General features: G+C 37.2%; 1 protein-coding gene and 1 long non-coding RNA gene across 2 annotated transcripts; one reads left to right on the plus strand and one right to left on the minus strand.

The window, feature by feature from the left end:
- The first annotated feature begins 48,648 nt into the window (after positions 1–48,648).
- Positions 48,649–447,187, plus strand: LOC103062782 (adhesion G protein-coupled receptor A3). Its single transcript, XM_088128977.1, has 19 exons — positions 48,649–49,057; positions 101,229–101,300; positions 171,818–171,889; positions 178,018–178,089; positions 193,542–193,613; positions 195,534–195,697; positions 236,128–236,341; positions 254,089–254,253; positions 259,913–260,111; positions 260,679–260,828; positions 264,352–264,513; positions 268,448–268,645; positions 359,807–360,014; positions 360,877–361,085; positions 383,438–383,565; positions 386,079–386,202; positions 404,882–405,027; positions 439,513–439,614; positions 442,668–447,187. The coding sequence occupies exons 1-19, from the start codon at positions 48,834–48,836 to the stop codon at positions 443,887–443,889; spliced, it is 3,903 nt and encodes a 1,300-aa protein (XP_087985103.1). The 5' UTR covers positions 48,649–48,833; the 3' UTR covers positions 443,890–447,187.
- A 24,464-nt stretch (positions 447,188–471,651) lies between these two features.
- On the minus strand, positions 471,652–484,019 carry LOC148214004 (uncharacterized). Its single transcript, XR_015793562.1, has 3 exons — positions 483,955–484,019; positions 473,222–473,435; positions 471,652–472,054 (listed from the first exon to the last, which is right to left on the minus strand). It is a non-coding gene; the product is annotated as an uncharacterized LOC148214004 (long non-coding RNA).
- Between the last annotated feature and the right edge of the window lie 4,208 nt (positions 484,020–488,227).

The raw sequence follows: 488,227 nt of genomic DNA on the forward strand, positions 1-488,227 counted from the left end.
TAACATGTTGTACATGGAGCTGCCCTTGAAGAGCATTTGGAAGCTGCAGGTGGTCCAAAATGCAATGGCACAGGTCATTTTTGCCCTTTCTCATTATGCTCCTATAACCCCAAGTTTGGTAATGGGCCAGACCTAGCCAGAGGCTGCAGTGAAAAAATATTCCTGAAAAAAAAACCCCAATGCATCCCCATGGGAGAGGCAGCTGGGCAGCATCTGGGAATGGTGGTGCCTGCTCTCAGCTTCTCCTCCGCCTCTTCCTCCCCTCAGGTCATGTGACCCAGATTTACAGTGACCATGCATCTTTTACATAAAGGACAGTCCTTTATTTCATAAAGTTGCCCTTTAGATTTACTTATTTTTCGAAAACTCACTTTTGCCCTTTATTTTGGTCATTTAACTTTTCCCGTATGATTGGTACTACTTAATGCACAGTCTTTCACACTGATGTGAAAAATATGGGAATTGAATTGTCTTTTTAAGATAAATTTACATATACTGTTTGATTTTAGATATTTTTTATTAGAATGTGCATTTTTGTAATTAGTTTTGCTCTTGAATTTTCTTTTGTAAAGCAAAGTTATAAACATAATCACTTACATTTTTTATCCTTCTGAACCTCTTTCAGATTTGCCCCCTTACCAGGTTTGTCCTTTACTTTTTCCAAGAAAATAGGGTCACCATATACAGATTGGACTATTATGAAGGAGTTGGGAAAAAATTGCAGAAGCCCTGCTTTGCATGTTTTCCCTACCTTGTTTGAAGTAGGCATCTTTGATTTCAGTGGACATTACTTACAAATAGCTATGCTTAGGGTTGTATCCTTATTTTTCCAAAAAAATCACTTAAAAGACCAGCAACTGCATTTATGAAGTCAAATTGTTTTGCAAGTGTCAATAATTCAAAAATTATAATACAATAAGTCAAAACCAAACAGACTTTGTTATGGGTTTACATAGTATGTGAATTCATTTTGCATAGTATCTGAATTCATTTATGATATGTTTGTCTTTTAAAAAGTCACACTGTGGTACTTCTTGTCTTATATTACTGAATGTTGAATAGCAAATTATTTATTTTTATTTATTTATTAAACTTGTCCCCGCCCATCTCCCCCCAACATGGGTGGCTCACAACATATTAAGACAATAAATAGATATACAATTAAAATTTATAACAGTACATGTTTACAGAAATAAAAGGAAAAGGAAAAATTAGACCAGAATGTAATACTCATTGAATTTCAGTGAGATATTAAAAGTATTCAGATCCTCATTTGTGTGGCCTACTTTCCAGAACTTTTTACCATATGTATGTATTCATTTTTATCTTTTTGAACAAATAATATTTGGGGTTTTGATCAAGCTGTTGTTAGATGTTTTATGATAAATATTACCAGTTGATTCTTTGATTTTAATCCAGCCATCCAGTTTTGTTCCTAGGGGATATTATGTGTTACAAGATCATTGTCTGAGTTTACTTTTATGTCACATTTCTCCAGGACATTTTTTTTTATATAAATTTATGACTTCAGAGTTACTTTTTAAAAAACAAAAAATACACATTAAACCAAAGTGGATTTTAAGTTAAATAACACATGGTCAATATATTTATAGTACACTAAACTAAGCCAAGGTTCCCCCCCCCCCAAATCATGTATTCTAAAGAAGGCAATGAAGAAATAACTGATATGGGGCAGAAGAGAAAATGAGAAAAACTTCTATCAATAATAGAAATATAGATCTTTTAGCTAATTTTCCTCCCTTTATGCTAATTATGTATTTCCTGAAAGGCATCAAACTATCTAAATGTGACAATGATAAATATTCAACTTGCTTTTGGTGTGTCTGATCACTAGATGGAGATATAAGATATGAAATTGTGTGTTGGGGAGAGATTTAGTAAACAATTATATTACATTAGATTTTCCTTTATTTCCATTAGATAATGTGACATATATTTATAATGAACCTATGATCCCCAAGTACTGCAATTTCTTTCATTAAAAAAAACAAAACAAACCTAAGATAGATTGAACTGTTCTACATGAATGAATTTACCTTAGTTTCAGATTCATTTTGCTCCTAGCTCTAATTGCCATAATTACAGGTATGGTGGCAGAAACCAATCAAATTTGGAATGAACTACAGTCTTTTTGCATCAGGAGACATTATGAAATCCTTATGCTGTATTTGTATTTTAATTGCAACAATTATATGCAGTTTTATCCATGGAAGGTACATGGAATACATATGATATATGACATTGTGAGGGTACATTAAAAGATGAGGTTTTTTTCTAATAAATCTAGTTTTTCTTTGGCACACAAAAGATAAATAATGCAAGGGAGAATCTATGGGTTAGCTGTAGAACCAATACCTCCAGGATTTTTCCATAATATCTCAGAAAATCAGGTAGTAGACATCAAGAAAAAACTATACTGTATTGGTATCCAGGAAAACTTATGCGACTAGTAGACCTCTACTGGATTAGTTGCTCCAAGGTTGTGATCTACACTGATATCTACTGGTTTCTTGTATCCCTGCCTTAAGCAATCAACATATTACAACACTCATTTATTTTCATTTCCCTCTGAATCTGGGCTGATTTAGATGTGATATGCGGAAGAAGCAGCAATTTCCATCATGCTGCCTCAGAAGCTTCAGTCCATGGCATACAGTTGAAGGAAAATGTGCTGTATGCCAAAACCAAGTGGTATAAATTTAATCTCTTTGCTAACCTAAGTCTCTTAATGGAATCCTATGTATGTCTACTTGGAAGTTGGCCATTGAGTTCAGTGTCACCTGATCCCAGAACAATGTATTTCAGAATAGTCCTTTTGGACTTGTTCACAAATCTGTGTGCACAGTTAATAACTGAAGCTATGCAAACTACATGTATAAGTGAGAGTCAATCTGGATATAGTAAGGGCCTGAATGTGTTTAACATTTCTCTCTTCCAGTTGTGAAAGAACAGCTGCAGATGTTATTCAGAATTAGGATACTGATAGATTAAATACATTAAAATGCATTAATTTATGTTGATGTTAATGGATATGTTGATAGGTTTTACCTGTTTTATGCTGATGTTTATTGTATACCACCCCTAATACATAGGGATGGTACAATAACTTTTAGCCAACCATAATTATTTAGTCCCCACTCTACCTGATATTAGCTTTGGTGCTGATGATAAACAAGTATGTACTTTCAAACAATTTCTGTTTAAGATGCAGTTGTGGAAGCATCTGTACCTTTTTTATCCTATTGACCATTTGGGGAGGTAGGAGTAAAAATCACAAGCAAGGATACACCTTCTCTGTTCCTCTCTTTCCTTTGCTCTATTTTCCCCTGATGGGAAGACTTTTGGGTTCTCCACTTCAGCTGTTTCCTACAAAGTACTTCCTTCATGTGTCTTCTCCTTTCTTCTACCAGAAGGACAGGAAGTTCAGAGTCATAGACTTCTTATCAGAACATGTAAACCTTCTTAATAAAATAATTTGTCACTTGGGCCATAAGCATCTCTAGTTATTCTGGAAGGGCTTAGTTCTACTCACACATATATGCTTTGCTAAATATGGATGAACTTGATATTACAACCAGGGTAACCTCAACATTTTTTCCTATGTTTTCCACAGTACCATGGCTGTGGATATAGAGGAGAAGAGGAAATCATTCACACATGAAATGCACCAGTGGGCTTCTGTGGTTTGTTTGAAGAGTCTGGCTGGGAAACCTGGCAGTAGTCTCCATATGCCAGGTACATGTTGGGCAAGAAGATTTGGGCTGTGATGTGTATTTTGGCTACTTAACTTTGCTGTAATGAAGGATCCAATTAGGAAAGCAATTTCAGTTGTATAGAAAAACACATGAACAAAGATGAAGAGCTAAGGATGTCTGAGCAAATTTTTCACTTGACTGAACATTATATTGGATATTCAGTTGAATAAAGTATGGGAATCATTTACAGTTTATTTCCAATTCCTTTGAATTAATAAAAAAAAATTGCTCATACAATCATGGTTGCCCAGGAAAAAAGGTTGATGCTATATGCAGCTGGGCATCTGCAAAGCTATTTATTTGCTTAATGGATGTTTTAAAATAAAGTGGCAGCAATCAGAGTGTGTGGTGCTGCTAGGGATGATGACATGCATAAGGTTGTTCAAAGTTCTTCCTTTTCTTCTGAACTTACAAGTCTATCCCTTAGTGCGTAGCTCATGTTTACATTGTGCCATGTGCCTGATGAGCAGAAATTTGGGTAAGAATGCATATGATTATATGGTTGCCTCAGAGGTAAAGTAGGCCCCATCTTGCAGACCAAGTAAGTCCCATTATGAAGCCCATTTTCTCTGAATTGTGAAGGTTACTGAGATGATGTAGGTAATATTTGGAGCAGCCTAACTGAAGGATGACTTTGTTTTTAAGTCCATCAACTTAAATGGATGCAACTTAAATGGATGCTATAAATGAGTATAAATGAGTGGGGCAGAGGACACTCATAGAATTATGGAATGACTGGGCAGATCCTTAGCCTCTACATTTGTTTTCAGTACTGGAACCTAACACTAGGGGCATTAGATCTGGTCTGCAAAAAAATGGGACAAACATTAAGGAGTAAAAAGAATACTCTCTTTCCTCCCATCAAATGGTCATTTGCAGCCCAGATCTGGAAGCTCCAGCTTACTCATCCATCAGTTTTGTTCCTTCTTCCACTCTCTTGCTTTCTTAAATCTGGCAGGCTAATTTAGGAAGAGGGAAAAATGCATTCTGTTGTCGCTGCCATTAAACCACTGAAAACTGAACCCCTTTGCTGATCTATTGCATCCCTGACAGATATCTACTGGTTTATCCCACTTGATTTTCTCCCACCCTATGTGCTTTATACATGCTTAGTATTATTATTCTTTACAGTATGGGCTAGTTTGTACAAAATGTTCTCATGTCAACAAGAATCATAGCTGTATCCAAATGTCCCTGGGTATGAACCAATATTAAAGTCTGAGCTAGAGGCTCAAGGTTATGTGGGCATCCACTTGTTTTCACAAGTCTGGTTCTATTGTCCAGCTGGTTTATTTTAAAAGGGGAAACAAGACATTTAAAAGAATATGTGTACCTGAGATAAAATATTCAGTTCATGCACAGTTGAAATGTATTACGCCACTCTTTTACATACACTGCTATACATATGTGTGCTTCAGCATGATCTGCACGCACCGGGATGTAATGCATGCTGGGACTTGGTTGTCCAAGCCCAATTGAAGGGAATGGAAATGGCATGGGAATAGACTGCTCCCAGTGGCTCATACCCCACATCTTTTCCAGAAGGCTAATTAGAAGCAGATTGTAGGCAGGCTTTTAAGGGTGGAAAGCAACGGCTGCACAGCTAGAAATACATAATTTTCCAACAGAGTTATTTGCTGTAGCATTCCAGAGCCAGATTAAATTCTATAGCTTCATAATGCCTCTATTCATAATGTCTGTCTGTCTGTCTGTCTGTCTCTTTCTTTCTTTCTTTCTTTCTTTCTTTCTTTCTTTCTTTTTCTTTCTTTCTTTCTTTCTTTCTCTCTCTCTCTCTCTCTCTCTCTCCCTCCCTCCCTCCTTCCTTCCTTCCTTCCTTCCGTCCTTCCTTCCTTCCTTCCTTCCTTCCTCCCTCCCTCCCTCCCTCCCTCCCTCCCTCCTTCTATACAGGCTGGTTTGCAATGCTGTAATATCATGGTTATTTATTATTGTTATATTATTATTGTTATTATTATTGTTGTTGTTATTATTATTATTATTATTGGCAGAACTGGGCACAATTGTTGTTACCATCATTAGATTTGTCAGAGTGCCAATTTTTCAGTAGTCATAACAGCAGATATGCAAGAGAGGCAGACAGTAGCCAGGAGGAAACACTCAAATTAGGTGGCTGCCTTGTTTTATTACAAAGGTTTGTTAGGTCTTTTTGCCAGGTTGTTTTGAATGCACAGGGATGGAGCCTGAGAACATTGGAATCAGGACCACGAACACTCCTACTTCAGCAATCTGAGGACAAATCCATCCATCCTTAAAAGGAACGGCACAGCTGTGCCAGAGAGATGAGAAATGCTTACAGAATAGTTTGGGGTGTTCTCCCCAGAGTATGTATGAACACTGCCTGCTCCTATCCCTTTCATCTGCAGAAGCCTATGCTATATCCAAGATATGCCTGTTGGATTTTTTTTCTGCCACATAGTTTTTAAAGGCTTATTTAAACTAAGCATAGTTAAAATGAATGGCACTTCCAGATCTAGACAACATTAAAAGCTGCAGTTAATAAGAAAAAGAGAAGTCTACAGATTACTTTTTGCAAAATGCACAGGAGAAAAATTGGGGGGGGGGGAGGGGAAGCTGGGTGTATGATCACTGTGGCTTGTTCCTGTACATGTGGAATGATGGTGATAGGAGAACTGCACATGTGCTGTGATGCTTTTATGATTCTTCATGGGTTCAAGACAAAATAGGGCAGAGAGTGGGAACTGAATAAAAGACAATCTGTTTCCTTTGTGGAGGCACTAGGGTTTTCCATGGCACTACATTCCAAAGTACATCACTCATGTGTTTCCTCTGTGCATTGTTACAGTGGATATCACCATTTGCCTGAAATAAGTATGTGAGGACATGGTGGTCTCTGGTGCCACTAGTTCTATTAGATGAGAAGACTTTTCATCTTCTGCCAGAATGAAGGATTGATCATCTAATTCCAGAATCTCCCCCATCTTCTGGGTCACTTTGCTTGCCTGGAAGGTATTCTGCCCTTTGTCTGTCATAAATCCCCAAAGCTTCTTTCGCTTGCTGAGAAAGGAGAGATTCAGAATGGAGCAAGGGGACCTCCTTTGCCTGCCTGCACTAATACTAGCCCACAGAGATGCCAGTGTAAGAGGAATTGCTTCCTCAATTGTAAAAGCACTGGCAACATGCTTGGATGATTTGAATCCTTACCTCTGCTTATTGCACACTTGCAATGGATAAAAGGAAACAAAGCATGCTTGAAGTGAACTCATGCAGTGATCCTTCTATGTTTCATGAAGGAGGTTCTGGGACCTATTTGTTTCTTTATCCTCTTACACCACTTAGGCTCAGCGGAAGGAACAACACTGCTGTCCCTAACTGTGAAGAAGAACTCAAAGATGACTAGATATGCTCTGATGTAAGTGGCTCGGAATGTGTGGAGTGGCCCAGAATTCAACTTAAGGAGTAATTCAATGAAATCTCCTTGGAATCCAATTACCTATTCCAAGCTTTGCATAGCCATTGAAAATAGATGCTGGATATGCAGTCAACCATAGGCTGACTTTATCCAAAGTTCCCCAGTTATAAAAATGCCAAATCATAGACTTCTTCTGAATCAATATAGTTATTTTCTATATTTTAAACATCCACATTCCACAAGGACTCAGCCTATAATCATCTCATCTCATCTCATCTCATCTCATCTCATCTCATCTCATCTCATCTCATCTCATCTCAGTCTAAAAAAGGGGCAGAAGTTGATACAAATGTTCAATACAGTTCTAGCCCAGATGGGGGATGCTCTTTTAAAATTATTATTTATCCACTGAAGGCCGCAATGGGCAGGTCATTAAGCAGCGAGGAGGGGGTTTTCAGCTTGTATTTCCCTCTTTTTGTCTTTTTTGTTTTTGGCATGTGTGTGCATCATATTTTCGAGATGCATTAAACTTATCACAAACGTTGAGTTGGAGAATAATTTAAAATCTCACTAGAGACCTCATCTTTAATCCAGTTAACCTTGGATTCCTGACACCCTGTAGTTTGCCTAGCTGGGCTGTTCTTAGCTTTTCTCCCAAGGACCTCTTCCTTTAGCCAAACCCAAGGAAAAACAAAGAAGGTGCTTTGGATCTTTCTGTCCAAAGCCAACAATACAGAGCAAACCCTGGGCCAATCACACGCAGTTGTGCAGTGTTGCACGTGGAGATGGTTTTAGTTCCATTTTTAAGCCAATGGAGCCATGTATTTAGATATTTTAAAAAGTTTATCAGGAAAAGGAGAATAGAGGAAAAACAATCACACAGAGAAGATTCCAAATAAAATAAATATAATCAGCCTAGTTAAACTGGTTATTATTACCTACTTGAATAAGATCTTAGGTTTCAGCACATGTCCACAGTTCACTGCAGAGAGGATGATTAGAGACAGATCATCTAGGCTTCCTGCTTGGTTGTTAGACAAATACTCCTTCTCTTCTTCTTCCTTCGTATTCTGAGTACTATAATCAGTTTTATATAATATGATGGATAAGTGAAAACCAGCATTTTTGGGACACAGATTGTTGCTTTACCCAGTCAATGACCTGACTCTGATGTCCTGAGTCTAGCCAACAAATCAGAAAAGTATCTAGCAACCGGAGTCACCTTCCTTGAAATAGAATAATAAAGACACGTATTAGTTTTCCGCAATTGTGTTGTTTAAGAAAGATTTTACGGGAGAAGGTTTCAGGAAAACAAAAGTAGATTTCCATTATTCCAGCCTTTCAACTTGGGATGAATTTATCCGATGTTTCAAGAGGTACTTTCTGTCACACTATCCCAAACTGCACCATGCATCTTTTACAGCTTTCCAAGAATCAGAAAGAGCCAGCCACTGAGGCTGACAGAAAAGCAGGATGGGTGATATAATGTCAGACTGTCTTCTCCAAAGTCAGGCCTCTCCTTTCACACATGATGGGGGCGGGGGGGGGGAGTAACTGGATGATTCTTTGGTCCCAGGAATAATGTCCAAAAGGATGTAGGATCACATCTGAGTGATAAAGTTCATTTTAACTTCTGCTTCCTTATTCAGATCTCTATTGTGGAACAATTCTGATCCTTTGGTAGGCTGATACAGAGGCTTCTGATTTGTTAGACTCATACATTTTTGTTAGTTATATTCATCCAAATTCCAAACGTTTTCTGTTCTATAATTTTATTTTATTTTTTTTTGCTTTCAGATTTGTGATCGAAATGGAAGCGAGGCATTATTTTCGAGAATGAAACTTTGCAGCACAAATGAAAAGACCCAATCTCTGCTATAGAGTAATGATTTGGCTATACTTGACATCTTGCAGAGAAATGATTGAACTAGGTGCTGTTGAGAAGCATCTATATTGTAGGATATGTTTGCTTTACAGTTTCTGAAACTGTTCAACAGAAAAGACAGCTGTCTCTGCCAGGTAGCTGAGCTGTCAAATGAAAGCAAGACAAATCATGAAAGGTAGTTTCCTAATAAATACTTCTATGTCTGACACTTCTATTAAATTCTGGACCCAAGTCTCTTGTCTTCACTCCTGATAAAAAATTGCTTCCTGCTCTGTGATTTTCAAATCTCAAGCTGCAGATGTGCCATCCCATGTCTAATACAACTTAACAAAACTTATTTATTCAAAGAATAAACTGTTTGGCTTTATTAGGAAAGATAAGATTAGTCATGACAATGGTCCAGGGATATACAATGAATCATGGAAAGGGCCAAAGGGGATTTTCTACCAGTGTTATTATACTGCTTCATTAGAGATTGTAAGATTTAACCCCAAGGCAGGATGATGCTACATTTAAAATGGCATGGAATCACAAGCAAAGGAAACCAATGTTATGAATGCACCAACCATCTCCAGAGGCACTTTAGCTTTGATGAACAAAAGAGAGTCTTTTATAGAATCTTACCGTGTTTTCTAAATCTACCAAGCATTTGCCATATCTCCATGGGAAGAGATTTCAGGAACAGATGCAGATGTAAGATGGCTTCTTCCTTTATTTTAGTGGATAAGTTCTCATATTCCTTCCTGGATGATGAAGCTATGACCTCAGGGCAATCCTACATGTAGTACTTTAGCTTCAAACTGGAAGAACATGATAATGTCTGCATTGACTGCTGGTCTCTTTATTCATTTTGTGAACCTGTGAAGGGGGGTGAGGTTGAACATTGCTTTCTCACACCTGAGACTTTCTAAAAGTTCAGCGTTGTGGAAAGTAACTCCTGCTGATAGCCAACTACACTTAATGATATCTCAGAGCAATTTTATTCTGGCTTTACTTGTTTTAATTGCATTGAAGACTCTTGATGGAGCCAAGAACAAAAAGGGATATAAATATTTGAGAGGCTAGAGAATCAATGATGAAATAAGAAAGGGACTGTAATGTATTTATTTATTTTATGTATAAGCAGCTTAATTAGAATGGCTCGCAGAAATGTACAAGAAGTTAAAAACACACAAAGCAAAAAACAAACGAACAAAAAAACGCTTGAAAGGAAACTAATAATCCGAAAATACCACATCTGAGAAATACAATATATACATTATAATAATAATAACAATAGCAACAACAACAAGAGGTGATTTTGACCCAATATATCTGTGAATAATGCATTGACTGGTTCTTGCTAATATATTAAAGTCATTGCATTTCTGGCACTTGAATGCTTGCTGAAAATTCATCAGCTCTTCATGTTTGGCATTTGTCCAGCAGAGAAAGTACATACTGTTTGTAACAATGAAAGTATCATAGTTTAAAACATTTAATAATAATAAAAAGCATGTAAGACATGCAGGATATAATTGCTTCCAGAATATTTCACTGAGGCAGGAGAGAGGGCAAATCACCCCACAATCAACCACTGGGTTTTTAATGATGGTGGACTTTTATTGACTACAGCTAACACAGATTTAGTGTAGCATAAGGCATAGGTCAAGTTATTGTGTGGCCTGCCTACTGGGGATTCCCCAGCCCCATGTGGATGTGTTAATATTATAAGTATGAGGTCTTTTTAGGGAAGTAAGATACAATATTCCCTACTGAATCCCCAATGCCTCAAATTGCCTATCTAAGAAGTTATGATTTAATTATTCATATCAAAGTATAAAACATCAACAAGACAGTTAAAAGGAAGGCAAACATTCTCCTGTGTATAGCCAGTCTCCAAAACTGGCAAAATTCCTTCCCAACCCTATAAATCACTTGCTTATGTTTGCCATAACAACTCATCCATTCTAACAACTCATTGAACTCATCTATCACAACTCACATTACTGATGTAGAAGTGGATTCCTGCACTGGGCAAAGGGTGGATTAGATTATTTCCAATGTTCCTTCCAACACTTACATTGCTCCTGGATTTGTGGGTGCTCCATCATTGGAAGTTTTCAAGCAAAGGTTTGACAGCCATATTGGACTGTGCTCTACATAGGGCTGCTCTTGGAGTGTTTGGAAGCTACAGATGGTTCAGAATGTGGTAACTTCCAGGTACAATTCAAGGTGCTGGGCATCACCCTTAAAGCCCTTTGTGGTTCAGGGTCTGAGTATCTATAGGACCATCTTCTTCTCGTGACATCAGTCTGCCTCATAATTAATAGGACAGGCTGTTACATGTCCCTTCCATTGAAGATAGTCATCTTCAGGGACCTTAGAAGTGAGTCTTTTTAGTCTGCTGGAATAGCATCCTTCCAGATATTCAAATGGACCTCTTCCCTCATAGTTTTTAGAAAATTGATAAATAGTTATTTCATCAAGCCATGGATTGTTATGATTATCCCCCCCCCCCCCGATGATGAATTGGTCTTTGTTGTATTGAATTTGATCCCCAGATTTATTTATGTAATTATAATGAATGTTTAATTGATTACGTATATGTTAGTTCTTAATCCCCAATGTTGTATTTGGGAAATTGTATACCACTCAGAATTTGCTGATTGAAGTGGCCTATAAGCCCTGTAATTAGATAGGCAGACAGACAGATCAATCAGGGTATGAGGATTTCTGTCTTAAACAGAAGCTTGGGCTAGACTTCCAATGTTCCTTCCAACCATAAGATTTTGTGATTCTACAAATCTCTCTCTCTCCCTCCCTCTCTCTCAAAATTATAGTCAGGTGGAAAGTAGGGAAGCAGACAACAGAATGGGAATTCTGAGTGTGGAGCTTCCTTTTGACCTTAGATCTTGTCCTGCTCCCAGCCAAATAAACTGGCAGAGGGCTTATCAGTCCAGTAGCTCAGCCTTGTGGCCATTTGAAACTTTCTTCCCACTGCAGTGACCCAGCACAGCAAAACTAACCAGTCTCTATGTAAGCTGTCCTCCATAATTAGCTGAGGATCTGGGTTTTTAATCTGTACAAACAAGGGGAAGATATTTAATTTGAAATGAATTCTTTTTATTTGACTTTTATAATTGTTATCCACATTTAATGTCATTTTTAGTGACATGACAGGGTATAACTGAAGCAAGGAACCCCCTTCAATTATAAAATGCATCTCAGCATTAGATGCTATGATGATGGTTGGGATCATAGCTTAAGGCCTTAATGCTGGATGTCTTTATTTGAATAGAACCCATTAAATTAGAAGAGATGTATATGCATTTCTTGATTAGAAAAGGCTCTGGCAAGTATGTTCTAATTTACATTCAATATATAATCGTATTAAGTTCCACCTATATGGCTATACAAATTATCATGTATTTTCTGTGTGCCACACAATAGCTTACGGAAGCTTTTCCTGCCTGAAATATACGGCAATTTAATAACACAAAGGACACTTCATAACTATACTTTGTTGAAAAGTAATCAGTGCAAAAAGCAAGGATGCAAACTCTTATCACTCATAAAGAAACAGCAGTTAGTCAAAAACACCCAGGTAATCTAATCACAGATGTTTCAATAATGGAAGCAAAACTTCTCCTCTCTAACTAATCCACTACCTAAGAGAGATGTGTGTGTGGGGGGGGGGATCTATTCCACTTCACCCGGACTGTGAGGGTACTCTTGGGACTCTCAAAATTTCATGCAATTACCAAGATGTTCTCCATTACCAGAAAAAATCAAAGTGTTAAAATAAAAAAAAATTGGAGGAAGAATCACGTTGTCCCTTAAAAGTATATAGCAGCCCTGAGGGTCTGTATTAAGTCACACTTACACTTAATGCAGTGTGTATTTCTTTACAAAGGCAATAACTAAACAGATGGCATCAGTCGCAGCCTTCATAAAATACCCATTTTTAGTGTACAGATAGTTCTGCAACTATGCTAAAATTATCCATCTCCCCAACAGGTTGTGAATTGAATTACTGTACATCCTCATTCATTTCCTTGCCATGTAAGCACAACCTTTATAATATAATAATATAAAAGCATCCAATATAATAATATAAAAGCATTTACTAAGTGGTTCTTATGAAACTCAATGTATTGATTCGCTGGCATTTAAAAAAAATTATTTATTTATTTATTTATATATCAAATTTGTCACTGCCCATCTCGTTAGAAAGTGACTTTGGGCAGTTTACAGAAACAGTAAATATTAATTAAAAATACAGTATAACAATATATCTTCCAAGAAGTGATGGTAGCTAGAAATTATTAGGCTCGGGGAGCATCATCGGGGTGCCAGCTACCCCCAGGTTTGGTTAAAACTCTTCTTGCCCCATGCAAGCCGGCAGAACCAGGTCTTCAGTTGTTTCTGGAAAGCTGGGAGGGTAGGGGCCCATCACACCTCTGGGGGGAGAATATTCCAGAGGGTGGGGGCAACGGCAGAGAAGGCTCTCCTCCTGGGCCCCGCCAGCTGACATTGTCTTGGTGATGGGTTCGTAACATGCCTTCTCTGCCCGACCGGGTGGAACAGGTCGATGTGATAGGTGTGAGATGGTCCCTCAGGTAACCTGGACCCATGCCATGTAGGGCTTTAAAGATAATAACCAACACCTTGAATTGGACCCAGAAGCAAACTGGGATCCAATGCAGCTCCTGCAGCAAAGGTGTTATATGTGCCATCCTTGGGGCACCCAAGATTGTCTGCATGGCCGCATTTTGAACCAGCTGTAGCTTCTGGATACTCTTCAAGGGTAGCCCCATGTAGAGCACATTGCAATAGTTTAAACAAGAGATGACCAGGGTGAGAGTGACTGACTGGAGGGCCTCTGATCTGGGAAAGGGCATAACCAGTGCACCAGATGAAGTTCAACAAAGGCCCTCCTGGCCCTGACTGCCACCTGCTCCTCGAGCAGGAGTCATGAGTCCAGGAGGACCCCAGATTACAAATCAGGTCTGTCCGGGGCAGTGCAACCCTGTCCAAAAGCAAAGATGGCAAATCCTCAGGTACAAAGGGGCCTCCAATCCATAGCTACTCTATCTTACCAGGGTTCAGCTGAAGCCTGTTGTACCCCATCCACACCCTCACAGCCTCCAGGCACCATGAAAGGGTGGTCATGGCATCACTCAGATCACCCGGGATGGAGATGTATAACTGGATATCATCTGCATATTGATGATACCTCATTCCATGGTGGCAGATGATCTCGCCTGGTGGTTTCTTGTAGATGTTAAAAAGGAGCATAGAAAGTACTGAACCCTGAGGCACCCCATAATGGAGGGGCCATGGGCAGGAGCTCTTGCTCCCAATCAATACCGATTGGGATTGACCTTACAGAAAGGAAGAGAACAAGTGCAAAACTATGCCACCCACTCCCAACTCCCTAAGTCTATGACTGTGCTGCCTAATGAGTTTAGGCACACAAACACAAATATTTTTATTCTATATCTTATATACAGCAGCAATCAGAATTAACAGAATTGCAGAATTAACAGATACAAACAGGAAGTGGAGTACAAGCAGTTTGAAACTTCTATCATTTATTTCCCAGTGTATTGTACAATTTATCCTGGTAGCAATTTACATACTGTGTAGGCATTTAGTATCAGTACTGATGAGAGAAGTAAAATATGTCCAAAATATTGCTGGTTGGTTTCAACTTTCCAGGGGTTCCCTACTGAATTCCTGCAGAGTAATATTTCCTTAGTTCACTTCTTTCAGAGCATGTGACACTGTACGTTTTCCATACAGATCTTCTTAACGCAAGGACTAAACGTACAAAGAAGAGAAAATGTAACTAAGTCCACCCCGAAAGTTCCTTATCCTCCTGATATATGTACCCCCAGAGCAATGTCTCTGAATGCTTGCTTACAGCTGTATCAGGCCAAATGAGAAGGCCATTTCTGGAGGCAAATGCTAATTAGCAGCAGTGGCAGACCATTTGCTCTTTGCCATAACCCTCCCAGCTATTCCCATATTTCTGAGTAGCTGGCCAATGGCGACAATGCTTGTTTTTTTACTGCTTAGCCGTCACACCTAGGGGCTTTTCCCAACATGACACAACAGCTCCATTAGGAGAAGTCTCTGAGTGGGCAGGCAGAGAAGCCCATAGTTCAGATCAGATCAGATGCTCTGAAACTCTAGAGAACCTCCTACTAAGATACCTTTAAACAACAGATAAATGCTGCTTAGTGAATTAAACCCAGTTACTGCCCTACTATGCCTGTTCCAATGAAAAACAGTTTCTTGACAAAGATGTAGAATGCATACAGAATTCAAGTATTCCAATGTTTTTTGGGAGGAATAGCAATAATTATGAATTCAAATCATTTGCGCTGGGGAAATCAGCAATACTATATAAAAGACAATAAGCAACTAAAATGTAAGGTAAGGGATACAAATACCAACAGCAAAAAAAAAAAAGTCTTGACTGGAAGATTAAAATGGTATATGAAAACTCAGGCTCCCAATTACTTTAGTTTTTATGGAAATATCAGCAAAGGGGGACAAGGTTTATTTGAGAAGACTGGATAAACAGCACGGCAAGAGGATTAACGATGGTTTGTTATCTAAGACAAAATAATCTTAAATGGAGCTAAGGGAACAAGGGAATTTTGGAAACTCTATAGACAATTGTTTCCTGCTGATAGGCAGATCTCAAAAGGAGAAGAAACAACATTTCAATATCAGAAGGAAAGAAAGGGAGATTGGGAAAGACAGAAAATTAAACATGGAATGTAATTACTTTTGGAGCAGAAGGTTCAATATGGTACAGCTTCTGGACAAAGATTTAAAGGGTCTGTGAAATAGCTTCAGTGCCATGCTGAGACAGATACTTTGTAAGACAGCTGTAGAATAGGTATCCCATGTGAATCAGAAGGAAGTTATGAAGTGGTGAAACCCCCCAAACAAGGAGCTGGACCAGATATTTTCTACTGGAAACCCCAAATTGCATTTATTGGTCAGATGCTGAGTCTGCATTAATCTACATCAGCGTTTCTCAACCTTAGCAACTTTAAGATGTGTGTCCTTCTCACTTCATCTGGCTCATCATCTAATCTCCCACCTAAATACCACCCAGAGAATAGCTGAAGAGCAAAGGCAGAAAAAGCAGCCTAGGACTAAACCATAAATAATAAAAAGGATTTATAATAAAATGACTATAGTTTATCTCTTTCACTCCTTTTGTAGTCTGGGCCTAAGGAGATTTTGCTGTAACATGCTTGTGCGCTGTAGCTCAGGTTTCCTTAATTTAGGGGTCATCCAGATGTTTGGACTTTGAACATCCAGAATTTGGGCATACCTGAGTTGATTACAAATCTATAAGGCTTCAATATTTCCCTCATTTTAATCTGAGCAGCCCACTTTACTCTTCAGCCTTGCGGCAAGAGTTAGCTAATGTTCCACTTGAGAAAAGTGGTGAAATCTCTCCCTAAGTTTACAGAAATCTAGTTTTGCAAGAACCAAAAGACTTCCACAAAGCAGTAGTTTGTGGCTTCTCTCTTGGCTTATAGACTCCTTGGGTTTCTCTGGAAAGGTTGAGGAAAAAGGGATGGCTTATAACTTTGGTGGAACTTTAGAACCTTAATTTTAGCTTGGGGAGGAATGTGGCAATTGCTCGAACAGAGTAGGTAGGTGAATGCCAAAGTGTTCAGCCAGTGAAAGGGTTTTGAAAAAGAAATCTAAAACTGAGAACATTAGACTGGCTTTAGTACAACAGCAACACAAACAACAACAAGAAGATATATTCTGCTCCTGAATTGTATCTTTGGAGAAAAAGAAAGTTTAGTACATATTCAGTTGGGGTTGACCTGATATCCAAGGAGACATCCTTACCATTGGGCCAGTGGAAAGCAATACTGAGTTTTTAATCTTTTTTGTTTTTCTGTTTTTACTTAGTTTATGATGTTTATTGCCCAGAGTCACACTGTGTAAGACAGGAAGCTATATAAATTTGTTAACTAACTAACTAACTAACTAACTAACTAACTAACTAACTAACTAACAGATGTGGGGCCAGCAATACAATTTTTTTCTCTTCTTCACCCCAAATTTTTCTGTTCTCTACCCAGTTGCTCTTTATGGAGGATAGGCATTGAGAAATAATGTGAACCGCTCTGATCTCTTTAAATGAAAGATGCAGAGGTTCTTTTTTTTTTTAAATGCATAGGTGTTTATAAATCAGTCAAAATGTGCAATCCATAAAAACACACAAATCTCACCGAAATCGTTGAGGCCTAAGTGGACAACTATGTGCTTCAGTTCATCTATCTTAAATGTTGTTGAGCATCCCTAATTTATTCTGCAACACACTCAATTATGTTAATTATATAAACAGATGCAATGCTCTATTGTGGCAACTAATGCATACTACAAAAATGTGCTGCTTTCTAAATGGTAATTTTGAAACCTTTTCCTCCTATTTAGGAAATTGCGTACTGTAATACTCAAAGTCGAAAGAAAGTCATAAGCTTTTTGTTTAACAAATAAAAATGTATTAATAAGTAAGCTGCTAAATTGTCACAATGTGAAAGAGAATTAATAACTGAGGCTATAAATTTGTACACTGTAAGTATTCATGAAATGTCAGCACATATTTTAAGAAAGAAGGATTTGTATAGCAGAAAAGCAATTAGAAGGATGATTATGTTTCTATTTGTTTCTATTTGTTTCATAAATTGTGGCTAAAATATTAATTGTAGTCTCTGGGAAAATATGAATAGGAAGGTACTGCAATTTCAACGAAAAACTGGCCCATGGAGTAAAATAAAGAACAAACTTGGAAGTAGTTCTCTTCAATCCATTGTTTTCCAATGCACTGGCCTGGTTTACCACCAAATGCACTGAGTTCCAAGAATCAAACAGAACAAGTAATAACAAGTCATCACTGAGTGGTAGAATAAAGCCTAATCTTCTGCAAATTTTCTCCCAAACTTTATCCACCTAAGTGAATTCTACACTTAGTAGAGCATCAGTGGTGCAGTCAGAAATGGCAACCTGGTGTCTTTCAAATTTTGAACTTTCACATACCCTGATCAGTCACCATGGTGGTTGGGTTGATGGGAACAGTAATTCATAAGATGTAGAAGATTGCATCTGAATGAAATGTGTTTTTGCACATGCTACACAAAAATAGTCTGCTGGGTTTGGAACACTTCATTCCCTGTATTCAGTTCCCACTGATATCAGTAGAATTCAGCCCTGCTTGACTTTTCACAATAATTGCAGAAGATCTAAAGATAACTTCATTAAACCGGATCCAGCTCACTGAGTTAATAATTATTGTAACTAGCATTTTAGGTACTGTGTGCTATGTTTTATATCTGAATGTATAAGCAGATGAAGTTAAGCTTGTGACAGTAAAGTTTGTCCATTTAATTAAAAAAAACAAACAGTATCTTATCTGCAGCTAAAATAGTTGCCAATGAAATTTGGATTTCAATAAATAACTGCTCCTCTTTGTTATCTTCTCAGTCATTTAAGCTCCCCCTTCTGTAGCTTTTAAAATTTGGCTCTCCTATGTGACAGCATGCAAATGTTGGCACATCTAGGAAGACAAGCACAATGGTATTACCAAAGAGGCGCTTCTTTCCTTATTGAGGACAATAACAAATCAATATGATTCAGGACAATCTTACAAAAACTTCAAATCTCAGCTTTTCCAGGGAGGTGTTCTTAATGATGGGTTATGAGCTTGCACTCAGCGCATTTAAACAACGTATTAAAGACCTGAAAACCCAACATTTTTCTGAGCAGTCAAGCCTCTTTTTACAAACCAGTGAGATACTTACACCACATGACTGTTTCCAAATTCTGAAGAGCACTAACTTTAGCACACTTCAACGCTCTCCCCACAGCAGTTGTGAAGGGTTGATACAAAAGAGTCCCCTATGAGCTGAGTCTGTGCCCCAGTGGACAAGGCGCTGTGGAAACTACCCTCTACAAGGATTCATGGACCTGCCACGTAACTCCTTACCTGGTAAATCACCCAGGAAATTCCAATTTTTTTATTTACTGTTGTTGTTATCAGATCAATATGATTTAGTCTCCTCGAACATAGCTAAATTTTGTTATACTGACTGTAAAATTAGGCAGACTTTGATTGTCCACTGATGAATGCACCACCAATTGTAATATTTTATCTTGTTTTGTTTTTACTTTATTTTTTATTTTTAATATGTTTCTATTTGCAGTTCTGGTCAGTGACCGTAATAAAAATTCTATTCTACAATGGAGGTGCAATCTTTTGGCCACTGTTCTGTTTGTTTGTTTGCTTGCTTACTTTTAAATGGGACCTGAAGGCTGTAAGGAGTATGCTAAAAATGTGGCGAAGTCCCTGCAGCAGGTAGGGTTGATTTCTTAAAATATAAAATAAATGCACTGAGCCTACCAGGGCTTAATATCATTACTGTAAGATTATTTCATTTCTAAAAGGCAAACATTTGCACTCCCACTATTGCTTCACTTGGACAGCACAGATGGGTGCTCTTGGAATTCAAAAATTAGATGGGGGATGGAGGGCTGTGCTACCTGCAAGCCAGTAGTGAACTACTTTTCTATTAAAATAACAATAGTGAGAAAAGCTACAATGGGGAAAATTATTTCTGGTTTTGACCACCAGTAAGGTTAGAATTCTAAACATTTTACTAAAAGGAGAAGAGAAGAGAAGAGAAGAGAAGAGAAGAGAAGAGAAGAGAAGAGAAGAGAAGAGAAGAGAAGAGAAGAGAAGAGAAGAGAAGAGAAGAACCTCAGTGAATATGAATAAGTAAACTTCTGCATTTATTTACTGATTTATATTGTGCATCTTCAAGTCTCTGCAGTTAATCATTTAGAAATAATTGGTATAAAATTAATCTAGTTTAAAAAAGAAGTTCTTATGTTCTCTTACAAATTCATTTCAGGCATATAACTGCTTTGCTTTCTTTAATAAACTCCAAATGAATGTGGGGAAAATACCCTTTTTCAAATTATCATTTCTACGCTGTAGATCAGACAGAAACTTAGCTGGAGGAAAAGGTGTGCATATGAACCCGAAACCTGAATGCCCATTATTTCACTTATTCTTTATCAAAAGAATTACATACTTTTGAAAAGAGAAGCAGGGTTCCCAAAAAATTGTTCTACAAAAGTAGCTGATATTGGTAGATCTACCATGTTTGCTAAATTATTATTTTTGTATTACTCAGAATTTGGAATCTTTATACTGATTTGCAAAGGCTTGATATTTATCTATGTTGTAGATTTTGGATATACATTATATACACCCTGATTCCAGAAATTATTTTCAAACTTATGAAGAACCTGTGTTCAGCGGTACAGCATCTCCTCTGCATGCAGAAGATTGCTGGTCTAAATCCACATCTCCTTTAAAAGATGATAAGAAAGATCTTTACTTGAAGTCCCAAAGATCCCTTGATGGTCAAGGAATACAATACAGACCTAGCCTGAGGCAATTTCCGATATTTATAAAGATGAATACTGACTTTTTAAAAAGCCACAGTTCTGGAGTCAACTTAAGACAGTTTTACTCTCTCAGCTTCTTTTTCAAATGCCATCATCCCCATGCTTGAAGTTTCAACAGTATTTTAACCTCCCATATTCTAGGTTTAAATAAATATTTGGTATAGCTCTTTGTCCTGAACAAAGTAACCATTATTTAATTTCATTTAGAAAGAATAAACGCCTCACATTTTTTTCCTAGTCAGCCAACTCAAAGGTCCCAGTGTCAGAAATGTGAGTACTATAGAGGTTTGATAAATAAATAATAAAATTTGAGTTGGGGCTATTATACATTCGAGTGTTTGAGAAGCCCAGGTTACTGTTTTTCATACTTAAACAAAAATAACTTCAGTTGAACAGTTTTATTTCTGAAGAGTGTGATGAATTAAGTGGAGGTTGAAAAGGATTGCAGGTCAGGAGGATTGTGAGAAGAAGTGGGAATAATGTTGGTACTTTTGGTGGGAATGCATGAGAAGACATTCCCAGCTGCAGGACCCAGCCTGAGGAACTTCTGTTTCCCAAGGCAGGATGAATCTCCATCCTGTGATGGAATTTTGCTGTCATGTTCACCTTGAATATCGGTTGACCAAGGAGACTCACCTTTGATACAATTATTGGGTTTTTTTTTCTATTTGCTCATTATTTTTAATTTTTGTCTCATTCTTCTTTGAGTAGTTCTAAATAGTTCTCAAAAAAATCTCACTCTGCTATTGCAACTTGAACAGGTTGCTTCATTTTTTTGGCAAGACAGAGGGGGAATAAAGATAAGATTTATTACACAAAATGTCACTGCTGCTGGTCGGTCCCTGTTTTCCATTTCTTGATGAACGGGCTGCGCTAAAACTCACATTAGTATTATTCATCACATATGGCAAGAATGTTTTTCCTCATTCGTGCACTAAAAGACAATACATAATATATTTGTCACTCTTCTGTCAATCCCAAGAACAAGAAATTTTAATTTTTGGTTATAATGGGATCCATATTCACATAGAAAAACTGCTTAGTGCAAATAAGTATAAACGTTTCTTACTTCTTAATTTAAAACACATGATTTTTAGGTTTAACAAGTCTGCTAATTCTTTACCAAAATTCCACACATGCTTTATTATGATTAATATGGGGCCCCTTTAAGTGGTATTTTTTTTAAAAAATGGGAAACAGTTTGATGGCATCCATGTGTAACATTTAGCATGCTGTTACTGCACCACTTTGCAACTCTTATTTATCACATAAGACGAGGAAAGGAGCCTTCAACTGTCTATTAGACATTACTTTTTATTGTGTTATCACTCACTCAGTTTTTTAAACTTTTAAATCTTTAAAACTTTTTAGAGTGTGCTATTTCATACATTATTCAGGACTGTTACTTGTTATCCCCACTTTCTAAAACTTAGCTTGAAAGGTACGGGTATGTTGTTCACTTTAAATGCTCACTGCCCTCACCACTCTAAGTGTGGTGAGGGAAGGGAACCATGATCTTTATAAATAAACAGAATATTAGTGCTTCAGTGTGGAATTGGAGGAAAAAACCTAACTTAAAAAACCTCTCCATGTCAAAAAGAAACACTTTTCCGAGGATGGTCCAAAGAACAGTGAAATGGATTAATTATGTACATGCATATATGGGTTGGCATATTCTATTTCTAAAAGTGGATAAATTTATGCTAAAATAAAATAATCATGTTACATGCTCACTTCTAGTAGAAAGAATCTAGTTTGGATTTGGTTTTCTCTGGAGAAGACAGACAATATGGAGACATATTGTTGTAGCAATTACACTCTTTGTAACTTGGGGCCATAATCAGTGGCACAAAAGTCTCCCTCAGAGCCTTTCCAAAAGGGGAAACTGAACTGAAATGTGAATAAAGGACAAGAACAGCCCTTGGTCTTAAAAGACTGTGCTCAAATCTATGAGTGCATCACAGAGGTTGAATTCAAATTATCACAAACTAGGATGTTGCTTATGCCAGATCAGATTATTAACTGTTAAGCCCTATATGATCAGCTCTGACTGGCAGTCCCTCTTCTGAGCTGCAAGAAGATTCTTTCATCACCTGTTGCCTGAACTTTTTAAAGGAGATTTGTTAGAAGAGGGACAAATGGAATGTAGGCAAAGCTGATGATGTCATTATTGATTCCACATGACTCTCTCACTCTGCTTGATGCTAGTAAAATAAAGCCTGGCTTTCTCTCTTTTGCCCTTGATGCACCCAAAAGTAGCATATCCTCTTGGTTTCTTTCACTCTTTCAAAAGCAGTCCAACAACTAAAATTGAATGCATGATTATATTCAGTTTCCATGGTTGTCTATGAAATAGACTTTACTACCAAAAAAAGAGTCTGTTATAGAGAGAAGCCTAACCTCCTTTGCCATTTCCATTTAAATTTCTCCCAGGAGAACCAAAATGAATTAAAGTGCACTGAATAGTTGCTTAGAATGAAGTGAATACTGGTATGATCTTCTTAAGATTTTTCCATGCAATTCTAGGGAGCCTGACTCTGTATCCCAGGTGAGAAATTTTATTTTATTTATTAATCAGATTTATATAGCCACCCATCTCACAAAAAGTGACTCTGGGCAGCATCCAATAATCAGAAATTATGGTTACCTAAAGTTAGGTAGGGAGAATTTGTTTGGTTCTTATTCTTAAGTGAACTCACATAGTTTGTATTTCTTGAGATGATATGCCTATTGGATAACAGTGATCCCTTAAGCACTGTACTTTAAGGCAGTCTTGCATTAAAAAGTATGCACACAAATGCATATACTAAGGAATGTTGCTTGCAAAAATGCAGTATTAACAAAAACTGTATATAAAAATAAATGCAGACATTGAATGATTATATGCAAAAATGAACTGCATCTATTTTCCAGGTTTTTTCATCTGGGTCCCCTTCAGTTGTGTTAAAATAGTATTTCCAGTGATACAGCTGAGTCTAAACCTGAGAGCTAAAATTCAGAATCTTAGAGACCCTTATTTCTACAATAAGCAGTGTCTATTCTTAAACAATACACATAGTTGGCCAAAGGAAGCTCAGACCACTAGTAAAGACAATTATTTTATTTATTTACTCATAATTTAATGCAGATTATCTGTTAGTTGAGGGCAGAATCCCAAAGCAGATCTGTCAAGGCTCTTAAATTATGTAGCTTCACAGTATCCCATGTCAAGATATCATTTGGAAGAATGCGAACAATAATAAGATATTCCCATTATCCAAGCCAACATGTGAACTGTGGTCCAACATATCTGGATGGTATTAATTTGGGGAAAGCAGTATGACATTATGGCCATCTATCATGTCTTGATAAGCTGCTGAACTATCAGCTGTTCTGACACCTACAGAAGAGTGACCTGTTGATATATATGTAACACAACAACCAAGCTTCTGAATAACCAGAGGCAAATAACAGGCAAGGATATCCCTTTACAGAAATGGGAGAGAAAATTTGAGAAGGTGTCTCACACTGTCACACATTTACTATTGATCATCAGCTATATTATCCAGATATCCTAAACACTTTTGATTAAAAAAACACCTAAAACTCATGAAAAGAAATCCTTTTCCATATCAGGCATCAACTATCAACAAGTTTATATTTTTAAATAAGTTATTTCCCAAGACTGATACTAAGGATATATCATGTTTCCAGGGTCGTTCATTCATTAGAATGTACGTAGTATTGCCAAATGACATTTATTTGGCAGCAAGCAGGTATGTAATTGAAAATATATTTTTGTAGGGACAAGATGAATGGTATGAAAAGCACTCAGCAGAGGAGGAAGAGACTGTTATTCTGGCTTCCATTTTCACACTATTATCTACAAACCATTTTGGGGCTTATGTTGGAGAGGAATGCAAATTGCAGGAGTGAAGGGTCTTTAATATAGCACCAGATTTCTGAACGGTGTTTTGGAGATATGCAAAGGAAGGAAAAAAGGCCTGTCAATTTACATGGTGTGCTATGAATCATGACACATATTTCATTCCAGAGGAAAGGTAATAGTACATAATAGCTTGGCACAGTTATGCAAAACAAAACAAAAAACATTAAAAATTACAAGCAAAAGGATGTGCAAAAATGAGTACACATCTCTAAAATGATTACTGTTAAGCTGGTGTATGGACCTTAAAATGGAGAATAACATGCAAAATAAAAATTTGTGTGCTATCCTTACATACCCACTATTATAAAGAAATGTTTCAAGAACACTCAATGTAAATTTACACAGAAGTATTAGAAAGATGCTACATCTGTTTACATAAGACTGTAAAGGCTTGAACACACATGTTTTTCCCCACAGGATTAAAAATTGATCTTCAAAAATAGGTTTCCCTCTGTGCTGCCTCATTGTACTAGTGGGAGGGCTGTTCCCTGGAAGGATGAGCAAAGAATGCTGGGAATGTATGCCAAGATATATAATCTCAGCAAGGTCACCCAAGAGATGAAGGTCATCCCAGCTGCCCAGCTAAAGCAAGGAGGCACCTATATTGGGCAGAAGCGATATAAGAAGATGCTGGAGCTTGATCACTTTAGCGAAAATGGCAAAGGCATCATTTCATACCATGCAGAAGAAAGCAACGATAAACCACTCCTCCATTTTACCAAGAAAACCATAGAGTTAGACAATATAAAGTGATGGATTGTGGGCCCTTCAAGTCAGTGGGCACTCAACATGCAGGTGAGGAAGAGCTGAGTACTAGGGTACTACACATGTTTATGACATGTCTGGATTAAAACTTTCAGGATGTCTAGTTGCTGATGTTGCCATACAAGAATAGGAAATCTAAAGCTGCAAAGACAGACTACACAGGAAACATGGAACGTAAGAAGCATGAACATGGGAGTTGGAGGGTTCTGCGCAGTATCGTAGCTGTTCCCAGCACTGCACTCTTCTAAATAGAGAGCTCTGATGTTGCTCCTGGGATCTGCTGGAGCCACTCTCCCAGCTTAGGAGTCATGGCCCCGAGTGCTCCCACCACCACTGGGACCACTTTGGCCTTGACTTTCCACATCCTCTCTAGTTCCTCCTTCAGGCCCTGGTCCTTCTCCAGCTTCTCATGCTCCTTCTTCCTGATGTTGCTGTCACTTGGCACCACTACATATATATATATCCCCTCTCACGCCTATATATATATATATATATATATATAGTGAAATACAAGGAACAATGTCTACATTAGATGATATAGAAGGCATAGGGAATGGCCTTGAAGGAAAAGCAGGAAGAGCCACTAACAAGGCAATGGTCAGATAAGCAGTCTTAAGTCCAGGCCAAGAAATTAACTTGAGAAAATATTTCAGACAAGCCCCTCCTTAGTTCACAGGAAGATAAAGGGAGGGAGGAGGAAGCACATTCAGACTTGCAAGTTTCTGTGACTATGGCTGTTACAATAAAAGTAGTCCTGACCTCCATAGCGTTGGCTTCTTAGGGCTGAGGGACAGTGACAATAGAATCAAAGAAAGAAACCGCCATAAGCATAAATTGAAGACATTATGGGGAATCTTTCTAATGATACATTCTCTCCTTCCCTTCTGTTTGCTTCCTCAACTGCTGACCACAGGCTAGATATTTATATTTCGTATTTTTCCGACTATAAGATGATACTTTTTTCTAAAATCCTTACCCTAAAAATTGAAGGGCATCTTATTCAAGGAAGTCAGCTGAGAATCGCGCGGTTGCAAAACTGCCCATACTTTGTTTCTGCAGAGAGGCTTCCTCCTATTGCTAGCCTCCAATCATGAGAGAAATAGCTTGTCTCCCAAACAGCCTTCCTCCAATCACAAGCCTGATGTAACTGATGTCAGCTGATGCTGAACAAACCAATTGGAGGAAGGCTGTTTGCAGAGACAAGCTATCGGCAGTTTCACTTGAATGTAATCAGTTATGCAAAAGAGCCTGGAAATAGAGCTGCAGAGAGACGGTTTGGACCTCCTCCCACGGAGTGTATCAGGTCAATGTTAACTAATTACTAAATAAAAATGTGTTCTGCACTATCTTTAAAATATTGATTTCTTAATTTTGGGCTGGAAAAGTGGGGGTCGTCTTGTACATGGGGGCGTCTTATTGTCGGAAAAATATGGTACTTTACACTGAGCAATTCAGATTATTGCTAGTATCTATTTAAATCCTTTCATCTATTATTTTTGATTGATCTCATAACTCTTTTCCTAAAAACCATACTCTCAATGCCTAAATTAGCCCTGTAGTATATAAGGGAGCCATTCTTGCTTAAGTTTGGTTAGACTTCTATCATGGATATATACTGTCAATTTTGCCATTGCTGCATATTCTCTAATTTGGGTCTCCCAATTTGATATTGTTGGCAAGGTTCCTCTTTTCCAATGTTATGCCACATTTGTTCTTGCAGCTCTCAGCAATCCTAGTAAATTGTGACATTTTTCATTTATATTTTCTGGAATGATGCCTAATAGAAATATCTGTGGTTTCAGTTCAAATTTTATTTTTATAATTTATTTTTTAGATTTTTTAATGTATTTCTTTCCAATACTTTTGAACTTTTTTGAATGACCACTACATGTGGTAAAATGTCCCTTCTTTGTTATGACATTTCCAATGTTTGTTGTTATTTGTTGTCTATCTTAGCAACCATAGACCGAGATTGTTATACACCATCTGTAAAACTTCTTTTGTAGGTAAGGATCAGATAATGTAGATTATTTTTATTTTAGTATGCCAGCTAATAAATACAGGTAGTCCTCGAGTTACAGTGGCAATTGGGACTGGAATTTTTATTGCTAAGTGATGTGGTTGTAAAGCATGATGTCACGTGACCACATCGCTTAGCAACAACAATCCCTGCAGTCCACCTTGTCATCATTAAGTGAGGATTGTGGGTTGTTAAGTAAGCTCCTCCTTGCAACTTCCTGTTGGCTTCCAACAACCAAAGTTAGTGGGGAAGCTGGCAGGAAGTTACAAGTCCCAGGCAGCTTGCAAACAGGTTGGCAGGCAGATAAGTGGCTGCTGCTAGATGGGAGAGGGTGTGTGGGTGGCTGGGGAGGCATGGCGCGAGTGTGGCAGGGCTTGGGCTGGCTGTGGTGGGGTGGGAGAGGGTGCATGAGTGATGGGGGAGGCACAATGTGAGTGTGGTGGGGCTTGGAGTGGCTGCTGCCAAATGGAAGAGGGTGCGTGAGGGTGCATGAGTGTACGCTAGTGGTGGTGGGGGCATAGCATGAGAGCAGAGAGGCTTGGGGTGGCTGCTGCTGGGTGGGAGAGGGAGCATGAGTGACTGGGGAGGTGTGGTGTGAGTGCAGCGAGGCTTGGGGAGGCTGCACAGGTGGGGGAGACTTACTCAAGCAACTTGCGACCTTCCCTGGTGGCTACCCTATTGACTTTGCTTGTGAGAAGCAAGCAGGGAAGGTCACAAATCACAATCACATGACAGTGGGACGCTGGAACTGTTGTAAAAGTGAGACAATTGCCAAGCTTCCAGATCGCAATCACATGACCATGGGGGTGCTGAGATGGCCGGAACTTTGAGGACCAGCCATAACCACCACTTGTTTAGCACCATCGTATCTTCGAATGGTCGCTGAATGAGTGGTCATTAACCAAGGACTACCTCGTGACACAATCACGAAATTAATAAGCACAACAATAAAAGGGGGCAGGGTGAGGCTAGAAATGATGTTATGAACAACCCCCAAACCTTTTTCTTTGATCCTTTGTTAAAACAGACTAATTCAAATGTAGAGAAACAACACATGTCCTCAATCTATTGCTGCAAATCAGGTGTAAATTCTCCATCCAGCATTGTATAGTAATTCTTTTGATCAACAGCCATGCCCCAAAAATCCAGTTCCTGATAGCCTGAAAAAATCCAAATACTGAGAATATAGCCATCAACAGCTTATGAATCCTTAACATACAGTGATTGATAAGTCATATTAAGGCAATACCAAACCATAAGGCTTAATGTTTCAACTCCTGAGTTACATCTCCATAACAGGAGGACTGTAACCAACTCTTATTAAACATTATATGACCATCTGGTGTATATATAAAGCAAAACGTTGGGCTATATTAACCTCATTTTAAGTTTAATTTCATGAAGTTGAATGCAACCCTCTCTTGATTTACCAGAACAGTATATTTAAGCATGTTAGTCCAGAGATCATGCAAATAATTAATACCAACTCCATTAACTTTCTTCACTCTCTTATAAAGAATGGTTGCTGGCTTAGAAGCTGGCTAAGCATATCCCACACATACATCCTGTCATAGTGGAAGGAAATAAGTTGTTGATGCCATGAACAGCCATATCTAAAAACATCTAAGTCCCTGTGGCTGGTCATGAAGTGAGTCTTCTACCAGTTCTGCATGGAAATGGTTGTGAGATGGAATTTGTATCATGAACAGTCATGGGAAACAAACAGTCATGGGAAATAAACCCAGAGAAGCAACAAATGCTTGAGGGATTGCCTCTCCCCCATTACATCTACTTGTCCCATCAGGTCTGCTGAAGGGACATGCTCTGGGTCCCATCAGCTACAGAGTGTTGTCTGGGCAGGCCTAGGAGGAGACCCTTTTCTGCCGTGGTGTCCCCCCTGTGGAACATCATCATCCTCCCAGAGATTAGACCGGCCCAAATTCTGCTGGCCTTTCAAAAGAACCTGAAAACATGATTTTGCCAAAGGGCATGGGGAGCAGGGAATGTGGCAGAGCTGGCACAGTTGTTATATTGAGTGTTATTGTTAGATGTGATTACCTCAGGTAATTTTATGATTTTTTTATGATGGTTTTTATATGCTTTTATATTTTTTTCCTTGGTTTTTTAAAATTGTTGTATTCTTTGTTGTTGTTTTTTAATATTTGTTTTAATTGTCTGTAGGTGGCCCAGAGTCACATACAGGATACAAGATAGGTGGCTATATAAATTTGAATTAAATAAATAAACAAACAAACAAACAGTTGGCAGCTGGAGCAGATTAATATACTTGTAAATGAAGGTCTAAGCATCAGGAAGATGGAGGGAAGAAGCTAGTTACCTGGGCAACAAAGAAAGAAGGCAGTTGAAGTCCCATAAAGCTGTAAAAGAAAGAATTAAGAAGAGTGAAGAGTTAAATTGAACCTTCAGGAGCTGTGAAAAATGTAAGGCAGGAGTTAAGGATGAAAAGCTTCAAAAGACTTAAATGTCAGGAATGAGAGGTTTCCTCCTAAAAAGGAAACAGGGATTTCATTTTAGAAAATGCCAGATCTAACTAAAGTTGCACAGTGACTTGGGATTTGGGAGGATTTTCTAAAGGAATATTTCCAGAAGCGATGGTGAAGAACGATGTTTATATTAGGAGCATCTGTGTTCTAACTGTTAGAGGTTTATAAACTTTGTTAATAAGCTGACTTACAAATTGGGTTAACTTGGCTGATGGTACAGATCTAAATATATTTCTGAAGACCCTGTCACACATAATCCTTGAACCTGTACGCTTCGCCACTACCTGGCCCTTATCAAGAGAAGGCTTACTTGTATGTGGACATGTGTGCATTTTTATTTACTTTTTAATTCAATTTGTATATCTGCCCATCTCAACAAGTGACTCTGGGTGGCAAACAAAATTAAAATAAAATGAAAACAATTACAACAATACAAAATTAAAATACATAGCAGCCAAGAAATATCATACCCCATAATCACTAGCACAATCAAGAAATGGGTCCCTGCACACACTCAGGCCAGCGCACACAACCGGGTTTTTAGAGCCTTATGAAGGTCCAGCAGGGCTGGGGCCTTCCTGTTCTCTGGAGGGAGAGTGGCCACTATGGCAGAAAAGGCATGCCTTCTGGGCCCCGCCAACTGCCATTCCTTAGCTAACAGGACCCTAAGCATGCCCATCCTAACTAAGTAGATCAGATAGGTAGAAACCACTGGACAGAGACGTTTCCTCAAGTAACCTTATGTCAAGTAACCCTGAAGGGCTTTAAAGGTGACAGCCAGCACCTTGAATTACACCCAGAAGCATACCAGCAACCAATGCAGCTCACGTAGTAGTGGTGTTACATGCACGGAGTAACTGGCGGCATTTACTACCCGTGCTACCGCATTCTGCACCAGTTGAAGCTTCTGAATGCTCTTCAAGGGCAGCCCCCTGTAGAGCACATTGCAGCAGTCCAGACAGGAGGTCACGAGGGCATGAGTGACAATGAGCAGGGCCTCCCAGTCCAGGAACTGGCACCACTGGCACATGACCCAAAGGTGTGCAAAGGCCTTTCAAGCCATGGCTGCCACCTGCTTTTCTTTTGGACACTGGTTGGTACTTGTCTCTTTAGGAAGTGGAGGTCTACAGCCTCTGTCAAGGCTGCCAAGAACTCCCCATTCTGCAATGAACTGTTGACAATTTCTTGGATTCCCTGTAGAAGTTGGGAGGGGCAGGAGTCCAATTGGCAAGTGGTAGAGGACAACCGAGACAGCACCTTATCTACTTCCTTCAAGGTCAGACATCAAAAGGAGTGCCAGATAACAGAGCAGGATAATGCTCAATCACTCCCAAGATTCTGTCCATGTGGAGTCAAGGCCACAGTGAATCTGAGCAACTTTATGGGCAAAGGGTTGCACAAACTGGTCACAGCAACCCAGGTGAAGATCAAAAGACTGTCTTCTCCCCCCAGTGCAATTCCCCATCCTGTCCAAGGCCACCGGATGGCAGCCAGCCGATGCAATAAGGGAGGAGAAGTAAGGATGCTGCTCCTCCCTTATCACCACAGGATAGGCCCATGCAGCTCTAGACTTGCAGTACTAACAGTACAGTACTGAGGCTTACTGGAAAAAGCACATTTCACATAATATGACAATTTACAAACCATACTTCACAAATCACATGGGCTGCCTTTATGCAAAACACTACTGTGAATCAGGAATGGGTAAATCGGTTTTGGTTTAGTTGTTGGAGGGAAACAGAAATAGTGCAACATTTAAATCTTTCAAAATATGCTCAACTTCCCATATGTGTTGGGTCTACAGTAGCTGTTTTGTGTTAAGTGTCTTTTTTCACATACAGTTTTCTTTCCCAAAGTACCCCATTGTAAGCTTTTCAGTGGGCACCATATTGGCTAAAGATATATAATTCCATTCCATGCACCCCACGCTCTACCAGGTGGACTCTCTGTACCATCTTTATGCTTTGGTGGTGATAGTGCATGGAATGGAATTATATATCTGAATTATATTCAATTATTCTGAATCCCGTGCCATCATGCCAGTATCATCAGGACAGCATTGAGGCAGGGCTATGTTGCTTTTAAAAATCTCCCCTCTTTTTCTAAAGTCAATGAAAAAGAAATTCTTTATGTCAGGTTTGCCCCTGTACAAATTCACTGGCAACACTGCTGTAGTTGTGTATAGAAGGGGTACACAGGACACTATTAAGTACGGTTGTTCCCTTTGCCATCTACATTCTAGTTGTGATTGCACTGCATTTTTGGTAATGCAGGTAGTGTATCTGAAATATGTCTTTGGTGACCTTTGGGACATCTTGCAGTTTGCCAATAGAGTGGGGCTTTTCTCAAATCCCATAACCTCTCAACTGGCTCACTTTTAATACGAAATAACATTTCTGAAATTTAAGATTACCCTCACCACTGATATACAATAATGTCATTCTTCAGCCTCTATCTATTCCTCAAGTCCTTATGCTCTAGGCTATTAACCAAAGACCCTTGCATGTAACTTCCTTTAACAGCAGAGGAATGATGACCCTGCACATCTGGATGGGGTGCGGGGGGGGGGACACCAGAAACCAGAAACAAAGAATAACAAAAACAGAAGAGCAAAGTGAAGTGCAGGTTCAATGAAGATCAAGTATGTTACAATATGCTATATACAGCATCTCTTGAAAATGACCTTAAATAGATGATACTCAGAAATCTTCAACATCTTCCTGAACACAAATACCTTATGGCAGGGTTCCTCAACCTTGGCAACTTTAAGACTGGTGGACTTCAACTATTACTTGTTTATTTAATTAATTTCTTTAGGACAGTAACTCAGTCATATGTTTATTTTTCCTTGAGATGTGGGAAACAGATTTCCAAGATGAGATGGGAATCTGAGAATACAATAAGCCACTTTTTCACATTTATTCTGCCTGTAGGAAACAGTAGATAATAGCATCATTATCTAGCAATATAGTACTACATGATCTCAAATATAATTAACATAGCAATATACTAATACATGTTTTGAAACATAATATAGGGATTGTAAGAATATTTCAATAACAGTAATAATGTTAATAGTGTTGCTAAAAATGTACAGTTAATTGCTATATACTATAAAATCAACCTACTTCAGGATGTCAACCTCTTCACTGAAGGTTATGAGTTGGAAGATAGATTTTTGGGGCTTCCTAGTCTAGGGTTGAGAGAGTGTGACTGGCCCAAAGTCACCAGTCATCTTCTGTGCCCAAGGGAGAACTAGGACTTGGACCTCTCTGCTCCAAGTCCACCATTTTAACCATTACAGCATATTGGGTGTCATTACTTATTCTTTCTTAAATATACAGTATACAGCAGAGATGGATACCATAAATCTTTCTTGTTCAGTTAGATAGGAATAAGTAATCATCAGAAGTTAGTTTCTCGAGTTCCAAGTATTGGAAAAGGAAAAAGTAAGCCATTGTTTGCAGTAGGGTTCTTTTTTGAATCACAAATTAAACCTCTTTGGGTTTTGGGGGGGCACGTTTTGTATACTATTCAGTAATTAATGGGTGATTAAGAATAAATATGCAAAAGAGCACAAATATAACTATAAAATAGTACCAAAATACAGAAAACCACCAGAAACAAAATATTAATATAATATAAATAGCAATATATGATATATCATAAAATTTATAATTTATAATATTTATTAAATATGTATGAAAATAATACATAATATTTATTAGGAAAATAATGCCTAGGAAAATAAAAAAGACTGACTGGGGAATTCTGGGAGTTGAAGTCCTAACATCTTAAAGTTGCTAAGATTGAGAAACACTGATCTAGAGTAATGGGTGTATATATGACCTGTCTTTCAAGGAATACATTGGGATTGGTAATAACATATGTTAATAAATTTATATCAAAATTTATTAATAAGTTTATAGGTGCAAAATTTATGATTTAATAATCTTCCAAGATCAAACAATATATTCCAAGTATACTCTTATACTTTCAGAGAAAACAGTCTACATTGTCTGAGGTTTTAGCTTTTATGTCTCAGGGCTCAGATTAAATTTCAAGCAATGAAGCTACTGTGGTGTTGCCTTTCCCCCACTATAATGATAATCCAGGAAACCATGATGAACCTCCCATTTGAAAAGTAGGGCAATGTTCTTGTGGGGAGGATCCACAGTCATTTTTGTGATTCTTTTGATGTCACCACTGTATTTCAAGGGAGCAATATCTGCTAAAGGTTACCTGAGAACTAGCCTTAAACTGTTGAATGTTACATGACATATAACTCCTTAAAAAAAAATTACCATTTTTATCTCCAAAAAAAAAAAAAATCACTTCATTTCATTTCATTTCATTTCATTTCATTCCTTTGATTGAAAATGGTGTTGCTAGAGCTGGACTACCAGCCACAAGCCTGGGGCCCTGAAATGCCGAATCACCCTCAAGTTCAGCATCACATGTTTTTAAAGTTCAAGAGTTTTTATCCTCATCCTCCTCTTTCGCCTTCTGATGACACACTATCTCCTACTCATTCCTGGTTTGTGTGTTTCAGTTTATCCACTGGACCTTGAGCTGGCAGAAAATGATCTCTAACCTGCCATAGGCACAATGCCAATAAATCACGTTATGGGGTTTCCAAGTGTACACATTTTTCTTTCCTCTAAATTTTAAAAGGTTTTGGAAGCGCTGCAGAGCAAAGCTACAGTCATATCCAGTATTTTGATTTCTGAAGGTAATTCTATTGGCACCTATAGGACTTTTAGAGACATGAAGAAGTAGGATGGGTTTTAAGATTTGCACCGCGGTGCAACAGAACTCTTTTTAAAAGAAAAGATTATGCCAGCACCCGGTAACTGGCATTGGGGAGGGGGGGAGAAGACAGAAATAGAGGGGACTGAGAGCTCAGGAGTATAAAGGTGCTCAGAACGAATGCTAGATGGCAGCAAAGTGTTAGAGGTTTCTGCATCTCTTTGTTGCCATCTAATGATAATTTGGGTTTTTTTCAGCCCAGATTTGTAGTTCTAATCCAGAGAATATCTTGTTTAGGGTTCCCTCAATCCTGGCAACACTGCTGCAGGAATGAGTCTTAATAAAATGTTCAAAAAGTGTCAGAACCTTTGCACTTGTGCCTATAATTTCACCAGACAACTTTAAGATTTTGAAAGTATGAGTTCATATACTTACAGCATTTTCATGGAAACAGTAGTAATAATTTTAGCATTTCCATATGACAGCTGGAGAGGTTTTTTTAAAAAAATCAGTTTTGCTGTTTTCCTGTTTTCTAGCTACACAGTTGGAATCAGGAAGCTCTCTCACGGTTGCGATCTACAATAATTCAGAGGATATCCTTCTCTCTCCCCACCTTCCTATAAATAAATTGCAGAATTTTTTTTTACGTACTTAGAAAAGCCATGCATAGACATTGCAAACTGTTGCTCTACCCAATTATTATATCACCTTTTAAAGATCCTCCTTTCTACTACTTGAATTCACAGGACAATCAAGGATCCAAGAAGAGTTTGGTTTAGCAACCTTCCTCTAGGACAGGATCTTCACATCTTGGGCCTTTACATATTAACCATTTTAACATTATTCAGCATGTCATAAGAAGATGGATTGAATCAGAAAGGTGCCTGCAAATCTGGCTGAAGACTTGAGCTACTGAGCCTAGTGGCTTGTTAACTAAGTTAAAATAAAACAAAGATAGCTGCATGCTTTCAACACAACAGGTCCAAAGTTCAGATGTCAGCATCTTCTGTTAAAGGATCAGATAAATATGTAACAGAAAAGTTCTTTATTGGAGACCCCACAAAACTGCTGGAAATCAGATTAGACAACATCAGACTAAATAGATCAATAGCTTCACTGAGGGAAGGCTTAGGTGTTCGGCAAGGTCTGTAGCAGGCTACTAAAACATGTATTATCCTAAATAAAAGCAGAGAGAGCACACCAAAGAGTGGCTCTACTGCAGAGAAGGTTGCTTGTATGTCACCGTTAGATGGAAGTCAGTTTGTACATCGTGGGAGAAACAGCAGATGATCTTAGAGGTCATTGAATTATACATTGGAGAATATTATAGCTTGATGCAAAGTGCTTTAAGTTCTTATATGCCCACAGCGATTCTTCTGAACTTGACTTGGTATCTAATGGGAATCTAGTGCAGTTGCTTCAACACACCTGGAATGATGAGTAACACATTCAGGAACCTGGCTGCCTTATTCTGCACCAGTCATTGCTTTCAGAACAAGCACAAATTTAGCCCTGCAGGAAGCATATTCTAGTAATTGAAACACATGTCCATACATATTGAGAGCCAGTTTGGTCTAGTGGTTAAGGCACCAGGCTAGAAAGTAGGAGACTATGAGTTCTAGTCCTGCTTTAGGCATGAAAGCCAGCTGGGTGACTCTCAGCCTAACTCACCTCACAGGGTTGTTGTTGTGGGGAAAAAGGAGGAAGAAGGAGTATTAAGTATGTTCACTGCGTTGATTAAAAGGCGGATTAAAAAAATAAAAAATATATGAAAAATTAATGCTCAGGAGTTAATATGAGTAAGGAGATTTTCTTTTTCACCCTAGTCAGATCTTGAATTTGAGCAGTATATATGTGACATCAACAGAATTTCCCCCGAAAAGCATTTGTTCAGACTTAAGAACCCAGAAGGAAAAATATCCAATGAATTCTGGCTGTGTTTGCCCAACTGCATCTACCCCTGTGTAAACTCTTCATTCATTCATTCATTCATTCATTCATTCATTCATTCATTCATTCATTCATTCATTCATTCATTCATTTTATATAGCTGCCCATCTCAGACCAGTGACTCTGGGTGGCTAACAACAATAAAACCAATCAACATTAAACTCAGTACAAAAATTAAATATAATATAAATGCAGCCAAGATATCTTAAAAATGCAGCCAAGGTTATCTTAAAAAACCATTGGTATCAACCCAACCATGAAAGAGGGCCCTTCACACACTTGGGGCCCCAGGCTTGGGCATAAAGCCAGGTCTTCAAGGCCTTCTGAAAAGCCGAAAGAGTCAGGGCCATCCTAATCTCAAGAGGGAGGATGTTCCAGAGGGCAGGTGCCACAGCAGAAAAGGCACGTCTCCTGGTCCCCGCCAGCTGACATTCCTTGGCTGGTGGGACCCAGAGCATGCCCAACCTGCTGGACTGGATTGGATGGGTGGAAACAACTGGGAAAAGACGGTCCCTAAGGTAACCCAGTCCCAAGCCATGAAGGGCATTATAGGTGATGACCAGCACCTTGAATTGCACCCGGAAACACACCGGCAACCAGTGCAGCTCCTGAAGCAGTGGTGTTACATGTGCTGAGTAGCCAACACTATTTACAACCCGGGCAGCTGCATTCTGTACTAGCTGAAGCTTCTGAATGCTCCTCAAGGGCAGCCCCATGTAGAACGCATTGCAATAGTCCAAATGGGAGGTCACAAGGGCATGAGTGACAGTGAGTAGAGCCTCCGGGTCCAGGAATGGGCGTAACTGATGCACAACTGGAAGGTGTGCAAAGGCCCTCTTAGCCACGGCTGCCACCTGCTCTTCCAGCAGGAGCCGTGAGTCCAAGAAAATCCCAGATTGTGCCCCGGGTATGTCGGGGCAGAACCACCACATCCAGAACCAAAGATGGAAGAACCTTGGTACTGGAAGGCCCAAACACCCAAAGCCACACAGTCTTGCTTGGGTTGAGCCGAAGCCCATTGCACCCCATCCAGGCCCCTACAGCTTCCAGGCACTGAGATAGGACATCCACAGCATCACTCAGACAGCCCAGGGAAGAGCTATAAAGCTGGGTATCATCAGCATACTGATGATACCTCATCCTGAACTGTCTTCAGTGGCCCTCTTCAAAGGAATTTCAGCCAAGCCATCATGAAGATGGCTGAGAAGCTGTTATTCTTGCTTTTTAAAAAATTGGTTCTGAAAAAAAATGGTCTGGTTGGCACCATGGACAGATGTGGAGAATTAACCATCCCACTCCTTCTGTCCCTGTTTTACTCCTAGGCCTACAGCAAAGAGGAAGAATGAGAAACAGAAAGATCAGAGAGGGGGTTTGTTAGAGCAGTTCCATTTTAAGTTCAGGGCTGCTATTGTCTCAATACTAGCACCAGGCAAACTCTCTTTATTGTTTGCATGAACATGGCTGATGGCAGGAAGTTAGGAAACCCAAAACAACCTACAACTAACCCTTTCTGATTGGGTTATGGCTGCACAACTGCCTCTCCTTAACTCTGTTAAAATGTGCAGACACAACTTTTCTGTGTAATGCTATCCTGTAGTTACTTCTGCAAAAACCATCTCTAGGATAGGATGAGCAATGGAAAGAAGAACCACATTTACTAAGACTAATTGAAGGTAAATAACAGTGATACAGAATAATTTTACAAGATATATAAGGGATACTTCCATAGTCATCCACAAGCAGGGAAGGGGCAAATGATGGTGTCATTGTGGTTTCCTCCAGATGCAACCAAATACTTATGTATAACTGTTAAATGTCTTTTTGTTGTGCTGAATTTAAATTTAGGTATTAATTGCCTTGGCATATATGCTATTCCATTTCCAAAGACTCCAAGTGGTTTATTTTGCAGAGTTAGTGAAAAATGTATAATGCTTGAAGTAATGAAGATTAGGGTAGGTACAACCAAGATTCATTGCTAAATCAAGAGCTGATAGATTTCAGCAGTCTAAAATTTGCAGTTTATCATGTAGCCTGTTAACTTTCTTTCAGTACTGTCCTTGTAATATTAATTCAATTATTTTTATAGAGCACTAAGAGCTACTGTCTTCTGGCACTGGCCCTGATCCAGCAACATAATTTGATAACTATTGCAGATGTAATGGAGGGGAAAGGATATTGCTATAAAAGATAATATCATGCCAAGCTTTTCCATAATTCCTTACTGCAGATGCCTTTCTCATAAAAATAAATGAAGTGGTAAAATTAACTGTCTGGATTACTCTTACATCAAAATGCACTGTTTTTAGAAGATTTAAATTAATCATTTCCAGGTGGCACTAGTGAACGCAGAGAGCTTGCTTGCTTGCTTTCTTTCTTCTCTTGGTCTCTCCCAGGGATACAACTTAACAGGTGTCCCCTGAGTCACATCCAAATACACACATCTGTTCCAATATTCCTGACTACATAGCTGTGTGGTGTGCTTTAGCGTTCCGGATACACAGCTTAAAATGCTATAAAGACTTGAAAAGTTAGCGTGATTTAAATACATTAATACCACTCCTATGTCTTGGAAAAGATTTATTTTATACACAATCTATATTCTGTCTTCCTTCCACTTCCATACATAGATATTCCCATAATAATTATAATTGTCCATCCTGTTAGCATGAAGTTGGGAAGGAAAGGGGCAGGGACAGAAAACATCAGAACAATTCATATAGTTTATTTTGAATAGGTCTGGCAGTAGGCAGGGTTTTTAAAACATAAATAAACTAACCTCACGAGTCAGAACAAAATAAAACATGCTATGTTTAACATGCCTCATTTCAATAAAGATAACTAATGAACAAATTTCTATGAATAATATTTTATGAGTTTTAAGGGACCCTGTTTCAGAAGATTCTGAATACCGCTCATATCGTCACAGTGAAAACAGTATTTCATTACAGCCTTTTCAAGCAGAGAAGTTTTCTGGAGTTGTAGACAGTGGTTTCAAAAGAGATGAAACTAATATAAGAGAACTACTGATAGTACAATTCATACCATCATATTGTAGTCCCAGCTAGATAAGCAGATGTGGCAAGTTTGAGGCAGTTCAAAACTTTGCACAGAAACCTCAGGTAGTCCTCTCTTAACAACCACAGTTGGGACTGGAATTTCTGTTGCTAAGCGATGTGGTTGTAAAGTGAATCATCACGTGACTGCTTCACTTAGTGACCACAATCCCAGCACTCCCAGTTGCTGTTAACTGAGAATCATGGGTTGTTAAGTGGAAGGAGTCCCAGGTAAGGAGTATGGAAGTGTTGCAGGGCAGTGGGGGAGGCCCGGTGCAGGCCACATGCAAATTGGGGGGGGGGGGTGTTGCTGCTGTGCGGCACAAAGCCGCAGCTGCCCCTGGAAGCCTCAGCTGCCCAGCTGAGCGATCTGGAGAAGGAATGACGCAAACGGCTTGGAGGACGGTGCAAGTGGCCTTGGGAAGGAGGCCTGGTGTGGCCAGCAGTTGCCTTGCATACAGTAAGGTCAGGCCAGGTGTACCTCAGCAGCAGCAGAAGGAAAATGGCGAAGGTCAACTGGGCTTTGGCACAGCCTGTGGAGTGCAGGGTGGCAGGGGCAGCTGGGGCTTTGTGCAATGGTGCTGGGCGGGCTGGCCACGGTGTGGGGCTTGAGGTGGCATTTCTCATGGCAGCAATGGCACTGGGGCTGAAGGAGAGGCCTGGGGGGTAGTGGTTGCTGGCAGAGACTGCTGAAGGCCCCGGGCCTCTATTTCAGCCCCAGTCCGAGCGCTGCCGCCACCAAGTGCCGCTATGCAGGGTGGCCAAAAGGGCATAGATGCGGGGGGAGATAGGCGGGTGGGGAGAGTTGTAGCACCTCTGTATTCATAAGTGCAGGTGGGTGCCAAGTGCCTGAATTTTCGTCACATGACCACAGGGGCGCGGCAACAGCCATAACTTCAGACACAGGCCGTAAATCCATTTTTTCAGCACCATCGTAATCTCAAACAGTCGCTGAATGAATGGTTGTTGAGCAAAGACTCCCTATATATTGGAATGCCCAATTTACCCCAGAAAAATGGGTCTGTCACATCTGAAGAAAACAAAATAAAAAATACCATTTGAACTGTTTACATACCACATTAAGCCATGGTTTGATTAATATTATTAAATAAATCACAACTGGTTCAGATTATATAACATGCTGAGTCATAATCCATGGCTTAGAAAACAGTGGCTGGGTTCACACAGTACAACAATCCACAACTAAACAAATCACATCACAGCTTGTTTCAGTGTGTGAACCCAGTCCCTCTCACCAAGCTTTCTTGGTTGAATGGTGGAATTCAGAAATGCTAGTATGTTCTGGAGAACAGTTCTACATGTAACTGGAAAGAAAATGCTTGTTTTTTTCCTTCAATACATGAAAAGTAGATAGGTCAGATTTGAAAAATGTAATGTTCATGCTATACAAATAAAGTAAAATAGTACATTAAATAGGTATATACTGAAGATAAAACAAAATATCTCCTCCTTCATGAAATTATGTGATAAAGTTGGCTCTCCAATGCTTGATTTTATAGAAAGTGTTGCTGCAGTAGATGTTGGCTAGATAGATATGTTAGTGGTAAAGCAAACTGAACTACATCGGTTCACCCCAATACAAAGAGGAAAACCCACGAATAACATTATTCGTGGGACCCACGAATAACACATTCACTTCTGTGGTTTGGACTGGGTGCTGCAATGCTACAATTACCTAACTTATTTTTAAAAGCTTTCAGCAATATTGCTTCAGTAATTTCAACTTGAAATTACTTTTCACTTGAAAGGGTTTTCACATGCCACTTTGTTGAACAAAAGGTGCTTCTATTTGTGCATTCATAAAAAAATCATACCCTTTGGGCAAGAGATTTTGTGATTCATATATATGGTCTTACATAATGTTTCCATTATGGAAGATGAGTTATTAATACAAACACTTTCCTATTAGAAAGAGTGAAAAATGGTATATGGAAATGGGGTGGGTCACAAGTGTGAAGATTGCTAAAAAGTTACAATGCATTTTTTAACAGACCTCAGTAATAATAATTCTTGAATTATAAGCTTCTTATAAAAGCAAGAACAGTTAAATAGTTTGCTAAATTTTTCAGTACCTTAAATATAAATTAGTTTGTTTCAGTGATTTATAATTAATATAATTAATGTATCTTCTGCTATGAATGTCTTACCTAGTTGTGGGGAACTGGATTTTTTTTTTTTTATATCTTCCTTATATTGCTTTTACATTTGCTTGTTTGTTCATGCAGCATATGCATTTAAGGGGAAATTAGACCCTGCATAATAATGTTATATGATTCTCTAGCAATCTTGCATCCATTGGGGATTATCCAGTGAGGGGAAGGGAGAACAAATGCCATGATGTCACCATATACCTGATGTGAGTTACATACAGTACTGTTTGTCATTTGCATCTTGATGTTATGATGTAACTGATGCAAATTACATCATTTGCATAATTGGTGTAATTATGTCACGGAATGTTTGTTGTCATTGGAACTTCTAACAGATAACTACACTAGTACACCAATACGATCTGTAGAACATCATTGTCTGAAGAGGTCAACTTTAAACACACGAAATGATCTCCAATAGTCCTTGATAATATATCCCAATATTTCTCCAATGGGAAAGTGTTTTCAAGAACCATGTAAGATATAAGAACTGAGGCTAAAAATCATATCCATTATTCAGAGAAATAAAACCTGGTTAGGCTGTTACTAATCCAATGGGCAAAGAACTATGGGAAAGCAGTAGTGATGGCTCAGAATGAATTTGGTAGGCATCTACCATATGAATTCAGCCCTTTCCCCACTCTTGAAATGATTCCTGAATTAATAGTGATAGCAAAACATAATCACAGATGAGTTCAGTTCCCAGTAGAGGGTTTGAACCCCTAAGAATAATATCTGGCTACCTACATCTACCACTTTGGTTATAATGTAGCATGGGAAATAATAGAATCTAATGTGTTGCCCCTCACATGTTATTTCATACATAACTCATAAAAACTACTGTATTACATAGCCTCCTGCCAAGCATGCTAGTGTTTGTTTCCCTTGCTGACCACCTCCTGAGGTATAATTCAAATCTTCAATAGTACCCCAGGGTGAATGTAAAGATAAGCACCCAGGTAAAAATCAATACCTACCAAAACAGTAAGTAGCATTCATATTAATCTTTCCCACTTTTGTTGTTGATTTCTTTACTTGATATAGATGGTGACAAAATTATGATCTTTGCATGGATAGTCCTTCCCCTGGTTTCTTCTTTAAGGAACCTCCTTTCGTACACTTATACATCCAGTGGTTACATAGGGTTAAACACAAAACAAACAAAAACCACCAACTAAAACTTCAAATGGGTCAATGGATTTTTTAAATAATCTTCCATGGCTGTAGAGGGTGGGTCTTCCTTCCTTCCTTCCTTCCTTCCTTCCTTCCTTCCTTCCTTCCTTCCTTCCTTCCTTCCTTCCTTCCTTCCTTCCTTCCTTCCTTCCTTCCTTCCTTCCTTCCTTCCTTCCTAATATTACAGTGCCTGCTTGGTTTTAATAGTACTTACTACATGCAATAGGATATCTTTGACCTACTTTCTCCCAATGCTCTTGTCTTATACCAGCCAACCCTAGGTTGTTGCTTTGCGGTCCCTCTAGTCTAGAACTTCCATCATTTCCAGCCAGTATGGACATTGTCTGGGGATGACAGGACCAACAGCTTCAAGGGTACCAGCTTTGGAAAGGCTACCATGGAACTGAAAGTCCAAAGTGTAGCAAGTTGACAAATTATTGAAGTTTTGTTTATCAGGGTTAAATTACTTAAGCGTGGCTATGTTTATTACATAGAACCATTTGGGGTTGTCAGCAAATTTAAAGTGTGTATGTGTGTGTGTGTGTTTGTGTGTGTGCATTAGAGTTATATGCTACCAACTTAACTACTGTTCCTTTAGGATGATACAAAAATAAAGCCTTTAAGTGTGATGTTTATTATCTGTGTAAGTTCCAAAGCTTGCTTTTAATATAACAGGAAAGCATTCTGGTTCATTTGGTGGAAAGGGACTAGGATTACCTCCAAGAGAAAGAAAACTAACATAAATGTGTGTTGTGAGATCTCAAAGGCATTTAATGTTTCACTTTTAAAAGGGGTTAATTGTGCAAGTGTGCACCATCTATCTACACCATCTATCTATATGATAGATTTAATCTCCTCCTGGTTCCCCCTAGAGCTTTCTTTTTCCTTCCTGTTTTGCTTTAAAAAAAATAAATCAGCTGCATAATGCATATCAGCCTGACTTTAGCTCTGCAGAAAGCCCCTTCCAAAAAATTAAATAATGTCAATGGTAACATGATGTCACAGTACAAAGTTGAGTTATGTGTCTAAACTGACCCATACCAAATTTCCCAGTGACCAGACTAGCCTCCTTCTTCAGCACAAACTTCTGCCTGATTATGAGTCTAAAGCAAATCACCTTGGATCCAAGGGGCTTAACGTCTTCGGTTTGCAACCTTGGTTAGGAAAGAAAGATCACATATCATTTCAGTGCAAAAGTTATCCAATAACTGTTTAAAGAATATGGGGATGAGTACGAGCAGGCAATAAAGTATGATGTAATTGGATATTCCCATTGCTTTTTCTTTGGCTAAAAATAGCTCCAGAACCATAATTTGGACTGGATCTATGGTTCTAGGACAGAATTTCTAGGAGAGATTTTGTTTTGTTTTGAACTCTTCTGTCTGGTCCATTTTCACTTCTTTCCCTTAGCTCCACTTCTTTGTTTAAATCAATTTCCAGCTAACATTAGCTAGTGTAAACCACTCTTCACCAGCATCACAGGTGCTATCAAAATCCTCTCCCTCCCACCTAGTGTTTGTAAACAAGCAAAAAGCTGTCAGGGGATCTGATCAAAGATTTCTGATGTCACAGCACTCTAGCATTTCCTGCAAGACCACTCTGGCCCAGTTACCTGACATGCATCACACTCTTCTCCTGATGCAATTTTTCATTCTATATTCCTTTTTTACCTTCAAAGGACACTGATAACAGCTACTTCAGTGATTATGATTTCCCTGTACTGTTGAGTTATATGCAGCTGCTAATTATCATATTATTTAAAATCTGTATTCTTGTATGATTATGAAGTCCTACATACAGCTATTTGACTTTTTTTTTAAAAAAAAAAAGCACCATGAAATGGTAACATCAATGGGGAAGAAACTGAAGCTCATAGTTCATTGAACATCACTAAGATAAAGATCTGAAACTGGATTCATTATATTCTAACAGATGCTGCACAATCCTGAATAATCTGTATTTTTATTTGCTATGTGTGTTCTGTATCTTTTTTTCTGGACAATAATAGGAAGTTGAATGCTTGATGTCAACTTTTGTTCATCGATATTTCTTTTTTTCTCTTTTTTAAATTAACTAAATACAAAACTCAGAGAACCAGTTTGGTGTAGCGGTTAAAGCATCAGGCTAGAAACCAGGAGACCATGAATTCTAATCCTGCCTTAGGCACAAAGCCTAACAACCACATAGGTAGATTTTCCCTATGATGATCTGTCCCTAACCTGGTCTTTCAAGTCTTCCAACATAGCCATTGTAACTGAGTCCATCCAGCTTGCTGCTGGTTGTCCTCTTCTTCTCTTTCCTTCCACCTTTCCCAGCATTAAAGCCTTTTCCAGAGAGCTGGGTCTTCGCATAATGTGTCTGAAGTAGGATAATTTGAGCCTGGTCATTTGTGCCTCGAATGAGAATTCTGGGTTGATTTGTTTGATGATATATTGATTTGGTTTTTTTTTTTTTTTTTGGCTATTCACAGTATTCTCAGAAGTCTTCTCCAACATCAGCGTTCAAAAGCATCAATACTCTTCATATCCTGCTTCTTCAAAGCCCAACTTTTGCTTTCATAGAGCATCACAGGGAATACCATGGCTCGCATGATTCTGATCTTTGTAAGTATAAACACATCATGACATTTGAATATTTTTTCCAGGGCCTTCATGGCTGCTGTACTAAGTGCTACTCTGCAGTGTATTTCTTGACTGCTTATTCTTTTACTGTTGATGGCTGATCCTAAAAGGCAGAAGCTAGCCACCACTTCATTGCCAATTCTAAGGCTGGTTGTTTTACCTTTTGTCATTAATTTGATCTTCTTTATATTTAATTTTAGTCCCATTTTTTTCACTTTGCTCCTTAACTTTTATTACTAGAGCTTGCAGATCCTTTGCTTTTTTGGCTATCAGGGTAGTGTCATCAGCATAGCACAGGTTATTGATGTTTCTTCTTCCAATTTTAAAATCATGCTCAACGTCTTCTTCTAACTTCCCTTAACATATGTTCATCATATAGGTTGAATAAATGAGGTATTTATTTATTTATTTAGATTTATTTAGAATATACAGCCTTCTTGCATTCCTTTGCCAACTGGAGCCAGTTTGTTTCACCATGTTCTGTCCGTACTGCGGCTTTCTGACCTGTATATGTTTCTCATGAGGACAACATGATGTTCTGGGATATTCATTTCCACAGCTTGATGTGATCAACACAATGAAAGGCCTTTCTGTAATCAATGAAGCACGTAGTGACTTTTTTGGGGGGTATTCTTTGGCTTTCTCAAATAACCAGCATGCATCAGCAATAATGTCTCATGTTCCTTGGCCTTTTCTAAAGCCAGCTTGAACATCTGGCATCTCTTTTTCCATGTAGGGCTCTAATCTGTGTTGGATGATCCTTATTTTGCTAGGATGTGAAATTAAGGATATTGTACGATAGTCTGCACACTCTGTTAAGTCCCCTTTTTTAGTATTGGAATGTAGATTGATCTTTTCCAATCTGTTGGCCACTGTGTCATTCTCCAGATTTGCTATATATACACATACTTAAAGGAATTGGAGGAAAAAAAAAAAAAAGCAAAACAGACCAAAAAATTATAATATTTCTGACTGGGAATGAATATGTTGTTTCTTCTTCTTCTTCTTCTTCTTCTTCTTCTTCTTCTTCTTCTTCTTCTTCTTCTTCTTCTTCTTCTTCTTCTTCTTCTTCCTCTTCCTCTTCCTCTTCCTCTTCCTCTTCTTTGTTGTCATCATCAATATCATCATCATCACCAATTTCTAGTTTGTTTTATGAAGAATTTGTAACTGAGCAGTGGTATCTTGTGGTCTGACTGGAGCATTGGATCTTGTTTTAGACTTTTTTTTTTTTTTTAACAAACTCATTTGGAAGAAGCTGTTCTTCCCAAAACAGGAGAGGGCAAGGAGTGCCACTACATTAGCAAAGAATTTCTTTGTTTCTATTATTTGCTATGATTTCTGCTGGGTTAGTTATGTGTAATTAATATGATGCACTACCTCTTATTATATGGGGCTTTGACTAGTTCTCACATGACAGCGCGAGCAATATGGTTCTTCTTTCTATCTTTCTAAAGCAGTGTTTCTTCAACTTTTTTCTCTCAGGGCCCCTTCCCATTTTTAAAAATTATGGAGGACCCCAAAAGAGCTTTTGTTTATATGGGTTATATTTATCAATATTTATATTAAAAATTAAAATTGACACATTTGCTGCTGCTGCTGCTGCTTCTCACGATTGTTTGATGGGATTTTAATATTGTATTACAATATTTTTCAACATAGGCTGGCAAATAATTTTGGCTTTGAGGACCCCTGAGAGGGTCTTGGGAGACCCCAGGGGTCCTAGGGCCACACTTTAGAAAACACTGTTCTAAAGTATGGATCCACTAGACACTGATCTTGCCATGGGTACTTTGCACCTGCTTGTTTTATGTTACTATCCAAGATTTAGGTCAACAGCAATTCTGGGCTGCAGCAATTCTGAACCTGCAATGTGACAGGATTTAAAATTTTGGTACTTGCCTGATGCAGTTATCATTTCTGTCCTTTTTATTGTTATAATGTGTTTTTATTCCTCTTTGCATGCTGCCTTGACTGTCTTGCTGACTAGGCAGCTTTAGAAACTGATTTTTCTAATCTAAATAAGAAATAAATAAGGAGCACGATTATATGATTTGGGGAGGAGAAAGGAGACAATGTAGAAGTAATGACACTGCTGTAATTATTTACTAATGAATAAACAGGAATATCAGATCTGGGCTGCAAAAATCTAGACCTCCCCTAGATAGCAACAAAGAAGTAAAGTTTCTGAATTTCTTTGCTGGCAGCTGGTGGTTTTCTGAAATTTTGCAGCTTAGATCTCATAGTCCTATGAATGGGCTAGAAAGGATATGGCACTAAATTATTTTAAATTATTTAAATAAGCGCTGCCGGTCCTCTTCTTCGACTCTGCATAGCTAAGTACTACACTGCTCCCTCCTGGAAGGGTCTCCAGGAGGGAGCAGGGAAACCAGGAAGAGACTCCATTCACAAGGCCAAATAGCCAAAGCTGACCTTGAGTGGCACTCATAAGCTTCCTTCTCCATACGCAATTGTGGATGCTGGTCGAATGAAGAAACTGAAGGCAGTTTTTTGCAGGAAATTAGTCCTATTTATGCAATTGCCCCATGCAATGAATAGTGTGGGTCCTATCTTATGGGAAGGCTGGACATGTGCAGAAGGCTTCCCTCTATGTATCCATAGCTGGATCTCAGGGAATCAAAGCCAAGAGAGACTCGACTATGGAGAGGAAGCCCATCTCATTCAGACCTGGGTCCACCTGACAGCAAACCGTGGTTTACTGCCACACCCTTGTCTGGAAGGAGTGTTCACTGAACGCAAGGGGGGTTATTTCTGAGCAGTCCTATCTAAGATTGCTCTTCCACAGAAACACTTGTTCCTCCACGCTGTTGTGAACGGTGGCTCCCCGCTCAGCAGGAGAGTCCACGTTGCTCTGCGAAAAGACCCCTGGACTCTGCCGCCCCCAGCTGGGGAAGGCGCGTGGTCTGTGCGCCCGACTCGCGCGCCAGAGTCCCGTGAGGGTCCGCCTGACCTCAGCTGCTGTCTCCTGGGGGGGGCGTCCCTCGGAGGCAACAGACGCACCCCCCCCACCAGAAACACTTGGGAAAAAAAATAAAGAAAAATAATTCCTTCAACGACCGAAAGGTGGGAGGCACTTCATCCGCGAAAGCTCTCTCCGTGTGGTCCGCCCAGAGATTCGGAGGCGGGAAGCGGCGGTGCCGACGTGAGGGGGCGCCTCTCGTCCGTGGCCCACTGCGGAGGAGGAGGAGGAGGAAGAGGCGCGAGGGTGGACAGCGACCCCCTTTCGCTTCCAGAGGGCTGCCTCGCGCGCCGACCATGCCATGAGCGCCGCCGCCTCCTGCTCAGAGCCGCCCCAACTCAGCAGAACCGAGGCGCCGCCGCCGCCTCCTCGCCATGCACGGGCTGTGCTACTCCCTCTGCTTGGTGGCGGCCGCCGCGGTGGGGTTCTCGAGGGCCAACAGGAACTGCCCGGACCTCGTCGTTGACAGCTGCCTCTGCACCGCCGAGCGCTCCAAGGGACCGGGCCGGCAAACCCTGCGCATCAAAGTTGTCTGCAGCGGAGGCGAGTTGGCGGAAACTTTGCATCCCTCCCTGCTGCCCAACCGCACCGTCTCCCTGTGAGTAAGAGGGGACGGGGTGCGCTGAATTTGCCTAGAGGCGCAACTCGGGTCCCTGGAAATACAACGGGGCGGGGCGACACTTTGTGCTTGGCCAGAAGCCCCTTCTTCTGGTTCCTCGGGGTCTGCGCTACAGCCCTAGCACCACACGTAGGTTCTGGCTCCATAGAGAGCTGCTGGGGAAACCCTCGTGTTGAAACTCTGCCGAGTTTGCAGGCTCAACGTGGATTAACTTGACTGATTTCAGAGAAACACAGTTCCAAGGCAGAGGGCTTAAGGCTGCTTGTCCTTTAATGTTTACACCACCTTTTGCGGGATTTATTGGGCAGGAAATCCCGCTGTCAAGGATCTGGCTGCAGATACCTGAACCGAAGAGTAGTTACTGCGTTTCTCGAACCCAGAGTGTATATTTGTTAAAGGAAATTAGCTCTTTCTGTAAACGGAATGGGCTGAAAGAGTTACAGGACCTTTTCCCCAAAGACTGTAAAGGGTAGTTTAAGGATCCAGTCACGGGAAAACTTTTGATTCCTCAAATGATAACTTTTCAGCCGAGGAAAGACAAACTCATCTATGGCAGGGATGCTGAGCAGATATTTTGTGTGCCCTTGGCAATCCCACACCTTTTTTCCTCCTACAAAAGAAGTATAGTAAGAAGACATGCTTTGGGATCTATGGGGGCGAAAGAAGGCAGGAATAGATTATATTCTGGCATTCTCTCTCATAAATAGAAATCATTTTGGAAGGCTAAGGTCTGATTCTGATTTTTGAGTGCAGATCTTTTTTCTAAAAGCTTGTTCAGTGGAAGCCTGCTTTTTCTTTCTTCTCTGGGAACTTTTGCTAGCATTTTATTTGTATTGGGGAGAGTAATGTATACTGGAAGTAAATTGTACACTGACTCGCCCAGTGGTTTGCAGATAATACCTCCATGGTATGGCTTAATCAAAGATCAATTGAGGTATCTTTAAATCTGACTGAGGATAATTTCAGACCCTAAAGATAACAGCCAAAAATGCACTGAATAATAAATGCTTAACTGGCTTTGAGAAATAAGATCTGTTTTCCATATTTTTATATGCCCATTTTAACAGTTTAGAGTTAAAAAATCTCAATTTTTTCCCAACCTAACACAATGTTAAAAATAAGCTTTGAGTTATAGTTCCTGTTGCATAAACTAAAATTGATAGATCTGTTTTTCTACGCACATTTACTTAGGTGTCTGCCATTGAAATCAATAGGAATACTAAGCAAATACTGTAAAACGTGGACTGTAGATTAGTAAACTGATCTGATTAACAGATAAGTTTAAGTATTTGGATTTAAATGCAGGGCAGTCTTGTTTATCTTGTATAAACTTTATTTTTACAGCCTGATCTATAGTTCATTTAAAACAGTGTTGAATATAATAGATTGTATCATCATTTTTTTTCTCTAAATCATTCATTCATCCAACAAATCCAGTGCTGTTGAATGCAATTGTTGACAACTCTTGCTGTGAAAATTTCCAGTCTTTGTTGAACTTTTTTAACTTGACACTTTTTAGACAGACAACTGAAAAAAGAGAGTAATTTATAACATCTGTGGAGCTTGTGCTTGGAAAATACAGATGTGCTCTGTGTTCTCTTGCTTAAACTTTGGAAAAACCTTGGCTTGCTCTATTCTTACTCTTCTTCTGGGAATCTCTTCCTCATTAAGGTATAGATGTTCTAACTTCATTTTGAATGGAACTCTTCTGAAATAATCCAAAAACATCATAAAACTTTATATGTAATGTAATCACTGGTTTACTTACTTTAAGGATACAATGCTGAAATGTACATGTGAATAAGAGATAGATAGATAGATAGATAGATAGATAGATAGATAGATAGATAGATAGATAGGATCATAGACACTAGTTGGGACTAACTGCTATTCAATATACTGATACTTAAATACCCATTGGACTATATAGTCTGTTCCCCTCTTAGTAGTTATTAAAAGCTATTTCCACATGTTCTTGTGCTGTCCACCCATCCTTGAGTTATTCTGTAAAATTTGGGAATATTGTGAATTCACACTATACTGATGTGGAATCTGCTGTCTCCCCTGCTGATCCCAATTCCTTTTCCTGCCTTTGTTGACTTGCTTCCCTCCAAGATAATTAGTGACAAAGCCTAACAGATTTATACTATAGTGTGAAGCTGCCCTTGGATAGTGTTGGAATAAAGGGGAAATACTACTTCAATATACTTGTCTTGTTCATGGGCTGGTTATGACATAAAGGTAGTGTTATGGGGACATGGCAGAAAAACAGTGATTACCCTCATTAGGTGCAAGTAGGAAAAGCCCAAAGGAACTTGAAAATTAGATGTAAACTGTATATTCCTTGTTATATTCTAAAATGGTGGATTCATTTTGGCAGATTACTTGCATCATAGTCATAAATCATGTTCGCTTGAAAGTAAAACCCATTCATTTCACTTGACTGAACTGTAGATTCAAGCATATTTATCTTACTAAAGATAAATGTATACTTTTTTGTCCACAGTTACTTAATGCAGAGTATACTGATAGTTAAACTGTTTCCTCATAACCGTTTTATATTAATTGAATTGTTAAGATAAAATGAAGTCAATAATAATATACATTTGCTGACTTGTAATCCTATTCATGGTACTATAATTACATATACACAGTTTTCAGAAGTTTGTTGGCATGTGAAAAAGACCAAGCCTGTACAGTGCAGAACTATTATTTCTGTTTGGAAGGAAGTCCCATTGCATGTTTATTTCTAGGTAAGTAGCCAGGGAATTCCAGCTTTACAGTATATTTCAATATGAAACTTTTAAACTGTTTTCCTATTTTGACAGTTTATTTTGTAAGTAATCAAATTAAAGGAAACTACTTCTAGAATATTTAAAGTAACAGTTGCTCAAGCAAAATGTTAAATAAACCAAATTAAAAGGAAATGCCTTTTTCGGTAGCTGAATATTTTAGCTGACAGGTTGATTGAAAGTGTCAAATACTTTCTGCAAAGAATGAGTTTTTGATTAATCAGATTATGTTATGTGACATTTTGCCAGCTGCAGAAGTTGGTGATAAAAAGTGCATAATAGTGCATGGAAGACCAGGGAGTAAATATTTTTTATGTAGATATTGGCTCTTTACTTCTGTTTTATTTTCTCTCAGAGAAGGGGCTTCAGCGTATGGAATATAACTTCTCAAATGATTTTAACATTTCCCATTATTAAAAATATGTTATATGTTGCAGATATATCCTTGTATGATAGAGAAATCATCTCAAATGATTGAGAAATGGGGAAAAAAAGTAGGCCTGTTTTGTTCTGGATAGTGATCATTGCCAGTGAAAACTGGGGGAGATGGGTGGCATATAAAATAAATAAATAAAAAATAAAACTGAAATTACTATTAATTAACATATATATCATACACACACATACATATATACTGTACATACATACATACATATATAAAATTGTGTTGGATGGTACATTTACATATACTTTCCATAACCTATAGTGAATTGATGCAATGGAGATACTAGAGGGAAAATAACTTTTGCTTCAACTTTTGTTGAAATGGACTTTGAATGCACATAACAGAATTAAGCATAACTGCTGTTAGGGGATTTGTAAATTCTGTCCATTATCTGGTGTTTGGGTGTCAAGAAGGAATTTCTCAGCCTTGATTTGTATTAACAGATTTTAGCAACTGTACATTTTAGGATGGCCTAGGTTGTTCAGTGCGAGGTTTACATAAATTAATGAAGTGTACTGGCAGTTGAATCCAACTGAGACGATTAAGCAGCTGCTGTGCCTTCTTGATGTTTAAAAGGGAACTTTGTTTAAAATATTCTCCGTGCATGCCATTCTGACTAATAATTCATGTTCCTAGGAATGGGAACTCTGCAATTTTAGCGGTTTGGTTTTTTAAAAAAGCATTTGATTTATGTTCAAAAATAGTATTTGAATGAAGTACTTCCCACTTCAGTGTTAGATTAATAGTATATTGTTAATAAGTGATTAGAGGTAGACTCCATTTTATTTGCCACCAAATGTATCAATAGGATAGAAGTATTAAAAAATATTGAAATACAGCACTAGTTATTTTTAAGACTGGTAAAATAAATACCTGACGTATTGTGAGTTTACTGACTAGGACAACCATAAGATGGTATCAGATAAAATGATGGCCTCCAGTTCAGATCTTATAGATGTGAGTTCTGATGTCATCTAATTGCTAAATATGCTGTATATTTATTGTATATTTATTTTGGCGTTCAGTAAAACAAAGCAGTGTTATGTGAAGGGTCATTATATTTAACTCCTTTAGTACAGCAACACTACTGTTGATTAAGATACTATGACATAAAACCTCATTGATCTAATTTGTTAATTTGCTGTAGTTTGCTAATTTACTCAGTTTTGTAGTGCCCTTATTTCAATAATACTTTGCTGCTTTACAGAATCATGCTATATTAAGTAGTGGGTTCATGGGTTCCTATGCATTTCTTTCTGTAAAGGATTCAAGGTTTGTATTTACAGCTACAGTACTGTTTTTTAAATAACATCTGAATTAGTAATAACCTTCTTGCCTAAGCATAAAATCGGTAGAGACTTTTCAGACTACTTTGATTATATAGTATTTCTATTCCATACCATATTATCACACATTGATTTGTTGAGTGTGAAGGTAATTGCATTGTGATAAAAAATGCATATCCATGTAATTTTATGATGTTATCAAAAAGCATGTAAGTGACTCTAAATAAAAAATACAAAAGAATTCAAAATTCCATCATAATTGTAAATATTTACCAATACTATGACTACTACTACTATACTATGACTACTACTAATTTGGTGCAGTTTGGGCTTTAATTTTTTGTATCCTAAATTTATTTCCCTTTTTGCTATAACGTATTCCTTCTTCTGCTATTGTACAATCTGCTATTGTATTGTATTGTATTAGCTCCACATCTGTAAAGTATTTAGTATTGGAGTTTATTGTCTTTGAGTTGATAAATTTAGTCAAGCGAGACAGTTTGTTAATTCATTTCCAAAGCTAATATAATATTTTGAGTCCATATCATTTACATAACAGCACGTTCAGTTTCTTGACCACGGTCATATGTGGTTTTAAAACCATTCTTCTAAATGTATATATTTTGTGAACAGTATGTTATCTTAGGATAGCTATGCCTTCTTCCTGTTTCACTATAATGCTGCAAGTTGATATTTTGTTGTGTCTTAGTTTGAATTAGTTGAGAGCTTTTTATGAGGAATATGTCAAAGGTATATATAAACACACACACAGAGACGCACATTTGATTCTGAGGAAAGCTCAGTGAAGCCAGTTAGAGACCTTTTTCTCTAGTAGAGCTTTTTCTTGACAGATTTTAAGAAATGGCTTTTAGTTATCTCCAAATCACACTTTATAGTACGTATAATTAAAAACACAAGGAAGACTCTATCTACAGAAGATTATACAAATTTATTTTTTGCTCGTGGCAATGAAATATCAACATTAGCCATGCTTTAACAATAAATTTTTTAACTGCCATTTTTTTTTAGTTTTTGTCTTGGTATGCCTTTTCAATAAAATAGCAGAAGCAAAAACAAACAAAGGACCAAACAGGAACTTTAGTTCACAATAATGTCTCTCATTCCTCTTTTACATATTAAAATGTCTCAGCAATGAATTACTGCTGATCTAGAAAGTGAATTTTAACCACCATTAGGAGTAGCCATTTTTTTTTCTAAGTTGCCTCTTTTTGTTTGCTAACCTATATTTCTATCCTGATCATTGTTATTACATGTATACTTCAGCAAACGATCCTTGGAATTCTCTGAAGTATAGTAGTCTTGGGGACCTCCTACAGAACCTTTCTTTTACTTTTGTTATATGAATTAATCTTCTTGCCATTCCTGATTCTTAAAATCCAACCCTATATTTCCTCATCTTCTTCTGAAGTTGAAGTTCAGCCCGCTTTATGCTTTGACCAAGATTCTTTTTGTCTGATTATCTGCCTTGAGGCCATTTTAAGTGTCTGATGCTAAACTGATATACCATCTGGTCTTATGGCCTGTTCTGAGATGTTGTTTTAGATCTAGATGCCTAAATTCTGAACAACCTTCTGCTCTTAATCTGTCTCCTTCACCTGCTTCCTAGTGAAACACAGAGAATTTCCTTTTCCTTACCATGCAGACAGAAAGGTCAGAGACACAGGGTTTCTATTGGAGCATGTTATTTCCTAATAAACTTTACTTGTCTTTTTGGACCTTAAGAGTCTGTCTCTAGATACTCTTAACAGACTTGGTTCTATTCACTAAGTGTGTGCTGCTCAGTATGGATGATAACAAAGTGCAAGATTCCGACCATGTTTTTTTTTACTTCCCTATAAATTTCAATATAATATGATTATAATATAATTCACTAAGTGTGTGCTGCTCAGTATGGATGATAACAAAGTGCAAGATTCCGACCATGTTTTTTTTTTAATTCCCTATAAATTTCAATATAATATGAAGATGTGCTGGATATTGTTTTATTCTGAGATTGGGTCATCCAGGAATTGATCCATTTAATCTAAATGAAATGGAACTAGTGATCAAGGATATTCATAGATATTTTTATTATTGTATGCACAAAGATGGACAAATATACCCACAATAGAAGATTATATTATAAAATTGATGGAGCTCACGGAAATAAATTTTATTTGATTTCCCAATTTGATCAGGGAAAAAATGATAAAGACTGAAAGACTTCTATGGACTTTTTGCTGAAAGAAGAAAAGACTGAACTGACGATGTATGAATTTGGGAGTTAAGAAGGATTAAAGAGGGAGGGGAAGAGTAAGATGGCAATTTCTCAATAGAAAGAACGGCAGAAGTCAAAATTGTATGTTTTCTTTTTTTCACTTTTTTTCTTATTTCCTATCTTTTTTCTTTTTCTTATTTTTCTTTTCATTTTTTATACTTTTATTGTATTGTAACATTCTAATAAAAATATTTTTAAAAAGGACATTTATAGACATTCTTGAATTTTTTTTGCAATTTCTAACTGGGTGAATGGCTTCTGAAAAGTAAAAACAATTCTTTAAAAATTGTGCAGTGGGTGAGGGTCTTTTTCAGTTTTATTTAATTGTTAAAAAGCCTTTGCATTTACTGCAGTGCTGGTTTACTTGTATAAAGGCTTCTTCTGTGGTGTTTCAGCAGGTGGCAGCACCTGGCTAAACTTGTATGGCCTTTAAAGCTAAGCATGGTTGGGTGCATGGAAGGGAAGCTATCAGAATATCAGGGCTATAGGATAGCCTGGGAAATTTTTAAAAAATCCTGTGGGGAGGAATAATGATCCATTTGTGTATTGTTTCTAAGGAAACTGCATGGGAAATGAACTCAATTTGATTACAATTTTATTTTTTATTTTTTGCCTCTGTTACCTGGATGATCATGCTGCTTTGCTAAGGAGAGTGGTTAGAAGCTCTGTTTTCATTGTCCTTTTTCCCTCAGTTACTACTACTCAGTACTTAACATTTGTATAAATACTTTACATTCCTTACTGAATTGTAGACTTTACCAGGATCCTGTAAATTAAGTCAATATTATCATCTTTCATATTACAGAACAAAGAGATTGACTGCCTGAATCCACTTCCTTTTCTTCACTTTCTTTTGTGACTCATAATTGCTGAACATAGTTTGTATTCTCAGTGTTTTGGCCACATTCATTCCTCTCAGATTTATTGTTTCCATAAACCTGTTCATTTGCTACTACGTGTGGATGCTTTTTGTATTGGTAATTTCTTTCTAATGTCTAATTTTTTCCAGCTCTGGTCTTTAGGGCTGAAGCTTCTTATCTTGAGACATCTTGTTTCTTTCTTTATTTAATCAGAGTGTGTCTTAACATAATTGTTAGATTGCAGCTCTGTTCTTCTTAGTAAAGATGCCATTTATAAAACAACTGTGGCTGCCTTAAATTTGCTGTGTCTCCATAGCTGAAATGATCAACTGCTCTGTCAATTCAGGATGGGAAATATAGGGGAAAGGTCGGTGACCTTCAGTTCCTTCAACCATATATAACTGTTCCTATCCCACAATAAGGCCACAGGAAGTGTAGCGTACTTCTAAACATATGTTCAAACAATGTAAAGCAAAGATTCTCTTCTTCCCAGGAAATACATTTACTATGAAACAGGAGAGACAGCCTTTCTATATGTGCATGGAATACGAGGTTTAGTGGACTATGCTCCTGTACTATGTCTGCAGTTCAGTTGGCTCCATTCTCTATGGCCTAACAATTTTACTTTATCTTAATCAGATCAGAACAATCAAAAGTAACTGTTTCTAATTATGATTCTTTTGGCTATGAAATCTGGAGTAATTTGCCAAAGCTACTGCACAGCACATTGAAAACTAAATAATTTTGCAAACATCTAGTACATGTATTTCTTTGGATGATGCTTTGTATTTATTGGTCATAGGATTGATTTTAAAAATGTACTTAATTGGTTTCACTTGCATCCCTTCCCAAATTAAACTATCCCAGGGCATGCAACAGCAGTGTTAAAACAACCCCAAAATGAGAACATTAATAAAATATAACTAAAAATCAGTAAGAGCAGTAATAACAGAACTAACTACAGGTAGTCCTTGCAACCACAATTAGGACTGGCAACTTGGTCATTAAGCAAAGCAGTTGCTAAGTGAAACCACAACTGTGCTTGCAATCTTATTTCAACTTTCCTTTGCTTTACAGACCTACAAAGGTTATAAATGCAAGGATTGTTCACAAAGTTACTTTTTCATCACTGTCATAACTGCAAACAGTCATTAAACAAGGCAGTCACTAAATGAGAACTGCCTGTATAGATCCAAGCACATTTGTTACAGTGGATAGTAGTAATTCATGAATACCTGATTAAAAATGGTAAGTCTTAGCTTTATGCAGATAGGTAATATTCCACATCTTGAATTACACATTTCCAAAATGAGAAGAGCTGTAACATGCACTGTAAATTCTCAAATGTGCAGGTTCTTTGGCACCACTTAGAAACATCATTGTTTTCATCCCCTCTTTCTTTCAATCTGAGTTTATGTACATTCTTCTAATGTATGTTTTCTGATTGGACAGGCACCAATAAAGTTTGGGAGCATGAGCACTGATTGGCTGAAATTCTCAGGTTCTGTTGGAGACCAGTCTCAGCTGTTGACTAATTCAAGATGAGTGATGATTGGAAGAAGGTGCTGTTTCAAGCTACAGGCTTGTGACATATGGATGAAAGTAGAGTAAAACTGTCAGTGAGTCAAGATGAACAGGGACAAAAAACAGATTGAATGTACACTGTTTAAGTTGTGATGAGGCAGAGTTCAGTGTGTATCATTTCTGATAACTTCTAACCAAACTCCCCTGTTCAATCTAGTTTTTAATATTTTCGCTACAAGCATGTTCGTTTTTACACTCAGTCTACTGCTTTTTGAAAATACAATATCTGTGGCACTATCATTGCAACCTGATCCATGCATTAGATTATCTTTGTTTACCTAGGTAAGTAATAGTAAGGCTAAATCATGGAAGTAGTCCTTTTATTAACAAGACTGATATTTGGGAAGGTTGAATATTGAAGTGAGGCTACTCATGATACTTGTACCCTTTCTTGAAGGAGTTATATTAATAGTTATTAATATTAGGAGGCCAGGGACACAACAGTCTTCCTAGTTTGCTATTTCAGAATATTACTCATTATAGTGCAGGCTTACTATTTTAGTGTTTTTTAGAAAGCATTAGTTGAGGTGTTTAAATTTAATACAGCAGTAAAGAAAGGGATGTGGGGTCTAACCTCTTCATGGGGTGATGAGAGAAAGAAAGAGGAATTCAGGAGGAAGGCTGGTCTTCTCGGAAAGACTCTTCAGTACTTCAAAATAACGACTGGGTTTTTATTTACTCTTTCTCTAGCTACCAGAACTAATGCTTGTGTTAGAAATACTTCAGCAACTTGCAAGACCAAGGAAGTAAAACCTTGTATTTACTGTATGCATGACAGGGAATGATCTGAAATGTGCTATTTGAATATAGAGGAAATGAATAGTGACCTTTCTTCTCTCCTTTGGACTAGAAAGAATAGTGGCATTGGCAGCAGAGACAGGGATAGAGAGTGGACACAGCTATGGCTAGTGTTGTTATCAGGGAGGCTGGTCTGTGCAATGATTTACCGATAGGCTGTTGGATAAATAAATGCGGAGGCTACTCTCTTTCAAGAGAGCGAAGAAAGGATAGTATGGCTAGAAGTGTTTTGCAAGTTGTAAAAAGTGAACACTTAAACAAAATGAATTTAAAACATCTGCTTTTCCTTTGTGTTCTAAGTATTAGCTAGAGAGTATTAGAGAAGAAGTGTCAGCATCAGATTTTACTTATCTGCAGAATTCTAAATTACACAGCTAAGGAGAATACTAATTTAGACTACTGGCAACAATATTTTAAGTCACAGGACACCCTGGAAAAAATTGGAAACAATTTGAAACACCTGGCTGACTCTTTTTGTCAATGTGTAAACTATTATGAAAGTATTTTAGAGCAAGCTGTTCTGCCAAAATTCAGTAGCAGAAATGGCATTTGGGACTGCTGTCAATTAAGGGATCTGTTGATTATTGGGTCCTTTTTTTTTTTGTTTCTGCCCTACCAGAATCTTTCCAGAATCTCTCTTTTTTGCTTTCCCTTCTCTGTGTTTCCAAATGTTTTTGCATGTTGTTGGCTAAGGGTTTTTTTTGTTTTTTGTTTTGCTGTATTTCATATTTTATCAACTGCAAATTCTGTTGGCCCCATTGTTCATGAGTTAGGCAGAAAAATGTGTAGGAATGTTCATATACAAACTTGTGTGTACTTTTTAAATTTACAGATTTTTGTATGCATTGTCTTAATGAGTATGCTTTTGTAAACAATTTTCCAGAGAAAATTCAATTCTAATGTATACATTTTTTATTCATATTATGCAAATGTATGTGTATATAATTTGTGTTGCAAACTTCATCTTAAAACTGTACTTCAGATTCTGAGACATACAAATTCTCTTATATATTCATAAAGTCCGGAACTGATGCATTAATCTGCACATTATAGCAGACTGGAATTTCTCATCTATACCAACTTTTGATGAGATTATTCAAGCCACTTTAAGAACAAATTCAGAACCATCATCCAGCCATGTAGTTTCCAACCATATATAGTGGTTGAAAAAGTAAATAATATTTGGCAGAGCATCACATAATTGTTGCAAGGATCCTGATTGATTGGAATGTTTTACAATGCTCAAGGCATTTTTTTGTCTCATTGATTTTAGTTGTTTTTCCCCATCCCCTGCTTTTTGTAACATCTCTGCTGATGAAGAGATATGAAAAATTGAAAATCTTGCACGCTCTTTTGTGCTGTTTTAGTTGATCCTAATGCCTCATAAAGGCATTACCTAACTGTGGACTTCAGGTTTTTAAAAACTCATTTTAATGCAATTTAATTAATACTGAAATGGGTTCAAGAGAAGTTTATCTTTAAAACATTCTTACATTAAATAACATTTGGCTAAATAAATCTAAACACTAGTATGTGAGGGAATATAACCAAATCAGAGAATGGTCTGTACAAATCATGAGAAATAGAACCTTTGTAAACCTCATGAGAGATCATCCTACATTCATTGCTTCTGTTTCTGAGGGCACAGCTAGGTATCTGCAAATGCTTTCCTGTGTTGTCCTCAATGCCAATCCCCCACCTTTCTCCTTCTTCTCCTCTTCCTCCTCCTATGCTGCTGTTCAGGAATGGAGAGAAATTAGCCTGCTGGCCTAAGGGAGAATCCTCCCTTTGTGGAGGTGAGTGAAACAACCTCTTAAAGCAGCCTTGCTGGCAGCTGACCAGTGACTAGCCTGTTCCACTCTATGGGGCAAGCCAGAGTGCCTGTCGGGTGCAGTGTGATATGCCCGCCATGTTTCCTACAAGCATATTGTCAGCTGAAAGGACCTTTTTTCTCTGAAAGGTACAGGGAAACCCAGCAGAGCCAATGTGTTTATTTATCTGGGAATTAAATGACAAAAGGATCAGTGGACCTTGGGCTCCCAATAGGCTTATTTTGCATTACCATTCAGTAGGTCTTGTCTAAAGCTACGTTCTGGTACGTGCTTGTTTGGGAATAAACTTCTTGAAAGTAGTGGGGCAGCCTGCAATCCATAATAGGCCATAATGCTCTTGCCCATCTCTCTCTGACACACACATACACACATACACAGTGTGCATTAGAAACAAGACACATTCACTAGTCAGATTCCTCTTCTGAAATCCTTTGATGTTTAACCACTCCACTGGAGAAGAAACTTGGGGAGGAAGTTCCATCTTATTCCCACACCTCCACCATTGCCAACAATCTCAGCATTTCACCCATTTCCTTTCCTGGAATTATCCAATTCCTTGGAAAACTCATCTTTTTCTCATTCTTTTGGAATCTTGGCCCAAAAGAGCTTGTGACATTGAGTACTGAGTATGTATGAATCAGCCTCTTCAGAGTGGTAGAAGCTAGTTTTGGAAGGGCCAAGTGTATAAACTTTCCTGCTCTCTGCTGATCTTCTGAACAGCTAGACCTGTTTCTCACAGTTCTCTTTCAAAAGTGCAATAAACTGTGTTTATAAGAAGCCCATGTAAGATCTGACAATCATTCTGCAAAGTGCCAGGCAGGCATCACATGGTCAGATGCCTCCATGGAAGGAAGTGGATAACAAGCAATGCAATGTGTTTTAAAAATTTTGATCCTGAAGAAAACAAATACTGAATGTTTGATAAGTATTTTCTCCTTTCATGGGACTTTAAGGAGGTTTAAGGAGCTATTCATATACTTATTGACAATTCAATACTACATAGTTAGATAATTTGTTGTAGTAAAGTCGGATCAATTTCAACATTTTTAATAATTTTATTGAAGTTTAAAAATACAAAGATAAAAAACTAATGCAAACTAAGAAGAATATAAAAGTAAAAAAAAGTGTAGAGAAAAAGGAAAAAAAAGAAAAAAGATATATAAAGAAATAACCTCCTCCTCATCAAGGCAAGTGTAACTTATCACCTTCTCTGATATTTCAATTAAATTCTTCCCATATCTCATCTCTTATCAATAAACAAATTATAAAGCCTCATCATTCAGTCCTAATTAGTAAAAGTCCATTATTATCAGAAATAATAACATATATATTTTAACCTTAATGAAATAAATCAGTTTTACATTCCCTTCCTTTCCTTTTAACAGAGTAACTTATCACTTTCTCTAAAAATACAGCAAAAAATATTTTCTTCCCATATCTTAGCTCTTATCTATAAACAAATCTTTAAAGCCTCATCCTTGGTCCTAGTCAAAAAAAAGTCCATTAAGAGCTACCAGAAACAGCAACATATATATTTTAACCTTGATCAAATAACCCCACTTTGTATTTCTTCCATTTACTTTTAAGAATCTTGATCTTTAATCCCTTCAAATAGGTTCCACAAGTTGATTTCTTATTGTTTTCTCTTTGTCTCCTCTCAAAAACTCCTTTTGTAAATCCAAGATAAGAAAGCTATCCAAGTCACTCTTCTGATTTTTTATTTGTATGTCTCCTTTAATTATCAAGACACCAGTTTCATTTGTAAATCCAGTGTAAGATCATTTTCCATATCATTCTTGTACCCTGACATTTTAAAATCCACTTTCAGATCCACATTCAAATCAGCCTCAGTTTCTGTTTTATCCAATAAAATCTGCTTCTCTTCCATAACTTCTTTTGAATCCATTTTTATAATAGGTATTCTTAAGAGTAATTTCTAAGTGCATTGTTCCCAAATATTCTTGAATTCTTCCACAGTCAAATAATATTGCTCCATTCTGTAATTAATGGGTCTCTTCTCCTTTAATTATAATCTTTAGTTCTTTCTGGTTCCCTCTGGTCAACCTTCAAAGTCCCCTCTTACCTTGTTTCTTCCTAGTCAACAACACTTTCCCATGGGAAGGTTTCTTACAGTTAGTTTCAAGATCTTCATATATATATTTATAATAAAATTTTAAACTACCCATAGGAAGTATTCTTGTAATTAATTTCAAAAACTTATTTCAAATCCATCTAGCCCCTTAATCTGTTTATAACTTTCCAAAATCCATGTTCAAGTCACCCTTTTGCTGTTTATTCAAAAATAATTTTTTTTGAAGTTCTTAAATTTTCATGAAACTTCTTTTGTCAAGGATTGAAGGAAACTCACATGGTGTAATGAAACTTGCCCTTCCAAAGGTTCTTAACATCTAAAACACCATTAACAACCAATTTCCTAAAGTGTTTTAGAAAGGAAGTATGTGAACCCAGTGTCATTTTGAAGGCGTTGAACCAGTGCTTAGACAAGATGACTTCCCCCCGGCTCCCAGAGCACTAAAACCTGCCAGAGACTGCTGTCTTATGGTCTCCTTGCAGGGAACCACTGTTTGGAGTGCTTGTGGGTGATCCTGGCCCTCTCCTTGCTCTGGAGAGGAATTCCGAGGAACCCACTGATAAGTCCGCCATTACTTCCCCAGAAGTCCCAATTTCAACATTAAAAAAAAAAAACAGACTTCAGTTTCTTCTGAATTCTAGCTATAAGGCTTTGTGCATAACATGGTACTAGAACTCACAGTCTCCCAGTTTCTAGCCTGGTGCCTTTAACTGCTACACCAAACTGGCTCTCTACCCCCTTTCTACTTTATATTAATTTACTCTCTAATATCATATGTTAAAAAAAAAACTTGCAGGAGTTTATGTCTCCATAAAATTCCATAAAATTTGACTCTCAATAGATACAATAGTCTTATGAGTTTGTTCACACTACCCTGAGTTGTTTCTATAACCTGTGTTCTTTGTGTAAGGATGATATACGTTTGTCTGATTTCCAAAATTATTTCAGGAAGTTTAGTGATCCATTTCTAGATCGGTGGGTTTTTAAAATTCCTGTCATCTCCTTCAGATTCATGGCAGTCACTGAACATGACAGTAAAATAAAAAACATATAACCTGAGGATGCCCAAAGGCATTCTGATTTAAGTGAAGCTACAGCTTGACAATTGCTTCCTGACCTTAGCGCTTCAAGTGATCATCAGACATGGTCTTCTAACTATTTACTCATCCTGAAACATATGAAAAATTATCTTGATTTAGTTTATATGCAGCACGTACTTATTAAAAATGCAATTGCAAACAAAATGCATTTGTACTGCTTTCACTGCTAGTACAAAAAATTACTGTATTTTAAATTAACTGGCACACACAATTAACAAGCGAAAATCAAGACATCAGTATTTCTAACTCTGTCATCATTTAATACTGAAATACTAAATAGAAAGTTCAGCAGATATTTTTAAACAGTCAGAATCTACTATGGTTCAATCTGGTTTAAGATACTGTAGTTACACATTTTTCTATCCAGGTTCTCAAAGATTGGGAAAGGAGGTCTGTCCATCCTTTAAAAACCTTTTCAATAGCTAACTGATTTGCTTAAAATATCTAAGAAGAATTAACATAGAGATTCCTTATAAAACCTGTCAATCTATCAATCATATTCTAAACACATTTATTTTTCCCCATGAGCTCATTATAATTTTGAGTCCCCTATTTAGCTCTATAGCAATTTGAGTTAAAAAGTTTATAATAAGTCAGGAAACAAGGAGACTTTCCTAGGAATAATTATTCCACAGTATTTAAGAAGAGTAATGCAATAAACTATCCTGTGTTTCTCATAAATTTCCACAGATACTTTAGATCTGATTGGAAGTACAACTTATTTCAATAGGTGGATCACCTGATAATTTACCAAACTGCTGAATAGTATCAGCAAAATTAGGTAAAGATGACAATTTTCAGTAACACCCAATATATTGTCAACATATAATAGTAATTTATATTCTACTGTAGCCACATTTATACCCCAAGTTTATTATCTCACAAAATAGGCTAATTATTCTAGTACTAAATTAAATATGAGAAAAGTTAAAGGGCATCCTTGACACATTCCATGCGATATCTTACTAGATGAAGAAATAATTGTATTTGTAATCATTTGTACTTGATGGATTAAAATACCACATTGTAATCCCACTGATAAAAACATGAGGAAAACTATATTGTACCAAAATATGTTCCTAAAATTTAACCAGCACCATATCAAAGGTTTCTTGTATCCAGTGAAGCCACAAATTACTTTATTTTATATATAATTTAGCAGCTCGTTGTACAAGTTATTTGATACTTGCTGCCCTTTCATGAACCCAGTTTGAGCAGGATGGGTTATTGACAATAATATATGTTTAAGTCTTAGTATTAGATTTGCAGCCAACATTTTAATGTTCAGATTTAATAAAGAAATCAGGTAATAACAGACATTCTTTAATAGGCTTCAAAGTTATTGTTATAAAGGCCCCAGTGCTTCAAGATATACCTCCAACAATACAGGAACGAGACATTATATATCTAAGTCTTGAATGGGCTCTTGGGCTTCTGCATATCAATCTTTCCTCTAGCAGAATACTTCACTTCCTCTCAGATCAGAAGCAAATTTTAACCTGTTCTTTCATCTAAACCAGCATATGAAAAGAAGAAAGAAACCATGATTTTCAAGGAGAAGCAGAAGGCTTATTCATGCTAAATAATTGTTTGGCATTATATTTGAACGATACATACGCACACAACATGGACATTAATTCCCTGGCCCATCATCTTTCAAAGGTGTGTGATGGTGGTGGTGGTGGGGCTAAATTAGTAACTAGTCATAATTTGAATTCAAGACATGACTAACCAGTCCCAATTGGGAGAACCACTCATCAAACATTGGGGAAAACATATGCAGTGGGGTTTTCCTTTTGCTCAAAAGCACTACAGTTTACTCAAATTCCCTATTTATGATGCCAGCTGACAGTTTTCCTCATTTATCTTGCTTCTTCTTACTCCTATATCTTTGCTTTGTCTTCACTGAAGTTTACATTTCGATGTTTACCGAATATAAAGATTTCAATATAATATAAAGATCAATATAAAGATTTTGAAATTACTTTATTAAACATCATATTATCTACGTTCAGGCATCTAATACTATATGTAAACTCTAAATGAAAAATGTTGTTCTACCTGTCTTGACCAATTATATGAATATACATATTAAGAGAAAGTGCATTCATATTTCAAGTACACTTGAAACCATTTGTTGTTAGGCTCAAGCAACAGATAGAAAGACAGGTAGAAATTCTTTCTTTAACATGGTAGTTGTCTAGATTTGCCTGTATCTTAAGTGCTGGCAAACATGAAATTTAACAAATAACTTATTTCTGAACTGGCAGTACATAAGATGGTAATCTCTGTACGTACATTGTTTTATTTACTTGCTTAGAATTCTTTCTTGAATGGTAAATGCTGTTAATGGAAAACATTCTTGTATTAAGAGTATGTTTCTCTATGAGATGTCTTGAAGTTAGATTTAGAAAAGCTATTTTCAAAAAGGTATTTATTCATTTAATTTTGCTTATTATTCATTAAATGAATATCTACATCTATCTGGTGTGTGTGTTTCTGTTAGTAGAGCAGAACATGAGGTCGTAGCTTGAATAAGTATGTTTTAAACTAATGCATCACATTCTGAACTGAGGTGGGCTGAAATATGCCAGTTTGGTGCAAAACTAAGTAGAATTTAGGAATATAATCTTTAGGAATATAATTATATCTGCCACAATAACCATTTGACTGCATTATCTTTTTACAAGAATAAAATAATTATAGCTGAAATACAATATATTAACATCTGATCAGAAAATCCATGAATTTTTTTAATTGAGTAGCCTATTAATATTTTATTCAGATCGTTATTCTGATAATCTGCATTATTACTTTGAGTTATGCTTGTCACATTTTCATTATCCATGCCTCGGTCTGTTGATTGGTTCATATCTGAATTTCTTCCTTTTAGCACTGTAGCCTTTTAATATTTTATTATTTTTTTTAATAGACCAGAGGTAAAATCTATAATAAGAAAGTAAAGTAATACTTTTCTTAGTAGTAAGAAAGTGAGAAAGTAAAACATGGAAGGAAATAGTAATTTAGCTTGGCATTTTTAATGAGACGGGGAATAAGAGATAAATCAAATTAATAAAGTAGGAATTAAGGATGCTGTAGTTATTTGTACTTATATCTAGTGCTGCAGTTATCAGAATTATGTGATTCAGTTCTAATTATCTTTAATGTTCACCTTGGTAATTTGCTTTATGTATCATTTTACGCTGGCCCATGTAAAACAGACCTCTTCAGTCTAAAGAGGTGGATAGTCTTCTATACAGTTATTCCATGTCTAACTAGTTAAGGTTACTTTACTCATGAAGGAAAATCAGCATAAGTTCCTGACTCAGTACTCCTAGCTGAATGTGTGAATTGCATCTGTTCCTCTTGATTTTTAATCATAATTTCAGATTATAATTAAATGGCAAAAGGTCAAAAGCCATGTAATTATATGGAAAGAAAGAAGAAAAACAGCAATCAAGATGTAAATTAGGGTTGTGAAAGGACAAGAGATACCAGTGCTGAGATAACAGAATTGTCAGGATATGGTTGTTGAATTCCAGCAGTACAGCTGAATCCTTGAGATGTATTTATGATTGAAATGTCTCCTGCCTTTACTGTGTTCTTGTTTTTTGTAATTTAAGTCTGGTTCTTCTCCCTGCCTCCCCTAAACTGGATCCTAAGGCTTCACACTTGATTATCTGCATATATATGTTCCCATTTTTGTGGATTGGGGTCATGCCTGATTTTTCTAGTTCTGGTTCCAACAGAGACCCACTGACATCCTGATTTTAAATGAGTTACCAACACTTCCTTAAGCTCTACTTGCAATTCAGTGGTATTTTATGCAAAGCTGGAAGCTTCAATTTATCTTAAGCAATTCTTTGAAATAGAGGCATTTTCTGAACATTAGTTTTCTCCAAGTGATCTACATCAAATGCCAAGTCATAATGCATTTCTTGCCTCAAAAACATATTTCATTAAATTTGGAGGGTTCATTCTCAAAGAAGGATCATAGGATTGCAACGTCAGCCTAATGTTAAGGTACCCTGGGCCTAACAGGTTTTGGGTTATTTCTTTCAATTACTGCTTTTCACAGTTTAATAATGGAGCTGAGATAGAACAGGTGTTACAGTTTGGCTTTCTACAGCCTGGATTGGAAGCAGTTAATCCCAAGACCAAACATTTCAGAGTTCTGATTAGTAAAAATGTTTTAAGGAGGAGGTTAAATATTCAGTATTCTACTGTTAAAGGAGAAATCTATATATAGGCAAACTATGGCAGGGATGTTCTTGGTCTTTTTCTAGTGCCATTTTGATATAAAGGAGAGAAGGCTTGTCCCTTGTGCCTACTGATCATTTTGGAAATGGATACTACACATATTCTTGTTCTGAGAACTTGTTCTCACATTGGCATCCAAAATCTTTCTGTACAAGTGTTGTGCCTGCTCTTCACAGTGCATTAAAAAGTTTGGATAGCTGATGCTAAGTGGTTCAGAGTTTATTACAGATCTGTTTTACATGCCATCCTAAATCATGGTTTAACATGACCTGCACCAGCCATATCTAATCACAGCCTTACATGTTTTACCTCCCCACACTCTCCTGTGTGAAAAAGAAGCAGAGCACGTGAGCCTGAGGCTCTCTATAGTTTGTGCACCTCATGCTAAATCATATTGTAGTTGTGATATACAAATGCAGTCCTGGTCTTTTAGAGATTCATAATCTCAGACAGAAGTATTTTGGTTGTAGATTATTGTAAAATTGGGATAATGTGTTTAGTTTTGCCTGTAGAGAAAGCATTCCAGCTTAATTCTTAAAGATGTGTTGCTATTTTAATATAACCGTCATGCAGAACAATATATACAATTGTTTTTGTTTTGCAACAGGTTCGGGTTGGCTGCATATTTGGTTGTTTTTATTTTTTTCCCTCTATTCATTTCCCCTAAGCCAGGAACTATAGTTTCCTGTAATGAGGTCTTTTGATATTCTCCAAGGAAGCTGAATGGCTGAATTCTAAAATGACCTATTTTCAGTTCAAAAACATCTCTTTTCTTTATGAAACTGTACCTTGTATGATTGAAGAATATATTAATTCAATCATATAATGGATTTTTGTGTGAAAGATGTTGAATTTCTGAAACTTTTACAGGTATGTCAGGATAAAGGTGCATTATTATAGCTCCGAAATCTGTCCAGATGCCCAGTAGTGTTCTTGTAGGCTTAATCCATTTTTAATATATTTTCCTATTGAAAGGATATAAAATACCATGAATGTATAAAATCCTTTAGCTGGTTTAAAGACTTAACATTTCAAAACGTTATAGGAAGAAAAACCCTTCACTTTGATTTAATGTTTATGGAAATGTTAGATCCTTCAGATAGAAGTCTCATGTGATTGAAAAAATACTACATTATTTTGAATGAGATAAACTTTCAATCAACTCTAATATGTATCTGCTTTGAAGTAAGTCTCATTCATTTCAGTTGGGTTTACTTCCTTCTAACAGGGTATAGATTTGAAATCCAGCATTTATTTGCTTGGCATATTTTTCCCCTTCAACTCTAATATCAATTATGAAATAAGCAGTTTAATATTAGCTTAACTAGATAGATGTGCAGAACCAGTTTGAATTTGAAACATCCCATTTAGAGTTTGAAACATTCTGTTCCCCAAAACATTTTATTTCAAGCTCTTGTTTTGCACTCAGAACAGCTACTCAAGACTGAGTGTCTTGAATTTGAAATGTTTTCCATTTCTCTACTTAACTGGTAAATACTTAGGAAGGAACATAATTTCACTATTGTGGTTTTAGGAAAGAGTTGCATTGTGTACTCTGTGTGTGTATGTGTGTGTGCCTTCGAGTCAGTTTTTGACTCCTGGTACCTGCCTGGACTGGTCCCTGCAGTTTTCTTGGCAAGGTTTTTCGGAAGTGGTTTGCCATGGTCTCCTTCCTAGGGCAGAGAGAGAGGGACTGGTCCAAGGTCACCCAATTGGCTTTGTGCCTAAGGTGGGACTAGAACTCACAGTTTCCCAGCCTGGAGCCTTAACCATTACACCAAACTGGCTCTCATTCATGTATTTTACTGTATAGATATTTCCCTTACATTTTAAAACCGTAAACTTGTTTGTTTTGAACCTGCAAACACTGGGCATTTCGGTTTGGTGCAAGTGATAAAATTTTGGTAGAAGCCCCAGAAAACGTAACAGCCACACACATTGTACATTCTCCAATAGTTTGACAGGCACATTACAGGCAATAATCGAATTAAATTTTAACTACAACAAGGATCACTGATTTATTTTCTAGTTAAAGGTTGTAAGATGTGTTGAAAACAACTTTCCCTTAAAAAAAAACTATATGAAGCAAATTACAGTCTGGTATGTGGCACAGATCTCTAATCAGTGGCTCTGTTGGAATACTTCTCAGAAGAAATGATAGAAGCAGCCAAACTGGATCATTAGAAATGTTAGAAAGCTACTGTTGCTGAACTTCTTGTTTTTATTTTCCTCCTTCATATTCTTTATTCTTGTTAGGATGAAAAATGTACTCTGAGAAGGAAAAGTGTTCTTCTGAGAACACTGTCTAGCAAGAGCTGTGTGTATCTTGCTGGCTGGGGAATTCTAGGGGTTGAAGTCCACACGTCTTAAAGTTGCCAAGGTTGAGAAACACTGATCTATATTCTTCCAGATTCTGGTCTACCATAGAGTGGAAGAATGAGGGGAATGCTTTCAGTATGATGGACCAGTGTGCAGTGATTAGAATGCCAGGTATCGTCCTTTTTTTAATACAGGAAAATTGATGATTTTCTTTAAACAAGACTTGCCATAATTGTTTATCAACTAAGCTATACATATGCTATTTGTTTGTCAACAGGCATAATTTATCATTTAACATGACTGATGTATTTCTCTTTCCTCCCTAACCCCCACAGCTCTCAAAGGAATCTTTTCAGTCTTTCTCTGCATTTGGTCATCTGAAGTTTAGGCTTAAAAAAAACCCCTCCAACGTCCAATTCTTTTTCTTTCCTGTATTTTGAGACATTTGTATCTGTGTCTCTAAATATCTCTAATGAATGTCTGGCACTCTGTGTTGTCTTTCTTGTTTGAAGCCATCGTACCACTAAAGACCACTTTTTGGATTACTATAGCAGAATTCATATAGCAGATGTGCCTGTTAAATTACAAAAATAGATTATCTTGAGCGGAGTGGTAAAACAAGCATAAATTCTCTGCCTGTTACCTCTGTGCTTCCTTTTTTTCCCCTGCTACAAATAAAAATAGTTTGGTGTGGTGGTTAAGGGCACCAGGCTAGAAACCGGGTGAGCATGAGTTCTAGTGCAGCCTTAGGCACAAAGCCAGCTGGGTGACCTTGGGCCAGTCCCTCTCTCTCAGCCCTAGGAAGGAGGCCATGGCAAACCACTTCTGAAAGTGTTGCCAAGAAAATTATGTAGACTTGTTCAAGCAGTCTCCAGGAATCAAGATGGACTTGAAGGTACAAAAAAAGAAAACTAAAAATTGTTGGGCTAGAAACATTTGGAAGTGTGCTAAACTTCCAAATGTGCTTTGTGTGTTTGTGCTCAAAACACTGTTTTGAATGTCTCAAGCTTGGAACAAAACCTGTGTACAAAAGAAAATGTGCTGATTTTCAGTGGCGCTGTTTCAAGCTTTCTGTGCTGGGCTGGGCAATGTGATTGGAGTATTGTTTTTCCTATTGCAGTTGAACTATGTCTCTAAATATCTCTAATAAATTTGCTCTGGAATCATGTGGAAGCTACTCTTGGCTGAGGTTGGGAGAGATAACCTGAGGGTTGGAGTTTTGGAGCAGAGAACAAAGTATTTAAGGCACACATGGGACACTGAGGAAGTCATTCTAAATCTGGCTGCTGTTGGGAAGAGATCCAAAGGTCAAAAATTGCTCCAATGGTCCTGTGACTGGATTGGACTTGCTGCTGGTGTGCCTGCAGCTGTGGGAGCTGAAAATTCCAGCCTCAGATATCCATATTACTCCATATCTCCAACCAATTTGAGTCTAAATGTATTTGTTTAAGTTTCAGTTTTAAAGCAATACAGGGAGGTGAATTCTCTCATCTCTTCCTACCCTTCTGAGGGACATTTCTGGTCATACAAACTTCCCTTCCCTGGATAAGATCTGCTTGCTTCTTTGGGTGAATTAATTCTAATTAGGTGTTGTGTGTGTACTAGTGGTGACATAGCTGCTCCTTGTATAAACCTTGCTGTAGCACAGAAGCCAGTTTGAATTTGACAGCTGATTCCTGAGATGTTTCCCAAACCGTATCTGTCCCAGCTTTTGTTTTAATCAGTCTTCTGACAAATCTCCACCAAGTCTCTAAAGGGCAACTTCTTTCTGATCTGGATCACTCAGCAGGAAGACATAAACTACCTATCGTTGTGAGCTTGTCACAAACAAAAACAGTAAACAAACGTATTAATGATATAACACAGATACAATAATTACTTTAAACACCATAAGCTCTTGAACTAGCTAGTCAGTTTCCCAGTCTGTCCTTTCCCTTACACAAGACAATGACCTTTCTCCTTAAAGGTGAAACATACTTCTAAAATACAGTGCATATTCAACCAATCCAGTTCTCTTCCTTCCTACCAGTTTTTTTCACTGTAATAACCCTTTCTGTATAATAGCTTCTCTCAGCTTCTTCCTGGGTTCATAATTCTTCCTTAATGGGTTAGTATCGGCCCTTCAAAGTAGACCAGACTTAAAAACCAAAGTTAAGAATACTAAAAGTACTTTTATTACAGGCTTACAATAACAGAATCTTGCAACTCTGAATGTGCCTCCCACCTCCCCACCTTTATCATAAAGAAAATTAGGGAGGGTCAAGTCTGAGATGCTTTCTCAAATTCCACTCCTGCTTTGGACTCAGATTTCTCTTATCTGACTGTTGTCTTAGCTGCGGCTCTTCCTGGAAGATATTCTCACAGCCATTACAGTTAGGTCTCCAACCTTCTTCTCTGACCTCTTATCTTTTTCCAATGTCAGACCGTCCCCAAAAGGTGGAGTGGGTTATCATCTTATTAGTGAATTCCTGAATTCCTAGAACATCCCCCACCCCTGCGTAAGGTGGTTCTCAGCGTCTTCCTTCCCCCCTCCTCTTTTTTCTTATCACACCCAAACTTTAGGTTTTTATATGGTTCTGAGCATTCTGACTGTTCCCCAAACTAGTTTATTTTCCCTCCATTCTGCCCCCTGTCCCACTGCCTGACCTCTGCCAGAAGGCCCAGTAGGAAAGGCAATCCAGATCTTAGTTCTTATTGTCTACATCCTGCAATTTAACCTTTTCCTTGTTTACACCAACTTTACTGAAGCAAAATAGGTTTTACTTGCTAAACACACACAAACACTATGATACATACACTAAATCAAGTCCAGATTAATCCCCTTTAAGGTTTCTCCTGTCTTGCCACAACCTTTTCTCCCTTCCTGCCCCTAATTTAAGGCTAGCTAGCCATGTGCAATCTGTTCCTTCCTATAAAAAGGCTCACTCAAACAATCCCTAACTGGAAAAGCTACATTACTTACAGGAAGGGGGCTAATCAGAAGGAGAATCAGATCAAGCTCTGGTAGTCAAGGCAGAAGTAGGTTAATTTTAGAAATATGTCTGATCTTCCTGTGGCAGCAGTGATATTATCATATGGCATCATGGTGGGTGAAGTTGAAAAATACTCAGAGCTGCAGAAAGGGCTCTTCTAAAGCACAAGTAGAAGTCATGATGGCACTGGCTGATAAATCAGCCCACTTTCCTTTGTTAGCAAGCCAGGGGTTAAGTGAGAGGGTCAGGAAAAAGAGAAGAAAAAAGAGCTGTATCATCCTGAATTCAAGTCCTGCTACTACCCAATACTTCACCCACTACTACCAAAGCAAGCATGCTGTGAGCCTAAGCCAGCATGGTATGGGACTACTTCAGACTTGAACTTGAAGACTTCTGCTATACTACAGTCACTAGTAACTACAAATCACTTCAGGAGAAGGACATAGCATATTTTTTTGATCTCATAGATGCATCATCTAAATTGCTTCCTACATCTGGCAGTAGAAGACAATCTCTGCTGCTGGTTAGTGGCATGGCATTTGTGCTCAGAGCCAGGTACCTGTGTAATAGTTGAACAGCAAAGAGTCCAAAAAACACCAGACTTGGTGTTTGTTATCAGGCAGATAATGGCATTGAGTGACCGAGTCCTTCAGCATGGTAGAGCATGTCCTCCAGCTTGTTGGCTTTGATTACCAGATGCTTTTGTACACTTTATATCACCAATGAAGAGAGGAAGTGTCAGGGCTATTGTGAGCAGCAAGGGTACGTGCATTACTCATGATTGCTCCTTTTCATTTTGTGCTGCTGAGTGTTTTGTGACATAAATAAGGCAGCCAGAAGAGAGGACTTTTGTCCTTTCCTTGTGGGACTTCCTCCTGAGCAGCAGCACTGATTTTCTTACTTTCTTTTGCTAATACATTTATTCTTCCAAGAAAAAAAATGCAGATTTTTTTTGTTTTTAGTAGTCAGCCAGTGCCAACCTCTGCCAGTACTAAACTGCCTACTGCAATCATGGCAGCCAAAGGATCTCTTTTCCTGGGAGTCTGCTACAGTTTTGCTAATATCATGATTCCCCCAGTCCTTGTTTTGAGTGAATGGAGTGATGAGAAGAGTGTCTGGGATCCCTACCAGTAGACTGTGGTAAATTACCTGTCTGCAGGATGTGGGATAAATAATACAAGAGTCTGTGCAAGAGTCATTGTTGGGACAAGATACTGTAGTACAAGAGAGAGTCAATACAGTATAAGAGGTAATATAAGAAGAAGGAGTGGGTTGTGATGGAGGCCAACAGTACTTTGTGAAAAGAAGTTAAGTGGACAGGTATAAGACTGGAAATGCTGAGATGGTGAAGAAGAAAGAAAAAGTACATGCAAAGAGGAGTAGAACTGGAAAAGAACAACATGAAGGTGGAGAAGAAGGAAGAAAGAAAAAGGAAGGGAATTCTGATGAAAGACATTATAAGTAAGGAGGGCAGAGTGTTGATGTTCAGCAGAAAAATTATAATAGTAACTGAAGAGAGAGTTAAGCAGATGAAGAAGATTCAAACTGACAATTTTTTTGTATGAGACTGGAGGAGAAGTTTGACAGAGGAGATGGAGAGAGCATAAATTGGACAAGTGGGATAAGGAAATCTGGAAAGCAGGGACCTTCTGCATCACTATCACCACTACTGGGAAAATAAGGGTTGCTGTTAGTGGAAAAAGGAAAAAGGTCACCTGTCATTAATTCATAAACAAGGCTATTTGGGAGCTGCTGCTGCTCCACTGTCAGTACTTTACTATATTGCATCTCTGAAGATCCAAAGCTTTGGAAGAAATTTTGATGGGAGATTATACAACCTGACATATGTGATCACCCACCACCAGTAGCCCCTTGAATCCTCCAGGAGCATTTCTAGTAAAGGCAGTTAGTGAGGAAATTAGATGGAAGACTTATTGCTCTCCAGGGCTGGCATAAGGTTCCATATATATATGTGTGGCTTCAGGAGGATAGAAGAGGCCAACCACAATTGCTGTGTGATTGGTAGCAACATCAATGCGGATTTCTTCTTCTAAACTAGTTGCCCTGATGGCCAGATGGGCAGCACCTTGGATTCCAACAGCTACAAGTAAATTCCAGGTTTGTACATAATAAGCCTTCATCCAACCGTGACATGGTGGTGGATGCATGTATTACTGAGATTTGGTTGGGAGCAGTGGAGATATGATCCTGAAACAAATTTGCCCAGCCATTTTGCAGGCCCTGCAGCAGCCATAATACCAAAGTGGGGCAGCAAGAGTGGTTATGGTCATCCATGGCAGTGACCAGTAGTACTACTTTGGTGTGTGTGTGTGTGTGTGTGTGACTAATCATGAATGCTTATTTGTGAAGTTGGGTTGCAGAAACAAGCGAGGGTTGCTGCTGGATAGTGACCACTGATTACCCAGCAATAGCTCTACATGGGCTCCTGGACCTCACCTCAGGGCTGGTGTTGAAAATTAAGCGATTTCAACCTCCATGCCAGGAGTTTACTCCAGAGTGACTTGTGAATTTATGGCCTCCATGGCAACCATAGACTTGTCACAAATAATTGTAATTCCAGTGCATGAACATCCATGGGTACAGGTTTGATCTAGTCTTCAAGGCAGATGAGACATGAACTGGATATATCATCATTTTCTAATTAAAATGTGGGTCATTGCCACCCTGGACCTTCGTGGGGGTTGAGAACCTATTATAAAGTCTACCCCAGGAATTAGAGGGTTTTCAAGGGATGGTTGGAGATTTTTCTGACAACTTGAAGGGCAATTCTGTCTCTCACTTGGTCAGTCTTTAGAATATGGAGATCGCCAATGCATTTGACAGTGTTGCCCCTGAGTAGCCTCTTAACAGTCACCAATCCCAAGCAGCTTCCTGGTTTTCTGAGGAGTTGCAGGAGACAATATTATTGAAAAAAAACCCCTAGAATGATGAAAGTGTTAAACCAAAAGTGAATCTCACCAAGCACTTGTATGAGCTCAGGTTTGAGCCTATACAGTGGCAATAACAGCAGCAAAGCATCAACAAAGTGGTATACCAATTATGATCTTTATGATCCAGGATGCTCTGCTCACAGTAACTCACACTCTGATGATCTACAACTGGACTGTTGCAACATTCTCTACATGGGACTGTCTTTGAAAGACAACTCAGAAGCTATAACTAGTTCAGAATCTGGGGGCCAGGCTGCTAGTCAGGGAAATCTATTATACCCAATTGCTAATAGGATAGTGTAACAGAATCTTGAAAGCCTACCAAAGTAATTGTTCCACACAACTTACACCTAATGTAGTTAAGGCAGAGTTACCAGTCTCTTTTTCTTCCTCCCCTAGACTTAAGAATTTCTTCTGTAACAGCCTGGTTTCCTCCCTTAACTGTCTTCCTTCCTCCTCTATGTTTCCATCTGTTAAGCATTGTATCACATATTCCTAGGAGCAATTTAGAGAATAAGATGATTAGATGGGCTACAGGTTTCACCGAATATTTATGTGGAGGCATGCCATACTGTATGTCTTACTCATTGTTGCCATCATTATCGTCATCAAGAAGGATGTATGTGTTTATAATTAAACATAAAGAATAATGTTATTTCTCATTATTTCTCAAAATAAGTTTATTTTTCAAAATTTTCGAAATGCCACTTATCTATAATATATTTTTAAATGTTGGAAGCTATTTCAGAGAGTTTTAAATCCTAAATTCTAAATAATCTGACGTTTATGCAGGAGCAATATTTTTGAAGAAACATGTTCTATCACTTTATATTATGTTTCTGTTGAATTCTAAAGGGGGAGTTAACTTGCTATGAGTGGCAGAATTCCCATTAGTTTCTGTTCTAGCAAATTGCTGCAAGTTGTTTAATTTGAATGCAAACATGTATGCTCCAGAAACAAAGGCATATTAGGCTAACAGTATCATTTTAGGAGAGTTACAAAAGGTATTGCACAAGAGTCGGAAAACACTTAGATTAACCAAACTGCATTTTCAGTTTATTGTAGCTCCAGGATATTGATTTCTTTCAAAGTTTTGGAATTCCATAAGGATTTGACTGCCAGACTTTGTTATTTTTAAAAGCAATTTAGCCAACCACAGTAGCTGTACATGTAAATGTTTCAGGAGGTAACAGGCAGAAATCTAGTTAGTGCTCAGAATACTGTGCTGTCATAAAATAAATGAAATATGATTTAATGGAGAATACCTTTGCTAATGTGGAGGAATCAAGGGCAAAATATACACATAAAGATATCTCAAACATACTCAGATGGGAAGTAGTAAAAAAAGTACTAGTGGAGTGTATACATGTTGGAGTTGGAATCATGATGCGTAAGATTTCAGATGGGGCTGAAAGGGTATCAGTATTAAATATTAAACAAGATGCTTAGTTACACAGTTAAAGTGCCTAGATTGTGAGATAGCAAATTTAGTTGGAAACTAAGAAAGTGTGTGATGCAGAGAATACAAACTGAACTTACATTTGGGGCAATATGAACTCATGGGAAGGTTTAAGTGGGAGAACCATTCATAGGATAGAGATGGCCATTATCTAAACATTCAACAACTACCAAGTACTATGCCAAATATCCATTAATTTGGAAGGGTGGGAGGAATAAGCCTCAAGTTTAACCCCACTAGGGTATAAAAATCATTTATAACATCTCACTGGCAATCAATTGTTTGGCTTTATTCTGGTCTACAGTAAAGACTTTAATCTAGCCAAGCTATAACTGTGAGCTTTCTGATAAATCAAGCCAAGGTGTTGAACTAAGCCATGAAGCAATCAGGAACCTGACATCTTGATTGACCGATCAGAACTCCTTTTGCTATGGGAGGAGAGCCATTGCCTAGAGATCAAGGGTACACACCCTCTGGCATCTCAATTAACCATCGATCAAGTTGCTGTGGCCTTGCTCAGTATCAGAACTGAATAGCAACCAGGTAGACCAGCTGTCCCAGAAGGTGAACTAAGTAGCCCTACAAGTGGGACAGAATGTATCATCACAGGCAGGCATCTTCCTAATAAGGAAATCCCAAGTTGATTCTGTTGCTGCTGCTAGTGCAACTGCAGCCATCACAGGCATTTGACACTGAACACCCACTTTTCTGCCAGTCAGATGTGAGAATCCAAGCAAATTTATGGCTTTCCTTATTCAGTGTGACATATACATGAGCCTAGATGACTTGCCCATTACCCAATCCTAGACATGATTTATAATTAGACCAACGATAGAGCAAGTTGTAAAGTGGGAAACTCCCCTTCTGATTCAGAACAGTCCAGATTTAATTGCATGCCTGAGTGATAATTTTGGGGATCTGGTCAAGTGACTGGCAACTGTTAGCTGTTTAGAGTTATTTTGGTGATTAAGGTAGCATACAGATGGGGAGGGAGGAAGGAGGAAGGAAGGGCACTTAGAGTAAGCTTCCAGTGCTGGAGTATGTTGCTGAGTTTAAGCTCAAGATTGGGCTGGAATGAAAGAAGCTTAATTGAGCAGTTCAGAGACAAACCCAGGTAAAATATGTGATAAGCTAATTTATCAAGGCACTCAAGATATGATGACAGCATTAATTCAGGTTGGTTTAGATATCAGTGGAAAACTCAAGAAACTGCAGCAGAATACTCTTGGAAAGAAAAGACACCACTATTATTTCTCTTCTCCACTCTCAACTTTAGAAGTTGAACCCGTGCAATTGTGAACTAGGAGAACTCCACTATCTGCCTGAGAAGTCCACCATTGCATGCAAGGCTTATGTTTATGTTGTGGAGAAACTGGCCACTTCGATAGAAGTGTCCTGATAAAACCCCAGTCTTTCTTCTGATGTAGGAACAAACTCATACTTGTGAAGAAAGGAGACATTTTGCAAGCAGATGCCCTAAATATTCTGGATTTGGCTTTATGGGAAAAAAGTGGTCCATAAATGCTGTTGCTTGGAGCAATCTCACTGGTCTGCAGGTGTCAAGGGAAATGTCCCTAGGCAATTTGTGTCTGTGAATGCAACTTTATTATAGCTTTCCAGAGTCTGCAGCAGTGGGTGGCTAATAATAACAACTCCTCCTCAGTGAGGCACTATCTTGACGCGGTTGTGGGGCTTGCATGCTCTGAGGAGGATGTGGGCTATGCCAGAGGTTCAGCCATACTGGACAGGTCTCATCAGAGGAGCCAGACGAAGAGTGCCTCTCCCTTAAACAATATGATGAGACATAACTTATAGAAATCTATACTGGATCGATCATTGTAATAGGTGCCTTGGGTGCAATTCCAAAACATATGGAGCACCGCTTGAACACCATCGGCATCGACAAAATTACCATCAGTCAACTTCAAAAGGCAGCTTTACTTGGAACAGCTGACATCCTGCAACAATACCTTTAACACCATCAAACAACATCTGCCTATCCCAGGTCCTTGAGAGGGCTGCAGGGGTGGATAAAAATGCCAAATCCGGTTTAAACATCTGGCTGACTGTGTGATCAACCATAATAATAATAGCACTATATACGGTTTTTTTTGGTTATTAACCCTTATTGCCTGATGTGTAGCAGTCAGTTTCCCTTATGGAACATACTTCTAAGTACATTAAGTAGAGGGAGGAGGATTTTTATAATAACCCATTTTGTAAAAAACTATTTAGCTATTTGGAAAAAAAAACTTTTCTGTATTAACATTGAAAGTTGGAATTTTCCATTAAATGAATGAACTAAGAAAGCTAAAAGGGATTTACTGTCTTTTGATTAAAGGCATAATTAATATCTACTGGATTTTTTATCCAGAAATTTGCATTTTTCAGTTTTATAGAGTTAATTCTTTTTTTTATAAATAATTTTATTAAAGACTTTAAAAAGAAAGATAAAAACGAATACAAACTAATATAAAGTAAGAAAAAGAAAAGAAAAAGAAAAAGAAAAATCAAAGAAAAAGCTAAAAATGCAAGAAAGGAAAAAAAGTAGCTTTCTATCTTCTTTACAGCAGTTATATGTACAATTATAAATTTGCTTCTTACTCTATGGTTACAACATAATTCTCTTTTTTCTATAATCTATCCTGTATAATCATCAAAACCATAAATCATAAGTTCATTTTTTTCTGTTTTATGCAAAAAGTCCACAAGGGGTTTCCAGTCAGCAATAAACATAGATATTGTCTTTTTTCTGATCAAAGAAGTCAATTTAGCCATCTCAGCAAGTTCCATCATCTTCACCAACCATTCCTCCTTTGTGGATAGTACCAGATCTTTCCATCTTTGTGCATACAGTAATCTCACTGCAGTTATCATGTACAAAAGCAAAGTTCCATGACTTTGTTTACAACTGTTTGTCCATCAATCCCAAAAGAAAAACATGTGGTCTTAATTGTGTATTAATCTTTAAAGTCCTCTGAATCAGTGCCTGTATTTCTCTGGTGACATATACCAATGGTACATCATTTTATAAAAATTCTCTTTAAGATTATAACATAGTGTAAATTTCAGCCCTTTCAACCACATATTTTCCCGTTGTTCCACCTGTATATTATAACCAAAAAATTTAGACTACTTTATCGTACATTCTTTCACTTGTTCCAAACTTCAATAAAAGTTTATACATTTTAGCAATTACATGTTCATCATATGTACCCAATTCTATTTCAAACTCAGACTTACAGTGTTAAGAATGATAAACTGTCTACTTGAAATCTTTCTAATAATTGTAAATAAAAGAACCATTGACAACTATATCTCTCTGCCACCAGTTCTTCTCTTGATTATATTTTACATTCCCCTAGTATCTCACAGTAAGTTAGTCATTTGTGTTTGCCTATTATTTCTTGTCTATAAATGCTTCTTGTGCTGAAAGCCACAAAGATGTTTTCAGGCACAACCTGGGTTTGTATCTATTCCATATTCTCAATATGGCACGTCTAACATAATGATTTTTTAAATCCACATTAACCTCAACTTTGTTGTGCCACAAATACCCATGCCACCCAAATCTCAGGTTGTGTCCTCCTAACTCCAAGAGTCTTCTGTTTCTCAGCAGCTAAAATTAATTCTTTCTCAGGAATAACAGTAGATTAGAGAATGCATGGTTGAAATATGCACAATGTTTCAGGTATTTCAGTTAAATTCCATGCAATTTGTCTCATATTTTTATCTAAGTGGTGGCATTTGGCAGTATGCCCTTGTATTTCCAGAGAAGTCACATAAGCCATTTTACTACTCACTATATTATACTTTGGGCAGTAATTAGAATGGGGATACTTAGGTACATCCATAGAAAATTCTTTCAAAAATTATTCTGAAATTCAATAGTGATTTATTTTACTAGAAAAAGAAATCAATATATTCCTTTCTGTTAACTCAGTATAATTCTGTTGTGATGATTTCTGTCTGAAGACACAGGACATTGCAGTAGTCTAGGAAATTTAGTCCAAGTCCACACTGGGCCATAATTTTAATTCCGTCACTTTCTCAATATCTAACTTAATTCATGTGGTGGTAGTGAGAAAGGAACACCATATGGAGAGAATCATGTATGTTTGGCATATATTTCTTGGAAGAAAAGTGGGATAAATGGTTCTCCAGATGTTGCTGAACTACAATTAGCAACTGTAGTCAGCATGATCAGTGTTGACCATGCTGGTCAGTTCAGCAACATCTGAAGGGCCACAATTTCTATACCTGTTCCATACATCAAATACAAAGCTTTTAAGAGAATCAATCATGGACCTCATGTTAGATGGGAAGCTAAACAAACCAGAGACAGAAATTCTGTGGTTTGTTTTTTTTTTAATCACTCCTGACTGGAGGAACTAAATGGCAATAATCTTGGTATGTTTCAATTATTGTGAACTGGCACACAGTGCTCCCCATTTTTTAACTTCTGTTAGGTCAGTGTTGTCCAAACTTGGTCCACTCATCTTAAAGTGGCCAAGTTTGGACAACACTGTATTAGGTAGTAGAAAGTGTGCTGTATATAGAGGGTGTGTTGCACTTCATATTTGAAGGTAAAAAAGTTACTTATCCATTATAAAAGTAGGCAAACCAAAGTGTAAACAAAACAGTGATTTGGATGAATTGAATACAATCCTAAGTAAAACTGGAAAAAAAAATATTTAGGTTTTGCAGTTAATAAGAGTCATGAATGTAACGCTACTGTATCTTCAGCAATCATAACAGTCATCTTAAAGAGCAATTTTAAGATTTTCTTTTTGTTACAAAGCCAAAAACTCATGTCTCAGTTAAAACTTTTTTATTATTTTACTTTATGTTTTATTATAGAAATATTAGGAACAGGTACACTGTACCTCTTTTAGAGGACTTGTCAGGACATTTTTTATGTTCAGCTACAGCTGGCTCATCAGTGGCCAAATTCTGCTTTGCTGCCTTTAAGATCAGAAACCAAATTCTGATCCAGCAAGAGAAATATTCTGATCCTAGATAAAAAAAACCTGACTGCATTTTGTCTTTTCCTTTTCTTTTAGTCGACTTTTAAACAACAACAACAACAACAAAACATGGTTTTTCTTTTTCTTTTGGTACTTTGGTCTATGACTGTAAATTGAATAAATGAAATGAAAAATGGATATGAATAATTATTTATATTTCAGTTAAAAAAAGTAAAACTATAAACAGAAGGAATGGAATGAAGTAGAACAGTGATATTATTCAAAGTATTATGATTTTATAATTTGAATACCCTCTAGGTTTGTATTTTTTTCTCTATTGTTTACATTGTCAGAGCTGTTTCCACTGCCATATCTCGTTTCAGTAGATTTTCCAGGTGTTGAATTTCATGGATACACTTGATTGCAGTTTTAAGCTTCTATGCAATGCTTTTCAGTCATGAGTGATCTATAAATCTGACCTTTAGAACTGAGAATATTTGTGCAGTCAAATTCATTTTTCAGAAACAAACAGAAATATGTTTAACTTGAATGGTTCAAAGGTTGGTACTGCTTGTCAAACATTATAGAAAGGACATCGGTACTGTGTTTTGAAATTAAGCAAATGATTTTTTATTTTATTTTCTACCTGGGGTTTATATTTTTCCTTCTCCTTCTTCTCCCTTATTTGCATATTTAGACTCTGTCCTGCAAAAAGAAACCAAAAGTGCATATCATTGCTGTGTTGAAATATGTATAGAAATGCAATATTATATCAATATTTTTAAAAATCAGCAAAAAATTAATTGTATAATAATTATATAGGATACAAATAAAAGAATTAATCACCAAGTTACTCATACCATACTTCCTCTCTCAACACAAAATAATGGAGGGGTATCTGCATTAATCTACAAGCTTACTAGCTATGATGTATTTAAGAATTAACTGGTTTCTCACAAGTAAACTCAGAAGCAGGGAAGTAGGCTGACTGGGCAATTTCCTGGTCTCCTTTTACAGGGGAGGATCCATCCAAATTAAGGTTCAGTATTTGAAATAATATATTTTTAAATTAAATTAAATTATTAAATTATTTTTTAATTCAAGGCAATTAACCGTCAATTAAAATACAGTCCCTAGAGTTAATTCAGTATTTTATATTTCCATGCAGGTTGCCATTTACCAAATCACATAGGTAAAAGATGATACAATTCTGCACTCCACTCCTTTTCATTAATATAATTTACAGTATTGTAATTTTTAACTCCTCATTTTCAAATGCTAGAATTAAAAAACCCTCCACTATATATATATGCGATAGTAAGGAATTACTGTTGAAATTTCAGATTAAAAGAAAAGGAGACAAATAGCTACAATCTGATAAAGACAGAAGTGTTGCTGTTCTTAGAAGCAGTAAGAATTATTCTGGATGCTTTGCTGTTTTGTGAAGTAATTTGCCATACAAAAAGTAGCAAATTCCAGATTTGCAAAAGTGAAAAAATTGACAGGCTTTTGTGTTTTTTTAAAAAAACGTCCAATGCAAAAACTCTATCAAAAATAACACAAATGGCCTTCAAGAGGGCATATCCACACTATACTCATAAGCTGCTCCTATTTTGTGTTCACGTTGGCTTGATTATAAAATCCTGTCTGAACTAAGACACCTTGGCTACAGCTTGCAAGATATTCAGCCTGGACTGCACCCTCTTATTGGATATTTCCTCTCCCACCATTTTGTTCCAGGAAGGCAGTTGCCAATCATTTTCCTTCCTGTGGGTTGGCCATACTGGACATATACTGCAAAATGAAATGTATATACAGTACATGGAGGTACAATACCCAGTTTTAATATATAAATTCATTTCTTATTACACTTCTTATTTCTCTAGAGCTCCCTTTACCAGGAATGCCATAATAGCATAATGATATACAAAGCTTACCTTGTAAATAGAAGATTGTTGCTTTGGAACCAAAATCAAAAAACCTATTTGGGAGTTGGGAGTGAAACTCTTCTACTTTAATGACAGGAAAAATGATGAAACAGTACATTGCAAACTTATTAAAGCACACACACAGAAAAGTAGCTAGCTCAGGCAAGGAAAAACAGTATTTTTAAAAACAATTCTGCCAAATTTCAAACTAGTTAAGTGCTATTTCCAAGCCAACTATTATAACCTTTATGCTATTATAGCATTCCTAGTAAAGGTAGCTCTAGAAGACATGAGAGATCATAGTAACCATTGACTCAATTGAGGGTCCATTTCTGTCTCTAAAGTAGTCAGTGACTGCTGGGGTTAGTCTGTAATGAAGACCAAAACAGACAGGAATGCTCTAGGTTACATAAAGAGAAAAGATTACATTCAAACTGCAGCTGGAAAACACAGGTGAAATTTGTGATACAACAGAGATGAATAAAGAGTAGTGTTATCCATTTCTGACCTCCAAAATAGTTGCTACTCTGTTCTGGTGACAGGACTTCTATTCAGTACAGAAAAACTCCAAAGTGTCAATCTGAGCACATCCAGTGAATATATAAATTAGGTTTTTGTCCCGGTTTCTTTATTTGTCCTGGCCTCTTTGAACTTCAGTTTGTTGACTTTCTAGAAATTATGGAAACCTATCTTGGGAAGCTGATATACTGAGGTTTTTAACACTTGATAGAGCTAATCTTATAGCCTCTACTTTGCATGTTAATTATTCATTGCAGACATATCGGTTATGTGCTTGAGCCTGAAGGTTGTTGGGCACTGGCCACATTTTAAAAACAAATATCAAATAGTCAGTATGTGTAGGAAATGATTTATCTTTGAAATGCTAGCTATGTCTGTATATGGAGAATGTCATCCTCTTTTTACCTACCAGTTTGTGTTGGGTTGGGTTGGAATTCAAATATTTCTTGAAGCAAATTTAACTTGAGTTGATTCTAGGAACCATTGATTTATGCCATATGTAGTCCAATTATTTCATGTACCATCACAAACAAATGTTAGGAGAAGGCAGCCAACATGGGGCTTAGGAATGAAAATTTCTTCCAAAGTAAATATCATGTTCAGTGTTTTAATCCTGAGATTTTACAAAGCAATTCAGTAGTGATGGCAGTGGAAGGTTCTGTGGCAGAGGGACCATCACATTTCAAACTCCATCCAGTCAGATTTTTTCCTTCCCATTCCATTTTTTCCCATTACCCAAAATGTTTTAAAAATAAACGTTATGATACATAGAACTGCTATAGTTTCAGATCCTCTTTGGGACCATATTCAAGATCCAGAACCTCCCCCAGAGGCCCAGATTTAACTGTGAACCCTGGGGGATTCTTTGCCAAGGAAGTGACATTTCTGCTGCTTTCTACCACCTTAGCTGCTATCTCAGGGATTAAGGTATTGCTTCCCCATGTATGTAGTTGTTTCAGTATTGCTTGAATTCTCTGCATAGATTTTTAAAATTTGTAGATATGTGCATATGTATGCTTAGCATTAAATATTGCAGTAGAAAATGTAGCATTGAAAATATTTTATCCATGAGAATGAGTTGTCCTTACTAGATAAATTAATAAGAGGTCAAAAAGCTCCTTAGATGTGCTGTACTTGAAGTTATCTCCTGTTCTTCTACATTGTTCCTCAGAACATTTGTATTTACCTCATTCATCTGATGGGTTTTAAGATGTGGATAATACACACTATTTTATAGAAATCTAGCGTTTGACATGGCAGAAAATAGAAGAGCAGAATGTTTTACTTTATGCTATTTCCATTAAAAAGCACACCTTTACTATCTTATTCTTAAAAACCAGAAATGACAGGAGCGTTTCATGAAGCTATGAATACTTAAGCAATTTACTGTAGCTCCCATCAGTTTGGCCTTATATTTTATTATCAATGGAAATCTTTAGGTCTGAGACAGCCAAGAAAAGTTTATTTATCCACTTGCTTGGGATAACAGAAAGAGAAGAAAAAGTTGCTTGCTTGTTTGGAAATGCAGACAAAGAATTTATACCATATAACTTGAATATTTGCAGCTGATTTTCTCTTTGTTCATCTTGCAACGTTAGTAGACTTGACTCAGCAGCAATGATTGAAAAGGTCCAAATTGGAACAAGGGCATAACCTTTCATCTGTTGCAAAGGTAAATGAGAGAGAAATGTCTTGTTTTCTGAGGGGAGACACATTATATGGCTCTTTCAGTGTGTATATATGGGGGGGGGGCAATACTACTTATTAAAATTAAGTGCCAGTAAAAAAAAACCTAACAGTTTCCTGCAGTTTGGCAACCTGGTTCAACTGTTATAAAATTGGAGCTAATTCATGGCCTTGTGAATAGACACAGATCCCTGCTATACTTTCTTCTTTCCTTTTTTTAAACAACAAAAATAAAGGCAAGCCATCAGAGATGAATGTACATTGTTTTCTGAGCGAATCAGGATATAGATGGAGGGATGAATGGATGTGGTGGTTTCGGAGATGATTAGTACTAGTGCTTCCATCAGATATGTTTAACACAGTCTTTCCTAACCTGGTTTTTCCAAATGTGCTGGATTTCAGCTCATACTATTGAGAAAAGTTGAGAGATTGTTATCTGCTAAAATATGATTTGAATGTTAAAAATATAAAAATACTATTCTAGGAAAAAAGGGAGCCCAATTGTGTTCCTTCACATGGGTAGGAATGGCCATATAAAATCAGAAGTAACCTTTCTTCACTTGCTTGCACCCACTGCGCCCTCTTTCACTTGCACGCACTGCATCTTCCTTTCCCCTTTGCTCACTCGCTCACACACACACACTGCGCCCTTCTTCCCCCCTTTGCTCACACGCATGCACCCACCAGCACCCTCCTTCTACTAAGTGGTTTTGGATAATGAAGGAAAAAGTTTGGGAATCACTGAGGCTTGGGCTCCTCAGATGGCTCCTCTTTAAGGAGGAAGCAGAGGAGCTGGAAAGGAGCCTAGCATATCTAATTCTAAGGGATCAGAACCTACTTTAGAAATTTTGACAAGACTCTGTGACTCTGGACTTGGACCTTGAAGAAGAAATGTGGTTAGCAAGCCTGTAAGAGCACCTCCCTCCAAGACGAGCACTAGCAATCACAGAGATGGAACTACCACATTGCTGGGAAGAATAGTGGTCTAATAGGCCAGCAATCACATTTCAATATTGGCGGCACCAGCTGAGCTTTTAGGTTAAAAGCCTGAGTTCATTCAAATACCAGAACAGCTTTTGTGTTTTCTTGACCTTGACCATGGTATGACTATCAGATTTCAGCTAGAGCCTTGACACTTTGTTACTCAAACACCTGAACTTGCTGCTAAATGACATAAACTTGAATTCTAGACCAGGCTTTATTTTGTCTGTTGATTCTCCTGTAAGTGCATTGTGTTGGTATCAGTCCAGCATTAGACTGACTGTTCTTGTTCAACTTTGTAAACCTCTGGGACAGCTGTATTTGCCATCACCAAGTAACTATCAATAAAAGAGAAACAGAATAACTTCAGTAATGGAACACTCAAAGTGAAGCTGTTATAACTCAAATCTGATCTTCCAAAATGTTTTAATTAAAAATGTATAAAGAATGTGTTGGAATAAAATGCTTGCTTATCAGAAACTTGATTCAGGCTTCTGCAGTGTGGCCAGGCCAGTGGCCGACACACGAACCAGAAACCTAGGATGAGGGAAGGTACCAGATAATAAAAGCACCTAAAAGCACGATAAGGCGATCACTGCTTGAAAAATACCTGATGCTACGTAAGCAAGTAGGGAAACGTATAACCATGACAGGCTATACAGGAAACATAGAATAAACCAATAGTGTTGCTTAAAGCTGTTGCATGACTATAAAAGGCTATATGCCCCCACAGCCTGCCCCCACCACCTGCTTCCTGATTTGTAATACCCAATAAAAGAGTAGTTCAGAACACGCTCTGGGCTCACTCACCTCGAGGAAAACCTGCGTGTTTGTCTTCACTCTCGCCTGTCGAGACCCCATGAGTGGCCCACCCTGATGCGGACAGCAAAACCGCAGAATGGTAGATTATGAACACTATAATTCCAAACTTGATCTGTGTTATTACAATCATTATTATAATTACATCTGGAATTTGGTATCTTAGTGTATGTATATGTATTTATGTTTTGTTCTTTAATTACCCAAAACATATAGAGCAGGGATGGGCTCTGTATGTTTTGGGTATATCTTCAGATAGTCCCTGGGTTATCTGAAGACCTTGAACATGATTTTTCTGGCAATCAGTACTTCCAGAAATAATGCCATTTTAATTGGATAACAAATCACTGAGTAGAAACTGATTTCTTGAATTTTTTTCCACTGACAATAAAACCCTCTAAAACACAATTGCCTGAAAAATGCAGCCCCATTCATTCACATGAGATCATCCTACCTTCTGAAACATTCAGTTGCATAAAAAAAAAAAGTGAAGATCTTTGTGACTGAAAAGCTGCCCACTCCAATGTAGGTTATCATACTTTATACATTAAAACAATGGATTCACAACAGTGAGAGAGGACATCTAATGTTCATCCTGAGGTTTCTTTTCTGATCTTGCTGCCTTTCCTTAACCCTAACCCTTACTCCTCTCTATTCGCCCCTTATATTTGCTGCTGACCATAAATCTCAACAAAGTAGAATGAGATACACAATCTTTGTATGTTTAAATGCTTAGTCTTTTGATCTAGGAGATGTGTATATTCACATCCATGCATCATTTTGCTGTACTTCAGTTGTTGCTTTTTAATACCAGTGATAATGTTTGCTGTGATTTCCAGTAGCTGTATTCCTAGCCCTTCTGGAGGCTGCTGTATTGAAACAGCTGATTTAATTTAGTAAATACAATTTCAGCCTATTGGAACATTCCAACTTGCAAATGAATTATGTATGCCACGTTGGCAAATTGGATACTTAATAGAAAGCTTTCTTTAAAGTTTTAAATCTCATTTTCCTACACTGAAGCATGCATTGTATGTGTTCTCAATCTTTCTTTTTCCATGACTTGAATTATTTAGCACTATATGCAGTTTTAAAAAGCTTATTGAATGGGACACAAGTCATTTTTGAGTATTCTCTGTGCCTGTTACAATTTATTATATTTACCTTGTGCTTAGCTGGGTAGCAGCACCTTGTCAGCTGTGGCTCATTATGAAAACCTAAGCAGGGCTGAATGTGATTTTTATATGGGAGACAGCCAGAAATCCCAGGGCTGTAGGTATTCTGCGATGGAAAAAAAAAAATCGGAAGAAGAAAATAGCAAACATTTCCTTATTGTTGCCAACAAAATTATATGGACATGTTCATGAACTTAGCAGAATTTAAGCTGGACTGAAAGGAGACTTGATTATATTATAGAGCTATACAAATAGAATGCATAGAGTAGGGGAGATCCATGAAAATATTGTTCATTATTTTTGAAGCTCTAACAAGCTTACCTTTTCTAGGCTATTTAGTTTTTATCCCTCTAATGTATCTTAATTTTTCTTCCCTTTGATAGTTATGAGAAGGAAAATACCTATTTCATTTCTTGGATGATGTTAATTTAGTTTCTGATGTTGAATACTCTGGGCATACAATAAATCAGAGTAATCCTAACATTTTGCCAGTTGTAATAAAGTATTTATGACAATATGTAAAAAACAGGTTTGTTTTCTATTCAGATTCTATCAAATACTTCAGGATAGCTATTCCTAGGAAAATACTTGTTTTGGTATTTCAAACTGTATAGCACAGTTAGTGGAAATAGCAGGTGGATGAAAATATATATGAGTTTCTGGGAAGAATAAATACAATGTAAATGAATAGTCTCAGGGTTGCTATATATGCTTAGAGGGTTAGCTATGTTAATTCCACTTATATATTTAACGAATTAGATAAGCTAATGAACACATTCTTATGGAATGATCAAATGTCAGAGATCTCCCTTTCAAAGGTATGGCTCCCATATGAAAACGGAGATTTTAATTTCCCTTACTTATAACATTTGGTGTATTTGTGACTGTGTGTAATGTACTGAAATGAAAATAATACAGAATATATACTATTATTGACCCAATTTAAGAGTTATTACTGGCATCTTTGAAATTCTGGCAAATATAATTTTAGGTATAATAGAAATTCTTTGGTATTTCCAATATTTAAGGTAGATTAGATATATTTGGATATTGCTGGATAAGAAATTAAAATTTGATTTTAGTTCTCATGAAAAATTGGCTGGTTTTGAATAACTATTTAAAAATGGCAGAAGTCTGCTTTTTGGGAAAATATGGGCAGAAAGTAGGGTAGGTACCCTAAATCACTTAACTATCTATGATAGTTTAAAACTTTTGAAAGACTACAAAAAGAGTATAATTTACCAAAAACAGCTAAATAGCAATATATTTTGTTAAATCAGTTGTTAATCACTCAATATGGATGCCATGGCTGCCTCCAAAACTCCTGGGGTTTTGAATGCATTAGAGAAGGGTTTTTTTTAAAGAAGGAAATCATTGGTTTCCGGTCTTAAGGAATATTACATACATTTCTCATGGTCTTAAAGTAAGATTAAAAATCATTTTCAGATTTTATTTTATTTGGCTTATATGCTGCTCCAGTTGATACCAATTCTAAGCAACTTACATACCAAGTTGAGTAAAAGAAGAGTAACACAGTTGGGCAGTGTACAAATTAAATAAATAATAATAAAAAATAATTGGAACAACGTACTACTATGTCTATTTCAAGCCCCTCAGAACAATTACCATCAAATAAACAGACAATCCCACTGCAGGAAGAGACAGATTTGTACCATATCCATATCCCATGTCTGCTGGAACATCCAGGTTTGAATGGCCTTTCTAAATCCCAGCAAGGTTGGGCCAGTCACATTTCAGGGGGATGCTGTTCTGTAGAAGTGAGGCAACAACTGAGGAGGCCTGACTCTGTGGTTCCTGTTGACAGCATTTGCTAAGAGAAAGACTATCGTTCCCTACCTAGATTCATGTACTGTTCTTGCTAAAGAAGAAAAATCTGGTGTGCATGTTTGTACCTCCTGCCTGGCATTAAGCCACACTTCAGTTCTCAAATTTTACTTGTTCGCAGCTCTTGTACTCTTTGAGTCAGAATTTGCCAAAAACGTCTCAGGCACACTTCACAAACAAATCTGCCTGCAATATTTATTTTCATTCTTGCTTTCCAGTGGCATAGGGGAACAATACGGCATTCTTCCTATCCTCAAGCACAGAAGCTGTCTTCACACATGCTAAACTAATCACTGAGCCAGTCCATAAGCAAATCATACCAGTATTTTAAAATGTCTTAAATTACAGTATCCACACCTGCAGCTTTATCATTTTTCAGCATTTATGAGTTTTGTTTCATAAAATGTTGGCATGAACACTTATACTTTTCAATTCTACTTGTTGACATATGACTACCATTCGCTGTATACAATCTTCCTCCCTTTCACCCACTTCCTATTCATTGTGTTGGGAGATGAACGTAGACTCATACTTTTTCATACAAGACTTATTTTTTATCTTCCTGCAGTTCTGTTTTCACTCTGGTTTCCTTGTTCCATACATTTCCTTTTCTTCCATGTACATTCTTTCCATGATCCACTCTCAGCATTACCAAACAATCATCTCTCCTACATTTAGAACGTCTCATCACCTTTATATCTTTTGTAATTGTCTCAATATTTTATTGCATATAATCAACTGAATCATATTTTCCATATTTTCATTTCTCTTCCATACTGTATGTACACCTGAATAGGTTGCTTAAATCACATATTTGAAAGAACAAAACATATTTCTAAATAGATATTCACCAAATAATCATTAAACACTCATTTATCCATGGATTTCTTCATGACCCCGTTGCTTCTGTACTCTCTTGTCTCATTCCTACCCAACTGTTCCTGCCTCCTAATAGAATAATATTTTCTGCTAGATTTCATTTATTTGGAATATTGCAGTTTTCCCCAAAATTCATCCTTGTTTTTTTTTTAATCATTCATGAAACATAACTTCCTACTTTCATGCATACTCAAAATAGTCTAGATGACACCAAATAACATTTTCTGAGATATATTTAATCCATTTCTTCATAATTAAACCTATCCCTTTCCTTCCCTGAATGTATTTATTCATTCTACTCCTCAAGATCAAGCCATCTTCATCCAATCCCTTTCTCTTATTTCACCGATACAGAACATATATATTTTCCTTTCTTTTAATTCACTAATTCATTCTCTTTACCATTTAATTCTTTTCCATTCCAAGTCACAATCTTTCATATGCCATTTTTATCACTATAGCCATAGATATAGACCTTCTATCATGGCTTTGGTCAGTAAAGGCTTTCACATAACACTTTATAGTAAGGTAGAGAAGGTGTAGACCAGATTACAACCTTAGTTGTATACTTCCCTGGTAATGATAAAGATAGCAATAAGTCAGCTGTAGACGAATGGTGACAATAGTAATGAAGTAGCCAGCTCAAGATAAATTATGATAAATTGTGTTTGCTATGACTTGGGTAGAGATAAGAACAATTCAATAAATTTGGGGAAATAATTTGGAAATAATGGAACAATTGAAACAGAAAGAATGAAACAGAGTAGAAAAAAGCCATGATAATATTATCTATTTGCTATTAAATAAAGCTATTTAATACTTCAATGAAGTGGTTGTATGAAGTCATTTGGAGTGAGGAGTCAGCGTGTGGATGACACCCAACTCTATATTTTTTGTAACATCTGAACCAGGAAAGGCTTTGCACAAATTAAATCATAATTTAAATATAATAGTGGATTAGATAAGGGCTAACAATGTGAAGAAACTGTGAGAGGTTTCCAAGTACATGAACTAGGAGAATTGGCTCTCTTGTATCATCTGAAAGAGTAGGTTTACAGTCTGAGGTTGTTCCTGGATCCATCATTGTCACTGGAGACTTCTGTAGTTAGGAGCACCTCATTTCAGTTCAGATGATATATGCAACAGCACCTGATCCTGGACAGAAATAGCTCAGCCACAATGATTCATGCAGTGGTGTTTATAAGCTTTGATTATTGTTTAGGGCTACCCTTAAGGCTATTTCATATATAATTTTTATTAAGAATTGTGATTATAATAGTAAAATCTAATACAAACTAAAAGATAAGAGAATAGAAAGAAGGAGCAAAAGGAGTAAAAAGAAAAAAAGAAAGAAGAAAGAGAAAAGTAAGAATATAATAAAGAAATAGAACAGAAATATATAAAGTATACAAAGTATTAAAGTATAAAGTGTTCACAAGCATTAACAAATGTGACTTTTCACCCCCTTTAAAGTTACAAACATTTAGTTCTTCATCCTATATCCCATCTCTTATCTATAAACAAATCCATAAAACATCATCTTTTCAGTCCTGGTGTCAGCAGAAAGTACATAAAGGGTTGCCACAAGTAACAACATATTTTGTTTTAACCTTGATCAAATAACCCAACTTTATATTTCTTCCTTTTACTTTTAACAATCTTAATCTTTAATTCATTCAAATGTTGTCATAGGATTTGATTTCTCTTCATTTCTTCTTTGTCCCATCACACACAGTTTTTCAAGGCTTTAACAAGCCTCTTTTGTAAATCCAATAGGAAAAAAATTACCCAGGTTACTGTTTTGGTTTGTCATTGGTATTTCACTTTTAAATTTTAAAACCTCAGCCTTCTTTTGTTGATCCACTGAAACATCCTTTTCTAGGTCATTCTCTTAGCCTGTCAGTTTTAAATCCACTTTTGATACCATCTCTATTTTGTCAGATAGAATTTATTTTACATCTGAATTTCTTCAGATGTTATAATGTTTTGCAACATTCTACAGGCTTGTAAATCTTTCCTCTCCCTAAAAATGTTAGGCCTCTCTAGCGTCCAGTTTTTGAAATCATGAAATTGCTTATCTTTGTTATGTCTTATAAAAAGCAAAACAGAATCTATTTCCCAAGAGAAGCTGCTTGTTCTTTATAATTAATTCCAAAATCTTATTCTAAAAGTTTCAATATTCCAATTTTATCTGGACTCTTAGTCTGTTTATAACTTTCTAAGATCAAAATCTTCTTTAGGTTTTTGCAGTTTATTTCAGATTCTTTACATTTTTAAGCTTATGATTAAAATTTTATTTCATTCAGGATTGTAGGCAGCTTCACCCAGCGTTTTCCAACTTGCTCTTATGAAGATCTCTAATAGCTTAAAAATAGTTAATGAGCAATTTCTGAAAGTGATCAGAAAGTGAGGTTTGCGAACTTGGTGTCCTTTAAAAGTCTCCACTGCAGTTGCGAGCAAGATGGCTAATCCTGTCATCTCCCAGTGCTCAAACCCATAGAAAACTGCTGTCCTGTGGTTTCCTCGTGAGGAACAGCCATCTGGAACACTTGTGGGCAATCTTCCATCCTCTTCTTACCTGGAGAGGTTCCAAGGAATCGGACTACTCACCGGTTCCTTGGTCTTTACTGTGGTTGTTGGCTTCAGTTTTGCAGAACCATTTTCAGTTTGCCATATCTCGCCTGGAAGTCCACCCTTCAGGCTATTTCAGAAGCTACAGCAGAATGTAGCAGTTCAACCACTAATTAGGATACTACATTATACATAGATTCCCCTTGTACTAAAAGACCTACACTGGCTATTAGTTGAGTCACATTCAAGGTATTGGTATATACCGTATTTTTCCGACTATAAGACGATACTTTTTTCTAAAATCCTTACCCTAAAAATTGAAGGGCATCTTATTCAAGGAAGTCAGCTGAGAATCGCGCGGTTGCAAAACTGCCCATACTTTGTTTCTGCAGAGAGGCTTCCTCCTATTGCTAGCCTCCAATCATGAGAGAAATAGCTTGTCTCCCAAACAGCCTTCCTCCAATCACAAGCCTGATGTAACTGACGTCAGCTGATGCTGAACAAACCAATTGGAGGAAGGCTGTTTGCAGAGACAAGCTATCGGCAGTTTCACTTGAATGTAATCAGTTATGCAAAAGAGCCTGGAAATAGAGCTGCAGAGAGACGGTTTGGACCTCCTCCCACCGAGTGTATCAGGTCAATGTTAACTAATTACTAAATAAAAATGTGTTCTGCACTATCTTTAAAATATTGATTTCTTAATTTTGGGCTGGAAAAGTGGGGGTCGTCTTGTACATGGGGGCGTCTTATTGATGGAAAAATACAGTACGTCTTTAAACAACTGAATACCATGTTACTTAAAATAGTATATCCAATTATATTAGTCTACCAATATTCTTCAGAAGGCTTACTCTGTGTCTTGGCTTACAGACTGCTGCTTGGTGGTAGTACTGAACAGGATTTTCATGATAGCACCTGTTGTGAGGAATAATTCCCCCATCCCCCAGCTTAAATGCTAATCTATCTTAGGCATTTTTTTAAAAAAATCTCCAGCCTTTAACTCTACCTAATAATTGATGTTAATGGGTTTTTTTAAAAAAAAATCTGCTTTGATTGGACTCATAATTATGTAAACTTCAGGGTTCTTCATAATGAAAAGCAGAATAGAAATACTTTAAATAAGTAAACATTTGTGGTAACTGACAATTAGGATTTATATTTATACTAAGTAAAAATTGAATCAGACTTAATTCATAAAGAACATGCTAGTTGCCACATGAAACAAATTTGATGTGTGTTAGGATGCAACTCCTCATGTCACTTCCTTTCTGAGATATTGCTGGTTATGTGGTGTTAGCAGTTTAAATCATAAGCTGGTTTGTTATGGTTAGATTATACTCACCTAAGAATTGATGCTATACACAGGGATTCAAAGAGCTGCATTTCAAGCTGTAACCAAATCATTCTTTACAAGTATGAGTTAGATCATATTACTCTCAGTGACACACACAGTCCTTACTTTTTGTGCAAGAAACTTCTCATTATTGTAATCTTCTTGTTAGTTCGTGAAATATTAGCTGCTGTGTTTTCACTTATTTAAGCCTGAAAACATTTCTTTCACAATTTAAAAAAAATGGTAAAGTTACACATTTCCAGAGGTAGCATTACTGTTAAAAATATTCTATGACATGGGAATGAGTGAGTTTTTTCCTCGTGTGCCAAAGAATTTTTATATATATATATATCCTTCTTTATTTCTCAATACTTAGAACTGTAGTTGTATAGAGCAGATTTTTTTCTTAAAGAAGATTGGACTTGAGTATATGAACATATAATGGAAGAGTGAATCATTTTTTTTTATACAACTTTCCTGCAAGGATGTACATGTCAGATTTTTAAATTCATAAAGCTCCAGTGATGAAGAGTAGTATAAAAGGTGATGATGAGTGATAATGACTAACCTAAAATTGCTCATTAAACTTGATTGACTGAACAACAACCTTAAACCCAGATCTACCTGAATTGTTCCAATGAAATCATATCTTTATTATGGTCACAGACCAGCATAGTTCTGTACTGGCACTGTTGCTTGCTGATATTGGTTTATATTCTAGAATGATTCTACATTTGGTTTTGGATTCCATCTCCAAATCCATTACACAGATGCTTCCTATCTTTACAATAAATAATAATAGTATGCAAAATGAAGGCATTTGTGGTCTCATTCATTAGTGTTGTATATTTGGGAAGGAAAGACACCTCTCAAAAGTTTAATGGCATACCTTAAATGGCATACCCAAAACTACTTTATCATTGTTCCAAATTATCTCTAATACATTGCTGTTCAAGCAAAATTCTTGTTATATTTTTTTCATAAAAGATGGGGAGGTTCATGCTTGGTTTTGAATGTTATTAATTATTTAATGAGACCTAAGGTATAGAAGTATAGTTAAATAAAAAGCCTTTGGTATGGTGCATTGATTTATTTATACTTAATCTTGTTTTCTTGTTAAAATGTGAATTGATTTTCAAGTTTGAATCATCATTATAGCATGGCCTTGATGAATCAAAATAGAATCCAAAGAGCAGTTAGAGGCCAAAAGGTTTCTGCATTTACATTTTTCTGCAATGTTTCCAGGTTTTGTCTCACAGTCATAGACAAAATCATTTAGATAGAAGCAGCTGACCCTATTAAATGGAAAATGAGCATAGAAATCACTGTGTGTTTTCAGTTACAGAGGATTAAAAAATCTCCTTTTACCTGTTTTTATTTTTAAATGTAAAACAGTTTTATTTTAATTTGAAGAGATTTGACATCTGCTGAGACATCTGGCATGGTAGCTGGGTTTTTACCTTCACTGAAAGAATTCCATCTGTGGCCAGGTAGTCTGCATATCAGGATACAAATCTCAGTTCTTTTTTATTTTCTCCTACCTTCCTCAAACCAATGGATTTCTATAAACAAGGGAACAAATCAAGAATATAGGAACGTAAATCATTTCACAAATGGAATATATCTCAGTGAAATATCTGGCCCAATGTTCCAATACAGCCATTACTCCAGTAATCCAAAATTCTACCACTACTTTCTCTCTATTATTTTCCAGTCTACCCTAGGTTTCCTACACTTTGTGAACAACCTTATCCCCTTTTTCAGTAATTGGTCATGATCTTATATTCTTATTAGTTACTGCCTTTTTATTTGGTAAAAATAAGCAAGATTGTTTCTGAATGTTAGAGCAATAAAGGCTGCTAATTGAAAAAAATAAAAGATTATTATGTAGAAGATGGTGAAGCTTCTCTTTGCCTCAGAATATTTGAGGATACCTTGAGAATATATACCTTGAGAATATATCTAAAGATAGAAGGCAGCAAGCCTCTTTTTTTTCCTAGTGTTTTCCTGCAGGTGCAGGATCCACTTTTTCCCCCCAGATCAACTGAATATTGATCCACTGGTTGCGACAGGTATTGATTGACTGGCTTGTTGCCCAAGCCTGACATCAGGGCTGAAGAGAGTGACTGGCCCAAAGTCACCCAGTCAGCTTTCATGCCTAAGGTGGGACTAGAACTCACCATCTCCTGGTTTCTAGCCTGGTGCCTTAACCACTAGACCAAACTGGCTCTCTTTATATTACTAACTTAAATTTAGCATGATTTATAGAATCCTTTGTACTGCTTCTTCAGAGCAGGAGTTGGACTTGATGGCTTAAATGGCCCCTTCCAACTCTATAGTAATATAATTCTGCATATTTTTTTGCAATGATGGAACTGTGTATTTTGGGATCCCAGCAGTGAGTGATTATACCAGCTGCACGTGGACCTGGAGCTGACTCTGATTTTTCCCTGAAATTGGCAGCTCTTCCAAATTGTGTTCAAAAGAGTAAAATGTAGCAATGGGCTTCCCCTTGGCTGTTTGTTTGTTATGTGTCAGTGTGCGTGTGTGTGTGAGAAAAGAAAGTGGTATATATAGAAAGGCAGAATGTTGTGTATGTTTGTGTGCAGAGGAGCTGTGTGTATGATAGGGGAAATGTGTGCATGTTAATAGTGTGAGGAAGAGAAAGTGTACAGTTAGTCCTCACTTAGTGACCATGATTGGGACCAGCAACTCAGTTGTTAAGCAAAGCAGTTTCTAAGTGAAACACCACAATTTTACAATCTTACTTCAGCTTTCCTTTGCTTTACAGATCTTCGAATGTTGTAAATGCGAGGATTGGTCGCAAAGTTTTTTTTTCATAACTGTCATAACTGCAGATTGTTATTAAACGAGGCAGTTGCTAAACAAGGACTACCTGTAGGTGTATTTGGAAGGGGAGAGATGAGGGCTGAGGGAAGAAATCTTGCAATAGCACTTGGTTTAGGTTTTGTAGCTGAAAGACTGCCAATCCTTACCTTAAGAAATGTAAATCAGCAGCAGTTCCTGGCAAGCTGGATAGGTTTTTTTATGCTGCTTTTGTATCCACCACTGTCAAGACAAGGTAAGAAATGCCCATCCAGTATATACATTTGTTTATGGCTTTGCTGAAGTTGCTTCCTGTGCAGCTCATTCCGCCTGTCCCTAATCTTTGAGCCAAGGAATTTCTCTTTTTCTCAAGTTAAGAGCTATGTCTGAAATCCAAGCTCAGTCTCAAGACTCCAACCAAAGTATGTGGATTGTGTTAAAAGCCATATAATAGGCAGTGGAGACCATATCCAAATAGTACTTTATAATAGTTGTGCCCATTTTCTCAGTGGGTTAGCTTATCATGCCGCTAGAAGAGATAAAATTTTCATTTTCATTCTTGGAAATGCAAATAATTGGATTTGTGGATGTAATGAGAAGAGTATACTGATACATATATTTTTTAATGGAAACATAAGATTTATATCTCTTCACATAGAAACTGAAACTGTTTAGAAGCATCCATGATGCAGAGATCTTATTCCCTCAAAATAAATGGAAGGAAGGAAGAGACGGAGGAAGGAACCAAGATTCTGCTTCGTATGTGAAAGAGCAGCCAGGACATGGATTACTGCAATTTTTTAAATAAAACCAGTTGCTTCTTTGAGCATGAAACTGAGCAAACTCAGGGAGGCAGTGAAGGACAGGAAGGCCTGGCGCAATATGGTTCATGGGGTCACGAAGAGTCAGACACGACTTAACGACTAAACAACAAAAGTTGCTTCTTACAGCAATTCTTGTTCTAGAGGTGCTTAAGCAGTAGGGACTATTTTGTTCTAGAGTTGACCCCTGTCAATTTGTTTGTTGCATAAGTTGTATTGTCACTCATGACTGTAGAGTGATAGTGGAGGAGAAGGAGGAAGCCTTATTGGATGATCATTTAATGATCATTTACAAAAATTCACAATACACAATCTATAGAAGGAGCGTTAGGAAATCAAATACAATCTTGAACCAACATAATGTCATGGCAGTTAACACAGTGGAGAAAGCCTGTAATAAAAGTCTCAGTGGGGAGTTAATGTTATTTATTTGCATGAACAACTATTCCTACTATTGATATGCCTTCTAAAAAAAAGCATTCATTAAACATGTTACTTAGCTGCAGGTGTTAAATTTTATTCTGAGTTTCATTATGAACTAAAGCACCATATATTATTTTACTAGCTGTTAATTAAATAGGAACATCTTGAAGATGTAATTGTTTACAAATGATTATTTTATTTGCTGCTTTAAGAGGAGATGTTAATGGAGCAGAGAAGGCTGTGATTAGTGTTTAACAGAACTGTCACTTACTATAATTACATGTTTTTTAATGAGTAAAATTGCGACCATGTTCTGCTAACAAAAATCTTTCCTTTAACTCCTTTTCAGAATTCTGAGTAATAACAAGATCTTATGGTTAAAGAACAACTCTTTCATTGGACTCAGATCCCTGGAGAGACTGTAAGTAGCTCTTCAGTTTTCTGCGTACTTTTTTTCTGGTAGTGATTTGAATAGTTCAAATAAATATGCAGTATATATTATAAGCTCTGTAATGAGCATTGGAATAGGGTTTCCCTGGTCAGCCTTTTAGATAATTAATAAGCATAAAGAAAATTAGACTGCACAAAAGTAGTAGTGTCAATTTGGATCCAAAATAAATGAAAAGGAAATGGGGAATGTGTATCTGCAGGTCCTTTCAAAAGGAAGAATGGAAAATGAAAGATAATTTATTTTAGGTTAAACTGCATGGCCTAATTAAATCCTTAGCTCTAAGTATGTGCGGTTGTATTAGTCTTCACTGTAAATGGATTGCGCTACATTTATCTTCCCTATATCTGCTCAACCTCTCCTGACTTCCCTGTGAAAGTTCTTGAGTACAATTTGAGCAGTGGCCCACATGTAAACCCACTGACAAGTAGTGGGTTCAGTACTTAAATAGTTTAACCTTAATTTGATGAAAAACATACACTAGTAAGGTGCAATAGATGTTACTGCGTATCTTCATAAACCTTAATTCCGTAGATGTTCATTTTCTAGTACTACATTTTGAAAATCTCTTATTTGGATAGTCCATTCTTCACTCTGAATTGTTCAGTCAAAACGATTCAATAATGATGGCATTGAAAGCTGCCGAGGCATCGGTAGAATTAGCAGAATAATAGTTGTGCTGCTTCTCCTGGCATATGAACTAGAAAATAAACAAATTGGAATGAATTCAAAAAAGTATTTGGGCAGCTGATATTAGTCTTTGGAGTATAGCAAAGCATCACCCTCTAGGCTGCTTGTAAACACAGAAGAGAGGAAGCCAATAGCTCCCTATGGCCGTCAGGACTTTAGCCCTACTGTTATCAGTAGAATTAATCCCTTTCTTCTCTGTCAGTTTGAAATATTATAGGAAAATGGCAGCAGCGTGACAATGCTCATGAGGGAAAAAACAAATCTGGTGTCACTTCTCCTTAATGACTCATGTCATATTTCATCAGTGCAAATTAAATTATTTCCAATTAAATGTTGGAAATAATTTTACTATTACTTTATAGGTGAAGTCAAGTAAGATTAATTGAACCTTTGTACTAGATATTATTAATGTCACTGTTTGACATTATGTTAAAAGACTAATGTCAGTAAGGATAATGAGTGCAACACCTGAGGTTCTGTGGACTTTTGGCAAGAAGTGAACTGTTGTTTTGTGAACAAAAGAGGCAAGCCAAGATTTCTCTAATCCAATACAATAATACTGGATTATTCTAGCATATGATGCAGTTCTTTACTTGCACCGTTATTACTTTGCCGATAATCAGAAGTACTAGCCTCATACTTGAAAAGAGAGATAAATAATCCATGGCTAGCAAAATGGCAGCACCTATTCATTGTCTCACATGCATTACTCAGAAATAATTTCACCAGCGAATAGCAGCCATGAAGACCAATACTTGATGATGAATAATCCTGCTTTGTTATCTTTGGTCTTTTTTGTGGCAGATGGCCAATAAAACAGAAATCGTTTTTCCCTTGTTAGCTGTTTCTGTTATATCATCTTGTGAGCATTCTGACTTTTTCTGCTCTCAGACCTGCCTTCCCAGCTTGCCTTTCAATCTATCACTTGTTACTTTGAGACGGATATTCTCTGCTTGGAAGTAATCAGCCTCATCTGCTGCACATCTGCTTCTGCCAATCCTGTCCCTCTGATTTTCCTGCCAGCTTCCTCACAGAGGACTCACACTTGTCAGAGACATTTTCTCTCCTTACTAGTTTGCAGCTAAAATTATATTTCCAAATACTAGCATGTTTGGTGTAGTGCTTAAGGCACCAGGCTACAAACTGGGAGACTGAGTTCTAGCCTTGCCTTAGGCATAAAGGGAACTGGGTGACCTTGGGCCAGTCCCTCCCTCTCAGCCCAAGGAAGGAGGCAATGACAAACCACTTGTGAAAAACCTTGCTAAGAAAATTGCAGGGACTTGTCCAGGCAGTCGCCAGGAGTCAACAGTGACTTGAAGGCACACTCACACACAGCATACACACACATGCCGGCATGACATTTATTATAATATGCAATATAATAAGTGGATCCCAATGATGATCTTTTTATTCAGTGTTGGCTTCTTTTTTAAAAAACCTCTTTATTTGAGTTTCACAGATGAAAATCTGTGAACATACTGAATGGGCCCATTGTGTGAGCGTTGTGTGTGTTTCACAAGAAGACGGGATGACAGCACTTGGGATGGCAGACTGATTTTCTGTGTTTATTATAAATGTATACAATTTATTTTCCTTTTAATCTTTAACATACTATCAGCAGCAGTTCCATTGTTGCTGTTATTATATTATCAACATTAAAATTATGTTCAGTATTAGAACAGAGAAAACAAGTGTTACATTATTCATAAAATCATAGAATGTAAGTGTTGGAATATAATCTTGTTCAGCCCCTTATGTGGTGTAGGAATCTACTACTACAGCATCCTCATCAGATGGCTATCCCGCCTCTGTAAATACTTCCAGTGAAGGAGTCCATCACTTGCTACTTTCTTGTAATTTAAACCCATAGTTTCTTGTCCCATATTCTGGAACACCTTCTGTTCCATCTTCTACATGACTCATGTTCTCCCCAATCTGTTCTTCTCCATGTTAAACATATCCATTGCCTCCAACTGCTCTTCATAAATTATTCTTACAGGCTCCTTATTCTCTTGGTTTCTTTCTCCTGAATACTTGCCAATTTATTAATGTCCTTCCTAAGATGTGGTGCCCAGAAGTAGCCACAATATTTTAGGTGTGTTCTGGCCAATGCAGAATATATAGGAAAAATGACTTATTGTAGAGGGAAACAGTAGAGAGTAGAGGTAACCTTGGAAAAGCTATGCAATGGCTGTTAGCAAAACATGATTTAAGTCTTAGACAGGAAGAAAATATTAGAAAGAAACTCAAACCAGCTCTGCCTTAACTCTGGAATATAAAAGGGAGGAAGGGAAAATGCTGTCAGGCTTCCAAGATTCTATTTCATAGCCTATATCAATAAAGTAGAGTTCCAGTTTACTGATGGAGTCTGTTTCTTGTTCTGTCCAACCTCAAAGAAATAAAGTTGGCAAAGATATGAAAGAACCCTTAGGAGATAAAATAAATAGTGAAGATATCTCAGCCCTGGGAAAAGAGGGAGCATAAGAGGGATACAAAATTTGTTTCTGTATGGCATAAGAGGGGGCAAAGGAAGACTCTGGCAGGCACCCACATTTTTCACGTAAGATGATATAAGATGGATAATTCTTTTAGAACTATACATGATTGTAGATTCCTGAACAGTGTAACTATCTATCAGCCTTACCTGGTAGACCAGACAGGAAACACAACCAGATGAGCTATTTCTACTTTATAATAAAGCTACATTAACAAAATCTTGCAAGTCTGAAAGTACAATTCTCCCGCTGTCTCCTTTACAGCCCGAGAAACTAGGGAGGGTCTCTTCTGAGCCTCTTGCTCCATCCATTATGCAGCTACAGGCTATGCTGTCTCTTATCTCACTGTTCCCTAGAGAGCATCTATTCACCATGTCTCCCAAGGTCTTTCCCACATACCATTACACTACTAGAGATCACTGCCCACTGCCTCTTATTTCAGACTTGCTGGAGCACTTTCAAAAGGGATTCATTTTCATGAAATTGGATTTCAGAAGCATATATGATTCAGTTAGAATGAAAGAGGGCCGTGAATACTTATGGTAAACTTGAGCCCACAATGATGCAATTCAGATTGGTGACCAGGCTCAAATTATCCTACTTTAGACACATTATGCGAAGACCCAGCATTCTGGAAAAGGCTCTAATGCTGGGAAAGGTGGAAGGAAAGAGAAGAGAGGATGACCAGAAGCAAGGTGGATAGACTCAGTTACAGTGGCAATGAGTGCACCGTTGAGAGACTTGAACGAACAGGTTAGGGACAGATCATCATGGAGAAAATCTATCCATCTATGTGGTTGCTAGGAGTCCAAAACAACTTGATGGCACATAATCAGTTTGGTGTGGTCTTCTTCAGATATACAAAAGAAATATTTTTGATATTTTGGACAAATATATGGTGGTATAATTGGAAGACATACTGAAATTCTTCAGAAGATCCATCCTTATATGAGACTCACATCAGAAGTGCCTTAGAACACAAACTGTTTGCTAAGTTGGAGAAATGTGCATTTGATCTTCCTCATTTGCACTATTTGGATTACCAGTTCTTATAAAAGTACAATCTGTACTCTCATGGCAGGCACCTAGAAATGTGAAGAATGTACAACATTTTCTGAGATTTGCAAATCTTTATTGAAAGTTCATCTCAAATTTTGCAGAGCACACAAGACTACTTTCTCAACTTTAAAAGAAAGGATGTATGTTCAAATGATCTACTCAAGAGCAAGCAGTGTTTCAGGACTTGGAAACCCTTTATTTTTTCCAACCACTGTTCAGATATCCTGATCCCTCTTTTCCCTTTTTGTGCAAACAGACGTATCAGGTGCAATATTAGGAATTGTTCTCCTTCTTGAAGGAGGAAGAGATCTTCTACCATGTGCTTTTTATTCTAGGTTACTTCTTCCAAGTGAAAGAAATTGACATTTTCAATAAGGATAATCTTCCAGTAAAAGCTTCATTCCAGCAATGGAGGCATTTCTTGGAGGGACATATCCACCTAGTGCAAGTATACATAGGTCACAAGAATTTGGAACACTCACAGGAAACATAGTGCCTTGTGCCTTGTGCCTTGTCATGCACAATTGTACTGCCCTTTCAATTTTTATCACTTATGTTCCTGGCTCACAGAACAAAGTATCAGATACATTATCATGTAATACTGAGTATAGTCTTCCATGCTTCTCCTTTCCTACCACAATCCCAAAGCTAAAGAACTTTGCCCCTCCCCCAGAAAGGTTGGGGTCAGGGTGACAGACAATAGATCTGTTAGAGCTGATTAGAGTGCAGCAACAACAGGATTCATATTTATTTATTTAATTATATTTATCTCCGCCCATCTCCCCCTAATGGGGACTCTGGGCGGCTCACATAATCCATTAAAACCATAAATATATATCAAATTACAAAAAACATAAAAACTATACAAAGCATTACCAAAAAAGAAAAAGTCCGAGGCTGATGGTTTCCAGAGCTGCAGAAGAAAGGCTTCTAAGGGACTAGCCATCCCCACACTTGATGTCTTCCCTCCTCACCCCAGGCCAAGTGGCAGAGCCAGGTCTTCAAATCCCTCCAGAAGGCCAGGAGTGAAGGGGCCAATCTCAACTCTGGGGGCTGGATATTCCAAAGGGCAGGAGCCACAGCTGAGAAGACCCATCTTCTGGACCCTGCTAATCGGAGCTCTTTTACTGAGGGGTCTGAAGCATGCTCTCTCTTTGTGATTGGGTGGGATGGGTTGAAGTCATGGGGAAGATGCAGTCCCTTAGGTAACCTGGTCCCATGCCATGTAGGGCTTTAAAGATGATAATCAATACCTTGAATTGAACCCGGAAGCAAACTGGTACCCAGTGCAGCTCGCGGAGCAACAGCGTTACATGGGCCTTTCTTGGGGCTCCAAAAATAGCCCGCGTGGCTGCATTCTGAACCAGCTGTAGCTTCCAGATACTCTTCAAGAGTAGCTCCATGTAGGGGGCATTGCAGTAGTTTATATGGGAGATAAGCAGGGCATGAGTGACCGTTCAAAGGGCATCCTGATCCAGGAAAAGGCGTAACTGATGCACAACCCGAAGTTGTGCAAAGGCCCTCCTAGCCACAGCTGCCACCTGCTCTTTGAGCAGGAACCATGAGTCTAGGAGGACCCCCAGATTACGCACTGGGTCTGTTTGGGGCAGTGCTACCCCATCCAGCACCAAAGATGACGAAGTCATGGATACCAAGGAGCCATTAACCCACAGCCACTCTGTCTTACCAGGGTTCAGCTGAAGCCTGTTGCTCCCCATCCTTACAGCCTCCAGGCACCGTGAAGTCACGGTATCACTTACCTTACCTGGGATGGAAATGTGTAATTGAGTATCATCAGCATATTGATGATACTTCATCCCATGATGGTGGATGATCTCACCCAGCGGTTTCATGTAGATGTTGAAAAGGAGCAGAGAGAGAGCCAAACCCTGCGGCACCCCACAAAGGAGGGGCCGAGGATGGGACCTCTCGCTCCCTATCACCACTGCTTGAGATTGGCCCTGAAGGAATGAGATGAACCAGCACACAACCGTGCCACCCACCCCCAATTCCTTGAGCCATCCCAAAAGGATACTGTGGTCGACGGTATTGAAAGCTGCTGAGAGATCAAAGAGAGCAAGGATGGTCACGCTTCCACCATCCTGCTTCCACCAGAGATCATCCATAAGTGCGACCAATGCCATTTCCATTCCATATCCAGGCCTGAAACCTGACTGAAAAGGGTCCAGATAATCCGTTTCCTCCAGAACCCTTTGGAGCTGTGAAGCCACCACTTTCTTAACTGCCTTCCCCAAAAAGGGGAGGTGGGAGACTGGATGGAAATTGTCCAGTACAGTAGGATCCAGGGAGGGTTTCTTGAGGAGGGGGTGCACCAATGCCTCCTTAAAGGTAGCTGGGAACACTCCCTCCCGCAAGGATGTATTAACTATCACCTGGATCCAACCACGTCACCTCCCGAGCTGGTTTCACCAGCTAGGAGGGGCATGGGTCAAGATGGCAAGTGGTGGCCTTCACAGTCCAAAGGATCCTATCCAATTCCTCAGGATCAACAGGATCAAACTGTTCCCAGATAACTAGGTAAGATCAATCCCCTGGTATCTCCCCAGACCCTGCCCCACGCTCGGAGTCTAACTTAGAATGAATATTCAGCTTCATTTGTTTTTTTCACATCATCCAGCTTTTAATGGAAAATCAGAGAGTGTGAATCAGTTGTTAGAATTGTGGTTGAGGTGTTATGTTTCTTATTAGCAGAACAATTTGAATGAGCTGTTACTTCTTTGCAGAATTTGCCTATAACAACTCAATACATTCCTCCATATGTGTGTTTCCCTTTCATCTTGCCCTTAGAACTACAGCATCTGCTGTCCCTTGCACCTCAGGCTTTCTGACGGAGAGACAAACTCCTCAGCTCCTCTTAAAAGAACAGTAAGAGTTGGCAAAGCCTCCATACAAGAGTGCCACAGATGGACACAGATAAGAGAGTGCCAAGACTAGTGGGGAGGGGATTTGGTGTGGCTTTCCACTAAGTTTTTATTTTCTGCCTGCTTGCTTAAAAAGCTGAACTCAAACTCACCCTTCCCAGTTACCCAGCAGATTAACCAAGTGGCCTTTTGTTTGCAAATGCCTGATTTATTGAAGGTTCATCTGATCTTCCTTGGTCGCTGCTTGTTCATGTGGAGGCTCCCCTGCCCCTTACATTTTGAAACTGTTCCTCTACACACTCTTCTGATGGGCGGGGAAGAAGAATATGATATGGAACAGAACAGAACATAAATTTTATTGATTTAGTCATCTGACCATATCAAAAGTATAAAACCAATACAAGTATACAAGTAAATACAAAGAAAACAGTAGAACAAATTCATAATAAGTCATCACCCTTGCAGTTAACCCAAATCTGATCTAAATAGTCTGTCCTCTTCAAAATCACCTTTGAGATAAAGAGTGCAGTCTTACTAGTGATATGCAGGTTTGTCCCCTGCAACAAGTAAGGCAATTTCTCCTGGGTACCCCAATAGTTTTTAAGTAGGAATCTAAGTAAACAGTCCTTTCTGTTGAATTTGAAGAAGGACTGTATCTGTGCTATTGAAGACATTTTAATTTTAACTTTAGGCATATGCATATTGGTTGAATGAAAGGACTTTGAGATATCATCAGTATACAGGTTAAACAAGATGGGAGCCAGTATACATCCTTGTCTGACCCCCTTATTGGTACTAATTATCCCTATTAGGGAGCTATGAGCTGCTGTGCATACCCTTAGGGATGAGTTTGAATATAATGCCTTAATTAAAAAGAGGAGTCTGGGATCCATGCTCAGGTCCATAAGTTTCTTCCAAAGAAGGTCCCTATTTATTGAATCAAATGCTGCGCTGAGATCTATAAAAGTTGTAAGCAATTGGCTCCCTTTGGCTGTATATTTTTCTATTAGATGACATAAGATAAAACAGTTATCAATAGTGGAGTGACCAGACCTAAATCCAGTTTGTTCTTCGGGGAGCAAATCCTTTTCAATTACCCAGTCCTCGATCTTGTATAAAATATATTTGGCATACAATTTTGCTACAATGTCAGTTAGACTAATTAGTCTATAATTTGAGGGATCACCCTTATCACCCTTTTTTGTAAATGGGGACCACAATAGAGAGTTCCCAACCAGCTGGAATTTGGCAGGAGTTGTTTATATGAGTAAGTAAACCTGCAAATAAGGGAGCCCACTAGTTAATATAACATTTGAATAATTCAGGGGGTAGGAGATCTTCCCCAGGAGCCTTATTGGGCTTCAAAGACTGAATAAGTCTTCTGGTCACTGGAGGCCAGGGTGTGGAGAGACTACAGGCATTTTATATGTCTTTTTGTGAGCCCTCTAATCCACTGCAACTTGAGGTAGTGAATAATTGGCTGTAATATTCCTCCCACATAGAGGCAGTTACAGGAATGTCCAGGGAGAACATTCCCGCAATATTCCTGCAACTATATGCCAAAAAAAGACTGGATTTGGATGTTTGGCTGCTAACTCTAAATTTAACCAGAGAGAGAACAAATGAAGAGACTTCTTATGCTTGATAGTTTTCTTATACCCTTGTCTGAGTACTAGCATGGCAACATGGTTGTTATTTGACAGATAGCTCCATATTAGACCCATAGCTAGCTTAATCTTAGGGAATGGCATTCTGAGTGAAACCAACAAGGGCCTTTTATCTGAGACCTTCTGGGGAGGGCCTTTTCAGTTAAAAATGTTCTTAGTCCTGCAATTACGTTGACATCTGTGCAGGGTGAGGCAACTGTGTCTGCCAGAGTCAGGGCTTGATCGGAATTAATATATTCAGTCAGTGCCATCACATCTACTCTGGCCCATTTTATCCTTTTGTCCTGATGGACCTCTAGATGGAGTGAAACCCATCTATCATTTGCGGTATATAGTTTGAGGTCTGAATGCCCCCCAAAATTAACAGCAGCTAGTAGGTGGTCGCTATCCTCCCTTACATAAACCTGGATATCTGAGAAAAGAGACATGTTACTATTTGAAACACATATATAATCTAAAGTTTGGAGTCCTTGGGGTTCTCTGAGCTTGGTTCTTTTCTTGCAAATGCTTCATTACCTGACTAGGTAACATCTTCAGTGCTAAAATGGTATGGGGTTTACTCTCTATTTATATACTGTGGCATGCTTTGCCAGTGCTGGTGGGGGTGGGGTTTTTGTTTTGCTCCTCCCATAGGTAAAAGGTGAAGAGGCACCTATGATCATTTCTATGCCCTTCCATCCTAGTTCTTCCTTGATCAATATGGTCAAACCCCCTAAATCTGTTCATCTCCAGCCATTAAATAGGTTTCTTGTATTGCAATCAGACCAAAATTTGATAGAAATTCAGGTAAATCACATAGTTTATTCTTCCATCCTGCTAGATTCCAAGTTAATATATGAATAGTTGTATCATTAATCATATCTCTAGGCGAGCGGGAAGAGAGACTAACTGGGGGTGGGTTGTAATGCATCTTGTTCAGTCATTCATCTGCAGTTATGAGATGAAGAGAACCTGAGGTATTCAGGTATACACAGTGATTAGTGACTTGACTTTTTCTTGGATATTCTACATAGTGAAGCAGCTTACCAGGACTATGTGATTCTTCACCATGTTGACTTCTTTTTGTTGTAGTATTTTATCTGGTGTCCATGTGAGTCTTCACCTGACACTCCCATGCACTGGTGTTAGGGTAGTCCATCATAAGTTCAATGTGCCTACGGATCTGGCTGTCTCTAATATTTGATTGAGTTTGCTGTGACAGAGGTGTTGCTAAACTGTTCATGGCAGTGGGTTCATCCAAAGTGTTGAGTATTTTCTTCTGAGCGATTCCTATAGCTTGCAGTCCATTTGGTAGAACTTTGGCCTGAGAGAGAAGCAAAGCATAGGGATGCCATGAACGAGGTCTTACATCAGAGGAGATACAGTCATTGACTGGATGCTGCAGGTTCAATCCATCATCAACTATTAGAATTGCCAGGTCGTTTTCCTTCTAGTTGCTCCTCTGTTGAAAATCCTCAGTTAGGTCAAAATGTATCAGAGGTGTCTGTAGATTGTTGTGATTGTTGTTGCAACCCTTTTTAGGAGATATTGCCTCTAATTCAATCAGAGGTTCCGCTGCTATACGTGTTGTTAACAATGTCTGTTGTAAGTTCCTTAGTTTTCTCAATATTTTATCTTGCTCACTATTTGGAAGTGTGCCAAAAGAATGAATCAGCTGTGCTTCTAAAGCTTAATCAGAAACCTTTCCATCACCACATGACTTTAGGTGATTATCTGAGTTGCTTTTTGTCAAGGTCAAACTCTCAAGGCTATCTGCGGTGGGTGGCTTATCATTCCTAGAGCCTAGAAGGAGACTTTCAACTTGCATAGTTGGGTGAAAAAGTGAGCATATTTATTATCCTGAAACACATGTAATGGGAATATTTGAAATGTCCCAAGAAAAGGTTTCATTTTAAACAGCATACTAGGTATTATAGAGCATTTAAATGTCAGCAAGACTTTTCTTTTTAATGGGTAGCCATTCTGCTGCCTGTAAGTCTATCAGATGGAGTTGGCAGCGGAAGAGTTGACTTAAGGATAGAACAATAGCTCTTTTTGTATCCCAACAACCCCTGTTAGCTCTATTAAGATATATATGTAGGGCGACCTGGTTTGTTTGAAGGATTCGAGTATTCCCAATTCCCCTCTCCCTCTTCTCATCATGCAGTAATGGACAGTCCTCTCTCCTTTTGGTGTTACAGTTGGAGTTCAAGTGTTTTTTGCTATTGAATGTAGGCTGTTCTCTCCTCGTGTTAGTTTGTTCCTCCATAAGTGCAGTCAGTTTGTCTAATTGTTTCTGAGTAAAAGCCTCAAAAGACTTTTTTAAAGAATCCACATTGTTGTTTATTGTTGTTAAATAGTCAAAGAGGGTACAGTCTGTGCTGTTAAAAGACATTGTCTAGATATAAAGTTATTGGCACTGTTGTTTGTGAGATTCTTGACCTATCCCTTCCTAAAGGGAGCTAAAGTTGTCGGAGGGATGGCAGCAATCTCAGGAGAGGACTGTGTTGTAAAAAACATTTTTGCGATCTTCTTGAAGAGAGGTAGAGAGATCTAGTAGTTGTTGCTTGATCTCTGTTTGCAAATCCCACTCCAAGGCATCCTGTCAGTTCATATGAGTAAAGTTTCTACTATCACTGTTATTATTAGATTTACTTACTGGTACGTCTTTCTTTGTATAGTCGGCAATTTTCAGTTGCTTTGAAGACTTTGAGGTGACGGTTGTTCCCAAATTCATTCTATGTCGCTTCTTTCATCCCCATTCTCTTTCTTGTTCCACAAAGTGTTTAAAAGTGTTCACTATTAAACTGGTGCAGCCTGTCCTACTATCCTTAGTAAAAAAAAAAGTATTATAAAATATAAAAATAAAGGCAAGGTAAAATAAGGTAAAATAAAAAAGGATTTTAAGAGCACATAGGCAACTTGTGTGCACTCCTTGCCATTTTGGCTCCTCCCCTGAATATGATATGGAATGTATTGTAGATTCTAGATGTGGGATGAGATGTTTGGAATATTGTATTCATTGGAAGGGTTACCCTGAATCTGAGGAGTCGTGGGAAAACAAAACAGATGTCTATGACCCACATCTTGCATGCTTGTTTCATCAGAAATTCCTGCACAAGCCCCATCCCCATGATCTGCCACAGCTATCAATAGACAGGGATGAAGAAGAGGAAGAAGAAGAGTCTGTGCTTCCTGCCACAATGAACTCTCCAGTACTTCTGGGTATGCAGCAAGGAGGGAGGGGGGACTTTCCAGTCTGTTTGACCTTGGGGAACTGCTAAGTGAGCTCTGAGTGTGTAGTCATTTTCCTTGGAGATATGCCTAGGACATCTTTGTCCATGGGAGGGAGATTGGTTCTGACTGGAGATGTGGTATAGAAGAAAACAGAGATGAAGTTGGTGAATGTATGGTATGCAAGAACCTTTAACTAATAAAAGAGTAAATTACATCTCAGCCCTGGAAAAGGAGGAAGTGTGGGAAAGACTCAAAATAACCCCGGCTTGATTCTGTATGGTAAAAGGGGGCAGAAGGAAATTCTGGGAGGCTTTTAGAGTTCTGTTATTATATCCTACAACAATAAAATTCCAGTAGTCCTGGCTGTGTCTTGCTTCCTGCTATTTTCCCAGCTTTCTTTCAGTAAGATAAAGGAATGATGATATTCAGAGTAATCTGGTCTAAACTTGTAAGAAATGGTCCTATTTCAAGAATTGTTTTTTTTTCCTCTCTGAAAAAATATTCCTCTCACTTTTACAATACATAAAATTAGTGGCACCATGCAAAGATTCGAATACATCTCTGCTGACTATAATGATTTTTGTGTGTGTGTGATGAGAAAGTCTCATTTGAAATAGCAGAGTTGCTGTGCTTAATTGAGACCGCATAATGAAATACAGAGAATAAGAAAGAAGAATATTGAAAACGCTAATACAGTATTTCAGTGGTGTGTGTGTGTGTGTGTGTGTGTGTGTGTAACAGAAACTTATCTTTGGTTGCATCTTACTAACATCTGTAGCCATTGGTAGTTGAGTTGTTATTGCTGGATGAGCCACAATATATTGTGTAGGTTGTATTTCTGATTAATCATAGAAGATTGCATTCATGGTACTTATTTAACACACTGCTGAGTATATTTGTGAAATGAACAACCCTATTTTTCTTCATAGCTTAGTGGTACATTTAGTACTCTATTTTTTGAATGGGAATTTGAGATGATTCAATTAAGTGAGTGGGAGCTTGAACTTATAAAAATAAACCATGTATGCTGTTCTAATGGAAAGAATTTCTTAAAGTGTGAAAAATACATTTTTCCCAAACAAGTATAATGCAAACATAGCCAAGATGGAATTGTATGGCTAAATACGTATCACTGTAAAAATGCATGAGAAATTGAAAGAGTTTTCCCCCACTCCTAACTAAAACTTAAAAATAGCAAAAAGTATATTTCTTATCATTCCTTTTCAAACTTCATTATACTGTCATAGCTGTGATATGCTTAAGCAAAGGAAATATTTTTCAGAGTAGATGCCAGAATGACAAATATTCATCATGCCTATTTTGTTTTATAATGCCTAATAATTATTTCTCTATGCTAAACAAATTAATCCATAGTTTTAAAAGTATCTTGTAAGATAACTATACCTAAGGGTTAATATCTTCTGTGCTATATAGACAAATAGAGTTTCTTTGCTAATTGTTGATTATGATTCTTCCTCCTATGGCAGCTGAATTAGCTTACTGGAACAAAAGCAAGGGAGTTCTCTGGCATTATAAAGACATTTATTATGACATGAGCTTTCATGAATTAATTTCATGACAACCTGTTCAAATCCATCCAGTATTATATCGAGTTAGACCTTTTGGTGAAGATACCCAATGCCATGATATTTGTAACAAGTCCATTAGGAATTTCAAATGTCTTTACTGATCTCATTTAAAACAGGACAAATCTAGGAATGACAGTAGTTAATAATCTGTCACCAAGACTATGCCATAACTTAGTGACCTGGAGAAATAAAGTTCAGGGTAGATGAACCCCGAAGGGTAGGTGAACCCCCCAAATTTTCTGATAGTTTGTAAAAGCATCTTAAGAAACTTCATTAAAGCCAAGTAGAAATCAGCCTCTCACAGATCTCCACTTGTTTGCCAACAACCCCCCCCCCAAACAAACAATAGGCTGTACAACATCAGAGACCAAGTCTGGCTACTCTTTCTTAAATCTACTTTATTTTGGAGCACTGTAACAGAATCTTGTAATTCCGAACCATATGTGATATACCTCAATGATGTCATTCTGCGTTCTAGACAAAAAAGGCTACTTTCTATATAAAATAAGTAGACCCAGATTTGATATCAGAAATGCAGTATTAAAAAAATGTATGGAGGCAGTCTACAGCTGCCAAGGCAACACTGCCACTGATTGTGATTTAGTGTAGGAATTAACCAGGAACAAATAAAATTCAAAAGAAAATTAGAAGAAGTGACAGCTGAGTTAGGATTCATCAGATTTAATTATATCTCCCACAGTTTGAACTGGAGTAAGTTCTTACCATAGTAAATTTTATTAATGGGTTTGTCTAATCGTAGGTTATTTATTACTTGGGCTTGTAGGGTGCTTCAAATGTAGCCAACTGCAAGTGGTAACGGCCACTCTAAAAAAGGTAATACTACCCTCTTCACCTTCTGATTTTCACATCTTTCTGTTCTCATGGTTTACAATTACTGCCACCCAATATGTAAAAGCACCCTTGTAGTTTAGTGTAACACTTTATTCATATAATAGAAATCCATGAAAGCACATGCCAAACTAAAATTGCTAGACTTTGTAGGCAGCCCATAATGCTTCTCTTTACTTAAATCATGTCACATGAAAAATGACTCTAATGCTGATATAATCTTGTGTAGACTGTATTCAAAAGCTTTATTTGCTAAAGATAAACATGTCTTTGTTAAAGAGTTACAGAATTCTAAAATACTGAATTCTTTAGATATGAAAAGTTTCAGGTTTCTTTATGTTGTGATATCTTGCTGGTAGATTTACCTTGTGCAGTACATAGAAACATAGAAAGCTGCCCATTGGTAGTGTTGTCCAGGCCTTCAGCAGATCCTTTCCCCAGTTAATAGCAGTGGGGTAAGAGACTGCTAAAAGTTTCTTTTACTTTCTTTTAGTTTTTACAGAACAAGGTTCATATTGAGTTCATTGACTATATAAGAGGAGTTTGTAACACAACTGATCTTGTCTCAAGGTCAGTCCAACGTTATGGTAATAATTGAATTGTCTGGTTTGACAGAAGTCAGTGATTTTTTGGGGGGGGGATAACTACATACAATGTTCACTACCAATAATTATTTTAAAAGCCAGTCGGTGCTATAGACACATTGATGGCTGCCTTAATGAGGAATTTTAACAGATAATGCTTTTCTTTACAAGTGTAAACATTCAAATTACCATAGATTTTGCTCTGTCAGCCATTTGGCGACCTTATCATTTTTCATTTGTAAAACTGCCTATGATTTCTCTTGTCTTTCACCGTAAGCATTTTCTTCTCCTTTTCAGGCATTTGAGCTCTGGCAGTCTCTTCATGCTTCAGTAGAAACAAATAAAGTTCAGCATAGTTAATGGGAAGGAATGGGGAAGCTCTTCAATTTATTTGTGCCTATTGACCACTTAATCTCACATTGGCTGCCCCAGATTCATTCAGTTTTCTAGCATAATTTATATTAAATGAATATATCTTGTAGTATGAGAGGGGAAACTCTTTTAAAACATTTGTAAGGTTCTGTGTTTTTGACAAGGAACTGTATAATTGTCTTTATTGAAAGGTGAATGCTGGACAGGAAGCAAGTTCAGGTAAACCTTAAGTTTATTAACAATTTTGTTGCAAAGAGAGAAATAGCAGACAGTGGAAAGAAAATGCTTTAGGACTGAGTTTAAATACATGATTACTAGAATATCTGTCCGGAACAAATAAAACATTGGCATGCAGCACCAATTTATTAAAAGTTTCTTGCCTGCAAATATGAGGATAAACAGGTGACTGAAATGTTAAGACATTTTAAATGAATTCCAGATTGCAGCAGGCCAGGCTAGTTTGCAATGAAAAGTAGATATATGCTTTTTGTTAGTAATGATTCAAGTGAAGTAACTTTTCTCCTGTATCATTAGGCTACATGCAAGGAGATAATGGATGAAAAAGATTAGATGTTGGAGGATATATTGAAAGGAGGTGTTTGTTTAATCCAAGAAATGAAGTTTGAGGAGGGCTAATTTTAATCTCATCTAACAAAAATAAGTTTATGCCATCATAAAGCAGATGTCTATATGTTAAATAGCTTATTAGCAAATACACAATACAGGTAGGGCTCGACTTACGACCACAATAGAAACCAGAACATTTGTCCTTAAGTAGTGCAGTCATTAAGTGAGGCATCATGTGACCACTCTGGATTTTACTACCTTTTTTGCTGCAGTCATTAAGTGAATCACTGCAGTCATTAAGCGAGACATTACCTGACCATGACTTGCAACTTTCCCTGTCAGCTTCTCCGCTGCCTTTGCTTGTCAAAAGCTGGCTGGGTGATCACATGACCACAGGACACTGCAACCGTCATAAATGTGTGACAATTGCCAAGCGCCCAAATCACAATCACATGACTGCTAGGACGCTGCGATGCTTGTAAGTGCGAGGACCGGTTGTAAGTCACTTTTTTCAGCATTGTTGTGACTTCAAACAGTTGCTAAATGAATGGTAGTAAGTCGAGGACTACTTGTACGCCAGTATGGCTTTGTGACAACAGTTTTGTATGAGTCCTTTTCGCACAGCTGCAAGTGACTGTGTAAATATCAATTTGAGCCATCTCAATTCATAGTTTATAGTTGACAGAAACAATGACTAATCAGTTCTGTATGCATCTCTCCAGCTGATTTCTGGAAAGGGGATGTGCCATTCCATCATGTCATTTTTCTTCCTTTTTAGTGCCTTACTGATAAACTGAAATGTACTTTTCCATTTAAGGCTGTAGATGCTTCCATGTGTTTCATTAGATGTAGTACTCTTTTTAGATAAATTTTAATGCTGAAGTAACTAGAAGGACTATCTATACATTTTTTTCATTTAATTTGATGATATTTGGATAAAAATATTCTTTTAAAAAACACAAAGTTGATTCTCCAAACCTGGAAGAGTTGGGTAGTTTGACATGGTTTACATTTGAGTTTAGAAGTTTTTGAAACAGAATATAAATTTGAAACAAGGTTATCAGATAGAAATTGTTTCTATGTATAGTTTTTAAGACTTGAGACTTGAGATTGATCCAGTGGAAACTGAGAATAGGTTTTGAAAGGGCAAAGTTGTAGTTAAGATGATTCTGTACTGTAATACAAGGGAAAATGCATTAAGCAAATCATACTAAACGGTGAAAGAACATTCATAAGATTTTGCATAAAAGTACTTAAGAAATTCTGGTATCCTCAGATAAATGTACCATTTGAATGTATTAGAGTCTTTTAAGTTTTCTTTTTCTTTTTTCCTATAAACAAAAGTATCTCCTGGGACTATTAAAGCAACATCTAAATGAGAGGATATATGGATTTTAGTATGATACTATATTAGTACTTATGAATAATTAACACTCCACAACTCTTTAACCATATTGTTCAGAGAATAATTTCTAACACTGACACAATTAACATATTATAAAGGTCCAAAATGCCAAAGATGATCCAAAATAATGAGTAGCAGTAATACAATCCAGATATGATATTTTACTGACAATTAAAAAAGCTTTTAAAAAGCTGATGGATGACTATAACCTTTAAAAAGCAGTGATTAACTCTCTAGTAGAATACACATTGTAGTTTTTGATGTTTTTGTTGTTATTAAAGGTACACAAGTTGTACAAATAGTGTTCTACAAACAGAAATGGTTAAAATTGCAAATGTCGGATGAATCTGAAAAAAAAATTGGTAACATTTCATAGAAGGACTTGGGATAAAATGCAACTTATTCCCAGGTAACTGTGCACCAAAAGGTACAAAATTTCTACTGATAGAAGAAAAAAATAAATTGGAAGATCCATAGATGCAGTGTTGTGTTTCTCTGTGTACAGGTAGTCCTCGCTATCTGACCACAATAGGGACCAGAATTTAGGTCGCTAAGTGATATGGTCATTAAGCGAATAGGAGCTGATTTTACGACCTTTTTCACAATGGTTGTTAAGCAAATCACTGCAATCATTAAGCGAATCACATCATTAAGCAAATCACATGGTCGTTAAGCACATCAAGCTTCCTCAATGGATTTTTTTTGCTGGAATTTGCTTAACGACCTTGTGATTTGCTTAATGACCATTGTAAAAAAGGTCACAAATCACAATCATGTGACCACAGGGGTTGTAAAGCACTTTTCCCAGGGCTGTCATAACTCTGGACTGTCATTAAACAAATGGTCATTAAGTGAGGACTACCTGTAGTTTTGAGGTAATAGGAACCTGCTGAATGTTAAACTGTTTCAGGCCTCTTGCAGTTGGTGTGGAGAACCCAAGGACCTCTAGATATGTATTCCTAAAGCCCAGCTCCCATCAAGAGCAGTAGCGCCAGCCAGCTGAGATAAAGATAATAAGGGATGCAGGGCGTGGTAGTTCTATATCATCTGGGGGGGGGGCTGCAAAACAAAGTGCTTGCTTACTAAATATTACGCTGCTGAGCTTACACACACACACATACACACTTGCTTAGCAGCTTATTATTAAGTAAGCATTTTAGTTTTTTATTCACAAAGTAGTTGTATAATCCTGTTAATCATTTTTAATATTTAGATTCCTTTGTATTTATTTTCTCCATTTATAGCAGGATTTTTTTGTTTGTATGCCTTTGAGTCAGTCCTGACTCCTGGCGACTACAAGTGGAAGTCCTTACACTTTTCTTGACAGCATTTTTGGAGGTGGTTTGCCATTGCCTCCTTCCTAGGGCTGAGAGAGAGGGACTGGCCCAAGGTCACCCAGCTGGCTTAGTGCCTCAGGCAGGACTAGAACTCACAGTCTCCCGGTTTCCAGCCATTGTAACTTCATGTAATACTTGCACAAAATGCTAGTCAATGACTGTGACAAAATTTTAATAATAATTATAATTATACTTTTTGTAGTACAGAATCCATAGGTCTTAGATGCACAATATGGTAACCTCAGTTGTTTTTACCACACCTATTTTAAAAGGTGAGAATAAATTTAAAAGCATGTACTTTTTCTCTGAGTTATATCCCTTGCCTAAAACCAAAACCAAATGATGGGTTGTAATAAATACATATTAACATATACTTAGTATGAATTGTGGATTGAAATGTAGCAATTCAGAAATTAGCAATGATGGCAAAAGACAACTATGTTAGAAGTAACTCTATGTAACTTTACTTTTATCCTTATATAAAGATTTGGGATAACATGTATAGTCCAGGTCATCTAATCTCATACAAAATAATTACATGGATAGAGAAACACTTAAGAGAGGTTTTAAAATGATCCATGACATATCTTTGAAGGAAAACAACAATTTCATAACACTATGATTCAGTGTTATCAAATAAAATTTGATAACAAGAGATTCTGGATTGTCACAAACTATGGAAATATCTTTGATAAAATTTGATAAAACAGAACTATGGTTTTGTTGGTTACTTGATGGTTATTGATAAAGAGTAGGCAAAGTGCAGATAAAGAAAAGGCCACAATCAGGAGCAGTATGCAGCTAAATCAGAGATGAAGAACAAGAAGCCTTTCTTGTAGCCCTCAGAGATTTCTGAAAAATTTTCTTGAACTTAATTTTTAATAGTACACAATGGGAAAAAAGAAAACAAAACTAGAGCTCTGTAAATGGAGTGTTAATGGAAATTTTATCAAATCTTCAAATAAAAATACTTTCTGAATTGGATTGCTTATTTGGATTGAATTGCAAAATTGATTTATGCATGTGCTGAAACACTTTTTAAAAATCCAATGAACTTTATGAATCACATTGACTCACTTCGATAGTTTTCTCTCCATATTGGACTGCTTTGGGGGTTCGAAGTAGATCTGACATGATCCAATTCTTCCTATTAAATATAAGATATTATGGAGAATTAATCACATTAGCTTATATTAAATTGATTTGATTTGATTATACGCCATTAAGTTTGGGTTGACTCATAGATATATTTCTCCAGGATTATCTGTCCTTAACCTAGTCTTTCATGTCTTCCAGTGGTGCACCCATCAATCTTATTTTTGGTCTTGATCCATCCCACCTTTTTTCATAGTACACACTCACAGAATGTTGCTGAAAGGGTATGTTCTAAGTACTAGTTACTGAACGTCAAATACATGGATAGGCTATTGCTTTTATGTCTTGAAAATAACTGTCTGGCTTTTCATAAGCAGGATCCTGTACTAATCACTCTCATAAGTTTTTAGCAGAAAGTTATATTTCCCCTTCCTTTATACATGATATATTTATTATTATAACACTGAACATCTGAATGGTCCCTAAAATTTGTCTGCTTGGTGAATGATGGTGAAAATATAGCACAATATTTAAAGTTCTTTTTTTCTAATAAAGTATTGTGCTGGTTTTTTATGTTTGTTTTCTATTTCCATTTACAGTTAATGTTTATGAATTCAAGATATTGTTGGAACTCATTTAAAAACTCATCTTCTTGGCATTATCCAAAAATTACTATTCCCATGCCATGTACCTTTTGGAAAATATTTTTCTGTGCTACACAAAAAATTACCAGTTTAATATAGTCAATCCAATATTGTTCTAAGCGTATATTTTGAAAGACTGTATTATTTATACCTCTGTTAAAAAGGACTTAATATTGCTTTCTTTGATAAATCGTGATTTCCATCATTTTGTCCAGCTATACAATATTAATGCTTTAGGGCACAGTATTGAAAAAAAGTAAATGAAAAAGAATGCCATATTTTTAAATACCCATTTTTCAGTGACAGAACTTTGCAATACAGTTGATTTTCATAAAACTGGTACGAAGGAAACTGTTTATTTCTAAATATCAGAAATGATTAACAAGAGATTTGTTATTCTCTTCTTAATAAAGAAGTTCCTTCAAACTCTTACTGCTGGATTTAGTGTTCACTGTTTAAATATTGTATCTTTCCATTAATATCCACTGTTTTTAAACATAAATAAATTAGCATACTAGCTGGCTACTCTATGGTGTTTAACTTTTAAACCAGAGCATAAGTAGAATTTCTCAGTCCCAAAGCAGATCTCTCAAATGAGGCTCCCCAGTAGTGAGATATCTCAGGCACTGAACTGCGCCCCAGGCTGCAGCAGTTGAGGGTTGACAGGGGAAAGGAAGAGGAGGATGTAGAGGGTCACATAGCTGTTTCTTCACCACCACCAAGACACTGAGCCCCAGGAAGAGCTCAGGCCCTCTGAGGGTTCTACTTCCAATGCCTGCTTTAGCCCTTTCTTGATCCAGGAAATCCAACTGATTACAAGAGGAAGGTGATCCAACTTACCAGAGGAGAAAAAGTAGGATTGGGTTGGCAGTATTGCTGACTATGGCAACAACTGAGTCAGGAAGAATGGCTTTGCCATTTCTCCACTATGATTCTTATTAAGGAATCATGTGATCAGATTTGTTGACAGCTTCAAGATGGCTGTCTTCCTTGTTTTTTCTCTTGGTACACCTCTGCTCCAAGTTGTAATTGTTTCTCTTAACCTGGTTGATTCACCAATTTTTATTAATTTGCCTCTGATATAGAGTGATATCATAGTCATGGAATGGGTCCTTGTGAGGATGATAATACTTGTACTTCTTTGGAACTGTTACAGCTTATATTCATCCTCCTGAATTTTGGATAGTTCAAATTGGATGAGCAACGAATACTTTTATCAGGATTGATAAAGTGATTTTCTTTAGTATCATTGTCAGGAAAGCAAACTGTATTCTTAAGGAGTGACGTATGGCCTGCTTAAAATAAAATACAAATGGTGAATCCATGCAACCTCACATCCCCTATATTCTGTTTCCCTTCATAGCTTTTAAGTATTCTTTCCTTCAGTTCTGTCTGTATTCCATCTATGTGCCATTTTCTTGGAACAATGCAGCACCTTTATGTAAAGTTGATTAGAGAATTATCAAAGGCCACAACATTTATCTATTTGAAAGCCATGCTCGCTTATCCACATCTGCTTCCAAGGTCATTGTAATGAAGGTTAATGTTGCCCTAAAGATATAAAAACAACATTAAGTAAGGTTTCTATTTGTGAGTAAGTTGTCAACAAGCTTGTATAAAGTTTATACATTAGAGGAAAACGTTACAGACATGAAATATGAAGCAGAAGAATACAATATGACAGCAGAAACATTTGAGAAACAAACAAGGGAATAGAGAATACTGGATGAGAGGTTTTGTTCTCTCTCTTTTCTATATGATTGTAACAACAAGTTCATTTTGATTTTACTAGGTTATCAATGGCTAGTCTGAAAAAATGATGTACTATATTATTAAAATAATTATTATTAATCACATTTTAGAGAGAATATATTAGCCAACTAGGTTTACCCAGTTGTTTAATCTCTAAAAAGTTCATCTAGATTGCTACTATATCACTTGAGAATTCTTGAAGAAGTGTCTAGGATTCTTGATTAAGATTCCTGAAACCACAAATGAAAAGTTAATACATTTGTTTGGAAAAGATAATGCAAATAAATGCATTCCAGTGTACACTACATTATGGATCATGCAGTGTACTTTAAAGGCCAGTTTTTGCTTTCTACTTAGGAATATTATGCCATTCAAACTGCTTAGAATTTAAGAAGAAAAAAAGAAAACAAAGAGGATGTTTGATCCCCTTGCTGGACAGTGTTTCACCTCCACATTTTTGGGTGCCTCATTTATCCTTTTCTCCTTAAATTGAACAGGGGAGAAAGATGGACATTGCATAGGATTTGTGTGTGTGTTTATAGCCCTTCTTCCGTGTGTGTGTGTCTATATGTGAGTTTAATGTATGGTAATCTTTGATAAATGTTGAATTTTGATGTTGGCAGTTGTAATTATCAGTGGCTGTCAAACCCAGACACAGTTTGTCAAGCAATGTTTCTCAACCTTAGCAACTTTAAGATGCGTGGACTTCAGTTCCCAGAATTCCCCAGCCAGAATGCTGTCTGGGGAATTCTGGGAGTTGAAGTCCATGCATCTTAAAGTTGCCAAGGTTGAGAAACACTGCTGTAGCGTGTTGGTTTTGAGCTCTGGAAGAAGAAAGAGGAAGCTATCCTTCCAAATTTCTGCCTATGTAATACATGTCTGTCCTAGTTCTACAAATGCCTTTAGTCCAAGACAAATAACTTAGTACTGTAATGTTGGTATAGCATTCAGTAAGGTTGTAAATATATTTTAAGAAGCTAGATGCCTTCCCACTGAAAACATCCGATTTCAGACACTGAGTATATCCCATGTCATTCCTATTTTGCAGTAGAAAATTTGAAATGTGTACTCTTAAACTGTAATTCAGAAATGAAATAATTACAGTACCATGCCTGACGGATAAGAACATTATAGTCTTCCATCCAAGTTTTTGTAACCAACTTCCTCGACTTGATAGTTACTGTGGAGGCCTTGGGGTTCTCTGAGCTTGGTTGTTTTCTTGCAAACATTTCATTACCCTGCCAGGTAACATCTTCAGTGCTAGAGTGGAATGGGGTTTGCTCTCTGTTTATATACAGTGGCCTGCCCTGCCAGTGTTGGTGGGGGTGTGGGTTTTGTTTTGTTTTATGTTTTCCTCTGGTAGTTCCTTGATTAGGGTATTGTTTACTGCTTGACTGTATGTCTGGTGATAATCTTGGTGTTAATCTCTGCTTATCTGGGTGATGATTGCTGGTAAGGAGATATTCTGGTCTTTTGTTTCCTTTTCATTGTCTCTTTTGAATAGTGTGTAGATGTTGTTTATCTCTATGTGCCTGTTGATGGCTGCCTTGTCTGAATACCAAGCTTCCAGGAATTCCCTCGCATTTTTGGATTTAGCTTGGTCTAAGATGCTGACAGTTTCCCAGTTGAAACTATGGTTAAGTCTGGCCATGTGTTGTGAGATTAAGGAGTTTTCATTGTGTCTTCTGACTGCTAGTGTTCATGGATGCACTCTGCTAGCCTGTCCTACATAGTGGTTGTTACAGTCCTTACACTGTATGTTGTAGATGAATCCTGTTTTTATTCCTTGGGCTACTGGGTCTTTTGGTTTGCTTAAGATCTTCTGGAGGGCTTTAGTTGGTTTGTGTGCTACACAGTTGCCATGTGGTTGTAATAGTCTGTTGGCTGTTTCTGAGATGTTTCTGAAATATGGCAGTGTGATCCTTTTCATAGCTTGTGTTGGTTGTGTTGTAGTAGGTTGAGTGGTCAGGCACTTTTTGGTAAAGTTGCATGGATATCCATTTTGTTGGAAGATGTTGTATAAGTGGTGTTTCCTTTTTTTGCTGTTCTGGGTTGTTGCAGTGAGTTTGTGCTTGTTTGAATAATGTTCTTACACAGCTTCTGTTGCGGGAGGTTGGGTTGTTACTTTGGTAATGGAGTACTTGATTAGTGTGTGTTGTCTTCCAATAGACTTGGGTTTCTAATTTCCTCTTGGAAACAAGAGAAAATTAGAACAAAACAAAATATTGTTTCCTCTGCTGATGAGGGTATCCAAGAAGGGTAGCATGTTGTTTTCTTCTTCTCTGGTGAATTTTATTCCTTTGAAGATGTTGTTGATAGTTTCATGTGTTTCTAGTTGTTCCTTTTTTATTATAACAAAGGTGTCATCTACATACCGGATCCATATTTTAGATTGTATGTGTGGAAGTGCTATAGTCCCTAGGCATTGCATTACAATCTCTGCTATGAGTCCTGGCAGTGGTGATCCCATGGGTGTGTCTCTGATTTGTTGGTATATTGTCCATCAAACTGAAAATAGGTACTGAGGCAGAGGTTGTTGAGGTCCATGATTCTGGGTATTTCAATCTGGGTGTATTTGGTTAGGTCATGTATGTTGTATAGTACTGCTGATATGGATTCTTTAGCTAGTTCTGGGTTTATGGATGTAAAAAGTGCTGTGACATCAAATGAGACCTTCAGATGGGAAGCTAGGGTGACCTTCATTCCTTGGGTGACCCTGTTGGGAGTATATACTCTTGGCATACACTCCCGGCATTCTTCACTCATCCCTCCCAGGAACATTCTGCTGCCATGATGAGGCAGCACAGCTGGACTTGAGGGAGAGGATATTTATATAGGTATGCATTTATAACACAGAAGCAGAACAACATGCTCACAAAACAAAACTCAGACTGCTTTCATTTATAATAAGGTATCTTAGTGCAGTATGTGAACCAGCCACAGAGAGAGGCCTACAAGTAGTTAGCACTGGTGTGACCAGCCTGATCGTGTACAGAATATGGAGTCAATTAACTAACACTCAAGAGAAATAATATGCAAAGACCAGAAATAAATGTCAACGGTTTCAACTTTGTTGCTTCTGGGAAAATCATCCTGCAAAAAAGCACTGCAAATATTGAAACCTCTACGGATACCGTCCCTGCCAAATGAACTATAAAGCAAGTCTGAAAACATTTCAGTTGACCAGGAGAAAAAAAGTACATATTAAAATAACTTTCCAAAGTGGATCTAAAGTTTTGGGAACAGTCCCTACAGGCTTAACATATATTCTTCTACTGTAGTTACATAATACATTTGTTTTATCCCTGCATTTGGGATTTAACTATTGCAATCTGCCCATGAGATGAACATTGTAAACAATATGTACTTCTATGATTGAATTGTATTTCAGTTTTTTTTTTTTTAACTTATTTTATGATTTTATCTTAAGAAATGTATGGCTTGTGACCTGCTCTGATATCCCTAGGACAGTGAACAGGCTAGAAATAAATCCATAAACATTTCGGTGTTGAAAATGTCTGCTGTAATCAAAAGGAAATAAAAAGAAGCCTGCTTGATTAAAAAAAAGTGTTATTAACATGTTTTATTTGCTCCATTTATATCCTGCTTTTCTCCAGGGGCTCAAGGGGGCTTACATAGAGAATCTTCTTTTATTTTACTCCCCAAATCTGAGATATAGACAGGACTAGAAAGTGAGTGGATCAAAGCCACCCCGTGACTTTCCATAGCTGAGGGTGACCTTGGCTGTCTCTAGTCCTACTCCAATGCATCCTACAGATACCTATGAGTAAAACTGATCATGCTACTCCATGCTATAGATCAAGCCTCTGACAGGTGAAAATCAAATCAATATTTTAGATTTATTTTGGTATAATTCTTACTCAATTTAGGAAATAGGGCCTGAGAAAATTAAATGTACTTATTCAATGAGTTACTTTATTAAGCAGCTTTCCCTTTTCTGGGAACTTATTGAAAAGTACTTCCTGTAGGTATAGCTTCCTTTACCTTTAATTTTAGTGCAATAACTACACCCACATAACAGAGAAACAATAGGTATATCACTTGGGAATATCCAAACAGTACTCAGCATTCTCAGATGTTGTAGTGTTCCACTTTATTTATTTATTTATTTATTTATTTTTATTTATTTATTTGACTTGTCCCTGCCCATCTCCCCACAATGGGGGACTCTGGGCGGCTTACAACTAACTAAAATCAGAAATACAATTAAAAGTTATAAAAACCAGACATTACAAAAATAAAAAAGCTAAAAAATCCAAGAGGCCGATAGGGGCCACACTAGGCCGCTAAGGGGCCAGCCAAACCCATTTCTGATATCCTCCCTCCCCGCCCCAGGCCAGATGGCAGAGCCAGGTCTTCAAATCCCTCTGAAAGGTCTGGAGTGAGGGGGCCTGTCTCACCTCTGGGGGCAAGGTGTTCAAAAGGGCGGTGGCCACAGCAGAGAAGGCCTGCCTTCTGGACCCTGCTAATCAAAGTTCTTTTATCACGGGGATCCGGAGCATGCCCTCTCTGTGAGATCGGATGGGACGGGTTGAGATCGTGGGGGCGAGGCGGTCCTTCAGGTAACCTGGCCCCATGCCATGTAGGGCTTTAAAGGTGATAACCAATACCTTGAATTGAACCCGGAAGCTTATAAAATAAGCACTGCATTAATGTATACAAGTGCAAGCCTATTTTAATATTAAATACTAATTTAAATTTATGGTAATCATGTTAGCTGTTAATAATATATTCTGTGTTTTGTTAACCATTTATTAACTTAGCTAATCCTACCTGTGGATGAGGGTGAAACCCTACCTGTCAGCAAATAACAATGAACTCATTGGGACTTCTGAAAAATAGGAAAAAGGACAGAATTTTATTCTCTGTATAAAAAAGAATCCCACCCAAAGTCAGGCCTAGTTTGTTGTTGTCTTTGTTAAGTGTGGATAGTGGCAGTGATTGAATAGACTTTGAGTCCTGGACCCTAGGCAGTTTTACAATGATTTTGATAATATGTTTGATTTTTCCATAGCATGCATCCAAAATATCTATTGAAATACTAAAATAAGCCATTATTATGAAATAAGTACTCAGGTATTAGTAGTTTCTCTTCTGAAACTGTTTGATTGCTATTATAATTCTTGTGTGTGTGACTCCATGCATGCATGCATGCATATTTGATATCTAATTGTATTACTTGAGACGTGTGTTAATTTTTCTTGATTCAGTTGTTCCTCACCTAAAGTACTAATAAAGGAAATATTTATAAATAATTAAACAACTGCATTGATTTGAATAGGCATCTTCCACAAGCCTACTTGGAGTTGCTAAGGACTATGGATTTATTTGTGAAAAGCTTGTACATTATCACCTGAATTAGTCTTACAGAGTCTCCAGGGAACATGAGGGTTCAGAAGATAGGACACTGCAAAAAGGTATGGCTGGGTTTAAAGATACATCTCTTTCTATGTATGTATGTAACATTTAAATACAGTATTCTTTTAAAATAATCCCAAAATCTAAATTGGATGCTTTAGTTAAGTGGAGCTAGGCTAGCTATGAAAGGAGAGAAAGTAGTGTTGTATTTTGTGTGCTGTGTAGTAGCCATTCTAGGAGGCCATTTCTTCCCATTTCTTCAGCTAGTTCACTCTCTTCAACTTAGACTCTGTCCTGTCATTTGGCTTGAGCTTTGCTTTCACCAGAGAGGAGGTAGTGAACTCTGTTGGGCCCTGTGGCCATCACCCGCCCCCACACAGCTGTGTCCCTGCTGGGAATTATGTGTTCTTAGTGGTCTAATTTTGTCAGAAGATAAGCCATTACATTTTGGTTGAGTTATACCCTCCAAAGAGCCCTGCATAAATCATATTGCTGTCAGCAAGTCACAGAAGGCTCTTACAATAAATTCTTGGGAAGACCTTATTGCAACGTTACATTGTTCACCATAATTCAAGGAAGCATTATTCATTGTAAATAAAGGTTGGTATAACCACTATCCTTCTGTATGTTGTTTTATTTTCCTAATTTCTCCCAGAAGCAGTCTGGCAAACTAAATGACTAACTACTCCTGACTAACTTCTTATTGCCTTGTGGAAAAATCCAAAATAGAAGGTAGTCTGCAATTTAGAAATTGCTAATGGATGTTGGGAGTGCACTGTAACATGCTATGCTTTGGTTAAGTTGAAAAATTACTTGATTAATTAATGAATTGTGGTATTTTGGAGAAATTGAACAAATAATCAGAGGTCAGCATGTGTAATATTGACTGTCAAAACAACATGACATCACAGATTCCTATCTGATGTCAGCTGCAACTGCTGGCAAACAATTTATTCTGTCATTGAATTGTAACTAAGGATAACAGTAATGGCAACAGCATCAAACTGTATGGTTCTCACTATTTATGGTTATTTATTAATGTCAATAGATTGCCTTTCTATAAATGTCAGGGAACTTGATTTTGTGATTAAGTCTCTTAAGAAGTCTTTGGCCAAGTTGCATGGCTTCAAAAAGTGTGTGGTTGCGATGGTGTAATGTGTATAGCCATATGTCCCATTCAGCAACATCCCACTACATTTTGCACCAATGGCAGATTCCAAGCCATGTGCAAGGACAACCCAATATGTGTGTGTGGGTGGGGGAGGGGCAGATATGATAGCTCTCCCTAAAGACTTGAAAAGATGTCACATAGAAGATCAGGACCTGTTTTCTTTTACTCCACAGTGCAGGACACAGAATAACAGACGTATGTTATAGAAAGGTGGATTTTGATTGAATGTTAGGAAACGGTGTAACAATAAGAGCAATCTGACATCTGTGGGATGGTGTGCTTACCTTCACTGGATGTGTTCAGTTAGAAACTATATCACCAACTGTTTAGGATGCTTTAATTTTTATTCCTCTGCAGAACCAGTGGTTGGATCGGATGGTCTAAATGTTCTTCATGTTCCATGCTTCTGCTATTCTGTGAATAAGTGAACATAGGCTACAGTAATGACAGAAATATCTTCTTTATATTTAATTCAGTATTTTTTAGATTTATATGCAACCTTTGTAACAGGAGCTCAGATTTATTTATTAATCCAGGAATTTCAGCCTAGATTTCATTTTGAATTTCGAAGAAGCTGTTAGTAGCAGCATTTGTTTGTTGTTTTAAACCGTGTGGCATGCCTAGTTTAAAAATTTCCACGTGTGACTCTTTTCCTTAATAGTTTGGCTAGGAAACCACCCATTTGTGGTTTGTATATTGTCAAATGTGCCATCTAAATGTGCCAGCTACTTGTATCAATATTCACTGAAGAACATAATCATAAGTAAATGCATACCGAACTATGGATCTGTTTAATTCTGGGCCAAAGCACCCTGCACCCTGCATTTGTTCACAGTAATCTAAACAACAGATGGATGCTTTGCTAGCCATGCTACCTGGGATAGGGTGGGGAAGGAAAAGACAGCTGCATGCCACAAGTGGGTACACTGATGCTTAGGCTTTAGGCTTAGTATGAGGTGAAAATGCAGCAGTTGTGACTAACATCAAAAATAAAGCCTTAAAACTTTCCATATAATAGCACCAAATAAAACAGTCAAAGTTGTTCAACAGTTTGAAGCTTTTTTTTACATACATATTTTATTTAATTAAAATATTTAGAGGCCATCTTTAATGGAAAAATTCTCTTTAAAATTATATGCAACTAATAATAATTTCTCCCTCTACACCAATGACTGTACCTCAAAAGACTCTTCTGTTAAAGTTCTGAAATTTGCAGATGATACAACTGTCATTGGTCTTATTCGAAATGGAGATGAGACAGCATACAGACGGGAGGTTCAACAACTGGTCTTGTGGCGTCATCATAACAACTTGGAACTGAATACACTCAAAACTGTGGAGATGATTGTGGATTTTAGGAAGAACCCTTCTAATTCCCCTCTCCTTACTATACTTGACAGCCCAATATCAGTAGTAGTCCTTCAAGTTCTTGGGTTCTATAATCTCCCAAGACCTGAAATGGACGCTTAACATCACAACCATCATCAAAAAAGCACAACAAAGGATGTTCTTCCTGCATCAACTTAGGAAGTTTAAATTACCTCAGGAGCTTTTGGTACAGTTTTGTAGAGGAACCATTGAGTCTGTTATCTGTTCCTCTATAACTGTCTGGTTTGACTCCGCAACCAAACAGGACAGATGCAGACTCCAACGGATAGTTAAGTCTGCAGAAAGAATAGTTGCAACCCGCCTGCCTTCTATAGAAGACCTGTATACTGTGAGGGTTAAAAGGAGGGCGGAGAAGATATCTGCAGATCCCTCTCATCCTGGACATAAATTGTTTCACCTTCTTCCCTCAGGATGGCGCTACAGAGCACCATATGTTAAAACATCTAGATACTGGAACAATTTTTTCCCTCATGCCATTGCTCTGCTGAACACCTAATTAATGCAGCATGACAAACTGATTGACGTGGCATGATAAGATATGATTGCCAAGATGTGACTGATAATGCTCTGTTAAATGTGAATATATACTAGACAATAGCTTCTCCTTTTAAAAATGAATATATGTTAGTCAATAGCTGTAGTATTATTCTTCCTCCAATTCTCCTCTTCTGATTGCATAGTTTTAGTATATAATGTTATTACTTTTTATTATTCCTTATTTCCTGATGCTATGCAAACACACTCAGAGTTTTTTGCACCAAAGTCAAATTCCTTGTATGTCTCATACTTGGCCAATAAAGTATTCTGTCTATCTATCTAATAATAAAACGAGTAATCACAAATAGCAAGCAAGCTTGCCTAAACACAGATTTGTGCCAAACACAAAACAGAGCAGTGACAGGAATATAACGAACCTCTTCGGATAGGGAATTTTACATTCTGTATGCTGCAACCACAGTAGTCTTTGAATGCAGCTTCGCTTCAGAATATGGAACATGCGAAAAGGTCTTATCATCCAACTATTCATTGAATAGGTAGCTTTATATGGAAATAGGACACACTTAGGACAGGGGCTATCAAACTTTTCAGTGTCATGTTCCCCTGAACTGATAAATGAATTTGTCTTATAAAAGATGAATCTGAACAAGAAATAAATATATCACTTATTTAATAATTAGTTTTTATATATCTAACAAACAATGATAGATCTTTGCAACTTTATAAAAGAAAATCTTTTCATTAGAAATAAATAAAACAATCACATTTAAAACCATCTTTTTTAATGGGAAGGATAGGCTGGCTTAGTTTCCCATAATTCCTTAAATTTGGGCTGGGCTAAATGCATTGGTTTCTGCCATCCTGCTGAGATGTTGCAAAAATATCCTTCTACACCAAGGTCTGTGTCTTTGTGGGGATGACTCAGTAGAATTCTGGAGCCACGTGCTCCTTTATTACTGTCTCTGCAGGGAATCCCAGACAACTCTTATTCATCCTGTTGTGAATACATTCCCTGACAGAACATGACTTCTATTTATTGCTTCTCCTGCCTGATCATTACTTGTATATATCCTCCCAGATTGCCCAATTTTATGCCTATATATGTATTGCACATCTTACCTTAAATTGCATTAATTACTTTTAATTTTTTTTAAAAAAATCTCTGTGTGAGTGCTGCCCTTATGGCCATAATAAAAGCTTGATTTGATTTGAAAATTGGCTATTATTTTTGAGATAGCTATTCTCATTTCTTGTCAGCCCTACAAGGTAGAACAGATCAAGAAACAGATGCTGTGTAGACCTAAAGCTACTTTTATTAGAATGGCTATAGTAACAGAATCTTTCAAATTTGAATGTGTTTTCCTTCCTCCCTCTTTTATGTTCATGTGGATTTGGGGTAGGGGGGCTGCCTTAGGCATTTTTGTAAATATCTGTTTCTGTATGGGCTTAAGCCATGTTTATCTGTTTTTTGCCTTGGTAATGGATCTTCCTTCTCTTCATCAAGGCCATCCTCTATACTCTCTATATTACTTGCTCCACATTTATTTTTAATCAATATTTGCTCTTTATAGCAGCAACTGTAGAAAATCTTGACTTTGCTGCTGGTTTGTCTAGGCCAGGGTTCTCCAAAGTGGTCAGTATTGACCTCCCAAGGGTCGATGGGGCTATCCATTGTTGTTATTGTTATTTGTAGTACTATTAGTTAAAGTAGTATTTATTAAGTAATTTTCATATAATAAATGTTTGGGGATAGATGAACAATCTGAAACTTTGTGAAGGGGTCAATGAGCTGAAGAGTTTGGGGACTCCTGGTTTAGACAGAGTAGGAGCTAATTCTTATAGTGATCCCACTTTGGGTATGCATACCATGAGATTTGCGCACATACAGTAAAACTGGTCCTCTATCAGAACTTGCTTCAGGCTTTGCTTGGACAAATTATCTTCTTGTAGCATCCAGCTCTACATATGTAAGCACTTAGGCTGCATTCTGAGCTTTGTTTGAACAAGCTGGATGGCAGCTTATCCAAGCTGAGTGGGAGCAAGCTCTGATAGCAATCCAAATTTGAACGCACAAGCCAGAGCCCTCTCAAAATTCCCTTTAGGCTTTGCTTGGAAAAGCCAGCTGCTGAATTGTTCAGGCAGAGCAGGATTGAGTTTTGGTGGTGATTCTGTGCTGAATGCTGTAGTCCTTGAAAATTTGCAGCCCTTCAGATTTGCTTACAATCCTACTGGAATACCTACTTTGATAGGTATTCCAAAGAACCCCTACTTTGGATATAATACAAGTATATATGTACCGTATATATAACATACCAGTGTGCTCATGCCTTAACTGTTGTGGAATTTCAGGACAAACATTTTATACACCAGATTGAGGAGAGAAAATATAATCAAGATTTGTACCAGCAATTTGGGATTAGCACACAATCAGAATGAAATATTTGCTAATTTTTGAACCAACTCTGGTTCATCCAATGGTGATGAGCTTCATCACTACTGGATTGATGCTAGCCATGAAAGCCTGCATCAATATAACTGTGATTTGTTTGCTTTATATCTAATAGATTCTGAAGGAGTTTTATGGTTGCAATCATTAATATTTAATTTTCTGTTCATTTCAGCTACACAGCAGGGCTTGATTTTTTTTTTTTTTTACAAACTTTTTTATAGCACTGTAACTTACGAATTTAAAGGACTTCTGAGTAGAAATGCAGAACATTTTGCTGGTAGTATGTCAGATTTACACATTTAAAAGGATTATCAAATGCAAGCAATCTTTCCAATAAAAGATTAACTTTCAGAGGCATTTGCTTCTGAAAGTTAAAATAGCATATTGAAAAGCACATTCTCCTTTCAACAACTTTGTTTTCATATTTGTACCAAACTGTAGATCATTACTTATTTATTCAAATGGGTGGTAGCAAGGCAGTCACTGTGAAAGACTTGGTTTTGGAAAATTCTATACAGATCCAGACATAAGTTACATAACTTTTGCTTGAATGGAGGTTGAAGCCTTGTGATAAACTAGTGGGTCATATCTAGTGGGTCACATCTAGATCCCAGGAACAAGCAATCAACAAAGAAGCAAAATGATTTGAAAAAGACAATCTTGGTCTCCCCCCTCCCCCCCCCTTCCAGTTTGAAATGGTCCTGGACACACTGCTCCCTCTGGTCTTTATATTGTTTAAAGTATTTTGATTATTTTGTACATTAGTACAGGTAGTCCCTGGGTTAAGAACGCCCAGCTTACAGACAATCAGTAGTTAAGAACAGAGCCCACTATAGTAGAATTTGAGTTAAATACACAATGATTCAAGTTAAATACACAATGATTTGAGTTAATTACCCAATACTAGTTGTACAATATTATACAATAATACTGTTCTGGCTTACATATGAATTTGACTTAAGGACAGACCTTGGGAATGGAACTCGTTCTTAAACTGGGGACTACCTGTATAACCACTGAAAAATTACTGGAGAATATATCACATATCTGGGTGATTATCCTGAAACAAGAAATAGATATTTTGCAGTAACAGTGCACATAACTTGTAATTATGGAATGCTGTTGAAGGACAACAGCATTTTGCTTTCACACTTTGGAATTTTTAAAGCATGTCATGGATATGTCCACAAAATAGCTGGCACAGTCAGTTATAAAACAGCCATTTACCAAACACAGACTGGTGAGATTTTTCTCCCACCCACTCCAAAGCTCCTCTGAATACACCGTAGCAACCTCACAGCTTTCCTACCTGCCTACCTACCTACCTACCTACCTACCTACTACCACTTGGTAGCCCACCATGATTGTTATTTTCTAAGAAACCCTTTGAAATATGTTTTCCATTGAAAACTCAAAGCAATACTAAGTACAATTTAAAATGTTTAACAGTACTATAAAGGCCACAGATGTAGATGGTCTGGTGGATGCCAAAGAAGATGACATTGTGTTGCTACATGCATTTCTGAACTGAGTTGGTAGGCATTTTTTCAAACAACTTCTATTTATTGAGAGGGCATAATTTTGCCCCTTTGCATGTGCTTTTTCAAAAAAATTATATATCCTGCCTTTGATACATTTATCAAAGTGTATTCATCTTACTTTCTATGTTAAAAAAAATGATTGAATTGACATATGGAATTATCATTGAAGTCTTCATAGGTAAGAAACTTGCATATTTTCAGAAAGGCAGGTACAAAAGAATAAACTTTAAGGGATGGCCTGTTTCTTTTTGCCTAGCTGACTGTGTCAGAGTCACAGAAACTTTGGATGCTACAGGTGTGATGGAGCAACTGGGATGGATGACCCAGTTATTGAGTAAACTGAGTTACTGAGTGTGTTGGAATGGTTCTTGAAAGCCCTGCATATAACTACTGACTCTGCAATTTCCTTGAATCAAAACACAGAGCTCACTTCTAATGAAATATTCCTATATCACTCCTTTACTGAAAAAGCTGCAGCAAACTTTGGCTTCAAGATATGCCTTGGAGTATACATGAGTCCTCTGTACAGGTAGTCCTTGAGTTATGACCACTTATTCAGCAACTGTTCAAAGTTACAAAGGTGCTGAATGAGGGGGATTTACAACTGGTCCACTAAGTTTCAGCTGTTGCAGTGTCCTCGTGGACATGCGATCATGATTTGGGCGCTCTGCAACCAGCTCACACTTATGACAGTTGCAGGGTCCCATAGTCATGATTGCCATTTTCCCTGCCGGCTTCCCACAAACAAAGTCTATGGGGAAGGTTGAAAGTTGCTCCCATAAGTCACTCCTGCTGCTTTTTCTCCTGAGAAGTCCCACTATGGAGTATGAGATCCCGGGGCTCGCGCTGGGCCATAGTACCCGCCTGGCTGCCCACACTCGCACCGGGCTGCAGCACCCCCGTGCCTGGCCACCCTTCATAGCACTCACCCACCTGCTGGCCTGCTTTCAAGCCACCTAAGGAAAGGCTTGTCATGCATGACTGGGACTTGCAACTTCCTGCCAACTTCCCCATTGACTTTGCTTGTTGGAAGCCAGCAGAAAATTGGAAATCATGGTCATGTAAGGTCCCTGCTTAATGACCCATGATTCTTGCTTAATGATGGCAATGGGGACTCCTGGGATTGCTGTTGCTAAGTGATGTGGTCATGTGATGTCATTCTTTATGACCGCACCACTTCACAATGTAAATTCCGGTCCCAGTTGCCATCGTTCCCTGAGGACTACCTATATTTTTCTTAAGCAGCCTACTTTAGTTCTATGTTAGGATTATCTCAATCTATTATGAAGGTAATGTGCACCATAGCAGTGGAGGAGGTAAGGACATATAGTAGTTTAGAACAGTTTTTTTCAAACCTGGCAAGTGTGAGATGTGTGGATTTCAACTCCCAGAATTCTCCAGCCATGTAATGTTATTCTGAAAATGTGTGGGAGAGGGAATACTTCTTAGCCCTCTAAATTTTGAGAATTAAATGGGGAAGGGTAAATCATATCGGCTGTTCCTAAGTTCATGAAGGAAGGCCAAAATAAATCTGTAATATTAATTGCATTTAAAATTAATGTCATTGTACCATAGTAACAGCTAATTTGTTTTGAAAATTATCTTCTTTATCCTTATGATCTCATTGCTTTAAAAATTCCTAACTGTAAACTGGCATTGATTTGATCGATGTTAGATCCCTCAGTTGAGCAAAATTTTGTTTGGAATAGCCAGCTATCTAGTCCCAATCACTAGGGTTTCCCTAAAACATTTCATATGGACCTTTCTGTTTTAAAAGCAATAAAGAAAAATGTAGATACATCTGAATTATGTAAGTTGCCTCTCCTCTGTTTCCCTTTTGTTTATTTTATTAATGATAGATGTGTTTAATTTCCCTGGAGCCCATTTTTTCCAGTGATGCACTAGGGAATTACATGTGCATATTCCATTAAATTTAATTGGCATTGGAAATGAACTGTTGGCTTGATTTTAACTGACCTATCTATAGTGAGTGAAGTGCCAAAGAATACAAATGTGAAAAGGAGGGAAGGAACAGATGTGTACTCTGTATGATCGAGTCCAGCATAACTTTATTCTTACATTCCAAGTCTAAACTATTGCTAACTAAACTTCAGATGAATTAATTATTTTATAAAACAAAACTTGGGATCATCTCCACAGCAATAGCTATGTTAAACCATATTTTTTGTAACACTGGATTTTTTGCATATATGATTTAGTATAAAAGCAGCATGATATGTTCCACCTCCATTGTTGAATTCAAATGGACAAAGGTCATCCGACTTTCCTAAATAATATCTAATAATCAGTCTATCCAAAAATCAGAGTTACAACTTTTTAGGCATCTAGTAAGGTAAGTTGTCTTTGCAAACTTGCTGTATCATAAAAACTACCATATAGCAGATATAAAAGCTATGCTGTTGTTATTAGAAAAAACGTGATTTGGAGATAGATGGTACCTACATAGTGGACATTTACTGTGTAAATGTTCAAAAGATGAAACTAGTTTCTGAATGAACCATTTCTGAGTTTCTGAATGGAGCTAGACATGCAAATCCCATTTTGATGTTAGTTATGACTACACCACTAAATTTAGTATACCCCGTAAAACGATTAGGTAAAGTATTAGGCAATAAGACCAGCACTGTCATGAAAATGGTTATTATGGTACCTGTGGTCAATTACAAAACACCAGAAAGGAAAGAAAACATTTTGCCGCACCCAGTTCTTTCATTTTCTAAGAAAGCCCATGGGTTTATATAATTTGAAATAGAGGTTATGCTTTAAGCTGGTGCTTTGCTTTACAGAACTAGTTTTCCTTTTGTTTTTAGATTAAATAATCTTAAAATATAAGGCAAAGCAGGGAACTTGGCAGGCCTTAAGGAATGTATCAGCAGGAACATTGTCACGCTGGGGTCCCAGGCTGTACCTAACAAGAGTATTTTCTACCTCACATGGGTTTGCTGATGCATTCTTTGTGAAAAAGTACGTTTCTGTCCCAGGGGAAGACAGGCTTAGCAATGTTCTGTAACACACTCTAAATTGGGCCGCTCTTTGAAGAATCTTTGGAAGCTAAACTTGGTCCTTAAAGCAGCATCAAATTAGTGGATATGTGCCTGTGAGGTTATATTACCCCTTTCCTGAAACATTTGTCTTGGCTACCAGTTCACTTCGGGTACAGTTCAAATAACTGATAATTAGCTTTCAAACACTGCATAAAGGTCTGTATCCACAATGTTTGAGACATTACTGCTCCTGTAACAACCTGTCTCTTCTCATGTCAATCAGCCTGTTCCTAATATCAGAAGCTGTTTTCTGTGTCAAGCTTAGGATGAAGAGAGTGGTTAATGGTGACAAGAGTTAGGGTCTTCTTAGTGACCACCAATATTGCAGAACAGATTGCCTTGCTGAGTGTTAGAGACTCCTTCTGGTTTCTGTTTCATGGGTCTTTGCCTGCTAAGAGTTTCATTTAAAGGATTTTTAAAATATCATTTTAATCTATTAGTTATGACACTGCCTTTGTATTTTTATTCTAAAAGTTGTTTTTTAACCTGAATGTATGGTTTTATATTGTAGTTGTATATGGTTGTGGCTTAAGAGCTAGAATGGTAAGATACTGTATATAGAAAACAGTAAATGAGATTTCAAGTTTCAGATCATACTAGCAAATGCTCAGAATTAATATGAGAATATGTATTATATTTAATATTGAAGGTAAATTTCAGATTAAATGAAAATGCAGAATAAAATATTAATGTGATAGAAAGTAAGCAATTGACTGATGTAAAAAAAAAACTTTTGCCAGAAAATATTCTTAATTTAATTTTCAAAATTTGCTGCAATCTCAGTGATAATGTTAAATAATTATTTTTCAGTTCTTATTTTATAAAGTGACATTGACTTGGTTTCAGAGCAATGTAAAGTGGTCAAGATTGAATTTGTGAGATTAAATTTGGAAGTTTAATTTTTGGTGCCGTACAATAGTATATATATTACTATTTTAATTATTATCTGTACAAAGTATCTAGACGGCCTTTGCAATTAAACAGCATGAAGAATTTTGGTGAGCAGTCAGTAGTTCAAAGCATCTGCACATTTTTAAAAATATGAGACCTTGAGTATGCAGAGGATCTTAAATAGGAGTACTTAAAACAAATAGCCTTGGGTATAGATACTGGTTCTAATTTTCATGGTAAAACCAAAGTATTCATCATAATTAAACAGAACTAAGTATATGGAACATACTATATGACATATACAAATCTGGTATTGTTGCTAACCTCACACTAAATGGCATATCCAAACCTGATACTATTTATTAAATAATGAAAAAAAGCACTGTGCTACACTATGTGTTCTTCCTTGCATCTTTTCTCAGGTGTTTTTATTAGAAGGGATGATATAGGGTGATAATAGAGGTAAACTTTCAGCCACTCTTACATTTGAATTTTCTATTCCTGAAATATATTATAAAATTTATAATTGTTTTATAATTTATAATTTAGATTGTTTCCAGTAATTCAGTATGGAATGAAAGCTTCAGTATAGATCTTCCTGGTTGTATTCCACATCCAATAATAAGCTATTTTTCTGGCAAGCATTCTATTTCAGCAGAATACAAAACCAAATTATAATTATTTACAAATGTTTTGAATTATTGGTTTTGGGCGAGTTGCTGTTTTCTGTTTTCTGAGATTTTGGAAACTGCTTTCTCTCTCTCTCTTTATTTGCTGCCCAGCATATCTTAATAAAACATGAAAATATTTTTCCTTGAAATGTATTTGTGTGTCATGTAGTTGGCTTCATTTACATTAGATTAAAAAGAACAAGTGAAAACATCTGTTTTCAGTGGTCTGGGTGTGTACATTGTATGGCTGAAAAATCTTTAGATTCACAAAATCTTTATGTATTTTGGCTGCACTTTTGGTACTCCTGTGATAAAAACACTCCAGAACCAAATTGCTTAGATATTTATCTTCCTAATGTCTGTTTATTATAGCTCAAGATAATACAATATAACTGGCTATTTGAAATTAAAATGAGTTAAACACAAAAAAGGTCTGTCCATTTAATTTCAGTGTAAACTACTGTATTTTATTGAATCTTACCTAGATATAGTAGGTTTCAAACTTTTACTCATTTAAGGAGTCATGACATATGCCTTAAATTATATGATTACATTAAATGTAAGGATATCAAACATTGAATTTCTCTCTGCAAAAGAGAGAGAAATTCTCTCTCCCACTATAAACAGTGACATAAACAGTGCAGTGAGCATATTTTGTTGAAATATAAACCATATCATAATGCTATCCGTGTAATTCTTGTTTCTTCCCCTAGCACAGTTTTGATATCAGAAGTATCTGCTTTGATATTCATTAGTAATTTCATTTGAAAACAGACATACTATAACTAATTGCAAGGGATCAGAAAGCATGGTTTAAAGTAGACTTCTTTGAAGAAACCACCGTTTCAACAAAATACAAATGAAACAATAGTCAGGTATTTGGAAAGAGAAGCCAACTGGGTGGGGGGGCAAAAGAGAAGTGAATGAGCCTAAATCTTGTTCGCATAGTTTAATATTACAGTATGTCATAAGGCACTTGAGGTGTTGCTTCTGATGTAATCATCCTGGGTTTGTAAATCAGGGATCAATGAGAATGGCCATACGTTCTGGTAGTGCCCTTTCTTTCCTACACATAGTCACTGCCTTTGGATATTAATCTGTTTAATTCTGTGATCTACTGCCAGCAAAGGCATGGGTAGAGTCAAGGAAGGACTGATTGTTTTCAGCTTCATAAACCTGGATTAATAAAGCCAAGATTGTTACATCTAGCCAATGCCAGTGGTTGCTTATCATTTTAGTTACTAAAAGTAAATAAGGAATTCTTTGCAATGAAATTGATTATTATAGTAGGTTGGGATATTAAGATGATATACATATGTATGTTTTTGTGAAAAAGAGCTTATCCTTCATCTACAAATGAATTATGGAATAATAATAATGATAATTATGCTACTGTTATTTAGTATATTTCATTCTCAGTTGACTCAAGCACCGCACCAAGAGTAACATATCTCTCAGATAGGAGAAGGAACTTTTAAATATAGCTGCACTGCAGTTTTTTGACCACTAGTTAAATTGCCTGGGACAATGGAGAGTTGGATTCTAACAACATCTGGAAGGCTTAAAAGTAATTTCCTCCTACCTAGATTGAGGCCCTTTTTACTGAAAAGGAAGGCCCAAAAATGGGAACTAGTTCAATTGGCATGAATCATGTTATTACTAAAGAGTGACTAATTAATGTTTTTCAGTCCATCTGAAATGTTCTAAAACTTGCCATTGCCCATTAAAAGTCAAACCTTCATTCTTGTGAGTTTTTTGCTATCAAGATAAGAATTCTGTACCATACATTAGGAAAGTTATAGTGTTGGAACTGAGTGAATTGAGTTCCCACTCTGCCATGGGATTAACTTTGGTCTAATCACTGTCTCAGCCTAAGATAAGGATAAAATAAGTGACGATCCATCGCGTATATTGTCTTGAACTTCTGGGAAAGAAATGGTATAATTGTAATGTAATAATGATATTCACAATAATAGGAGGCAGCCACTAATGCATTCAAAGATGTTATCAAATTGTTTAGCCTGATTTGTAAGAGCCCATTGTTAATTTTTTTCTCTTCTTCATAGGCACTATGCTGTGTCCTGGTGGTGAGTCTATAGGGCTTCTCAAGTGCTATATGTCCTATATTTCTTCTACTTCTTAGGATGAGAAGCCTGGTCACTGTATCATATTTTTGTTAGGTTGAAAAAAAAAAGCTTTCAGTAAATGTGGGTTGAGGGGAGGAAATTAGTAAGTAGTAGCAAATATCTTGAATACCTGGAAATCGCGGGAAAAGAGAACAGAAGTGAACTGACTGTGTGTGTGCACTTAGGTGAAGTATTGCGGTTTTGGCTGGAGTGGGGAAGAGAAGAGAAGCTGGATGTGATTGTTGTCTAATCTAGATAATACTCATATTTTCAACGTTGTTAATATACATTTGTGATATTGGAGGCTATTAATTAATCCAGAAGTATATTATTTACTCTATCCACCTGCTTAATTGCTTAGAGATAAATAACGCACTCGTCCTTTTTCTGCAGCTTTGTTTTAATGTTAGATGTTTAATCTTTGTGAAAGTAGATACAGTTAATGAACACATAGCTGCTTCATTACAATTTAGATGTTAATAAATAGCCATCTGGAATAAATACTGTGTTTCATTTATCTCTATAAAACACTGCAATAAAGACATTTTACAGTGACCATACCTGTGAATTTTTGAGCCTAGGAAGAAAGTCTGTTCTTCAAATTCTTCTCCACCTATTTGTGTTGGGTTGGCATTGCCTGTTGACATGGTCTTAACTTTTTATTTGTATATTAAGTAGCAAACTGGCTTTTGTGCTCTGTTCTTTCACTCTGCATGTCTTCCTTACTTTCAGCCATCCAAGTAGTATCATCAACATATCCAAAGTTGCTGATGTTTTTCCTGGCAATTTTAATGCCATATTTTATTTCTTCTAGTCCATCATTTCTCATGGCACATTCTGCATATATGTTACATGGATAAATGACAGTATGTAACCTTAGCATACCTCTTTCCAATGTGGAACTATTTAGTTGTTCCATATTCTATTCCAGCTGTTGTTTTCTGTTATTGTACAACTTCTTCATTAGCTGATGAGGTGGCTCAGTTCATCCAGTTTTTAAGGACTGCCCCATAATTTGTTGGGGTCTGCATAGTGAAAAGCCTTGGTATAACCAATTAAGCAAAAAACAGACATGTCTTTGGAACGCTCTTGTCTTTTCCATTATCCATCAGATTTATTAATGTGATCTTGGATGTCTCTTCTAAATCCAATCTGTACATGTGGCAGTTCTCATTCTATGCATTTTTAAAGTAATGATAGCAAAGCATTACCTTACCAGCATGTGATTTCAATTATTTAAACTATTATATATGTATTACAAAGTACTAGAATTTTCAACTTGACAATAAAAATATTTTTGTACTTTTGCATAAAAATAGTTTTGATAGCATTTTGATATCTGATTATCATTTGCTGTAAACATTGATTCTTGTTGCAAAAGTTCCATGTTAACAAATAAATTAGGAAAGTTCTTGAAGCTTGAACAAATCTTGCTCAGTTCTGTTGACAGCGTAGGCCACTTGTCAAGTATTGTGACCAATTTATCAACCATCAAGTGAGGTGTTAGTGAGCTGCTTTTGCATGATATCAATTTACCTGATACAGAACATTACTTTATGCACAGTTATAAAAAATGTGGATTCTTACGCTCCAGATAATTTAGAGCACTGGAGGAGAAATCCTTCACCTGAAAATGAATCAAAGTGAGCTCCTTCAGTTTCTAAGAAAATCCAGAGCTAAGGCAAGACATTTGCTTGGTAATTTCACCTTCTTTGAAACCAACAGATTTTTATAGTTTAAATACTGCTGTTAGTTTGGTAAGACTATCAGTTCTGGACTACAAAAACCCAACATTTGCTTTGCTTGAACTTTCATCAGATTGAAGCATCCCTTGAAGATTTGTACAGCCCTACTAGTTTTGAGAAACAGTTAGCAAAGATATCTTCTGTATAATTCTATTTTTATTTATGCAGCATTATTCAGTGAATAACATTGCTTATAATATTCTTGAAAGATAACTGACAGCTCCTGATTAGTGCCAGAATTCAAATGGAAACCATAGCTCATTTATGTTATGTTATGTTATGTTATGTTATGTTATGTTATGTTATGTTATGTTATGTTATGTTATGTAATGGTGCACTTGGAAATAATGAATTATGCATTAACTCCAAATAAGGCACCTAATTATGTATGTATAATATGTTAATTAAATCCATATTCTTGCTTACATAAGTTTTCATGACTTAATTGTTTATCACAGCAAAATGTAATACAAATAGAAAACTGCTTTATAATGGAGTAGAGTGGGGAAACAGATCCAACAGATTTTGTTCTGATTCCATAATAATTTTGCTCATTTGCAGATGCATTTTTTTACTATCCTTCCCTTAGCTCCCTGGACTAGAAACAGCTATCCTCCAGAAATAGAATATTTCTCTTCCTTCTTGATGATACATAAGTTCCGTGTATATGAAGAATACATGCAGCAATTGATTCTCTGATGCATCTTTTTATGGGATAGTCATAAAGGAAAAATATTGTCTACTGCACTTATTTATAGCCAAGAAACATGTTCTTGTTAAATCATTAAAGAGGACTTAGTTCAAACTCAGATGGCATCTCCAGCATTACAACATTTTAGAATTCCCTGTGTCTTACATCATTCTAGAAAATTAGCACACTGTACAAATCAGCCTCAATTCAGTTCAAATTGGAGGTTAAAGATTCCAAGAAGGCATGATTCAATTCAAGTTTGTACTTTAAGATCCCAACTCAAGTCACTTCAAGATTTGATTAAAAAAAAAGATTCGAGCATAGGCTATAATGAGCAAGTATTAAAATGCCTTGTCGTTGCTTCATTTTTTTTTATTTTTTGGCAGAATAGGATAAAATAGCAGTAAGGTAAACTTGTTAAATGCAAGTTTCATCTGGATTTCAATGCAATACATTTTAAATACGCCTTCCAACACCTCGTTTGAAGCAGAGATAGCAGAGATTAAAAAATGAAGGACTATACACGGCCTTGGGATTTTCCTGCAAGGAACCTTAGTTATGCTGACCAGTGTAGTGTTTTCCTCTAGCTTATGAATAAAAAATATTCAAAAATGTTTTAGAAAATATGCTTTTCCTTTTTTATTTTTTACATTCCTTTCTGGGATGGTGTGCTTGGCATGTCTTTGAAGAATACTCTGTCACAGCTTGGCCTTTTCTGGGGCAGGTAAGGAAGATTGGCTGTTGAACTGACCTTGTGAAATCAAAAGTTTCACTTTCTCTGATTGTTGGGATTTCAGGAGTTTCAGGAGGGTTGGCATAGCTAATTGGCATGGTTGCCCATTCCTGCTGATTACTGACATAATTGCTGTGTCAAGAATGCTGGCATTGGCGGTACGTCTGCCGAGACAGGCAGGTGAGAGAGAAAGAGGTTGGCATCGAAAAAGTAATGCCTTGCCCTCCATGTTTTTTAAAAGAGTATATATTTATACAGATGTTTGAAAATGTTAGCCTGACATCTGTTTACTCATTATCAAGAGGTTTTAACTTGCCCCTGACATGCAGAATGTAAAAGTAAGGTTTCACAGAAGAATGCATACTGGACTGATAAGCCCATATTCAGCATAATAAGACTGAGCTGAACTCCCAGTTGTTTTGAGGGGAGCAGTAAAGGGGTGTAAAATTCCATTAATGCAAGAGAGCAAAAGGTTAAGGCTTGTGAATGGCCACACTAAAGATGCAGAAAGCTGTGATAGAATTGAGCAAGGGCCCAAAACTCCTTGGGCTGCTGGCCATGACAGTTGAAAGATCCCATCACACAATTCAACCATCTCAGAAATTTCCATTTATGAAAGGAAAGTTGCAGTGTTGCATATTATTTGTAACAACCTCAGAAGCAACAATCAGTTCTTTGATTCCACTTGATTCATAAGTCTGGTTCGATGGGCTAGCTTGATCAAAGTTTTGCATAGCCTTATTACATACAGCAAGGTACAAAATAACCGAGTCAATCTGTATAGTAACTATACAGTGAAGTATAACGTGAACAAAAACCAGTGATAATAAAAGAGCTGCAAATCTGCTGCTCACAAAATAGCCATGTCTACTTCTGAATCCCAGAATGGCTGAATGAGGACTTTCACTGCAGCCATGAGCTTTTGAAAATAGATTACCTGTTAAGCACCTTTTGGAAATCAGATTTGAAGCCCTGCATAGCCCTATTCCACGCTAGCTGATGATTCCAAACTGTCATGTAGCCTGAATCTAAAATATTCTAGCCTGGGTGCCACTAACCCACAGATAACTTGGGGACAGGTTGTGTTTCTCCAGACAGGATGGCTCTTGGCCACTACTGACTGTTTATCCAGGCCTTCGGTGAGAGAGAGAGAGAGACCCCTCACTTCATCACGCTTGCCATCTTTTGTCTGTGTTTTCTTTATGTTTTATTGATTTTACTGTAATTTCTTTGATTATTTTGAGCCACCCAGAGTCGTTGAGAGTCAGGCGGCATATAAGTTTAAATAATAATAATAATAATAATAATAATAATAATAATTATTATTATTATTATTATTATTATTATTTGGTAACAACAATAGCAACAACTATTATTATGAGTTGGTATTTCAAATCCAGAAGAACTCAACTCTGAAACAAGAAACAAGACACAAGGTTCTTTGGTGGAAGCATAACTTTGATTTCATATCTATGCCATTTTGCCATTATTAAAAATAAAGCAGTGTAGAAACTGTAATTTCCACTGTTATATCAAATCAGTTTAGGGGTGGTTGCTTAAATTTAAAACAATATTATTCATGAATAAAATAATATGAATAAAATCTAGCCCCTTGCGTGTAAGTATTTTTATTTCCATTTCAGGGGCTGAGGGACTGATTAACTTTGATTTTATTTTTGTTTTAAAAATTGAAGCCTTTTTCTGATTAAGTACTGTCTTTTTTGTGGTACAGATACATAACAGGGTAAAATGCAGTTGCACATAGTGATCATCTAGATAAGTTCTGAATGCATGGATATCTGTCACTTGCCACCAATTTGTTTTATTTGGTCAGGCCTTTAAAAGTTTGGAATGCATTTCTAAAACTTGTACATTGATGGAGATGGTGCTGAAATGTAATGCTCATTTATTTAAAGGCAGTAAAAAAGGCACACACACCCTCCTCAGATCATTAAAGTAAGCAGTGGAAGAGTTCATGAACCAATCATTTGGGCTTTTTGGCAGGCCATATGGAACTTTTCTAACAATTATTTATACGGCTCTAGTGTGTTTATTTTCTCAGTAAACCTGACATTGCTGAATATGTTGTTTTCATAGTGAAATAAATACTCAAGATTATAAACATAACCTTTTAATACATTTTCCTGAAAGCCTTGGGATGCATTTAATAAATCTATTGATGAAAAAATATATTTCAACTTCAGGACAGAAGATAAGGAGAACATAATCTACATTTTGCCATTTTTTTCCCCTGATTGTTGATTTGGGTTGAAGTGTTCTTTCTGGAAGAGTGTCCCAGGCATCACAAAATAGTGTGGACTTTTAGGTTACTCGCTGAGCTAAGTACATTTTCATTTTCAGTGTACTCATTGGTATCATTTGAAGGAATATGATTTGTCTGGGGATTTTCCCCCATTAATATATATATTTTTGGATGCTGGTGGACACACTATGTTATTTGTAGCTATGTTCATCTTGAATACCAATGGGAAACTTGCATTGTCATCCCTTGGAATGTATAAAAGATGATTTTTCAGGACAAGCGAGGAACAGGACCTGTCCAGACAATGTGATTATTCTTTCTACCATTTAAATCTATATTCCCGTTTACTTCCTTTTCAGTCACTCCACTCTGTTCTTCTTCTATGCAATTGTCAGCTTCTTCCTCCCCTCCCAAAATTTCTGCCCATCCATTGCATCCAAGCATGGACATGGAATGTGCTTCTATTGACCCCATGAAAGAGTAATCAGGAGAATCATTGCAAATCTTTGTTTCTCTATGTTTTTTTCCCCCTTTCATCCCATAAGCCAATTCTCTCTATTATACTGACCTTTGTCCTGCAATGATTCCAGTGTTGGGTGGACATATATCATTTCTTCTTGGTACATTCCATAGGGATGTATTTTCATCATTCTTATGCCCCTGCATTTCTCCATGCCAGGTCCTTGGCATATTATTTATATCCAGCAATCAGCACAGCCACATAGATGCTCTTTTAATCAGACCAGGGTATAGTAGGGAGCATTGGTTGTGCTTGTTGATGACCTTTAGTGGAGCTAGGGTGGGGGTAGTACATCTATCCTTGTGCTCCTTGAACTCTCAGCAGCTTTCAGTACTGGTGACCATGATGTCCTTCTGGACTAGCTGGGGGGTTAGGAATAAGGGCACTGAGTTGCAATGGTTTGCCTCCTTCCTCAGTGGTCTTTTCCAGTCAGTGTTGACAGGAGGGGAGATATCGTACCAACAGCCCCTCAATTGTGGGATGCCTTAAGATCGACACTCTCTGCCCTCCTGTTTAACAACTACATGAAACTGTTGGGTGAGGTCATCCATCAGTTCAGGATTCGGTATCATCCATATATGGATGATGCTCAACTGTACATCTCAATCTCGGGCTGTGCTGGTGAAGCTGTCAATGTACTAACCCAGTGTCTAGAGGCTCTTTGTGTCTGCATGCAGAAGAACAGATTTTAGTTCAATCCTGACAAGGCTGAATGGCTGTGGCTGTTTGGTCCCCCTGAATTAGGGACATTTTCACCAGTGATCTTTGTTGGGGTTACACTTCTCCATTCGAGACTGGTGTGCAAATTGGGGGTTCTCCTGGACTCACAGCTACCACTTAATGAGCTGGTGACAGCTGTGCCCAGGAGGTCTTTGCATAGGTTTATCTTGTGAGCCAGTTGTGCCCTTTCCTTGTCCAGGAGGCCCTTCAGACAGTTGTTCACACCCTGGTCATCGGACTGGACTATTGCAATGCACTCTACATGGGGCTGCCCTTGAAGGCCATCTGGAAGCTATACCTGGTCCAAAATGCAGTGGCATGAGCAGTAATGGGCACTTCTTGTTATGCCCATGTGTCATTCCTGCTATGCCAGTTATACTGGGGCTAGTTGGTTCTGTGTGCAATTCGAGGTGCTGGTCATCACCTATAAAGCTCTTCATGGCACAGGGCATGATTATATGCAGGACCACCTGTCTCCAATAGTTTCTCCCTGGTATGTTTGGGCAGAGTGGTTCCACTCTGGGTCCCCTCAATTAAGTGTCATCTTGTGGGACTGAGGAAACATTCCTTCTCTGTTGCAGCCCCTGCCCTCTGGAATAACATCCTCCCAGAGATACGTATGTTGCCCATTTTTCTGGGGTTCCAGAAGGTCTTTAAAACCCATCTCTGTTCCTAGACCTGGGGTTAGTGTGTTTCTGGAGCCCCTATTATGTTTTTTGACTGTTAGGAGTTTTTCTTGTCTGGGGTGTTATGTTTTGTTGTTACATTTTTAATTGTTTAATTGTATATTTGATAGGTGGTAAGCCATCCAGTCTAAATAATAATAATAATAATAATAATAATAATAATAATAATAATAATAATAATAAGAAGAAGAAGAAGAAGAAGAAGAAGAAGAAGAAGAAGAAGAAGAAGAAGAAGAAGAAGAAGAAGAAGAAGAAGAAGAAGAAGTAGTTCCTAATTGACAAGATGATTTTGGAAAACTGTAAGAGAAGGAAGACCAACTTGAATGTAGCCTGGATTGATTACAAGAAGGTGTTTGACTCCCTGCCACATGACTGGATAATCAAGTGACTAGAAATAACAGGAGTCAATAGAAATATCAGAAACTTTGTGCAAAGATCAATGGCACAGTAGAAGACACAGTTGCTGGTCAATGGTGATAGACTGGGAGAGGTTAACATCAAGAGAGGAATCTTTCAAGGAGACTCACTATTACCACAGTCAGGCCATGGTTATCAAACATCAAAAACATCTGCCAGGTTATCCCATCTCCTTTACATGGAAGATCTGAAGCTGTATGGAAAAACACCACCTGAAATGGCATCACTGCTCAACACTGCCCAAATATACAGCCAAGATATTGCAATGGAGTTTGGACTGGACAAATGTGCCACCCTGACCATCAACAGGGGAAAAATAGCGAAAACTGAAGAAATCAAGATGCCCAATGGAAATAACATCAAGAGTCTGATCTTCATGAAGAAGATCACTACAAATACCTGGGCATCTTTCAGGCTGGCAACATCAAGCACACTCAAGTCAAAAAGAAGGTTAGTAGTGAATACATCAGAAGAGTGAAGAAGATCTTAACGTCTAAATTCAGTGGAGAAAATACCATCAAGGTGATTAACACCTGGGCAATTCCAGTCATTAGATATACAGTTAGAATAGTGGACTGGACTCAAGCTGAAAAATCTTGGATAGGAAGATCAGAAAAATAATGATGGTGAATCATGCCCTTCATCCACACAGCAATGTTGACAGACTCTGGGAGCGTTGGTGGGCGTGGAATGTTGTAAGTACCCCAGACAGTTGAAGAAGAAAAAAGGGCATTGGAAGAATATCTGAAGGACACTAAAGAAAATGCACTGAAGCTAGTACACCATGAAGGCTTACTGAATACTAAATAAACTAAACTGGCCTCTAAGAAAGACCAAATGAAGAATAGAAAAGAGACATGGCAAGGCTAAGTATTACATGTCCAGTACACAAAAAAACTAGCTGGCAAAGCATATAACAACAAGACCTGGCAATGGCTAAAAGCAGGAAAGTTGAAGAAAAAGACAAAGAGGCTTCTTCTGGCTGCACAAGACCAAGCCTTAAGAACAAATGCATATAAATCCAGAATTAAGAAGAAAGCAACAAGCAGCAAATGCCACCTCTTCAAAGAAGCTGAAGAAACAGTGGACCACCTAGTTAGCTTCTGCAAGAAGATCACACAGCCATCAGTTTACAGGAAAATAGCCCTGGGTTTTAATTGGCCCATACCTTTTCAAGCCCCATTACAGAAGTTGCAACAGGTTTGGTACATCAACATCACTCTGATGCAGTTTTGTATTTTATTCCAATGACTTGGTATTTGTTTATGGATTATCTACCAATAACATTTATTCACTCGTCTCACTCCAGTTTAGCAATATGCTGACATGAACATAGATATTGAGAAAGGCACTGAATGCAAATATGTTGCCGTACCATCTTCAAAACTCAGACAGAGCTTTGAATGCAGCACAGGTCTAGTGTCATAACAAGCTTTTCAATCAAACATTATTTACATTTTTAAATGATCTTCATTCTTTAGGGAATCTCTTCATAGATTTTTTTTTTGTTTTATAAATTGCAATTTATACACACACACACAAAAATATATGGGGACCCTGTGTATACAGTATATGAAAAATGATAGAAAATTCTTTTCTTTTCTTTTTTTTTGTAAAATGTTAGTTAGTTTGTGGACCTGGTAGAAGCCAAGAGACCAGAAAATTGATTATTGGTCAATTTAAATGGATAAAGGGAGAATTGGTTGAATTCTGGAATCTGTAGGCATATTGACCTTAATATGTTTAAAATCTATCAATATCTGCATTAAACTAGAAAAAGAAAAGACAACTCAGAAAAACACAGAATTTTCATATGCCTTATGAAGACCTGATGATTGGAAGACCTTAATGCTTTTAACGTAATGTAATTCTGTTTTTAATGGAAACGTTGGGGGAAGTTTCCTTCTGGTTAGGTCTCCCCCCCCCCCACACACTTAATAATTTTGGGAGCATTTACAAACCCTGGAATTGTCTTGAGCCAGCCAGTGCCATTTTGATTGCATCAACATTGAGAGATTTCAAATGGAAAGACTGCAAACAGTATTAAAGTTTATTAGAATTTGTTTGTAGTAGAGTTTATTTTGGGCACATGCCAAAGTTATGCTACTTTGCTTAAAAACAAAGTATTATTAAATATAGTAATTTAAGATGTGTATTAAATTACTTTATTTAATAATGTTTTGTTTTTAAAAGCTGTTCCTGAAATGTGAGAAAACCATATAGCAGCTGAACTAATTATTTTAGAATGTAATAAATGCCAGAGCCCTCAGGATGTGCAATTTTATGATGATCAGTTTCTATGTTTAGTTGATACAGAAGGACTTGTAGTGAAGTGGGGGAAAGAACAACCCTGTCAAGTTCTAATACATTCTTTAGTAATTAGTTATTTTTATGAGCAGAAAATCTTTTAAGCCAGATTTTATTAGATCAGGTAGAACAAAAACTGTCTTATAACTTTAAGCACACAGCGCTGCATTCCACATTTTATTGAAATCATACAGGCTGTATTGGCAAGAAATTATCCTGTGGCAGTTGCCATTACATATTATTGAAGTACTTGTATATTTAATAAAATATTACTTTTAAATTTAGATACACAGGGTTGCTATTGTGAGATATTTGTATTTCATTGAATAATTAATTACTGAACTGTGAAGTGAACTAGACTCAATTGATATACTCAGAATAAGAAACTGGCATCATGACCACAAAGAAAATAATTTTCTAAGCTATTTTATTTTCTCTTGTGAGTTTTATTTTAAGACCAGCATCTGAGATGGAGCAAGTAAGGGAATGTCTTGACAGAAGTATGCCATATTGAACAGAACCCTGAGTAGACGCTCTGTGATTCATTACCTTTCCCAAAATTTGTGGTAGCAGATTAAAGCAAGCAGAATGAGGGAGAGCAGAAAAAGTACTTTTCTCTACCACATGCTGTTAGAAATGCAAGTGCAGGAGACAAAAGAGAAGGTATTCTAATAATCAACAGTCATAAAATATGAAAATAGACATAAAGCTTATGGTTGAATCATTTATTGTGGAAATGTTTAGGATGGTGCTTATATGCCCCAGTGGCTCCTGGAGATTAAGTACACAGGAGCAATGAAGAAACATACATGACCATTATAACAATAATAACTTCAACACAGCAGTTATTTTTTACTACTACATTAGATATAAACTGTCACTCTGAATTGTTAAGGTCATGTGCTAAACGTCCTATTCTTCAGAAGAAAACTTACTTGATTTTCTGTAATGATTTCAAAGTAATGAAAATTGCTGCTGCTTTGAAAAAGGACATAGTCAGGGAGAATACTCCCTACTGGAAAACTCTAGCAAGAAATACAATTGATTTTCTGCTCGCTGACTACCTGGTTTGCCACAGTGGAATAGAAAGCCAGAGTAGTTTACCCTTTGATTTGAACAATCACAGCTTTTTATGATCTAAGATATAAATGGAACATATTAAAATACGTTAGATTCATCTTTTATTTTAAAGTTATTTTCTAAGAATAAAAATAGATCTGGACTTTTCTTTGGCTATGAAATTCTGTAAGTCACCATGTACAATGTAATAATAATATTAATTAAAAGTATTTGCAAAAAGTCATGAGATGATAATGTTTAATTTCCTCCCTATCAACTTGTATTCATTGTTTATATTAGCTTTTTGATGAACAGACTTTTTTGCTTAATATCACAAAATATTGTGTGTGTCAGAAGTGAAATTAGTTATTAAACTAGATATGCAACAGAAACAATCCTTGTCCCCCAATATTTGTAAATCAACAGAAAAATGGAATCTACTTAAACTACTAAGAAGAAAATATTGCTATCTATTTGCTTTATAATTTATGACAAAGTATTGTCCTGAAGTTGAGCAAGATGATAAGAAATGTGGATGCATAAATTATAGGTATAATAAGATATTTTCATTCTTATCTTCAAAGCCAAGTAGCTCTAGCTCTTTCATGCCCACATATTTTCAAGTGACGCTTGAAATTTATTAGGGTTCTTTTCCTTGGGTGCTGTTGCTATTGTGGATCTCAGCATCTTCAAACAATTCAGAGGACAAAGACTATTGACTGGATGAACTGAAAAAAAAAATGGTCTCTCCTAACCAAATCAACTTAATCCTCTGTTTCTGATTAATGCTGCTCATCCTTTTCTAGATAGAGAGGCAGCCTTGTGTATTCCACAGGAATTTTTTTCTTAATACACACTGTTTTGTGTTACAGTCAAGTCAGTTAAGAATGCCATATGTACTCTAGTAAGAAGGAGTTACTGCACTTGGCCTTGGATCCTAGAATAGGAGTCATAATCTTCTTCCTTGTCTTGCAAAACCAGATGGCACAATTACCCAGGTTCAGCCCCCACAGTAGCATTGGTTATTCAGAATACTGGGCTTATTCAAACAGCCAGGGCCGGAAACTTACAAAATTTCTACATTCACGTTTCCTTTTAATTAGTAACATGTCTACTGTGTCTAGATTTTAAATGTAATCAACAGCCCTAACGTGTGGTGATGTTTGTCATTGCCCATACAAATGTATAAAAATGCAAGGATTTCAGCATTAGATTTAACTGCTAATAGTTATAATTGGCAACTGTGGAGCAAGTATTATTATTGTTTTGCGATGGGAAAATATTGTAAATTGATGGATGAGCATGTAATCTCTGTGAAAAATGTTTTGTTAAATCATCAACACTAGGTTGTTTGTCTGTTGGATCAATGACCCCTTCATGGCAGCAAAGATTTCACTGTGATGGATTTTAATATCCCTCTTTTTCCCATTAGCAGCTACAGTTTTAAAGCAGACGCTGTTCCACTCCAGCATGAATAGATAAATTGTCAGAGGATGCCAGCAAAATAGCTTCTGCATTAGAGGATTGTAAGCAACACTCTATACAGTGTTTTAGCTGGTAAATACAAACTCTGCACATTTGGTGGCACATCTCAATTCTCAATCTTCACTTGAATTTAATGAGTTGTAACAGTGTGATGAGATTGGGAAGAATGCGTTTAGTATATATTGAATAGAGGCCAGATATGGAAGGTCATTGTTCAAGAGCTGCCCTTTCCCACCACTTACCAGCCAAAGAGGAGGGGTAAGAATGGAACATGTACACAGTTCATATTATAAAAATGAATAAGATTTAACCATTTAATATCAGTATTTGAGATATGGTAATGTGAATATGATGTCAGATTAATTTTTTAAAATGCTTTAACTATGTGTTTGGGAATATAATTGTAGAAGCAGGTCAGTAGTGGAACAAAGTTCTGCAAAGAAAGCAATAAATTGTTTATGCTGGAAATGTTTAAAGAAAGTGTGGATAGACATTTGTGGGAATACTTTTTTGCCCAAGAGATAAACTGCCACAGATTCTGGGCATTCTTTTGCTATTCTATCCTTACTATCCCACACTTAAGAAAAGTCTAATTAACATAGAACCAAGTTGGTTAGGTTAGAACTTCTTAATTAAAAAGGCAAAAGAAAATATCCTAGGAAGTGTTTTCAGATTGGTTAAATGGATTTTCACTATTCAGTTCCTGCTTTTAAGTGAACTCTGATTTAAACCTTTGTTTCTAAGCAATTTATTTTTCTCAATTCCAAGCATCAGTTGAAATGAAGACAACCTACCAAGAAAAAATGAAGTCTCTGAGGACATCAATGTATCAATTATTGAGATCTCTAGGAATAGCAATATATTTTGTTGTAATGAATTATTTTCAGAGTTGCTTGTGTTACGTTGTCCTGAGAGAAACAATGAATTTAGACTATTGAGATCATCTTTAGAAAAGACTCTGTTTGCCTTAAATCAGGTTCACAGTAGGCTGTGAGTGCCAAGAGACTAAGATCTGAATCAAACATAAATCAGATTCAACTTTTTTGAACTGACAAATAATTGCAGTTATCCCAAGTCTGTTACTTAAGGCAAGATAATTCTTATGTTGGCTTCCTCCTTGTTGCATTAAAAAAAACAAAATTGTCTTGAGAACATGCCTTCCAAGAGTGAATCTATCCTCCCAGATTAACTGGATATTAATTTTAACAATGAATAAAGACAAACCACGAACCAACTACTGAGGTCTGTGCCTATATTTCATTAATTGCAGTTGAATTGAAAGAAGGAAGCCTTGTGGAGATTGGCTGAATTGTGGTCTTTTAAATATTAAGAGGTTCTCTTAATATTCTCTTGGAAATATCTTGGTTAATCAAACAGTCGCTTTTGCTTGTACTATAAAGGGAATAAAATGATAAAAATAAAGAGATAATTAAAAAGGAAGTCAGAAATCACCACATTATGGTTATGTTGACTTGAGGCTATCCAGGAGCCAAGTGACAAAGCTGAACAAAAGAGTATCTCATGCCAGGCACTTGTCTTTCAGGTAGAATGGATCAGGCTATATGCCACTCCCCTGAGTTAGAAAAAAACAATTTATAGTGACCTTGATTTGTTAGGATTCAATTTCCTGGCTTCTATCTCGTCCCAGATGTCAACAGGAGAATTCAGTCCAACTCCTAAAGAGATGAGTCAGAAGTTTCGTACAGAAATGGAGGGAAAAACTACCAAAGAGGATAAAGTGGGACCCTGCCAGATTCCACTTTAGTACAGCTAACCCTTTTTTGGGCATGAATTTGTTGCTAAGAGTGAAGTTTTATCCTTGTATCCCCCAAATTCATCCACAGAGTGGGGTTCAGGTGGTACATAGGATTAATCTTAAATGTCCCATTTCTTTTTTTTTTTTAATAAAAATTTTTATTCTTTACAACAAACACAAAACATACATAAACAAACAAAAACATACAAAGGCATAAAAAAAAAATCTTCCATTTTATACCGTGTGTCAACCAGTTACCAACTCGGTTCCCCTTTCATAATCTTAAATTCTCATATCATCTATTCAAAATATACTTGTATACTTATCAATTATCAATTATTAATCATTCATAGCTAGTCTATAGAATCATTTATTACAAGAAATTTTAGCTTTCAATAGGATTAGTAATACATTTTTATCCATCGATTATATATAATAATTAATATCAAATTTCTATTATAAAGTTTCCTAATCCATTACATTACTATATTTTCTCATCCAATCATTAATAAAACAAATCCCGTGTCATATAAAATTGCTTATCTTCTTACTCTAATTTCAAATATTAGTTTAACTCATCTCTGCACATTCCATAATTTTCAATAACTTCCTCCTGCATAGGTACTTTTTCATTCTTCCAATTCTTAAAAGTTACAGTTCTAACCACTATCAAAACATACTTAATTCTTCACTACATGTTTCAACAAAAATATCTCTAGTTTAAAATCTATATGTTACTATATCCAACCATGTATGAATTTTAGTCTAATCTCTTAAAACATTTACAATCAAATACAATTCTTTACTATATATCTCAGTTTTATACCTTATTCAAATGCTTGCATAGTTTTAAGTTCACCCTTTTCATTCAGTATCCCAAAATATCTGGCTGTTTATTCCTTTTTCTATATTATTGGATAAGAGAAAGCAATAATAAATGTCCTTTCAAGCATTCTGCTTTTTGAAGCTTCTGTCAGTTCCATCATTGTTGTATTCCCCTCGTTTTTTCTTTAAGCATCTGGAGTAGTTTCTTTCAATATTGTTTTGCTTCTTCTTTTTATGCATTCTCTTAGTACGATTTTCCATTATAATCTTGTATAATCTTTTTCTCATCCTCAGAACCAAGAACAAGTCTGTCCCTCTTCATTTATCAGTTGATTAACCCTTTTGATTCTCAGTTTATAAGCCTCAAAATAATTCTGTTTAGTGTTTCTGATTTCTTGTGCTATTTCTTCCTTTTCCATTGATCCCGTTTTATGTTTAATTAAGTCCATTTTAGCTTTAATATCTTTTTTTTTTTTTGCGGGAATTTCTGCAACTCTTCTTCCAGTTTTTTATAGTCATCCTCGATAGTTTAAAAATCTTTTTCTGCTTTGTGTTTCTCGTATAGTCTATTATCTTGTATAAACCTTCATTAAGTCAAAGGATTCTTTATCTTTGTTCTTGCCAAGAGAAAGAAAAAAAAAAGCAAAAGAAAAAAAAAGAGGAGGGAAAGGCTAGGTCTCTTTAAAAATCCAACTGGGGGGGGGAATAAAGAGCAAAGCAGAGCTTCTAGCAGAAAGAAGAGCTACTGCCACTAATCAAGGCTCTTGTGACTAACTCAAACTTTCCATCTTGAATATTTTCAAAGTCGCTTTCAACTCCGCTTTCTTGTTTATAGTTATTCGGATGGCACCTGTATAAACATGCACATCCCACTATCTTTTTAGAAAGCCCAGGGTCCTTGAGCATACGTCACAATGAAAAAAAAGACACTATATCGAGCCTCTAGATGGCAGTGCAACTTTCTTTCATTTACTTTCTCTTAACTCCACTTTCCCCATTTCCAAATCAAAAAATATAAGTTTCTTATAACAATAGAAAGATCTTAATCAAAAAAGAAGCTTGAGATAAAAGATTATTAAGTATTGAAAAGAAAAAGCCAGTCCAGTTAAAAATATATTTTTTTAAAGAAAAACATCTTGCCAATTCCACCAAAAAGGGAAAGTTAAAAAGAAAATATTTTTTCCCCCTTTTTTTTATAAGGCTCAATCTCGCCGCTTAATCCACTTTTCTTCACTTTTAAAAATCTCTTTAAGTTACTTAAGGTGTTCTCTAAGAATAGTTGAATAGTAAAGGTCCATCTCACCCGGTTGACACCCCTCTCTTTCTTCTTCCTTTGGAGCTGTCCCAGCTTTCACAGTCATTAAATGGCTGCCTCTCCTCCGCCGGCTTCAAGAGCTTCTCCTGGGATCAATCTGGGACTTGCGGTGTCCCTGAGATCCACAGGACGCGCCGTTTGCGATCGCCATCTCTACGGGACGGCTTAGGTCCATCGGGACCATCCGGGGGGGGGAGATATCGGCTGCGATCCTGGGAGCCCAGGATCGCCCGCCGTATCGCCGCGACGCCAGCTCCGCCCTCCCCTTAAATGTCCCATTTCTTCATGCAGAGTGAAGCTAGGCCTTTGGTTAACCAGCAGCAGAGAGCAATGAAACGGAAGAGATGGGAATCTGAATGCAATTGGAGTATGGATTGAGCATAATAGAAAGCCCGTTTGAAGTGCTGTTCCATGGCAATGTGGATGTTGAAGAATGCTTACTTCTCTGCCTCCATTGCATCATCACAGAACAGGATAACACTTCTGTGTTGAATGATATATTCTTTATCAGAATCCTGAGAAAGGAGAGTCATAGAGTTAGTAGCATATTTTGATAATCCTGCAGTATTATTTGGGGATACAAATAATTTGCTCATGACTTGAAATCTACTATTGAGCAGGGTATGATGATGTAATTGTGGCAATGGCTTGTCCTGTTGGTTTTAGTTTCATTTACTGGGTCTTGAGGATCTGAACAAACTGGAAAAATGAGGGCTACCACTTGTCTAGCCCACCCTTGCCCCTAGCCTAGACTGGCTCTATGGTAGAGCCAGATAATTAATGCTTTTTTGTTGGAGTACCATGCCTCCATTTGTTTAAAGGATATCATTTTTAAATAGATATTCCTCTGACTTGAAACCACCTCACAGGGTTGTTGTTGTGGGGAAAGGAGGAGGAGGAAGGAGTATTATATATGTTTACCACCTTGAGTTACTTATAAAAAAATAATAAAGCCGGGATAAAAATCTAATAAATAAACAAACAAATAAATAAATGATCTGAAAAATTAACAGCCAATCTCAAATGTACAATTTCTTTCTTGTTGGGCTATTTCCAGACATCTGCTCAACACCTGTGTTGTATCCTGTCAGTAGAGTTTCATTGTAGCTGCTATACTAATGTCTCCATTAGTATAGCAGCTACAATGAAACTCTACTGACAGGATTACAACATAGGTATCTGGAAGAGAGCATCCAGTTCTTTAGAGTGAGGTACCATAGGCCTGTTGGTGATATTCACTGTTACTTTTCCTTGACAATGAACTCCCAACAAAGTACTGTAGTCAAATAATTTGATCGTTGCTTAAGGTTGATAAGAGAACGGATGGACTGAGTTTAAATTCAAACAGCATATAGCTGCTGTAAGAATTTGGCTTTGGGACTGGAGTCTAGCGTGTTCTAGATAAGATTCCGCTGTGAGTGCTCCTTGACTCTGCTATTGCTGGATCCTGGATGGCAGCTGTGCAAGGAAAATGTTCGTACAATTAAATGGAGTAATCTAGATGCTTTCTTTTCTGAGCCACTCAGTTCTAGCAACAACTTTGATTACATCATGGTTAAGCTGTTACATTATGGTCAATGTAGGGCTACCCTTGAACAGAAGTTTAACAGCTAAACTAACTGGTGTACCCGGCTGAGAACTTATGTCCATGTAGGTTTCTTGCTGGTTATTTTCTGGATAAATTCAACCTGTTGGTTTTAATCATCAAATCCCTAAACAGTTTAGGATCTGACTATCTGCAGGACCCACTAGCTTGAGATGAACCTGCTGGGGCATTAAAAACAGCAGAAAACCTTTTTTTTAAAGATGCTATGCTTTCGAAGGACAGTCGATTATGCAGGAGAGGGCCTTCTTTGGCACTCCTGTTTCCTGTGTTGTACTTGTTTCCTATAGTCTCTTTCAGCCTGACTTATTAAGTTGTACTTTTAAGTTTACATGAGTTTTTAATTGTTACTTTCATTTTACAGTATTAGCTACCTTAGGTACTTTACAGACAGACCAGTAGATTTAAATTGTACTAATATTAATGCTATCTAGTACAGTGCATTGCTAGTTTTAGGGGGATCAAATTTTGAATGGTGTATTGTATTTAACCTAGTTCCACATGAAATATTAATTCTGATGCAGAAATCTTAAATCCAATAATGTAACTTCCTCAAATATAGGAAAATATCTAATTCAAAACACAAATGTTTTCTGCTCTTTATGTAAGCAGTACAAACTGTTATAACATGATACCCAAGTTTGACTTCTTGTTATATGCTAAATGATTAAAGAAAAAGAAGTGGCTGGAGAGATAATGAGAAGATTATATATCAAAAGTACAAACATATTTCATTTGCAGAAGGTCCTAAGTTCAATTTTTTAGCATGTTAAGAAAGGGCTGAAAAACTTGCCTGAACCCTGAGAAAATCACTGTCAAAGTATGATTTAGAAACTCAAGGAAACAAATGAACTTTCTTCATTTTAAAGACTACATTGCATTAAAAACAATTGATCCAACTTGTAATGGATTGATTATGTGCCATCATGTTGATGTCAACTCTTAGCAACAATTTATCTTTCAGCACAGATAAATTTTTCCAGAGGAATCTGTTCCCAACCTGGTCCTTCAGGTCTTCCAATAGTGCATCCATTGCTGCTGTAATCAAGTCCATCCACCTTGCTGCTGGTCATCCTCTTTTTCTCTTTCCTTCCACCTTTCCCAGCACTGTAAACTTCTCAAGAGAGGTAGATGTTCACATAATGTGTTCAAAATATGATATGAGCCTGATCATTTGTGCCTCAAGTGAGAACTCGTTCTGTGATCCATTTGTTTGTTTTCTTGGCTATCCATGGTATTCTCAGGAGTCTTCTAAAACACCAACATTGAAAGGGGCAATGCTGTTGCTATTCTGCTTTTTCAAAGTCCAACTTTTGCTTCCATGGAGTGTCACAGGAAAAACTATTGCCTGCATGATTTTGATCTTTACAGGTATAGACACAACCCAGCATCTGTATATCTTTTCCAAAGCCTTCTTTGCTACTCCAGGTGTTTTCCTATATTGTTTTTATTTACGTTGTTTCTTTTTGTTTCTGTGGCATATTTTTTGACTGCTGGTTCCTTTACTGTTGCTAATCGATCCTAAAAGGCGGACGCTATCCACTACTTCATTATTTTCATTTTCATTTCTAAGGCTTATTGCTGTACATGTTGTCATTAGTTGGGTCTTCTTTATATTAAATCTTAGTCCCATTTTTTCCACTGGGATCCTTGATTTTCGTTACTAGAGCTTCCAGAATTTTTGCCTTTTCAGCTATCAGGGTAGTATAATCAGCATAGCATGGGTTATTGATGTTTCTTCCTCCAGTTTTAAAACCACATTAATCTTCTTCCAATCCAACTTCCCTGAATATCTATTCAGCGTATAGGTTGAATAAATAAGGAGAGAGCAGACAGCTTTCTCTCTCTCCTTTGGATTCAGCCTGTATTCATCTATAATTACCTTGTACATTTAACTTGGATGGATTAGTGCTGAATGAAAATATTAAGCCCAGAGATTTACATTAGTTTTTTAATGCAGGAGGCAGGGGATTTGAAAATGCTTTTACTATAAGATGGTCAAAGATTTATCTCCCTTTTGAAAGCTGATCTAAAAGAGGCTTGCTGCTGGTGGAGCAACAGGACTGCATATGCTAAAACTAAGCATATGTAGCCAAATAGCATATAACTGCCCTCATCACTTTTAAGGCTCATATATTTCTTAGCTAGCTTATGTGCCTGGAAGTTCCTATATATACTGTCCAATTTTACTCTGAAATCAGAACAATTTATTCTCTGTTGTATGCTCATTTAATATATACATGAATAAGTATATTTGTTACCATCCTAATAGACTTGTTTGCAGTGGGGGGAAAATACTGATTGGGTATTATTTGTCTATTCAAGTGCTGAAATGTAATATATCAGCAAATCTTGCAGCAAAGAGCTGTTGCAATCAGTCCCAATTCCAGAGGTAATTTTTTAAATACATTTGTATGGAAAACCTCTTTTTCCTGTCTATGACTGATCAATAAATCTCTGTAAAAGAAGAGCTCTTCAAAAAGGAGGTCTCCCCTGAAGATTTTAAGCTCATGGCAGGTTACCAATAGGAAGTAGTACCCAGCCACTAAACAGATTAGGGTTTTAAAGGTTAAAAAACAATGCCTGAAATTCATCTTGTTAAACTATTGACCATCAGCACAGATTTTTCAAGATAGGCACAATGTTGTCATTGTATTGTATACAACTTAACTGCCGCATTTTGCAGCAATTGTATTTTTGGAACATACTTCAAGTGTGACTCAGTGTAACGCAATAGTCTAATCAATGTCTAACGCAATAGTCTAATCATGATTTAACAAATTATATAGAAGCACAGAGAGAAGAGATTTTCTAAGAAGTATTTGCTGTTAGTGCAATAAATTTAATTGGCATGAATACTGAAGCTGCTACTGCTGTCTGCCGAAAATCCAAGGACAGAATTTAAAAAGTAAGTCTGTGTGGTGGTGCCAGATGCTAAGGTAAAAAGGTGCTTTGGAGCACATGGGAGGAGAAAACCACTGAGAAGCACTGGAGAACAAGTGAAGTCACCCTCTCTCCAGCATCCAACAAAGTAGACCATCCAACAGATACAGAACCATATCCATAATCTGGCCTAGATCCTATATGAAACAGGTACAGATAATCACTATCTTCCTGATGCTTTTGGAGTTACAAAATGTATCATTCTGAATGTTTAATTACAGTTGTGGTGCTGTTAATGTTCTAAAAACAGCAATAAAGCTGCCAAAAAGCCTTACGTTTCCAATAAATATTCCAGCAGTATTTTTGCAGCTGTACAACTGAGCAATTGTTGTAGCATGCATTGACTTAATGTAGCGTCCTATGGTTGGATTATAACAGTAACTTGGTTTTGATTTATTTTCAGATGTGTACACACATACCACAAATGACATATTATTGGTATTCAACTCAGAATTCTCTGCCAAAACAATACTAACCCATAAGTTTTAGTAATTTGGGGATTTTAAAAAGAATGGATTACATTGTATAAAACGGTTCTGTAAAACGACCCAAAATACTTTTTTGGCTATGTTTGGTCATGACTGGTGCTCTGTGTGTGGCCCCATCTGTGTTGCTGCTTGGTGTAATTAATACCAAACAGTTTTTGCCAATCTCAGCAGTAACTTTGGAGGGATGTGGAATGGGGCATGTAAATATGGAACCAAAATTGCTCTGGTTTTCTTATTTAGCTCTGTAGAAAATTGATGCAAACAAGTATAAAGCTTTTAATGAACATTCAAAATGTTCCAAATAGCCTAAGCTAAACTGCATAATGTCAGTTACCTTGGGGGAAATCAAAGTGGTGGGGATCTCTCTCTCTCTCTCTCTCTCTCTCTCTCTCTATATATATATATATATATAGAGAGAGAGAGAGAGAGAGAGAGAGAGAGAGAGAGAGAGATTTTAATTTCCTGCCCCCACATCTCAGTCTCTCTCTGTGTATACTGCTGTACATTGATTACAATCAGGACAGATCAAAACCATGGCCATAAACTTCAGGAAAGAGCCTTGCCCCCATTTCTGGCTGGTCTGCCAAGTGAATTGATCTCATCAGTCTCCAGCAAACACTGATTCAACAAAGCACATTCAGTGTGGTTCAGACACCCTAGATTTCATTCAGATTCTGAGTCTTCCAATTGTCCATACAGCACTGCATTTCTGTTGTTTTGTATTTTTACCTGCTATATGAATAAGTTTTCATGAAGACTTACTACATGTCTATAGCCTATCCCCACCAATCTGGGAAATTGATAAGTTTATGGCCATTTGGGGAGTACAGTACTCAAATGATCTGTGAAATTCAAATAACTAACTAATCCAAGCAAAATGTCTTAAACGTTGGCCTAGGTAAGACACAATGGACAATTTTCCAAGTTTATTTTGAACTTTGCCTAATAGCTTTTCTATCACTTTACATAAATAGTTTAAAATTGGGCTTTTCTTCCCTAGTTTATATGGTGAGTTGATGGCCATATGGAAGGAAGGAAGGAAGGAAGGAAGGAAGGAAGGAAGGAAGGAAGGAAGGAAGGAAGGAAGGAAGGAAGGAAGGAAGGAAGGAGGGAGGGAGGGAGGGAGGGAGGGAGGGAGGGAGGGAGGGAAGGAAAGGAAGGAAGGAAGGAAGGAAGGAAGGAAGGAAGGAAGGAAGGAAGGAAGGAAGGAAGGAAGGAAGGAAGGAAGGAAGGAAGGAAGGAGTTCCTGTATGTTATTATTTTCCATTACAACTTGCTGGCTTCTTATTTGTTTTCTGTGTGATCAGTTTTTGACCAAACCAAAAACTGGTCAAAAACTAGAGGCCTCAGAATGAAGTTATTCATCCAGTTGCTGATCCTTGTTGTTCAAGAATGCAAATACTGAATACCTTCCTGGAAGCAATTTCTCTTTTTGTTGTCTAAATTCATACATTGTGTTAAGCCATAATGTGTTTTGTTTCACTCATTGTGGTTCAGTCGTTTATGGCTTAGAGTTATGTGAGGATCAGACCACATATACTTCAAGAAGCCATGGTTGTAATACACCAGAGGTCAGTGCAGTGCTGTAAGTCCAGATTTCCCCTATATTTCTATAAAGTGCAGAGGTGAAACAGAAGTAGATGTTATCTTCCTTTATAATAATGACCTCTTATCTTTTAGGGTTTAAGCAGCAGGTCATCAGAGAGACCAGTCTATTAGTTTTGTTCACTTCCTCTTCACTCACCTTGTTCATGAAAAACAACCAAACCAAATTACCCCCTCCAAAATTTTCAGTGTAACACGGCAGAAGAGGATTTGACCTGTCTTTCGCAGTTTCCATTGTGTTTTGTTTGTTTGTTTGTTTGTTTGTTTGTTTGTTTAATAGCCATGTGAAAGACCTCTTTAAAAATAAGTTAAAGAGAAGGACACCCTTTTGCTGTTTCTTGTAAGAAAAGGTGACCATACTTCCCCTTCTCTAACTTTTTAAAATCGGGCATTTTATTCACTAGAAAAGGGACAGAAAAAAGCATAATCTTTTCGCAGAGAGTAATGAAATTACTGAAAACCATCTCCGGTATCTAAGTCAAGCCTAATCTTGGTGTTCAGTTTTGGTTTCCAACCATTCTGCGTCTCATAAATCAGCATTTCCTAACTTGGTACTCTTAAGTGTTTCCTCCATGTGTAATGGCCTCAAGTTTCTATAATCTGTAGATTTATTGATTGATTGATCAAATTTATATGGCCACCTATCTCATAAGAAATGACTCTGGGTGGTGTATAACAATCAAATAAAACAACAAACATATAAAAACAATCATTATAAAAATATAAAAATCATTATTAAAACTTAAACATTGTTAAAAATTAGAAATATATAAACTACAAGGCACAAAGAGAGTGAGTATATCAGCCAAAGTAATGGAACCATCTTAGAATGTCTCCGATTCCCTAGGATCCTCAGGCCTGGTGACATAACCAGGTCTTGAGGAACTTCTGGAACATTAACAAGGATGGAGCTAACCTGTCTTCAAGGGGAGAATGTTCCATAAGGCAGACGCCACGGCAGAGAAGGCCCGCCTTCTTGGACCCACCAAATGTAAGTCCCTAGCAGATGGTACCCACAACATGCCTTCTCTGCCAGATCTAATGGGACAGGCTGATGTAATCAGGGAGAGGCAGTCCCTCAGATAACCTGGCTCCATGCCATGAAGAGCTTTAAAGGTTAAAACCAGCACCTTGAATTGGACCCAGAATCTTCCGGACACTCTTCAAGGGCAGCCCCATATAGAACACATTACAGTAGCCCAATCTGGAGGTGACTAGGGCATGAGTGACCATATGCTCATTAAAGAGTAACTTAGAGTAAGAGCATTGAGTAAGTAACCATACCCCCTCATTGCACTTCATACATATATGAGCAGTTTGTATTAAATTCAATTTTCCATGAAAAATAATAAAGACGTGCATTTGGACGTTTGATTCTTACAGTTTGATGTCTTTCTTTCTCCTGCCCACCTACTCACCTACCCACCCACTCTCTACAGTGAAACTTTAGCCAAATATATCATAATTTGATTAAAATGTGTAAGGGCAATCCACCATAACATTGAGTATATTAGCCTTAAAGTTCTTAATTTACTTCACTGCCTGCAGTTGGCCCACCTGTACTGAAAGGGACAAGCACTGAAGGCTAACTGGATTCTCTTTTAGTAATAAACTGTTGTCCTTGTTCACAAAAGGACTGTCAGCCCGATCATTTGGATGATTAATGGAGATGGAAGGAGAACGTTCATTCAGTGGGCTGCACATATTATTCTGCCTTCATGGCTATTCTGGAAAGAGTTACAACTGGTTACAGTTTTAGTATTTATGAAAGTTCTGAGAACTAGGTTAGAGTTGATATTTACATAAAGTGAATAACACGGGACTGCCAAGAGAAAATAAACATGCTGGCGAAGGTTAAGGCGTAGATTCTTAAAAGGATAAAACAGAGATCACAATATCCAGAAACAGAGTATCATATTCTTCCCTGGAGTTCAGCAAGCATGAATAATTTTGCTTTATACAAGAAGTTATTTGGCAGCATAAATACAAGGCATGGATCTTTGTGTGTACAGAATTGGATTTTTTTTTTTTTGCCTCAAACTGTAGCAAACCTACTTTGATTACCTTGTTAGAAAACACAAGAAGTGTTGCATACGGCTTTTATTAAGATGCATAGTACACATCCCTACTAGGACCTTCCTTTTAAATCTTTTTGGTTGGGTTTAAGGCAATATTTTTTCTTCAACTTTTCCAGATAACTGAAACAGAAGGAGGGGAAAATCTGTATGCCCATTGATATTTCCTTCGGCTAATTGCTACCTTTTAACAAATGCAATTTATTGAATTTTTTAAAATAGGAAATAAATGCAAGAACAATTTAAGACAGTTGTGTATTCAGACATGCAACTGTACATTTATTTTATGGAAGAATGAATGACTGAAAGCTGAAAGTTTAAATGTGTTGGTTGACAACCTTTGCTGAAAACTAGTTGGGAAACATTCTTCTTGTCGGCTCTGCTTAACTATATACAGGTTTTAAGTACCACCAACCATAGTACTTATATGAATTATTATCTAATTGGTGGTTTATTATAGTTCAAATTGTATCTGATTCAGTTTTTCAGACAGATCTTGGGAACAGAATTTGTTCTTAAAACTGGGGACTACTTGTACTTATTATAAGTAAATAAATCTCATTAAATTCAATGAGACTTACTCCCAGATGAGTAGAGAATTGCTTGGTTGAAGTCATATTGCAGTAAGGCACTTTTGGGGATGCAAAATATGTGGTCCGGGGGCAGCCAATATTTGTTTTCTGTTCCTAGTACACCTAATTTATCCCTTAACACCCGTTAATATTTCTCCCAAAATGGGCCCTGGGCCCATCCACTCTTGTCCCTTGAGCCAAGTGAAGTTGTATACCCTTATATTTTCATAACACCTGTTTTTGCAAATTAAAAATAAAAAAAAGTATGATGATAATTATTTTCCCCCAAAATACACATCTTTAAATGCATATCCCACTAAAACGCACATTTGCAGAGATGTGTATTTTTATCTGATAACTGAATTAAAAAATTCAGAGAAGTGTACGGTGGAAAAATTATAGTTTTCTGATTTATGTATGAGCCTGTGAATGAATTAGGTCAGTGTGCTTATAACAATCTAGCTAATATAGCTATCCCTAATATAGCAGCCCCACAGCAATTACTTAAAACCCTAAATTGCATGGTCTTGTTAGGTCTTTGTTTACATTTTTATAACAAAACGTATTGTCACGTGGGGGCTGTTACTGGAAAATAGAAGCAGAAGTACAGGGCCATTTTTTGAAGAATAGACGAAAGAGACCAAAAGTACTGTGTATTTTCCCAGTGATAAGGCATGTATAGGCTATGGAGTTCATTGGTTATAATGAGAAAGAAAAGCTACACCGCTAGTGATTTACCTACCTAAAACTAATTTGTAAAGAATAATAATATAGCTAATATTGTCCATTATTACTTTTCTTTCCTTTTTAAGCATGTTGTTTAAATATCATAAATAATTACCCACCCAATAATGATAACATGTTTATATTCTGGTAGGTCCAGGTGCTATTCATGGGACTGAGGAAAAAATCTCCCCTGATTTTTTCTACAGCAGCCCGGTGAGGTAGGTTAGGCAGAGAGAGTGTGACAGACTAAAGTCTCCGAGTTATGTGGGGACTTGAATCGGTCTCCCCAGCTGCAGCTTAAAATCTGAACTACTGCACATCATTGGCTCTCCAAATGTTTACTTCAGCCTTTAAGTCATGGTGTGTAAGAAGCTGACCATTGATTTTGATTCCACTTAGGAGAAGGGTAGGAAATGATTTGTTGGCCAGTGGCTTCACTTAAGATTTTGGGGTTTCTTTTGTTTTTGAGTGATGATATCCTTTTTTAGGGCTTTCATTACATTTTCCTTTCTCAAAATAGTGCAATGGGGCCCTTTAAGTCTTAGCAGTTATGGTTAGAGGGGGCTTTAAGGCAGCAAAAAGGGAGCTTGTGGTCTCTAGAGCAGTGTTTCTCAACCTTAATCACTTTAAGATGTGTGGACCTCTTAAAGTCCACACATCTTAAAGTTGCCAAGGTTGAGAAACTTTGCTCTAGAGTGATAACTTCTGAGGTCTGTTTTGGTGAGTAACAGAATTGAAAAAATCTCAGAATTTCATTGTGTTCTCATATGTATACAGATACCTTATAAAAATTGGGCTTAAGCGTATATTTTGTAAACTGGATGTGCCCTTGTTATAACTCTGGAAGCAGACTGAAAAATGAAATTCCCAGAGTAAAATAAATATAATGCAAGGAAAGTTGAGTAAAATATATTTAAATCTAAGAAAAACCCCTCTCATTGAATGTGAAGGAGAGACTTTTCCATTATTTTTTGTTTCTGTATAATACATTGTGTTGTGAGTTGCCTTAATAATTTTTCTTAGATGGAAAAGATTCATATCCACAGTTCTCTTTTGTGGGGTTTTTTTTTTTAAATACCAAATTTGAAAAATCCTTTTCTGTATCTTTGAAATTTTCTCTCCTGTATGCCATGTTCCGTCTGAGGTGTGCACACACATGCACAAAACTAAATTATTCCAAAATAATAATAATAATAAATTTAGGTACCATAAAACTCTGGGCTGAGAATTTCGGGGGGGGGGCCTTTTGGATTGGACAGCGGACAGCCGGTCTTTTCCCAGCCTTGCAGTTGCAGCCAGCCTGCTCCAGATCGGGCCCAGTAGAAACATGCTGGGTGCGGTCCAGAGCCTCCTGTGCACAGTGGAGTGCCTCCCTCCTCCCTTCAAAATATCTGCTGAGTTTTAGACTGCACGTGGTCCATGATCATTGTTAATTTTATAAAAAATGAAGTCAGAAACCATCCAGAGAAGAAGGAAAAAATGGGGGGAGGGAGGAAAGAGTAGGGGCTATCCAAATGCTTTTTGTATGTTTTTCTCTCCTTCAAAAAAAAAAAAAAACTTAAAAAGAAAGAAACCATTTTAAATACTTACAAAATATTGATTCCAGTTAGCAGTTATCAATGACTAGTGAGTTTATATTATAATCAGTAAACATGTATATATGTGTAGAGCCAGTTTAGTGTAGTGGTTAAGGCAGGGTTCCTCAACCTCAGCAACTTTAAGATGGGTGGACTTCAACTCCCAGAATTCCCCAGCCAGCATGGCTGGCTGGAGAATTCTGGGAGTTGAAGTCCACCCATCTTAAAGTTGCTAAGGTTGAGGAACCCTGGGTTAAGGCACCAGGCCAGAAACTAAGAAACGGTAAGTTCTAGTCCTGCCTTAGGCATGAATCTAACTGGGTAACTCTGGGCCAGTCGCTCTCAGCTGTAGGGAGAAGGAAGTGGCAAACCATTTCTGAAAACTCTATGGGACTGTTGTTAGGAATAAAAAATGACTTGAAGGAACAACGTTTAAGCATGTGTGTGACATACTACAGTATTATACTTTCTAGTTTCTCTACTAGAAATATGTACACATTTTAACCCATCTGTATTACATATATTTACAATTAACTTGTATACTTGTATTGTGGCACACAAATTTGTACTTGGTTTGTGAAAAGCTGCACAAGACAATTTTTGTCCTCACATGGTATGTCAGAAATTAGAGGGAACATTGCCTGCAGGTACTTATTCTTTTAAAATCTATATATGGTGCTAGAGATTGGAAGGGAGATTATAGTAGTGCATTGAGTTGTACTTCACAGTTAGTAAGCAGTTTATCATGCAGTTATTCCCTGACGAGTTTAAAAATACATTTTCCCTAAAGGTGGTGAAGACTTAGTTTTAATTAGGATTTCTGGTATAAGAGGGGAAAGGGGCATTTTTTTGAAAGTATCCTTCCCTTAATTTTAATTTTAATACATGCAAAGGCGTTTCAAATCTTTGTCTTCCCTCCTCCTCTTCCTCCTTCTGAATGAAAGTAGAACTTATGTAAACTGGATATTAATTGGGTTTTCTCTTCTGTATTTTCAGAGATTTGAAGAATAACTTGATTAGTAGCATTGAACCTGGGGCCTTCTATGGACTTTCAGAACTGAAGCGCCTGTAAGTATTAATTGCAACGGGATTACCTTAAAAACTATACCTGTATTGATACTGATATTTCGTCTCCAAAGAATGGGAATACATCACCGTGCAATTATAACATACAGGATATGTGAACTAAGGATGGCAGTTTGATTTTTTTTCCTATGCATGATTTATTTTTATGAATCAAGTCAAAACAAATCAGTCTTTACTACAGTCATAGAAGAAACTGAACATTTGAGAAATTGCGTTCTGACTTTGGCTAAACTGCAGCATATGGTTGACAGTATTCACAATTAAAACATATATTGGCAATGTAGTCCAGATGAAAGAATGAATGAATGAAGAATTAATAGGCTTTATTGTAGTCATTGACAGTACAGTATACAGTTTTACAACTAAAATTGATTATGATTATATGCCATTAACTTGGTGTTGGCTCTTGGTGACCATGTAGATAGATTTTCTCCAGGATGATCTGTCCTCAACTTGGTCCTTCCAGTTTTCCAATAGTGCACCCATCATCACTTATAATTAAGTCCATCCACTTGCTGATTGTTCTCTTCTTCTCTTTCTTTCCACCTTTTTCAGCGTTACAGACTTCTGAAGAGAGCTAGGTGCTCCCTGGATCACAAATAAAAATGTAGAAAAATAAAATGAGCGTAAAGTTGCATGCTAATACTGGGACAATAAGAAGACACATAAATAAAAATAGAAACTAAAATATTTATGTGGTATTAAGATCCCAAAAAGCTGGTCACTTAATTTGATAAAGTACTGTACCTATAAAATCAGTTAATGAATACCACACTTAAATACTAAAATATTATTTTAACTTATCACTAAACTATTAACATTTGAAACACTAAAATATTTTTAAAATATTTTAAAATTAAAACCTGTTGATTAATAAGACACTTTATTAACTCCCTTATTAAGATCAGTGCCACTAATTGGCTTCCACAAGTTCAGCAATATAATATAATAAAACCGTAAAATATTTGTCTAACTAAATGTGATGCTTTTTAAGGGATCTCTGTATTTGGTATGCTGTTAAACAGAATTTTTGGATCCTTATGTTTAAGTAGATAGTCTACAAAAATACCATTTGGAGCATTCAGAATTTTTTGTGCCTCCAGAATTTTTGTGTCTTCAGGTGACAGTGCAAAAGAACATGGACAAGAGTTTCTAATGTCCTGTCCCTGCATTGACAGAGGCTTTCCTTACATGCAATCTTCTTATTTCTGCCTCCAAGGATTACTGATGGGAGACTATCAAAGCAAGTAAGAGTAAAAAGTCTGCAACACTTTGGGAGATTGAGTTGTTTAAGATCTTCCTACCAGTCCAGAATATCTTTTGTAGGATCATCTCCCATTTCCAAAAGCATCTGGGCAGGAAAGCCCACATTGTGCCATGTTCTGTCCTGAGAACGATTCTGCCAGTACCAGTGGGGCCAAGTCTTGCGGTAGGTGGACAGATGCATTAATAGTTTTGGAGGTACATGGAATTCTAGCATCTTTTAGAGAAGCTGGTTTTGAAGTGAAACCAACAGTTCGACTGTATACGAAACTAAAAATAAGATGAAGGTCAGCATTAGCAATATATATGTGATGTGGAATGAGGAATTGGGATATTAGTTTTGGAAAATCAATGGGTCAGATTTTAAGAAATGTAAAATGCATATCTTATAACTTAAGAATGAAATTAATTCATCAGAAAAGTTTGTTTCATGTTTATAGGAGTCTCAAAGAATGGTTTTAAAAGTTGGATATTGTATTTCCTGAGCTGGTGTTGTAAGAAATATTAGGGGTCATGCTCAGTCAAGGCTTCCTTTTGGTTTCAAGTTACAATATATGTTAATATAGTCTTAGAAAAAAATACTAGTTAAAGATGTACATGTTACATTCCATTATATTCCCAAAATAGGGAATTTGACAGTTTATGAAGAACTTTAGCTTAATGGAATCTGAGCTTGGCAAAGAGAATTATTTTACATAGATGGGAAGAAATGAATATTTCTGATATTAAGGAATAAATTCAAGATATGTGTCTTTATCAATTTTTGAAATTATATTCTAAAAATTATATGACCTACATTGAATAAGTTTAAGGATTGGATTAATTTCATACTGATGTTATATGGAGTCTTTTTTTCCTTAGTTACTTATTTTCTCTTACGTTTATTTTAATCACTGTAATACATGTCACTGTAGTTTTGTTATACTATTTGTTATACTACACTAATTAAAATTAAAAAGAATATGTTATGAAACATAGTATACTCTGTTTTGCCTTGTTTAATAGATAATAAAAGTCAATCAGAATGCTTGGATATACTATCTGTTACATTTTACTTCTCAAACTACATGTACAATTACAGTTCACACAAAAAGGTAGGCACATACACTTAAAATATATGCATGTTTGTATCTCAACATGGCTATATTCTATTAAATGATTGCACAAAAGTTGTACTTCAAAAAATAGAAAGTTAATGGACAACATATTTGTTAGAATTACAAATGTGGGAAACTAATAGCAAGATGTTAGCAGGAATTAAACATATTTACAATGATCTACCCTGTGAATATGAATGACTTTTAAGTCATCAAAATATATGAAAATGTGAAAATTGTAACAAGACAATTGAAATTTATTGCTATGGAGATGATGTATTATAACAACACAACCCTGACCTCTTGTGGGGAAAATAGAGAAGCTATAAAGCTATGAAATGGTATTGCTCCGTCATAAACATGAGAAAGAGGAAAGTCAAAGGTCACTGAAATAGAATCTCTTGACTCTGGAAATAATTGGAGAAAAGATTCTGTAATAGGCATACTTAACACAAGAAGTCACCATATTGTTTAAGTATAAAAATGTTTCTTGTTACCACAGACCTATGGATTTCAATCCTGTGTGGAATATTCTAGAGGCAGGGAATTGGTTGATTATAACAGTAAATCATGGTTGTTTCTAGGTTAGTATGAGTTTTCTATAAAGCAGTGAGAATTCTCATTGTCTGATGATTAGAAAATAGATTATGTTACAAGATCCTTCCTTCCTTCCTTCCTTCCTTCCTTCCTTCCTTCCTTCCTTCCTTCCTTCCTTCCTTCCTTCCTTCCTTCCTTCCTTCCTTCCTTCCTTCCTTCCTTCCTTCCTTCCTTCCTTCCTTCCTTCCTCCCTCCCTCCCTCCCTCCCTCCCTCCCTCCCTGAAGGCTGATAACTACTTTCAATACTGCACTTGGTCTGTTTCCTATTCTTTCCTATCTTTTCCAGAGAGGATAAAGTAAGAAGCTAATGTAATGCAGACATATGTAAGTGACAGGAGGCTTTGTGAGTCAGTTGGAAAAACCATAGGCTGCCAAGTTCATAAAATTAACAATTTCATTTGGAACCCTTCTCATGGGCTGACAGCACTGCGGTAATTTAGTACTGTAGTTGCAATGGCAGAGTAAGTGAACTCGTGGATCAATGCAAATCAGTGTCTGCCAGAAAAAAAGCAACCAGAAAGTGGGCCACATGTCTGGTTGTTTTACAAGATTAATTTCATAGTCAACATTTCTAGTATAAACATTTACAAGAGAAAAAAAAATGAATACCAGATTTATGTGACGTGAGATAGATTTGGTCTGAAATAATAAGAACGAGCTGAGAGACGTGTAGAAATAAGTTGATACAAACTGATTTTTTCTTTTTCTTATTTATCTGTCTGTAAATGTCTCATTAGGAAAATTTACAGCATACTTGGGGGGGGGGGGATAGCACTTGCTTTGGCATCTTTGCTGTTCATTTGGTATAGCCATGACACATGAAGTAGCATATATTTGCAAGTTGTTGTTTAATGAATATCCATACTTAGTGAGAAGTTAGTTAATATAAATATTTGAACATCTGGACCAGGTGCTAGATAGGTGTTTTTTTCTTAAATTATCTCTAAATTAAATTATACATTTAAGAAAAGTTCCATAGAACTCAACAGGCCTCACTTGGCAGAGTAAAAATGCCTATATTTGCACTGATAAACATTTTTGTAGTATTTAATTTAGAGATGTTATTTGCAGAATATCATTAAAGTCTTAGTGCTAATTGTCACTGGTTGGATTCACATAGCAAAATTTGGCTTGTTTGTGGCTTACTTGTTGTCTGATCCCAGGCATTGTGGCTCATAAACCATAGTTTAAAATTTAGTGCGTTGGGCAAACCCAGTTAATTCTGCTTTATCAGTATTTAATCACACTTAAGCAAACATTGCTAATCATGTTAGTAGTTACTGATTGCCTAACAGGCCCATAGTCTCATGGTAATGTTACATTTGTTATTAAATTTCTGCAAGTACACAGCAATACCCAATTTTCAGTGAATTCATTTTAATTCATATTATGATAGTGCAGTTCAGAAGAATGAATTACATTGTAGTTGGGTCTAGAACTAATTCAGCCATGTCAAGTTTCCATCATGTTCAGTTTTTCTTTTTCTGGATTAACCCTGACTTGTAGAAATATAGGCAGCTGTCTTATGTGGGTCTGGACCAGATGTATTTTGTCTGGTTCATTGATTACTCAACTTTCTTCTAGGAGCTCAAAGGAGCATACATAGCACTCTCTTGTACAATTTTATACACTAGAACTACCCTGTGAGCTGGGATAGGCTGAGAAATAGTGGCTGGCACAGTCACTCAATGAGCTTCTGTGGCTGAGGGTGGATTTGAAGCTGGATCTCTACTTCTAGTCCAAAACCTTAAATATATCACCACAGTAGGTCTCATTCAGTACTGTGTACCTTGAATGGTAACACTGTTTTGGATTTTGGGCACTGCTGTAGAGAATAAGGAAGGTGACCTTGATGAAGATAGGTAGCCCTAAGCAAAAGGGACTGAAGCATTTTTAAAAACCACAATAACAGAGATAATATTTGGAAACAACTCAGGCAGACACCTCCCTAATCCACTGGAGTACAAGAAGGGAGAGGAGGAACAGCAGAATCAGACTTGCAAGATTCTGGTTTTATAGCTAATCTCAATAAAAGTACTTTTAGCTTTCATCTGGGGTTGGTTTCCTGGTCTCAGCTACCTAGTGGGGCTGACAACTTCCCACAGAAATCTCTTTCAGCAATTGCAAGTACTGGTCATGATAGGCAAAGTGATCTGAAGCCTCTTATTAAGGCAAATCATGTTGGCTGTTGTCCTGACAAAGCAAATCATACTGCATAACCTGCACGTCTTCACTGAGGCAAATCTTTCTTATGGTAGGCCTAGCTATAGCTTCCCCCCTTGCTTATACTCATGATACTTTTAATTCAATTAATTTGGGAGGGAGGGAGGAAAGAATTCTATTTTTAATCTATTTTTGTGATTTTCAAAAGGTCAGCCAAAACCCAAGTCATGTTTAAAATGCTAACAAAATAAAATAAAATTGAAATATTAGTTTACCAAGATTTTAAAAGCATTTCTTATAAGTTATGAATAACTTCTTTAGAATTTTCATTTATAAAAATTAATTCATTTATGAAAATTACATCAGTGATGGGTGTACTTCAGTATGCCCATGTTAACACCTCTGATCCATGAGCTGAACTGGCTCCCAATGTGCTTCTTGGTGGAATTCAAGGTGCTGGTTGTCATCTATAAAGCCTCCAGGTTATTTGTGGGACCAACTCTATCCAGTTGTTTCTACCTGCCAACTAGGTCCACAGGAGGGGCATGCTTTGGTTCCCTTCAAATAAAGAATGCCATCTTATGGGACCTTGGGAACATGCCTTTTCTTGTGCAGCACCTGTCCTCTGAAACATCATGCCCTTTGAGATCAGATTGGCCCCAATCCTCCTGGCTTCTGTAAAGTTCTGAAGACCTGCATAGAGGTTAGATGCCCATTTCAGAGGTTTCTGTTTATTGTCTTACTGGGTTTGTCCTCAGTGACCACTGTTGTTTTCTTATTCCACTAAAATTGTTTTATATTGTTTAATGTGTTGTTAGCTGCCCAGAGTTGCATTCACAAGATGGGCAGCTATATTAATTGGTTTAATAAAAAGTATGAATACATTTGTTTTACAGTGTTGGTTATTTAAAGGTTGTATTCAGGTCAAACGAGAATGAGTTCATATTGTAATTATATCTGTAGTTAATGCTGTTTTGTTTTTCCTTCTAGGGATCTTTCCAATAATAGAATTGGTTGTTTAACATCTGAAATATTTGTGGGTCTTAAAAACCTTCATAAATTGTGAGTATGGTACTTTTTGAAAACTAAATTATCACAATAACTTTCACAGTTTAAATTAAGATAGCATAATGATATGCAAAGAATGGGGCAAAATAGTTTGGTTGAATCTATACCTTGATTGGTAGTGTTCCAGTATTAGAATGTAACATACTTGGGTCTCGGGTCCCCCTGAGCCACCCAGAATGTTCTCCTGTGCCCACGTCTTTGGAACTGGGAGTCCTTCTGCAATGTGGTTGGTAAATGGAAAGCTAGCACGATGGGGAGTCCTTTTTCTACTGAGTAATATATTCCCTGAAAAATAATATTTTTGAGGTTGCATCCCAGCACTAGAGGAAATCGTTGCCTCCCTGTCCATCATTCCCCCTCTGCTCTCTCTCCATTACAGAAAAATGTTTCTATTCCTCTCCCCAGAGAATTAAATTTAGGCCAAAGGATGCAGGTTCCCCTTTGTAGGAAATAGCCAAATTGGCCTCAATCCACTTTGTTCACGGAAGTCTCTGTGGACAACAAGCTTGCTCTGTGATTCCTTTCATGAACAGAAGGGGACTTTCGGATTCAGTTTGATGTTAGATTTTCAAAAGAAAGAAAAAATAATTCTGATGCAAAATGATGACTGAATTAAAATTGTAGTCTTCATTTTTAAAAGTTTATTCTGTTTTCACAATTTATACTTTTATAAAGGTGTATGTTTTACTTTTGTTATTGTTAGGTTGATGCTGTGTTTTGGTCCTTCTCTTTTCTATTCTTGCTTACTGTTTCTTCCAGTTACATTGAGCCAAAGCTGATTTTCATATTTTCATTGTCTGTAGTTTTCCTCTTACCTCTTTTTTCTTCTTCTCCCCCCCATCTTTTTTTTTTTTTTAAACTACTGCTACAGCAAACATTAACAATGTTCCTATCTTCATTTCAGGCTATTCATACCTAGAATGTCTCTTTATTAGAGGGATCTGTTAGAGGGGGAAATCTGCTTCATTAGACTTGTAGGAGGTAAACATTTTCTCAACTATCCTTTTGGAAGGAAACTACATTTTGAGCAGGGACTCTCCTCATGGAGAATTTACCCTTATCTCGCATCAATGCTTTGCTGATATGTTTTCATATCTCACCCTTTGGAGCAGTCAAATTATTTTCCTTCCAGTGCAAATGCATTTAAATTAACAAGCTTCCATTTTGCAATTTGTAACGCTGGAGCATTGTGCTTCTTTGGTTGGTCCCGATTGGACTTTAGCAATATACATACACACTTTCCACTCATAGAGTTCTTTGTGTGTCCTGTGCTGGTATTTGTCCACTGATCCAGCACTAGGAAAGTATCTCCAGACCTCCCACATTTAGCAGCCTGATCTCTATGTAAACTCCATCTTCCAGGCACATCTCTATTAAAATTGACCCAAAGAAGCCAGAAGATGTTTCTACAAAATTTTGTCCCCAATACAACATGAGAATTTCTCCAGGCAGACTGATTCCCAAACACTCTGTATTTGTTTGTCTATCTCTACCAAATCTGTGTCTAGGATATTTACAACAATATCCCTGTTAGTTTAGCCCCAAGATACCATGCACATCCAATCAACCATTCCATTTCCTCTCAGCGTGGCAGGATCACAACATTCAAGCCACAAACCTCTTTAGTTTCTTGAGTAAGCTGTAGCATGAGTTTAAGAATCAGACTAGATTGGGGTTTTAGGGCTTTTTTTTAACTTAAAGCTTCATAAATAATTATAAAATTGAGTATTTAAACTTTGGTATATGATTGCAAGGCTCAGCATCCATCGTAATCTAAAGGAAGGGAGAGGAAAGAGGAGGGAACAGGAGAAGGGCAGGGAGAATGTCTTTAAAATTGTTTCTAAGGTGGAGTGTCTTCCTTTATATATTTGGTGTTCTCATCATTTATTGTATTTCATCAATCTTTCTGAGGTAGGATCAGGCTCAGGAAAACATAAACTAATGGAGCTAATTCATCCCTGAAGGCTGCTTGTCTTCTTCTGAATATGTTTTTCCTTCAAACCTTTAGGATTGGACATATTCCTTCTTATTTCAGCCCATACTTCCCACTGCTTTTTCTAACCACACTTCTCAGTGTACGGAGTTTTGATATAACTCCCTTGCCTTCTTTTTCAACTACATCTACCTACATACGTACACATAACTATAGCTGGCCCTCTGTGCAGGCATTTTGGTTCTATTTCTTGCCCATCATAACAGTCTATAGTCAGTTGGCTTTAGGTATTTTAGCTTGTTGTTATATACCAAGTTCTTGGGGTTTTTTTTTTTCTTTTTCTGACAACTCAGTAACTAGTTTCCCTGTAAAATCTAAACAAGTGTGGGAGGGAGGAAAGCAAGTAAAATAGATCAAGAGGCCTTATGCCCTTTTGCAGAACTATACCAAAGCAATAAAAAAAAAATCAGTATTTCTGACATAGCTTCATATACTGTATTTATCACTTGAGGGCAGACCATTTGCTAATTTTCAGGAACTCTTGTCTCACTCTGCCTCCCACCACCTGAATTCAGTGTCTGTGATAGATTTTCCAGGCAATTTATGAGAGTACCTGAAGTTAATCCTTCTAGTCAGTTGCTAATCCCTGTAAAAAGCAATTAGTTTGATTTTCTTCATTTATATAAACAGCAAGCACTGAAGTCTTGCCTCACTCCAACTACTGACCTCTGGGCTCAAATATGCTATTATTTTCTCTTCTCCCCCTGCCCCTAGAAAGAGGCTCTACACTGTCAGCTAGAACCATGGTGAGGAACTCTAGTCAGCTGCAAAACTGAAGCCATACCGATTTGCAATGGGAATTTCTGCAGAGGAAAAATAATATCTTAATGGCCAAGAAGCTTTCCTCTCATACCAAGAGTTCCTATGGTTTTGCAAAGCAGCAAGACAAATGTACCCAGCATTACTAGGAAAATATTGGAAGTAGCAGGAAGGGCTTTCATTCATATATATATATATATATATATATATATATATATATATACACACACACACACACACACACACACACACACTCTCATTCATTCATTCATTCATTCATTCATTCATTCATTCATTCTTCTTCCTGTATGGGATGGGAGCAAGATTATTTTATTATTACTATTGGTCAGGGGGAGGCAGCATTGATTGCATCATTGTGTCCCTGACTCTTTTCAGTGTTCTGAGGCTAACAGGAGTGAAAATAATTTCATAGCCATCTTCAAAACTCTTCAGAAGAATCTGGGAGTGGAAACAGTATGATGTAAAAGTGCCCAGGATGCCTTTACAGAGAGGCTTTGTGGTGTGGAAGTGACCTAAGAACATTTTTAATGCTTGGAAGGAAGGAAGGAAGGAAGGAAGGAAGGAAGGAAGGAAGGAAGGAAGGAAGGAGAAAAGGAAAGGAAGAAGTGGGAAAGGAAAGGAAAGGAAAGGAAAGGAAAGGAAAGGAAAGGAAAGGAAAGGAAAGGAAAGGAAAGGAAAGATAAATCAGAGGAAGCATCAGAAATGTTAAGAATTGTCCAGTCCCCTGAAAATGGGGACATGCAACCTCTCCCCATGTGAATCTTTAAAACACAGCACTAAACCCATCAACTGTCATGACATCTCATGAAGCAGAAGGAATGTTTCATCACATGTGATGGACATGTAAAAAAAAAACCCAACAGTACTGGAAAGACATACATAGTATAATGCAGAAAATCTTGCAGTTTAAATTTGAAATGAACCACAACTTTTCCTACTAGGTATAATCTCAAAAGAATTAACAAGAAATATCATAATTTAATGAGATATATGCTTACAGCAGTGAGAACAAATTCTGACAGTATGTGATTGGGAACTTAAACTTCGAGAATATGCAGCAATGGCAAAACTAACAGTATATATACATAATAGAAGTTTAACTAAATCCAAGCAAGAATAGTTCCCATACATACAACACATCCTGCAGCATTGCAAATATAATCATTTACACTCTGGCCTCTAAGGGAGCGTAAATGTTTAAAAATATTGCAAATTAGCAGATGTATAAAAAAGGGGGAGTCAGAAACCCTTATTATTTTCCTTTTTCTCTTTTTTCTTTTGGTAATTGATTCTTGTTAAATTTGATATGTTTATATATTTTTCCTTTTTTTAATAATATACATTAATTATATTAATATACATGTAATTTATATATGAAAATAATATACATTAATATACAGACACACAAACACACATACATACAAAGTAACAATATAAGGGAGGCTCTAATAAGTAATCAGCTTAAGATCAAAACCTCTAGTACAGGTGAAACTTGAAAAATTAGAATATCGTGCAAATCTTCATTTATGTCAGTAAGGCAACTCAAAAGGTGAAACCAATATATGAGATAGACGCATTACATGCAAAGCGAGATATGTCAAGCCTTACTTTGGTATAATTGTGATGATTATGGCGTACAGCTTATGAAAACCCCAAATTCACAATCTCAGAAAATTAGAATAGTGTGAAAAGGTTCAATATTCTAGGCTCAAAGTGTCCCACTCTAATCAGCTAATGAATCCATAACACCTGCAAAGGGTTCCTGAGCCTTTAAATGGTCTCTCAGGCTGGTTCAGTAGGAATCACAAGCATGGGAAAGACTGCTGACCTGACAGTTGTGCAGAAAACCATCATTGACACCCTCCATAAGGAGGGAAAGCCCCAAAAGGTAATTGCAAAAGAAGTTGGATGTTCCCAAAGTGCTGTATCAAAGCATATCAATAGAAGGTTATGTGGAAGGGAAAAGTGTGGTAGAAAAAGGTACACAAGCAGCAGGGATGAATCCTGGAGAGGATTGTCAGAAAAAGGCCATTCAAAAGTGTTGGGGACTTTCACAAGGAGTGGACTGAGGCTGGAGTTAGTGCATCAACAGCCACCACACACAGACGGATCCTGGACATGGGCTTCAAATGTCGTATTCCTCTTGTCAAGCCGCTCCTGAACAACAAACAACGTCAGAAGCGTCTTACCTGGGCTACAGACAAAAAGAACTGGTCTGTTGCCCAGTGGTCCAAAGTCCTCTTTTCTGATGAGAGCAACTTTTGCATCTCATTTGGGAACCAAGGACCCAGAGTCTGGAGGAAGAATGGAGAGGCACACAATGCACGATGCTTGAAGTCCAGTGTGAAGTTTCCACAGTCTGTGTTGATTTGGGGAGCCATGTCATCTGCTGGTGTTGGTCCACTGTGCTTCATTAAGTCCAGGGTCAATGCAGCCGTCTACCAGGAGATTTTGGAGCACTTCATGCTTCCTTCCGCAGACGAGCTTTATGGGGATGCTGACTTCATTTTCCAGCAGGACTTGTCACCTGCCCACACTGCCAAAAGTACCAAAACCTGGTTCAATGACCATGGGATTACTGTGCTTGATTGGCCAGCAAACTCGCCTGACCTGAACCCCATAGAGAATCTATGGGGCATTGCCAGAGAAAGATGAGGGACATGAGACCGAACAATGCAGCGGAGCTGAAGGCCGCTATTGAAGCATCCTGGTCTTCCATAACACCTCAGCAGTGCCACAGGCTGATAGCATCCATGCCACGCCGCATTGCGGCAATCATTGCTGCAAAAGGGGCCCAAACCAAGTACTGAGTACATATGCATGCTTATACTTTGCAGAGGTCCGATATTGTTCTATTTCCAATCCTTGTGTATTGATGTCATGTAATATTCTAATTTTCTGAGATTGTGAATTTGGGGTTTTCATAAGCTGTACGCCATAATCATCACAATTATACCAAAGTAAGGCTTGACATATCTCGCTTTGCATGTAATGCGTCTATCTCATATATTGGTTTCACCTTTTGAGTTGCCTTACTGACATAAATGAACATTTGCACGATATTCTAATTTTTCGAGTTTCACCTGTATATAATGTATTATGATGTGAGTCGTAGTGGTTCTTTTTCAATTTATACTCAGCTTTGGATGAAAAAGCCAAATAGTACCTTGCTTTATGGTGCAGTTTAAAGTTTGGAAGGGCGAGGCCACCTTTCTCTTTGGAATCTTGTAGGATTTTTTGTTTAAGTGTGGGTCTTTTCCCAGTCCGTATAAATTTAATGACAGTTTCTTGCCATTCTTGTAAGATCCTCTCTGAGATTCATATTGGTGCCATTTAAAATAAATAGTTAGTCATGGGTAGTACATTCATTTTGATAATTGCAATAGATCCTAACCAAGAAAAATGAATATACTGCTGAATGTCCTGATGAAATAGTTTGAAAAAATATTGACTTAGGTATAGGCACAACCCTATTCAAAATGGTTAAGCCCTAAAATATTTCATGATAAGGAAAAAAGAGTAATATGGTAAATATTTGGCAATTACCTGATGATGTTAGTAATCAAGTAAGTGTTAATACTGGTTGTTTTGTATCAATCATGTGTAATAGCCTATGATAAACACAGTATGCAAATGGTGACTTGGATATGAATTCCAAAATCTTGTCCCTTGTGTTCACAATCATTAGGATGTTCATTAAATACTAAAAATAAGTGGAACTGTGGTTTTTATATAACTTGCAGGAAACAAGAACAAAGACTATATTGTCATCACTTTAATATCACCTTTGATTCAATTTCATTAAGTCACCAAATCCTTGAGCCTGCACATTCAACAAATTTCTCTTTCTTTTCTAATTTGTTTGATTATCCAAACTTAAGACCTTCCCAACTTCTGAGTTGAAGTACTATCACACACCCTTCAGTGTGATAGTAGTCAAGAATGGGTGATAGGGTCTTTCCCCTTGCTGAGTTGAAGTATTAAGTCTGTTGTGTGCATACACATATGGATACACCATGTAAATACTATAAATTTGCCAATCTCTATCCTGTTTCTGTTGCCTGTTTCAGGTTCTCACTTTTACCTGATTTTCCAAGATAATACTACACAAAGTATAGCAGGTTTTATACATCTTGAAATCCCATTGAACAGTGTGGAAAAAAGAGGGGAAACCATACTTTAATGTTGGTACAGCTAACTGTGTTTTGAACCTGTCTCATTCATAAGCTAAAGGACAGAATGAAGGCAATGTTTGGAAACAGGGCAGAAAAAAAATGTTGCCAGGTCATGTTTGTTTCATGGAAACCTACTTTTAAGTTTGCTTTGTTGTGCACATTTTCCACATACTTAAATTGCAAATATATGCTGGTTTATAGTCAGAGATATTATTTGAATGTCTTAGATTCTTTTTTAAAATGTATGAGTTTCAAAATGATCATAGAACTTGTGTTCACATCAAATTAATCAGATTTGGAGACAAATTAATTGATCAGAAAAAAACTTGTTTAACTAAGTTGTTTCAGAGGTGTGTATTTCTATAACATTACAACCTTTTACCATTACCAAGTTTCCTTCTTTATTTTATGACCTGATTCCTAATTTAATGCCATAAGCATGAAATTCTGTTGCTCTTATCCATGGAATCCAACCCAAATCCTGTTTCCTGGCATATCCATTTTTCCCTGCCTTTTCCACTACTAGATTTCAAAAATTAGCCTGTGAACTCATATCCATTATGACAATGACCATTACTACCACATCCTCCCCATCTTACCCATTTTCATAACATAAACCTCTTAGACTATAGTTTTTTCAAATTCAAAATATTTCTAAGAACATGTGACTTCTTCATGTAAGGTGTGCAGGAGGAATGAACACAGTACATAATCCCTCCTTTGTTGACCTCCCAAAAGCAATTCTGTTTTTAAGCTGTATGCGTATCTTCCACAGAGAGGAGTTTTCTGCTGTGAATGGGAGACAGAACACTCATATTCATATGTGGTAAAGCCTGCTTGGGTCTGTTAACACCCTTAGTTGCTGTTATGTGGTATGCCCTTAAGGACTTGATCTGAGCCTTGACATTCTCCCAGCCCTTTTCATACATTGCAAGTTCAGTTTCTGGAGATCAAAGTTATTTGTGTTTTAGTGTTCTATGTCTGCCTGTTTTCCCATGGGTTTAGTTGAACATTTTATATATATGATTATTGACATTACCGAAGTTTACTGAAATGATTCACATCATATGACAGATGTGGAGATAGTAGCTGATGGCAAAAAATATGTCTGAATAATATACCAGCCTGACATTTCCTGACTAGCTTATTTATCCCTTGGCCATATTTATCTTTTGTGAGCTGCTCAGATTCTCTCTGTGATTATGAATGATGCATCTTAAGGCAGCACATTTTGCTTTATATATATATTTTTTAAAGTTAGTGGCCATGTTGCCTGTTCTGAGGATGAGCTATATAGAGTAATTTTGAAAGTGTAATAGGGCTCTCTGTAGTTTAGATGTCTCTTGGGAATTCTTTGTTCTGAATATCAGGTGATGTAGCAGATTGGCTATCTTCCTTCAGTAATGCATGTCAGCCAAATGTGATGGATCTACTGAATCCACAACTCAGACATTCCTTGTGATGCAAATTAAGCTCCTTTAAACTTAATTCACTTACTTGATTCAAGTACATCTGATTACTGTTTAATCCCGAACATGAATAATCACCAACAGTTAGCAGTATAATATCATAACATATGACTGTAATAATGTCACTGGAGCAGGCATCTAATTACTCTCATCAGTGCCAAAAAAAACATGCAGAAAAACCCAGTCATGTAGAAAACCAATGTAGGTCTACTGAACGATATCCTTTTTGGATCCTTATTGTCCTACTGATGCTGATCCATGCATTACAGAGTTGAGAATTGAATATGGTAATGACATTTCAGGTCCTATTTCTGCACTGGGTACATTAGAATTAATCAGAATTTATTTATGTCTTGAGATTCTGCATGGGTTGAGATTAGTACCCATTTTACATACCAATTAGGCCTCCTGAGGCAAAAATGCTGCCATAAGTACAGAGCATTTGAACACTTATTCTCCATATTAAATTGAGACTGAGCCTTGTGGGAGCTTTTTACTGTAATAATATTTAAAACAGCCATTGATTACCTACATAAATAGTGTTGCTTCCAGGAAGTGGATTCAAACAATTGAGTTTCATAATGGATGGGATATGGATGAGCAAGGTGAGATTGAATTCAGATTAGATGATATAAAAAGCCTGGTTCCTGGATTGAGATTCAACTTTTTGTGACACATTGGGTTTGTAAGCTGGGAGCACTTCTCAATTTTATACACAACTGAATGTTCAGATGGTGGCAGTTTCAGGGTTTGCTTATGTAACTCTGTTAAGCTGTTAATCTGGCCACAGTTATTCATGATTTGGTTACATTCATGTCTTGGTTATCCTTGCCTTGATATGGACTTCTTCAGTACTCTTTGTTTAGGCTACTCTTGAAAAGTGCTACATTTGTCAATAGTTTACTAATTGATTGATGATGTGCCATCAAGTCATTGTCAACACTTAGCAACCACGCAAATAGGTTTTTTCCATGATGATCTGTCCCTGACTTGGTCCTTCAGCTTTTCTAATGATGCACCCATTGCTACTGTAACTATATCCATCCATCTTGCTGCTGGTTGCCCTCTTCTTTTTACCAAGAAAATCACATGGATAGTTTACTAATTGGTGCACAACATTATAATACTGATATTGAAAGATGTGCACTAGTTCTCAATTGGTTTCCAGGTTCAGTTAAAAATGTTGGCTTAAACCTTTAAAGCTTTGAATAACATTATTACCTGTCTCTCTGATGGACTGTTCAGTATCAAGGACTAAGGGGCAAGCCATTTTGGAAGCACCTTCTCTCACAAAAACCTACTTGTTAGCCCCACAAAAATAAATCTTTTCTTGTCCAGTGTCACCCTGAAGTGTGGAATGCTTTTCCCTGACAGCTAAAATTCATAATTGCTTTTCAGAAAAAATTAAATCACTTCTTTTACAAATTGGCCTCTCAAAATCATTAATCATAGTTTGTTAACTACTTTGTTAGTATAGAGTCATTGCACTGCAGCAGTTAAAATGTTGGATAGTTTTTCAGTGATAGAAACATATTCACCCAGGCACCCAACCAACCTCACAGTAAGGCAGAAATGCTATGGAAAGAAATGATCAAGATAAAACTAATAAATAAATAATGTCTTAATATAGTTTAAATATTTTTTAAAATCAGTTTTATCTTTGTAATTTTTGTTGTCCTTGTGACTTTTTTCAGAAGCATTTGTGAAGTTCAAATTGGGAACTGTCTATGATGTCTTGAGTTCTTCAGAAGAAATAACAGGCTATAAACAATGTGGAATACAATACCATATTTTTTTTTCAATTCTGTAGCAGACATTGTGGATTTTTACAGGAACAGCTTTTGAAAGAAGGCTGAAAAAAAAAATCTTCAGCTTAGATTTTAATTACCTTGTAATGAAGGCATCTATGACAAACAGGCATTGCAAAGCCCTCCCCTTTTGTATGTTTGTTGTGAAGTCACAGGCATGTACACAAGGGACAGAGCTTGCATCTCACCATCAAGATTCATGCTTTGTCATTCAGTGGAATCCAAAATTTATGGACACCTGGATCTGAGTGGTAACTCTTATGCCACCACTGAAGACTATCTACTTTGCTTAAATTTCCCATGCATTTGTGCAGTTCAGAAGCAATCCTGTATCTTATTTGTATCACCTTCCAAAAATTTATGCCCTCCAAAAATGTTAGGATATTACTCCTAAAATTCTGTGTGGGAATGTATTGGGTTAGGGTGAAGATCTAACCGTCCCAGTGTAACAGAAGCTTGACGGTGCTTCCCTTTTTACAGTGTTTTTGTTTATTTCATAAGCAGTTCTTGTTATGCAGGGACAGCCCAGCAGGGACTGGCAAGTATTTAAAAGCTATACATTAAAGAAAGAATATGAATCTCAAAATGGCAGCCATACATGCTTCTGAGAAGGAGGTTAGATTTTACTGAGGAACAACACAATGAAAATAATGTCAGTGGAAATAGCAGTGAAGGAGAAAATAGCAATAATTGGGAAAATATCATTCAATGGAGAAGTAGCCTTTAAAAGCAATAAACAGCACTGAGTGAATAACAATGAAAACACGGAAAACATTCACAAAGCATTCAATGGGGGAAGTTACAGTCAATGGAAAATGGCAATGAAGGGGAAAGTAGCAGTCATTGGGAAAAGCATTCAGTGTGGAAATAGCATTTAAGGAGTATTAAGGGAACAGCAAATGCTCCTCAGGGACTAGCAGTAGCACAGCATGTATAGTGAACAGCATGAATAGAGCAGATTTTAAGAGAGCTTGCCCAAGGTATGCTCAATCCAAGCCCTTTTCTTTTCCTTAGAGAAAGAGACAGAGCTTTGGAGAAACCGCAGGGGGGAGGCAAGGAACACAATTTTGGCACGTGCATCTCAGTCAGGAGTCCAGCAAGAGAACAAAGGAAAAGAGGGACTGAAAAAACAGTCTGTGTGTAACAAGTAGATAAGGAGAGGATGGGTAGAGAAAGAGCAAGGAAGAAAAAGAGAAAGGTGGCTGAGAAGCCAGCTTGCAGGTACAACAATAGATTTATTGGGGGAGGGGAAGAGGAAAGTGGGCTGGGGTATCCTTTCATTGCACTGTTTTTGAAGATTGGTGGTAGAGAAAGTTGTAGAAGTTCATGGAAGCAGGGGAAGGAAGATACCAGTAATAACTTACCAGTGTTCTTTTGGCTGGGTCAGCTTTACAAGCTCCTTGGCTTCCTGAAACCATGGTTCTCCTGAAGTTGGGGACCCAGACCATTTCACAGATTGGGAATTGACATACTGTTCTTTGGGCCTTTGTCAGCACTCTTGATCAGACAAAGCTGAATGGCTATTCCAGGCTATGGAAGCAAGTCAGCAGGGGCTGCTCCAGGGACCAAGAAGATTATGGTTCTGAGTCTTAGGAGGCAACATATTCAACATATTGTGAAAAGCCCAGTAGTTTACTTGGAGCTGTAATTGCAAATCCAGCTCAGTGGAGGACCTGACCTGTTCCATAATCATACTGGCTGGACTTGTCCATTAAGAAGATCTTACCACATGTGTCTCAAAGATCTTTCTAGAAAAGCAAACACAAATGACAGAGAGAGTTCAGCTTAGCCTTCCCAGCTGCTGCAGCTTCTCCTTGAGTGACTTTAGCTGGTGATGGAGAAATAATGTTTCTCTCTTGGGTGAGCAAAATCTTGTAAGGAGGAGGAGAGGTTAGAGTGGGTTGCAAGCCCTTCAGTATCCTCTTAAAAGAATTCTGCTAGAGATGAAGTCAACATAATTTTTTTCTTTCTCTCTGTGGCCTAAAAGTCAGGGTTTCTAACCTGTCTCCCCAATGTTGATTATTCAAAGGGGGTTCCTGAGTCATATCCTTGCCCAGGGACAAATTTTAAAAAGGCTTTCTAGTAATGATTGTATTATATTTTTACCATCCTCTTCCATCCAATGTGATTGGGAATTATGAGATTTGTAATCTAATCAAAATTTTAGTGGGATTCCTATGTGTGTTCCCTGCATTTTATCTAGCATCTTTGATGTTAAATCTGAGCAAAAAAAGGGTCACATCTGTGAGTGGGGTGGTGGAATTAAGGTAACAAGCTTCTTCATAAGCATTGTGGCTTAATAACTCCTCCAGTTCCTGCCATTATCTCCTCTATTGACTGCCATATTATGAAGGCTTCTTCTCATGTATAAGCTTAAAGAAGTGTAATTTTGGAAAGATGAGAGTCTTCCAGGACAAGCTGAAAGGGAGGTTTTTATTCAAATTGAAGGCTTCACTACAGACTTTATAGTACAATTGGAATTATTTAAATTTACAAATCCTAGTATGTATAAAATGCAGTTCAATGTAATGCACCTGAACTGAGTTCCAGCTCACAAAAGCTTATTCCCTTTTTAATAAAATATGTTGGCTGGAAAAGGTGTTTTCAGACAGACTCCTAAATTTTGCTACTATGGCTTGCTAATATAGCTTTCTCCCTACAATGACTAGTAGCCTGCACTTATAGTACCACATAGTTATTATTATAGCTGCATGTATTTGTTATTATTTGATTTTCAGAGGCTATTTTCAGAATATTAAACAAGGAACATTGATTTCTTTTGTTGTTGAAACTTGATGAAATGATACTCTTGTGTATAGAGATACTCAAGAATACCCAGAAGCTTCAATTAAAATAAAAAGGTCTTCTAGAAGCTGGGAAAGGGGCAGGAACTTATACACACACAAGCTTTCTTCTCCAGACTGAAGGGATGCTTATTGTTACAGTCTTTTCAAGTAAATAATTTATACTTATTTCTATCATACAGTGGTATAAGGTTATCAAGTTAGTATACATTTATATACAGAGATTTTTACAGTTCATCTGACTTGCTCCCTTCCTTATTCACACAGGTGTTTCTTATCACTCCTTTGGATGCTCACTCCTTTGGATAATAGTTTCAGTTTCAGGCTTGCTTTTAAGTGAGCTTCTTGGAAATCCAGCACCTTGGTCAAGCTTTTCCTTGCTGACTTGTGTCTGTCCTTTCCAAATAGAATCTTAGTTACTTCTTCCTTTCCAGTCCTGCTGGATCCTCAGTTGCAGATTCCTCCACCCAGGAATCTTCATCTGTGCCTGCTTTCCTCCAATAGCTCCAGTCTTTGCCTCTTGACACACACACACAGCACAAACATATTTGATATATTTTCACCAAAAAGAAGCTTGCATGCTCACAGGTTATCTTAATTAGGCCAGAAGTTTCTCAGCATCTAAGTACCTATTTGCATAGAAGAAAAAATCCTAACCATGGAACCAAATTATAATTCTTTGTCCATCAGGGCAGCTCGCGGTGCCACAATGACATAGCTAGGCAGTTCACTGGTGTATAATGCCTAGATTATATTACACTCGTATTGTAAAACCTTCATTGGTTGCTGAGTGTTCAAGCATGGCTCAAGGTTTTGACATTAACCTTTAAAGCTCTAACAAAGCATAGGGATTCTAGGAGCAACTGCCTATCTCAGTATGAAGCTCTGCTACGGGTATTAATGTCAAAAAAGCCTTCTTAAAGATGCCCACAGTTTTGGAGCCTAGTCTGTTGAGCATACAGGAGAGAACATTCTTTTGCACATTCTAGAGCTATGGAATTCAGTCTTTTGAGAATTGACAGTCTTTTTCAACAAGGCCTTTTCACTTGGACTTCTAATAATTTTGGTTCTTTTATTGCTTTGTAATTGTCTATATTTTATTTTAGAGTGTTATCCATCTTGAGTAGATAAAGGATGGATAAGACTGGAAGTCTCCTGTCACAACACTATCATTTCAGTGGAAGCTTAGGGATGTTTCTAAAAAAGTTACTAGCTAGGTGCCATTAAGTGAAGCTCAACTCCTGGTAACTGTAGATAAAGGCATGCTATCTTCCCTTGTTTTAGCAATACCTAATAGCTCTTTCAAAACAAGTGTGTAATTTCTTCAATTCCATCCATGAGCCTTATCTGTTCTGTTCTTCGGTGGAACCTTCTGCTATCCTCATTTTTGCCAGGCAAAGTTGTCAGTTACCTGCTTCCATCACATGACCAAAGAGAAAGTTTTGCTTACTGATTCTTATGGAAACTGTCTGTTTTTATTTGGTCAAGTATGATTGGTTGTTCATATCTAGGATTTTAAGGCATATCTCTAATTTGCTCTTTCTTAATCTAGGATTCACAGCTATTCTTATGAATGGAGAGACCACTGCTTCTGATACTTGTCTTAATTCTCATCCTTCATACTCTGGTCTAGGTTTGTCACGGCCTTCCTTTCTGTAATTGCTTCTTTTTACTTCTCCAACACACTGCCCATCTTTAATTATTCTTGACTGAGAAAACAATACTCAGTACAATCTTCATTTCTTTGCTATCAGCTAAGTATGTTGGTTCACATCACCTTTGGCTGCTTAATGTTTAACTTGTTCAAAAATGTTTAATATTTTTACTTTCATTATAAACTCTTGTCTTCTTTGTATTCAGCTAACAAAGTAGTGGTGTCTGCATAACTCAGATTGTTCATATTTCTGCCTTCACTTCTGATTTCAAATGTTGAGTCTTCCAGTCCTCTCTTTTTCATAATATATTTGCTTTATAGGTTAATAAAAGGGTATGGATCTACCAAAAAAATCTCCATCCACAAGAATAGTTCATTTTCTTCAATGGAAAGAAAATTCTGCATAACGTACAGACATATGCAGCAATTGTGTGATTTCTGGATAGGACAATACAACATGATCTAAAGTTTAGCACCCTCTTCATAAAGACTTCCATGTCTACTTGATGGTTCCCTACTGGTTGCTTAAGGCATAAGTAATTCCTAACCCCATATGTCTCTGATATGCAACTGCAATTTTGTACAGTATGCACAAAATTATAGTTGCATATCACAGACATAAACAGATTACAATAGTTGCATGTGTTGTGTTGTTTCATTCTAAATATGCATACTTTAAATATACTACCAGTGGTCCCAAATAACATCATCCAACCTGAAATACCTTTCATTTTTTTAAAAAATGATTGTTTTTCCCTTTCAGGAATTTATCAGGAAACATTTTTTCAAGTCTTATGAATGGACTTTTCTCTGAGCTTCTAGCTCTGAAAGCCTTGTAAGTATGCTTTCATTATGTAAAGTATTGTATAACTTTATAGTGTTGCCCTATATTACTATTGCCAGTTCTTTCATTATTTATTTAGATTTATATGTACTGCATATTCTGAAAATAATATTCAAAATGCATACTTTTCTGCATCTTGAAATAATTTCAGATCTTTAAAATATTGAAAAATATTATGGGAGCTGACATAATAAGATTATAGTAATATTTTATGAAATTTATTATTTGAAGTCTTTAAAAATATTAAAGCTTCATAGTTAATTTGCCTTACATTTTATAAAGTGCTAAATGAAATAGAAAGCAAACAAATTCTTTACAGTATTTGCATAAAATGTCTTAGATATTCATTATAATTGTGGTTAGATTAAATGTATGTATTAGATTAAAATATTTATATTTTCCTCCTTGTTAGGATTTTATTAAACAATAAAAAAGAGTGATGAAAAATTAACTAGAGTGTAGAGGGCAAATAATGTTTTTATAATTACATGCACCTGAAAGTTATACTTTTTTTTGCTTAGAAATGGAATTTGGTCATAATCCATAGGCATTATGGACCTGTAAAGACAAAATGTAGGTCTACCAAAGTGAAAGGCTGGATTGCATGGCCTGATGAACTTTAGAGGCTGTGCCCACTTTTCTGCATCCAAACTGGTAATTTAAAATTCTCAAGTTAAAAGTAAATCTCCATTTCATTTTAAGAATTCTGAACTAAATCCCCCAGTGGAATCTTTAAATCCTGACTTGCAATAATTATATATTATTAGTGAGATATAAGTGGGTTTTCCTACTAGCTACCTTTCAAATATACCTCTCAGTCAGCTGCATTGGCTGAGAATTTCCATAATTCTCCGCCAATACAGAAAAAGCTATCACTGGGATCATGACAGTTGAAGTTCTATGTATTCATTACAAGGATTTTCCAGCAGTATGCTGTTTCTGCTGGATTTTCTCAGTAGAAACTCTACATTTTGTGACATAAACTTCTGCTGTAACCTGGGTATGAAATATTGGTGCACATCATGTGTCACACACTCCATTTGTGAAATCAGAGGTCCATTAAACATGATGTCTAGGGCATTATGCTTCATCTATAAGTGAAGGTAATGCCATTTAGAATAATCAAGCTAAGAACTCCAAGTATCCATTTTATCCTGAATATGTAAATGCATTCTTTTGATCAACCACAAAGTGTAATAGTGTATCCATGAGCAGTTGAGAACTGCACATTGAACAATAAATCACCATCTTGCTATCCAAGTATACAAACCAAAGTCTGAATAACCAACAGTGTGACTAAATGGCAGCACTGTTTGTATAGGAGAAGAGAAGCACAGTATGTCTTGGGAAATTAATGATAAACAGAAATATATCAAGTAAGCAATCCTTTTCCCATTTGCACATATCATAAGCATCCAAAGTGAAAACTATGCATATTGCTGGGAGAAATGTGTGTAATGTAACCTTGAGGGAACATAAACTTACCCAAATGAAAAATACATTATTAACTGAGAGGAAGATGATTGTGAACGTAAAATGATTTCCCATACCCCAAGGAAAATTACACAGAAAATAAATATGTGCAATTCTTATTAGAAAATATAAGATGACCCTCCCTCATTTCATAGATGATCATTAAGGGGAAAAGCACATTTCTGTTAAGTAAATACATATACTATATATACATAGTACATACATTTATACATATTTGGATATGGATATTACATGCAGGTTAATATGATTTATGCTGTATCCGTTGAAGGTGTGGACACTATTTTAACCCCCCTCATCACCACCAGATAATCTGAGAGCTAGACAGTTGCAACTTGCATATCTTGGTTGAGATAATCAATTCTTTATTTGGTGGGGGTTTTTAATTTAAAAAAGGAAATATTTGGGATTTGTTTTCAGACATTTCTATACTGATTCCCTCATTTGTGATTGTAATCTCAAATGGATCTTATACTGGGCTACAAATTCCTCAGTGCGGATATCAGAAGAAACAGTGTGTGCTTTTCCAAGGAGTTTACAAGGAACACCATTTCGGAATCTGAAAGAAAATCAACTGATATGTGGTAAGTTATATCTTTGTTTTTCATCATCATAAATTGAGACAAAAATGTACTGAAAGTGTCCCAGAAGAGAAGGTGCAGAGATTTGTGGAAAAGCTGTTGGTAAATACTTATATATACACATACACACACACACACATATGCATGCACACATACATAAATGTGTACATATACATACATACAGTATATATGTAAAATCTTGTAATATATACACTTTCATGCATGTGTCCAGTGAAGAGATCACAGACACGCAAAATTTTAAAAGAAATAGTTGGGGTCATAGAAACAAATTGGATGGGAAAGAGGTATAATGAAAATATATTTGAATTACTTGATATGCAATTCAAATATAATCTCATTATTGTAAAGTCTAAAAGCATATTTAATCTAAAGTATTTAAATATCTAGAGTGCTTAAATGCCTATCTAGAGATATAACGTACAAACAAAATTAGTTCTGATAAAGCTTGGAAGTGATGTTCCAGTCTTATATGATCTTGATGTCTTGGTTTATGCTGATCTATGACGGTAATAAAGATTTGATTTGATGTTTTGGTAGATTCCAAATAATGGGGATATAGCCAAGAAGCCTTATAGATCCTTCGCATACCTGAATTAGTATAAATCCATTTTCATCTTAAATGTTGCAAGTATAAGATAAGTCCTTACCCTGTGAGTTAATGATTTATCTTCTGAATTACGTCTGCAAAGGTATTGCAACCTGCACTTGTTAAACATTTTCTGAGGTATTCAGTATATAGTAAACAAAATGTTTATATTATATTAGTCTCATTTTAAGGCCAGAAGAGATGGATTTCAGTCTTATAGGATATCAAACTCAGGTATTAGTAAAATGAGACTGGAGGTAGAAGTTAATGGCTTATTTATAAATGGTATCATTCATATAAAGAAAAAAATATTATATTCTGCGATTCTACTATAATTCTATTAATATTTGCAGAATTTCTAATGGTACAGGCAAATTTCAAAAGGCCAAAGAGAGCATTTAATTTTTCATTCACCTGAAATTGAAGAGTTTCAGTCCCGGCTCTCAGTCTGGCTATTTGGGAACTGAGAGTGAAACTCATCTATTCCAGGTAACTAAAAAAATGGTAAAACAGTGCAACTGCATTTATTTTTTTAAAAAATAAATAAAGCACAGTGACAAGTAGGAAACTCAGAAAGGAAAAAGCCTGTTCTGCCAGGTTTCAAAACAGCAACCTTTGATTTACAAGTCCAGAGTTACACTGACTGCACTATTGCAACAATCAGAATAAAGAAAAGATCTAAAAAGTACTTAGATTAATGATAAGCACTAGCTCAGTTGAAGGGGCACTTCTTCCTCTGTGAAGCTGATAATAAACTGCTGGAATTAATCTGTAAGAAAGTAAAAGGCTTCAGCCTAAACAGACAAAATACTTGAGGAAAGACTGTTTTCAAACTGCAGCAGGAAAATGCACAAGGGAAGGGAAGTAAGTATAGACTGACATAGTATATAAACAACAACAACAAAAAGTTGCTGTCCCATGCTAGTAATGAGGCAATATAGGTAAGTTCTGTGTTTATGTTCTGCTTGACCTATTAGAGAGAGGGGAGGGGAAAGGGCAAAGGAAGAGAGTCAATTGCAGTACAATATATAATATTTTCTTGTAGCTCCAAGGACAAATACTTAGAACAAGCAAAAGCCTTTATTAGAGATAAAATATTTGGCAACCTTAGGGGGGATCAAACACAGTAGGAAAACATAGAGGCATTTTAATCCTCCCAAAAGACTTTAGTGAGAATGTGAAGAAGTATGAAAATTTTCAGTTTCCATCATTGCTGGAAAGGATCTTTAGATGACATCAGATAATTTTGGGAGGGGGGGGGAAGAAACTACAAATGTAAAGATTTCTCTCAGCCAAATTTCTCATGGTGGAGAATGACTTTCTGTATTCTAGCAGGTTGTTGGTGTTGTCTGGGAAGAATGTTGTGTGAGATTTATTTCCTCCCATTCAATTACTCTACTAGTACATATTTTTTGCAGTTGTTCATTTCTCATGGCAAAGCTAAGAGAGTTCACAATAAATGGCTAAGGCTGTACAAAAGGGAAAGGCTAGAAGATGATGAATCAACCTGATGCTTAGCTAATAATTTTCTGGGAGAGATATTTCAGCTTCCACAAAGGAGACTTAATGGTTAGTTTAATAACATTATTGTCCCCTTACATAATCATAATAACAGACATCATGTTGTCCTTCTCTGCATCTAAAGTCTAATGGAGTGGGTGATCATAACCAATTTAATGAATTGAATTGAATTGAATCTGCCTTAACTATTGCCTATGGGGGATGAAAGCAATCAACAAACACTCTCCCAAAATAAAAGCAAACTATCACCTGTTTCTGGTTCCAATAAGGCAGTGTTTCTCAACCTTGGCAACTTTAAGATGTATGGACTTCAACTCCCAGAATTCTTAAAGTTGCCAAGGTTGAGAAACATTGCAATAAGGGATAATTTGTCAGTTATAGGGTAATCATTCAGGGAATGCCAAAGCATGCTAATCCAGTCCTTATACAGTATCATCTTTATCAGAAGTCACTCTTGAATTAAATTTAAAAAAAAAAATTCTTCACCCCTGATTCACTCAAGTATTGTAAAATTAGGACAGTAATTTGTTTAAAAGTAAGTTTACAAATGTATATAATTTAGATTAAATAGGAATTATAGTGCTTTTTCAGTAATCATTGATTTGGGTTTGGGTGACTATATGGGGTCATATGTTCCATCACCATAAGTCCATCAGAACAGATCTTGTCCCCATTATTCAACTGGATACTCACACCAGGAAGAATGTGGCCTCTAAACTAGGCAAAATACAATATGGCTAGGACTTTAATTGATAATAATAGCAGTGTTGTCAATAAGCCAGTTCAGATTTACTGATGATGTTAGGTAGCAAGCAATAACCTGTTGCTGTATATTTCCCCCCATGAAAGGTGTGTAAATAGAATAAGGGATCTAGGTTCTGAGTGATTCAATGACAAAGATTTGGCAGACAAAAAAAAAGCTTCAAGGTATATGCAGCAAAATATATTATTTGATCATTTTTGTTTTGATCATCTTTGCTTTTTCATTTTTATGAAAATGACAGAGAGTGTTGGCACTCAGTGTAGTAATCAAGTCTGGTGAGGAACACAGACTTAAGTTGGTGATTCATCCTGAAGATTTTTTAAATCTTTCCAATTAAAAGAGTTAATGCTTCATGATGCATTTTATTCACAGTATAAAAGCAAACTTCTTGCCAAGAATCTATTCACATGCAAACAAAACATATATATATGACATGGTTATTAGATTTTTATGAATTCTACAGTAGAGGCTTTTTCTGTCCATTGCATTTAGATTATTTGATACCTAGAAAGTTACTCTATTGCTTTAAAGTCAGACTTTTAACAAGCTTGTAGCGTATGTTTGGCATGATAACTTTAAATATCCTCTCTGTAGACATTTTTAGATTGAATATTGAAGGTGTTTTTAATGTGAAAAAAAATATGCATCTCCATGGCAGTCAGCAAACCAAAGAAAGACGTTTAATAGGCAAAAAAGAACGGAATGTTAGTGCTGTAGAATTGGGGAATGGGAATTAGATAATATAAAATTTATATTAAAATTAACAAATAATAGAAACCTAAAGCCAGGCCAGTTCCAAAGCTAGATACCTTCATGTCTTTCCCTGCACCTGGTTCTCCCCTTTTTTCTACTGTTGGTATCCTATGTACCCAATGTGTAGTTTTGTAACCACTCAACTGCCATTCCACTAGATGCCTAACAACTTTTTCTAGACTTTCATTTGGAGAATCCATGTCTAAATGAACAGAACTGGAGCAGTGTAGTAGCCATTTTTACAAGTTGGCCAAGATTGCTATGAACTGATATTAGGGACATACTGTACTGAGTAAATATTGAATACAGATGTTAATAGCAACCACAAAATCTAAAATAACTGCTTTATTTCTAAAATGCCATAGCATAAAACCAGGAAGTTAGGGTAAGGAAACTAAATCATGTAAGAGTCTATAAGATAAATTATGAGAGCTGTGATGCGTGTCTCTTGTGTGGGATCATGTTAAAATTAGCCCTAAATATTTAGGCTGTTGCTATCAATTCACAGATATAGAATTTTCTTCTCTCTGTTTCTGATTCTTCATTATTCTAGAATATCTTGTGGGTGTTACCATTTTTCTTCTGAGCAAGTTTCATTTGGTTGTACTGTACAAATTGTGTCACAAATTAAAATTGTATATGATTGACTACTAGTTTATTACTGTAACCTGACATCACAGCTTATTACTTGAGTCCCTAATAAGTTGTGTCAAATATCTTCTTAGTTTATTTTATACAAGTGATGTCACCCAGGCTATGCAAGTCATAGGTTGGGAATTTGATTATACAGATTTGCTTGTGCTGGTTCATTCAAGGAAATGTTGGCCCTTTTGCCTGTTAAGCAATTGGATGGAAAAGTGGGGGAAACTGAGGGATTTCTCTGGCAGATATAAATAGGTTTTAAAAGAGAAATATAAAAGTTACCCATCTGAAAAGAATGCCACTGGAATTTTATCTTTAAAATAGTTTCAAAATATATTTTAAAAGACTTCTGACAGGAACGCTAAGACAGAACAAGAAGTTCATCTTGGTGTTATCTGAGGGTTGATCTAATTAGAGGAAGGGATTAAGTAACTCAGGAATGGGTGATTGATTATAGTACTTTGTAAAGAAACAGGGTTGGCCAAGTCATACCAAAGGCCAGTGTTTTTCAACCTTGGCAAGTTGAAGATGGGTGGACTTTAAATCCCAGAATCCCCCAGCTATCATGCTAGCTGGGAGATTCTGAGAGTTGAAGTCTACCCATCTTCAACTTGCCAAGGTTGAAAAACATTGCCATAGGGGAACTTGAATTCTAACATGTAAAGGAAACTAAGGGTCTTTCCCTGCCTACACATAATCACATGTATAAGGGCTGAAGGTGGAAACCAGTGTTGCTCAGGCCAGATGGAACCATTGTGCAAACATTGAGCAGGTGTCTCCCAATCTCAGACCTGGAGAAACATCAGCCAAAAGTCCATTGATTTGAAGGGCAGGAGAACAAAATCTTAAGATTTATATTCTGGAGTCTATATGCATTGGGCTTGATTTTTTAAATTCATGGTAGTCAGATCCTCTGCATATACAGTGGGGCAAAAAAGTATTTAGTCAGCCACCAATTGTGCAAGTTCTCCCACTTAAAAAGATGAGAGAGGCCTGTAATTTTCATCATAGGTATACCTCAACTATGAGAGACAAAATGGGGAAAGAAATCCAGAAAATCACATTGTCTGATTTTTAAAGAATTTATTTGCAAATCATGGTGGAAAATAAGTATTTGGTCACCTACAAACAAGCAAGATGTCTGGCTCTCACGGACCTGTAACTACTCCTCTGTCCTCCACTTGTAAAGGCTCCTCTGTCCTCCACTTGTTACCTGTAGTAATGGCACCTGTTTGACCTTGTTATCAGTATAAAAGACACCTGTCCACAACCTCAAACAGTCACACTCCAAACTCCACTATGGCCAAGACCAAAGAGCTGTTGAAGGACACCAGAAACAAAATTGTAGACCTGCAGCAGGCTGGGAAGACTGAATCTGCAATAGGCAAGCAGCTTGGTGTGAAGAAATCAACTGTGGGAGCAATAATTAGAAAATGGAAGACATATAAGACCACTGATAATATCCCTCGATCTGGGGCTCCACGCAAGATCTCACCCCATGGGGTCAAAATGATCACAAAAATGGTGAGCAAAAATCCCAGAACCACATGGGGGGACCTAGTGAATGACCTGCAGAGAGCTGGGACCAAAGTAACAAAGGCTACCATCAGTAACACACTACGCCGCCAGGGACTCAAATCCTGCAGTGCCAGACATGGCCCCCTGCTTAAGCCAGTACATGTCCGGGCCCGTCTGAAGTTTGCTAGAGAGCATTTGGATGATCCAGAAGAGGATTGGGAGAATGTCATATGGTCAGATGAAACCAAAGTAGAATGTTTTGGTCTAAACTCAACTTGTCGTGTTTGGAGGAGAGAGAATGCTGAGTTGCATCCAAAGAACACCATACCTACTGTGAAGCATGGGGATGGAAACATCATGCTTTGGGGCTGTTTTTCTGCAAAGGGACCAGGACGACTGATCCGTGTAAAGGAAAGAATGAATGGGGCCATGTATCGTGAGATTTTGAGTGAACACCTCCTTCCATCAGCAAGGGCATTGAAGATGAAACGTGGCTGGGTCTTTCAGCATGACAATGATCCCAAACACACTGCCCGGGCAACGAAGGAGTGGCTTCGTAAGAACCATTTCAAGGTCCTGGAGTGGCCTAGCCAGTCTCCAGATCTCAACCCCATGGAAAACTTTTGGAGGGAGTTGAAAGTCCGTGTTGCCCAGCGACAGCCCCAAAACATCACTGCTCTAGAGGAGATCTGCATGGAGGAATGGGCCAAAATACCAGCAACAGTGTGTGAAAACCTTGTGAAGACTTACAGAAAACATTTGACCTCTGTCATTACCAACAAAGGATATATAACAAAGTAGTGAGATGAACTTTTGATATTGACCAAATACTTATTTTCCACCATGATTTGCAAATAAATTCTTTAAAAATCAGACAATGTGATTTTCTGGATTTTTTCCCCCATTTTGTCTCTCATAGTTGAGGTATACCTATGATGAAAATTACAGGCCTCTCTCATCTTTTTAAGGGAGAACTTGCACAATTGGTGGCTGACTAAATACTTTTTTGCCCCACTGTATATGATTTCTATCTTATCTGTACTAAAGCAACTAACAGTATCAGGTCAATTAAATTTCTGCTGTTATCTTGTTACTGAATATGGGAATGAGTTTCTGGAGAGAAGAGATTTATAGCCATATTTGGTCCAAAATCTGATAACACAGAACAAACATGCCCTGACATCTTTTTTTCTGCTCTGTCCTCATGATATTGCCTTCATCCTGTCTCCAGCCTGTGACTGAGACAGGATTCAGCTATCTTAGTTGTACTATTATTCATCTTTTCCCTTTTATCCCAACACTATCCAAGTGCAGCTTCAACGTGGGTAAAATCTGTCACTTTTGAAGGACCTTAGTGACTGCAGTGTAGGGTAGGAATCAGCAATGGGAAAACACATTTCACACCAGTCATTTTTCTGCTGATGCAAGAATAAGTGGATAGTGTTATAATTCAGCAGTAGGGTAAAGTCCTAAGAAAGATGTTTTAACCATTTAATTACATGCCTCGTTCTGGAAAACAGAAACATTACCATCATCTTATTTGTCTTTATCTCTGTTACGTTTAACAATGTCTCATCAGCCAAGGAGCTACCCACTGGACTTATTTATAAGCACCATAGGAGTGATGCTGTTTTTATTTAGAATCATTAGAACCATCAGCAAATGTTAGAGACTCTAGGAACCTAACTAATTCCAAAAAAATTCCTAAGGTGCTTCATGTATGATAATTCAGACTTGATACTCAGTATCTCTCTGTGTATCAGAGAGAAATAAATGCTCATGTACATATTAAAATTAGGCAGTTCAATCTTCATTGCCAACAACTGAGGCTATTTTAAAGCTTGACTACAATGTGTGTATGTGTGCAGGTATAGATTGGTGATTTGGGGAATTACACTGTTGGAGAAGGGAGATTTAGCTTTATCTTAGCCAGCAGATCCTTCTTCAAAAATGCTTCTCTTGTGGAAGCATGACTTTTTAAAAGCCTTTACTAACGACAATTGAAACTATTTTAAAGTCTTGTGGGATGGGGAGGAAAGCCTTCATAGGTCAGGCAAGTTATTGATTAGAAATGAGAGCATTTCCCATATTCTGAGGCATATGTCATGGCCCCTTCTGGTTGTGTTCTCATCAAAGGAAGAGGACAAAGGAGATGAGGAGAACAGACCTTGTGGTAGTCCTGCAATTGAAAGATCAGATCTGAATCTGCCCAGGAGTAGAGCTGGATTACTTATTTAGAATCTGCAAGTCAGACATCTGATACTGACACCACAACCTTCAAGATGATTAGAATGGTCTTACCTCTGAGTGATGCAGCAACAAATGAAATGGTGCAAAACCACAAGGTTTCAAGGATACGTTCCTTGGGAATAAAAGCTCATTCTAAACTGGTTGTTTTCTGTTAAAAGTTCATAAGCACTGGCTGAGTTTGGGTGGAATCCTCTCCTTTTTTGACATAAAAGCAGAACGTAGTTTAGTGCTGGAAACAGCATTGTTTATAGCTATCACCTTTACGTGGTTAGATTGATGATCCAGCATGCTCACCAGAATTTATGAAACTTCTTCTGACTCTTGATTAGGCTGTAGACTTCCTCCTTTGGATTTATGGTACTTCCACTGCTATTCTGAGCCTTGAACTGGACTTTGACTATCCTTACTGTCTTTACTCTGATCTAAGTGTCCCTTGTGTTCCTGATCTTGATTTGTTAGATTGTTATCATTGTACTGCTGCTCCTTGACAGGATTGAATGGGAAGCATAGGTTCTGGGATATGGTTCAGGACCTGGGAAAAGTAGATCAAGGCTCTGGAGTAGAAGCAGGGCATGGGATAGTGGGTGGGATGGATGATTAATTGGACCTGGCCTGATTTGGTCTGTAGATTGGAGGAACGCTGTGACTTAATATTTTATGTTATTTATATTAATATAAGTAATAGTTTAGGCTGTTCATAAAGTTTGCAAAAAGATTGTCCTGAGAAAAGCGCTGGCTGTGCTTTTAAAGTATATTGTGACATAATTTCTAAAAGCATACATTTAATATTCTTCTATTTTACTTCTGCCAGTGTTTTCTTACTTTATTTTCAGATCATTGGCAAGGCATATAATTTGATTCTGTTCTATTTTGCATGCTTTTCTGTGTTTGGTTTTTGGTTAAGGTATTTATTGCCTTATATATGTCATAAATACTGTGGTTTAACATTACTGATTTAAACCTAGCTAGATTTTTTGAATAATTGGTAGAACCATTGTACACTTAGATAACATCAGAATGACAGCTGCAACCAATGGATGCTCAGCCCTGGAGGGAAAAAACACAGATGTAAGTTTTTATAAAATTAGGGAAACACAAGATAGTTCCAGTGTTCCTGGGAACTCACCAGTGCCTGCCAGTGAGAGTGTGTACCAGTGACCATGCAGCCAAACCTTGCGTTGTAATGTAAAACAAATACATTACAAAATGGTCCCATCCTACCAGTCCCAGGAATTCAACTGAGTTTTAGTCTCCAGACATCCCTACAGGCAAGGGTTCACACACGTTTATTACAGCCCTAAGGCCAGATGCAATGAAAATATACAATAACAACCATCTTACATTTATATATATCTATAAAACAAAACAATATTATTTAATCTAGTAATTAAAATAACAGTGCTAAAATATATGAAAGTAGGCTACTATGTTGTGGAATTTTAACTCTAAATAATGGTGGAGCGTATTGTACAGATGGTAGCACAGAACCAGGCAACTTGGGAGGATATTTCCAGGTCTTTGTCTGAAAGGAGTAGCATTAGATAGAAGTCACACTCCTTGCCAGGAAATCTCTTCAATATCGGGTATATATATATCTGCCTAGAATCCTTATATAGGGAGCAATATAATAGCATATGGCTTAGTGTTTCTATTGAGCCATCTCCACATGGACATAATCGAAGGTGCATAGGAATGCCCTTAAAACGTCCAAAAAGGACTGCTGAGAGCAATGCGTCCATTCTAGCTAGGGTGAAAGCTTTGAGAAATTTCAGAAGAATTGTAATAGATGTTAAATAAGAAGCTGGAATGAACCCTTGTGGTAGAAATTGACAAATATTGGGGTTCAGCACCTTACTTAAATTTGTTTGTAAATCTATATCCCAGATACGTTGTTTAAGGGCAGTTCTAGTATTATCGAATCCTAATAAGCACAGAGTTTGCATAGAGAAGCCCAGCAGTTGAATTCTATCTAAGGCTTGTTTTTGCCACGATGTTTTGAAATGATCCCAGGCAAGGGTTCAAGTCCTCTTGGGATCCCCAGAACTATTGCTTTGGAGAACAGCTCTCAAAAGGAAGGAAATGATCGAGAAAAAGTCCAGAAAAAATACAACACAGCACTTACATTACTCTGTGGACAAAAACATACAGTGAGTGAACAGAACAAGAGAATACTCTTTTGTCAAAGGATGGGGTTTATGCCATACCAGGTAACAACAGTGCTAACAGATAAAAACTGAAATATATTATTAACAAATGGCAATGACATTATGCTATATACAGTTCATAATTTTTTCCTGCTTCTTTAGGTTTCAAGTTAATATTCTGTGCATAAGATGTGGTGACAGTAATGGTTTTTAATTATAGGTTTTTACAGACTTCTTACAATATTATCTTCACTTAATGATGATTCATCTTCTTTCGTTGTTTGCTACCCACTTAATAAGGAAAAACGCTTAGATGAAAGAATACATACAAAAGGTTTATTGTCAAAATAAATGTATAGCACGTTTTATTCATAAAATCATTGTCAGATTTAGACTTTCTAGAAATTAGTTCCATTTCACTGCACAGTGATCTAGTATAGTGTTATTGTCTTTCCAGGTGAAGCCAGAAAAGGGAACATGGGTAGTTATTTTTTCTTTTTAGAGATTTCTTTAATTTGGATAGCTCCTTTTAACTAAATTTAATCATCTGTACTTTTGTACAGCAAGGATTCAAGCCTTTTTAGAAATAATTAGAAATCATTTAAAGAGAACAGAGCACCCTCATTTGCCCTAGTAGAAGTTTACTTCTAAGGTACATACAATATTTTCTAGAACTGTGCAAAAATTCACAAGAGATGCTTTGGTTTGACAAGGCTTCAGTTAAATCATTCTGCTGAAGCACATTTGTGAATCAGATTGAAGCAGGCGGCTGAAAAACACTTTGGAGACTCACTGGCTTTTCTGTTGTTTTTGTGTTTTTTATAGATAAAAAATGCAGTGTTGTATCTTCACTTCCAGATATTTTGAATGCTGATGTGGGAGTGTGGGGCTATTGAGTATATGATGAACCTTCTCATGAGTAACTCTCCAATGCATTTCAGCACCTCAGTGAATTATGCACCAGAGGTGGAAAACTAATGTCGTTTTGGGTTTAATTTGTTTTCTCAGTTCCCAGCCTCTTTACTGTGGCCAGTCATGGGCCAACAGAATGTTATGCTACTGTGCTGGTCTTGCCAACATAACTGGGGGGTTCAACTCTGTTTTAGCATTCTGAATATGGGTTCAAGGCTTTCAAGGACTTGCATAAACATTTTTAAGAGGATGACAAAACTATGCATGCCATTTTTCTGTACCAAAGTCTTTTTCTGGGGCTATGCCTTTCACTGAGCCAGCCTCCTTCTACTGCCTCTGCTGACCAACATAGAATATTGCAAGCAAGCCACATTCCTGATACAGCTGAGCCTGCCATTAATTTTTTCCAGGAACTGCTTAGCTTGCCAACTAGCTGTACCAACCCTCCTGGACCCTTCTTAAAGCCCAGTACTTAGAGGTAACAAACAACACCATTTTGTAAGGACAAATCAATTATTTTTCAAAGTAACTCTTCTTCTAAGTCCTTCCCAGAAGAGGCTGACCTGTGCCAATGTGCTCTACCTTGTCTGGTGATCTACCCAAGCCAGTGGTGGGGGGTATTTTCACAAGAGGCTGAGCTTCCCAATCAACTATGCCAACCCTCCTACACCCACAAAATCCAGTGATCAGAAACAGCAAAGCACCTCAGCCTATAAGGGCAAATGGTCATTCTTCAGTGTCATGCCAAACCTGGCAACCTGGAAAAACAAGAGTACTCTTTATCATTTTTATTTGTATGTTGGAGTGGACAGTTTCTATATTGATTTAACCAGTACTGTTTAGGCTGATTGTGGGATAGTTTGGAAGTTTGGAAGCTACTCTTCTGTCCTTTCCTCATCCTTTCCATCTCTGCCTTAAGAGGCATGCAGATTTCAAAAATTTATTGTGGTGAATCTTGAAATATCCAGTTGAAAGTTCTCTGAGATACTTCCTCTAAAGCATCCTTCCCCTTCTATTTTCATTCCCTCAAATTAAGCATCAAAATCAGGTATTTTGATGCATTCATTTTCATAGCCTATGGACAAACCCTTTTTTTCATTTAATTAAAATTCAAATATTAAAACACTTTAGATGGAGTAAGTTTGCCCTTAAATATTTTTATATAATAGTATTATTAAAGATTACAATTAAAAAGATAAAAACTAATACAAACTAAAAAAAGAAAAGAATAAAAAGAAAAAATAGGAAGTGCAGAAAAGAAAAAAAGAGAAAAAGAAAAAAAAGAGAAAAATAAGAATATAGTAAAGAAAAAGAAAAGAAATATATAAAGAAATGACTTCCTCCTTCATCACAAGTATAAGCAATTTTAGTAACTTATCACTTCTTAAAATACAAATGATCTCTTCTTCCCATATCCCATCTCTTATCTATAAACAAATCCTTAAAGCCTTGTCATTCAGTCCTGATCAGCAAAAGTCCATTAAGGGTTACCAGAGATAACAACATATATATTTTAATCTTAATCAAATAAACCAACTTTATATTCCTTTCTTTTACTTTTAACAATATTGATCTTTAATCCCATCAAATAATGTCCTAGAACTTCATTGCATTTTTTCTTTGTCTCTTCTCACAAAATCCTTCAAAACTTTAGCAAGTTTCTTTTGTAAATCCAATATAGGAAAGTTATCCAGGTCACTCTTTTGATTTGTTATTTGTATATCCCTTTTAATTATTAAGACATCAGCTGGTTTCATTTGTATATCCAGTGTAGTATCTTTTTCCATATCATTCTTATAGCCTGTTGTTTTTAAATCCACTTTCAAATCAGTCTCAGTCATATCCAGTAAAATCTGCTCCTCTCCCATAGCATTTTTTAAACACTGTCTTATCTATAGTGGCAGACACTCTTAAAGTTAACCTCTGGGTCCATTGTTCACAAATATCCTTCAATACAACCAATGTTAAGATATTTTGCTCCATTCTGTATTAGTAAGTCAAATTTAAGTGTTCTCCTCCTCTAATTGTAATCTTTAATTCTTTCTAGTTCCCTCTAGTGTCCAACCTTCAAAGTCCCATCCTATCATGTTTTTTTGTTTTTTAAGCATTCAAAACAACAGCATTTTCCCACGGGAAGTATTCTTATAATTAATTTCAAAATCTTATTTCAAATCCATCTGGACCCTTAGTCCATTTGTAACTTTCCAAAATCAAAATTCTAGTCACCCTTTTGCTGTTTATTCCAAAAAAAATAATTAATTTTTTTTTTAAGTCTTTAAACTTGTATTTAAAACTTACTTTACTAAGGATTGAAAAAAAACTCACTGGGTGCTAATAAAACTTGTCGTACCAAAGGTTCCTAATAGCTGAAAAGCAGTTAAGAAGCAATTTCTGAAAGCGATTAAGAAATGAGGCTCGGCGAACCTTATGTCCACATAGGCTGCATTACGGCTGTGAATTTATTTGAAATCCCTCAACTCCCAGCTGCTCAACTGATGGGCCAACCACAAAAACCTCAGCTCCTGCAGGCTACTCACAAGGAGCAGCTGTCCAGAGTACAAGTGGATGATCTCACAATCTCTCTTTTTTCTGGAGAGACTTTGCTGGCCAGAATTCGCCATCTGGCCGCCAATCTCCACTGCAGTGCCGTCCCACCTACTTCAGGGATATCTAGTTCACCATGAATCCTAACCGGAAGTCAGTCTGCCCTTAAATACTGAAGTGCAAACTTGAATAAAAGTAAACCCACTTCAAATCCCAAATCTTTTCAAATCAAATTAGAATTGATTTGCACAGGCCTAGTGTACATGTTTATGTGTTTGTCTCTGTGTGTTTTTTTCTAAGATCCTGTGTCATTTTTTGAAACATTACTAGCTGTTATGAGAGAGGAAATTGATCTATAGATGGTAAGATTAACCTACCTTTTGGGAGGGAGGCATTTTCCAGATTAAAATCACAACTCATATAATCCAGAATTTCTGAACAAGGAATTAAACCATGTTCAGCTAATGGCAATCCTTAAACCTAAGAATTGTAAGATGATGATGATTTCCAAATGTTCTATTGAAGATCAAAAAGAATAACTTAGATTTCCATTTTATGGTACTTTGTTTTGCAAATATGGTTTGTAGACAGCTTTAATATATAGATTTTCATTGTATTTGTTTAAAGTTAATACACTGTGGTTCCTTTTTGTTAATTATAATACAGTTTCAGTGTCCTCTTTTAGAAAATGTTTATATAGTTCCATAGTTTCAAAACTCTATAAAATGTCAATTATTTACTTCGAATGCTGTATAGGGATGATAAAAATAGAAGAGGGCAGAATAGAATAGAATAGAATAGAATAGAATAGAATAGAATAGAATAGAATAGAATAGAATAGAATAGAATAGAATAGAATAATAACTTTATTGTCTCTTTATTGTAATTGTGAGCCAATTGCAACTCTGTTGCAGTTGGCTCACAATTACAGTCAGACACTAAAAGTACAATCAAGATACCATAATTACTATAGAATATACATTCTATACACATTTGACATTTACTTGTTCAACATTCAAGAATCTAATAGCCTGAGGAACAAAGCTATTTCCCAATCTGGCTGTTCTGCATCGGATACAATGGAACCTCTTCCCAGAGGGTAACAAAGAGAACAGGCCATGATGGGGATGGGAGGCGTCACTGATGATCTTTTGAGCTCTAGACAAACAGCACATATATGCTAGATCTTGGGTGAGAGGCAGAGAGATCCCAATTATCTTCTCTGCTGCCCTTACTACCCTCTGCACCGGCTTTCTGTCTGAGGCTCTACAGCCTCCAAACCAGATGGAAATACAATAGTAATACAGTTATGAATACAGACAGGATAATCTAATATTTAGGTAACAAAGTTACTTCCATATATATTTAATATGCCTGATAAGTTCTGTGTTACATGTGTAAATGCACACCTATCATGATATATTTGAATTCCAAATTAATTTGCACTTGACTGCTAGTTTAAATTAAGAAAAAAAAGCTGTTCATCACACCAACTGTAATAAATTATTTATTCTTCAGAACTATATTTGATTATTTTAAAAATTCACAGCCATAATACATAGACCATGAATTCATATTGGGCAATACTAAAAGCAATTGCTCTGTAAGGCTGTAAGGAAAGATGAAAGAAAAGGAGAAAACTGTTTTGGTTGCTTCTATTTGAATGACTTTCCAGCCCATCAATTCTGAAAACCATCTTAATTTTAACAGACAAGTCATGAGTGAAATTAGCACATAGTGGCTGACACACAGAATATTATCTAGAAGAGGTAGGGTTTTTATTCTGAAAGAACTCTAAAAAATAAAGCTGTGTCAGAAGTTTCAGGAAACTGATTTACTATTTCATATTCTTTCGAAGTCATTCCTTTTATATATTGTTAAGCATTTAAATTGGAATACTGTACAGTCAATCTAAATGGGGAAAACATTTTTTTGAATTATTGCTACTATTCATAAATGTGTTGCCACACTATTGTATGCATGCATTTCTTAGAAGGTTTTCATTGCCCAAAGAAGCACATTCATATTAAAAAAAAAAATCTTTGTAGTGGTGCATGAAGGTGAATTTAATGTACTAATCACTTTTCTTACTCCCTTCAGAAGTCATTGCAAAGTCAGAGTTGTGTATTGTGGCAGTATAAAAAAAAAATTGCCAAATAATAAACTTCTACATTTCTTTGATTTTCAATTAAACCATCTTTATTTGCTGATTGAAGAACTGATGTCTGATACTCGTGTTTTAGAAGTTTTAGATATATTATCACTGACCTTTCATTCATGCCTGCTTGTGCTTCCTCTTCATGCCTGACAAAGCAAGACAGGCTCAGGCCCCTGTTTAATTGGAAGTCATCACAAGCGAAAGCCACAGAATATTTTACCTTTTAGAAGTTATTTTAGTATTGGCGTGCATACTGTAATCTTTGGATTGGGTGGTATAAAGATTGCTGTAATAATAAAAAAGGCTGCTTGGGCATATCAAATTAATCAAATCAGAGAAGCACCTTTATTCAGGAGCGGCAGGAAGGGTGGCAGTAGCAATGTGGGCACCCATTTTTCTGACATGACTCATGAAGTTATGCTATATGACATATGTAGAAATTTTGAACTGTGACCGAGTTACTGTGCACAAAGTCAAATGATATTTTATATCTTCATGTTGATATCTGACTACAGTATTCTAGGAACTGATTAATCTGTTTTCTATAATCATATTTGTATAACATTCATTTAATATTTGATTTTCAGTTTATTCGATTACACTTTGGCATTTTTCAGATGCTTTATTTCAAGACCACATGACAATTACTATTTATTTCTGTGTGCTTGGGAATTAACTGTTAATTTTACAAACATTTGCCCTAAAGCACATAGCTGTTACATATAGTTCCCCTAATATTTATATTTTTGCAATAGTTTTTTCCTAAGATTTTTAATTGAAAAACTGTCTTGTAAAAGTGAGAGAAATAGAAAACATAAAGGATAAATTGAATTTTATCACATTCTCTACAAAATACATATATCTTATCAAAGTTCAAAGTGTACGTGTGATTCAATGTCTCCCTCAATGTGGATCAGAGGAAAAATATGGTTCTACTTATACATATATTAAAAAAGGATCAAGATATTACATTTTTCTGTGTTATTGTGAGACATATATGTTTTTAAACCTCTGGTATTGTTAACTGAATGCAAATTGAAAAGAACAAATCAGCCACCTTATACAAACTAAGCAAAATTTTAACAAAGTTTGGGAAGTCTTTTCATTTCACCCAGATAAAACTGGTGTTTTCCAGCATGAGAAATCTGCCACCGTGGAAGGCACCAATTTTAGCAAGATGAAGCTGGAATCCATTAGTTTCAAACAATAACATCAACAAAACTAAACCATTAGCCCAGATGGAAATCCACATTACTGTTGTGCAGTGTTGGTAAAAACTTCAGTGAAGGTTGTTGTGCTCCATTGCTCCTAAAGAGATGGATGATTTTTACCATTATGGAACATTCTTTCTATAACAATTCATAATTACATTCTACTCTGGTTCAAAGAATGGGTGTTCAGATCATAAGACGTGGCCCTTTGCCCAGGCCTTTGGTGAGGACAGTCGATGCCCTTTTTCTTCCTTTCCTTGTTCCCACCTGGATTTGTTTTCTCTGCCATCTTTCTTTGTTTTGTGTTTTTTGTATTATTTTTAAATGTTTTAACAATTTGTAAACCACCCAGAGTTGCTGGGAGTTGGGCAATATATAAATTATTATTATCATCATCATTATGGTTGGTCGCACAGTCAGCCAGATGTTTAGACTGGATTTGGCATTTTTATCCACCTATCGAGTCCTTCCCAAGGACCTGAGATAGGCAGATGTTGTTTAATGGTGTTAAAGGTATCATCTCAGGATATAAGCTTTTCCAAGTGAAGCTGCCTTATTACTATTACTATTATTATTTCACTCACAGAAAGAAAATTTCTTCCAAATAGTCTTCAGATGGACTGTTACAAATACATAACACAAGCTTGCCAAATCCCTTCCTAGGAGAATCTCCACCTTCCTATCCTCTACCTAAGTTTAGGGATATCTGGGTATAGCTGTTTCTGCAAGTGGAGCAGTTCCACCTGAGACAGGTAGTTAAACTGCCACACTTCCTGAATGGAGAGTTATTCCACCTTACCTGGTATCTAAACAGGTAGAAGAGGAAATACTCCTTACTTAGGATTAAAGTTCCAAATAAGTGGCTCCAGTTTCTTGTTTGGTACCAGGACTAAATAAATTTGGAGTTCATGGTGCTAATACAACCCCAAAAAAACCTGAATAAAAGGATTTTTTAATATTTGCAAGAAAGTGAATATGTGGGAAATAGGATAGAGGAACCATGTTATGAGGCCTGGATCTACATATAAGAGCTAGTAGTCACTAATTATCAAACAGGCAAATACAATAAAAAGCTATAAAATGAGAACAAAGGAAAGAGGACAGTAAAGTAATGCTGAAATAGGCCACTTTGCCTTTACTTTCTCTGCCATTTTTATCAATTTTACCATATTGGCTCCAGTTCTCCCAGGGCTTTGGGCCAGAGGGCCTGAATCCTTTAATCCTTGCTACTCTCCAGGCCTGCAGATAACATAGACTGCAAAAAAATAAACTTCTAGCCCACTCTCCTCAGCCTGAGATCCCCCACTGCCTGGCCTTTTATTGGAAGGACATAGTGGCATTTAGAGTGTAATTTATTTAGAATTGTCAGCCAGCTTCAGGCTGCTAAGTCTACTACACAGTCTTTTCTCTCTCATAAAAAAAAATATTTTTCTACAAGTTAATTGCAGTTCTTCTTAGTCCCATGTTAAAACTGTTTTCTACAACAATTTGCTCACATACTTTTCTATTTAGTCTACACATTAGTACTCAGTTTGTATGTTGAACAAGTTTCCCTATATTTCTGTGTGCTTTTTAACAGTGTCAAAATACTGAAGGATAATTGCATTTGAGTACACGTACTGATTTGGGAAGTAAGAAAATAGAAACTGCTATCAGAATCTAAATGGAACAAAACCTTCTGAATATAATTTTAAATTTCTAAACTAATTTGGGATGCTATTATTTCTATGATTCTGTTAATTTTTTTTCTATTTCTATAATTTATTTTAGAATTTTATACTTTGGGGTGTTATTTTTATATTCACCAATGAGAAGGTTGGTTTAAAAAGATTTATTTATTTATCAATCATACTTATATGACCGCCCATCTCACATGACATGATTCTGGGTGGCATACAAACAGACCATAAAAAACAATTTTAAAACATGCCAAAAGTACAAACATTAATTATGAAAAGGCTAAGAGTATCAGATTATGTACAATGGCCTTTTTTGCCTTTTCAGTAGGTCTAGATGTCTTTTTTCCTTTTTATATTGCTTTATTGTATTATTATAAAACACAAGTAGTGTGTAAAACACAAGGGTCTGGATTTCTTGATCATTTTCACTGAAACCTGGCATGATGTCCCAGACATGGATAGTCCACCTGTAGCTTTCCAAGGGTTACTTAACTTCAGCTTCCTAAAACTAGCCAATAATAAAAGAAGCTGGGAGTTACAAGCCCCCCAGTAACTGGAGAACCATAGGTTAACTACTTATACTATAAGTATACTATACTATACTGCATTTTAGGCTGTAGCTTTTATCTTGTTTGGTTGAACATTCCCAGAAGGAACATAGAGGGATTAATGTACAGTTCCTTGGCTGCTGGCCTTGGAGATTCTCAGGCCTCTGCTTCACATCCTTTGCTTTTTAAGATTGCCACTAAGCCAGCGTGAGGAATCATTTGAGATTGTGTAATCACTGAGCTGATGGTAATCACCTGCCAATCTGTTTTTAAACTAACACCAGCAATGCTGATGAAGTCCTGAAAGGTTGGTCATGTGTTATAACTTCCTAACATTAGGAAGAATTCAGTATTGGAACCAATTACCATGAGAGGTGGTGGGCTCAATTTAGGTAAGGCTTTGATGGGATTGGGATTCAAGCCAACCTGAATGGAACTGATTTTCTTCTAAAGCATCAGGTCTTCAGCTTGGAGATCTCCCATGATCTATTCTAGATTCTGGATGCTCACAACGTCTCTCTCGTCAGGAGTGCCTTTACTCCTTCAGATAATGTTCCAGTTGTTAACATTCCTAAAGAAAGAAGATTTGGAAAAATAATATATGCTTTTAATAATTACCTCATTTAAATTATCACAAGAGATGGACTCTCTTTGGGGCTACTTTTGAGGCATGTGTAATAAATATAGCTGGTGCAAAATATTACAGCTGGGCTGCAGGTGATAATGGGCAGCAAGCTCCAAGGAAATTAGGAGATTGTGGTATATAGGAATCTCAACTAATCTTGAATGAGGCCATAAGAAGCCAGTGAGCAGCATAGGGAAGTATGATAAATATTTGTCAATTTATCTATTTAGAATCTTTAAATCAAATTTCTTTTATTACATTCCATACTGAAATTACATTCAAATAAACTGTTTTTGTGTTTTTCTGTGTGGATAGTTATTATTGCAAATACCATCTTTCATGTCAGTGCATTTTCTTTTATAGTCTTATAAAATATAATTGCAGTGTTTCATGGGACTTCAGAAACTGGCAGTGTCAAGGGCAGTAGTTAATCTCTGCTCAGGGCATTGCACTTCAAAGTGAGGTGGAAAAATACAGTGCTAATGGGGTAAGCCCTTACTCTGAAAGGCCTGCGAATGATATTTCGGTTGTGTATATGAGGTTCATGTACTTGACAGCTGCCTAGCACATTCCTGACAGCCGGCTGAATCCTCAGGTAACCATTGGTAAGGGTTATAGGTTGTGTTTAATAATTTGTGGAGAGCTATTTTATAATCTCTTTTCTGTTTCTCCTTACTGCGAAGATCAAATTACTGTAGCAGTAGAATTTGTCATTTTTAAACAATATGACAATAAAAATTAGATGTTCTTATACTGGAGTTTGCTGATCATTTTACCATGTAAAACAATCATTATATTGAGAATACTTGGTATATCGTAGCTGTCATATAACACGTCAGTGACGTGCACTTCGAAATTACTGAGTAGCCTGCCATGTTCTGAGGAAATATAGAGATCTTCATAGTTGACTGTCTCATAAGTAGTTGCCCTAATCAGGACTATGCATGAATCTAGGTATAAGAGTAGAATTGCTTCCAAATTGCACCAGTTCACTCATGAACCAAATCCTTGAAATGTAACTCCTCACACTTCATCCTTTAAATGCACCAGGGTTCATTTTTTACACATGAAATGAGCTTGTGAAGGCCAACTCACAAGCCATAAGTTGAAACACTAATGTGAATATGATAGAAGATGGGAATTTCTTTTATTGTCTTTCAATATATAAAGGATTCATATCAGTTATGTATTATAAAAACAAGCATGCCATGAAATACAGTGGACAAAGACTTCTTATCTTTGGTTTATTGTACATCCATGGTTAATAAATGTAGGCCAGAACTTGTTATCCACCATAAATGGTTTCACTTGTCTGTGGTTTTAGCCACATAATACACAGGCAGCCTCCAACAGTTTCCCAGCAATGCCAGTGATTTGCCCCATTCTGACCTTACATGGCCATCTTTTTGTTGCACATGACTTCCTACACAGTGAAAGTAAACAAATACACGCCAAGGAACTCTACTAAGAGAAGTGACAAATGTTCATGCAAAATGTTGCCTTTGAGCAAAAAGGTGAGGGTCTCTGAAACTCTGCAGCTGGGGAGCACTGTGACAGAAAAAGTGTTTGAACTTGACTCCCTGATAAAGCAGAGCATCAAGTTGAAAAAAAGGCAGGGGGAGGCTATTTTATACATCTGTAAGGAAAGTCACCTATTTGGCTCTGAAATTAACCAGACACAGCACAAAACAGTTGTTTTCTCCAATTCTTTTTTCCATTGCTAATCTGCTTTCTTATTGGATCAGGTCTCTAGGTTTTTAAAAATGTTTTCCAATTTTTTCTGTTGAGTTGGTCCATGTTTCTTTCCTTCCCACTGAGACAATTATACATATATATTAGAATTTTAATTCACACGTTTTTCAGTGGTACATGCTACTCTCTGTAAGCACAGCAGGTTCAAAACCCCATTGTCAGTATAAAAAACAACAACAAGCTATTAACAAGGAATAGTCCTACTTCTTCCCCCAAAAAGCTCATGTGAAATGAAATCATTGTCGTACAAAAAACAAATTTGAGTCTATTGCTCTACATGGGTTTCTAAAGAGGTGTAGTGATGTTAGAATATATCTGCATATATGTTAAACAAGACGTTTCAATTGTTGCAACCTGAAAAGTACGCTTTGCAGGTTAAAAACTAGATTTCTTTTCTAGAAAAATATTTCTTCTCCTGTGACAGTGTTAAATAAGTCATGTTTCATATGTAAAGTAAAATTAAATATGGTTGGTGTCAAAAATGGAGAAAATAGTTTGGTTAGAAATGAGAGTAAAGAAAAATAATATACATGGACCACCAAAGATGGCTCTGATTAATAAATCATAGTTTTAGCAAATCTGTGTTATGTCTATTGAGGAAAATTATTTTAATGAGACATTACTCTGGATCTATATATAATCTCACGTGGATCCTTTTTGTTTTCTATTTTGTTGCCTATTTTTGGATTTTTGTTTCCACTGTTAATCCTGTTAGTTGACAAGTTCTATTTGAAATCCGTTATCCATTTTCATTCACAGAAGGTGGGAGAAATGGTATTTGGTCATACTGTCTTCCTCTTGCATGTTTTGCCATCATGGTTTACTCCCCAGCATGCTGGCTGGGGAATTCTGGGAGTTGAAGTCCACACATCTTCAAACTGCCAAGGTTGAGAAACACTGATTTAGACAAAACATTTAGTGTTACTAAACAGGCAACTATAAACAGAATCCATTCTAGATAGCTAAAGTATTATTATCAAATTCCTGTTAAGAATCTTATTGCTGATGCAGGTTCAATTTCACTATGTGTCAGTACAGTGATGTGGGAAAAGTAGTTGGCAGAGGTGAAGGAGTTATTAAACAGCTTTGCTCCCATCAGTAAAAGTAGTGACCCTTTTCTGTGTGATACCCTTTCAGGTGATTAAAGAGTGCTATCAAATCTCCCCTCAGAATAAACATACCTAATTCCTTCAACTTCTCTTCATAGGAACTAATCCCTTGATCATCCTTGTTTCTTTTCTCTGGATTTTTTTACAGTTTGACTCCTCCCTAAAGGAACCTAGCCAGAACTAAATGTAATACTTGTGATGGGTTTAACCATTGCAGAATAAAATGAAACATTTATTTCCTGCAGCCTCAAACTTTATATGTATTTTTGTTCCACATCACAGTGCTGATTACATTGAGTTTGCAATCAACAGTTATTCAAAGGTCTTTTTAACAGTACTATTATCAAAGCCATTATTGAGAGCCAGTTTGGTGTAGTGGTTAAGGCATCAGGCTAGAAACCAGGAGGCCATGAGTTCTAGTCTTGCCTAGGCAAGAAAACTGCAGGCACCTGTCCAGACAGTCTCTGAGAAGCAGACACGATTGACCGCATTAAAAAAACAAATTATCAAAGTGGGTATCTACTATTTTTTTCTTTTTCTTTTTAATGTATCTAAAGAAACTCTGTAGATCTTAGTATCTTTCTACTACCTCTGCCTTTCTGAACTTTAGCTTTCTGGACATCCTCTCTACCATTCTGAATTGCCTGCTTTTATTTCATATATGCATTCCTTGTTGTTTTAGATGTTCTCTAAGCTTTTTATGTAGCTGCATTGGCTACTTCTGCTGTTTGCACTGGACTTATTTAAATTATTATTTTAGTATCTTCTTTTTTAGGAACCTGTTCTGAGCATATTTTCCCATTAGCTTCTTCTAGGAAGGAATACTACAGTTAGTCCTCACTTACCGACTGCACTTGGGACTGGCAACTCTTTTGCTAAGTGATGCGGTTGTAAAGTGAAATATGTGACCACACCAACTTACAACATTAGTTCCAGCTGCAGTTGTTAAGTGAATCATTGCAGGTCATTAAGCATGACATCATGTGACTGCAACTTGCAAGTTCCTGCCGGCTTCCCCATTGACTTTACTTATTGGAAGCCAGCTGTGAAGGTTGCAAATGGTGATCATGTGACCGTGGGATGCTGTGACTGTCATAAGTGCATAACGGTTGCCAAGTGCCCAGATCGCGATCACGTGGGGACTCTGCGACAGCCACAACTTCGAGGACAAGTCGTAAGTCTCCCTTTTCAGCATTGTTGTAACTTCAAATGGTCATTGAATGAGTGGTTGGTAAGCAAGGACTACCTGTATGTATCATTACTGTAACTATTAAAATCCATAAGTCCCAGATACATGTTTACTACATTCATTTTAAAGTGACAACTCTTTGTCTAGAAGATTGGTAATCTAGATTTCCTTCCTTCTGTAAATAAATCTCCTTTCTTTTACCACTATAAAACCTGTTTCACTAATCATTGCTTAGGTCAGATTTCTGCTCTTGGGAATTCTTGCATGCACACATAGAACTCTCCTCATCTAAGTCTTCCACTTCTCTGCTGCAGTAAACAAAATTGCAAAATTGTCAGCAAAGAAAGTTTGTTTTAAAGGACCGTCTTGATAGAGTTTGTCAATGTATACGAGAATAATTAAGTCCACTATTGCTTCTTTGAAGGATCTTCAGTTTGCTTTTTGAAAGCATAATCACCCACATTTTCTTGATGATTGGGTGAGCAGTAATAGATGGGAACATTAGTATTCCTTTTAATCATTCTTCCACTTGTTATTAGACAGATGATCTCAATGGTTTCTCCAAGTTCATTGATTTTTATTCTGTGCAAGTATGAGTTCTTTTAACGTACAAAGAGACTACTCTTCCTGTTCTACTGCTTCTTTTCCTTTTGAATCAATTGTACCATTCAGTTGCTGCATTCCTGTCATGGGAGTTATCCCACTAAATCTCTAAATCACTAAAATTTAATACCTATTAAATCATATTTGCCTTTCTTTACTAACAGTTCTAGCTCATTTTGTTTATCTCCCATACTGTGAGCAGCAGTGTATAGGAAATGAAGACCATGAACTTTATGAACCAATTTTCTTTCTGATTTTTCACCGAGTGATTTAATAGATCCCATTAGAACAACACTCCTATTTACTTCTGCACAGTACAAATCTTTATCTGGGATTCTTTCTTCAGAGTCTTTGTTCTTGTCTCCAGTTCTCGTAGTTCAAAACTGTCCTTATCAAACTTGTTATGTTTTGCGCAACATTAGCCAATATTTTTACTAGTCTTTGTGCGATTCAAGTAATCCACTGCCCAGATAAATCATGCCTTAGAAACTAAATTTCTGCCACTTACACCATTGGTGTAACTAGTAATTCACTTGCAAGATTCTTCTTTTTTTTCCAGACTGCTTTCAAAGATTGATAGGATGTATGCTAATGCCACTTGTATCCCTGGGGTCCTGAGTTTCCTTCCTAAATCTTTAAAATTCATGTTGATATGTCTGTCTCTGTTCTTTGTTGTTTCATTTGTCCCAATATGGATTTGCAGGAAAGAATAACTTAATGAATTCGATTATATTTGGAAGTTCTTCTGTTACATTTGTTATTAGTACTCATGGCAGGCAGCACATCTCATGAGCTGATGGGCCCCATTGGCCTACACTTGGTTCACTTCATCATAGTAATCAATTATCAACTACCACAACTTTTATCTCTGTTTTCTTTCAAGGCTTTGCTGTATCCCAATCTTCCCTTCAGTCACCCTCTTTATAGTTTTACGTTCCACGTGAGCTCTGCTAATGAAATAACTGTCACGATGAATGAAGTCATCATACTACATATCCAAATGAAGTTTTAAACGTATTTATTCTTGACTTAGAAGAAATTTTTCTCATCTTCCATCTGCAAAATACTTTCCTCTATTTGAAATACATCTTCAGCATCTGAACTCATGAATAAAAGTCTTGAATAATTCCACTGGGAATTCAAGAATCTTCACTTATCATCGACCTAAACCTAGACCAGCCTATATAGCAGCATCACAGTCTGGGCATTACTGTGCAACTATACCAGAGTTGGCACATCTCATCTCACAATATTACTAGATGGTTCTATGCTTGATAGTAGCCGAAAGGCCAGTAAATTTGACTTGCTTTGTAGGGTAGCCAAGGCTTCCTTGGTAGCCCGGCTCAAGTCCTAGAGGGCACAAAACAGCAACTCTCTTTCCCCTGATTTATTGTTATAGAAAAGATCATATAAACTGCTTCTTAAAAATAAAAAAAAATATGGTGCTAAAAAAGAGTTACAGGCTAAACTTTCACAGGCCACCAAAGCAAATTACCAGATCTCCTTTTGGTGGATTGCAGCTCAAAAGATGAAAAGTAAGACCCTGGGTTAACCTGTAATATTCCTGCATTTAATTGGGAACTGTTTTTGCAAATCCTTTTTGCTTGTTGCTTCAAGAAAGGTACAAATTCTGCCTCATCCTATGATTCTGCATACCTCAATCTCCCGGTCTAGTTTCCAGTCACAACTGGAGAAATTAAGAAATCAGAGGCACAGGCTAAAGCAGGCAGGTCTGATTATATTCCCATTGAACTTTTCAAAATTAATATTGATTGGTGGGGACCAATTTTAGCAGCATTTTTTTCTGTCATTGATTTTTCCCTGGTAATCCCAAAAGACTGGGCTCTATCAATTAGTATTCCCATCTATAAAAAGGGGTCCTGCATTAGTCTACTGAGTATAATCAGCAAACTATATTTGAGACATCTTTGTTTAAAACTTTGTAGTTGACTGGAGTCTGAAGATATCCTCGCAGATGAATAAACCAGTTTTAGAATTGGTAGGTCTACACTTCACCACTGTCAGATATTTCAACATCTGGCAGAAAAATACAGTGTTAAGCCTCACAGGACCCTTCATGTGGCCTTTATCTATCTATCTTAAATCCACCTTTGATTTTATCCCATGTGACAGATTTTGGAAAAAGCTTGGAGACCTCAATGATAGATGGGAGGCTTTATTGTCTAATACAAAAACTGCATGAGAATAATTTTCTTAAACTCATTGTAATGTCCAAGGACACTTGAGGGAAAACATCTCTCAAAATAAGTAGTTGAAACAGGGCTGAATACTTTCTTGTTTAACTTTTATTTAAATATTGCTCAGAAACACCAGACACCAGTACTGACCAGTAGAGAGATTCCCAACTTACTTTATGTTAATGATATTAGCATTCATTCTTTCTGCATTGTGAGACTAAGAAGAGTGTTATAGTTCTTCACAACATACTGTGAACAATAAAGGTTCACTATAAATTATTTTAGACCAAAGATATGATCTGCTCAAAAAAAACTGGTTAGACATGGCAGATTAATGGCTGTGCTATTGAGTAAGTGAGGAAACACAAATACCTGGGAATAATATTTTAGGATTTGGGGCATGAAACTGGCTTTATCTCCTTAGAAACCCACTTTTGGCAAAACAGCTTTACATATTGGTTTACGCTGATATTGCATCCAGAAAGCCTAGACAATATACAAAATCCAAAGAAACCACAAAATAATGTCTATGGTATAGCAATAACAACCTTAAAAGAATCACCTGTTGCTACACAGTCATAAATCCATCTAAAATTTTTTTCCATCTTCTAATCTTTTTAATGACCTTTCCTCATATCAGAACTGTGTCTTTTGGCCCATTGAAATGCCTTACCCTCTGCAATTATGCAAGATAGATGTGCTAGTTTCCGGTATGGGTATACCAGTTGCACCCTTTCCTGGATCAGGAGACACTGCACATGGTCACCTGTGCTTTGGTCATCTCTTGAATGGATTACTGCGAGGCAGTCTATATGGGGCTGCCCTTGAAGAACATCTGGAAGCTTCCATTTATCCAGAATATAGTGGTATAGACAACTATAGTTATGTCTCTTTATGCCCATGGTACACATTTGCTCTGGGAGCTGCACTGGCTCTCAGTTTGCTTCCAGGTGCAATTCGAGGTGCTGGTTTTTGCCTTTAAAGCCCAACATGAGAGACCGCCTTAATCCCATTGTTTCTACCCATCCCATTAGTTTGGGCAGGAGGGGCACGCTCTGTGTCCTGGCAATCAGGGATTGTCATTTGGCGGTCTGCCTTTTCCATAGCTGTGCATGCCCTCTGGAACACCATACCACCTGAGGTTTGGCTGGCACCAACTCTGTTCGCCTTTCGGCAAACCTTGAAGACCTGTCTGTTTTCCCAGGCGGGGGGGCAGGAGAGTAATTGAGCGTATAAATCAATTTAAATAAATAAATATATGATATGTGTCTATGTTCATGCCTTTCTGGATCTGTTGAATCCGTGGCTCATGTATTATTGTACTGTTCCATTTGTTTTATGCTACTCTGTTGTACAGTTATACTGTAGTGTCATATTGTTTTAGATGGATACACAAAAAACAAATTAATTTTTAGTAATCTTTAGCTAGCTGAAATCTCCAGAGATCTACAGTCAAACCCTATGATAAAATTACATCTATTTCACTTGTTGATCAAAGACAACAAAGATTTACATTTTTTTAAAAAAAACTACAATATCTCTGTTGAAGCAAAAGAAACATATCAAATAAGGCCAGATAGCTGATTAGGAGCGACATATCTGTAGGACAAAACTAAATGAGAAAGTGACAAAACATATCTTAACGTCATCTGTACTTCCCTGTATTCTCCCAATTAAAAAGCCAGGCTGGACAAACTACAATTTTAACATTTGTATTTTTAAATTTCACACCTGTCTGCTTGTTTCATCTTCTTTCCAACATCAGTGCAAGCATATGGTGTGTATGTAACACATGTGTGCACGTGCATGCGCACACACACTTATTAGAATTTTATGTATAGGGTGATGCTGTAAAAAATTGTAATTTTATATAGTGGGAATTCCCCACCTTACCACATCCCATAGGTACCCTATACTTGAAAAAGAAGACGTGCATGTGTAGAAGACAGCTGTAGTAAGGAAGATTTGCTGTGCTTTGATACTGAATTTTCTCCTTAATTTTTAAGGTACCACAAGATTCCATTTTATTTTGCTGTTACAGATTAAACACTGAAAACTATACAGATAGCAGTTTCTTGGCAAGCCTATGGTTTTCAGTTTTATTTAACATTCCATGTATATTCTTAATATGGCAGGTCCAAGAAGACAGGTAGCTATTATCAGCCAATCACAGGTCATTGTCATGTGTGACCCTGGACAAGTCTTGGTTAATGGTAACTCTGATTTGGCAAGCAAACCAAATTCACAGCATGGTTGGTGATTTTACTTGTTATGTTTTATTTGATTTGTCAGGCTAATCACCATTTCAGGTTCACATATAAAAGGAAATTACTTTTTGTTCAAAATGCTAATCCAGAATATACCTTTTGAATCGCTGAAGTATAAACGCCCTGAATTTCAGTCAACACAAAGGAGCACTTTATGAGTGAGATAGCAAAGAGACTGCTTTAATTATTGTGATGATAGTTTAGGCCTCATTAGTAATTCCTTTGCTATTGTGGCTTAATGCTACTGTCAGGAGGGCATTGGAGATTATTAAAAAAAAACATCTTCAGTAGCTCTGAATATAAATGCTTTTAGAAGAATCCTTACTGAGGTTTCCAAACAGATTGTTCATTGCTGTTTTATTTTTATTTTTTTTAAACTGTGCATAAACAAGAGATAAGTTCCAAGTTATCCTCTGCCAAATTTCTCCCTGGATTTTGGATATAATTTTACCAGAAATAATGCCAGAATCCTGTTGAAAAATCGTCTTCCCTGAAAAAATACATTGTATTTCTTACTGTACTTTTATAAGCCCATAGCAGAAGCAGCAAAAGAATAAAGAATAACCATAGTTTTAGTTGCACAAAAGCTGTTAGAAACATTTAAAAAATTACCTGGAAAATAAACAGTGGAAATAAAATCAAACTGGAATAATGATACTTGAATTGTTAAAGTATAGAAATGAAGAAATCTGCTTTTCTCTAATGGATGAAGAATGTATTCGCCTCTATTGAAGAATGTATTATTCTTGGTAAAAAATGTGCTTTGCATTTGGTGGTGGAGCATATATGTTCTAGCACTTAACATCTTTAAAGTATTAGTTTCACAAACTCACTTTTAGTTAGAAAGGGGGAAAAAAGCTAAAGTTTGCGTTGGAACTGTTATGCCTTTCGTGTGTAGAAAAATGCTTTTCAGAAATACTGTATGATCTCATATAGAGATATGCTTTCAAAATATAATTGAATTAGCTTTATTTTTACTCCCTTTGGCTTTCCTGACATTTAGCTAATTGTAAAGAGTTTTACTTGCTTACTGATTGCACCATTAAATAGTATATGAAATGTGCTTCGATGAGTTTGTAGAATATGTTTTAACTCTTGAAATGGTGGGAGAAGGGTCCTTGAGTAGTATAGTCCTTAATTAAATTACAACAGATAAGTAATCTCCTTTCAGTACATTGATTTTGAAAATCAGAGATTTAAAAATGGACCAGGAACAAATTGTTGTAATGTATCTTTACTCACAAACAGGAATTAACGTGTTCAAATATTTGGGTGTTATGATAAACCTAATTTATGGCTATGCTTATATTAGCTGACTTTTCCCTCCTGCCCTGCACACCTCCTGAACAACCACTTGCTTGTTTTATATTCCTCATGTCATTTCTCCGCTGCCACTGGTTTGTGTAATGATTATCATGTGTGAGTAGATGTATTTGGGCTTTCTTTTTCTTCTTCTTTTAATTAAGATCAACAGAAGAGCAGAATTAAAAAGAGCAGAATAATAAAGATACACACACACACACACACACACACATGAAGCAACAAGAAAAAGCACAATTTGAGAGTGTATATACATACACTGTTAATCTTATGGAGAAATAAAAATATTTAAAACATTTATATAGCCGCCCATCTTATATTGAACTCTGGGCAGCTCCCAACCAGCAGTTAAAACAACATCAATATACCATTAATATATACATATATCTATTAAAACTGCAAACATTAAAACCTGGCACCAAAATTAAACTTCCACATACAGTGCATCACTAAGTCAGTTATATTAACAGGGAAACCATTAATCAAGATGCTTCTTTCTGTTGTGCTAACTTTCCATGGGTTTTCCATAATCAACTGACTTCTTTCTGTTGTGGTAACTTTGCATGGGTTTACATATGCCTTAAAATATTATTTCTTATGTTTCATGGAAGAATAAAAATAAAAAAGTTAAACAAGAAAATTTGTGGGAAACAAATGTGAAAGAACTTTTGAATATATATGCAAGACAACCTAGAATTCTATAACATTTTTATGAGGGATAAATAGGAATAAGCACTTGAGAGAATGGGGGCTGTTCACTGAATTGAGAAAATTAAATATATTAGGAGCAAGATCAAAGACCTGGCAAAGCACTAGACTCCCGACGAGTACTTGCAGCATTGTCACAAAGTATTGCTACTATTATGGACTCTCGGGGTAAATTACATAATGATTCTGACTCAATAAGTCAACAATCCTGTTATTTTAATTCTCAGTTATGTAATTCCCAATCAAACGTAACTAAGGAAGAAATAAATGTTTATATAATACAGATCTTCCTAAAATGATTTATGGTCTTGCTACCTATTTAGCTGTATTATCATTCCAAGAAATAATAAATACTGTTTAATTTATAAAATAGGAAAAGCTTCCAGTCCATTGTGTTGTATAAAATATATATTAAGTTCTTTGCCTCAATATTATTGGAAGTCTGTGATTATTTTAAACAAAGTTTTACTAACTTCCTTCAGTGAGGCTTATACAACTGTGATTTTGAAGGCTGGTAAGGTCCTACTAATCCAGAAAATTATCATCTGATCCCCTGACTGAATGTTGGTATAAAAATATTAACACTAACCCTGGCACACAGGTACACATCCTCATTTTATAAAATGTTCCAATAATATTTGATTTTTAATTGCCATTTTTGATGTACATTCAGCAGAACTGAAATCTACAGTAATGATATCATTAAGTGTGGAAATGGCCTTCGATATGGCACGGTGGATATTTTGAAACTAGTTTTGTCTCAGTATGGATTTCTACTTCTATATTAATTGGATAAATATGTGCTTCTCTATTTTTAATTTGATACTAGAACTATTGGTCTTCCTTATTAGACAGATGGAATACATTTTGGGTATTGCATAGCTGGAGTTGAATATAAATTGTTATTAGATGCTGATATATACTATGTCTTATTGATAATTATGTGGTTGTACATGTATTGATATGGTAATTTATCAGGTTATTCAATTAATAATAGTAAGTGTCACCCTATAGGCTCTTATGTTTTTATGGACATTGGTAAAAATTGGTGTTTCACATTCTTTTATATATCTGGGAATAGTTATTCCAAGGAAACTTTCTTCATTTGTGGTTGTAATGTACATCGACTTTCTTATATCAGATAAAATTAGCATAAACATATAAATAGCTAAATAACCCTCTGAGTTTATGAGAATGATAAATATTATAAAGTTGAATGTTACTTCAAAATTATTTAGCCTAGGCTAATACCTCTAAATTATTTTAAGTTCATTGTTAAGAGGTTAAGAAATGTAGACGGTAAAAGATTTCCTTATCTGATTATAACTGTCATAAGATAATGGGAGCTTTAATTTTCCTGATTTTTAGGTTTAATATTGTGCATATATTTTGACTTGAGCTTCTTTATGGATGTGAACATCCAAGTCAAGCCAACTCTATGGACACAATTAAACATTTATTTTGTGATCCTCTGATATCATGGCAGAGACTTGGCTCCATTTTAAACAAAAGCTCTATTGTATTTCAACCCTTATTCACATGATAAACTTAGCACCTGGGACACTCCAGATAAGATTTTTGGGCAGTGGAAGGGAAGTCATGGGTAAGTAAGGACATTAATAGCTTAAATAATCTTTTACAAGTTTTTAAACCATTTGAATTCTTGCAAGAGGAATTTATATTGCCTAAAATTGCAGAATGATAGTAGATTAAATTAAAACATATTTTGATTTCATAATTCAGTTGAGATATATTGCAGCATCTAAAATTCCTGATGGGAAATTGGTAATAATATGTACCAAATCAATTACAACCCTTCTACTCCAACTGGAAATATTTTAATTAATAGAATGTAATTTTTATTTTAGATTTTACCACATGAATTATTTTTATAATCAATTTTTCCTGGCTTGCTGAAATGCATTTAAAAGGAATTTTATACCATAAAGGATCTACAATTGATTCATAAGGTTCAGATTCCAAGTTCTCTTCCCATACTTTCTGGAGATCATGTTGTATTTAATATAAATCTTTCATATATTACTGAAGAGCTTCCTATGTTTTAAAAAGTTGTGCATATGTACCATTGTTCAAATTCTGTTAATGATCTTAATTGGTAAGATCTGATAACCTTAAGAAAAAATGCTTCAGTAAAATATATTTAATATAAATAAGTTTCCCCTCAATAATTAGGTTTTTAATATTATAAAGTCATGTATATGTACTGTATGGCTTTGTTTTCCATATTAGCAAGAAGTGCTATAAATATATTCTAAAGTAGGACATGAGTTGAACAGGTAATAGAATAAACAAGGGATGGATCAACTTTAACAACGAGAGAAAATCCAAATATGGCATAATTTTAGACTTCAGAAGATCAGAGGATGGATATGGAAATTAACAGAAAGATTTAAGTTTTTCAAGCAACATCATGTTCAGGCGTGATGTTGAAAAATGCTTTTATTCCTCATTTGACGTGAATTGTATCACTTGTATAGGGATTGTAAATAATGGAAAAGGAAGACATTATCCTGGCATAATGATGTCCCTGGGGTTTGGGGGGTTGGCAGAGATCAAAATAGGCAAGATGGTGGATGCAGTATCATGATCCAAGCCCTGACCATGGATTTCATTATCTGACACCATAAGGACAGTACCAGGTTTCCATAGGCTTCCTGCCTGTCTTCATTTGGGAGGCCATCTGTCCAGGACATTGATAAAATTTGGAAATAAATCTTTTTAGCTCAGTAGGTTTACCCTGCACTAAGCATGCACGGGACTGCAATCATCATCTAGAAAATTTTGAAAGAATAATATTTGTTCTTTGTCATCATAAGCTGATCCCAATTTCTGTCTACCAGATGTTAAAACTAGACCAGGGGTGTGAATGGCAAAATAAATCTAAAGTAGTATGCATAAACAGTAACTCTAAAACCAAGAATGGCATGCAAGGTTACTTAGCTACAATTTTTAAAAGGTTAACTTTAATTTTATATATAACTAGTTAGTCTTTTGAGATAGAGAATAGGTTGCTGTTTGAGTGAAGATCTGAATTATGAAAATATGCATACAGTCCAAAGCAATTACTTTTGTGGGTAACAATTTATGAATAACAATGATACATTGGTGAATTAGTTGTATTATAATGGTTTCTACTCTGTGTTCTCTGATTTTGACATTTGCTTTGCTGCTATTGCTCCACACTTGCTGCTCTTGGTGCCTTGAAAAAGAGGCATGAGTAACACAGATGGAGTCCCACCTCCAAGGATTTTATAGTTCACAATGATACTGATAGTAACAGCAGAAGGAAGGATGAAGAGATGAGGGCTGGAGCGGGAAAAGTAGTGGAATGCCTTCGCATATCTTTAAATATTGGCTATGTTACAGAATAAAAATAAAGTCAAGAATCACTTGTTTGTTTGTTTATTGCTTTTATTCTTAAGTTTCTGCCTTGCTTTTCATCATTGATCTAAACCCATTATATTAAATGGTGCCATTAAATGTTGAGGAAAACAGTTTTTATGTAACCTATTATCTAGTTGCATTCTTAAAGGCATCTCCACAAAATGTATATTTAATTTTCTGTAGAGATATCTTCAAGAAGATATTTGATATCTCTGACCTACAAATGAAGAGCAAGAGTATTTTCCTGCCTGGCTTCCTGAGGACAGTTCTTTCCTTCTAGAAAAGCAAACTCACACAGTAATTTACAATCCTGCTATACTACGCCCCTCCCCCCCAAAAAAGTATTGCATGATTAAAATGTTATTTTATCCCACCCCTCTAATGGTTTAAATGAGAAATCCATGGAAACAGATGAGTGAACTCTTGTTTAATGAGAATTGTTTACTTGCTGATTTAATTTTGTTAGTTACAGAAAATGTTTTCCTGTTCCACTTTTTATGTACTCTGTTTTCAGAGAGCATCTATATTAGTTTTTTAATTCCTTAATCTGTGCTTAAGGTTATCCTTGATTTTTTTTTTAGTTTAAGATAAATTTAGAATTCTAGGCATGCAGATAGGTCTAAAGGTTGCCAATGCCACAAAAAGTACTTATTTTTCCTTAACAAATAAAACTAGGTAAGTTTACATATTGCAGTAACTTATATTCTGGTTTGTTTGGCTTTTGATTAGCTCATTATATAAAGCAAGCCATTGTCATTTGGAAAACATGTTTTATGGCTTAAAGTAATGTGCAAACTAAACAATTATGGCTTATTCAAATCATGGATAAACTGTAATTTGGTGCAGTGTGTTAACCCAGTTAGCATATCCCATTAACCCAACTTCTACGCAATTCCTATGAAGAAGATATGGCAAGAATACTGAGCTGAAAGGTAGCATTCTTTAACAATTGCATCTTTCTCCTCCTCTTCCTTCTTCAGTAAGTGACAATGTGATTCCAAAGGTCCACTCAAGATTTGGACTCTAGTGGAGGTGGTGTAATGGTATGTGGGAATGATCTTGGAAAGCAGGAGGGAGAGCCATAGCCTTGATAGCGGTCTGATAAACGAAATCTGAGTCCAAAGGAGGGGTGGGGTGAAGAAAGCATCTCAGAAGGGACGCTCCCTAGTTTTCGAGAGAGTAAAAGTGAGGGACGGGAGGGGTAATTACACACATGCAAGGTTCTGTTAATGTAACCTTACAGTAAAAATAGAGCTAGTACTCCCAGTTGTGCTTCTTGTTTGGACTACCTCTCAGGGCTAACAGGTGGAGACTTAAATACTTCACTTTCCTCACCTGCCCTCCTTTTGGTGTGGAGCAGTTCTGTAAGTCATTTCTTATTTAGTCTGAACTAAGGCACAAATTACATACAGCCTTAATTAGGAACTGTTTTTTGCACTTGTTACACAAACTGCAGGTGCCAGATCAGCTCCATCAGACCGGAATTTGAGGGATTATAGTCTCTACTGCAGAGCTGAACTACACAGTTACGACCATGTCTGTCACTTCTACTCGCCGTTTTTAAAAAGAGAAAATGATTTGATACAGGATACTTGTATTTAAACTTCCAGAATCTCTTTATGTTTCTCTAAAGGGAAAATGTTTTAAATGTTCCTCTAGCTGCAAACATACATGTGCTTTTCTGTTGTACTGATGGTTGCCTGTTCAGGAATGATCTTGTTTTGCCCTCCAGAAAAGTTTTGGGAAACATGGCAAATCTTGCCAGGGTAATGGTTTTCTATTACAAATAAACTCACTTGACATGTTGCGTTCCCCAGGAAGCTGCAAATAAAGATTTATTTTTGATGGATAGAATATACAATGGAAGACAATGAAACTTGTTCTCATCAGCCAAATGGAATTGATTTTGAATAGCAGTGTGTGTTTAAAATATTAAGGGACTAAAAAGCAAGTAAATGTTAAATTATCTCTGTCATCCATCCATTCAGTCATTTATTTATTTGTCAAATTTCTAAGGTGGTCTGACTCCATAACAGTTTTGGGCAGCATACAGTATTAAAAACAGTGGAAGACATTATAACTAGCAAAAGAACAATAGACATCAGGAGGAGCAGTAGAATTGTAACCCACATATTTCTAAAAGGAACCTCATATACTCCTATCCAAGGCCTGGGGAAGAGCTAGCTTTTCAAGGCTCATTTAAACAAGGTCAGGGTAAGGACCATTTGAATTTCTGCAGGCATTAGTACTTTTTGTCATGGTTGATAAAAAGTACTTACACACTCTTGAGAGACTCTACTACAGAGATAATTTGTTGTATATGTATGGGTAGGCATAGAAATCCCTTTATTTATGAGTCTCTCTCTTGACAAGTGGGGGCTGACATTCTGTAAAGCCATGGAATGCATTGTTTTCACACTGACAAGAAAAAAAGCCGTCGCCTTCCTCCTCCTCTTCCTCCTCATTTCATTTCTCAAAATACCCTGCTGCTGCAGCTATATTTAAGTGATTTGTGCTCATTGTTGTCACTGCAAAATAAAGATAACAGCCAGAGTGCACTATTTCGGACCCCCACCAATAGCTGAGGGTACACTTAAAGGAGTAGAAGGCAGCTGTGATTTACCCAGGACCTTCTCTCTCTGCCTTAGCTTTTGACATCAGTTTCTCTTCCTCACCTTCATTCAGCCCCCATCCAGCCCCCAGCCATCTTACATCTCTTAATGATTCCCTCACATTAATGTGTGCATGGCAGCAGAAAGAAGCTGATGACTGACTTTGCAAGCATTTCTCAGGTCAACATGAGTGGTTTAGTTTATGACAGGGAAGCAAGCAGGTTCTCTAGCCTGGGAAGTGCTTGTTCCTACCTCGCCAGCTTCAGTCCTTGAATTTGCAACCTCCAGTGAGTTCACAGCCTTCAGAATGCATGGGAGCTGAAGACACAAGACTTTTCATTTGTAAACACTAGGATACATTGTAAACACACATAAGCACCTCACCTTCCCCAACCCAATTATTATGGTAGTTAACATAGCTTTGATTTCCATAGTCAGGAAAGAATACAAAATTAAAGATTAAAATATATTAGAATAATACTAAAATTATTTAACAATTAAAATCTGGCACAAGAAAAGTGTCTTGGTGTTTAAAAGCAAAGAGAATATTAAACATAACTCCCAAGGAAGATCATTATTGTCCATGCTTGCTAGATGAATCTTTGGCTGTGGGGTATCTTTGGTAGGGTGATGGTTGAATGACTGAACAGAACTTAACGCTACAACTCACAGCAATTTACAATAATAGCCCATTAAAATGCTAAAAAAATTGAAAACATAATGACAACAATATAGCAATAAAGTGATTAAGAGTAAACAAAAATGGTTACAAATAACCACCATCACTAACCCCACAGTCAAGCTCTACTTACTTTTGAAAATCCTAGGAAAAAGCTTTATGGAAAGAGGCCAGGGTTGGTGCCAACCAGACCTCTGGAGGGAGGCTACTACAGTGAAGAATACCATGGAGAAACACTATCTCTTTCCCCCAAAGTTCTCACCTCTTACATTGGAGTGGTACCCAGATCCAGACAATTAAAAAATCAGTAAGGTGGAACATTCCAGTATCCAACAATATAAATGTTATGAAGTGAAGCTGACTTCCCTCTTGTAATGCTGTCACCTGATCCTGAAGATTATAACAGGGCGCTCGTTATGCCTCCAACCCTCAACCTTGAGAGTTGTTCTGACAAGATACTGTGGTTGCTGATATTTGCAGTTTAAAACTCAGTACTTCCATGTTAATATACAGAAGGAGGATACCATCTACCTAGTAGAAGCTGGGTAGATAGCATAATTTGTTCTTCTCTAACTTGACATTCTTCAAATGCTTTGAAGTTATATCTTCTAATATTCCTCATCAATACCCGTGCTAACTGGAATTCTGGGAGTTGTAATCCTAATATACTGAGCAGAAATGTTCCAACAATATCTTTTAGAAACTGACTAGAATTGAAATGAGAGATGAATGAAAATAGTTGTGCTTGCTCTGAATAGGTAAGACATTTTATATTTGTATCATGAATATCACAAATTCTTAGGGGTTTTGAATGTATCAGTGTATCCCACTAGTTACCAGAAAAATGAAAAAAAAAAAACCCTTCATGGATAGCTATCGAATGAATCAACTTATCAGTTGTTCTACAGCAAGGTATTTCATGATATTTCAACATGAAAAAGATTTCTGATACTTGGTAAATTGATAGATTAAACAAATGCTGACGTCTGTCCTCTACATAAAGGCAACCTAATGACCACCAAATATTTTGGATAGACTGCCATCACTGGCAGCTAGCATGGATTTGTGGGAGTTGTCCAAAATATAAATACCAGTTTGTGTATCTGCTATAAGGAAGTGAGCATAGATAAAAATGGTAGTTGGTTATAAGTACATATAAGTATTAAAACAAATGTATGAATTGGTGCTATGGATCATGTTCCTTAGTTTCAACAGCAACCTTACATTATTAATTATTAGCCCTTTTAATATTATCAGGTAGATATAAGAGGCTTGAGCATGAAACTGAGCAAACTCAGGGAGGCAGTGAAGGACAGGAAGGCCTGGTGCAATATGGTTCATGGGGTCATGAAGAGTCAGACATGACTTAACGACTGAACAACAACAACAACATAAGAGGCTTTCCATTAATTTTTCAATTAAAGAAAAACTCCTTCCTTCTGTTTTGGAAATGTGCAGATGTTTCAAGTGTACCCCAAACTGGGAATATTAAACATTTCCTTTCTAAGCAGATAAAGAAGATACCTGTCTGTATGAATAAATAGAAATAAATCTGCATAGAATTAAAAATGCATTTTGCCTGAGCCAGTGCTGTCATCTTTTTTGTAGATGTCATTGAGATGTGAAATGAAATTACTGTTCAGACAAGACACAATATTTGACCCTTGCACTGCGAGTGCTTTTTTGGTTTGATTTTGTTTTGCTATATAATGCTGTTCAGATCGGCTTTGATATTGTAATAGCTGGGTTTAGCCCATTCTAAAAGAAGGAAAAGCAGAGAACGGAGGAAGGGGTGTGTGTGGAGAAGTCAGTCAGGGTACGCTATTGATTTGACATTATTTAAATTGGGTAAACCAGCTGCTGTGCTTGAGAGTTGGGTAGTTCTGTGTTGTGTATCTTTGAATCAGTAACTTTTTCCACTGATACAACATTTGGTGCTTATGTAAAAAGATAACAGTGTTGTAGCTCACATTACCTTGGAATGAACCATATGTTAATCCCAGAACTGTTGATGGGATTGTAGAATACTATATGTACTACAGGCTGTGTCCTTCCCTTGTGTTAACTCGTAGCACACCTTTACTAATTATGATAAAATGAATTAAAAGAAAATAGCAGACTGATGACATGAGTAAATGTCCATGTGTAGCTTACAAACACAAATTTTAATTTTCCATTTCTTTTATTATGGAATGGAAAACAGCTCAAGTTTCTTGATTTCATTGGATCATGCTGCAGTGCCCATGCCTACTTACCTTTGCTTTTCAGCCCTGATGATTTTAGTATCGCTTATCTTATGCTGTCTGCACTTAAGTGAATACAGGCAATGGGAGGCCTTTTTCCTCTGAACCATACATCCAGGAATATATGATCATTAGAATGAAATCAATTATCACTATCAGCCACTTGGAAACTATAATTTCTTACCTTTGTGCAGAATTCTTTTTGAGGATGAACAATGGAGATTGAAAAGGCCCTACATTTGTGTATTAAAAATAATTTGCATTAAGGTAAAATGAATTAAGGCTATAATCTATGTTCCCACTAAACATAGTGGGTATTATTTCTGAACAGACATGCTTAGAACTGCATTGTAAATAATAATCTTGTTCATCTTGTGCTTATTGAATCTAGTACTGCTGTCTTTTTAAAGGAGGACAATATTTATTATTGATAATGGAATAAAAAATAATTTTCTTTATACTCCCATCTATAGCTGGTCCATTGGAGTTGCCTCTTTTTGAATTGATACCATCCCAGAAACAGGTGGTTTTTCATGGTGATCGCTTGCCATTTCAGTGTACAGCAACATACCTCGACATTACGACACAAGTACATTGGTACCATGATGGTCGCTTGGTTGAAACTGATGATGAAAGAGGCATGTTTGTGGAGGAAACCATAATACATGACTGCTGTTTAATTACACGGTAATGTATTTTTTTTTTCATGTGCTATAGAATATGATTTTTTATGCTTTGGTTTTAACAGTGTAAATATTGGAGCATCAAAGGTTTTATTTTGCTATCAGGTATGTTGATAAAAAGCTTTCTCATTTACTAGCATCCCTTCAGATCCAAACAAAATATGAGGAAGCCAGTTTCTAGCAGATGCAATATATTTAATACAGGTAAAACTCTTGTGTTTAATTATTCAAATTGGTTACAATATATGTCAATAATATCAAATAAAATCACTTATCCACAATCCCTTTATATCACCTATTGAATTGAACTTTCTTTGTTGTCTTGATGTAAAATCACAAGGATGGAAGATGGCAATCTTGCACTGGAGACACCATGTATATTTCTAGGTGATCCTCAAATTAGCTCTCTCCAAATCCAGTTTAATAATAAAAGGGGCAATGCTGATTTTTTTTTCTGTGTGTTTATCTTAGTGTTTGTGCTTTCTGTATGTGGAATACTGTGCTTAATTAAGAAATCAGTAAAATATGTCCCAGGTTTTATATATTGAATATTAAAATGCCCCACTGACAGACTTAACAAATAATTAATAGAATAATTCTGTTCTATTATAGAATAATTCTATAATCCAACTTTGGATAGGCTGTGCACTAATTTTGCATGGATGACTGCACGGGAATCCCAGAGTTTTTTCTCACTACATGATCCATTATGCTAAGTTATGATGTGCTGGTTTAGTTTTGGCTTTTATGAATCAAACCAGTATGGTTTCTAAACCAGGAATTATGACTCAGATTATCTTGTTAAAATCAGCCATGGTATTAGTATGATATATGAACCTAGTACTTTGTTCAGTATCTCCATAGATGCAGTAGTCCACTGATAACTGGATACAAATAAAAATCAAATGAACTAAAATAAAAATAAATTAAAATTAAAAGGTAAATTAAAAATGTGCTTATTTTTCTTTATTGTTGATTTTGTCTATATTCCTGTACCATTTCTCCAATAATTGTATTTTGCGTGAAATATTAGTGGACATATCAGTCGTTTTGTTCTTTACAAATAAATTTATCTCCACATTACTTACAACTTTTAAAAAGGTCTTGTAGCATATGCTTTCTATATGAGATATCTGGGAGGTGGATAGGTTCAGCAGCAGTCCCTCTAATAATTCTGAAAGCTGTGGAGTCCTTGAGGTTCTCTGAACTTGGTTGTTTTCCTGCAAATAGAGAGCAAACCCCACTCTATTCTATCACTGAAGATGTTACCTAGCCGGGTAATGAAACATTTGCGAGAAAACAACCAAGCTCAGAGAACCCCAAGGACTCTATAGTTCAACCCTAAGCCACACATATTCTCTTCTATTAATTCTGAAAGGTATATGCATTGGCAGCAACTAATATAAATGTGTTAAGATCCTGAGTCGTCATGGTTTATAAGGTTTATATTGAAGAGTATAGTCTCAGAGCTATGAAGATGTGCCAAGTTGATTTAATTTGTGTGTATTTCCTTTATATCAAAGGGCAACTGTTATTCAGGTCATTTTTCAACTGAGGGATACTACAGTAGTGACATAGAGATATAGACTGCTGAATTATATTCTTTATTATGTAGTAATTATATTTTATAGTATACAGAATTGATTTGATGCTTATTTAAAAATGTCAAAGAAGGAACATACTTAATGCTGCAGGATGTTAACATGAGAAATCAATTTGTGTAAAAAGATATGCTAGATTCCAGTCTAATCACATTTACAGTAGTTGAACTGAAACCAGTTGAAGTTCTTTTAGGCTTGACTAAATTAAGTCCTACTGAAGTCAGTGGATCTATTCCAAGTTCTCCTGCTAACATCAGATCTAGATCCAGTTAGTGCTGATAGTTTAATTGGTTCTGTCATCATCTGATGCTTAAATTACAGGGTTGCTACACTGTACTTCATTTCCATTTTTGGAGCTGCACATTTTATACGTAACATAAAACTACTGAACTGCTGGAAGCCTGCGTAGATCATGAACAGTGTAGGAGAGCCATAGCATCTTTTCTCACTAACAATTTTTATTCAGTGGCATAAATTTTTATCACTTGCAGCTCACTTCATCAGATGCATAGAGTACAAGGATTGAAAAATATCCTCCCCGGTTGCCCAGTTTTGTCCTACCAACTGTCTAATACATCACATTCTTAACTAAGTTTGGATACTTATTTATTCATCAATCTTTATAATATAATATTTTATTTTATTTTATCATACATGTTCTTATTAATATTTAGATCTTATACTCATCTGCTTTTCTGTTATATAAAGAGAGATGTATGTAACAGTTCTATGATTGGATATTTTACTGCATCTGGCCTTATGGCTGTCATAAATAATTTTTGATTTTTTTTTATTATGTGATCAAATTACAATGGCTTGAAAACCTATATGAAAACCAATTTTTCTTCTCTTAGTATTCATGTAGCTAGTTACCCTTATTTGTACTATATATTCAGGCATTTCAGGGGCGTTAACTAATATTATGCTTCTGAATTATGCTGATCTTTTTAAAAAAAATAATGAATCTGGCATAATTCATAATTCAAACTGATACATTATTATAGTGCTTCTGATATAAAAAAAAAATTCATCTCTGTAAAGCTCCCATTAGGGAGGTCTTTTTAGGTCAACTTTAACTATAGCTCCATATATAATCAAACAAATTTAACTTTTTATTTTAGTGTTGTCATAGAAACTAGGGCAGTATTTACTGTAGACTTCATTGTTTAATACATATAGGCACTCTTTTATGCTTTCCAATCCGGTGGAATATCGGAAAAAAATAATGTAAAGACTCTCAGGATTTTGTTTGCCTGTCTCTCTCTGTCTGCATCAACAAGACAAATCTCCAGAAACAAAACAGAATGGGACCAAATCGAGGGTGCCCAACCAAGTGCTTCAGAGAAAACAACATTCCAGAAAATGATCCCCAATCATCATCCCTCTGGGGTGATTGGGGGATCATTTGGGCAGTGATTGGGGGATCAATTGAGCAGTAGCATGGAATGCTGATGATTGCTTCATTCTAAGCCCACCCTCCTGGTCACATGACCCAGCCAGAACACATGGAACCCACTCTGTTCTTCCTAGTACACTCAAACACAGAAAGGTGCAACACAAATGTACCCACTCTAATTAGATCCATGCATGCACAATGATGCCATAAATGCATCTATCCTGATTGAACCCTCTCATGGTTGATCTACATAGCTACTTTTGTAATACTTTCCTTTTGTCCTAGAGCTGGAAGAGTCTCCTGTTGTCTTAAATCTTGCTGCGTCACAGCACATCCTTACCAAGAACTTAGCAGCTGTGATGCTGTCCATGCAGTTGTAATGTATGATGCTATAAGGGGAATGATTAATGGTTTCTCTTAACTGAGGCTTGAATATCATCAATCATAGGAAAAACCACCATCAATTGCCATACAGAATGTGTCCCAGGGCAGTGCACTGTATGGTCTAGATGTGCCACCCAATCACATTATTATTCATTTTTTTTCCAAAGGAATTTCCTCCTTTCATCCTAATGATCACAGGCTGGTAGCAAAGAGTTCGCTACTCTTTAATGCAGCATAGCCTCAGTTGGACTACTGTATTCTAGTTTACATTGGGCTGCTTTTGAAGAACACTGAGAAGCTACAGCTAGTCCAGAATGCAGCAGCTTGAGTAATTACAGGCACTCCCCGATTTGCCCATAGAACAGCAATACTTTGACAGTAGTATTGGTTGTCAGCTGGCTCCTGAGAGCAATTCAGAGTGCTGGTTGTCAACTTTAAAGGTCTTCATAGCTCAGTATTTGGATATCTGTGGGACTGCAAATTCCAAAGGATATCTGCCTGTCCAACAAAGTAGAGGGAATTCCTTCCTGTCCCTTTCACTCAAGCAGTGCCATCTCTAGGGACCACAGAAGCAAGCCTTCCCCAATCTCTGCCCGATTTCTGTGGTACAAAATTCCCCAAGATACCTGGATGATTCTTTCCATCCTGTTTTTTTCAGGAAGGCCATTACATCATAGTTATTCCATTAGGCCTTGAGGGCTGGAATGCTATAAACTTGTTCCATCCGGCAGTAGATGATCTTTTGATTTTTGGTTATATTGGTGATTGTTTCTGATGCTTTATGTAAGTTGCATAATATTGCTAACTTGTTTTCTTTTTATTATATTGTTTTTAACCCAATTTATGGTAGTTGCAGAATACAGGTAGTCCTCAGGTTACGACCACTCATTCAGCGACCATGCAAAGTTACAATGCTGAATGAGGGGGACTTATGACTCCTCCGTAAAGTTGTGGCCGTCACAGGTCCCCATAGTCACGTGATCACAATTCTGGCACTTGGCAACAGCTCGCGATTATGACGGTTGCAGCAGCCTGTGGTCATGTGATTGCCATTTGCAACCTTCCCTACTGGTTTCCCACAAGCAAAATCAATGGGGAAGCCAGCAAGAGGTCACAAGTTGTTCCCACTCCTGCCACTTTTTCACCCGCCCGTGGCATCCACCCACTCACCCATGCGTTCCATAGTATCTGCACTCTGTAGCACCCACCACGCTCCATAGTACCCTCCTTCATCACCCACCACCCCACCTGTAGCTCTCACCTGCCAGCTTGCTTGCATGGGACTCCCGCCTCTTCTCTTGTCACGGTCATATGAGATCCTTGCATAATGACCTGCACAGTCCTGAGGTTAAGCCAGCAACTGGGACCACTGGGATTGCTAAGTGAGGTGGTCACATGACATCACACTTTATGACTGCATTGCTTAGCAATGGAAATTCCAGTCCCAATTGCTGTCAAAACCCAAGGACTACCTGTACACTATTCAGGTTTGTCATGATTGGAGCATCCTATAAGGCCAGTAAAATAAATATATAAATAATAGTGGTGCCCCAAGTTCGTTTTGCTCAGGTAGAGCCACTGAATAAATGTTCTTTTAGATCAGTCAAGCAACCTACCCATAAGAAGAGAAGAAAACACAAAGAAAGTGGGCCGTTACATTCATACGCACAGAGAGGCAACACATATGAACCTCTCTAGATTAGACTCTCTTATACTCACAGACAGAAAATTAGAGACAACACAGGTAACCAGGGCTAGTTCTAGTCCAGCAGTCAAGGTACTGGACTAAAAACCAGGAGAGCATAAGGCCTAGTCCTCTCTCAGCCAGCCGACCAAACAGGATGGTTGTAGTGGGGAAAGTAGGAGGTAGGAGCATTATGTATACCATTTTAAGTTGTGCAAAATAATGGTGGGATATAAATATAATAAGAACAACAATAACAACAGCAACATCTATACCACAACCTGATTAATTCCTGCAGAGAAGGAACATATTACTTTGTGATACAGGTGAAACTACAGAAATGTCGTCTGGCCACTGCAGATAAAGGGGTTAAAAAGAATTTCAGAAGTTGTGCCCAGCGGCCTTCCCTACCTTGTTTAACACAGCTTTGTAGCAGATCTACAATACTTACTTTTTCCAAGGCTATCATTTAAAGACAATTATTGTGTTTATGCTCTCTCTCTCTCATTGTGTATGTGTGTATGCATATATACATACATATATACACACATATTTAATACCATCTGTTCAAATTGTTTTATACATGCATTTTTAATTCAACACAATTATACTTTATAAATGCTTAAATTTCATTATATTTATTTGATAAACATAAATATTTAAGCACATTGCTAATGCTCCTTATCAAATGTTAAGGAACAAAACCCACACACAGATTTTACTGTGATAATGAAAGAAATGTATAAACTCGTGTTCTATCCCAAGCCATTTTTTCTTGGCCATACATCTTTGCCACATAAGAGATTCAAGAAGATGCTTTCAATTTATACCTAGTTCACATTTTTAAGTTTCGGCAAATAACATTGTTTGGATTGTGTTGAACTTCTCAAAATTATTCTTCCAGAGTTGTTTAGAAGTCACATACTACAGACATTGAAACTATGTGTTTCCACTACGAGTTAGCCACACATCTTTTAAAGCATTTGAAAATAATTTGTATCTGATATATATATAGTAAACATAAATTAGCTGAAGTCCAAGTGTACATGTTTACTATGAGATTTCAAAATGCATTATTGCTTTTAAAAATTGTAAGAAGTATGTGGTTAGCCCATGATGGAAATATAAATCTGTTCCAAATTGCTTGAGGCAGACTTTTGAGAAGGGCAAACCATCCTGTGGCAAACAGTTATGAAGGTATGTATGCTAGATTTATATTGGTTTGTTTGTTTATTTTGTTAAAGTATTTTGGTACATTCAAGCAGATTTTTTTTTTAAGAAAAAGAAGTAGTTAGGCAATATTTAAAAAGAGTTGCAATCAGTACAGTACAAAATATGTAAATATTCTTATGTTTACTAGGTTATTCTCTATGTTCCTGAAAAATGTGAACAGTGCAAGCATCCAACTGCAATATTTTGATAATGTATACAAGAAAATATTTCTTTATTGCATTGTTATTTTTTGACATATCTATTTCTTTCAGTGCTCAATTCACAGTACATGCTAAAGTTAACAATCTTCTGGATACTTTGGCTTGAATTCAGACTCCAGCCGTTCCACTGAAATAATTTGGACTTAATCAAAATTGTTCTGTGCTATGGTCTATCTTTTAAAAATAAATTGACTGCAAAAGTTAAATCTCAGTGCAAAAAATACCTTGAATTTATCTTATAGTGCATATCAGCTATAAGCATTGGACAGTGCGAGAGAAAAATACTAGTACTTATAGAAGAGAATATCTGTAGCTCAGGGTTGAACTGTGGAGTCCTTGGGGTTCTCTGAGCTTGGTTGTTTTCTTCCAGATGTTTCATTACCCGACTAGGTAACATCTTCAGTGCTAGAAGGGAGTGGGATTTGCTCTCTGTTTATATACAGAAGCTTGTTGCTACTTTTTAAACTACTTTTTAAAAAACTTCTTAAAACTTTTTAAAAACCTTTTAAACTACTGGTTTTGAAGAATGACAAATTATTTTCATAGCTGTGTGCTCTGTGACTGACTCCATGTCTAACACAGCTGTATGAATAAATCATGCTTCCCAGTGATATGAAGCTGTAATGATAATTGTAGTCAGAGCTCTTCATCAAAGATAACAAAATCATGTCAAAATCATGTTACTGTAAGTAGCTGGGTGGACATCTAATTAGATTTCTCAGGTACATCCTATCCTTTACCTAGGAAGACTAAACTGCCCTTTCAGCCACTTCCAATGGCTATGACTGTTTTGCTAACCATCATTATTTCAAAACTTTATGAAAAGTTAGTTGCCTTATATTCTGCAATATATGTTATGATTTTATGATTCAAAAACTATAGTATATAATGGCAAGGGTAAGCTAGTTTAGGGGAGGGGGTTAGTGTCTTCACTAGCAGACTGTCAACAAAACTCATTAAGTATCATGGGAGAGAAATGACAGTCCTTTTAAGATTTTGAAGCCAAAATATCATGTTTTGCGTCTAAAGCAGCTTTAGAAAATCTGCAAACTTACAATTTCTATTCTGTGTTGAAAATTTGGTGTCAAAACAACAACAAAAAATAAATAATATAATCTAGTAAGCAAATAAATCCAGCTACCAGTGTTTCTGGGATAAGTGATCAAAGTTCAGCTAAGAGTAGTTATCTAGCAATACGCTGAAACTTGGTAAAGGCATGGGAATTGCCCATGTAAATAATTCAACATTTCTCAAATACCAGCTCATGGTTATATTAATCTCAGTGACGACTACAACAGAAGTTATAAATAATTTGAGATATATAAATAAAATTAAGTCACTAAACATTCAGTTGCTATCCTACTTGAGACCAGACTAGTTAAGATAGGTTTGCCATAATCATATGTGACCAACAATCACATTAAAACCAAGATTCAATGATTTAAGCTCAGCTAGGTGGCAGTAGCATATTAAATTACTAACCATATGTTGGACTGGACAAGAATGTTTCTATTGTCATCTAATGAAAGAAAATCATGTATCAAATCTGCATTTTTGTTAGCTCTGATAAATTGAGGCTGCATGTAGTTTTGAGTATGCAAAAATCTGTAAGAGCTACAAATAAACTTTGTTTCCTTCATGCTATTATAGCAGTGTTTCTCAATCTTAGCAACTTTAAGATGTGTGAACTTCAACTCCCAGAATTCCCTAGCCAACCAACAATTCCTCTGCCAAGTGATAGCAACGTATCTTTCAGGCCCTGCTTTGTTCCTGGCTGACTGATACAGTGGTTGTTTGAAAATTTAAGACAATCGAATGAAGGCTACGTACTTTTCCTTTTCTTTGATAATGATAGACAACACTTACTTACAAGATTACATTTCTAATTAAAAGACTTCATTTTAGCTGACTAAAGACCTTCTTTTGAAGCTCAGCACATATGACAATTTAAATCTACACACACAAAAGTAAGCACCCTTCTACATAGGCTTGTATTGATACCCAATCAATTTAATTATAATAACACACTGATGCATGTTTATGTGTTTGCTTTTCAATATTGCATTATTATGGGGTATTAAGCAGGTATGGCCTCTTTTGAATATAAAGATTAAAAAAACAGAGTATTTTGGCAAAAGTCATGGCAAGGAAGAATGAGCATGTGGGCTGTTTCACTTTAAAAATTCCTGCTATAATTTTTCTGTGTTAGAAACTTCCAAATAATGCTTGTACATGGGCAAGTTTTAATCACCTGATACAACCCAATCACGTTGCAACTTCCTAAAATTGCCTTTGCATAACTAGAGCAACTTTTACAGGATTCCTTTGTCTTATGAGTTAAAGCAGCTGATTCAATTTATTTTAGATATCCCACTTTACACTTATTTTCTTGATTTTCCATGTTTTAAACCTTGATTCTCATTTTGTACAATAGTGTGTTTCAATTCATCTCTGCTTATTTTTGAAATTCTTCATAAAAAAATATTTTTTTAATTGTTGTATGCTGCCCAGAGTCACTTTGTGTGAGATGGGCGGCTGTATAAATACGATAAATAAATAAAAATAAATATTAATAATTGAGAGGAGCTTGAACTATAGGTAATGTAGAACTGCAGAATATGATCTATCAGTATTTGCACAGGAGCTTATATAAAGGGAGTGGTGGCAGTAGATAACGTGGTTTGTTTCCCTTTTTTGTCAGAACTAAGACTGAATCTTCTGGATTTGTAACAGGAAGTCAGGTCAGATTTTTTCCTTGGGAAAAGAAAAAGTCAGTGCTGTGCTATGATCTGTTCTTTATTATGTTGCTTCCTTCTCTTACTGATATTTGAATGGCCATCAGTATGCAAATAATCACTGCAAGTATCTTATTGCAAAACAAAAAAGAAATAGCTTTGCAGGGCAAGGCTGAAATAGTCTGTTTAATTAGTTATATATAGCTGCACTGATGAAAATGTATTATTCTAAAGGAAAATACTTTACCCCAGATTAGTTATTTAAAACAGATTGAATTGAATGCCTGCATTTGGCAGTGGCCAATGCTGTAGGCTACAGTTCAACATCATAATGGTTTTCCCGAATTAATTTTCATTGTACATTATGGAACAATTTCTATCATGCCAGATACTGAGTTTAAGCAAGGCTGCAATTATGCAGGGATTTTATTAGCACATGAAAAAAGGAAACATTACCTCTTACAACTACAGTACAGATACTGAAGACAGTTTTAGTCTTACTGTAATTGTTCAAGGATAGTGATGAAGTCTCCTGTATGTAGAGGTGCTGGCAGCATAGGCCCTTATTTAACTTCGTCTGATGTTCAAGTTTGGCTCTGTGCATAGTTTTTTCTCAAGTTCATGTACTTCTTTGAGATTTCTAATCTTACTTCTTAAAGATGGACAGTTGGATCCCAAGACTATGGAATTGGATTGCAGATAACAGAGGAAGTCACTTTCTATGAACAATCAAACAAAAGATCAGTTCAGTGGATGACAGTGACTACCAGATGCAAGTGACACAGAAGATGTTCTACTCTACTGGAATTTAGAGACAGTTTTCATGCTTTCTGGGAAGAAACAAGCTCTGTGTCAGCCTTTTGAAGTAGGCAAGGTTGAGAAGCAGAAGCAGCAGGGTTTCCAGGAATGTTCTTTTTTGTTGTGGGTAAAATAACAGAATCTTGAAAGCCTGTCAGAGTTTCTTATACCAAACAATAAGGCAGTGTTATTTTTAATATCTTTCTCAAACTTTCCACTTTCTCAGGATCAAGTTGCCATTTCTCCACCCTTAACAGTTCTTTGTGTTCTTCCCACTTCCTAAGGCCAGATCTGCTTTCTTTTGTATTCTATATTTCAGGGGAACAAAAAGAGATACTGTGGAAAGGGAGACAAGGCAATTTATAGCAGAAGGGCAGAGAGGATATACCTGTGTCCTGCAAAAACCCTATTTTTCAACTATTAGGAACTGAAACAAATTTACACTGAGTGAATCTGTTTGCTTGTGAAATGTGCTGTCAAAAGACAAGGCGTATACCACAGAACAATTTCCAAAGTCCACTAACAACTATCACTTTCTATTAATCCACATGGGAATATATGATATTGCAAAGAACAACTGCAACATTAACTCAGTGGACATTGAAAATCAAGGAAGGAAGATCAAGCACAATTGCAAACAATTCCAAAAACAATGGAAGACAGCAGAAAAAGCCAATGTGATTACAGTGCACAAAAAATATTAGTGAAAATCAGAAAATGAAAAAGGACACAGACAGAATAAAATATAAATGCATTTATAACTGCTATAAAGAAGATTGGAAGCCATTTCTTTATATCTTTTTTTCTTTTCTTTTACTTTCTTTTTTTTCTCTTTTATTTCTTCTTTATCACTTTTCTTTTTCTTCTTTAAACTTGTATTGTTTTTACTCTGTAAAAAACTTTTCAATAAAAATTAATAATAAAATGAAATGAAAAAGGACACAGATAGAAAGAGAATCAATGGACAAGGTAATGGCTGTGGAAGGAGCAGAGGGTCGTCTAGTGCCACTGGAACTATCAACAGTTATTAAAAATTTTGGTAGTGGTAGAGACTCTGGAGCTGGTGAATAATTGGCTCTGTGGGGACCAGGCTCAGTGATGCAACTGATACACTGAAAACAATCCAAGAACCAGAGAAGACATCAGAGACTGATCTGGACTTGGAGACCAGCTGTGTAGCTGCAGCAATGGCAATGAGCAGTGATGTGTGTTTGCCTGGAGATGCTGCCAATCAGCTGCTAGGCACTGAGCTGCTGGCTGGTGGCACCGAGTGCTTGTTCAGTTGTGGAAAAGGCATCTGCTATTGACTGCTGGGTGTTGGTAACGGCAGTGAGCCAGTTATGCTGGCCTCAGGTGCTGGACTGCTAAGGTGGGCAAGTACTATGAGGAAGAAGCAACAGGAACAGGATCAGGTTGGCAGCTGAGTTGGTTGTTAGCCTGAGTCTTGCGGCTTCTATGGAATCCATTACTGTAAGCAGTGGCCATCTTAACTCCCACATGTTGTGTCATTGGGATTGCAAGAAAGTGGTCTATTGGCTGCCTGTTCCAATAGCTGGTGGGACCTTTTACATTATGTATGTGTGCAGCATCAGAGGAATCTGGGACTGAGAAGACTAGGACTCTAGCTCTGTATTTAGAAAGATTGTAGTGAAAGTTCTTTCCAGGCTGGGGGCAACTAAGGCTTACTTTCTTGGTGAGAGTATGGGGGCAGTGGTGTCCTTTTTAGATCACTCCAGCCCATAGTTGCTATACAGAGGGCTGTATTTATGCCCCTGATTGGTGTTAGTGAGAACAGGTATGGAATCAGATGGGGGTATATGTTGTGATATGTATGGTGGTAAGAAACTGGCTTGATTCGATTTGTGATACCAGCGACTGCAGAAGCAGATGTGGGCAAAGGATTCTAACAAGCTAGCTGGTCAGAGAGTGGGTCCTTAACATTTGGGAGTTGAATAGGATACTTGGACCTAAGGAGAGATGGCAAGGTTTCGGCAGGTTGGTGTGATGTGGGGAAGGGCAGGCATTAACATCCCAGTGATTATGTCCAGAGGGAGATAAGGTGGGAAGCAAGGAGCAGGCCACCCTTTGTTGGCAGGTAAATTAAGTGCCTTGAATGAAGTCCACCTTCCACCCTGGGGTCTAAGATTCTCAGTGGCCCTGGGCTTAGGCTCTTGCTGATCATTGCTGGGTTGGCCTGTAATAAAGGCACTTATCATGGATGAGAGAGCTGACCTGATTTGTATTACTTAGACCTGGATGAGCCCTGAGAAGATCCCCTCTCAGCAATGTGCCCACCTGAGTTTTGAGTGTGGCATCAGCCATGACCCCAGGGCAGATGTGGGAGGAGTGGCTGTTGTCTTAAAGAAATTGTTGCTCTCAGAGGCACTGCTGTGCAGATTGTGAGGCCCTATTTGTGTATTTGGGTTCCAGAGAACAGATAGGATTGCTGCTACTATACCAGTTTCCATGCCTGAGCTGCTTGATACTGAAGTTGGGTTGGCAGTGGAGTTTCCCAAATTTATGGTATGGGAGACTTCAACCTGCCTTCCTGGGCACAGAGTCTGAAGCAGTTTGGGAGTTCATGGCCACCATGACCCTGATCTAAGTCACTGAAGGCCCAACACATGGTGAACGGCACACATTGGATCTGGTTTTTTGTCTCTGGGAAGTGGCAATGTGATCTGGATTTGGGGGATGTTACTGTTTCTTCTTTGTCATTGACAGATCACTCTTTGTTCCAAAATTCTCCAAATCTGTTCTCCATCACAGGAGACCTATTTGACTGGTCTTCCTCAGGCATCTCATGGACCCCATTAGGTTTCAGAGGGCACTGAGAATTTCTTAAGGATCTGTTGCACATTTCTCTTGAGGCTTTTGTTACCTTTTGGAATGAGAGGGTGGTGAAGTAACAGATTTGGATTGGATTGTGCTGTTGTGGTCTCTCTGTGCACATGGATCCTGGAGGCCCCTTGGCTTTCAAAGGAACTCTGGAAGATTCAATGGCAGAAGAGGTACCTAAAGCACTGCAGGAGAAAGACAAAAGAGTGATTCTGACTGAACGTGATTAAGGGTTTTTATTAAGTCAACAAGTGGCAGAACGTGGTTATTTTTCCACTTTTATTTTATCTGCAGATTGCCATCTAATTGCCCTATTTAACGTGACCTGATCCCCCTTATGGAGGGATAGGTCAGAAGATCATTTGAAGAGCCACTGTGAGGACTATTCAAGGCATCTGTCAGATGAAGTTGCTCAGATGTGCTCTGAGCTGGACACTGTTGAGTTTCCTGAAGTATAGTGTGGCATAGTTGTCTGGGAATAGTTTGAGCTCACTCATTCCAAGGAAATGGACTGGTATATCAGAACTGTGGGTGAAGCAACTTGTTCATTAGATCCATGTCCCTCCTGGTTGGTTAAATCCCCCCAAGAGGTGATATTGTGGTTGGGTCCAAGCAGGGGTGAATTCTTGCACTTGCACTTGCACTCTTGCACTTAGAAGAAGTGGTCTACCTGCTCCTAAAAATCCATTCCTGAACCCACTGGTGTTGAACAATTTCCAACAGAACTCCAAATGTCCTTTCTGAGACAAGGAGGTTAAGGTGATTGGCTTTAGAGGGCTCTGAAGGAAATGGATTGGATTTCAGACTTTGGCACAATACTAAGACAGCATTGATCATGCTTGTGGATGACCTATAGTGGGACTGGGATGGGGGTGGGTCTGTCCATCCTAGTCCTTGATCTCTTAATAGTCTTCGATAACATAACCATGGTTTGACTTCTTTGATCAGAGAAAAGACATTATGTACATTTATTGCTGAGTGGAAACCCCTTATAGATCTTTTGTGTGAAACAGAAAAAAATGAACTTATGTTTTGTGGTTTTGATGATTAGAAAAAAGAGATTCTAGAAAAAAGAGAGTTATGTTATAGCCATAGAGTAAGAGGTAAATAACTGCTGCACAGAAGCTACTTCTTTATATTTTGTTTTCTTTCTTTCTTCTGCACTTTTGGCTTTGCCTTTCTTTTTCTTTTTTCCCGTCTTATCTTTATTCTATATTAGCTTCTGTTAGATTTTATCTACATAAAACAACATAACCATGGCGTTTTTATGGACTGCTCAGTGTTTTTGGAATGGGAGTTGTGGTGTTGTAACGGTTCTCCTTTCTCCTCCAGAGCTGGTTCTAGTCAGTATTGAAGGGAGGAAAATACAGCCCTTGTCTCTTGCTTTGTGGGTTGCCTCAGGGCTTGCTTATCTCTCTACTCCTGTTTGACATCTACATAAGACCACTGATTGAGGTCATCCGAAAGCAGGGCATTAGGTGTCATACGTATGCTCATGATATCTAGCAATATGTCTCAGCTCTTGGCTGGTCAAGTGATGCCTCAGTGTCTGGAAGCTATAGAGATCTGGATGGGGAAGAACAGGCTCAGGCTCTACCCTAGCAAGAATGAATGGCTGTGGATTTGGGGCCACCTGGATCTGGAGGGTTTCCATCCTTGGTTCTGGATGGGGTTGCACTATGCCAAACAGACCTTGTATGAAACCTAGGGGTCCTTGTAGATTCCTACCTTCTACCCTCCTGGAAGAACAGATAGCAGCCAATTGTGCCCATTTCTGGATTGGGAGGCCCTACTAACAATCCTTCATGCTATTGTAATCTCTCATCTGAATTACCACAATATGCTCTGCGTAGGGCTACCCATGAAGATCACTTGGAAACTATGGCTGGTTCAGAATGCAGCAGTGCGAGTTATCATGGGAACACTTTGACACCACTACTTTTCCAAGCTGCCCTGGTTGCCACTGGGCTTCCAGGTTCAATTCAAAGTGCTGGTTGTCATCTATAAAGCCCTTCATGGCATAAAGCCTAGGTTTTGCAGGACTACCTGTTTCTGATTGCCTCTCCCTATCCAGTAGGATCTAACAGGGTTGACATGCTCCAGGTCCCATCACTCAAGCAATGTTATCTGGTGAAATCCAGGAGATGTGCCTTTTCTGTTGTCAAGCCTGCCTGTGGAATAAAACTCCCCCCAGCTCCAGATGACCCTGATCCTGCCTGCTTTCTGAAAAGCTCTGAGGATCTGGCTCTCCCCCAGGCATTGAGTCAGGAGGTTTTGTGAATCCATCTTGATTGTTCCTTGTTGTTTGCCTCTGGTGCAGTGTTATTATGTTTTGGGTTATGTTCTTTTTAATTGTGTAAACAGTGCTGACTCACACATCAAGTGGGCAGCTATATAAATTAAATGAATAAATAAGTAAACCAGCTGCTGATGTATGAAAAAGGCAACATGGTTACAGAAAGAAAAGGCAAAGCAGTCTTAGTCTTCTATGAGAAGAGCTTGTCTGTTCTACCAAGGGTGACTGTAATGAGAAGAAGGAATGGGCAGGATTGAAGCCTGAGGTTGATTTAAAACAAAACAAAAGCAACCAACCAACAGAACAGCTGTTTGTTTAAGTGAGTTTAAATCTACAGGGCCAGATGAGCTATATCCTAGAGTAGTAAACTAATTAATGGATTGGTTGATTCTTTATTCATTCTCTCTGACTAATTCTGGAGACTGAATGAAGTGCCAGGCAATTGATGGAGGACATATATAGTATCTGTTTTCAAGAGGAGGAAGTGGATAGTTCAGGGAATTACAACCAGTCAGTCTAACTCTGATAGCTGGGAAGATTCTAGAGAAAGTCATAAAGAGATTAATCTGTAAGAATGAACTGTGTCATAATTACTTGAAGCCATCATGGATTTGTCAAAAACATTTTTTTCCAGACTATCTTATCTGATTTTTTGACTGGGTAATATCCTTTCCCAATTATGGGAATGCTATAAGTCTGGATGTATCTTGATTTTAGCAAAACATTTGAGAAAATGCCCCATGACGTGCTGATTAGCTGGATGGCATGAAAATAAGTCAATATACCTGACTCAAAAATCATTCTCAGAGTACTCATCCATGATTATTCATCAAACTGGAATGAGACATTGGTTGGGGTGCCACAAAGTTCAGCCCTGAATCCCACACAAAACTACAGCTTCTTACAAAATGTAGCTGTGATGTGCTTATCTAGTAAGTTTGGCTTTAGCAACTTTTGTGAATGATTAAATATTCTAGTGTTTCACTAAGAAGAAAAGAGAGGTAAAAATGAAATTATAAAAATGCAGTTGCGATTTTTCATCCTTGTAAGGTCATGGCTAGAACAAAATAGAATAAACTTTACACTTTATTTAAAGTTACTACTGAAAATAACATTGAATGTTCATAAAGATTCCGTGTATGCAGCAGGATCTTTTTAACTAAACAGTATTTTATCACAAATTCCTAGAATGTTTACTCAAAAAATCCAAAATAATAGGCACTGTTTCACTGTTAAATGAAATGTCATTTAACCTAAAAGAAAACATGGCATGAAATACTGCTGTTTAATTTTTCACTCCTTATATTTGTATTTACTAATATAAGATAATAATAGTAAATAATTATATTTACTAATATAATTTTAATATAATAATTATATGATTATTAGTATCTTATATATTTTAGTTTGGATTCTCATGCCTTGGGCTGGTTTTAAGACCAGGGGATGTGTATTTTTGACTCAGATATTCATAAGATACAGTGCAGAATCCTGCAAGATCTGGATCTTGAAATAATCAAGGAACTTTCAGGACCTTGGATAGCACAGACAAAGGCTTAACTGAGATACTTTTTTCTCATAGTGTTGTCTGCAAACAGCTGGCTGAGGCTGGTATCACAGGAGTTCTACTCCTGCTGAATATTGACAAAGATTCTTAAAAGAACCATAACTATTTCTTGAATGTTAGAGTTTCACAATGCTGAGGGATAGATTTGGGAGGTGGAGTGGGGGAGGAAACTCTCATAATTATGAATCTCATTCAGAGTTAGAATCATGTTAGGATAATGTACTAGAAGTGGTATTGAATGCTCATTTCAAAGTTGGATGCATTTTGGAGACTGAGTCTCTGGTGTACAGGATAAATGACAAGATATCAAAGAATGAAAGCCTTTACTCTCATAGAATGACCTATAAAATAAGATAGATGGGGAAAAAATAAAATACCTAGAAGACTATTAAGTGAATTTTAACTATGTACTGAAACCACTGTTTTTTGTTAAACTATTTGGATTGTTTTTATGCATTGCTATAGTCTGATGGACATTAAGACCACTGATTTCAGTTTTCATAAACATACTTTAGTGGTCTGTGGAATAATTGTTAGTAGATTGGATATAGATTTAGTTACTTAGATTATATTACAAAAGAATGGGCAAAGTTAGTCAAATCTCATGGACTTCAGTAGGAACTAAACAGAAGTAATGCAGATTTATCCCGAACTCAGTGCCTTAATTCTAAGAATTATGATCATTTGAAAACATATGTTTTTATAAGTATGGTACTAATTTGTTTAATTGTAAGAGGTGGCAGGTTTCTTTCTATTCACTATAGATCTACTCTAGATGTTGAGTTTACTAGACTTCTAGGGGAATAGAAAGAAATATGTATGCTGTAAATTCTCTTTTGCATGCCTGGAAGTTTCCGGCACAGCAACATACCTATTCATAAGTAAGATTGATATGATACTATTACAGCATTTGGCTGTCTAGGACAAGCTACAAATTAATATAGAACATCTGTATAAGAATTTTCATAGTTACATGTGTTTAAGCTAGTTATTTTTAAAAAACCTTTATTCTTTTGCAGTGAGCTTATCTTGTCCAGCATTGATATTGATGCAACTGGAATGTGGGAATGTGTGGTTAACAACTCCTATGGAAGCACTTCTAAGCAGGTGGAAATTGTTGTACTAGAAACAGCTGCACCTTATTGTCCTGCTGAGAGAATAATTAACAATAAAGGAGATTTCAGGTAAGATTTTCTTTTTTTGAAGTTATTTCAGTTATTAGACATAGTAATTTTGTTTTTTCTTATGGAAGCTCTACAGATTGCCTTTCCTGACCAAACAAGTTTTTCAGACCAAGTAGCTAGACTAATAACAGCAGTCAAGTAAAACAAGATGATGACATATTTGCTTCTCAGGTTATCTTACTAGGTTTGAAAGCTTCATTTATAGCTATCAGCAGCAGTGATACAGTGCAGCAACCAAAAATAAGTTTCTCTGCATTTGCATATCAAAATAAACTAAAATGTTTGGTTGATTGCTAGTTTAACATGTGTAAGCCCACCCATTGGAATTTGTAAACCATGGCTTATAGCCGAGTGTATTGTGAGTTATTCAACTGCAGTTTATTCAAAAGTTAAATCAACTTTGGCTTAGTGCAGCATTCAAGTCCAACTGATACATTATTCCAAAAGACAAAGTGAAGAATAGTTAATAAGTGTTTTCTTATATAAATTGAGCATTAAACCACTGTGAATTCTGAAGGAGATTTAAAGATTCTTCCTTTACCCTACTTTACTATATTCCTCGTCCCTCAGTAAAGGAAATATTTCTCCCAAAATAACATTATCATGAGTTTTTCAAAATCTACTTTTATTTATAGACACATATTATTAGACTTATGCCTTCAATTTTGTTTCAGAAATATTTTAAGAAGGCTTATATTCTTACCTGCTTCAGTACCTAGGAACAGATTGGTTGTCTGGTATGTAGAGGTTTTTTTTTTCCAAATATGAAGCACATTAATGTAAAAAACATAAATTAAACTACCTTCTGTAATTGAAAGGATCAGTTTTACACACCCAAGAAAGGTTGGTTTGAGTATTTCAAATAACACTTACACATCCATGTAGATAATCACTTATGAAGCTGAAGAAATTTTCAAAAGCAGTATGACATAATTTATAGTGCTTTGCTGTACGTAAAACCCATCAATTATACCCAGAGTTTGAGTGGGCCTCAATTAGTTTTTTGAAGCCAGACCATTTTAAAGAGCTACTGAGACATACAGTATCTTAAGTCATGGAGCAAAATGTTGAGCTTCATGAAACAGAGATTTTGGAACATCACATTTAATTAAAGAGCAGCCGCTGATACTGATATTAACCATATAAATTTGTTATTGAGCATCAGTCAGGAAAACAGCACCAAATTGTTGATTTTCTATTTAGATACAGAATTGACACCAATGACATCTGTGAAAGGTTTGGGAAAGATGACACTTCCCCAACACTTTCTAAAAAAAAAAAGAAAGAAAGAAAAAGAAGATGTATCCACACAACCACCCAAGCAGACATTCTTTTCCCTTGTAGATCAGTAGAGTCTGAGAGTAGCAGAGATAGCATAGTATCCCATAATAATATTTTTCCCATGGGAGAAGGGAGGGGTGAAGATGTCAAAGAAGGTGGAGTATTTTAAAAAAAGCTTATAGATAGGAGGACTTTTCATGAACAGAGTTGAAAGCATACTGGCTAGCAAAACAACATGGACCTAAAATTGTTGGTTTGAGGAAAGGCCAGAGGAAGATTCTTAGAAGTGGATTAGGGAGCTTGGGATAAGACTCACCACAGAGGGATTGGTGTAAGACAAAATCTACCCTTTTAAATGGTTTTCATGGAAAGCTGAAAAGAGAGCACTTGCCAGCCCAAGAGAGAGAAACAATGCCAGACCGTGTGTTTATACTTTTGTGTGTGTGTTTGTGCCTTCAAGTCAGTGTTGACTCCTGGCGACTGCCTGGACAAGTCCCTGCAGTTTACTTGGCTAGGTTTTTCGGAAGTGGTTTGCCATGGCCTCCTTCCTAGGGCTGAGAGAGAGAAGGACTGGCCAAGATCAAAGTGGGAAGTGAGAATAGAAGGTAGGAGTAAAATACTCATATTTAACCAAGACTCTAGAATATACGCATAAGAAAATCGGCTTTACCAAGAGCAGACAATATTGTTTTCTTAGTAGAGAAATAACTCATTTTAAAATGCCTGGGTAGTTGCTTCTAACTCAAGCAATTGGTAATTGATTTATTGTGACTGTTATCAATACAAAAGACAGGAGAATGGAGAAAAAGGAATGTGGCCTAGAATCAAAACTAAAAGCTTTTGCTGCTTTGTTTGCTGAATAAAAAGAGAAAAATACATGAGCAGTGTCTTGACGGGCTATCTCTTAAATCAAATTCTGAAGAATCCACAAAGCTCATTATACCCACAACAGCCTCCAACGCAGGCCTAGAACCCCAAAATTAAATTTGATAAATGGCTGAAATCTTGCAAAGTTGCCAGACGTTGAGTTAGCATGACTTTGTGATATTTTAGGCACAATATTTTAATGTACTCATGTGAAACCACATGACCTTTGAGGGTGTGACTGCAAACATTTAATGACATTTGACAGTTTCATGAGATTTCCACTATTTAAAGTTATTTAAAGACAAAACAAAGTAAAAATGACCTTATTTCACCACAGATAAACATCTGTAAAAGAGCTATGCAAGGTTTTGAGGAGGAAAATCTTTGCTTTTCTTTGCAAAGTTCAAGACACAATTATCCCAAGAGACATGCCGCATTTCTACTCAGCACAGAAAAGCTCAACTTGAGGTGCTCTTTAATGAGTCAGTTTTAAAATACACTATATAAGCTTGTACTGACTACAGCTTTCATTAAGAAACCTATCCCTCCAATGCTGGTAAATGTCATCTTAAAAAACAAAAACAAATAAAAGATAAATAGATGCTCAGCTAAGACGAGAGCCAATTTGCTGTTTCATTTTCTATAAATCAAAAAGCTGAGAAATTCACATTTGTTTCATTATTGATCATCATTCAAACATTCTGCACAAATTTATTTTAGAAACATATATCAAAAGCATGAGTCCATACATTCCTTTGTCATTTCAAAGTAATGAATTCAGAATTCTAAGGAATATCTTTGGAACTAAAAGTTAACATTAACACCTGAAGCGTTTTTGAAAGGTTTCTCCTTTTGAATGAGCTTCCCTGCCAATAACGTATCAAGAAAATGTCTCTGAGGTTTTGATATTATAGCATATATGTTGGAAGCAAGCTATTACAAGCACAAAACCAAAACTAAACACACACACACACACTCTCTCTGTTTTAAAAAGAGAGATGCATTAAATAAAATGGAAAGGTTGACTGTTTTGAGCTGACAGGTCCAGGTGGTATGTGTAATTGAAATCTTGCTGCAAGGATTTGTAATGCAAGCTTCAGTGAACAAAAGCTATTATGAGATGATGGTTATGTTTGTTTTCTTCCTCCTTTCATTGTAAGATACTTTTAAGTGAGGAAAAAATCCTGGTGTCCTGGTGTTTCCAGATCTTAGCCATCAAAACTCTGTGCTCTTGTGTAGCCTTTCCCATCTTGGTAATCTTCAGATGAGTGGGAACTATTACAGTCAGTGTGTTGGCAGACCAGGCTGCAATTCTGGGGAGCTATAGTCCCAGCATAACTAAAACTAGAACCAGGATCCTAAGATAATTCCTTAAATGCAGCTTGATAGGCCTGATTGAAGGGCATTCCCTAGTTTGGGGTGACACAAGAAAAGGTCCTGTGCTATGTGCCTCAGAAATAGGCTCTGAAAGCAGGGGACTTCTTTCCATCTTAATTCCCAGATAGGATCATAATGAAAAAGGGAGTCTCAGATATATACTGCAACACCATAAGGTATGCCAAGACAAATGATATAAGGTGCAGGTCTTCACATGAATTTATGATTTTTAACCAATTTGCAAGGGTAGCCCAATGGTGCACTAGTTCTTCGAGATATGTGGGTTTCAGCTCCCAGAATTCTCTATATGACCATTGCTGAGAATTCTGGGAATTGAAGTTCACACATATAGACCACTGCTTTAAGAGCTCTTAGTTCATAGACCAAGTACCCTGAGTTTGAAGCAAATAGGATGACGAGCAGCATCTTGTTCCTTGAGTACAGTCATTCATTAAAGTGACATACAGTCTAGGAGTAGATCAGAAATGCTCTATGATTCCTAATGCATTTTAATTACTTACAACATTCTTACCATGATTGATTTTGTATGCACTGTTTTTTCTCTTCAGAGTGAGTTATTTTAGTGGTTATCAAACATGGAAAATAAGACCATAAGTTTCCTACTGTAGTTTTGCTTAGAAATGAAAATTCAGTTTTGCCAATGTATTATATAAAATTATTGATTAAATATTTTCCTAAGTGGCAAAAACTATTTTTGATCCCTCTTGGATTGTTACTGTTATACCATAGGTTATCATTTTCATGCTGACAACTTATAAAAATTCTGCAAATTTAACTAAAGACTGCCAGTGCCAGTTATAAATATGAGTTACTCCTCACTGAGATTTTAAAGTTATATCTTGACAGTACTACATCAGACTGTGGAGTGGAGGAGATGTCATAACTGACTGAATGCTACTGCATACCTGCCCATAATATATTAGGAAGAAAGCTCTATTCTATCCTTCCTCCTGATGTAATAGTTTTCTATACTGTATATGGGAGTTTTTGAGGGAAGGTAATGAAGCAAAAATTCATCCGTGGAAAAACATTGTGGTATTATAAAATAAGATGCATTATACATATGTATGAATCTCTCTATGTATGTATGAAGGGAAATTTGAGAGCTTGATCTTTCATTCATTGTCTGAAGAAAAAAGTCTTTATAGTCTTAAATAAAAAACAAAATAAAATTGATATTCAGCAATACATTGAACATATTATTGTTTTCATACTGCAGTTACTGATATTATTATTGGTACCAATGTACCTAAGCATTTTTGGAACGATACTAACATTTAAAAAATAAAAAGTCTTCAATTTGAAAGGGTGTATGTAATAAACATGATATAAAAGGGATGGGAAGGAAAATATTTTTCTGTTCATCTACAATATTTGAACCTTGCTTTGCAAACCTGACTTTGTCCTGCCGTGTTGGGACTATTGATCATGCTACCTGGGAATTTGGGATTTTTCAGTCCAAAATAATGGAGGTTGGGGTGGGCAGAGCAGTCCTACTAACGAGTAGCAAGTGGCCCGGGAGGAAGGAGCCAAGTTGTAACTCATCCCAGCCAAGATAAAGGGAGCGAGTTTTGCCATTTTTAAGGTAGAAAGATCAAGCCCTTTAGTCAATAAATATACCAATTAAAATGATTTCAAACAGAATGACCTATTATTCAATATAAAGTAGGTAAGGAAAATTGCTCTATGGGCTCCAGTTCAAGACAGATTTGATGTATTACATTATCTGTTGCAAGGATGGGCAACCTGTAGCCTTAGGGCTTAATTTTTAAAAATCCATTGCTAAGTACAGAAGCCTTTCCAAGCAAGCAATTCAGTCCTCTGGCAAAAATAACCTGCCTCTTTCTAGCAGCTTTTCATGTGAAGAGAAAGGAATGGCCACCATTTGTTTTAGCTGTTCCCATCATTGGCAGTTAGGTTCCCCTAAACAATTTACAGCTATAGTATTTTGATGGAAAAAAGCTTACCTGCTCCTAGTTTACCTCGAAATCTCATAAATTCAGTGGAATATACAGTATTCCTTAGCAAGTGTGCCTGAGGTTGGAACCTTGCATTATCTAATGTTAATGTATGAGTGTAGCATTGCAGTAGCTTATTTTTATTCTTTTCACAGGTGGCCTAAAACTGTGGCAGGTGTAACAGCTTACCATTCATGTCTTCAGCATTCCCTAAGATCAGCTTCCTTTCTGAATGGGGCAGAAGAGTTAAAAGCATGGCGTAATTGTAACCGCACAGGTTGGTGGGCTGAAGAAAGCTATTCCAAATGTCCTTATTCACAGGAAGTAACTCAAATCCTTCATGCCTTTAGTCAGGTAAACCATACTCTTGCACAGAATTTATTGTATGCGTAAATGTCACATATTTCTTAACAGGTTTCTGCAGAGAAAGTCTCTGTTATCTAAACTATATAACAAGAATAGGTTCTAAAATATCCTAACATATACAACCTCTAGTTGTATTCAGCTATTCTGTATTGGAATAAGAAAGTGTAAACAGACTGTGACATTGATTCAGACTTGGTTCTCATGGCATTATTCCTTATCTTTTAAATTAAATTAAATTAAATTAAATTAAATTAAATTATTGAAGCAGGATTGGTATTCATGATGCCACAAGGGAAAGCTGCTTGACAAAAAATGATTTAATTTTCCAAAGATTTGGTACTGACATAGCAAGTCTTATACTGGACATTTAAGTATTTTAGAACATAGTGTTCTTATTAAACAATTTAAGTATTTTACAATATAATGTTTTTTGCAAGTTTGAATTTTACATCAATATTGTTCTTCATCTCTAGAACAAAATTTGTAATTTTTTTAATGTAGAAAATAGAATTAAACTTTTAACTGAATTTTATATCTTGAAATGTTTCTTTTCAGAGGCATCTTAATGCTACCAATGCACTTGAATTTTCTCATCAGCTAGCAGCCTACACAAGAGATGCTGCCAACTTTGCAGATAAAGTGGATGTTATCTATTTGGCTTACATGCTGGAAAAGCTAATTGCATATATGGAAGAAATCAAAGATGTAAGATTCTATTTGGCTAACTTATATGATGATTAATGTTAGAACACAAGTGTGTAAATTTAAGACAGAAGTTTTTTCCTAAAGTATATATTAATGTCCAGTAGTGATTTTTCTGGAGGGGTGTATCGTTTAAAAGAGTAATTCCAACTTTTTACTCAAGAGCTTTTCATGTAGTCTTTAAAATTTGAATTAGATAATGTGCAGGTAGTTCTCGGGTTATGACATTCATTCAACGACCATTCAAAGTTACAACAGCACTGAACAAGAGAAACTTACAACAGGTCCTCCAAGTTCCACCCATTGCAGCATCCCCACAGTCATGTGATCATGATCTAGGTGCTCAGTGTCCAATTCACAATTACAATGTTGCAACGAGCTGCAGTCATGTGATTGTGATTTCTGAAGTTCCCTGCTGGCTTCCCACAAGCAGAGTCAGTAGGGAAGCCAGGAGGAAGTCAGAAGTCATGATCACGTGAGATCCTCGCATAGGTCCTAACAACCCATGCAGTCCTCGTTTAATGAGGGCAACCAGGACTGCCATCGCTAAGGGATGTGGTCACTTGACATTGCACTTTACAACCACATTGCTTAGCAAGAGTTCCCAGTCCCAATTGCCATTGTAACCTGAGGACTTCCTGTACCAAAAAGAATTCTTACTCATTATAGACTTTTCTCTGACCATATAAGCTTAGGATCAAAATTGCTTTTGCTGAATATTTTCATTGTAAGGTTAAATGGACATATTTTCAGTATTTCTAAAAATTTTGAATGTGTACTTACTCTTCCCTTCTACCTTTCCCAGCATTAGAGCCTTCTCCAGAGAAATTTAAATGCTTAGTAAAGCAAAATATATTATGAAGCATTCTCATTCAAAGATGGGAGTAATCTTGAGGCCATAAATTATGTTTTTGTGTTACTGGCAATAGTGTACTTAATAAAACTTTCATCTAATTCTGATGAAATAGTTGCATAAAGCTCCCATTGCAGTATTTTGGGCTGATGATTGTTACATTTTGAAACACTTTTTCCTTTGTTTTGGCTTCGTTAATGTCCTTCTACCTTGCAAAGTTGATCTTGGAAGGAACATTTCAGCAGATGTACCGCTGAATGTGAAGCCCTATTGATTCAGAGTAAATGTAAACTTTTTGATACCAGTATTTTTATATAGCCTATAGTAGCATTCTTTGCTTCAAACAGGTGAAGCTTCTCTGAGCCTTTGTGCAATTTAACATTTTCCTGGACTCGTACAGTTCTTCACTCTTTTCTGAAGAGCCGAACAAAGCTTCCTGTGGTTCCAGCCCTGTCAAACTCATGTGAAACTAGAATTCATGCCAGTAAAATGCCTTATGCTTTTTAATTCTCTCAGTAGCATGCAGTTAAATGGCTTGGATTTTAAACATTTTCACAAAGTGGTATCTTAGATTTCAGCTAGACATAAGTGGCTAAATTAGTGATCTATCTAAAAATGTTTTACTTAAGGTGAGGGAAAATTGTGTAAAGACAACTTCAGAGAAAGAATGCTTTCTTTTAAATACTGAAGTTGGTGAAACAGATTTTCTTCCAGTAAGCCCAACAGAGGTGGGAGGGAAGAGACTGTGATCAATGTTTTTTCTAAACTTGTTTCAGGCATATTTCCTGACAATATGACCAATTTCAAAAGTCCAGTGCTGTGCTGGCACTATTCCCAAACCCTCTTTCAGCCAGCTAAACAGTTGTAATCCCATATTTGTATTTATATATTATGTATGTTTTAGCATTACCTGGTTCCTTTTGGTTTATGGTTTGTTTTTTTGTTGTCACGTTGTTGAGTTAGGTGGCCTTATAAATCTGGTAACAGATAAATCAATAGATAAATCAATCAATAAAGAAAAATGGGATGCCCGTTTGGAGCACTTAGATTATTCTGCTTCATATTCTTGAATAGATTCACCATGGGACTTTTTATGGCTGTTCAGGGAATAATGAAAAATGCATCGTATCTCTTTTCCTTTTCTTGGATGTTTCTTACATTGTCAACCTGTAAGCAGAAATGGACTTACTGGTACTTCTGGAGAAAATGTGTTAGCTTAAAAGCAAGCATGATGATGGTAAATCATTGCTATATGCTGTGTTTCGTGTTGTAGAATATGAAGTAGAATAATCCATGTGCTCCAATAATCATGGTGCTTTGGGGATAATTAACTCTGGCCCAGTTCAGGCATACATCCCCAGCTCATTAAAGTGTAGTAGTCCTATGTGATCAATTTTACTGCCCATTAAAAGATCTGTAATGCATGTATGTTAAATAAAATTAAAAGATGTCAAGGTCAAGAAAAGTTTGCCATACCAGACGTATTTTTTTAAATAACAAGTTTTTAAATTAAGTGGGCTGATTATGTAGGAAAGCTACTATAACCTGTCAATGAAAAATAACCCCTTTTTAAAAATCTAGTTTAAATATTTCATTTTCCTTTAAAATGCTAATCAAAAGTATTTTGCTACTCTTCTTCAAAATCAGTATAAAAGTGTTTTTAGTAGAATGTCCTCTAATTTAGAATACCATGTCTGATGGTACATATGACGTTAAGCTGTGGTTTGTTTGACTTTGGGTTGTTGGTTTTTGTGTAAATTCAGTCACTGTGGCTTATTCAACAATTAAAAGGATATGTGATTTGAAAAACTAGCCATTCAACACAGTGGCTGGGTTCATATTAGATGCAAAGACAAGAACAAACAAACCATATTATGGCTTAAACCAACCATACATTTAGAAATTAAAGCATTGGTTTGGGATTTGATTTTTGTGAAATGGAAACTATGGTTTGGGCTGATTTCTGAATTGGGCTACTGAGATGCTATTTGCCAGATTTCAACATATCAGATATTTGCTACGGTCAAGCCAATGGTGTTCGGAGTACGTAGCATAATCAGCTATTACCTCTCAGTTATGGATATGATTCCTCTGATGACTTTATCTGATGATGAAGATATGTAATATTTCTTATGAAAAAATTATTCCAACATAACTCAATCTGTTTTTTCCTACTAGCTATTTGCATTGTTATTTTATATATCATTTATATATCATTTGGCCTTTTTATTATTGTGAGCTGCAATTAATGCTTTAAAAAAAAACCTTTACAATCAAATTCTTATAACTGAATGACTTGTGTTTGCTTCAGGGATTCTTATTGTTTTGTTTTGGTTTTTTTGCATCTATATTTTATTGCTAAAACTTCTTGCTGCAAAGTGTCTGCAAAGATACATTTATTCCCGATAAAACAGTTGCTCAGACTCACGTAATTCTGAAATAGTTTTGAGTTGATAATCACTGACTTGCGAAGAGGCATATCCATCAATTTATTCTTATGACTACCAAACCTAATGTAAGCCGATGCTCCTAGAACAGGAAGTTCCTGAAAGCTTCACAGAACACCTAAATACAGCTGTTTTCAATTTTGCCCTTATGTTGTACAGAAGTCAAATGCTTTATACTCTATTTTTTTTTCTTTTTTTCTTTCTTTTTGTCTTTTTCTCCTACCAGCTTGCAGATGCCGTCATAGAGATTGCCAGCAATATAATGGTGGTCGATGACCATGTATTATGGGTGGCACAAAAAGAAAGAAGAGCATGTGCCAGAATTGTACAGTGCGTGGCACGCATTTCAAATCAAATTCTGAGCAGCGATACACAAGTTGTATCAAAGGTATTTCTTAAGGTTATATATGGCTTCCTGACTTGGTAAAACTTTGGTCAGGAGAAGCAGAGGCTCCTTGAAAAATGTGTCGCTTGTTACGTTATATAGTCAACTGTTTTTATAACTCGTCACATGTTTTGTTAGTTGCCAGAACCTAGAAATGATTCAGTAAAGCTAAGCAGTTTGTAAAGTACCAACTTCTTTGGTTTTAAACTATACAACTGTAACAAGATAATACATTATTTGGGTCCCAATTAATGAATAGTGGAAGAAATAGCCAAGAAGAGGAAGAAGCCAGAAAGAACAGAAGGAGGAATTAACTGGGGAGGGAGGTTTTCCACCTGGGAAAACAGATTAAGATACAGTATGTGAATAGATATTTTTGCTATTCTGATTAATCTAAATGAAGTTACTAAAAGACTATAGCCACCTGGCAAATCTGCATCAAAGAAACAGGTAGAAAGTCAAGCCAGGCAAGCTTTTCCCCACAATCATTTCAATCTGAACAGGACAGCTGAAATGGGAAATGTCATGCACAGAGGGCAGAATGTCATTGGTATAAGAAAGCAGGTCACTTTGCAGCTATCTGTAATCCTTGACAATGGAAGATGTTGAAAAATACAGTGATAACAATGAGCATTTCTTTCTGACACCACATGGTTCTGCCATGAAATAGGAAGTGCCTTACAAATCAATGCCCATTCAGTAGGATTTAAAACTGATACAGGAACTGAATAGCCATGATTTCAGAATCTGAGTACAGCATCTGTTACAAACTATTGGCAGTAAGACTTTACATTTCCTAGGATGCTGTATAACTGGCACCTAGTATAGAGGCAGAGAATATGATCTACATGGGGAGATAAATTTCTGGCCTAAGATACAGGGTTTAATGCACCATATGGAAGAACTTTACAGAGTGTCACAAGGAAGTAGGAATCTTTAGAATCTTGAAGTTAAGGCTTTAAGGAAAAATATTTTCCAAAATAATCCATTCACCTGGAATGGTATCAGTCCTGCTACTCCCCAAAGTAAAAACAGAACTAGAGATAGAACTAGAAAAACAGCACGGAGAGATTGAAAAGGTTAAATCAACAGAAAAGTGAATTCTAGTGGTTCAGTAAAAAAAAAAAAAAAAAAGCACAATGTCCATATGCATGGACCTGAAATATCTGAACAAAGCCACATAAAGAGAGAATAATATCTCCAGATTATAAATAATATGTGTATATTCTTCCCCAACTTTTGAATGCTTGGGTATTCGCACTGCCTGATGCTGTTGGTGAACTTTAGCATATCCATCTAGATATATTGCACCATTTGGATAGATTTTTCTTTAGGTTTATGGATTTGTTACATTTGCTAATTGTTCCAAAGACTCTATGCTTCTATATCACTGGAAACCATTTTAATTTTCATAGACAACATGATGATCTCATGCTTCTGAGAGTGAACATGACAATGATAGTAGTAGACTATCTGAAGTCCTAGTAGATAGTAGGAGACTAGCCATAGAGGCCACAGATTTAAAACTGAACAAATGCCCCCATGGATTAAAAAGTTCCCATACTTGAGAAATCATATTTTAGAATCCATAGCAGAATTAAAAAAAATTTGGAGCAAACTGCAATATCTTACAAGATTTATACCAAAATTGGCAGTGGTTTTGCACCCTTAAAATAAACACAAAATATTTGGCAATGGCGACATGCACTAGAGGATGCTTTCAGGACTGTCAGGCAACTTTTAAGCGCTTGTGCTGCCATTTTTTTTTTATTTCAACTAGCATATTTTTGTGAAGCAGCTATAGAATGGGTTGAGTAATACATAACTACAGTAAAGCTATAGTTCTAGGATGTTCACAGATTCAGAACCTTGGGATATCTATTGAGAATGTGTGTATTGTAGCACTGTGGACGAATGAAGGATCTTCCTAGTATCTTTTTGGATTGAAACCTCTCCAGCTATGTGCAAGCCACAAGCCATTAATTCCCCTGATAAATTGTGAAGATCTCAGACATCATTCAGATGATGAATATTGTCCAGGCAAAACACTTGTCGTAAGAGGTTTTGTGATCTTATATATTCAAAAATCTTTTAATCTAGATACTTATAGAAGTACTGGAGACTTACAGAGCAGTGGTTGTAAGACCTATTTCTGATTAGTTTCTTCATTATAGAATTATTACTGCTTCTGACCAAGAGCTATAGGCAATATTGAACTTAATGGCTACCACAATCAAGTCATTCTTTGCAGATAAAATATGTAGTATCATAGGAACTAATTTTGGCAACAGATTTATTATTTCAGCTGCAATAATGAGGACTGGGAAAACTGTATAAATGCCATTTGGTTGATATTAAATGCTGTAAGATTATCTGTTTGGTGGCCCCAGTTGAGTCAAAGTCTTAAACACTTATAGCAGGCTGTGATTTTTGCCTAAAGTATAAACCATCTCAACAGAATCACTCTTGGTTACACCAGTATCAGAGTATTACACCAGTACTGGATCTGATATTTGTGAATTTGCTTTAAGGGCTGAACTTGGCAGGGTGAAAACCAACATATTCTAAGGCCAGATAAAACCATTATGTAAGATGTCTCTAGAGGACTTTCAAGACCAAGAAAAAAATGGCGAAAAGTCATTGACTTAACAGATTGGGATTTAAACTTTGGGGTTGACATATGTATAGGACTTCATTCCTGTGTTCTGTAGTAGGCACATCTTCTGCATATATATGAATTTTTCATAGAACTTAAGAACATAACCAGTGCCCTGCTGGATTGGACCCTTGGCCCATCTAGTACAACAGTCTGTTCTCACAGTGGCCAACCAGCTGCACAAGGAAGTTCTTGTCTGCAACAAGGCAACATATCTAACTCTGTTGAATCTAGGAAGTTTCTGCTGTAACTGAATGTGAAGTTGAATTTCTGGAAAAGTGGTATTTATTGCCATGTGTATTGTGAAGTGTGACAAGACTCCTGTAACTGATATTAAACAATGGGTAGTGATCCTCTTGCAACCCCTGCTGACCATGGATCAGGTCACCACCTTCCTCCAGTATAAGAACCAAGTTGCAACCCAGATGCACCATCTAGACCAACAAGAGTGGCAGCATCCGCCATAACTGGCACTCCCTTACACGTTCCAAACCAAATTCCATCAACTATTGCAACTGCTGCAGCAGCTGCCACTGCCCTTAGATACCAAGCACCCACTTCCTTGCCTGGCCAAGATGATAAGAATCCTTCCAAAGTTACCACCTTCTTCATTTTTTGTGAATTACACATTCCCTAAAATCTGAGGATTTTCCCATGGACTGATCTTGTCTAGAATTAATAAAACCATTATGAAAGAATTCCAGTAACTGCTGTATATGAAATGTAAGCTCTCTTTATAATGAAATCAACATTTAAATTCTTAGCTCTTTTCTCTTCCCACACAATATAACAGGCTACAAGCCACTGTCTTATGGGCAAGAGGAATGGTTTCTAATGTCTCTTGTTTTAATAATAAACTTATCCGTTATCAGGCTGGTGGCTTGTGCCCATGTGAGAACCTGTTCTTACTCCATCCTCCACTTCCTTCTTCAAGATCTCCTTTCCCTCATGCCAGGTGCTTCTTCCATAACAAATTATTGCTTTAGCCCTCTGTTTTACAGTGGGGTAATTCCCACTCCATTTCCATTCATTTCAGAACAAGTTGGTTGAACTAAAGTGTAATTAAATGTAACAAACGTTTTGATGGTTATATAAAAATTATGATCGTATCTATCATAAAAAAATGGAAGGGAGAATAATTCCAAGTTTATATTGTTAAACATAGTAAATTCAGTCTCCTTTGAGATTTAAAATGGTCTATATGAATGATTTTCAAAGTATGTATTTATGTATACGAAACATGGACATGAAAAAACTAACTTTATACATTTGTTTTGACAGGTTTCTCTTAATATTGCTCTGGAAGCTTTTTGGATCAAGCCATCTGTTTTCATGGGCATGACTTGCACTGCTTTCCAGAAACTATCTCCTAATCCAGACAGGTCACTGAGTCCTGACACAAAGAACAGAGTCCAACCTTTGAATTTTAGGTGCAACACTGGAAATCAGAGTACCTCTTTGGTGAATTTCTCTTCCATGGTGAGTGGTATAACCAGTGAATACACTGAATTTATATTTTAAAAAATAGCTGATGTTTGCAGACAATTTTAACTTCTTGTAAAAGTCTGTGTGTACTTATGCAGGGCACAAAGTTAGAAGTCTTAAATATAATGGAATCTTATAGCACTGATTTTTATTCACTGATTTCCTCACAATCCAATGTGCAGGCATAATAGTACAGATTATTTGAATTTACTTGGTTCGTGTCCCAGTTTACTGAACTGATATGATATGAAACCTGTGTCCTTGAATGAAAACCAGCATATTGTATCATCATTCTGGTCAAAGATAAGACAGATTGAAGCCTGTTTATATACATTTGATTAAATCTATTTACATTCCACTTCAGTTTTCTCGTTGATCTTTTGTGCTTAAGAAGTTGCTAAGAAATTTATTACTATTTGTAGCAATGTTGCTCTGGACATTGGGAAAAGTAAATTCTTATCATAAGAATACAGTAGTATTTAAAAATTATAAAAATGTCCAGACATTAAAAACATTTCTAATATAGAACATTTCCTGCTATTTCTTTAATTAGGATTAGTAATGGTTTTATGCCATTTTTCATTTGTTATACTTTATGCTCTTGTTTTACTAATGTAGATTATGTTGTATGAGACACTTAGATAGTTTTGTAACAGAAAGTATAAATATTTTATTTTTAAAGTATAAATATTTTATATTTTAATAAAAGGGTCAGGATTCCTGGGGTCAAACTTGGAAACAACCCAGCTCCTCAGCATGGTACAGCTAGATAAGAATTTTTATTGCATACTAGGGTAAAAGTACTTAAGCAGTTGATTTCTCTCTATCAGTATGAGAGTTCAGTTCCTTCTTATCCCCACAGCAGTTTGAATCTGCTTTCCCCCAGCCTAATGGTTACCATATTTTGCTTTTCTTAAGCTTGGTGTAAGGTGGCAGTTGGTAGTTGACATTATCAGCATTTCTGCTCAGGGAAACTCTAGTTTTTGGTTTAACTCCCACAAAAACAAAGGCTACAATCAGATTTTTGATTAGTGTAAGCAATATCATTTACCAGGATATAATAAAAGCAAAAAAGGTATAAATATAGTAGCAATTACATTCACACTCGTGAGATGGGCAGCTATATAAATGGGATAAATAAATTATTTTTTTGTTTTGAGGCCTTTAAAGGAAATGGCTGTTCTGAAGCTGCTCTTCGAGGTGTTGAAGTGGCTGTATCCTTCCAAAGGTTTGGTTCTTCAAGGGCCTTCTAAATGGTTTGCACAGCACTAATCTTTTCCAACAACTTGTGCTAAGATTTGAAGAGTGACAAAGGAAAAAGACTGCTTTCCGGATGGGTTTCAGAGGGGTGAAGCAATAGCATGAGAAAAGCATCTTTCTGAATTGTTATCCATAATAGTTCTTAGGTCTGGAGAAAGGTAAGGGGGGAAAAATCATGTTACTGAAATTGCTCCTAATTGATCAACATAATTTGGGCAAATGATAGTGCTGTTTTAAAAATGATATTGTTTTGTTGGGGAGTATATAGTACTTTCAAGGATTCTACAGTTAGAATCATAATTCTATTAATTAGGGCATACGTTCCTAGAAATGCTTGTTCTTCATTTATCCCATTTCCCTTGAAATTTTCTCTACTTCGGACATCTTGGATGTGTTCTAAGGAGCACATGGAATTATAATGAAATCCATCTAGGTATGGCCCAGATGAGCACATTCTCAAAATCCCTTGTACAGTATGTAGATGTGGTAAGCGAATCAGCTTTGAATAAACATTTTATGGTTGTTTTTTTTTAAGAGCAACACTGCATTACAATATGTAGATTCTGTGTACTTCCAAATGGAATCTCAAAAATTGTGGTGGAGATAAGAGATGTTTGAACATAGAACTGACCCACTGTAAGAAGGCCATTAGGTAGTAAGAGAGGATCTCACATCCCAGGCTTAAGCTTAGGTTTGAGATATACAGAAGAGACAGTGAAGGTACAACTTAGCAGTAGATTGGATTCCTCACTGCATAAACCTCATTCAGAATGGAGACCTGTGCTAAATAGCCAGCCAAAGAATTGATCTTTTCCATATCTAAGCATTATTCTGTGTTATGGTAGAGTTGGACGTTCTTTTCAGACAGAGGAACATATGTTCTTTAAATGTATTCTTTTGCAAAGTGATTATGCCATTTTTTCGTTATGACAGAGCGTTGTGTCTTTACAAATTAAGGACAAACAATTATATCTCCTTTTCTCTTTCCCCATACTTCCCAGGAGCAAGCTAACCATCTAGGATTTATCTAGAGCTACAACAAAACATTTGGTTTTGAAATACTATTTAAAAAATCTTGCAGTAATCACTATAGAAAGAGCTTTAGTGGTTTAATCTTTTCTTATTCATTATTGTTCATACATCTTGGAATTATTCAAGTCAGATTCCTGGCCAGATTTAAACTGTTATGCCTCATTTGAGAGAACAAAATATTTTTAAAACTTTAGTTACAATTGTCAAACAACATTTAAAAATTATAATGAAATGTACCATTTCATTCAGAACATACCATTAAATTGGAATTCAAGTTGTTCTTGCTGCTATGGCAGGGCATCTTAAAGTGAATAGTTATAGTTGGAATGTAAATGGATTATGAAATTATGTAAACTCTTTCCACTGGAATATGAGACGCTTTCCTATAACATTGTCCCCAAACCACTAAGTAAGAAAAAATAGTTTTTAACCAGCCTACTGTGTCAGTAGAATTTCATTATTTTCTTACCAGAAAGCAAAACTTAAAGAGTTCTAAAAAGTACTGAATAAAGCATAGGTTTACTCAAGCTATCCTTCTTAGTCTATCCTTACCCAGCCTAGCATCCTCTGGTTATTATGTGACTACAATTCCCAAAATTCTAATTACTTTTGAATGAACATGCATAAAATTATGTATTGATGCCAGTGGGAGCTGTTTTCAATTGCTTACTGCAGCGTACAGAATCAGAGAAAGTTGTTTAAATATCCTTTCTCCATATTGCTGATGGAAATCCAGCCAGGGGAGGAGGAGGTGCACCTATAAATACATACACAGTTAACATGAAACTGTCTCATCTTCACCACTTGTTTTCTTTTGCTTTATGTTGTGGCAAAACAGTGAAGTGGGAGGGTTAAGTGTCATCATATAGAGCAGTGCTTCTCAACTTTGACAACTTTAAGATGTGTGGATTTCAACTCCCTGAATTTTTCAGGCAACGTGCATATTGGTGCTGAAAAGGAGTTTTGAGTTATGTATTTTTCATCACTGTGTTAGTTCCTATAACTAAATATTCACTTGATTTATTGTAAGAAAATTTTATTTGTTCACCATAATAGAAATAGCATATAAATGCTGAGGTGAAGTCTCTATCAGTGATTAGAAATTTGACAGTAAGTTATTGATCACGATATGTTTGCTGAATAGTTCTTGTTAAATAATACGTTATACATTTCATTATTATATTTGTTATCTACAGTAACCCCAAAATGTTTCAGGTTCTGTTCTATTTTTCTAGGATGTACAGTTGCTCCTTTACAAATTTGACATTGTAGACAGTTAAGTGAGAATAATGACAATCTCCACCAACTTTGCATTTATTAATGGCTATCCAAGTTGTCGTACTATTGAGGAAAAAGCTCAGAAGAGAACAATTTTCACAGCTTGCTATATTTAGCAAAAATCCATAACTCATGAGTAATAATTACAATTGTCTTTTCCCCCTGCTAACAGAAAAAAGCATGCTGAATGAACAAGTGTCAGCAGAATTTCAACCTATGCAAGCAAACTCACTTTTCAAAATTAAAGAAATGAAAAAGTTACCTTTAAATGCCACCATGTAGCTAGCTAGCTAGCTAGCTAGCTTGCTTGCTTATTTATTTATTACATTTATACCCTGCCACAATCCCGTAGTTTGCAGAAGTATGCAAACCATTCAAATGTCTATGGTCCTCTTTAATACACAGTAAAAACCTTAATATCATACAAAAATGAGAAATCCTGAAATCAGCCATTGTTTCTCATATGCCTTCTGGAACAGCTCCATTTTTATCTGCTTCTGGAAGGCAGCTAAGATCAGAGATAACCTGAGACCATTTTAAAGAGCCAGCATTGTTACAAAAAAAGTAACACCTCTAACTTTAGGCGCCCTGCATCTCCTTAAAGTGGGAGGGAGGGTCGCAGTCCTGAAGATAAGTTGGTGTTAAGCCACAAGGCTTTTTATAGGTTAAAACCAGCATGTTAAATTGCACACAGAAGCCTATAGAATACCAATGTGGGGCTTGTAGCATAAGTGTAATATACTCCCAAATACCAGACCATCTGAAGCTTCTGAGTGGTCATTATAGACACTCCCACGTAGAGCTTGTTGAAGTAATCAAAATGAGTGGTGATAAGAACAAGGTTCTCTCACCCCAGGTAGGGCTGCAACTGATGCACCACCTGAAGCTGGGCAAAGGCCTCCCTGGCCATAGCTTCCACCTGCTGTTCAAGCAGGAGCCACAAGTCCAGGAAGACTGTGATATCCAAGTGATAGATCTGCTCCTTCAGAGATAATGCTTCTCCATCTGGAGCCACCTGGCAACATTTGATGGAGAGAAAGTAACTCCATCTTTAACTTGTTCAGACCCCCACAACCTCCAGATACCAGAACAACACCTCAAAAGCCTCACCAGTATGGCCCAGGGTAGGGATGTCAAGCTCAGTATTATCAGATATCAGATCCCAACTAAAGGATTACCTCTCCCAATGGCTTCATGTAGATATTAAATGGTAGGAGGAAAGGACTGACCTCGGTGGCATCTCAAAAGGGAGCAGTCCTACTGCCACCAGCTAGAACCATCCACTGAGGAAGGAATGGAACCACTGCAAATCCCTAACCTCGGAAGTCAGTCCAAAAGTATATCATGATTGATAGGTCTTAAAGGACCAGGATAGGTGCATTACCCTCATCCATAACCTGATAAAGGCCAACCACTATCACAACTAAGGCTGTCTCAATCCCACACCCGGCCCTGAAGCCTGACTGACAAGGCTCCAGATAATCGGTTTCACCTAGTGCAGTCAGAAAATAAGCCTATGAAAATATGAGAGGAACTGCCACTTTAGCATATCTGTATTCTGCTGTAATATGCAGTGATCTTATTTATAAATTCAAACACTCATTCACAGGATTGGCAATGATCTGCTTAATCAACTCACTTCACTGAAGAGATGTAATGTACTCCAAAATTACTTTGCATTCTAAATAAGTGAATAACTTTTATTCCTTTGTACACTAATAAGCTTTGCAACAGGACTTTTCTTGGAGAGTGATTGCCTGTGAGAAACATGTTTGAAGCTGAAATTAGGATTTTCTTTTCTCATATCCAGTAATAATTGAAAGTTGCAAAATGCTAGCTCTGCAGTGCTCAATGTGTCACCTGTGGTCAACCAGTGCACTCACAGACGTCTTCCTGGACACCCACCAAAATGTCCGCCGCTTCTAAAAATTCAGAAATAAAGTTTAAATTGGGATGTTGGCATGAAACACCAGGTACCTAGTAGAGAACGCTCTTGTTGGAGAACACATAGTCAACTGGGTAACTTTACATTTTCTTTTTTACCTGTTAGCATTTTACTGTCTTCACTGAATGGCTTACATATTTTTTCTTTTCTTTTCCTTTTAGCTGAACATATGTGAAAAAGACCTTTTTGGTGTTCTAGAATCCTTTGCTGATTTCAACTAATTCTGAGCTTTAGCTTTCCTGACACACTCTATATAGTTCAGATGGTCTTTACTCTTTCTATGTATCCCTCCCCACCCTTAAGACCTTCATTAAACTTTTTATATAGTTATAGTATATTGGTTTCTTATGTTGACCTGTTACATGCGTGCTTCAGCTTATGGTCATTCACTCATGCACACCCAGTCTGTTGAGGCTCACGGATCTCTCAGCCCCCCCCCCTTGCTCTCTATCTGTGCCTCCCAGATAAGGGTGGCTACCATAAGCATGCAAGACACACAGCCCTGGTCAACATCCAGGAAATAATTAGGAGCACACACAAATCACTTTCAGCTGAACACTGCGGCTCATCAGGTTTTGATGGAATACATGGAGACCCAGTTATTCAAAGTGGCAGCAAAGCTTTACTGGTTATCTCTCACATAGGCACGTGCTCATCCACACTTATCAACGTACTTCTCATCTAGGCTGCCAGGCACTAACTAGAGGGATAGAAGTGCGAAGTCCAGATCCAGGATGACTCAAAGAGTGGGAGGGCTTCAGAAACCCTTTTATCCCCAAAAGCACTTGCTTTATTGATTCAGAAGTCTGCTAGCTGTCAATGGGATTAGAGGGGGTTCCATGTGCATAGCATCCAGCCTCCTTTGTCCATCTTCTGATGACATTTCTCCTTTGACTTGGTTCCTTCTTATCTACCTCCTGTAGGGATCTTTTTGACAAAATTCCTGGCTTTTGTTCTCTGCATATGTGCCTGCTCCATTTTGAGGTTATGGCAACTTCAGCCTAGTTTCACATTCTCCCACTTCCCACAGCATTGTTTACAATTGTGCTTTTAGTATCTCCTTTTTAATAACTTCCACCTATTTTGAGTTCTGTTTTGTTGTTTTGTTTTGTTGTTGATTTCTCCTGTCATGGAGTACTACTTATCATTACTCTGAATGTACTAAATATAATCATGTGTAAAAGAAAGTACACCCTCTTTGAGTTCTATGGTTTTACGTATCAGAACATAATAAAAATCATCTGGTCCTTAGCAGTTCTCAAAAGTAGGTAAATACAACCTCAGATGAACAACAACACATGACCTATTAGACCATGTCATCATTTATTTTACAAAAGAAAGCCAAAATGGAGAAGCCATGTGTGAAAAACTAAGTACACCTTATGATTCAATAGCTTGTAGAACCACCTTTAGCAGCAATAACTTGAAGTAATCATTTTCTGTATGACTTTATCAGTCTCTCACATCATTGTGGAGGAATTTTGGCCTGCTCTTCTTTACAACATTGCTTCAGTTCATTGAGGTTTGCAGGCATTTGTTTATGCACAGCTCTCTTGAGGTCCCGCCACATCATTTCAATCGGGTTGAGGTCTGGACTTTGATTGGGCCATTGTAAGACCTTGATTCTTTTCTTTTTCAGCCATTCTGTTGTAGATTTGCTGGTGTGCTTGGAATCATTGTCCTGTCGCATGACCCAATGTCAGCCAAGCTTTAGCTGTCAGACAGATGGCCTCACATTTGACTCTAGAATACTTTGGTATACAGAGGAGTTCATGGTCGACTCAATGACTGCAAGGTGCCCAGGTCCTGGTACTGCAAAACAAGCCCAAATCATCACCCCTCCACCACCGTGCTTGACAGTTAGTATGAGATATTTGTGCTGATACGCTGTGTTTGGTTTTCGCCAAACATGGCATTGTGCATTATGGCCAAACATCTCCACTTTGGTCTTGTCTGTCCAAAGGACAGTGTTCCAGAAGTCTTGTGATTTGTTCAGATGCAACTTTGCAAACCTAAGCTGTGCTGCCATGTTCTTTTTAGGCTTTCTCCTGGCAACCCTTCAAAACAAACCATACTTGTTCAGTCTTTTTCTAATTGTACTATCATGAACTTTAACATTTCACATGCTAACTGAGGCCTGTAGAGTCTGAGATGTAACTCCTGGATTTTTTGCAATTTTACTGAGCATTGCACGGTCTGACCTTGGGGTGAATTTGCTGGGACGTCCACTCCTGGGAAGATTAGTAACTGTCTTGAATGTTTTCCACTTGTGAATAATCTTCCGCACTGTAGAATGATGGACTTTCAATTGTTTGGAAATGGCCTTATAACCCTTCCCAGATTGATGGGCAGCAACAATTGCTTCTCTAACATCATTACTGATGTCTTTACTCTTTGGCATTGTGTTAACACACACCTCAATACTTGAGACCAGGAAACTCCTAAAACTTTGGCTTTTATAGAGGTAGTCTTGCTGATGATCAATTGATCAAGGGCATTTGATTAGCAGCACCTGGCTGCTACTTGGCCTTTTCATACCTATGGAAGCAGTAAGGCTGTACTTAGTTTTTCACACATGGCTTCTCCATTTAGCTTTCTTTTTGTAAAATAAATGATGACATGCTATAATATGTCATGTGTTGTTGTTCATCTGAGGTTGTATTTACCTACTTTTGAGAACTGCTAAAGACCAGATGATTTTTACTATGTCCTGATACATAAAACCATAGAACTCAAAGAGGATGTACTTTCTTTTTCACATGACTGTATAATTGTTTAAAGTCCAAGATATATGTTTGACTACATTCAGTTTTAGTTTCCCTTGAAATAATAAAAAAGAAACATTAAACATTAAATAAGCGCTTCTCCCAGTGTTTCTGTTACTTACAACAGATTGGGGTGATGTCAGTACTACTTTCATTGTAAGAACTATAGTAACAGAATCTTGCAAGTCTGAATGCACTTCCCCCTCCCTTGTTTTATGATCACATGAACTAGGGAAGGGCCTGTCTGAGATGTTACTTTCTTGGCCCAGGCTTAGGACCCTTTTATCTGACTGTTGCCTTCATAGCAGCTTTTCCTCCTGTCCTTCAAGGCCATTCCCTCTCCCTTCTACCTGTGGCAAGAATAACTAATCATCTTGTACCTTCCTCCACCCTCAGAAGGGGAAAATAAGTCACAAATTTCCTGGAAGGGCCATTCTGCCCCAACTGATGTTGCAGTACTCCATTATTACCATTTCATACCACCTTGAAAGATCTGCCATTAGTTTTATCTTCTCTTTAGTTGGTCTGGGAATAGTAGACATAAGTAGTATTTATTCTGCTTATTTTAACCCATATGCTCAGAACAATGCCAGTACATTCATTCACATTAACATATTGCAATTATTCCATTCCTTTTTATACTAATCCCATTGAACAAATTGTATCTTCATTTTCTGTTTTCCAGCCATGGGAATCCAGATTTCCATTATATCTGTTAAATCATAGTTGCTTTTCTGTACTAAGAATTCTAGCTTATTCTGCCAGTTTCCATATTTTGAACATTAATCTGTAGACAAGGAAGGCCATAAACTTTATATACTATAATCTTTTTTTATTTTCATGAAATTATTTGGTATGCATTTTAGTATCACTCCAATTTCCTTTATCTGTGGTTTTACTTTAGGATTTTTGTCTCCAACTCCTGCAGGATTCAATCTAAAACCCTCCCGCTCAAGCTTGTCCTGCTTCAGCCAAAATATGTTTTACTAGTTATTGTGAGTTACACCTAGATCCATGCCAGTGGTCCACCATCCAAATAAGTCAGATCAAATCTGCCCCATCACTTTTTCCTTAACCACTCATTTCTTTGCAGCATTTTTCTCTTGCTTTTCAGTTGTCTTTCATAATCTGATAGGATGGATGAAAACATTATCTGAGCCCATAGAGTCTGGAGATTTATTCCTAGATTTTTAGTGTCTATGGTGATAAGATTCTTCATTCTTCGTTTCTTTGTTCTTTGCAATATAATTTGACCCCAGATGGAATAGCAAGAAAGTGTAATTGTCAGTTGACTTATAAATCTTGAAAATTGTTCTGTCACATCCCTTATCCTTGCTCATGATAAGCAACACACTTCATGAGCCACATTTGCTTTAATTCCTCATGACCCTTCTCCTTGTCTTCCAGAAGATCACAACTGCACCTCCTCCTCTGCCATTTAGAGTTCCACCATCTTGTCTCTTATTCCCTAATGTATTTTTTTCTTCCACCAAAAATTCAGTCTGTTTCTTCTGCAAAGTCCTGAAAGTTGTGAATTCTGAATTCCAATAGTGCAGAATATAGTCTGTATTTCTTGTTTCTGGTATTCACCTTCATCTACTGGGCTTCCTAATTTATTTTATTATCTTCCTTTAGAAAAGTGGCTGATTCTATCAGCTACTGCAGTAGTGTCTCCTTTGTTTGATCTGGTGGGTCTTCATCCTCTTATCAACAGAAGTGTGGCCAACTGGATCTCTAATCCACTGAATTTTTCAACAAGCATTTCAACAAGTTTGCACCTGCTGCAAATATATGCCAGGATAATCAGTTAACCTTCCTGACTTTTCATAATCCAAAATATGATGTAGAATTTCTAACTTTGTGGTAATGGAAAAGCTATTCATAAGATTTGCCCAAATGTACTATCCAGGTGATTTATATATTATGAGATAAGACAGCTGAATTGCTAAACTCTTTCATGTGCAATGTGATGGTAAATAATAGCTCAAACACTAATTAAGAAAATCTGGTAGGAACTACATTGATGTTGTAACAGTTAATAATAAAGTACATTAGTTTTTAGAACATGCCTTTCAAATAAAATCAATGATATTTGTTATAATATTGAACAAGAAAGGGTGAAATCATATATCTGTTTAAAAGTCTTCTCATGGCTAGGATTTACACTGTAATATGGCTGTGTATGGTCATAATCCAATTGAAGAACCCATTGCATATTGAGAACTGAGGTCAGCTATGGAGAATCATGACAAATTTGGCTGTCTAAAGACTTGACTAGGATCTATTCTATAGCGGCAGTAGCAACAGAATACATATTTCACTGTCAACACTCTTATTTATAAAAATAACTATGGAAAGAGTGTAACCTTTTTAAAAAATTCCATATATCCATTTCACTCTGGTAGGCATATGCTTGTAGCCATAAATGTTTTGTTTTGTTTTCTCATTCTGTCTTTGGAACAATGGAGGAAAGTGTCCATTAGTGTATTGGAATCCATTCACATTAATGTGGTACCTTCTGCTTTGACAGGAACAATGATACTGAGCTTGCTTTTCAGTACTCAGAAATTATGGGATCTCTTTACCAACATCTTTGGCTCTGTTCCAATTATCTCTTTAAGAAAGCTTGTGGAAACTGCAGTGGAAAAAATGTGTAATAATTATTTTGTTACAAATATTACATAAAAGTTTAGGACAGCTTGTATTATGGGTAAAATAATATGGGCTAGAAATTCTAGAAATAGTACTTAATGTAATCTGAAGTCTCCATCTTTCCCCAAATGGAGGCCAGGGGATTATCAGCAGATTCATGACTTGGAATAAGGGTTTGGGGCAAACAAACCTGATCCAACTTCACTGTCCTGCATTTCAGGGTCTTGACTCTCACACACATTTTAGAGTCTGTTAGTTTATTTATTTTGTTTATTGATTCATATATGCTGCCTTCTTCAGTGGTTCTAGATTACTTAAAATAAAACATTAAAACAAATCCAACATTAAAAACATAGTTCATACTTGTATACTGTAGTATATAGCACCCACATGGAAGCCAAACAAGATGGCAATAAGTATATTTCATAAAAGCAATGAGAACATGGAATATTTTATTATAATATACCATAGTCACTTATGTCAGCTGTTAATTTGTTGAACTGAACTTCTGCCCATCAAATAATATTCCTATTTTAAACATTTTATTTAGCTGTAAATTCTGAAGCCAAGTAGAACAACTGACACAAGTTTCCCATGAGATAGCAAAAAAGAAAATGACAGATTGTCAGCTAAGCATCAGCTGTGCTAGGCCACCATTAGGTCCATACAGAATTGGTTTAGCGGTCTGACTCCAAACCTGTAGTTCAGTGTTCCATGACAAATGGAAGGAGCTGTCCAGTCACAAACTCAGGGCTCAGCATATTTATATATGACTTGGATAAGAGGTGGGAAAATATGATTATCAAATTTGTTAACACAAAGATAGCAAACACCTCAGAGGTCCATATTAAGAGTCAAGAGGACCTTGACAAGATGGAATGATGGGCAGAAACCAGCAAGTTGAATTTCAGCAGGAACAAATGCAAAGCTCTACCAAAATCTAGGGCTTAAGTATAGGATGGGAGAGACTATACAGGGCAGCAGTACACACACACACACAAAAAGGATCTGGGTCTCTTGGTAGATCATAATCTGAACATGAGTCAACAATGTGATACAGTTGCAAAGAAGTGAACACAATCCTAGACTGCATCAATAGAAGCATAGTCATCATTCCTCTCTATTTTATGTTGGTCAAACCACACTTAGAATGCTGTAGCATCCATCTGTGGGTGCCACACTAAGAAGGACATTGACAAATGAGCATTTCAGAGGAGAGTAACCAAGATGATAAGATGATTGGAGAAAAAAAAACTTATAAAGAATATGTGGCAGCGTTTGGTTTGTTTAGTATGGAGATGAAAAGAGTGGTGAGACATGATAGCTGTCTTCAGGTATCTAAAATATATATAAGACTGGGTAGACTTGTTCAGTGTATACAGGACAAGAAGGAAAGAGTTTAAATACAAGAAAGCAAATTTAAATTAGATATCAGAAATAATTTCCTAATGCCAAGTGCTGTTCAACAGTGTAACATATTGCCTCAGATAGTGGCAGAATACTTTGGGAAGTATTTAAATAAGCTGGATGACCATCCATTGGGATAGTATTATAGTCAATTCCTGCACTGGATAGGGGTTTGGAGTAGATGATCTTCAAAATTCCCTTCTAACCTTTACATTCCACAATTCTATTATTCCACCATTTCAGATCTTTGGTTATTAATAGCTATTCAACACCAAGAAAAATAATATAATTAAACTATGGGGCAAAAAGATAGGTGAGTCAAATTTCTGCTCATGAATTATGTTGTTTCCAACAGATTGCCCTTTCACAGCTTTCTTAGTGTCCACCAACCTTTCTATCTCACATGAGGTTTTAAAGACATATTTTAAATTAAAAAACAAAATATAAATGGGAAGCTGTCATTCTGCAAATTAAAATTTATTATAATATTTTTAAATACCTGAGTCCAATGGAATAATTTTTAAAACCAAAATGGGGGTGGTTCTGCACACCAGTGCTTATTTTAGAAGTACAGGTAGTACTCGGTTAACAACCACTCATTCAGCAACCATTCAAAGTTACAATTGAATTGAATATCATTGAATATCAACAACTGTTAATTGTATCCAATCCATTGTCAAAAATAGCCTGAAATGTTCATGTATCTGCCTAGAAAGGAATTAAGGGTGGATCCCCTAAAGAGGACACAGTTTCTTTTATCTACTGAACTAATACTTCAGTCTGTTTGGACCTTAACATATCATCAGTACTTTAAATTGAACCCAGGTAGGCACTGGAAAGCAGTGCATTTGTAAAAAAATTGGTCAAGGTAGTGTAATTGGTGAATGGTAATTACTCAGATGTATATCAAAGTATACTTCTCAATAAATAACTATAAAATATGGAACCATCGTATGATTATTCTTCCCAATTCTACAGTATCCTGATGAGATGACCAGAAGGAGGATGTTATGGACAATATCAATAACTGCTCAAATGTAATTCATCTCAGATCTTCACCTCTTTACAAGAAATCTGTTGTCTTATTTTGAATTAGTGGAAGTAGGAATGGATTTATCCAGACTGATTTGAAACAGCAGTAACTATGCTTCTAATATTAGATTGCTGTATTGCAGAAACATGGTCACAATTTTCTTTTAAAATGACTGGTATTCAGCAAGAACATTAGGGCACCAAAGACCTTTTTTTAAATGTAAGAAAGACAAGAGAACAAGAGGTGAAACCTCAGTTCTTTTGGGGAATTAAAGTCACAGTTCCAATTTTTCTTATGTCAAAACATAGTCAGTATATTACTTGTTATTGATTTTAGCAACATTGCTGCTATGGTGAAGTGTAATACCTAACTGTTGCCACCTACTGACAAGTTACTGGACAAAACAGAATGTCTAATAAACTTTAGCAAAACTCCTACATTCTCTGGAACCAAATGGAATTATTCTTTAGGTAGGTAGGTAGGTAGACAGAATAATTCCATTAATTATATATATAAAGATTATAATTATAACAGTAAAAATTAATGCAAACTGAGAAAAGATAGAAGAATAAAAAGAAAGAGAAGGTGCAGAAAAGAAATAATGGAAAAAGTGGAAAGAAATAGAAAAGAAAGAAAAATAAGAATATAGGAAGGAAGGAAGGAAGGAAGGAAGGAAGGAAGGAAGGAAGGAAGGAAGGAAGGAAGGAAGGAAGGAAGGAAGGAAGGAAGGAAGGAAATACACACACAGAGAGAGAGAGAGAGAGAAGTGACTTCCCACCTTCATCACAAGTATGAACAATTTTAGTAACTTATCACTTTCTCTTAAAATACAACAAATGATCTCTTCTTCCCATAGCCCATCTCTTATGTATAAACAAATCCATAAAGCATTGGCATTTCAGTCCTGATGTCAGCAAAGGTCCTTTAAGTGTTACCAGAGATAGCAACATACCTATTTTTACTTTGATCAAATAAACCAACTTTATATTCCTTCGTTTTGTTTCTAACAATCTTAATCTTGAGTCCATTCAAATAATGTCATAGAACTTGATTTCTTTTCATTTTTTCCTTTGTCCCTTCTCACAACATTCTTCAAAACTTTAACAAGCCTGTTTTGTAAATCCAATATAGGAAAATTATCCAGGTCACTCTCTTGGTTTCTTGTTGACTATCCCTTTTAATAATTAGCCATCAGCTGGTTTCTTTTGTATGTCCAGTGTTACATCTTTTTCCATGTCATTTTTGTAGCCTGTCATTTTTAAATCAATTTTTAACTCAGTCTCGATCTTGTCAGGTAGAACTTGTTCCTTTTCCATAACATCTTTTAGACACAGTCTATCCATAAGGGCAGACACTCTTAAAATTAACTTCTGGGGCCAATGTTCAAAAATATCCTTCAGTATGTCCAATGTTAGAATATTTTGCTTCATTCTGTAATTGTAAATTGAGTTTAAGTGTTCTTCTCCTTTAATTGTAATCTTTAGTTTCTTCTGGTTCCCCTCTAGTATCCAATTTTTTAAATCTTATGTTTTTTTTAAAAAAATTCAAAACAAAAGCATTTTCCCATGGGTAAGATTCTTTATAATTAATTCCAAAATCTTATTTCAAATTTACCTGGACTATTAGTCTGTTTGTAACTTTCTAAAATCAAACTTTTAATCACCCTTTTGCTGTTTATTCCAATTTTTTTTTTAACTGCTTAAACTTATAGTTAAAACTTCTTTAGCTAAAGATTGAAGGAAACTCACCCAGTGCAGTAAAACATGTTGATCCATAGTTCCTAATAGCTGAAAAGCAGTTAACAAGCAATTTCCGAAAGTGATTAGAAAAAGAAGTATGTGAACTTAGCATCCTTTCAAAGGCTCTGACCATGGTTTGAGCAAGATAGCTATTCCCTCATCTCCCAGACTTCTAAACCCACTGGAGACCACTGTCTTGTCTTCTCATGAGGAGCAGCTGTCTGGAGCACTTGTGGGTGATCTCAAGTCCTCTCCTTGTCCGGAAAGGAATTATCGAAGAGCCTGTCTACTAGCCGGCTCTTCATTCTGCCATGGTCATCAGCTCTACTTTTTGGAGCTATCTTCAGTCCACCATTTCTTCCTCCAGAAGCCCAAACAGAATTATTCTTCTGGATATCAAACTTTTGGGACCATCTTGAAATGAACTGTTTTTATTCCCAGAAGTAAGCATAGTTACAATTATGGAAATCCAAAAATATAACCCAGAAGGAAAGTTTTTCAGAACAACTTTTGTAATAACTTTGTTTTTAGAAAAACAAAAAATTGTCTTAGTACAGAGTTTATCAATGTAAACAACTTTACACTGAATCTCAATTTTCTTTTGATAAACAAGAATAAAGCTAAAGGATATTAACATATGATTATATTATTTTGGTTATGCAGTCATTTTTATTTGGTATTAGGTGCATAAAAGAGCTATTCTATTCTATTGAGATGCAAAAGCTAATACCCAACAAATATTTCATAAGCATTTTCCTTGATTTTGCCTGGCCAAAGATTGTGAGTATATCCTGTCATGCTTGGGTTGTTACAAAAAAGTAACTGAATCATCATATATATTTGCTTGAGTCACCAGACACAGACTGAGCTTACTCTGTTGCCAAGAATGCCCTGTAATAAATGAGAGTTTATCATCATTCAAACTTACATCAAAAATTCTGAGTAGATGTTCATTAAAGCTTTATATACTCTTAATATAGAATGGAAATGTATTCTGGTAGCAGAGAAACCATATCTAGTCTAATTATTGTTACTTGATTATTTTAACTCTTTTTAACTTAATGTTAATTTTTTAATGTATTTAATTTATATGGCTGTCCATCTCAAACATATTACTCTGAGTGGCTAAGAGAAAATTTTAAAAGATTCAAAAATCATGAAAACTATAATTGTTGCTTTCCTGTGAATTGTTCTTCATTTTGGAGCTATTTTTGATAGAATTACAGTGGGGTAGAAGTTTATAAATAAATAAACATAATCCATAGTTGCTACATACATGTCATCATGAATATGGATGAATACATTTGTTTTTGTAATGGTCTGTGCTGATAATTAATATTATGAAATTCCTAATGTATAAAAAGCTCTCAGTGATTGCTGTTTAAGTTCTGGTTTTTATTTTAGGTTGAGCTGTTATCCAGAAAGAATGTTTCCCAAGACTTGTATAGAGTTTAAAAAAGGGGGGGGGATTTGAAATCTTATGCACAAAATGTAGCAGACAGGGCATTTTGTTATAATTATATGAAGTCAGGGGTCTTGACTAAATTTTTAAAGAATTACTTCTAATGTGATTATAAATTAGTGCCGAGTTTTAATATGTTCTGTTTCAATATATTCCTTTGCTGTATACCTAAGTGCTCCAGCTTTAGCTTCAAGGACTGAATTAATTCCTTAATTTAAATGGAGGGGTGGCATGTTGAATGGCACCAAATCATTTTCCTCCACTGAATATCCTGCATCAGAGAGTATGCATTAAATTATAATACCATTATTCAACTGATACTGCTTACAATTTTCTCTTTTCCTTTGGTTGAGTTCTATGAACACGTAATGGTAACTGTAAGCTGCTGTTTGAAAATATTGAGGAAAACCTAGGCGTGTTTGTCAGAAACAAAACGGATTCCCTTATTTCCTTACAGTTCCATGTACTCACAATCTGTTATTGGGTGTGAAGGATCCTCCATAAGTGATTTTGTGGTTTCCTGGTGAGCTGAAGGTGAGAAGGATGGAAGTGATTCCACACTTCTGTCCTGTCCTGTCCTCAAAAGCCCTACAGGAGATCCAGATCTTCACTGCTCCCCCGAATAATAGAGAAGAAGCCATCCTTATCTCTGGAGGTAATCTACTCCAGAGTTCCTATATGTAACAGCTACATATGCCAGTCCTTACACTGTATTGCAGCAATCTCTTCAGCATCCTGATTACCGGGAAGCCCCTTTTATGATTAAAACTAATAGACTTTCATCATAAAAAATATTTTACATTGAGTCCATCTTTTGGTTCACTTAGTTCAGCATTGCACTGCAGGATGAGTCGTAGCTTTTTAGGATTCTTTCATAGCTGTGGAAGTGCTAGGCATTGTTTCTGGGAGATTGTAGCTTATTAATTAACAGGAATATTTCTGAATGGACAAGTCATAATAAAATAGTGGATTGGATTTCCGTATAAGATTTACTGGTGAAGCTTAAAACTCTTTTTTTCCCTCTAAGAAACTAGGCAGAATTAAAAGTTCTACGTGTTCCTCAGTGAAGAGAGACCCAAAGAACTCATCCCTTTTCTCTATAATCTCCTTATCCTCCGGAAAGCAATAGCCTCAGGATTCTTGACTATTTTACCTTTTAAACAATAAGGGAAGGATTTGTTATAAGAAAGCTAGTATCCCCACTTTAAGGGGAACAGGTATTCAGAAATAGAGACGTGAAATGAAACTACTTGTATACAAAACACATCCCATAAAGAGCGTGGGAACTGAAGATGGGAGCTTTTATTGTATTTGACTAACATCTCTCTTAGCTGGGGGGTCTTCGGCTTTCTCTTAGTGGTTCAGGTAATCTTCTTGAAGATGGCTGGTGTGGGTCTTCAGGGCTGTGTGGCCGTGTTCTGGAAGTTTTGTTTCCTCACGTTTCGCCAGCACCTGTGACCGGCATCTTCAGAGGGCAGGAGCGCAGGCTACCAATCCTGAAAAATACAGCCTGCAAAAGGTCAACGAACTCAGCTCAACCACCAGGACATGTGAACAGTTCACACAATGAACTTGCTAATCACCCCCAGCAGCCCCTCGTTAACAATTCAATAGAAGAAAAAACCCTCCCTAATCCCCAGGAAGATACACACAGATGCTGACACCAAAACAAGCAGCCACTCAGTAACTCCACCCCCCCACACACACCCCAATCCCCCCCTTTCCCCGCCCCTCAGATCTCTATAAATACCCCCAAAAGGGCCACATCATCCTGGGCACAGAGAGAACTGCTCCTGTCTGTGCTCCTGCACTCTGAAGATGCCGGTCACAGGTGCTGGCAAAACATTAGGAAACAAAACTTCAAGAACACGGCCACAGAGCCCGGAAGACCCACACCAGCCATCGTATGCCGGCCGTGAAAGCCTTCGACAATACAATCTTCTTGAAGTTTTTCAGGTTCATCCCCATTAGTGCATCTCCAATAACTGCCACTGATTCAAACACCCGCCGGTGTATCAAGAGTTCAGAGATTCCATCTTATGACCTCTTAATCCCGGTGTGCTGGATTTCTGTAGTTCCTCTGGAAAAAGAGTGCGGGCATCCCCTTGTCTTGCAATGAAGCTGTCAACTGTTGCCCCCTTTTCCTTGTACCTGCCAGTGCCGTAGACAACCGACTCCCATGAACCCATTAATTCCTACCCTTTCTCCCTTCACGGAGTCTCTGTTCCATGACCATATATAAGATAATAAGAAATGTTGTGGGAACCTAAGGAAAGGAAAATAACAGTCTGATGCAAGAACCTGGTGCTTCTGTAAAGATGTTTTTACAGATGAATTCAATCTGTGTTATCAAATGAGTGGCTGGGTTTTTTTTTCCGTAGGAGGACTAAAAAGATAGCATAATATTTCCAAATAATGCTTGCAGAGTGCTAAACAGTTCCTTAAATCTAGTTGAATATAAAGCTCTCTATATGACCTTCTCAGAGACACCTATTATCTCTGTCATGTCTATCTAGGCATAATGAATGATGCTCTGTTAGTGGCATGGACTGAATGTTAATTTCTCTTCTAATGGTTGATGGAAAACTTGGTACCCTTATGATAATAGTGCTGTGTTCATATAATTATTCATACGTATTAAACATATGTTAACACTAAACCGGAACAGCTGTATTTGAATTCATCACATAGTGGGTGAAATTTGTAGCATCTATTATTCAATGTAAGCACTGAAATAATATTAATAAAAATTCATATTGTCAGAGCTGATATGTCTCAGGAGCAATTTATATAGTCACCTCCAGCAGAAAGAGATAAAAATAGCAATGTCTGAAGCATTTTTACGTGTTCCTAACACATATTATATTTTGTAATACTTAGAACAATTCTACAGAGTGGATCAATATTTCTTAAAACAAAGAAACAGGGACTTGCCTATAGCCATGTACTGAATTCTTGAGAAACGTAGAATTTAAGCCAGGATATCATGATTTATTATTCACTAACTTAGCCAGGATATTATATTAACTCTCAAAAATCTAATGATGTATTGAATATAGTTTGCAAACATGCTAGACTTCATTCAGTTGAAGAAAGTATTTTATGGAAAAAAATTGAACTGATCTCTTATATAGGAAAAAGTAAAACATTTACATAAATAGTTCTTTGCTCCCTCCTTTCTGCCAGTTCAGTGTAGGATAGATGTTACAAGGGAAAGCCAAATTAAAATATAATTTTTACTATGATTGATGTAGTTTGCCATTATTGTTGACGTTGTAGGTAATACCATATTTTTATTTACTTTTCCAGAATAATAATATAATTAAATTTAATATGGTAGCTTTTAGTAGGAAGTTAGATTGAGCTCCTCTTTCTGTCATATATTCCATCTGAAATATTCAGAGTGACCATGAGACATTTTTAAAAACTGTTCACAACTGAGCATGGGAGGAAAAGTCCATAACACTTATTCAGGATTTGAGTGATTGGTGATAAAAGTATTGAGCTTAAATAATAAAAGAATCCCTCTGTTTTCACCACAAATAGTAGAGGAACAACACCCTCGACAGGTTTATAGTCCATAATGTTGACAGAGTTTGAAAAATCAATTATGGTGCTGTTGGGTGAGTTGGTTTAGAGAGGGAGACATAGAAATTTCCCATATTGTTTCATAACTATTGACTGTTTAAATACAGAATATGTCAGCGCAGTAGAAAGTGTCAGAGTTAACCTGATCCTCCCAAGCCTTATTAAACACTTCATCTCAATAGAGCAAACCTAATTAGCTGGGATTTTAGTTGTATCACCTTCACTGATGGGTGTAATTAATGTGAACTGAAGTGAGTCTAATAAGCTTGACCTTGACTCTGCTGAATGAATACTTTGGATCACTAATTGAGAAACAAAAAGACTTAGAGAAGATATTTGCTTGTGTGCACACAGATACATGTAGTACATGCATGATGCTTAGTTGCTTAATTAACCTAGATACATGGAAGAACACAGAGATTCACAATCTACATAAGGAACAGAACCCACTTTATATTTATATTAATATTGATCTTACCTTGCTGAGTTTTGGTGAGAAGTTATGGCTCTGATCAAATTAAGTATCAGAAAAGTGTTTGTAAACACTTGGGGGAAAACAGGCATTAAATGAAGCCTGCATCTAGGGTGCATAGCCTATGCTTGTATAGTTACTTCAAAATAAAAATAAAAGTTAAAAGTGGCTAGTTAATCCAATATGTTCTTAATCAGGGTTTCTCATATGGGTACAGATAAGCCCAAATAGCTATAATATATATTGCCTTTCCAGTCAATGTATCCCTTGAATTACAAGAGAAATCCTAAGTTACAAACTAAGTTATATATAAGTAGGAAAAAATAAAGAATCTGTATACAGAGCCAGTATAGCTGTCCCAAATCATTAATCTAAGGCCAGTAAACCCCTGAGGTTATACGATGGACTGAGATATAAGTAAAGGTTAAAATGTGGCTGAAAAGATAATTGCTTAATTCCTCTTGGAGTAAAAGATGTAATAAAAGTTCAAGGTTTTAGCTCAGCAGGCTCTTGTCAGTCTCCTGGAAATCCATCTCTACAGTAGTTGAGTTGCCAGAGATGGAAACATCCAGGAAGATTTATAAATCCACCAGGTTTGTTCAAGACTAAGCTGCTGCTGATAGATAAACTTGCTGTTCTGATTCTTGATAAATGTCCAAGAATACATGATTAGCACGGGTGTAAAAAGGGGAATGATCCCCCCTGTAGAATGCTTTGCTTCATCTCTTCATCGCCATCTTTAATTTTCTCACCATTTTTTAGCCAGTTTGGTGCTAAACTTTCCACCAGCAAAGGGCCTCTAAAGGCCCCTCTTTTGGAAGTGTAGTTATGAACTTTTATTTATATCATTAAGAAATAGCATATAGACACATGAACAATAAAGTACAGGTAAGTAATACAGTAATTTAATCAATAAAAATCTCCATGTCCTCTGAGAAGACTTGATCAGAGTTAGCAATAATCCTTTCACAAATAGTTCGACTGGGCAACTGAGCCTTCCAGAGATTTGGATGGTGAAGTGGAGCAGCGGCGGCAGCATTATTAACTATTTGCTGCCCAGTGGTGCTTAAGTTGATATGCTCCTGGTCGCTTCTGTTAAATTGGGATGGGACCCAAGAAGTATGCCTCATCTGTTGTGGCACCTGCCCTATGGAGCAGCTTATTTCCCAAAATTTGGATGGCCCCAACTGTACTGGGCTTTCAAAAGACACTGAAGACCTAGTTGTTCTCATAGACATTGGGCTAGGGGGTTGAGCGAATCCAACTCTGAGAGGTATTTAAGTGTTGTTTTACAGGAATGGATGACTGTCCTTGGTTGCTATATGTTTTGTTTTTGAGGTTTGATGCTTTTATCTTGATTTTTAAACTTCTTGTAAGGTACCCAGAGTTGTTTAGAATTGGGTGAATGAGTGAATGAGTGAGTGAGTGAGTGAGTGAGTGAGTGAGTGAGTGAATGAATGAATGAATGAATGAATGAATGAATGAATGAATGAATGAGACATAGCAGTTTCCTTAAAGGTGCAGTACATTTCTGAATCTCAGTACATACTAAACAAAACCAGGTCTCCCCATTCCCTTGCAAATACCTAGAGTCTCTGCATAGAGCCTCCCATAGCTTTTTGTCTCTCACTTTCTTTTCAACATCTTGATCCCTCCTTCCTTGGGTTGGATTTCCTGTCATCTGGGTCTTCTAAATCTAGTCTGTGTCTCCTCCTCTTGGTTATCTATGCCTCAGTCCACTCCCATCCAAGTCCCTCATCCCAGTTCCCTCATAGGTGAAGCTTTCATCTTCTCATGTTCCACACTGAACAAGCTGCCAGTCATTGCTCAGTATTCTTTGCACCCCATGCCTTCCCCCTTTATCTCTTATTAATTCATGAGCATATTTTTAGAGCTTGCCATCCTGCCTATTTCAAATGCCCATCCTTTCTGCTTTCTGTGTCTCCCCATTCTTCCTTGCCATACCCAAAGCTGGAGTCCTGTATAAGTTTCTAATCTAGTTCTTTACCTCCTCCACAAAGCTAGCTTCTATATTCCCCATTCTGTCCCGTCTCCCACTACATTATTTCAGAGCTGGTTAAACTATAATCTCATTGCCAATAGGTCTCACAAGAAGGGCAATCCAGTCTTAATTCTTATTTCTTCTACATTCCTAAATTTCACTATTTTAACATGTTAATTTTTTCCTGATATCAACACCTTTACTAGAACCATGGGGCTGCATATGTAATACATTTCTGCTATGGGGTAGAACTCTTGATTCCACCACCTTCAGCCCCCTTGCTCCTTCTATGATGATTGTCTAGTTTCACCTACTTTAACCATTCTGGTCTCTGTCACTAGCTCCAGAGGACAACAACATGCAAATAATTATAAATACCACGTACTTGTTTTTCACTGGTTGTTCCAAATTAACAAAATAAGGATTTAGCATCTTTAAAAGTATGTATTTGATCTGGGAAAAGAGTGATAAATCTCCCAGTCACAAATAGCATTACAATTTATTTCCTAGAATTGTAGCGATTTGTCCAATAACTATAGTTGTAGAAGTAATAACTAGGAACAATATTGTCCAGATGCAAAGTGCAGTGACCTTATCTTAAATGATGCATTCATGTTAATGTTAATAATGTATTCAGTAGGCCCCCTGCACACATATTCCATCTCAAATAGCAAATATTCATTCTTTTTTAAAATATGAAGGTCATCAGTGCCTTTCTTGTACATCCTTCCAGCATAGTAATTGACATCAGCCACTTCTACTTCTAGAGAAAATAATATAATAGTAACGGTAACAACAGTAATGTCTTCTGATAGTAGTAAACATTATGCTGTGTCTGACATATACTTCTCACAAAATCTCCATAAATCTGTTGTCTGAAAGAAGTACAACATAAAAAGGATGGAACTTTTCCAAGCTGTCATATATTTCAGAAATGTTATACTATAAGTTTGAGATTGGGTCAGTTAGGAGTAATTCATGCATTCAGATTTTTCTACCATTTTCATACCAGTTACCATTGTTTTTATTCTTTTGAGTGCAATGAAATTTTGAATAGGAATTATAGAGGCTCCAGACTCTCTCTGTCTGTTCCTCAGCAGGATAACTATCTGAAAACAAAACAAAACTACACCAAATTTGGTGTGGGAGGAGAAGCTGGCAAAAGAACTAAGTTGAAAAATGGGTTGGATCAATCAGGCTGAGGACTGCAAGGAAAAAAAAAATCAATAATAAATTCTTCCATGCATCTTATAGGAAAAGAAGTTGTACAGTGACTCAGAATGCTGCCAAACATTCCCTTCTAAGCCCTTTTCCCAGTCACATGACCCAGAGCAGACCCTGTACACACCATCCTTTGCTTCCTGCACACATTCACACCAACATAAACACAACACAAGGGGAAGGCACAAACACACATAGGTACAACACATTATTTCATTATCCAGAAGCAAAAATAGATGCCTCCTAGGGCCATTGCTAATAAAGAGGAGAACCATGCTCTGCATGCCTTCTTTATTTTGTTTATATAGAGTATAAATGCTCTTGTTTGTTTATTTTTATTCATTCGTTCATGAGTGTTTCTTTGATATTTCCTGCATATAAGCAGTTAACAAATCTTATTTATGGCCTCTGTACTTTTTGCCAACTTGCTGGAATTGCTCAGTTTGACACACACACACCCAGTATAGGTGATGTATACTGCTAGGAAAGCACATCCATGAACACCAATTAGCAGTCAGAAGACAAAATGCAAAATCCTTCATCTCACAACACATGGACAGACTCAACCATAGCTTCAACTGGGAAACTGAGCATCCTATACCAAGCTAAATCCAAAAATGCTAGGTAATTCCTGGAAGCTTGGCACTCAGGCACATTAGCCATCAATAGACATGTAGAGATAAACCACATTTACACACCATTCAAAAGAGACAATAAAAAAGCTAAGAAGGAAACAAAAAAACCAGAACACATCCTCCAGCAGCCTAAACCCAGATAAGCAGAGATTAACACCAGACAAGCAATCAACAAAAAACAGTACCCTGATCAAGGAACTACCAAGGAGACAACAATCAAGCAGAAAACAATACCCTAATCAAGGAACTACCAAGAAAACCACGCCCCCACCAACACTGGAAGGGCAAGCTACATACAGTATATAAACAGGGAGCAAACCTCACATTCACTAGCACTGATGATGTTACCTAGTCTACCTCATTTGATGGAATGAAACGTGTGCAATCAAACAACCAAGCTCAGAGAGCACCAAGGACTCCACACTGCTTACCATTTTCCTTCTTTAAACTGAACTTGTGATTCAGTGTTGGCTTATCAAAGTTTCTACTGAGCATGAAAGATACAGGATATTGTCTTGAAATTTTCAGTCATTATTTTTAATAAGAAAAAAAACTGACATTTGCATTAGATTTGTATGTTTTTGGGTTCTCCTGAGGGGCATACCTAGATGCTGTGAATCATTGACTGGTAATGGGCTTCCCGGCCATTTTCCTTCTCCATCACTCATGGAACATTGACGATAGATAGCCACAATGGTTAAAATTTCTACAGGTGTTCATGAAAATGCATCCTCCTTCTCCAGGTAAGAAAGGTTGCATAAGGTCATCTGTATTTCCCATTTCCCAAATTTCCCATAGAACATAGAAACATTTTCTCTATCTCAGTCAAGAGAAGTGTTTTTGTTTTTTGTTTTCCCTATTCTGCACTGGTCAGACTATAGCTAAAATACTCTGTCCAATTCTGGACATCATATTTTAGGAAGGACACTGACAAACTAGAGTATTTCCAGAAGACAGCAGCCAAGTGATAAGAAGCCTGGTGGAGGGAAAGAGGAATGGTTGGAAATGTGGGTTATGTGTAGCCAGGAGAAAATTATGATTATTGTTCTCAAGTATAGAAGGGTTTTGTGTAAAAGATGGGGCAGAATTGCTTTGAACTATTCCAGGGTAAGAAACAATGTGTTTAAATTTGAAGAAAGTTCATTTCAGCTAGACATCACCAAAAAAATCTTAACAATAAGAGCTGTTCATCGATTGAGCCAGAACAGACTGGCATTGAGGTATTTAAACACAATTTTAATGTGTTGGGATTATTGTAGTAGCAGATTCCTGTACTGGGCAGGGAGTTGGATCAAATATTCTCCAAGGTCTCTTCCCAACCTTACGTTCTATGTATCTAAAATGTTTTTCTAAACTTCCTTTCTTTTTAAATAATTCACCTTTATTACAGTAGGCTTCGTCTTAAAAGTGCCATTCCACCTTTTCTTCCACCATTCATGCTTCGGCACAATTTTTTAAGTAATGTGTTTTGTAAATGTTTTGCCCGCTTAATCCAAAACATTGCTTTAGTTGATAAAACTGTTTTTATTTATCAGTGTAACAGATTAATCAATCGTTTAATCAGCCAATGTGATAAATGAAATAAATAGGCGACAGGCCAAATTAATACTGTTCCATTTTTAAATTCATAATATGTTTGCCATAGCAAAGAAATACTCTTAACAAAGGCTCAAGAATTGCTACTCTGTTTGCTATTCCTATTTTGTATATTAACTACAATTCAAAGTAAATTCATTCAGGAGTAAATTTATCTAAATCCAGTGAATTGGATCCATATTAATTTAAGCAATGCTAACTTAGGCCTCATTAGTTTAAAAAGAACTCGTCTAAGTAGGGACTCAATCCCTACTAAAGAAATATGTACTCCTTAGATATGTTTTTATTCCTATTTACCTCAGAGGAAAAAAATGGAATTCAATAAAGCTTAATCCTAGCAAATGTGTAATTTTTAACTTTAAGCTATTAATCCTTGGACAGAATAAAAAACGAATAAGTACTTCATAATTTTCATTTTTGTAGGAGAAAAAGTGCATCTCTATTGTTCCCTGCATTTAAAATGAAACATTTGGGAAGAGAATAGATATGTAGAATATTTCCACTTAGAATAAATGTGCCGCCTTTTCTAGAAAATGGACCAAATACATTTTGTGCTTTGACATGTATATTATGAGCCACTACAAAATACAAACCTTTTTCAACCATAAGCATTTTATCCTGAGTTACTGTGTGGTAGACCGAGCTTCCAGTGACACAGAGAAGAATTGCCCATGCTAACAATATATAAAAGTTCTGCTCTAGGAAGGCAGATTCTAATGTTAAGAATCTGAACCAGGTGTGGGTACATGCATGCCCATGTATACATTGTAGTATATATATTATATTTAGATAGATAGATAGATAGATAGATAGATAGATAGATAGATAGATAGATAGATAGATAGAATATGCATTATATATAATGTATAGTATATGCATTATAGTACACATTATAGTGTTAACAGCTGTTAATCAATGACTCTCTTTTTACCATTCAAGGACAACAGAATATATTCAACTATAGTTCGTATGATACCAGGATTAAGGCTAAAACTGGAAACAATTATCATTTATATTATCTTCTCAAATGTACTAAAGATTTCCTTCATCTTAAGTGTCATATAAAATATAAGCTGTAAGTAGTCCTACAACCTGAAGAAGTCCCACTGATTTCAGTGGCATTTACAATCATTTAGTTCTTGCCACACATCGTTTGAAAATGTCATGTTTAATACTTTTAGCTGCATCATTTGATGAAGAAAAACTGCACTTACAGTAGTTTCAGTTAGTTTTTTAAATTAGATCAAAGTAGCTATCTTATATGCATAAGCAGCGGGAGGTAGAGAGAGGCATGTGTTCTACCCCATCTAGTATGACTAATTTATCTGTCCTTTCAAATATTTTTTTCTTCCTCTTTCAGAAATCTAATGTATGAGATAAAGCATAGTATTTCTGAAATTAATTTTGCACTTGATTATCGTCATTTTTTCAGACGCCAGAGTTACTTTTTTAAAGTATAGAGAGATGCAATGTGTAGAGACTATATATTGAGTCATAAATATAATACCTGGTATCTCTATTGTTTAGGATATTAGCAGCTAAGAACTTATGTGAATATCCTTCCAATCCACTGCCCAAGATGTTGTATTAATTGGAGATACCATTGTTGAAATGGAAATATCTTCTTCCTTTAAGAAATATGTTGTATTTACCAGAAAGGTAGGTGACACTGAATGTAAGACAATGTCTCACAGAGAGACCAAGCTATTAATGATATAATACAGAAAAAACTCCCATGCAATCTCCAGTTCCCCATTTTGGCAACCAAAATATCTAGCTGCAATCAGTCCTGGGGATGTGTACCACTCTCCAATAAATGTCTGAGAGTGACACACCTGTATATATACATACACACACATACAAATCAGTGTGGGATAATGGCTAAGTGCTGAACTAGGAGGAGGGAGACCCAGGTTCTAGTCTGCCCTTAGACATGGAAACTAGCTAAGTGACTTTCAGCCGTAGACTGGGAAGTCAAAAAATATTTATCTAGCAACTCACACTCGACCAGTGTGGTAGATTCCAGTTCATAACCAGACTGCTGAGAAACATTCCCACTATTTAATCCAACTCAAGAGTAAGCTGCATTTATTTTTTACAGTTTGAGAGGAAATTGTGCGTATCCTCTTGCAGAAGCCCTCCCTGGAGCCAGTAGTTTTTGGTAACTTCCATTCTTTTCCCAAACAACCCTTTTGAGGGAAGGTTGTTGAGAAGGTGAAGGTGGCTTTAGAAAGTCTTAGAGAAAAAAGTAATACATCCTCAGTGGCAGAGCTTAAAAACCAAAAGAATTTTGTAGACCAAGAAAGATTGTGAACCCTATGTTCATAATAAGAACAATGTAAATAAATGCCTTGTTCCATTTCAGCATTCACTTGTCAATAGAATAGTTAAGAAAAGCTTTTTTTTCTTTTTTCTCTAATGTAGACAGTATTTAATTGCAACATTAGTACCTTAATTATTTTCCTGAAGAACTATTAAAGCACAGAAAATCTGTCTTCTTTTCCAACAGCTGCCTTGCTACTGTCACCATTATTGAACCTTCTTTCAAACCTAAGCTGTCTACAGCCATGTTGTGGTGGCTTCACAGTAAGAATACCCTCCATAGATATCCTTAAGGCACTTTAGATGCTCAAAGATCAAGCCTAAGTATAGAAAATAGTTTAAGAGCAAACTTTTAAGGCTACCTCAGGGAATAATCTGAGTAGATAAGTTTATGCACATTCAGCAAATAAAGAGAAAATCCTGAGAAAGTTTGTGAAAAACCTGACTGTGCTGCCTAAAATAGATGGTGCTGCCTGAAGAATGTGCATGGAAAAGGAAACATCTTGGATAAAGTTGGAGTTTTTAAAAAATATATACTAACTGACTTATGTTCGTTATGTGATTATGATAGTTCAGTCAATGTTAGTTAATTCTGAACACCTGAGCCATAAAAGAGTTTTAGAATAAATTCAGACGATATTCTCAAAATATAGTTCTTTCTTCCTTTGGGGCCCACAACAGCATCTGTAGGATGACAAATCCAGTAGGATTTCTGGATGACAATAAAGTTTATTCTAGGATATATATCCCAATGTACCTGAGAAATTGCTCTGTGTTTTTGACAACTTGCTCAGGATGTTGCAAGTTGATTTGTGTATCGAAAGGAAAATAATATTCTGCTTCTTTCTCACCCCCATCCCTCCCAGTGTGTAAAATCATGCTTGCATTAGAAGTCTTCACTGATGCTGTTGTAGATGACATTGCATCCCTGATCAGAAATCTATTTATATTATTTTTGTTCTGTCACAATGTTTCCTTTTCTTCTCTCAAATTTTCACCTTAAGAACTATAGAACTTTTCTTACCCTTCTTTGAAACTATATGCTTGAATGCTGTGCTTTATTTCAGAAATCTTTTCAGGGCTTTGGGGGAGTAAGGATAGGCATTTTCTCTCTTTTATATTATTTCAGTAACTTTAAAGAACAATCAGTTACTAATGTATTTGTCAGAGTCTTTATTCTTTAGGTTTGCAGTGCTGATGTTAAGTTTACAAAACTGATATCAAGCTAACTGAAAATAAAGTTGAAACCTTTTAACAAGGAATACAGCTGTGTTCAGCTTCAGCTGTAAGAACATAGAATGTCTGCTGGTTTATCTCATGTACACGTACCTTGAAGAATTCTTTAATGTTTCATTTTGACACATGCCCTCACCATCGTTTCCCATAAAGATGTTTTTTTTTCAGCAAGGGTTCTTAAAGGACTTTTATTCTGCTTTGCTGAATATAAAGATGAGTAACTTTTCTTTTCCAAGATCCTTAATGTCAAACTTCTGATTATTCAGACTAACTACTGTGAATAGCGTTAACAAGATGTTTTATTTTTATATAATCCATATATTTTCAATGTATATCTCTATATAGTTGTGTCTGTATATCTGTATCTTTCATTCTGTGTCAAATGTGCATTTACTTTTCACTTCAGAACACAGTACTTATCTTTTCTAGGAATCAAACATATTTTCACTTGGGAATTCTCACCTTTTCTAATAACTACCTACCACTAAGTTAGAGATGTGAAATACTAATTTTCAGAGCACTTTCTATTATATAATATGCACTTATGTTATCCAGTTATTTGTTTTCTGCCAAACATCCCTTTTAGTTGATGAATTAATTAATCCATTATAAAATATAGAAGGAATATTGAGATAAGCAAATAGCAGGATTGCAGACTGACTTAACACAAATATATAAACTAATGTCTCTGGAGTGGAATCAACAGTAACAGGGACCACTTAATTCTAATAAGTTGGCTTTGCTACATAATACACTTACGGAGCACCCCTCTGAGTATGCTGTTCCATGAAGCATGCTTGGCACAACTGTTTTGACCATGTTTGAAGGTCAGTACATGCCCAGGTATTCCTGTGGCAGCTTTGCAGCTTCTAGGAGCAGATTCATGAGTTACTCTGAGCGAAGTGAAATGATTTGCATCGCCGTATTATATAATGGAGAAGAAACAACAATAATCTGCACTATGCTGATGACACTGCTCTGATAGCTGAAAATGCAGATGACTGCAAGCTCTAGTAATGAAAGTCAAGGAGTGCGGTGAAAAAATGGGACTAAAATTAAATATAAAGAAGACTAAACTATTTTCAACAGGTCCAGCAATTAACAGTGAAGATACTGAAGTGATGGATAGCTTCTCCCTTTTAAGATTAGTTATGAAAAGTAAATGAACCAGCAGTAAAAATATCCTGCAGACTAGCACTTGGTAGAGTAGCAATTAAGGCCTTGGAAATAATACTCAGATGCTAGGATTTGTCTATCCTATAAAGATCAGAATTGTGCAGGCAGTGGTTTTCCCCATGACATCTTATGGAAGCGAAAGCTGGACCTTGAAAAGCAGAATAAAAAGAGTATTTTTCCCCCTTTTCTCAGGAAGTCTCCTGAGAATACCAAGGCTAGCCAGAAAACAACAAACGGATCATAAGTACAAATCAATCCAGTATTATAAATAGAGCCAGATTAAGACCAACTGATGCCCTAAACACAGCCCACCAGTGGTGCCCTTTGGCCCTTCCATTGCTTAACTGACAAGACAGTAAGATTTAATAAGTACTGAAGGTGAAATAAGAGATTAAAGAGACCCCACAATTCTATTAAAACTTTTTTAAAAAGTTTATTTATTTAACACTAAATAGCAGTAAGCAATATATCAAATTATTTATAACTGGGACAATAGAAAAATGTATCTTTAATGTATTTTTTAAAATAAAATTGTTATAAGGGAAAAGTGCAGATACAAAAATTTATCAAAATTTTTTAATCACCCTCCCAAAGATTCTAAGGCAAAATAAGTTAAGGGCATTATAGCTACAGGAAAAAACTCTGTGGTGCCCTCCTTCCCTTGGTGTCCTAAGCACATGCTTATTTTGCTTAGTGGTTAAACCAGGGCTGATTACAGACTTCTCAAGGGATGCACACATAACCAGGCTCAAATTATTATCCTTCGGACACATTATGCGAAAACCTAGTTCCTTGTAGAAGTCTATAATGCTGAGAAAGGTGAAAGAAAAGAAAAGAAAAAAGAAAAGAAAGAGGGCAATCAGCAGCAAGGTGGACAGACTCAATGACAGCAGTGATAGGTGCACCATTGGAAGACCTAAAGAACCAGATTAGGGACATATTGTCCTAGAGAAAATCTGTCTCTGCGTTTGCTAAGAGTTGATATACTGACTTGATGACACATAATCAATCAACTACATAATGGATCAGAAAATAGAATCTTAAGACTCAGATCCATTTATAAAACTGAATAAATGTGATATATACCATAGGACACAGTATTAATCACAGTTTAAAATCTGAATTCATTTGTGCATAATTTATGGATTCCCCTTACTGATGAATCAATAAAAGATTTTCTAGTAATTGTAGATTATAGCATTTTGTGCCTGTTCTTTTTTCTTTTCTCCCTTTTTATAGGAATAGAAAAGAAATGGACTATAACTCAGTATGTTTTGCTGTCTGTTCTCTAATATCTCAGTAAAGATTCAAATGTGAATGAAGTTTGTGGCTCACTCGAATGTATGCTTCTTTAAATTATACTTTTGTTCTAGATATCTGATTTAAAAATGTGACCTGAAAGTTGTATTTGTAAGATAGATAGACTATAAAATGAAGTAAACGGCATCCTGATTTATCAGGAATAGAAAGGTAATTTAAAATCCAAGGTGTTCAATCATAGTGAAGCTTTTTACACTGGAAGAAAAGATGATTGAGGATCAGGTTGCTACTGAACAGGAATCTGCAAGCTTGGCTGGTATTTTCATTTTCCAGGCTTGTGCTGGTTGTAGACAATGAAAATCTGTTCCCGCAACAGGCTAAAGAGGCGAAAGAAATGTACATTCTGCATTTCTTGCTTCCAGGTAAAACTGAAGAAACATGCACATATATATTCATGTAAGATCTGTGATATCTTAATGACAGATGGGCTTTTATAGCAAGGACCCTTTCTTTCTATCTACATGAACATTTAGTGAAGATGTATGTTGGCTCCTGTAAATCATTGTAATGGTATGTGGGAATGACCTTGGGAGACAGGAGGAAGAGCCACAGACTGGACAATCAGCATGTAAAAGATACCTCAATTCACAGAAGGAAGGGGGGCATGGGAAGCATTTCAGAAGGGACCTTCCTAGTTTTCCGGAGAAATACTTTCAGACTTGCAAGATTAATGTTAGCCTTTAGAGGTAGTCTAGACAAGAAGTACAACATGAGCACTAGCTCTAACAGAATCTTGCATTCTGCATTCCTGGCAGAATATAGAATTCGTTTGAAAAAGAAACTGGAAAACTGTATCATGTTCTTACTGATTTTGATTTCTTGGGGTGAAGGAGAAAACACAAGAAGATAGTCATCTTCCTTTTGTAATATTTTCTATATCAGAAGCCTTCAAACCCTATGAAACTCCAAGAATGAGCCCGGAAGATTGTGGAACAGGATAACCTCATATTCACCTGGAAATTTATATTGCTCTACCTATTTGTCAGCAGTACTTTTAAACAAACAATAGGGATTTTTTTCAGTAGCCTCTATATGTTAGATACTCAGCAGAGCTCATGTGATCACAGCCACAACAAACTTGATATCTATTTTAAAGTATTAATTTTAGTTTTACCTCACTGAGGTTTCAGATTTTTAATTTTTTTCTTTTATCCCTGAATATATTTAGCTTTTGTAGCCACTTTCTATCTCTTCTTACTTATATTTATAGGGTTTTGTCTTCTGAACATCGGTCAGTTTATGTTTCCAGAAGTCAACCATATTTAGGCTGTCATATGTAGAAATTAAAGGGATAAAATTAAGGTAGTAAATATGGTTTGTGAAATGCTCCTGCCTTTTGGAGAAGCATCTCCACCCAAGAGTCAGTTAGCCTGCCTGCCTTCAAAGATTTTTTTTTTTTTTAATCATCCAAGTATGGAGTGTGGGAGTGGGTGACCTGCTGGGTGAGTTTTCTCTTTCTTTTTTTCAGCACTTACGTGTATCTATCTCTGTTGTTATATTGCATTGTGGGTTTTTTTTACATTTTTTTTATTATGTGGTTCTTACTGATTTTTATTGTTATTGAATATAATAATAATTGAAAAAGAGAAAGAAAAAACTGTGTCATGGTTTATTAATTACAGAAGTCCCCAAACAGTTATACTAAATAATAAACAGAATAGTTAGGTGAAACTGTTCTGCATTTATTTATTTATTTATTTATTTATTAATAAATAAATAAATAAATAAATAAAATCAGTTAATTTTCTAAGTAGCCACAGCATCTTTGTCTAATGATCAGTGCCAGCTGAAAGAGTTTTTTAAACACATAGAATCAGCTTGCTTGAATTTCTGGGGGGATATAGGTAAAATAATTTGGTATCATCAGAGGAAAGAGAGTAGAATAAGCCAATTCCTAAGTACTGTGACTGTAGAGCAGCTTCTGCTAAACAGCCCAAAGTGTCTTCAAGGTGAAGTGTCCTTAATCTTTTGACTTTTAAATCATCCAGTCACTTAAAAGGAAGTGTTGGTGATTAGGGACCTCCACAGTTCTGTCATTAAAAATTATCTCACTAATTTAATACCCTGTTTCACGATGAAGTACAGTAGGATAGAGTCCCATCTCTATAAATGCCTTTAATACAAATTCCCCATTAACATTTTTTTTTTTTATCTGAACTAATCACTCTTTGATAGTAACAAGGACACCAACTTGCTTCTAATTGTACATGATCTACTTAGCTGGTGGCATTCCGCTTTCAGCAAAGTGTCTCAGGGAAGCTTGTACAGTATTCATTTTTTTTAGCCTACCTTTTGAAAGTAGGGTGGTTTGCATAGTCTCATTATACTCTCCTGTCTTCTGCAGTTCAGAAGTGAGGGCTACTCATTTTTATTCCTATCTTGTAATAGAATTAAACCCTTCCCCCCAAATCTGGTCTAATTGAAAAAAAATTAAGAGAGAAAATAAATTGCATCCTATATGGAGTCAGGGTTGGTGATGAAGCCCATAACTATCCTTGGGGAAGAAATGGAGAGGTTAAAATATTTATCCATGGATAAGGTTAATAACAGGGCTGTGACAAAATTTCCCTTTGTATTTTTTAGTCATTCTCTTGCAATATGATAGAAAAGAAATCATGTTCTCTTTTATTAAAAATATATTCAGCAAAATTCAGGAGGGGGCATAGTTCTTTACTAATCTTATAACAAGGTGACCAAGAAATGTGTGTGTGTGTGTGAGAGAGAGGGAATGTATCTCTAATTTTACAATTCTGTCTCTATTGGTCCACAATCTACTGATTTCTAGGCTTCAATTAAATCCCAAAGGAAGAATTTTCCATGGGACTTTGTACGATTAGACAGCTGATGTAGCCAAGGAAGCTACAAAGTGATGGAGACATATGCAATTCCAAAACATACACAAACAGAGAAGCCTCACTTCAGTAAAGTTAAAAAAAAGCCACCCAAAATATTCAAAAGCTTTCAGAGCATGAGATAGAAAAAGAGGTGCCTCTTTTACCAAGTAGGAAATCTTAGGAGAAATCTTGAAACTGAATTTCTACAGTTGTACCAAATAGGGTAGCTGGATGTTTAAAGGCATCTGGCTGAACCTAGGTTGGGTAAGCAGTGTTATACTTTCCCTTGCAAACCTTATTGGCAGCTCATGAGTATTCTCCATGAGACCTAGACCTGGAATAAGAGGAGCAACCAGGTTAATCACCCTTCCTTGTGAAGGCTTTTTGTTTCAAATATTCCCAGAGTATTGTGCAATGCAACTACACCAAAGCAGCAGCTAAACAACTTGGGAAATGGAAGAACTTCCCTCTCCTGAAGATTCTTTTGAATGTTTCTCTGCCGAGCAGTTGCTTAGCAACTAGAGGGGAGTGCTGGGTGAATCAGTCAGAGGACCCTTTCCCTATTGTCCTATATATCTCACATTCTTTTCCCCATTATGGCCAATAAATATGCTGTTATTGTATAATAACTTGCTAAAAGCAAATAACATTTCAAACCTATTACAGTTTTGAGGCTACGTATTTCTATTCTACTTACTGGGGAGTAAGTTCCAATGAACTTAGTATAATTTTCTTCTGAATGGAAATAGATAGGACAGCATTAATTAAATAATTTGTCTCCCTGTTTTCAGCTGAAAGTATGGATTGCCCTAATTAATGCATTTAAGAAATAGCACCACCTTCATGGAAAAAACATCCTTTATTCCAATATTTTATGTACAAGTCTCCTTTGATTTTAATCCTACACCTACTTCACTAAAGCCTGACATATAGGTCTTGGAAATAATTCCTACTGTTTCTGTAGATCTTACTCCCAAATAAGTGTGTATGGCATTGCATCCTAAGTCCCACTCAGTTTATAAGATTTTTATTTCGGTTGAGGTTTGTGTTATGTTCCTCTGGGAAGATGAACTCTATAGCTATAAATTCCCCAAGTGATATTTCTTACGTCTCTTGTTACTATTTCTAGGAATTATAATAATAGCTAATGATCATTTGTATATGTATTATCAATCAAGCCTGTTTCTTATCAATAGCTGGAAATAACTGGGACTCTCTATCAAAAGAAAGATGTGTCTAACATTTGCCAAAAGGCAAGCTCAGCTGATTTTTAATTAGTGAAGTATATATTGGCATTCCATCTGTTTAAAATCAATTAAAAAGTCTATATCTTTCTTAAATGATGGATGCACTTATAACCCTTTAGCCTGGCCTGTTCCTTCAAATATCAGTGTCACAGACTTACACTGTAAATAGATGTATTATTTTAAAACTCTGTAATGTAAACAGTTTTATACTGTGGGTCCTTTGCTGATTCATGTATGTTTTTCAATGACCAGACTTTCTTTTCATGGATCGTTACATTGTAGGGCTACCTGTAACAAGCAAATCACAGATGAGGGACCAACTAAATATTATCTACTGGAAAAGGACTAGCAACCTACTCCAGAATTCAGCCAAGAAAACCAAATGGACATTCAGAACCAGGACAGGGTCAACATAATATTGGAAGAGTCACTTTGTGTGAGATGGGCAGCTATATAAATATGATAGATAGATAGATAGATAGATAGATAGATAGATAGATAGATAGATAGATAGATAGATAGATAGATAGGCATCTCTCAGAGGAAAAGATATTCAGTGAGTTACTGAGGAAGAGCAGAGGGTATGTATGATTAACACTGCTGTTTATCATGTGGCTGGAATAAAGCCAAAAGGATGTCTAACTACTGATGTGCCCAGAGATAAAATATGAGTTTGATATTGCAAAAATATGTATACCATTGTTACATGGAATGTCAGAACCATGAACCAAGGCAAACATGATATTGTCACAGCAGAAATTTCAAGACTGAACTGGGAATCAGTGAACTGAAATGGTCTGGCACGGGTCGCTTCACATCAAAACAGCCTGAGCTCTTTTACTCCAAGCAAGAAAAATTGTAGAAAAAACAAAGTAGCCATCATTATTAACAAAAGGATATCAAAATTAGTGCTCAGATAGAACCCCAAAAAGTGATAGAATGATCTCCATTTGAGTCCAGGGAAAGCCAATGCTCCAACCACAGATTCAGAGGAAACACAAGTTGAATAATTATATGACAACGTTCTCAACCCACAATAAAAGATGGCATGTTAATTCTAGGAAACTGGAAGGCTAAAGTTGAAAATAAATTAGCAGTTGGAATAATGGGGGAAATAATGGGGAGACTGGAATGCTAAAGTTGAAAATAAATTGGAATAATGAGGAAAAACAGCCTCAAATTATGAAATAAAGCAAGAGACAGATTAATAGATTTCTGCCAATAAATTTGAATTTCTAAAATATATAGCTCTTTCCAACATAAAAGATGACTCTGCATATAAGAATCTTGCCTGTGATGTACAAGCCTTCCATAAATCTCCATGCACCTTATTTTTATACATAAATGTGTAGCCCCTGATCTGGATTCTGAACTGATACAACTTTGTGAGAATTAAACATTACTTTTGAATTTTATTTTTCTTTCTTATTAAGTCCTTCATGTTCTTTTAAACACAGTTTATAAGACTTAACTATCCTACTGAACCTGATTCTTTTCATCATGTTTAAATGTGTGATGCAATAACTTATCCGTTAACTAGTTATTTAGGGATGGTAAGGGGGAAAAAAAGGCTTGATGGGTACAGACACCACTGATCCTACATAAATGTAGCTTGTTGGTTTATTTTTAGACAGAAAGGACAAGGAAATATTTTTCATGAAGCATTTATTGTTGTTTTGAAATAAATGTGAATTGATTAAACTAAGAACCTGTATAGTCAATGTCTTAGATATTGCAAAAACCATTTCATAGCTAGATTATATTGATTGAATTAATAAAGTACATCTACTACAAGCCTTAGAAAAGTGTGTGAAGTGTTGAAGCCTATGGGAATCCACTGACACTAATGCAAACAGGTAATGAAAGATATGCATAGCAGAAAAAAAAAACTGGCTAGACAGCATAGCAAGGATAAATAACAAAATCTTCTTGACAGCTTTAAAAATAGGTACTGAAGAGACGTCTCCAGATACCACTACGTTGGTTAGCCTTAATTTCCATCCCATTTTTAATATGACTTGAAATACCTGAATCACAGGGATTTAATTTTAGTCTAATCCATGCTGTTGGTTAAAATTACAGAATAGGGGAACCTGTTGCTGTTAATCAGGGAAAACAAATCCAGTGGTTTTTGTTGAGTTTATAGGCAGCAGTCAAAAATTGATTGATTAGATTTGCATGTTAGATTGTTATTTATATTGCACCATAACTTTGAAGCATGAGGAACATACTTGGGTGAGAGGCACATTTTTCCAAAAATCGTTTTATGCAGGAAAAAAACCACATAAGAAAGCAATTCCAAAGGCATGTGGCAGTTTGGCTATATTGAATTATTACTCTAACAAATATTAGTACTGAATGCTAGTCAACCAAGTAATAGATCATTCTAATATGTTATAACAGTATATAACAGAGAAGAACACCTGTTATTACACTATCATATTAGTGACAATATACACTTGAAGTAAATCAAGCCGTTTAAGCATATCTCCATGGCAATTTCCTAAGTTCCTTGTTGGAGGCTGCCTGCATTTTCAAATATCTTGTACTATAGGGATGGTTTACTTCTAGAAGGTCATATCCTGTCAAGGAGAAAAAAGAAAATGGGACTTTATAGGGTCAGATGAAGAAAAGAAAAATCATAGATAGTTGGAGCAGCAAGTTGTGATCAACTGCAGGAAGGCAATCAGTTGCACCAGGGGCAGAAGCAATGTAAGAAGCCATTTAAACTAGGCAAAAGAGTTTTAAGGCCTGGAGCTACAGTAATAAAAAAAAAAGTGAAATCTATGAACTTCACACTATGAGACTTGTGTTCTGCAAAGTCTTCCATTATGTAAGGAACATTTCTCTTAAAAAAAGGTAGTCTGTAGGAAAGACAAAGGAAAAGACTTGCTTGAGCCTCAGAAAGTCAGTGGTAGATAGGAAACAGGATTGCAACTTAGTTCCCAGAAGATTTACAGCTCACATCTGGCAGGTATGTAAGAAGTATTACTGAAAAAGCTACTGTGGCTTCTAGGAAATATGAACTGAAAACTAGAAACCCTGCTGATTCCGTGCTATTTGCTCTCAGATATATAAAACAACTGAGCCATGTTGTTTTGTTTAGATAAGTACCTCTGAGGCTGGTCCTAATCTTGCTGGCATAGCTATAGCACACAGATAACACCTGTAATGGAGAACCACGAGTCAGATAAATGCCATAAATACTCTCCCCACCAGGATCACTGGCTCAAGAGCATCACTGCTAGCTTTGGGAACCAATCCACATAATTTATCTCACCTAGAAAATATCCTCACATTTTATTATGACACCTGCAAAATTTGGAACCGTACGATATAGTTTAGCATTTGATTTAGCTTTGACTTCTTAGTTTAAGGGCATGATCACCTGATTCTTGTGGCTTCCCGGATATTTCTGATCTATAATTCTTAGGAATCAGAGCCCGTGATAATTGATCAAGGAAGCAATAGTTCATTCTCCAACTCTCCCTTAGAACATGAAAAGGACAAGTGATCTGTTATTAGGGTTTTTTCATGATTATCCATGATAAAATGAAATATTGAAGCTTTTGGCAATACCACTGGCTACTAATAAGGGGAGATTTGAAGATACTCATGCCCAAAATAGTAATATCAAAGGTCTTATTGGTGGATCAACCAATGACATGTTGAATTTTCAGCCACCCGACCTCAGAAAAATTTCAGCTTTTTATTTGGGCCTCTGGTTTTAAGTAATTTGTTCCACTGGCAAACAGCTTTTATCATTGAGGAATTTTTCCTAATGCTTCAAAGAAGCTAACATTTGCTTTGTTGCTATTTCCACCCATTTGATCAAACTCTGGAAAGAGAAAACAAAGCATTTTTCACCCTTCTTTTTTTTTTTTTGCATGACAATTACAGTTTTTTTTTTCACATGAGCTAATTCCAGTCTAGGACTCATATTTGTATTGCTGATACTTAATTGTAGATGTTTATTTCAGTTATATTTCATCATGGTTTTGGCTAAGAGGCTAACCATACCCTTAGGCAATGAGGAAAATAGTTCTGGAACCTGTTGTGATACATTCTTTGGATATGTTTTAATTTCCTGTAAAGGATAAATAGCAAGGTTTTATTCTAAGTAGTTTTCAGCAACATCCAAAATTCTGGATAATTACTGACCAAATTAAAACTTGCTCCTTTTTGAAGAAGTCCTGAAAGAGTGCTGATGTCTCACCTCCAGCTTTCTTGAATGTAATTGATGAAGTGAGAGGCATTTGCTTGATTGGGAAACTTACAAGCTAGAATCTCCTTGCTCTTCCATTACATCAATGGCAGCCAGTCTGGCCTTGAAGAAAGAAAGAGGGAGGGGAGGTTATCATTGCTGGTTCTCTGAAGGAGCTGGAGGGTCTGCTGGATGTTTCTCATACCACCCAGTCATTGGATGTTTCACCAGCAGAGCCACATGTAAAACAGACCAATATTGTCAGGGGTGTCAATCAAGTGACACAGCCAAAGGGGAGCACCATCTGAGGAAAGTTTCAAGGGTGCTTCCAGAGTACAAGAGTGTCCTTTGGTTTTTTGGAGGATGTATAAAATATACGTTGGGATATAAAAGGTGTGTAAAGAATAGGATATATCCTAGAAATATATAGCCAGACAAAGGAGAGAAGTGCCCTAATTCAGTTGATCACTGGTAAGGGACAATGAAAGTTTGGGAGGAGGTGACATTCAGATGGTAGGATGGCCCTCTGGTCCTTCCTCCTCCTGTCCAGTAACTGGTGTCATGGCTTCTGATCTTCTCTCCTTGGTAATATTGCTTCTGAATGCCAAGCTGGGCCATAACAATTACATCTCACCTATTTAATCCTGGATTGAATGAGGGAGCCAGTCTGGTTCACATTCTAGAGATCCAGTGAATGAGCAATCTGGTTTGTTAATGCAACATTTTTACAGACTGTGGGATTGGAGGGAAATCTCCATAGAAATACTAACTTATTTACCAAAAAAAAAAAAAAAGTGAATTGATTATGAGGTCTTTATTTGGTGTTCATTCAAAAAGATGATCTGGGGATACTATTGGAATACCACCTTCCTTGCTGTCCAACAATCTCCTTGACAAAGCCAGCTTAATTGGTCTCAGGTTTGGTAGTGGATAATTCCAGGACTGTGGCCTTGGGGATATTGACAGTCATACTGTTGCTACTCTAGTAGGGATAACTTGGGATTTAATGGCTTCCATAAGAGCCATATGTTTGTTTCATGTCATGGATCAAAACATAGGTGCCCTCAATTTAAATTTTGCCTTAGGATGTGAGTTAGGTGACCTGGACGTGCAGCCGGATAAGTTAGGGAGGTTCCTTTCTGAGTTTCTTTCTCTGCCCATTATGCAGCTGCAGGCTATGCCCCCTCTTATCTGATCATTCCCTAGGCAGCATCTCTTCCCCCCATCTCCCAAGGTCAAACCCACATACCATTACACTTATACAGGTAGCCCTTGATTAATGACCACTCATTCAGTGACCATTCAAAGTTACGATGGTGCTGAATGAGGAAACACATGATCCAGTCCTTGTAGTTGTGGCTGTCACAGCATCCCCACAGTCATGTAATTGTGATTCAGGCACTTGGCAACCAGCTCTCAATTGCAATGGTCACAGGGTCCCAAGTTGCCACCTTCACTGCTGGTTGCCACCAAGCAAAGTCAATGGGGAAGGCACCAGGAGGTTGCAAATGGCGATCACGTGATGTTGCACCTAACAACCAGAACTGCCACAACTCCATCATAAGTTGGCGCAATCATAGTTGCCAGTCCCAATTACCGTTGTTAAGTGAGGACTACCTGTAGGCAGGTCTTCTCTATGATGATACCTGTACTCTACAATACTCTGAAATGCATTAAGTATCTATTAAGCTAAGATTTGGAGTGTAGGCTGATCAGAAGTAAGTAGTATACCCTCCAAAAAAATCAAGTATCCCCTCTCCCTGTAAGGTGATATCATTGGGCAAGAATGCCTTTGCTCAACTTTGCCTGGTATGCCAACTCTACCTTTTCTAATGGAAAGAAAATTGGCTAGAATGGTTAGTGATTAATTGCTTCCTTTTCAGATTAATGCTCTGATTTATATTCCTTTATGATTTATTCCTTTTAAAAGGTGTTCAGCAAGTACAGTTAGCAGAAAATGTAGTAGCTAGAGTTGGTGAGAAATGCACTTTGTACATGACATTTCATTGGTCTGAGAAGAAATACATTGGCTTTGGTTACCAACTTAGTTCATTGTACTGGTCTTGACTTAGAAAAGTGTAAATGGCTTGGGCCAGAGCTAAATGAAGAATTGCTCCTTCCAGATGAATCTGTCCATTACTAGCATTTATCATCAAAAGCTCAGAGTTCAGGTTGGTGGATACATAAACTCAGGCCCTTTTCAATTCTGAAACTTCTTTCCGAGAGAACTCACTTCCATTGGTCTGTTTCTAATGGCTGTAGAGAACATTCAATACTGTGTGCTGATTTATTATTCACTCGTTTTCAGTGGCATATTTATTACCCCTGTGATCCTCTTATTTTTATTAGTTTTAATTTTATCATAAGTTGACTGGGATTTCTAGTAGCATAGTGTTGGATATGCATTTCTTTCTAGGTAAATTGTGTGTGTTTGTTTGAATGCTATTACTTTTATTACAACATAAGCATTCACCAACATTACATTATTATTTTTTATTTGAATTAACAAAATAGGCAGGTTTGAGTACTTTATTCTATTTAAGATTTGTATGATTTGTGCAACTAGAAGTGATAATTAAGGTCAACAGTATTCAATAGAATCGCCAAACTCCCTTTCACACCTGCCAGATAGGCTGAAGTTCCCTGCAAGGTAATCTGTAAGTTATTAGACATGTTTGAAAGTGAGCCCTGAAGAAACTTTTAGCTGTACAATTTAACTATAACTTCTGATAAATGTTTAAAACACAATTTCAAAGTATAGATCTGGGTCATAACCTGTAGTCATGGAACAATTTCCCCCCCTCCCCCCTTCGTTCTTTGAAATGAAATGTCTAATCAGTAATAAGGTTCTTTACATTAGTATTTATGGAAGACTGAAATGTGGGAAAGTATTTTCTGTCTCTGCTATGATTAATTTTCCTTTGATTAACAAGCACAGCACACTGAGTTACATCACGTTACATAGCTTGATTTTAATTTTAATTTCCTAAATATGCTCTTGTATAATTAATTTATAATAGCAAGTTGTTCACCAGATGAGGAGGATTAGCACAAAAATGTGATCATAACTACTGAGTGCAAGCCGTAACCTCCTTGAAAGTTCCTCATTTCCTTTGAACAGTTTTCTCCCTCTTTCCTTTTATGCCGTGCTGTCTCTCTTAAGTGAATTACTATATATGCTAGATTAGATACCAATACATTTAAATAGATTTAACTCAAAGAGCTTGTTTTATTATAAAAACTGTTAATTTTGAGTCTCAACTACCTGGAACTTGGAGTATTTCTGGTTCTTCTAATATAACTTTTACATATTTAGATTTTGACAATGATGGAGAGAAGCCAAGGTTATTTCTTACTATTTCTATCATCATCATATTACACACATTTCTGAAATGAACAAACTATCAGGATGTAGCTCTCCTGAATCTTTGGGGGACCTGAAACCAAACTGATTGTTACCTGTATAGTAAACTACACACAATATGATTTGAAAAATTGTGAATATATATAGGCTTCAGCAAAACTCCTGGAGAATTAAGGAGGGATTAAGGATTATGTTGACATAATTATGGCAAAACAAATTTATACATAAAATTATGAAAATATTAGTAAGTAGTTGTGGCAATAATTAAGAAAATTATTACATATTATGTTCATTGGTCAACCAACTATGCAAAGTAAGCAAATAAAGTTATAGATTCAATTCAAAGCTACCATTAATGGTCTGGTATAAATGATGATATTTAGGATTTGGCAACTTTCATAGTAGTGTCTAAATTAGACCTGTGTAGGCAGTAGCCTCAAAGCTGATCATCAGCATAATTATCACTTCTTTCTAGAAGCTGCAGTACACAATATGTGCTTCATAGATTTGACATCACCTGACTTACTCTGAGAAGACCTTTTGGTTCACAACATATCTTTATCGCAACCTTCCAGACCATGGCATCGAAGTTTGCCAGTGAAAAAGTTGTTCTATATTTTAACAATGTCAAGAAGCTAAGATAAAAAGCCCCATTTTTGAAATTTGGAAATATGAAACTGAAAAATGGCAGTGAATGGGAATTAAAGAAATATCTGAATGGATTCTGTCTATTGTAGAATCTTTGTATGACCACATATTTTCTGTGGTTAGTATTGAATTCAAGCAAAAATGTGGGAAGAAAGTCCAAGAGTAGTCTTTGTAAATTAGAGCTTCACAAAGATAAAAATACACAATTAAAATTTCCACAATTCAATTAAAATAAAACATAGAATGCAAAATACATAACAAAGCCAATCTACAGTATATCCCAACCAAGATGGTATCATAGCCCAAACACCCTTTGGAAGAACTCTGTTTTGAGCTGCACCCAGAAAATCAAGGAGCCATCCAGGATCAGTGTCCTTCATCAAGGGACCAGGTCAGTTCACATTGCTAACAGTGAACCCGGCCTCAGTGATTATTGGGAAACTTCCTGAATGCCTGCCAGAACTATCCAGCTGCATGAGGCACCAGGAATGGACCATTCAAACAGATCCAGCCCTACATCAGTTCATGCATCTGGACAAGGAAGTGATCTGACCATGCCAAAGGGTTGATGATAATACCCTTCAGATTCAGATCACATAGCAACTGTTCTAAAGTAAAGGCAAGGTCTAACATGTGCTTGCCATGTAGATCTGTCAGCCCTATAAGGCAGAACAGAATAAGAAACAGACACTAAAGCTACTTTTATTATAGTATTTATAGTAAAAGAATCTTGCAAGTTAGAATGTGCTTCCCTTTCTCCCTTTTTTATCTTCATGTGATTTAAAGTGGGACCTGTCTGAGGTGTTTTCGTAGACCATTTTTTTGGCCTGGGCTTAAGTCTTGTTTAACTGATCTTCAAGGCCACCCTTTATTGTCACTATAATGTCAGGCCCAAGATCACCTAAAACAAACCCATGGAAGCTATGAACTGAGTCTGACTGGACCCAGCATCTATCACATGGAGGTTGAAATCCCTTAACATCAACTGGCAGGAGAGTGTTCACCACCAGTCCAGCAACCAGGTCCAGAAGCCCTGGCCACAGATAAGATCTCCAAACAAATGAATGCCCCTACCCCCACCCCCTGGGCTGGCCTTGAGGCTGATGCAGGACATGAAACATGGCCAGGCAGTTTTCAAAAAGACCAACATTGCTGCCTTTGCCCAGACAGATCTTGGTAATGTACACCAAATCCACCTGTTCATCCACCACTAGATCATGTATGGACATGAACTAATTACTGACAGACCTGGCATTTACCAGCAGCACCTTAATGCCAGGTGCACTGACAACCCAGCCACTAGATTGGAGACTCAGGGAAAAGGTAGTCCCACCCAGCACCCCCCCCCCCGCCACTATATCTCCCTTGACCTGAATCACCAGGATGCCATAGTTAAGGAGCCATTGCCATATCCCAAACTCAATGCTCCCCCAACATAAATGTTAGTCAGATCACACAACCCAGTCACTCCCTACAAGCCATCTGGTAAGCCATTTATGCCAACGTCCATCCAACCACAGCCATACATCACGCCTGCCCCATCAGTCCCTCATATTACTGACAGCAATAGCTACCTCAGTCGACTGTTCTGGCATTGCAGCTATCACTGCTCCCCTTTCAGCTCCAGCCAGTAGCTCCTGGTAGCAGTGATTGTCACGCTCTGTTCTTCTGCTGTCAGTCCAACTCCACCATTGCTGCTGCTCCATCAGCACTCAACTCTCCAGTGCTGATGACACTATCCATAATGGTGGCCATCATGCCCAGCTGCTCCCGTGTTGCCACTGTTCCTGCTACCATTCCAACTCCTGCCATTGCTGCTGTTATTCCAACTCCACCCAACCACCCTCCAACAATGGCAGTCATTGCTCCAGGTTAGCAACTCCACATTGCTCCTCCCATCCATCAGCCACCATAGGCTCTTCACCAGTGTCTCCAGCTTCAGTGGCTCTTACGGGTCCAGCCACTCTGGTGAGTCAATAAGCAGCTTCAGCAGACAATGGTAAATCTCCTAACCAAGTCCTTTCATCCTTCTGTTATGGCCAGCTTCACAATCCTCACCATCCAACCTATCTTATAAACATTACACACATCAGCCACCCTAGCTCTCCTTCCAATTTGGTCTCACCTCCAAATTCTAACCTTAGCCTACTCAGCTTAAGTCCAACCTATACATATTAATACACCCTAGTTATATTTACTGTAACTATGAACATGAAATTAACATGTTTGCACATAATTTAAGCCAAAAACATAATATGGCATCAGACTAGACTACTCAAAGAATTTTACCCCAGTTCCAAACTAATGACCTTGGGAGAACCCCAGATGCCATGCAAAATACTGCTCATAAATGCTGTCCTGTATAAAAGAAAAATATCTGAAGAGTTGTGTTTGGTTTTACCCATTTCATTTGGTCTATTCAATCTGTAGAAAAGGCCCAGAAACATAATTTAGGAAACTTGGCTGTTCATCTGGAACATGACAACTATTTTGAATAGGTAAAACTTTGGATGTCTTGTAATTTAGGTTTAATCAGTTATTCCTGCAATAGTTGGCAAATCCATTCAGAAGCTAACATAAAAAGAAAATTACTACTTTCCTATCACTGTTATTTAAGATTATAACATGTAGGAAATGTTTGAGCAGTGAGCTATCACATTTTCTTATTAAACATCATAAAATTTCAGTCAGGCTATAATCAGTTTAATTAATTACAGTTGCCATTTAGGAGTTTACTTACTATTTCAATAATACTTCTTTTAAAATGTTGCTTTTAACTTCATAAGCTATCTGTTTAAAAGAGGGAGAGCTGTGAATCTGTTTGCTGCTACTGCTGCTGTTTTAAATCAAATAGCTAATTTCACATAGACAATTGACAAAGATGGGTATTTTTCTTGTCTTGTAAAATCTTTTTTTTTTATCACAAAAGCATACAATATCTATTTCCACTGTCATTTTGTTCATTTCCAAAATATTATTTTATAATTGAACATAAACATTAGGAACATGCATGAAGTAATCAAATGTGTTTTGCTTGGAAGTTTAGCTGGACCATTCTGGACAGGTCATGGCCCAGGTGAAGCAAAACCCAGTTCATCTAGGTTGTTGTGGCCCAAACCTGGCTCACCTACAGCAGCCAAATCACTTTGAAGATACATAAATTTGTTAAGCATGAAAACAACTACAGTGTACACTGGGCTCCCAGCAAAGCATTGGCAGCTTGCTGAGTAGTGTTGAGCAAAAGAAGAACCATAGTTTATGTAACTTATGGCCTACTACATTTCAAAGACAAGACAAAGGGAGACACAGTGTAAATTACAGCATGACATTGGAATGCTTTTGATAAACCCATCTGGGTGATCTTATTATTATTTATTTCTTCCTCCTAGGTCAGCATGCTAACTATACTATTTTTGAGTTATAGTCAGTGAATATATAAATAATTTGATTTATTGGCCCATGGGTTGCTGTCTGATTCTTCTCCCTGTCGCCACTCATGGCCAATTCAGCTTGCTGTGAATGTTTTCTTACAAAGGTACTTTAAGCAGCTCACAGGGTGGGGTGGGGAGGGGAGGGGAGGGGTGGGGTGGGATGGGGCTTACCTTATAGGCTAGGTAGTGAATGCAGTTCACATATGTGTGGAGGGGTATCACCACAAGGCTTTTATCACCACAAGGCTGGTCTGGGTTTTAGACAAAGCAAATTTGGAGGAGTCTTAAGGGGCAAGTAAGATAAGACTTTGCCCCTCTTTGCCCCTCTTTCTCTGCCTCCTGTATAAGATCTACAAGCATGCTGCCACCAACTCACATTCATTCTGACAGTCCCAACTTCCACTGCTGCACACTGCTGGCCTTTCTTTTCCCTGCTGTCTCCTACCTCAGAACATCTATGTGAGAACTTGCACGCTCTGCGTCTGTGCACAGACCAAATGCCACCCAATGCTGCTTTATTCATCAATGGGATGCTTTACACATCCCTAACAGGTAACTCCAAAAAATAATGCTGTGTTGAAAAACAAAATCAATGCATGAAATAATTTCTGTATGCAAAGGAGCCACTGTAACTTATGACCACATATGAACTAAAGGTGTGCAAAAATGCCTGCTTTATGCTTGGGAGTTTCTAGTGTTCCTCAGAACAGTCATATTTTGGGAACAAACTGATCTACACTGAGGATATTTCAGCTTTCTCTGGAAATGAGCCTTCCAGAACAGGAAGTGGTTTGTGATATTTTACGTAACACCAAAATGTTCTAGGTATAGAACACACTATTTTATATACTCTTAATATAAACCAGTATAAAATGGGTTAATATCTGCTTGGAGAATGATTCTCTGTTCCCATCTCTGTGGCTGTCTGCATTTTAATGAACCTCTGTACCATAGGTCTGAGAGACTCTCCAGAACATATTTTGGATAAAGGAAGAGATATCCTAATCATAAACTGTGGTATCTATAGAGTTAGAGATGTTAGTTTACAGTCAATATTTATCTTAGCAGATTGGCTTAATTTTTTAGCAATTTTTAAAATTTAAATCTCTTACATAGAAGATTGGGTTCAGACAGACAGATAGATAGATTTCTTAACCAGCCTTCTCCATCCTTGTGCCCTCCAGATGTGCTTGGACTGCCAAGCTGTGTAAGGATGAATTAAACTAAACCGATTGGTGAAAAAATTATATGGGTAGAAGTCTCGCATCTGTGTTCTTAGATTTAATTTTACTGCCCGCTACACTTCACTGTAGATAATTAAAACTCTGAGGAACACAGTTGTTCATTCTGGACTAATTTGCTTATCTGAACACAAAGCTTAGACTGACATAATTGGTTCAGTCAGCCAAATCTTATAAATTTCTCATTTGATTATCCATACAAATGAAAATGTTATTCTCTGTAAATAGAAAATAAGTTCCCATCTAATATTCTTTTTGCAAATATCTAAGAATAGTTTTAATTGGTCAAAACCCAATATTCTTCATTTACTCTATTCACTTATCTGATCCCAGGATAATTCTTCTACTAGAACTCCTTTCAGTTTTCACATTTTAACAACTCATGTAGTTACTAACATTTGATTTCTTGCAACTAAAAAATAGTTCAAGTTATTGTATATGAAATTATAATCAGATTAAAAGCAAATAGACTGTTCAATTTTAAAAAATTAAAGTAAATTAGGTATGTTTTAAAATACTGGTTTGATAATACTTGACAAAAAGCAACCCAGTTGTGTACTGAAGATCTCTGGAAACATTTTTTCACATATTGATCTCAATGCCTATTGAAGTTAACTAAGATACAGACTTAAAAGTCTGAGGAGAGCACTGGCCATGACTCAAATATAAGATCATTGTTGTAACTTTGAACTTTTCCTATTGGTAGTTACATCTGTGACCTGAACGTCTGTGCAAAGTTTTGAAGGCTGTTTTACTTTGATGAGGCATCAAAGGAAGACTTCTTTGAATCCTGCTTTGAGAAACAACAATCTTAAGGATTTGATACAAACATGACGACAAAAAATGATGAACCTTGCATTGCTACTTCACCTTTTGTACCTGGCTTTTTGTACTTTTGTCCTGACGTTGGGATCCTATTTGGTCTTAGGAAAATAAACAAATGCATTTTGTCTTTATTCAGGCACAAAGTCTAAAATGCCTCTGGTATTGTCAACAAGATATATCCATTAGCCCGTCTGCGTTATAATTTTTTACATTTCTGGATTTTATTTAGGAGATCAAAAACAAGTAACAACAATCTCTTTCAGATACTTTGGATGTACAATGCAGTGCAGAAAAAATGGCAGTATACATTTTCCCCAAAGTTCTATATTTCTTCTAGTTTGACTGTCACCATGTCTTTCAAATTAAATACTGTTCTGGCCCTCTACAGCAGACTAAAACTGTGTAACCTATCCTTTTTCTCTGTTATATGTTCCTGTCAGTTTGGTTTAAAGTAAATTTTAAAGTTAGGTTTGATTTCAGTTTATGTTTCGCTTCACAATACCTACTAATAACAAATATCTCCTAAGTGTCTTACATTGGCTTACTAACTTATATTTGGTTTTCTTTATTTTTCCATTTCTGGCAAGTATTCTACATATATAAAAATAATTTGAAACTGCAAACAGAATATGCCTTAGTCAAAATCTTTGTGCTGAAATCTAATTGAAATTCCACTGAAGGCATTTCGGATTGTATAGCCCTCAGACATAGATAAAAACGTCTCATATGGTATTTTTAACCAAATCTTGTACTCGTATTTTTCTTTTCATTAAATTTGGAGACTCTTCTTTCTTCTTTACATTGTTAAAGCAGTTGTACGTGTCCTCCACTCTAAGCAAAGTAAATTAGTTCATACAACTCAAATGCTGATTTCATACGTTTCATTCATTGTAAGTATTAGTAATTCTCAAACATTTTGAACTACTTCTTTTTGACAAACTACCTCCTTGAAGTAATTGTGGAGACTCCACCCCACCCCACCCACCTCCACTAATTTTCTTAGTGTATATCACTTTTTTCAGGGTTGCTTACTTCAAGAATAAGAAATAGAAGATTGGGTATCCTTACCTTAGTGTACAGCATGTGTGTTCTCTTTTCAAACACACAAAGCTTAAATAAACTTTAAAGCAACCAGGGGACAAAACCTGTTACCGAGGTTATCCACTGAAGCTAGGGATGGAAGTTTCTGAAGAGATAAATGCATAGTAACTTATCAAATTCTCTACATCTAAAAAACACAACCTGAGGTCCTAGGGACACTTTTGGACCCAGAAGCCTTGACTTATCATCAAATGAGACAGAACAAGAAAATTATTAAATACATGGCTGGGTAATAATTCTCTTAACTATTTCATTTTAATTAGATTTAGATATATAATAAATAAAATCTAGTTTAGTTTTATCTCAGTTTTAGCCATTTCATTTTGAAGTGTAGTCATTGGCATGCTACTCAAAGACTAAATGCATCCCTTGATCTAGAGATAGGGTCCATATTCTTGATTTTCCTCATGATGCAATGATAACCACTAAGTTATATAGCTTTAAAGGGAATTAGACAAATTCAGGAAGGACAGGACTGTCAAGTACTATTAATCCTGATGGCTAATCTTAATGCAACTCTGCACTGAGAAGAAAGCATTTTCCTTAGCTGTCTCCAGTCTTTTGCCTTTCTTAGGCTCCCTACCATGCCCCTTCTCTCCAGAAAATTACAAACCAAGTGTCAATCCATAGTGTGACAGGACTCATATATTAATTGTTAACATGAGTTGAAGGATGCTGAGCACTCACATTCTGCTTATGGAATTCCCATTGGAGCTGTGACCACTGTGGAAAGAAAATGCTGTGATAGAGTTTTTATTCTGATCCAGCACAGTTGGGGCATAGTCAGTAAAGAGAGAAAGGTTACTCTCGGTATAGTTGGGGAAGGCTTTTGATCCACTCAGCATCAGAAATGCCCCTGGGGTAGGAGAAACTACATCAAGATAGCTGATGTAGTCCTTCCTGTTGGAACCATAAGTGATGGGGATGATATGAAAGCTATTTCTCCTGCATTCTATCACTCCCCAGAATGTGAGCCTAGTAGGACTTGTGGTTCCTCTACTGTGCACTACTGGCCACATATCTTTCATAAGACGATTGTCCTATGTAGTCTGAGGCTTTAGCTTTTAATCCTACACAGCCTTAGAACTGTGCATGCTCGGAAAATGATTCAGAAAAAGTACACGGAAGAAGGAAGAAAAGTGGGGAATGGAAGCTTTTGAGGTGAAATAGGTATGGGAAATGGTCCTTCAGTGAACTTCTTCAATCTGATTTTGGGCAATTGCCTCTTGCTCAAGCAGCAACAGTTTCTCCTTCCAAATTATTCAGAGAGACCCACAATTTTTCAGAGTGGTTTGACAGGGAGTACAAATAGGTATGTATATAAATTGAAATCCAGTCTGGTTTTCAGTGGGAGTGGATCAGAATGATTTTAAAAAATGGACTCCAGCATGACAGGAACTGATAATAATGGAGATTGCTAGCGCTTGTAATTTTTTTTTTAATTGTACAACCCCTCCTCCCCCTAATATTTAGAAGAGATGCAAAGCATATATTGGATAAAGTTGCATACCAAATTCTGTATATTAGCAAAAGCTATTTGTGCATTTCTGTTTGAGGGAAAGCTATAAATGGCAACCAAACTGGATTTTTGAGCATTTTTTTAATTGACCAAAGTACAATTTAGACAGAACCATACTTCTTCAGATAGAAGTGGACATAAGTTATGGATGGAGAACTTTTTTTTATTTGATGTCCTCTTAGATCATTTATAGGACAAACACAAATGTTGTAATTCTGCATTCAAAGCCTCAAATAGTAATTACGTAATTGTTTTTCTACTAGAAGAATGTCAGTGATATATTAATGAAGGCTTTGCTTTTGGTGCCTTCTAGTCAGTGTGGACTCCTGGCGACTGTCTGGACAACTCCCTGCAGTTTTCTTGGCAAGATTTTTCAGAAGCGGTTTGCCATTGCCTCCTTCCTAGGGCTGAGGGAGAGTGACCGGCCCAAGGTCACCCAGCTGGCTTTGTGCCTAAGGCAGGACTACAACTCACAGTCTCCCAGTTTCTAGCCTGGTGCCTTCACAACTAGACCAAACTGTCTCTCTCTTAATGAAGATTAGAAGCAGATTATCTTTCAAATCCTGGTTTGCCGAGGCTGTTTATAAAAATATCTTCCATTTTCTTCATAGTGTCTTAATTTGGCATATTACTGTTGGGAAGCAACTACCTTTCCTTTTCCCCCCTGAATTTGTCGTCTTTTAATATGGGACAAATTATGAGTATTACCCCCATAGGATTGAGAAGCAAGCATTGTAGCAGAATGTGTATTCCCCACTTCTGATGTTGCAGTTGCTTATTTGTCTTTTGTATTCATAGAAGAAAATTGTTATTAGGATAGATAATAGCCACATGAATTTACAGAGCGTAATAAAATTCTGAATGATATTCTGAATAACGTAGATGAGCCACACAGAGCAAATTTTAGTGCAGACAATTCCAGGTCTGCTTTCACTTAATTAGAGAAAACTTTCTAGGATAGTAGGCAATCCTGTCTTCTCTTCATAGTGTGCTAATTATCAGTTCCTTCTTCCTCGTAACTTGATGCCTTAAGAAAGATGGTTTGGTATTGAACAGATGGATCAGTACATTTTATGCCTGGCAGCAATTAAAAAATAATGTTGTGTTTTATTTTAGTATTTTGAGAAACTATTTTTCCACCAATGATCATCTGGTAGTTATGCAATTTGTCACTGTCACACCAACTTATAAATCAATTATCTCAATGTACTCTGATTCTTGCAATTCCTACATTATCGTTTTAATGCTTAGAATTAGAATATTATTACACCCTGAATTCATGCGGCTAATAAAATAAACTTACTGTATGTCTAGTGTGATGACATTTTGCAACAATAGCCCATCATTATTCAGCTTATCAGCAAGACAGTAGATAGAATCCTAGAATGGAAGAACCCAAAGATATCTTGGATGTCATGTAATCCAACCTGTGCTGATTGCAGCCATCCATATTCAGTTTGTTGGGACTTTAAATAATGGCTTAAAAATCTGCATTTAAATGAGTTGGTCTCTACATTAAATTAGCTTAAGTACAAAGAAAAAACTTTTTTCAAGTTTCTTTTTCTTTTTGCATATGGTGTTCCCTGATCTTCTGCATATACACAGGATTCATCTGTAATGTGAAGTGATATTGGTTGCCTATGGTAGTAGCAATAAAACTCTTGGTTATGTGTAAATGCATAACACAAAGCTAGAGGAACATGTAGCAGCTGACCTAGATTGTCTTTATTAAGTAGTCAGCCAGCTGTGACTGAAAGAGAGCCAGATCAGTACTATCAAGGTGAAGGGCTTTGTAAAAAATGCTGTGGCTTCTCCAGAGGTTCTGGGATTTGGGATTACATTTTGTCCATTAATTATTGAATATTGTTCTTGTGTCAAATGCTGGGTTTACAAAGAAATGAAATGAGTTTTCTTCTTCAAGGATATTACATCCATATAGATATATTTCTTCATATATTTTTAATTTAACTCTTGATTTCTGTGACGTGTTGCTGTAAGAACTATGGTCAGCAATCACTTTGGTTTACAGCATGGTCATAAGCATTCCTATAAATTAATGATGGTATTAAGTAATATTTACAATTTTTTGATGAACTTAAAACTTCAGCAGTAATTATAAGATTATAGAAAGAGTTAAAGGCAGAATGAGTGAACTTAATTTTTTTTCAAGCAATACCTTCTCCTTCAGCTTCCCTCCCTCAATAAATCAAGAATATATAGGACAATGTAGCTTTTTGTTGTTCTGTGTTGGATTTTCATTGCATTCAGCACATGGTATCAGTTGTGAAATTTATACATCTTAAAATTAAATGTTATAGGAGTACCTTAAATATAAATTGTGCATACAATTCTTATATTTTCTTCCACAACCTGTATAATACTTTGAACTACTTCTATTTTAAAAGTACATTTGTTTTTTTTTTAATGTGCTTAATCTCTCTCTCTCTCTTTCAGTTGTATGCACACACACAATCCAGTTCATAATTTATAAATATTTTTTTTTTTTAGTATTGATTTCAGGTTAGGTTTCAGAAGTCAGACCTCTGATGTTCATCTATGTGTCCAATTAATTTATTTAAATTGTGAAGTTTCAGAGGACTGCAGTCATATTAATGCTAATTAAGAACAGCAGAAGACAGAATTTGGGGAGAAATATTTGTACAAAACTGATCTTGTTAGTTATATGCTGGTCAGGATAAGAATAATTTTACACTGTACCATGGCCATGGTCATAAAATAGATAGGGGAAACATCTGCTTCATGGGCTGCATATTATTTCTGCGTTAGCTGTCTAGCACGAAAGTTGTTTATTCACACCCTGGTTGCAATCTCTGGTCAGAGGAAGAATTATATATTAGACTGTAAAGATTTGCCTTGTCCCATATGGTAATCAAGCTTTTATAAACTTTCTTTGGTACTAGGGAAAATTAGTGTGTGAAGGTGTATATGAGTGTGAGAGTTGAATATTTTCCCAAAATAATGTGTCCAAAAATGGGGTGAGAATGTGGCTGGTGTCTGTGTGTGTGTGTGTGTGTGTGTGTGCAGTTCTCCAAGAAAGTACATTCTAGATTATATCTTAATTTGGGGCAGTGGTCTTCCCCTCTCTTAATCTCTGACTTCCTATGCACTTGCCCACATCACTGCTATATATATGTGTGTGTGGATATGCTAGAGGATAATGGTTGTAAAGGACTTTTTAAAAACAGCTTTTTAAAATTCTATTTGCATATTATGAATGCTGAAATGTCATTGGATTGCATCCTTCAAGGATCATTCTACTGCAAGCTTTTTTCTGCTGGGACAAATCCTGTTCCTAATTATCCACAACAGTGAAATCCAAGGGCTTCTGCTTGGGACATAGTGGCAATTTGAGGATCGTTCTGACATCAGGTGTGCAAGGAGGTGTGCTAGTACTTATCGGCTATTTGCCTAGTGCAACCTGCTAGAAGGATATTCATTCGTTCGGAAACAATCTGAATACAGCTAATGTTCCCTAGTATCAGTTCCCATTTCTCTTATAACCTTATCCACGTATACTTCCCTAATTACAACCCAGTTTCAACTAGTTTTTCTACTTCCATCCAGATTATTTCTCCTAGAGTGACCCAAACAATAGGATCTGACATTCTTTCTCCAGTCAGAAATCACTGGAAGGCTATGTTGTTGTTGTTTTTTAAGTTATTCCTGCTGCTTCTTTCAGTTCAACTTCCAGCATTTTGAGATTTTTAACTTGACAGACCTGATTTCTTCTCCTGGACAGGAATTTGTGACCAGAATAAGCAATAAGAAAGTCACTCAGTTGCCTCCTTTTGTCTTCTTGTTTGTTAAGGCCAAGTGCCTTTCACTGTCACTCTGAGAAATGTCTTTCTCCTTGCCTTCAGTTATGCCAATAATTTTTCATCCTAGGCTTTGTTCTTATCTTCTCCTTCCTCAGAATGTTCTTTGACAGAACTGATGGATGTCTTCCTACTGCTCTGATAGGGCTGTGATTGTCCCTTTTATGATCTCACAGTTAGAAGTTCTGTATGCACCTACCCACAGGCTTATATTTATGGGCTTTGATAGCTCATAAAATGTTGACTAGTTTATCAACTTTGTGTTTATTATTTTGTCCAGTATATCAGCTGATAGGATAAATTGTAAACCATTAAGGTCTTCAAAAACTTGCTTGCACATATAAACACTTCATTGATTTAGCAAGTTGCCCAAAGTAAATCTTGCATACTAAGGGTATGGTATATCTTTTCTATCCTCAGTTAATTACATATATTATAATAATATTATACCATATACCATATTTTATTTTTATTATACTCCGTTTAAATAGCATTGTACCTCAAAGTTATTGATTCTCTGGAGCTTTACTTCTAAATATGTGTATGTGTATATATATTTATTTCTGGACTAAAAGACAGCACTGAGGCACTGATCATAGCAGCACAAGAACAGGCACTAAGCACCAGATCCATAGAAGCAGGGGTCTACCACACTAGACAGGACCCAAAGTGCAGATTGTGCAAACAAGCCTCAGAGACAGTCCAACACATAGTGGCAGGGTTTAAGATGCAGGCAGGAACAGCATACACTGAACAACACAACCAAGTAGTGGCATTGTATACAGGAACATCTGCACAGTGTATATGGGCTAGACCCTCCCAAGTCTAGATGGGAGATTCCACAGAAAGTCATGGAGAATAACAGGGCTAAGATCCTGTGGGACTTCCAGATCCAGACAGACAGGCAGGTACCGGCCAATCAACCAGACATCATGGTAGTAGACAAGGATCAGAAGACAGTGGTGGTGATAGATGTAGCAGTGTCAAGCGACAACAACATCAGGAAAAAGGAGTATGAGAATCTGGAGAAGTACCAGGGCCTGAAGAATGAACTAGGGAGTATGAGGAAAATAAAGGCCAAAGTGGTCCCAGTAGTGGTAGGAGCACTCGGGGCTGTGACTCCTAAGCTGGGAGAGTGGCTCCAACAGATTCCAGGAACAACAGCAGAGCTCTCTGTCCAGAAGAGTGCAGTGTTAGGTACAGTTAAGATACTGTGCAGAACCCTCAAACTCCCAGGCCTCTGGTAGAGGACCCAAGATTGAGGAAGACACATACCACCCATAGGGGTGGGAGGGGAATTTTTTCTATAGTTAATCTGAATATTATCCTCAATTTTATTAAGGCCATAAGGCCAGAAGTTAAATTATATATATACAATATATACACATATACAATATAAACAATATATACACATACACATGCACACATACTGAATATATAAAGATAAAATTAAAAATTACGTTACATTAAAATACCATACCATATTAATACAATACTTCAATCACACAGAAAGACAGATGATATATGGAAGCACAAAACTGGGAGGATATATTAAATCCTGGTCAGACAAAAGAAGCAACAGAAGCAAATGAAGTTATGCTCTCTACCAGGGAATTTCTTCAGGATAGGATATATTAATATCATCTGGGATTCCCTGTAAAGAGAATAGAAAAAGAGCATATGGCTCAGGGACATGATTGAACTGTTCCCACATGGGCATGTGTGCTGGGCATTTTTGTAGCATCCTAGTAAAACAACAGAGGGTAATGTGTCCAATCTGGTCAAAGAAAAAGCATGATGAAATTTCACAATTATGATGGAGGAAAATTGAGGTGGTATCTACCCTTCTGGAAAGATCCCACAAGCCATGAGGCTGGGAAGCAGATTTGGATTGTTATGAAGATCAATGTCCAGATACACTGCTTAAGAACACTCTGGCTGTTTTCAAAGCCTAGTGGGCAGAAGGTCATCAACGAGTCTTAGGGAGTGCCAATAGCTTTTTTTAGCCAGGTTGACTTAAAGTTGTCTCTAAGAACCAGTGGGGCCAAACCCACTTGGAAGAAATTTAACTGAAGCCAAAGGTTAAAGAGATGCCACATCCTAGCATCCACAGAGACCACACTCATCTCTAAACAAAAGCAGTGTTCTAAATACATTTTAGAACTAAAAGAATAGCTTTAATAAATTTAGACTGAACAGCTTTGTGAAAGTACAAAGTTGAGCACAATACAGATGTTGAGAAATGACTTTGCAAGCTACAGGGGGAAAGGGTGTTCCGTTTGAATGATAGAATCTTAGGATAGCTGAGGAGCTACACTGAGCAACTCTAGCTAAATAAGAGAAAGTCTTCTCTCCAGGACAGCAAGGCCTGGAACAACACTATAAGATATAATAAGCGTACACCAGTTCAGTAGAATTCCAATTAATTTACCAACTATGGATTTATAGTAGAATTGTGCAAATATTAAAACTTTAGTTTTCTCATGATGTATTACAAGTTTTTCTTTGAGACAAAAAGAGGCCAATGCCCTCAATGCCCTTTTCATTCCCACCTAAGAGAGACATGATTTCAATGTTGTCTGCATATAAAAGAGCTGAACCACTCAGTCTGCTAATACAGGGTGGTATGAGTGGAATCTGAGAAGACCTGGATTATTGAATTAATGTACAAATTAAAAATTTGTATAAGGCACAGCTGTCTTACCTCTTTCTGAGTAGGTGACAGTTCCAGAGAGATGTCCCCAAGAGGAACATCAAACTCTCAAAGACATGTTGGAATAGAAAGGCTGAATGAAAAGAATCAACCTTTTGTTTATGAAGGATCCCCTTGGTTTTTCTCACAGCCTCTTCCTTGAGATTATTGTGAATATTTTTACAGTTGGTTTTTATACTACTATTTTAGCACCCAATTTGACCTTCATTTTATTTCAGTGTATTCTTATTTCAGTTGGCAAAGTGTTTCTGATAATGCCTTTTAAAACATTATTAGTACTAAAATATAAATTGTGAAGAGTGTAGGCAAACAAAATTTAATTTATTTAGAGTCCAGTGTAGTTGTTTACCAGTTTTTAATGCTATATTGCTCCAGATGTTGTTTACCAATTTTTAATTATATAATGCTCCAGATGATCCTCCAATTTCAGAATCTTTTGGGGAAACTTAGAATCCTGCTTCAGGAGCAGAGAAGATAAAATAGCTATCTTTGTAGTGTCCAGTTTGTTCAGTTTCATGATCAGTTAAATATAAAATGTGTGAATTACTTTTCTAACAGTTCAGAGATCAAGATGATGTGTAAGTTTGGTGAGTTGGCTCATCAGAGCATGTCTTTTATGTGAGTCACTGAAGGACTTGATCTTTTTTCAGGTTCGTGCAGGGGAGTCAGGACAGACACAGTATTTGCAGAACTGCTGCACTGAACTCCTAGGCATTCTGGGGCACTATTTCCAAATCATTTTTGAAGCATGCTCAGCCCTTTACAGAACGTATACATGAAGAGGTCATCAGTGCCTCACATTCTTCACATGTGAGCTTGTCTTCTATCCATTCCACTGATTCACCAATAAAGATGGGGAAATCTATCTGTCATACCTATCTGTCTATCTATCTCTGAAAATTATCATATACAGGCAACTAGAAGTTAAACAGAGCAATACAAATGAGTTTACCATCAGTGATATTTGTACCTTTTTTTAAAATGTACCAGCGGAATCTCTCTAGTGACTCTGTGAGGCTGATCTCCCAGGAAAGGAATTTTACAATGCGGATGCCATGACAGAAAAAGATCCTGTTATATACTTGTTTTAAACATCTATTCCATCATGTAGAGGAAATATCCATGGTTACTGATAAGTCTTGTCCAATTTCAACAATGCACTCCTACATACATATAAATAAAATTAGGATTGCAGATTAATTGCTTAAAATATATATCCTGTTTACTGTTTTGGAAGATGTTTCTTCACTATGAATTGAGGGGGTCATCGTACATTTGTTGAGATGTACAAAAGAATCTGTTAAAACAAAGGATTGAGCAAGAAGTACAAATGACTGCACATCTGCTGCAGAGGGTGGATTCCATTGAAATTAGCCACTGCTTGCTGGAAGTTCTTTGAACTGAACCCTTTTTCTAAGGCCTAAACACAGCTTCTCTCTTTCCTTTCCTTCCCTGTCCAATAATCTTTTCCCCTCCTCTAATTTCTATTGTAGTTTTTTTCCCACCCCCTGTCACTTCCTCTTAACCTATCTGTATTCTGTTCTGTGTCTTTTCTGCTATTTCTGCTGAAAAGAGGGAAGACTGTGCATGTCTATGTGTGTATGTGTGTATGTATGTATGTATGTATGTTTCTGTTTGTGAGGGGCTTTGGTTGGTTGGATAGGGATTTTTTTGAAGTAGTTCAAAAAATAACTGACTTCTGGCAATTACATATACAACTTGCATATATCCACACACTTATGTAGAATCTCACATTCACGCATTTATTAGGTAGGTGGAGAATCTCTATGATTAGTTTCAACTGGACCTGGCAAACCTGGTTTGGCAGGATGGGGGAAGCTGAGCATTGTACAAGAGTCTTTCTGTGAGTGTGTGTGCATTCATTCTCTGTCTCTCTCTCTTTCATATATATCTTGCACTGTTAAATGCAATCAATCAGTGAAATTGAATTTACAATCATAGACCAAAATTCTGGGAAATGTCAACAACAGACATATTATAAACTAAAATATTAAAAGAGAAAAATATAGCTAACTGGCTTTTGACATGGAACAATCTATGAAAACTTAATTATACCCAGAGTTGCCTTACAGCAGTGGTGACTGAACAGTATTTTGCTACCTTTTTTTGAAATTTCTAAGGAATGATCAGCTAATAGAAAAAATGTTTTCCATGGTAGACTTGGAGTGATTTACTAGGAGGGTGATATTAATTCAGGACTCAGTATACAGGTAGTTCTCACTTAACAACCATTTGTTCAGTGACTTTAACTGTGCTGAATGAATGGTAATTATAACTGGTTCTCAAAGTTACGGCTATTACTGCTCAGCTGTGGTCACATTATTAAAATTTGGACACTTGGCAGCCTGCCCACATTTATGACCACAGTGTGTGCTTCAACTCCCCCTACCTGCCTATCTCCCCTATCTCTGCCTTTTTGGCCGCCCTGAACTCTGCTGCCCCTGCTCCCTCTGCCTCCCCCAACTGACCTTCACTGTCTTCTTCCTCCCACTGCTGACATGTGCCCAGCCAAGGTACCTGCTGGCCCTTTGTGAGGTCACATGAGGCCTCCTGAAGCCACATGGAGGCCTTGCGCAGCATTGCGAAGACCTTGCACAGCCTCATAAAGGGCCAGCATCTGCCTCAGCCAGGTGCACCTTATCAGCAGCGGGAGGAAAAAGATGGTGAAGGTCAGCTGGAGGCAGGGGCGGCAGAGTGCAGAGTAGCCAAAAGGGCAGAGACTGGGGGGAGATAGGCAGGTGGGGAGAGTTGAAGGGAGACGAGTGCAGCAGGGCAGAAGAAGCATGAGGGCCTGGCCTAACAATGGCGCAGTCCTGGCCTAATGACCACAACCGGAACAAAAATTCAAGTTTATTTAACTCCTTTTACAATGGGAATGTGGGCTGAAAGAACTCAACTCGCTGTTCATCTGATTTCCTTCATAATTATAATTGCATTATGATTAATCTAAGAAGATGATATTTCATAGATGTGTTTAATGTTTTCCACCACAATCTCTTCTTAGAGATCAAAAGCCATCTTCAAATCTATGAAAACAGCAAAAAGGGAACCTCAAGATTGAATTTTTTTCCACCAGTTGGTCTAGGATAATATATTGATCTACAGTTGATTGTCCTGTTCTGAAGTCTGCTTGTTCATCAGCCAAGACTAGCTGTTGTTCTAATCAATCAGTGAATATTTCATGAAGGTATTTGGCATATGATTTACTAATAATGCTTAACGGACTGATTGGGCAGAAGTCAGCAGAATTAGATTTATCACTTTACTTAAAGATTGGGACTATGATGGAACAGCACCAGTCTGTGGTCTGTATACGGCAATCAGTATGTGTGAATAGGGAAGCCAACATAGGGGATCACCACTCTGTATTAAGATTTATTATTCTGCTGGAATCATATCTGCACTGGCTGCCTTCCCATTCTCATTTAAACCAACACTAAAAAGACTGTTACAATATTCAACCCATTTAACAGGAGGAATTGTACTTTGTCTCTGGCAATTATTTCTGATGTTGAGTTAGCAATCAACTGCCAGAAGGCAAAGGAATTTTTCTCTTTAACTGCTTGCACCATTTTTGCCCAGTTTTCCATTTGCAATTTTTAAAAAGTTCAATAAAGTTAGGGCTAGGGTCTTTAATTTTTAAAATTCATATTGAAGATGGTGACCACAATTCCTGTAATTTAGCCTTGGCTTTAGATATATTCTCTATCAAACCAAGGTTTGTGAGGTTTTAAGGTAGTTCTCTGACTAGCTGCAACCTTAACTTTTAAAGAGTCCTGAATTGAATAATCAGAGGGTGGTAGGTATTTAGAATGTCAAGCTTAAACTCTGAATTACATAAGGATTGTTTAAATTGGGAGGCTAATAGTGATTTTAAAAAATTGGGAAATAGCAATATCAAATTGGTTTGACTATCTTATTTGGAAATTACTATCAGTAGTCAAGTTATCCTTTGTCTTTTGCCTATTTCCCACAATATCAGCGACTAGTTTTGCAATGAGAGAAGAATATCACTATCTGGGTGAAAAAGAACTTTAAAATTTCTGAAGTATGTGGAGGGATTAGGGGATACTCTTATGGATTCAATTTTACCTGTTTCCATTGCCCCCCAAAATCATCATCATTCACCCTCCAAACTATCATCAGTTGCAGCATTTAAATTGAATAGACCAAATTAAAAAAAAAAAATCGGCCAGGCTTGTTAATACCATGGTCCTTGGAGCAGCATTCTTTGACATTATTTAATTTGTTAAATCTAAAACCAGCCTGATAAATTCAGAAAGAGCTTAATTCTTATGGCCTAATCTTGCTAAAATCAATATGGCACTGGGGAATTTGAATAGCAGCTCTAATAAATAATCCTCAGATCTATTTTGTAAAACTTGATATTCTTTATTTATTTACTAAAGTACTTTATTTACTTTATTTAACACTAATGGAGTAGTTGGTCTATTAAATTAAATTAAAATTATTTGCCAAACTTCATAGGAAACCACTCAGTTCTCCTGATGTCAGTTTGTAGCACGTGAATACAAAGTTTTTGTCTAAGTGAGAGAATGACAGCTTTGTGTGAAATGTATGCCTGTAATTTTATTATTTATAACCAAAATCATTAATTGGACTGTTTGGAAAAGTTGAGTGAAAGAATAGTTTGTTTAATGATTTTGAGATAGAGGAGTATTGATACCTCTTGTTGACAAAGTTCCAAAATGAATATTTTTATTACTGACCAGAGTTGCAAACAAAAACACATTAAAAATAAAATAAAGTAAAAACGAAACAAGATAAGGTATTAAAATTGGTGGTGAGTTCATTAGTGGATAATCAAAATCTGCCTAATTTTACAGGCAGTATAACAAAATTTAGCTATATTCAAGGAGACTGAATCATACTGATGTGATAACAACAACCATTCATACAAAAGATCAGAATTTCCCGGGTGTTTTGCCAGGTAAAGTAATAAGGCAGGTCCTTGAATCCTTATAGAGGGTGCAGTATAGCAGGACATGAGCTGCAGTTTCAACAACCCCTTGTCCACAGGGACACAATCTCAGCTCATAGGGGACTTTTTTGTATTGACCCTGCAGAACTGCTGTGGGGAGAGCGTTGGTGTGTGCTAAAGTTAGTGCTCTTCAGAATTTGGAAATAGTGATGTGGTGTAAGTATCTCACTGGTTTGTAAAAAGGAGCTTGACTACTCAGAAAAACATTCTTAGGTAGAGCAGACTGGTCCTGTTGGGCTTCCAGGTCTTTGATACGTTGTTTAAATGTCCAGAGTGCACACTCATAATCCATCATTAAGAACACCTCCCTGGAAAAGCTGAGATGTTGAAGTTTTGTGAGATTGTCCTGAACCATATTGATTTGTAATAGTTCTCACTAAGGAAATAATTCAAACCTGTGGGAAAGAACAGTAACTTCAACTAATGTGCTATGATACAGGTCCATGCACCTGTTTCGACTTTAGACAGCCCTGGCTCCATCCTTAATACTACATTTAGAATGCAAGGGGCTACCTGGAATATAGCCTTTAGGAATTTAGATTGGACCCTTTCAAGAGGAGTGAAGGTAGTCTAAAGCCCTAGCTGGGCACCGAAAAGTAGTTGTGCGTGAGCCTTAGCTGAATATAGCTTCAGTGCTGCTGGGATATGCTGTGTTCCTCTGGTGAAGTGAAAAGATTGAATTGTGGCCACTGTTTTTTGAGCATTTTGTATAATGTAATTTTGATGTGTGATGTGTGAAGTTCCATTTCTGCAGCAGTCTGAGATCTGAATTTCTTCTCAACTGGTGTCTCAAGCAACTCTGCATTGGTAGGGGTGGATTACAAGTGCAGGTTAACATTTGATATAACTCAACTAGTTTTTCATTAATAATCTGTAGATTCTGGAATATCAGCACCACTATCTGCAGGGAAGAGTCTCTATCTAGCTATAAGCTCTATAGAGATCTTAGGAGTATAACCTTGTTTACATATATTAATTATCTATGGGCTCTTAGCTAAGATGGAGATTATGATTGGGGGTGGAGGCAACTTGTATTATCCTCTTCCCCAGGATCTGCTTGCTTAATGAGAATTATTTATCATTACTTACTGTAATACTTTACTTGGGATTCCTCAATTTTCTGCTCCTCTGAAGCTTTTAGGGCTTATTGGATTGGAATTAGTTCTTTTTTCCTTCTTTCCCATCTGGACTGGAAAGCTTTAAAAGTACCAGTTGTTACAATGCAGTGGCACTCAGTCTTTCCACAGTCAAGGATATTTATCAAGTAGAAAAGTAGATACAGATGCACAAGTACGTGACCCGGTGAATCAAAGATATGGAGGAGTTGATGACCATTGCTGCTTGGACCAGGAGTAAATGGCAGTATTGCACTGTGCTTCTTGGCAGCGTATTCATCTTAAGCATTTGTTATTTGGTTTACAAGGTCCAGAAGTGATCACTGCTTCTGAAGTTCCACATAGTTAAAGATTCTGGAGGAATTATCTAAGCCTGTGACCCTTCTTTATAGGAAGGAACCTGATGAAATTATTTATGTATGTGTCTTTGGAATAACAAGCTTGAATATCCTGTCTTGATAAGTCAGACCACGTTCTATGATGTTAAAGTAGGTTTAGTACAACAAAAACATTGGATACCACAGAAAATGTTAAAAGGTTTTTACAATCAACTTTCTGTTGGAGATGGAACTATGGATTTGGAACATTAATCTGTATGGTTGGCCTTGTCATATTATTTTGCCTTTTGAGCTGTCATCAACAGAATTCTTGATATATGTTTGGATTAATTGCTCTGTGACATACACATATATGTTTTTCTTGGCTGTATTAAAGTAATTGGAATCTATCAAGAATTGTGGATTTGGGAGCATGCAGGTTGACTAAAAGAATTATTCAACACTGAAAGGAGAAATATATACCAGATTTGTAGGAATTTTGATTTGTGTTGCTGATATGTCTTGTTTCTCAACTTTTGAATTCGCTTTTTTTCTCTTTTTACAAAGAGAAAAGGAAGAAGATTTTCAAAGACATGGTCAGTGTGCTTTTAGAGTTGTTCTGTTTGTAAATAATTTTCATGCCTTTTTTCTCTTTGCTTATTCTTACTAATTTTGAAGTTGTGTTGATCCTTCAAAGCTATTTTATTTATGTGTTGCTTTTTTCTTGTTGTTAGTTCATTTATATGTACGTAACATATATACACGCGCATACATACACATTTCTTCCTTCTGGGGCATGGAGATTCATCTTAAATCCAGGGTCATCCTCTTTTTAATTAAATGTGCTAATACGAATAGCTCACTATAATTGATCTGATAATTAATGTGTATACTCTTATTCTTTCAAGGTAAAAATTGTATTTTTAGGCTGCATTATCCAAACATTGTTAAACTAGGATTTGTTGTCGTCGTTATTTCTTTAATTAACAATGCTTTTAAACTAAAAAAGGCAAGAAAGTATAGAGCACATGTTGCTGTTTGTACTAAACAAACTGTGATGGCGATAATCTTCGTTTGAAAAGAAATCCTATTTCTTAAATCATATCTGTCTGTCTGTCTCCCACTTTTCCTCCAGGAGCTCAAGGTGGCCTACACTGTGTCCCAAAGCACCCTCTCTGAGTAATTTTCATAGACAGCTGTGCTGTAGATAGTAGGAAACTGATACATAAATTTAGCCCTCTTACTCCTTTTGTATCCTTCTCTTTTGTTTCTCTGTAAAGAAAGTAATGGCACAGGACTTTCCTCTGGTGGATAATAATATGCTGACTTTGTGAAAGAAAATCTATACGATGTCTTACAACGTAATTAGATGATAAATATGAGCACGTGATATATTGGGCTGTTGATTTTTGTCCTAACAAGGTTTGCTCTAAATTATTTATTTAGTCATGCAAGCTTTGCTTTAGTTTTCAGTTTAACAGCTAATTCGCAAATTTCTAAAAAAGAAAACAAAATAAGCAGCTCCTTCCTTCATCGTTATACCTTTTTTCTAATCACATGAACATAAAGCAACGTTGTAAATGTTGGTGTTGCACACCTATTTTCACTTAATCTATGGCTTCCATAATAATGTGATTTGAGGGTTTGAGTGAGGTAGAGATTCAAGTTAGTGAAATGCCTTTATTATGCTTGAAAATGATTGGACGCTGAGTTGGTTTTTCACTGATCTTTGATCGTTTGTTTAATTGGTTGTCTTATTCGCTTTACCCATAAGTTTCCATCAAAGTCATTACACTATGCAGAAGGAGAAACCCGTAATAACAGTGTACCAAAGGGAAATATGTGGAATTGAAATCAGTTCAGTTCTATAATTTTGTTTGTTCTTAAAAAAGGTTTTACCTCAGGTTGAGACTGAATTTGTTGACTTTAATCTTTGTTAGAAGTGGCCTGAACAAACCCAAACTGATGCTGTATGTTGCAGACAGCTAGTTGTCATGGTAACTGTAGTGCACTTTTTAATTCCACTTGGTGAGTAATACAGACACCGCTTGGTGAATAAAGCATGGCTTTGCTTTACAAATATATAGCATTATCCATATCAGTGTCGCTAAGTAAAATGATAGTGTGTTCATGCCCTTCTAGACACGTCAGTTTGGCTTATTGATATGGCTTTTTTTTTTTTTTTCCAATTAAAAACCAAGCAGTTTATTTGGCATCAGTCAGTCAGGGAAATGGAAGTCAAAATTCTTCACAGATGCATAAATTGGATTATTGGATAGACAAATTACTTAACTTTATAATGCATTAGAATTCTGTTCATCTAAATATGTGAGACAATGAATTGGCCCTGTGAAGTAGGCTAACAAGCATAGCATAGAAAGAATCAAAGTGTAAGAGCTACATGTTTTATGTAGCAGAAAATCAGAATAGGTTTTGATTTCTTTTCAATTTGATATACATCATATATGAATTTTTAAAAGTGGTTAAGCTGTTTTTCATTAAATTGCAATTCATTAAATTAGCTGCAAATTCTATTAAAGAATATTTTGTTATTTCCATCCCAATACTGTGCTTTCTTAAAAGAATAAAAATTACATTGATTTTTGGGTATGTTGTTAAAATTCACAGATACCTTGACTAAATCATCCTGCTTCAGATTTATTTAATTTTTTTTAAAGTACTTATTATAAATGTTCCTCATGGGATAATATTACAGATTTGCAGAAAGAAACTAAGAGTTTTCTGGTAATTAATAATCTCTGAGCCCTCTGCATTCATGTTTTCTTTGTGAGATTTGCCCCGTTCGACAGAGAAACTCTCGTGACACGTGTGGTTCACGAAGAAGGTTTACTCATGCGTAACGTAGTAGTCACAAGCAAAGCCAGGACTGGCTTGGTACAATTGCATCACTTGTTATATTCCCCCCTTCCCGCGCTTTTTCCCGCCTCGTGATCGCGTTGCGGCTGTGGGCTATTAGGCCCCCCCAATAATCCCCCTTGATTGTCCATGATGGCAGGTTCGGTCAGGGTCCATTGTCCTTGATGGGCAGTCCCCCCCGGCTTGGGTTGGTCCCTCCCCGTTACGTGCAAGCCCGCGGGTTCTGTGCTGCGCGCGATCTTGTTTCGCTGCCTGCGGCCCCGTTCATTGTTGGCTCGCGCCGTTATCAGTTTATAGTTAAAAGCTTCCGCTGCGGTTTTCCTGTTTGGCTGGGCGCAGGTGGCCCGTTAATTAGCGGCGCTTTCAGTTCCTCTTTTCCTCGCTAGCTGCCGCCGGTGGAGTTCGCTGGCTACGAGCTTCCCCGAAGCCCCGTGCTGACCGAACCTGACATTCTTAACCTTGTTTCATAAATACAGAGGCCAAGAATTGCAGGCAAGGCCAGACAGGAACTTGGGGGTGGGGGAGGAGGAAGTTAATATAAATGGTTTGACACAAAACTTAATATTTCCCCAACTACTGTCTTCAGGATACTAAATCTAGTTATTCATCTTAGTTAGCCTTTCAGCTGGCATCAAGGGACACATTTGTAGGGGTTTTTTTCCCCATTATTGACTCCAACACACACACACATACAGACACACTCCCTTGTTCACTCTTGAAGAGTCTCTTCTAGCTCTTGACTCTTAAATAATTGATTTTTCCACTCAGGTGCACAGAACAACATTTTGAAACCACGAGATTGCAAAACTGCATGCACTTTGCTCACTGATGCATTCGTTTTATTAAGTGGCTCCAAAACAGGATCTAGGTAGAGAATGCAGAAGCATCAGTTGGCAAAATTAATTTTACGTTTTATTTAAAAATATGATTGAAAGCTAGAGATCATCCAGTTTGCACATGCTTTTTCCAATTAAACACACACAGGCAATATTGTAGGTTTGTAAAATTAATAAGATGTATCAGTAAAAGTCTTAGAGCACTCCTTGTTAAGGCAAACTCCAAGACATTTATGTTTGTGAATATTTTAAATATTGCCTTATCAGAAAAAACACTGTTGTTGTTGTCAGAAACAGAAACTATTAGTGAAAGTCATTACAAAATCATTAAAGGAAGATGGGTATACAGAGTATATTCTATCTATTGCTATGACTTGTCTAGAACAGTTACGTAAATTCTTTCTAGTGCTATTTATGCTTGTTTCCTTTCTGAAATAACTAAAATGGAGGATTTTTTAAGTACATGTGGTCACTATATGTTATCTTGTTTGAATCATAAACTGTGCTAAGGTGAATATAGTGTCATTTTTTAATTTCCAGACTGAAAAGTTACCCATCATTTTTTTCTTTCTTTCAGAATCATGTGTTTTATGATATCTAATAGTAAATCTAGTAAATAGTAAATAGTTAATCTATATTAGATTAACTGTGAGAATACATTCAAAAGCTGGTCATTTTCTGGTCTAACTAATCACTAGATTTAATCAAGGAAAAGATTCAAATTCTGTACTATGCTTTTCATGCTTGATTCATACTTGATTCATACTTTTATTTCCCATTTGAATAAATCTTAATTCTCTTTTCCTACTCTATTAAGATGTCCATTGGTTTTTCTTCTTCCACTTTCAGATAATATGGAGGCTTAGGAGTATTGGAATTAAACTGTTTGAGATGCTCACATTTTTCCCTTTCCCACTCTCACAAAATTATTTGACCAAGTCTTATTATTTCCCCATAAAGGTGTTGATCATTAAGCCTCCTTTCTTTTTTCTCTTATGCCCCTCATTGTAGTATAAAGTGGAAACAGAACTGGAAAGTATTAGAAACATCCAGGGGTCCTGTAGGGCTCAACAACAGAGCTCAAGTCAGTAGGGCCATCAGCTCCTCTTGCTGATAGGCCCATCTAATGCCATTTCCACACACCTTCAGCAACATACTTTTGGCCCATCCCTGATATGGGAGGACACTATGTCCCTTTCAAGCCCCCCAACTCAACAGCAGTCCCTTTAATGTGCTTCTGCATCAAGGCTGGTTAAGCTGCTTCCCACACAGAAAGTAAAGTATGTTACTTTCTGTACAGCAACTGGAGTGGGAGTCCCTTTAAACTCAGCAAGAGAGCTTAATTGGAGAATCTAATTACAGTAAAAGCACTGGGGGAGGGAGGGGGATAGAATTTGCACCTGAACAGAAGCTTACCCAACTTGTTATCTATGCTATACCCTGTTTTGCTGTTCTTCAAACTCTCCCATTGAGTTTTTAAAGGGAAATTGATGGGAAGAAAAAGTAAGTAAGTGGAAAGGAGATAATCACTAGCAAACCAATATGCTCTGCTGCCTTCCCCTTCTTTCTCCCATGTAGCATGTGGGCACATGCATGCTCATGTGCTTGCTGTTTCTGGGGTTCAGTAAAAGGCTGAAAATTCCCCTATTAGGAAAAGTGACCTTGTGGAGCATGTTGCTATTCCTTCCAGAGTCAAAAAAAGGGAAAAAATGGCTATGGGAAAGGCGCTATTCCCTCCAGCAGCCAAAACAGAAATGGTCATGGAGGCATAAAGCCCCACTGTCAGATAAGAGATGACAATTTTGTAGTGGGCCAACGAGAGCCTTGCAGCATCCTCAGGCTCCTTCTTCTCCATGTCAATCAAAAAGTTTGTATTGGGATTCATTACTTTCATGCTAGATGATCTTGATCTGGATTCAGCCTGCCACAGCAGCAGACTGGCTCCAAGATGGAGGCTCCTGATGAGAGGACATGTACTTGTAGAGAGTAAGGAAGATGACCTTGGCAGAGATATGCGTGCTCCATTGCCAAGGCGACAAGGAGTAAATCATTTTCTAAGTTTAGAATGTCCAGATAACATTTGGAAGCAGCTAAAACAGATACTTCCCTAATTCACTGGAGTATAGGGTGGGGGAAGTACAACACAATCAGACTTGCAAAATTCTGCTATTAAAGCCAGTCTTAATCTTTAAGTAATTAATTTAATTTAATTAATTTAATTTAATTAATTTAATTTAAGTAATTAATTAATTAATTAGTAATTAAGTAATCTTAGCCTACTTCTGGAGTTGATTTCTTGGTCTGGTCTACCAAGTATGGCTGACAGTACTCAACAAATGGTAAACCGGCTATTTCAGAGCGAAAGCTGGAGGGTGAAAAATGGACCTAAGCAAGCACACTATATTATAAAACAGCACACTTGTACAAGCATTGAAAGGAAAAAGAAAAATAGTATAGAAGCTATGACAGCCACTTTGTGAAAAGGAGGCCAGCAGACCAGCAGAGGAGTGAAATAGGTCAAAAGTGGGAGGATGCGGTAGGAAGGAGACTTTATTGGAGGAGGAGAAAGTAGATGGGTAGTGATGGCGCCCCATCTTGCACGGGTTCCATCAAACATGGCAGCATTTCTGATAGCTTCTTCTCTCCAATTATTGTAGAGTTGCAACATTGTTAACTGTTATATTGCCTTTGTTTGTTCACAGTCTACTTTTTATATAAAAGTGTAAGTCAGCAAGAATAAGGTAACAGTTCTGGTTACCAGAGATCCAAAAACCTCAGAACTGGGTAAGCCACCTTGTTATGTCTTCCCATCTTTCTGCCACAGTTTCTCTTTTTCTTTAAAGCAAAACACATTTAGCATACAAACTTCTTTGGGACAGGGAAGTCAAAGAACATGAATCCCTGAAAACTTCTAGTATGGGGAAAATACCATTGTTAAAAAAAGAATTTGTTAATTTGTTAAAAAAATACCACCATTAAAAAAATTATTCTCTGGATGGTTTTTAAAAACCTGGGAAAGACTTGGCCTTGATACTTATTTATTCTTTGCAGGAAAAGTTTCAAATCCTTAAAGTTTTTAACTAGATCCAGGGGCCAATCACTTTTCCAAAATATATTGAAAAGTAACAGCATTGTTATTCCATTGTTTTTCACAGCCAGCTTTTTTTTCCTCTCCCCCTCCTCTCCCTTAATAGAAAGTAAATTATGTTACAAATACAATGAACTCAAAAACTATTTATAAACAAACAATTAGTGTGGGCAGTTGGGAAAAAGGTGGATCAAGGGAAGGTTCAAGCAAAGTGGGGGGGGGGTTGTTTTTTGTTTTTTTTGTTTTTTATGGTGCATATGAGAGACTCGACTTTCCATACAGACTTTGTTCCATCTGATAACCCGCTACAGAGTATGCCTGCTTCAAATATTCCAGCAAGCTAGGTGACAAGGAATATTTGGAAATGGTAATTATTTACAAAGCATATTCATGGCATTCTGATTTCTTGTTAGGCAGACACTTGGCTTTTCTCATGATCCTTTCCTGAATTGCTAAACAAACTCCAAGGATTGATGGACTGATTCTGATATTTAGAGGGAACAGACCAAGTAATCAAGTTTTGCAATTTTCTATGTGTCAAGTGATAACAGTTTTTCAAGAGAGACACTTCAAGGTCTCACGGTATGAAACAAAGCAGGATTACGGTCAGCTTTCTATAGACATAAAAATTGACTAATGACAAGTAAGATCTCGGCCACAGTTGGAGACAGCTATCCACTAAGCAGTTGTTTAGTGTAATTGCTCTGAAACCCAGATTGTAATTTCCAGTCTGATGCTAACTGATGGAATGAGGAAGGGATGAATGAACCATTAAGGAAGGAGTTTCAAAGAAGATTACTCAGTCCTGGAAAAGAAGTGTGAGAAAGGAATTCAGGGTAACTTCTCCTTGATGTTGTTTGTTGTAACATGTAGTAGAAAGAAAGACTGATAGGCTTTCGAGATTCTGAGAGATAGAGGGAGGAAGGAAGGAAGGAAGGAAGGAAGGAAGGAAGGAAGGAAGGAAGGAAGGAAGGAAGGAAGGAAGGAAGGAAGGAAGGACGGACAATAAATAGCATTCCTGAAATCCCTGGTTTTCTTATTTCTTGACCTTGCCTGCTTTGAAGGGCTGAGATCAATCTTCAAAGCCGCCTCCTCTCTTTAAAGGGACATCAGACACAGCATTCTGACACTAAACCATGATGACCGATCCTCAAGGAAGCCTGCTGTATGCAGAGCAAGTAAGGGGCTCTCCTGCAGTATCAGGACCAGATGCATACACAGATAAGGAAGCTGCACAATGCCATGAGGGACTTAGCACAGCACTTGGGAGCAGCACTACAATTTGCTCCTTAGCCATTGTTACTTTGATTTCCTAGAAGCCTGTCAGAGAAGTTTGGAGAGCTGCAGGATCAATTCCTGACTTCTACCACCCAATCTGAATTATTCCTGGTTGGTAGACCAGTGGAATGTCTGATTGATGAAACCAAAGTAACTTTTATTCTCTACTTGTTGAAGGAAGGAGCAGTCCTATGGGCAATTTCACTCATTGAAAGCCATGATGCTATCTTAGACAACAACTAAAATTTCATGCAAAGATTTAGAGCTGCCTTTGATGATTCAGCCAGAAGAGGGACTGAAAAATGGGAGATTCACAAACTGAAACAAGGAAATTGCCAAGTTTGTGAGTAGATAGCTCATTTCAAACTGTATGCCAAATATATCCACTGGAATGATTTTGCCGTGATTTAACAGTTTAGGGATGGACTTTCTGGTGAACTGAGGGATGAATTAGTAAGACAGGGAAAACAGGACAATTTAGAAGAGCTGTTTTCAGTGTTGTGTGCTAATCACTGAGTTGGAGGGGTGGAGGCATGGGGGGAATGCTACCGGGGATGGTTTTATAGCCTTTTGTCACCACTGCCTCCCCTTCCTGTTGCCTCCTTGGAACCTATGCAAGTAAAAGTGGTAAAGAGATCCTTGTCTCCAGGGGATTAACAATGAAAGTGAAACCTCAGTTTGTATTTTTACTGTTGAGCTCTTGGACACCTAACCATGGCTTGTCCTACTGAAGTTCCTTACTCCAGTTCGACAGGGAGGTCCCATACCTGTGGAAGCATGGGTCATCTTGCAAGTAAGTGTCTAAATTATTCCAGAGCTCCATCTTCAGGAATCTTTGCAAACTCCCCTCCCAAATGCTTAGCAGGGGGACCTTCATACAATTAACAAGAACTCCAATGGTTGGCACAGGCAAGTGTATTTTATGGCCTCTGTTATTCTGCACACCCCTACAAGCACAGAAATACAGTTGTCTGCTGATTTAGACTGTCAGTCGTACCAGGTAGACCAGATAGGAAACACAACCAAATAAGCTAATTCTACTTTATTGGAAAGCTACATTAACAGAATCTTGCAAGTCTGAAAGTATAATTCTCCCGCTATCTCCTTTACAGCCTGAAAAACTAGGGAGGGTCCTTTCTGAGCCTCTTGCCCCACCCATTTTGCAGCTATGGGTTATGCTGTCTCTTATCTGACCATTCCCTAGGCAGCATCTCCCCCCCCCCCCCCACTGCCATCTCCTAAGGATACACATTATCCATATACCATTACACAGACTCTGGCATTACAGCTAATTTCATAGATAAAACTGTAGTGTAACATTTTGTTTTACCCCATGCAATCATTGGAAAGGCTGGTCCTAGTGGAAACTATTGAGCCCTTTGAACTGATCCAGTTTTGCTACATACAGCTCCTCTGCTATTGAAAATAAATGATCATTCAGAATTTTTGTCACTCAATATCTCACAGCTTCCTTACATATTCCCACAATATTGGGAATAGACTGGCTGCAAACTCATAATCCAAAAATCCACTGGGAGCAAGGGGCAATTTATTTTCCCTGTCAAAAGTGTGAACAGCACTATTTCAAGGCACTAATTTCTTCCTCTTCTCCCCCCTCCCCCCCCCCCATTAGAACCTCCTGTATTACCAAAAAAATTCACATATTTTGCTGATGTTTAGGGGAAAGAAAAAGAAGATACCTTGCCCCTTGCTCCCCAATCAGGCATATGACAGCATGATTGGCTAGGTTTTTGGGGCCCAGATCTCAGCTAAATGGCTATATTCCATGTTTACTCAAGGATTAAAAATTTTAAAGGAGTTGCTAGATGACAGTCTGAAGGATTTATTTGCCCTTCATCATCACTTGCCTCTGCACCCCTCTTTTTCATAAAAAAGATCATCCTTCTTTATATCCAGTCTATGGTTGTAGACTTCTCAACTCTGTCACCCTTAGGAATCACTACCCACTACTGCTTATTTCAGATCACCTAGACTGCTTTCAAAAGCACACATTTTCACTAAATTGAACTTGAGAGGAACCTATAATTTGATTTGGATAAAAGAGGGTCATGAATATTTTATAGCTTTTGACATTTGGTACAGCAAATTTGAATGCATTATAATCCCTTATGGTTAACTGTCCTACTGTCTCCTCCAGATTCATGAATGAAATATTTTCCACTATTTTGGACAAATATGTAGTGGTGTACCTGAATGACATTCTGATTTTTTCTCAGAAGACCCATTTTGCACCTCAGATATGTCTTAGAGTGCCTTTGCAAGCACAAGCTTTTGCTGTTGGAAAAATTTATGTTTGATGTCCCTCAATTGGACTATTTAGCATATTGGATCACCACAAGAATACAATACAATCTCAAATGGCAGACACCTAGAAATGTGAAAGATGTCCAATGTTTTCTGAACTTCTGAAAAAAGGGGATATATATATATTGGTCTATAGAGGAGCATTTCAGGGCTTGAAATTCTTTTTTTTTTCCTCCTGGTCTCTATTCCACCCTCCAAATCCTAGATGCTTCTTTATTGTGCCAACTGATTACTCTGTTTTGGGAGCTGTTTTCTTCCAGGCTTCAGAAGAGGGATGAGGCATTATGCATTTCATTCCAGATTTCTCCTACCTGAATAGAGCTATGATATCTGTCATGGCGCAGGACTCAGACTCTGAGGAAGCTGCTCCAACTTAGCCAGTGGAATGTTAGCCCCAGGAGACACCAAGCCAGGAATTACCTGAGGCTGATCAAACACAGGCACCATCAGAACAGCTGAAGCAGTCAGATCATGAAGTATAGCCTCAAAGCCCTCGGCCTCAGTGAGTAAAGCAGCGGCAAAGTAAAGATGCTCAGTGAGACTCCTTGCCAAGGAAGGGAGTAACTATCTTAATTAAAGACAGCTGGCTGCAGCCTGATTTAAGAGGCAGTCCTGACCCCTGTTTCTCTGTTGGAAACAACCATCTGATCTCCTGCTATGGCATGTCATTCCTGTGTATTCTTCTTGTGTAAAAAACCCTGAAATTCTGACCTTTGGTCTGGATGACAAACCTGGCTTGGCTCTCTGAATGTCAGACTGGATGTTGACTTCTCTTCTGCTTGTTTCTGTTGAAAGCAAAACTAAATAGGCAAGCTTTCTTTCCAAGAGATTCTGTTTTGATTTACATTCCTTTCCTCATCTGATGTTTATCTACTCAGCCTTGAATAAATTACTATTATCACCTAGTAAGTGTGTGTGTGTGAGTGAGACCTGAAAGAGGACAATATTTTCCATTAAGAGCTGCTAGCAATAAAAGCAGCATTGTAGCAGCTGAGACATTTCTTAGTGGGAGCAACTCACCTCTTAGAGTGAGCAACCCAGGTACAGTCAGATCACAAGAATTTGGAACACTTGCAGAAGGAGCAAACATTCACTCAGTGTCAGATCAAGCTGAGCAATTTTTCTCCTGCTTCAGTCTTTATATCATTTGGGTTTCTAGTTCATAGAATAAGCTGCTAGATACACACCTATGCAAGTCTGAATATGTGGCCATCCCTCCTGTCAGGATCTTGAAGCCAGACAATTTTGCCCTTGCCCTCAGAAAGGACACTCCAGAGACACTAGGGTGGGGAGACAGGCAATAGACTTGTTAGACCAGATTTGCTTACAACAAGACCCATATGTCAGGGCTTGGAATGGATGGCCTCTATGGAGTCCCACAAATTGATTATTTTCATTTTTCTGTGAATAAAGGACAGTTGTTACACAACTGTCACTTGTACATATCACTTCATTTCAGGGAAGAAGGACTGCAACTCTTCCCTAACAATATAATTGCCGGACATGGGGGTATGTCCAAAGAGTTGCATCTCCTGCTAAGGGAGATTTGGTGACTAAAATGAGAGCAGATGTCAAAGACTACATTTGTGTAGAACTTCTCTGTTAGACTTGCTCATTGACCTTGACAAGCTGCCAAGCCTATCTTCACACATGGCAGTAATTCTAACAGCAGAGGTGAAGTAATGGAATGTAGATCTTGCCCTGGGAATGAGAAAAGGACGAATGAAATTTTAAATGACATGTAAATTTTATTATACATATCACTCTTCTATCTAAATTAAATAACATCACTTACCTCCAAAGAGGAATAAGGCCTTATTTTAAGAAATACCCAAACATTGGATGAGTACATTTCCATGTGCAGATTTATAGTCCATAAATGTTTTCCAGGTTAAATTAAATTCAGTATCAAACTTTTATTTTTAATATGAAGTGATTTTGGACATTGATGTCTACTCCCATAAGTTGGTCTCCCATTCTTCAAAAGAAGGAATTATCTGTAATTTTCAGTAAGAAGCATAAAGTGTCCAAACAGTTATTATATACAAAACCAACTCCATATTCTTTGTAGGAATATACAGAAAATCTTAGTAATGTTTTGGCAATTAAGACTAATGTAATATATTGGTGAGAAAACATCTTGTACCCATTTTCTCTAAATACAATATTTGCAATAAATTTCATATTTATCTTCCATTGGTTTTCCCATTGTTGCCTATTAATTGTCCTGCTCAGATTCTGCATCTATTTCATTATACAATATTTGACTTGTTTAATTTCTGAATTGCATTTCAGTAACAATGCATAAATAAGAAACAACAGATGTTCTGAATTTTGTCTTATACACTTTTCACATTTTGTCAGGTCTCTGAATATTCAGTGTTGTTTTTGTAATTACTTTAAACTATATTATTTATTTGAAGATATTGAAACCAGTGAGGTGTTTCTGACAATTTCAAGGACAGTGTCTTGAAAGATTTCATATTTATTTTATTAAAGATTAAAATCTTCCAATGTATATACATTATTATCTCTCAATTGATCAAATAAATAGTATTAAAGCAAGGGGTGATACTCTTGGATTTAATTCTTTTATATTTATCCCATACTTTTAATATTTTTTAATTTGGAATTATATTTTTGTTATAAAATTTAGTTTAAAAAGGCCTTTACAAATGGAGGAGGTGGGAAGACATACAGTGGTGCTTAAATGTTTGTGAACTCTTTTGAATTTTCAATATTTCTGCATAAATATGACCTAAAACATGATCCTATTCACCACACAAGTCCTAAAACAAGATAGAGAGAACCCAGTTAAACAAATGAATCAAAAGCATTATAGTTGTTCATTTATTTATTGAGGAAAATGATCCAAAGCTACATATTTGTGTGTGGCAAAAGTATGTGAACCTTTGCTTTCAGTAACTGGTGTGCCCTCCTTGGGCAGCAATAACTGCAAGCAAACATTTCCAATAACTGTTGCTCAGTTCTGCACATTGGCTTGGAGGAATTTTAGCCCATTCCTTCTTACAGAACAGCTTCAGCTCAGGGATTTTCATGAGCTTCCTTGGATGAACTGCCCACTTCAGGTCCTTCCACAATATTTCTGTAGGATTAAGGTCAGAACTTTGACTTTGCCATTCCAAAACATCAACTTCTGCTTTAACCATTCTTTGGTTGTATGACGTGTGTTTTGGGTCAAAAGACAGATACCCTGACATTTGCTTGTAGAATTTGCTGGAACAATTCAGAATTCATAGTTCCATCGATGATGGCATGCCATCCTGGTCCAGAGGCAGCAAAGCAAGCCCAAACCATGATACCGCCACCATCATGTATCACAAATGGGATAAGGTTTTTATGCTGGACTGCAGTGTTTGCCTTTTGCTAAACATGTTTTTCGTTCAAGCCAAAAAATTCTATTTTGGTCTCATCCGTCCACAGAACATTCTTCCAATAGTCTTCTGCTTATCCATGTTATCCATGTGGTCTTTTGCAAACTGTAGATGGGCAATATCTTTTTGGAGAATAGTGGCTTTCTCCTTGCAACCCTGTTATGCACAGCATTGTTGTTCATTGTTCTCCTGATATGGGTCTCGTGAACATTGACATTTGCCAATGCAAGAGAAACCTTTAGTTCCTTAGACATTAACATGGGGTTCTTTGAGACTTCCTAAAGTACTGTGCTCCATGCTCTTGGTGTGATCTTGGTTGGTTGAGCACTCCTTTGGAGAGTAACAGTGGTGTTGAATTGCCTCTATTTGTACATGATCTGCCTTACAGTGGACTGATGGAGTCCAAACTCTTTGGAAATAGTTTTGTAACCTTCTCCAGCCTGGTGAGCATCAACAACTGTTTTTCAGAGATCCTCAGAAGTCCTCCTTTATTTTGAGCCAGGACACACTTCCACAGACCAGGGTTATAAAGATCAGACTTTTATAGTGAATCTCCAGAATCCTATTCTTTAAATAAGGCAGGACCTCCCACACTCATACCTAATTATCATCCCATCGATTGAAACACCTAACTCTAATTTCCCCTTCAAATGAACTGATAATCCTAGAGGTTCACATACTTTTACCACACACAAATATTTGGGTGAATTTTCCTCACAGAGTGTCTGTTAACGGTTAATGTTTTAAAAATATTTCTATTAAAATAATTAGTATTGTCAGGTTACATGTCTGAATATGTATATTTAATAGCATATTAGGTAGCATATTTACTAACACAATTTATACCACTGTAATGGGAGAAAGGCAGAATATAACCATATATTGGAAGAGACATTATGAAACATTATGAAATAGAATTGTTCATTTCTTCCTTCTCATCGATTTTTTTTTAATTATTTAGGCACCCCCCAAAGCATTATTTGTAAAAGAAGCTGCCAAATAGCTTAAATATAGTTGATGCTTATGCCCATTTAACCACTGGTTATTGTGGAGTGATCACCTATGTCAATATTTCATCTTGTTTCTTGTGGGAAATGTGAATTTGTTTAAACAAGGATAAAGCATAATCAATTGCCTTGAGAGTAGTCAAAATTACTTCAGTGGGGCTTTTATGAAATAAATGGATTGAGAATGAAAACCTTAATTAAGCTATCCTTTCACCAACCAGATAATTATTTTGCATTAATTATTCTGTCATGGCTATTGCTTCTGATGACAGACAGGAGACTGTCACAGGGAAAAGTCTGCTACTTGTTAGCCGATGGCCAAAAAAGAGAATTAGTACATTGCATATTAGGACAATTTTTTCTAAATTTTAAATTTATTTCCAGGGCTAATGATACGTAGTAAAGCTTATTGCTTTGTGAGAAGTGAAGGAGGTTATTTTTATGATTGGATAGGTACTGCTAAATATGTTTCCACAGTACTGTTAGCATCCTATGTTGACCATTCCTGTGAGATAAATGTAAAGCTAAACCTTATGATTGAATATCTACATGGAAGCCCAAGAGGTAGCCTCTACAGAGCTAGGCAGTATGAATAAAATCTGGCTTTGGTTTCTGAAATGGTTGAGGCCACAATAATATCAGTCATTTGAAAGCAATGAGAAAACAAAGCATGAATTTGGAATGGGCCAAACCACTTACTCTTTACTATGCTTTATGTGAAATATGTTCAGACCTTTTATGGAGAGGTAATAAAGATTCATCGCTCTTAAACACATACTTGAGAAGACAGTCACATAATGGGAAGCTGCAATGTAAGATGTGACTGCAATGTGCATACATAGCATGCACCACTATAACACATCTAACCGTCTTTGTTATATGTGTTTAGTGTCATATTCCATGAAAGAACTATAATATAACATTCTTAAGATTATACTGCATATTTTCTTTCACGTGACAATGTCACATGATTTGTCAAAAAAAGGGCTCCATGTTCAGGCTACATTACTTTTGAATCACTGTTCTGTCTATCATAGTATACAGTTCATTTAATGGCAGCAGTTTTCTAAACTTTCAGATCCAATTCCTTCCCACCCCTATTTGAACATCTAGGTATGTAGAAGGGATGGGAAAAAATGGAAATTTTAGGTAAGGTTCTGAGCCCACTTTAATTGCAACCACTTTTTAATCAGCTAATGTAATATAGTATTGATATTACTTAGATTTGATACTACACAAATGTATTGAAACTGCATATTCATTGCTGAAACTTATTTAAAAAGGACATAGCATCAGAAAATTGTTCTAATCTTTTCTGGTAGCTCTGAATAGTTTGGCTCCTGATTACCATGAGATAGTAACAGAGAGTTTTCTGTGTTACTCTGCCACTGTCTATTAGTTATCTGGACTTTTGCAATCCAGATCTGTAACCCCATTGAACAGCCAGGTTGCAGGTCTACTATGAAAGCTAAACTTAGTCTTGAAAAATTGACATACAAGATATTCCCCTTCTTTTCAGTATGAGCTATCTGGGAACAAGACAGTATTTTTTCACCTGTGGCTAAAATGCTAAAGGACTGACATCAAAGGAAGCTATTCAAGTCCTTGAGGAAGGAAGACAAATGGATGAATAATCCAGCTGAGTCAGTCTTGGTCCTACTTAGTCAGAAGGCAGATTAATATATTGCCAGCCATTTTGATGAGAAAAACAAGACATACATCTAATAAATAATACTATCCTTTGTTTCCTACAGTTATGTAATATTCCTTGGTGAAACCTGCAGGCCCCCATAGACATTGCTCTCTAGGTAATAACCAAGCAACTCACTTATCTTCACAATAATGTTATTCATTAAAAAATAGAATAATTTCTAAGTAACCATATGCCAAACTATCTCAGCGTCAAGGCCTACTCTGCAAGGCAGCAGCTCTGTGCAAGAAGAAAGAGAAAACTTGTAGCTATGGAGATTGCACAGTATTGTGGTTTGGTTAAAAACAAAAATGCAAGTACCTGTGAGCAGAGGAGAAGCACATATTCTTCCCATTAGATACCAACCACCTGACCTCTGTTCAATCACTGCACTATAGAACACAGTGAACATATGAAGGGGTAAGCCATGATTCATACTTTACTTCAACCTTGCATCGTTGTCTGGGTGGTCCTTCATCTGTTAACTTCTGCAGCAGGCAAATTTGTTTTTAACTAAGATTTCCTCATAATTCTGTTTTTCAGAAATTAGTAGCCGGAAAATATGTGCACTTCAGGGAAATTATTCTTGTTCTATCCTCAAGCTCTTGTTTAATAACAATGGGAGGAATTCAGAAGGGAAATGGAGTTAAACTTGTCTGTGGCAATGTTTTAAAAAATATTTAATATACCATCCGTGTGTGTGTGTGTGTATTATATTAAACATTTTTTAAAACATTGCCACAGTAATAGCTGTTGCTTAGCTATTATCTGATATATATTGCATTAGTCTGAGATGTTTCTTAGCTGTATATTTACTCCACCAATTTCTGCCACTGTCTTTGCCTACTATTAGCACTCCCTATCATCCGTGATTCTATTTATTAGATGTGCCGTATTGAAAATATGGAATAGATATAATCCCAGGCTATGCCTGAAAACACCTCTATGGATCTCAGTACAAGAAGCATTTTACAGAAGAAAAACAACCGGCAAAGACAATTGGTTAACATACCAGGAATTATTGGAGAATCACCAAGGGGAATATAAAATTAAATCAGGACAGCAACTAATGGCAGAAGGATATAATTGTCAGTGGTTTTCCCATTTACAGCTATCAGAAAGATTTAAAATGGATGAAAAAACATATGTATGGAGCAAAGAAAGACAGAATGAAGTGCAATTGTGTACAGATGATGAATGTGTAGTTGCTAAAATGTATAAACTTTGGTTGAAATTTGAAATGGAAGAACAAGTTAAAAAATGTATGATAAAGTGTGCTAAGAATTTTGGTTATAATATACAGATGGATCAATGGGAAAATATGTGCTCAAAAGGGTTGAAATTTGCTTTATGTTATGATCTTAAAGAGAATTTTTATGAAATGAAGTATTGTTGGTACATGGCCCCAGAGAAATTATCTAGAATGTATAAAGGCATTCCAAATGTATGTTGGAAATGTGAACAACATGAATGGATGGCTGGTGTGGGTCTTCCGGGCTGTGTGGTCGTGGTCTTGAAGTCTTGTTTCCACGACCACACGGCCCGGAAGACCCACACCAGCCATCGTATGCCGGCCGTGAAAGCCTTCGACAATACAACATGAATGGACATTCTATCATGCTTGGTGGACATGTAAAAAAGCTAAAAAAAAAATTTGAATTCAAATACACATTTGATTCAGAGGATTTTAAAGATTAATGTTCAATTGAAGCCAGAATTTTTCCTTTTAGGACTGATGGATACACAGTTAGAAAAGAGTCATGGAAGATTATTTCAGTATATGATTACTTCAGTGAGGCTATTATATACACAAAGATGGAAAGATTGGGCATTACCCACCATGGAGGAATGGTTGGTGAAATTGACAGAACTTGCTGAGATGGCCAAACTGACTTATTGGATTAGGGAAAGGTCATTATTGCCTACCATCCTTGATTCCATTTATCCTTATTTCTTCCACCCTGCTTTTGATCAGCCACAATGGGCATCATTCCTGCTGGTTACATCCCTCTTAGTTAATGGAATTTGTATATCTGGTTTGCAATCCTATACGCACTTACTTGGGAGTAAGTCTCAATAATCTCATTAGGATTTATTTTTAATAGGCGTTCCTAAAATTGCCCTGTATTTGGGTTAACCTGAGCACTCTTTTGAATGCATATGCAATCCAACCACAACTAGCAACATCCTAATCCCCTTTTGAAAAAGGAAACACAGTGAAATACTTAAATCTACTGACTTTTAAAAGAGACTTAGTCAGGCCTGTTGCAACAGCTTAGGATTTTAGTAATAATAAGATAGTTTGTTATCATGAAGGTTAGGTTGGCCCTTTGCTTAGTTTCATTTCAGAAGGAGTTAAGACTGCTTTTCCAGACAACTTCAAGGTAAAAGGGCCAATATAATAGAAGCAATTATATCAGGATGGCATTGTTTTTATTTAGTTCAGAAACTACATGAGGTGTTTTATTATGTTTTTAATTAACAACTTCTAATGAGTTAAAGGGGGGACGCAGTGGCGCAGCGGCTTAATGACGCTGAAAGTTGCTGGCCAGAAATGGTCGACGCTTCAGCGGTTCGAGTCCAGCCTTCGCGTTAGCAGGGTGAGCTCCTGTTTCCTCCCCAGTTCCTGTCAACCCAACAGTTCGAAAACTTACGTGAGTAGATAAATGGGGACTCTCACTCCGGTGGGAGGAAAAATGCTGGTGGCGCCTTGCAAAAAAGGAGTCGGGAGCAGTTGCCGGTAAGCGCGAAAAACCACACGCGCCCGAAAAGGGCGCAAAGCAACGGAAACCCCGCCTCCTGCGCTCGCCAGCTGGGCTCTGCCCTAGGAAGGAGGCTCTGGCAAACCACTTCCGAAAACAATTGCCTTGAAAACTGCAAGGACTCGTCCAAGCAGTCACTGCAGGGTCAGCAATGACTGAGCGCAGACAAAAAAAAAAAAAAATGAGTTAAGTGATAAGAACTGCCTAGAATCATGGGAGGGAGGGAGGAAAAGAAAGAACGTTTAAGTACCTAAAGCAACATGGGTAGTAAATAACCTAAGCAGTATGGATAGTACTTCTCAGTATTGAAGAATGGTGGTTATGTTATTGTAATTTTTCCTCCCTTCTTGGCATATCATCCCAGAATTATTGAAGATACATGTAACATAACATCCTCATGTGAGCAGGTGGGAGTAGATGTTCAAATCTTAGATATGTTACATCAGATTTCCTTGTAAGATATGAGAGGAAGTTACAGCAAACATTACTATCTATAATCAATAATGCTGCAGCGTGCAAATTATATTGCATATATGCTAATGCAAGTTACTTCCACTTTTACTGGATACTGACTTCTTTTCTATCTGCATTAAAAGAAGAAAACTATCTTTTTTTTTTCCTTTACCAATCACATTTTTCTTCAAGGGTATAAACATGTTTTTTTCAATAACATTTTATTAAACTTGCAAAACTGATAATATATAAAAACATTGCTTTCCCATGGAAGAAATATATTTTGCTCCCCATACTAAAAGCTGCTATCCCAGTACTAAAAGCCACAAGTTGAAAGATGCTCCAATTGACTTCCACAATGCTTAGAAGAACCATGAGTAGCACATGGGAAAAAACTCTAGTCCCCAAATATCTTTTTCCCTGATGAAAAATCCTGAAAATTGTAGCTGTGTTCTTGCATCTCACTAAGCCCTAATGCTGTTTTAGGTTTGTGGGATATCCAGACTCAAGCTATTTCAGCTTACCATCATCATTATCAAAATTGGCAGTTAAAACCCTAATTTACAACAATTAAAATATTATATAAAATTTATAGCATCAAATAGGGACTAAAGTAACAAAATAATAGCAAAGAAAAGCAGTGTTCGTAGGTTAAAAATCACAACAATATTATTATAAAAAGCAATGAGAAAATAAACATGTCTTTGCTAAAGATCAAAAGATGGTACCTGGTACCAGGCATAGCTCATTGAGAAGGATATTCAAAAGTTGCTGGGCAACCACTTGCCACATCTCACCAAGGGTGGGCACAGGAACCAAACTGTCTGAAGATTATTTTATGTTACATGGGAAGAAGCGTTCCTTCAGGTGTTGTGGTCCCAAGCCTTACCTGAAAAGCTTTATAGACTAAAACAACCACCTTAAACTGGGACAGGAAATGAACTGGAATCTAGCAAAATTCATTAAAAAATGATGTGACATGTTCATATTGTACAGTTCCTGAATTTTATATTTATTGAAGTTTCTCAACCATCCTCAAGGACAATCCCTTTTATGTATTTATTTATGTACCATATTTATATATGCCAACTTCCCACAAACCCCAATAGTTTACAAAAAATTGAGCATGAAATCTGTAAAACCAAACAAAATAAAGCATTATCTAATATCAGCATCCAAATAAGCAGTCATATCCCAAATCTTACTTTATTGAAATCTCTGTAGATGAGTCAGTTTTCACTGACTTCCTGAAAGCCATTAGGGCAGCATGATGTATTACAATAATCTAAGACAGATATTACCAGGGAACAGATTACCATTGTAAGACTATCTCTATCCAAATAGGTCCATTGCTGATGATTCAGCACTAATAGTACTTTCAAGTTGTCTGGATTAATCTTCAGTTTGTTGGCCCTCATCCAGTCCCTCATCATGGCCAGGCTGTGTTTCTTGCAGTTTCACTGCTTCACATGGATTTGATGAAGAAGTGAGATTGAGCTCAATTACTGATGGCACCTTACTCTAAATCCCTGAATGATCTCACTCAGTGGTTTCATGTAGATGTTAAACAGCATAGGGGGAAATGAAACTTTTGGGAACCCAAAAGGCTATAAGGTTAAGCAGAAATCCTTCAGTAGCACCTTTTGGATATAGCCATCTAGGTATGAGTTTAAAGCTGTTCCCCCTCAACCATTTGGGACAACCTCTCAAGAAGAATACCATGGTCAATAGTATCAAAGGCTTTGAAAGACCCAGGAGAATCAACATTTCATTTCCCCCATCTCTTTCGTGGCAAAGACCATTTAAACAGGGGACTAAGGCCTAAACACCAGTTGAAATGAATCTAGAAAATGTGTTTCGTCCAGGAGCGTCTGGATTCAATCAACCACTGCGTGCTTAATCCCAGGAAAGAATGTTGTCCACTGGCCTATAATTATATAGATCTTATGGATCCAATTATGAACTCTTCATGAGTAGTCTCACTATAGCCTTCTTTAAAGAAAGAAGGACCACTCCTCCTTATAAGGAAGAATTCATAATTGCTGGATTATACATTATTTATACATTTATAATGCATAATTTATAATCCATCTGAGCACCTTCTTCCTACTAAATGGAATGATCAACAGAGGCAAGAAGCAAGCATCATGTGGTTGGCTAATCTTGCCTGTGCACCTTCTCTATATCATCAGGCCTTAAAACTCAATCAGAGACATCTGATAAGATAAAACGTTCTGGACATCTCTACAAACTGAACTCTAAAATTCTAGAGTCTAAACATTTAATCAATGTTGCTATCTAAATGTGTAGCCAACATATCATAGTGAGCTACTGAGGGTTCTGTATAATCGGTAACTGGGCCAGATCCCAAAAGGCCACAAATCACTGAAAAAGCTCCACTGGGTGATACTGAGATGACACGAGGAGAAAAATGGCTGTTTTACCATAATCACTACAAAGCAGACTTGATAATGAGCTTTTACTAGTGTTCAGTCAGATGCAAGATGAGTTTTCCTTACTTGCTCTATTGCCTTCAGCTGAGATTTATACGAATTGAATGAATGGGCTTTGCACCATGGGAAAAGATGCTCAGGAGTTATTGTTTCAAGTATTCTCTTATTTCACAAAGCAGCCAAATTGTTGATAGAAATGCCAACCATACCAGCTGGAAAACTTCCTTGAGCCTCTGAAATACATTGGAATTGATAGGTGGACTATTCTGGCTCCATCCCTGCAGAGAACCACTGTAAGCCTAAATCCCAACAGGATGTGGTCTGACCATAACAAGGACAGATTAAAGTTCCCCACTTTCAGTCCACCATCCTTCAATCCAGCAGAAAAAAATAAATCTAGACTGTGACTTGCCACATGTCCAATAACATGGCCAATAACAAGTTAAGAGACACCTACAGAGGTCATGGTGGTTATGAAGTCCTGAGTAGTCTCAACCAAAGCAGACCCAGCATGGATGTTGAAGTCCTTCATAACTATCATTCTAGCAATCTTCAGTACCATGTCCAAGACAACCTTTGCCAGCTCAGGTAGGAAGACTCGATTAGCAAGATGGATGATATTGTTGATGGATAACCAACAAAATCCCCAGTCTTTCTGAATACCCAACACATGATACAAAATCTCAGGATTAGTACTTGAATGGACAGAAAGCCTTGAAAGTGAAAGATAATTCCTATTGTAACTTGGAGTTCTTGACTCTCCTACATGTTCTGGTGTTGTACCATACACTTAGCAACAGTACATGCAGACTAAGGGTAAGGCTACCATAGTGCTTCTGGGTGAGAGAGAGAAACAAGAAGAAAGGATGTTTCCTTTTACCTGCAATTATGCTAAATGGAATCCTCTCGTCCCTCCCATGATATTATTATAGAACTCTTCCAGGCACATATTGCAAAAAGCAGAAAAAGATGAGTATAGCTCTCACCCTCGGTCCAGTCCATAAATGGTTTCCCCCAAGGGGCAATTAATTCCCTTTGGTGTATCTACCTTTGGGGTTTTCCTGCAAGGGCTGGCCTGCCACAAGCAGCTTCATCATCTGTTCTGGGCTGGGTTAAATATCACATCGACTCCTTTGAAGGCCCCCAAGGGCAGATGAAACAACCAAGGAATGGGTAGACCATATTGGTTTTATGGACATTTGGGATCAATAGAACAAGCCTACTGACAAGCTGCTGCATCATGGTGGGCAGGACAGATAAATGTTAAACAGGTCTGGAGTGAAGATGAAGAAGGGGATACTTTAGCCAGCACCACACATCTACTGATTCCTGAAAGGTTTTTTGCTTAGCAAATTGCCTTATTGGCCCCCAGTACTTTAAACCAGGTTCTTCATGCTTTAGAACATCTGTCTTTCTGTATTCTTATTTCTGAATACTTTCTGCAGTCCTTCCAATTTCTGTATGACATAAACCTTTGTTCTGTTGCTTTTAGCTGAATAGTTCAGTTGTCCATTTATCAGCTGGTTTTTTGGCTCTTGACATGAACTTTGAATAAGTCAGTTGCTCGTCTTATTTTGATTATCTATAAAACAATAAGACATCCCCAGATTTTAGGTGAGGTAAGTTCACTCTTCATTGGAAGAGCTTATATGTACAAACCATCAGTAAGACTTAGAGTAGACGTATCTGTACACAAGAGAAAAAAATTGTAATAAAATCAAATTCAGTGAGGTCTCCATATTCAGAATATCTGTAGTCATGGATTCATGTTTTCATGGTAGTGGTGGCAAAATTTAACATACTAAACATTTGGCTACTGCTTGTTGCATTCACCCTGAGCGAAAGTGTGGCACACACATCTTCAGTCTCACAATGAGCATCCAAGTAGGATGGCTTGTGACTTTTGTGTGTTGTGTGTGTGTGTGTGTGTTAGGCTGCTCTAACTTGACTTTATGCATACATGTAAGTGTTTAGGCATCGATAGAGGCAATTTGGGTGAGAGTATAAATTTTGCAGAATTTTGTATTTTTGTGGGAAGTGTTGACATGTAACCACCATGAATATGGAGACCCAATTGTACATTCTGGTGTCTGTGGTTTAAAAAAAAGAAAGGAATTTTCTATAGCAGTAATAATCTTAAGTAATAGATACTTTCTGCCCTTCGGTGGTACCCTTGCTACCTGAGCTGAAATGCATTCTAATAGATCAGGGCCTTAAAAATAAGTGAGTGATGGCTACCCTCTTGGCTTCTAAGGAAAAAGTGCTCTGTGAATTACAACTCCAATAACTCAAGCTCTGATTTGCCCCCTTCTCCATGATGATAATTATATGTTCTCCCTATCATTGGCACGGAGCTTTCTTTATCTAAAACTGCTTGCTGGTTGCATATTATTTTATTTTACTGTAGCTGATATTTTTATATCATACATTGTACAACTGTAAAACTTTGGCGGGTTGAGTTGCTATTTTCAAAAAGATTCTGTCTTCTAAAATTGTGGGACAGTGTTGTACTACAGGTGCCGCATTTTACTACCAGAGAAATGAAGCCTACTCATTCTTCATGCTGCTGTTGTGTTTTTTAATACAAGAGCTTGTAAATCTCAGGGCAGTGTTTTGCTTTCTGTGTCTCCTGCCCTACTCTACAGTGCTTGCATACGTGTGTCTGGCCATAATGACAACAAGGTTACCGCTTGTGTAAGGGGAAGAACACTCACCTATTTGACGGGGAAATCCATTAATTTAATAATGCAAATCTGTACAGGTTGTTTCAGTAACCTAATAAGACATAAAGCAGTTACAACTCGGTCACATATTTTTGTCTTCTAATAGCCTGAATATTCCTTGCTTCTTCTAGTATGTTAGTGTTAAGAATATGTGATTTTACAATTCTGCATCAGGGAACTGAGTAATTTTTTAAAGGATGAAATCATAGTCCCACAAGAAATACACAACTGACTGCACTGCATACTTCAGTTTAGACCCATTCCTTGACGCAGTTTTAAATATGAATAAAATGCATTCCAGTCCCTTTTAATTACCCTTTCAAAAAGATACGTTTTACTGTAAGTTGTCTGATTCTGTTTTAAGTGAACAAGAAAACCTGGGAGAGGTTGTCTCTTTAAATCAGATCTGCAGTGTTGATGGACCCTCTAGCAGGCATGGTAAGAACCATTCTCACCTCTGCAGCAGGGAGCTTGACCATAAAGATTCTCACATTCAATCAAAACGTTTTCTGTTTTAATATGCACTGTACCAATCCTATTCCCATGGTTACAGCTCCTGCTCCTTTGGTTGCTTCTAGCATGTTGGAAAATTGAGGCAGAGCACATTTTCTCGTACAGGAGTTTAAAATATAATGAAAGCAGCCCTGTTGTGATTTGCATTTTAAATTCTCTCTCTCTCTCTCTCCCCCCCCCCCCCTTCATTGTACAGAATGCTGTGGCAATAGCTTCAGTTCATTTGCCACAGTCTGTCTTCTCCTCATCCGCAGCCTGGCAATCTGTTGATAACTCCTCTTGCAAGCTACAGTTTATTGCCTTTCGGAATGGAAAACTCTTCCCCAACCCTGCAAACTCGTCTCACCTTGCAGGTTATGGGAAGCACAAGATCATTGGCACACCCGTAGTCTTCATTAAAATAGGTAAGTGTTTTTGATTCTACAAGCTAAGCTATACGGGAGAGTATCTCGTAGAATGGTGCAGTGTAGCACGCAGGTATGCTGACGTGAGAATTACCTCTGCTCTAACAGAAATGTGGGTTTTTATTACCTGTGTCTTCGTATTTTAAAAAGAAACTTAAACAGCAGAGAAGCTTGGCAATTGTAAATATAGGATTCTCTTTCGTGGCTTGCTGAAGTTTATCAGAAAGTAAAAAAAAAAAAAAGATGATTGTGTGAAGAAGGGGGAGAGGGAATGTTGCTTTTTATTCCTAATTATAGTCATTGAAAGTCCGGATCCCAAAAAGATTGATAGCAGGGATGGGCTCAGTCCTGTTGCATGTATATTGATAGTCATCAGTGTACTTCTTGAAATGATAAATCTATAACAAGTGTTCTTATGGGTGAAATAATAGCTTAAATATTGCACTTTCTATGTAATATTCAGACCATGTTAAACATTTTATTATATCCTGAATTGGGTTCACATTTTAGAAGGTTATAATTTAAGCTTTGGACTATGAAATTGTCTCTGATGTTAATTCGGTCAAAGACATCCATTTCAATTTACTGTTGTTATTTGAAACAGTCATCCCTCATCATTTTTATTCAGGGCATTGAAGTAGCGCTCTTATTTGTAGATCAACTTAATAAAATGGCAATTATAGGCAATATTAACTAGTCCAAACTTTTGTACATTGCTTTTCTGCTGATAGACCAGGAGAGGGATTTTTGCTCTGTCTAATGTGTGCGTATGTGTACAAAATGTTACCGGCTTCTATACAGAGCATGTAGCAATAAAGCGTTTTCCACTTCATTGCTTTAATTCAGTTTGTTCCTTTGGCAGATGGGTGCAATATTGGAAACCTCGCCAGTCCTCTTATTATAACGCTGAAGCACTTTACCCAGGGCATAAACCCCATTGCAGTCTTTTGGGCTTTTGACCTTCTAGATGGACATGGAGGCTGGTGGGGAGAAGGGTGCCACATAATTAGCTCTGCAGACAATATTACCACTCTTCATAGTACTCACTTCGGTAACTTTGCAGTGCTAATGGTGAGTATATAACTTCACATATGTGTGTGTGTATGTGTGAATCTGCCTGCCTGTCTTTACTTAGCAGTATCTGGTTATTAATCTTGCATTCTGTTTAGTTTAGGGAATTAAATGAGAGTGACTTAAAAGAGCCAAACTCAATACTTGGTAATGCTCAACCTTATTACCTGCTAGCAGGCCTTGTTATAAATGCTTTAATGGAAAATGAAAGTTCCATCAAGAAACTAATGAAAGTAAATTTTCTATCTCTCTGTCTATCATCTATCTATCTATCTATCTATCTATCTATCTATCTATCTATCTATCTATCTGTGTATGTGTGTGTATATACATACACACATACACATATATATTCATTCCCCTTTACATCTCAAGAAGGGTTATCTTCTATACATCTAACGCTGTGTTGATCATACTAATTAATTGCTGGCTTACTGCAATATTGAATCATTAACAAATGGAAAAAACTAAGATTGCCTGCTTCACTAAACAAGGATTCTGTGGTCCTTTCTGACAGTTCTTGAAATTCAGGTCCCTGTGATGACGATAGCATTCTTTTTACTAAATGGCTGTTTGTAAAGAAAAAAAATATTTATGTGTACTGCTAACACAAAGGCTGCTGAGGTTTTTCCTCAGGCATATTTGCAGTTCACAATGCAGTTATTTAACAGTTTTATTAACTGGAAAGTTACCAGGGCAGACACAAAAGGCAGATTAAATTAGATAACATATCAACAGTGAAGTAAATGTAAATAGTGGATGAAACGTATGAGAGAGAATCACATTAGAAAACATTTTCTGCAGCCTACAGAAGGGTTACTCAGTCTCAGTAGCTATTTGAAAGGAAGTAGTGTTCAGTCATCTTTTCTCCCTAATGTTGAATCCAGCATTCATTCCAGTATATACTTGTGAAGAGAAAATGCTCCTTATGAGCACCACTGAAAGGTTCATACTTGAGTAAATAATGCAATGTGTGTGTGATGTGTATAGGACGGCAAAAAAACAGATGACAGGAATTGAAAGGACATGTGCAGAGAATACCAATCTGCTGCTGTCAGATGGAGCACAGATGTCAGCCAGTCATGGACCAAGTCAGTGACAACAAGTATCTAAATACCAATCTTGCTTTCTACTTTATTAAATGGAATGCCTTCAGTATTGCGTGACCCATTGGTGTTCACTTACTGCTTATTACATTCAAATGCCCCTAAAGATCCAGGGCTCCCACTTTAAAAAGTCCCACTTTTTAAGCATGTGAAACAAACAGAGCTAGATTTGAACATTTAGTTAACTCTTGATGGTGTAATGGGGAATACTGCTGTGGTTCCCCATCATCTTTTCCAAAAGTACCTGTTGATGCTGCAGATACCACACCCATTTTGGCTGACCAATTTGATATCATCAATGAGGTACTTAAAACTTTGTATTTATTTATAACTGGGAGAAACTTTTTCCTTCTTTTGTAGACTATCCGGAATAAATTGATGTTATCATATGTATTTCAATTTGCTGTTCATGTCATTTTGAGGGATGTAATGTTTTCTATTAATAGGACTTCACATAGTCGTGAATGAGTTAAAGACTGCAAGACTCACTGTGTAGTTTACTGTAATGTGTATTAATATATAACAAACAGCGTAACATTTTATTGACATGGATTTGACTTCATTGAACTAATGTAACCTGATTCCCCAAGCCTATGAAAACAAACCCATTGTTGAGATTTGAACAGATTTTCTGAAATTATCAGGAGAAACATTTAAAAAAGCATTATTAGTGGATGAATCAGATGCTAGTATAGCCTGGAGATTAAAGCAGGAGATATTAAAGCGGAAGATCTCAGTTGAAGTTGAATAAAAAGCACTGTAAAATATCCAGTGAAGACTGCCCTATCATTGTTGATTCTGTATATGTGTGTGTGTGTGTGCGTGTGTGTGTGTGTGTATCCCAGACTATTGTTTTATTCCATACGTATTTTTAATGCAAGTGGAAGGGCAATAAAACAACAATATATATGTTCAACTTGGGTACAAGTTGCTGTTTGTGTGAAGTATATTGGAATTCAGATAGTAAAATCTGTATTTCAGTCAATTGTGAAATACATTGGGTGTCCTTGAGCAAGTCACATTCTCTCAGCACAGGGGAAAGACTGTGGATCTGAAAGCATTGCATGCAGAAGGTTCCAGGTTCAAATCCTGCCTTCTCTAATTGTGCTAGGAGAAACTTCTTTCTGAAATCCTGGACTCTGTCTATAATTGTTGACATTTATTAGGTTAGATGGACCAATGGCCCGACTTAGGAAGAAGTAATCTCATCTGTCTTGCAAGGTTACTAAAGTGGTACATGAGATAAACTTCAAATATGTAAACAGGCCCTGGGGAATACAGCCTTCATTATAACAATACAAGTCTTTTTTGTGAGATGTTCTTTGTTGGACTGTATAGATTTATGTTGATATTCTTCCATTTAAAATAAAAATAATTGCAAAGCCCTGAATGATATGGAAGCCTTAAAAAATGAATGGGATAATATTGTGTTTAATGGTTAGCTGTAGTAAAGCCAGACACATTTGCAAGATGATTGTGGTTGTGAATGTAATTTATGTTATTGCAAATGTAACCCAACATTTGAGAAGTAAAGGCTCAAATTACCCCAGTTGTGTATTGAACTGTTGATGCAGTACCACGTTTATATTCATCATTCTACTTGACTGCTTTTTGGTAGCTGTGAAGCTTTTCCTGCAGGATGACGCTCCCTCAGAAAATTAAGAATTAGCAGTGTTCAAACGTTTAAAGGGTTGCTGTAGCCGTTGGAAAATAATTTATTTTGCCAAGAGTTCTGTTCAGATTAAAAGTTAGCAAAACAGCTTACCCACTTCAGCACAGTGTGGCTGAACAAAATACACCTCAGAACTTCCTATATCTATGAGAATCGTTTGGCTTAATAATTACTAGGGTGCCAATACTTACCGAATGTTGCACTGACATAGTGTACATTATGGAGGTGAGGGCCATCTGGCTGCAACCTCTGTCACCCCATTGATCACCAGGTTTGATTTGGCTGATCTAGCTGGCTAGGTGGGTGTCCCTTCCTCCCTCACTGCTTCATGTGTGTCCCTCCTGAACCTGCATGCTCAGTGGAAAAGAACAGCTATCCCAGATAGAAGGAATATACCAATCTTCAGTCAAGGGTATACGGTAGCTGTGCTTCCCTGCTAGAGCATCCAAACAAATAGTATGCGTTAGGGAAAAATAAAGTTCCAAAAAATTTATGTTTTAAGGCAGGGTGACAGTCAAGTCTTCAGGCTTTCTGAAAGTCAGCCATTGTCCTTGTTTCCTGTGAGAGACTGCAGGCAAATTCAAGTCTGAGAAATCCATTGATGCTGAAAGATCATTATACTGTCACCAATAGTTATAAAGAAACCTAAAGTCCTTTGACATTCCTGTGTTTTTTCACTGACAGTTTTCTCTGCATCCTTGCTCAGTAGGCCCTTTGCCTCTGCTTTCCTGTCTCATCCATCCTTGGGCCCATGCGCTTTTTAGGAAGAGGAAGTTACCACTCGACAGAGATGATTTTTGTACAATGAATTGCATGTGGCTGGAAGAAATTACTCCCAACTGGTGGGTTGCTCAAAATCTTGTAGTGGATATTAGGATAAGTGTGGCAGAAGATGGTTTTTAGGAGTTTTCCATTTAGAATCAAATGGAAAGGACTAGAATCAAATCAGTAAGTTCAGAAATGATACGATTATAAATCATTTGCCGCTTTATTTTATTTCATTTTTTATGTTTGCAGTTTGCCCTCCTTTCCTATAGATTGTCTGGGTATGTAAGAAAGACACATAGATGCTCAATTTGTACCTGAAAAGCAGTAGATACTAAAATTCAGTTGCTCACAATCTGAAGTAGACAAAAAGTTTTAGTACTAAATAAAACATGGGGTTTTAGTTTAGAAAAATAAGCCTCAGATAAGCAGATAAAGTGCTTTACCCAAGATGTGAGGGTGGGAAGATGAAAACTAGTTGAAGAGAAAACTCTGATAATTTAAGCATATGAACCAAATGGAAGATGAAAAAGACAGGAAAGCTGTAGTAAAAACAAAGGGTATAGATGAAGAGGGAGGATTTTAAATATATGTATGGAAGCCATATAGTGAATATGGGAGAAATAGATCTTCACTGAAGAGATAAGGCTGAAGGTGTTCCTGAATGAGATACGTAAGGGAAAAATGATGTTATTGAGGTAGTTGTATTGCTCTAATTGATAAACACAACATGAGCTAAAAGGCCTATATGTATAATGTCAAGAACCAGTATCATATGTCTGCTATGTAGCAGTAGCAGGTCCTTGTAGCCTGTTGTTCCTTGAGTAGTTTGAAGGTCTTTGGTTATGATAGCAAGATATAGGAGAAGTTGTAGCTCAGAAGGTCCCCAAATAATTGTTAAGATTTGCCTGTTCATCCAAATCCATAAGCTGTTTGTTTGTGTGTTTCTTAAATGTTGTTCTCTATCTATCCTAAAAGAAAATTTTAGAAGTTGAATCTCTAAAATGTCAGGTGATACTCCATTATTTTTTTTTTAATAGCTGGAGAAGTTATAGATTGTTTTGTTTTTGAAAATATCTAGTTTTGGAGAGTTGTTGATAACACTGGCTCTGTGTACATTGAACATTTAAAACAATATTTCCAGTATTGATGTTGAATGTCCACCAAACACCAAACGTCCATCAATTATTGCAGTCGGGTACAAAGTATAGTATTCTCTAGTCTCTAGAGAAAGGAAGATCAATCAGAACTAGGAAATAGAGAGAATGAAACTAATGCCAAGCAAAGATTTTAAGTACTGAAAATAGAGTGCCTAAGTACATGACATGGAGTTGTTATTCCATCACAGGTCCAGGAGGCTAAAATAATTTATTTCTTTACAAAAAATATATTCTTCTTAGTTTGTGAGATATTGTGGGGAGACTGGGAAGTAATAGAAGGAATGTTAGACATAAACAACCAAAAGATAGGAGGCAGGTCTGTTGGTAGGGTATCTCATAAATAGCAACTTGGTCCATGTGATGAAAAACCTGGGAAGAAACAATTCAGAATATTCTGAGATATTCCACTTTAATAAATTCACTAATAAAGGAGGTTGAGAAATTCCTCTTACAATTCCAAAGTTCTATATTTACCCTAATATTAGCATTATATATACCTTTTTGAAGTCCATGTCATTATTGCTTCCTTGATTTTGCCCAGTTGTGTGGGACTTTACATAGTTATCTATTGTGTTATAAGGTACACCAGAACCTTCTCCCTCTTGATTGTCCATCCCAAATAGAATGGCATCAGATTTACTGTCATCTTACTTCCTGGGACTAAGTGTTGAAAGGAAGAGTCAAGGGGCAAGGTTGACTATTGGGGGTTATTAATGTCACCTACCATAATGTCCATGGGACTGGGTAATTCATTATTTATTCATGTATTGAATCAATTGTTATGATCAGGATTGTCTGTAGCAAAATAATAATTTTAAACATAGTATAATGTATTAAAATGTAAAAAAAAAAAGTGATGCCAATCACAGGTAAATCAGAAGACTTAAAATGCCTGCAGAACAGCTCTATTTTAAGGCCTTCCAGAAAGATGCCAGGGTAGGTACTACCCAAACTTATGGGAGTGGGGAGAAGGCTGCCCTTGGGCCCCCGTTCTGCCATTTCATGAGTAGGGGACTCTAAACCTTTCCACCTGGGACAAGTGTATTGGAAAGGTCCACCTACAATTCACTTCAGATTGTTCAAAATTTTCTATCGTGCTCTGCTCCACAGGATTCCATTGTTGCTTTTTAGACGAGCTCTGACCAGGATGAATACTGATAGCTAGATTATGTATGATACAGATAATGTCTATATGTCTGTCAGAAGCACTTGTGACATTTCATCTTGCTTTCAAATACAAAACAGAGCCCAACATTGGATTATGCAGATAGGAGCTGGCCTAATTCTCAATAAGCTATTATTATTCTGAATATGAATCTTTAAAGAAAATCAAACACTCAGTAGATATGAAAGCTTTACATTTTCTTTTAAAAACCCAGTGTTTTATTTCACAAAAACTTATGAGTAGTCATGCTGGAATTGCTCATGTATTATTTTACACTGGGGCCACAATCCTTTCAATTTTGGCCTGCTTCCACACATTGTTTTTTTTAAGCAATTTTTAAAAATTCCCTATTTGATCACCCAAAGTTACTCATAATTTCTGTTAGACTAGAGTGCACTTTTATCCCAAATATCCATTTGATCATAGATAGGTCACCTATTGTGCCCCATCCCCACGCCATTGACCCTAGATTACTGAAGAATTGCTCCCTGCTGCAGTAGATGTACTAGATGCAACATGCAGTTCAGTGTCCTGATTCACTACATTGCATTTCCTCTTAATAAGGGATGGAGCCCAGCCAAAACTATTTGGAATGGTTCATTAAACTACAAAGAGCTCAGGACAGAGCAAGTTATCTCAACCAATACCTCACTGGAGGCAGCTTTGCATTATGTTTTTAGTTGGCTTCCTTCACCTCTGAACTTTAAAGGAGAATATAGGTTTATTGAAGTAAAAGTATTATGATTCATCATGATTTGCTAAGTATTGCTTGTCTCACAGTGGGTGGTAGAGAAACTAGAATCTAGTTTGCACATTTTCATTCTTGTGGTTGCAGTGTTTCCCATCTTGGCAACTTCAAGATATGTGTGCTTCAATTCCTAGAATCCCCAGCAATGGTTATGCTGGCTGGGGTATTCTGAGAGTTGGAATTCTCACAAATTTTTAAAAAATGAGAAACATTACTCTACAGGAATTTGGAATTCCAACAGATAAGCACATCAATGTGGAGAAGAATAAATTAGAGCATTAGGGAGATGTAAGTTAAACATCTTGTCATGCAGGGAAAGCAGGAGATGTATTAGGTACTCAAAAGAAGAGTATGATTGGAGTTGAAGGAGGAAATACGAAATGATGGGAATAAGGAGAGTTAACAAAAATAGCAGCAGACAAATTCAGTGGAAGTATTTAATAACAAAACAAGTATTGAAATTAATCTATCAATAGAAGAGAATATGTGTAGCTCAGGATTGAACTGTGGAGGCCTTGGGGTTCTCTGAACTTGGTTGTTTTCTTGCAAACGTTTCATTACCTGGCTAGGTAACATCTTCAGTGCTAGAATGGAATGAGGTTTGCTCTCTGTTTATATACAGTGACATGCCCTGCCAGACATTGTAATTAGCAATACAGGTAGTCCTCCTTTATTAACTGGCTGGTTTAGCAACCATTCAAAGTTACGACAGTTAAACAAACAGCTTTGTGACCAATCCTTTCATTTATGGCTGTCACAGCATCCTGCGATCATGTGATCGCCATTCAGGTGCTTCACAACTGGTGTGCATTTACAACTGTTGCAGCATCCCACAGTCACATGATTGCCATTTACGAGCTTCACAATGTCTTCCAACAAGCAGAATTAATGAAGAACACGGAAGTGAAATCGCAGATTGCGATCATGTCTTGCTTAACAACCGTGGTGATTTACTTAATGATGGAAGTGGAAGTGACATAAATCCAGCAAAGTCACATGATTCTTTGCTTAGCAACCATGGCACCTAGCAATGGAGTTGACAGTCCCAATTATGGTCGGTAAACAAGGATTACCTGTACAAAAAATGGCCTAAGGATTTCAGAATAACTGCAAATTGTATCTAATGGTGACTGTGCCTTTGTGGGAAGTATTTAACCTTGTGCATGGTGATTTTTCACAATCAGCCCCAGATAAGCTTCCTGAGGACACTCAAGAACAGAATTGAACATAATACATAGAGCTTTAGTAAATAACATATTTGGCAAGAATTGTGTGCCCTGGCTTGCTTGCCTGAAAGAAAAAGCTGTTATAGATACAAACCTATGACATAGTTATTTAAAGGAAAAAAATACATATCTGCCATACTTTAATGTTACTTGATTTGATGAAGTAGAAACAGGAACCACGTTTAAGGCATGACAGGTATAGTTCAAACAATATCTTCAAAATTTAGCTCTACACAATTAGTTCGGTATACAGTAAATCTCTTCTGTAGTGGATCTGTGTGCCATTGGTTTTCTTCAGACACTCATATTGTTATTTACTAAGCAAAGCTGCACAAACAGCTTTTCCTGTTTACTCAGGTCTTTCATTTCTGCCCCTCCATGAACTGTATTTAAACCAGATAATCTCTTACTAGCCATCATTTCCCATGAACTAGGAAAGTATGGTTACCAGTTTCAGTCTGAGTTTGTTTTCAATAGCCTGTTTTCCCAGTATGAACAACAGAGAGAATGATGTTTAATTAATACATTCTGATTTAATTATTAAGTGTTGGCAAAGGAAGAGCAAAAGAAGGCTTGTGCATATCTCTGCCTCATCTCCTGAGATATGGTCATCTAAACATCGACATTATTATATTATCTGGCAAAGAAAAGTACAACTTTGTTTTCCGGAGGACAAGCAAGACATTCTGTAGAAAAGAACAGCTTCCTGCAACACTTCAAGAAACCAAGGTGTTCATGTGTAGTACTCTGCTTCACCTGGTTTATGTCCAGTGAAAGTGTTTGTAATTATTTATCCCTCTCCATCTTTTATTTCTTCCCCTCTCTGTTTCTTGATTCATTACTCAGATGTTTACTCTGGGTGTCCTCCCACTGTCTTTTACTTTATGACACAAATATCCATATACAGTTTTCTCTAATTACAGCTTTTCCTACATGAGACAACTTTTCCCTCAGAGAAGAAGCTAAATACCCTTTGTTATTTGATAAAATTTACTAAGTACTTGAACAGAATAATTCCACTGGAGAGGATGATAGAATTATTGTTTTCTGCTTTGTCCAATGCTCCTTTTTTTAAAAAAAAAAAAAGTTCTTACTAATACTTGGAGCCATGCTAAATCTTTATTCTTCGTGGTTCCTTCTTCTACAAAGGCAGATTACCTTGCCAGTTACTAATATTCATGACCTATAGATTCTCCTCTAGGAGATAACATCTGAACGCTGCCTTGTTCAAATGTGCTGATGTGCAATTGCACTCTTTTGCATTCTGTGTAAAAAAAGTCTTTGCTTGCTTTTTCTCTTGGGACAGCATGGGAGAGGCTGACAGATCAATAAGATTTAATTATCATTAAAATAGAGACAAGATTCATTTATCATGTATCAGTAACAAAGTCAGTTTCTTACGTACCAAATGAAATCGAGGATATTTTATAACGTCATAACACATTGCAGGAGTGTAGCGTACAGTTTCATTGCTTAGTATATGTCATATCAAACTAAGCTTAAAATATGGCTGGTTTAAAATAAAAAGTGCCTTTAAAAACATGATTATTGATGACCCTTAGTAAAAATGGTTATACTGAGGAAGGCATAGAGCATTTGCTTTCATAGGAATATTTGAGCATGACATAGTAAGTTGACATTTATATATATTTTTGCATACAGCTAAATGCCCAGTGTGTATTGAAACGGGGTTCTATAAATGAAAATTATTTCTTCTTGCTGCTTTGTGTGTTATCTCTCCCTAGCATATGTAATACATCCATTGTCGTTTTCAGTAGCCTTACTTTGTTACAGGAACAGGTGCAGAAATATTAAGGAAGTGTTACATTAGGTGCCCCTTCCTCCTTCTCCTCTCCCAGCAATCAGCTTCTCAGGCAGCAGCACTGATAATGAACAGTAAGGTTACCATACCTAGTGAGCCCCATGTGCTTATGTTTCTGAAGATAGGTGCTACCCTGTGCCTCTTTCTAAGTATTCATCAAGCACAAGTGTCATCGTAATCAAATGCTGGGCTTTTAATTAAAATTATGCACAATGCCTTCTAAAGGTTCTCCAGAATAAAACTGATTCACAGATTCTTAGAGTAGAGGCAAGGAAACAATCTAATGGCCCCTAGAATTCAAAGCTTAATTTGTAAAGACCAAGACAGACAGTCCCTGCTTCTTTCCCCTACACGCATACACTCATACATACACACACACACACACACACACACACACAAGGACTTTTTTTTGATAAGCGACATTTACTGCAGCATTGCAAATTCCTATGGTAGGAAAGCTTACAAGATGAGAGTGCAAGATGAGAGCTTGTTTGTGCTAGCCAGATGTGTCAAGCCATTTCTAAAACAAATTACAGACAGCTTATTATCCATAAATAGAAATGACTGGCAGCATCTTATATTGGTTAAAAATGTAGTGTGAACAAGGTGCAGTGTTCATTTGGCAGTATGATGAAATCAACCATATTCAAAAATATATCCAAAGTATGCATTTTTCTGATCTTCTGTGGTCCCATCCCATTTTCTCTCTTCAGAAGCTGATTTGATTTATTTTCATCTTTTCCCCTGGAAGATCCTGCAAGAGGAATGCTGGCTCAACAGCTTAACTCTCCCCCTCAGTAACTGAGGCTAATTGAGCAGGGGTTCAGGTTTCATCTGCTCTTTGGCAGGGGATGAGCAAGGAGCAAAGTGTAGAACTGTTTTGTTTTTATGTTTTCCTTTTGTGTGAAGTGGGAACGAGGGATCTTTATTTCTGCAGGGCTTGCAGCAGCTAAGGATGGAGCACTTTCATAGCATCCCCCAAAATAGCTGCCAGAAACACTGAGTCCTGGTTAAAAGGATGTTGGAATAGAGTTGTTTTAACCATTTTGTAAAATGCAAAGAGGGAAGGGGCTGCTTGAACCTCTGGAGGCAAAGAATTCCATAGTATAGGAGCAGCAACACAGAAGGCCTGCTGCCTGATCCAGGTGCCCTCACTTAGTGTGGAGATTCTAAGCAGGTTTTCTTGGGATGTTCATACTGGACTTGACAAGGCAGCACCTGATGTAAGCCAATGCTGTGCCTTTTAGGGCTTTATGGGTTATCACCAGCACTTTGAATTGGGCCCGGATTTCTTCTGGTGTCCAGTGCAGTGTTTTTATTAGTAGTGTTACTTTACTATGGAGGAACTGTCCTGTCAACAATCTGGCTGCCACATTTTGGACCAGTTGCAACTCCTGGTTCATCTCCAAAGGTGGCCCTGTGTAGAGTGGGTTACAGTAATTCAAAAGAACGGTGATAAAAGCAAGAGCTGTTGTCACCAAGCCATCCTGGTCTAGGTAGGGTCATAATTAGTACACCAGCTGAAGCTGGGCAAAGGCTTTCCTTCCCATGGTCTCCAGCTGATGCTTAAGCAGTAGTAATGAGGATTCACAGATTGTGAAGCAACTAGTGTTTTGGGGTGTTCCCCATCCTGAGTTAATGATTAGGGCCAATGTTCCTGGATGTTTATTAATGAAAAGCAATCCAGCTGTCTGCAGGTCATGACTTTTGTTTAAATAAAAATTTTATTCAGAATTTTGATTGCAATAGTAAAAACTAATATAAACTAAACTTAGAGAAAGAAGAGAAGAGAAGAGAAGAGAAGAGAAGAGAAGAGAAGAGAAGAGAAGAGAAGAGAAGAGAAGAGAAGAGAAGAGAAAAAAAGAAGCATGAGAAAAAAGAAAAAGACGGAAGAAAAAGAAAAGAAAGAATATAATAAAGAAACAAAATATATCAAGAAGTGATTTCAACTTCCATCACAAGTATAAACAAATATAGTAACTCTTCACCCCCTATAAGATTACAGATATCTCTTCATCTCCTATCCCATCCTTTATATATAAGCAAATCCATAAAACATCAACTTTTCAATCCTAGTATCAGCAAAAAGTCCATGAAGGGTTGCCAGAACTTTGCAAAAAAAGGTCTTATTTTAACGCAGGTCATCATGACCTTCTGAAAAAAGATAAATATAGTAAAAATGAATTTTACTTTTAGACTGATTTGTCTACTTAGAGATACTCCTACCTTATTCCCTTTACATTATTTCAAACAGGTTGGTATAATATTAATTTTATTTTTATGAGGAGGACAAATCCCTAGATTGTCTTTATTTAAATTATGGTGATCGTATGATGATGGGTCTTCTATACTTTCCTGACTTTCAGTTTTATCATTGTGTGTACATTCTGAGTTCAATTTCTTTATGGAATGAAAAGTGATCAATTCTTTAAAAAAACTCTATGGATACAATTAGAAAATTTGTTAGGTATCTCCTTTGATATCATAGCAGCCTCTTGGTTCTATCTTTAGTCATAGCTGTCTTGTATTTCCCGTATTCAGGATTGCAAGGCCCATTTGGAAGATGCTGGTATAATCTTGATTCTTATTCATGTGATAGACTCACACTTTGGGATAACCCAGTTTAAGTGTGGTTTCATATATTTATTTAGGGTTTTGTGGGGGGGGGGTTTGTTTGCAGAAACAGTAATGGACAATTGAAGGAATTAATTATTCAGCTTATTGCTAATCAAGTTTTTGAAACATTTGAGTTATTGTGAGTGTAATCTGGATTGCTCAAAATAGCAAAATTGTAGTATGTTGGTCCAGATGCATTAGCAGCATATAAAACTTCCGAAATTATTAGGAAGTATTAGAATGTGCTTTACACGATTCTCTGTCTACATATTTTTTATAAACAAGTTAAGTTTATCATAAAGGTATTAGTTATTTCATGAACTCTGGGAAAATGAATACTGTTTATCAACAAATCAATAGCTAAGGGTCTTAAAGAATGTTAAGTATAGTACTTATGATGTTAAAATGAGATTAATTCAAACAAAGATACTTTTTTCATTTATCTGTCTCCCCAGAGAATATTTTAAAAGCCCAAGGCTTTAACAGAGCTAACCATTATGTTGAAATGTAAACTGGATAAAGAGACTCTTACTCAAGTATAATACGGGCTTTACTTATTGTTCCCTGGTTTTTACTTAATATCCATACAGTTTGTTAATATTGTGTTAAAAATGAGAATATACTTTTGAATTATGTACCAGGGATTTGGCATGATATGAAGAATTACAAATCTATCAAGTGCAGGGAAGAGGCAACAAAGAAACAAAAAAAAATGTTCAGTGGAAAGATAGAGCAATCCCAGATTTATACTCTTGGATGATGATGATGATGATGATGATGATGATTTTATTTCATCTTTTTTATATATAACTCAAGGGGGTGAATATACCTAATACTCCTGCCTCATATGATGAGATGAGATGAGATGAGATGAGATGAGATGAGATGAGATGAGATGAGATGAGATGAGATGAGATCATTTTTTTAAGCTGTCTGGAAAGTTTGTTCGGTTTTAGTTCATGTGATTGAGTTTTAATTATTTGTGTAAATAGTAGGCTGAATGATTGCATGCTATAAAATATGCTCTTGTTTATTCTTTTTTCTGTATTTGTTTTGGTATTTTGGAGGGGCCGGCCTTCCTTCCTTCCTTCCTTCCTTCCTTCCTTCCTTCCTTCCTTCCTTCCTTCCAACAAGTATTTAAAAATGGGTCAGAATGTTTTTTAGGAATTGAGGAGTAGAAACAGACGTGTGATCAGATTGCCCTAAAAATGCCCTACTGATGGCCCTACTTTCAAAAAGCTTGCATTAAATATTAATATGTGGGAGCATAAAAAAAATCAGTGCATTGTTACTTCAGATGCACTCACTGGCAACACTGAATAGTAACTCCCATTTGTGATGACAGCTGTTACAGGGCAGTCATTTAACCTAATTCATACAACATGCTGTTCATGTGTAAAGCTGTGAAACATCACAATATGATAAATAAAGTGATTATGTATATAATCTCCACATGCACACACAGACAAACATCCCCCAATATAAAGGGGGAAAACATCCTAATCTGAAAACCTCACAAAGTGAGAAAATGCAGCTTGGCATAATATTTGCAAGTAATGGGAGGTAGACTAAATGGATGCATCAACAACACTATATAATTAATAGGAGCACATGAGAATTTAGATGACTTCTGGGACTTCATAAAGCAAAAGCCTCCCATGCTAATGCCCACTATACATCTGTAAATTTAACAGCTTGACAGAAGCAAAGCAAGCAGGAAGGGAGCAACGCTGTGCAATCTCTGGCTGCAGTGAAAGCGTATAGCTGGACGGCTGCCTTCACTTTTTAGCATTAGCCCAAAGAACATCCTTAAGAAGGGGTTAGGGGAGAACCCCACTAAAGCCTTGTCTCCATGTGTAGCTTCATTGTTTCCCCTTGATCACACAACACCGGCTTCGTCCAGTTTTCTGTTAAGAATCAAACTGCTCTTTTGTCGTCAGTCTGTGTCCTAGATTAGAAGTGATTTTTCCTGTTTAAACTAACAGGGTTACTCCATAACAGCAAGATATACACAACCCGTGCTGCTTCTCAACCCATTTGGAAGAACCTATGTCAGTTGTCCTGTTTTTGTGCATTGCCACAGGTGTGGGTATATCCAGAGCTGTGGCTTTGCTCTTTCCTTTGGTCACCATCAGCATCCACCAGTGCCATTTCTCTTCCAGTGTTTACTTCTTAGGATCCCTGCTCCTGCCCTTTAAAAAAAGTCATAGCTATCAAAATTTTCCCAACCAGCTTCTCCTTCTCCCTACCCCAACATTCATCCATCACCCATCTGCAGACCACCTAGGAAAGGGATGGTTTTATACAGCTATTAGGTGCAGAGTTGAGGAATACTAAAGAGAAGAGAACTAATTCCAAATACCCAAGGTCTACTTATCAGTGCCAATAGTTTTCCTCAATGCAATCTAATGAGCTTCATCTTCTACCTCTGGGTTCTAATTTTTGACCCACACAAATTATCATGAGCCCCTAAAAATATGATGAGCAAAAGAGGAAAGAGACGATATGGTGTTGTGGTTAAGGTGTTGGACTAGTAGGGAGGCCCAGGTTCTAGTCCACTGAGTGATTGGGGACCAGTAACTCTCTCAGCCCAACCTACCTTACAGAATTGTTGGGAAAATAGAAGGAAGGAGCACTATCCATGCTGGATGAAAGACAAGATAGAAATCTAATACATTAATAAACAGACCGAAGGTGGAGACAGATTTGCACAAGGGTCAGATGGTGGAAGGCTGAAATGGTGTCAAGGTAGATGCAGAACTCTGATTTGTATACAGTATGTTTCTTTCAGAGATGAGGTTAAACGGGAAAGGCAATAACACCCCGAGAAGGAAAGTGATACCTAGTAAAGTGACACATCCACCAATAAGGGCAAGAAAATACAAAGCCACCACAGACATTATACAGATCTTGGTTTGAAAGAGGGATACATAAACACTACTAAAATGGCTAAATATATTCTCAAACCAAATACAAATTTTGCTGAATAAATCAAAATAAGATTTTGTGGGTTGGTGTGTGTAAATAATGCAGGCACTGGCTGGTAAGGGAATATGAGCTGTTAATGAAAGGGATAAGTTTGGAGACAGGGCTCTTATTCAAACTGTGCTGTCGCTAACACATTACTTTCAAGAGGACAGGGATGTGTGCATTGTCAAAATTTCAGTGCAAAATTGCAGAATCCACAGGCGCTTGGCATTGCCTTCATAATGAGCAGGGAATATAGAAAATGAGCATATTAAGCATAATGTATAGGAATGTAGAAAACGGGCTCATCTCCGTTCACTTTTACCATTATAGATTCTAACAATGTTGCTTCATTAGAGTAACCCAATGGATGGGATTATTTTATCAGAGAAAATATCTTTAAACCAAGAGTTCCTAACCTGGGGTTTAGATTTTGTGAACTTGGATAGGAGAAAAATGCATTATTTTCAATAATCTAGGCAGGCAACAAAATTATTCTAGTCCTGCCTGAGGCACAAAGCCAGCTGGGTGACCTTGGGCCAGTCACTCTCCCTCAGCCTTAGGAAGCAGACAGTGGCAAACCACTTCTGAAAAACCTTGCCAAGAAAACTGCAGGGACCAGTCCAGGCAGTCGCCAGAAGTCAAGACTGTCTCAAAGGCACCAAAAAAAAAAAAGTATAATAATTGGTATAACTGAGCAGTTTTCTTTATGATACAAGTTATATGTATGTATTTTATTTTATGCTTATAGATACATTGTTTTGAGATGGGCTCTGTAGCTTTCACCAAACTCTCAAAGGGGTGCAGGGCACAAAAAATATTAAGAACCTCTGCTTTAAACCATTATTTAAAATAAGTGGCCTCTACAGGAAGATGCTACTCCTGCCTACACATGGCTGTAGTTTAGAAGACAAAAAACTATGTCAGCATCAAAGTCAGGAGTCCTTCCTCTTCCTCTGCATTGAACTTCATATGTGAGTTTCGAAGAGGATTTTTAGAAGAAGGTTTTAAGGGTGCCACCAGTTTACACACAAGCCAATAACTTGTGAAATTTCTGCATGCCACTGAACAATTGCTTTGGCCTAAGAGGAGATCTGAATGGGCATTTGAAATAGATTGGAGAAATGTTTGACCAGGAAATGAAATCAGCTTCTGCCACTACTCCTCTCAGTGATACGAGTATAACAACTATCATGCAGGGTTGTTGAAAGCTACTCTTAGTATAGCCCGATCAATAGTAGGAGTATGATATATTTCGGTGGCATTACAAGTTGTAAACCACTCAGAGTTTGGCTTACAATTTTTAGCATCAGCTATTATTGCAGAACAATCATAACTGCAGTATGAAGAAGATGAAATACATTAGCTTTGGAAATTATACTAGCAGGGCTATTTTTAAAATGGTTCACATTATATAGAAATTGAGTTAAAGTAGGAATGTTCCTTTTGCTGCCATCTTTGGAGGTAAGAAGACCCTGGTGCTCAATCCCAGCTTGGATTCTTCATTGATTTCTATGGACAGCTGTCACCTTTATCTCCAGGGACCTTTAGAAAAGAGCTTCTTGGTGTCAATTTGGAAAGGATCTATTCAGACACTGAGACAATTTCCTCTTCCTCTTCCTTTTCCTGTATCCATGTGTCTTGTACTTTGTCCTCTTTTGCTAATTTCTTTGGGAAGAGCACAAGGAAATAGCACAAGGACAACTCAGTCAGAGTTGCTAATTTTTCTTCCTTTGCCTTTTCTGTCATCTGCAATCACATCATGGATTAATAGATTAAAAGGTAAAAATGCCTCTGGTTGAGCTCAGCTCCTGGATGAATAAAGTTTTGTTGACAACAGTACACAAGTAGTTTGCCACTGCCTTCTGGGATTTTATTTTAACTTTGCAGTCTAGCTTAAAGACAAAGTACTCTCTAGCAGTCTCCCATCCAAGTATTAACCAGATCTGATCTTGTTTAGCTTTTATGCTCAAAGAAATTCAGCCAGCCACTGCCACCTGTTCTTCTCTTTAACCTGCTCATGAATGTTAGTGAGGAAATAACTTCAGTAAGAAAGAACAGCAGTCTTTAAAAAAAAAAAAATTACATCCTATGACTGGAACTATCTACAGCCACGTCTACAGATAGCCTATAAATCCTTCCTCTATTTGGTCCCAGTAAATAAGAAATATCCCCACTATATGAGTCTTAGGCTACCTTCTCTCTTCCAGCTCCCCCACTATAGATTGATTAGTTTCCAACTAACCTGCCACACATAAAAAAAAATATTTAGTTGACTACTGAAATCTACCAGGGTTATTTTTTCAATAGGGAAGTCTTACACTTTTAAAGCTAGAGCTAAAGAAAGATCTTTTGAATGTCCATACTGTATATGCACAATGAACTAATAATTGTATTAGCTGGACCATGTAAGAGTAGAATAGTGAAGCTAGTAGCATATGGAAAGTAGTGCACAGTAATATAATTTATTACAGCACGCATTTCATGTCTGATTGTTTGTAGATTGTTAGTTTGTAAATGTCCATAACTTTTGACTGAATTATTTTGAGTTTTTTATCATTTAGACATTTTTGAAGTTTGATACAATGAATGTAATCAAATCAGCCTTTATTCCAGCATGAAAGGTAGATAGATGGTGCATCATATGAAAGTGTCTGTGAATTTGACATCTTTCGATTGGAAGTTGCAAATATATCCATGGAAATTGAGCTTTTATCAGTTTCCTTTTCATCATTATGAAATTATGAATTATTAGCCCAGAATCCCCCATTAGGGGGAGATGGGCGGAGATAAATCTAATTAGAAATAAATAATCAAAAAAATATAATCCTATTTTGATAGCAGGACAACACATAAAATATTAGTCATTACAGAATAATTATGTTAAGACATGGAATGAAATTAAGAAGGACATATTAAGATGGGAGAAATTACAATTCTAATTGTTGGGAAGAATTTCTGCGATAAAAAGGAATGTTTTGCCAAGGATGATGTTTTTGTATTAAATAATACCTATTCAGACAACTAATGTACCATTTAAATATATAATGCAGAAATATATATCATGTTTTATGGCAAGGGAAAAAAACCAAGAGTTAAATATAAAATACTTCAGGATGCAAAGGAATGAGGAGAATTGGGACTGCCTGATTTGAAATTGTATTTTGCAGCCTGCTGAGTAGTTTGGATGAAAGAGTGGGTTTTGCTGATCAATAAAATAATTTTAGAATTAGAAGGGCAAGATATGAGGTTCAGATGGTGTGGTTTTCTGTGCTATGATAAAGTTAAGGTTACTATAGATTTTAAGAATCTTTATATTAGAAGTGCTGTATTGAGAATATGGAACAGATATAAACCTAGAATGTGCCCGAAAATGCCTTTATGGGTCTCGGCACAAGAAGCATTTTACAAGAAAGAAACAGTGAGTAAAGAAAAATCGTTAACTTATTGAGATTTGTTAGAACAGGAACATGGAGAATATCAGATGAAATCAAAAGAGTAATTGGCTGTAGAGGGATTTAGTTTTCAATGGTTTCCGTATGCACAGTTAAGAGAAAGATTTAAGGGAGGACTTCAGGGGAAGAAATGGCGAACTGAAGACGGCTCTACTGAAAGTGGAACCGACAGCCGTGGTGGAATGAAAAGCCGGCAACTAGACCAGCTCTTCATAATTCCTCTCCAGAGAAAGAGAGGACTTGAGATTGCCCACACGTGCTCCATACATTTGCTTCTCATGAAGAGACCACAAGATACCGGTCTCTGGTGGGCTTAGAGCTCTGGGAGATGAGGGGATAGCTATCTTTTTGCTCAAACCGCAGTCGGCACCTTCAAAAGGACATTGGGTTCACATGCTTCCTTTTCTAATCACTTTTGGAAATTGCTTGTTAATAGTTTCCAGCTATTAGGAACCTTTAGATCAACATGTTTTACAGCACTGGGTGAGTTTCCTTCAATCCTTAGAGAAAGAAGTTTTAAATACAATTTTAAGGACTTTAAAAAATATTATTTTGGAATAAACAGCAACAGGGAGATTAGAACTTTCATTTTGGAAAGTTACAAACTGACTAAGGGTCCAGATGGATTTGAAATAAGATTTTGGAATTAATTATAAGAATCTCTTCTGTGGGAAAATGCTTTTGTTTTGAATTCTTTAAAAAAAAATGATAGGATGAGACTTTGAAGGGAGGGGCACTAGAGGGAACTAGAAGGAACTAAAGATTACAATTAAAGGAGAACAGTTAAATTTTACTTACTAATACAGAATGGAGCAAAATATTTTAACATTGCACATATTGAAGGATATTTTTGAACAATGGACCCAGAAGTTAATTTTAAGAGTCTCTGCCTCTATAGATAGACTGTGCTTAAATGATGCTACGGAAGAGGAACAAGTATTACCTGACGTGATTGAGACTGATCTGAAAGTAGATTTAAAAATGACAGGCTACAAGAATGATATGGAAAAAGATGCTACACTGGACATACAAATGAAACCGGCTGACATCTTAATAATTAAAAGAGATATACAAATAACAAACCAAAAAAGTGACCTGAATAATTTTTCTATATTGGATTTACAAAAGCTTGTAAAAGCTTTGAAGAATTTTGTGAGAAGAGACAAAGAAAAATGTTGATTTATTTGATCAAGGTTAAAATAGATACATTGTTATCTCTGGTAACCCTTACTGGACTTTTGCTGATCAGGGCTAAAATGACGAGGCTTTAAGGATTTGTTTATAGATAAAAGATCGGATATGAGAAGAAGAGATCATTTGTTGTATTTTAAGAGAAGGTGATAAGTTACTAAAATTGTTTATACTTGTTATGATGACAGGGGAACTCATTTCTTTATATATTTCTTTTCTTTTTCTTTACTATACATGTTTCTTTTTTCTATTTTTTTCTTTTCTGCACTTTCTGTTTTTTCTTTTTGTTCTTTTATTTTTTTTTAGTTTGTATTTTTATCTTTTTAATTGTAATTTTTAATAAAATTTAAAATGGGATTTTTAATGTTAATAACAATTAAAAATTAAATTAAAAATAGGGAAAGTGGGAGGAGGAAGGAGTATTAGGTATGTTTGCCACCTTGAGTTATTTATAAAAATAATAAAGGTGGGATAAAAAAAATCTAAAAAAAATTACTATTAAAAAAAAGAAAGATTTAAGGTAGATAATAGGACATTTGCAATGAGCAGCTGAAGACAGAATTTGAAGTTGAACTATGTGCAAATTATGACCATGTAATTGCTAAAATGTATAAACTTTTATTGAAATTTGAAATGGAAGAAGAACAAGTGAAAGACTACATGATAAAATGGGCTAAGAACCTTGGATACAATGTACTGATGGAGCAGTGGGAAAATATGAGGTTAAAAGGATTGAAATTTACATTATATTATAATCTAAAAAAGATTTTTTATAAAATGATGTACCATTGGTATATGACTCCAGAAAAATTGTCTAGAATATATAAAAGTACTTCAAATTTATGTTGGAAATGTGGACAACATGAAGGATCATTTTATCATTCCTGGTGGACATGTGAAAAAGCCAGAAATTTCTGGGTTCAAACATATATAATAATACAAAGAATTTTAAAGATCAATATTCAGTTGAAACCATAACTTTTCTTGCTGGGATTAGTGGACAACCAGTTAGAAAAGAGTCATAGAAGATTATTCTTATATATGATTACTGCTGCGAGACTATGATATGCACAAAAATGAAAAGACTCTGAAATACGAACAATGGAGGAATGGTTGGTAAAGATGACAAAACTAGCAGAGAGGGCGAAATTAATTTGTTTTATTAGTGAAAGATCAACAACTACATTTATTAGTGACTGGAAACCCTTTATGGACTTTTTGCTGAAAAAAGAGAAAATGAACTTGTGATTTATGGGTTTGAAGATTGGAAAGGATAGCTTATGTAAAGAAGGAAATTATGATGTAACTTTAGAGAGAGATGGCATAATATAAATGTATAACCGCTGTTGAGATCAGACTGCTTCTTTATAATTTTTCTTTTCTTTTCCTTTTCTTTCTTTTTCTTTTCTATTTCTATTTTCTTTTTCACTATTTATTATTTTTCTTTATTATCTTTATTTTCTTTTATGTTTTTTACTTTGATAAAAAATTCTTATACACACACACACACACAGTGTGTATATGATATAGTTGATGTTGGATAATGGTTATACAATCTGTGAAATGCAATGAGATAGAAACTGAAAGACACAAACATGAATTCAAGACCTGGCTTGAGTGTTGGCAAAGAATGATGTAAAAATGAAGTCTGGTCAATGTATTTGAAAAAGATGCTTTAAATGTGCCCTAGGCACAAATAAAGCACCTTTCTTCACATTATTAAAGCAGTTACATCTTTCAAAAAGCTGTCCTCACTTTCTGCAGTAGAAGTGTTATCTCTGCATATACCCCAGACAGCTGGTGACAATTTTGGAAGCAGAGACATGACCTTGCAAAAGATGCAGTTTTAACTGTACTTATGATGAAAAATACTTTGTTCACCATAAGTCATATTGCAAAATACTTCTTTTGAATGCTCTGCCCAGCCCTGAGAATTTCAACCGTATACTGGAAGGATATAAAAATTCAGTGTAAATATGTAAGCAATATATGAAGGATGTAAAAAGAAATGTTCCTTATATAAGAAGGAGCCCATTGGGCCATCTTTGAACACAAGCTTGTACATACAGGTTACAGTGGAGATAACAATCCCTCAGCTCACTTCAGTTCCTTGTCCACACATAGATTCAAGGAACTCATTAGAAGCCATAGTCAGTTGAAAGAGGACAAGGGGTCCAGATGAGAATGCAGACTTTTTGACCATTGCTCTTTCATCTGATTAAAATAATTTGAGGAACAAGAATAAAATTGTTATTCCTAAGATGTAGAAGCAGGTGACATTTAGGATTCCTCTTCAAGTGTGCATCCCCTAAGGTGAGACCAGAAATGTGTAGATGAAGATAGTTGATTGTGAAAAGCCAGTATTAATAAACAATTTCCCAGAAATCTACTGTCACTCTGTGAAGTTTAGGAAGCCAATATTGCAGTGATTAATTTGCTTCACTTTCCTTGTTTGACAGGATCAGAAGACGGTGTGGCCCCTATCCCAGTACCCAGGGGAGTTCCTGCACCCTGTGGTTTATGCATGTACTGCAGTCATGTTATTGTGCCTCTTTGCTTCAATTATCACCTATATTGTGCATCACGGGTAAGAAGAGAGATGCAGATTGTTAACTTTAAGTGGAATCCCCCCCCCTTCTTTTATTTTACAACATAAAAAGGTGTGTTAAACTATTACTCTTCTCTCCCCTTCCCCAGTCCAATTTTTGGAAGAGATCTGGTAAATGAGATTTCATAACTATACGCATCACTTTCATAAACAAGTCTCTTAACCCAGTGCAGAAGAGGTATGTGTGTGGGAAAGACTGAGGACATCAAGGCACTTGAAATGCCATTTACAGCATTCGAAGTCTGCTTTCACATGGATGTTCTCTCTCCCTCTTTCACTCATACACATGCAAACAAATACCCAGAGGTTGGGAACAAGGGTGGAATGACAGATATGATTCCACCCTCATTATAGCAGATGCTCTGACAATTTTGGAGAAATTTTCTGCTATTGCAAATGGAGGCTGAGTTCACCAGTGATGCTTTCCAGACATATAATTATATTTGAGCTTTCTTGTCCAGTTTGTCAGGGTTCAGTGATGGTTTATGTAAATATTTCTATTTCTGTTCTGCTTATCTGTCTCTTCCGTATAAAAAAGTGAAGATGGGAGAGGTTTCCATAGGTTTTTCTTGGGTACACTTGGATGTGAGCTACTTTCACAGTATCTAAATTTCTTCTTATATTCTAAACAATCTAAACAGTATCAACGATCACTTCCTTCCGCCCTTCCCATTCTCCAAAATGCCATCCCTAGAACACTTTTTTTTCCCAAAGCAACTTGTGCCAGGAGTAGCTGTTATACTTAGAAGAAGAGAAGTACAGAGGTAACTTTTTTCTCCTCTTTCCTCTGGCCCCAACCTCTCTTGTATCCAATCATTTGCTTACATTTAGGTTCACAGTTCTCAATAAGCCAGGCATGATTTAGCTACAAGCCATGATTGGTTGGATTCCTAAGACAAAGCATGGTTCAGAGGCTGGAGTAGCTGAGCTAACACAGCAGATTAAGCTAAGCTGAACAGGTCAAATTATGATTTAGCACAATGTGTGAATCTGATCTGCTACAGAAATATTTTTCTTCTAGTGCAAATAGGGATAGTGTTATAGGGAGCTCTCATCTATGTTTCTCTGTGTAGATTTTCTCAGATATGCAAGCTCTCCATGCACATACAAGAATGCATGAATTTTGTTAGTTGCACATGGATCTGATTTCATGTGATCATTAAAGTAATTGGAATTGTGACTGAACTACGAAAATATAAATGAGAAGCAACTAATGCTCGATGTATCTGGTTTTGTCTGCGTTTTATCAATTGCACACTCTTCTCATGCATGATAGCCCATATGCATACATGCATTTTCTCTGGCTATAAATCTGTTTATTATATATTTCCTCCAGTAGTTCTTGGCTTGAATAAGGCTCAAGTCATACATTACCCTGATGGTCTGTGAACAATACCAACAACCTTCTTTTCATTTCTCTTCATATGCCATTGTGATCTGCAGAATATCCTTCTTTTATCTATTTGCTTGTTTAGGACAGACAGTACTACAATTATCATCTCCCAACCTGGCACGTTCCAGATCTGTTGAAATGTGATTCCCATAATCTTCAGAAGGTGCTCTGGTTGGGGATTATGGCTGTTGGCATTGTAGTTCAATGCACCTGGAAGACCCAGGTTTGGGGAGGTTGGTATAAAGATTCATCCAGCTGGAACACTGAGAATAGCTTCAGGAGCAGAACTGGTTAGGCAGCCCACTGCCTGGAGATCCTTGGAGGAAAAGTAGGTGGACAGCCGTGTTAGTCTATGGGAGCCAAAATTCAGAAGGAACCTGGTAGCACTTTATCAAGCTAGCCATGTTCATTTATGCCTTTTAATACGATTTTTAATAAAATGAAACACCTTCTGATTTTTGGAGGAAGAGTGGATCCAAAATGTAGTACAGAAATAAATACTGTATTGACTTTCTTGTTAATTAAGCTTCATGTAGAAATTACAATTGTTATTCTCTAGACAGTGTATTTTTCCAAGGGCTCATTTGCATAACAACCTCTTAAAAGTTGCTTCAAGCTCTGGTTTGTTTACCCATTGAAAAGACTTAATGGTACGCTAAAATAACCAAGACAAAGAACATGAATGCACCAGTCAACTAGCCCTTGAAGTCCCTAGTTAAACAAATGATTTACCCTAATTTGCATTTGAGTCATGATCAGGTAGGCAATAGCACAGTTTTAACAAATGTTCAGAGGTCAATTTAGGCAAGATTCAGTGTAGTGAATACAGTGATTAGAACAACCGTAGTAACACAAAAGTTGAGTCCTGCAATTCTAGAATACTTGCTTTAGAGAAGCAAGTGATATTCAGGCAGAATTGCAATTCTGGCTCAGCCCTTTCTGAAACAATTCCAAGTCAAGCAGTTCTGGTCTTCTAAAAAGGGTCCTGGGTTTGAATCTCTGACTGTAGGTTTAGTGCATTGTTCACATTTCTGTAATGTCATTTGCAACAAATATGTGACTTTGAGGTTGTTTTGTTCTGTTTTGTTTTGTTAAACAGCACAATTCGAATCAGCAGAAAAGGCTGGCACATGCTTCTCAACTTCTGTTTCCATACTGCTCTCACTTTTGCTGTTTTTGCTGGTGGAATCAATCGTGTAAAATATCCAGTTATCTGTCAAGCGGTGAGTGCATGCATTACCATTACCATTTATATTATAATGAAACAAAAGCTGTGAATTGCACATGTTGGTGACCTTAGCACCCTTCCTTTAGATGGATGGATGAATATTATTCTCAAACTTTTAAAAACACTGACTAGACTGTGGGCAAGAGCTTTTTGTAGCCATGGGGAACTCCAACAGCTCAGTCTGAACCATATTTAGTTGGAGATAAATCATATTATTTCAGCAAGACTTCCTGAACAAATAAGTAGAGTTCAGGTAGCATCCCAAGTCTAGTTACTAATTTTATTCTCCTTTCTTTCAAGTGATTTTCTCGAATATTTCTAAACCTTTTTTGTGCATGTTTTTAGTAAGTATGAGAAGAGAATAATTTGTATGCAAATAAGAAAGTGTTTAACTTTCATTTAATGCAAGGCATGGGTTTGGATATCTTGTTTTTAAAGATAAACTGTGTCTTGAATTAAATGAAAGAGCAGAAGAGTGAAAGCTTTGCTGTTGGTTTTCACAGGAATTTGTCACGTTGTTGCTTCCTTTCTTCCTTAGGAAGCCCAAATGAGGACATAATTGAGTTAGGGTTGAAAACAGTTTTGTTTGTCCAAACAGTATTGTAGTGCTGGAAGAAAGAAAAAAAACCCTTTGCATTGCTGTAACAGATTGCCATGGCCAAAACCTGGCTCACCTAAAGCAACCAAATCACTTTGAAGATACAACATAATTTTATTAGCATGCAAACAGTAAAACAGTGTACACTGGGCTCCCAGCAAAGCATTTGCAGCTTGTTGGGCAGTCCTGAGCAAAAGCAGAACCACAACCTATATACCTTTGGCCTACTACTTTTCAAAGACGAGGCAAAGGAAAAGGCAGACACAGTGTAAATTACAGCATGATGTTGGAGCATCTGGGTGGCCTTTTCATTATTTACCCCTTCCTACTAGGGCAGCATGCTAGCTATGCTATATTTGAGATATGGTCAGTGAATATACAGTAATTTTGTTTACTGGGTCACAGGTTCCTGACTGATTCTTCCCCCTGTTGCCACTCAGGGTCAATTCAGCCTGCTGTGAATGTTTTCTTACAAGGGCATTTTAAGCAGTTCACATGTATGGGGGGAGGGGGTGCACATCATAGGTTTAGTAGTGAATGCAGCTCGCATGTGTATGGGGTGGTAACTTTTACCACCACATGGTGAAGAAAAGGGTAACCGAAATGATCAGAGTTATATCACCTTCTTATTGAGAAACATTAATGCATCAAAACTATTTTTATCATTTTTTTAAAAGATGATCAAGACATGATCAGAGATTCACTAAATTATGCAAAGTGTGAAAAATTGATAGACATTTTTTCTCACGATGAAACTGACAGGAAACAGATTAAGACTGATTTTGCACAGAATATTATTGAATTATGGAGACCCAGTTCGGTCCAGTGGTTAAGGCTCCAGGCTAGAAAGCAGGAGACGGTGAGTTCTAGACCCGCCTTAGGCATGAAAGCCAGGTGGGTGACTTTGGGCCAGTCGCTCTCTCTCAGACCACAACATCAGGCTCAGGCGACAAGCCAGTTGGTCAGTTCATGTTGCAACCAACAGATCAGCATTTGGTTGATCCAGAAAAAAAAGCGGGCCCTGCACCTGTGGGAAAACACTAGGAAGAAAAAAAATGATTGAATTATGGAATTTGTTATTAGGTGTGATTTTCACTAGCTAATGTTTCTTCCGTGAATTTAGTGTTTAATGTTTAAACCAACTGCAAGTCATGTTGATCCTAGAATCTGAGGCTCAGTGGTAAAATGCCACTGAATGTCAGTTTGTGTAAAACAAAATTGAGAAAAGGCTAGTGTTTGTGTCAGGTTTTAGACTTCCTGATAGGATCAGGCTGCAGAATGTGGGCTGCATAAAGCTAGAATGGATGGATCTTTCTGTTGATCCAATAGATCTCTTTTATTTTTTATTTATTTATTTATTTATGCAATTTCTATAGCTCCCATCTCAATCCATGTGACTCTGAGTGATTCTTTTCTTGTATCTATGTTGAAAAGTCTGGGATCAATAAGAGCAGGAAAACTGTTAATTGTATGGATGTTCTCCCATTAACTCATCTAATTTATGACAGTTATAATTTGGTTTATGTTTCAGTTCTTTTATTAATTGGAACAATAGAGCTGGAAAAGGTACAAAACAGGGCTGACCCAAATGATTAAAGGCTAGAGAAGTTAACCACTGAAAGCTAGGAAACACTATGTTCTTTAGGGCTTTTCAGTTTAGAAAGAAGGAGAGTAAGAATAGAATACGTATATATAACATATGCATGGCATGGGAAAAATGGATACAGAGGGATTTTTCTTGTTTTCATATTATTAATAACTAGAGCGGAATTTCTTCATTATATGACTAAGTGCAGAGAAATTTAGGATGAAAAAAAGAAAGCTAATATGTGGGATTCATGTCCATGAGGTTGAGCAAGGGATTATTTCTGAGAAATCTGCAACTCCAAAGGCTGACATTGCCCCCCTCTCTTTTTGTAGCATTATTATTAATGCTGATTAATTATTATTGCCCCAAGATTCCTCCTGAAAATAAAGCAGAAAATAAACAGAAATGTTAGTCTATGGGTTTAATATAATTTTAAGAAAACATCAGAACCCAGAAAAATACCTCTCCTCTATCATTCTCTACCTACTGCAGCCTTAGATCTGGTGGTCCCCAATCACAGGAAGGATATCCTATAGATAATAACATAATTCTATTCTATAGAATTCTATAGATAATAATGTAATTTTATTTTTTCCTTTATATAAAGACTTTATGAATATCTTCAGTTTTTAAAAATTGTAAATTAATTAATGTTTTTCCAGATCTGCCTTTCCTACTTTTAGCTTGTTCCTTGCTTTCTGGCATCTCAGTTATTGCTAAGAATTCACAAAGATTATGGACAGTGGCTTTGAAATAATGTCTACAAAGTCTTTCAGGATCTGGGATATAGTTTATCTGGCCCTTGGAGTCTTGAAATCACTTAAAATAGCTATATATTATCTAACAATTTCCTTACTTATCCAGGCTGCAGATTTCTCTTTATATCATTTGTTCTGTTTTTCTCAACTGAAACACAATTCACCTTGAAGAAGACTAAGGAAAATTGGAATTGAACAGTACCTATTTCTCCCATTTTACTTGCTTCAATCACAGCGCCCCCCCCCCTTTCTTTTACTTTATTTATTTATTTGCTTACTAATATGGATTCTCAGGAAGATCAAAGTAAAATCTCCAATGATGCAATAGTTGAGATTTGGTTAAATCATCCCTGGGAGACATGATCTCTCACACAACTTACTCTCCCAAAGTACTGCAGAATATTCGCCCATGCCTGTTTTAATATCCTCTCTTCAGCAGTTCTGTAGGCTAAATATAAGAACAGTCCCTCAATATAAACTCTGACCATGTGGGGCAGGTGTAATAGAAACATTGGTTCATGTCTTTCTGTATTGTCTCTTCCATAGGGACAACCATGACAACACTGTAGCCTCATTAGTACAAACATTTCCAGGTGCTATGGACAATCTTTATGTAAGCTACAGTATTTGCTTCCTGACAAAGAATCTAAAATCCTGTGGCAACAGCCAGAATTCTGTTTGGGAGCTTGCTGTTTGGAGGAAGAAAATGTATAGGGAGATAGATAACAGTGATCTTCCATTTTATTATTATATATTATTGCACTCTACATTGATTTTATGTAACTCTATCTAGCAATCTATGTGATCACGAAGAGTCAGTGCCAAGCTGATGGCACATAATCAATCAATCAATCAATCAATGTAGCCTATATTTTTCTCATTTTCTTTTTATTTGAAACCATGTGATTAATCTTTGGTCCTGATCTGCAAGTGTAATAAAGTTGACCAATTGATTGATCGATCATCCTTACAGGTTTGACTCTGCTTTAATATCACTTGCAGTCACAATTTCTAAATGATATAGTCATTCATCCCCATAGTTTATTTTTTAATTTAATTTTACTTTATTCATAGGCTGCCCAACTCCCAAACAACTCTGTGGCTTCCTCCAAGGTCTGAGATATTCAGTCAGCAGCCACAGAGTTAGAGTTAGAACATATTGGCTAGTGTTTCATTTTTAGCAAGATGAAGACTTTTTCAAGCATTTCCATTAAAGAATTACCATCACACATGAGCAGGGATGGGGTAATATGGAGTAGCCTTGCACGCATACATCAGTGACACATGTGCTAATGCCCTTCTTAGCATATAACTCTAAATATTGCTCTCCCCTGAGAACTGTTAGCTTGTATTGGGGTCCAAAACATAATTCAGCAAGACAAGGATGAAATTCGTATGTCACCTTAAGCTGTCACCTTAGTCCTCAGGTACATTATTAAGCATGGCATTTTTGTGGGACTGCCTCTCCCAATGGTATCTGCCCATCCCACATGCTCTAGTAGAGTAATAGAGTAGACATAATATAGATCCCTTTCCTGAAGCAGTGCCATCTAATCAGATCCAGGAGGTGTGTCTTTTCTGTAGTGGTGCCTGCCCTTTGAAACAATCTCCCCCTGACTTATGGTTGGCCCTGACCTTGTGGTCTTCAGAAAGGCTGGAAAAATCTGGTCATTTCCTCAGACATTGCGTCCAGGATGAGTAGAGTTCCCATCTGCAAGAGAGGTATGAATGTGAGCCCCAGTTCCCAATGAATGATTGTTTGGTTTTTAATTGGATTTGTTTTTTTGTTTGATTTCCTTTAGTTTATTGTAAGCTGCCCAGAATAGCAATATTCAAGTTGAGCGGCCATATAAATGATATGGCCATATAAATGATATCAATTACATAATTAAGAATTACATTTATTTTATCCTACTACATGTAGACATTGAAATGTACTGTTCCCTTAGCCACGGACATTTAGTTGTTGTGGCTTTAAACTAAGATATACAAGAAAACTGTCTGCATAAGGTAGCATTCTTAAATATCATAAGCTTTTCTAGACATGTAGAAAAGCAAGATCTGTGGGCACAATTCTAAATGTTATTATCTGATATGTTTGCTTTCATTATTTTGAGATAAGTATCTATTGATGACTGTTCCTTTGGGAGAAATTATCACCGTTTTCTTTATCTGTAGCTTTGTAAGTCAAGACAGTAGGCTAGTTTATTGAGCAAATGTAGCTGGATAATGACATGGGCACAAATGTCTGCCTCTTGCAGGCAGAGTCTAGGGGTTGCCTTGCAGATTGGAAGCTGACACCATTAATGTGCTAATGAAAAATTGATTTCCCTGAGGGAGGGAGTTTGTTTGTTTAAGCGGTTTGTTCAGCCCTCCAACTTGCAGTTGCAACCCCAGGCAGCTATCATAGGGTTAAAACACAAAGCAAAAATATAAACAGCAAGAGGGAAAAGAAGAAAAGTCATAGGATAAGTGAGCCAAACTACAATCATCTTCATAATCCCAGACCAGCACAAGGAAAGAGCCAGGTTTTCAAGGCTGCGCTTTTCTAAAGGGCAGTCACTGCAGCTGAGAAGGCACCTTGCCCACAGAAAATTAGTAACACATTTCCTAAGGGCAATGTGTAAAACTATATTTTTCCTTACAGTGATTTGATAGTGGTAATTCTCTGTTGTCAAGATGTAAGATTCACGAAGAGAACCGTGCTGTGTAATAGTCAGCTTGTCCTCCTCTGCGAGTGTATGGTTCCATGGAAGCTACCTTTTCTTTTCTCTTTTCCTTCTGTTTTTGTCACTCTATACTGATGTTAAGCTGCTGGGCCAGAAGCTAAGCCAGTTATCTGACAGAAGACTGTTTTTGCGCTGAGCCACAACTGCAGTTTATCAGCCAGTTGTGAGTGAATGCCAGAAGATTATCCTTGCTGAGGTTAGCATGGGTATCCATGTAATGAACATAGTCCACAGAATAGCCTTGTACCCCCCCCCCCTTTTTATAGGGAAGATGCCCAAATCGGAAGTAGTATTTAAAGATTTGCTAAACTGCAGTACAGAGCCAGTTGGTGTAGTGGTTAAGGCACCAGGCTAGAAACCGGGAGACTGTGAGTTCTAGTCCCACCTTAGGCACAAAGCCAGCTGGGTAACCTTGGGCCGGTCATTCTTTCTCAGCCCTAGGAAGGAGGCAAGGACAACCCACTTCTGAAAATCATGCCAAGAAAACTGCTTGGACAAATCCAGACAGTCTCCAGGAGTCAACACTGACTCAACAGCGCGTGCATGTGCATGCACACGCACACACACACACACACTACAAAGGGCATCTTTCTGATGCTGCTCACTGTTTAACTGAAACTAGATAAATGATCCATACAAACAATGCAGGAGATAGTAGTTTCCAAATCCCAATTTATTAAAATAGAATAGGAATGATTGAATTTGACACAGGAATGGGTGGGAAAAGTTCTGCCTATCATTAGAAAGGATGCAGGCACTGATCAAAAAATGCCCGCTATATGCAACATTATATGTAACTGAACTTGAAAAGCTTGCTAGAGATAAAATTCCATTTATCCAGCAGTGACAACTTGTGGTTTTAGTACTGGAGGAAATAAAAGTCCCCTGAACTAGAGTGATAGACAAGGAAAGTGTTTAATGCCCTTGCAAATGCTAATTTACAAGACATAATACAGCCATTGCACTACCTCATTTTTTGTCACGCTAGAAAAACCCAGAGAATGAGAAAGAAACATTGACTAAAGAAAAGAAGTGCAACTTAAGATTCCTCAAGGGAGCACTACATGCCAACGTGTTATATAGGTTTATATGAGGTTTTATTTGGGTAATCAATAAAGAAACTAGTCATCACTATGGCAACTACCACATCACATAGTTCTTAAACTATCTCTAAATATAGTGAACAGATTTTAAAGGCATACACAGGACATTAATGCACATGGTGCAGTCCCCACCCATTAAAATCAATGGGAATGGGAATTGTGCTCAATCACATTTTCAACTGAAAGTGTAATATATTGAGACGCTTCATTTATCTAAATGTCCCAGTACTAGTCATAAAGATCCATCTGCATGATCCATCCATATATTAAAAAGAAAATGACATTTTTTACTAATATGTGGTATTTGTACAAAACCCTAACCCTAACTCACTGAGTTTTCCTCCCAAACTCATCCATCACTCATATTGTAAAAAGTGCCATGCATTTTTAGCTCACCATACAAATCTTTCTCTACTGGAGGCTCCCTCTCCTTCAACTGAAGGGTACAATTCTTCATAATGTTTAATGTATGCATAAGAGGCATGTTGGTTCAGCATTCTCTTCCTCACAGTGACCTGCCAGGATCCTACAACCCTAAGTAAGGCATGAGTGCAGTTGCCTTTCCCCAGTTGTGTTCCGCTATGTCAGGGTTCTCCAAAGTGGTCAATATCGACCCCCAAGAGTCAATGGGACTATCCGTTGTTGTTGATGATGATGATGACGATGATGTTACTTGCAGTACTATTAATTAAAGTAGTATTTATTAAATTGTTTTCAGATAATAAATAATGAACAATTGGAAACTTCATGAAGGGGGCGATGAGCTGAAGAGTCTGGGGACCCCTGCTGTATGTTATCATCAAAAGACTAATTTGAAAGTAATATATATATGGCTACCATAATTAGTAGCCATGGATAGTCTTATCTTCCAGGATAGTCTTATTTTCCAGGAATGGTCTGATTCAGTTTGAAAGCCATCCAAATTGCCAGTCATAACCATACCTCTTCTCCCTATTCAATTTATCCGTCTGATACATAATTTGTGGGTATATACCCCCATACCTGTACCCGTACACACTCCTTTGTATTTGTGCTCCCTTGCTTGCTTTTTTTTTTTTTTAATCGAAAAGTAAATGCTACGTGTTATAGTTTTTCTTCACAGGGACAGGGCCCTAGGCCCTTGATAATTCTATTGGCCCTTTTCTGCTCTCTCTTCAGTTCCCCAATATCTTTTTTGGTATGGGGTGGTTTATATATTTTATGTATTTAAAGTGTGATCACTCCAAATGTAGTGACATTGGCAGATTTATGTTCTCATGATCCCTCACACTGGAATGGGGTTTCTCAACCTTGGCAACTTTAAGATGTGTGGACTTCAATTCCCAGAATTCCCCAGCCAGCTGCCTAGGGAATTCTGGGAGTTGAAGTCCACACATCTTAAAGTTGCCAAGGTTGAGAAACCCTGCACTAGAATCTGATTTTTTAATGCAAGAACCCCAGCATCTCTTTCCTCATCAGTTACCATTGGCTCAGACCCCACCAGCCTATATGTTATGCTAGAGTTTTGTGGGTGTCTTTTTAACTGGAATTTGTATCACTTTATACTTTCTTACATTGCATCACATTTGTCATTTGAATGCCCATTCCCCTAGTTTTGAGAGATCTCTTTGGAGCTGTCTCCTCTCTCTCTTGGTGTTGTATTGTTTTATTACAAATTGTTTTCTTAGTATTTATGTAGACTTCAGACTAGAAAATGAAACTAACTCCATTTTATAAGTCTTGTCTATGTAGAACCTTTAATTCTGTTTCTTTATTTTTGTTATTCTTTATTTTGCTAGATTTATATACCTTTCTATACAATTAGCTTGTTAACAGCAGTATATGTGTGTATGAACTAAGTAATTAAGAGCTGCAGAAAATACTTTTAAAAGCAGCTAGTTGACATAATTACATTAAAATACTAGTGAAAACATGGACTAAAAACCCAGCTGTAGAGTCACTGATTTAAACAAATAAGTGTTTGTGTGCTGGTAGAAGTTCTCAGTGAAAAAAAACAAGTGAGCCTCACTTTGCATAGTGGGAATGTACTTGACTTTGAGTAACATGTAAAGATCCAAACTCCAAAAAGTGGGCAGGGTCAGAACAAAGTTAGAATTGTTTTAAATTATTTAAATGAAGTTTAAGAATAATTCAGTACTGCTGGTGCTTAATTTTAATATTCATTTTTGCTGTTCTGTTGTATTAAAAACTACTATCCGTGGCTACTTTTAAGAGATTCCTGGGGCTACATCTAAATTTTGTGGGACCGCACATAGCTATGGAGCTGCAGGTTGTCCATCCTCACTGTAGGGAGTTGCAGAATGATGCCACCAAGAAGGCCCTTTCTCAAATTCCTGCCGGTCACAAGTCAAATACTGGTAAGACAAACTCTATTCAGGTGTGAAGTGCTATGGGACTCAGCCATTCTTCCACCCCTCTTCAGTAAGGTCTAATAACATTTCCATGAACATAAACACAATTCACCATACAACCAGGGTGCCTAATCATGCAATGATACCTCACAAATATGAATAGAACCAGTCCTGCCCCATTTAGACCTTGTGGCTCAATGTGTAAATGTCAGTACGTGATAAGTGGAGCCAGTGCACATGGAAATGTTGGGGCACAGTGACAGTTTCAGACTCCATCTGGTGTCTGTTTTGTGATTTTACATACCTTTTGGGGACAAAGTACCTAAACAGAAGTAGGGACAACTTCCGGTCAAGAAAACCTCAAATCCAAGACATAGATGGAAGGTAGTCCTTTAGGTAAGCTGATTTTAAGACATGATAGCTTAGCCTTGTGAACTGTGCCCAGAAAAGGACTGGCAGCCAACATAACTTGTAATCTAAAAATCACAGGCTATTGGCTTTTTACAAAAACCTAATTGCAGCATTCTGAGCCAACTGACATTTTCAAATAATTTTCAAAGGCGGGGTAACAGTGAAAGAGATGTTATTTTTAACAATTCACCCTACTTCTGCAGTCTTCTACCCTGTTCCAGAAGTCCCACCAACCCTCTAGGCAGATTTTGAGGAAGACTAAAAGACTACAGAAGAATGGGAATCATCCCACTGGTGCAGCAAATCCTTTACTGCAGTAATTTGTTAAAAATGAAAGCAAACAGAGTTAGGAGATTTATATACTTGTAAGGTTGGCATGAACATAAGAGCTTTTCTGGATCAGATGGTCTGTTTTGCTAGTGTCCTGCTTTGCAAAGTCATTAGCTTTAGGAGTAGTTGGAACATGAAGTCAACAACTCTTCCCAATTGTTTGCAAATAGAGGTCATTATCTAGGATGTTTTTAAAGCCATCTAAGCTTAGTTGCCATCATTAGAACCTGAGGCATGCTGCTATTTATTTTATTATTATTTATTTCTTAGATTGTATAGACCACCATGATCTTATGACTCTTGGTGATTTATATAGATAAAATATCCACGATAGAATAATATATTAAAAGTATAATGACCATAAAATAGCTTAATGATAATTTAAAATTGGAACAGTATAACAAGAACAATTAACAATTCTTGAATGCTATACTATGTAGTTAAAGAAGCCCTCAGAAGAGTTCCATTTTAACCAGCTTCAGAAAGTTATTTGGGTTAGAGCACGCTGAACTTCCCATGGAAGCCTGCTCCACAATATGGTCAGAACAGAGAAGAGTCCCCTTTTAAGCTCATCCTGCCCTATGAAATATTTGTCCTAACCAACACCAGCTTCCTCATTAATGTTGTTATATTGTATTCTCACATTAACAGCCTCAGAAAAGACTGTGCCTTCCCTTTGTTTAATTTTTTGATCAGGGGACAGGCTAGGAAGTCAATCAATATTAAATATTCTAAACCTTGGGTTGAACCCAAGATAGTAATCAGTCAACAACAGGATGCAGCAATTCCTTTGCCCCACTAGCTCCTTAGACTCTCCTCTGAAAGATTATCTAACCTTCTGAAGTAGATATGTGGAAGGAGTGATTCAATTATATAATGAAATTACAATCATTAGACATTAGTAAAAAAAAAGTAACTTGCCCTAAAACATATGTCTATTTATCTTATTCTGTTTCTCCCCCCCCCCCCCCAAAATGAAGAGAATCCTGAAACTTTAGTGAAGTTGGGGCCGGGTTACTTATGGGACTGTCTCTCCCCAGCGTTGTCTACTCATCCTGTTAGATCTGGTAGGAGAGGCATGCTCCGGGTCCCGTTCACTAGAGAGTTCCATCTTGGAGGACACAGAAAGACTTTTCTCCTTGGCACTCACCCTCTGGAATATCATCCCCCTGAGATTAGAGTTGCCCTGACCCTGCTGGCCTTTCACAAGGCATTAAAAAGCTGGTTTTTCCATCTAGCCTGGGGTCCTGGTAGTATGGGTGAGCCTGTTTTATGGGTGATTTGAAAGTGACATGTGAATTTTCTTGGCAGCTGTTCTTTGCTATAGATATTGTTTTTTAAATTGTAGTTGTTTTATCCTGTTTTTATTTTGTTTTTAATTGTTAGCCACCCAGAGTCATGTACATATGCATATGTACATTAAATTCTAACTTATCTGATCCCAGTGAAATCACTGGAGTTTAGGGTATTTGTTCTATTGATTTCAGTAGGACATTAATTCAGCTAACTTAATCTGAGTTAAATAAATTTAAAACAAAGGATCTTGCTTCCCTGCTAACATAAATAGGGAACGCGCTGCACAATGTTTGATATTCATATTATTTAATAATTCTTATAATTTAATAACTTGGGAAATGATCTGTAATTCTAAAATGCTAGAACACCAGATGTATTAGCTGTGTCTTCTTTATCCTCTTTATTTTATAAAGCTTAGTGTAATTTATTTTGTATGATTATATCCATAGTTTATATTTCCCTTCTAATTATTTAGGCTAGAAATGAGGAAACACATAACATAATGTGATATCACAGTATAAATTACACTACTTATTACAGAGGAAGGATAATACATTAATGAGAAACAAGTTTTTTTTTTTTCCAGAAGTAGCCATATTTGAAGACTTTCCAGTTTCTAGCTACCCAAATAAATTGGCAGTGGTAGGATAAAAACTGCTCTGGGACCAAACTGTCTTTCAAATCACCAGTGTTATTGCATTTGCTATTTAAAACGAATCTCATTTTAAGTTTTGTATTTATTGTTTAAGAGTTATTGGTTATTGGTAAAGAATATGGTTTTCTTTAAGACTGTTTTTATTGTTTTATTGTTCCTTTGACTTCATGAAAGCTTTTAACAAAGTGTTCCACAATATTCTGTCCAGGAAGTAGCTAAATGTGGGCTGGATAGGATGATAATTTAGTGAATACATAGCTGTCTTGAAATTGTACTCAAAGGATGCTCATAAATAGTTCCTTATATAACTAGAATGAGATATTGAGTGGGATGCTTCAAGGTTCAGTCATGTGCCTGTATTCATCAACACTCTTATTAATGACTGGTAGAGGCGATACTTATCAGATTTTCAGATGACATAACATTTGCTGCAATAACTAATAACCTAGGAGACAGAAATAATATTCAAAACAATTTTGATAGGTCAGTGAAATGAGCTGAAAGTATCAGAATGGAATTTAACAGAGATAAATACAAGTTATTCCCTTAGGAAACAGAAGTTAAATGCATAAATGTAGAATGGAAATCCTGGCTTGGATGTCATATAGCTTCACATTTCTCCACTAAACCACAGAATCCAGCTCACCTTATGCTGATCTCTCTGAACCTCATGATTGTGTTTATGATGCCTCCTTGGTCTATTTGACATCTCCTTCAACATCATCCTTTAATATTCAAACTGGGGATCAAGTGCCCAGCTCTCCTTTAGAAGGCTTTCACTCCTACAGCAAACAAATCTGTACGATGGCATGTTCTCTTGGTCTTTAGGTTCCAGAGACCTTCCTTCTCAAATAGCGGAGGACTAAGAATACCATTTAGGCCATGATATTACCACTCCACTGGTCCTAATTGTAATGCTTTCTGTCTTGCTGAAAGCAATAAGAGTCTCCTGGACAGTGCCATTGACTTCTCACATGTTTGAAAATCTTGGTAGAATAAAGGAAAAAGAATGCCATTTCTTATTCCATCATTCACCACCTAATTCTGTTAGAGTGGAGCATCATAGTCAGGCTTCTACCAGCAATAACATTCTGAGTCCACAGGGAAGGAGGGAAGAAAATGGGACAATCTTGGGCACAAATTGTATTCTTCAGGGGCTCTCTTCCTTCCTACTGCCCATTACTAAGCACGTGTGGAATACCATTATTTTCTGTGGGAAAAGGTACATCCATTCCTATCTTATTTGCCAGAGGACAAGAAACAAATAATCTAGTTTTTTTTTTCTTCTGTACTGTTTTACCAAGCAGAAATTAAGTATGGCTTATTATGCAGCTGACTCAGCAGCCAAAGTTATAGCTCAGTGCTCTCTATCACCATGTCTGGCTCTTCTTGACTGGAGTGACACTGAAGGCTAAGGCTAGAAGTGGGAAGCTTCCCTTGGATGAAGACAGATTACTCATCAGGCTCATAATACATGCAACAGTGTGCAAAAGAGTGCTGCAGCAACCATATTTCATACCCTTTTGCTGCTGTCCATGGTCCCATTCATGTCTGGACAAAAGGCCTCCAGTCTTTCAAAATGGTAAAAGCCTACCATTCCATGACCAGAAGATCTCATCAGATATTAGTACAACTGTCACACTCAACACAATACAACCAAATTCACCAGCCTCAAGGCTCAAAGCCTTAAATCAGGGTTGATTGGAACAATCTATAAGCCCAGTAAATAAATGTTCCCAGCTTATTGCTCATAGGTTACTTCCCTGTTCTTTTGGATCTGCTGTGCCAGTCTTAGGAACTGAAGGAGTTTGGCAAGAACTAGGACATATGAGGAGTGGAACAGCCATCAAGCAATTCTGCAATTCAAAAAAAGGCACTCTAGTGGTACATAACCTATATAGGTGAATCCACAGATGGCTACACAAAGAGCTGCAATTCCTGATAAATAAGAATTTCTTTCTAAATCATGGGAAGTAATAGTTCCACTTTATTCTGCATTAGCCAGAGTATTCTGATCCATTCTGGGTACCTTAAGAAGGAAAAGGTTCAGAGAAGGGGCAATAAGGATGATCCAAAGGCTAGAAACTGACTTCAGTCTTTAGAAAATGAAGAAACTGAAAATGTTTAGGCTTAAGAAAAGGATTCTAAAGCAGCCTTCAAACACCTGAAAGGATGTCATTCAGAGGAAGGTCAGGACCTCTGGCCTATCAGTTCACAGCATGCAAAACAGGATAATCAGAGAGTGTGGTATAATAGTTAAGAAGTTAGGCTGGCTTCAGGGAGGCCCATGTTTTAGTCCAATGTCAGCCAGGGAAGCTCATTGGGTGACTTTGGGGTATAAATCTAACAAACACACAAATGAGGATTTAAGGGAGGCAGATTCCAACTATACATTAGAAGATATTTCTAAGCAGTAAGAATAGTTGGATGGCAAAACCAGTTACAAGAGAGGCTCTGCCTCCTTGAATGAGAGAAACAGCCAGGAATTTGATTTGGATTTCTGTACTGAGAAGGGATTCAATTTGATAGTGTCTAAATAGCTCCTCCAACTCTGCGATTCCTTTCTATTATTCTTTTATGTCTGCCTAGTTTTGTCTGGAAGGGTGAGTTGTATAAAAAGAATAATAACTACTATTACTACTTGAAGCATGTGGCTGCTGCTGGAGTTTACATTTTCCATCATAATAGTCATTTCTTTGTATACCGCATTTAAAATAAATAGACTATGCTCAAGCAGTTCACCCAGTAGACAGTTTAAATGTAATAACTGAGCATATGATAAGTCAACAATATACAGTCCAAGTAACAACAATACCATTAGCAGCATTATAATCAGAAAGTGGTTCTTCAATTGTTAAAGATTAATGATAAGGCTGGTTTAAGACACTGCACTAAGACATAATTTGGTTGGTTGGTTGGTTTTCTGTTAGCACCATATGTAAATCCAGCTTTTGGGTTAATGACATAGTGTTATATGAAAATGGACCATTTCGACTTGTTTAACCATGAACTCAGCCTAAGATTTCTTGCCTCATCAAAACAGTAAAAAACAAAAAGATAATAAGCACAAGACATTTCATGTAACAGGAGGCAACTGGCTTCTTTACCAGGATCCTGGGTCCTTGTGTTGTCAGCTTTTCTCCTGATAGTCTTTAGATACCAGAACCTCAGGAGAGATGCAATGGGAAAGTCTCTTCCTACTCCCAAAGGTGGGGAAAGTAAGGCAGAAGCAGTGAAGTCCTGTGGCAATTATTGGTGTATTTATACCACACTTAACTGTGCATGTGCAGGTTTAGTATATCATAAAACCCTGAAACCCAATCAGCTGTGGGGTTAGAAAGGGGCAATTTAAAGTGCCCTTCCCCAGACGGCCATATCATCCAAGCATGCAAAAGTGAATCAGCTGCCCTGCCTTATTCAAACATCCAAGAAAAGAGTTGGGGCTCCAGAGTGGCTGAAAATGGTAGGCTCTCTATTACAGAACTAATTATCCAAGCCCTGACAGCCAGTGAATATGCCGCTAAGCATACCTCCCTAATAATGATGGGTACACCAGTACCTCTTGTCAGGTTACTTGCAGACATTCCTTCTGCAAGGACTGACAGTCAGCAATTAAGAAAAAGCCTGTTTGCCTTTTGCCCCTAAACATCTGAAAACCTTCAAAAATGCCCCTATATGCTTCATTAAACAGTGGTGGATTCACTGGCAACCTCCAGGCTTGATTTCTGCAATGGCTCTCTTTGGTGTCACTTGTAATGTCAACTGGTACAACATAGTGTATCTAGGCTGGGCTCAAGAGTATCTGGTAGAAATCCACAGTGTTGTTTCAGTTCAGCAAGTGAGATTATTTATTTCCATTTTAGTTATGGATTAAAAGGAAATACATTGGATCTGTGTTTCCGTTAGAACTACTGGAGCTCTATAGAGCTCAAGGACTGTCATTTTCTCACTATTGGGAGCTCCTGGCTCCTCCTTTCTACTCAGGGTTCCTCAACCTTGGCGACTTGAAGATGTGTGGGCTTCAACTCCCAGAATTGCCCAGCCAGCCATGGAGTTGGTCCACACATCTTCAAGTCGCCAAGGTTGAGGAACCCTGCACTAAGAGACTAAGCCACTGTAGCTTCATAGTATAATGTCACTATTTGATTACATCAAATGGAGGAATGGCACCTTACTGATGTAATACCTTGACAGCTTTGCACTAACACTGATTGTGAACGTTCGTGCCAAATTACACACTGTAGACAAAAACTCTAGTTCGCTCCTTGCGTGTTCTCCATATTTTGAGGGTGGGGCAATATGGACCAATGGTGGGTCAGTTTGAAAAGGTTTCTGAGGGTTTAGAGAGTTAAAGGAGTGGCAGTGTGGAAGGAACTTCAGTCTTGCAATAGATCTCTAAGACATTTTCCTATAACTCTTTTCGTTTCACTGGAACCAGGTGGAGGGAGCAAAAAGATTTCAAGGCCCACTTGAGCACAGATAAACAGATTAAAAGACACAGAAGAGTTGCTTGCTAAAGTATTATGGCAGGTGGAGTCCCCAAGCAATTTTCTTACTGCTAACAGAACACAGAAGTACTTTTCTGCAGATGTTCTAAAAATATATAAGATGACTGAACATCTACAAAATTCCAGCTCCTATAGTACCCATCTCTCTTCCAGATTCATACACAATTACTCAATTCAAACTGGGCCTTTAAATCATTGGAAATAGGTTTTCGAGGTTTATTTTCAATGACATTTTTGTCCAGTAATCAATTAAATTGTGATGTAGCACCAAGACCAAGAAGTATTGGATTTATTTTTTTATGTCAAGTTATTGCGATAGAATTAGGAAAACCAGCTGGAGAGGTGTCCTTTCATATTTGCAGATCTTTAAAAGTTGGGAGACTAGATCATTTTGGGCCAGCATTCCTATAGTATCATATTTATAATTCTTGACTTCCAAGCCTGATTCTTTTACAAAGTAAGCTGCATCTTCATGTATTTTATAGCAAATAATGAAGACTGTTTCAAGGATCTTTGATTATAGGTTTTGATGTCTTTTAATTTATAGGTAGGTGTTAGAAGAAAGGGTCATTAAGATGAGAAACTCAGTCCATATTGCCAAGTTGGGTCATATGGTCAGTAATGTGTTGCTGTGTGAGTCTAATAAAGATTTAAGCTGTGTCACTCCAGTTTTTAGATTAGGCTGAACTGAATGTTAATAATGGTACAAAAGAGGTTGCCTTTTTGTTGACCCGATATATTTAATTTTGCATTACATGCTTCATAATTAGTAAAATAGTAGCAGGTCTATTATCCACTTGCTAGCAGTTCTTAGCAAATCCATTCAGTTTTAATTCAAGTAGCTTAAATTCAAATGTAAACTATACCCATGAAGAGAGAAGCTTTCAAAGCCATGTCTTTGAGTGGTTTAATCTGTTATCAACTACTAAAGCCTCTTATAGATATATCCTTTGAGTCACAGGGAAGAATTATCTCCTATGGTCCACTATTCAATACTTCATTTTTCCTATTTGTACTGGAATATAATACATAATATTCAGAAAGAGGCTGGTTAGAAAAATATTCTGAACCATTGAGTTGCATATCAATTCTGGAAATATACTGGTTAAACTGCAAATTTCCATTAAACAACAATAGCAACAAAAATATTTCATCAGTGTCATTCACATCAAGTAATAACATGGTGACACTTCTCCAGATAAGACAGGTGGTGAGCAGAGCTTATTACACACTTCAAGATATAAAGTTAATAACACCTATATATATATATATATATATATATATATACACATACATACACACCATAATTATATTGTGTAATCCCTTCCTAATTTAGGGTAAAGCACCTAAATTGGCAGGGCTCTGTATCTTTCTACAGAAGGAGGACAAGGATCAAATGGAATATTTATATGGAGTAAAAAACGTGCATAGTGTAGGAGTTAAACTGGAGCAAGTGATTCTCAGGGTCAGGTTTATCAATTATGTCAACAACTAATAGTAATCCAGCTTCAAGGCCAAGATAGGTAGGGCAAAAGACCCTGAAAACATGAGAGATGTGGGAGAAAGAAATGCCAAGATTAAACCACTGTGGATATAAAGAGGGAATTGTGTCTTCATGTTGAAAGAAGGCAATCAACTGTTTAAGTAGCAGCTTCCTAATATGCAATAAAGCTGTATCATCTTGCATGTCAAAAAAGTCTCAACCTGAGTTTGAGCCTAGAGTAGCCAAGTGTGGGAAAATTCTGCCCAAGTCTTTCTAGCGAGCTTTGTCCTATCCATAGCAAGATCCACTTTTGGATACATTCATGATTCAGTTGTACAGTGAATGAGTAAATGTGTTTTAGGGGTGCTGATTATTATTACTTTAGTATTTTCTCCATTGTTTTTGAAAAGGACACATTGCTAAAGTATGATTCTTTATCTGTGCAAGGCCTCTGGGCAAACTGGGAACAAAGTGTCTATACAGATTGCCTTACCTTTCAAATTTGCATGGTCCAACAGAGTAACTAAAAGCATTTTCCATTATGTTTTAAACATAAGCAACACACTTTTCAACAAAGGGGGGAGGAGAGACTTTTATACGTTCTCTTTTTATAAAAGCCCTATTTTGTCAGCAATAATGAACACCAGCTTAAATTTAGAGACACACATTATTTTATCTTCTTTTTTCATTTTCTTACGCTGATTAAAAGCCTGGAAAGGCAGCGGTATTCTTAAAGCATCCCCAAATTCGTTTCATTTAGCAAAGGTTTGTATTTGTCAATATGAACAAAAAACAGTAATAAAAGCGTGTTTTCTTTTTGTCTCCTTGTGTTGAGCCTTTCTGCTTTTCATCATTTTATTTTAGGTTGGCATTGTACTGCATTATTCCACACTCTCTACAATGCTCTGGATTGGAGTGACAGCAAGAAATATTTATAAGCAAGTTACAAAAAAGCCTCAAACCACCCAAAACAGCGATCAGCCTTCTTATCCAAAACAGCCATTGCTCAGGTATGAATGATTACCGACATGTTTCCTCTCAAATTTGCTCTACAAATGTATGGCCATCTCTACCTTTCTGGGGACACCACAGTTAGCTAAGGATGTCTCTAACTAACTTTAGAGTCATATTACATCCAAACTGAGAAATGAAATTATTGTTTGAAATTGGTGTGGCTGTTCTGACAGTGGTAATCATAATTAACTATGATAAATTGAAGATTTTCATGATTATTTGCATCTCATTGAGAAACCAGGAAGGAAAGAGCAGCACATAAATTTGCAAATACAGGTTATATATATCTTGGCTTAAGGACATTTATCTGGAACAGGTCCAACTATTAAATTATTTGACCATTCCTTATTTCTAGTGCTTTTATACCAACATGCAGAGGAAATCAATGCTCTGGAATCTAAACAGAGAATAAGGCGCACAAGCCATTTGGCAATTATTCATTATTGATTAATCCTAAACATTCCAGTATGCCCTCTTCTGCAGAAGGATTTTATTGTTGTAATTGTATTGTTTGCATTGGCTATTCTGGTGTTGCCTTTGTACACCACATAGCATCTTTGCAGACTGAAGTGGGCTCCAAATTTCATAAATAAAATAAATGAATAATAGCCATTCCCAAATAATTTGAGGAACTACAAAATGTGAAGAAAAATTGCTACATTTCTATATACAGATTGTGACACAGTAATCTACAGTCATTAATTTCTGTTCTTTAAAATATTTAGTGGAAGTTTACTCTAAGTCCTTTAAAATCTGTCTAATGGTCTATTTAATGGAAAACCTTTGAATTTTGTATAACATGACACTCAGTGTTTTTATTGTGAATCCGATTTACTGCATTTACAAATCATTGTAATGGTTCTTAGGAATTTGTGGTAGTTGAGCAATTGCCAGTTTCACAGGCTTCAATACAATCATCAAGGTGGAAAGTTATTTCAGGTTGAAAAGCAGGGTGTACTGTGTGTTTATTAAACAGAGGTCACTTTTATAGGGTACTATTGCTGAAGGGGACATAGGAATATTTATTAAGGTTGTGAGAAATGAATAATTTTGGAAACAGGCAATGAATAGGCTTCTCAAGATATGTTATAACTTACATTATTTTCTTGAAGGAACATCTTCCCTGGAACAGGTAGAATTATAGGAAAAGGCAGATTAATGTGTTGTTTTAAATGCACGTAAAATTGAGGATATTCTATATATTTCAATTATCAGCATAGTCTTAGATTTCAATATTTATCCTTGAATTAATCATGTATTAAGACTGCATGCATTACAACCATAATCTTAGAAGGAATTGCATATAAATGATCGAAAATAGAGAACTTAGATCTTCTGATTGTTCTCCAGTTTATAATACTAACATCTGCCATCATGGCCTTTTCTAAGCTGACATCTGCAGGATTTCTTTTCCCTTTAACTAGCTGGTTATCCACTAGCTGGTGTTGTTACTTTAACATTTGACATAGTCTTTCTTGATAGTTTGCAATAATTAAAAAAAAAAAACTTCTGCTTCATGAAGTAATTTTTTTAATGTAATAACTGACAATTAATGAAAAATAACTTTTATGTTCCTTTGCCTATTGATGCAATGAGCCAGCAGTTCTTTGAAAAGACTAACACTGTTCTGTTTCCTCATACATTACATAAGATGTCAGAAAGACTATTTTCCAAATAATTATTTGGATTCATTTTCTATCAACTAAAATGAACTGCTGAAAAGGTTTTAGTCTCAGCCTAAGAATTGAAGCTGATTGACTGATAATGAAAGGCAATAAACCCTAATCATTTATTGTGAAAATCCCTTTCAATATGCTTGAGAATAATCAAAGTATTTTAGCAAGGAGATGGCTAACACTCCAACGTATGGCCAGAATATCATGGGTCAAGAACTTCCTGGGTTGTGAGGTGCATGGCTGAATATAACTATTTATTCAGTAGTTTACTTTTTTCAGAATTCTCTAGAATCTTAGAATTCTGCTCACATTCAACCAAACCCCCTGTAGACTTCTTTGATCAATCTCGGGAGATGGGTTCTGGGCATGTGGGCACAGCTGTGTTCCTCCTATACTCTTTCCTATATTTTTGAGGCACACTAGCTAAATAAAACTTGTGTCATTCTCTTTGGTAGAATGGTCTTACTAGATTGGGTGCGTGTTTCCGTTTAATATGCGGTTAAATGGTTAAATGATTGTTTAGATGAAAAATATAGCTCAGATATTTGATCTGATCGTTGATGGGATTGGTAAGAGTTGCAATTTCTGTGTATTCTGCACTTATTTTTGCTATATATTATTCACTATATATTTGTGATGAAAATTCAGTCATTAAGAACATCAAAGCACTGATGCAGGGCAGTGGAGGATATTGTGCCATCACCACGGTTGAAAAAAGATTTAACTGCTAGTGCAGCTATTCTCTATGGTATATTACCCTTTGCCTCTGGCACCAAATATCTTGAGCTGGCCCCGTCTCCCCACGCAGAGGAATAGAGATGATTGGTTAATTAGTAGTGATATTAAGTTTATGCATTACTATAACACCAATACAAAAGCAAGACAGGAAATCTAACTACATCTCTTGTTCTATTACTTCCCATTTGAGCCAAGGAACACTTTAAATAAACTTCCTTTTTGCACAAATAATTCCAATGTGTATTTTTAGATCAAGTAGAATTGTGCTATAATTAGCTTAATTCATTAATGGACAATGGCCATTTTTAGCTATTCTTATGCATTTGCAGGCTTGCATGTTACTTGAATAGCAGAAGTCGATATAAGGATCCAGGATATAATAGCTCCTTACAAAGCATTCTCTATTTTTCTGAAAGCCTTATGCTACTTGGATTGAAATTTAAAATATCTAAAAACGATTTTGCTACTGAACTTGGAAGGAGAATTTGCAATTATAATTTATAGTATTTCATAAGCCGAAATAATGGCATGGTCTGTATTCCTCGAAACATAAATTTCAGTTCTATAACAAAATGTAAACATTAATTACAGAAAATGTGCATTTCAAAAATATACTGTATGTATGGTTTAATGATGTGTTTTTACAAAACTTTGCCATATCATTTAGTCAAGTATTATGTCTTGCATATTCAAAATCTTGTTACAAGAATAGGAAGAGCAGGGCTATGCAAAGCCTGAACAACTTGCTTCAAAGATCAGATCTCATACTCCAGAAATAGTTTATCCTGCCCCAAATTGATTCTGGGATAGTCCATCCTGAATCAGGTAACAATCAGGTAATCCTTCAACATTGTGTGATCAGTTGATAGTTGTAACAATAGGAAGACAGCTGCATCTTCTACAGGGGCATGTGCATGTGCAATTTTGAAGTGAAAAAAAGAAAGAAAGAAAATGAACAGCCATTCACCTGCAAAGTAAAGAGATTTCCACCATTCCAAATTCCAGATGGGACTTGATCCCCAGCTAATCTCTGTTTATTCAACTTTGCTCCACTGTCTTAATGGACAGGGCAAAGTTGAAATATAGTAAATATTCATCACAGTGCTGAGAATTACAGAGAATCCCATCTTGGCATCTAATAAATCAGTTTATGGTCTCTGAAAACCAACAGAGCAGTCATTCTGAGAGATGGATTGAAAGGCATGTCAGAACATCTAACAATTTCTTCACTCCAGGCCTCTGGTAAACTGTGTCCTCAGTTGGTTGTAGGCTTATCTGGATTGAATTTCAATTTCATTCAATCCAGTACTCCAGGAAGCTAAACATCAAGGCATGGAAGAAATACAGGAGCTGTTCTAAAAATAAAATATATTCAGGTATGTGCTGCTGCTGCTGCTGCTACTGGCAATCCTAGGAGCACCTCAAATCTTTACCCATTTCAGCCTTAAGTCTGAAAAATACAATGAATACAGTAAAGCTCCAGAGCACTGTCTGTTTCTCCAGATGATGCTATTGATTATAACTTTTAGGATTTGGAAGGCTTCTTTATCTGTTGCCCAAAGGGAAAGGGATTAAGAAGTCTGTAGTGGTTCTTTGATGTCTTCCCCTTAGGGCTTTCTCAGAAACGTTTACATTCTGCATTTCAATCAGCTATTTTCAGCAATATCTACTGGGAAGGACCATATAGAGCATGGGAGTTTAATTCTCTCTCTTAAACTCATTTTTAAAAGGGCCAACTGGGCCAACTGGGTAGAACTGGGCTTGGACTTCTTTGTTGCAGTTGTGCAAAAGAAGGCTCATATTTCCTTTCTTGTTGCTAAAACCTGCCCATGGAGTCATCAACAAGTACTATGACAGACAGACAGACACTTCCTCTGCCCACTGAATTACTGCATCTTATAGAAGAGGTGATCTGGCAACAACCAATTCAGTTGTTCTTGGAGATTGAGCATTTAAAAAAACATTATTTAATCAATTTAAAGCACTGCTATTGCTGATGTTCAACCAGAGAGGTTTCCAAGCAGCTAAAAGAATAATAAAACCAGCAACAAAAAAATGGATGCATAAGACAGCAATCTGGCTATAGTAAAATCAAGGATATTCTGCAGTGAAAAAGCTAGCAATTTAATTGCCTTTTTAAAATCTGTTCTATAGGAGGATGTTTTAAGTTACTTGCTGGACATTTCTTATTGTTACTACTTATTTGTATTACAACATAGCAAGGTTTTGAGAAACACCACTGAAGATTTCCAAGTCAGTCTTGCTGCCAGGTTAACTATTATACTAAATTTAATTAAATTATATCACCCATCATGGATAGACAAATTGCCACAAAATATTTTTTCACACCCTTCAGAACTGTGATGTCACAGTAAAAGCTAATTATTTTACAGTCATAAGGGTTGTTAAGCTTTCCATCAAAACTTTTTTCTCCAAATGTTATTAGGGTTCAGCTCTTTGACATTTCAGGAGTAGCTGTTATTTGCAAATAAATATATTTGAGGTATCAGAGCATGGTGAAATATACTTGTCTGTTGTACTGAATATTTGCATGAGTTCTCAGGCTTGGGCTGAGAATCCTGCTAGGTGAAAGATGCTATTTTTGTATCTCAGTAGGTTCACAAACTTCAAATGTTCATGTTCCTTGGAACTGTGTTGTATGTAACTAGCAAAAATTATTCTGGACTGAGAAGACACATAGATTGTTTGTATAAGTCAATTTATCCTAAACATCTAGCTATTCTGTATACTGCATATAATTAATAGTTATTGATGCTGAGTTGTTAAAATAGTGTGGTTCTCTTTGCTAGGACTAATATGGAAAAATAGTGATGCACTAAAATATGAACCAAAGCTATGGAGATCTGAAATGAAACAGCAATCACTGGGCTCCCAGTTAGACAGACCAAGAGTCCCAACAATAGATTGAGAAAGGATTACATAGGAGAAAGAAGAGGTACATCTCTTGCATTACATAGACAGGAAAAGCCCCCAACTCTATACTGGCAATAATGTAATCAGTGAAACCTAGCCTTGAAGCTAGCACTTCAACTTTGTTGTCAACCCTGATCTATATTTCTTAAACAAAGGACAGACATTCCTTTCAATATTACAATGGCAGGATCCTTTTTTCACACTTCTTCTCGAAATGCAAGTCTGTGTCTTGTTACGTGTAGAGAATGAAGATTACCTTGACAGAGATGGGCCAGATCAATTACCAAAGTGACAAAAGGAAAAACATGTCAAGTCCACAACAAACAGAAAGTATGCATAAGTGTTTTAGACAGACATCTCCCTAATTCACATGGGTATAAGAAGGTGTCAGCCCTTCGAGGTAGTCAGACAGGAAACCAAAACCATAAGTACTAACACTACCTTTATTGTAAGGTTGCAATAACAGAATCTTGCAAGTCTGAAAGCACTTCTCCCCTCCCTTGCCTTTACTTTCCAGAGAACTAGGGAGGGTCCCTTGTCCCTCCTGAGTTGCTTTTTCCATCCCTATCGAAGGGGAGATATCTGTGAGCTGAGATCTCTCTTGTCCAATGGTTGTCTAGGCTGCAGCTCTTCCTCCTGTCTCTTAAGGTTATTCTCACAGCTCATTACAGAAGGTGAGGAGGCACAGCACAATCCAATTTGTAAAATTCTGTTGTTATAGCCACTCTCAATAAAAGTAGTCTTAACCTTCCTGTGGAATTGATTCTTGGTCTAGCCTGCCTGGTGGGGCTGACATCAGTCTTGAAGGTCAGAGAGTTATATTTCCTACTGCCATTGGTTCCAGTCAGTGTTGGTAGGGGAAACCTAGCCTTAGGCTTCTCCTATGTGAAATGCCATAAGGCTCAGCTTTGTCACCACTCCTATTTAAAATCTACCCCTGGGTGAGGTCATTCAATGGCATGGGGTACAGTATCATCAGTATGCATACTCCATTGTACATCTCAACTCCAGGCTAAACAAGTGATGCTATTCAGGTGCTCGCTCAGTGCCTGGAGGCTTTGAGAGTCAAAATGGGGAAGAACCAGCTGCAACTCAAATCTAGCTAGATGTAGTGACCCTGTGCCTTTGGGCCCCCTGGATCTGGAGTGTGGTCATCTTTAAATTTGATGGAGTAATACTCCCCCAAACAGAGTTGGTGAGCAACTGGGGGTCCCCCTGGACTTGCTCTCCTGCTCAGGGAGTAAGTGGCACTGTGGCTAGGGGAGGCCTTTGCACAAATCCATCTTGTGCACCAATTGCACCCATTCCTGGACCGGGAGTACCTACTTAATGATCCCTCACACTTTAATCACTTCCTGACTGGACTGCTGCAATGCCTTTACATGGGACTGCCCTTGAAAACCACCTAGAAGTTCAGCTGATCCAGAATGCAGCGGTGGGTGCAGTTCTGGGGACCTCGTGGTTTGTCCATGTTACGCCACTGTTGTGTGAGCTGCACTGGTTCTCAGGTTCCTTCTGGCCACAATTCTAGCTAAGCTGTTAGTTATTATTTTTAAAGCCCTGAATGGCACGGGGTCATGGTATTTGAAAGATTTCCTCTCCCTGAGGATATCTGTCCATCTCACCAGATCAGATAGGGTGGGTGTGCTCCAGGTCCCCTCTATCAAATGATATCACCTAGCAGGACCTAGAACATAGACTTTCTCCATAGCGGTGCCTGCCCTGTGGAACGGTCTCCCTCTGAGATTCAGAGGGCCCCTGAATGTGTTTATCCCCTGGACTTCTAGAAGGCCCTGAAGACCTGGTGTTACCCCCAGGCATTGAACCAGGATGGGAGTTGAGCCCAACACATGGGTGTATTTGGCATAGGAGTGCCCTGGATGGTTTTAATTTGGGAGTGAGAGGGTGTTTTATTTTTCTGTGTTATTGTTGTTAGCTACCCAGGGTTATATTGTATAAGATGAGCAGTCATACAAATCTTATAAATAAACAAACATTTAACACAAGAAGTATGATTTAAGCATAAAAAGCAGAGTTTTAACTAAGTAAATCTACTTTAAAGAATTGTAACTTTTAAACTCCACAGGATTGACATGATCTAAGGATAAGAAGAAATTTGGAGATGGTTTAGAAAGATTCACACATGACATGAAGTCATTATGTGTTTATATGTGTAGTATGATGTATGAATGCACCCCTCATAACTTAGCATTATGTGTGAATCAGACCATTAATGGCTTGTTCAACAAAAATTTATTTTAAAAATCTTAATTGATGATCATTGTGAATTCAGCTTTCAGAATCAGTAAAGAAATTGATGCGCATAAACAGAGGACTCCTCAGATATTCGTTCAGTGTGTAAATAAGAATCATAATGTTTTCTGAATGATAATGGATTTGGAATACAAGGTTCAAATCTTAATTATTTGATTTTTGGAAAGTTGATTTTTTAAGCCTCCATTTTCTAAACAATACCCAAGATATTACCATGTTGACAAAGATAATGGAGCATTGAGCGCATATAAAATACATTAGGAAAAATTATTTACTCAGAGTAAATATTATCTTTCATGATATCTTTACATTGTAATACTGGATTTACTGTAGCTTTCCTGTTGTTCTCTGGTGACTTGTATTATGCAACGACCTTCTGACAAACCTAACGTGTGCCAAATGTGCTTGCAGTGTTTTGAAGGAACTATGAGCCTAGTACAAACTGGCAGCCAGTCTTTCAGGTATCTTACTGGAAAGAATTAGAAATATAGAGGCACCTGTACCATTTATTCGCTCAGAAAATTTTAAATCAAAAGTTCTACATAAATATAAAAGCATCATCAACAGCAACATTCCCATAGCTGTGTTTTACTGTTTCTTATTTGTTACAAATTAAAATACATTTTCAATTCCATTTCAGCTATTTAACATACCAGTAGTCCTAAAAAATCATATTATACTTCACTATACTATAGAGGCTGGGTCCAATATGTATCTTTTTCTTCAATTCTTGCCGGACACCACCATAGTAAGTATGTTTGTTGAAGCAAATCTCATTTAATAGAAGAGAATATATGTAGCTCAGGGTTGAACTGTGGTCTTGGTGCTCTCTGAGCTTGGTTGTTCGTTTGCAGACGTTTCATTACCCAACTAGGTAACATCATCAGTGCACTGCACTGCACTGCATTGCAGTACTACATTGCACTAATGATGTTACCTAGTTGGATAATGAAACATCGGCAAGCAAACAATGAAGCTCAGAGAGCACCAAGGACTCCACCAATCCCATTTATTTCATAAGAATTAGCATGCTTTAGGCTGTTGATTAATAACTGCATTTATTAATTATTGACTGTAGAAATTAGGCCCTTTTATTTCAAAAGCTAGCTCTGTTCTCTGTTGAAAACTGCTGGGAGATCATTCCTATCCTACAGAAAAGTGTAAGCACAGTTTTCAATGCATGTGAAATCCACACATTCTTGTGACCCAAAGCTGGAAAGGAAAATGCAAGTGAGTTGTAGCTACTGGGAACAATTTTAATGGTTTTTTTCCAGGATAATAGCTTAATACAGTTGATCAGAGGATAAAAATGAAATTACAGTATCTGACTTTGGGATATGAATTAAAAAGGAAATACTTCCTTTTTAATCTCCTCCCTTTATGATTATTAGTAACTTGGCTTTTGTGAAGTGCAGTGGTCACAGAAGAAATGAATTAAATAGACATAATTTCCTGTTATCTCTTTGTATGTATTTTGTTGGAATTGGGGGTAAGAACCCTTATTTTGCCCAAAAACCCACAAAACAAAAGCAGGGCATGTAATGGAAGTGAGGAAGATGTTAAAAGAGAGAAGCAGAAATTCAGCCAATGCAGATGATAAATAGTCTGCTTTTTCTCTCACCTTCTTCTTTGAGTCTGAGAGAGGGCTGTTCACAATCATAGCCTGATCAGAATGGAGGGCATCCTTGCACCCAAGGCAAGACTGGCCTGAAATAATTCCTGGAAACCCAAATAAAAAAAGAAGAAAATGGAGAAGGATGGATTTCCATGGCTTTCCTTGGAACCAGAAGGATCACAGGAATGAGGGTGAATGCATGGCCCTGATGCTGTAAAAATGGGGGGGGGGGGGCAGTAGTTAATACCGTAGAATATGGAAATAAAATTCAAATGATTGCAATGTTAGAGAAATGGGATGAAAATAAAAATAAATTCTAATAAAGATACATGAAACGAGTTTTACTTAGGAAGCAGAAATCAAGGCCACAGGTACAGAGGGGGAATACCTCACTTGGCAATAGTACTTGTCAAAAGGATTTTGGGGTAGTGGCTGATTGCAGGCTGATTATGAATCAACAGTGTGAGGATTTAGACAAATTAGAACAGCTTCAGAGAAGGGCAAGGAGGATAAATGGAGGAGGTCCAGGCCTCATTAATGGTTATATTTCTCTGGCTTCAAGTAGCAATAAACACATCAGGCTAATCTTAAAATCATAAATCCAGTCCAAATATCATACATGTATCAGAATATCCATCAGGAACTTGTGTTTATGGAAACAGCAAGAGAGAAGGAGTCCAAAAACAAAGTCAGATTTCTAGGGAAGAATCTCAGCAAAACTGAAGTTTTTCAGGCAGAAATCAATGAAACCTTCACAGGACAGCATTTTTCCATCAATGTACCAAACTCTCATTGCTTCCTGATTACCAGAATCTTCTGACCCCACCTGAGCACTGATCAAGTCTGGCTTCCTTCAGCTGGTGAATCTTAACATCTGTCCAGATCCAGCTGTCCCTGAGAGTAGCTGAACACTTTTGTATTGCTCTGTCTTTTGCTGTTCCCTCTTCAGACCCCAGCCTGAATTCTTGAGGACTGGATGGAGAGGATTCCTGGTCTGGGTCAGAACCTGGTGGATCCGGGGCAGGAACGGTGGGGTAATTACTGGCCTGGCATCATGTCTGGATCCTGCCAGCACAAGCCTGGCTTCTTAATAAGCTTCCTCCTAGACCTCTTCTTCCTGAGGCCAGGCCAGGGGGACTATGAAATGTGATTGAAAGGACTGAGTATGTTTAAACATCAGAAGGAGTCTGGAACCATCTTTTCCATTTAACACATTTTATTGAAAGGCATAAGCTTTCACTTCATCAGATACATAGAGTAGCTAGACCAATGTAGGATTTAAACGGGGGTGAGGTGGGAGGGGAAGGGAGGGGAAGACAAGTTGGTTAAGCAGATGTAGTTTACATGTGAAACAGATGAAAAGTACTTAACAATTGTCATGTGTTAAAACCTCATTGTGTTTGTCGAGACCTTCTGAGATTGCCTGAAATCTTTTGATGGATGGGAATTCAGCAACCTCTCACTCAGTGGTGGAATTAAAGTCCTGTTTTTCCAAAACAGTCACTTTGAAGTCTGCTGTAGAGTGTACTGGGAGGTTGAAATGCTCTGATGCTGCTTGTTTTGACTTTTTTTCCACCATAAACCAGCATGACTGTCCCACAATAGCCTTGAGAAGGATAGACTGAGTGGTGATACGATAGCTTTCTTCAAAAACCTGAAGACTAGTGCATGGAGAAGGACAAGATTTGTTCTGTATCACCACATAATCCAAGATGCAATTAATGGTTTTGAGTTACAGGGAAGGTAGATTTCATTTAAAAGAAGCATTCCTAACGATAAGAGTAGTTTGATAGTGAAACCGGTTATCCTGATGGGTTCTCCTTCTTTGGATGAGTTTAGGCAGAAGCTAAAAAAAAAATCTATTGGGGATGCTTTTGTCTGGATTCCTGAGCTGAGCAGGGGAGTCAGACTCAATGATATAAATAGTCTCTTCCAACTCTTTCATTCTAAGTATGGTCCTCAGCTGTTAAAAGATTGCTCACTCCCAAGAAAAGACAAATTCTTCCTTGTCCCTCTGATCTCCTGGCCTAGGTTTATAGAGAAGGATGGCAAAATGTACTTCTGGTTGGCTTTAGCACATATGGCAGACACACTGCATTTGTGTACATCACTGCCTTGTCTTCTTGTTTTTTTCCTGCCTAATCAAGATTTTTTACTTATGAGTCAACGGGTAAGACACTTCAACTGATCGAGCTGATATAGTTCCTATTTTAAAATTGCACTGCCAAAAGGGGGAGCAGTGACTTCACTCACCTAAAGTAATTTAGTGCTTTTAAAATTATTATTTCCAGTTCAAAAGATCCTGTAACTTCCCTGCCAGCATGATTCGGCTTCCAACAGAGAACAATTCATGCTTGTACTACCAATTCATGAGAGTTTTGATTATTCCTAGCTATCTAGTGCCTGAATAAAGTCATTAGAAGGTCTTTTATGAATCATAGTATGTGCTCATCAGAATGATGAGTAATACCAAATCACGATTACAAAGATGCTGGTTACCTAAAGAACAGCCTTGAGTATAGTCCAAAAGTTTGGAATGAAGCTCTCAGATTTATTCACAAGCTAATGGAATGAATGAAAAGGACTTCATATTAGGGTTCAAGGCTTCCAAGTACTGCAATTCGCTTGCTTTTAAGGCAACCTCAGCCTCCAGGGCTCCATGTAGCCTTCAAAAGCCTTGGATGTGCCCACCCTAAGCCAGCTTTTCTTCAAATTGCCATAGTATAATTTCTGATGCACCAGAAATCAGAAATTATACTATGGTAATTTGGGGCACGGTTCATGGAAAATGGTTCATATGCATAAGGAATAAGCATATTGCATAAGCATATTAAGCATACATAATAAATAACATTAATTGTGTTAATTTAATTTAAATATACATTTACATTTCATTTTTGTTCATTCTGGCCCCATCTATTTTGTCCTAGCATTTTTACAGCATTTTCATTAAAGAAGCCATGTAGTCAAGAATGCAGCATTTCTGAATATTGCTAATGCTGCTTCAAGAGAAGGGGTACCCATCTAGCAAGCATTGCCTGAAAGATAAGCACAAGATCTGCAGAAATGTGTTTTAGGTTTCATTTATGAGAACAGCCTTTGGTTCATGCTGGAACCCCATGAAAATATATTTCAAATAAAAAGCCTCTTCAAAGCCCTGGATTGAAGTAGCCACGCCCCTTCAATCCAGATGTTTGGTTGGGCTTTTGTGCATGCACAGAGGCTCATTTCTGGCAGAGCAAAGTAGCCAGCCAAACCCAACAGCCTATTTTGATGCTCAGACTTGTGGCATTAAGACAGAACAACTTGGTGCCTCAAGTGGAACACAGCTGCTCCACAAAGTTCAAAATTAGCGTTGATGGCTACTCACCGTCAGGATCATATTAAACTAGAGGAGAGGAAGATATTAACTATATGACAAGAGAAACTGTATAATCCATATTTAATTTGATTACATTTAAATGAATGAAAGCTTCTTCTTTTGGCATGGTTTCCCCCACTACTTTTGGCAGTGCAGCCGGCTTCATTCCAGGTTGGCCCTGGCTCCACTGAACATTGTCCATCCCAGCTTTAGACATAGCGAAGTATGTTAAATCAAGTCTTCATCCTCTTTGGCCTTATAAGCCCCATGTTTATAACCCCAGTTGCTTTCATATATGTGATACTTAAACCAAAGTTCTTCAGGATTCTGAAGATTTCTCAGATAGGTCCAAATGTTATCAAGATTGTTACTATTACAGCAAAAACATCCTGATTCAGTTGCTTTCAAAGCATAAGTATTCAGGTGCTACAGAGTGTAAATGAATACTGTGCCAGCTGTTACCTAAATGGCAAAGAATATTCAGGGGAACTGTGGTGCAGGATATTAAGATTTAAAGGATTAACAATTTTGGTATGCTTCCTCAAGAGGCTCCTCCATTTTGAATGACAACTGATTTTGTAACTGAGTTCATCCTGTAGTTCCGGGAGGTTCAGAAAAAGCTACCTGGCTCGTGTGCATATATGTGCATAATCTGAAGAGGTGCAGGGTTTTAGATTTCCATGAAGAGAAAGAGTGTAGTATTTAATGGTGTATTTGTCTAAGCAAAACATTCAGGAGACATGATAACTGCAAAATATTTCATTTGCTTAGACCAGCATTTCTTAAACTTTTTGCTCTCAGGACTCCTTCCCACTTTTAAAAATTATGGAGGACCCCAAAAGTGTGTTTGTTTGTATGGGTTATATTTATTGATAGGGAGTCTTCATTTAGCAACTGACTTATTTAGTGACTGTTCACAGTTATGATGGTAATGAAGAACTAACTTTGTGACCAGTCCTCGTATTTACAATCTTCGCAGGTCGGTAAAGCAAAGGAAAGCTGAAGTAAAATTGTAAAATTGTGGTGTTTCACTTAGCGACTGCATCACTTAATGACTGAGTTGCCAGTCCCAATTGTGATTGTTAAAACAAGGACTACCTGTATTTACCATATTAAAAATTAAAATTGATGCTTTTGCTGCCACTACCACTCCTCATGATTGTTTGATGACTTTTAAAATCGTATTATTTTTCAGCGTAGCCTGGCAGATAAGTTTGATTTTGCAGACCCCTGAGAGGGTCTTTTTTTTTTTAATTTTTAATTTTAATTTTTGATTACAAAAAGAAGAAAAAAAATATATAAAAGTAGTTTAACAAAAAAGTGAAAAAAATACAACAAAGAAAAAAAGTGTTACTATAACATAACAATAAACCATTTCAATTCAATATATACTTATCTAATACAAATATTATTCAAGTACATATATATTTCTAATAGATTTATATGACTATGGGGTTCTTCAATTCCAAGAATTTCTTTACAGAAAATGCAGTTGTCAATTCATGAGGGAGGATTCAGTCTTCTGAATTAGGAGCTTTATCATTATGGGTACCTACTGTCAAGTATTAAATGCTGGAAGCCAACAAGTGATGTTAATTTTCTGATTTGGGCAACTTTGGAATATACATATCTAACACCTTTGGTCAGATGGACAGTATTCAGACCTAAATATACTAAAACGCTAATATCTCTGGAAACAATTCCGTCAGAAAGCTATGGAATGGAATGTCTAATAAAAAAAGATTTGACCCTTTTTCCCATGCCAAATTGACTTTATGGGGAAACCCAACTTTAAAAATTGGGGAAAAGATGGTGATATGGAAAAATTGAATGGAAGTGGAGTTATTTACTTTGGAGCATCTGATAGATGATGAAGATGACTTTTTAACGTATTCTGTCTTAAGAGATAAATATCATCTATCAGATGAAATCCAGTGGCAATATTTACAGCTACAACATTTGTTAACAACATTGTCTGAACAAGCAGCATTTTCAGCTTCTGAGACACCTGAGATATTAGAACAACTTGTTAAATCCTTTAAAACTAGAAAAACTACTATTAGTGGGTATAGATACTTGTTATCAATAAATCAGTTTGATATGCAGATGTTAAGAAATGAGTGGAATAAGGAATTAGAGGTTCCTATATCGCTTAGACAATGGGAGAGTATCTTAACTTCTATAGCAAGATTGTCAATGGACCTTAAACTACAACGTATACAACAAAAAATAATATTTAGAATTTATTGGACTCCCCTATGTCTGTATAGAAAAGGATTGTCAAAAACAGCATTTGGCTGGAGATGTAATAAGGACAATGCCTCTTTAAAGCATATGTTTCTACAATGTCCCATACTTACCAAGTTTCAGGAGAAAGTAGCAGACTATATAAATATGATTGTGCAACAAAAGCTAAAATTTTCAGAGGATAATATTCTTTTGAACTATATACCTAGTACATGGAACTTGGCAACCAAACAACGTAAATGGATTCTCCGTGCCCTTACTATGGACAAAAGACTGATATTGCAGCATTGGAAAGATAAATTATGGCCCCATTTACTCAATGGATTGAAGACCTGATTGCAGTTGCCACTTATGAGCGGATTGCCTATAGAAGTAGACTTTGTATGGACAAGTATAATGAGATATGGGACTCATTTATACAAAATACAGTAGGACCCCTGAGAGGGTCCTGGGGGACTTCCAGGGGTCCTAGGACCACACTTTGAGAAATACTGGCTTTGACTGAAGTTTATCCCTTACAGGGAGTTCAATTATTCTTTCTTCAACACAAAGCAATTTGGACAGGGTACAGTTGAGCAGAAAGAGGGCATGTGAACAGAAACTACTTAATCATTAATATGTTGTCATTTTCTGGATCAGATTCATCCTCCCCAAATTCTTTTTTTCATTCATGACAGGAAGGTTACAGTGGATACAGCAACAGAAAACTGGTTTTGCCAGTTTTTTCTAATTATTATTCTTTCACTTAAATGTTCAGGTTATCTGATCTGATTGAGGTTATGAAAAGTGTATGAGAGAGAATCGCATATTTCTATAAAAAGTGTAGCTTATGCCTCGATGGGAAGATTTTTATTTTGAAGTCAGGGGTGTCTGCAAGGTGTGGCCCAAAAAGTCAAGTTGATGGCTACCCTGTTATTGAATCTAGTAATAAATTTTTTAAAATGGAATCAATAAAAAAAATTAAAAATATGATGGCCACAATGGTGCAATCAATATTCTGTCACACACATAAAAAACAGGCAAAGCTTCAATCTTCAAAAGTCAAGATACTGGTGGCCACAATCTTGACTTTTTGGACCCTATCCTGCAGACACCCCAAGTTGCAGTACAGGCAGTATTTTTCAGAGTTAGAAAATACATCATTTTTAATTTAAGACTAAACTACTACAGGGAATGTGCATCTGTGGAATCAGCATTGTAGCCAAAACAGGTATAATTTGAACCACTCTATGACAGGTTACTGTGCTTCACTGTTACTGATTGAGCCAGCTGGCATACTTAAAGAAATGAGTTTTTAGGACTTGTATAATTTTTCTTTCATATATAATAACCCATTTTTATAATGTAAATGGAAGATTCATAGAAGTACATTAAATTTCTTAGGCACATAATGCACACGATGGCTCTATCAGCCAAGATTTAAATAGATTTTGCATTTGAATGAGGATTGTTGTTAAAATTTCTTTTTTGTTTAAAGCTCTACTTCTGTGACCACTTCTTTCCTATAAACAAACAAAATCTCCCAAAGAAAAGCAGTGATTCGACTGTAGTTGTCATGCAAAAGAAAAATGCATTTAGAGCTTGACACATCTGGGCTATTCAGAAAGAGAGTAAGTAACAAGTACCTTTAAATGAAAGCTTAATATCCTAGAAAAGAAAAATCTTTGAAATGTTTGTGTAAATGCAAAAGGTGGATTTTTAATTATTACCTTTCTATGGAAGAGAACAAACATGTAGATGGCTGGGGAAAATGAGACAGCAAAGTTTGTCAAGGGAGGAACTTTCAGTTCTCTGTGTCAGCAGTCTTCCAGTTCTTCAAGCTTTACAACTTTCAGTCCTTTTTATCCAAGTCACAGTACACCCAAAACTACAAAGCTTATCTCCAGATTTACATAATGTCAGTAATGGAAACAAAGTGGAAGAATGACAGGAGTGCCCATTTGCTCCCTAAAGGGTCATTCAAAATTGCTGCTAGTATTTTGGAAGCTTCCTACAAACACAGCACACTATTCATGAAGTAGGCTTTAGCTTTGGCAAAACAAGAGCTCAAAGTTTTCTGGATTTCATTTTTGGAATTGGCCTTATATTGGCCACTTTTGAGTCTGCTGATATAAATATTGGCCTTAGGAACCTGTTAAAAGATCAGCATATTTACACTTCAATTCCTTAAGAATGCCTGTATTGTTATTAACTGTCATATCCACACTGGGCACATCCAAACTTACTATTTAGGTGGCTCTGGTCATATACTCATGCCAGCTGGATTCTACGTCAATTTAAGAAAATATTATTCTTGCTAGAAGACTTTGGCAGCAATGTGCAAGGTATTCAGTCTGGAATGCAAGGAACCATGTCCTCCCATTAGACAATTCCCTTGCTGTCCTCCTGTGTTTCTGTTCCAGAAAAAGCAGTCAATCACTTTCCTTCCGGTGGGAAGGTCTTTCCGGTGTCAGAGAGAGAGAGAGATTGTGTGTGTGTGTGTGTGTTTGTACATGTGTATAATGCACAAAGTTAAATTGAAATTATATAGAGAGAAAATTAAAGCATCATAATGCACATATTTGGAGGGACAACAAGCAGCTTTAAAACAAAAATCTATTGCTTCTAATGTTTTTTTTAGATCTAGCCTTAATGCTATAATAGCATAATGGCTATAATGTTTGCCTTGTAAATAGAAAGTTGCTGGTTTGAAACTGAGGTGGGGAGTATGATTATTTTTCCCCTGTGCTTTTTTTAAAAAAGCTTCCAATGGTGCTTCCTCTTACCATCTGTCCAATAATCTGAGGTAGTTTCACCCCCAGCTCCCAAATAGCCCAGAGATTAAAACCTTGCAAACAGAAGACTGATGAGTATTAGATTTTGCAAAAGCTTTTGATAAAATTAGTTGGTCTTATCTATTTTCATTATTAAAGCATATGAATTTGGGAGGCAACTTTAATAGAACAATTTATAACTTTAATTATGATACAAAAGCTATTAAATTAGTTTAAGATTATGGTAGAGACTTTCCCTTATTTAACATTGAATGAGAGAAAAGCAAGGGTGTCTGCTCTCCCCATGGACAGACTCACAACACATGGACAGACTCAACCATAGTTTCAACTGGGAAATTGTGAGCATCCTAGACCAAGCTAAATCCAAAAATGCTAGGGAATTCCTGGAAGCTTGGCATTCAGACAAATCAGCCATCAATAGACACATAGAGATAAACCACATTTACAAACCATTCAAAAGAGACAATGAGAAAAGATTAAGAATGAAACAAAAAGATCAGAACACATCCTTTCTAGCAGCCTACACCAAATAAGCAGGGATTAACACCAGAGAAAGCATCAAGCAGAAAACAATACTCTAATCAAGGAATTACCAAGGAGACAGACAATCAAGCAGACAAACAATTAAGCAGAAAACAATACCCTAATCAAGGAACTACCACAGAGAAAACCACACCCCCGCCAACACTGGCAGGACAAGTTTATATAAACAGGGAGTAAACCCCACACTGACTAGCACTGATGATGTTACCTAGTCAGGTAATGAAACATCTTCAATCAAACAGCCAAGCTCAGAGAGCACCAAGGACTCCACAGTTCAACCCTGAGCTTCATATATTCTCTTCTATTGGCATTGCTATTTTGCTCCCACCCTTAAAAACGAAATTAATCCTTGACTATAATTTCTAAAGTAAGTAATTTCTAAATAAAATATTAATAGTTCCATTCTTATATTATTAAATGAAATTGTTGAGGGCCCCATTTCTTGGCTATACTGATAGTTATGGGATAATTTTTCTTGGCTGCTATATATATTTATTTTGTGCTGTATTGTACTTGTTTTAATTCTTTTTATGATTGTTCACCACCCAGAGCCATGTGGTTGAGAAAGGTGGCTACAGAACTTAAAATAAATAGAGAAACAAACAAACCATAGAAAGCAGGGAGCCTCAGGCCAGAGATTTATCATATGTAAGGCCCATGAATATTTTTAGAAATTTAAAATGGAGTTAATAAGTGTAAGTATTGAGGTACTGACATTAATTCATCTTCTTAATTCATGGCCACCATTTTTAAACATGGCAGACTAGAACAATATTAGAAAAAAGAACCTTAGGCTTAATATCTCTCAAACTCAACAAATACATTTACAGTCATCAAGAAGTTCTATCTATCTATCTATCTATCTATCTATCTATCTATCTATCTATCTATCTATCTCTGGACTATCACGTTTTATATAATCATGAAAACCAAGAAACAGTAATGTGACAGAAGGTACTACAGAAGTTCAAACATCAGGTAGATCAGAATAATGGCCATATTTTTCATCAGAGTGATGATGTCAGGAAAAAAAACCCTAGTTCCATCTCCTACACCAAATGGATAGCCATAATGTGTGGTTCCTTTAAGAGTTCCATGATGGGACATCCATTTTGTTTGACCCTTTATGCACTCCCTAGATTGGCCATTGCTATTTCATGCATTCTGTAGGGTGGCCATTTTATACAGCCTTTTTTGCATTTCCATGGCAACCAGTTTTCCCAGCTTTTTATCTATCCATACAGGGTGGCCATTTTGTGTATGGGCAGAGGACAGTGAAGGAAATTTGGCTTCATAGCTCTACAAACTTGTTCCACTATTCAAATGCATTCCCCCTCTCTTTTTCTAAAAAAGGACATGGGCCACAGATCCAGTTGGAATGGCTTCCTGCTAGGGCTACCAGATCTGGAATACAAAATTCTAGAAAATCACCATACAGGAGCAAAAAGTTGTACGTCAGTTAACTCTTTGATGCCATCTAATGGACATCAAGACATTTTGCAGCCAAAATCTGACAGTCCTAGTTCCTATCCTGAGAATTAGATGATATGTAACTCTTTATGTCACTGCTAAACATCCTCTTGATGTCATATTTTTCTACACTTAGAATCACCATTGAATCATAGACTGCTAAGGAGGCATTGTTCCTCCTCAGGAGGACAAATTTATCATCAAAGATGTACAAATAATGTACAGGGTTGTGAGTGGACTGATCTGACAAATTTTTGCAATGCTGAAAGGTATTAGGCTCCAGCTTTGAAAGTGGTTCACATGAAAACCCTTTTCCATTGTTGAAATCTACAACTTAAGTTTTGGATTCTTTTGGGGCAACATCTAAAAAGGGTCACAGAAAATAGCTATCATACTGGAAGGGAGATACAGGGAATGACATCATTTTGATGAAAGGTATGCTCTTTATGTTTCTTACATAAAATGTAACCACTGGGAAACTATGAATATTATTCTGCAGTAGCTGGGTTTTTAAAAAGGCTTTTCCATTTTAAAAAATGTTTATGTAATTGTTGCTTAGGTTTTGAATGTAAACGTTTATGTTATCAGTGCAAGATGCAGCTTGATATTGAGCTATAAGATAATTGTATACCTTAGTTTGTAAATTCTTGTACTACAGTAGACAGATTATATTTAGCATCATCATTGGTTGGAATATTACATGCAGGATGGCTGAGGGATTCTTCTTGACATTAACCTCTCCCTAATATATTTTCAGGATACACACATAGTAGAGAGCCCTTAAAAGATATTAATAATAATCCTTTATTTATTATTTAATTGATTAATTTCTATAGCCACCATCTCAACCAAGTGCCTCTAGGCAGCAAACAATTCTAAAACAATTAAAACAATTGAAAACAATACAAAAATAAATATATACAGCAGCCAAGAAAATTATAATAATAATTATCAATATAGCCAAGAGACAGGGCCCTTATACTGTACATCTATCTGACAATAAACCCCATAGGATTCAGCAAGATTAACTTATGAATATATCTGCTTTTGATACTTTTTTATTATTTTTCATAAGCAACTTACTCAACAATTTTCTGCTCAACAGAAAAATTCTGAATGATTTCATTAATCCTTCTAGTAAAAAATAACTTTTCTGAAAGAACTTGAAATACCAGATTCAATGTGCCTTTCCTATGTTGGTTTCTTAGGCAAATTTCCAGTTGGTTAAGAGAAACTAAAAAATATTTCACCATCTTTTCAAGAAAATATGTGTCTTTATACACATTTGTGTGCTTTTTTAAATCATAGCCTCACTAGGCTGGCCAGATGCAGTTTTCAATGTAGATGTAGTTGAATACCTTCACTAATGGCCACTGCTTGTTGACACAAGTGATGCTATATATGGCCTACGGTCTGCTAATACTAAGATTCAGACAATCTGTTTGAAAGATGGGATTAATAACATTATTCTATTTTAATTGAGTAGACTGTTACTCATTATTTTGTCCAATTTGAGAATAGTCTCATTGAAAGGGCAGTACCCAGGAAAAGAAATCTAACAGCTTAACATAAAAAGCTGTTTGATATTTATGTGCTTTTCTTCAATACCTTTCATCTGTAGCGTTGTCTGAAATCAAGATTTCAATAAATGTTTATTCTCTTCGGAATTATTACAAGCAATGCAGCCTTTCGAGTTATTATGATACATTGCCCAAACATAGTATTTTTCCTTCCAAGGATTCAAAAACTCTATAACTCTTTATTGGATTAATTTATACCATATTATTACCTAACAGCTGTATAGCTCTTGTGACTATTTTCTTTAGTGTACTTGAAATATGTATATAGAAATTTCCTGCAAGCCAGCTTATTAGAGCTGAACAAAATGTATGTAAATGAGCATTTAAATGAACATTTAATCCTAACACTTTAAATTAAAATACAAGCTCAGTAATGAATTATTTGCCTTCATGGGACATGATGATTTATGCCTCATACACATATTCTATAGTACATGAATTGTTAAAGATGCTTGGCTCACAGAACACTTCCTTGCAGCTTATCAATAGAATGGGCTATTTGGACAGGTGAGTAGATGAACCACTGAGGTGTAGGGAGGGTGTTGGATTGGGCTGGAGTGATCTAGATTCAAGTGCAGATTCAGCCATGGAAGCTCACTGGGTGACTTTGGGCCAGTCGTTATTTCTCAGTTCAAGCGGCTTCTAGGATTAGGAGGAATATATAGAGGAATGAATACCACATATGCCAATTAAGCTCAGGGAGGACAGGAAAGATTCTCTGTCCAGAGTTAGTCAAAGGAGAGGAGCCAGTGAGGTATGATTTATATTTAAGGGTGTTTTAGAGAGATGACATTACCTAGAGTTCACAGGTCATGTACAACTCTAAGAAGATAACTTTCTTTGTGTAATGGTCTGTGAGAATGTCCTTGAGAGATGGGGGGGGGGGGAGCAGCAGTCTAGGCAATAGTCAGATAAGAGGCAGCTTAGCCCACAGAAGCAATGGGGATGTGGCAAATGACTCAGAAGGGACCTTCCCTAGTTTCTTGGACTGTATAGGCGAGGAGGGAGAGATGTCCTTTCAGACTTGCAAGATTCTTTCACTGTAACTTTGCAATAAAGGTAGTGCTCATGGTTGGTGCTTCTTGCATGGACTACCTCTAAGGGCTGACACTTTATCAAGTTTGAAGCTCAGCTAAGGCTTTTACAATCTTAAAAATCATTGGCATGATTACACCCACTAAGCTCCAGTACCGTTTGAAAAGTAGCGGCTAGCATGTCACAGCTTCTCAATCCATTCTCACCATCTGCATTGCCTGTGTTGCTGAGAAGACAAGGAGCATGGAACCAGTGATATGAAAGGGATCAGGTTACTGAGGAGAATACAGCTCAAGAGCTCCTATCTCCAGGGGTCCAAATTTGAAATGTCAAAGGACATTTAGCCAATAGACATGATGTTAGGAGACAGAAGTTCAGCACTTCTGTCATTTGCAATGCTGGTCATCTTCCACCAGCTAATTCTGTCTTTCTTTGCATTGAAGTCACAGTTCTTGGCCAAATTGGTTAATGATACAATAAAGGAAAGAGTTGTAGGTTTGTTCTGTGTTCCAGAAAGATGGGGATTCTCATTTACTGGTTTTTATATAGTTTTGCAAGTTAATAGATTTTGCTAATTTCTGAATAAAAACTGCAAATATGAGAATATGAAGCTGACTAGCAACTGATAAGAGTTGTAGTCAGTAGGATAACTCCAGGAGAAGGGATCAAGGTGGGGAAATAAGAAGAGTTGGCAGGCTTGTAAATCCAGTTGGAAAAAATAGGGACATGGGAAACAGATCTGAGGACTCAATCAAGGAGGTATTTCTGTGATTTCTTGGCATTCTGAGAAAGCATAGTTGGATTAGGAGAACACAAAAGTCCTGAATGCATGCAGAGCTCAAAATGGGTAGAGAACAAGGCACACATGTAGTCCTGTCCTTGCCTCCCTCCAAACTTCATTCAGGTTGAAGGTCTGAACAGGAGCTATACAGGAGTTGTTTGAACACAAATACAATGGTATAGTTGATTCAGTACCCTGCTTTATCACAGAGAGAACTGTACTCATATTAAAACAAATGTAACACATTCCTCTTCAGTCTTTCTACATGGAGATTAGAGAGATGCATGGGTAAAGCTGCAGCATGGTCCTATTCTCTCTCCATTTTGAATCCTACATCCCTGCAAAATAGGGAGTTTTTCCCTATTTATGTTCTTACCTACATACATACAGTATGTCTGGCTTAAATCACATAACTACCAACCCATAAATTCCTATTATATCATTTATTATGTCTAATCCCATTATCCCATCCAGCCACATTTCTCCCATAGTATTCTGGATTATTATTAGTACTGGCTGTTTTACCTTAGCAGACCTTGCCACTGGTTTTCTAAAAAAAATACAGTCATATTGCACAATTTCTGTGTAGCTCTTTTATTGAATTGAATGACCACGTGTAGAGAAGCTCTCTATTTACTGCATGTACATTTTACTCATGCAGAGTATTTCCTTTCTGTGCATGTATCCTCATGAATCAAGGCACAGCAAGGTGTTTTTATCAAGGGATCTTGTTTGAGTCCAGCAACATCATAACTTATTGATACAGTTTAATAGAAAACCCTCACTGAGATTATGCTATGGTTTGTGGCAACACAGAGAAACATTACATTTTACTTAACGTATTACCTATTATGTCTCCTGCTTTTTGCTCAATAACATCCCATTGAGGGTTACCTTTATAGCAACAACTATTGAATATTCTCTTTTTCAATTAATGTGACCTTTTGTTGGTCTTTCATCGTATAATATTTTCTCTGTTATTAATTTATAACTTAACAGGTTTATAAATCTATACCATAGCTTGCAGGTTCATATAACAATTGATGCCTTGCACATATTAATAAAAACTGGAGCCTTCCAAAATAAAAACACTTGAGAAAAAGTGTATAAAGCACTGGCTTGGCTATGGATATTTGAGAGAAATTATAATACTTGGGTACCCTTTCTTAAGAAGGAATTAATAAAAAAAGAACTGAAGAATGGCATGCTTGGTAGAAGAAATGTCACAGTCATCTAAATCTAATATAGAGTACAGTATGTCCATTTTCTCCCAAGTATTTATTTTTTGGAATACTTACTGGGAGTCTGAATATTATCCCCAACAGTAATATAAGTGGAAAGAAATAGTTAATAGGCAATAGTTAACTGACAGATCTTAGCAAGTTGGGAGTCCAGATGTTTTTAATTCATGCATGGGTAAGCTAGTAGATATATAAAATGTGGAGCATTAGAGCATAATTTTAAAGAACTAACCAATAAGGTAAAACTATATGAGTCACACTCAGGGAAAATGCTGAGAGTAAGCCGGTATAACCATTTCTTTTCTTTTCTTTTTTGTTCTGATCGAACATGCATAGCAGACAGTACACAAGGGCAAAGCAGATGAAAGTATCCATCTCCATTTGGGTAAGAGAAGCATGGTTGATCTCAAGAATGTAGTTAGATTTAACATAACTGCTAAATCCCATTCACATCTAACATTTTCAAAAAAGCTAAAAAGAGAAATGAAAAGAAGTGTCAAATCACTTATAGCTTTTGGCTTCGTTTGCTCTGAAATTCACTTTAATAACCCTGACTGAATTGGATTTTCCTTCCCTGATGTCTCCCTAGTATTAAACCAATAGATATTTGCTTCATTCTGTCCTTCGCTGTTTTGTGTTATATGGGGTGCTCTAACAAGTTTCAGGATAACTGAAGGTGCCATCTTTTCTGCGTAGACTGATAGGGAAAGTCTTCTGACCTTACAGTAAAAACAGGTTGAAGGGCCTGTTGACTTAGTGGACTGGAATCCTCCTGGAAATGATACATTTGATTGTTGGAAGAGATCCCACCATAGATTCAGTAATATTCCAAGGTGGGGTGGTGCAAATGTTTGGAAAGATTTTCCCTTCTATTTTATATATTCCATGTCATATTATTTACCCCTACCACTCAGCATATATAGTAGAGGGTTTTTTTAAAAAAAAAAAAAAAAGCTAAATTGCATTTTTCATTTAATCAAGGAGAGCCAGTGGTCATACAAGCTTTACCCTCTCTAATATCTTGTGTTATACCCACTGGATTTTGTTGATTGGACCAAAGTAATTGAAAATCTGCTGAAACAGCTATGGATCTAATGGAACACAAGAGCAGTAGTATTTCTGACCCCTGAGGGAAAGTTTCTAAATCAACATTTCTGTTCAGGCTCTGTTTGTTTGGCTGGGGAAAATAGTCTATATTACATTCCCTGGCAAACCATCTAAAATGTTCATAGGAGTAGATAGTGTATTAAGGTTGTCAGAATTAATTCTTGTTGTTTACCTCTGAGCACTGACAACAAGAAGAAATGTTTGGGTAAATATTGAGGCACCACATTTCCTATCAGTTCCTTCAGTGTTCTGTAGTTGTTCCCAGTAGCAAGAGAATTTCCATAGATATAATTTGGGGTGATTGGGAGGATTGCTTGCAGACGATGAAGAAATAATATAATGGAGATGGGGGGATTGCTTGAATTGGAATATTAAAGATTTTGAATTCTGAAAAAATTAAATAGTATTATCATTATTTCCCCTTCAATTTCATCTAATATTCAGAGGGAAGTAAAAAGAAATATTCATTTTGAAATCAATCATATGTTTGATTAGCATCAGAATGTAAAACAAGGTGGACTGCTTAATTTCCAAAAAGATGAAAGACCTATGTGCTGACTCTAACAAAGAGCTTGATTTCTTAAAGTGGGAGACATTTTATTAGTTGCTACTATTGATCATGCACTTTCTTCTTTTCATTCCTTGGTATTTTTCTTCTGCCTTTCCTTAGACTGAACCTATGCCTTGCTTCCTCTGGCTGTGAGCCCATGCAGTATTGAGCAAGATGTACTGTAAATGCTTTTTGTATACTCTGATTTTTTTTCAGAAGAAACCAGAGTAGTTTACTATCCAAGAGAGAAAAATGAATTATAAAATGTAAAAATATTACAAATAATAGAACCTATAAAAACTGCAGCATAAAAGAGCAAAAAATAATTATGCTAACATATCTAGAATAACAGATCAAAGAAGAGCAATTGGGATAATAATAATCAGACACAAAATAAGCTCTTAGCCTACAAAAGCATTGCGATAAAGCTGATTTTTAATGGGATGTCAAAAATGTTTGGTGCTGAAGCTAAGGAAGGCATTATTTCAATTACAAGGAGGTGAAAAAGTCTTAATGACATGTGTTGGCATTAGGTTTTCTAATCTTAGCAAAAGAGTAAAATAATAGCTTCCCTGTGGAATTAAAAAAGGGGGGCATTTTGCTAATTAAGCACCACAGCCAAAAAATGACCTACATATTTCAATGGTGAAGTAATCCTGAACATGTTACCAAATGTTGGATGGGGAATACTGATAGGGCCATGTGGAGAAATATAATCCTTAAGATACCCAGTTCCCAGAGAATTTAACTCTTAAAAACAAGAAGCATGTTCTTAAATTGTGCCTAGAAACAAACCATACTATTTGGAACAAAAGGATGATTTTATACCAGACATTCTGTCTAGAGAGATCCAATTTGGAACAGAGGGCAATCAATAACAGAAAATACGAGAACACGTCAACTATAGGCAGATGTCATACTACAGTAGTAAGGTCCTTGGAAAATTCCTATAGGCAAGAGAGATTGATTAGAATAAGTGCAAGGCATATAAGTTGCTGTATCTCCAAGAGGATCTCACAACTATCAGCACATCACCATGCAAGAACATGTAGGAGGAACTTAAAGGTGCTCTGACTTACATCTCTACATTATCCAAGAGCCTCAGCTTCTACCTCTCATTCTACCTGAAATTAGCAAAAAAAAAAAAAAAAAAGATAAAGAAGATATCTTAAGGAATCATGGTAATGAAAAAATTAAAAATACAGTGACTGAAAAAGAAGGAACTAAAGTTATGCTATATAGGGAACTTGAAAAGCAGAAGAGCTAAAAAAAAGTTGAATTGGGGCAAAACTTCTAACAGAACCCAAGGATAGGATGGAGTGTGTATCGTTAGAATAGAGTTTAGAAATACAGTATTTATAATAGACCCCCTGAATTAAACAATAAACATTTTTAAAATGAAATGATCTTACACATTTTATGCATTCTTGTTTAAGATCTCATGAGCTTTCAAGTGAGATGACCAAGCTGCTTGGAGTTTTGGAAACAGAGCAGCGAATAAATATATTCTTGTGTGATTTCATCCACTTTTTAGAAAAGATCCCCATATAGAAAAATACCAGGGGACAGGTAAGCAAGCTTTGGAAATGTTGAAAACGAGAGCCAGAGAATGAAAGCTCATGGGACTGGCAGAAGAGATAATTTTACCAGAAGTAGCTTCTCTCACTTCAGCAGCGTGATCTGGCTATGTGTAATAAGAAGAACAGAAAGGAGTTTGCATTTGCTCATATTTTTACGCTCATTTGTACTGACCAACGTTGGCTTCAAGCCTCTAGTTTTTGATAATAAACTGTCTGAACAATATGTTCTCATCTTTCAAATAGCTGTTTATGACTGTAATAATGCCAAAATGGCTACATTGTTCTATGTTGTTGGAAGCACCCAATTTTATATTTGAATGTGACATTTAGGCTAGATTTCTTCTTGCCTCCATCTGCTATAAGGCAAATAAAACCCTTAGGCACTCCCCAAGCCCTCTCTGGGATACTCTGTTAAATGTCTTGCTGTCTCCATTTAAAACAATGAAGTGGTACCTGCAGCTTAGTGAAAATGCATGTCTTCGGTTGATGAATCTAAGGATGATCATTGAGTCCAAGTAACCCACAGGCAATCCATCTAAAATGTCACATGTGAATAAAAGCATCTGGTTCTGTAAAATGATTGCTTCTCTTCTTTTATATCTAATGTTCTGGTAGCTCTAAGGTATCTGTTAGCTTATAGGATTGCATTTTTTTTTTAATGGAGTCCTTGGAGTTCTCTGAACTTGGTTGTTTTCTTACAAACGTTTTGTTACCTGGCTAGGTAACATCTTCAGTGCTAGAATGGAGTGGGGTTTGCTCTCTGTTTATATACAGTGGCTTGCCCTGCCTGTGTTGGTGTTTTTCCTGGTAGTTCCTTGATTAGGGTATTGTTTACTGCTTGATTGTATGTCTGGTGATAATCTTGATGTTAATCTCTGCTTATCTGGGTGATGATTGCTGGTGAGGAGATATTCTGGTCTTTTGTTTCCTTTTTATTGTCTCTTTTGAATACTGTGTAGATGTTGTTTATTTCTATGTGCCTGTTGATGGCTAACCTTGTCTGAATACCAGGCTTCCAGGAATTCCCTCGCATTTTTGGATTTAGCTTGGTCTAAGATGCTGACAGTTTCCTAGTTGAAACTATGGTTATGTCTGTCCGTGTGTTGTGAGATTAAGGAGTTTTCATCGTGTCTTCTGACTGCTAGTTGGTGTTCATGGACGCACTCTGCCAGCCTTCTGCCTGTCTGTCCTATATAGCGGTTGTTGCAGTCCTTACACTGTATGTTGTAGATGATTCCTGTTTTTAATTCTTGGGCTACTGGGTCTTTGATTTACTTAAGATATTTTGGAGGGCTTTAGTTGGTTTGTGTGCTACAGAGATGCCATGTGGTTATAATAGTCTGCTGGCTGTTTCTGAGACGTTTCTGATGTATGGCAGTGTTATCCTTGTCATAGCTTGTGTTGGTTGTGTTGTAGTTGGTTGAGTGGTCAGGCACTTTTTGATAAAATTGCGTGGATATCCACTTTGTTGGAAGATATTGTATAGGTGGTCTGTTTCCTTTTTCTGCTGTTCTGGGTTGCTGCCGTGCATTTGCACTCGTTTGAATTTTTTTTTTTTTAACTGCAACGTTCACTGAAATATGCATCCAAAGAGATCAGAGAGCTATTAAGTTATTATCTTTTTCTACATACAGTTAGCCAAGTAAAGTTACTTGAGGAATAACATAGCCAGAGGATTTCCAAGTGTGGGCTTCCAATTTCGGGATTTAGAATGGAGGAAAGTTAAGGATAGTCTAGTATCCAAAGGGATATTGAAAATTAAAAGGACAAGAGTTTTTATGTGAACATTATATAACTGAGTGCTGGAGTACATGTTTTGTATGCACAAGGTTCCAGGTTTGATCTCCAGGAAGGCTGGGCAAAATTCACATTCGAAGTAACAAATGAACGAGATAGAGAACAATACAAGCCCCTTTAAAGACAACTATATGCTCCATTTCTTTTTCTTTTCTCTCCCTCTTCATTTCTTTTCTCTCCCTCTTCAAAATTGCAATATGCTAAGTGTGGATTAAGCTAAAGCAGCTATGCAAATACAGCCAAGTTGGCAGATTCAAACATTCAAATATTTGAAATGCATGGTAGTGTTTAACAGTTTGCAAAGCAATGAGGACGATGTTCAGCACAGTCTATTTATGAACATGATGGTCTGCTACTTGCACTGGCCCCACCTTCTAATGACTGGAGCAGCACGAAAGGATAGAGGCATTTTTTGTCCCTGAGCCAAGGGACAAACAGTGCAAGAATACAATCATGTAGGTCTTGCTGGAGTTGGCAAGATTAGAGCAGTCCAAAAAACTGGCTTTACCACTACTAGTTTTACAGCTGGATATTGGCGTTACAGTCAACAGAAGCCATGGTAGCAAATTGGCTACCTATTAGAGATCTGTCTCAGGAAACATTTAGTGAAAGATCTGCTTCATGGATGTGATACACCAAGGCAGTTTCTGAGTTCTCTACCCCTTGTCACATGGTGAAGTGTGGCTTTTTTTTCTTGCTTTTTCTAAAGTGTTGGGAGGGTGGGGCAATTTTAGGTACCAATGGTTTTCTGTTAGGCAGTTAATAATCCTTGTCAACAGTTTTCTATTGCTATATGCATGGTCTCTTTACATATTTCAAAATCTTTTTTTAAATGTCTCCATAAACATTACCCTGAATTTTCTAGTTCAGAATCTTGGATTTTTTTTAAAGTAAAAATGTATTGCCATGGGCTCCAGTGCTGTGGAACTGTTTGTCTGTGTTTTTCCTCTGTCTTGCATTTTTATTTGCACAATATTGATCACAGTCTCATTTCCCATTTGCCACTGTAAAGGTACCACAGAGGTGTGTGGAGTTACTCTAATGGAAGTATGAAAAAAGGTGTTTGATAGAAGGATGAAATGAAAGAGGCTGTGGATAAAAAGCAAATGCATATAAGAGAATAACTGTGGCAAAAAAATAGGATGAGGGATCATATTACCTAGTATGTGGAGAGAGAAAAGATTGTCGCAAAGAATGTAGATGAGAAAAGGGAAGATTAAAAGAGGCAAAGAAATGTCAAAGCTTCCCTCCTTGTATATAAACATCTAACAACACATGTATAGTTTGGTCTATATGCATTGATTTCTATATGAAAATCCCATTATATCATTTGGCATTCCAGAAAATTACTTCTGAGCAATCATCTTATATTTAGTTCTTTCATCCAAGCTCTAGCTGTCAGACCTTGTGCTTCTAGTAAAAGTTAATCCTATCAGTTCAAGGTCTGCCATTGTCTGGTCTGAAATCAATACTTCACTCCTTTTCTTTTGTTTTAGCTCACAGAACTATGTGCAAGTAATGAATTGCAATTCCAATGTAATATTTGAAAGGGAACCAAGGAGCCCCCATTGTTTCTGCATTGGAAAAGTTAACATCCAATAGTACCGCTATTCCCCAAAGACTTGAGATGTATTCACTGTGTAATAATTCAGCAGATGCCAAAATAGTAGTGTGTAATTTCAACCAAAGAACTTGTTTCTCAAATGATGGTACGGATAACCCTGGTGAGAGTCAGAAACAGTCTGTGTGGGACATGGGCTTTTCATAACAATCACCACAAATCAACTGTCCACCATTCCCCGTATCCAAGTGTAAGCATGACATGTCAATCTGGTGGCCTCCAGTTCTTCTGCACTCTGACTCATTTGAGCTTGGCAGGAAAAGTGCTGCTACCTGAATTCTACAGCATTGACAACCGAGGATTCTTTGCCATGCTCCCTCCTGTGATCTCCTTCTCTGACTTTCTTGCCTTTCAGTTTACCACTTACTTGTCCAGGTGAGTCATTTCCCCTTCTCCTCACGTACTTGATGAGACCTATCTCGCTTGGCAATAAGCAAGGGAAAAGGTTTTCCCCTCAACTTCTCCTTCCACTGTTGTATTTTTTTCTTGGTTCTTCTAAGGGAACAAAGATCTCACAATGCAGAGAGGAAAATGGGTGATGAATCACCTGGGGAAGCCTTGAGAAAAATGTGATGTCTGACCTGAATTAGCAGCAGCTTTCCTTCTTCTCATCACTACCACTGCCTGAAAATTCTTGCCATCAATCCTTTTCTTTTGCCCCAAACTGGCAAATTGCATCTTTTCACACTTTTGCTATGTTGCAGACACTTGAAATGAAGAAAGCAAGAAGCTTTGGTGAGTAATGTCACCAAAGCTTCTCTGATGCAGCCCTTTATTGGAGAGTGTTTCTGTTCATTGGCTGGGGAAGTGGGTTCCATGGAGTGGCCATTTGGACTAGAGGGGGAAAACCTTTTCAGTAATAATAAAACTAATAAGAAAGGTTAGAGTTGCTGAGGAGGAGATGCATTTTTTAATTAATTCTTATAGCAAAATGTATGTAACCTAGAATTGTCCTTCATGGAATAGGTGGACCTTTTGTTTCTTCAATGGCTGTTCAGGTGTTAGATTGAGAACCACCTCTCTAGAGCATCTGTACTCCTTTTTCAATCACTGTTCTGTACTGTGTTGAGTTTGGGGAAATTACACTAGAATGAGTGTTTTTATTAAAAAAAGATATTTCCTAGGAAACTGGTTCAGCTTAATGATAGGGCCTGACAATGATTCACTGTTTAATTATAACAGTTACTAATACACATTGCATACACTAGGATGGATTTGGTTCCAAGAAGCAAGTAATGTCAATATTCTGTATTTCACTATCTACCTACATGTAAACTGTAAAGCTGCTTAATGATTATGAACTTTTATACAACATAAATAATATTTAGTTTATGTCAACATAATGAGTAATCCAGCGTGTAATCCAGCAGATCTTTATATAGGCACACAGTGCATTTTCTACAGTCCCTTCTGGGCACAGCAACTCTGCTATATATTTCATATGGTATCTGCTCTCAAGCAATGATTCCTCTTCTGGGCCTCCCATCCTGGGTAGCTTGGAGATCCTGTTCTAATTTTCCTTTCACAATACCACTTAAGGACATTTTAGGAAGAAAAGGCTGAGAGATACAGCCTCCTCAGGAGTCAGAACCACAATGAACACCAAGTGAGCCTGGGACAGCCAGCTGCAAAGAGTTTTAGCAGCAGTATCAGAGGCTGAGACAGTGGCTGGAGGCAACATTCTTATCTTATGCAGAATCTCTGATCATGAACTGTGTATATACAGTATAGCAACCTTGCCCTTCATTGTGATCACTCTTCTAGCCTGCTCCATCTTTATCTAGTACAGTATTAATTGCTTTGGATCCTTGGACTGCTTGAACACTTCTGGGTCTAGCATCTCTGTAGAAGTGATTTATTAGTTTGGCGATCTGTCCTCCTCTTCTTGTTCTCTACATCTCTGTGGGGTAGAACAATGTTGTTTAGAGCACTGGTTCCCATATCTGCTATCAAAATATGTACTAATATTCACAAAGGAAAATTCAAGACTGGAAGCTGATGGGTTCAGATTCGTCATCTTGGGTTCTTAAACATTAATTCCATAATCAAGTAAGATAGCAATCTAGAACTTTGGTTTCATTCAACATAAAACAAAACAATAGCTTATTCAAAGCCTGTGTTTGATATTTTTTTTGTGACATTAGCTCAAGTGCTAGGCTGTTTTTTTCTGTTTCCCTAAGATCAAGATATTGGTGGGATACTAAGGTTGCAGAGTGGAACTCCTGATAAACAGAGGTATTAGAGAAGAAGCTGCCAAATTAACAAAGGAGGCTGGTTTAGTTTAATAGGGCTTTCATCATGTTATACTGTTTAATATTATTATTAAAGTTAGATAATAATATATTTATACCTATGGCAGTTCTGCTTGAAATTTCGGTTTGGTTAATTTTTCATAATAAAATTATTTTATGATCTGTATTTCAACAAAAAAATCTTCACTGTCAACAGTAATCCCTTTTTGTTCAAATCCTTTCATATTTAAGGCTGGATTGTTGGTTTTTGTTTTTTTATTGTGGGGGTTGCATCCCTAGATAAATGAAAATACGTTTTTTATTGAATGCCCCCAGTTTTGAGTAACATTTCATACTGAGATTGTGAACTACAGTGGTACCTCTAGTTACGAACACCCCTCCTTACGAATTTTTCGAGATACGACCAGCTCCGGCCCCAAAAATTTACCTCGGGTTGCAAACTCCACCTCGAGTTACGAACCGGATCCGCGGCCATTTTCCCTGCTGCCATGCGGTCACGGCTTCCTGTGGGCGAAATCGCGGTAGCAAGGAGACGTTCGGTGAGGCTTGTGGTGTGTTTTGTGGCGTTTGGAAGGTGTTGGGTGTGCTTGTCAGCATGGCTCCAAAGAAAATGCAGGCTGGCAACTGACTTTAGACAGGTTTTTCCCCAGAACTGAGCCTGCAGCTAAGAGGCAAAGAAGAGAGGAAACCCCTGAAGGAGATCTCCCCGATGTCCCTTTGGAGGGGGACTCTCCCTCCAAACAATAACTGCCTCCCCACCCCATTCTCCCTCTTCATACTGTGCTGTACTGTACTTTTTTCATGTTTTTGAGGTTTAAAAATAAAATGCATATGTTTCAGAACTGTTTAGCCATATTTACATTGAACCTTATGGGGGAAATTTACCTCGGGATGCGACCATATTTGAAGGGCGGATTAGCCGTATTTACATTGAACCTTATGGGGAAATTTGCCTCATGGTGCGACCAAATTCGGAGGGCGGAACGGATTAACCATATTTACATTGAACCTTATGGGAAACTTTACCTCGACTTGAGACCAACTCGAGTTGCAACCAGAGTCATGGAACGGATTAAGTTCATAACTAGAGGTACCACTGTATATGTCTCTAAATGTAAACATTTTACTTCCTAGATAATCACACTGTGTTTTCAATTTTTAAAAACATTTCCAGATTTAATGGGTGATTAAAATTAATGAACTGAGCTACATTCTGCTTTCAAAGACTGTTTCAAGCATTAAAAATCTTTATCTGATGCCAAGCTTTCAAATAATTGACCTGTCAAATAATTGTCTTTGAAACAGGTTTTATCTGATTAGTGGAGGAGTTCCTTTTATTATCTGTGGAATTACCGCCGCAACCAACATAAATAATTATGGGATAAAAAGTTACGCAGGAGCTCAGTTGTAAGTATATTCCTATATTTTCCATGTATGATGCAACTGTTATTTCCTGTAACAGTAAACCATATTATACACCGCACACAGGCTATGTTGCCGGTGAATTATGGTTTGTAATGTTTATAAAGTGAATACATGAATGCATCAGGGGACACACACCTATTTAGTAAACCACTGATTTCTTCTAAATGCATTGATTTAATTGAGTACTAAAGAGGTATTAATATATTGTTACATATTGTAGTATTTCTAAAGCCTTTAAGGAAAGCCCTTCATTTAATACCCTGGTAGATTCAATGTTCCTGTATTTGTAGAAAAGTGGAGGCAGTAAAGCAAATTGTATTTTTCCTTGATGCAAATACTTTTAGGAAATATCATTTGAGAAATACATCAGAGAATTGAAGAGCTCTATCAGATTCCTCTAAAGACAGCAAAGCTCCTCTGGAAATTCTGTCCTATTAAAACCTATTTATTCCATCACGTGTGATTAGACAATCACTTATAATCAACAGGGTGTTAAAAGATCTGATTATTTATGTTCATAAATTTGTGGGAGACTTTCCTTCCAGCACTTTTACAGAGCTTGAGCTACTTTAGTTTAATCACTTTAATCACAGGCAATCAATACCAGATATCACAATGTGAGTAGAAAACCGGGAAGCAGGTAGAGTGGTAAAATTGCTTAGGGGAGAGAGATGCAGACTAAGTCACAGCACAGTGGGTTGTACGCCTTATTCATTTTTCATAACACGACAACATACAAATGTAGATGTACCAACTTCAGTGTGTTTTTTATGGAAGTAATATTTGAAGTGGCCTGTGATGAAGAACCTTTTGAAGATAGCAGCACCCAAAGAAGGGGACAGTTCTGTTGGCTATCGCTCCACTTTTGCTTGTTATATACTCTGCAGATCTTGAAAGGTTTTAAGGATACATAGGGGTTGTCTGTGGTTTTGTTTGTTTGTTTTTTTCAGTCAGAGGAAACAGTTAATATTTTATGTGTTTGAGATCTCTGGTTAATGAGAAGCAGAAAGAGAGAAAATTCAAATAAGGCTGCATTGCACAACCTGAAAGGTATATTTTAGCATCTACTGAATTAGCTTAGAGTTTTTCCCTTTGTTCATCCTAGTGCCTGGAAAGCAGAGCATCTGCAAGTGACTGCTCAGGATATTTGGGGGGGAAAAAAAAAAGAATATATACTCAGGGTGCCTGGAATCAAACTAAGCAATATGCATAACCAGCACACCAGCAGTAAGGAAGAAAATAATATCACAGCAGCATATGAATTATTAGGCCTGGCTCTTAAAAGAAGAATATCTTTGCCCAGCATTGTAATGAAAATCAGGATTGTTTCAGGGGTACCTAACTAGGGAGGGTATCTTAAAGCCAGGGGGGCTACCACTGAAAAGGTCCATGCAAGGCTAGCTCACCATCCTTCCCCTGGTGGAGACATTTAGAGAATTATTTAAATTCATTATTCGCTGAATAAAATTTGTTTATTCAGCTCTGGGCACTGGGTTGGTGAATGCAGACTTCTGTTCTTCCTAGCCCTAGCATGTTAATTGCCCCCCTCCTTCACATTAGCTGAGAAGAGTCTGCCACCTTGTGATGGAATGGAATTATGAAGGCCAGGCTCAGGGAGAAAAACATTTTCTTAGCTCGCCGGAGGAGCGTGGGAGATACAAGAGGATGAGACTGGCACCTCCCCGAGGAATTCACAATGTTGTGGCTGGCTGACTTGGGAACTGGGGTTTCAGTCTGGGAAGACTGATGTCAGGCCTAGCCCAAGGAACTCCAAGAGACAATGCAAATTCAGTCCAGCAATGTTTATTAGCTACAACCTCTAGCAAGAATCTTCCCAGACTGAAACCCCAGTTCCCAAGTAATGCCAGTCACAACATTTGAATTCCTCAGGGAGGTGCCAGTCTCATCCTCTTGTATCTCCCACGATCCTCCGGCGAGTTAGGAAAATGTTTTTCTCCCTGAGCCTGGCCTTCATAATTCCATTCCATCACACTCTTCCACCTGCCAACACAAAAGGATAAAGAGAGGTTTAGGCAATAACACTGAAAAAAAAAATCCCTTCACCATACTAGTGGCTCTGAACAAGCCCCATTTCCCATCTTTCTGTTGATGGGAGTCAAGAAGAGAATTCAAGTGGGAATGTAGACATCTACAGGGAGAGGCAAAGGGGGGAGGGCAAATGACAAAATGTGTGTCGCAGTGTAAGCCACATGACTTCCATACCTGGGTTCAATGTCAGGAGCCAAGTGTGAAAGGCCAGGGTTAGTGTTGTGATGCTGCAATGCAGATTTCACCATTTTTTTTAATCATTGGAGTTTGTATCAGATACTTATGAATGGTGAGTCCCTAAACCAGTGTTTCTCAACCTTGGCAACTTTAAGATAGGTGGACTTCAACTCCCAGAATTCCCCAGCCAGCCATGCTGGCTGGGGAATTCTGGGAGTTGAAGTCCACCTATCTTAAAGTTGCCAAGGTTGAGAAACACTGCCCTAAACATATTCAGTTTTTTTCTGTGTGCGTGCTTAGATCTGACAATACACCACAAAGTAATTTTATGAGATGTGTTTCAAAACCATGAGAGTACTGCATTTGGTATCTAGAGAGCTTTAATGAAAACTTATTTTCCTGTATGATACGACAGCCAATGTGATGTGGAGAAACAGGGAGACCAGTTTCACATCCACTTCAGCCACAGAGGCTCACTGGGGGAGCTATGCAACAGGCCGAGATCCTCTCAAAAATAGTATTTGAAATGCCATTTGTAAAAGCTGTGCAATGGATAAAAAATAGATATGGGTTAATTACCTGCACTATACCTCCGTAGCTCCCATTAGGGTAGAGAGCATGTTTTAAATTGATTTCATAAGTAAATAATAAACAATAAAGATGATTTCTTCTTCTAAACAATTTACAATTTATTGCAAATTTATTTATTTATTTTGCCTTAGCAGGTAATTTGTCTTCAATATTATTAATTTGATTCCTTTTCTTTTTTTAAACTCTATTCCATCGTTCACCCTACCCCTTATTTGTAGTTGTTGGATGTCATGGGAGCCAAGTCTTGGTGCATTTTATGGACCACTTGCATTCATTGTTCTGATCACATGCATTTACTTCTTCTGCACATATGTGCAATTGAGGCGTCACCCAGAACGCAAATATGAATTAAAGGAAAGGATGGAAGATCAGCAGAGGTTGGCAAGTCCTGAACTTGGCCATAGTCACATGACAGACATTGGATCAGTTTCCCAGGCAACCTGTTCAATGATGTCTTCATCCTTGTTGGAAAATGAGCACTCATTCAAGGCTCAGCTTCGAGCTGCTGCATTCACTTTGTTTCTGTTTACTGCCACATGGACTTTTGGTGCCCTTGCTGTTTCTCAAGGACATTTCTTGGATATGATATTTAGCTGCCTCTACGGAGCATTTTGTGTCACCTTAGGGCTCTTCATCCTCATCCATCACTGTGCAAAGCGAGATGATGTGTGGCACTGTTGGTGGTCCTGTTGCCCATCTCGAAGAAACACATACTCGGTGCAAGTGAATGTCCGTCCAAAAGTCAATGTCAATGGTGAAAGCCAAGCTCATGCCTCATGCCTTCAAGATTCACCGTGCCCAACGAAATCTGCCGTTTTTAATCACCCGGCTGTTAGTCACTGCAAACTCACTAATCTACAGGCTGTTCAGAACCATGTCAACTGCCTTTCACCGGTCACACCATGTTGTGCAAAAATGCACTGTGATCAGCTCCTGGAAGATGAAGGTCACATTCATGTACACAACGAAGGGACTTTCAGACCCAACATGCACATTCACAGATGTTTGAAAAGCAGAACTAAGCCACGATACTTTAGCCGACATCGATCTGCAGGAGAAAGGGAGTATGCTTACCATATTCCTTCAAGCATTGATGGCAGCATACACAGTTCACATACAGACAGTCCACATAGTACTCATGACAGCCACTCAGGCCACAGGCGGCCATGTTGTGCAAAAAACAGTCCCTATCCAACTATCAGTCAGCCTGAAAGTAGCGATGCAAGTACTGTGATCTATAGTTGTGCTAAAGTCCCAGAAACTGAGACAGGCCCTCATGCAGCTCATTTTGAGATGCATCCACGGACACACTCCTTGCCATTTAGCACAACCAGCCACAATGGAATTCTAAAGGGAAGCTTGCATGAAGCCATGATCTACAGTTCAGATAGTACAGGAAATATCAAAACAGGGCCTTGGAAGAATGAAACTACTGTGTAGTTGGTAGGCCACATTTCTCCTCTTGCAGCTCAGAGCATCTTAGACTGCAAACCTATATACAGCAATTTGGGAGTAAGCCCAGTTAAATTCAGTGGGCTTACTTCTGAGTAGACCTAAGTAGGTTTGTACTGTTGATCTTTGTTTTCCTTCTAAACTGAGTAAGATTCTACATGTTCGTGTAGCACATGAGATAACTGTACAGGTTTTCAACCTATTTTTTTCTGAATAAGAAGAGGCTTTTAAAAAGCAGGAGCAGTCTTGAAATTATTTTTAAAAGAATGATAGAACAGGTTCAAGGAAGAACTAAAACGTAAACCTAGAAAGCAGAATATGAGGCTTTTGTTACTATGACATAACGTGGTATCGTTTTCCTTTTATTTTATTTTTTTTAATCTGTATTGGCATCAGACACTTTTCTACACATATCAGCATCATAGCCTTTCCTTGATTATTTTTGCAACAAAATGGTGTTTTATTAATTTTTGAAATCAGCAGAAAGAGAAAGGATTTTATAACCAGCCTAACATAGCTTTTTAGACCTATAAAAGTGATACTGCCTCTAAAGATCTTCTGTAGCATATGGCGTGTAACACCATGTAGTGTATGTCACCGTTCTTGTCTTCTTTCTCTTTGGAAGGAAACACTAGGTAAAATCCCATGTTAACATCCCCAGTGCTGTACTGGTTGTATTTCTTTTTGTTGTTGTTGTCGTTAAGATTATTGTTATTAATAATATCTTTTAATTTCTGCATGGCATCTGTCAGGATAACGCCATTTGTTGTTTTCTGATGTTACATATGTACAAAGAAAAAACCACCTATTGTAAAAGGCTGTGACTATCCATGTTGGTATTAATCTAGAGCATTTTGACTCTATGAAAAAAAGAAAAAGAAAAAAATACCTTCTGCACTACTTTAAGTGGCACAATCCTTTGTATGAGGTTAAATGATTGCTTTGATAAGGGTGCACTCTAATGTCTCTGCAAAGCATGCCCCATTGAATGTGGCACTGTGTATGTCTCTAGCAGCTGTCTCAGCGAGTTTCACTCTTCGGTACCTTCGCCTTTGGGAATTAATCCGCAACTAGCCCCATCACCATTGATCAAGGCGAAGTAAAGCTTTTCCATTAACTCTTTGAGGACTACAGTTATTCGCTTAAGAGCACGCACAGGCAGCCCTAGTTAAGCACTTTGAAAATGCATTAATTTCAGTGAGAAAGACGTAACGTATGTACCTGCTTGCATTTTTTAAACGCTGAAAGGGCTTGACTTCAATTGGAATGTTTCCTGACTGTGTTTCCAGATTGGAGGGAGAACTGTTACCTGCAGTGTTATGCGAGGATCATCATTATAACAGTCCGGTCCGGTGCAGGAGTAGCTAATAAAAGCTCTGTGACTTTGACAGCCATTTTAAGCACTCTTTCCAGAGAATGGGTCCAAGAAACACCCTGGCCCTTATTGCTAAGGAAATACATATAGGACTTCACTGCAACAAAATATCACTTAAGAGCAGATGTTTTAATTATTCTGTATTTAGGGTGAAACCACCCTCTTTGTCACACCTTTCAATCCATTGCCAAAGCAAAATTGGGATTGTCTTTATATTTCCATGCAAGTTTGACCCTTGGGAGCAGGGCTTTTCGCTGATTTATTCTGTTCAGATCTGGTAATCTCTAGGGCCAACAATATTTTCTGTCCATGAACTTTGGGCAAAAAGGTTTTTTGTTTTTTTTTAGCGGGGGAGGAAATTCTATCTATGAATATCTGAACACAATGCACCAATAAACATGAATAAGAGAATTACAGTTGCTCTTTAAAATTTAAAATAAAGTACAGTACAGTTTTAAACTGGTGACATAATGTGAATAGAACCATACAGCTCAAAGGGAGCTGTGATGAAAAATAGGCCATAATTTCACATTTAAAGAAACAAACAAGCCAGGGAAGGGATCAAAAAAGTCAAGCTAGTGGTGGCCACCACGCCTTTGAAGCCCTGTCCCCTTTTTGCATGTGTTGTGAAAAGGGGGGCCAGCTTTGATCACATAGTTGTGGCCCCATCTTGACTTTTTTGACCCCCTCCCTGCAGTTATCCCTGAAGCACACTCAGTGTTATATGGCCATTAGAAGCCAATTGATAAACTTACCTACCACACATGCAATTAACCTTCACAATTTGTTTCTTGGGAAGAACCCTTGCTTCACAGTAGACGGGCTTTCCCCCCACAAACTTAAGAGAGCTCAGTTCATTATCTGTGTTATTATCAGCACATTCTAAATCCCATCATTTATGATAGGTAAGAATCTTTTTCCTCACACTGTACATAAGCAGATGATTTTTAGTGGGATGTTATGATAATGTGTGTCAGATGAATGTGTTCTGCAGTCTTTGCAGGTGGGAATTAAGTACTCAAAGGGTTAATGCTCAGTATCTGAGTGCAAGGAATTAACTTTTTCTTTTCTGTATTTTTATAAAATTCAAACACACACACACACGCATATATATATGTATATATATATATTGTAAATTACAGCAAATAACGTAACCGTTGTGTGTGTGTGTTTACACACACTGTTCTTATGTGTGTCTTTCAAAAGTGAACACAGCAGAATGCACTAAGTAGGTGTTGAGATATGAACTGAATTTCATCTTTTCATGATTGCTTCTTTTAGATGATAAAAAAAAATCCCTGAGCTTTATTATGTATCTGCTGTATATGCTTGAACTGTCTCAGAACTAAAATACAGTATTTTGCATTGTGAGTATAATATATTTCCTAATTTTTATCATCATTTTTTCATGGATACATTACCGTTTTCCACAACATCAGTGAAACTATGTAGACATATAGAGATGCTGTTCAAAGCCACATTTCTGTATCTTGGTGATATTTAGAATATTCTGTATTAGCTATGTCCTACAAGATCCTTAGAATTATGCAAAGTAGTTCACACAGACTGAGATACAGGTAAAATAGTCACACTGCAGAAACACACCCACAAAATTTCTCCAGCTTGTCTTTCCCTTGCCAATGTTGTTCTGTCTAAGAAAACAAAAGAAAGATAATGAAATGGGTGCTGCTTTCCACAAAAACCTTTGGCGTAAGCCTTTCCTGAAGACTAATGTTCAGTATTGATACACCTTTCATATTGTGTCTGAAGTTAGCAAATCTTTCTGGGCTAATTTGGAAGTCATGTTATGCAATAATCTGTTTGCATTTTTTTTTAGAAAATATACAATATAATACAGAGTAGGAAATTATGATATTAAATAAATTAAAAAATGTTTTCTAACATGAAATGTGACCCAAAATCATTTTGTGCTTCTCTCTCTCTCTCTCTCTCTCTCTCTCTCTCTCATATCTAAAAACTTACATTCAGTGTTTTTTCCCCTGGTTATTGGCATAGTTTATTTGTTTTATCCACTTTGCCGGTCTTGGAATCAGATATGGAATTCTATTTAACTTCAGGGTTTCTGTACATGTAATTGAATCAGAAATTGCTTACTTTGCCTCATCTAGCAGCTGGGACTACCATATGCAAGTTCTGGATAAACACAACACAAATTGAATTGTTCAGAAGCAGGAGCAGGGCTTAATTCTTCCTAAGCTCCATCTTCCAAATGAATCTAGCAATTTGCATGATTCTATCTTTTACTGAAGGATAAGAAAAATTCGTTACATACTCTGTTCATACATACAGCACTGCAGAATTGAAATCCAATCAGACTATTGAATTATGTTGGCAGAACCAGCAACAGACCAATTTCCTAACCTCACTGAGCCTCTTATGTGTCCGCAAAATCTGCTTGCTGGCAAATGTTTAGGAACTCTTGAGAGGAAGAAGAAGAAAGTTCGTCATGCAAAAGTTGTGGCAAATAAATGTAATAAATTATCACCATCTGCCCATGCAACTTTAGGTTTCACAAGGCACTGATTATTGCCTCAATTATAAATTTCACAAATTTCAAATTACAGTTTACCTCTCATGAGAGACGAGTTGTAAAACCCTGAGCCTTGAAGTAAAATTTTCTGATTGTAAAAGAAACATTTGGTTAGACTTCAAGGGGGAAAATGTTATCCTACCCTATACAGAAATCTGTCCTTAGGTGGAATTAACATTTTCTTGAAAGGAGAGAGGGCTTCTTAGCAGCAGAAGTGACTAGTTCCCCGAAATCTGGCAGCACGAACATATTCTTCAGGAAGGGTTCTCATGATGGGGAACAAGTCTGGAACGTCAGTCCCACGTTTAATCGCTGGTAACCTCCAGGCTGAACTGGGGAAAGCTACTCCCTTGAAGTTGCTACATAGTTCAGTAGATCAAGATTCAGGAAATTGGAGGAGGGGGGAGCAGGTATCCTTGAAAAAGGTGAGGAGAAGGCAAAAAGAGCTAAAGTCTGAGGCCACCACTAGCATCTTCCTTCCATCTCTCTCTAACACAATCTTACCTACATACATACACACAGATACATATAAATATTCTATTGTAATATGCTAGTTTGGTGTAGTGGTCAAGGCTCCAGGCTAGAAACCGGGAGACCACAAGTTCTAGTCCTGCCTTAGGCTCAAAGCCAGCTGGGTGACCTTGGGCCAGTCCCTGTCTCTCAGCCCTAGGAAGCAGGCAAGGGCAAACCGGTTCTGAAAACCAGGCCAGGAAAACTGCAAGGACTTCTCCAGGCAGTCACCAGGAGTCAAAAACTGACTCGAAGGAAAGCACCTCCCCCCCCAAAAAACCCTTCACATTTTGTCCTAAAACCTCAAATTTTAAGTAACACGCACACAACCACATCCACACAAATAGCATGCTTAGAGTCATTTTTCTCACATGCAGTGATTAGACTTGAATAAAGCTTTCATCCCAGGCCTATATACAAAGATTTTTAGTCTGGGATTCAGAGTCCATGGCATTCTGCAGTTATGGTTGGTTTGGGTTTTGCTAGTCTGCCACTGTAGATGGCAAAAGGTTTTTCTCAAGCCTGCTTGCTCTGGGTATGGATGCGGTGAAGATCCTGGATTAGGAGGTGAATTCCCTATCATGCAGCACCCAGCATTTCTTATTTTTTAATGTCCACAATGAGCTTCTCAATTAGTTCCTGTATTGTATTTACATGTGAATTCATTTAGTTTATGTTCTTGAAATATTAGTACCATATCTGTTTTGAAAAATCAAGATCTGAGAAAGTTAATTCAGAATGGCATAGTCACAATACATATGTTGTTTGAGATACACATACACAAGGACGGGAATGTCATTTCTTTTCCAGAAGAAAGAATAAGAGCGAGAGAAAAAATACTGTATACAGGAAGACTTACTATGTTGTAAGAAACTTTTTGAGCTATATATTTTGGCTTTGAGGGGTGCTAGTTTACTTTCGTAGCTTAATGCTGGGTTAAGTTTCTTTAGCATCTGGGCAAATAGGAAAAACGCAAGGAAGAAGAAAGAAGAAAAGATTGGGCTGGCCCAGGACTTTTGCCATGCCGTTCCTTAAAATCAGGAAATTCTAGATCTCTAGTTCTGAACTGATCCGCAGTAGAGGCTCACAGGAAGTTTTGATATCTGCCCACTGCCTCATCATTTTGGGCATCTGCTCACACATTCTAGCAGGATTTGTATTTCATATGTACTTGTTTTCAAACTTCTCTAAGAGGTATTTCCATCACACTAAAAGCTGTCCTCTTGGAATTTTGCCTAGGATTGCCAGCAGTGGCTCTTTCTTCATCCCCTATCGCTATAGTATTTCTACAAGCTTTGCTCTACATTAAAAACCGCTTAATATTGAATAATGGCAGAAGCAATTTTAGGATTCCATTAGTTCACATGCTCCTCTAGCCATGATTTTCCCCTTCCAAAATTACCAATTTCTATAAGCAGTGGGGTGTCCAGAGTGCTACGTGTTCATTCATTCTTTGTTCAGAAGAACGTGGCAACAAGCACAGAAATTAACACATGAAGCAGCTCTCAAAATAAAATAGGATTCAAGAAAAGGCTGAACCTCCATGGCGTATCATCTCCACAATGCAATCCTATCTATGAACTGCATGAAAGAAGTACACTAAACATGCTTATGACAGACAAAGCATATCGTTTGTTTTATAAATACAAAGGGTAGGCTTGGGAAGTATGAGGAAAAAAATGTGAATATGTTAAGGTAAACATTGTTGAATATTATCTTTAAATGCGCCCGATTTTAACCATTAGCCATACATCTCTTCAGAGGAATACAAATTCTTATTTTATTTGTATGCATTAATGTAATGTGTTTCTCTTTCCGATTCTAAACATGACAAGCGCATATTTTAAATCAGTTTGCAATATTGGACAACAGTAAAGACTTTGCAGGACTAAACACTGTTACAGAAAAAAAGGGGGGGGTAGTATTTGGTATTTTTGCTAGTCTTTTCAGTGTTGGCATCTTCCAGAGGTGTTGGTATTACAAATCCTAGAATTCCCAGCCAGCATGGTTCTGGCACATCAGGAGGACACCAAGTTTGGATCAGCGGCTTTGTGCTCTCTGCTCTTGCAACAGCCCATTTGGAAACTGTAAACTAGTTCTTGGTACTAGTCTGCCAATCTGGACTCAAGATTAAAAGTTTTGCTTGTTTTGAAGCACACAGTTTAACTCAGTGTTTTTCAAACTTGGCAATTTCAAGTTGTGTGGACTTCAACTCCCAGAATTCCCCAGCCAACGTGATGGCTGAGGAATTCTGGAAGTTGAAGTCCACATATCTTGATGTTGCCAACTTTGAAAAACACTAAATTGTGTAAGTTTTTAGAAGTAGCAGAGGATTGGGTTGGGTTCCTCTTAACACACATCCAGCCTCTGTTTTTATTTATTATTTAATGCTTTAATGTTCGTGTCACAGTCCAAATCACTCCTTCAACCTTTTGCAACCAGTGAGTACGTGTGGAATTTTGAAAGTGTGTTCTAAGTATTCTCACAAAATGGCAGCCAGGATGGGTGTGGCCAGTCACAAAACCTCTATTTATCTAGAGCAAAACTGTTAAGATTTGATATTTAATTAATTCTTTAGCCTCCCGAGATATTCACAGTCACCTCTGTTCCTCTTCTTTTCTGAGCAGAAGAATAGCCTGTTAAACATAGCGCTTGGTATCAGCTACCTATGATGTTTATTTTCCGACGCTGTATCTGGAAGATATACAAAAAATAAAGCTTATGCTTGAAACTGGGGTGAAATTTGCAGCATTATGATGGCTTCCTATTTAAAAGAATCTAAATAAAAATAAAGTGGTACCTCATGAATACCAACGGAGATGCCAAGTCATATTGGCAACTTAATGCTGGTGGGGTAGCAGACTTCCATGGTCAAAAGGAATAAAATACAAATTGAGGTGGATATTTTCTTTAAAGGATGGGAAAATAAAAAAGAAAAATAATACTGGAATACATAAGTATAAAAGAAAGTGTTCCATCCTAACCCATCCAAATCATTTATCTTCCCTTGATCTCATTACATACATACCCTATGGACTTCAGGAATCTATCTCTTCAACCTTATTGCATTCTGTGATTGAGGACTTGTATGAGTCATATGTGACCTAAAACTCTTTTCAGTGACTAAAGAACTTGACTACTAGATCATAATGCATCAGCCAGATGATAATATGTATGTATGTATGTATGTATGTATGTATGAATGAATGAATGAATGAATGAATGAATGAATGAATGAATGAATGAATGAATGAATGAAAAACAAAACCCCCAAAAGAAATCAAGGCAATTTACTGCAGAACCTTCTCAGTTTGCAAGGAGACTTTTTCAGCTGGACAGACATGCCATAACTAACATTAGATCTAGGTCTTACCAATAACCATTCCCTTCTGAGAATCACTTTCATCCTTGGTATTATCATTCGTTATAGAAACATGAGACATTTTATTTTACTTATGTGAGCAACAACCATTTGTGTCCATCAATCATATCTTTGGTCAGAATACTTCTTTTCCTGTTCTTATTCTCGGCCTTACATAAAATTTAATTCTGGTATATTCAGCTGTAATTCTAAATGACACATTCACCAAATACATTGGTTGCATATGAATAGCTCATTGTTGTCTAGCTCTTCAACAGGTTCATGCATTTATTTAACATGTCAGAAGAGATTGTTTCCATCAGAACAAAAATATGATGTCCTTTCTAATTTAAGATTCGGATATTTTCTAGGAAGCGGAAGAGATATGGTGGTAAGTTTCAAATTTCATTCTCCACATTGTGCTAGTAACAGAATTACATCACTGATACTGTTAACCTAAATCTTTTCTTTAAAATGAATCTTGTTTTATGGCCTCAATATACAGAAAGACAAAGAGCAATATCAACAGTAAAGGCCCTGCGGGCCGTGAGGGAGAATTGCTCTTCTGATAATGACTTATTTTTGCAGAGAGACAATAAGATTATCAAGTTGAGGTTCAGCTGATATGATGGCCCAAAGCTATGCTAAAGCTTCTGTGCAGCCTGTGATGAAGGGTCACCTTGTTTCAGCTTTCTGCATACTATAAAAGAAGCCATCATCAGATCGACAATATCTGAAAATCACCTGGCTCTATAGGTGACACAAATCAGTTATTGCAAGCCTTCAGAAAAATGCACTGGATCAGACCATCTAGCCAGCATTCTTCTTCTAATAGAGGCCCCAGAGGGGCTCATGAGAATGATGCAAGGAAAGCATGAAAGCAGGCACATATTGTTGCTTGCTCTGTACATCTGGTCCTAGCATCTGGAAGCACCTTACTTCTGAATGTGGAGGTGCTGCATCATAACTGCGGACCGATGATTCCTCCACAATTTTGTCAAACAGCATTTGTGGAACCATGTACTGTAAGCATCTCTTATTGGCAGTGACTTTCTTAACTAATTATAGACCTGTATGAAACAGCTTCTTTGTCTGAGTCCCAAATCTCCTGCTCATTAATATTTACTGGGTGACTGTTAACTGTAATATTAGAAGACAGACAGTCAGACATTCTCTTCACGCCTGGTCTTTAAAAAAATTAAATCATATGCATCTCTAAATACTGTCCAGTCACATTTGTCGTTAACCATTTTTTTAAACAATTGAAAGAACAAGGAAAAATTGCATGTTCAGAGGAAATGGAAAAATCAATATAGTAAACAAGCTACATATATTTTCAACTAAATACTAGGTTTACTGATGGCAGGTCCTACAGAGTTGACTATCCTTGTCAAGGTTTGAATACAATTTATTGCAATTCATTTTTAATAAATTAATAATGGTAACAACAAAGGATAAAAGTGCAGCTGGAAGAGAAGAGAAAGAAAATTGTAGATAATCATGACAGACACAAAGAAATCTTGAATTCCTATTCCCATTCCCATTCCTATTCCTGTTCTTTTTGTGGCATTGAATACTGAAGATTATATCTTATACAGATAGTTCTCACTTAACAACCACAATTGGGATGAGCCACAGTCATTAAGCAAAACATCACTTGACCACACTGAACTTACAATGTTATTCCTGCTGAGGTCATTAAGTGAATTACCTGTGGTCATTAAGCGAAGCATCACATGACCGTGACTTGTGATTTTATTGCTGGCTTCTCCATTGACTCTGCTTGTCGGAAGCCAGCTGTGAAGCATGCAAATGGCGATCATGTGACTGCAGGACACTGCAACGGTCATAAGTGTGAGGACTGGTTGTAAAGTTAATTTTTCAGTGCTGTCGTAATTTTGGTTGCTAAACAGGGCAGTTGTTAAGCGAGGACTACCTATAAAGGAGTATTCTATTAGTTCAATATATTGTAGGTTAAAAAAAAAAAAAGTTGCCATCATATATAAGATGACATAAGATAAGCCAGAAAATGTGGCTTCCTAATTTAGAAACTGGTCTATGAAATTTATCTCCACACTGTAAGAACTTTGTGTCATCTCTCACCATCTTTCTTTCTTTCTTTCTTTCTTTCTTTCTTTCTTTCTTTCTTTCTTTCTTTCTTTCTTTCTTTCTTTCTTTCTCTCTCTCTCTCTCTCTCTCTCTCTCTCTCTTTCTTTCTTTCTTCACTATATAAGCTTTAGTTGCTTTTTGCTTTTATCTCTATTGCAATGAAACCATACTTACAGTACTCCAAAGAGCTCAGCATCTACATGTGATCCTCACAACAACCCTAGCAAAATTGATGTGAATGAGAGTGATTTCTTCCAAGTCATCTAGTTGATTATGTGAAAGTGGGCTGTTCAGTACATTCCCAAAAAACCTCTACACATTCAATAACATGCTGAGTTCTATAGGCGCTCATCACAAAGGAGCCTGAAAGTGTGACAAGACAATTTATGCTCACAGGCAGGCAGGTGTCTATGCCAAGAACTTTGATCAGCCACATCTCTCTCGTTCTTTGTAGACTGTGAGATACATGAGTTCTTTTCACATTTAAATGTTTACTGTAGGAAATCCTAGGGAAACAATGTGAAAACGAGCTGTCATATCACATCTGAAAGAGCACACTCCAGCTTATCATTCAACCACTTCAATCCAGATAAGAGATTTGGGGGAGTGTAGATTGAAGTGGACCTGCTGGCTCCCCCCTCCCCCGACTCCATTTTAAAAATTCCATTTTGTGTTATCATGTCTGGGTTCAGTTAATCTGTCCTAGATGAGTTAGTGTGTCATCATTGCTGCCTTGATGGAGGGGTGAATTCCAGCCCCATCATCAGCATGCCTTGGAAGCAAAAGCCTTTGATCGAAGCTGTGCGAAAGCAACTTTCCACCTAGGAATCAGAGCGAGGCTTTGAGGCAATCAAGCAAGAACAAATCGGCGAAGCTCTGAGAAGGAAAATAAATATTGCACTGAAGAATGGTGAAACATAAATAACAAAAACAGTTCATGCTGCATAAGTATCACACATGAGCATGGACAGAATGTTACATGAAGTGGAAACTTAAGGAAACTTCACAGATAAAGCTTTGCTGGGAAGTATGGCTCATCCCAGCCTGCCATAGAAAGAGCAGCTTCCTGACACAATGCACTTCAGCCCCAAACCAGCGAATCATGCACCAGAAACTAAGTGATGCACATTTCATGAGAGAGAGAGAAAGAGAGAGAGAGAGAGAGAGAGAGAGAACTAAAATGATATTTGCTAATAGTTGAACCAAGTTTGGCCTGGCAGAGATTTACATCTTATATGCGAAACTCTTGTTTTCTAGCAGGGGTGTCTGCAGGGTCTGGTCAACAAAGTCAAGATGGCGGCCACTACGATCCGATCAAAGTTCTGCCTTTTATGTGTGTTGCCAACAAAAGATCCCCAAGCCACAGAACCTTTTGTCAGATACCTTCAATGCTGAATGAAAGACTGCTCAGCAAGAACCAACAGACTCATCTAAAAGGGTGTCTCACCAATGCAGATACTGCACTTGACATCACCCCAAAATTGGAATGCATTCATAAGAGGACAGGGAAGATGGAAAACATGATGGATAGCAAATTCTGTAAGGAACGTTTGAGCCAACTCCAATATTCAGCACTGGAGAAGTAAAGACGGAATGCGGTGGCCGGAGCATCTGCAGCAAACCGTAGTGATTCCAAAATTATGCTACATTGTGTGGTGATGTCATCACACAAATGCCATCATTACTTACATATGCCCTGATATCTGATACATCTACATTAGCCGCAGCATCAGTATTGCATGACAATAGTGTCAGACCCATATTTATCACTTTCTCCTCTTGCACCCTTCCAGGGATGCCCGTGAGCAGTGGCAACGAGGAGAAACATGGAAACATTCTGCAAATACTTCAGGAGTTTTTGTACAAGAGAGCGCAAAGGCTTCTTCTCTTTAGTTCCTGAGGGCAGGACTAGATTCAACAGGCTTAAAAGATATGTGGATCTATTTCTGTTAAACGTTAAGTGACGTTTGTGAACTATACAATCCTTTTGATAATGGAATCAAATAGCTACGAGCAAATGACATTTGTTTCAGTTCTTCAAGCAGAAGAGCCCACTTGGCAGGGTTTCCCTTGCTCTAGGTTTCTTCCTTGACCTAGGAGTTCTCTCCCTCCGATTCCATCATTATGATTCTAGGATATGCCAGATGTTTCAACCAGATTAGCCACTGCACTTCCCCAGAAGGTTTCAGCGAGCAGACCTTGGGGGACCCAGTTACGAGGGTAGTGCCTTTGCTTTCTTCTTTAGGGAGATGACTCGCTTTCCATAAATACATACCCAATAGCTGAAGCTTCACTGGATGTTACTATAATATTCCTCAGTAAGCTAACATCTCGCAGTGGCCGTTCGCCAGAAGCTCCTTTAGCGGTGTTTTCTGGAATCTTCCCAAAGTAGATTCAATATTTTTTACCTCAAGAGGTCTGTCTGGCAGCTGCAGAACAGCCCTGTAGTTGCTGTGGCATGCCTTATGGAAAATAACAACTTAAATTTGGAGCCCAAAGCCCTGCTATTATCATTTAGCAGAGATTTATTTGCCAAGGAAATTCTACTCCAAATTATGTGGAATGCAGCTCCTTACCCCCAGAAGACTGCCTTGGTTCAGTTGTCCTGTCTGAATTCCAAAGTATGTTTTAATATGCAGACACATCTGTTTATGCATATTGCCCATATGTATATGTGCTTCGATGGAATAAGAGAGATTATAATGCTTTTAGTGCAAAATTAAACAACCTAACAAATAACATGAAACAAGAATTTTAGAATCACCAAGTTGGAAGGAATGTTAAAGGTCTTCTAGGCCAACCTGTTGCTCAGTGCAGGATCCACCAGGGCATCTGGCCTTGTTTGAAGACCTCCGGTGATAGAGAACTCAACAGTTCTGACAACTTGTACAGTCAGAAAGGTCTTCCTGATATCTAGCTTGAACCTACTTCCTTGTAGTTTTAACCATTACTTTTGATTCTGCCTTCCAGGGCAACACAGTATAAGTCCATTTCTGCAACAATCCTTTAGATATTTAAAGATTGCTATCATATCTCCCCCAGTCTTTTCTAGGTTAATCATACCAATTTTTTTTTTTTTTTTGAGACTCCTCTCCATCTTGAGTATGGTCCTCTGAACTCTGTCTAATTTGTTAAGACTGGAGAGATGCAGGGTCCAGACTATCCTTTGGACATCTCCGATCCATGGTACCCATTTATGAACACAGTACTCAGAAGCTCACAATAGCACTCCCTTCTCCCATTTTCTCCCTGTGAAGTAAATTGGACTGAGAGACAGGGAGAGAAACTACCCCAAAATTATCCAGTGAATTTCTATGACTGTCACAGACTTGAAGCTTTGTCCCCTGGTCCTGATCCAGCCTCTTAACCATTATGCCCATGGCTTTCAGTATGGACAGCTACCATCCATTACGGAGTTCCACCATTAATTTGCCCTCAGCTGAAAAGAAAAACTTGCTACATGTGTTAGGAAGGAGTTCAACTTTCCTTAATCCAGTGTGTTCTAGATGTTTAGATCTGCAGGTTTGCACAGGTGAAGTCTTAGCAGAATTGAATTCCTTCCTGCTTTGGAATGAATTCAGCTGGTTTGCACAGACGAAATAAAGTGCGCCCATCTAACCTGCTCACAGCCGCTCTCCCAGTTTATGAATCCCTGGATGACTGCAAGAATTTGAGAGAAACACTGAAGGGGCATGGCTGCATCATATCAAATGAATGAATGTTATTTCCTTTCTTCTTTTCATTTTTCATTCCTGAACTCTCGAAATAGTTTGGAAGCTAATCTGACATTTCTAATAGATTCATATGCCAAACGTCTCCTTGAGAGAATTATGCATTTTACCATGTCTGCTGCTTTATTTTCAGCATTGATGGACAAGGGCTATTGATTCTATTCTGTTTTAATCCTGATTCCCCCCCCCCCCCGCCCTGTCATAGTAGGGAAGCAGCCCAGTCTAAGCTTTCTTGACGGGAAGGGAAATTTCTTCTTTAAAATGGCAACATCCACATTAAGCCAGTACCTTTTTTAAGGCTGATTGAAGGTCACAAAATCATGTGCAAGCATTTGAAAGTGAATGTGCTTTAGTGGCTAAAGATTAGGATCCAGGTTAAGACTAGGGAGATGCAGTGTCAAGACCATCTTTTGGGCCAGCCCAACATACCTCACGTTGTTATGGGATTAACCTGAAAAAAAGAACCCTCTGTTTAAGCTGCTTTGAGCTCCTGGAGAAAAGATGGAATATACATCTAACAAATAAATATATTTTATTTACACTTCATCAATCAAAATGGTAAAGAAAACAGAGTGAAGGTGGGGAAAATGTTGATATTAAAGCGTCATAGCCTGCAGTCTTAAGGGGATGTAGAAGCTGGCTACTCCTACTCAGCAGACTAGACTCTTTCAGATCTGAAATGGTTCCAGGGAACACTAAAATTCTCCAAGGTCTGTTTGGATAAGGAAATAAATGATGGTTGCTTTTCCATTTTCATAAATATAAAAGCCAGCATATGTTCATTTTAGGTTAAACAAATAGCCTCCAGGTATATCTCAATACTGGAGCTATGATGGATGTTCAGGAAAGGCTGTACACATAAAAACCACAGTGCAAAACAGTGGAAAAACAATGGTCAACACCCAGCCCCCAAAAGCAGAGATTTCTTAGAAATTCAGAATTGTGAATTGGAGGAATTCATGAAAGTCAAAGCTATGGCTTCTTTCGCCTTTCCTTCCTTGCTTGTCTTCAGGAAGAGGCTATAGAAATCTCAGCCTCTTTTAATATAATCCTATCTTGATTGCGACTGAGGTCCTGGGATAGACGAAGGGGGTTGTTGTTAGCCAGATCTAACAAGCTCTGACTTGTCACACTGCTCACAATGCATAAAGAGATCTTAAACTGAAAAACCCAAATAGAAACAGGCAGAGCTGAAAATAAGAGTGGCTTTCTAGAAGTTTTCTGAAAGGACCACACTGTATGAAAGAGACAAAGAACCAAGAGTTTTCAAATGTCACATCCATTTATGACAATTGCAGAGCATTCATGCATAGATTAGGCTAGCTTCCATGTAGCAAATACCTTGGGTTTCAAAGTGCTATAGATCCTAACACCCTAGTGCTGGCTAGTTTTAACTTTTGAGTAGCGTGTGAGATATAGATCGAGATGACATTAAGAAATACTGTGAAAGTAAACTAACAGAACATTCAGGCTCCACTAAATGCAGCATTTTCCCAATAGTGGGAACACAACTTCCTGTCCTTAAGGGAGCCATTACTCTTTCTCCTCTCTTCCTAAAGTTTCAACGTCGTGCTCTTTGTACCTGTTTATAGGCACAGTTTAGACAGGATCCTCCCTCTCCCCCATTCCAGCCGTTCAAGAATATGGTAACCCATATTGGAACAAAAGCTCCCCTTTCCAAACATACTGACATCTACCCTAGCTTCAAAGAGGCTTTTCATTACAATGGAGGAATGAGGACTTTGCGGTCAGCTTTCCCTCATAGTCACCACTCAGATTGTTTTATAAATAATAAAGCAAATTGGCCTTCCCAGCATAGTGTGTTGTGTGAATCAGGACTGTGTGTTAACTAGGGCAGTGATTCTCAACCTTGGCAACTTTAAGACATGTGGACTTCAACTCCCAGAATTCCCCAGCCAGCATGGCTGGCTGGGGAATTCTGGGAGTTGAAGTCCACACATCTTAGAGTTGCCAAGGTTGAGAATCACTGAACTAAGGTAATCTGCTTTAATGAGAACCACATTTCATTCCCAAACATTGAATTTGCAAGTTTCACCCACTTTGGAAAAACCTTTTGAAATTCTTTGGCAGGCTACCTAGATTTACTTTTCACCATATTGAATAATTTGGCTACAGACTTACCCATTTCACTGCTCATCTTGACTCCAGACCATTTGTGAATAAATTAATATCATCAGCTGAGATATTAATCCTTCAGGCCCCCTGCTTGGTATTTTCCCCTGTGAAAATGGGCTGTTTATTCCCAGCATCTGTTGCCTGTTGCTTAAAACAAATACAATTTGTAACATTTGTAGTGTAAGAGTCGCTTTATTAAATGGAGAAAGGGAGTGGGAGATCATGCTATGAATCATTTCTATCTCAGTTCACAAGCAAACTGCAGTTTAAGACACAGAGATGATGCTTTGTGTCATACAGCATTGAATCACTGAAATAATGTTGTCAGCCAAGTTTCATATTACTAAACAATCAAAATGCAAAAATGCCAGGCCCATCCATTCAGAACTTGCCAATGTAATCTATACACTTTTTCCCAAGCCATGCATTTTGGGAAAACTTTGGTGCTGCAAACTTTGGTGCTGAAATTAAATGTCTCAGTCCATTAGTTGCTCATTTTAACTTGACCCAGTTATAGTTGGATAGAAAATTGCACTAATGAGATAAATGCAAAAGAGCATTTGGTAAAATGAACATTTTGAGGATCTCTGCTAATTTACTGTATGCTGTGACCACATTAGGAAAATGTGTCTATATTTTGGCATAGAAGAGATGGTAGGCTGTATTCTAATAAAAAACAAGGCAAGGCTGTTCTTCTGAGATGGGTAACCTGGTAAATTGAGAGTGCAGGAATGGAAAATCCTTCGCAAGCACTGAATTCATCTCATACATGGGTTCTGTATTATTTCTTTTCATCCTTAGTATAGGCTTGTATCCAGTTCAGCATCCTTCAGTCATTTTCAACTTCCAGGGTGTCATAGAATTCCTTCACAACAGATACTTCTTTACTAAAAACAGTGAATTCTAGACAAGAACTGACCTTACATGCTGATGGTTGACAGTTGCCTTGCTTTATTAAACTCTTTACATATTATGATAGAGCTACATCATCAGCTAACAAAAATATGATCTCTTTGAACAGCCTTTCTTTCTGTCCATTCCCAAATCTTTGGAGCTTTTCTTCCTTTTCTGCACAGCGCTGCAGGTCTGCATCACTAGAGACAATTTGGGATTCACATTATGTTAATCCAGGTTTACTTTAATCACGGTTCATTGAAAAACCCATAACTGGCTCAGTTCCCCCATTTGGCGAAACCAAAACCCATGGTTTACCAACCATACTGCCTAGATTCCTCCATCACATTAAACCAAAAACCAAACAAGCTATATGATGCTTAATTGTGATGTGTTAACCCAACCATATATAAATAAATTAGGCTGGTGGTATAAAACTGTAGGCTCTGATAAATGTGACACTCTGCAGTTTTGTTGAACCAAGTGATAAGATGGTCTTGGTTTCGGTTTGCTTTGTTTTTAGCCTGGGATTTGAAACTTAACAACTGGCCCCAACGGTCCCACTCATTGTTCTTTACCAAAAATAGCACTGGTGATAACTTTTTAAGTCTCAGTTATATGCAAGGGCAGGCTGACTATACAGTGTATAGGCATACCTCATTTTATTGTGCCTTACTTTTTTCCTTTGTTTACAAATTGAAAGTTTCTGGCAACCCTGCGTTGAGCAAGGCTATCAGATGATGATTAGCACTTTTTAGCAATAAAGTATTTTTTAATTAAGCTATGTACAGTTTTTAGACATAATGCCATGGCACACTTAATAGACTACAGCAGTGTTTCTCAACCTTGGCAACTTTCAGATGTGTGGACTTCAACTCCCAGAATTCCCCAGCCAGCGTTGCTGGCTGGGGAATTCTGGGAGTTGAAGTCCACACATCTGAAAGTTGCCAAGGTTGAGAAACACTGGACTACAGTATAGTATAAACATAACTTTTAGGTGCACTGGGAAACCAAAAAATTCATGTGACTGGCTTTATTGCAATATTCACTTTATAGTGGTGGTCTGGACCCAAACCTGCAATATCTCCGAGGTGTGCCTGTATGTATTTGGACCTGTACAAAAAGAAGATGTCTTGGGGAGGGAGTCCAATATGGGGCTATTCTTTTGTGGGGAGATACTAATGGCGTGTTAGGTTTAACCTTGCTGATCTAGGAAGGGACTATAAATCAAGGACAGAGCACGTGATTTCCATATACAGTAGCTTTACTATCTCCAGCTGAAGGGTCGCATGTCACAGGACTAAGAAAGGTTTTTGGTTGAAGTTTTGAGGGGCCACCTCAAAAACAGATATTCAGATGTCAACATCCATCAGCTATGGCTGACATGGGCAATCTGGAAAAATGGTCTAATTCAGCATAAATCACTCCCAATGGCACAAACAGGGAGGCATTATTAAAATGTGGCAATACTTTTATGTTTCTTGCTACTGGAGGAGTATCAGAGACAAAAAGAAATAAAAATGTAAGAATCAGGTGTCAGGAGCTGTGCTTCAGGCACCCACTTTCTTTCACTGATGGGGAAGAAGACTGGCATAAAAGTTGGAATGTCTGCTATTACAGGTATTTGGAATAAAATTGAAAAGGAAAAAAAATATTTTATGACTGTTAATATAGTGTTTTTAATCTTCCTAATAACTATAGCAATCTTACCAGATGTAGATTGAACAATCGTTTTGTAATAAATTATGAAAGTAAAGGCTTTTAGCTTTGGCATATATAGCTATCTAGTTCTTCAAAAGAAAAGTCATTCAGGGTGTAGAGTCCTTGAGTTGGATAGACACATAAATACTTTTGAAGATTAATCATATGTGGTCTGAATCTAACAGTAGATCAGTCTATTTTGTGGTTGAGTCACTCTCACATATACAAATTCATCACTCTGCTACAGCTCATTTCTCCATCGATATGTGGGTTTTTTCTTTGAAAGTGCAGTATTACTTGCAATGTTTTAAAACAAATATTCTAAAAAATATGCATTTGTACAAGCATTTTATCCCAGAAGAAAAGCATTTATCCTAAAATATTAAAATATCTTCATGCACATTTTACCCATTTTCATGCACATTTTTTAAGCTGGGGGGTTGAGAACATTGGAAAAAGGATAATTTATCCAGTCCAAGAAGTCCAAATATGTTGATTTGGGTAGAAATATGGAATGAATGAAATCCTTTGGCATCTCTCAGCCTAAACCACCAGTAACAAATGGGATGTGGCAAGAGATCCTTTGGCTAATAACTGGAAGGAAAGGGTTTTTGGCTGGTTGCTACTGTAGCAAAGAGTTTAGGATTTGAATTTTAAGGTCATGAGGTTGCCCAGTGAATTTCTATGGCTGAGAGTGAGTTTGAACCTCAGTTTACCAAGGTCCTAGTCTAACATCTTAACTATTATACTGACTCCCTTTTAACACTTTTAGTCATACCTTTATTGAATACCTCTTGCATTAGGGCTTTGTTGAATGATAATATCCATAACTGTAAAAAGATCACACATTTTTCTACCATCAAAGATAATATTAGGTAAAAATTGAAGAGGAATGAATGCCCAAAGTACAGCCAAAAGCTTTTGATAATATGACTCTAGCATCAGAGTATGAACTGTGACTTTATAAGGAATAAGCTCAAAGGGCTGGTTGCCATTCAAATGAAGAACATATATTTGGCTTTAGATGGTAGCTGGATTGCAAGCAATTCCAGTCCTTATTGGCCTTTGTCCATCATTCTGAAATTAGCTGGGTAGCATCCCAGAGATGCTCTTTTTAATTATAATCCCTCAGTTATTTATTATTATTATTATTTATTAATTAAATTTTTCAACTGCCCATCTCCCCCCAATGGGGGAACTCTGGGCGATTCACAACAAACATTAAAAACATAAAATATATAAATAAATAAAACCTTAATTAAAAACATTACTAAAAAGGAGAAGGAAGACCAAGAGGATGTTGGTCTCAAGAATGTTATCAAACATTCTTCTCAGGAATGCTCAGTTGATGCACACTTCATTAATTTGTAGGTGGCATTTAAAAGAATTTTAGGCTTCAATCCAATAAACCATTGATAGGTACCCATCCTCTGTAGACTGTATGTGGATGATCCAGTTCCTTTTTCTGGCCTCTGATCACCAATTAACATTTGGTGAAGTTGTTTGCCACTCGCAGATCAACCCCAATGGATCCAGCTGGTTCTCAGCATATCTATTCTTCTGCAATTCTACTTTTTGTTGCTCCCTCCTTAGATGTCAGGATGGGGGGAAGAGGCTGCTGAGGAAGGGGAGACCCTGGTGGAGCTGTTTGTTGGCTTCGCTCCTTTACTCTTCCATGTCATCCCATCCATACAAAGGAAGAACTGGTGGAAACCAGACTGTGCCTTTATAATTCTATTAAGGTTGTTAGGAAGGTGGTTTAGGCTCCAGAACATTTCTGATTTGCTGGCTAGACACAGGACAGCACTGATAGAACATTACCTTGATTGGGCAACACAACCATCAGTCACCCTGAGGAGGCACCCTCTTTAATCCTTGTTAAGGCAAGGAAAACAAAGAAAAAAAGAGGAGCAAGAAAATATGGGGTTATCTACAAACATTCCTCTATAAGGCCCAATGATTTCTCTCCACCCATTCTCTCTGCAATGAGGCTATGCTAAAATTCATGAGTTTATTCAAGGAGGTAGGAAGTAACAAAGTTTAGTTGAATGCCTGTATTGATTTTATTTGGAATTTGGTGTACCACTTGCTGCCTTCCCGTTTGCTACATATTCCTTTTTCCTAATGAACTCCTTTTCACATCTCTGGTTGGGCTTCACAGGTTTTAGAGAGGAATTTCTCATCTAAGCCTTCTACATGTGCATGACTGCATAGTTATATTGATCACTTTTGTGTTCAGAAGGTTATTAAACTTATCCAATCTCTCAGTTTGCATCAGGACATGTCTTTAAAAATAAATGAAAAACAACCCTTCCTTTGAATGGCAGGAGCTCTGAATGTGTTTGGGTATGTGCATAAAGCTTAAACACCTGCTGCCTTCCTAATACTTCCTAATCTTAACATGCAAAAAGAAATAAAAGGAAGCTGTTCCTCAAGAATGCAAACTTGTCTATTTATTAAATTTTCTCCTGATACTGATACCCTTCATACCTTAGTTTTTTGAGCACCTATGAGAAGAAATAAGGCTTCAGAACCTGTTTCTACAAGGCTGTTAACAATGCAAAAAGATGATTAAAAATAATCCAGATTCTCACCCTTTCTCTTTCCTGAATGTTGACATGAACATTTGAGTTTTACTGGAGAAAAGGTGTATTCAAACACACTATTCTGTGTGTCAACCCAGTTACATTCAGTGTTGTTGGTCAAGGGAAGGTGTGTAGCCATGATCCGCTGCTTGCTTATTTGGAAGTCAATTCAAGCCAAGTTAGTGTCACTTAGATTTCCAAGTAAACACACTTACCTTCTCATTTTTAAACTAGAAGTATCACTAACTGATATGCAAAGCTTGTAGTTAGTACATCAAAGCCACCTTTGCAATCAAATGTGTCACACACACCCTTTATGTATGTATCCTTGAAAAAACGTGAGCAAGTGTTCTATGTTATGTCCTTCAGAGCAACTTTGTTCCTTAGAGTAATGCTAGTGTGAAGATCTATAGGATGAAACCAGCTAGATGCTTAAATGATATGTCATGCTGAAAAACAATTTGGATATTTATGGTAAATGGAAATCTATGGAGCTGTGCCAGTACTGTTAGACAGGAATTATATTTATGCATAAGTTAAGCATTAGAACTTGCCTAGACTGTTGATATACTAGCATTTATGATTATTCTTTCATCTCTGATATATGCAACTCAGTTTATACACACACATACGTACACATTTGAGTCACAAGAAATGCATATGAAATGGTGTGTCTTCAGAAAGAAACCTGCTGTGTAATACAGTCAGAAAAAAAAGGCTGTAGGGTGCAAGAATGAAAATCCTGCAAGATAAGACAGAAAAATGCCCTTGACTGTCCATGCCAAAAATATGTTTGTGTACATACATCACACATAAAAATGGGTGGAGCTTCCATCACACCATCACGGCCACCATCTTGACTTTTGGGGCCATACCCTGAGAATACCCTTGAGTGGTAGCTATAGCCTGTCTCAGAAGCCAAACATTAGTAATCTGAGGCACTTTGATCTGCTCACTTCCTTTTGCCTATCTTTTCTTCTAAAGAAGGAAGGAGAGAGAGAACCTCACGGGTTACAGGCTGCCTCTCTCTTACCAAAGGTAAGAAGATCCAGTTGCTTTAAAGCAAATGTGCAGCCCCACCTGGTGTTCAAAGCATGTAATTACTTTAATCATCTTCCTGCTTTTCTCCCTCTTCCCTCCACTCCCCCCTCCCTGTCTTTCTTTTAATCTTGGCACTAAACCTGGCATGTTACTATCCAGACAATCTAAGATTAGAATAAATGGATGTTATCATGCAGGGGTTTCTGTCACACAGAAAATGTCCAGGATGTGTTAGCTGTGGTGGCAAACATCATGATAGGCTGTTTTCACATCTCCATGGTTAATGTGGGAATTATATAAATCGGGGCCTAGATAAAGCAAGGACTTCCCGCTCTAGTTGCTGAGAAATAACTAATCCTGTTTAAAAAAAGAAAAAAACCCACTGCTTTATAACAGAGAGCTTTAATTTTGAAACACTGCTTCAACTCCAGTGAGCTTTCATTCACTCAATTCATTATTTGTACACATTTCTCCCTTTAAGCTTGAAGATGTCAGCTTCCACAGTGCCAGCGCTGCCTCAGCCCCAATTAATGTTCTATCATTATTTGGATATTATGGGTTGGCTTGGTTGATTTGGGCTTCGAAGCAAATATAAAGAATTTTATACCAATTAATTGATTAAGTGCCATCGAGTTGCTGTCGACTATTAGCAACAGCATAGATAGATTTTCTCCATGATGATCTTTGGTCTTTGGTCTTTCAGGTCTTCCAACAGTGCACTCGTCACCACTGTAACCAAGTCATCCTCCTTGCTGATCATCCTCTTCTTGTCTTTCCTTCTTCCTTTCCCAGCATCAGAGCCTTTTCCAGAGGGCTTGGTCTTCGCATAATGTGTCCAAAGTAGGATAATTTGAGTCTAGTCATTTGTGCCTCAAGTGAGAACTCTGTTGATTTGTTCAATGATCCATTGGTTTGTTTTCTTGGCTGTCCTGGTATTCTCAGTAGTCTTCTCTAACACCAATGTTAAAAGGTGTCAATACTCTTCCTATCCTACATCTTCAAAGTCCAACTTTTGCTTCCACCGAGTGTCACAGGGAATTCCATGGCTTGCACGATTCTGATATTTGTAACAATAGACACTTCATGGCATTTGAATATCTTTTCCAAGGCCTTCATGGCTGTTATACCACATGCTAGTCTATGGCGTATTGAAAGGAACAGGAGCCTGAAATTAAGAGAATTCCCCAAAGGAAGATAAGAAGGATAGAAATTGTACACAGACAAAAATCCATGCAATGCCCAGCTTCCCCTCATTGCCTGCTCCATCTGAAACCAAAGCCAAGCAGAAATAGCATAACAGAAGGAGGAAAATATGGAAGGGGGAAGGGGAAGGACATCTGTGCTGGGATGGGAAGGAAGGGAAAAGAAGAGAAAAAAGAAAAGAAAACTAGGTATAGAGGCGGTGAAGAGAAGGAGTTGGACAGAGAAAGAAGAAAAAGAAGATCAAGTCATATAGAGATGTTGCAACAGGGTTAATTTCTCCAGGGAAACAGCTTCATAGGCTTCCATTCTTTTTAACAGGGTCCCCTACAAACATGTGGCATTCTTGTTTATTCCTTTCATTTCAACAGCCTCTTCTATTTTTATCAGTGAATGTAAGTGAAGTACCATTCATAGGTACCTCTTATTAGGTAATAAATAGGATGTCATAGTTTGAGCTTAGGTGCCCCCTCAGTTCATAATTTTTTGTTCTGCTAGATCTATTCCTTTCTGAGAGACAGAATGCATGCTGGCAGGAGGAAGAGAGCATCAATAAATAAATGTGCCATGTGCTACATGTCACACATTAGCCAAACCCACCTGATAACTAGAGAGTCCCTTTTTAGGAAGTTCAGATATGGTACCTCTGTTTCACTGAGTATAAACATTGCTGCACAATAGGATATAAGCCCAGAATTAAAGTTCTCAGTGGACAAACTTTAACACTCACATTACTATTAGCAGTTACCATGGAAAGGTCATTACAAAATCCTGATGACTGGGATAAAAGAAATAGACTTCAGGATGACTGTAAGTCTATTAGTAGAAGATCACCGATTCACCTGCTTTGATCCGACATAATGTTGTTCAATGGTGAGAAATGTAAAGTTCTGCATGTAGATGCACAGGTTAAGGTAGGCAGGACCTGGCTTAGCAGGAGTACTTCCAAGAAGGATCTGGGTCTCTTGGTAGACCACAGATTAAGCATGAGCCAGCAATGTGCCACAGATGCCAAAAGAACCCATGTATTCACACAGGTATAGTGTCAGGATCACAGGAAGTGAGAGCTCTGCTCTATGGTTCTTTGGTCAGACCACAGCTGGAATCATGTGCACAGTTCTGGTTATCACAATACAGAAAGGATGGTGAGGGATTGGAAAGAGTGCAGAAGAGAATGACTAGGATGGTAAGAGGGTTGGAGGCGAAATCCTATGAGGAACAGTTAAAGGAACGTGGTATTTAGCTTAAAGAAGAGAAGGCAAGGGGAAACATGATAGCAGTTTTCCAATCCATGAAGGGATGTCACAGGGAAGAGCAGGTGGATTTATTCTCCAGAGCACCTGAAGGTTAGACAAGAACCAATGGGTGGAAGTTTTACAGAGGGAGATCCAGACTTGAAATAAGGAGGAATTTCCTGACTGTGAGAGCTATTAAGCAGTGGAACAGCCCGCCTTCTGAAGTTGTGGGTGCTCCATCATTGGAGGCTGTCAAGAAAATGTTGGTTAGCCATTTGTCCGGGATAGCTGGATTCCTATGCTGGGCAGGGGTTGAACCAGAAGACCCACCGAGGACCCTCCTAAACCGATCATTCTATGATAGCCATAAAAAGTGAGAATATATCCAAAACTGTACATAAAATAGGAAGCTTAATTAATAAATAGTTCTTACATTAAAAAACATCTATACAAGATATGCAAGGTCATATGAGTGCTATGATGGAGGTGGCTGAACAACTGTGTGGAACTGGAGAAGATATCAAGGATAATTACATAGCAGCATAACTTCTATGCAGCCTACCTGAATGAAACATAAAGGATTCTTACCAATGCTTTAGAAACAAGGTCTGAATCAGAATTAACATTTGAATTTGTTCAAGGAAGACTTGTAGATGAGCTTCAGGGTAGAAAGTGAACCTATTAAAAGAAAATAATGATCCAAGTTAAGAAATAACATTAAAATATTAAATCACATGTACAGGGAAGAAACTAGAATGTATTTCAGGTGCAAGAAAGAGAGACATTTAAAGAATAGTGGTTTCAAATGTGAGGTGGAGCCATTCAAGAGAGATTCCCAAGTTCATAAACAAAAGGTTAAAGCCGCAATCAATGATGAAGTGAATAATGATAGAACGGAATTTAAACGTTATATAGAAACACATTATCAAAAGAAATGAATTGACTGAAGCTAATGGTTATGATAAGTGATAAGGCTTTTAAATAATTGACAATGTGTGATGAAGGAGAGGTTCATCTTGCTGAAGAAGAGAGTATGAAAAGCAAAGCGTTCAAGTTAAAAAGGGAACAAGAGTAGGGATTTTGAAATGCAGTACTGTAATGAAATTGGAGCCCCTCAAAATATGCAAGCATATAATGTCTTCTGTGTTCCAGGTTTAGAAGGAGGATGTTTGTCAGTGAGATGTTTAACAGAAAAGGGATTTACAATTATATTTAAAGGTAATGAATATGCTATTCAGAATGGGTCAGAAGAAAAGGCCGCTATCTCTACAAGTAAGCAACACAGTGATTGCATTCATATTTGGCATCACCCTCTGGGATGTAGACTTCCCCAAGGCAGACTGGGATGACAATGGCTAATCTTGAGACCTTTCAAGATGACCTCATGCTCTGCAGTGATGAGATCTGAATGTCGTATCACAGTTGGAGCAAAATGCAGCTCCTTGTCTAAAGCAAGTCCAAAGGGAGCTGAGAATCTTTTTGCATGCAAATATAATGATGCATGTAGACCAATGAGGCTACTAAAACCTCTGGGAACAGATACTCACAATTTACAAAATCATAGCAACTAATTTGTTTCAGTGCAAACTTCACCAGGGGAACAGACAGTGGAGGAGAATTTACAGGAAGAAAAACTGAAAACTTGTTAACAACAGCAGAATCCAATTCCTTACCTGCCAGAGCAAAACAGGGTATCTGGAGGAAAGCACAGAACATTAAAAGAAAGACACAATAAGTTACATGTTGACTGAAACTGAATCAGAAAGCCATTGAAGTAGGGCAATATTGACATTTAGGTTTATATAAAATAGATTATACTTGAAAGCAATAAATATAACCCCATAAAAGCTTTGGTATGGGAAAAACACACAAACATACATATAAGATATTTTATGCAAAGCACAATTGGAAAATGTAACAATGGAAGTGATTTAAAGTAGATATATCGAGTAATCCAAGGGAAACAGATTACTGAATCCGAGTACAGATAAAAGCACAATAGTGTGACTTTATTTCAGAAAGACTTGAACCTGAATCTGTTGGTCCCAATAAAAGGAGAAAAAGAAGGACCTGCTGAGCAAAAGTGAAAATCATCAGAAATAAAAAGCATTCCAAATTAGAGTCTTTCCATGCTGAATTAAGTCATTCAGCTAGAAATAGTATCTTTCCAAGATGAAAGTTCAATTATTTTACTATTAATGATTTTATCAGAGACCCACACCAGAAGTTTACCTGTATTAGTTCTAGGCCCTCTCCTTCCCAAAATAAAAATCAGCATGTAGAAATCTAAGGAGAAAAAAAAAATGGCAGGAGGAGGGTTAAATAGGAATAGGCTATCAAAAAAAGGGGTTAAGCACATTGTTTCCCCCCCTACCCCATCCACACCAGGAGATCCACTCAGGGCCTTTCCCCAATGGCACCCACCACAGAAGAAATATGGGCTGGCAACGTTTTGTGTGTGTGTGTGTGTGCACGCGCGCACGCTGTGTCCCCACAACATCACCTTCTTTTTGCCCCCAGCCTATGATGGAGACAGACTGCTTAGCTGTATTGGTGTTAAAGGTGTGTTTTCCTTCTTAAGCCATCCACGTCCAACAAAAGCTGCAAGATGTATGGAAGCTTTCAAGTTGATTGAGCAGGCTAATGAAGAATTAAAAGCACAAACATTACAAAGAGAAATATCCAAAAAAATGTAACACGTCCATAAAAAAAACACTGCACTGGGGACCTGCAAGCTCCAAATGCCCATTATTAGATGGGTTCACCCAGCATCCTGGCCCAGTGCCTGAAGGGTGTCCACAGCAGTGGTCACTGGCCTCAAAATGGTGGGTGTGGCTAGGTGATAAGCTCCACCCTTTTTAATTGTGTGTGCAATGCATATTTAAAGGGGCGGGGCTTCTATCGCCTGGCTGCGCCTGCCATTTTAAACCACTGACCGTTGCTGCAGATGTCTCTAGCTGTGTCTCTACAGAGCTGGAATACCCTGGCACACAAAATGAAAGCAAAATTACTTGCCAGAACTCTTGAATTGTCACCGGAGCTAAAGAGAAGCTCTGTCAGAACTGATCTTGGTTGCAATATATATGACGCAATCCAATACAATTAGAATATAATTAAAATGATCCAGAAGCAACTTTAAATCGTTTTGTCTCCCCACAGCTTAACAGTGTTTTACGAATTATGGTTTTCCCTTTTTTATTTGTACCTTGCAAGCTGTGTTCAAAGGTTTTCATGCAATCATAGTGGCGGAAGGGATTTTAGGGACCAGGTAGTCCATCCCTTTGCTCCACTAGAGTGTCCTTGACAGGTGACCATCTAGCTTCTGTTTGAAGACCTCCAACAAAGAAGCACACACGACTTAGTGTGGCAGCCTGCCGCGCTGGCTGACAGCTTATTCAGTCAAGAAGTTCCTCCTAACATCTAGCCTGAACTTTCTTCCTTGTAGTTTTAACCCCTTGGTTTTGGTCCTGTTCTCTGAACCAATAGAGAATAAGTCCATTGCCTCTTCTGTATGACAACATTTCAGATAGCTGAAGACTGCTCCATATTTCCCATCAGCCATCTCTTCTGCAGGTGAACCATATGCAGATCCTTTCACCGTATCTCGGAGGGCTTAAGTGTCCAGGCCTTCATCGCCTCGGTGGCTCCTCTGAATTCACTTAATTTGGCACTTTCCTTTTTGAACTTTCAGGACCAGAACTGGACATAGTATTCTAAACAGGAACTGACCAGAGCAAAGAGGAACAATTACTTCCCATAATTTGGATTCTGTTTCTGTTAATGCACCCCAGAATAGGATTTGCCATTCGAGCAGCTGCCTCACACTGCTGGCTCACTTTCCCCTTGTTGTCAAGGTCACCCAGATCCTTTTCACATATTCTACCGCCAAGCCAGGTCTCCCTGTTCTTATATTTGTCCCTTCCATGTTTCCTAACCAGAGGCAGAGCTTCCATTTCTACCTGTTCAGTTCCGTCCTATGTATTTCAGTCTACCGCTTAAGTCTAGCCAGATCTTTTTAGATGAAAGAGAGGAGAGCCAGTTTGGTCTAGTGGTGAAGGCACCAGGCTAGAAAGCTGGATGGGTGACTTTGGGCCAGTTGCTCTCTCTCAGCCCAACACACCTCACAGGGTTGTTGTTGTGGGAAAAATAGGAGGAGGAAGGAGTATTAGGTATGTTCGCTGCCTTGAGTTATTTATAAAAATAAGGTAGACTTAAGCAGTTTTAGCCCCTTCTCCAAGTTTTCTGCACAGCAATATCCAGGCAGTATAATAAACAGCTAAAAGGCTTTAGTTGAAAGCATCCAAAATTAATAATCTGATGCAAGGCTGCAGTTTTCATGTGATATTTATCAGTGAATGATGACAGGGACTTTTATGGAACTAGTGACAGTTTAGTACAGGGTTTTTCAAAATCGGCAACTTTAAGATGTGTGGATTTTAACTCCCACAATTGCTGGCTGGGGAATTCTGGGAGTTGAAGTCCACACATCTTAAAGTTGCCAAGTTTGAAAAACATTGGTTTAGTAGGATGCAACATTGCAACTGCTTGATAGATGAATATAGAACTACCCATAGTCTGTCATAACTTTTCTAGAATATTCTACATTGTTGTTATATGCTGGTACCTATAATATACTATGCCTATGTATTTACATGTAAAACATCGTGGTTATGTGCGATGGAGCAACTGGGGACTAAGATGGTCTTGCTCCAGGGCTTTTAGGAGGTGGTTGTGGGGCTTCCAAGGGTGAGCAGAGAAAGCATCATTAAGTTGACAGAGCATTTGGGGTGCAGGGAAACTGTAGCACTAAAGGAGTCACATTTTAGAAGCGTTGGTGGGAGTGATGGTAAAGCAACGGGAGTAATGCTCCATACCGGGAATAACATCCTACCATTTGTAGGGTTCTCCTTCAGTAGCTGATATCCAGATTGAAGGCCATATGGCTCAGTGACATTCATGGCTCCCCCTTCTTGTTGATTAACTTAATTTTGGAATATGAAAAGAAGCAGAGTTTAGATGGAAGGCAATCCTGTTCTCTCATTTTATGCAGTCTAAGTTCATCGGGCCAGAAGAGTAATAGCAGCCCCATGCAATCAGTGCTGTCTCTGGGAGAAGAATGAGAACACATAACAGTAATAAATAAGGGAAACCATGGACACATCACAGACAGATGTAGTGTAACAGTCTGGAAATACCAGATGGATGGAAGGGCTGATGACACCCATGGGCCACATAGGCACAGAGTGAGATAATGGATGCTGGACCAACCCTGGCCAATGACGGAGAAGACCTGGAACACCAAGATTAACCAATGAGATACATATTACATGGTTACAGAAGACGTGATTCAGTACACTTCAAGAACACTGGATGGTTTCTTCAGTTCTGAACTATAGTCTTGGTAATCTGGCGCCTACTGATGGTGGGTCTCTGTGGCTCCCAGGTACAAATATGCTCAAATCCGCACTGAGGAGGATTTATGTTAGGAGAACTTGGAATAGGATGTTCCTAAAAGCTCTCCAGCTACAGAAGAAAAGCCAGTGGCACATCTGCATGTGATCAAAGACTGGAAACACATGACTAGAAACCTTGCCCAGATCTGTCAGGAAACAAATGGGTTTTGGGGGAATGCAAAAAAAACAAAAACAAAAACAAAACACCCAAGCCAGGGATATAGAAGATTGGCAACAGTGAGCTATTTCACATCGCACAAATGTTTTTGAAACTGTACAAAATAGGCTGACCTGCATGCTGAATTAAACTATGCTTTACAGCACTGTTTCTCCCTCCGCATGTTCATATATGTGTAAAATAGTTTGCCCTGATTTTCCCAGTTGCTGGAGTGGCAGTTGAGATTTGTGATATTATGTGTAGTTGTCCTGGACTTATTTCTGCACATCTAAGCCAGATAGGATGGGAGACCACAAAGAAATCCAGGACTGTAGTCTAGACTGGGAAGTTAAAAAAAAGAAAGAAAGAAAGAAATCCCAGAAGACAGTGGCAAGCCACTTCCATATTGCTGCCAAGAAAATTACATGGATACATCCTTTTAATCATGTGTCACGGTAGATTTGAGGAAATTTTTACTGTTACCTTTTAAGGCTATTATTGTTTTTGGAACACAAGTGTTAACAGCATGCTCATGTTTTCATGAGATGCTTTCACACGAAGAATTCCCTTTGCTGAGATTTCTCCTAAGTATGTGTGATACAGGACCAGGGAGGAATTGCCCCAGATCGGATAGCCTATTATCTGAATTACAGAATCTCTTTGTCTGATATGGGTATATATAACTGGATGGTCTTTTTCAGTACTGTATCTCCTACATTCTGTCTCAGTTATATAGGCAGGGAAGCTGTTGATATGGGGGCTATTTTAAAGCCTTCCCTCCCCTCTCCTTAAATCCATGGGAAGGTCATTTTCTGCACCAAGTCTGGGTTTCATGTAAATTGCTATCAGCAAAGATTTGGAAATAGACTAAAGGACAGTTGAGGACAATGTAAGTATATTCTTCAGGCCTGCTAACATTTTTGCTCTGTGATTTATACATGATACTTACATGCTGTGCCGTAACACAAACCACTCTGGCTGGCTGAAAATAAATAAGCCATGCTATCCCTAAATTTGCTGGCTGGGGAAATCTGGGAGTTGAAGTCCACCCACCTTAAAGCCACTAAATTTGAGGAACACTGTGTAGTGGGATGGCCAACGGCACATTCACCAGCTGGGGTTCTGCAGAGACTGACCTTCAAATCCTAAGGCTTCAGCCTTCCCATCACCAGAACAGATAGATTTTGATGAGGGCATTGCAACGTTTTGGACAAATGAGGCCCTTAACTGATCACTGAATTTCTGGGGGAGGAGAACTTCAACAATTTGGTGGGAATAAAACAAACAATTGGACAGATCCAGGGCAAAAAAATTGAGTATGGTCATATTATTTATTCCCTACATATTTTCACTGTTTTCTGTTTCAACCACCTTAAAACACATTAAATTGGTTGCAAATTTTGAAGCCGTTCTGGTGGTTGGTTGCATCCATGGCTTTGTGCATCCTTGGTCTTAAATTCCACACCAATTGATTCCTTTCAGAGCTGAATCAGTTGTTGATCTTGTTCTGACTTTTTCTGGGCTTCAGACAAGTCTGAAAAACATCCTCCCTCCAGAACAGCAAATTCTCAGAAATGTTAACATGACTCACCATTTCCAGGAATTCTGCTATCTTTCCAAACTTTACCTATTCCAGTTTATAACAAAAACAGGTCTTGAGAAAATACTGGTTTTCAAATGGCTTTCAAGAGAAATTACTTATTATCCACCAATAATTGTATCATTTCCTAAATACTTCTAATAAAAGGAAGAACCTTTCTCTCATCTGAAACAAAAGACCTGGGGATGACAATATTTTCTTCATGACAGTTCTCAGAGTTAGCTTTCAACCTAGCAGGTTCTCCTTTATCTGAAATAACCTGGGAAAATTCGAAATAAACTGAAAATCAGAATCTATGGTGGCTTTTAGGCACGCACACACGCTATTCCAGGTATAACTTGACAAAGCAAGATTATGATCTGCATACTCTGTTTCTATTCATGCATCCTAAAATTACAATACATTTTTGTCCCAAACAATCCACCAAGTATTTAGATCTGTCATACGCACTGATACTGTGGTCTTCCTATCTTATACTAATTTCTTTGATTTTACCCCAGACTTTACATTTATGTGTATTCAACTTCATCATATAGGCTTCAGCCCATTTCCAACCTGTCAGGATCACTGTGGGTTTAACCCTGTTCATTTGTTCTCTGTAATCATGCTTAAATTTCCAAACATTTGTATTATATCAAGTTGCTTTGAAGGGCTTCTCATAATTCTACTTCTGGAAAACATTAATTGTTTCCATATCATGTGAGTATGCTCACAATCCTCATTAAGAAGCGAGATTGGGAAATTGTTCTGATGAAGTATTTTGCTTTGGGATAGGTTTTTGTTTATAACTTTTGTTATTTGAATGATGTGTGTTTAGGGCTACTATTTCCAAGAAATGTTAGAATTATGCATTGATCTCTTTCACACCTGTGCTAATCCATGATTTGCTTAACCAGGCTTGCAAATTAAACACAAATGACTTGGTTTACACAACATGATATGCCATAAACCATAACTTTTAAAGCCGAATGGCTGATTCAAACAACACACCAAACCATAACCCACCAAACCACATTTTGGCATTGGGCATTGTGTGTACCCAGCCATGGACTTTATATGCACAGATGCTGCCCCATATTTATAATATCAATGCTGTGGCTTGTAGGATCTCAATCTACAAGCCACACATTATTATGCTATGAAGTCATAAAAAAAACAAAAACCCTAAATCTATATTTTCCTGAAACAAAGCACGAGAGCTTTCTTGTAATATGTTGCAGTAGATATTATAATTTTATAACCATCTGTGGAAAAGCATCTCTTTTTTGCTTGGAGAGCATCTTTTTGATGTCATGTAATCTTGGAAATGCCAAAATTGGAAACCAAATGCATCATTCTTTCAGCAAGAAACGAACAGGCCATCAGTGAACAAGCTATTCAGGGATGCAATGCACAAAACATTATTTCTGTTGTAATCCTAATGATTTAACTGCATCGGCTGAACATGGAAAGCGTCTGACATTTTTCACTCTCTTCAAGCCAGCCTCCTTATTTCTCTGTTAGCTCTTTGTAAAAGTACAAAAAGAGCACTGGGTGAAATTCATAAAAAGAATGAATGCTTTGTTTCAGCTTCATGAATAATTTTTTTTTTTCCATAGCTAGTGCAGAGTCTTTGGGGAACACAGAAAGAAAACTCTTTTTTCTACTTATGTTCACAATTCATTAAGTAAATTTGTTCCCTTTACTTTTCTTTCTCTTGAGAATTAAGTCAAAGTTTAAAAAGTAGACAAGCAGAGATAGACTTTCCATTTCTAGTTCTGGAGTATTCACTCATGTAATTATATAAAGTTGATAGGAAAATGGGACACAAGTTTCAGTTGTGAAACAAGTGAACTGAACAAGCTGATTCACATCTATGCCTCCTAAATCCTGAATAATGTGTTCTTCAAAAAATAACTATATTTGAAGTTACTTCAATTCACAATGCAACCTCTCATCCATCTTTTCACGTTCATAAAATGAAATAGTATCAATCTTTTCTTAGGAAAAGTTAACAAAGAAGAACTAAAATATTGCTGACTCTTACATCACTTAGAATTTCCAATATTTAGGGTATTTGTGTTTGCCTAACTGAGAACTGATGCACCACAATCAAGTCATGAGCTCCTGCTATAACAATGTAATCCAAAGTCAGTCCAAGTCTACTTATTAGAGTTTGCTGTAAATTGTTTAGGAAGCACGCTGGAATTTACCTCTGGCTAAGCCTATATCAATGCACTGATTGAGACTACCCTTTGAATCAAGCACCACTTAAGAGCTTCATTCAGGTAGACTTACAAAAAAGCACATTCTGAGAGCTTCCAGGTAGAAGGGTTCCAATCACTATCACCCAGAAGGTACTGCCTAGACCAGTGTTTTTCAAATTTGGCACACATTAAGATGTGTGGACTTCAGCTCCCAGAATTCCCCAGCCACACATCTTAAAATTACCAAGTTTAAAAAACACTGGTTTAGATCTTTCCCTACTGGATTTAACATGTGTGACAAGAAAAAAGATGGAACTATTGGTAAGGAAAACCGGAGGATTACCAAAAGAAGTCAGAAGGGCAGAATTGCCTGGATCACCCATAACATCACGTGAATCATACAAGATGCTCTGGAACGATGTTCTAGCAACCTCTCAATTTTCCATTCTTTATTATTGCATTAATAGCAAACAGCATTACAGGGCTCTTGTAAGGATTACAAAAGGACATATGTGTGGGGTTTGGGGGAAAAAACACTACAGCAAAGCAATTTATGATTATTACTGTTCGGAGTAAATGTTTCACTCATCTGTTAAGTGAGTGAAAACAGTTCTGTGTTCTTTCAGTGGCTCTTGCTTAATAATTCTGTCCCTTTGTGTTTGTGTGTGAGCCTTCAAGTAGGTTTTGACTCCTGGTGGCTGCTTGGACAAATCGCTGCAGTTTTCTTGGCAAGATTTTTGGAAGTGGTTTGCCATGGCCTCCTTCCTAGGGCAGAGAGAGAGGGACTGAGCCAAGGTCACCCAGCTGGCCTCTGTGTCTGAACTAGAACTCACAGTCCCCTTGTTTCTAGCCTGGTGCCTTAACTACTACACCAAACTGGCTCTGTTAGGCAGGGTAGGTGTCTAAATCCAATAGATGCAACTCCACATGTTATGTAATGCTGCATACGTGGAATATGCATTTTGGGCTCCTGGTCCTCTCTCTCTCCCAGAACTTAGGAGTGAATGTTTTCTGAGCTTTCACGTCTGAATTTTAAGAAGGACGTTGATTAATTGCCTAATTTAATTCTTCACATTTGCTGGAAATGGAACACGACTTATGCTGTGCTTGGGCTGAGAACAAAAAGAATCTGTGCAGGAACTGGAAAAGGAATTTGAAAATGATGCTTTTCGTATCGTTATGCTTTTTTTTTCCAAGGAAGAGAGCACGCGCTGCACAAAATCATTTTAAATCCCCCCCCCCGAAAAGTTTCCAGCTGTTTTGATACAGGGCATCCATAACATTTGAATTATTGTTTAAAGAGGTAATCAAATCCTAGGGCAAAAATAACAGCAGAGGATATATAGTGGATAGGCCCTCGGTTATAGTAACTTTTACTTCAACTGTATCTATAGTGCAGTATTGCATGATTTACATTAACAGTCAAATAAGCTCCATTGATTCACCTGTAAACAAAGGTCATTTCTGTCACCTTCGAAGATAAATAGTTCACTTCCCTATTCATTCTATGTGAGTTCACGGAACTAGTCAGTTCTTTTACACATGAAATTGTTTTGGAACCCATGATACGTTTTGGATGGAAAGCAAACTTGATTTGGCTTGGATGGAGACTCCTTTAGGGGAAATTCATATTACTGTTAGCTTTTCCTGGTGAAATATGTGTCTAACAGCCATATGATGGGCAAATCATGACTGCTTTCTGTGAGGAAAAATTATTTATTTGGTTTAATGTATGGGGCTTCTGCTTTTCTGGCAGCTAGGAAAGTCAAAGATGCCTGTCTGAAAAATTAGTGTACCATCTCAGCTGATTTAAGGTGGTAAAGTCACTAAATACACTTTTGCTTAGTCTACGGTACAATGTGTTGGTATATCAAGAATGTTCATCAGGTTAGTTGCTTGCTCCCCGCCTTGCAGTATAATTTATTTTTAAAGCTTTTAAGGAAAACTCTGGATTTTTTTTTCCAGAATAATTTTCAGTTGGCATGAAAGATTTGAAAGCAGCAAGTGGCTTCTCTATATGATTAATAGTGAAATTAACATGAAACAGTCTGGCTACAGTCCTATACACACTTGCCTGGAAATAAGTCTCACTGAACTCAACAGAACTTGCTTTTAAATAGACACACGTAAGATTATATTTGTCACTGATTTTTAAACCATTTGTAGAAAGGTTCAAAGCAGTAAAGATAATTGCCATTACAAAACAAATGACAAGATCATCAAGATGAAGGGGCATATGTTCTGTTGTCTTTCTTTCAGAAGCTTCAGGTGTTTAAATGGTTTTTGTTTTTGGACCATCTTGTTAGAAATATGGACCACGATCAATAGGCACGCTGCCACGGTATTAAAAGCTGATTATCAAGGGTAGAGAGCATTTGACGCAGGCTCTTTTAAGGAGAATAATTAATAGGCTTTTGTATGACTAGACCAGGATGGTTTCCCCTGAAAAGCAGCCCATTTTAAGCTTATTAATATTTAATATTAAAAATATTTAGTAGGTGTCAAGCACAGGAAGAACTTAGCACAGGAAGAGGGAGGATGCATTGCCAAATGTCTATAATGTTAAGTTAGTTTATCATTTTTTTCCAAGCAAAGGAGGAGGATCAGTCAGTAATTAATTTCCTGAGTAAGCAGCATAAAAAAGTTAAACAAGAAAAAATTCTGTTTATTTGTGGAAAAGAACCTGTTCCCTTCATGACTGAGTTGGGATTACCTGCCCCAAGTAGTTGACATGAGAGTATTGCTGGTGAAGCATCTGTATGAGTGTCAAACACTTTGTGAGTACAAGAGGCAGGTCTTTTTAGCAGTGGTGTGGTGTTTAGGATCTGGAATCACCTTCCTTGAAAGGTTTATTTAGCTCCTTCTCCTCTAGATCCTTTTGCTCATATAGTGTCCTCCCCCACAGTAGGACTACTATAACTTGAATCTGTCAACTTAAGGAAATAATACCTGGACCTTCAGTGATGGGATCATAGCATACCCTTTAAATATACTTGGAATCTTATGAAAAGTGGCAGAAAGTTGACCAAGTTTTGATGTGATCTCTGGCTCTACATGAGGCCATGGACAATGATTTCAGGAGCTACTCTAAAGTCTTTGGAACCATGTTTCACCATTCATAACAAATAACATTCCAGATGGTCCACCAATATCAAGCTTCTGGTTTGGGGGTGGGTTTGTATATTTTCATTTGATCTCCATGGAGATGGGAAAGAAACGGAAGGTAATATATGTATCTCTAGTAATCCTTACAAGAAGAAAATTTTCTTCTGGTTTTCAGCTTACGGATGGCAGATTGTATTACGCATCTAAGCTAACAGCTTCTGTAAACTGCAATCATATTAAATCAAACCTATTTTGTATTTGTGATGTTTACAGACCATAGGTAGCAACCGTGGCACAAGATCAGCGACAGAAGCACCTGCCTAGAAAAGGTAGAAAATGGGGTAAAAAAAAAGAAAAGATTCACACGTATCTTCCTGCGCACTGTGGTTCTGATTCAAAAGAGAGCAACACAATTACTATTCAGTAAACTCACACCATGCTGTATTGATTGTCACATGCAGTTTTGCTCCAGTTGCAAGGAACGAGTCCTAAGTTGGAGACCTCACTTGATACTGAAAAATACTGCCAGGTCTGTTGAAGTCTAAAATGCCTGCTGTATATTTCCAAGTTGAAAGGCACTATGGCAGGTGTATAAAAGCAATGAAGAGGTAGCATCTACATCCATTTTTCAAATAGTGAGAAAATTGGCAGACTCCTTATTAAACAATTATAGTTGAGGAGGTAGCTCTCTTCATTGAGTGACTCTCGATTAGAAAAGGATGCATTTGACTATCTGGACCTGAATCGGAAGCACCAGGCCAGATCGAAGCATGGATATATAATGTACAACCACAGGAGTCTTCCTACCCCCATCATTTCCTCTACTAGTAAAGCAGGATTTTCAGAATCTTGATTCTGAAAAAATCAAGGGCAACAAGAATTTATTCAGAGAACTCAGTGGCATTGATGGTAGGGGCATTCAGAGCAAGTTGGTTTGGTGTTCTGGTTGGAAAATAATCTCTCATATTAAAATAGTGGGCAAAAAGCTCTTTATGTGTCACAGCGAAAGGAAATCCTTTTAAAATGGTGGTGATTCCCCCTCCCCCTGGTTCTTGTATGCTGGCATATTTAACAGAGAAAGTTTGTAGTGTGATAGTATATTATTTGCTTCCTTCTCAATTGCGTTCCCACTGCTGTCTTGCACAGAAGACAGTCATAGTAAAGCTGGTTGTCCCCTGCTTATTTAACCATGCAACTGCTGGGTGGGGGCAACTAAAAAGAGAAAGTAGGAACAGTTTTATGGATAGACCATCTTATGGAAACTGCTTCTGAAGACAAACCATCATTACAAAAAGCAAACAAGTGAGACTGAATGGCTGAGCCGTGTGGCAGAAATCATGACTTACACTGCAGCCCTTTTGTTCCAGTGGGTTTACTTAAACTAAATTAAAAGGAACCCCTTCAGGCAAGCTGGCAATAAGCAAAGCTCTTAAACATAGAATATACTTCTAATTAAAATGCAACAAATGAGTATTCCTTCATCTACAGCAGCAGTGATCCTAAAATTTTGTATAGTCATTTATGATAAGGCTATAAAGAAAAATAGCTGACCCCCGGTGATAAAGCCGAAGAGATATCCTTGGTAATTTAAATTAAAGCTATAACTAGTTAGTGAGAAAATGTACCAAGCTACCATCCTTCCCTTAGATCTTCTTTTCCTCATATCTACGTTGTACCGGTAAAAGTAAAACTTCTGACATTAATTAACTGAGCTGATGTGAAAGTATGGGATATTATGTCATTATGTCTCAACTTGGAATCCTGGCTTATTTGGAGCTACGATTGTGCCTTTTACCAATCTATAAAGGGCAAGGTGAGAGCAAACCCATCTCATTATGTCAGCCGTTTGAGTAGATTGGAGATACCTATTTCAAGTGGACCCCATCTTTCAGTTATTTTTTAATTTAATTTGTTTTAAATTCTTTTTCTGAGAATTAATGGACATTCTCTGAGGGTGATTGTGATGGCTAAGGGATATTGAACCCTGGACTGAAGAAACTCTCTGACCTGCCATTATTCTCTTCATGAAATGATAAGACATTGTTTAACTTGATCTTCCTTTATCATTCATGCCATTTTGATCAGGGAAAGTAATATAGTAGCATGATAGTGGATCTGCCCAGGTTCTGTTCAGTGTTCACCCACATTTTTATGTATTTGCTAGAATGAGGTAAGAGTTATAAATGGGATAAGGACTACAAAGCACTGAGTATACGATAAAGTACGAACTTAATGAATAATAACACATCTTACAACATTTCACAAAGGAACACAAGGCAAGCTTGTAATACTTCAGTTCTCATATGAAGGATCTCTAGCTATTCCAGTGGCTGTACAATCTTTGGTTTCGGTTTTCATTTTTTGATGACTTAAAAGCTAGGAGGAGGATAGTAAAGAGGGATCAGACATAGAGGCTGGAAAAGCATCACTTACCATTTAAAATATATTTCAGTAACTGCAGCATATGAGAGCCAGTTTAGTGTGGTGGTTAAAGGTACCGGGCTAGAAACTGGGAGATGGTGATTTCTAGTGCTGCCTTAGGCGCAAAGCCTGCTGGGTGACCTTGGCCAGTCCCTCTCTCTCAGCCCCAGGAAGCAGGCAATGGCAAGCCACTTCTGAAGTCTTGCCAAGAAAACTGCAGGGATTTGTCCAGGCAATCGCCAGGAATCAAAACTGACTTGAAGGAAAAAAACAACAACCCTGCAGCATATAAAAAGGCACCTTTGCCCTGCATGATGCATTAGTATTCAAACCATCAATTAATCTAAATGAATATTAGTAACGGGATGCATCATCGATTAAGGTCTCACTTCTGAAAATCTTGGGAGAATTAAATGATAAAAAGCATCAGATATATTAAACTTAATACAGAAGAACACTGTTTTCAATTTAGTTTAATACTAGCAACTCATGCTAACTTAAATAAGCACAGGGGAATAAATTGCTTTGAACTTAAGGGGCACTATCAAAAGGCTAAGGAAATAAATAAAGCAATGATTTAACAGGAACAGCTGCCCTAAAATAGAATTACATATATAATAGTTATGGAGTACATGTAAAACACTGTTAAATTATACCGTATTTTTCCGACTATAAGACGATACTTTTTTCTAAAATCCTTACGCTAAAAATTGAAGGGCGTCTTATTCAAGGAAGTCAGCCAAGGAGAGAACCGCGCGGTGGCAAAACTGCCCATACTTTGTCTCTGCAAAAGGGCTTCCTCCTATTTCTAGCCTCCAATCACGAGTGAAATAGCTTGAGTCTGCAAACAGACTTCCTCCAATCACAAGCCTCCAATCATGACTGAAACTGCCCATACTGTCTTTGCAAACAGACTTCCTCCAATCATGAGCCTGATGTAACTGACGTCAGCTGATGCTGAACAAACCAATTAGAGGAAGGCTGTTTGCAGAGACAAGCTATTGGCAGTTTCGCTCGTGATTGAAGGTAATCAGTTTTGCAAAAGAGCCTGGAAATAGAGCTGCAGAGAGACGGTTTGGACCTCCTCCCACCGAGTGTATCAGGTCAATGTTAACTAATTACTAAATAAAAATGTGTTCTGCACTATCTTTAAAATATTGATTTCTTAATTTTGGGTTGGAAAAGTGGGGGTTGTCTTGTACATGTCTTATTGACGGAAAAATACAGTAATTACTGAAAGGTAGGGCTTTACAGAGCTTTTGATGCAAGGGGTAAAAGGTGTTCTAGAGCACATGGGGGCTCATGACTCCTTAAAACAGCTGTGTCTTTTTCCAGGAGCACACATATGTAGCGCAGCCCCAGGAAAATATGTGTTTGGTTTAAGGAGCTGCGGACAGGTAGTGTCCATACCTTTGCCTTTCTGTGGTACCTGTGTTTTTCTAATAGCATTCTAGTATTCCTGAACATTCATAATCTATTTTATCGTCTTTCAAATGTGAATGTACAAGAGTATCTCATGATCAATATTTAATCAAGAGACTCTCCAAATACTGTGATATTATTTTTATAGAGATATGATCAACATCTCTTTATTTTTTCTCTCTCCGGTCCTTTCTGGTTTTCATTTCTTAATGCTAACTTGCAGTTGTTCTCTTCCTTATCAGTTGCTAAGTATGCAGTGTTTAGCAAATTAGGATTTGTAATCCTAAATAATACTTTTTAATTGAACTACAGTGGTACCTCGGGTTACGAACTTAATCCGTTCCGTGACTCTGGTTGCAACCCGAGTTGGTCGCAACCCAAGGCAAATTTCCCCATAAGGTTCAATGTAAATACGGTTAATCCATTCTGAAACATATGCATTTTATTTTTAAACCACAAAAACATGAAAAAAGTACAGTACAGCACAGTATGAAGAGGGAGAATGGGGTGGGGAGGCAGTTATTGTTTGGAGGGAGAGTCCCCCTCCAAAGGGACATCGGGGAGATCTCCTTCAGGGGTTTCCTCTCTTCTTTGCCTCTTAGCTGCAGGCTCAGTTCTGGGGAAAAACCTGTCTAAAGTCAGTTGTTTTTTCCTGCGCTGCATAACCCTCCGGAAATGAAATTGCCATGCTGACAAGCACACCAAAAACCTTCCAAAACGCCGCAAAACACACCACAAGCCTCACCGAACGTCTCCTTGCTACCACGATCTCGCCCACAGGAAGCCGCGACCGTGTGGCAGCAGGGAAAATGGCCACGGATCCGGTTTGTAACCCAAGGCGGAGTTCGCAAGCCGAGGTAAATTTTTTGCGGCCGGAGCTGGTCGTAACCCGAAAAGTTCGTTAACAGAGGCGTTCGTAACCCAAGGTACCACTGTATTTATTTCTATGTTTTAACACACACACACACACAAATCTGTTTAGAATGTGTATGTTGCCATGTTCCCACAACCCTGCAAGAAGCCATTACTGGACTCAACCTTTTGGGGGAAAGTTGTTGAGAAGGTTGTGGTTGGTTTACAGCTTCAGAGGGCCTTGGAGGAAGTGGATTATCTGGACCTTTTCAGCCAAGTTTCAGGCTGAGATCAAGTAGAGACGCCATTGATTGCACTTAATACCTCTGGCACAACTGGGTTGGGAGTGATGTGATTGTCCTGATTCTCCTTGATCTCCAGTGGCTTTGGATACCACCTTTTGCCAGCTTTTGCGGTCCATATTGTCATTAGTTTGGTCTTCTTTACACTTAATCATAGTCCCACTTTTTTCACAGCGATCCTTGACTTTCATTACTAGAGCTTAGAGACCATTTGTATTTTCAGCTATCAAAGTGCTATCATCAGCAGAATGCAGTCTCTTCCTCCAGTTTTAAAACCACGTTCATCTTCTTCCAGTCCAGCTTCTCTTACTAGATATTCAGCATTTATTCCATCTTCTATATATGGTTGGGGGGGGGGGTTGTTTTGCTTTCAGATCTTTGCTAAGTTATTGTATAACCGCATTGCCTTCTTCCACTAATTTGGATTTTTCTATCTTTGAAATTGTCTGTAATTGTTTATACACACAATCACACACCACCAAAAGAAAATCATAAAAACATCAAGCAATACAGATAAAAGCACAATACCAATATAAGACAAAAAACCCCAAATTATCTACAAATATAATTACAACTATCCAGTAGCCAATCTAAGGCAACTTCAACTTTCGAAGCCCTGTGGAATATTTCTTACCTGATAGCCTTTCAACATTTTAAATCTGTTTTAGAAGTCTCACCCATGTTAAAATGTATGGCACATTATCTTTTTCTGCCACAGGAATCCTATCATTAATCTGTGTTTATTAAAATCCATTTTTTTTTGAAGTTCAAAATACGCATTTGGCTACAATCAGCTTAATTTCCCTTAACACTCAGACTTCCAAGATTATACAATCACTTTTCCCCAGTGTTCCTGCTTTTTCCATTTCTCAACTATTTTCTTTCCTATTGATTAGTATTAAGACATAGACTGTTAATTCTCCTATCCCTTGCTCTACCTTTTAAAGAAGAAGCTGTCAGCAAGGCTAGGGATTTTCTGGAACAACCACGCCAGGCATAGTTTATTGCCCAAGGTAAGTTATACTAATTAAAACCCCCATCACTGCTACTTCATGCCTTTTTGAATGATACATCATTTGTTTTTGGAAGCCATCATCCACATCTTCACCTTGGCTGGGCAGATGATACTTTACACCCAACCAGTGGTGTCCACAGAATGTGGTCCAAAATAGTCAAGAGCCCTGAAAAGGCAATCAATGCTCCACTTGTTTTTTTATGAGTGTCACATGTGTGAACTACCCCTGCACCAAACCAATGTGAGGATGGGCAGATGGACTGGTTAGATGCCAGTCAAAGGTTCTCAGGCTAGTGAGAATCATTATATAATCATAATTTAGCTACCTTCCTAGCCATCAAGAGAATAGCCAATATTTATCAATCTCAGGAGGAAAAAGCCTAAATTTTACATCCTGGAGCACCAATCATTTCTGTACATTCAGCTTCATTCTTGTCTGCAATGAAAAAAAAAATCAGGTTATGTCTGAGTTTTCTTCCACGCCAATTCATGAACAAGAGCTTCAGAGTCCAGAGAGCTGATATTTACTGCCAAATCCTAGTGTGAAGCTGACAATAATAGTATTGCTTTTATTCCTTCCTCTGAGCAAGAAAAGATCTTTCAACTTATCTCACAAGTACTCTTTTTCTACTGCTGTTGTTCCTTTTGAACAAATTGTATTCTTCAGTTGCTCTGCTCCAGTCATGGGAACCATTCCACCTAGTTTTTGTGTGTCTTTTTGTACTAAAAGTTCAAGGTTATCTTATTTATTTCCTATACTCTTGACTATTAGTGTACTGATGTGGAAAAATCTGAAGAGCGATTGTTCAGTAGTCTGATCAGTGGGCTTTAATTCCATATAAATATGACTGAAGATCACAGCCAAAGCTTGGGATGCAGCTCCAAAAAGCCTATTATATATGCACAGAATTGTGCTATAAATGAAAGCTACTCAAAATCCTAGGAATATTTGTCATTTTCTGAGTACCACATTAGACACCTCTTGAATTACTCTGACAGAATATTATAGTGGAGCTATTAAGCAGAAACTGGGCAGGAAGTAGTAAATACAAAATCTTAAAAGAGTAGTAAGGCTGAAAAACAGGGTGCCATTTATGCTGTAAATATTGTTACCCAATGCCAGTTGTGATTTCAGCTGGATGTGTAAACAATCTGTTTCAATGTTGACACATCTTCTTAGTGCAGCATCTGTTTGTGATGGTCTAATCATTATTGATGGTAGTGCAAGAAGATTGACTTTTTTTTTTGCATAAAAGTAGACTTGTTATGTAGATGTGGTGGTGTGGTTTCTTTTCCAGGAAAATATACCCATTTATTAGTTTCTAAGTATGTTTTTAGTGAAGTAAAGCCTACTGAATTTAACAGAGCTCCATCCAAACCAAAA

Source organism: Python bivittatus, unplaced genomic scaffold, assembly GCF_059951505.1.
Source record: "Python bivittatus isolate LINGU-HERP-01145 unplaced genomic scaffold, Pbiv_v1 ctg000780_np1212, whole genome shotgun sequence".
NCBI lineage: Eukaryota > Metazoa > Chordata > Lepidosauria > Squamata > Pythonidae > Python > Python bivittatus.

What these genes read in the sequence shown, in the direction of transcription:
- LOC103062782 (XM_088128977.1), top strand. Translation starts at nt 48,834, where the DNA reads ATGCACGGGCTGTGCTACTCCCTCTGCTTGGTGGCGGCCGCCGCGGTG. An exon ending in CCCAACCGCACCGTCTCCCT is followed by an intron (nt 49,058 to 101,228) that starts GTGAGTAAGAGG and finishes ACTCCTTTTCAG; the next exon opens with AATTCTGAGTAATAACAAGA. An exon ending in AACAATAAAGGAGATTTCAG is followed by an intron (nt 254,254 to 259,912) that starts GTAAGATTTTCT and finishes TTCTTTTCACAG; the next exon opens with GTGGCCTAAAACTGTGGCAG.